Genomic DNA, 576716 nt, shown 5'->3' on the forward strand with positions numbered 1-576716 from the left:
CTTGGGCACTTGCTGTTCGCGAAGATACAGACTAACACAGCTACCTCTCTGATAAAACTTGAGAACGATAACCAAAGGGGTAGAACAGAGATGGAACAAAAAGCAAACTGAGCAGAGAGGCTGGCATGTGTTTTGTTTGGCCCATGATTTTGGTATGGAATTTTTGTGGTTACTTTAACACTTCTTGGATATCAGGATCAGGGTTTATAAACCTGCTGGGAAAAGTTGGGGGCCTATTGAAGGGAAGACAGGTGGAGGCAGGACAGTTCCAGTCATGAAATAGATTCCAGGCGTTAGATTTCCATGGAGAAAAAAACAGGGAATTTAAGAGCTGCCGTAACAGATCGGTCCAGTGGTCCATTTCGTCCACCATCTTGACAGTGGCTGGTACTAACTGCTTCACAGGAGAGTGCAAGAAACCCCATAATGGACAATTATGGATTGTCCTGTCCCTAGACACAGTTTGTTCCTAATCTCTGCCAGTGAGCAGTAATTTACACTTGGAAGCAGGACAGTTTATCTTTCTTATAATTTTTTCTTTGTCCTGCTCAATGTCATGTTGTAGATGTTCTCAGTACCCTTAAAAATGCCTAGCCCTGAGCTTTTGGCCTCAATAATATCGTTTGGAAATGAGTTCCTTGGGTAAATTGTATTATGTTAATATATGTTTCTAATTAGTTTTAAATGTAATTTAACTGAATGACTTGTGTGGTACAGGTTGAACCTCTCTAATCTGGTACACTCTCATTTAGCAACAGCTGTGGTCCAGCACGATTTTAGTTAGCCAGATGTCCACTTATCATGGAGGTGGCCAAGTTTCCCACAATCCCATAAAGTTAGTTTACAGCCACCAGTCCTGGCTCTCAGTGTTCTGTGCTGTTATTTAGCTGTAATTTACCCCTATACGTCTTCTAAGAGTCCAGTAAGGAGTGGAAGTGTTGGTAATGTAGCTAGACAGTAGTGTGGTTTAGCACATTCTCCAGTTTGGCACCACTCAGGTTTTGAGTGGCCCTGAACTAGAGATGTTGAACCTGTAGTGGCATAAGAGAAGGTAGATAAGAACACCTAACGTACTTTAACTGCACTAATCATTGTTTTGTACACACAGGTACCTTTATAGTATTCTGTTTTACGCACCTTCTTTCAAGTAAACTGTCCGTCTTTCTTCACACTTAAGTCTCTCATCAGTTTTGCTATCTGCCCTCTCTTCTCTGTAATTCTGTTGTAGCCTCAGGTGACTGGAACTAGCACAGTAATGCACAAGAGGACATATTATTATTTTATAATATTTCCCATTCCATTCCTTACGTTTGGACGTTTTGTTTGTTAGACATCCACTGTGCTTTGAGCCAAGGTTTGCACTGCGCTTTCCCTGCTGCTGTTCAGGCCAATTTCCAGAGTGATTACTATTGATCTGGAAACCATAATGCATTTGAGTAGATCACATGATTATCTCACAGCTTGGGAGAGGGACAGAAAGGGGGCAGCTGATTAGAGACATATTGGCTATGTCTACACTAGCATTCCTCTTTCGAAAAAGTCATGCAAATGAAGGAAATTAGAAATGCAAACAAGGCACAGATTTACATATGTGGCACCTCATTTGCATACTCTTTTGAAAGAAGAAAAGCAGCGCAGACACGGCTCTTTTGAAAGTAATCCCCATCTTTGAAAGAACACTTCTTCCTGGGGAAAAAAAATTGGAAGAAGTGTTCTTTTGAAGATGGGGATTACTTTCAAAAGAGCTGTGTCTACACTGCTGTTCTTCTTCTGAAAGAAGAACATGCAAATGAGGTGCCAGATATGTAACTGTGTGCCTCATTTGCCTTTTAATTTCCTTTATTTGCATGCCTCTTTCGAAAGAGGAATGCTAACGTAGACGTAGCCATAAAAGACAAAGGTGGAAAGAGAGTTCAGGAAGATATAAGTTGTACTGAGGTTTGCTCATGAAGGAAAAGGAGCTCAAATTTGATGCAGAAATCCAAGGGAGCTGTATGTTTGTAAGACCAGTGAGGAAGAGGGTGCAGAATTCCAGTTGAGAGGGGGTCAGGGCCTGGATAAGTGGCTGTAGGAGGGTGGATGGAATTTGGAGATCGTGCAGAGGGGCAAGTTGAGAGGATTTATTGACAACATGAATATGGGGAAACCAGAAGAGTGAAAGCAGGGAGTATATTGTGATGCCTCAAACAATTCAGAGATTGGAGTTGTTGCCAGCTGGGTTAGGGAATGGGGAAAAAGAGGACAAGGTCAGGTGGGAAATGGGGTGAATTTGGATTCATGGGGTTGAACTTGAGCTGCAAGAGGAGTCTGAAGGAAGACAGGGAGGCTAGGGAATTGAACTAGATCTGAGAGCTGTCTCTTCTAAAGGCAGTAACTGAAGCCAGGAGACTGCAAGAGGTTACCTCTGGGCAGAGCAGGGAGAAGAAGAGAAGATGGTCAAGAATGAACCATGAGAGTTGTCAACAGAGAACAAAAGGGAACAAAAGGAAGAGCCCCCACTGGTGACGATGCAGGCAGGGTCTGAATAAACTGTCCCCTGACGGTTGAAGAAGGTGAGAGACTGCAGGAGCAAACTACTCTGCACAGATGTCTCGCCGACAGGAGTTGCTCCAAGTGATCAGCCATGGCTGGTGTTGCATTACACATCACTTCAGTATTGAATGCAGTGGCAGTGAAGTGTTATCAATGGGGTTACATTCGTTGTATCCCTAAAGGGGAGTAGAACTGTGCTGAACTTGTTCTGACTGAGGGCGTCAGCTCAGCTGAAAGGAACTTGTTCAGCTAGGAGCTCCAGTGCCAAACCCCCACGGTGAAAGAAGATGGGGACAGATATCTGTGGACTGTTCTAAGTGGGACCAACAGCCACTATGGACCCAGGGCAAAGTAAAGTGGGGGGCAGCTCTGCACCCCTGGAAGGACTGGGGCCTCTGTCAGAAGGGACAGCGCTTCAGGAGGAAGGGGCCGGGCCTCAGACAGTCAACCCTTAGCATTGTCCAGGCTGTGGCCTGCCCCACTGCCCTCAGCTCTCTGAACCACACGGTGCTCCGGTGGCAATTCAAAGTGGCCTAGGGCTCTGACTGCAGGCTCTGGAGCTCCAGGTCCCTTTGAATCTCCAGGCCCCAGTACAATTTCTCCCCTTTCCTCCCACTGTCCTTGTGCCTGACTCCCTGTAAGGGTGCCTGCTCTGATTTAACCTGTTCCTCTCCACTGTTCACAGACAGCTAAGTGGGCTTCATTCGGAGCCATTTGTAATATTAAAGTGCTCAGATGACAACTGAAATGACTTTTGGTTGGGCTGGTTTTCTGCCCTGTCTGCAGAGAGCTGAAAATCACTATGAGCTTGATGTGCAGAGGTCACGGCAGAGAGGCAGGTGGCAGCAGAAAGTGGCTGACAGTCGACCCATGGAGTGAGCATCTGCTGAGGTGGCCTGCGGAGGGGAACCATGTCTGGCAGGGTGGTGAGCAAGAGCAAGTGTCGCAGATGGTGAAGCAAGCAAGGTGCCTTTGTCCCTAAGGGAGGGAGGGAGGGGAGGTGAACTCACACAGACACGTCTCTGAATCCTGGGTCCTCGCTGACCGAGGACAACCACTGCGAGTGAGATATGGGGGTGAGGGAGAAGAGAGGGGCAAAGGAAAGGAACTTCTGGTGACATAATTCAAGAATATGAGGCAGAAGGCACTTTACCCACCCTGGTGGGTGTCCTAGTCATAGTTTTCTGACTACGATCATGCTTGTGGCATTTTCCCTAATTTAATATCAGGTGACTTTCCTTCTTCCATTAAATGTTTCTTTTCTACACTCAGACTGTGCTGGTGAGTAGTGAAGCATTGTCTCTCAGAGGAACCTCGGCCTGGCATGTCATTTTCCCAGGGTAGTGTGTGGGGCCTTGAACCAGTTTTGTGTTATATTCTTTTAAGAAGAACGCCAAGATATTGAACCTGGTTGCTGTCAGCTCCACTTGGTCGATGGGTGACACTGATGAAACAGAGGGAGAGGGAGGACAACACACCCAGAGATGACAGTTTCTGAAGCCAAGGGAGGTGACAATTTCAGAGACAGAAGGTAGTGATGATTTCCCTTCCGACAACAGTGCAGTCCCAAGAGCAGGAATACTGCATGCACCAAAGTGTCCTGAGAAGTCTTAGACTGGCCACATTCTGTGGGGTTGCATGATTTTATTATCGCTCTATGACAAATATTCAACCCAAGATCATTGATCTGAAATGGAATGAACATTTATCAGGTTGTCAGTCTCAAGACAGCTCGTCTGTTCTCCTAGCTGAAGTATGGGTTCTCCACTGTGGTTTTTAACGTGGGTTACTTTAGATCCATTGTCTGTTTCTTATAATGTCATCAGACATTATTTGAGAGATGCACAGTCTGTGATCTGCTTCATTTGATGTGGTTTTGCTCAGGCTTAAGCCTTTCCTGACAAGAAGAACTTACTATGTAGTTTGTTCAAAGTACATAGCAGCAGCAGGATTTAGGAAGATATGTTGTGACTATCGAAGGAGAGATGGAACATAAGTTTTGGGGAGTAAAATGACAGACTCCTGACAGGGGGTTGTTTTGTCAGATCCTCAGTGAGTATAATAAATGGGCATAGTTCCACTGATGTCTCAGGTTCTCATCTATTGCACAAACCCCAGCAGTCCAGAGTCTGGGTTTTTGAGATCCAGTGCGTGATGATGTCTATAAGTAAAAGGAACATAAACAGATATATACAAATATCTCCTCAAACAAGAATCTGATCTCTGTGCTATTGATACTCTCACCTGACTGCACAGAACACACAGGATGTCCTATCAATGACCTCCCTTCCTGCCTATGAATGTGGCAAGAAGGTTGCTTTTACGCTTGAGTGCATTGTGCTCTGCATCCCGGGATACATCAACTTAAAGAACCTTTAACTCCCCTCCCAACATGAACAGAGTTGGAGAGTCAGGCCTCATAGCAAATTTCCTATCTCTTGATGATTTGTATCAGAGACTTAAAATTGATGGTTTCCCTCCACCTTGGTTATTTGTACCAAATAACCTGTTTGTTTCATTTTCAAACGCTTTTTCCCCAACGAAAAAAACAAAACAGATTTATTTGACTGATTTGTTGTGGTGGTCATAAAAGTGAATGAGCAAAGGCATTGGACAGAGAGGGGTTTTTTTTTGTGTGGGCAGGTGATGTACAAATTCAGCAGACAGATCTGTCAATGTGCTTCACTCCTGACTTGCTGCTCCACAGCTGTTCTGGTGCTGGGCTCCTCCCAGCCAACTCTGCCCAGGCTCCTGAGTGTTGACCCTCCTCTCCTCGCTCCTGTTGTTCCATTGCTGAGCCCCACACAGCTGTTCCCACGCCTCTCAGTTCAGCCGTGCAGCCCACCCGCCTGTTCCAGTCGTGGTCCTTCAAAGAGTTTGAAGCTAATCTGCAAACCTACCTGAAAGCTGGCTGTGAAGGCAGCTACAAAAATAGGCTTTTCAGCTCCTGCTGTTATGTGCAGCGCCCTGTCAAGGATGTCATGCTGTGGTCATTGGGTGTAATTTCAGTCCCACAAAGTAACAACCAACTCTGACCAATCTGTTCCCCTAACAGAGCACTAAAATGTAACATGGAGTTTGCCATAATAGTAAAGGGTTTGGGGCAGATTCTGAAGGAGCTTTGTAGGTGCTCTGTGGTTAGTTGGTATTGTTTATTCCTGGAAACACCCACACAACTGAAAGACCTGATGAGAATATGGTTTCTTGTGAGACTCCTGCCAGAGGGAGGGAGGGAGGGGCAGAGGCAGAGTGCAGCACCTGCACATATCAAAAATGCTTTAATATAATATCAAAACTGAAATTACTGAGCCTTGACGCAAGGCCTTTATCTTTTCTGTCCAACTGCAGGACCAGAATTGTCCTGAACTTGAATCTACAGGCTTAAATTCCCGTTTGTGGTCTGTATTATGTATGTACTCATACATTGACAATTTCTGCCAGTGTTGCAAAGCAGATTTAGGAGCGGGTTTAAATGTAAATCTATTTGGAAACTACTCCTTCCTAACTCCTCCTTCCTAGGCCCCCATATCTGAACCACTGTCTCTTACAAACCTTCTACCTCCAGAATTAAATATCTGTTTCTCAAAGGTTTATTGGCTCAAATCCTCAATGGATGTAAAGTCTTATAGCTCCGACAAAGTTAATTTTAAGGCCAGAAGGGACCATTATGATCCTCTGGTCCAATGGTCTCCAAACTTTTTACCTCACTCCCTATTTACTCCTGTCCATGTGCTCCACCCCGAGCCAGGAGCAAGGTTGCTGCTCCAGGAGGAGGGGCTGCAGTAAAGGGACCAAGACTGGAGTCACAGCCAGGGCAAAGATGGGAACAGCATCTTAGCTGGGGACTGATGGTGCAGGCAGAGGTTGACAGCTGGGACCCCAGCTGTGGGGACTGGCAACTGGGACCAGCAACCAGAGCTGAGGCCAGGAACGGAGTTGGGTGTCACTCCCTCCCAGCTCCTGACGGGGGGCTAGCCTGTGCCCCAGCCATAATTCCTGAATGTTCCTCCTCCCAACTCTAGAAGGATATGCCTGGGGACCTCAGATCCAGCTTGATTTCTTGCAGAGCACCAGCTACAGAACACCACCCACTGATCCCTTGTTCTTGTCCAAGAGCTCAGCCTATCTTTGAGAAAGATGTCCAACCAGCACTAACGCAGGCTGGGCAAGGGGATGTGAGCAAATTTGGAGAGAAGGGTGCCTGGTGACTGAGTAGTAAAGGCCTTTGAAGAGTGGGGAACACTCAGCAAAGGCTGAATTAATTGCTGAGATGCAGACATCAGTGAGAGAAAGGAAGCAGTGTGCTATTTCCAGGAAGTTACCCTGCTTCTGTTGTTCAGTCTCTGACACACCTACAGTCAGCCTCTGTGCCGCCGTTGGTGGGGGGAGTCATGCAGGAGGCTCATACGAGAACAAATGCCTAACTCTAATTTCACAGGAACGGAAGGGAAAAGATGATCGCTCAGGTTTTCTCTGAGACATCTTAACAAATACAAAAGTGTTGCTTGATGGAATTGCCTGGATTTCTTCAACTGACATCTTCTGAGGCTAATTCCCTTCCAACAGGGATATGACATATCTATCTCCATTGTGCAGACAAGCTAACTTTTATTATGCTATGAAAAATGAAGCTGTACATTTACATTTAGATGGGGAACTCTCATGAATAGTAACTGGGAATCAGGTACCTAATTTCCCATGGATTGCAAGGAAAGCATGCCAGCATGTGTCCCCATTCTGCACTGACCTGCATGCCAAGCAATTCCTATTGACTTCAGTGGCCTTGCCTCAAATACAAATCTGGCCTATGCTTTCTAATGTGAAACAACCAAAGAAGAAAAGAATAGAAATTGTGGGCCAGATTAATCACTCTGTAATTCAAGTGAAGACAATGGAATTATGTGGGCATTTCAGGGGTCTGAAGACTTCGGGTGATCTTCCATAACACATGGTGTCCAGTAAACTCTTGAGTTACGTGGGGGTTGCGTTCCTGCAACCCCCCACGTCACTCAAATTTTCTCACAAATCAAGGGCTTGCAGGAGCCTGGAAACTGACCAGACCCCTAGGACTGGTGAATTTTCTGGCTCCCAGAGTGGCAGGGAGCTGGGAACCAGGCGGCAGCCTGGTTCTAATCTCCCTGCTGCTTGTGGGACCTGAGAAACTGACCAGCACATGGTCATTTTCCTGGGTCCCACATGCAGCTGGGAGCTGTGACCAAGGCAGCAGCCTGGCGCCGGGCTCCATCCCCTTGCAAAGCTGGGAAACTGACCAGGGCAGCAGCCTTGGTCAGTTTCCTGGCTCCAGCCAGGAAGCAGGGGCAGCCTGGCTCCTGGCGGCTGGCTCTCTTCCACTACCTGGAGCCAGAAAGCTGACCAGAGCTGCTGCCCTGGTCAATTTCTCAGTTCTGCAAGCAGAGGGGAACCCAGAGCTAAGTTGCTCCCTGGTTCCCAGCTCCCTGCCACTCTGGGGACCAGGAAACTGCTCCTGCCAGGAGCAGCAGCCTGACTTGTGGCTGCCACTCCTGACAGGAAACCGCAGTCACATTAACCCAAGACATGCACAACTTGGTTGCGTGTATCTTGAGGGTTTACTGTGCTTGCAGTCTACTACCTAAGGCTAGGTCTGAGACTTATTTGCCAGATTTCCTGGTTTGTGTGGAGTCGAACTTCTGCTATTATCTTGTGTATGTTTTTTGCCTTTTTTCTCTGTCTTTGACCTTATGAGCAGCATTGAAGCTCAGAGAAGACAACTGTAGTGGCTTGGACATAACATCATCATTTTAAATAGAGGGAGATGATAGAAGAAGAAAAACAGATGGGAATTTCATGGCACACAAGTTAGGAAATTCAGTTACTTTTTCTAAAACAACTGTTTGACTCTGATGTCCAGGAAAGCTGTAGTGTCATCTGTAGCCTTTGTGCTGTGATCCTAATAGCTCTCCCAAGCTAAGGAGCATTGGGCTTGGCTGGCGCTTGGATAGAAGACAGGTGCTGTAGGCAGTGGCGTGGTACTCTTCTCTGTGGTTCAGTGACAAGCCAATACTGCAGCTGAGGGGTAGCTGTAAGACCAAGATTCTGACCAAGTGTGGTTACTAAAAGTCTCATGGAACAGCGTAAAGCTGTTTTCACTAGTGTCTTGGTCACGTTGCTACACTGGTCTTTTCACTTTCTCTTTATAATCCCCATGCATAGGAACTACCAGACTGGATCACACCTGACATCCCTTTCATTGTCTAGTATCTTGTCCCTAATAGTGGCTAGCGCCAGATGCTTCATATGAAGTTATATGAAATCCCTTAATCCCTAAGGGTGCATCTACACTAGCCGGCTACTTTGAAGTAGCCAGCACAACGTCGAAATAGCACGCGTCACGTCTACAAGCGCTGTGTGCTATTTCGACCTTGAAATCGACGTTGGGCGGCGAGACATCGAAATCGCTATTCCTATCTGAAGATGGGAATAGCACCCTACTTCAACATTGAACGTCAAAGTAGGGCGTGTATAGATGATCTGTGTTCCACTACTTCGAAATAGCGGGGTCCTCCATGGCGGCCATCAGCTGAGGGGTTGAGAGACACTCTGTCCAGCCCCTGCAGGGCTCTATGGTCACCGTGCGCGGTAGCCCTTAACCCCAGGCTTCTGGCTGCTGCTTCTGCTGCTGCTGCAGCTGGGAGTCCATGCTGAGTTCACAGGGTGCAGCTGGTTGTCGGCTCTGTGGATCTCGTGCTGTGCAGGCCGAGTGTGTCTGGGAGGGGCCCTTTAAGGGAGCAGCTTGGGGCTTTGCTGGCTCCTTATTTAGACAGGGAGTGCTTGTGTGTGTGGATGCTCCACCATTCCTTCTGGGGCGGCTCCTTTCAACGTTCTCCATCGCTACTTCGACGTTGAATGTCGACAGCACCAGCCCTGAAGGATGTGTAGACGATACGCATCGAAGTAGCCTATTTCGATGTTCTTACGTCGAAATAGGCTACTTCGATGTAGTGTGCTAGTGTAGACGTAGCCTAAGTGTTAGAGTTGGGTTTAAACCTTGACATGTGCTTCAAAATCTCTTCCAAGATATCTGTTTGTACTACTGTAATTCAGAATATTCTTGATATCTATATAGATGTCCAATCCTCTTCTGAATTGTGCTAAGATTTTGGCCTCTCACAAAGTGGCCATGGGTTCCACAGCTCAACAGTGTACTGAGTTAAAAAATATTTCCTTATATTAGTTTTGAAGTGGCTACATTATCACACCTTGTTCCTGTACTATGAGGCAGGGAGAAGAGACACCCCAGGTAGCATTCACTTAGGTCCCTAAACGTACTCAGTTTTTAGTGATGGTGTTACTGTTCACCCAAAGGCAGGTGGATGAAATGAACCTCAGTTTAGTTTAGTGTAAGTCTGCCCAAGGAGAGCCATATGAAGTCAACAGTAATGCAGGCTGACTAGTACAACTGTACAGCCTCCTGGTGTTAAATTGTTATTTGTACAAGTTGTTTAGACTTAAAACTTAATTCGTACTTTGCGTCAAATTCTCCTCTATTGCATCAGTATAAATGTGTTGTAGTTAGTATAATTACTCTGGGTTTACAATAGCATAATTGTGAGCAGAATGTGCAGTGTGGCTGAGACATTGCTGCTGTGGCAGCCGTATTTTGCATTTCCTGACTTGTACTGTGTGATTGAAATCTCACCTTTAATGTTCCATTAGCATTTTTATTTGTTTGTTGGCATGCCACATAAACTTACCAGCAAAACAAATAAGAGCAAAAAAAGCAGCTAGGCAGTCTAGAGGATGAATGTAATGGTATGCTTCTGAAAATAAGGCCCCATCTGCTTGCTGGGCCCAAATCACTCTTTGGTCTTCACTGAGGTCACAAGCTGAAAGCATCTGACACACAGGCAGACTGTGGGCCAAATCTGGACTGCCAGATGCTTTTGAATAGACCCCGATATTTTATTTACTCATTATTGTTATCACTGTCTCTGTAGTCTGGACCTTGACTATACCTTGACCAAGAAATTTGAATCGTGACAAAAAATAATCAGCTAACCCATTTATCAGCTGATCAAAATGAAAAAGGCTTTCTGATTTAGGGACCCTGTAAAGCCATATGATGTTTCCCCTCCGTTACCTTCCCCTGATAGAAGTACTTTGCCTCTCATTGCTCTTGTAAACTGAGTTGAAACTGTGGGGGTGCACTCTCAGGGTATGTATGTCTGTGATGCAGTGGGGGATCGGTGGGGGGGGGGCGGGGGGCTCACAGAGGTTGTGGGACTCCTGCTGAGGGTAACCTAGGCGACCAGGTGACGCCTCTGAACTGCAAACAAAGGAGGAGGTAGAGCCTAAGAGGTTTAAATTGGAACTGGGAGTTGAAAAGCAGTGAGTCTGGGCTGGCGGGGGGCGGAGCGAGAGAGAGAGAGAGAGAGGGAGAGACTAAGGAGGAGGCAAGACCCTGGCTCGGGGGCCCCTGGGGGCCTCCTCTCCCCAACATGGATTTGACTGGCTGTCTCTGCCTTCTGTACTGACTCCTCTGTACCACCCTGTGTCCTGTCAGCTGATAAGCTTGCTGTTCTCCTGCTGAGTGAGAGTCACTCCTGCCTGCAGACGGGGTGCAGAGCTTGGGGACGCCTGAACCCCATCACAGTCTGCACAGCAGCCTCGTTTTGAAATAAACTATTCCAGAAGTGCTAGTCCAGAATAGCTTCTTTCGAAATAATGGTGCTACCCACAAAATGCGTTTTGTGAATAATAGCAGTGCCCTAACTCACAGGAGTATTTGGGTAGCTATTTGTCGAGTTTGAAATCCCACTTTTGCACGATTTATCCCTTGTCCAAGACCAATATAAAACCAGACATGGTTCTCTCCAATATTTCACCATAATGCACTGCCCTGCTGGCATGTTCTCATAAGCATCATCATACCAGCATTATGGAACAATGTGCTCAGTGCAGGCTGACCTCAAGCTGTGGTGATGCCCTGTATTCTAGGGGCTCCTCGGTGGCCATCTTTGGGGTGTTGTGAGGATAAATACTTGATGGATATGTGGCAGACCAGAGAATGAATACGGCAAAAGCCTCTGGGAGGGTGAGCATTTTGGGTGTTGGATAAATGCTTTTTGTTTCCCTCCTAGGCTCCCAGAAGACTTGCAGCTGAGGCTCGTTAGGAGGCAGCCAGCAGCAGAACCTAACCAAGCACCTGGGACCAGTTAAGGCCTCCAGCCTCCCTGTAAAAGGTTTTCCCCCAGGCAGCAGAGGGAAGGAGTGGAGAGCTGTGGAAGCAGATCAGTGCAGTGCAGTGCAGAGCAGAGCAGTGCAAGGGGGAAGGTACCATAGGGAAGTGGTGGCAGAAGTGGCTCAGGAAAGGGTCACTGCAGTAGCACATGAACAAAAGTCCCACCAGCTTCCCCCCATCACAGGGTTCCTGGGCTGGAGTCCAAAGTAGCAGGTGGGCCTGGACTCCCCACTGGAGGACTGCCTGGATGGGAGAACCAGAGCAGCCCAAGACCTGTGAACGGGGGCCTACTCCATCCCTGCTTAGGACTGGCCTGTGATGAGAATGGCTCAGTAAGTGGAGACTCTTGCCTTTGGGACGATCCAAGGCTGCAAAGGGCCTTCCATGAGTCTGAGGCACATAAGGAACCACCAGGAAGTGCAGAACCTCTAGGAGACTGGTTGAAGCAATTTGATAGGAAAATGAGGCCATGTGTATGTATCTATCTAAAAACAGATACATGATTCTCCAGTGACAGTAACCTGAGGAAATCCTACACGCTAACAGGATGTGGGCAGGTTACACTGTGATATTCTGGTGGACAGTTTTACTAAGTAACAAAGATCAAGAATCTGTGGCCAAATGTCTACAGTCTTATAGATTGAAGCATGCATGGTGAGGGGAGGCTTGACATTTACTGATCTCTATCTCTTTATAGAGCAAAGGAACGTTAGAGGCAATTCCAACCTTTTGTTCCACAAGAGGCGTCTCTAATTACTTATTCATTTTGTCATTAACATTAACAAATTAACATATTGCCTTAAAAATCATTAAAAGGACGTTATTAAGGTTGTAAAGTGAAGCGCTCAAACGTTAGGTAATACCAGATTTACAATTTCTGTGCTGCCTGTTTTCAGTCACCTCGTTTGTATGCAGTAGGCTTGTGACCTCTGAGGTACAAAAACCAGAACACCCAGGATGATGCTGACACCATAAAACTATTGCAATCTGCAGCATCTACCGAACACTCTTACTGATTTCCTGAGACAATTACCTCAAAAAAGGAACAACCCAGGAAAATCTGGCAACCCTAGTATGCAAAATGATGCAGCCTTTAATGTCAGGATCATGTACTACCCCGCACCCCTAACCCCGGACTCCTGCTCTATGAAATGCTTTATAAAGGATAAATGATGCTTCTGAAATGGGTAGTTATTCAGTATTCCTTTTTGGCCTCCTCATTCAATGTGCACTCCTCCAAATTACGTACTGTTCCTTATAGCCTGCATTCCTGTCAGATGTTTCTGCCCTCTCTTCACACCTGCCTGCTGCCTCAGATATAGTAGGTGGGGTGGGGATTGGACAAACAGGAGATGGGATCTCCCTATTTTCAGTTCAGGTGCCTGGTGGCCTGGCAGCCTGAAGGGGTAAGTGCAGGGAAATTTCTACTCAGCCATGCAGTCCCTGAATGGAGCAGGCTCAGTTACTCTGTGGGAGTTGCATGCACACCCCATTGGCAGGCAGGAGCTGTGAGGGGATGGAGTGTGCCCAATGGCTGCATCATTTTGCATACTAGGAAATCAGTAAGAGTGTTCGGTAGATGCTGCAGATTGCAATAGTTTTATGGGGTCAGCATCATCCTGGGTGTTCTGGTTTTTGTACCTCAGAGGTCACAAGCCTACTGCATACAAACGAGGTGACTGAAAACAGGCAGCACAGAAATTGTAAATCTGGTATTACCTAACGTTTGAGCGCTTCACTTTACAACCTTAATAACATCCTTTTAATGATTTTTAAGGCAATATGTTAATTTGTTAATGTTAATGACAAAATGAATAAGTAATTAGAGACGCCTCTTGTGGAACAAAAGGTTGGAATTGCCTCTAACGTTCCTTTGCTCTATAAAGAGACAGAGATCAGTAAATGTCAAGCCTCCCCCCGCCATGCATGCTTCAATCTATAAGACTGTAGACATTTGGCCACAGATTCTTGATCTTTGTCACTTAGTAAAACTGTCCACCAGAATATCACAGTGTAACCTGCCCACATCCTGTTAGCATGTAGGATTTCCTCAGGTTACTGTCACTGGAGAGTCATGTATCTGTTTTTTAGATAGATACGTACACGTGGCCTCATTTTCCCATCAAATTGCTTCAACTAGTCTCCTAGAGGTTCATTCTTACTGTCATTCTTAACATTCCCAATATCAAGTACTTGCTTCAGACCATGGAGATGCTAGAGCGTCTCAACCAAGTGGTTGTGAGAGGTTAACACATTAGGAGAAAATATGTTATTTGCCAGTCTTGTCCTGGGAAATAGCTGACTGTTTTGGCTGAAATTTCCTAAAAGAAATTCACCCCAAGGCAGACATCTGGCATGGCAGATTTCAGCACAAAATGTTAGTTTGGCAAAGTGATAAACAACCAGAAAGTGTAATAGTAAGAATCAGACAAGTTTAACTATCAATGGCTCTACCAGCTCTACCTGCAGTGGAAAACATGAGCCAGATTTATCCTTGCTTGGGCACAATTACGATGTGTAATAAGAAGTTTTCACCTTTCACTTGACTGATCCTGAGCTTCTTTCAAAGACCCTAGTTGCTGCTCTCTCCTGCTCTGCTCCCGCTATGTCGCCAACCAATTTGGAAGAAAGGAGAGTCACAATTAAGACAAGGGGACAAGAAATAAGATAAGGTTTCAAATTCAAATCCAAAAGTGGCTAGCAGAGAAGGGGCGTTACTACCAGAAGACCTGCTGTGAAAACATGAGATGGCCACCAATTCCTAGTGGCTGTATGTCCACATCATAAACTCCGTTGCCTATGATAAGGACTGGCCCACTCAGCAGAGAGACAAAAATCTGAATAAGATCTTAAGAATGGCCATACTGGGTCAAATCAATGGTCCATCGAGCCTGGTATCCTGTCCTTCAACAGTGGTCAATGCCAGATACCCCAGAGGAAATGAATGGAACAGATAATCATCAAGTTATCATCCTCTGTCCCCGATTCCCAGCTTCTGTCAAACAGAGGCTAGGGACAGCATCTCTGAACATCTTGGAGCTATCTTCCAGGAATGTATCTAGCTCTTTTTGAACACTGTGATAATTTTTAGCCTTTACAACATCCTCTGACAAGCAGTTCTACAGGTTGAATGTTAAGTTGTGTGAAATAATACTTCCTTCTGTTTGTTTTAAAGCTGCTTGCTTATTAAACTTCCTTTGGTTTGAATGAGTTAAGAGGCATGAACTCCCTCTTTAACCTTGAAAATGATCCCTCCAAGGTACTCACACTGGTGAATGTGTGTGTGTGTGTGTGTGTGTGTGTGTGTGTGTGAATGAATGTTGCTGCTGTTTGTGCTGTACCTAGTCTTTGAATAGAGGGTTTCACTATTTTGCTGTGAATCCAGCACCTCTTCTGTGCAGTGAATTCATTTAAACTCTGACTTAAAGCCAGCAAGGAGGGAAAAATAGAAATGACAAGCCTGATTTTTCTGAGCCTGGATTCACAATTGTTTGCAAAAGGCAGCTATGTTACTACAGAAGTCAGCAGCTACTTTGTGTTTTAAATATTTACTCTGAGTGACAGAGAAACTCTGTTTATTTTTGCAGTTCATTTATACCACAGGTCTGCTCTGTAGCACTCAGATTATTCTGAGACCACATCACACATCCACATAAGAACATAAAGAACAGCTATACTGAGTCAGATCAAAGTTCCATCTAGCCCAGTATCCTGTCTTCTGCTAGTGGCCAAAGCCAGATGCTTCAGAGAGAATGAACAGAGTAGGCCAATTATAGAGTGATCAGTTTCCTGTAGTCCAGTAACTTCTGACAGAGGCTTACAGATACCCTGAGTATGGGGTTGTATCCATGATGATCTTGGCTAATAGCCATTGCTAGATCTATCCTCCATGAACTTAGCTAAGTCTTTGTTGAATTCATTTATATTTTGGACTCCTTAACATCCCATGACAATGAGTTCCACAGGTTAGCCATGAATTGTATGAAGTTGTACTTCCTTGAGTTTGTTTTAAACCAGCTGCTTATTAATTTCACAGGGTGACTCCTACATCTTGTGTTATGTGAAGTGGCAAATATCATGACTTTAGTCACTTTCTCAATGCCTTTCATGATATTATAAATCTTTATCATATACCCCCTTAGTTGTCTCTTGTCTATGATGAACAATCACAGGCTCTTTAACCTTGCCTCACATGGAAGCCATTCCATACCACAGTCCATTTATTGCCCTTCTCTCTATCTTTTCCAAGTCTAATGAATCTTTTTTGAGATTAGGCAACTAAAACTGCACAATATTCAAGATGTGGGCATATCATGGTTTTATTTAGAGACATTCTGATACATTCTGTTTTATCACCTCTTTCCTAATGTTTCCTAACATGTTAAGTTTTTTTCACTGCCATTGCATGTGGAACAGATATTTGAGAATCCATGATGATTCCAAGATAGTTTTTGAACAGTAATAGCTCATTTAGACCCCATCATTTTGTGTCTTTATCTGGGATTAGGTTTTCCAGTATGCACTTTGCACTTACTAACATAAAATTTCCTCTGCCATTTTGCAACTGTCACCAAGTTTTGTGAAATCCCTATGTAACTCTTCAAATCAGCTTTAGACTTAACTCTCTTGAGTAATTTTATATCCTCTGCAAATGCCACACCACTGTTTAACATACTCAAACAACCTGGGAAAAAAGGGTAAATGACACAGGTGTCTGTCCAAATTCATGGGGAAACCTGGCTATTTACCTTGCCACATTGTGAAAACTGAACACTTATTCCTACCCTTTGTTTCCTCCCTTTGTTACTAGTCCATGAACAGACTTTTCCCTCCTTTTCCATGATGGGTTACTTTGTTCAAGAGCATTTGGTGTGGAATCTTGTCAAAGGCTTTATGTAAGCACAGTTAGGCTATATAGACCTGAATCTCCCATTTCCACATGCTTGCTAGCCACTCCCCTGCCTCCTCCTACGCCAAAAAAAAAAAAAAAATCTGGTAGATTGTTGAAGAATAATTGCCCTGCATAAAAGCCATGCCAGCTCTTCCTCAACAAACCGTGTTCATCTAGATGTCTGATCATTCTGGTCTTTACTGTAGTTTAAACCAGTTTGCCTGGTATTTAAGTTAACTTATGAGGCTGTAATTGCCGGGATTGTCTCTGAAGTCTTTTTTAAAAATCAGTGTTACATTAGCTATCTCCCAGTTATCTGATAAAAAGGGTGTTTTAAGTGGTAGGTTACATGCCACAGTTAGTAGTGCTGCCATTTTATATTTGAAATTTCAGGCACATAAGAAGCTTGCAGACAGCAGTCTTGAGCTACGTGACATTTATTGTGATTTGTAATGGTGCTAAAGACAACAGGGTGTTAGAGGGACTGAAAGATTCAAGGAAGCAGTAATAGAAAAGGTAATGAGGGAGCCCTTGGGGCCAATTGGCAGAAGGCATAAGCAGTGCATATAAGTTTACAGGGTCCGATGTCTACATAATAGTGTACCCATAAGTGACCCTCCTGGACCGAGGATGAGCTGAAGGACCTCCTCACTCTGTGGGGGGAGGAGGAGTTCCTTTGCCAAACCGGTGCCCACCACAGAAATGCAGAGGCCTTTGGCCAGATGGCCAGCAGCCTCGCCACCTGAGGCCACCCTGACAGCACTGGCAGCAGCATGCTGATAAGTCAAAGAACGGAGGCAGACCGACATCAAGGCCCACGATGCTGCCAGCCAGTCGGGGGCACGGCCTGTCCACTGCCCCCACTACCAGGAGGTGCACAGGGTCTTGCAGTTGAGGGAGGCGGCCACCCCAGAGCACATGGAGGACACAGCCGGGGTAACAGCAAGGACAAGGTGGGCCCCTCTGGCACCACCAGCCCTCCGCATGGGAATCGGCCAACCGAGACACAGAGTGATGACAAGGGCTGCAGTGATGGGACCCTCATCATTGCCCTCCCCTCCGGAACACCCAACAGAGCCTCCTCCAGCCGAGCTTCACCCGAGCCCCAGGAGGTCACAGCCGGTATGTACGGAATGAGTGGGATGTCGCCAGGGATGGGGAGGCCCCCCCCCAGAACAGCCCTGCAGCACACGTAGCTGGGGAGGGGGAGGGAACATGACCCGACCCTTGCCAGGCAGGAACCTCTGGGCACCCGGGATTCCACAGGGCTCACAGGCCATTGGACGGCAGGGGAATGGGGTAGGGGTCAGCAGAGTGGGGGCCCTGGACACTACCCAGGGTTGGGACCCAGCACTAATGGGCCCCGCCCCCCGTCCTCTTTTGTCTCTACGGCTACGTCTACACGTGAAGCCTACATCGAAATAGGCTATTTCGATGAGTAACGTCTACACGTCCTCCAGGGCTGGCAACGTCGATGTTCAACATCGACGTTGCGCAGCACCACATCGAAATAGGCGCTGCGAGGGAACGTCTACACGCCAAAGTAGCACACATCGAAATAAAGGTGCCAGGCACAGCTGCAGACAGGGTCACAGGGCGGACTCAACAGCAAGCCGCTCCCTTAAAGGGCCCCTCCCAGACACACTTGCACTAAACAACACAAGATACACAGAGCCGACAACTGGTTGCAGACCCTGTGCCTGCAGCATGGATCCCCAGCTGCCGCAGCAGCAGCCAGAAGCCCTGGGCTAAGGGCTGCTGCCCACGGTGACCATAGAGCCCCGCAGGGGCTGGAGAGAGAGTGTCTCTCAATCCCCCAGCTGATGGCCGCCATGGAGGACCCGGCAATTTCGACGTTGCGGGACGCGGATCGTCTACACGGTCCCTACTTCGACGTTGAACATCGAAGTAGGGCGCTATTCCTATCCCCTCATGAGGTTAGGGACTTCGACGTCTCGCCGCCTAACGTCGAAGTTAACTTCGAAATAGCGCCCGACGCGTGTAGCCGTGACGGGCGCTATTTCGAAGTTAGTGCCGCTACTTCGAAGTAGCGTGCACGTGTAGACACAGCTTACAAGTCCATCACTGGGAAGGCACCGCAGCACACTGGAGCAGGCCGCAGCCGCAGGGAGCTGGGAGGCCACCCCATTGCCCCAGCCTGCATCCCCCATGGCCATGACCGGGCCTCACGGAGATGGCGCTGGAGGGATGAGGAGGTTGCTGCCAACTGGGCGGTCATGTGGGAGATGACTGGGGTGCTCTGGGACTGGCTAGCGATGGAGCGGGACATGTGGGTGTGACTGGCGGGCAGCCTGGATGGCATGCCTCAGGCCTTGCCCAACCACCCCCACCCCAAGCCACGCACCTCCCAGTGGACCTGTCACTGTCTGCCCACCTAGAGCTGGCTCGGTGCCTGCTGCCCAAAGCAGGCACACCTGGCCCAGCCCCAGTGCCTCACCAACACACACACACCCTGCGGAGGCCGAGCCCATGGCAACCTCACCCAGCCCTACCTCCCTGTGTCCCCTAGGCAAATCAGCCTTCCCCTACCTAGCCTCCCTCCCAGTTCAGTCCCCCCACCTAGCCCCCTGCCTCCCTCCTGTGGACCATTTCCCCCACCCCCTGTGTGCACTGTAGTTTCACATGCTGGTCTGTTTTGTTTTGCAAAAAAATTTATGAACCCAATACTAAAATTCAGTATTCCCACCCTAATCCTGTGTCCCGGGTGCTGAGTGGGAGAGCATGAGGGATGGAGGAGTGGGGGGGCCATGATGTGGAGTGTGGCTGGGAGGGTCAGGGCAGGCCTTGGGTGAATGCCTGGCCCAAAGCCTCCTGGACCCTCATCCCATCCGTCTGTGCCTCATGGCATGGGGCAGCAGGAGGCTGTTCATAGCCAGCCCCCGGGCCCACAGCCCAGCCCTGGATAAAGGGCTCCTGCCAACCTTCCACAAGGTTGTGGAGGGCACAGCAGGCAGCAATGACTGAAGGTATGTTTGGGAGGCTGACATCCAGCCTGGTGAGGAAACTGCAAAGCCTCCCCTTCAGCCTCCCAAATGCTCACTCGACTGTGCCCCTGGCATGGTTGAGGTGACCATTAAAGGTGTCCTGGGCTGGCATGGTGGATCCAGTATAGGGCCACATGAGCCACAGGTGCAGCAGTACATGGAGTCAGCCACGATGCAGAGGGGCATCGTGATGTCTCTGAGTGGGAGCTCCTGCGGGGGTTGGGGGGAACACGCACAGGCCCTCCGGCATCCCAGACACGATTTCCAGAACACCCGGGTGTTATGGGCCCTGCCCAACCACCCCAGGCACACATCCAGGAAATGGCCCCTCACATCCACCTGGGCCTGGAGTACCACCGAGTGGTACCACTTCATGTTAACGTAGGTGCCCCGGCTGCAGTCCAGGGCCCAGACTGCCACGTGCATCACATCCAGAGCTCCAAAACAATTGGGGAAGCACAGGTCTGTGAACCTGGTGAGGGTGGTTTCCAGGTCCTCCAGGGTCACGACTTGTGCCAGGAGCACCCTCTTGATGGCTCGGAAGACCTGTGGTGGCCAGGGCGGTGGCGGGGAGACACGTCCATGAACGCCTGACTGGGAGGCCCCCTGACCCCTCCCCACCAGGGACCCCTTGCCCAGTAGCCCTCCCCCTAGGGCGAGTCCTTGATGGGGTCTGGACTTACCTCAATCATCACCTCTCTGGCTGTATGTTGAATAGTAACAGAGAGATAGCCGTGCTAGTCTACTCTGACTGTGGCCTTGCCAATGCTGAATTGGTGGCTGGTGGACCGGAGGTTGGCATGGGTGGCCAGCTGCCACAGGACAATGACCGCGCTCTTCTAGGCTGGGAGCGCTGGCCACATCCGTGTGGCCCAGTGCTGGAGGACTGGGGCGAGCCAGTGGCAGAGGTCTTTGAATGTTTGGCGAGTCATTCTGAAGTTCCTCAGTCACAGCTCATCATCCAAGGCCTCCAGCACCAGCCGGTCCCACCACTCGCTGCTGGTGGTGAAGGCCCACCAGCGCCGGATCGGGGGGCCCAGAAGACAGGAAACTGCAGTGCCATAGCCAGGGCCCAGAAGCCGGTTCCCATGCGGGCGACTCGGCCACACCACTGGAAGAGCAGGGCGACCCAGCATGGCCAGCTGGCTGCCCATGGTGGAGAGGACCTTGTCCTCGGGGAGCGTGGGAGAGGTCATATTGCTCAGTTGTTCTCCCCAGCACATGCTCTGTTGCTGTCTGCAGCCTGGCAGCCTTGAGCACGTGCACGATGGGGTTGTTGGGAGGGGCCCTTTAAGGGGTCGGCTGGCTGCAAGCCTGGAAGGGCTTGTCAACCAAGCGACCCCGTGCCTGCATCATTTCCTGGCCCCTTACTTTGAAGTAAGGGCTAATTGTGTGCAGACACTTAACTTCAAAGTAGGGGGAAGCCTACGTCAAAGTAAGGGAGGGGACATTTTGTGTGTAGACACTCTACTTCGAAGTTGCACTTTGAAGTAAGTAACTTCAAACTTATTTTTAGTGTAGACACAGCTTATGAAATATACTAACATATTCTTCCAAACTGACTGGATTATCGGACAGGACCATAGCCTCAATAGGAAAGTCGTCTCCTAATATTAAATAGAAGAACAAAATATTTGGCCTGCCATGAGGGTGTAGTCCCCCTATCCTATCTATGATTTTGACCCAGGCACAAGTCTGAACAGCTGTATGAACTGGAAATATTGTTAAGCATCTCAGCGGAGTGACCAGGGACTGACTGGGCCTGCAGAGATTGACATGCTACCTCATTCCAATAGATGGACTTTCTAAGCCTGCCTTGGAATAAGGTGGAAGACTGCGTGGGTTTATTGTTTCTGTTTTGTGGATAAATAGAAGCTCTTGACCTCCATGGTTGTCAGCCTAGTAATTCTCATTTCTGCTGGGCTCTTTCTAGAATGGAAAGACAGAGCAAACACAATTGACTATAGATAACACAGTTTTGCCAAACCAAATCCTTGAAAAATCAAAAGTTAACCCCCCACCCCCAAAATATGAGATTTCCTTCAAAATAATTAATGTAGGACTCTTGATATGGTTTCTGGTCTTTTGAGTCTGTAGGGCACACTTTTTCAACCTTCCTCTGCAACAGCCATGAAAGTGAGAAACTTATTTCATTTGTTTTAGATTAAAACTGAGATCTCACACGGTCACGATTCCAGGAGTTGGGGCTTTAAGTAAAAACTACAAATAGCACCAGATGCAGAGAGGGCAACTCTGAGGCCACTGAAGAGCACATAGGAGAGGCATGGGAGGGGGGGACAAAGACAAGATGGCACAAATTCTGGCATTTAGGAGTTTGGCTGTTTTCTTGCACTAGGAAGAATTTATGATAAAAATAGTTGTGATCAGAGTGGTAACATTTTGTGCATTACACATTTAAAGTGCTATGCAGATCGGATCGAATTGAGATAAGGAAGCCTGTTATCCCTATGTTGCAGGGTGACTCTCCCTTTAAAAGAAAGATGTTCCCCACCTGCATCTGGCTAGGAGGGTGGTGGGGTGGTCCTTGGTGCTATTAGAAGTGAGAATAGGAAATCTCTCAAGAGAGGACTGATGGTGCATCATTACTAGAGCAGAAAGGGCTGGGTAGGAGTCCAGCGCTTGGGAAAGAGAACTGTGGGAAGACATGAGTTACAGACTGGAGATGAAACTCCACGTGACCGGGTGCAAATCTGGTGGGAAGATGTGACAGTAAGAAGGCTCTGTATGCTCTTTTGTGAAACAGAGCCAGGGTGGAGAAAAAGAACAAGCTCCTGGTGTCTGGGAATAGCTTTCACATGGGGCCCTAGGGAAAGGAGAAAGAACCTGAGGGAAAGAAATCCCAGGGGTCACAGACCTACCAAGGGATCAGGAGACTCGAGAATGAAGTAGTTCTCAAAAGATAGGATGGACAGTGAGGGTGGGGTGGGGTGCTTATTTCATACCATACCGGTGAGATTCTGAGGAAAAAGTAAACACTGATGGGGGAATGCTCACTATTCAGGTATTGATGGTATAGATTTAATCTCTTTAGTCTGACACCCTTGGGATCAGACCGGTTCTGAAGGAGAGAATTTGCCAGACCACAGGAAATCAATATTGCCTAGCAGCATTACCATCACTTCTCCTGCTTACTGGGCTCCTAGAAGACATTTAGAGGGAAATTACAGCACAGAACACTGAGAGCCAAGACTGGTGGCTATAAACAAATTTTATGGTATCACGGGACACTTGGCCACACCCATGATAAGTTGTCCTGCTAATTAAAATCATACCAGATTATAGTTATTGCCGGATAAGAGAGTTCTGAATTAGAGGGGCTCAGTCTGTAGTGGCGAGCATTGTTATTGACAGCAAAGGTCCAGAAAAATTGGGGAAAAAAGAGGGAACCTAGGTTGAGGGCCAGGTAACTCCTACAATCTGAGAACAATGATGCTGCCAGGGCAAGAAGGTGTTTGAGAGTACATCTACGCTGCCCGATACATCAACATGGTCAGAGTCGATTTTCCGGGGTGCGATTTAATGTGCGTTGAAGGGACGTGTGATATTCCACCTTCGGGGTGGACAGTCGAACCTGTTCTCCTCAATCTCACGAGGAGTAAGGGAGGTAGGCAGGAGAGTTTCTCCCATGGACCTCCCTCCGGGAGGACAGTCAGGTAAGTTGATTGTAGATATGTTGGATCCAGATATGTTGGATGCAGCTATGCAGTTGCTATAGCTGGAATTGCGTATCTGTGCTTGACTTTAAGGTCTAGTGCAGACCTGGCCTGAGACGTTGAGGATTGCTATGCCTTATTTCACAAATGGGGATGCTGAAACACAGAGGTTGCGACTGGCCTAAGGCTGCAAATGTAGTCAGAGAGTTGGAATTCTTGCTTCCCAGCCCTTCATTCTACCCATAAGCCTTTGCCAGCAGCTGCTGTCCAACTATGTTGACATTCTTGCCTAGAATGGGACACTAAGAATATTTAGGAAATACTGAGTTGCATTATGCTGAGGCAAGGGGATGATGTTCAGTAGAACATTCTAACATTTCACCTCAGAACCCAGGGTCCCTTGACTATGGTTTGACACTTGTGAGTTAAGCGCTACAAATAGCAACCGAACCCATTAATATCCAGAAAAACTATAAATATTGACCAGAGGTTTGTTTCAAAATCTTCATTCCCATCTCCATGGTGTGCAGCAGCTGCAGCAATTGAAGTTTCTGTTCTCAAAAAGCCACATTGCAGACAAACCATTTCAGTAAGGTGGCTACCCTCTTTCCCCACTGAACGAAACTTCAGCTTCAGTTGTCTGTGGTTAAGAGCTTGCTTTTAACAGACTTTTCACATACACGATTTGCATGTCTGTGTTAGGAGATAGACTATCTGAGCTGCAAAGGTCAGATCCCAAGGTGAACCTTCCAAAACTGGCAGTGGCTTGGGACTTTGCTGTGGTTCAACTCTCTACATTGGTAGAGTGACTCTGCAAACAATTAACACCAGCATCTAGCAAGGGTTAACAATGAACAAAAGAGAAAAGAGCCAGCTAAGGCAGGAAGGGTAACAGAAAACTCCCACCTTCCACAGTGTGTGGTTCAGTGCAGACCAAAACTTCCCATAGACATGCTCTACAGCCTAATATTTAAGATATTAGTCAGAGCTATTTTTTCTTCATCTTTTTTTTTCTTTACTAGAACTGGAAGGGACCGTGAGAGGTCTTTGAGCCCAGTGCCCTGCCTTCACAGCCGGACCAAGCACCATCTAGACCATCGTCGACAGATGTCTGTCTAACCTGCTCTTAAAAGTCTCCAGTGATGGAGATGCCACAACCTCCCTAGGCAAGTTATTCCACTGTTTAGCTACCCTGACAGTTAGGAAGTTTTTCCTAATGTCCAGCTTAAACCTCCCTTGCTGCAGTTTAAGCCCATTGCTCTTTGTCCTACGCTCAGAGAGCAAGGCAAACATTTTTTTTTTAATCCCTCCACCTTATAACCTTCTTTTAGGTGTCTACAACAAAGCTAACACAGCCTTTTCAGCTGCAATGCAGGTCTTCCAATATTACAATGGAAAAGAGGCGATTGAGGGGCGATATGATAGAGGTATATAAAATCATGAATGGTGTGGAGAAAGTGAATATAGAAAAATTATTTACCTTTTCCCATAATACAAGAACTAGGGGACACCAAATGAAATTGATGGGTAGTAGGTTCAAAACTAATAAAAGGAAATTTTTCTTCACACAGCGCACAGTCAACCTGTGGAACTCCTTGCCCGAGGAGGCTGTGAAGGCCAGGACTCTATTAGGGTTTAAAAAAGAGCTTGATAAATTTTTGCAGGTTAGGTCATAAATGGCTATTAGCCAGGGATAAAGTATGGTGCCCTAGCCTTCATAACAAGGGCAGGAGATGGATGGCAGGAGATAAATCACTTGATCATTGTCTTCTGTTCTCCTTCTCTGGGGCACCTGGCATTGGCCACCGTCGGCAGATGGGATGCTGGGCTGGATGGACCTTTGGTCTGACCCAGTATGGCCGTTCTTATGTACAAGAACAAATAACTCCCCTGCAAACTCCAGCCTTGCTTCTAGTGTCTGAACAATTTATTTCGCTGGGCTCTTCAGGGGAGAGTTTTTCTAAGGTCCTGTTTTTCTGTGAAATAAGAACTTTGTGGCACTCCATTTGCAAGGAATGACCCTACTGCATCACAACCCTATCTTCTCATTATCTTGCATCTACACACCCCCTACGTCTAGTGCTGCTGTGGGAGAATTCTAGCCACAGGCTCTAATTCTGAGTCCTGATTGTCTTATACAGAAGGAACTGGAACTGCCAAGCTATTGCTGGAATTCACAAGTGAAGTGAAATTGTTATATTTATCTACTTCCCTGTGGCTTCAGGGTTGTATGGGCCATAACAATGGTTTCTAACATCTTTTTCCCCTCGTCACAGGGCCCTTTACAGATGAAGCTTCACAGGCTAAGCACAAGATCAGCCCAGCCCAGTTACTTATTTATGAATCACTGAGTGGAGGAAGAAGAGAGGAACTGTTCGTAGAAACACGCAACGAATAGGAACTCGGAAGGATTAGGTGAGGGTAAGCGGCACAAAAATGAAGGTTACAGAGTCACAAAATTTAAGGCAAGAATGGGTCACCACATAGGTGCCATCTTCCTCTGGGCCTGGGGGGTGCTCAACCTCCTGCTCTGCCCCAAGCCTTGTCCCACCCCAGCCCTTCCATCAAGTCCCATCACCTGCACCCCCTTCATGCCCCTTCCCCTAAGTAAACCCCGTCCCCATTCCTCCCAGAGCCTCCTTCACATTGTGAAACAGTTGATTAAAGAAGATGGGAAGGGGAAGGGGTAGGAGTCAATCGTTGGGGCCATCGGCATGTGGGAGCCACTGGGGGTTGAGGAAGAGGTAGTAGATGGCTGCTCATTTTTTTTCTGTGGATGCTCTGGCCTCAGCGCACTCACAGAATCAGCACCTGTGGGTTATCGAATCATTGTAGTTTGGCCTCCTGCGCATCACACATGCCGCCCAGCACCTGCACTCTAATCCCAACAACCAAAATTAAACCAAGGTGTTCCAGTCCCCAGGAGACTAAAGCGCTATTTAGTGTGGCACAGGCAGAGAGCTGAGAGACCGAGGTGCACTAGCGACCCAGGCCCCTGCAGTGGTAAATAAAATGATTGGGCTTCCCCAGATAATCCTAGCAAGTCACCTGCACCCACACACTGCAGAGATTCGCCAGGGTGCCTGTCAATCTCACCTGGGGGGAATTCCTCCTGTCCTCGCTAAGGGTGATCAGTTAGGCTGCTTCTACACTTGTAATGAGGCAATTCGAAGGAGGCTAATGAAGTGCTAATGTGCGTATTCAGTGCCTCATCAGCAGCATGGTAGCCGTGCAAATTTCGAAGTGCAGACTTCAAATTGCAGATTGACAGTGAAGATGGGGGCAGCTTCAAAATAAGCGCCCCACTTCCACATTCCCTTATTCCCCCAGAACTAGATCGGAGTAAGGGAATGTGGAGGTGGGGCGCTTATTTCGAAGCTGCCCCCATCTACACGGTCAATCTGCATTTCAAAGTCTGCACTATGAAATTTGCATGGCTGCTATTATGCTAATGAGGCGCTGAATATGCATGTTAGCACCTCATCAGCCTGCTTCAAATGTTCTTATTACCATGCACCTCTGATGGGAGTGGGCGGGTGTAGAAGCAGCCTTAGACTCTGAGCATGTGAGCAAGAACCAGCCAGCCAAGCGCCTCGGCAAGAAAGACAGCACCCGGCCTGTCTCATCCACTGTGCCATCATCAGCTGCGGCCATCATGGCTGCTTCAGAGGAAGGAGCCACTCCCCTTGCCCCCAGAACACAATATATATAGGAGAAATCCCTTCTTGACCCATGCAGATGGCCAACTGACACCCACAAGCATGAGATTTTGGGAACACCAGACATTAATTTGAAGGGACTGCCCCCAGGGCTGCTGAACACTGTCCCTATCACAAGCCACCCATCGTACAATCACACTCCAGCTGGTCCAGCTTGCTCTTAAATCTACTTGAGCTGTTTTCCCCCATGACACCTAGGGAGGGACTGTTCCAGAATCTCGACCTCTGATGGTTAGAAACCACCTTCTATTGTCCAGCCTGAATTTAACGGACAGTTTATACCATTTGTTCTTATGCCAGCATTGTTCTATACTCTAAATAGTGATTCTCCCTCTCTGGAGTTTTCTTCCCAACTGTATTTGGAGAGAGCCATCATGACCCTTCTCAGTTTTCTTTCTGCAGAACTAAACAAGCCAAACTCTTCCATTCACCTCTTATAAGATAGGCCCTACAATCTCCTGATAGTCCTAGTAGCTCTTCTCTGCATCTGTTCCAGTTTCAGTTAATTGTTCTTGAGCATAGGTGACCACAACTGCACACAGTGTTCCAGAGGAGGTCTAACCACTGCCTGGTACGTGGGCATTAGTGCTTCTCTTTCTATTGATGGTGCCTCGTCTAAAACATTCGAGGGTCACGTTTGCCTTTTTCACATCCACACCACATCAGTGGCTCATAGTCATCCTGTGATCAACGCCCATGTCCAGTTCTCCCTCCTCCTCCTCTGTCACTTCCAACCAACGAGCTGCCGCCTGATAGCAGAAAATACTGTTAGACTCCGAGTGCGTGGCCTTGTACTTTCTTTCTGTCATCTCAGTTTTCAGGGTGATCCAGAGCTTCCTGAATAATGTTCTAACTTCCTCTGTACTGACAATGTCTTCTGCCTTTGTTTTGTCACACAATTTTATCTACATGCTCTGACTGTTCATGCCAAAGTCATTCATAAAAGTATGAAATAAGATTGGCCCCAAGATGGATCCTTGATGAACTCCTTGAGCTATCCCCCTCTCATCTAATAGTTCACCTTTCAGCACAACCCGCTGTCCTTTCCCCTGGAGCTAGTTCCTCATCAACCTCACAATTCTTGTCTGAATCTGCAGATACTCTATTAGTTTCCCATGCCATGTCACAAAGTCCAGCTATATTAGATCGACTGCATTTCCCTTATCTGAAAAATCAGTTATTTTCCCAAAGGTGGGTATCAGGTTTGCTAAACTCAAGTGTCATTATTTCCCCTTCTCCGTGTCTCTCCATGAACTTAATTCTTGTTTCATTCATAGAGTAATAGATCTGTAATTTTGCAGCTCACATTTTCCCTTTCCCAAATACAGGTCTGACATTTACTGTTCTCGCTTCATATTAAAAAAGGACACCCCTGAGAGGCAGTGTATTTGTGTCAGTATCTACCAACTCACCTCGTATTCATGTGTTCTAGTATATACAGTACACTAATACAATGTGAGCTGGTAGATACTGATGCAGATACACTCCCTCTCAGGGGTGTCTTCTTTGAAAGGTCAAATATGGTATCCCAACTAGTCACATGGTAGCACCATGAAGGCTGTGTCTGGACTAGCCCTCAGCTTCAAAGGGGGCATGGTAATTAGGGTGTTAGGAGATTACCAATGAAGTGCTGTGGTGTATATGCCACACTTCATTAGGCTAATTCTGCCCCACGGCAACTTTGAAGTGTGAAACTTTGAAGTGCCGGCTTGCGTGTAGCTGCGGGTCAGCCGCGGGTACTTTGAAGTGCCTGTGCTACTTCAAAGTCCCTTTACTCCTTAGAATTTGCCCACTAGCCCAAATTTGCATGGCCATTTCGAAGATTACTAATGAGACACTGAAATGCATATTCACCAACTTCGAAAGCCCCTTATTCCTATCTGCTGCTAGGAATAAGGGGATTTCGAAGTTCTTGCGGTGCTTTCGAAAAGGAGCCCCGTCTGGATGAGTTGTGCGGCAGTGAAAATCGGCAATTTCAAAGAGCTGTGGCTGGCGGCATGCTAATGAGGCGCTGAATATGCATTTCAGTGCCTCATTAGTAATCTTCGAAATGGCCATTTGCATGGGCATTTTGAAGATTTGGGCTAGTGTAGACGTAGCCTTAGAGGCACCACCCAACCCTCCCAGCCCAGAGGAAGAAGAAGCAGGGGAAAGGTGAATAAAAATCACCTAGTGCCCTCCTGATTCTGGACTGTCCCAGGGAGCTGCTTCCAGTTAGCAGCCCAGTGCAACCCACCTGTTGATGGCAGTCTGATCCAATAGTAGGGTAGTGTTATGACCCTGCTCCTGCAACCTCTGTCATATGCACACACCTTCTGTTTGCACTGGCAGGAAGAAGCCTCAGAGAGCAACCTGCAGCTGTCTGTGCCTGCCCTGGAGGAATTCTCCCATGACTGGTTCCATAGCAGCATACAGAGGGCAACATGAGGGAGTTGTTATTGAGCTTAAAAACACCCCCATTGACAGCAGCTTCACTGCAACGGGCATCTCTGTGAGCTCCCTTGCCTCTTCACTTTTACAGTCTTTCCCCAGTCATTCAATGACTGTGCTAGATAAACAGAAGAAGAATATGTATCTTGGTTTCAGATACTCATAAGGCAAACATTGCCTCTGCACACATGGGGGTTTATATGGCTTTTGCACACATTTAGATATAAAGAAGTGTGGCTTTGAAACAAAATGTTGTGTGTAATTTGCACACCAGGTACACTGGTCTTTAATACAAATCAAACAATGCCTTCCCTGATGCACCATAAGTCGTTTGAGAAGCAGACAGAAAACAACATCACTATCATAAAAACAATCTATAAACTACCTCATAGCACAATTGCAGAGAATCTTATGAGGGTGGTTTTAATTCAAAGAAAATAAAACAGACCAGCACGACAGTAACATATTATCACATTGATGCCCTACATCTGCTTCCCACACTCGGTTTCAAACTACATGCAGCCCACAAACTGCAAGCAGAGTTAAAAGTCACTTCTCTGTTTAAAACAAAAAAGCAGTCAAGTAGCACTTTAAAGACTAACAAAATAATTTATTAGGTGAGCTTTCGTGGGACAGACCCACTTCTTCAGACCATAGCCGGAGCAGAACAGACTCAATATTTAAGGCACAGAGAACCAAAAATAGGAATCAAGGTGGACAAATCAGAAAAAATATTATCAAGGTGAGCAAATCAGAGAGTAGAGAGGCAAAAGTGGCGGGAAGTCAAGAATTAGATTAAGCCAAGTAATACGTGGGTCAAAACCAGCGTGGCTCCCTGTTCAGTGTTGCCCTGACAGATGACTTCACCTTGTTTTCAGAGCCCCATGCAAAAGGAACAAATAAATACATTAGAGACAGAGACACCAGTGCAGCCAGGGGATATCTCCATCTTAACTTCAGTTTCCCAAAAGCACACTCTTCCCCCAACCCCACCATCTTGCATTTGATCAGTGTGTTCTTTTTTCTCTGTTGGAAAGACATCTTGAGCCATGGAAATACTGGGTATGTGGAGTCACCCAGGGCACACTGGATATAAACACCATCAGTATTAGTATTGGTAGGAGATGCTGATCATGCAGTTCTCATTTTGCTGTCTTGAAAGTGTGGCCTTTTATTTTCAAATTCTGGCATTGTGAACTATGTCTGGCCACCCTATGTACCTATTCATGGGTCTCCCACATCAATTCACAAAAGGAGTGGAGGGCAACCTGCAGCCCATGGGTAGCTCATGGGGTTCTATGTGTGAACCATGAGCTATTTTATTCACCATTGCCCATGCACGGGCTTGCCAGATTTCCATCCGCAGTATTTTCTTACTGGTATTACTGAAGTGACAAACACGTATGTTAGCCACACAAATTTCTTTATCGCTTCCACACACCAGGGACACATACACCTTTTCCCAATCCTGAGGGCTTAAGGTATGACCCTGTTAATTTAAACTCCCACCCTTACCCAATTCCTAGGGCACAGGGCATAAATTCCCTGCACGTGTGCAGGATCTGTGCCACTGAAAAAGCCTTACACAGTAATTTTCTCATTCTGTTTATTTACAGTTACCAAGAAAACAGAATACATACTAAGCACAAAGTATCATGCTCACCAACCCTGATAAAGGCAGGCAGACTTCCCCTATGGGGACAGAAAAAGTCACTCTCTGGATGCTGGTCGCTGCACCTCAGGGTCTGGCAGTTCTGGTCTTGGGGATGAATCCTGCCAGGTTTTCTCCATTTGTGATGTTTGTTTTTTTGGTTTTTTTTATTTTCCTTTCCTTCCTGGTGTTTTCCTTCTTGGACTTCAGTTCAGATAGTGAAACCTGAGTACTGCTTAGCTCTCCCTTGACCACATATTTTAGTTTAATTTTACTAACCAATCATACCCTACTGTAACAGAATTACCTAGCCAATCAAGTCCTACCACCTTAATTGATTTACACCTAGCAAAATTATTATATATCAGACAGAAACAATTACTAACTAGAGAAAGCCCAGACAGAAAACAGAGCAAAAGTGAAGACAGACGTCACAGAATGGGGATTTCACAACCTCAGTTATTAATAAGTACTTTCTTGCTAAGCGATGTGCTGTTAACTAAATTTTCTTTACCCATCTTGAGATCTGCTTTCTTTATCTGGTGATGGTGTGTTAGAATGTGGTCTCTCTCTTAACAGTTTGGAGTGACACTATTGTAATGAGATTTAGACAGAATGTATGTGACTTGTAGCTCTACAGTTAATGGCTGCTGCTCTTCATTGTGGCTGTGAAAAAGGCTTCAGGCTTCTCAATATGGTTATAGAAAAAAACATGTTTGTTATACTGTTACATGTAAAACAAGGGCGCATGAAGAGAGGCGGATGTTGATTGCATTCAACATTGTGAGAGCCATGTCCTCCCTCTGCAGCCATTCACAACGCTACTACGGTTCAATCCACACATGCTGCAAATTCTAAAGATGCAAACACAGTTAGCAAAACTAACTTATCCTGGGAGACTGTTTTGATTACAACAATCCTACAGCCGTCTGAGATGATGGAGGGCCACTCTTATGGCCCACACACTAGCCTAGGCTGCCCTCGCAGCACAATGGTCTATATTACCACAAAGCGTCAGAGAGGTAGCCATGTTAGTTTGTGTCTTCAAAAACAACAAGTCCTGTGGCACCTTAGAAGTCTTTTCGGTTAGTGTACAGCTAAAATTTCCAAAGGTTCTGTCCTCCCTGAGCATGCTCAGACCTCTCATATCTCTTAGTGTTGATCAAACTGTGCATATGTCATCCCCACAGAGTGACTGAGCATGCCTCAGCCCACAACTCTGGGACAAAGCTGTACTTTCCATGTGTTGGTAGCCCCAGGCCTGGGTGTGGCTCTGCACTGGACCTGAGAGCAGGGATCCTGTCTCTCCTGTTCTGGCAGTGAGCTGATCCCTACTGACACCCAGACAGCAAGGAGAAAGCTGTCCAACTCGAGTGCAGAGAGGACAAGAGCCAGAATGGGGAAAGAAGTACATTGGAGTGAGGAGTCTGGTGAGAGTGAGCCTGAAATGGGGAAGAGGGAAACTGGGACTTGTGTGGGGAGCAGGAGGTTAGACTAGGACCTCTTGTGCAAGGAGACAGACTGGCATTTGGGAGAGAGAGTGGGAGGCTGTGAGGGGAGGTTGTGAGGAACATTGAGACTGGAAGAGGAGGGAAGGTGGATGAGGTGACAGCCATTAATGGGGATGGGGGATAAACGCAGGACAAGGAGGCAGAAATGGTAAAAACTGGGACAGGCTGGGTGAGGACACTGGGTTGAAGGGTTTGTGTGGGGCCAATTGACTGTGAATTGGTAGGAAGGGGGAAGACTGAGGTTCAGATTGTGAGCCTGGAGAGCGGTGGAACTACTTCAGATTTTTTTGAGGGAGAAGGCATTCTTGTTCATGCCCCATCACTTCTACGGTCCCTTGTTTCAATCTCTGTTTGTCTGCATCTCCCTAGGGGCTCCAGGTCTCCCTCAGCCAGGATTCTCCCCCAGTATCTTACCCACAGGGTCCTTGAGTCAGTGCTGCCAGAAGCCAAATTCTTGGAGAACACCCCTGGATGCTGCTGAAGAAGAACAGACTCCTCATGCACCAGATCTTAACACCACTTGGCCCAGCCAACTTGGTGTGGGCAGAGGGGTAAGTGAGCTAAGTCTCAGTGGCACTGCAACCCCATGAACCAGGTCACAAGGCCCCTCACTGAAATTTGGACCAGCTGCCCTTCTGTCTGTACAGAAAAGTAGCTAGGTCAAATTTCGGTGGTATTGCCATCACACAGATGGAGTGACACTCCAGACTGCCCTGGCAGTAGCTGCATTGCTTAGTATGGGACCACGGCTTGAAAGTGGTATAGCCAACAACTCCTCTCACCTTGGATAAGCAGCCTGTAGAACTTTGAGCAAGTACAAAAGCTGGAGGTGGGGGTCGCCACCAATCCTCCTAACTAGCATCATTGCCAGAGGGAGAAGCTAGGATCAATTGAGCAAGTGACTAGATGAGAAGCTGGAAAGTAGAGATTGGGCCTGGGTAGGCAAGAAGAATCAAGGAGCCAGAGGAGAAGAGACAGGCATGCCAGAATGAAGGTTGTCTGTGCAACCTTAATGTGCCCCCCACCACACCTTTGTTCATATACAGTATGATTCAGGCTTTAATTGCATGATCAAATACTATTTTTCCCCTACAGAAGCCCCACCTCATTCAAGGAACAGAATGGACTTGCTCTGGGGAAGAATTAGAGCTGTGTAGCCGAGGAGACTGTTGCTGGTAGGACACTTGCCTCACTCATTGCAAAAATTGGAAGGTATACACTAAATGAAGCAGGCATTTGCAGAAAGAGGAAGGAGGGTCTCATGGTCAAAGCAGATGAATGCTGACCTGGACTCTAGTTTTGCCTCTGCCACATAGTTCCAATATGATGGTTGGCAATTCACTCAAATTGAACTTCCCACAAGTGATCATTAATTGTTCCTCTTTTCCCGGGTGCCTGAACTGAGAGCCTGGGGTCTAAGATGCAGGACACAGAGCCACCTTAGCTGCAACTGTAGTCAGTGGAAGCAGAGCTGTATATATAATGGTAAATATTCTGAAAAAGCTGATCCTAAAATGTGGAGACACTTTGGACCTTGCTTGCCCTGTGCCTCAGTTCCCCCTCCACAAAATGGGAATAACAGCCCCACAGCACTTTGGGAAGTCATGTTTTTGAAGCTTTCAGATACCGTAGGAGGAAATTAATAAGTCCTTCTTCTGAGCAGGGTTTGACCAGTGCTTAGGGCTACACATTGAACAACAGGGAAGAAAACAAATGTTGAACGTGTGCTCATTAAGTGATCGCTATCACTATCCGTTCTGTGCAGGGGCCTTATGAATCACATACTACGTGACCATATAAGTCTCTTCCCAAGCCTCTACCAATCTCCCCCTCCTCTAGCCAAGGAACTTAACCAAATAAACCAGATAGCCTTCAAAAACAAAACCAAGCTTTCAGCAGAGGTTTGATCCAAACAGGAAGAAGCACCAGAGAATTTAGGAAGTCAGCTAGGTGCTTTGCCACTCCGAATGAGTGTACATGCGTGGTGCTCAGCTACTGTGGTGATAGGTGTCAGCCAGTAGTAGGCCCCAAGTTAGACAAAATAGTTATAATTAAAGCTTGTATCATAATGCACATGCGCACATGCTACATAAAGTTGCACAAGCAATGTGAATCTGGTATCTCTTTATGTGTGAGTGGTTAACTTTGCAAACGTAACGTTCTTTAAGCAGAGGGGTTTTTTTTCTGTAATTTATAGTTTCTTAAAAACCACTCTGCCTGCTCCTTTACTGCCATCTAGTGATCAGCACCAGTAGTTCTAGTTTCCTTTATTACTGGGTAGTTAACTGTACATCTGCACTGGTATCAGAGAGGTAGTCTGTATCTTCAAAAACAACAAGTTCTGTGGCACCTTATAGACTAACAGATATTTTAGAACATTGGCTTTCATGGGCAAAGACCCACTTTGTCAGATGCATGAGTCTTCACTGAAGTTTTTAATATGAAATCAGACGAAGCTGTTGATGCAAATCCCATTTTTGCACTGGGGCAATGAACTTACACTGGGGGTTGCCCTCTGGCACAAATACATCTGTGTAGGCCTATCTCCAGCTGGTTTCTCCTTCACTGACTTGAAATGAATAAGCTGCAGGATCAGCCTTAGCCTTATCAGTGAAAGTCTGGGGCTGGGAGGACTGATGCCTGTCCCAAACCATGGTCTGATTGGCTAGCTGAACCTTTATAGTGATGACAGCTGTGTTAACTCCCAATAGGGTATAATAAAGACTCCTGAACAAAAGAAACACAAACCCTTGTATCCACAGTGGAAGTATCAGCCGTGACACTGAGAAGGGGAAAGCTGTTCCAGAGTAATCTTTGCTATCTATTTTTGAATTGAGTATCACAAGCCTGAAATGCAAAGGCAGCCAAAGCCAAGGTTCATCCTTCCCTGCTACCTTCTTCCTGGTCTGCCTTCTTACCCCCTTCTGGGGTGCACGGAAGCTTGCCTTGTTTGTTTCTGTCCTGAATAGTGCCTAACCTGGGACTAGGTAACTGCACATACACACACCTCCTAGAGCTGGAAGAGACTTTAGGAGGTCATCTAGTCCAGTCTCCTGCTCTCTTGGCAGGGCCAAGCACTATCCCTGACATCTATTTGCCTCAATCCCTAAATGGCCTCCTCAAGGGCTGAGCTCACAACCTTGGGTTTAGCAGGCCAATGCTCAAACCACTGAACTACCCCTTCCCCCCTTAATTTAAAATTCTCACCCATACCCCATGTCTATTTTAACTTGTTTGAAGGTCATTATAGGTCTTTTCAGGGCCAGCCTAGGGCTCTCTGGAGCTGCTCAGCCCTGTGGCTGCGCTCCAAGGGCAAACCGATTCTCTGCCCAGCGCAGCCCTGGGCGGCTGAGCCCAGCCCCGCTTGCGGCATGCCAGGGGCAGAGGCCGCTGCCAGACGAACCGCTCAGGGGACAAAGGGGCGCGTTTTCCTTCTTCCTCTTCAGCAGGGCGAGGCCCGTCCAGCCCGAGCTCCCCTGCCGGTGGGGCGGGCGGGGTGAGCCGCCTCTGCCCGAAAGTCCTTACCAGGGGCCCTTTTGCGCCCGCCTGGCCCGGGGGTGCGCTACGGAGGAAGCGACACCGTTTCAAACAAGATCCCGGGCTGCCCCTCGCCCTCCCCCGCTTCAGCCACCGAGAGCTCGTCACCGGCCGGGGCACGGCCAGCGCCCAGCCCGAATCCCGCAGGGGCCAGGGCGGGGCCCCGAGGAGAGACCCCGGCCCCGCAGCTCCCAGGCCGGGCGGCGAGGAGGCGGAGCCGGCTGGGGGAGGATCCCGGTAGCGAGACCGGCCCCGCCTCCAGCTCCTGCCACGGGAAGTGATCACCCAGCCGGGGGAAGGGCCAAGGAGGGAAGGAGCCGCCGCCACCCTCGGGCAGCCCTTTGCCCTGCTCGGCTCTGCGCTGCGCTGCCGTCGCCTGAGCCAGCACTGCGGGGAAGCCCCTGCAGCCTCCCCGCCCCCGGCGCCCTTCCACCCTCCCCGCGCCTGGCTCCCCTGCAGAGCGCCCCCGGCCCCGCCACGTGCCTCGCTGCAAGGCGGGCGGCGAGCTTCCGCCGAGGACCCGACCTCCGCTTCCTTGCTTAGCTCCGCTCCCTGGCTGGCCGGCCCCGCTGGTGTGGCCCGCCTGACACCTGGCTTGGGATCTCTGTAGGGGCCCATCTGCTGGGGCGCCAGTGGTTTCCCGGGGTGTTACTGCAGCACACCTACAATAGCCCTCATTTAAATCCCCGCCACGCAGGGCCTGGAGGGTGGGACACGCCTGGCAACGGAGCGAGGAGGGCTTTGGCCAACCTCGGGCTGTCTCCTTGAGAGTTCTTCAAACCATCGCAGGCTGACGAGCTCTGGGGCATCTGGCCAGAGATGTTCCCACGGGTGAGGAGGTTCGCTGGGGTAAACTACCTGCTCCAGAGCCACAGCACAACGTGGAGGAGTGCTACCAAAAATGCATCTTTTTCAGAAGTGCTGCAGCTGGAGGACAAAAAGCTCACTGGTGTAGTTTTCCCTCTGCAGGGGCTAGAAAAATATCTAGCCCCAGGTGTGAACACGTCCAGCTTCCGGACTTTCAATCCTAGCTTGGAGGACATCCACAGGGCAGAAGTGGTCTTCAAACCCTGGGGTAAACATGTGATTGATTATTTCAGTTCTGCGGTTCGCATGGATCACACCCCACAGCTGTCCCAGCCTGAGGTGAGCTCCTTTCCAGGGATGCTGTGGAGGGGAATGGGGTACCCTTGTTCCTATGATCCAGACACATGCTGGGTGGAGAGAGCTGGGAGTTTAGCATTGTTCCCATCTACTCGTGCCTGAATTAATGTGTTTGGGTGCAGTAGTATTGACAGTTGGCTTGGCTGGGTGGAGTCAAAAGAGCATCTCCCAGCATCCTCAGTCTCCTGTGAACCCTGAGGCCTGTCAGCATGATCTTGTGAAGAGAAATCTGCCCTGTGCTGTCGATTTTGTCAGACCAACTGGTGCATGTTTTGTCTGCACTGGGCAGGTGAGCTGATGGAAGCACTGCTGCTGAAGGATGTGGGGTTTAGTAAATTGACTAATGCCTGAGCTTTTTGCAGATGTCCCAAGATTTTACAGATCTTGGAACTGTAACAGAGCAGAAGGGCAAAACTCCTATGATGGGAACAATGTATCCCCACAGTTAAGAAAAGACAATTGCATATTGTCAGGGAAACAAAATTTTGTGCCCAACTTCACTCTTCCTGCAGGCATTTTTATAGGGAGGGTATGAACTAACACCAAGACATTCCCTGAAGGCAAGACTGCCTTCGTTGTTTACGTTGGCATGCATTACCATGGTATCTGAGCACCTCACCATCTATACATACACTCCAATGAGGTAGGGAAATGATGATATTCCCATTTCACAGATGGGGAATTGGAAAGCTACATGACTTCCTTTGCTTCACTCAAGAAGTCTGTGGCAGGGTCTTGAATTTAGCTCTTTCTTAGCTTAGCCTTGCTCACTGGACCACTTTTTTTCCTCATCATAAGTCGGTAAGACCACAAGACCTAACTGGGAGTTTGCACAAGTGACCCACTCCTGTTGTACAACTGGGGTGGAGAACTAACAATGGTATATCCTTTTTCCTGTCTTTCTCTAGGTGTGCTTTGTGGGCAGAAGCAATGTTGGGAAATCCTCCTTAATAAAGGCCCTATTTTCATTGGCTCCCAATGTCGAAGTCAGAGTGTCAAAAACTCCAGTAAGTGAGGTTTTGGAATTCCTTCCACCTTCATGGGAAGAGCCTGCCAGATGGGGAGATGGGAGAAAGAGGGCTTAGCCTGGGTAATACAAAGGTTTGGGAATGTAAACTGGATTTTGTTCTGACTTGTGCATCTTCAACAGAAATTATAAGGTTTAAAGTGAAAAGAATCCAGCATGACTCTCAGGACCAGGATGAGCTTGCAGTGAGTAGGGAAAAAAATGAATTTTTTTACCCATAAGCTGAGCACATTTGATCGTAGACTCAAAGAATACTAGAACTGATGACTCAAGCGGTCATCAAGTCCAGTCCCGTGCCTTCAGGGTAGGACCAAGTACCATCTATGTCATCCCTGGTAGATCAACAAAACAATACAGACTAACACGGCGACCTCTCTGGTACTATCCGTGGTAGATGTTTATCCAACCTGTTCTTAAATATCTCCAATGATGGAGATTCTACAACCTCCATAGGAAGTATGGATTAGATACTTGGACTATAAGATGGATAGAAAGCTGGCTTGTTGGTCAGGCCCAATGGGTAGTGGTCAATGGCTCAGTATCTGGATGGCGGTTGGTTTCAAGTGGAGTGCCCCAAGCCTCGGTTCTGGGCCTGGTGTCGTTCACCATCTTTATTAATGACCTAGATGAAGGACTGGATTACACCCTCAGCAAGTTTGCCGATGACACTAAGCTGGGGGAGAGGTAGATACGTTGGAGGGTAGAGAGAGGATTCAGAGTGACCTGGATAAATTGAAGGATTGGGTCAAGAGAAGTCTGATGCGGTTCAACAAGAAGAAGTGTTGAGAAGAAGCCCAAGCATTGTTATAAGCTGGGGACTGGCTAGCTAAGCAGCAGTACAGCAGAAAGGGACCTAGGGATTATAGTGGATGAAAGGCTGGATATGAGCAGTGTGCCCTTGTAGCCAAGAAGGCTAATGTCACATTGGAGTGCATTAGGAGGTTGGATACTACGAAAAACTACTTTACCAGGAGGGTGGTAAAGCACTGGAATGCGTTGCCTAGAGAGGTGGTGGAATCTCCATCCCTAGAGGTTTTTATGTCCCGGCTTGACATCGTCATGGCTGGGATGACTTAGTTGGGGTTGATCCTGCTTGGGGCACGGGGCTGGACTCAATGACCTCTTGAGGTCCCTTCCAGCTCTGTGATTCTGTGATAGGCAATTTTTTCCCTTACTTAACCACCCTGACAGTTAGGAAGTTTTACGTAATGTCCAACCTACACCTCCCTTGCTGCAGTTTAAGCCCATTGCTCCTTGTCCTATCCTCAGAGGTAAAGGAGAACAATTTTTCTCCCTCCTCCTGGTAACACCCTTTTAGGTACTTAAAAGCTGCTATCATGTCCCATCCCAGCCTTCTCTTTCCAAACTAAACAAACCCCATTCGTTTAATCCTCTCTTGTAGGTCATGTTTTCAGTCTAGACCTTTAATAATTTTAGTTGCTGTTGTCTGATGTGCAGTCACTGAGACAAAAACACACACAGCCTTCCAAAGCTACAGTCACTTTTTGAGAGTAGTTTGGCATTTTGAGCTAAATCCTCCTACTCAAGTAATGACTGTGGAAGGTCTTTAAAGCAGGGGGGACTGTCTTAGTTGCTCCACAAGGAGAGGGGTACAGCACAGGGGCATTGTGAAGGGGTCTTCACACCCTGCGGACCAAAGAGGAAAGACTTGGAGTCATGGCTACTGATGCTACAACTCTGGAGGTCTATTGACTTAAACATTCATAACACAGGCTTTTTAACGTGTTACTGATGCAGGAACAGCACAGAAGTTGCAGTAGTGGCACCCTGTATCCTGCTTCCAGGTGGGGAGAGAATTCCATCCCCATCCCTCGTCCCCAAACTGAGGACCTCCCTTAAGCAGATTAGAGTCTCTGGCTATGTGTGAAGAGCAGAATCTATAGAGCAGTGGTTTTTCAATCTTCCCAGGCTACTGTACCCCTTTTGGGTGTCTGATTTGGCTTGCATACCCCAAATTTCACTTCACTTAAACTGCCTGCTTACAAAACCAGACACAAAAACATGAATGGCACAGCATCTTGTTATTGGAAAATCGCTGACTTTCTCATTTTGTTACCATATGTATTCCAATTCATTTATTTTATAACTAAATATTGCACTTACATTTCAGTGTATAGTATACAGAATAGTATAAGCAAGTCACTATATAAAATCTTAGTAACAGACAGGGAGCCGTGCTAGTCTATATACTATTTTTGTTTTGATATGAAATCTTAGTTTGTAGTGACTTTTTATGTAGCCTGTTGTAAAACTTGGGAAACATCTAGATGAGTTGAAATATCCCCTGGAAGACTAGTGGGTACCCCAGGAGTACGCACATCCTTGGCTGAGAGTATCTGCTGTAAAATGCTTCCTAAAACTCTCTGATACCATGGCTAAATGGTAGGTAAGTTCCAGTGTTCTGCTTTAGGGCTGTAATTTTAAAAAATATATAAATCCAGTACATCATGAGCCTACTGGACTCATCTCCATAGGCTCATATGGCATCTGCCTCCCTCAGCTACTTAGATGTGTGTCGTTACACTTAGACTAACTTAAGCTTACATATCAATTGATGTTATCATGTTTTTGCCAAATCATGAAGTGCTTCCTTCACTCAGTCAGCTTGTCAGTTACCTTGAGTACTTAAAGCACTAATGAATCTAAAACACTTTCCAGTCTTCTAAGCCCATTGGTTTTCTTGATTCTTGTCCATATTCAGCTCATCTATCTAATGTTGGGCATAAAATACCTTTTAAATCAATGCATAATCATTTAGGAATATTTAATAAAGTCCCATCTTTCTCTCTCCAGGGCCATACAAAGAAAATGAACTTCTTCAAAGTGGGGAAATACTTTACACTGGTGGATATGCCCGGCTATGGCTACAGAGCCCCCGAAGACTTTGCTGACATGGTGGAGCCCTATTTACAAGGGCGTCAGAAGTAAGAGAGCTATTGCATGCTGTCACATTTTACCTATCATCCCACAGTGCATCAGGACAGTGGGATGTGGATGTTTGCATAGATTATGAAAAGGTGAAAGAGTTGAGTGGAGATATAGAGGCATTATTGCCAAGGCTGGGGTGGAATGTATTACAGCTTGGTATAGCTTCCAGAGTGAATTGGTAGCATTACCATTGTTTAAGTCAAGTTTTGAAGCTTGGCTGGATCAAAGCACTGGAAACTATTTCCTTTACATGCTCTCCTGTATTGACTCCTCTCAGGATGAACTAGGTGAGGCTAATTCTCTTTTTCCAGAGTGTATGAGCTAGCTTGCCAATTCTTTTGCTAACTAATGCAGAAACAACTGTTGTTCCATTGCCCCTCGCTTGTGTTACTCTCTGTATCTTTGTTAGCTTGAAGAGGACATTCTTATTAGTGGACAGCTTGGTAGGATTTCAGAAAGCAGACCACATCGCCATAGAAATGTTGGAGGAATTTGGGATCCCTTATGTTGTAAGTTATATAGTCTCTTTAAAATACAACCCAAAGCAAATATTTAAACTGTTCAGCCTCAGGGGCATTTTATAAACACGTACCTTCAGCTAGATTAACCTCAACAGTAGAGCTCAAGTAGTGGGTTAAAGGTAATCTGCATAGGAAAGAAAATCATTCCTTTTTTTTAAAAAGTCATAACGTATCGGGAGGCCTGACAGTCTGAGTATGCTTGTTGATTAAGGTTTGAATTTTCAAAATTGACCTTATTTTTGGTGTTCAGTTTGACATCCCTGAAAGAAGCCTGGTTTGAGTAGGCTAGGTGCCCAGCATTCATGTACTTGTAGCCCCGTTAGGTAGGCCATGAAGCAGTCTGACAGCGGTGGGAGGGTGATACCTCTTGGCCAATATTTCCAGGTTTACAGTAAACCATTGTTCTTTTCTCTCCCTAAATCTTCTCTCCATGGACTTGTGCAGCTTGTGTTAACCAAAATCGACAAAGCTCCCAAGGGACTGCTGGTTAAAAACGTACTGGAGATCCAAGACTTCGCAAAGAAACAAATGCCCGGGTGCTTTCCTCAACTCTTCCCAGTCAGGTAACATTCACCTCTCATGGTGTCTTATTTTTAAGCACCCGAGAAAAACCGAACTCACTGAAAGGTAGGACATGCTCTGACCCCGCCCCCCACCTTACCTGAGGGAGAATTCCTTTGGAGAGGAGAGGTCAGCTTGCAAGGCCCATTCCTCCTTTGATCATTCACAGGAGTCTGATAGCAGATGCAAAGTATATGATGGTGGGCTCCGTGGCATGAATGCCTGCCTGAGACCACCAAACTCATCTTAGTCTCTTGGGCAATTTCTTGGCACCAGGTTTATAATGATTTTGGCTTTCTTAGGCATAAAAATGATAGTACTTGCAATTATACTACCCAGTACCTATTAATGCTGTTTTGCCTTAAGACTGCACACAGAATACCCCTTCTGCAGATGGGGAAACGGGCAGAGAGGCTAAGGTGCAGTTCCAACCTTAAAAAGATCAAGGTAAAACTGGCACCTTATGTAACTGTTCTGCTGCCTGAGTGTAAGTTTAACTTCAGTATTCTTATCCTCTTAGCCCTGCTGAGTCTAGGCAACTCTAGGAGAGGGAGCTGGGTTCTGTTTTGGGTCCAGCATTAACAAAACAGGTAACCAGTTTCTGATTTCAGATTCAGATCTGCTCTTGGTATATAGCTGTACCATGCCACAAACGTAACATAATGGAATTTGGCTATAGATTCTTGGATGACTTGATGGATGTGTCAGAGAGAACGCAGCTGCACTTTCAGCTTCTGGGGTGCTGGGAGTGTGGGAATTTAAAACATTTTTGTGTAAACAAACCAAGGTCGATGTTCAGCGAGTATTAAGTCCCAGAACCACAAAGCTTATGTAGACTGCTAGACTGTGTATGACTTGGCCAGGGTCATACACAAACCTGTAGCGGAGCTTGAGATAGAACCAGATGTCCATGCTGCTTGTGAAGTCACTTATGGGTGCAAAGGGCTACAAAAGATCAGACTGGTGTAATTTTCTACAGCCACTGGTGCTGTTGTGACTACCCAGGCCTGTATGTACTTTTAGTATCAGATCTCCTCTCCAAGCGTCATTGTGCCCTTATTTATTTCATAGTATATGGGCTTAGGATTTTTTTAATATACTGAGCAGAGAGCAGCTGTTGATTTGGGAAGGGTACTGAAGAGAGTAGCATTGGATTTTGTAAGATAAGAACTTGTAAAAGAGTACACCCATTTGTAACTCTCATGGGAAAGTCCCATTATAAGGAGCCACAGCCAAGCTTCCATTGCTGAGGACTGTACGCCTCGTGAAAGTTCAAATGTAGCTCCTTTATGTAAAAACTAAATGAAATTCCAGGCTAGCAAAGTCAATAAGCCAGCATTTAATCCATGAAATTTAAAACCGAATGATGTGTGTAGAGGGAAATCCTATGTAACATTTTTCCCTTGTTTCTTAAAAATAACATTCTCCACAGAGAGCACTGGTAAAAATCTTAATCATTACCTTATTTTGATTGTCCTGTGAAGCTGTTAAACTTTTAAGGTTTGCTGCACTCAAAACCTCAGCTGAGAGTGAGGTTATTATTATTGCAATGTTAACTAAATGGAAGAATGAACACCAAATTTCATTGACAGAAAATGTTCGGGGCCTCTCTGAGCTGTGATTTCAGACTCTTGTGAAGCTGTGTTTTTTGCACCAGAAAGATAAATCTGTCTTTTGACACATAAAACTAAATTAAGAGAATGCGATGTAATGTTTGCTTTTTGATTCTACTCTGATTGTGCAGTGAGTAGAATTACAGGCGATGCAGGAACTATAATTTTCCTGATTGCTATGAAACTAAATTTATGTTTTATCAACTACTGGCTGACTTTGAAATTACCAAGTGAGGGTGGCATCTGAACAAAATTAGGAATCTGCATTTGAAGGAAGCAAGGACCTGAACATCTAAAATATTTGTTTCCACAGTTCCATAGAGTATTCTGGCATCCATCTACTGAGGTGTTTTATAGCCCATGTTACAGGCAACCTTCCCCTGAAGAATTCCTGACACACACCTCTCCCAATTCACAACTTTGGATTTATTCTATTCATCCAGCAGAACAGGTACCAAACACCTTGCTCTGGATATTGCTTTTTGTTTTCTAAATATAAAATAGAAATTATTTGGGGATTTGTAATTTTCATTGGCAAGATTAGGAAATTTACATGATTGAATCTCTCTAATCCAGAACTCTCTCTTCCAGCAAACTGCACAATCCAGCTTGATTTTATTTAGCCGAATAACCCCTTATCATGAGTGCAGCCAAGTTCCTCATGGGCCCGTTCGTTTGTTTACAGCCACCAGTCCTGGCTCTCAGTGTTCTGTACTGTTTGTTAGCTGTAATTTACCCCTAAATTTCTTCTAAGACACTGCCCAGTGCGCAGTAGAAGTGTTAGAAAATATTGACATCCCAGGGTCTGGCAAATTCTCTTGTCTGGGACTGGTCAGATCCTGAGGGTGCCAGGTGAGAGAGGTTCAAACTCTATAAGAATGTTACTTAATTTTTCAGATTCGTTTATTGGTGTTGTTTTAAATTCACAAAGTAAAAATTCCTAAAGGCTATGTTTTAACAAACTTCTGCTTGTTTCTCCTTCTTTGTTATAAAGAAAGCCATAACTACAAACAGGGTTTTAATAGATGCTAGAACACTAGCAAGAGAGAAACAAAAGTGTGTGTGGCTTTGGTTATAGCAATATCTTAAATGCATTAAGTACAAATCCACTGATCAGATGTGACTTTTTACATATTATCTGTATTAAATCAATCATATGGAGCTTGAACCTGTCAACAAATGTTTTCAGTTCTAAGACTGGCCTTGCCACCAAGAAAGAATGAACGTCTTTCTGGCTGTATTGCTGTAGAGCTTCTTAAAGGATACATCTTTTCCACCTCCAATTAGGAAGTTGAGGTTGATATAAAAAAAGTCTGGTATACAGGCTGTATGGAGTTGCGTGGTACCTCTGTAAGGAGGTAACTTCATCACTTCCTATCTCAAAAGGAAATTACCATAGGGTAATCAGGCATCACTCTTGATAAATCATGAGGGGTCTCCACCACCCTATCAGTTCTCAGGAGAAAAGCAGATGAAATACTAAGAGAGGCTATGGCTCTAAGGGTGAGAGGAAGAATACTGCTTTGACAGCAGTTAATGAATTGGCAAACTGCTGGAAGAATTAGTACTTACATAGTATCTGTTGCCTTGGAGGCCTGAGTTTTTAAGGGTGGCAGGGAGGGGGAAAACACTTCTTTTTACATTGTTTTTGGGTGCTCTCAGGGGAAAAAAGCAAGAGTTCTTTAATGATGATTGACATAATGCTGTGAACTTCCATGGAGAGTGAGGCACATGCTGCAAATCAAATTACAGTACGCTAACTGCTAGCAGAAATCTTTATTTAAACACCGTTAAGAGAGATTGATGCTCATTTTTAAAAATACAGTTTGCATATGTAAGAATTGGATACATATGCTTGGGAGTAACAGCTCTCAGACAGCATGCTATGGCCCACATGCTGAAATATTTACACATTCATAACTACCACTGGGCGTTCATAATGGAAGGAATGCAGGACTGGACCACCTTAGTTGTGGTACATTTAAAAAAAAATACATAGGTGGAGGTTTATAGAGCATCAGCTTTATTTTTATATTTGGCTAGGATTTGTTTCAGGTTCTCCAAGAGATCTTCAAACACTATATCGGCATTTGCATTATACTCAGCCAGATATTTCTAGGAAGAGAATGTTAGGAGGTGAGATTTCCAATTTTAATCCAACACCACCTGGCTTCTGTGTCAGCACCATGCGCATCTTTTATTACCACCCACACCAGTGGTATCAGGATGTCATTTAAAAGTTAAAATTGGATTCTTCTAACTCAGTTCCACTGCCTAGATAGTAAAATAAACTAGGTCAGGCACAGCTGTATTTTACAAGGGCATGCCACTAAACTTCATAAATTCCTAGGGCATAAATCTGATTCCCAGGAGTTCTTGAGACTGGAAAGACATACCTGTGTTGCCTGTTACATAATCTTAACTCACAGGCTGATGATAAAAAGCTAACCCTGCTCATGATGGAGGTTAGCATGGCCAGAACACTGAAGGAACATGGTTAACTTCCTGATTCTTAGGAACCTTTAGATCTCTCTTATGTGTCTGCAGAGTGACTGGTAGCTCTCTGCTCTGTGATATGCCTCTTATTAACAGATCTAAATGTTTGTTTGCTATTTCATGGTATAAAGTGGGAAATCCCTGCTTCATTGAAGGTAAATGAGGCAGGATTTCATTCTTAACTAATGACAGACTAGGGCAGAGAAGTGTCACACCTAAGTGTTTCCGCATTTCTCCCTCCTCTTAAATGTGTATTTTGGATTGCATGTTTCCATACTAAATCTTGCACTTGGATTTTTGTCCTAACCTGTTAGCTTCTCTCGAGGTGAAGGAGCCCAGTGAATCATAGAACACTAGGACTGGAAGGGACCTTGAGAGGCCATCGAGTCCTGCCCCAGCAGCAGGACCAAGTACTATCTAAACTATCTCATAATCTTGTCTCTTTCACCAGTGGAAGTTGTTCCAGTAAATATTACCTCACTGAGCTTGTCTTTAATAGATTAAGCATTCGTTTCACTTCCCTTGCCACCCCCAAGTGTTAATTGCATTTGAGAAGAGGTTTTGATGTTCTAATTCTTTATCACTAATTTACAGAGCAAGCTACACACACTCTATGGCTGTGAGCCCTCTTGATTAAAACTCTTCTCTTCATAAGGGTACTGGCACCTTTAATGGGAGGCAGCATGTTCTAAAGACAGAGCAACACATTAGGAATCAAAAGCCCAGAGTTTTACTCTTGCTTCTGTCACTCCCCTCTCAAGAAACCTTGAGTGAATACCACCTCACCCCCATTGTTTCCCTCCCACAGTGCATGTTGTCTACTTACAACAAACTTTTTGAGTCAAGGACAATCTCTGTACAGCACTTACTACAACAGGTTGGGACCTCTAACTGCTACTGTACCATAAATCACATCCCAACCTAGGTAGCTTGGTTAACAGGCCTTTAAATGCTACAGAAGATGCTGTTAAGTCACCTTTCCAGAATGTGGTTCTTCAAACACAAGGTCTGAACTAACTACAACACTCACATCAGCAGTACTGGACACTAATATGTATGTGGCGCCCTAAAGTTTCTCCTCCTTCTACATAGCCCAGGAAGAACTACCGTTGTTACTGCTATTTCATCCTACATTTAAGCAGGGTGGTGACAGCTGTTTTAGTTGAGGTTGGCAGGGTACGGTGCCTGTACCTTTGCAGTCTCCAGACTTTTTGGCAAGAGGTTAATACAGTGGAAGCATCACAAAGGGCCACTTTACCAGGAGACTGGCTGGAAATGGGCTCTCCTCCCCCTTTCAATGAGTTTAGCAGGCTCTTTGCTTACCCTTGTCTTTGAGGATTGAGCTAATTTGCCATTGAAAATTACAGTAAAATTTAAGCACACCGTGCTGTGTAGGTGTGAATTAACACTCCATACGTTAATGCTCTGGAAGGAGAGAGCGTTACTGATATGGGTACCATCGTATATGTGCAAGACTAGGGGCTAGTTATGTAATCAGTTAAGAAAACCTTAAACAACACCTACAGAAATTCACAACCCACCCTTCAGAATATGGTCCCCCTTCTACGCTGCAATAGAGCAGACTTGCCTCAGGGAAAAAATTGTTTTGTTTTGTGTTGTTTTTTTTTTTAAAATCTGAATGTGTTGCACTTCTCATTTAGAGCATCACTGAGACCCTCACTGACTCCAGTCTTAATGAGGTTTTTATGCACCTCTAGAGCTTTGCAGTTCAGCTGTTCTTCTGCAGCTTCCTAAGGAAGGATAAACAAATTCTGATTGGCAGTGTGCTCCTCAGACTAAGTTTACCTACCCGTCATGTCCTACAACTTGCTAAGAGAGTGGACCCCATGCCAGCCGAGGAATAATAGGGACAATTCTTCATATGTGCCCGTGAGAGGATCAGACCAAGGCTGCAGCAGGACTATCTTAACTTCAACTAGTACCTATCAACCTTTCCCACACCCAAGATTATCAATATAACCAAAAAGCAACTGTTTAAAGAGCTGACAAGTAGCAGTGGAACTCACCAGCGTGTTTTAAGAGGCAAAGGAAGTGTTCCTGGGTTAAGATTTACCTACGGCAGTGTGGCAAGAGCATGTGGAATGGGAGAGGACCACATATTACTAGACATAACCCAAACTATTAAAACCCTTTAATAAAAGAAGTACATATTTAAAGGTGTCCCTTCTCTCTTTGCAAGAGTAGCCATTGTTACCATGGGCAGCCCTCCTACTCAGCTCCCAGTCTGAATGGGGTTCAAAATGACTTAGCAAGAATTATGAAGAAAAAACACTTCTCCCCAGGACCCACTAGATCAGTGGTTCTCAACCAGGGCTCCAGGACCCAGGGGTGGGCTGCAATCAGGTTTTGGGGCATCCATCAAACTGGACTGGCATTGGACTGGCTGGGGCCCCAAGACGAAAGCCTGAAGCCCCACCAAAGGGTCGTAAGCCTCAGGACACAAGTCATGCCACCCAGGGCTGAAGCCTAGGCAGCTTAACTTCTCAGGGTCCCCGGGCAACTGCCTTGCTTGCTACTCTGAAGGCCAGCCCTGGCTTTCCTATGGCGAAAAGCAGTTGTGGTGTGAGCTGTAGAGTTTTTATGGTGGCTAAATTCAGCATGACACAGGCAGCAAGTCACCACAGAATTTAGTTCTATTCATTCAAAGGTCTCAGTTTGTTTTCACGTTAAAAAAGTAAATTTGTACCTTGAACTCTGCTGGTGAAGCTCATCCAGCTTTTGGACTCCTTTTCTCAGCAAGTTTATATTGCTTTTTTTTTTTCCCCTCTGCCATCATGACTTTTGTTTTTGCAAAAGTTGAAAGTGGTTAAAAATAAAGTCTATAGTCCCCTAGAAACATCTTGCAAAACCTTCAAGTGCTATAGAACTTAAAACTATAAACTACCTATGGGGGCCAAAACAAAAGGTCAATGATGCTAGGAGATAAACGCTCACAACAGAGATGCTAAGATAAGGGGAATACTGTAGAACTATTTAATGTCATGTTCATTTTTTCACACCAGGAAGCAATATGAATTTATGTTCATACACGTAAAGAAAGGGGCTAAGGTGGTGGCAGCGTCCCTGGGAGACTAAAATTTTCGTCGGGGGCAGTGGGAGAGGCTGAAATTTTGTACACTAACTTTGACTCATACAACTCCTTTTCAGTGACACTGCTATAACTGGAGCCCTGCATATCCACAGGTAGTCGAGGAGATACCCATGCAGGGCTTTCCCCCTCCCCTCTGACCTGCTGCCAGGTAGGGCATAGGGTGAGGTAGGGCAGGGCAAGCCCCTGCACTGCCTGCAGGAAGGGCCAAGTGCTAGCCTTGCCTTGCCTGACAGCCCCACCCCCAGCACTGCCCTGCCTAGTAGCACTGACCTGCAGGAGCCCCACTCCAGGTCTGTCTTGGGGACAAGTGCTGCTGGCTAGTGCAGCTGGGAGAGGAGCTGCCCTGCTCCAAGGGCAGGAGGGCCAGCACCCTGGGCACCAGCTGGTTCTTGGGCAACATGGTCTCCACCCTGCACAATGGGGACTGGAGCAGGCAGGGCCCCACAGCAGTACCCCCTGCCATGCTGTGATTGACATGAGCCACCACTGCCACATGTGATTGCTCACTAGCTTCTGGCAGCAGCACACACATCCACCCATGGATGTAAAAAATCAGCAGGAACACTGGTAACAAGGCCTAGAATTCTCTAAGCCTGCCCATGTTCCTTGCAATAGCTCGTTAAGATGGTCACACTTATTTATGCATCCTGTTCTTCAAAGTGTCTCCTCCATTCATTAAATGACTAATGTTTTCCAGGGTGTTTAGAGCCTTTTAAAAGCACACTGTCACCTTGCCGTACAATGCCATGTGGCAAACCAGCAACAACGACATACTAGGACACAAGGTCTATTTTCAACTGTGAATGAAATGCCAGCCTATGCCAGCCACCCTTTTTAAATCTAAAATGCTTCAGGGCAAATACCTGCTTCGAAGATTGGGTTATTCTGATGACTTTAAAAAGCAGCATTTCAGGATATTTTTATTCCCTAGCTTGCCTGCCCACTGCAGGCTGCGACTTGCATTTCTCTAGGCCTGATGTCAGGCCCAGAGTTAACCAGACCTGCATGGGTAACATGGCCACTACCTACTGACACTGGTATGCAAAAATCCTCACCAGCACAAAGGAACCAGACACAGGGCTTGTCTACATGGGGGAATTGGGGGGAGGTGCTTGCAGAAAATCCCCCTTTTTCCAGCAAAAACAGCCTTGCGTCCATACTGCAAAGCTTGTTATTCTGGAATAATGGCATTTAACTTGAAATAGTAACTCCACCAAAACGTAACCATTAACTCCTCCAACCCCTCTTCCCTCTTCAATTTTGAAGTTGACTCAGTGTGTACTAAACTGAGGTAATTAAGACTTAATTGGTCTCTAGGGGAGCATCCCAGCATAGCTCTTATTTTGAAACTGGTCTCTCTCGTGTGAATGCTCAGTTTCAAAGTGTTCTTGCAGTGTGCATGCTCTTTTCAGAAGTAGGCACATAATGAGAATCAGGTGAGTGCCCAGTAAGCAGTGGAAGTGTTGATAATGTGCTAGACAATATTGACCTCCCATTGTCCAGCAAATTCTCTTTTCTGGCACCAGTCACATCCTGAGGGTGCCGGATTAGAGAGAGTGAACCTGTGCACTGATCTTATACAGGACAGTAAACTTCATGTGCACTTACCTGATTCTCATTATGTGCCTACTTCTCTAATCTAAAGAACAGCCAAAAAAAAAGGGGGGGGGGAAAAAACCCACCCTTTTAGAGGAAAAAAAAAAAACCCCAAGAAACAATATCTCTCACGTCGTCTTTATACATCAAGCAGACAAACCAAAGACGTCTTCATTTGCCTGCTGCTCCTTGGCAAATCACTTTTAAAGCAGATAGTTGTAATTATTCACTGTTTTATGTAGGAAGCATTGCTTGAGACAGGTCAGGAGGCATTGTGTAACAGTACCATGTCAGAAAGAAGCTAGTTTTACCTTCAGCACCACCTGTGAATTTAGACACATTTGGCTTCGCTTGTTCTCTGTAGAAAACAAAGTTACACCGTTTAAAGAGTTATGCTATTGCTAGTAGCTTCACTACTTTTGTTGCAAGACCTGAGATTATTATTAGTTTATTTTAATTGGTTCAGGATCTTTTTTGTAAATTGATTACTTTGATTATTTCCATGGTGCAATCAAAAAAATCCCCACAATTTCACCATTTCCCCAGCAAAATCAGTTTTCTCACTTTATCTGGATCTTTTACACACCAACAATGTAAAGAAAAAACCCAGCAAAATAAAAAAAATGAGAGGTAAGCCACCTCCAAAACAGGCAAATGAACTGATTGCATGGGAGGTGTCATTATTATTTTTAAACTCATTTTAACTGACAACGCACTAGATTTCAAGTAAGCAGTATCCCTTTATCTTTCACACTGAAAAATTCAAATGTGGGGTTAGTAATAAAATTACTTTAATTCCTTAATTTTTAGGGTTACCATATAAAAAAGGCCACCCCTGTGAGGGAGTGTATCTATATTAACAGCTACCAACTCATGTTGTATTAATGTGTTTAGTATATCTAGTTCATTACGACAACGTGAGTTGGTAGATACTGATACACGTACACTCCCTCTCAGGAGTGTCCTCTTTTTAGAAAGGTCAAATATGATAACTCTATTAATTTTTAAATTGTCAGTGTTCCATTAAGTCACTGTGGTGGTTGTGTAGGCTGGTTCATGGAAATAAAAGTGAAATTCACAGGAGGTACCACCAGTTGCATCTATCTGAATTCTTATTAGCCTTTGATCAGCCTCCCCCTGTGTGACTAATGAGGGGGAGGCCTGACTGAGGTTTGCAGGCTTTAAAAGCCAGAGTCGGAGTGCTCAGGGGAGGGAAGCGGGCAGGGGGCTGCAGACAGGTCAGTCTTAAGCGGGGTTTGACAGAGGGGTTCCATTATGGTTAGGAAGACCCACAACACGCGTGCCAGCACTGCTTCTGTCTCCTCCACCTGTGCCCATAGTCAGAGAGACCTCCTGACCAGGGATGCCTCTACCCAGACCCTGGTGTGCTTTTGCAGGGACTGTGACCTGCAATTCCCGCCTACTGAAGTCCAGGCTGCAGAGACCATCCAATGTGGAAGGCGTCTTCTCATAGAAGCTCTCAGGAAGCAGGTGGTGGAGCTAAAGGAAGAGGTAGCCAGGCTTAGGAGTATTAGACCCCACAAGCAGTTCCTGGACAGCATTCAGATGGAGACGGCGGAGGTTAAGGTGGCTGTCCCACCACAAAAGAGCGCTGACACCCCGCCCCCATCAGTGGAGGTGGCTCAGGGGGACACTGGCAGCTGGTCACTTCCGGCAGTGGGCAGTGTTCCACTCTTGCTCCCAATCCTCCCACTGTGGTGCTGGGAAACCGTTACGCTGTTCTGGATATGGGAGATAACAGGAGATAACAGGAGATAAGGAATCACCCCCTACAGGTGAATCAAAGAAGTCTTGTACCCACCCCCTCAAGGCTGGGAGGTCTGCGTCCACCTACATAAGACAGACACATAGGCTACGTCTACACTAGCCAAAACCTTCAAAATGGCCATTCCAATGGCCATTTTGAAGTTTACTAATGAAGCGCTGAAATACATATTCAGCGCCTCATTAGCATGCGGGCGGCCGCGGCACTTCGAAATTGACGCGGCTCGCAGCCGCGCGGCTCATCTAGACGGGGCTCCTTTTCTAAAGCATCTGGGCTACTTCGAAGTCCCCTTATTCCCATCTGCTCATAGGTAGAAAAGGTGGCTGAGACTTTCTCTAAACAATTAACAAAATTATCCAAAACACAGGACTTGGTGGTGACGGGGGACTTCAACTATCCAAACATATGTTGGGAAACTAACACAGCAAGGCACAGACTATCCATGAAGTTCTTGAACTGCATGGACGATAATGTTTTATTTCAGAAGGTAGAAAAAGCTATTGGGGAGAAGCAGTTCTAGATATGATTTTAACAAACAGGAAGAAACTCACTGAGAATTTGGAAGTGGAAGGTAGCCTGGGAGAAAGTGACCATGACATCATAGAATTCATGATTCCATGCAATAGAGAAAGGGAAAACAGCAAAATAGATACAGTGGATTTCAGGAAAGCAAATTTTGGTAAACTCAGAGAGCTGGTACGTAAGGTTCCATGGGAAGCAAGATTAAGAGAAAAAACAACTGAGGAGAGTTGGCAGTTTTTCAAAGCAACATTATTAAGGGCCCAAAAGCAAACTATACTGCTGCATAGGAAAGCTAGAAAGTGTAGTAAAAGACCACCTAGGCTTAGCCAGATCTTGCAGGATCTCAAAATCAAAAAGGAGTCATATAAAAAGTGGAAAGTAGAAGAAATTACAAAAGATGTATACAAGCAAACTGCATATATGCAGGGGCAAGATTAGAAAGGCCAAGGCACAGAATGAGCTCAAACTAGCTACAGACATAAAGGGTAAAAAGCCATTCTGTAAACATATTAAAAGCAAGAGGAAGACCAAGGACAGGGTAGGCCCACTACTCAGTAAGGAGGGAGAAACAATATCAGTAAACTTGGAAATGGCAGAGGTGCTTAATGACTTCTTTGTTTCAGTCTTCACCAAGAAGGCCAATGCATAAATGCCTAACATAATGCGTGCTAGTGGGAAGGGGGTAAATTTAGAGAATAAAATACATAAAGAACAAGTTACAAATTACTTAGAAAAATTGGATGTCTTCAAGTCACCAGGGCCAGATGAAATGCATGCTAGAATGCTTAAGGAGCTGATAGAGGAGGTTTCTGAGCCTTTCACTATCATCTTTATAAAGTCCTGCAAGTCAGGAGAGATTCCAGAAGAGGAAAAGGGTAAACATAGTGCCCATCTGCAAAAAGGGAAAAAAGAACAACCCAGAAAGCTACAGACCAGTCAGTTTTAACTTCTGTGCCAGGAAAGATAATGGAGCAAGTAATTAAGGAAATCATCTGCAAACGTCTGGATAAAAATAAGGTGATAGTTAATAGACAGCATGGATTTGTAAAGAACAAATCATGCCAGACCAATGTGATAGCTTTTTTTTGACAGGATAACCAGTCTTGTGGATAAGGGAGAGGCGGTGGATGTGGTATACCTAAGACTTCAGTAAGGCATTTCACATGATCTTCTTAATAATAAACTAAGAAAATACAACTTAGATGAGGCCACAACAAGGTGGGTGCATAACTGGATAACCGTTCTCAGAGAGTATTTATTAATGGTTCGCAGTCATGCTGGAAGGGCATAACAAGTGGGGTTCCACAGGGATCTGTTTTGGTACAGGTTCTATTCAATATCTTCATCAACGATTTAGATATTGGCATAGCGAGTATGCTTACTAAGTTTGCAGATAATGTCAGGCTAGGAGGGGTTGCAACTGCTTTGAAGGATAAGCTCATAATTCAGAATGCTATGGACAAACTGGAGAAACGGTCTGAGGTAAATAGGATGAAGTTCAATAAGGACAAATGCAAAGTACTCCACTTAGGAAGAAACTATCAGCTTCATACATACAGAATGGGAAGCAACTGTCAAGGAAGCAGTACTGCAGAAAGGGACTTAGGGGTCAAGGTGGACAACAAGCTAAATATGAGTCAACAGTGTGATGCTGTTGCCAAAAAAGCAAACGTGATTCTGGATACTAACAGGAGTGTTGTGAGCAAGACACAGGAAGTCATTCTTCTGCTCTACTCAGCACTCATTAAGCCTCAATTGGAGTATTGTGTCCAGTTCTGGGTATCACATGTCAAGAAAGATGTGGAGAAATTGGAGAAGGTCCAGAGAAGAGCAACAAGAAGGATTAAAGGTCTAGAGAACAGGAACTATGAGGAAAGACTGGAAGAACCAGGCTTGTTTAGTTCAGAAAAGAGAAGACAGAGAGGATGTGATAGCAGTTTTCAAGTACCTGAAAGAGGGTTAACAAGGAGGGAGAAAATTGTTCTCCGTTGCCTCTGAGGCTAGGACAAGGAGCAGTGGGCTTAAGCTGCAGCAAGGGAGGTTTAGACATTATGAAAACCTTCCTAACAGTCACAGTGGTTAAACCCTGGAATAAGTTACCTAGGGAGGTTGTGGAATCTCCATCGCTGGAGATATTTAAGAGCAGGTTAGACAGACACCTATCAGGGATGAGCTAGATGGTCTTTGGTCCTGCCAAGAGGGCAGAGAACTGGATTCGATGACCTCGAGGTCCCTTCCAGTTCTAGCATTCTAGGATTCTATGACTTGGGATGAGGCATCTGCTATCCACTGCATACAATTCCTATATCACCCAAATCACTTTCTGAGCTATACAGTCAAATGCCTTCTGAAAATCAACAAAGCAAGCGTAGATGTTCTTGTTCTTTCATCAAGCTTCCTCCACTGTCAACCTTCATGCCAATATCTGCTCTGTGGTACATCTATCTTTCCTGAACCCTGCTTGCTCATCCATAAGATGTTCTTCTATCTGCAATCTCAGTCTCTCCATTAGTGTCATCATCAGTGCTTTGCCTAGATGACTTGTTAGGGCAATCGTTCTGTAGTTCTTGCACTACAATGCATTTCCTTTCTTGTGTAATGTCAATAGCAAAGATTTTGTCTATTCCTTAGGTGCCTTCCCTTCTTTCCATGCTATATTACACAGTCAATGTATTTCCTGAATCATACCTTCTCTGCCATATTTAATCATCTCTCCTGTGATAATCCATCTTTTGAAGGATATCATTGACAATGCAGAGGCAGTGGTGAGAACATGCGGAGAGTTAGAAAGATGGTTTAGACCATGTAGAGGTATGAGACAAGGCAATCCCATAACGCCGAGCATCTTCATCACGCAGCTAGAGAGAGCAATGGACAAGATCAAGGAAGAGGTAGAAGTGATATCTGTGCACAGAAGAGAACAGCCTGAGGTTCGCAGATGATATAGTTATCACGGAGGAAGATGAGGAGAAGCTAGTGAACACGGTGCACGTGCTAAACAAGGAAGGGAAGCAGTACGGACTGATTGTGAACATTGATAAAACAAAAACAATGGTATTTGGAGATAATGAAATAGAAAGGAAGATCAGTGTCGACAGGATTGAACCAAAGAATGTAGAGAAGTGTACGTATCTGGGGAACAACATAACATGATCTTGACTGTGTGAAGGAAATAGCGACTAGAATAACGAAAGCAAGAGCGAGTTTGAAGGCGACAAATAAGATCTGGAAAAGCAATGCTATTAGCTTAGGAATGAAGCTGCATGTCTTGAGAACATGTGTATTCAGCAACATGTTGTAGATATGGGAGATAGGGGGGGATAACGAAAGATTCGAAGAGAAGAATATTAGCATTCAAGGAGATTTTATAGAAAGATCCTGAAAATAGGATGGATGCAGAAGGTCACCAACGAGGAATTATGTAGGAAGATACAGCCGAAAGAGAACCTACTGCAGAAGGTTATACAATGGAAATTACAGTTATTCGGGCATATTCACAGAATGAATGACGAATGAAAAAATCAAGACCCTGGCATTCAGCATAATGGATGGTTTGAATAGGAGAGGCAGACCCCACAGACAGTGAATAGATGATATAGTAGATTGGTGTGAAACTAGCCTACAGAAACTAAGCCACTCCACACTGGACAGGGAGGCCGTGTCTGCACTAGCCAAAAACTTCAAAATGGCCATATTCAGCACCTCATTAGCATGCAGGCGGCTGCAGCACTTCGAAATTGGCACGGCTCATCCAGACGGGGCTCCTTTTCAAAAGGACCCCGGCTACGTCCAAGTCCTCTTATTCCTATTTCAGAGTGCCTTGGCCGCCCACATGCTAATGAGGCACTGAATATGCATGGTCATTTCGAAGTTTTTGGCTAGTGTAGATGTAGCCAGAAAGATGGAAGGATATAGTGAGAGAGGCATCAGACACCAATGGGCGTGATGAGGAGGAGGAGGGGGCATCTCTCCATGCCGCAGGCCAGTACCCCTATGTGGGGCTTTATAGCTCCTGCATGGGATTTAATGGGAAGCTATGCGGTTTAGGAGGAACTATGCTGACTACACAAATACACTTGCCCTTCGTTAACTGTTCATTCTTGACAGGCAGGGGCCAAAGCTGAGGAGGGAAAAAAAAAATTATTGCACTTATAAAATCAGTATTTCTGTGAGTAAGTCTCCTAAGGCAGTGTTTTGTTGGCCAGCTACTACTGGCACAATTCTGGCTGTGCCTTCCTAACTTACTTAAATAATAACCTCACTGCTGAGAAAACTGGGACAAATGTCAGGTCAGAGACTGCTGTATTGTGAAGCAATCATGCCAAACTTATACTCATGTGTGACTCATCCTAGAAGTGACATCAGATACAGCATCCCCCTTGGTGGATAAAAGGCAAAAGACTGCCACCTTTATTTACAGTCTGGAACTCAGTCATATAATACCTTTGCCGCTGTTTCTCATAGTGTGTTCTTTTTCTCTCGATCTGTACATATGTAGAGTGGTGTATTTTAGTGTGCATGCCACTTTCTGTGTCACACTATCCACGTTTTACCTGACTGAGTTTGAAGGTCCTGTTTAGGATTTATTAGGTTAAGTGGGTCTGAGGAGGACAAATTTGCATTGTCTTCTCTCAGTCATTTGCAGAAAGTTTCACTGTATTTTTATAGTATGGCAAAAGAAAAAGCCTAACAATTCATTGTTTTGTTGCAAAACTTAAATCTGAATAAACATTTTCAAATATGTTTTTATATAGTCTAGGTAATTTTTGTATTTCCCAACAAAAGTAATCAAACATTTTTTCATAGGAAAAGGATAATTTTCCTTATATATGGTGTAAATATTATACATCATTTCCTGTTTTCCTGAGACCATAAAGTTTGTATGTTCATATATTCAATATCCTTTCACTGAAAGTTGTTTATGGATGGAGACTCTTACACTTGACATAATTTAGGGCCTAAGAACGTCATAATCTGACTCTGGTCATAACAGTAAATCTTTTCACACCACAGCCACAAGAAATAACCACAGCTCTCCTCCTCTCACTTACATCAGCACATACACTGCTTACCAAGTATGTAAATTAGTTCTGCTTGTGTCCTGAGCTCTGAAGGGTAACAGGGAGTACCCGCCATTGATATCACTGGAAGATGAGCTCCGTTTCATCTTGTTTAAGCTGCAAAACAAAAGATTGTCAGCCAATAAACCCACAAAAGAGAAATGGGAAATACTGATCTTATGGTTCAAACAGAACAGATATTGGAGCACCCAGCCAATGCAGCATCTGAAGCCAAACCAGAAACAAGAAGGGAGCAGGGTACAGCACAAATGGTGCTAAACAAGTCCCCCCATATTAAAGGGTCCCCGTCTTGGACTCTTCTTCAGTTTGACTGGTGAGAATTACATCTTGACTGAGCTCAGTTTTGGTGTAATTTGTTTACATCTTTTACAGACTCTGAAAGAAGCATGGCCCATCCTGTCCACTCTTCCATGCCTCCCCTAAATCAAGCTCTCACACCCCCCAAATCCACACACCTCCCTTGGTCCTTGTCTCCAATAAAGTCATAATAGATTTTAAAAGCTCTAAATGGGGCCATCTGTACACAGCCATTTTTAAAGACATATTCCACCTTCACTCCCCTGTTGCCTGGCAGAAAAGAAAAGATTTTGTCCCTGACAGGACCAGTTTAAGAAAGTGGATTCAGCCCCGGATTGCAGGGGCCCTATAAAAAGATCTCCAGGCCTCTGAAAGTTCTGCTCTTTTTGCAGGGCCCCATTAGCCCAGGGCTGCAACCCCAAAAGCCCCTGCATTCTGGCCCTGCTTGGCAGGGGTCCCAGCTCTACACAGTCTCTTTCCTCCTTTGCCCCCACTGGACTGGAGCTGCAAGGGTCAGGCAGCTCCATCTGTGTACCTACATCTGCGGGCTTCATCCCCACAGCTCCATTAGCTGGGAACTGCAGCCAGTGGGAAATGGGAGGGGTGAAAGGTGCAGAGCAACTCACAGAGCCACCTGTCCCCTCCCCAGGGTGTGCACTACCAAAGCAGAGCTGCCCCAGGTAACTGCTCCACATCCCAACCCCCTGCCCGAGCCCCAAGCTCCCTCCTATGCCCTAAATCCCTCCCACACCCTGTACCCCAACCTCCTGCTCTGAGCACTCTCCCACATGCCAAACCTCTTGGCCCTAGCCTGGATCCCTCTCCTACACCCAAATGCCTCCCCTCTGCACTCCCCAGTGAGGGGGCTCAGCTCCCTAACCCCAACACCAAACACACCAGAGGCCACTAGGGCACTGGGTCCTTCCCACTCCTGCGTGGGGCACAGAAGGCCCGTGGCAGTCTGTCTCCCAAACTCCTGGCTGGTCTATGGGCTGATGGTGCCTACGGCCAGGAATATTTCCAGCCGGGGCGCCCTGTTCGAGCACAGTTTAGGGCCGGGTCTTCCCTCAGGGCCGGGTCTTCCCCCAGGCCCTCCCTTCTGCTCCTCTATGATTCCAAACACCTCGGCAGCCCCCGCTACTGCTAAAGCGGTTTCCTGACTGCCGGCCTAAGCCTAACCCCGCACAGCTACTGCCCGAGAGAGACGCCCCAGGTCACTACCACCCCCCTGCTCCACCCGCTCGAGACTTGGGCCGGTGGGGGGAAGGTGCGGCTCAGGGCACCTCCCACAAATCTTTACACCCCTGCCGGCCGCGGCAGCAGGCGCGGAGAGAGCTCCGCACGTGGGCGAGCGGGGCGGGGCCAGCGCGCAGGGGGCGGGGCCGCAGCCGGGCCTAGTGCCGTACAACAAGATGGCGGCGCCCAAACCGGAAGGCCGGGGCGGGAGGAAGTGAGGGGCTGCCGCGAGCATGGCCGACGAGGAGGAGGACCCGCCGGTGAGTGCGGCGCCCGTCTGGGGGAGGGGTGGTCACGGGAAAGTCTCACCCCCACCCCGCGCCTCGGCGGCGTGTGCCCCTTTCCCGGCGCTGCTGGAGCGGCCCTGGCCCGGCTCCTGCCGCCGCGCGGGGGTGTCCTGCTGACGTCAGCAGGGCCTGGGCTCGCACCGGGGCTGCGCTGGGAGCCCATCCCCGGGTGTGCCGGCGTGGGGGTGCTGGGCGGGGCCGGGCTGAGTTAGTGATGGGAACTGCGCCCAACCAGGGGCTGCGGCTGCACCGCTAGTGTAACCAGGGGCAGGCGGACTCCAACCTGGGACCCTTGGAGCTTAGTGCGTATGTAACTCAGACACCTGTGTGCGGTTCGCTGCCCCGTGCAGTGGTGCCGCGACCATTTCCCCCTGGAAGGATAAGTGTCCTCTGCAGCCGAGGCTGGGAGCCAGCTGACCTTTCGCTCAAGCTGTAGTACAGGTACCTGCACTGAGCTCCAGGGCTCCCAGGTTCGGGTCTGCCTGTGGGTAGTTACATATGAACCGCTACGGTCTGAGCTCAAAGCCACTCAGCCAAGGCTGTAGAGGAGACTCCGGGCAGGGTGACCATAAAGTGGATGCCAGCTATGTAATTCCAGGTACGGCAGTCGTGTAGCTGGAATCAGGGTATCTATGATCAACTTAACTGTGGATGGGAGCAACCTACTTTACTGCTCCAGAGAATGAGGTGTACAAGGATCGGCTGTTGACCCCTGATGGTTTGATTTCACACGTCCTCACCAGGCTTGTGAAATTGAACACCAGAAGATCAACCCTGACCAGGTTGATCTGCTAGGAAGTGTGGATGTACTCTCATTCTTTCTCCCTGTGTGTGGTCTAGGTGTCACTACGTGGGACAGTGAGCCCTACCCAGTAGGTGTGTGGGTTACCACTGCTTCCAGCACCTGGGCTACTGGAGCCTTATGGCCCCCTGTCAGCTTTTGACATGGTTTGTCTCCAGGCTGAATCTTGCGAGCACAGGAGAGACAAGGCTAGCCTTAGGGCAGGGCCACCAAAAATCACAGGATAGGCTTTAAAAATCATAAGATTATGTGAAAATAATAACTTGGTATTTTCACTGGCATTTTGCTTTTTAAGTCTTCAGTATGCTCTGGGGTCACATTTTGATACTTTCTCCACGCCCCCAGGGATTAGAAATTTACTTCTTGTTTAAGAATGAAAGCTGAAATCATCCTACAGCGACTTGACTCTGTTACTATTTGATTCTGGGAGCTGGCACTTTCAGGATAGCAGTCATTAGTTATGAGATACATGACACAACAGTCAGGGGGCAACCCTGGAAATATATTTTCTGGGACTGGCTTCTCTGGGTGAAAGAGACATAAGAACATAATAATGGCCATACTGGGTCAGACCAAAGGTCCATCAAGCCCAGCATCCCATCTGCCGATGGTGGCCAATGCCAGGTGCCCCAGAGAAGGAGAACAGAAGACAATGATCAAGTGATTTATCTCCTGCCATCCATCTCCTGCCCTTGTTCTGAAGGCTAGGGCACCATACTTTATCCCTGGCTAATAGCCATTTATGAACCTAACCTGCAAAAATTTATCAAGCTCTTTTTTAAACCCTAATAGAGTCCTGGCCTTCACAGCCTCCTCGGGCAAGGAGTTCCACAGGTTGACTGTGCGCTGTGTGAAGAAAAATTTCCTTTTATTAGTTTTGAACCTACTACCCATCAATTTCATTTGGTGTCCCCTAGTTCTTGTATTATGGGAAAAAGTAAATAATTTTTCTATATTCACTTTCTCCACACCATTCATGATTTTATATACCTCTATCATATCGCCCCTCAATCGCCTTTTTTCCAAACTGAAAAGTCCCAGTCTCTCTAGCCTCTCCCCATATGGGACCCTTTCCAAGCCCCTAATCATCTTAGTCGCCCTTTTCTGGACCTTTTCTAATGCCAATATATCTTTTTTGAGGTGAGGAGACCACATCTGCACGCAGTACTCGAGATGTGGGCGTACCATAGTTTTATATAGGGGAAGTGTGATATCTTTTGTCTTATTATCAATCCCTTTTTTAATAATTCCTAACATCCTATTTGCCTTACTAACTGCCGCTGCACACTGCGTGGATGTCTTCAGAGAACTATCCACTATAACTCCAAGATCCCTTTCCTGATCTGTCGTAGCTAAATTTGACCCCATCATGTAGTACGTGTAATTTGGGTTATTTTTTCCAACAAACTTTCAAGCTTCAAAGAGAACTTTTCTTCAGGGCTTAAGTATACGTGGTCAAAGGGAATTCTTAATGAAACACAGGCATGTTCCCCACACTGTCACACTGGGGGACTGCCATGCAGAGGTTGTGAGATAGGGAGTGGGGCTTAGGCTCAGGCTATATCCTCAGCTGGGTTTGTCAGCTATGCTGCTGTGTCTGATCTCCCTCTCTGCCTCACCCTAGTTTGAAGAGGATACTGAGGAAGCTGGAGGAGGCCCAGATGGTGGGCAGGGCAAGAGGAAGAGGCTGTTCTCCAAAGAGTGTGAGTTTATCATCTATGAGTCTGGGTCAGTAAGGAGTTGGACTCTCACCCTAGGCTATGACAACTGCATTTGTAGCTTTGCTCCTCTGGAGATTATAGTCTATGTTAAATGATGTAACTGTAAATCATGATATGACAAAGTGACAGGCCCCAGGAGTTCTGTGAGAGTCTCATGTAACCTGGTGTAACCATGGAGAAGGCAACACACAGTACTGCTGTTTAAATAAGATTCACAATTTGGATTGTGTGGTCCTTTGTACCCAGACATACCCCAGTGAACACAATCCCTTGGTATGCTCACTTCGGACATGGGCACTTAATGTTAAGTCCTGGGTGACTGATCTAGGATGCTGAAAATCACCGTCAGCTGAAAAATGGGGCCCTTTGAACCTGTGCTAAAAACAATCTAAATCGCTTTCATCACTGGTACAGAAACTGTTCTTGGGAACCTTTGGAACTGCCACCCAAGATTAAATCCTGTTCCATATAATACACTATCCCGATCCTGGAGCTTACTATCAAGTACAGTTCTGGTAGTACTGCATCTATGTATTTCAGATGGGTTTTGCTAGTAGTTTCTATTGACTGCCCATTGGTTCTGTCTATGTGGTTCCATCAGCATGCTATTATTGGCACAATTGTACAGACTTGTAAACTTAGGCTTGGTCTACACTATGCCCATGCCTCCTTGTCAATCTAAGATATTTAGACTTTTAAACCTACTTAGCATGGTGTCTTCCATTCAGTAAGGTTGGTGGCTGGTGCTCTCTTATGAACTCTGCCTACTCTTCTTGTTCCGGTGAAGTGTTGGATTCGATGGGAGAGCACCGGAGATCGATTTGCGCATATAAGCAGGCACAATAAATTGACTTCTAGTGAATTGCTGTGTGTAGTGAAGACAAGCCCTTAATTTGGTTACAGAACTTAGTGCATGTTGCTAAGTCTCCTGTGTAACTGGAACAAGGGAGCTTTCAGTGATACCATGTTTTGTGTTTCCATAGTAAGATGTATGATGTATGGATTTGGGGATGACCAGAATCCCTACACAGAGTCAGTGGATATTCTTGAAGACCTGGTGATAGAGTTCATCACAGAGATGGTAGGTTCTATTAAGAGATCTGCTTAGTTTGTGTATAAACTGCGAAGAGATTGGTCCATGTAAAAATAGATCTTAATTAGACAGTAGTTAGGAATGTCCAATCCAGAAAAAGACACTTATCATTAATAAAAATCCTGTGCTAGTCTAGTTAAATATATGATTTGCATCCCAGTAGTCACTTACCCTGCATCCTTCAAAGGCTGATAATCTTGTTAGCATTCAGTTCTTTGTATAACATTTTTATATGATACTTTCAAAGGTAAAAAAGTGTCCTGCATGCTCTGTGTGCACATTGGATCTCATTTCTGTTATAGAAGATTGGTCTTGCTATCCTTAAGTTGTTGTTGTGTTTTTTTTTTTTTAACTCAGCTGTATAATTCCTTTTCTGGAGTACAGAAGGTTTGTATATTGTACTATCTAATTTTTACCTAACTGCCCACAACTCCCAGTACTCCTTTCTCTACATCGTTTTGCAGGTTGTTTGTCTTCTGTGCACTTACTGCTTCTCTGACTTTGGTGTCATGTGCAAGTCTGATCACAATTCAGTGTACACACACAATGCTCAGCGGAGGCACAAAGTAGATGTGCAGGATGCAGATATAGGCTTGGTTTGTGGGGTTTACATATTGTTTGACTTTTTTATGACAAAGCACTTTAAAATGTAGCACTTGTGAGTTGCCAGGAAATAAGATTTTATTTGAGTTTTGGAGTGGGGTGCCTACAGACTAGCACAATAGATTCTTGGTCTCAGCTACTGTGGTAATGCAAATATTTAATAATTGGCAGGAAACATTGCTGCTTAAAAACTGACTCCATCAGTGTGTAAATGGGCCACCTACAAATGCTCTCCTAGCCATAGTTCAGCTGGGATGGCAGCCCTCAATCTCTGAAATTATTCATTTCCTCTTCAAAAGTGAGAAGAAAGTTAAACTGATTGTTAGAAACATAGTGTCAAGTAACTTGCAAGAGAGAAAAGGGACCACACATTTCCATTAAATCATTTGCATTTTTTAACAGACTCACAAGGCAATGTCAATTGGACGGCAGGGTCGCGTGCAGGTTGAGGACATTGTTTTCTTGATCCGCAAGGACCCACGGAAGTTTGCCAGAGTAAAAGACCTATTGACTATGAATGAAGAACTGAAACGGGCCAGGAAGGCCTTTGATGAAGCCAACTATGGATCCTGATATCTTTGTATTGTGCAGAGATGATCACCACTATGGCTATGTACAAATTTGAGAATTATTTGTTCAGTACTCAATAATTAACCCCTACTGGCTTGGGTTTGATTCTGTGTTTTTAGGGTGGGTCTCGGTGCTGGTGTGTCTGCCTAGGCTTTAGCCAAACAAGCCTGTAAATGTACCTTAATGTATTGTGTAGTTTTAATGGTTTACCCATATTTTAAGAAAAGGTAGGAGAAGCCCAAACTAGGAGGTCTTCATACTTGTTTTTAGCAACTCTAGTTTTGACCTATTACACCCTGTCATGTACCAGATGACTAGAAAGCTAAATGAAAACAGATGCTTGATAACTATGCTGCTGTTCTCATTAGTGTCAGATATGCTTCACCTAATCCACCTTAAGTGAATTGCAAAGGAGTAATTGAAAACAGTCAGAGCCTGGACACAACTGGGTTTGGAGAAGTTTATTATAGTGTAGTTAGCCAAAATATTGGAATTTCTGCTCTTTGTATAGGGATATTTAGGAACAATAAAATAGCTTCACAGTTCATTCAGTTCTCTTGCTTTGCTATTTTAAATATAGTCAAGGCACATGTGGCTATTTCCACATAATAAAGAATAACTTCATTGCAATAAAATGATGCATGTCCAGTAGCCTTAAGCCCACAATAGGGTCTTAATTTTCTGTGAATGAATGTTCTCATGGAAACGGCTTTGCTTTTTTTTTTTTTTTTTTCTTGGTATGCTGCCAGACCCTAGGGAAGATGCTGACTTCTTAGATTTAGCTTCATGTCCCCTAGATATAACTGCATGACAGTGGTTCTTTCCCCAAAAGTGTTACAGAAAGACAAGACAGTTTTCAGGCATGTATTAACCCAGAGGAGGCAATCAGGGCTGAATAAACTGCAGGCCCCCATTTCCTTCTGACATAATAAATCATGGTTTTCCAAACTGCGGGAGCATGAAGAAATTCCAGGGGTGGGCGTGAGGCAACCCAGCCCACTCTCCCATCATTCCCCCCACAACCTGAAGAAAGATCCGGCCTTTGCTTCCACTTCTCAGCCCCTGCCATTTTACGTGGTGACCTGGTGCAGCCGCTATAAAAAGCAGGCAGCTGGCAAAGACCCACATAGAGCAAGCTGCTCTCTGCAAATGAGTGAGTGCAGGGCAAGTGGGGGGGAAGGAGGATGGGGTTAGATGGGGAGCTGGGGGTACCTGGCTTTGTGGGAGGGGAGGGAAGGGGCTCGAGTTGGGGGCTTGCAGGGCTCAGGTGGCCAGCCGTGGTAGAACAGGGCTTAGGCTGGTGGGTGGGCCCTGGCAGTGTGGGGCTTGGGCAGTTGGTGGGCAGGTGGATGGCTGGCCCTGGTGTCTGGAGGGCGAGCGGATGTCTGGTCCCAGCAGCATGGGGCTCAGACAGGCAGCTCCAGCAGTGGAGGTTATAGGTGGCTGGCATGGGCAGCTCTGGAGGCTGGCATGGGGCTCAGGCAGCTGGGGCTTCACCAGGCAACCGTAAGGGGCCAAGAAAAATTATTTCTGCTTATTTTTAATTTTAAATAATTTTCATACTAAGTTTTTGTGTTTATTTCAAATTACAAATTGATTTTTGTGTTAAAGGGGGGTTGGATGATAAAGAAGAGGTGGGCGGGCATGAGGGTTTCTCAAAAATCCAAAGGGTGCATGATGCTGAAAAGTTTGGGAACCACTGTAATAGATCAAGCTTAATGATGTCATTGTGTCAATCAAATAGCAATTGAATAGTTTTTATAGTGGTGGAAGATCCAACTGCTCTGCTCTTTCATGGCTGGTTTAATGTCTGAAACACAATACAGAGAGGGAGGTCCTTCAGACCTAGGTTTAAATTCCACCACAGATGACTTACGTAGAACAATTTGTATCTTAAGTATTTTACTCTGATTGGGTTTTCTGCAGAAGGTCATAAACACGAGTCCTCGCTCTTTGGTAGAAAGGGTACAGATCCTGCGGTGCTTCTTTTGAAAGAGCAGATATTGTATTTCTCTCTCTAGCCCACTGATTTTGGGATTGCATACTGATAGCTCTTGTTGTTGCATCTTCTACAAGAAAAAATGTTTAACTGTGAATTATAAACTACAGCATAGCCTCACCCTGAAATTCTCATGGCAAACAAACTGCTACAAACTAGACCATTTCTTGTGACTGGCCTGTTGCAATCTGATGCAGGATTACTCAAGCCTAATGCCTGAACCTAGTATTTAACCTTGTAAATAGCAGCCTGGTGGACTTGTAGACATTTTTATTTGTATACAAAGAAAATAAAATCACAAAAATGGGCAAGGGTAAGGGGGCTACTTTTATGCCTGGTTCAGGAGTTGTGTAGTTAAATCTGAAAAAGCCAGATGCCATTAAAGAGAAATCCATAGAACACTGTCAGTCTTTACTCAAGTAAATGCCACAGTAGTAAATCTCCTTTTCACTACAATGGACAGACAGGGTGGTGTATGAAATACAAAGTTTACATCTGTGCTGGAGTTCACAGGAGAAACTAGGAATGATATTTGAGGCACTTCAGAGAATGGAAAAGCAGAGCTATCCCATCTTCTGTTTTTCTTGTGGACACTATGGTGAAGACTGGTTTTTAAGGAGGCATGTGTACACTCATCCCTTGCTGTATGAGCACAACTGGTTCCCAACTTTCTGCTTGTGGCCAAAACTCATAAGAGGGACACTAAATTACCATTAAAATACACATTAAAGTCTCTGATTGGTTCCTAGTGCTCCTAACTCAAAGTGAAAGCATGTAGCACTGCTTTTAAAAGGTAAGTGAACATAGGGTCTGGGGTAGGGAGGAAGGTTGTTGGAGGGTTAGGGCTGGGAGCAGTTTGCGGCCATGAGCAGGAGGGAGGGTTAAAACCTGGTGGCGGGTCGGATCTATGGCGTGTTAAGGTTGCAGTGGGTTGGGTCCCTGGGGCAGGTGGGGTTCAGGCTGCAGCAGGTTGGGTGCTGGGTGTGTGGCCAGGGGTCAGGCTGCTGCAGGTTGGAGCATAAGGCTTGTATGAGCGGGGGGAGTTTACTTGTCTAGTGAACAAAGGTAAATGTGTGTGTCCCGTTTTAGGGAGTACTCGTTTAATGAGGGATGAGTGTATCCAGATTGTGTATTATGCTGCCTAGCAGCTCCAATTGTAAACCAGGATCCCATTGTCGTAGGTACTGGATAACAGGAGGATATTCAATATACCTCCAGTACTCCTCTGTTCAACAAACCCCATCTGCTGTTCCTTTAAGACCCTCACTGAAAGGTCTCCTCTGTTCCTCAGTGCAGTTGTCCCCCTGCCCCACGTCTGCAGAGATGGGGTCCAAGGAGTGTCTGTGTCAGAGTCTGAGAGAGCTAGCCACTGGGAAAATCTAAACAGTATGCTCTGTAGGACCTGGCTCAGGAAGACACTTGCTGCAGTCTACTCTGAAGGGCAAGTCCTTAGAGGCAGTTACTGTTTAGACTATTTTCCCAGATGTCAGCTCTCACAATCTCTGACACACACACTCCCTGGACCCCATCTCTGCAGTTGGGGGAGGGGGACAACTGGGCTGAGGAACAGAGCAGGAGACATTTCAGTGAGGGTTTTAGAGGGACAGCGGCTGGATTTTATCATCAGCAGAGTAGTGGAGGTATAGTGGTCTGAGGACATGAGGTAAAGGGGTAGGGGGAGTCAGTACTCCTTCTCCACAGCTTGCACAAGGGTCCTGGAACAGCTGTAGGATGGAGCCAAGTGAGAGGAGCACCTGGCTCTGCTAATCATCTGGGTGGCTTGTGACACTCCTGAGCAGGTGTGTGGCTTACAGGGAACAGTGGTCTCTGTATTTATTTTCATCTTAGAGCTACACTAGTCAAACTTAAGCCAGCACTGAGTGATGGAATGTTTTACTGAAAAGCTCATCTAGACCTGCATTGGGCAGGGTAGTAACTAAGAGGAAGTGGGTTTGTGTCTTCTGTTGAAGACAGTTTTTATTTTTAATGGTACAGCTATGCTACTTCCATGCACTGTAATTGACTGCATTTGGTGCAAGCTGGAGCAGTAGCATACTTCTCCCACAGGCTGAGCTGTTTTATGCACTTAGTGAGCACTTGGAACAGGCAAGCATCTCTCAGAGCCACAGTTATCAACAGAATTCTAACCTGAGACACTTACAGTAAACCCTCAATAGAACTGACTAATGGTGGGGGAAGGTTGTCTGCTAGTCCAGCAAGTCTGTTATAGGCAAGTGTTTTCCCACCCACCCTGTCAGGCTCCCCAAAACAAACAAAAAAAACCCACCACTCTCTTGAGCTGCTGGACCCTGCCACATTGCTGGAGGCACCCAGCTGGAGAGGCCACTACTGGAGCTGCCACACATGCATGGTGACTCCAGTGGAGGAGGGGGCAGCTCCTCCACGCTGCACCAGTAGTAGGTCAACTTTTTTTTTTTTTGGTGGGTGGGGGGGATGATTTTTATGGACTCCAGTGGACATTGGGGAACAATCAAGGCAGGGGGATGTCTTGTTCTGGAAATCCACTAAATTGAGGCCTGTAAAACTGAGGGTTTACTGTATTTACATTACCCCTCCTGCCCTGGCCACTAGAATTACTGTCTAGGTCACCACCTCTGCTGGGATTTAAACTGCACAGCACCAGCAGGAATTAATTTTCAAAGCATTAGGTAAGTTTCAGATCTGGCCCAGCAGTGGAGGTGAGGTGTCCAACACCCTCACCACAGGTGGCTACTTAGCCAGTTGACTGCAGCTAGTTGGCTTGATCAATAAATGTTTTCAGAACAACACGTCTACTTCCCTTTAATACTTCAGAGCTGGTTGGACACCATGGCACTTGAATGCAGAAGACTTAAGGCAGTAGGTCTCACCTTTCCAGACTACGCTACCCCTTTCAAGAGTCTGTTTTGTCTTGTATCCCTAGGTTTCACCTCCCTTAAGCAAGTGATGTACAAACTTAGACATAAAAACATGGGCACAGCACACTTACTGAAAAAAAATCACTCATTCTGCCATATAATCAAGTGGAATATAAATTCTGTACTTACATTATACTGCTCTCTAATATACACTGTAAAGTCTTTGTCTACATGAAATTTTAATGTGCACTGACTTTGCTAGTACTTTATGTAGCCTAGTGAAAAACTGGGCAAATATTTAGATGATGTACTCCTGGAAGACCTCTGTGTACCAGCAGAGGCAGAACAAAACCTTGCTTGTGACCTTCTGGCATAAGATAATAGTGTAGGTCTTGGCCCTTGTGCTTGCCTGCACTTCAGGCCTCAGAACACCAGAGACTGCACTCGTACCTCTAGGATCATGTCAAGACAAAGACAGCTGGCTTCCGTACCAGCAGCAAGTACATGAAATGGGGTGTCTGAAGAATGCAAAATATTTAAATATTTTAAAATTCCACTTGTGGCAAGGGAGGAGTTCCTCTGACAGCCAACAGCAGGTGTCCCAGCTCCTCCATGTACTAGAGAAGTCTTGCCTTCAAGTTGGTTTCTGACATGGTATTTTATGTTACAGTCTGTGACTTAACGTGGTGTCTCATCATGCAGGATAGCTACGGCCATTTTGCTTTTCCTCAGGAAGTCACATAAAATGCCCAAATAAACCACTAGTCCCTTAGCAAGACCCTCTCACACCCATGAAGATTTGCTGGGCTGTTCAACCTCTCTCTCCCCTCCTAAGCAAAACATTTACAAGGAAACATTCAGCAGGAGTGCTACTTTTTCTGGAGTGAAGGCTCACTAGACCCCAACCCCTCCAATTATTGCAGGGAAATTAAGTAGGTTGATTACATAGACTACTTTAACAATGTTTCTAATGGTCTCCTTAGGAGACACCAACCCATATTATAGAGGCAGATGATTATGGCGTTTGACAGCAATGGTCCCCAAACTTTTCAGGACTGGACCTCCCCCACTCCTGCCCCCATGCCTCCTCCCAAGGCCAGGAGCGTGGCCATGATTCTGTGTTGGGGAGGAGACACAGAAGGTAAAAGAGCCAAGTCTGGGGCCCAGGCTGAGAACAGAGGGGCAGCTAGAGGCTAAGGCTATAAGCATGGCCGGGGTGGAACTAAGGCTGGGCATGGGATAAGAGCAGAGGTGGGAGTGGAATGGGGCTGGGTGGTTCTTCTTTCTCACTCCCAAAGGGGCTGGCTCAGGGCCCCCACACTTCCCTGCACATTACTCCACACCCATCATGGGGGGCACTCTCCACAGTTTGGGGTTCATACGTATTACAGTGACTCACCCATTCCACCTCACACCAGCTTTATACCCCCATTGCTGCAAAAATGTCATCAATATCATCACTCTCAACAGCCTCTTTCACTGCAGGCCCAGGGTTTCTCTCCAATGCCACAGGTTCAGAGGCCCCCTTTTTGTCTTGCTCTCTCATGTGTTTGGCAGCATCACAACCTCCCGCTTTTCGTAAGCCAAGTGACTGCTCACGTGGCTGAACAGGAAAGAGGGACACAGCACCCAGCATACTGTCTTCAAAAAGGGTGGAAGTGTTTTGTTGAACGAACTCTGGAGCCTTCTTGGAGACTGATTTTGACCTTCTGGACAGTTTGATCTTCCTTTGCTGCCAGGAACTTCCTCTGCAGTACTGCTTTGGCCAGCACGCCTTTTGCAAGCCAGAGAGAAGGTATTTGCAGATGGATGCTTTAACACAGCCCAGTTTTTTCTTCAAGCTTTAAAGTGAAAGAAAAAAACAAACAAACAAACAAAATATTTTCAGTGGCAGGAAGAGGAAAAGAGAAAATGGTTTTTGCTCTGATAAAATTCAACCCTCTCAGCTTTGGGAGACTTGACACTCTAGGTTGCACCTCTCAAAACTAGAATTCTCTCATCCACCAACATCCATCATCTGGCAGGATCTTGGACGTTACTGGATCAGAGAGGCCCCAGCTGAGGGGCTGCTATAAGGACAGGCTGGAGCCCAGTGACAAGGGGATGGGTAGCCCTGTGTAGGGGAGGCCCGGGGCTTGTGTCCCTGGTGCCAGCTCTAGAGCAGGGGCATCTGCCAGCTCCCAGGGCTGGCTCCCCTGCCTGGGGCTGGAGCCGGCAGCCTGGCAAGGGAGGTTTGTGCTGGCTCCCTGCCTGGGGTTGGAGCCACAGCCATGCTGGGTTGAGGATGGCAGCATCAACCCAGCAGGGGCTGTGGCAGGTAAGTGAGTCATGGTGAGGCAAAGGACCTTCCCTCATCTGGCAACTGCCATTGTTTGAGACGGATCAGGGCCCGAGGGTGCCGGATAAGGGAGGTGAAACCTGTAGGACATTTTCCTTCTTCTCTTACAACCCAGGGGTGTAGAGCAACGTAAAAATCATAAGCCCAGCTAAAAAGTGTACTCCTCCACCCTTACATCTTACCCTGGTGTCAAAAACATTCATTCATTTATTCATTCATTCAAAACAAAGGAAAAACACACACCCACACATACACACACACCCCTTTACTACAGATGAGTGAACAGAATGATGCAGTCATAGAAGAATTCACCTCCCTGTAATCTTTTCTAGATCTGTGAACGTTCCAAGGGCTTGTCAAACCAGGGACTTGCAGCCACTTAAACAAACTGATTTAAGCCAACGGTGGGCAAAATATGGCCTGTGGGCCAGATCCAGCCTGCCAAGCTGCCAAATCTAGCGTAAGGTCCAGCGGGTGTCTTGGACAGTCTACCCGACCCCCCACACGCTGCTCAAAGCAGCTGGCTACAGGGCCATGTGCTCTGAGCACCACTGTGAGCCTGGGGTGGCAGCAGTGCAGGTAGCCTTTCCTCCTACCCACGCCATGCTCACAGCAGCACTCAGAGAAACACACGGGCCCCAGAGCTGGCTGCTTAGAGTGGCGCGCGAGGTGTGAAAGTAAAGGAGCCTGCCTGAGGGAAATTGGCCAGCGTGAGCTGCAAGACTGTGCTGGGGGCAGCGGGGGAAGCATGCAAAGCCTGTCCCCAGCCACCATGCTTGTAGAGCTTTTCTAAGTGCTCCATGGCTCCCCACAGCCAGAAGCTTTGAGCAACAGGAGATTTAGGAGGAGGGGGACACATGGCAGGCAGCTCGTCTGAGGGACCTGCTGACCTCCAGTACCCCAGCTCCTGCTCCTCCCCCTGCATTCCTGTCCCAAGTCACAGCCCCAACTCTCTGCACTCCTGCCCTTGCCCCCATATCCCTTCCTAGACCCTGCACCCCAGTCCGATCCCAGGTCACAACCCAAACTCCTCCACCCCATCCTGCACCCTAGCCCCAGGTCACAAGACCCTCCCAGATCCTGCATCTCCTCCTGCGTCCTAATCCCCTGCCCCGGCTCACAACCTCCTCCACCCAAACTCTCCCCCCCCAGATCCCACAAGCCCTTCTACACTCCAGTCCCATACCCTGAGTTCCCTTCTGTGCCCAACCTCCACCCCAGATCCCACATCTCCACTAATCTTATAGGAGAGTCTAGCTCTTGACCAGTTACCAAATTATTGGCCTGCCCCTCCTCCCCATCAAAAATTCTTGCACACCCTGATTTAAGCACACCGGTGGACTCGTACTTTGGTTAAAAAGCTTATTTCAGTTGAACTTAAATCTGATCTTAATTGACTTAAGACAAGCCCTGCCCCCCCAAAACAAAGTAATTCATACAAGAACAACAGTGTTCACACAAAGATTAGTATTAGCCTAGCTACCTTAGTTTTAATGCTACATTGATGTAGGAAAGTCATATTGGTATAACTGCCGTAAGGCCTAGATGAAAAGATAATTGAAAGGGTACAAAGTGTTATGCTTGAAAACTCCAGAGCCATGGTAAGTTAGACCTGCCTGCAACCCTGAGCCTCCACATGCTGCAGCCGTTTGCTTTTCAGAAGTTTTGTTCCCAGAAAGAAAGCTTCTGACTTGAGCTTTTTGCGTTTGCACCAGAGAATGGCTGTTTTCAGAGCTTCCGACAGTTCTCCGAAAGAGCAGGTTTCTCGAAACCTTAACACAAGAGATTTGGCACACTGGGATCTCACTTCTTTTGCATTAGAAAGCATCAGCTTGAAGTCTATGGCCTGAAATAAAGTTGAGGAAAGAAATCAGCGTGAAAATAAAATCAAAGTCTCAGACTGATCCTCAACAGGAGAGAGGCTCAGATGCTAAGTGTTACAGAAACATCCTTTACTGCATGGGAGCCAATAGCACAGCAGCCTGGCTGTTAAGAATAAGAGACTTGAGTTCAGTGGGCTGCAATTCTATTCAACTCTACCACCAACTTGCTCTGTGACTCTGGGAAGTCACTTCATTTCTCTGTGTTTGCTTCCCTATCAGTGGAATGGAGACCGAGACCCACATCTGTAAAGCACTCAGATCAATGAGAAAAAGAAAACTACATTATGCAAAGTCTCCGGGCCCATCTGAGCAGCTAAGAAAAAGTAAGCCGGGGAAATGCCATGGAAGCCACTACAGGCTGAACCTCTCTCATCCAGCACCCTTGGGACCTGACCGGTGCCAGACAAGAGAATTTGCCAGATGAAAGGTCAATATTGTCTTGCACGTTAGCAACACTTCCACTGCTTACTGGGCTCTTAGAAGACGTTTGGGGGTAAACTGCAGCTAAATAACACATAGCACTGAGAACCAGTACTGGTGGCTGTAAACAAACTTTATGGGACCACAGGAAACTTGGCCACACCCATGATGAATGATTGTCAGGCTAACTAAAATCATGCCAGATTAGGGATATTGCCGGATGAGAGAGTTCCAAATTAGAGAGGTTCAACCTGTAACTTCGAAGAACCAGGGACAGGCAATGGAAAGGGAAGAGAATATTTTCCATCACTAAAAGACCTTTGGAGCCCCGATGCCATCTCAACACAAATGTTGTACCCTTAAAGCTACACCAACCTCTTGAACTCTGGGTTTAAGTTGCCTACGTAAGGTCTTGATGTCAAATCCCAACTGCTTCCCTGGGGAGGGGAGAAAGAAAAAATTATCACTTAAAAATAGGGAGAATTAGTTGGGTCTTTTCCATAGCTGCACAGTATCAGCCCTGCACAGCCAGATAGGAAAACACCAGGTCATAAGCCCTCTCACACCAGAGCTCAGCATTGCAAGCAGGCAGTGTGAAGGAGGACGACAAAAAAAGCCACAAAGAAGATGCATCTCAGCCAGCTAAATGCACAGAACAAAATGGATGATGAGAATCACAGAAAATCCTGGGACGGGAGATCTAGTGGTTAAAGTACAGAATTAGGAATGCGAAGCTTCTTCTCCACTTACTGGGAATGTCAACGGCTACTAAGCAATTTTAGGTACGCCAATTGCGTACTTAAAAATCAATTTTGCAGCTGTCGACGTTGATCCCTGGCCTCGCTGCAGAACGCCCACAGGAGCACTCCTCCCGCCAACATGCCTGAATCCTTGCAGCTCACAAGGAGTTCCAGGGTCAACACACGCCATTTTGCGCATGCACCAAACAGTGCCCCGGAAGATCGAACCTCAGCATGCAATCTTCTGCACTCAGTGTAGACATAGCCAGAGGATCTTGATTCTGTGGTATGGGGCTTGGTCAGTTTACTTAGCTACACCATCCAGCCATTTATAAAATGGGGAGGAGGAATTATAAGAACAAGCTGCCTCCTTAGACGCCTGCTGAGAGGCTTAAATTAGTCATCTTTGTAAAGGGTTTTGAGATCCTGTACTGGAATGCATGGTGGACGTGCAAAGCCTTACTTAAGTCTCTTCTCCCCACGCCCAAAAAATTAAAGTCTTCTGACACTTCCAGAAAAATAGTAACAAATCTGTAACACTTACCACTTCAGAAGACGTGAAAGACACGGGTAGGCCACACAACCTTCTTGCCATTCCCAGCATCTAGCCCAGAGAAGCTTAAGGCAAAGCATTTCATGCTGGGACCTATGGTATCCTAGAGTGACACTTCAAAAGCAGCAGCTGGATTTTGCTCCATTTTAACCTAGGGATTAAGGGTGCATTGCTAACATGGTTCTCCCTACCAACGCTACATCAGAACTCTTTACCTTTGTTAGCTCTCTTCACCACAACTGGCTTCCCAATATCAACAGAGCGCTGGATCTTTGTCGTCCTCTTGCTGCCCCTTGCAGGAGCTGCCTGGCCTTTCTTTTTGGACCCGGATGTTGTAGCAGGTCCTGCAAACAGTTTGTCCAGCCACTCAGTTGGCTTTTTCATTCCAAGCACATTAGGTCTCTTCTTCTCAATCTCCGAATAAAGGGGTCCCAGGAACTCAGTGATTCCAGAAGGGAAGTTAAATCCCTTAATATAAGGCATCTGCTGGGTTGCGGACACCTTCTGCAGCAACCCAGATACCACCCCATATAACGAAATGAGGCTTTGTAATACACACCTATAAAGGATCCTGAGAACAGAAACACATGGACATGAGCCCACTGAAAAAACTAGCTATTTAACTTGTATTCACTTCCCAGCTACACTAATCTTTGCTACTTGCCTCTCCCTCCTAAAGAAGTCCTTTCCCTTTTCCCCCACATAAATTTCTGGGCCTGACTTCATGTTCTCTTCTAAGGAGAAGGCTTTTTTCTGTAGCCACATGGTAAGGCCTGTACCCTTTGTCTGCAGCCAGGTTAAAAGAGCAGCAGCCATTAGCTGTAATGCAGAAAGTCACATTCATATTCCATCGAAATTGCATTAAAATAGTGTAAAACTAGCCTGTTGAGGAGACCATGCAAGAGGGTCTATATTTTTTTCAGTCTAGTTGCACACCTTGTGCACAAAGCAATGATGCAAAGAGAGTGGACCAATGATTTCACAGAAAGAATCAGGAGCATTAAGGAATGGCTCCAGTCTAAATTTGATTTTCACTCTGAGGCAGAACTGAGCAGTTATTGGAAAATCCCAGATGTCGAAAAACATTGTAGCAAAATGACACCCTATAGAATAGATAGGTACATGAAGGGTGAAATGAAAATGGCTAAAGAAAAATATATGCTTTTCAGTTTATGTAAAGTGCAGGTCCTATTAGCAGTTGTGGGAAAGGCCTAGAAGAATAGGGCTAACTGGAGAAAAGAAAAGGACCTGGAAGGTAACTGATAAGATAGAAGAAAAACTCCTTGGAAAAGTCACCCAAGTTATCGGTAGTGGTTCAAACGGATTTAAGCAAACAAAAAAAGTTAGTCATGTAGGGCCTGATAACACAGGCTGAGGTTGAGGGTTCACTCCTAGTACCTGACCTGTCCAGTTGGAACCGACTAAAATGGGTTTGAGCACCCTGCATTTCGTCCTCTTGTAAGTATCTGATCCATGCTTTTAACTGCATGGTAGTAGATGGGTGTCGTTGTTGCTTAGGTTTTTAAGACACATTTGGAGCAGCTGCACAAATATCATTTGGCCTTTGGATTTAGTAAGGTAAATTATGTTTAAATTAGTGTCATGGTAATACCTTGTGTTGTTATTAATACAGGATGAACTTCTCTAATCTGTCACTCTCTCTGTCTGACCACATCTGTAATCCGGCATGATTATAATTAGCTGGATGATCACTTATAATGGGTGTAGTATCAGAGAGGTAGCTGTGTTAGTCTGTATCCTCAAGAACAGCAAGCAGTCCTGTGGCACTTACAGACTAACAGATATACTGGAACATAAGATTTCATGGGCAAAGATCCGCTTTGACCACGAAAGCTCATGCTCCAAAATATCTGTTAGTCTATAAAGTGCCAAAGGACTTCTTGCTGTTATAATGGGTGTGTCCAAGTTTCCAGCAATACCATAAAGTGTGTTTACAGCCACTTGTCCTGGCTCCCAGTGTTCTGTGCAGTTATTCACCTGTAAATTTACCCTTACATATCTTCTAGGAAACCAGTAAGCAGTAAGTGTTGATAATGCAGGCAATACTAACCTCTTGTGGTCCCAATTTTATATTAACCTGTAATAATCATTCTAGCAACTGTGGTTGTGGTATAATTAGAGAAAATTGCTAAGTGCCAAGTATGTGCATTTCACATCCACTACAGTATCCCCCCAGCTCTCCAATAAGAGAACACAGCCTGTTTGTCACACCTGAAACTGGAGAGAGGGAGAAATGTTGCATTGACTAGTGCTACACCATCCTATTCTGGCAACACAGCATGTCTGTTACTCTATGCTTTCTGGTTAAGTGAGCTATCTATCTGTTGGTGAAAGTACCCATGGATAAGACAGACAGGTAAAAAACACTAATGATTTGTTTTAAAAAAATTTACAAACCATAATCTGCTCAACAATCCCGAAACCACAGTGTTCAAGAGGATGTATTCTTCCAAACACAGATGCTGAACAGACAGGCTGAAAATTCAGCTGATTAAGCTTCAACAACAATGAAACAATGGATAAACAGAACTCAGTGAATGAAGGGACTTTGCTTAAAAAAAATGTTTCAAGCAGCAATATCTTTGGCACTAGTTTAGGCTGGGCAATGCAAACAATTTTTGATGAGAGGGGGCACTCCAAGAATTAGGAAAGTGGTCAAGGCCACACTCTTCTGATATTAATGGGGACTATGTGTGGGGTCTGGGCTGGAAGTTAGGAGAGAGTAATCTGACCCAGAGGAAGGGCATAGGAGAGGGCGCAGGGTCTGGGAAGGAACTGAGCAGGAGCAGAGGGCTGGGAAGAAGGGCGGGGTGCCATATCCAGGCTCTGGCCAAGAAGTGCTTACCTTGGTGGCTCCTGGCCAGCAGCCCAGTGGGACCCTCAGGCAGGGGGGCATGCTATGCCCCTGAATGCCACTCAAAGTGGTTACCTGTGGGGGACATGCTCTCTGCACACGCCTGTGAGAGGGGGCCCTCTGCATTCTGGGCCACGGAACACAGGAGGGTTGGATCTGGCCCAGGCGCCACATTTTGCTTGTCCTTGAGCTTGGGATACCCAAACAGTGGGTTAATCGGGGCTGCAATGGCAAACTTACCAGCAGCATCAGTTTCACATCTAATAACACACATAGGTGGGCGCAACTTGAATCTTCTTTAATGGATTAAATAAAAATTGCTTGGCCAAGTCCAGCAGCAATTATAAGCCTCCAATAAGTAGATCCAGTTTGGTTCTCACCATGGCACTGCATGGAGAGGGCTGCAAGTGATATGTAAGAAAATCCTTTTGTAAAGAGAAAGGATACACAAATGCTTTGCAGCAACACTCCAGTAAGCGCAACAAGAGTTTGCAGCCTCCCAAGATCTTCACCGCCACCACTTCTAGCACAGGCTGGCTGGGAACTAAGCACTCCCCTCCCTTTTCAGATTTGTTTTTCCTGCATTGACAGAAGGGTGAGGAAATGGTAGTTACACTCAGCATGTCTTATTTTCTTCTGTAGTTTTTAGCAGCTTGCAAGTAATGCTTACAAGGCCTTGTCTACACTACAAAGTCAGGTGCTTTGGTGCGTGTCTGTTCTTAGATCTGTCTCCGACTGATATAACTGCCCCATTATGGCAACACAGTAATAGCACTTCCTTGAGTGGCACTGAGTGATGGTCAATACACAGTGGCTAATGCAACATGAGTGTAGACACTGTGTTGCTTATGTTAACCCTACTAGTCCCCCAGCAGTTGTCCCAGAATGCCTGACACTGACCGCTCTGGTCACAATTATGACCTCTACTGCTTAGGGGTCACCAGAGGGTGGAAAAAGCCCTTTAAAGCTCCCCAATTTTCCCATTTGGTGAGCACACCTAGTAGCTTTCCATTGTTGCGTGCACCCAGGGCTACATGCTCCAGCTCAGATTACACTGGTGATATTAGATCTCCTGAGCCTGCGGGGACAAGAGACTATAAAGACACAGCTATGGACCAGCTGTAGAAATGAGTACAGCTATATGTAGATTGCACAGGGGATGCAGGAGAAGGCACGTGAAATCAATGAGAACGAGTGCCACGTAAAAGTGAAGAAACTACATCATCCACACCAGGAGACCAGGGAGGCCAAGAGTGAATCTAGAGCCACACTGCAGCTTCACGCATGCCATCCCTGACAGAGACCCCACCCCACCACGAATGCCTCCAAACAGTCAAAACCATAGGCTACCAGAATGAACAACAAGGATGAGCAGTAGGTGCAAGAGAATTAGGAAGAGGGATGTGTAATCAAGGGTCCAGCACTGCCGTGAGTCAGATCCTGTTTGAGGCTCCACAGCAGTCAAGCACGGGCGAGCCCAGTGCAGAGGAAGACGCTTCACGTAAGTGTAACTAGTTCCCCTTACGCTGATGGTGTCCCCAACTTATACCGCTATCAACTTCTCACTAGTTTACTCATACTAAAGTTGCAGTAGGACAAAGAGAAGAGGAGCTGTTGTCTAGTTTTCATCGCCCTGTAGAGTTAGGCAAGGGGGGAAATGCACAGCAGTTAGGTACATAGGGTTGGCCCTTGAATCCTCCTGTACAATCTCGATGACACTTCCATGAAATTCTGCGGTCTTCTCCCAAAGGGTTCCAGGGATGGCAGTCTTATTTCTCCCTCTGTGGTAGGGCACTTTCCCACACCACTCAGTGAGAACTTTGGCAGGCAGCACTGCAGTCCACAGGTAGCAGCTTACAGGCCCGGGCAGCGTTGGGATGCTAGCAGTAGTGGTGCTGCCTGTGCTTTTCATCAGAGGGGTAGTCATGTTAGTCTGTATCCACAAAAATGAGAAGTCCTGTGGCACCTTATAGTCTACCAGCATTTTCAGGGCATAAACTTTCGTGGGCAAAGACCCACTTCCTCAGATAACAGCCTTCCAGCAGCTATCCCAAAATGCCTGACACTGACCACCCTGTTCACAATTGTAACTCTACTGCTTAGGGGCCACAGAGTTCACTTTGCCAAAGCATCTAAGTGGGTTTTTGCCCACGAAAGCTCGTGCTCCGCAAATTCTGTTAGTCTTTAACGTGCCACAGGGCTTCTCATTGCCTCTGTGCCTTTGTTACCCACAGGAGTGAGATATCAGCTACGATCATCAATGTCTGTGAAAAATGATGCCAGTATTCAGGGCTGTTTCTCTACGTTCATAATTTCAAACTACCAAGCAATTCTCTCCTGTGCCTGGCAAGGCACGCTCACCATGGCTGGTGCTGTAAGTGGTGCCCAGCACAAACTCTTGGAAGCAGATGAGTTAATGAGCTTGTCTTACTGCTTTAGAGGAATAAGGGAAGGAAGTTCTGCACCTTAACTGTCTCTCTCCATTGGGACTGCACTAACAATGGTATACCAGTGTGTTTTATCCGCCATTGCCCCCCTGAAGGGCTCCTGTTCCATACCCGGGGAATGCCTGAGTCGGAAAGGAGGAGATGAAAAAAAGAACATTTGCAATAACGTGTTCAATGAGACCCTGCAAACCAGTGCTGAATCAGACCCTGAGCACAGAGCCTGGAGTGTGAGAACTGCAGAGAGCCTGGAGAAGGAACAAGCAGACAGGAGAAAGGCCCGAGAGTCCCAGCAGAAAAAGGAGAGGGAGGTGCAACAGAACGTATTGGGGCTTCTCTGGTAACAAACGCAGATGCTGCAGACTCCTCTGGGCCTACAAGTTGAACTGTCCTGGGCTTGTCTCCCTTTGCAATCCATGGAGAACTCCAATACAGCACATTCCTATATTGCCCCCGACATTCCACACAGCATCACGGGCAACATCTTTATACCATCGTTCCACCCATGGGACATTAAGGACAACCAGACCGTCACAGACACTGACCTGTGAAAGCCATGGGTCCTGCGTATGTGGGTAAAGTGGGCATATGAATGATATCTTCTCCCTGAGTTAAGTGTTGTTCTATGAGGTTTTTAATATCTTTGCTTTGAAACTGCAGAGATTTTTTCTTTGAACTGTTTTTTAAGCAACACAATTCTATTCGTTGGAAAATAATTTGTCTTTATGAGATCACAGTATAACTGCAGAATCCCTAGCAGTTCTGAAAGCACCCCCTTGTGTACTGCGGCAATTCAGAGCAGCAGTGACCTACAGCAAGCACCACACAATTAAGTAAGTGCACTGACTGTGTGATATTCATAGATGTACACCAATCACCACACAATTCCTATCAGAGCCCAAAACAGCAGGGCCAGGGAGAGCACAGTTCACCACAGCACATTCTTAGACTCACTGTCAAAGTACTCTATCGAACCCTCCCTGAGTAGGGTGACCCTATCTCCCCCTCTGGCCAAAATGGGACAGATGGTCACCCTTCCTGGGAGACAGCTGGTGGCTGCCCTGTGGGGGCTGCTGCCTTGCCGGGGAGATGCGGTGGTGCAGCTGCATCTCACAGCTGCCCCAGGACTTGGGGCACTGGGAACTAGGCTGCCCCACTGCCAGCAAAACTCCCTGCTATCCCCAACTGGGGGAAGTCGGGCAGCAGTCATGCCACCACGCGGGTCCAGCTCATGGCTCTCCCCAGCTGGGGGAATCATAGAGTCCTAGGGCTGGAAGGGACCTCAGGTGGTCATTGAGTCCAGCCCCCAGCCCAAAGCAGGATCAACCCCATCTGAATCATCCCAGCGATGCCTTTGTCAAGCCAGGACTTAAAACCCCTAGGGATAGAGATTCCATCATGTCTCGGGTGGCAGCCATGTCAATGCACAGGTCTGCCTCACAGCTCCCCCCAGCTGGTAAAAAAAGTAGAATCCAGGGCAACTAGCCCCTTTGGCAAGATACATTGGAACACCAGGATGGTGCCCAAAATATGGGGCTGTCCCTCCCAAAACAGGACAGATGGTCACCCTATCCCTGAGCTTTGTAGCTCTGCATTGCACAATTTAATAGCCTTTGTGTCTGGCTGTTCAAACTCCACCCCAGCAGCAAACTTTGTCCCCTTTGCTTCACAGATATTATGCAGGTCACAGCAGATGGTTGTAACCACTAAGATTCCCCCTACCTCCCTCACTGAGATCCAGTTTTGTAAGTATGCAATACCAGCATCCCCTACATGTACCCAAAAGCATATTCAACAGTTGTGCTACACAACTGAGCAGACTTCTGAATTTCTCCTAGGTGCTGTTGAGGTGGCCAGTATGCAACTTTGAGAGCCAGAAGAGTAAGATGTAGGGTGGGTCCCCCAGGATCACTACTGGCATTGCAGTATTGCTAATGGTAACTGCCAGTCAGACAAAGGTGCCTGCTTGTAACTTTCTGAGCAGCCCTAGGTTCTTAAAGATACAAAAGTATCATGGACCTTACAAGACCAAGCAACACTGACAGGCTAAGGTTACACTACAGCGATCTGCTGACAGAAGTCGCTGTCGGAAGAGATTTCCCGACAAAATTTCTGTTGACAGAGTGTGGCCACACACAAAAGCCAATGGAAAGAGTGCTCCGCTCTACTGACTGAGCAGCTGGACTGCCCACCTGCTCTCAGCAAAATAGGTGCCTGGAAGTACAGGAAAGAGGGCTGCCCATTGTCCTGGACACCACGTCTGTCAAGAGTGAGCCCCCCCCAGAGCATCCACACAGCTTTTGGCGCTCTTCCGACAACAACCTTCTGCCTCTCCCAGATGAGGAAGTGCTGATTTCTGTCAGCACACTGTTGACAAAACACAAAGGCTGTGTCTACATGTGCCACTTCTTCCGGAAACGGCATGGTAATGAGCTGTCCGGAAGTTGCTAATGAGGCGTGGATGTAAATTTCCACACCTCATTAGCATATGAGCACATAGAGGGGGCTTCTGGAACTCCAAACCTTCTCAAAATTTTGAGGAAGAGGGGGCTTCTGGAAAGAGGGTTTCCTTCTGGAAGATCCCCGCAGACTGCACGTCTGCACATGTATTTTGGAGTCCGGAAAACCATCTTCTGGACTCCAAACCACATGCCCATATGCTAATGAGGCATGGGAAATTTACATCTATGCCTCATTAGCATCTTCCAGATGGCTCACTACCATGCCACTTCTGGAAGAAGTGGCATGTGTAGACACAGGGAATGTGTATGTGGACAACTTTTGCTGTTTAAAAAAAAAAACAAAAAACTCACTCGTGTAACTGTAGCCATATAGGTGAAGCACCTCTACTGAACCACCAATGTTGCATACCAGAGAAAGGTAGCCTTTTTTGTTGACATCCTCTGTGGCAAAGCGGTCTGGTGTCAAACTAGTGATCTATACGTCTTCTACTGCTCCACAGCAGTTCAGGAATCCCACTCCCGCAAATCCATCCACTCTGCCTGGCAGGTTGCCAAGAGTCAGCCCAGTGCAGCAGGAGAGGAACGATGGCCCCCATATGTTTGCATGACAACAGCCCATTCCATGGATTTTCTGACTCCACAACTGTTTCCTATTTACAGGTGGCAATTCAGCCTTACAAGTTTCCACAGTACGAACTTGCTTCTCCAATGTAAGTGAAGCACTCGTTTTGGTGTTCCTTTGCTGGGGGGATGGGATAAGCTCAGCACATAGATTCAGGAAGGTGGCCTTTTACATCCAAAAGTTCTTCAGCCATTGCGCATGGTATCCATTTCTATTACAATGAGATCACAGAAAGCAGTGCTCCCTTCTCAATCGCAGAAGTGGCACTCTACCATCAGCAGCCCTTCCATGAATGACACAAGCAAGCTGAAACTGGTTCTGACTATGTCCCACCCCACTCTCTCCTTCAAGAAATCATCGCTTTCCTCACTGATTTGGTTCTTCTTATGACCCTTCAAATACTGGGGCATTGCGTGTCCTGTGCTTGCAACACTTATGACAGTAGTGTAGAGCTGTGCACGCTCTATGCTTCTGTCAGAGCTGGTGGACAGTCATGGGATTTTTTTTTTTTTGAAAGACGAGGAAGTTATGAGATATAGATGACATTTGTTGATGGAGACAGTTGCACACCGAGAAGTTGAGTCCTTGCTCCCCAACACAGACACACAATTCATTTCTGCCTCGTGATGAAATACCAAAACTTCCCAAGAGACAGACAGCTAGAAGGTGGCAGAATGCACACTGGGATACCTGCACAATGCGATGCACCATGGGTATTGACACAAACACTCGTGGTTAAGTATGCACCAAACTGATGTTAGGAGCCAAATATATAGGTGTATACGGTCTATGGCAGCTTTATGCCAACTTAATTTGGCTTGACTCAAGTTTGTAGTGTAGACATGGCCTAAGATACTAAACTATGTAGAGAGATAATAGGTGGTAGGATACACAGTTTCATGCAACTTACCTGGGACACAACTCTGCCAGGTTTTGAATGGAGCCTATCAAGTTCATCTTATTTAAACGCTTTAAGCATTGTTCTACCTGAAAAGAAAGCAAATACTTTTAGGTGGATATTTTCAGAAAAACAAGTTTCTTAGGTCTAAGGCTTGTCCATTAAATTAGGCAACATCACGCCTTCTCAGTCAGTCAGGGGCAGTACATCCGCTTTTTGGGTCTTGTACATTACTGGTACATTTAACTTGGTACCTTCAACTATCCAAATAATGGTGGTGGGATCTCTCCATTACATTAATGTTGAAAGGGATTTACATGGGGGCAAAGAGACCTTTGATTAATGATAACTTCTGTAGGCTGCATGTTTCTATTTGGGGGATTTAATTACATTTCCAAAAACAAAAATGCTGGTGACTTCAGAAAGAGGCAGCATATCCAGTGGATAGACAGGATTAGAAAAACCTCAGTTGTAACTTCAGTTTTGCTATAGCAATGAGCAGCATGCTTATATTTAGATAGAATACTACCACTTTTTTAGAACTGGGGATATGCAGCTTCTCTTTTTAAAACTGCTTTGAAAAACTCAGTTTTTCCCCAAGGACAGTTTGCAGAATTTGTCTTTTAAAGGCAATTTGTGGATTATTTTTCCCCAACTCATTATAAAATGACCACGAATATTTGTATTTCTACCATTAATAAGTAGTAAAAAGCATGAAATGGATAAAAACATCTAATTACATTTATTTAGAGTCTTAATTTGATCACAAATGGTTTTAACTATGGCTCCTATCGAAGTAAACAGCAGAATTCTCATTAACTACAAAGGAGCAGGACTTAGTTCAGAAACCAGTAGAACTCATTTACAATGCCTTAAAGATAAGTGAAGAGTGTTATGAAACTGCCAAAACCCATACTTTCTGGATGAAAACAAGCTTGCCAAATTTCTTATTCAAAAGGAAGTTTTGAGAATAGTGCAATGTACTCATAACTGAGATTTAGAAAGCTCATTCCATCCATAATTATTTAATGAAGCTTCTGCTTACTGACCTGTTTCAGAGACAAATAGGTTTTGTGATGAGCCATTCTGTTGTGGAAACCATAAAGAATCGAATGTAAAACTTTTCCTTCTACCTTGACAGCTTTACTGTTTAGCAATGTGTTAACCTTATAACATCCCGTAATAACAGCTGGAAGGCATCTCACTTGGGGAAAGAATTGAGACATTAAATTAATTGTTTTTGAGCTCTATCTAAGATAAAAATTATAAAAGCAAAGCATAAACATATAAAAACTCATGACCCAAAACACAAGGACCAAAGAAATACACCTCACAAAAGAGAGGGCTACCTGTCTGGTTTTCAATTTGACCAAATATTGGTTTGTTACTCTTGCCTGAAATACATTCTTTAGTCCTTACTTATGCTAAACCACATGGAAGTGTCATTAAAATGGAATTTTAAGACACATACTGCCCACTCCCCCTTTTTCTGTTTCCCGTTTCACTTAGCTTTGAGAGTGCAATTCAACTAGCCTAGTCCTTATCGCAATTTCTAGTCTAACAGATTTGTTCCTAAAACCACACAGAAATAGAAGTAAAACTACCATGAAGTGAGTTGGAGGAGCAGGTTTTGTTTTTGTTTTTAATCATCATCACTTCTTGTCAGGTGTCATTTAAACCACATACCTGTAGACCTCTGGAACTAAAACTACTAGACCAAGCCCTTTAAAAATCCATTTTCCGACCCTTGACAATCCCAGTCACACAAAGGCTTCACACATCAAAACAAAAAGCATCAAGCTGTTCTGGTCTGGCTATGGTCTGAAGAAGTGGGACTGTCCCACGAAAGCTCACCTAATAAACCATTTTGCTAGTCTTTAAAGTGCTACTTGACTGTTTTTGTTTTGAAAGGCTTCACACAGTATGTGTTTCGCTGTCAAAGTCACAAATGATAAGGCACACCTAAAAGGTGCGCCATGTCTGCAGACAGGAAAGGTTAGACCTAACGTGCCTGTAGGTATGGAGCATCGCCACATGTGTACAGAGCCTGACTGCTGAGTTCTGCCATCCTCTTCCCCGCAATGAGCCCCAGGGCTGCCTTTCGCTAACCCCCACCCCAACACCCCTCCACTGCAACCCTCCGGCCCCACTGCAGTTCCCCCGGCCCCCCCGCAGCATCCTTCCAAGGCAGCCTCTGCCAGACCCCAGCATCCTGCTAGGGCAGCCCCCACCCAGAAACCCAGAATCCCGCCCCCCTGCGCCCCCATTTCCCCTCATGGCCCGCGAGGAGGTGGCACGTGCTCGCTCTGCTCTCCCTAGCAACGCCCAGCGCTGCCCTTTGCTCCGATACCTGCGGGGTGTTGGGCCGGCAAGGCCACCGTAGCGCAGCTCGCGGGCCATGGCACATCCCACCGATTCCACGCCGTGGACATCGCCATCTTGCCTGGAGGACGGAGGGAGAGAGGAGGGAAGGGGCGGAGCTAAAGGGAAGGGGGTGGGGCCGGGCGGAACCAAACAAAGCGGGGGTGGGAGGAGCCCAAAGGTCTGGGCAGATGCGGCAGGCGCCCGGAGCCTCTGGGGGGGATTGGCTGAGCGCGTGCAGGGTGCGTGGAGTTCCGCGTGGGCCGGGCTGCAGAGTCCTGCACGGGGCTTGGAGAGTCACTGAACCAGCCCCCAGCTTGGGAAGTGTCTGCGTTCCCGGGGCCGCAGAGCCCAGCGGGGGAGCCTGACGGCTGAGTAGAAGCCAGCTGGTGGTCAGCGGGACTGGTTCTTTGTGTGTCCGGGCTCGGTACCTCTAGCTGGGACAGGAGCCATACCCACGTGTGTGGGTTACAGACCTCCCACAGCTGAGGAAGCACATCCCAAGCTGAAATCCTTGAGGAGCTGGTCACCCCGCTTGTATCAGACTCCAGGCGGCTGGAAGCTGGGGCGGCTGGAGCATAGTTTGAGCTTTCTGCCCTTCTTCATGCCTATCCTAAGCCAGGTTTGTTTGCTGCTCTGCCCATCACTGCCCCAAGCAGCGCTTGGCCGTGCCAGAACAACGTGCAGATAGATATCCCTTCTCTGCCCCAATGGGGTGTACACCTGACCCAGTGCACTAAAAGCCCGAACAGCAACAGCTACCCAGGGGCACCTTGTAAACTAAGATTTTTTGGACCATAAACTTTCGTAGGCAAATACTTCATCAGATGCATATGATGAAGTGGGTCTTTGCCTACAAAACCTTATGCTTTAGTATATCTGATAGTCTCTAAGGTGGCATAGGACTTCCTGTTGTTTTTGTGGACACAAACTAACATGGCCACCCCTCTGAAACTTTAACAACAGCTGTGTGAGTGCAATGAAAGGATCCTTGCACTGACCTCATGGGGGAAGGTGATAAAAGGCAGAAACACCCCGTCATCTTGGGTGGAACACCTGCCATCCACACTCATTGTTTCCTCTCACTGGCATCCAGCCACTTCTCACTGAAGTGGTGCCCAACATGGGGGGGTTTGTCATCATTAATGGGAGGGGGGTCTGAAATAAATTATACAGGTAAAAGCACAGGTTCACCAAGGAAAAGTGCATCTCTATTAGGGGTATTTTACTAGTATAGCTAGAGATTTGCAAATTTATGGGAATGTGCTTTATATTCCCAGGTATCTGCATCTGCTGATATGGACACAGACACCTGTAGCTCATTCTTGCAGATGCTGATGCACATTTTGTAACTAGAACCCTGGAAATTTGCAGATACCTGTGGCTCATTTTTGCAGATATTGGTGCAGATACAAATTTTATAACTGCAGCTCTCTACATGTAGCTATCTACCATTACAGCACTGCTAGTGTAAGCGTGGCCTGACTGTTAGGTGATCAGGAAACATCAGTGCTGAACAAAAAGAAATGCCTGTGACACAGCTTGTTAAAAAACTATCCCTTCCTCCAGATGAGGATCTAGCCAGAGTGATCCATGTGTCCAACACTTTCAAGTTGGTTAATTGTAACTCACTATTTCTGGGGCTAGCAGTGGGAAAGTGTAGTTGCCTGGCTTCCCCATGAGACAGGCTTCTGAAAGTGCATCACTCTACTTGCTGTGCACTGATCCAGTGGTTTCTGTCAGTGCACTGATTACCAGTTGTTGCCTTCCCACTAAGTGTGTTTATTGCTTAGTACATTTTTACCAACCCCACTAATAGTAATATTGGATTTTTCCATGCTGAATCTAATATTTTGAACCTCTGTCATATTCTGCCAGACATTAATTTTTTTATGCTTTAGCCTTTCAAGGTCTATTTTAATTTGTTTTCTCTGTTTTCATTCACTGGGCTTGTATAAATTAAGAGAAGATGATGAAAGTAAAAATACCACTTTAAGGAGCTCTAGACTAAAGTTGCTCTAAGTGGTTTCACCTGAAGGAGTGGCAAAGCAGAATGGATAAGAGACTTCCAGACACACCTCTGCCTGTCTGAGGACAGGAGGTGATGTAGTTTTCACAAAAATAAGTGTATGGAGGGTGGGACAGTGAAAGTAAAAAATGGATTATTCAAGATGTGAGTGGACTGCTACTAAGATCTCTCTGGGAGAGATTCTGAGATGTTGTGACCAGCCAATAAGTGAGGAGCAAGCTTGGGCTCTTTGCTTTCAGTCTTGCCATGAAATGAAGCTGCTGGCTCAGGGCTGCCACCCTGTAGTGGTTAATGGTCTGGGAAGCATCCTTATCCACTCTGATGGTGCTGTTTCCTTCGTGGTGGGTCCTAAATCTGGTAAGAAAAAAGGCAGTAGTGGGTGGGGTTCTTAAACAAGTTTTCTTCCTCTAATAATGTTATGGGTTTCTTTATCATGCCTGTGAGAATACAGTTTTCCATGGTGAATCCAGTTAATCCCTCTACAAATAGAAAGTTAATCTGTTGTATTTCCTGATCTGTCTTTGAATCCAATGTCTATGCTTCTAATATGAAGGGCTGTATTCTCCAAACCAATTAGGGCATCAAGAGACATTGGGCAAGTGATACTAAGGTGGAACATCACACCAGCTGTGTTTCTACCAGTTAAAGTATCACACTAGGAGCCAAAGGTTTTTTTGGGGGGTTCTAGCGCTGCAGCTGTTGCTGTTCCTCAACTCTAATGAAGGCATAAAATATTTTTTCTTATTTACAGTGATGTTTTGAAATTCATTTACTGTTCGCAAAGGTTTTTGTTAAAAGTGCTGTAGAAGTACAACCCAGGACAGCTTTTTCCTTTAAAGGTTATTTATTGGATCGTGGTTGAGTCCAGAGATTCTGGTTTGGGGTCATAGATGCAACTCTTTTGCCCTCCCCCCGCCACGATGCTCACACGTGCACTATATTATCTGTAGGATGACCAGATGTTCTGGTTTTATAGGGACTCCCAATATTTGGGGCCTATTACCCCTACTCCTGTCCTGATTTGTCACAACTGTTGTGTGGCCTCACTAATTATTTGTGTCCTAATCTGAGGTTTTGGTGACCAGAGACCTGATTAATCGTATTGCTGTACTTTCAAGCCTGCTTGATTTCTGCTGTTAGACGTTTGCCAGAAGTAGAGTTTTTGTACTGGTATAGGAATGTCAGCATTGGCCATGGGTGGTAAGAGAAGAGGGACCAGTGGCTGATAACGACTGGGGATTCAGCAAAGCTGAATCACATTCCCACATTCCTCTTTTATTTTTTTTATTAAAACTCTCTCAGTTCTGTGGCTGTTCCTAGATTTTTTTTTCTGTTTGAGAGAAAAAACGTAGACAATAAATATGCCTTTCTTTACCAAAGGCAAACATTGGTGTAAAGAGAGAGCTATATTTAGGCATGTTCTCTTCCAATGCCCTTCCTGCTGCTGCCCCCCACCACCACAACATGCAAACTACTGGCTGTGGAAGGAAAAGAAAATTATTTTTTCTTTGGGTTAACAGACATCCACTAGTAGGTCATAACCCCCCAGGCCTGGCTCCAAATGGAAGATGAACCCAGTATCTTTTCCAGTGACCTGCAGTCATCTCCAGTTTGATCCTCCACTTTCCTGAGAGGGTAATATCACCCAAGGCTTCTGTGTTTCCACTGTGACACTGGACAATTTAGTCTTTGGAATGCTATGAGTCTAGCATACCAATGCACATTTTATGCAAAATGAGTCATGCGAGTTGTCATTGGAAGAGTTTTATAATCTGCTGAATGATTATCTTACTTGAATGCATATATGTGGTGTGTGTTTGTTTTTAATCTAACATTAATCAGCATTCCAATGTGCATGTATTTCCAATGCAGTCATTGTAGTGGGCTGGGTCATGCCCACTAAACAAGATGCTTTGAGACTAAATAGCTGGTTGTGAAGGGCCAATGCAGGGTAACTGGCTGTTGGGGAAAACAGTAAGCCTTAGAAGAAGCTTTTCTCGCACCTGGTGAACCTTCCTTAGACTGCAACAGATCTCACAAGGTCATAAGACCAACCCACCTATCTCTGGACTTCATCTTGGGATGTTAGTGTTTTTTTTTCCACAAACTGAGCTTTAGAATAAAGTGATTCCACCATATGCTAAAGCTGAATAAAGAAGGGAGAGAAATCATTGATGGCTCTTCGCTCCCCATACAAGAAGACTCATGGAAATACTGGAAGAACAAAGACTGAATTAGGGGAAGTGCAGGACCAAGGCTAAAGGGGTTTCTAGCCTGCATTTGAAAGACCTGGGGATTCCAAGCTGCATAGCAAGTGTAGCTTCTGCTTTAAGACTCTGCGATCCATTTGTAGCATCTGTCTGTGTGAGATTGTTTAATTTAGATCCTGTCTTTCTAATGTGGTAGATTTAAATGGGGTGTGTGTGTTTGTTGTTTGTTTTTTTTTTTTAATTTACTAGGCAATCTGCTCTCATCTGTTTGCTGTCACTTAAAATATATTTTTCTAAAATTAATAAACTAGGTTTTTTGCTTTCACTAAACCAGTAAGTTGGAGTGAAGTGTTTGGGACCTGAGCTCAGAGAGGCTGTTGCGTGTTCCTTTCCCCACTGAGGGAGCGGTGAACTGGGTAATAAATTCATACTGCTTGGGGTTTGGGCCCAGGCAGGACAGTATCTCTCTGGAGTTCTAGACTGGAAAGCTAGAAGCTATTTCAGTGGTAGCCTTTCTGCTATTGCTTCATGGAGTGGCTGTGCGGAGAGGCAGCACATAGCTGCAGCTGGGTGTGTCCCTACCTGTTTGTATGCCTGTGGAAGTGTAGGTTGGGGAGTGGGTCTGCATCTTGTCACAGCAGCAGGGTGTGAGAGGGAGCCAAGGCTGGTTGATAAGAGGGCTCAGTGATACCCATTTCAGGTGGCACCCTGAGGGGAACCCGTCCTATCCACCACCAGAGAGAAACCAGGCACTGACTCTGTTTACTCTCTAGGGTGGACTTAAGTCTGTGGGGATTGATAAACTGCTATATTTAACTCTGTTTCAGGTGTTAACATGACTCAACAACTGGAGGACCAGGTAAGACTCGAGTTGAAAGATGATGCTTAAGACTCTGTGCCCCACCACTTTTTGGGGGAAAAAAAAAAAACCACGGCAAATGCACAGATACATGTCTGCATTGGCAAACGGGCTAACTATAGGAATCTTCAGTGGCACAGCAGATTCATAAGATCCATTGTCATCTAATATTCCTGGCACTCGTGCTGTCCGGATGGGATCACTCAAGTGTTATCCCCTGTATGGGAGAGGAAGTCTAGGGGACATTCAAGGGCTAAATGCAAAACTGATGCAGATGCATGGGGCATGAGATACCCTATGTGGAGAGCATTTCCTGTGCCACAGCCCTGCAGTGTAAGAGGAAAATGCAGGCTGCTCTTCTTGCTGCAACAGCTCACTTAATGTTAGCTACCCCAATGTGGGTGTTAGATGTGAATTTGGCCCCAATCTCTTGGGCCCAGTTTATCCAGGGAGCATCTCAGTAGCTGCTTGTATAACAGTGGTAAGATTTGTTATGTGTCAAAAGAGGCAGATGCTTTTAAACGTGGGGAAAGGTGCTGGCGTGTTGGGAGGGGTCAAATCTTGGAATATCATTTAGGACCTTTATCTCCACAATACCATATTAGTTCTGTGTTAATCTGAATGACCATTTCCTTGGCTTCTGTTTGTAGTTGATGGAGAGCCTGGGAATGGTGATCTACAAAGCTCTGGACTGGGGGATTGACAACTATATGGAGCGAGAGCTGAGTGGACCACTGGAGAAGCTGATCTCCCTCCTTCTGAAATTAGACACTGAGTCAATCAAACCTGCGATCACTCTCCAGGATGTCCTCAAGGTTCCCCTCCACCCCGTATTTATTTTCCTATACAACCATGTTGGTTTCTCTAATGTATGTGTACTTATCTCACCACCTGACTATACCAGCACATTCTGGGAAGACACAGTCGAGGTCCCACCAGCGCCTGTTAGCTGGTGCACTCTGAAAGATTGCACAGATATGGGAGAAAGGAAAAATGAGCAAGGTAGTTCCACGGGCATTGTTTGGGCAACATACACATATCCAAACAAGTGTGCCATTCAGCTTGTAGGAAACTTGTGCCAGCCTAGGCCACTGGCTGGGACCCCACATAGTTAGATGGTGTTAAGGGAGGAAGGGGAAGGCTGGGCAAAGCAGGGGTTAAACAGAGCCTCTTGGCACAATTAGCCCCACCCTGGTTCACCTGCAGCCAGTGTCAGGCTTGGAGGCAGTATAAAAGGGGAGAAGCTAGCCCAGCTGGGGGCTGACCAGCCAAGAGGTAGGAGCTGTCTCTGGTGCATGCAGTGCCTGAGTCAGAGCTGCCACCAGGTCAGCTGCTGAAGGAAGGAGCCACCAAACCCTTTCCCAGGCAGAGATGTGGGGAGAACCTCAGAAAACCAACCCCCTGCAGAGAGGAAGCTAGAGTCTTGGGGCATCACCTCAAACTAAGACTACAGGCTTTAGGGGTGGGCTGCAGACAAGGGGCCTAGCCATTAGGCCACCCTGCCATCAAGGGCGGGGGCCCCACTTACACTGGTGCAGCTACTAACTGTAGTGAGGATGGGGAAAATGCACCATGTGTAAAGTTGTAGTTACTTATAAGTTCAGTTAATATCTATAGCACAGCTAGGATCTTCGTCTCCAGTTTTCTCCTCTGTGGCTGTCTCTTGCTGCCAGTGCCTGCTATGAACTCAACCTTTTAGGAACATGCCTGCAGGCAGCATGATTGAGTCCTACTTCTCCCAGTCACCTATGGAGGGCCAGGTTATTTGGATGGGGTAAGTCCCTATTTTTAAAGAGTCATGTGCGCATCCATAAAAAAGCATGATGATAATGCACTTGGCCTATCACAGGCAGGACTTCTGCAACCGAGAGGCCCGTCAGTACTTGCAAGATTCTGTCTTCCTGAGACTCTTCTTGACCTAGCAGCTGAATTGCAAGCTGTTAAGAGAGACTAGCGCACTGTCAAATGTGGATACTCCCAGTCACTTCTTCCTATATACCAAGGAATTGCAGGATGCTGTATTCAAAAGCAGCAGCAAAGCTAAAGGAAACGCTTCATCTCATCTTAAGAGTTATCCTCTTTCCAAGCAGCTGGCCTCTAGCAGGCAAAACCAATGATGTAGTGGTTTTGCAAATGTACTTCTAGGCTATATTAACTTTTAAAATCCCAGAATACCTGCTCATATGGGGAGAGATTCTGTCACTGGAACTAAGGCAGTATGCAGGCACTGAGAAAAGTTATGTCTAAAGCAGCACGTGCTCTTTTGTTAGTGAGGAATAGTTTCTTCAAAGCACTGTCCAGACATGAGCAAAAATTAAATATGGAGATATTCCTGTCTCACAGAAGTGGAAGGGACCTTCAGAGGTCATCAGGCCCAGTCCCCTGCACTTACAGCAGGACGTACCACTATCCCTGACAGTTGAGCTTCACTATGGCTCTGCTATTTTACACACAGAGAAACTGAGGCACGAAAAACATGATTTATTCAAGATCTTGCAGTGGGTTCCTGAAAAAGCGGGGATTTAAATGCTAATGATTCCTACTTTGTGCTTGGTCCATTACTGTTCTCATTCAAGTTTTCTTTCTGCAGTCATTAGACAACTGGCTGGTGTGCTCAAGTCACAGAGCAGCCATAATTTCATTCTACCTGGTTTATTTATTTTTTTTAAGGAGAACAGAAGTCTGTCGTGAGAGTGCATGGTGATTTCCTCTAACATGCCATCTTTTCCATGTCTCAGAAAATGGCAGTCTCACCTGAAAATGAGTTATTTAAAGTTCTGGAGATGTCTTGCATATGTAAGACAGGAAATTACATAGCTCCCTTCGTTATTGCTGGTACAAAATTGGCTTTTCACTTTCCCTGTTCCACCTTCCTTTGTCCTCCCAACAGAAGGGAAGGCTTTTCTGTGCTTTAACATGCAAGGGACTCAAGGCAAGGTGTTCCAGTTGCCTGAGTAAACTGGAAAAGGAGATCTAGAATCCCTCCTACCCCCATCCTTTATTTCAATCAGAACTTTGTCCTTCACCATCAATGCTGAGTATATGACTGAATTTCATTTCAGATCTGTGAGGAGCATTTGCCACGGCCTGCTGAGGCTGCCAGCTATTACAGAACGATCTGCAGGGCGCTCTTTGCTGAGTATGTAGATCTTCAGAAGCTAATGCACACCATACAGAGCTCCAAAGAGGTATTTTGGAAGCCTCATTAAGCAGCAGTTTCTTCTTACCTCACACACGTAATGCCAAACTAATCCTCTTCCTTTTCCCCTCCAAACAGAAGGTGATTCAGCTAAGGGTCTGCTTTCTCCCTGTCACCAGAATACATTCATCTTGTGTTTTGTCTCCCAAGTTACTGAAGTAGTCAGTACAACGGCTGACAGGCTGGATACAGGAATGACTGAACACAGTACAGGCTAATGATCCGCTCACATGTTTGTTTGACAGAGTCTAAGAAGAATGGATGTGGAGGACTTGCTGGAAAATGACTCTGCGAGGGAAAAGGATAATTACTGGGTAGGCATTTAGAGTTCTTGGTTTGTATTTTATTTTCCACTCTGTGAGGCCTTCCAGTGACTTCCCAGCTTAAAATGAGTCAGATGAACACACCTAGTTAAAACCCTCTCAGTGCCAAGTGACACATGACATTTAAGTTCTAATTCTCAGGGGGGAATTGCTATCCACCCCACAGAATTCTCTTCTCTTTGGTCTTGTCTGCACTGCCAGCTTTGGGGAGATCTCCTACTGGAGCACTGGGAAACAAGGCTGTAGCTTAGTCAGTGACTTTCTTGCCACCATGTTTCGCAGACCTGCTGTGAGGAGGTTTAGGCAATTAAAGGACATTGGCCTCAACTGTTAGAGCTGCACAGATGCTATCAAAGCTAAAACAATGGTGGAACATTCACAGAAAAAAGCTCAATATCAATATAGCTTCCATGTTTTGGTTTTTTGTTTTCCCCACCACCTGCTTTAGCCTATCACTCTAGTTGTCAGACTCCAAGATGGCTGGGGCAGGGAGAATGGCTTAATCTGTTCCATCCTGGGCCACTGAATTTGGTGTGCAACCAAAAACAAACAGCTCTTTTGACTGGAGCCTTGCCAGGGTAAACCAATGCAGTGGAGTCTGTAAGAGACAGGAACAGCAACTCCCTAGAGACCTGTTCCCACTCCTCTTGTCTAAATAGTGTTCACTTTGAAACATAACAAACCATTCCTGTGAAAATGTTTGTGACATTTGTGTTTAGGCATCTTTTCAATTTTGTCATGTATTAAAATAAACTAGTGAGTTAACTCTTGCTCTCTAGACCACCGAATCAACCTCACGTCACTTATTCAGGGAAGAGCCAAGTAAATCCATGGGCTTTGCAGTGTGGCCTGAAATCCCCTGGACTCAGCTTTATTAAATTAAGAAAAGTGTGGTTTCAAAAGCCCCATTGCCAATCCTCTACCCTTAGTCTCCCAGATGCAAACCTCCTTCCTCACCATCCCACCCCACCCCCAAAAGCCAGCTGTTTGCACCATCCTGCCAGGCAGCTAGGGCCTGAACTAAGTAGGGCTCTATAGATATATGGCTGTCTTGAATGGCATCTGGTAGCTAAAGCAGTCTATGGAGCACAGGATTATACACTCCAGTATGCTGAACATCCCCATCAGGCAGGCCCCTCCTTAGGCACACCTATTACAAACTGCTTCCTAGCAGGAGGTGTGTATATATAAATTGGAATATCTAAGACACCAATCACCTTGACGTCAGTGTTTAGATGCCTCTTGGGAACATAACTGTTGCACCAGCCTTTAAGTGTATCCTTTTTCACCATATCACTGCTATGTGGCTGGAGCGTGCTCATAGCTCTATATCTCTTTGTGTTAATGGGTCTAACACTGTTGGCGTTTCCTGCTTGGGCAACCCTGGCACCAGTAGTGCCTGGGACACACGTTTTAGAAACCTGCACAACGTTCTCTCTCAAGAAGTCTGGGTAGCCCCATACAGAGTCTGGATCACATTAAGGTCCATGGCTGAGATGGCTAAGAAAGTACTTAATACCCTCCTGTGCAGTGAAGTGCTGTTACCAGTAGAAAAGTGACTGATGCTGATTGCAGTAATCACAGTACCAAGATACGTAGTCTTGTCAGTGAAGGCAGTTCAGCTTAAGCTGTCATACAGCTGATTGTGTCCATCTCTTTTGCTATTTGCCAATTTGCCTGCAGTCTTGTCTTGGACACCCCTGGGTTGAAAGGGTAGTTCAATATTCTGCTCCTCCAGAAATACAATAGTTCAGGAAAGAATGACTTAGTGTGGCTGTCCTTTACTTTAGTTGCAGTCTTCTACTTTTGTAGTGTAAACAGGATTGGAGTTTATCTAGGCTAAAACTATGGACAGGCCTGGTTCTTGATTATCACGGCATGCAGCTAAACACCCCTCTCATCCCTGCTGCTGGGGGGCTTGGTTATGGCTCTTGTCAAGTCTTCCAAACATCCTGCCATGAAGAGTAATCAAGACCTAATATTGCAGATCTTTTTTGGCAGAGGGGGTAGGTGAGGAAGGCTGCAGGGAGGCACTTAGTTTTAAGGCAGTCCTAAACCAAAAAATAGTAAGGCACCCAAACAGCCTTCTTATTGGGTTCGATTCTCTCTTAAGCTCAATATAAGAAGAGTTAAATCAACAATTTAATGACGTTTCCTGAACGTGTGGAGCTGAACTGAATGACTTTGTGTTAATGAGTGTGATCCTGCAGGCCCAAGCATCAACATAGAATCAGGTGCCTTACCTTTGATGTAAAGAACAGGATGGATACATATTGTAGCTGAGTCTAGATCCCATAGTTCTGGTTAATTTGTGTTGCTTCGGCTTTGCCTCTTTTCTTCCTCCCTTATTTTGAGCATTCAAATAGATTATAAAGTTGCATTTCATACCATAGGCCAGTTTTAATTATCTTAATATCTTGCCTTGTATCTTTTTCCAAAGACCTCGAAGAGAGATTCAGAAACAATAGGCCTTGTAACAGTCATCTGAGGTAGCTAAATTTTATTTTAGCCATTTTCTCAGGCAAACTGTGGCACCAGGCTATACCCCAAAAGTTAGTGGCAACTAGGATGTGAACCCACCTGAGTCCTCCTTCCCCCCTCCCCAAACCATCCTCCTGTTCTGCTCTGTACTGTACTGCTCTGCCTAGATTTCTAAACAAGCGTAAATGAAAATCTGAAGCAGATATGTGTGCAGCTACAAATAGCTTGTAGTGGCTAGCTGAGCCCCTTGTTGAATGAGAGAATGCCATCTCAGAGGTTCCAGAGACCTAAGTGGCTCACGTTGCAGGCTAGCTTGTGGCATGATGTCATCGGGGAACTGCGGAATGGTGTGAGGCTGCGCAAGACCCTGGAGCGACCCCACTGTAGCGTTCCCCCCAAAGAATATGCCCGGTCTCCCTACGAGCTCTTGGCAGAGGACATCCGACGCAAGAAATACACCCTCCGCAAGGTGAAGGTGAGCAATGGTTCTCAACTTGCTTAGTATGGAATCTGCTACTATAGTTTTCTGACATCTGTTTGATTAAACCCAGCCTTCATCCTCAGACTCATTCCTTCTGAGTAACTGCCAGGCCTGAAGGATGGGTGACCCCTCATGAGCTCCATTTGAGCATCTCATGACCACCATATTCACCCATCAACTCACTTCATTTCCTAGAACTAAGCTTAGCTTACAGCGGCTTACGCAGCAGTACCCTGTATGAAGATACGTCATAAAACTGACCCTCGCTTACTCTCTTTCCCAGCTCTGGAAACCCTGATCTATCTCTTCACAGGCTCTGTAAGCTGTGTCCTTCCCGATCTCCTTGGAAGTATGCAATTAGGCAATAGAGAACTCCTCCATGAGAGAGACCCAAAGGGAAGTTTACTACTGGGATGCCTCAAGCAGAGGGCCAGAGCAGCACACAAATGGGGTGGGGGTTGGGCAAAATAAGGAAAGCTGACCAAGCTCCCAACAAGTTCTGCTGTACTGGCTGATTTGTGATGGGTCAGTGGGCTCCAGTGCTGCTGATGGCTAAGATGCCCAGGGATGATGATGGAATTCCTCAAAAGGACTGCAGCACCACATGCTTGCCACTGTTTGAGTCAGCAAGGAGTTGGGTCAGTTCTAAACGCTGGCATGAAATGTGATGTCTTGCAAGCCAGCTCTGTGGCATGAGTTGGGAAACAGTTTTGTGATTGATCTGTTGTTACAAAATCTTGCCTATCACACTAAACCCCATTTATAACTCATGCATCTGCTTTTCCTCTCTTTTGCCTTCTAATATGTTTCTGAATAATCCTAGTCAAGCTGTGGTTCACTTGCTTATAGCTTCTGTGCACAGGTTACAAGTACTGAGTGTGCTGGGGCTACAGAAATTTCTGGCTGAGTGTGGAAACTGACTTGTCAGAAGAGGTATGTCTGCTGCTCTGGAGATCTTCACTTATCCAGTGGCTCTTCATAGCGCTCAATTTCATGTTGCAGGCATCAGAGAGGAAGCCGAAGGAGCACTCCCCCAGAGAACCCAGTCTGCATGACCTGCTCATGATGGAAATAAAACAACCACGGAAACTTCGTCCATCTGCCATAGAGAGAAATTGGAGCAAGCACAAAGGTAGCTAGTGGTACTGCTGGGCATCCATTAGTAGTGGTAGGCATATTTGTGGTATGTGAGTTGGTCATGGGTCAAGTAAGGGAGGCTAAGGAGCTCTGGCTCAGTTTTCAGAGGCACTGGCATTGCTGCTTTACATACATAGAATCGTGTATCTGGAAGGGATCTCAGGGTCATCTAGTCCAGTCCTCTGCATCTCTGGCTTATGTCACTTGCTAGGGCCTGGTTGCCTTGGCTGGAGTGTCTTACCTCTTATGAGAGAGAGGATAACGGGCTCGACTCTGGTGAGCTTAAAAAGAGGCGAATGGCTGCTGAGCCATCACTGCCTCCAGGAGTTCCAGTATGGGACTTGGAGCCTTGCATCTACAGCTCATTATGCTGCAGGTTTTTGGCTTGGTTTATTTTTTTTTTTCCAGATACCTTTGTGATGCCAGCCCTTTCCTCGAATTTCAAGTGTGGCAATGTCTTATCTGTCCAGAAGGCCAGTACAGAACTTACAATTCACCAAGTTAACAAAGAGCTACTGGTCCCTGACCTGCTGGTCTCAGAATTTCAGGTGAGCCATTCAAATTACATCTTGTTTTTAGAGAATAGAGTACCCATCAGTTCATTTGAATCCTATCCTCCAGAAACCCAAGCCCTGGATAAAAACATGATTATGTAGTATAGATGGAGCTTTAAAACAGAGGTTCTCACTGCTCTCAACGTAAATTCCAAGACTCCTTTTTTTTTGTAAGAGTTGGGATCTATGTAGCCAACATTAGCCAAAATGTTTTTGACTCCCCTTCCTTCTGTCATAGTTGTCCACTCCAGAGGTGAACAACAAGAAGTCCTGTGGCACCTTATAGACTAACAGATATTTTGGAGTGTAAACTTTTGTGGGAAAAGGACCGCTTTGTCTGACAAAGTGGATCTGTGCCCACGAAAGCTTATGCTCCAAAATATCTGTTAGTCTATAAGGTGCCACAGGACTTCTTGTTGTTCTCGAAGATACAGACGAACACAGCTGTCTCTCTGATACTTGTCACGCTGGAGGCGTTTAACTTGCGTGAGTAAATAATCTCCACTCTATCCCATACCCTGTGTAAGGTAATCATTCAACCTCTGTTTGTGGAATATCTATGCAAACACCAGGGCTGACAGCTACCACAGGTCCAGGGGCACAGTAGGAGAGTGGGTTCTGAGAGTGGAAGGGTTGAGGCTCAGGGCAGTCAGTCCTGCCCTCCATGCTCCCCCAGAGCTGTGCATGGAATGCTGCCACTGCACTTCAAAGGGATCCAAGGCAACTGCTCCTTTTGCATTCCCCATCCGAGGGCCTGAGAGCAAATGATGACTCTGGTAACTCGCTAAAGTCATCGGTCATCTTCAGAAAAATCTCAGAACTGTTCACGATCAATTCATGTGTACTTGGTGTCTGAATTTCAAGCTTTTTGTTTCTGTTCCCCATGCAATCACTACTTCTGGCACAAATATTCCTGTACAAAACCTGGAGGTTTATTTTCTATTTGCACTTTTGTCAGTGAAATGTTTTCCTCTGACTTAAGCAATTGCAAATGTGACTGGATATTTGCAGAATTATCTTTACGCTTGAACTGTACAAGTACAGTTACAGTTGGTAGAAACTTGTGATCATTCACAGTCAATAGCGCTATATGAGACACTGTCAGCTGAATCCTATTGGTGTAACTCTAGCTTGTACAAATGCTTTTAGTGAGCAGGATTGCAGCAGCACAAGCTAAAAAGTTCAGGATCTTTAAAACAAAGCCAAGCTTAAGGCATCCTGTACTCTTAGGATCTCTTCTCAGGCAGGTTCTATTGTAGGGGCTTAGGCTTTGCTAGTTTGGATTAGCAAGAGAGGCCAAGACGTTTAATACCAGGAACCATCTGGGGTCACCCACAGAATCTCCTGAGTGGCTTTTAAGAGTTCCTGCCTGCAAACTGGTGCTAGAAAAATGTAGCTTCTGGCATAGGCTCAAAGCTTTAGAGGAAGAGTCTAAATTGAAGGGCTGACTCTGAATAGCCTCCATCCCTGAGTCTTGTGAGGTAGCTGTAGCTGAAGTTAGGATTTGGGTAGTGTAATAGGGAGAGAAACTGAGATATAAGCCCTTGTGTTAGAGGCTGGGTATGAGGCCTGAGGTACGTATTGGGCACGCATTGCTAATATAAAGCTATGCTAGCAAAAGTTAGGCTGTGAGCAAATGTTAGGCTTTGCCTGCTTGTAAGGTCACAGTATTGGGCTAATGCTGCAAAAATACACATATTTAAGGAGTGCTAGAAGGCGCAAAGTACTTTGTGCAAACACACTTCAGGAAGGTGGCACTGGACACAACAATATTAAGTATGGCACTAACCCCTTTTCTAAAAACGATGAATACCCTAACCCCTTCTAAAAGCAGAAAAGGCTAGGATGACAGTAATAAATTACAAAATAATGGGTGGTAACCAGCTACACCAAAAATGTTAACTAACCACGTTAGTGGAGCAATGCATAACTTGTTTGTACTAATGTATAAAATAGTTTCACCACTACTGCTTACCTCACCACCACCACCAGATGGCTGCCTCTCTCGAGCCCCTGTTGCCTCATTCGTTGTCGAGGAGGAGCATATCTGCTATTCTCAGGGGCTGTAGATTATGTTGAGGTGATATTTTACATCCATTGCCAGAATCTCCTATCTGATCCACAGGAACCAGATTTGGCATTGGAATTCAACTTGGGAGTCCTCTCGGACAGATCGGTGCTAACATCCAGCAGCACAGGTTAGTATGTCCTTTTCTGCCTTGCTCTACCCTGCCACAACATGGTCTCAACACTTGAATCAGTGAGTCCTCCACATTCGTGGAAACTGTCCCTGGTCCATCTTCCTTTGCTTCAGCCTCCTGTGAAGCCACTTGTCTGCAAGAGGCATCTGAGGATCTCCCTGGAGTTGCTCACACGGAGAGTGACCTTTCAAGTCAGTTTCTTGCTGTGCAACTTGTTGAATCTGTTTAAATTGCACATCTTCAGTTTCAGACCTCAAGGTGTATGTTATGGTACCAAACATTCAGTAATGCTTTAGAATGCATGAATGAAAGGAATGAAAGTTTACCATGTGATTTAAAGTAGATATGCCACATGTAATATATGATGTTGGGGGCGGGGGCACGGTGCGTGATGTGGTGGTGGTTCCAGGCATTGCTGAAAGGGGCAAACTTGGGCAAATGGCTTTTTTTTTTTTTTTTTTTTTTTTTTTTAAAAGAAAAGCCACTTACAGTCCCAACTGGAGTTCTTCCACCATAAGGCAAACCAAACCGGTCACAAAGAGCACCTCTGCTGCCTTCCTGGCTAGCAGCAAGTTACCCAAGTGAATCCCTCAGGTGCACCAGCTTCCCTGGTGCCACAGTCATTATCCCTCTTTGTCCAGATGGGAAGTTATGAAACCCAGGCTCAGCAAATCCAAACTTGTTCTTCCATTTCTCAAAAGGACCAGCCAGATTCCCAGGTTAAGATATACCTAGCTCTTACCCAAAACAGCACACTGTACCAATCCTTCAGAATCTAAAGGTTTATCAATAAAAAGAAAGAATAGGGTGAGAGTTAGTGGTCAAATTACATAATCAAACATAAATTTCTTGATACAGGCTGCAGCAGATGAAATAGGCTACTAAATTAAGTCTCTGGAATGTGTCCTTTGTTAGAGTGGGCCAACAATCCTTTTGGACTCAGCTCATAGCAGAGTTCTTCCTGAAGTGATGTGCTGGTCTGCAGACGAGAGATTCTCAGGGTCCTCTTAATACCTCTGTCCATGTGGAGGGAAATTCATTATTCCTCTGTCTGCAAGAACAAGATGCATGTCCTCTTTTAGGTATTCTGCCACTGGCAGCATGCCAGATGACACACACCTGCTAAATTCCAGAGGGGTAGGTTGGAATCCATTTTGTTTACCTGGCTGGGAATTCTTTCACAATAGTTTGCCCCACCTCCTATTGTGTTCTTGCAGACTTAACACTTCTAATACAAGCACAGAGTCAATCTTATAACATCACATACAAGAAAGATACAGATACAGCATAAACAGATTCAGTGAGTTTCAAGCTTTCATTAGACACCTTACTTGGCCTGTTTTGTACAAGATTTGGTGCAAATTTAGGACCATGGTTGCAATAATGGTTCTCATTAAAATAATGGCTCTCTCTTAAAACCCACAAACATCACACCATATATAAACGTCAGGTGCTTGCTTACATTTCTAATCAGAATGTACCCAATTACTTGGGCATTTGTGCTCTTGGTGAGTGGTGGAAGGGAGGAAAGAGGGTCTTTAGAACAGCCTTCGGAAACTGATTGGGCTGTAGCACTTAAGTGATCCATTCATTTAGAGAATTTCTGGAATTTCCCAGATTGCACCTACACTTGTTACCATTTCCTACTTTTTCATTTCCAGATTTCTCTCCAGATGGCACGTTTACCCCCCACAGAATGCCAGTGCAAGGAGACTGTAAAACAAGCAGCTCTCGGAAACTAAATCAGCAAAAGCCTTCCTGGCGAGGGAGGCCCAGGTCTTCAGGGAGTGTACTTCAAACCAAGGAACGTGTAAGTCCTGTATGGGTCTGTAGCTCCACTACCAGTGAGGTCACAAGCTGGTAATGAGCTGGCCTGGCTACAGTGCCAAGGGTTGTAGCTTGATGTTGGGATAGAAGTGAGCTCTGCAATGAAATGAGGGGTGGGGGAAATGGAATGACTCAACTTTCCTAACTTGAACTCTTACTAGAGCTGGCCAAAACATTTTCAATAAAATGCAGGTACAGCAATACCAAAAGTCTTACAACTTTGATAAGCTTGCTGAATTGTTTAGTGGTTTTTATAACAAACAGTTCATTTTTGATACTTCCCAAATAAACATTTTAATCTATTTTTGGTTCCAAATGACTGTTTGACTTAAAATGTCAATCTAAATCGATCCAATTTTAAATTATCTAAATTGAAAGAAAACATTTTGACTCAACCCTTTTTTGGGTTTTAGCATTGATAGCAAGCACAAAAAAAATCCAGTGTTCAGACAGTTTTGCTGTTCAGTACTTGCTCCTCTGTCAGTTCTTAGCATAGGTGGTGCTGTACTGTTCCCTTCTAGCTTGGCTAGTCTGAATATGCGCTGAGGTAACAATCCCTTGATGAGTACCATTTAAAATCAATGCACTTTCCAGAATGCCAGAGCTCCTGAAAAATGTTAAAAATGCACCCAAAGATATATTCAGCAGAAACTAGTACAGGCTGAACTTCTGGCACTCTCTCATCCAGCAAACTCTGTCATCTGGCATGATTTTAGTTAGCTGATCAATCACTATCATGGGTGTGCCCAAGTTTCCCGTGGTCCCATAAAGTTTGCTTACAGCCACCAGTCCAGGCTCTCAGTGTGCTGTTTAGCTGTAATTTACCCCTTAATGTCTTCTAAGACCCCAATAAGCCATGCAAGTTTTGGTAATGATGCTCAACAATATGGACCACTGGCCAATTCTCTCATTCAGCGCCAGTCAGGTCCCAAGGGTGCCAGGCTAGAGAGGTTCAACTTGTATCATTCACATTCTTCTTACTGATGTTTAAAGTCCATTCATAAGCATGTTACACAGTGCTCCTAACTGCACATCAGGAATAAAGAATTTGAAAGTGACATTCGGAAAAGCAAGCCATCATTGACCCCACCCACCCCCTGTCACACTGCTTCCATTTCTTTCTGTTCCAACCCTGCACTGATGGAGGTGGAGTAAAAAGCCAGCCAAACTGCTAGGCTAATGGTGTGCCACAATAAATGTGCTGGCTACTCTGTTCTGCTCAGTCCCCCTTTGTCCCCTCCCCCGACCTCTCAGTTGACAAGGCCCAACACCAGTTTTAAAGCAAGTGGTACCAAAGGTGCAGCTAGATAGTGGCAGCTATGGCCTCAGATCTGGTGTTAATAGGAACATGGCTTTTTTTAAACCCACTCAAAATAAGCTTCCAGGCACAGTGGTGACTGGTGTGGTACCCAACTCCTGTCTTCTAATAGCTTAACACGGGGGCTGGAGTTCAGGTACAAAGTACTCTAGAACTCTTCTTCCAGTGCTTGGAGAAGGTGAACACTCTTGGTGCATGTAAGTGGGTCATCCTGACTGCTGTAGTTGCCAAGCCTAGAACACTAGAAACCAGGAGGGACAGTGAGAAGCTGTCAAACATGGCTTATTTTATCCCAGGGTATGTGCAACCCAAGACAAAGGGGGAAGGCTGGATATGAAAATCCTGTCTGAGTGAAAATGGGCCATTTCTCAAAAGTATGTTCAGTGTAGCTGTTCAGAAGGGAAATAACCTGGGCCCAAGAAGTTTCTATCCACATGTGGATGCCTTTAGCAGCTATCTTCAAGTAAAAATTAAACCTCTGCACAGTGACTAGCAGGGCGTAGGTAGCTTGACTGTGGAGCACTGATCCACTCTATGTATTGCAGTGTTCAGCATCCCAGTCCCTGCTAGGTGTTTAGAAAAATCACAGGAGCAACAATGCAATCCACAGAGTTAGGCGCTTGTGTACATATACAATTAATGCAAATTGCTGGCTTTGCGGATTACTTTCTAAAGCACCTTACTAGGCAAGGAGAGAACTGACTGTGTGTGCACGTGCACATGCGCACGCGGGGGTGGGGGGGGGGTTGGTCCTACTTCTTGGACAGGCCCTTCCCTTCAGCCTTCATGAAAGGGTCTGTTTGCTCATGAGCCACAAACTGGGAATATGGCTCCTGGAGTCCGGCAGTTAGGGTTCTAAATTACTGTTGAGTTAAGTGCTTGGCTCACACCACACAACTTGTGGGGTGGGGCAGGAAGAAGGTGGTGACAGTGCCGCCCACCTTCATAGCTTTCTGTCCAGTGGATAGAGCGGTCACCCAGGTTCAATTCCTCCTTCACCTCTCTGGGGTGTTCTAACCTCTGAGCCATGGGATAGTCTGGCAAGAGGCTCAGTCTCCTGATAAAGCTGGAGCTGGCGTCTCCTATCCTTCACGTGGGTCCCAAATCTCTGGGCTTCAGAAGAATCTCTCTGGCCCAGGTTAGTAGTGATCCATAGGGGAAGAGCTGCAGCCGAAGAGACTGAGAGCACTTTGCTGAGGGCATCTCCCCTCAGAGGGAGGGGACTTGAACCTGAGCCTCCCACATGAGTGCTCAAGCCACTGGGCTGAAAGTTCTAGGATGGTACCTCTTGGGCCCTGCAGGCTGGGCTTTTAAAGAACCTCAGAACATGCCGGCTGGATCCAGCTCTGCCTATGAACTAGCTGGAGGAGCACCCATCTACCCCAGTTGTTGACAGCCCTCTCTGAGAGTTAGGCATCTGGATGCTTGGAGAGAGGCAGCAGTGAGCTGACACTTAGAGGGTTGGCTGGTTGCCAACTAGGGGTTTTGTAGACCACAGCTGAGCCTAAAACTTGGATTTAGCTTCCTAAGTATCTTTGTAGCACTGGTCCTCTGTGCTGACTTGTGTACTGAACCTCTAAATAAAGTCCCTTTTGTGGCAGTGGCGGCTGCGGCTGCTTTGTTGCCTGTTTTGCAGAAGGGGATATGTTGCACTTGTGTACCAGGGGTTGTCTTTCTTTTGGGCTTATCTTTCTTCCTAATGCAATGAATGAGATTTTTGTGTGGGCAGCAGGAAGTACAGCTGTGGCCTGAAGCGGTCTTTCATGGTTGGTCTTCAGAACATGCCTCACCTTCCAGATTGGAGCTGGGCGTTTCAATGGTCATCCTTTGCTCCCCTCAGACTCTGGCATGGCTGGACTGTGACTCAGAAGGATACTTGGAAATGATCTTGGGAACTGATGCTTGAGATCACTTGGGCACCTACCATACAATAGTCCAGCATTTCCCAAACTAATGTGGCTATTGAACACTTATGGGCTTGGAATATACTGATGGGACACACAGATGCTGGTCTGAGGGTGAGGGAGCGGTGGGAGGGAGGAAAAGGAGGGGGGAGAGGTTTCATACTGGAAAAATTGTTGCACATAATACTCAAATTGGTTTTTTAAAAGTTTTTAGGTGTCTTATTTTACAAAGAACAACAAAAATAATCTAAATGAACAACTAATGTCCTTCTGATAGAACAGTTAACAACCCTGTAATTAAGCATAAAAAATAAAGTACAAACACAAAACAAAGCATCAGTTTTACAGCCAAAAGAATGATGGTTAGTGTTCTTTTGTACAAAAATAGGAAGGACAATAGTCAAAAAAGGACTGTCCTTCATTAAAGCTTAAAAATCAATTTTTATGAAAAACGCAAAACGAATTAGGTAGAAAAATTGTTTGACTTTTGGTTTTTAAATTTGTTAATTTTTATTTTCTTGCAGTTTTCCATAAAAAAAGTAACATTTGATTGTTGTTTTTAAATGGGAAGAGTGTTTTTGCATCTCCATTTTGGCACAAATCACATTACTATACTATTAGGCATTATAAATATTAATATACCTACAATCTAAATATTAAAATACCCTAGTATTTTTGATACACACAGTCTTTAATATTTTAGAAAAATATTAATAGCATTGAAATCTTTTTCACTGCATATTGTATGGAACACCAGTGTTCCACGGAACACAGTTGGGGAAACATTGCTCTAGATCCATCAGTAACGTGGGGCTGGATTTCAATTTGAGTTTAGCGTCCCACTCGGACTACTGGCTTTTCTTTGGTCTGTTCTCTTGCATAGGACTCTCTGTCTCCTGTAAGCTGGCCGTCACCAACCATTGCAGAACTGATTGGAACCAGGTATTCCATGATGATGTCTGAAATGGAGGGCTCCTGCCAAAGAGACAGTTCTAGGATATCTTCAAGGGTCAAGGTATTTACCATTCCCCTCTGATGTCTTGCCCTTCCTTTCTGAAGAGTCTGCCAGCTTCACTCTTCTCTGTGCACTCGCGTCCTCCTGTTCCTGGAAATAAAAAGTTCTCAGTAGGTAAATGGATCCCAAGTGGCTTCACTTAATTGTATTTTATGCTGATCTTCAAGAGTCCTGGCACAGTCCAGATGGAAGCTTTAGACGCTGCACACTGTTAAATTTCTAAATGTAATTTTCATGCTGAATCTAGACCCTAAGTAGTCCCTAGCACTGCCTCCTATTGTTCAGCCGATCCCTTGCTCCCAACATAAGAGAGAACTCTGTCCTAGCTGGCCCACAAGAAACAAATAAATTTAAGGTGGAATATTTAATAGGATTTCTGACACCCTGAAAGATGATGTAAGCAAATGCAAACCCAAGGCTCTAAAGTAGGCTTCTTTAAGTGTCTGAAGGACATTCAGATACTTGACTATTAGATCAAAGTGCTTTTTTACTTGAGCAAAAGAGAGAACCCTGAAAATCCACAGACATCCACTTTACGTTTGCAGGTGCCCACATCCACCACTCATTTTTACAGATATGGATACAAATTTTGTATCTAGAACGTTCCAAATATGTGCATATCCACTTTTGTAGCTGTAGGTACACACACCCACAGATGACAATGAGGGTATTTGCCCCTCATTTTTACAGATGCAGATAAAAATCTGGTCTCCAAGTAGGGCTCTACTACACAAGGAGGGATAGCTCAGTGGTTTGAGCATTGGCCTGCTAAACCCACAGTTGTGAGCTCCAATCCTTGAGGAGGCCACTTGCGGATCTTGGGTAAATAGACTTAAAAAAATCTGTCAGGGATGATGACAGGTCCTGCTATGAGGGCAGGGGACTGGACTCCATGAGCTCTGAAAGTCCCTTCCAGCTCTGAGTCAGATAGGTATATCTTCACATTAAACAGGTTGCAGGGTGAGGCCTGCTAATTGCAGGGACAAAAAGTGGGCCCCAGCATAAGAAGTTTGCTCACCCTGATCTAGAGCACTGGTTATTATCAGAATCGCATCTTGTCATCAACACCCACGTTTGGAGTCTTACCTGAAAACCTCTTTACCTGGGACTCTTAATTCTTGTCTCTGCCATACTGTATATCTAGCCTTCAGGACACTGAATAATATGGAACATGCTATGCTGTACTGCCAAGAATTGCTCCCCATTGGCATTCATCGGTAACTCTTATCTACAGGTCTGTTTCCATTGCCACAAGCAGATGGTTTTCCTGTGGCCTTATATGTGTCATCTCTGTAGCAGGTAAGCTGATGCAGAAAACTGTCATGGAGTGGAAGAAAGGATCATAAAAGCTATTCTAAAGTGCCAAGCACTCATCTGACTGTGGCACTCAATGGCACAAGTGGTTTTGCCCTTTTAATTTTGCCTGTGTAGTTAAGCACTCTCAACTTTTCTTATGGTTGGGAGTGAAGGGAAAACTCTCTCACCTTTATAGTGCCTTATTTTATTTTTAAAATTCGTGGAAGATAATGACATTCTTACCATTCATGATACATGCTTGTTTCCCCTCTGCTGGAGACAGCCATCAGTTGCATGGAATCTGACTTGTCCCCAGAGTCCTGGGACAGAGCGTGGCATAGTTCTAGATCAGGTTTCTAGGCAAATGCTCCAAGCAAGAATCTTATGGATGATCTGTGAATGCATCAGTGACTTAGCACATGTTGAGAGCCCTCTTCTCGTTCATAAACCTAAAGGTTTGCTCCTGGAGGAAACCAATCTGGGGCTTATAACAAACTTAGTCATTGTAACTAAACTTAAGGCAGGAGGAGTTCATTGAGTATGGGTCATCGAGCAGTGCTCAGGCACCCTGTCATTTGGTGACCCAGTTACACAGCACCAGCACCCAATTATGAATGTTGAGTGTGTGTGGCAAACAATGAGCAGTTCCATAGGCTGGAGCTCTTTCACACAAGATCACTAACTTAAGCGAGTACATATTAGTCTGCTCATGAATGACCAATGAATGGGAAGGTTCTAACTGTGAAGCCAAGGGAACAAGTTATAATCTCACATGATACCTCTGAGCTTATTTGAAAGACACTTTGGCTTGCAGTATCGGGATGTCCTGAGTGCCATGCAAATAATGTTTTTATATGTCCCCTTTAGCATCATCTGCTGCGATTGCTGTGTCAAGGTAAGTCCTTTACTCTGGACAATAGACAAGCATATTCGTTTCTGTGCCTTGAGCCTCCCCAATGTGTTTAACTATTCATAGAAAGTATTTTCTGTCCCACTAATTCTTCCAATTTTAAACCTCTCTCCTGCTTGCTTCTAAGAAAACTGCAGAAGCGCGCTCTCAAAATTCCAAAACAGTAACAAAATATGTATGTACACAAGTGTGTAGACCGGGGTCAGACACCTTTCTGAGGCAGAGTGCCGAAATTTGAGCTTATCAGCTCTATATATGGTCTGAGTGCCGGTGATGCTACTTAGTCACTATGGGTGTGTCTACACTAGCTCCCTACTTCAAAGGCAGCATGGTAAGTAGGGTGTTGGGAGATTATTAATGAAGTGCTTCATTAAGCTAATTCTCCCCTGCAGCAACTTCGAAGTGTTAAATTTTTGAAGTCAAAGTCAAAATTTTGAGGAGTAAAGATGCCCAGGCACTTTAAAGTACTGGTGTGTTAGCTGCAGCTACGCACGCGCCAGCATTTTGAAGTTTAACACTTAGAAGTTGCCGTGGGGGAGACTTAGCTGAAGTGCTGCATATGCACCACTGCACATGATTAATAGTCTGACACCCTAATTACCATGCACCATTTTGAAGTAGGGAGCTAGTGTAGACAGCCTATGAGTCCTACTTACAACAGCTTCATTCATGAATAAAGATGCAGAGCTTTACCGTTCAGATGGTGGTAGGTAGCATTAGCTGGTCTTTTGTTAATCCACAGGTGGCATGGCTTTGAGCAAGCGCTTGGCTGCATGGGTGAGAAGGGGCAGGGCTGCACTCCCACTTTGTGCGCCAATGAAAATCAGCTCACCTGCCACTGTTGGCATGGATGCCAGGGGTTGGTAACCCCTGGTATAGACAATTGCATAGCCCAGTTGATGAGGGAGTAAATGGAAAACAATTTCTGGCTTTTATTCAAAGCTTGGTCATTAACTTGCTGTGACATTTAGAAAATTGCCCTACTGTGTTCCTCTTTTTTTCTCTCCCCATGCTAATGAAGCTGATGATGATTCCTATGCATCTGTGTAAAGTGCTTGGCGATCTCTGAGAAGTACTTTATTACAGTAAAATCTTTCATATCTGGCAGCCCCATGGCTGGGAGATTTGCAGATACTCAAATATTCTGGATAATAGAGATGCATACCTAGCAATGCATAACACTAATGAAAAACAAGGTTAGATATTAAGAAACAAAAATGTAGGCAGAGTACTTTATTTGCCAACAGCAGTAGTATTGTACATGGTAAACTTATTTATATGTAACTTTCACTACACTGAACTTATGGAAAATGTAACTAAAATTTACTTATGGTTAAAATGCTGGTTATTTGAGAGTTCTGGATGATAGAATGCCAGATATGAAAGAGTCTACTGTACCATGAATTTTCTGACCCTGGTACCACTAAAATCTCTCCCCTTACTAGTATATTGACATGTCTAGTGCTACACTTGGCAAACTTGCCCTGAGCCATAGCGGCTTTCTAAAGCGCAGAATTTGTTCTGTTGATGACTTAAATTTCATGACATTCTGGTTCTAGATGTCCATGCCTTTCAGGCCATGTGTGCATCTTCCGCTTAGCTTAATAAAAGCACTCCGACTCTCCAAGGAGGAGGACCCAGCTACCCAACACCAGAAAGCTATGCTTTTGTTGATAGAAGTAGAACAATGGGATTGTTCTAGGTGAGTGGGGTGTTTTGTTTCTTTGGGTGTTTTTGTTCTTGTTTTTCAATGTGAGACTTGCTTTCTGTAGTCTCACTTTCTGGGTGTCTTAGAGTTCCTTTCAAGGGAAGACCATTGCTTCTGGGAAACAACCTGCACAGGCAAATACAATTGCTGCTGTAATCTTTTCCATCTATGTGAGGAATAAATTTTTGCATGTGCAAATATGCACCACCAACAGAAACAAAACCTAGCTGTGAGCATTCTACTAACCAGACGGGTGGCAGCTAAAACTATCCTGAGCGGCTGCACAAGCACACAGCTTACAGGCAACACTGGTTACAGACATCATTAGTGCTCTTGGCCAATTGTTACACTGAATGACTGTTGGTTGGCCTACTGTTCTGGTTTATTAATGACTGGATGTTAAGTTTTGGACAGAGATGGGTAAGGTGGACTACAGTTTAACACTCACCTGAAAAACTTCCAGACATAATAATAGCTTTCTGTGACGCTAGCGTAGGGAAAAAAAATCACCTGATAATCCCTATTCAGTATCTGATTTATTCCCAGGGAAAATGTCATTTAAATAGAGGGTGTGCCTTCAGGTCAGAATTACAGTATCTGAGCTGACACTATTCTTGGAAATGTCAGCAGGACAGGAGAGGAGATTTTTACTAAATACACATTTTGTAATTCCACATTAAAATAGAGCTATTACTGTCAGAAGACATCTCCCAGCTCTTCTTTAGCTGCATCTACACGAGCCTGCTACTTCGAAATAGCCGCTCGCCACGTGTAGACATGGCGGGCGCTATTTCAAAGTTGGCACGGCTACTTCGAAGTTGAAATCGACGTAAGGCAGCGAGACGTCGAAGTCGCTATCCCCAACAGGAGATGGGAATAGTGCCCTACTTCGATGTTGAACATCAAAGTAGGGCACGTGTAGATGATCCGCGTCCCACAACATTGAAATAGTGGGGTCCTCCATGGCGGCCATCAACTGAGGGGTTGAGAGATGCTCTGCCCAGCCCCTGCAGGGCTCTGTGGTTGCCGTGTGCAGCAGCCCTTAGCCCAGGGCTTTTGGCTGCTGCTGCTGGGGGTCCATGGTGCTTCCATGGGGTGTGTGGGCTTGTGGCTCTACAGACAGCGTGCTGTGCAGACTGAGTGTGTCTGGGAGGGGCCCTTTAAGGGAGTGGCTAGCTGTTGCCCAGAAAGTGCTAGTCCGCCCTGTGACCCTGTCTGCAGCTGTTCCTGGCACCCTTATTTTGATGTGGGCTGCTTTGGTGTGTAGACGCTCTCCTGCAGCGTCTACTTCGATGTAGTGCTGCCCAACGTTGACGGCACCAGCCCTGGAGGATGTGTAGATGCTATTCATCAAAATAGCTTATTTCGATTTCGCTACATCGAAATAAGCCATTTCGATGTAGCATACCAGTGTAGATGTAGCTTCTGACATGTTTCAGACTTAGGGTCTGAACTTCCCCAGGTTCAATATATCACAGCTTAGTTGCACACTGGGGCTCATCTTCACAGGCAGGGACTTTGTGGCCCAGAGTGCTCGTCCCTCAAGCCAGACTAATAGTTTTTTTGCTCATTGACTATGCTACATGTCTGAGTGCATCTGAAAAATACATCAAGTAAAAAGCAGTGTCTTGTCTTGTAGAATGTGGGGGAGATCCAAGTAGGTTAACTTTTTCTCTTTTAGCCCTTCCCTCTTACTGCGGGAAAACATTTGGGACAGATTTGGCTAAGGTCTGGATGTTGTTGGCTTGTGATGTAAGGGGCTGTAAAGCTATGGTCAGGTTGCCGGAGGGTGGGGGAGATCAGAAGACAGCTTTTTAGGTCTCTTCCTTCTGGTCTGGAGTTTCTGTCCATGAGATCAGAACTGGGAAACTCCTCTGGGATTTGAAAGGTCTCCCTTTTGAAAAGGACAAGGCTGTCCACTGCAGCAGTTGGATTTGATCTACTTCTCAGTTTGGGTTAGGACAGTGTTTGGGATCACAGATGACAGCCCATTAACATTTGTTTCACAGTGGGTATCTGCATTCTGAACTAATTGGAGCTCTGCCAACATAGCTGCTCTCATTGTAAGGGCTGGCAGTAGTTGGTGCCGGAGGTGACCAGCACAAATCACCAGGTCCAGAGTGTCTCACAGAAGGTTGTGACCCCCCCGCCCGCCCTGACCAGCCATAGCTGTAAAGAATGTATATTCGTAGCTGAGAGGATCTATTAGCAATGGCTTTAGGATGCAGACAGTCTTGATCCACTGGAGGCCATCTTCTCCGTCCTGTACCCGCACGCCTCCCCCGCAACCTCCCACCGTGAAGCATATGAGCTGGTGCTTTTGTTCCACTCATCCCTTAAACTGAAGGGAGTTGAAGGTGCTCAGCACCATCCAAGACTGTGCTCTAGATCAAATGCTAAGTGGCTGTTGGATGCAATGGGGAGAAGGGTTGGCAGAGCACTCCACCTATTTTTCACTAAAGCCTGGATTCATTTTTGTGACTTTCAGAGTACCACTAGTGTTTGAACCCCATTGCCTCGCACAGCCTCTTGCCTCTCAGAGAGAGACCATGAGGGATTGGCCTTCCATGGACATCTGTAGCAAATGTGAGCAGTACTTGCTGCATGTCCTCTCCAGCCAGCAGCCATGCATCCCTCCCAAGAAAAGGTCCAGGTCATGGGCTGAATTGGAATGACTCTCCCCATATGCGACTTCTGCCCTGCTGGTTCCTTTTATGTTTTGTGTGTGTTTTGCACCTGAAGTAAGAGTGCAAGAACAAGAGTATATGTATTAAAGGCCTGAATAAAAGACTCCCCTGCTGGTTAGTCTTAACTAGCCAGAAGGCACAGCTGTTGTTTACTTATAGTGAAATAGCGTAAAACATTGTGGCTCTTAGCAATCTGCTTTTAATTATTTTTATAAATTAAATAACTGTTGAAGCACTGTTATGCCTAGAGCACTTCATCCTTGACTGCACTTGCTGTCAGCTAGAAAGACAATAAAAAGCTAATAGTCGCTGCCAAAGAGCAATCCCTTGTTTATCTAAAGAGGGAATTAGCAAGATAAGTGGGTGGAGGCACTTGCCCCATAGCTCTGTTGCTTAGCAGAGGAAAAATGGCGCTTACTGTCATGTGATCAGAGCACCAAACACCTCATGCTCATTCTGCCCCTGCACTCACCCCTGCTAAATGGCAAATTTAACATAACTCAAAATTAGTGGCAGATGCAGAACAGCAATTCTAGCCAGGGCAGGCATGCAGACTTCAGGGTGAAGCATTGCAGTTCGATAGGTAAACCCATCTCTTTGGTGCTTCCAGCTAAGCTGGAGGGTATCAATTCTGTGCCACCTGAGCGCCTACCTTTCAGGACCTGGCACCCTCCCTTAGCACCTCTAAGTAGTTGCCTTCACCCCAGTACTTTGCTTTTATTCTGGCCTTGAACTTTTTTCAGCTGTTCTGGATTGAACCATGTTGATGCTTTGTGGGGAAAAAATAAAGAGCATTTTGGTAAACTGTGTGTGTGTGTGTGTGTGTGTGTGTCTGAGAGGGAGACGGGGGGAAGAAGGGGGGGAACTTTTAAACTGTACTGGGGCTGTAGAAGAGGGTTTGCTTGTATACTTGAATTTTAGAATACTCCTAAATTCTCCCTCCCCATCAGACCACCCCTAGAAACAAATGTAATTTGAAAGGGGCGATGTGGGGTGGGGGGCGCTATGATAAGGGAAGAAGGTAGGCTTTTTTGTCTTCCTGCTGTCTTAGTGGCAGCGGGAAGACAAGATTGTGGGGTCCATGCTGCAGAACTCAGCTCTGGCTTTGAAGAGTTGGAAATTCAGATCAAGGGAAGTGAACTGTCAGTTGGGCAGAGGCAGCCCAGGCTAATAGAGCAATCTATAAACAAATTACATGGCTCTGTGACTGACAGGGAAGGTGAAGCACTTCCAATACAAAACACACCCAAGGGCTTCAAGCACATAACTAATTTGAGTTGTCCTGAGGCTCCTGGCCCTAGTATGCTCACTTGGTCAGAGTTCAGCTGCAACCTAAGCTGGTCTCCAACAGCCACAAACTAGGGCCTACTTCACTCCTAGCAGCTAAAAGTTTACCATCTAGTCCTATTACCCAGTGCTGAAGTAGAGTGTTAGAAAGACAATACTCTCTTTCATTATTCCTGAAATCTTGCATTACCATAACTTCTGGGTGAAATGTAACATTAAGCCCCCTTCTCCTCTAGGAAAGGCAGTCGCCCATCTTAAATTGTACATGAGTGACTGGCCCATGGCAGTAGTGGCAGCAGATGGTTGTCAAGACATGGAAATGCCAACCATCTATGCAACCCTACAGTTTTCAGTCTTGCCCATGAATGAAGAGAGCTCAGGATGGCACAAGAGGCTAGAACCTGTGACATTTTTAAAAAAGAAATCTGTACACTCTGGCTGTGTCACACAAACTAGCCCACCAAAAACATGCTGCACCAGTTCCCAACCTTTTTGAGAGGGGGACCCATGTTAATAATTCAGTAAGACTGTATGACCCAAGGCACTTCAAAATGGGGTGGGGGGTGGTATTCTTCCCTGGGGAAAAATGAATCCCCCCACTCCCATGGGCTTAAGTCCCCCTCAGCCTGAAACTGGCCCCTGCCCCCAGACTAAACTTCTCTGAGCACCAAACCACACGAGCTCCACACACTGCCGCTGCTGCACCTTTGCCCAGCTGCTGCTGCCTCCACTGCACAGCTCCCCCCAGCTCTCCTACTACCTTCCCCCACCTGCAGTGCAGAAAGTTTCACGTCACGCTTGCTGAAATGGGACTTGGTTTAATTGGTTTAGCAGCCAGATCCCTCCTGCGGGCCTTTAAACCAATTGTGTTTCATTTCAGCATGGCAGGGCAGGAACTGGGAGCTGGAGGAGTGAGCGGTGGCAGTGTTGGGAGCCACAAATGGTTCCCTAAGGAGCCACATGTGGCTCAGAGCTACCCAGCCAGCAACACTTAGAAAATGTAATGGCAACCCATGTTTGGGTCCCAACCTCTAGGCTGGGCACCCATGTGCTAGATTGAATGCTGTTGCCCTGGAAGGGAAGGAGGAGATATAGAGATGTGCTAGTTCTTTTCCATCTGTAGCAGATTCAGCCTATTCCACTAACTTCCCAGACAGGGAGAAGCGAGGAAATAAAAGCACCTTTGTCTGTAGTTCTTGTGAATCAAACAGGGTGGGAGAGGAGCAAGAGCCACGAGTGAAGAAAATGTATCTAACTACCACCTCACTACCTGTGAGGCTAGTGGCAATACACTTGTCACTTGGTTATGATACGGCAGGCACAAATGACTGACCTTGCCTTGGAAAGCAACTTTGTGAACACAGCATGTATCTGTTCCCCAAATATCGAAAGGATATCCAGGAGCAGTTAAACTGAACTATGCTCTCTGTCTTCCAGCAGATGGCAGCAAAAGGCTGTAATTACATTAGCCATCATTTTCTGAACTGCTTGGAGAGAACTTTATAGAAAAAAGATTGCAAAGCAGAATCACCTAAATGAAGAATTCTTTGGTCACAAGGAGCTGCCCAATTTAAAGTGGAGTCACGGGGTGATTTTAGTCCCTGGTGGAGCAACCTTGTGTAATCATAATTGTTTAATTTCTAGTGTCTCCTGAGATGAAAGCAAACGAATATGGGGCTTTCTTGCTGCAGGAAGATGATCAGCATAGACACATGGACTCTTGGTCTCGAAGGAAATGAAATCAGCTGTGTATTTTACCAAGACTACATAGTCCTGAAAAAGAGCTCTGTGGAGCTCAAAACCTTGTGTCTCACGAACAGCAATGTATGTAAGATGTTACCTCAACCCACTTTGTGTCCCTTATTGTGAACGAGAGGCCTCAGCACAGACAGAAGTTTTCTGTCAAGCAATATTTCCAGGTACCAAACATGACACTTCCTTCTTTTTTCTCTGGATCCTTACCTGCAGAGACTCTTTTCCTCCATTGATTTTCCATAACCCCTTACCAGCGCAAGTTGTCATAAGACTGTTCAGGCTGTTTTGAGAAAGCAAGTTTTTCTCTTGCTAGAAGCTTAAACTAAACATGCTACTTTTGTCAGAATTTCACTGATTCCTCAGGTCCTGCTTAGCAGAACAAGAGTGTATTTCTTTGGCAGGGGAAAATAATGTATAGATATATTTGTTCCTCGTGACTGTAAATCTGAAATATGTGAGGAGCTAAAGAAGAGAGTTGGGAGATGTCTTCTGGCAGTATAGCCCTATTTTAATGTGGAATTACAAAATGTGTATTTAATGAAAATCTCCTCTCCTGCCCTGCTAACATTCCCAGGAATAGTGTCAGTTCAGATACTATAATTCTGACGTGAAGGCACACCCTGTATTCCTGTGCAATGATGTGGATTCACCAGTCTAGGAGACACACATTCATCAAGTATCCATTCTTCCAGTATCCTTTCCATGCTGTGAGCCAAAATCAGCAGGTCCAGATAATTTGCATCCAAGAGTTTTAAAAGAGCTGGCTGAGGAATTACCAAGCCCATTAACATTGCTTTTTCAATGTCTAGGAACAATAGAGACATTCCAGAAGAGTGGAAGAAGACTACTGTTGTGCCAATATTTTAAAAGGGTGAATGGGATGGCCTGGGTAATTTTAGGCCTTCTGTGTGACATCAGTCCCAGGCAAGATAATGGAACAGCTGCTACAGAACTCCATTAATGACGAGAATGAAAGGAGGGTAATAGATTCAATGCTAATAAATAGGAATTTATGGAAATAGATCCCATCAAACTAACTGGATGCCTTTTTAAATGAGATTACAAGTTTAGCTGATAAAGGTAATTGTGGGGAAGTAAGACTCCTGTGAGATGTTTGACTTAGTTTTACATGATATATTGATTTAAAAACCTAGAAAAATACAAAAGTAACATGTCACACATAAAATGTATTAAAATTAGCTAAACCATGTAATTTTAAATGAGAAATCCTCACTCAATGAGTGTGTTCCTAGGGAGGTCCTGCAGGGGTCAGGTTTTGACCCTGTGCCATATAACATTTGTATCAGTAAGCTGTAAGGGAACATAAACCCATCACTGATAAAGTTTTCAGACAATACAAAACCTGGGGAAAGTGGTAAATAATGAAAAAGTCAAGTCATTGATACAGGGTGATCTGGATCTTTTGGCAAGCTGGATGCAAGCAAACAATATGTTTTACTACGGATACATATAAATGCATACATTTAGGAACAAAGCATGTAGACCATGCTTACAGGATGATGGACTCCGTATCCTGGGAATCAGGCACTGAAAGAGATTTGAGGGTCATGGTGGATAATCAAGTGAACATGAGCTCACAATGCAACGCTGTGGCCAAGATGCATAAAGAGAGGAATCTTGAGTAGGAGAAGGGAGGTTATTTTACCTCTGTATTTGGCACTGGTGCAGCTGCTGCTAGCATACTGTGTCCAGTTCTGGTGTCCTCAATTCAGAGATGTTGATGGATTGGTGAGGGTTCAGAGAATAGCCAGGAGAATAAGTAAAGGATAAGAAATACAGAGGCCTTAGGGTGATAGACTCAAGGAGCTGAAATTATTTAGCTTAACAAAGAAAAGGTTACGAGGTGACTTTATTACAGTCTATAAGTACTTTCGTGAGGAGCAAATATTTTCTTCAGTCTAGCAGGCAAAGATATAACAAGCACCATTGGCTAGAATTTGAAGTGAGACAAATTCAGACTGGAAATACAGTGTACATTTTTACCAGTGAGGTAAATCATCTCAGAGGGTTAGCGGCGTTTGTAGCTTCACAAATAACAAGCAGTCCTGTGGTACCTTAGAGACTAACAAGTTTATTAGGTCATGAGCTTTTGTGGGTAAAATGCACCTCACCCATGAAAGCTCATGACATAATAAATTTGTTAGTCTCTAAGGTGCCACAGGACTAGTCGCTAATTAACTGCACTGTTAATAACCATCAGAACAATCTACTGGGGTTGTGTTGGATTCTCTACCACAAGCAGGTTTAGGGTTGATAGTTGGGTAGAAAAGGAATTATTTTGGGAGAGTTCTATGACTTCTGTCCTATATGAGATCTGATTGCTCATCACTGTGGCTTCTCCAAGTCACTGTGCCAACTTCAGGAATATCACGTTAACACCTAATAAAACACGGACTGGATGCAATGCAAACCCTATAGCTTAACACCACTAATAGGCTTGTGATGTCATTTGCATCTGTTTTATTTTACCTGTATTTTCAGAGCGCACCCATTTTGGAAACAATCTCTTACATTTACAGTCTAAAACTACTTGTCACGTTGCGCTTAGACATAGACTGGCTTGGGATGTATCACGTGTGTAAAACCCACTGCCCGGTAGTTTAGAACAGGAATTTTAGAACAGTGAAGTTATACTTTGATCTTGTTTGCTGGGTGAGGCAATGAGGACTATGAGGGACTGATTTCTAAAGCGTATTAATAAGGAGGGCATTAAGTGCTCTGTGTAGACTCTATGCAAACTAAAAGGTCCCCAGTATACTTTACTGTAGTACCATTGGAAACAGCAGTATATTTCACTAGGGCCAGGGTTCTCAACATTTTTTCTTTCTGAGCCCCCTCCAACATGCTATAAAAACTCCCCCTTTTGCCTGTGCCACAATAACTGCCTTTCTACACACAAGAGCCAGTGCTGATGTTAGTGGGTAATTATAGCAGTGTAATTATCTGGGGCCCTGTGCAACAGGGCCTCCATCAAGTTGTATTGCTCAGGCTTTGACTTCAGCCCTGTCAGAGCCCTGGGCTTCAGCTTGATGTGGTGGGACTTAAGCTTTCCATCCTGGGCCCCAATGAGTCTACTGCTGGCCCTGCTTGGTGGCCCCCCTGAAACCTGCTCAGGGTCCCCCAGGGACCTAGATCCCTCACTGAGAACTACTGTAGTAGGGAACATTTAGCCCATACCAGCAGGATCTATAACAGACTAGTTAGTGCACAATGCGTGAGTTCACTTTAGAAATCACACCCTTGTAGTCTGCATTGTCACACCATGTAGCCAAGACCTTAGAGCTCTTATAATGCAAATATTATAGCTGGCTGGCAGCAATGCCATAGGTTGAGACTAGCTTACCGTTTAACAACTGCATTTTTGTAAAAAGCTGCAAAATCCACATGCTTTTGTGAATATTTTTTTTGACATTTTCTGTACCTCGTAGAAATCCAAAAGATGGTTAGCAGTCCAAATTTGGTACACCCCAACTGAGCACCAGCGATGCTGTTTACAAGCCTTGAGGTTTCCTACCTAAGTACTACTGCTATGACGAATGACCCCTGCTTGACTGGTTTGTCCCAGCAAGGTCCCAGGCTAGCGCAGTGTAGCTGTGGGCCTTTTTGGCAGGGCTCTCTGTGGAGTTTTTATGAGATGATATCTGTCAAGTGGACGTGTGAAGATAAATCAAACCAGCACAGCCATGGCAATTAAATCAGTGTGAAACCTGAGCGGCTTCCCCCCTGCTGCCATGTGGGCCGACCATTTTGCAGAAACAGGACAGGGACAGGAGGCTGGTTGTGGGGAGGGAGAGTGGAGAGGTGGCTGATGAAAAGGAGAGCAACAGGCAGCTGCAGAGGGATTTCAGGTTGTGCTGTTGAGATATTTCATTTATGGCTTGTACAGAAAGCAGCTGGTTTGAACCTAGAGGGTATCAGAATGTGAGACTTGACCAGTCCATCTGGGATGTTGTTTTGCCCAGCTCACACCACCAGAGCGGGCTGCTGATGGGAATAAGAGGCAGTCACGGCAAAGGGCATGAGGTGACACAGCTCCAGTGTGAGCTGAAATTAGTGAGCTGAGCCAGGGCAAATGGTGTGTTCCCAAGATAAAAACTGAGCATGGAGAGACCACCAGCTCTCTACTCCTGCCTCCCACCCCCCCAGAAGAGCTGATCTCTTCTTAGCCCCTTTCCTTATTCCCTAACCACCTCTCACTCATGGAATGGGAGGTCAGGGTTGAGGTCACTGACAGGGCAGGGAGGAGAAGGTCAGGCAGGAGGCTGCCTGCCTGTACCAAAGCTGTCCCACATAGGAAGAGGCCATTGGAGCTCCCAGAGCCATCAATCTCCTCCCAACTTTCACTGGCTATTCACCTCTTCAAATTTTAAGTGGAAGAAAATACAGCCAAGCTCTTCAGACCCTTGTGCTGCGCCTTTGGAGCTGCATTCTTGCTCCCGAGTGGTCAGTCACCAAAGCAGAAGAGCCAATATATCATTCACGATGCCTTTATTTTTGGGTTCAAGTTGGATCAAGGTAGCGGAAAGCTACAGTAACCGGGTAATGATTTCTTGGTTTCTTACAATGCGGCTGCTGTGACCACTAAGAAAGCATTTGTCATTTCCCCCTGGCTGCATTTGGTGTCTCATTGTACTTATTTGCTTGCTCCCCTGATTCCTAAGCAGAGAGCATGGCCTTGTGGAGGAGACAGGACCCAACACAATTCCAAACCAACAAAGCACTTCACGTTGTAACAAAGCCTGCCGCACTTGCACAAATGTAAAACAGGAGTTGGCGTCAGGATTCCATATGCCCTCAACAGGTCCTGGACCACAGAATTGGTGGGCTAGATTTTCTGCTGGTGTCTATGGATCAAATCTGCTGTGGCATGGTTTCTGTATGGGATGTCTTGCTCACTCATTTAACTGTTGTGGTTGAAGTATGCTGGCATAGGTTAATTAGAATCAAATTAAAGAAAGATGTAGAGTTTTGCTAGTAACTGTTTAAAAAGGCCAGAGGCTGTATGTGCACAGGGTAGAGTGATAGAGTCCTTGTCTGGGGCTGGAATCCCTCGCCGCTACTCAGTATAACAGAATAATTTAAAAGTGGGGGATAGCAGACCCTGCCCCTTCTGTACTGGATTGGTCAGCTTTATGGTCTTATTTACCCAGGAAGCAAATGACTTTTTATCATCAAAAATCATAGGGAGACTAATGAAGGAAACTGGGCTCTAACGACCAGCTAGTTAGATTTACGTGGGTGGAGACATATGGCAGATTGCTTAGCTGATGCAAATTGCCAAAGCTACTTTGAATGATAGAAATACACCGGTTGACACTAGCCAGAATCCAGCTCATAGTCTTCCACAACACACCAGAGATTGAGTCTGTTCTGGTCTGGCTACGGTCTGAAGAAGTGGGTCTGTCCCACGAAAGCTCATCACCTAATAAACTATTTTGCTAGTCTTTAAAGTGCTACTTGACTGCTTTTTGTTTTAACACACCAGAGAGTTTATAAAAAAGGAATATCCAAGAACAAGGTTTCTGTAGGTTTTTTTGTTTTCAATGTTTGTTGTACCTATTAACGTCAGTCCCTCAATCCTTCTTGTGAAAGATCACCACCGCCTTCTTCCAACGACTGCAGGGCTGCAGCCAAGAACTGATAACCACAGCTTTAGAGGGTTATTTAATATTCAGCATGGAAATTCTAAGAAGACAAGAGCCTGTCAAACATATGGGAATGAGGTTTTTTAAGAGCCTCCTAATGAGAATCAGTTGTTTGCGCTATACCAGAGCATAAGAAGGGCCAGTTCTACCAGAGATCCAACTCACTCAGTATCCTGTCTTTCACCAGTAGCCAATACCAGGTACGCCAGAGGGCATGAACAGAACAGGTACTCACCCAGTGATCCCTTCCCCATTGCCCTCAAAGAGAGGGCTGCTGGAGTCAGCCAGTATTATGGAAGCACCTCTTGGGGCAGGCACTCATTTGACAAGGCCTTTTGAACATGTTCCTTAAGACAGGCACATTTTGCCCCCCGCTGCCTCACTCAGAAGCAAGGAATTTGTTTTCCTTGTCCCAAGTGAATCATCTCCAAGGCAGTCTACCTACGTCTGCTGGAAAACGGAGTGGAAAAATCAGACTACAGCAAAAGCGACTAATATAAAAATCACATCTAGTCCAAGTCTGCGTCACAGCAACTGGGTTACAGCAGCCCCATTGTTATCTGCTGCCAACTCCCTTGCCTGTCTCTTAGCTTTACCATAGTGCTTATAGTCTCGCTCCTGAGTCCCAATGCACCCACCTCAGTGCTAGAGCTCCCTGCTTATGGCCTTGTTGCTCAGTTCCCTTTAGGCACATAAATGAAGTGGCCAGATTTTCAGAGGTGCTCAGCAGCTCCTGTTGTTCTCAGTGTGAGCTGCTGGGCAAGGAGTGCTTCAGGGAAGGCTGGCCCATAACGAATGGCCCTGGCTGCCTCTGACGTCAGGGATTTCCATTACCAGTCTAGCCCTGGAGCGTTTGGGCAGGATAGCTCCACATAATATTTGCCCAGGTGCAGTGTCTTGGGAAGTGGAATCAGCCCTGTCCTTTTCCCAGAAAAATAGCCATTGACTGTTATGGTTAATTAAGGTTTTCTGTTTACACAGACGCACATGCAGAGCTGAAATTTGTTTTTTAGTTTTCCTGTCGGGGTTCTCCTTTGCTTTAAGTAGCTGTCACCCCAAAATGCATATCACTTGCTGCACACGCTTCAGTCAGCATCACATTTGTTTGCATGTTAATGGGGCCCTCCCCAGGGGCTGTTGACTTTCTTTTCCAGAAGTGTCCCTGGAAATCCAGTGCCTAGATTATTCTGTTAGCCCCTATTTGGCACTAATCCACTCTAAACCTGGTGTTTGCCCCGTCAGAGGTCTGTGTTCTGTCACAGCTCCATTGGAAGTGAGTCTGTTTTCTCGGAGAGTGAATTTGGGGCCAGGAGAGAGAGGGCCAGTTCTGCTGAAGAGCAGGGCGACCATATCTCCCTGTTCCAAACACAGGGCAGGGAGATATGGGGGGAAAGGGGGCTCCTCCAAGCCCCAGGGAGCCAGGAAGGAGGCAGCAGCTGCCGATGCTCCCCAGGGACTTACAGCTGCCCATGCTCCCTCTGCTTCCTTGAGGCTGGGGGCTGGGGGCAAATACGGGACAATTCGTCCCTTTAAAAGAAAGTTGGGATGCCTTTTTGGTGTTCCAAATACTGGACCCTCCTGCCCAATACGGGACGGATGATCACCCTATTTATGAGGTCCAAGAGCAGTTCTGATAGGTTGTGTGAAAACCTCTTCACGAAAAGCTCTGTATCCCTCTTCTGACCCTGCAGCACCTTCAGCCCTCCACCTTCGCCACACTTCTGCCAGTGCACCCACCACACTCCTAACCTGCGGCACCCCCTGCTAGTCCAGTCCCGGAGTCACCACACACGGCTCTGCCAATGCCCTTCAGTCCTTTGCTGCAGAGCCTGCCCCCTCCTATTAGTCCTGGAGCTCTCAGAAGCAGAAATTCCTGCTCAGCCCAAGCTGCCATGTGGTGGAGGTGCTCGGTGTCTGTGGGCAATATTCCTGACATACTCTGCTTTAAATTTGAACTCTACAGGCTAATTCTACCCTCTGACTGCATAACTCCATTAAGTTTGCATTGGTGAAAGGCCATTGCTTTCCTACCAGCGTGTGGTCAAATCTATGCTCCTGACTTATAGTCTAGTACAGGGGTCAGCAACCTTTCCAAGGTGGGGTGCTGAAATTGGCCTTCTGACCTCTATGCACAGTCCGAGTGGCTGGGATACTTTTTAAAATCGCTAATAGTCTTATTTACAGCAGCTTCATTCATCAATAAATTCAGTGCAGAGCTTTACGATTTAGGTGGTGGTTGGTAGTTATCTGGTCTTTTTCAGTCCACAGACAGCATGGCTTTGAGCAACCTCCTGGCTGCACGGGGGAGGAGAGCCAGGTCCAAGCTCCTGCCTCGTGTGTTACTGAAAATTGGCTCACGTGCTACTCTTGGCATACGCACCGGAGTTGCTAACCCCTGGTCTAGGGACACAGCAATAGGATCCATGACACATACCCGACACAGGGGGGCAAGAGCCATGCTCAAGGATAACGGTGTGCAGAGAGGAAGGAGTTAGGAGAGATAAACGGGGTCAGGCAGCTGCCTCAATTTGGTACCAAGGCCTTGTTTTATCAGTAAGAGGCAGCTTTTGCCAACAAAACAGTGGAGGCGTACACACTGCAGAGCTACTTTTGGCAGAAAAACACTGCTCTTCTGCCAACAAAATAAAGCCACTTTGATGAGAGACATAGAGCTTTTTGTGGCAAACTTAAACATGACAAACTGTCCATGTAGGTGCTGCTGTTCATTATGTCGACACACCAGGTCTTCCCCCAGTATTCCACAACGCCCACTGTGGCCTCTCTGCTCTCTGTATTGAACTCAGCTGCCCTGCTGGCATGCAGCTGTCCCCTTGCAAAGGTCTGGGAAGTGTTGGTAGGCCTCAGCCTGAAGAGCTCACAGAGCTTCTGAGGTTGTGGCTCCTGGCAGCATTGGAGGCTGAGGGAGAACACAGAGGGAATCACAGGACCATACGCAGGCAGGCAGGGTGGGCTGCTGCAAGGATGGGGATAGACAGCTGTGCTGTGCAGAGCCAGGGACTGATGTGCCAGGGTGTCCCCCTCCCTCAGGATTGGTGGCGCAGACTGCTGCACGCTGACATGCAGTGGTGACTGGTGAGGGAGGGTCTGGGGGACACCTGCCACATGCCCCACACAGCCTGGGAAAGGGCCAGAACAACCTTGCTCCACTCCAAGCTAGGCCCCTACCCTTGTTCCACCCCTGCTCTGCCCCACCCACCATTCCCCAGGGCAGTGCTTACAGAGATTGGGGATGTGGGGATCAGGGCCTAGAGGTGCGTGTGACTCCTGACGTACCCTCGTGTATCACTCCTGTCAACACGCTTCCCCAACACACACTGTCTCGCTCACATATCGACTCCCAACTCACGCACACACGTCATGTCACACACTCTCCCCTCCCGCTGCCTCACACACACTTCAGTTGAAAAGCAGCTGGCCATCTAGTAAATGACCCGGGAATGACTGGACCGAGAAACCTGCGCTGTGGGATGCCCTATCTGCGCTATGAGGCACTCCAAGCCTTTCCCAAAGCCCCCTGCAGCCAGCTGCAGCATGGGATAGCTACCCATTATGTGCTGCTTTCCATATTGATGCAAGGGCTGCCAGTGTGGATGCACTTGGCCAACACAAGGAGCAAAGTGTGGACGTGTGATAGCAGTTTCATAAAAGGAGCATAACTTTTGTTGACAAAAGTCTGTAGTGACAATGCCTAAGGGCTCAGGATAGCTGAGTGCAATCTTGGACCATTGACATCCATGGCAAAACTCCTAGGCTACCTCTACACTTCAAAAGAAATCCTTCGAAAGAAGCGCTTCTGGAAGAGCTCTTCCGAAAAAACTTCTTTAGAAAGAGTGCGTCCACACACAAAAAAGCAGATTGAAAAATTGATCTGCTCTTTCGCTAGACAGCATCCGCACAGCCCCCGCTCTGTCCAAAGAATGGGCCAGGGATAAAAAAAATCTGGCACTATGAGGACGGCTCTTTCGAAAGAAGGGCCCAAAGTGCATCTACGCACACTTTTTTTCAAAAGAAGCTTTTGAAAGGAGGCGCTCTTCCTGATGCAAGAGCGGAAGAGGGCTTCCGAAAGAAGAGCTGTGTTCTTTCAATTTCAGATCGAAAGAGCACATTTTGTGTGTAGCTACTCCATGTGTTCTTTCGAAAAAGGGCCAGATTTTCTGAAAGAATTTGCTAGTATAGATGCAGCCCTAGTGATTTCCAGTGGAACAGAATTTCACCCTACTTTCTACTGAGACAGGGAAGGGAAAAGTAAACTCCAGAAGGAAGCTGTGTATTTTGAGTTTATGAATTTGTGCGTGCACATATACACATGTATACGCAGCTCACGGGGAATGGTCAAATCAATCAGTCAAAAATTAATGAATTTGTTCAATATTTACTTTAGATTTGTTAATAAAGATGAGGGCTGGAATTTTGCTCTTATGTTTTCCTGGCCTCCTACAATCACCATAAACTCATTAAATCCTATTTATACTTATCATTTTTAGATTTGTGTTTACATTATGGCTGAAAAAGTGGGGAAGGAAAGTCTCCATCCAGCAAAAAGTTGGCAGGAGATAAAAAAGAATATGCCTTGGAAAAAGAACCCTGTCACTCACACAAAGACTGGCACACCCTCACACGCACTCCCCGGCCCCACCAATTCCGGAGCAATCAGCCCCACTGTATGCAGTTAAGCTCCAAGTCTGGAACATGGAAAATCGTGACAGCAGAAACAGCTCAGCAGATGTAAATTTATTACAAGAGCAGCAGCAGCAGGGGGGAAAAAAAATCCCTTGGAGCCTATGTCTGATTTGATTACAATGACCTCTCATTCCTCAAGTAAAGCTGTTTCTTTCCCCAGATCACCATGTATGGCTGGCATTCCATGATGAGGGAGGCGTCAATAAATCAGTGACAGACAACCATGTGAGAGAGTTAGCCACTGCTGGAATCGCGCTGTGGAAAGTTCAGATTCAAGTGCTCCCTCTTCATTCCAAGCAGCAGACAAGAAGACGGGAAAGAGCAACGGGGTGGTAGGGGGTGGAGTGGGAGGAATTGTTCTGGTCAAGCAAATGAGAGGTGGGGACAGCACTGGCTGAACCAGAGACAGTAAGAGAGTGGAATATTGAGTGAGCCGAGAACTTGAGTGGTACTCGATAATCAGGAGAGAAATGTTAGTATTCTACAGTGCTTTGCAACTGACTGGGAGGTGATAGAAATAATGTTGTTGTTTTTTTCTCCCCTGCAGAGCTTACATTCTAGAGGCACATGGGAGGAGTAGACAGACACAATCTGAGCACATGCAGAAGGATTGGGCACTAGGAAACATGCACCTTGGTTCTATTCTTAGGTCTGCTGCAGCCCTGAGGTGTGACCGCAGGCAAGTCACTTCACTGCTCTGTGCCTCTTCTTTCCCTCCTGCCTTCCTCTAGCCAGGAGTTGTCTGGTCATATGTATGTGTACAGTGGCTAGAGCAATGCAGGCTCTGATCTCCCGAGGTGCTGCCATAACACAAATAACAATAAAAAGGGAGCACAAACAAGTTGTGGGGCAGATGAAAATATGCCGAATGCTTCAGGAATTTGGGAAGGGATGTGATGCTGGGTGGGCCAAGGATTAGAGAGAATGACAACGAGGTTGTGCAGATGCTAAGGTTACATAGGCACTTTCCCCTCTAAGTCACTCTTTCAAATCCAGACCAGATTAGGAGGGATCAGAGCTGGCCCTTATCCAAACAAAGTCATCAGAAATTCAGGGAAGGGAGCTCAGGGAAGATGCTGCCTCCCCTTAAAGAGTGTGGCAACTGAGACTTGAGAACTATGTTCCCCTCACATACTAAAGAGTATTGTGTTGTCCCTGAAGCACAAGACAAACTGATGTAGCTGATCAGCACCCCCAGTGATTAAATGTTCCCATGTAGTCCTAAAATGAGCAAAGTGCTTCAGAACGTACTGTGGGGATAACCCTGTTTTAGGCACAGGGCTGGACTGGAGGGCCTGGCACGGATGCCTTGTCTCTGATTTTTAGAGTTAAGCAAGCAGAATCTTTCTCTGGTCTCTTCAGCAGAGTGGGACAAGTTCTCCCTGGTGTAACTCCACAGGGACCAGTGAAGTTATGCGAGGGGTGAATTTGGCCCCGTAAGTTTGCAGTTGATCATGCAGCTCTTGGAAAGTACTAAGTAAAGCAGAAGGCAGTGGGCAATGTGACAAAGGCTCTTTCCTGGGCTGAGGCAGGAATGGGGCCAAACGAGCACTGTGGGCTTTTCTCCAAGGTGCCTCTGTGTCTGGGGCCCTGGGCATGGGAGCTGGGATAGGGTTTAGCAGATTTTTTTCTGTGCTGTTTCTTCAAGATCCCTGACAGAGCCCATCAGGACACCGTTTTATCAGCGCTGCATGCTTTAGTGAGTCTGTCATGACTCACGCCCAGTGTGCTCCATGCTGGATTAATCCAGCCGGCTTTCATGCTCAGGATGCGGCAACAGGAAGTGGGGGAGCAGGCAGGGGGAGAGAGAGAGAGAGAGAGTGAGGGGGCGTGGTCAAAAATAATATGTGGGCAAATAAGAGCTGGAGAGATTGGAAGCCCAAACCCCTTTGCTTGTTGAAGACGGGATCTCAATTTTAGGATGATTTGAAGGAGCAAAAGAAGAACAGAGAGAGGGGTGAAGAACAACAGGTATATACTTATAGTGCCATTTAGTTGCAGGTGCTTGTTGCTTTCATTATCTATTCATCCCAGGAAGTGTTGAACCATCTCCAGTGGCACTGTGCAAGTTGATTTCCATCAATACTCCATTACGTTTCTATCACCCTCAGGTGAGTTTGAGTTTCTGGGATACATAATATCTCCCAGAGCTCTTCTGAGCTGCGGAGGCCATTCCTTAAGCCAACACCCTCAAGGAAGCCAGAATTCAATCTCTCTCTCTCTCTCTCTCTCTCTCTCACTCTCACTCACTCACTCACTCACACACAAACACACACATTCTCACTCTGTTTCTCTCCCCACCACTTATGCCTGCAATTTTTGCATAGTTCTGTTGCCATCAACGTGGGCTGGATTTGAAAGAGTTCCTTAAAGGTGAAATTTCCTTCATCTGCACAATTTATTGAGTCTCTTAAGCTCTTAGCCCACTCCACACTATCTCCTTCTCCAGATCATTGGCTTGTCCAATGTCAACTCCATTCTCCAAATCCTTGGGTCACTGAGCATTACAAAGCTTTGGAGAACCCACCTATTCCCAAATGACAGCAGTTTCAGCAATCCCTCTGCACTCTAAAGCTGCGTCTACACGTGCACGCTACTTCGAAGTAGCGGCAGTAACTTCGAAATAGCGCCCGTCACGTCTACACGTGTTGGGCGCTATTTCGAAGTTGAAATCGACGTTAGGCGGCGAGACGTCAAAGTCGCTAACCCCATGAGGGGATGGGAATAGCGCCCTACTTCGACGTTCAACATCGAAGTAGGGACGTGTAGACGATCCACGTCCCGCAACATCGAAATAGCGGGGTCCTCCATGGCGGCCATCAGCTGGGGGGTTGAGAGATACTCTCTCTCCAGCCCTTGCGGGGCTCTGTGGTCACCGTGGGCAGCAGCCCTTAGCCCAGGGCTTCTGGCTGCTGCTGCTGCAGCTGGGGGTCCGTGCTGCATATACAGGGTCTGCAACTAGTTGTTGGCTCTGTGTATCTTGCACTGTTTAATGAAAGTGTGTCTGGGAGGGGCCCTTTAAGGGAGCGACTTGCTGTTGAGTCCGCCCCGTGACCCTGTCTGCAGCTGTGCCTGGCTCCCTTATTTCGATGTGTGCTACTTTGGCGTGTAGACGTTCCCTCGCTGTGCCTATTTCGATGTTGGGCTGAGCAACGTCGAAGTTGAACATCGACGTTGCCAGCCCTGGAGGACGTGTAGACGTTATTCATCGAAATAGCCTATTTCGATGTCGCAACATCGAAATAAGCTATTTCGAAGTTGGGTGCACGTGTAGACGTAGCCTAAGAGAGGAAGATCTATGTTCCAGTGGTCAATCTTCCAGTGTTCGATTTCACATGTCTGGTAGAAATGCATTAAATTGAATGTTCAGGGTATTCCCATTGATCTCACAAAAATGAGAAGTTCTGTGGCACCTTATAGACTAACAGGTTTATTGGAGCATGAGCTTTTGTGGGCAAAGACCCACTTTGTCAGAGGCAACAAATGGGTCCTTGCTCATGAAAGGTTATGCTCCAGTAAATCTGTTAGTCTATAAGGTGCTACAAAACTCCTCGTTATTTTTGCGGATGCAGACTAACATGGCCACCCCTCTGATACTTGTGACCATTGATCTTGGCGTTCCTCTCAGTCGTGAGGAATGAGGGAAGTCGATGGGAGAGTTTTTTTTGTTGATATTCCCCTGCGGGGATGGTGAGGAAGGCCAGCCTAAGGTACATCGACTCCCGCTACACTATCCTCCTATCCTGAGTTGCATATCTTAGGTCGACTTTCTCCCCTAGCGTAGACTTGCCCTCAGTGTCTGCTTTCCTAGGACTTGTTTCACTGAACTGCTCTGCACGTGCCAAGCTGAAAAATGAAGGAGCAATGTTGCATCTCTGAATCTGAAGAGCCTTGATTTACTAAACTGAGACTCAGTGTTCTGGTAAAGAGCTATCAGCTTTCTCAAAGGTATCCAAAGGCTGCTAACTGGCATGGCCTAGGCCTGGCTATGAACTTTTCAGAGCACTCTTCCAAAACATCAAGAGTTTCTCCACTCTTGATGCTCACACCTCCACATTAGCTACTGATAATGGGCCACATCCTCCCTGACTGAACTGACTTGATTTCTGCTCTATTGATGTTCACGACTCCATATTAACTGCTGATAATGGCCACATCCTCCATGACTGAACAGACCTTGTCAACTCTGGCCCTCCTCTTGATTGAGACTCCTTCTTTAAACCCACCTCTGAAACCCCCCAACTCATGCATCTGACTAGGGGGGTCTTTGCCCACAAAAGCTTATGCTCCAAAATATGTTAGTCTATAAGGTGCCACAGGACTTCTTGTTGTTTTTGAATATTCGGACTCGGCTACCCCTCTGATACTTGTCAGAGCACTCTGTCCTTCCATCACTGGTGCCTCAAGAAAAACTTGGATTAAATCAAGAATCTGTTTGGTATCTTCCAAACTCCCCATTTGGAGTCCAGCTGGGACTTTAAGAGGATCTTGCATCATTATTGCATCATTAATGCTGCAGAACACGTTTCAGTTAGACTAAAAGATCTATATTAACCAATGGATAGGTTAGCCCAGATTTTCAGACACAAGCATACAAAAATGCTTCTGTACTTTTAGTACATTTATGTTTAGAATGAAACTTTCTTCATGCACATGCACTGCTTGAGCTGATCGCTCTGGGGATTTATCTGTCTAAGCAGGATATGATTGAAAAACAGGTTCATTGATTGTTGATAAAATTTAACACTTCACTTTTACCCATGTGTTACAAAGAAATGGATAGTGGAGATTGAACTATCTTCTGACTCATAAAGACAGATCTTTCCAGGGCAGGGATGATGCATGTGGTATATTGAAAGCTGCATTAAAATTGTCTGCTCTCACTAAAAATGCTCAGGGATATTTCCTGGTCTTGCTTGTAGTCTAGGCAGCTCTGTCAGAAAGCATGCAGTCTGGGCTTAACAGGGTGAGTCTGCAGTAAGCTGAGGTGAGTTGTTCTTCTCTGCCTTGGGGAGCAGCCTGCTTTGTCTCATTCCATTCTTGGTTGGTTTTTTTTGTTATCATTCCCGATTTTTAAGACACATAGTAGTGTCACACAGCAACCTTCCAGCAAGAGCACTTCATGTTTTTAATCTAATTCATGTGTGTGTCCTTGAACACGCTGATACACATTGTCAAGAGTCAGCATGTGGGGAACTTGCACTGATGTTGCCTATGCTATATATGCTCTGGGATAATGAGAGTCCTGAAAGAGCCCGGACAACTGCTAAGCACCTGCAATTTCTAATGAGTAACTTTCAAGATTTAAATATCACACTCTCAGGCTATCAATCTAGCACCTTTCACCTGCCCCATTGTGCCAAATTGACAGAAGAGTAAATGAGATCAGAGGGTGGGAGTCTTCTCTTCCTGGCACCTTACATAGAGATTTACCCCTGTGCAAAATGGATGTGTAATGCTTCATCCCTTTTTAAACTTTGCATTTATATAGTATAAACCAATTGTTTAAGTGGCGTATTGCTGATCATCTGCACCAGCAGAGGATCTGGCCCAACATTTTTTCTCATAAAATAGCTGTAGCATTCAAGATAGGGAAAAACAAAAACAAAAAACCCAAAAGCCCTCACAATGTTGTGCAATAACATTATGATGAGAAAATTCTCTACATCTGTTTCCTATCTTGCCAATTGGAGAAATGCATTCACAGTGCTGGCAGTAAGATATATAGAATGTTGCCACCCAGATATTTTTCACATATCAAATATCTCTCAAAGACTCTGTCAGATTAATTACCTCTGATCCATGCTTCACAAAATGAGAATATTCACCAGTCTTTGTTAGTATCAGAACTGTTAATAACTTAACTGAATTGATCAGCATTTACCATGTGTCCTGCTCAGATTGGGTAGTTTTTTACACCTGCTCTCCACAGGTGAACGGCCCTAATTCTACAGAACACAGAAGCATATTCTTACCTTTAAGCGTGTGATCGAGTCCATTTCTATTCAGCAAGGCGCTTAAGAATATGCTTAAGCATGCACTTTGGTCCAGTTGAAGGCAAGGACACAAGTTAAGCTCATGTGTAAATGCTCTGCTGAATTAAGGCCTACATAACTTGGTAACCCACTGAACAATGTGTGTGAGAGACCGGGCTCCCAGTGTGCTGATCCTCAAAAGACGTGAGTTGTTACATCCCAACCTACAGAAGTTTGACTCTTCAGTACAGGCTGTGACAGCTCATGCTTTTCGTTCTGAAAGTCCAAGATGGTAGCTGTCACAACTATGCAAGGCGGTGGAGAATCAGATGCAGTTGCTCTATAATTATACCCATGTACATGGTATCATAATTAGGATTGCCATATGTGAACCTTCAAAAAAAAAAAAAAGAGGACAGCCCTGAGAGGGGAGTGTATCTGTTTCAGTATCTACTAATTCACATTGGTAGATCTGGTACTGATAAACTCCCTCTCAGGGGTGTTCTCTTTTTTGACAGTTCACATATGGTAACCCTACATCATAATCTCTCAGGGAACTATGGGCTTACACTAATGGAAAAGAGATCAGAATTTGGTTCCTTACCTAATGGTTAGCAGAACAGAGGATCATTGCAGTCAAAGAATCACAGTCAAGGTTGCTCTTCTGGTTTATAACAGCTAAAATCCTAGGATTCCCGCCCCCCCCACAAATCTCTGCCACTTTTCCTAGCCGGGCACACAAAAACAGTTCTACAGACCCCATGTCCTTAGAAAGGAAAACTCTCTCTGTTTCACTTTAATGAAGACGATTAGCTAAGCCACTTTGCTCACCGTCTCCCTGCACTTTGCCCTGTGTAATTCAACAATTCCCTTTTGTTTTATTCCCCAGGGGTTATTTTTATTTTTTCACCCCTCAGCATTGCTCTGCTCAGCTCTGAAGCATGCATTGCTGCTACTGCCAAGTCTTCTTGACACATGGAAACAAGCCCAGGTGTCAAAAGATCCCTCTGTTGCATGCTACAACCCCCCAGCTCCCAAGTGAAAGGAAATAAATAAGGTGTGTGTGTGGAGGTGGGGGGGAAATGCAGTAATAACAGGGCCTACTTGTTAACTGAAAAAATAGAGCCAGAAGAGCAAAGACTGAGAATGGCAGAAGGAAGCTAGGGAGGTGGGGAAGGGGGCGGAGGTAGGGGGTGTCGCTCCGCAACAGCCATCAATTATACAGGCGGGTTTTTGTTGCCTTTTTGTTTTGTGAGGTCTGAACTGAGGCTCAGCTGATGAGGGTGAGTTGTGTGTGTGGAGGGGGAGGGGGAAGAAGGGATTTTGCCCAATCCAGTGATTCTGAATGGAGGCTTCAGGCTAAATTGAGGGGCCTGAGGCAGTGCAGGCCTGAAAAAGGATTCCCTGGGACTTCGTGGGGGAGAGAGAGATTCGGGGGGGAGGTAGGAGGCTGAGGGGAAGGGAGGAGAATAGCACAATAATGGGAAAAGGGAGGCCAGGCTGTGGAGCTCTCATTTCTAACAATGCTTCCCATGTGGTTCTCTTTATCTCAGCCATTCAGGAGTCAATAGAAGGAGCTTTTTTATTTCAACGCTAAGTATGCGATGCCCCTCACCCCATAAGTATGCAATGTTTCTCCTCTCCTGCCATAAATAAAGAGGGCGAGGGAGAGTCTTAATGACATATTAAAAAAGAAAAAAATGCACAGCTTGAAAGAACTGAGTGAGCAGGTCAATCAACAAGTGTTTTCTTTGCTCTGGCTTGGCCTGGATTCAGTGTGATCAGGTGGAAGCAAACGTAAGAGTGGCAGAGTTATTCCACCCTGCCACCCCTTCACATACCAGAATGTGATTCTTCCTAGCTGCCCTCTCCCTGCCTACCTTCTGAATCACAATACTCCTTGTCTAGCTCCCTTCCTACACCCCCTTTATACACGAGCCTCGCTCCACCTGTGGAAGCATTGGCTAATCAGAATATTCCCCTTGCTTTCCCTGGCTGTCACAGTGTTCGCTCCCTGTGCCAGCTGGAAACTATTCCAGGTGCACAGAACTGGGGCAATTGGCTTTGGTGCTTTCCTGCTGATTTATACTCAGGAGAGTGACAGAGAAATCAGGTCCAATGTCACCTGGCTTTTGTGGAGGGGTCCTGGTTATTTTTTTTCTGGCGGGTGTTTGTGAAAACACTGCCCGTTGTAAGGTGGGAACTACTTGGAACAAACATGTAGCAATTGTAGCATTTTAACATATAAAAGCTCCCCAGAGCATGGGCTTGCTGTTTTTTCAATGCTTTTAAGCTGAAATGGAAAGGGTGGGCCACAGCTGTGGGCTGGTGCGCGTGGATTTATGCCAGCTGAGAAGCTGGGGTTTTGCGTATGGGTCTACACGTGAGCACCCTTTCGAAAGGGAGAAAACTGATGTTCGGCCGTCGAAATAGTGGCCATCGAAAGGGAGTACCTGGTGCCATTAGCGGATCGACATTTCGATCCGCCCTTTTGAAGTGCTGCCCCAGTCTGTCAAAACGGAGCATCCACATGGCTCCAGGCCCTCTTTTGAAAGAAGGGAGGCAGGAAACGCCACGGACAGGTGGCTGGGCGGTCCCCCTGGGGCCTTGGGGCTCCCCCCCCCACGTGCCCCGATGCCTCTGGACCCACCCCAGCAGCAGAGACTGGTGGGAGTGCTTGGTGCTAGGGGAGTGGGGCGAGGAAAGATGCCTGTGGAACTTCCACATGTCGAGGCAGAACTTCGACTAGATCTGCCACTGGCTTGTCCCCACACTCCGGCACCACAACACCTGCATGCGGCCAGCCCTCACCCTGGAGAAACAGGTTGCAATTGCCATCTGGAAGCTGGCCACCCCGGACTCCTACCGCTCCGTGGGACAACAGTTCGGGGTAGGCAAGGCCACCGTCGGTGCTGTACATATGGAGGTAAGGTAGGGCTGGGTCATGTGTCCCCCACAGGTGGGCGGGGGACTGGGGTGAGGGGAACCCACCACTGCAAGGGTCTGGGTGGAGCGTGGCAGGGGGCTGGATAGGGTGGGGGCTGGATGGGAAGGGGGCAGAATGGGTCTAAGGCAGTGGGGGAAACGGCCGCCACACCTGCACTAGAGCACGTGTCCCCCTCCGCCCCATGCAGGTTGTCAGACCCATCAATATGATGCTGCTCCATAGGGTCGTCTGCCTGGGGGGATCTGTACAAAACTGTCACCAGCTTCCAGGACCTGGGCTTTCCAAACTGCATCGGTGCTTTGGATGACACGCACATCCCCATCCACGCCCTGCCACACAGTGCCAGCCAGTACGTCAACAGGAAGGGCTACCATTTGGTGGTGCTCCAGGCCCTGGTGGACACAAGGGGCCAGTTGACCGACATCTGTGTGGGCTGGGTGGGCCAAACCCACGATGCCCAGGCCTTCAGGAACTCCGGCCTCTGCTGGCGCATGGGGGCCGGCACATTTGTCCCCCAGCAGGACATCCCGGTGGCGGAGGACGTCACCATGCCACTCTGCATGGTGGCAGATGCAGCATACCCCCTGTAGCCATGGCTCATGAGGCCGTACATGGGACACCGCGACCCCACCTGGGAGGCATTCAGTCAGCACCTCAACCACACCCGCAGTGTCATGGAGCGGGCCTTTGGGAGCCTAAAGGGACGGTGGAGGTGCCTCCACATGCGGCTGGAGGTGGGGGTCCTGAGTGTGCCCCAGGTGGTGGGCGCCTGTTGCATCCTCCACAACGTTGCAGAGGGAAAGGGGGATGCCTATGTTCCAGGGTGTGGCCCTCCGGCCAGTGCTGACTGAGCAGCTGGGCACCACCCCCCCCATCTGCCAGGCCCACCAGGACAGCCACCGCATATGGGAGGCCCTCAGGCAGGCCTTTGCTGATGGCCACCTTTGACCCGCATGCACATCCACATCCCACGTACATCCGCCACCCACTGGCCCCGCCACACCCACCAGCACCACACCCACACATCCACCACCCACTGTCCCCCTGAGGAGCACAGCACAGAGTGGTGAACATTAAAATAAACATTTATCAAAAACATTGTCGGTAACTATGTATCGGGGGGGTAACCTAACTTGGAAGGGGGCGGTAAGAATCTAACTTGGAACGGGGTGGGGTGCTCATTCCGGGGCATGGGTAGTGGGCCGCAAGCCCCGTCAGCCCCTGGAACCCCTGCCTTCCCGGGTGTGGGGTCCCTGGCAGGGAGGAGAGAGTGCAGAGAGCACCAGCAGGTAAGGCTGGAGAGTGGGCCCAGTGGGGGCAGGCTCAGCGGGGTGGAGGGACAGGCTTGGTGGAGCAGAGGGGGCAGGCTCGACAGGGGCGGGGGGCAGGTTTGGTGGGGGCGGAGGGTGCAGGCTCAGCGGGGGGAGCTGCCGGGGGGGCCAGGAGGCAGACAACGTTGGCTGCATGGTCCCAGAGGGTGTGGCCAATGCCCTCCAAGGTGGTCAGCAGCCTCTCCCAGGCCGCCCTCTGCTACTCCATCTCCGCCTTGGCGAGCCGCAGGTGCTGCTAGGCCACCTTGGCCTGGCGCTGGCTGGCTGGGTCCTCCTCGGCCCCGCGGGGGGCCCTCCAGCCACAGCTCTGACGGCATGCTGCATGGGGTGAGGTCCGGGCACCTCCAAGGGCTGCAGGGGGGGGGCCCTCAGGGATGAGGGATGGCTCAGGGCTCTCCCAGCCCACGGATGGTGCGGCTGTAGGGAGAGGGGGACAGCATGTCAGTAATGTGCCCTGGATGGAGGGGACCTGGCTGTGGCCCACTCGCCTGAGCCCACCCCATGGGGCTCCCACCCCTCCTCAAAACACACTGACCCCCCAAAGAGCACCAATGCACCCCCCATGGGCTGGGCCTCCCAGCCTGGGGGTGCATCCAGGGGTCTCTCATGCAGGTGGCCCTTCCCGGCCTGTAGTGTGCAGGCCCTAGGTGCTGACCAGCCACCACCCCTATGTGGCTTGCGGCGCTGTCCACTGAAGGACGGTGCTGGGCATCACTGGTGGGTCACCGTGGAGTGCCGCATCCCATGTGGGCGCTGGCCTGTGTGTGGCCTGGGACCACCAGTCGTGTGTGCAGGCGACTAGCCATTGCGTCGCCCCCACCCTGTGGAGCCTCATTTGCATTTTCAATTTACCTCATTTGCATGCCTCTTTCAAAAGAGGGATGCAAGTATAAACGTACCCTCTGTGTCTATACCAGGCCTGAGAATTTCACCTGGGAATTTCTGCCACAAGCTTCTAACTTCCATTTGTGCAACTGCATAACCTTTTTAGAATGAGGTTCAGTCTTCATGCAAAGACTAGTAGGGATGGAGACTCGACCACAAGTTGTTATGATGGTTAATCACCCTCACTATTGAAAATTTGAACCTGGCTTTTACTCTGTTCTTGCCTGGCTTCACCTTCCAGCTCTTGGCTCTTGTAATGCCTTTTTCTGCTAAATTAAAAAGGTGCTTACTGACAAATCTCTTTCCCCGTAGGTTCTTATAGGCTATGATCATATTACCTGTTAACTTTTTCTTGCGTAGACTGAACTTCCTGGGTTGCTGTTGCTGTTTTCCAGACCTCTGGTCATTTTTATAGCTTCTTTATGAACACTTTTTCCATATATGACATGTACAGTCACATGTGCATGAGCTAGTGTGCAGGGCACTTGCCATATACACACTCCAAGGAGCTCTGTCTGCAGTTATGGACTAGATGCCACAGTGCAATGGTATAGCAACACTTGGAGAAGTATGATATGTGCACAAGCTGAACTTTTTCTTATTGACCAGGATGGTGCATATGGCTACGCCAAGCCATGGGATGAGCAGATGTTGCTAGAAAAACTTAGTTGCAAAGTTTGACCATGCAACTGCCCAGCCCTCTAGTATAAATGAACCTGTGAAGAGAATACATGATTAGAGCTGGAAAGAGCCAACACAATTTAACAGAAAATGACACATCTGATGTAGAAATCTGTGGGATAGTCCCAGAAAGCTACCAGAAGGATCTCAATCCCTATTATATTCTAGAGGTTGGTTAAAAGTATGTTCTATAGAACACTATTGGTTTCATCCTTATTACTCCCCCTAAGACTTTTGTATAAGGGGAACTACAGGAGTCAATTCATACTTCAAACCCTCCCAAGTCAAACGTCTGGGGATTTCAGTTAGATTGTTTCAGTTCAGGTCCCTTTCTTGTTCCTAGTGGTCTAATTCTTCTCTCGCTGACGAGGACTTAAACCAGGAGTAACTCCACTGAATGAAAAGGAGTTAGAATGGTATAAAACTGGGGTGAGTAAGATCACACAAAAGCCCTATGTTTAACTGCAGCCATCCAGGCCAACCAGAGACATCTTGGCTGCGTCTACACGTGCACGCTGCTTCGAAGTAGCGGCGCCAACTTCGAAATAGCGCCCGTCACGACTACACGTGTTGGGCGCTATTTCAAAGTTGAAATCGACGTTAGGCGGCGAGACGTCAAAGTCGCTAACCCCATGAGGGGATGGGAATAGCGCCCTACTTCGAAGTTGAACGTCGAAGTAGGGCACGTGTAGACGATCCGCGTCCCGCAACATCGAAATAGCGGGGTCCGCCATGGCGGCCATCAGCTGAGGGGTTGAGAGACGCTCTCTCTCCAGCCCCTGCAGGGCTCTATGGTCACCGTGTGCAGCAGCCCTTAGCTCATGGCTTCTGGCTGCTGCTGCTGCAGCTGGGGATTCATGCTGCATGCACAGGGTCTGCAACCAGTTGTCAGCTCTGTGGATCTTGTGTTGTTTAGTGCAACTGTGTCTGGGAGGGGCCCTTTAAGGGAGCGGCTTGCTGTTGAGTCCGCCCTGTGACCCTGTCTGCAGCTGTTCCTGGCACCCTTATTTCGATATGTGCTACTTTGGCATGTAGACGTTCCCTCGCAGTGCCTATTTCGATGTGGTGCTGCCCAACGTCGACATTCAACGTCAACGTTGCCAGCCCTGGAGGACGTGTAGACGTTATTCATCGAAATAGACTATTTCGATGTCGCTACATCGAAATAAGCTATTTCGATGTAGTGTGCACGTGTAAACGTAGCCCTTGTGTGGATAGAAAGGGATAGGATAGCAACAAAAAATCAGTGACCAGTTAGTTAACTATGATGTATCTGTCTATGACCCTAGTAAGTGACAAACTTTTGACATATTTATTCTCACAGTACCTCTGCGAGGTAGGGCAGTGCTATTACCCACTTTCTTACAGATGGGGCGCTGAAGCACAGAGAAGCTACTCAACATGACCTAGATAACAGAAAACCTGGGGCAGAGCACAGACTTGAATCCAAGCCACTCAAAGTCCTGTGGTGTTGCCCTAACAGTGACCCATCCTTCCTTTGCTACCTGGATTGGTCCAAAGCATGGTACAGCCCAATGGCACTTTAACTACAGCCTAAGTAGAAAGCTGCATGAAGAGGCACCTCACCATTATTAAGACTCTCACGGTCACTCACCAACAGCCAGTCCGTGAACCCTCTTTTTTAACTGCTGATTGTCTACCCACCTGCCCCTGCTCTCTAGTAAAGAGCAGAGATATAAACCCCCTTCTGTAGGAGGAACTCACGCAAGTGTGGGTCACTGAGCTGGGGGAAAGGACAGGAGAAGGGAATGGTGGACGGACAGCTCGTAATACCATCTTCACCCAGTGCAACTAGGGACAGCCTTGGGAGCACTCCAAAATTATTCTGGCAGGATAGGAGATGTGAGGCATTGGGTTCCCTTTGAGCATCAGGGCCTAGACTGGTGGATCCTTCCTGCTGCACCTTAATTTACCATCACAAAAGCAATGAATGTAGAAGGCACCAAGGCCCGGATCTTCAAATATATTTAGGCCCCTAAATCCTATGGAAATCAATGAAATTTCAGAGCCTGAATCAACTTTGTGGATCTTGCCTCAGGAGACACCAAATCTTCCTCCCAACATACCACTGAAAGGGGACAGAAATGAGAGAGAACTTTTCTCTGACAGGGACAATATGGGATAGGATGATAGTGATACCCCAGCCTTGCAAACCCATAATGTATCATGGTCCCATTTTAGGCTGTGTGTTACATGCAAATGGTGCCCAGTACCCACACATACAGTGTTGCTGCTATGGGAAGATTAGGCCTTGATTCTCTCTTGTGCCACTAGCGTACCGCTCCCTGGCTGCATCTGCAACAGGTTATATCCCAGGCAGTTGGTTACTGCCTCACAGAAGTAGCCAGCTGGGGCCCTTGACCCTGTCAGTGATAGATTTATAATCAATGTTAAACATCTCTGGCACTGTCCTGTTTTCAGGCAGCTCTAGTGCTCAGGACTCAATGAGGCTGGGGGTGGGGGAAGAGGGAAGCGGTTTCTGGTCAGGACTGCTGAAAAGGAGTTAATTAAAGTGGCCATTTCGCCTTTTCATGCCCTGACATTCCTGTCGACTTTTTTTCAGCTGTTCAGAAATCATGTGACCAAAAGTGGCCTCCCCTCGCGGTGTGAGACCAGCTCTCCTCCTTGGCTGGTTCCTTACCATTCCCCTTCCCGGTGCTGCCCTAACGTATTTCCATTATTTATAAGCTGCCTGATAGGAAAGAGATCTTGCAGCTCAGTCTATCTCATTCCTTCTTCTCTGCTTTTTAGCCTTTCCTGGCTGGCATATATCTGTGCATGGCCCAGAAGTGGAAATGAGTTTAACCCTCTGGCAACAAGCATACATGTCTCCAGCTCCTTGTCCCTGAGACTGGGCATCTTCAGAGAGGACAGTGTCCTGTTCTGGAGGGAAGGAAAGGTAATTCAAGTTTCTAGCCTCTTTTGTGAGACTGTCAGTGAAGTAGCCAATTATTGGCAGCAGTTATTCAGCTGTGGACTCCAGTCCACCAGGAAATGGATTGAGACCTGCTCAACTCACTTCACATGGGCCACCAAAAAAATCAGCAACTGCCAGCTACTCCCTCCCTTGTCTAGAACTGGAAAGGCCATACCCTATTAGTGATCCCTAACCCAGTTTCTGCAGAATTCTTTTTGTTGAGAATTTAAAAACAAAACAAAACATGAATTATGGTGTTTACTCACTTCAATTCTGTTATTAAGGTATCATGTGTTTATTTAACCTTTTTAATAACAATTAAAGGATTAGAAAATGTGCCTTATAGTAAGAGACTCCAGGAGCTCAATTTATCTTAATGAAAAGAAGGTTAAGTGGGGAATGATCACAGTTTATAAGTACCTATATTGGGAACAAATACTTAAGAATAGCCTCTGCAGTTTATTAGAAAAAGGTATTACACAGTCTAATGGCTATAAATTCAAGTTAAAAAAAATCCAACGGGAAATAAGGCATTAATTTTTGACAATGAGGCTAACAAACCATTGGGACAATTTACCAAGTATTGTGGGAGGATTTTTCATCCCTGATGATTTTTTAATCTAGGGTAGATGTTTTTCTACAAGATCTGCTCAAGGAATGATTCTGAGGGTGTCCCTGTGGTCTGTTTTATAAGATGATCACACATGGTCCTTTCTGCCTCAGTATCTATGCATCTTGTTAGTATAAATAAGACCAGCCCTGTCCTTTGTGATCTCTAGATATTTATGTTTGGTACCTCTCCCCTCCTCCCATGCTCTTGATATCAACAGCACAAAAATAATAGGGTGTGTCTACACCAGGAACTAACTTTGAAGTTAACTTTGAAGTTAGGGGCTACTTCGAAGTAGTCTGCAGAGCATCTACACACGTTTTCCCTTACTTCAAAGTTAACTTTGAAGTCAGGGAGTCCAACTTTGAAGTCCTTACTCCATTCCTGGGTGTGTGCAGGGTGTGTAGACACCCAACTTCAAACAGTAAGCGACTTCGAAGTTATTTTGTAGTGTAGACACAGCCATAATGTAGTAGCCAAAGTAAGCCATACCCAACTCCCCAGGAGTCTGGTTTCATTATAAACAACACACTTGGGCCAGGTTTGTCCAAACAGTCACTTACATTCGTGAGCCTTTCGGCTGAACTGAGCCCATTCTGAATAAATCATGGACACTTCGTAACTTCTCATCCCTGTTGTGTGTGAGCCCAACAGATCCAGTTTTGAGGCCATATGAGGGAATGGGTTGGTGGCTCATTTCAATGGTACTGAAATCTCTGTTGTCAATTTCATCGCTCAGAATGGCAAAAATCTCCTGAGATCATCTGTTTGTGCAAGCTGCCTCCAGCATGGGCTGTGCTTCAGGATTTCAGCCACATTCCATGCCAAAATCCTAAGGTGACCATCCCTCCCATTTTGGCTGGGACAGCCCCACATTTTGGGTGCCAAGAAGATGTCCCGATTTACTTTAACAAAGGAGCTAATTGCCTCATATTTGTGCAGGGGAGCAGCTGCCACCCAGATCCCCGGCTCCCCGTGGCTTGGAGAAGACTTGAGCCAGACTGGCATGGCTGCGCCTGGCTCCCAGCTCCCCACAGCTCAGGGGATCCAGGAGGAGCACTGGAGCAGGGAGGTCCCCAGTGGGGCCACAGACCCATTCCTGGTGCCCCAAGGAATGGGGCAGCCAGGAGCTGTAGCTTCCCCCCTCAGCCAGGGAGCAAAGCCCCCAGCCCCAGCAGGGTGGCAGCCCCCACAGGGCAGCCACTGCCTGAGTAAGGTGACCATACATCCTGTTTTGGCCATGACAGTTCCCCTGTTTCAGGCACCAGGAAGGCACCATCCTCCGCATCTCAGAGTGTCCCGTATTTAGCCTAGGGAAATATAGATCGTCACCCTGCAAAAACCAGCCACTCCCACAGATGTGTCTGACCAAGATTTAAAACTGTAGGGGAGGATTCAGGACCAGTGGTTTTAATCTGAAAATTTACTCACCTTCATAAAGCAAACTGGTTCAGATGTAAGATCCTGGTTTTCAGCCAGCTTTGACTGAAGCCAGGTGAATTTCAGCAACTAACTTACACTGAATAATGAGTTCAGCTGGAAGCTCAAGGGAGAGAAAGTGAAGCTACACGGGACAAAGACTATGTTGGCACATGGCCCATTTTAAACAAGGTGAAAGGACTTGTGAAAGCCACACAGGGAGTCAGTGGCAGTCTGGCAGAGGCAGAAATAGGACCCCCAAATCTTCTTCTTTACCCACAGTACCATCTATTATTTGTTAACACACATTTGTGTGGGCCAGACCCTCTGCTAACCTAAGTTGGGTTAACTCCAGTATAGTCAATAGAACTTCATGGATTTTTGCTAGCTTAGAATCTGGCCTAGTGTTTGTAAAATGCTCTGTGGAAGAGTGAAGTGTTATTTAAAAATTAAACCAGGTAGGACGATCAACGGAGGGGACCAGACAAGAAGCAAATTAACTCCATTTCTAAATGGCAGTGACACAGGTGACACACCCTTCCTTCTCTTCCCTGAGACTGCTGTGGGGGTGTTCAGGAACCCGGTGCAGAGTGGATTTCTGCCCACTTTCTCATCTCCGCAGGATATCCAGAGGAACCCCCAAACCATTAAATCCTAAACTTCCTTAAAATCCTGCTGGGCAAACAGTTGCCGTGGTACTATTGGAGTAACTCGTCCGCGAGACCTTGTGTTGGATTTCTGCGGATGGGAGAGTTGCACTCACACTGGAGGGCAGCAGGAATGGGCAAGAAGCAGGTTCTGCTGAGTGAGACCCACACTGGATGCAGAATACAGTTAACCTTCTGACCTTCTGAAGGGTGCGGGAAGAGTTGGAGGAGAGGATGGAGATATTGCACAGGCCTAGGGAGTTGTAACAGGAGCCCCTTTGGGGCTGCTGAGAGAAACACACAAGGGTTTTTGAAGACCCCCTTATTTCAGGAGATCAGCTTTCTTGGAGCCTCCTGAATCAAGGGCTTCTCACCATCCAGCACAATATACACAATCACACGTGCGTGCATGCAGATAGAGTGGATGAGGGGACCCAGAGGCTGCCATTAGAAAGCCTTCCTGAGAAAGGTATTTTTCCCGGGGGTGGGTGTGTGGAGGGAAAAAAGGGCAGGCCCCTCACTCCCTACTGAGCCCATTTCTCCTGCTTTGCTGGAGCTGTCAGGCATGAATCCCAGTAGCATTCCGTAACTAATTGACAGTAATGGGGGCCATTGGGAGCCTAAGAATACATGGCATTACCCAGCATGCACTGGAGCAAGGAGGGGGGCTGCCCAAGGGCAGCTGTGGAAGGAAATAAAGAATGTCTTTTAAACTCCCCCCCACTTTTTTTTTTTCTCTAGGCTGTTTTGTTACAGCGGTTGGGGGAGGCCAGAGCGAGGTTGAGTGGAAAAGCGATTTTGGAAAAGACTTTTATTTATCTGAAGTGAAAAAATGGAGGCAAAATCTTGTTTTTATCACAGTGTCCCAGGGCTTTGGGGATTGCTGCTAAGAGGAAAGAGTGGATGGAATTTCAATTTAAATCCAATGAAATCCAGGAGCAATCTCTCTGTTTTGCATCCCCTCCTGGACTTATAGCACATTGTAATATACGACCTGCTGGCATGGCTGTTGATTTGCCGTTTCTAGAAACAACCCACTCTGTGTTTTCTGGGCATAAGGAATCAGCATGGAAAATCTCCCACTCCACATGTAATTTGGGATCTCTGATTCCGTATGTTTATTCCCCCCTTCAAAAATTAAATGCATATTGGGGAAGGAGGGGGCAGAGTTTCCTCTCTCTCTTATAATCCTGCTTGTGTTGAGCTGTGCTAGCATCACAGATGGAATTTTCATTTGACTCACATAAAAACTTTTTCAATTAAGCAAAGGGAACTTTGCTGGGACAGTTTGTTTAGAAAAGAGTCTGACTGGGTTTTTTTGCTATTTTCCAAACTGAAAGAAATGGAAATTGCTTGCATTTCTCAAGTGCCCATTGTCATAGTATCTGGGTAGCAGGGAGAGAACTGAGATGCTGTTATGTTTTGAAACACTTTGATCCCATAGCAGCTAGGGCAAAAACACAGCCTCTACGACAGCCCCTGTGTGCTGCTCCAGCTGTGCAAAGTAACTCAAAAGCTGCCCTAGGGCACCCACTTCAAATAGCCTGACTTAGGGGTATGGCTGGGGAGAAGCTAATCTAACTTGTGCAGTGTTTGGATCAGTGCCCCACCACCAGCACCCTGCCCCCGCTGCATTCCAGGGGATGTGAGGGTTTTAAAGTGTCATATCAGTTCATAGGCTCTGAAGAGGCCACTGTGATCACCTAAGCGGACCTCTACGCAGGACATTTCACTCAGTTACTCATGCATTGAGCCCAGCAACTTGTATTTGACTATAGCCCGTCTTATATAGCCATCTTTTGTCCCCTAGGATGTCTGGCTTGTGTGCAAAACACAGCCCAGCCAGGCATGAGTGCCAGGACTGTAGTGTTTAGAAAAATATTTACTTTGCATGTTGAATGCTCAGTGTATCTTACATCATGTAAATAAGTGCTGTGCCTACTAAAGCCCTGCAGTGTGTCATATAATAGCAATAAGCGCTTCAGAATGAGAACCATCTCTCACTCTCCGTGTATAGGGTGCCCAGTGGAGCAGGGCCTCAAGCTTGGTGGGACCCCCCCTAAGATCTACCCTAGTACCAGCAAGATCAAAGGCATCTATTTAAAAAAAATTTCCTCAGCAGCTCAGGATAGTAAACCTGTGAGAAAGAAGGATTGAAGAAAAACAGCTCAGGCTCTCTCCTGTGCCAAGAAGCAGGTGAGGGTGGGCTGGAGGTGGTCTTCTGCATCCAACGCATCTTGGCACTTGGCTAATTGTACAACTCTCTGATTCTCAGGCTGCCCTGGCCCCAGCCTTGGTATAAATTAGAGTAGTCTTGGAACTGCTGTCACTTGCAACACCTTAGTAAGGAGTCAAGCACCAGCTGAGAATTGTTAGAGGGGAGCAGAGCTCATTTTCTAGCTCTAATATGCCCCGTGCACAGGGAGGGAGGCAACTGGTGTAGGGGCAGCACCATGATTGTTCACTGGGCGGAATTGCTGTTGGACAGTCAGTGTCTACAGCCAAACTCTAACCTCTTAAAATGTGTCCCTAAGGTGCCACCTCTGGAGAAGCTCCTGGAAGCACCATACATTAAGCAGCCATCATATATCCTGAAGCACACAAGTAACACAGCCATCACCCCACCAGTCTTGGGACAGTGTGTCTCCCCCACCATAAACCTTCTGCACTGGCCACTGTGGAGGGAGGGGGAATAGGTCTGGACTTTCAGTCAGCCTCACAGCCTTTGCTCTCAAGGAAAGCCGCCCAGCACCTGCATGCAGTAGACTTGAATGAGATCTAGGACAGGGTTTCTCAACCCCTGGGTCAGGACCCAAAATTGGGCCACTGGAAAGGGTGGCGTGGCAGCTGCTGTCCCATGGGGCTAGCTGGGCTTGACTCCCTGCTTCAGGCATTGCAACCTCCAGGGTCCCAGCACTGTGCAGCTTTGGCCCAGTTGCCATGGCAACTGGAGCTTGAGAAGGCCAAATGTGAGTGAGTGGCAGAGCACCCTATTAGCCAGGTCTCAGTTCCACTCACACACATTTGGTCCAGTTGGCAGGGAGGCATGGGGGGGTGGGGGGTGCTGGGTCAAACGTGAGTGTCAGCGATTCCAGAGGCTGCAAACCCCCCAGCACCAAGCCCAGCCAGCCCCACAGCCCAAGTGCTGCAGGATCTCCCACTGTGGGGTGAGTGCCAGGCAGGACCCAACCCCCAGGTGGCAACCCGCCAACTACTTACTGGGTTGTGATAGGCCCTAAGTATTTACAAATGGGCCCTGAATCCAGAAAGCTTGAGAACCACTGATCTAGAGCCTTTGCTGTTTGGAATGACTTTGGGTTAGGAGTACTGTGGAGGGCTTTTAAACCGCACCCTGGGTATCTGCCATGTGTTTGCTTCCGTAATGTTGGCATCAAACCGTGCCTGTTTGCTCAGGCTGCTAACTGAGAAGGGACTTGTGCACCAATCAGACGGCATGGTTACATACCTTCCTGGAGAACAGACCTTGTCGTCAACGTGAGCTCTGCTAGGCAGCACCATCTCCCAGCAGTCCTCCCTGTAAGTTGGTGGAAAAGGTCCAGCTGTTAGCGAAGACAGTATTTCACTCCGTGAGTTTTATTTGGATCCTGTGTTACAAGAAAATGTAGCTATTTCAACAGAGCACAAGTGCTACCTCAGGTGATAGACTGCAGGCCACTGAATTTGCAGTTCTGCACCTACCAAGCCTCCCTCTGAGTCCCACTCAGTTTTGATAGCAGGTCTGTATGCCTGCTGAGGGGCTGGCTGGGTCCCCACCCTGAGCACCTAAGTGAGATCTGAGCCAGGAGTTAACTTCTGCTTTGCTGGAATGTCAACAGGGATTTGGGGCCTTGCCACACACACACTTCCCACCACCACTGTCAGACTTTCAATGCACCCAGGAGCAATGGCTAACATGACTAAAATGAAAGGTGTGAGTTAACTCATGCATGGTAACCAGATGTGTAAGTGGAATGAACATTAATAGACTCAGAAGAAACTGCCACAGAAGAGAGAGCAGCTGGTGCCTTGACAGCATTACCTGTCTGACTGGACCTGCCCTTTGTACACTGCTAAACAATGAGAAAGGCTGGGCTCGGCAAGGGTCTGCACGAGGAAGTGAAGTAGCTTGGTGCTGTGCAAACAACAAGCGAGTCTCCATGTCTTTCAATCCCTGGTGCATCTGCTTCATGCATCAGTATGGCGTTGCTGTCTCTTCAAATGAATGGTTCATTCATGAGGGCCAAGATATGACTCTTGACTGAAACCCTTTAGTCACAACTCCTTTAGACCCATAAGCAATAGGCAAAGCAGATTGTCCTTTAACCTGACCATTAGCCACTCTAATTTGGTCCTGCAAAGGCCCCTGCACCAGCTCCTTACCAACCATAGCACCCAAGAGATATCCTTCATTTGATGGTCACTCATTTAGTCCCCTGCCTGTCATCAGCACTAAGTATGGCAACTTCAGGTAGTCTTGATAGATTTACTTATGCCGTAGAAGTCTCTGTCAGACTAGATATTATACGTGTGGACTACAGTGATGTCTGGGCACTTTAGAAACATCAGGCTAGATGCAACTAAATTTAGATCACAGTGACGCTGGTGGTACTATAGTTAGGGCTCAGATTGTCAGCTGAGCCTCCTCTTTCAAGCTGCACACAATAGCTTTACAAATTAGTTTTTCTGCGCCCCAGTTTCCACATATGTAAAATGGGCCTGTGTTATGCAGGAGGTCAGGTTAGGTGGTCTCAATGGTCCCTTCTGAGCCTGTGAATACTACAGCAGTGCAAATCTCCACGATTAAAAATCATGTCAACTGGAGATGGAGCCAAAGAAAAGCCCAGCCCCCAACTCTTCTGAACATTGGAAGAGTTCAGCCCTGGCTTCAGGCCCAAACTTTGCAGGTCTCATTCAAAAGGCTTGTGAGCCTTAGAGTACTCTGAGATGAGCCTTGTATGGGTGATGGATTTATAATGAAATCCTAACCATTGAAGTTTCCCAGGGCTTGGGATCTATAAGGGAAGTGCCTCATCTGGCTCTGGTAAATAATTACCTCCTGCTGTCTGAAAGGTTTTGATTCTCCTGGACATTTGATAACTGTTTAGAAGGAAGGATAGAGGAACATAGTATGGTGTGGGGAGGTCAACCTACCTCTCTGCTGTTCTTGACTTTCCTGCTGTACCCCAACATGACATTACCTCTTTTTGCAGCTGCCTCCCCTTCTGTATAAATCTGAATGCTAAAGAGATGAGTCAATGAAAAGCATGAGATAACGAGAATATCTAGGATTAGAACAGGAATTAAAGAAAATAGGCAGGGACATAAACCCATATGCTTCAGTGTTCAAACCAACCTCTACCTATTGGGGATCAGAAGAAAACTTTTGGTGGAGCAGGTTGTCCTATGACTGCCTAATGCAAGATTTTCTTCATCTTCCTCTGAAGCAGCTGTTGAAAATCACTGACAGGGACCAAACAGCGGACCTGATGGACCATGGCTGGGAGCTGGCTTGTTAATTCCTATATTGCTCTAGTTACTGATCTTTTGACGGTATGGATGCGCTATACATAGATGAAAGACGAAAAAGACTGGGACTTTTCAGCTTCGAAAGTAGGAGACTCAGTGGAGGTAAGGTAGAGGGCTATAAAATCACAACTGGTTTGGAAAAAGTGAATAAGGAGGAGTTATTTACTTGTACTCATAACATAAGAACTGGGGTCACCACATGAAATTAATGGGCAGCAGGTTTAAAACTAACAAAAGGAAGTTCTTCTTCAGGCAGCTCACAGTAAGCCTGTGGAACTCCTTGCCAGAGGATGTTGTGAAGAGCAGGACTTTAACAGTATTCAAAAAAGAACTAGATAAATTCATGGAGGTTAGGTCCATCCATGGCCATTAGCCAGGATAGAAACAGTGTCCCTAGCCTCAGTTGTTAGAGTCTGGAAATGGATGGCAGGAGGGGGATCGGTCAATGATTTCTCGTTCCGCTCACTCCCTCTGGGGCACCTGGCATTGGCCATTTTCAGAAGACAGGATACTGGGCTACATGGACTTCTGGTCTGGTCTACTTTGGTCGTTTCTGTGTTCTTATGCACTATGCAGATTGTGGTGTTAGAGACTGCTGGAGAGAAAGCATTACAGAAGAGCAAAGTGAAGTCTGAATTCTGCAAAGGCTCACAATGGGACTACTCACAAGGTATGAAGTTAAGCATGTGCTTATGCCACTGCAGGACTGAGGCCCACCACTGTGATTGCTCTGGGCACAGGTTTAAGAATGGGCTGTCCGTCCCCACCCGTAAGCTTTCTGAAGCTTTCCATTCCCATATGTCTGGGGGGTAGCCAAGTCGCTAATTTCCTGGCAGCTGGACTGCACCTTCCCATCCACCTCTCCCTTGGCCCTTCGCACTAGGCTGCATCCGGGAGCAGGAGATGGTGGCGACTGGGGCTGGGAAGGGAAAGCAACTTTTTAAATAAAAAATGATAAGTGATGAATAGATCAGCTAATCCCAGGAAAGCTTGAGAATATAGAGCCACATCTGTGGGACCTCCCTTTTTTCTTTTCTTCTTTTTAATTTTCTTTTCTTTAATTTCGCTGCAGCACATATAATCAATTATGGCTTGAATCGGGGATAAGGGGAGGGGAAGCACTTCAATTCATAAATCAATTTTATACGGTCATCAGTCAGGTTGTGAATGCAAATACCAATGTCGGGTTAGGTTATTCAGAATTAATTGACTCCCACCGGGCTGGGCTGCAGATGGAGAGACGCTTTCTCACAAAATCTACTTGGACTCAGCATGGGGGCAGGACTTGGGGGGGGGGGGGGGGGGGGCTGGCTTCCTCCTCCCTCCTCCACCTCCTCCTCAGCTTTCCCCTCTCTAGCAGTATTGTACTATTGAAGATGGGGGGGCAGCAGTGGGTATGTGTGTGCAAGAGAGATGCTTGAAGAAAGAAAGGGCTATGCAAAGATTAAAGTCACAAACCCCCTCGTCAGCCCGGACCTGCACAGAGACTTTTATGTGATGAGAAGTGCTTTGCTTTCAAGGGTTTGCTTTTCAGTCTTGAGCTTCTCTTGAGTTTCTCAACTAAGAAAACAAACAGCAATGTCAAAGCTCCTGGGCTCAGAATTTGAGCTAGAATCCTGTCATTAAACAGCCACTTTGCTCCCGAGTCCTGGAGCAGTCGGGTCACGGTCTCAAAGCCAGCCTGGGTCAGGAGTGATTGAAAGTCATTAGCCTCGAGTGCCTGTTTTGGTGGTCTAGTGGAAAGGAACTGGGTGGGTTTCAAGCCACGCTGGGGACATAGCACTAAAGCCACCCTTGAATTCCCACTCATTGGACCCTGTCACTGCTAGTTGCTGTAGAGGCCAAGGACTGCGTAGAGCCTGGGGATTGACTTACCTGCTTGTCTCTAGAGGAAGTCCCTCCAGTTTATTGTGAAAACACATGGCCAGAGCAGTGGGGGGGAAGCTGGCTCTGCACTGTACCTGTTTTATGAAGGACGAAAGGACTTCCATATCCCCGGCTGGCAATATGGCATCTGTGGCTGCACTGCTTCCTTGGTCTCTTTGGAGCAGCAGGCACTATCCTTGGCTCTCTGGTGACTCCCTACAGATCCCATGTGACCTTGTGACCTGCTCCTTGACCCCTGGGTTTTCACTGTTTGTCCCGTGTAATTAGTTGATGTTCTGAGATCTGTGGTGTCTCCTCACACCTGAGGGGCACACCTTGCATTGTCCTGATGGGCTCAGCGCTCAAGCCCAGAAATCCAATAGGTTGGCACGTTTCAGAGGGAAGGACATTGCTGAGCTCTTTTGGGGGCTTTGCCTATACCACAGAGGTCAAATAGGGCAGTATCCAGAGCCATCCCATCCATAGGATGGTTCGGGGTGCCTCCCTTGGGCTCTGCACTTTAGGAGCCCTGCAGTAGCCACCTCAACCATCCTATGGATGGGGCCAAGCGTGACCTGTAAGTCCTGGCATGGGGCAGCTGCAGAGATCCTTCCCACATGCTCACCATGGAGTTAGTAGCCAGAGCAACCCAACTTCCTGCTCTGTTCTCCAATGCCGCCTATCTCCTGCCCCGCCGCACTTGGCTTCACTGCTGCAGTGGGAAGCAGAGTACCCCAGCCCAGCAAAAGGGCTCTCCTCTAGCTGCCACCTCAGTGAAGTGGAGTGCAGTGGGCTGGGGGAGGGTGGCAGGGCAGCGCAGAACAGGCTGCTGCATCGCTCCAGAACCCCCCACCATGGTGAGTACAAAGGAGCTGACGCCTGCTGCTGCCCCATGCCAGGGCCCCAGGTAATCCCCTCGCTCAGGTTGCTTCTGGCAATGGAGCAGAGTAGGGGTAGAAAGGAGTGGGGTATGGGCAGAGCAGGGGCAAGGTTTCAGAGGAGGTATGGAGACGGGAAAGGGTGGGGATCAGGCTTGCAGGAGAAGGGATGGCCTGGACACTATACACGGGGCACAGGGAGTTGCCCCAGATTCTATGCCCCTGTAGGAATGCCCCTGCCAGGACCTTTGGGAGACAACTCGGGGCTGAGTAGGGGGCACAGGTATTTTGGGGGGGAGTTTCAGCCAAACCCATGACAGTGTCCTGACCTGCTTGTATAGGTGAATGGGCACAGAGGGGGAATTGTAACACGCACTCACCAGGGAGCGGCACTTGCAAAAATAGTAATGCCTAGCTCTGAGACAGGGCTTTTCAGCGGTAGATCAGAAAGTTTTTTGCAAAGGAGCAGGAAGTAGGGAGCCTGAAGCACAGAATGGGGCTGTGACTTGCCCAAGGTCACTCAACAAACCACTGGAAGAGCTGGGAATAGCACCCATGCTCTATCCACTAGGTCATGCTGTGCTGATCTCTGGAGACCTGATTTACAGCTCTACCTGTCATGGAATGTAAGGTACAATACCAAGGCATATTTATGTCCACTCTTATACAAAGGACTAGGTGCATCAGTTTCTGAAAAACACTGGAGATATGGCTGACCCATCCAAATGGCCCTAGGACAACAGGGTCTTGGGATACTGAAAGCCCCCAGAGGACTCTGGGAGGTACAATAGCTGCAGAGGAAGCCTGGTTGCACTTCCAGGACCAGAACCAGATAAGGCTGTGAAGGAAGATGAGAGGAAACTGTGTGTAGCAATGCATTTAAGTGGGGAGGTAGAAAATTGTTTTTCAGCTTTTATAATATGGCAGAGTGCAGTGCTTGGCAAGAGCAAGGGGGAGGCCAAACAAAAGCCAAGCAACTTCCTCTATGTACTTTTTACGTTTCAGCTAAGTTTGTTGTTGCATGAGTGTTCGCTACGGGGCTTGTCTACATGGGGCCAGAAAGAAAAATTAATCAAAATTAATTAAAAGATTGAATTTGAAAATGATTATTGAAGACACATTGAATCTCTGGGTGAATGGCGTTATTCAGAATTAAAGTGGCCTTTGTTTAGTTTAATTCACTATGAAAATGAAGGAAGCTAAACCAAATTAAGGCCACTTCAGTTCTGAAGCCTGTTCTACATGGAACATTTAGCTCTACATGGCTATGTCACTCGGGGGTTGGAAAATGCATGCCTCCTGGGAACTGTAAGCTAAACTGACCTGAATCCCAGTGCAGACACAGTTCTGTTGACCGATGAAAGCTTCTGTTGACTGAGGTGCTGTCTCACAGGAAAGGGATCATGCAGAGCTATAGAAAACCCTCTTCTATCTCTTTAGCAAGCATCTATGTTCCAGTGCTCCAGTGGTACAGCTACAGTGTTCCTACTATGCTGCTATAGTGCCCCTTGTTTAGACAGAGCCCCAAATGAGCATGTTCACACAGGGATTTAATGCAATTTAACTAACCTACTTCAAATTAATACCTTTAGTTAGTTTGGAATAATGTTCCTGGATTCCCCTGTGCAGACTAGACCAGAGTGAGCCAGGTGCTGGGCAAGTCTCCCACACAGCTTTGCCAAATGCACATCACTCCTGACCTACAAAACTTCTTGTCCTCTCACACGCAGCTTGGACAATGCCTTTGCAGCTCCAAGCACACGCCATTCCAGCCCTGGGCTCCCCACGCAGCTCTGCCAGTGCCCCTCACTCCTGTGTTTTTCCACTTACGCTGAACAGTAGCAGTCTGACACTGTGGCCCAACGTATGCTCAGTTGCGAAGCATGACAATCACAAACTCCTCTTCCCTTGTGGTATGAAACCAAGTTGTGCCACAGTCTGCAGAAATGACAGACTGGTTTATTAACACAAGCATCACTCCTTTCTTGATTCTTTGATGGCAAAATCCAGGAGAACAAAAGATTCTTACTAGACTCTGACTTACTTCCTGCTACGTGTTGAACAGTGGCCTGTGCTGAAGAGCATATCCAGCGTTGGTGCAGATTAGAGTTACATTTCTTGATGAATGGGTTAATGTGAGACATTGGAGTTGACACTGCAATATCACACCAGCTCATCTGACGGATTATGCCTGGTGCACCTCTATGATTGCTGTACAGTGACTTCATCCTGCCAATTTCTCATCCTCCCAGCTTTTCATTCCAGACGTTTGATTGTTTGAAGATGCCCAGGAAATTAGGAATTGAATTCATTTTTTTGGAAGGCCACATGGTTAAATTTCCTTGCAGAGTACCATAACATTATGCTTAGGGTCAGAAAAGCTACCTGTGGCCCCTTCCTTGACACTCAGTGGTTTGGGCATTGGTCTGTTGAACCCAGCGTTGTGAGTTTGGTCCTTGAGGAGTCCATTTAGTGATCTGGGGGGGGAAAAAAAGAGGGTGCTTGGTCCTGCTAAGAGGGCAAGAGATTGGACTTGGTGACCTCCTGAGGTCCCTTCCAGCTCTGTGGGATGTGTATCTTCCTTCTCCATATCCTGGCTCCCTTTGTCTGACAGGTTCAATTCCTATTAGCCACACAGCTATATAGAGCAGCAAGCTGAATTCTATTCTTTCCCTGCAAAGGGTAGCAAACACTTAGCTGAATTCAGATGTCAGGATCTTTATAGTGGGTGACATTCTGAGTGCAACCAGCTGAATAGGCAGATTCCAGGTGGAGTTTGTGGTCCTGGAAGTTAGTAAAAACGCTTCTGGATTTATAAAACTTGAGCCTCTTTCTCACAGAATCGGTGAGAGCGAATGTAGATTAGATCACTTTGGCAATGATTTCTCAGAGTTTGTGTGTTCCTGTTTGCTCAACACGCAGAAGATCGTCTAGTTTAGATCCCTAGTATTATTGTTCAAAGTCAGACTCTCAGTGACTAAAATCCAGAGCAGTGGTGAGCAAATTTTTTACATAAGGCCCCACTTTTCGACCCCCCAATTAGCAGCTTCCCCCAGCCTCCACCTCAACCTGTCTAATGTGATCCAAACTAATGAAAATGTTGTTTATGTTCATATGAAAAGAAAAACAATCTTTGAGCACATGTAAGAAAATAAGTCTGTGAAATGTAAAACCTTTATTAATTGGTATATAAATGTGAACACACATACCTAAAACCGGTAACATTTCGACATTTTTAAAGAGCTGGGTGAGGCTGAGACCCAGCAGCCAATTGTGCTGTGTCCCCCTTACAAAATTTCATGCCCCAGCCCCCACTTTGCACACCTCTGATCCAGAGGATCTGGTTCTCTTCTCTGCAGAATCCTGGAGATAATCAGGCCTCAGGACATCCAAGCATAGGTTGGCACTTCCTAGGCCAAAGCCAGTGCTTTAACAGCTGGGATTGTTTGGAGGTGTGAGCCCCATATTTTACTACACAGCCCCTTTCATACATGCCTGGGGAAAGGAGGGAGAAACTTTACACCCATGGTGTGACTTCTGAAGAATTTACAATCCTTTTTCCTTGAGGCATTAAAGATTTTATAGTCTGGGTACCCGTAGTTAACAACATCCTGCAGAACTCAGAGCTGAGCCCGTACCAGGGACCTTTCCTTTCAGCTGGAATCTGGTAGCTTCACATGGGGGGATTTTATTTTGGAGAAGGGGGTGGGGTGAGCAAGTAGAGAGAGAAGGAGAGATGCAGGCTGTGGAGGGGAGAGAAAGAAGGAGAACAAAAGACTGTAGCACAAGAAAGCAGTGGAAAGAGAAAAAAGAGAAGTTAGTAAGATAGCGGAGTGGAAAGAAAGGGAAAAGAAGACAGCTGAAGGGTGCGGGAGAGAGATGAGGCACAGCAGAGAGAGAGGAAGGGAAAGAAGAAGAAGGAAGATGAAGGGGAGGAAGAGATATAGGGAAAGAAGAATGAAATGGGAGAAAGAAGAAAGGGAGGTATGAAGAGTGAAAGGAGAGGAAAGGACAGGGTGATAAGGCAATTGGGAAAATTATATCAGGGAACTCAGAAAGCTTCTAGATGCATATGTAAAATGAGGCTTTGCCCTGACCATCCAAAATGGGTAACAAATGATTTGGCAAAAAGACTCTGAAATCCAGTAACCCAGGGCTCATGTTCATCTCACACCCACACATGCATGCCCCGCCCAACACAAACACAGCCACCACCCTCAGAGTTTCCAAGGTCAGAAGGGATCATTATGATCATCTAGTCTGGCCTCCTACGTAACACAGGCCACAGAACTTCTCCAAAGTAGTGTCAGTAATAGAGAATCCACCATGAGCCTTGGTAAATTATTCCAGTGGTTAACTACTCTCACAGTCAGACATGTACACCTTGTTTCCAGTCTGAGTTTGTCTAATTTCACCTTCCAGACATTGTATTGTCTGCTAGGTTGAGCATCTTGTTATTAAAATTGGTTCCCTACATAAATACTTTTCTTCTTAGTATATGTGTAATATGCCTCAGGTGACATTAAGCTAAACAGATTAAGTTGAGTCTCATTTTAAGGCATGGTTTTTAGTCCTTTAAATCATTCCCACAGCTTTTCTCTGAACCTTCTCCAGTTTATCAACAGCCTCATGAATTGTGAGCACCAGAACAGGAGATAATATTCCACCAGTGCCCTCATCAGTGCGAATAAGAAGGTAAAAATGACCTCTCTACTGTCACTCGAGAGTCCTCTGTTTAGGCATCTCAGGATTGCATTTACTCTTTTAGATGTAGCATCACACTGGGAGCTCATGTTCAGCTGATCATTCATCATGAACCCCAAATCTTTTTCAGAGTCACAGCTTCCCAGTATAGATTCCCTCATCCTGTAAGTATGGCCTACAATTTTTGTTTTCAGGAGTATACTTTTAGCCTTATGAAAATGTACACTGCTGCTTGTGCTTGCTTTCCAAGAGATCCAGATTGCTCTGAAGCAATCCTCTTCACTGCCCACCCCCTCCACTTCGTGTGCCACCTGCAAACTTTATGAATGCTGATTTTATGTCATCTTCCTGGTTATTGATAAAACATGTTAAATAAGAGCTGACCCTTGCAGAGGCCAACTGGAAACACCTCCCCTCAGTGGTGATGCACCATGTACAATTGCATTTTGAGATCAAACAACTAGCCAATTTTTAATCCATTTAATGCGTCATTTTAATTTTATATCATTCTCAGTTTTTAAATCAAAATATCATGTTAGCTTGTCAACGCTGCATAGAAATCAAAGTATCTTATTGTTACCACCTGCATCAGCCAAACTTGTAATCTCGTCAAAAAAGTAAATCAAGTCAGTCTGACAAGATCTATTTTTCATAAACTCATGCTGATTTGCATTAATTACATTATCCTCTTTTAATTCCTTATTAATGGAATCCTATATTAGCTGCTCCATTATCTTGTCTAGGAGTGATGCCAGACTGACAGGCCTATAATTATCTGGATCATCAGACAGGATCTACACCCAAACTCACGAACAACTACAAGTGCATCTTTGCCACACAGATTTGTACACCTGACTGCCCATTCACGAACACCGCCACATGCTGTCTCATTCACACACACACACATCCCCATAGGCATGGCTTCACACACATGCTCCTGTCCCCTACTCAAACAGACAAGCATGCACAAGGCCACTGCATGTCCTCGTATACACACACACACAGTCACAGAAAGGCACACATGCTTTCTGACCTATATTCTCTTATATACAGAGTCCCATCCTCCATTCAAACACACCCTCCCATGCTTACACACCATGGTGTGCATGCTGTCTCCCACATACACACTGCAAGACCAGGCAATTTTTTCACAAGCACAGTGCATGGCGTTACTCCCCAAGCCAGTCTGCCACAGTCATAAAAATAAATTCCTCAACCCCAACATTAAATCCAGCACATTTTTGTCTGGTTATAAAGGACAGACACTGATCTACAACAGAGACTTTTTAGACTTTTATGAGCATTACAAATGCCCTAGAAAGCGATGGGAAATTGGGGACGGGGGATGGGGAGACCTGGCAAGGGTACGACAGAGATGAAGGCGCTACAGTGGTGTAATTGTCTTTTCAAATCCCTCCCTGCAAGCTGTGTCAACAGTTGCCTGTTAAAGAAACACCCTACAAAAGACATAGATTCTACACTGCTAATGAGGCTAACCACTCTTGTTGTACGGGGGACCTCCACAAAACAGCCAGACCAGTTAAAGTAGTATACAGCCTTAACTGGGGCACATCCTGACCTCTCAGTACTGTGCTCCCATCAGCAGGAACTGAGGACGTTTGCCTCTCCAAGGGCAGATTCTTAATGTTCTGATTTTGTAGGTTTGCTCTGGGCTGACCAGGAGTGTATGCGTACTCATAGCCCCATTGTCCTTTCACTCATACCAATGTAACTCCACCAGGTCAAATTCAACCTTGACAGAACTCCACTGACATCTCTGCAGTGGTACCCTGGTTAACTAAGACATACGGGAGCTGATTCTCAGAGACACCAATAGGTCACATTCTGGCCATAAATAGTCAGTGGAGAAGAACTCTTCATAGGCATGGAGATGCCAGAGGCAGCTCCTGTGCCAGCTACTCGCCACCCAGCATAACGGGGGAGTGTTGGGAGACAGGTATGGTGAGACATTACCCATTCTCCCCTGACTTAAATCCACTGGGACCTTGTATCAGTGGCAGTACTCACCTCAGGGCAAGGCCAATGGAGAGTCAGGAAGTTATAGGTGGTTCATTGGTGGTCTTCCCCCTGAGCCACTCCTGCTCCCACTGGCTTCAGTGGAGATATTCCTGATCAAATGAGAGGCAAACCGTACCCCTTTGGCTTTAGAATGGGCCAAGCTTTCAAATGAACATCAGGGAGACTCTTCCAAGGATTTGGAAGGAACAGGAATTGTGCTGTGTGTGGGTCTGGGGAGGAAAGATGACTGGGAAAAGGGGAAGAGAGGACGACGAGTGCATGTGTTTGGGAGTGGAAGCTCTGCCCAGGTGCAAGTCAAAGAAACAAGGAGCAGGAAGCAGGCACAGTTGCCCATTAAGTGATGATTGGGAAGCGTTCAGAATACTGACATGTTGCTTTTAGATCTGCCGGAGGAGAATTTAATCTGGCCAGTACTTCAGCCCTTGCAGCTGTTTTCCACCTTTTAGTGAACTCCACTGCTTTTTTAAGACAAAAAGCAGTCAAGTAGCACTTTAAAGACTAGCAAAATAGTTTATTAGGTGAGCTTTCGTGGGACAGACCCACTTCTTCAGACCATAGCCAGACCAGACCAGACTCAGTATTTAAGGCACAGAGAACCAAAAAGAGTAAGCAAGGAGGACAAATCAGAAAAAGATAATCAAGGTGAGCAAATCAGAGAGTGGAGGGGTGGGGGGGAAGATCAAGAATTAGATTGAGCCAAGTATGCAGACAAGCCCCTATAGTGACTCAGAAAGTTCCCATCACAATTTAAACCATGTGTTAATGTGCCGAATTTGAATATAAATGTCAGCTTGTCCACTTCTCTTTCTAAAACGGAGCGATAATTTCTCTTCAGTAACACACATACCTTGAGGTCGTTGACAGAACGCCCCATTCCATTAAAATGTTGACTAACTGGTTTGTGGATCTGGAGCATTTTGATGTCTGTTTTGTGCCCGTTGACCGTTTGTCTAAGGGAGTTAGAAGTCTGTCCAATATACAAAGCATCTGGGCGTTGTTGGCACATGATGGCATATATGATGTTAGCAGAGGAGCATGAGAAAGTGCCCGTGATTCTGTGAGTAACCTGAGTAACAACAAAAGAAGAAGAACTCTATGTGGACTCCACCTGAGGGTCATAGTGAAAGTCTGGACTTCTACGTACAGTGCTTCCGCAACTGTGCTCAGTCTGACATTATACACAAACAATGCCAAATGAGACACAATCTCAACTATGCTGAACACTATGCTGTCCAGAGTCTCAAAAATAACCAAGACATCATAATCAAACCAGCTGACAAAGGGGGTGCTGTTGTCATCCTGAATAAGTCAGACTATGAACAGGAGGCAGCCAGACAACTCTCCAACACCACATTTTACAGACCTCTCTCCGCTGATCCCACTTTGGAATTCCAAAGGAAATTACAACAACTACTGAAGGAACTCCCTGCTGCTACTGGGGACCTCATTAACTCAGACACACCATCTGAGCCGCAGCCTGGATTATTCTATTTACTTCCCAAAATCCACAAACCTGGAAACCCTGGACACCCTATCATTTCAGGTATTGGCACCCTTACCACCGGACTATCCAGTTACGTGGACTCCTTCCTCAAACCCTGTGCCACCAACGCTCCCAGCTATATCCGAGATACACCGACTTCCTGAGGAAATTACAAAACATCGGAAAAGTTCCTGATAACGCCATCCTTGCCACAATGGATGTAGAGGCTCTGTACACTAATATTCCACATAAAGACGGATTACAAGCAATCAGGAACACCATCCCTGATGCCACCACAGCCAATCTGGTGTCTGACCTCTGTAACTTTGTTCTCACACACAATCATTTCCGTTTTGGGGACAATTTATACCCCCAGATTAGTGGAACTGCTATGGGCACCCGCATGGCCCCACAATATGCTAATATATTTATGGCTAACCTGGAACAACGATTCCTCAGCTCTCGTCCCCTATTACCACTCCTCTACTTAGGATACATTGATGACATCTTTATGATTTGGACCCATGGTACAGAGGCTCTAGAAGAATTCCACAAAGACTTTAACGATCTACACCCCACCATCAACTTATGCCTCGATTACAACATGCAAGAAATACATTTCCTGGACACTACAGTACTAATCAAGGATGGCCTGATCAGTACCACACTGTACCGAAAACCTACTGATCGCTATACTTATCTACACCCTTCTAGTTTCCATCCGGCACACATGACTAGATCCATTGTTTACAGTCAAGCTCTTAGGTACAATCGCATTTGCTCTGATCCAACTGACAGAGACCACAAACTACAAGAACTTTACCAAATATTCATACACCTGAATTACCCACCAGGAGAAGTAAAAAAACAAATCGACAGGGCCAGACGCATATCCAGAGACCAGCTGCTCCAAGATCGGCCCAAAAAGCCAAGAACAGAAAACCACTGGTCATCACCTACAGCCCCCAACTCAGACCACTGCAACGAATTATTGAAGACCTACAGCCTATTCTTAATCAGGATGCTACACTCCAGAAGGCCCTGGGTGACATGCCTGTTCTCTCCTACAGACAACCTCCCAACCTCATGAGGATCCTTACTAACAGCCACAGTCTATACCCCAGGAACACCAGTCCTGGAACCTTTCCCTGCAACAAAGCCCCCTGCCAGCTCTGTCCACATATCTTCTCTGGAAATACTATCACTGGACCTAACCAGGTTACTCACAGAATCACGGGCACTTTCTCATGCTCCTCTGCTAACATCATATATGCCATCATGTGCCAACAATGCCCAGATGCTTTGTATATTGGACAGACTTCTAACTCCCTTAGACAAAGGGTCAACGGGCACAAAACAGACATCAAAATGCTCCAGATCCACAAACCAGTTAGTCAACATTTTAATGGAATGGGGCATTCTGTCAATGACCTCAAGGTATGTGTGTTACTGAAGAGAAATTATCACTCCGTTTTAGAAAGAGAAGTGGACAAGCTGACATTTATATTCAAATTTGGCACATTAACACATGGTTTAAATCGTGATGGGAACTTTCTGAGTCACTATAGGGGCTCGTCTGCATACTTGGCTCAATCTAATTCTTGATCTTCCCCCCCACCCCTCCACTCTCTGATTTGCTCACCTTGATTATCTTTTTCTGATTTGTCCTCCTTGCTTACTCTTTTTGGTTCTCTGTGTCTTAAATATTGAATCTGTTCTGGTCTGGCTATGGTCTGAAGAAGTGGGTCTGTCCCACGAAAGCTTACCTAATAAACTATTTTGCTAGTCTTTAAAGTGCTACTTGACTGCTTTTTGTTTTGATAGTGTATAGACTAGCACGGCTTATTCTCTGTTGCTTTTTTAAGGTTTAATCTGGAGAATGATCATTCTCAGTGCTTTTCAGATGCATAAGAAAAGGTGGAGGGGTCATTTTGCCTTGAGTGCTTCAGCTTTCCAAGATAACAACCAAGGAGCCCATGGGGATGGGGGAGAAACTAATATGAAATGGATGAACACATTAAAAAAAAAAGTTGGCCAGACTTTTTGGAACAAGCAATGAGACTCAGAAAGAAAGGAAAAGGTTGGATTTATTTTGGTTTGAGATTTGACGCCTGTTCTAATTTAATCGCAGAGTCTTAATACTTAGAGGCAGCAAAAATAAAGACAAACTACTCCACTATGAACCCACCCCAACCAAAAATGTTTCCTATAGACTAATGGTCTCCAGTGTTTTGGCTTATCCATGAAGCGATTTATACTGCTTACATAGACTAAAAGCTTCTTGGAGGCAGGGACTGTCCATTTCTTCTTTGCTTGTACTGTGCCTGGAACCTTAAGTTCTGGTCCATGACTGGGGCTCCTAGGTGCTACGGCAATACAAACAACAAATAATTTCCCTGGGGGCAGCATATTCCTGTGTCAAAAGGCTTCAAGAGTAGGATGTTTTCCCTGTTTATTCCACCTGAATGTCCCGGTGCTGAAGTTTATTTGGTTGTAATCTCAGGAGCCCACCTAAACAATTTCAGTCTCTCAGTGGGGTTTAGACCTATCAAAGACTAGCTACAAAAAGTGGTTTCCTCCATCCCAAATTCAGAGATTTTCAAAGATTTCCAGAGCTGCTGACTTCTTCCACAGGCAGAACTAGAAAGACACTGTAGTCTAAAGCCTCGATCCAAATACCTTCAAATTTTGGATGTGTTGATGTGTATTCGTGATACCGTTGAACCTGAACCTTCCTAAATCAGAGGGCAAGTCTAGATTACAAAATTAAGTTGACCCAAGATAAATCAATGGAGCTACTGCTGAATAGTAACAGAGAGGAAGCCGTGCTAGTCTATACACTATCAAAACAAAAAGCAGTCAAGTAGCACTTTAAGGACTAGCAAAATAGTTTATTAGGTGAGCTTTCATGGGACAGATCCACTTCTTCAGACCATCTGAAGACCATCTGGTCTGAAGAAGTGGGTGTGTCACAGGAAAGCTCACTTAATAAACTATTTTGCTAGTCTTTAAGGAGCTACTGCTGTAATCGAATTGGGTTTACACCTACATGCGACTCTTTTTAGTGCAGATGCTTACAGAGTTAGGTCATCGTAAGCGGTCTGTAGTGTAGACCAGGCCCAAGCTACCTCCAAGTCTAAGCCTAATGTGTTATTCCCGACCCAGAGACTGTGATGAGACACCAGAGGCAATTTCCGACAGGTCTTGTGATAGGCCCCATTTCATTCAGCCAGGGTTCAGCCAATCCACAGGACAGGTGGTATTTCAATTCCTAACCTGCACCACATTCATAAAGAATAGAAAACCACCCTTGAATCAGTCAAGAAGGATTACAAGTAATCTACTGCATTCCACTGACAAGACATCCCTCATACTGCAGTCAGGGGTAAGATGTGGCTCTTGACGCAACCCTTGGGCACTGCCCATTGCCCCGCAAGAAAGCTAGACTACCACCATCTTGGCCCAGTATGGGAGAGCCAACAGATTAAGCCAGTAGTCTTCAAACTCCAACTACCCAATGTAATGAACACATACCCAATTGGTCCACATTTCTCAGCTGAAAATTACATCAACAACTTCTTTCCCAGACCAGCCACCTCCTCCCTCTGTCATGGTCTAAGGGCGGCACGAGGCAGATTTTGGACTTCAAGGATTTCTGAGGGAAGCTCATGTACCTCATCGATGGGCATCCAAAAACTGTGATGAGTCCTCAGAGGCAATCACCCGCAGGTCTTGTGACAGGCACAGCATTCAACCAGGGATCGGTCAATCCACAGAGGTGAAGACCCCTCCCCCAGGCAAGCCCCAGGGCAGGTGTAAAGGATCCTATGGGACGCTACCTCTGCAGTCTACTCAGTATTGCTGTGAGCACTGGCTGGAACACTCCCCTGTAGTTCCAACTTACTGCTCCTTCTTCTGCTCTAGGAGCACTTGATTCTTCACAAGCCACCACCTTCTCCAGCCCCTCTCTCTTTCATGCCCTGCCAGCCTCCTGGCCATTCTGACAAGAGTGAGACTATGTCCCTCACAGTGGAGGAGAGACAGGTCCAGGCTGCCATGAACATAAAGGGGATTCTTTATTTAGACTTCTGGACATCATCAGACCCTGTGGTTCTCTCTGATTCACTAGCACAGCCTGTGCTGCCCAGTGTCCCAGTGCAGGATTTCCCTAAGTCCTAGCCTGGATGTCACAGCCATGCAATAGATTGCTGCCTGCACTGCAGAACCTCAGCCTGGATTTGGATCTACATTCTGTAACTGGCCTCCATTGTTACAGTAGGCTGAGCCAAAAAGGGGGTTTCAAACACAGCCTGACTTTCAGCAGTTTGAAAGCCAGATGAAACTCTTGCAACTTGGGCCCCTACCATTATACTCTGCCATGGATATAACACTTCAACTCTCTGAGCTATGCCATGGCTCTTATTTTCTTGCCCACTCAATACAATACCCACATTTTTAACTTGAGTGTGATATCAGCACTAAAACTGAAGAACACTTCACTAGTTTGGATGTGTTGTTCATCACCATTTTACACTGGGCTTACACCAGCTCTGTCGTATTAAGCCAGGGCAGGAGGAGAGGGAAACTGGCTGTCATCCTAAAGTTTCCTAGGTCATCTAATGAGGAATATTGTGGCATCTTAGAGACTAGCAGGCACCACAGGACTCCTTTTTGTTTGTGCAGATACGGACTAACATGGCTACCCCCGTGGAGACTAGGTTATTTAAGTAATGCTGTGCCAGTCAACTTCAAACTGCAGGTGTTCAGCAATGAGCAGGTCTCCTCAAGCCATAAAAGGAAATGACAAATAGACTGGTTAAAATTTTTCCATTGAACTTTCTAAAGCTTTTCACCAGCTTTCGGGAAAATATCTAGTGATTAGTGCAGGGAAATGGAAGTCAGGCATACTGGGTTCGGCGCCTCATTTTGCCACTGATACATTACAGGTCAGATTGTGAACTCTTTACTTTCACTGGTGAGCAATTACTTACATCAGTAGTCCCAATGAAGCCACTGAGTCTATTCATGTGAGCAGCTACTCATCATTGGACATAAGGAGTTGCCAGTCTGGCCCTATGCAATTTTTGGCAGGTCACTTAGGCCAGCTATTTAAATGCCATATGCCTTGAGTTAAACATCTGACACTATATTTAGTTTACTACATAACCCAGTTTTCAGGGATGCTGAGCCCTCCCAGCTCCCATTACCTTCTAAGAGAAAGCAAGATACTCAACACCTCACCAGATGAGGCCTGCAGCTTCATGCTAAAGGCTGCTTTCCTGCCTACTTTTGGGGAGAAAGACAGAAACAACTTGATCTTTTAATTGCCCCGAGGCAAGAGCTAAACCCATAGAATCATAGAATCATAGAACAATAGAGCTGGAAGAGACCTAAAAAAGCCATTGAGTCCAGCCCCTGCTCTAAGCAGGACCAAACCCATCAGATCAGCCCTGCGAGGGCTTTGTCGAGGTGAGACTTAAACACCTCCAGGGATGGAGACTCCACTCTTCCCTGAGTAGACCATTCCAATGCTTCACCACCCTCCTAGTGAAAAAGTTTTTCCTAATGTTCAACCTGGACCTTTCCAGCCACAACTTGAGACCATTGTTCCATGTTCTGCCATCTGTGACCACTGTGAACAGCCTCTCTCCAGCCTCCTTGCAGCCTCCCTTCAGTAAGTTGAAGGCTGTTATCAAGTCCTCCCTCAGTCTTCTCTTCTGCAAACTAAACAGTCCCAATTCCCTCAACGTTTCTTCATAAGTCATATGCTCCAGCCCCCTAATTATTTTAGTTGCTCTCCGCTGGACCCTCTCCAGTGTATCCACATCCTTCCTATAAATGGGGGCCCAGAACTGGACACAGTACTCCAGATGCGGCCTCACCAAAGCCGTATAAAGAGGAATAATCACTTCTCTGGATCTACTGGCAACACTCCTCTTGATGCAACCTAATATGCCATTAGCCTTCTTGGCTACAGCGGCACACTGTTGACTCATGTCCATCTTCTCGTCCACTACAACTCCCAGATCCTTTTCTGCAAAACTACTACCAAGCCAGTCGGACCCCAGCCTGTAACAATGCTTGGGATTCTTCCAGCCCAAGTGCAGGACCCTGCACTTGCCCTTATTGAACCTCATCAGATGTCTTGCAGCCCAGTCTTCCAATTTGTCTAAGTCAGTCTGGATCCTGTCCCTACCCTCCAGTGTATCTACCTCTCCCCCTAGCTTCGTGTGATTCGCAAACTTGCTGAGGATGCAATCCAATCCCTCATCCAGGTCATTGATAAATATGTTGAACAGAACATGACCCAGAACCGAACTTTGGGGCACTCCAATAGAAACCTACTGCCATCCCGACATCAAGCCATTGATCACTACCATCTGGGCCTGACCTTCTAGCCAGCTTTCTATCCATCTTACCGTCCATTTATCCAATCCACATTCCTTTAACTTGCCGACAAGAATATTGTGGGAGACCGTATCAAAAGTTTTGCTAAAGTCCAGATAAATCACGTCCATTGATTTTCCCCTATCCACAGAACCAGTTATCTCATCGTAGAAACTAATCAGATTGGTCAGGCATGACTTGCCCTTCATGAATACATGCTGACTATTCCTGATCCCTCTCCCCTCCTCCAAGTGCCTCAAAATGACTTCCTTGAGGAGCCCTTCCATGATTTTTCCAGGGACTGATGTAAGACTGACTGGTCTATAGTTCCCTGGATCATCCTTCTTCCCTTTTTTAAAGATGGGCACTACATTTGCCTTTTTCCAATCATCCGGGATCTCTTCTGATCTCCACAACTTTTCAAAGATAATGGCCAAGGGCTTGTCAATAACATACACCAACTCCCTCAGAACCCTAGGAAGAATTAGGTCCAGGCCCATCAATTTATGTACATTTAGCCTTTTTAGATAGCTCCTAACCTGTTCTTTCTGCACCAAAGGCTGTCCACCTTCATCTCACAATGCATCACTTACCGCATTTGTCTGGGAGCTGCCTTTGTCCGTGAAGACAGAGGCAAAGAAAGCATTAAGTACTTCAGCTTTCCCCACATCATCTGTCACTGGGTTACCTCCCTCATCCAGTAGGGGCCCCACACCTTCTCTGATCACCTTCTTCTTGTTAACATGCCTATAGAAACTTTTCTTGTTACCCTTCACATTCCTTGCAAGTCGCAATTCCAGTTGCGCTTTCGCCTTCCTGATAACTGCCCTACATTCTTGAGCTATACGTTTATACCACTCCCTAGACATCTGTCCCAGTTTCCACTTTTTGTAAGCTCCCTTTTTGTGCCCAAGTTTTCCAAGGATTTCACCAGTGAGCCAGTCTGGTCTCCTACCATATTTACTTCTCTTGTGGTGCATCGGGACAGTTTCTTTCTGCGCCTTCAATAGGGCTTCCTTAAAATACTGCCAGTTTTTGTGGACTACTTTTCCCTTCATGGTAGCATCCCAGGAGATTCTGCCCATCAGGTTCCTGAAGGAGTCAAAGTCTGCTTTTCTGAAGTTCAGGGTGTGTAATTTGGTGCTCTTCTTCCTTCCTTTGGTCAGAATCCTGAAGTCTACCATCTCATGATCACTGCTTCCCAGGTTGTCCCCCACCTCTACCTTCCCTATTAGTTCCTCCCTGTTTGTAAGCAGCAGGTCGAGCCGCGCACGACCTCTGGTTGGGTCCTTCAGCACTTGTACCAAGAAGTGATCCCCAACATTGTCCAGAAATTTCCTGGATTGCTTGTGTACCGCCGTATTGGTCTCCCAACAGATGTCAGGGTAATTGAAGTCTCCCACGATAATGAGACCCTGCAATCCGGAAATTTCTCTCAGTTGTCCAAAAAAAGCCTCATTTACCTCATCATCCTGATTTGGCGGCCTGTGGCAGACACCAACCACCACATCTCCAGTGCTGCCTATACCACTAAGCTTGACCCATAGATTCTCAACAGGCTTTTCTCTCTCTATGTACTGGAGTTCCAAGTAATCATAGTGCTCTCTTACATACAGTGCAACCCCTCCTCCTTTTCTCCCTTGCCTGTTCTTCCTGAACAATTTATACCCTTTAATGGCAGCGCTCCAGTCATGTGAGTCATCCCACCAAGTCTCTGTTATTCCAATCAAGTCATAGTTCTTGGACTGAGCCAGGGCTTCTAATTCCTCCTGCTTGTTACCCAGGCTTCTGGCATTGGTGTACAAACACCTTAGATAACCAGTCGATCTCCCCACCCTCACTACTCGAACCAAGGGTCCACTTTTGTTGTACATTCCTCTTTACATTTCTTCCCGGCTTCCAAGTTCCTTTCTATCCACAGGGTTTCGGTCACCGTCCCCCAGCGAACCTAGTTTAAAGCTCTCCTCACTAAGTTTGCAAGCCTACTTGTGAAAATGTTCCTGCCTCTCTTGCTTAGGTGGACCCAATCTCTTCCCAATAATCCTTGTGCCCAGAAGAGCATCCCATGATCAAAGAATCCAAAGCCCTTTCTCTGACACCACCTGCGTAACCATGCATTTACTTCCTCAATTTGACGGTCCCTACCTAGCCCTTTCCCTTTGACAGGAAGGATGGACGAGAACACCACTTGCGCTCCAAATTCTTTGACCCTTCTTCCCAGTGCCACATAATCCTCAGTAACCCGCTCAAGGTCATTCTTGGCCGTATCATTAGTTCCCACATGCAGATGTAAGAAGGGGTAGTATTCCGAAGGCTTGAGCAGTTTTGTAAGGCTCTCAGTCACTTCCTGAATTTGAGCTCCCGGTAAACAGCACACCTCACGAGATTGCAGGTCTGGTCGGCAGATGGATGGTGGGAGTCCCCTACCACCACCACCTGCCTTTTTCTTCTGGGGGTGGTGGTCATTGAACCCCCACCCCTAGGACTACACATCCTCTGTCCTGCAGTAGAAGCAGTTCTCTTGCGATTTTCTTCCTGTGAGGCGCCTTCCAAAGCATTCACCACCGCAGAACCAGTGGAGAGCGCCTGAACGCGATTACGTATCTCTATATCAATGGGGGACTCGTGTACCGGCCTTCTTTTTCTTCGAGAAGTTACATGCTGCCAGTTCTCCGCTTCATCCCTTACCACCTTCCCTGGTTCTTCCACCTGCCGTGCTTGCAAGATTAAATGCTCCCTTCTGCCAAGGAAATCTTCATCCTCCCTGATTGAGCGTAGGGTCAACACTTGAGCCTCCAGTCCTCTAATTTAAATTAGCTTGTCTCCCAAGCAGGGAGCTGGCAGCATTTCTTGGATGAGATCAGGGAAAGCTCATTTATGAAGCAAAAAGAAAGCAAAGTGCTTTTCTGGATAAAACGTTCTCTGCTTGTTTCCTTTCTGCAGGACAGCATTCCTCCCACACTTCTGGCTTAGCGCTAGCTCCCTACAACCCAGCATAAGTGTTTCAGCATGTGATAATTTGATTGACCAAGGATTCTGGCAGGCACTTGGGAATAACACTCCAATATAGGCTGGAGGATACAGTCTAGTGAGCCCTGGGGCACTGTGCATCCTCCCCATTCAGAAGGATGAGGGTCTCCATTCAGACTGGCGTTATGCATCTTCTCCATGGATTCACAAAGTTCCAGGATCTCAGCAGAAGTTCGTGGCTGACAGGAAAGTTGGTGGCGGGGCGGGGTGGGGAGGGGGATATGGTGCACTTCAGAACCTACTTCAAACTCCTTCTCCTTGGGCCCAAGATGCAAATCTGAGAGCCAGAACTGAACTTTCCTAGTTGAGGGATATTTAAATCAAGCTCAGCTCTAGTTAGAATAGCTTATTAAAATCAGTAGAGGAGAGAAATTCCCATCTCTTTGTGTAGTTGACTCGTCCTCCAGACAGACTCTCGGTTGAGGTCAGCACACTGAAGGGTGAGCTCAGCATGGGAACCTGGAGATACTGTAGGTCAAGTGAGAAACTGTGGTGAACTTTTTAGAACCTGGGCTGAGAAGCTGAGCTGAGTGCTGGGCATTATAGGCAGGTAAGGGACTGCCCATGCAGCTGACTCAGGGGATGCCCAATGTTGGGGTATGAATTTCTAAGTGGTTGCTAAAGGGTGGGCATGTGAACCCTGAGACTGAGCAGGGAGGCCTCACTACAAACGTGGACCTGCAGTATTTGCAGTTCTCATCCCTCCACACAAGCACTTTCAACTGGACAGGGTCAGGCATAGCCATTGTTTTGATTGCTTGGAGCTGATGCAGTTGGAACAATGCTCCTAGCTCTCATGAAATGTGAGGAATGTTTTTATGTGTTTTACGAGCATCACATGGTGACAAAGGTATTGTTCTCTATGATTGAGGAGTCTGTGCATGAAGACACAGTCAGGTACATGCACATCAAACCATGCACACAGAGGTGGCCACCAACACGCATAGGATCACAGAGGTGAAAGTTGGGTGAGATGTGTGAACAGGCACAGAAACAGCCAGACTCAAATGCACCTTCACAGTGAACACTTTCACAGTGAAATCAGGCACGGAGCAAGAAGCTGAATATTCAAATGAAGAGAAAATCATCCTGAACTGAGGGCCCAAACTGCGGTAGGTTGATGGGGAGGACAGAAAAGGGCGGGGAAGAAGAAAGCTGTGTGAATCAAGCCAGTTTTCTCTCCTTTCTTTTGGAAACTCCACTGAGTCAGGAGTGCTCATTAAGAATGTCTCTTGTTTCCCTAATTAGACTGCCCCTCTCTTCGCAGGGCTCCAGACCTCCGCAGTTCAGCAATAACATGAAACTTGTTATTTTACAACCCTGGCAGGGGAGGAAGAGATTGCTTTGTGATGTGCTCCCTGGAAGGAAGAGAGCTCAGAGAAATCTGGGAACCTGTGCGTGTAAGTTTGGGGGCAGCTGTCTCTGTTAGTGAGAACCTTTCCACTCTCTGCCTCTTCTCCATCCCTGTGTGCTTCAGCCCCACACACACACACACACACACACACACACACACACACACACACACACACACACACACACAGCATTACACTGAAAGGAAAGGGAAATTATTTTCTCTTTTCTCCAGGCTGTTCCACAAAGCCAAGGCATCTGAGGGTTTTTTTTTTAATTTTTACAAATTCGGCTGGGATTCTGTAAACCACCTTTGGGCAAAGGCGCCTCAGGCAGGGCAGGAGATGATTTGGTCCCGAGGCTGAAAAAGGACTTGGTGGCAGGAATGGTGGGACAACAGGCAGTGTCTCATGTTGGAAAGGCTAGGCACAAGTCCATGCCTAAAAATTTCCTAACTGTCAGGGTGGTTAAGTATGGGAATAAATTGCCAATGGAGGTTGTGGAATCTCCATTGCTGGAGATTTAAGAGCAGGATAGATAGACACCTACTGGGGATGGTCTAGATGGTGTTTGGTCCTGCAGGGGACTGGACTCAATGACCTCTTGAAGTCCCTTCCAGTTCTAGTGTTCTGTGATTCTATGCTGGGATGCTGTCTTGTTGAAGCAGGCCATTAAACCCAACAGCCTTCCTTTCGGGTGTTTTGTCCCCCCATCTGGACATGGATTTTTCTGGTGTCAGACAGGAGACCCTGTTTAGAAGGGCACAGCATTCGTGTCAGTGGGGCAGGGCCAACTCATTCCCTAACGTACCAGAATGCCCTGGGTTCCGGGACTGCATGCAAAGCCATCCTCGTCCTGCCACACAAACGGGCTGGTCCATGTTTGGTGTCTGACTCTGCTCTTTCGACCAGTACAGTACAGTAATCCCCCGGCATGCACGATTTCAATTTGCGCTTAACTCGCATTAGTGCAAGTTAAGTGCAAATTGACAGCGCTCCAGCCCCCAGCTCCCGCAGCTGGGGGAGGCAGAGAAGAAACCATGCCACTATAGCTGTCTGCCCACCCGATTCTTCCAGCATGCACTGGTGCTGGTCAGTTTCCCAGCTCCCACCAACAGAGGAGATCTGAGAGCCAGGCTGCTTGCTGGTCCCCAGCTCCCCTCCACTTGCTGGAGCCTGCACTTTACCCCCAATGCCCAAATTGTTTGAAGCATGTGCCAGGAGTTTGCACCTCAGAAGCCCTGGTCAGTTTCCTGGCTCCCCGACCTTAAGCGGGGAAATTTGACTTATGCAAGGGTTGGAAGATGCAACCCCCATGTAAATCAGGGGGTCTGCTGTATGTAAGTTGCAGATCACACAATGCAGGGTCTCCCTGTTTGAAAAAGTAATAGATTTTTGACCTGCATTTCATAGTTTCAGTACCACTTTGCCTCAGGTTTTATCTGGCCCACAGCTGTAGCAAGCAAATCACAGGAAATAATAAATGTTAGCCTCAGCTTGCCTCTGTGAAGCACAGAACCACAATCCCTAGCTGGCAGATGAGGCAGAGGGAGGGTAAAGTGATGGGCTGAAGGTCACACAACTGGCCTGTGGCTAGAGGGGACTGAACCCACGTTCCAGGCCCCTGTGCCATCTTTCTTGTGGTCTAGGCACCCGACTCACATTGCACACTACCTTTCACCAGAAGTAATCTCTGAAGTCAGTCCTGACGTGCTCAAGTGCTTAGCTGAGCTGGGAACAAAGCGTTCAGTGTTTTGCACCTGACTTGGAATGAAAGTGGCAAAAAATAATTTATTCCCACCATAAAGCTCTGCAGATCCACTCTCTGCTGGGGAGTGGGCATTAAGTCTGTGTTCATTTTTTGCAGATCAGCAGTGAAGCCATTTTCATTCAATTTGTGTCCCATTTGCAGTGTTATTTATGTTTTTTTTGTGTGTGTGTGTGCCAATAGTGCATACCGGCACCTCAGCAGCCCCAGCCATGGGACTGCCTGGGAGTGGGGACTCGGAACCATCAGAGTACTGGGACCTTTTTTTTTTTTACAAAAAAGCCACCGCTCATGTGAACAACTTGTCATTTATTGTTTAGTAATATTATAGCATTGCCTAGACGGCCTGATCAAGGTCAAGGTCCCACTGTGCTTGGGATGTTGGAGACAGTCCTTGCCCCAAAGAGCTTATAGTCTAAAGCAGTCATTCTTAAACTTTGGGGCAGGTCTCCCAAGCAAGGTATAGGGAGGGAATGTGCTCAGGGTGGCATGAGCCAGCTTGTCATGTTTTGTTTCCTTTTGCTTTTGAAGAGCTCTGGCTGGCAGCCCAAGGAGGCAGGATGAAGCAGACATTTGGAGCCCTACCACCTGAGCTCAGACCCTCCTTCTTGCTTTCCTTCTGATCCGCACTGAGAGGCAACCAGTGTTCCTTGTAAGCTGAGCTCTTGCATGGGTGCCTAGGAGAGAGTCAGGTGCTGCCCAGCTGATTAGCAGAGCCCCCACAGCCAGCCACAGTGGGCAGCGTGTGATTTTACTGGTGGTGCACATCCACATGTGTTGGTGCACATAACAATTTATTCTGCTCATAGATGGAAAAAATTAGGGGAACCTCGGAGGCAACCAGAGATTGGGCTCTCCTTCCCCCCAAAACTCCCCACCCCCCCGGAAGTGGTGAGGTTCCAAATGTCAGCCCTGCGGTGGTAGCAGCAGCACGAAAGTACGGGTGGCGATGGAACACTAAGTCTGTTGTGAAAAGTGGTATTTTCACTTTGCCTCCCTGACTTCTGTGCTGCTGCTGGTCTGGTACTGCCTTCAGAACCTGGCCCCCAGCCAGAATTTACTTCAGAGCTGAGTAACTGTGTGGGCGGCATGGTGGGCATTAATGACTACAGATACAAAGAGGCTTGAGACCCACTGATTTAAATAGATAAGGGGTGGAGCAAGGAAATGCTATTGGCCCCATTTTACAGTTACTGTGTGTCATGAAGATACCAAGTTCTTTCCCCAGAGTCAGACAGGAAAGGAACTCAGAGCTCTTGAATCCCCAGCCAGTTCCTTTAGAGCAAGACCACCTTAACTGACCTTGCAGCACAGAGGTACTTAAACACAGCATCTCTCTCTCTCACTCGCTCGCTCTTGCTGTCTCTGTCTCTCTGTCTCCATACACATATATATATATATATATATATATATATATATATAGTCCAGTTCAGTCCATTCATGCACACGCACACCCAAAGTCTTCCCCACGCTCACACACTTTGAGCCCTGTACCCTCACTGGTTGAATCCCAATGTGTTTAAATAAGCAGCACACGCTGAGCAGGCATATACCTATTAACTAGCTCTTTTGACAAAAAGCAGACCTTTAGAAAATGCCAACAATTTCTGCCCCTTCTCATTGTCCTCTAAAAAAACATGCATGTCCAGCAGCATGACGGTAAGTTTTAGATTTGTTCTGGCCCCAATACACTAAGGTGGCAGCTTTGGTGAGTCTGGAGAGGCAGATTTTTTTCTCTCACTGTTTGGAAACACACTAGCTGCCAATTCATTCCAAGGCAAGCTGTCTCCCCCTCTTTGCGTCCTTTCTCTTGAAAGAGCAAGTAAGCCTTGAAACCTCTGGCAGGGTGAATGAATAACTGTGCCAGGAAGCAGGCAAGGTGGTGCCAACAGCAATCTGCTTACTGTGAGGCCAGAGAAAGCGTGAGAGAGACTGGAAAATTACATAAGTCTCCTCAGGGAGCATCTGTTCATTTCCTGTTGCTGACTTTCTGGTGCAGAGCTGAATATGATCAGGAGAAGTACAATTCTGTATCGGTCCTTTTATAAATCAGGACAGACATCCATTCGTGAGCAGGGGGAAACAGGGAAGCGTGTGGGAATCATGCATAGATTTCCCATGAACTGGTTTAGGAGGTGGTTGTTTTTATTGGGGGACAATAGCACACGTTGCTTTGCTTTTCCCAGGTTGAACAGCAGATTTGGATCACAAATGAAAAATAAAGTAGGTGGCCTAACCTAGCTCATCTGCAAACATATCCTAGCCTAGCAAAATCACCAGTGCGTACTCAGTTTGGACTGATATGATAAGTTGGTAGTGTTAGATAGGAAGGGACCTAAGATTGGAATAGCTGAATTTGTTCCTGGGCTGGGAGCAAGGGGCGCTGGCAGAGCAGTGTGGGGAGCTCAGGGCTGGAATAGTGGTGTTGAGAGTGGAGGGCTGCAGGGCAGGAGTGAGGGGCACAGGCAGAGCTTTGTGGGGAGCCCAGGGCTAGAATACCAAGGAACGTTCTGTTGCTGGAAGACTGAGATTATTTCTGGCAGAGCTGTGAGCAGGGTGAAGCCAACCTACAATGTGCTTAGTTTGTTTTCCTCCAACTCTCTGGGCCCGTATTTTCCTCAGCACTAAATTCTGACACGTGACATTGAGACCAAGAAATTCTCCATCCTCCGGAAGCTCAGTGCATTGGTAACACTGCAGACCGTCTGTCCCATTCAGAACGAGCGTTTACGCCATCGGAATGGGTATGGAGAGGGAACTGATGGGTAAGTTCTTCTGAGTTTCTAGAATCTTTCTGAGGTGCACATTCCTGGCACACGCCTCAAACAATTTGGGGCAGGGGGGAAGCGGGAGATGTGACAACCATTACACAGAGCTCTGCCAGGAGTCCAGGTCAGCAGAACAAAGCTTGGCTCTTTACTTAGCATGGCTGGAGAAGCGGTGTCATCCCCAGCTGCCCAGGGCAGCAGCAGTTGAGAGGCAAGGATTTCAGTGAGTTGTGGGGTAGAGAGGAGAGCGCGCATGTGTGCGCACGCAGGGCACGTAGCGGGGTGGGAGGAAGAGGCCAGATTTCCTAGTTTAGTTAAAACCCACTTCAGCCTCTTGCACAACGCACACAGAAGGTCCCATGATCTTGGTAACAGCCTCCCTCACGCCATTGTGTAGCTGACCTGCTTAAATAAACTGTGTTATTTTAAGCAAGGGCAGCCGAGCATTTGCTGAAGATTCTTCCCTCTTTCTTCCCCTCCCTCCAGCCTCCCTTTCCCATTGCTTACGTTTCCCCTCCCACCCCACTTTTCTTTACACAGCGGGATTAATCCATCAAACCAAATGGGGGTGGGGGGAGGGGCAATGATACCGCACTTCAGTGAGCACTGAAGAGGCCCCCATTCATGGGTCAATAAAACCAGGGAGGACTCTCGAATTTAATCAGCCAAGGAGCGTTCCAGCACTGGAGACAATTAACATCAAAGAGTGAGAGAGAGAGAGAGAGAGAGAGGAGGCAATTTGGAAATTCAAGTACAATTTCCTCCTCCCTCCCTTAAAAAGACAGGAAAGCTCAGCGTGAAGGGAGAGGTATGTGCGAGGGAAGAGGTCATTCAGATGGTCCTGTGACGGGCATGGAATAAGAACCAATAAGAGATGTGGATGGATGGGTAGTCAGAGGAAGAGAAGGAATGGCTCATCCAAAAGCCACGATCCCCTGGATGTCCCCGTAATCTCATTCCCCATTTCTAATTGGTGGTCCTGTTGCTCACATTCTGTCTATGTTAGAGGGGGGCCTGAAATTTAAAGAGAGGCAGCCGAGAACCTGAGGAAACCAGGGTCCAGAGCCACAGCTAATTTTACGAATGGGGATCTGAGGTACAAAGCAAGGACATGACTTGCTCAAGGTCACTCTGGCTACGTCTACACTACCGAGTGATTTTGAGATAACAGCTGGTTTGTAGAAGTAACTTTGCTGGCCGCCAGACTACGCACACACTGTTTAGAAATAAATTCAAAATAGCAGGTGCATTATTTCGAAATTGATAACCTTCATTGCAGTAGGAACAAGGCCTATTTCGAAAGAGGTGCTATGAAGACACAGAGTAGCGTTATTTTGAAATAATCCATAATGGATTCCAAGAGTGCTACTTTGAACTAGCGCTATGAGTCCAGAAATGCTGTTTCAAGATGTCTGGGTGCTATTTTGAAATGTATTTTGTGTGTAGCTGCGTTGCTTGAAAATATGGCTACACTACAGCAAAGAAGTTCTTCCAGAAGATCTCTTCAGAAAATCTTCTTTCAAAAGATTTTGTCTACACACAAAACAGCATATAGAAAGATTGATTCGCTCTTTTGATAGTGTCCACACAGCCCCTGTGCTTTCAAAACAACAAGCCAAGGATTGAAAAATCTGGAGCCAGGAGGACTAGTCTTTCAAAAAAAGGGCCAACGGAGCGTCTACAGACTTTTTTTTTTTTGAAAGAAGCTTTTGAAATAAGGCACTCTTCCTGATCCAAGCACAGAAGAGGGCTTCCAGAAGAAGAGCCATGTTCTTTCGATTTTGATTGAAAGAGAGCATTTTGTGTGTGGACGCTCTGTGTGTTCTTTCGAAAAAGGGCCGGATTTTCCGAAAGAACTTGCTAGTGTATACGCAGCCTCTATGAGTTAATGGTAAAGCTGGGAATAGCTCGCAAGAGGTGTGGCTCTCTGGTCTAGCCACCAGACAAATGACCTTGCTGCTGTGACTAGACAGTGTGATCCTGCAATCACTTAGTACACCGTGTACCTTTACCCTCACGCAAAGTTCTGTTAGCTTTAATGGGACTCTGCCTGGGAATAACTATATTCACAGGAGTAACCGTTTGCAGGATTTTTGACCCTTAAAGCTGCACTTACACCTCTGTAGAATCATTATCTGAGCAGTTATAGTTTTAATTTGTTATCAGCCATTGTGCAGGTGAGCAATAGGCTGGCAGTGTATTCCTGAAAAAATAAGTACTTTGTTAACAAATGGCTATGCTGTTGAAAATGCTAAGTGGGCTCTAAAGACTCTGTATATTCCACTCAGATATAAGTGGGAGCTCTTTGGAGGTGAAAGAGAGGGTGGGCTGAGCAGTCATGAAGGAGGAGCAACCAAGCTTTAGAAGAAGGCTTGGCTGGATTTTATGTTTCATTTTTTATTTTCTTTTGTGGCCAAAGCCCAAGCAAGGGATTAGTTTGACCCCTCTGCTGTGTTGGAGCAGTGTGCCATCTTTACAAGATGACAAACTGAGGAAGAAGATTTTTTTTTTATTGCTGGGGAAGGGGGTTGTTTCGCAGGGCTCAAGACACAAATTATTTCACCTTTTCTTCATGCTCTCAAAAATCCCTTCACCCCTTAATGGGCCTCAGATAACTCCATGATGCAGTGCTCTTTGTGCACTTTGGGGGCACAACTAGGCAACATTAGACCAGCAGTTAATTGTTCCAGTCATAATATACTGTCCTCTAAGCTACAGGGAGGAGGTTGAAGAGAAAATCATATTCACACTGGCGCCTGCCACAGCTTTCCTGCTTCTAAGACTCATTCTCCTTAGACTTCTCTTTTCTAGAGTTTGATGCCAGCCATCCTATAGTTTTAGTCAACTGCTATGAGGAAACATTGTCCCCCACAAATAGACTGAGTTTTTCTTAAAATTTCCCACTACCCCTCTAGCACTAGCACTACTATAGATCAGGCGGCAGCATTCTTTCAGGAAGCAGCCTGGCTCTGTGGGGAAGGCACAAACCTTATAATCCAAAGCCATGGTTTCCATTCTTGGTTCTGTCACTTCCCCACCTTGGGACCTTCAACTCTGTGCATCTTCTTTCCCTACACACTCTTATCTGTTTATAGGGTACATGCCACAGGACAGGGCCAGCCCCTTATTATGTGTTCATACACCTTGAAACCAGCAAGTCTAGTAGTTCATATACCAGAAGGCAAAAAGACCCCTCCTCTGACTTATTATTTTTAATATCTAATGATTTTTCAGCCAATTTCTTTTGGGCAGGGGCTGGCTCATGGGTTTTGAATGTTTGGGGGCTGGCAAGACATCTCTTTTCTCATTTGCGGACACCTAAAATATGAAATAGAGGACCCCTTTGGAAATCTTAGACATAGTCTGGGGAACCCATGGTCCACGGCTCCCAGGTTGAAAGCCAGTAATCTGAAGAATCACATGAAAGGAGAAAATCTCCATGAATTTCAATGAGGCACAATTACAGCATTAAAATTTCCTAGCTATATACCTGGGGTACTTTACCCTTTCCTGTTTTGGAGTACATTTTGGAGCATCTTGTCTGTTCAACTTTTTTAATCTCAGAAAGGAAAAGTTGGTTCTCTGAACTTCCCTACACTTGCTATACTAACAGGCTCCATTTCAGTTCTTGGGCACAGCACTAGCAAGGTTTGCCTGTTTGCCATGTCCTGACTTTTGGTGCCAAACCTCTGAATTAGGAGTTGACAAAGGCAAGTTCTAAGTATGCACCTAAGAGAAGAAACATCTGAGCAATGACCTCAGGTCAACTACACCAAGGGAGATTGTGAGCTGTATCCTAAAGCATGTTGTGTAGGGGCCGATGAAGGCATGGGGAGAGTCCACTGATCTCATGGGTGCAAGGCCTCATTGCCCAGGACGTAGAGATGGCACAGCAGTGGGGGAATGAGCCTCTCAACTGGATTTCAAGGTGATGAGGTGATGCATATCAAAGCCTTTGCATTGTCTGGCACTTTTAAGAGTTGGCTAATTCTTAGGAGAGAAAGAATTAAGTGAAAGTGGTCTCCCTTCTCCCAGCCAGCCCCATCTGTCCCACTGAGCTCCCCTTTCCACTGTATAATTTCACCAAAGATTAGTGGCAACAGAGCACTCATTTGTATGTTTGTTGATGTGTTGGCTGTCTCAGTACGCTCCTAGTTTTTGGCAGTTACCACACTTATGGGCACATCAGAGACAGCCAGACGGATCAGGAGGAAGTGACAGAATGTTGGCTTGGGTGAACAGCCGTCTGTGCGTCAGTCACATGTAAATTGCAGTTGTCTGGGTTTGAGGAGCAACGGAAGTGGAGCACAGGGCAGGCCCCAGCTTTTGTCTTGTGCACTGACCTTTGGGATCCCCTTTACAGCCTGCCACCCCCTCTCTTTCTGTCACATATATCCACCCACACTCTCAGCCTGTGTTTACTCTTTGTTTTGCGATCTCATGCTGTCTAGAATGGCTCTTCTCTGAGAGTAGCTCCTTCAAATAGTGAGGGGAGATAGCCTATAAGAGCTCTGAGGTAAAATGCCTGGGAACACTTCCTCCTTCACTGCATGCGTGGTCTCTCTGCCCTCCTCGCCATCCTCAGCAGGTACCTCCAGAGGAACTGTAGGAACAATACACCAGCCCGACAAATGCTTTGGTCTCACTTTGGCAGCTGGTTTCCATTAAAGGTTCTTAAAACATTTTTCTCTCTCACCTTCTCATGTATGGTGTTTCCTGTTCTTTGTTTCTGTTTCTGAGGGAGGGGAAGAGGCAAACCGACATCAAGAAACAGTTTGTAGGGCCTGATCCTGCTGCTCCATGTACAGCAGCCCCATTGAACTGTGAGTTACCCATCAGCAGAATTATCTACTTGCCTACTTAAATGTCCATTGAGCTATTTACTACCTTTTCATGCCTTCTGGGCCTAGCTATAGCATTTCTGGTGACAGGGGACACTCAGGGCCTTCCTTAGGATTTATGGGGCTCCCACATATCCCCCCCACACACAAGCGATTTGTTCCTGCTCACAGCCCAGGATCTCTTGTGCTTTTCCCATCCACCACTCCCGAGGGGCACGTCACCTGGAGCCAGTGCAGCCCCACAGCTGCCTGGGAGAGTGCAGCAAGGAGTGAGTCAAAGGCTCGCTGCTGCAGATGCTGCCACTTGGCTCTGTGGTTCGTTGACTCTTCCAGCAGCAGAGGTAACCAGATAACCACTCCTTGCCCTGGCATTTTAGGCAAAGCATGGTCAGTTGCCATCATTGGGACACCCTGGGACAGCAGATAAGAGTGGGACAGCTCCCACACAGGTGGTGCCCCAAATTTTTGGGTGCCCTTTACAGCTGGATGTGCTGTATATGTGTAGGGATGGCCCTGGAGGACTATTGTCCCAAAGAATACAATTCCTTCACATGCACATAAGCAAGCCCAAGTCTGAGGTTGGTTGTGTTACACAGGATTGCACACTTAGCCATAAATAACAGAACTCTGAGCTGGTTATAAAAAAGGTTGGTGACTGGCACAATGAGTAGGTTGGTCTTCATGGGGAAAGTGCACTGAGCTGGGAACCAGGAGATCACCTATTTAAATGAGCTGCATTTACATTTCTGTATATCATTATTAAACAAGGCTTCATACTATTATGATACTGACAGGCCCAGTGCTAGCTCATACCAGAGTCTCAGGCCAACCCATTTGTGTATTAGTATAGATAAAAGTAATGGTTAGATGGCATAAAAGTGTGACTTGACTTAAACCCTTGTACTCTGTGCAGAGCTCAGGTCATCTACAAGTCTCCCCCACTTTAGTTTGTCTCGGGCCAAAATTTTTAGCTGATGTCAGAAGTGCCCCAGTTGTTGTTCTTCAGCCTCAGTAGATCTCCTCCATATTTTTCAAGGTCTTCCTCTTTTGCATTCTCCTTGCGGGTTCCATGTGAGAGCTTGACAGACTATGCTGGATGATGGTTTTCTGAGAGCATGGCCTACCCAGCCTCACTTTCTGCTCTTGATTTCAATGTCAATTGGTTCTTGTGCTCCATTCCAAAGCTCCCCATTTGTGATGAAGTCTTGCCATTTGATATGAAGGATGTACCTCAGGCATCTGTTTATGAATGTCTGTAGCTTGTGATCTGAAGACTTTTTAGTACACCAGGGCTCACATCCATACAAGAGCACACTCTTCACATTTGTGTTGTGAAAAGTGTATCAGGTGTTTAAGCTTCTTAAAAACTAATGGGATATTATTTGCATTGTTTTCATTTACCTATATCTTGTTATAAAGTAATGGCAAACCTTTTGGGAAGCAGATGAAGAACTTTAATAGCAAAACCTAATTTCAAAGCAAGTGGTCATTGTGTGTGTGACAATCAAGGTCCTCATTCACTCATCAAAGCATAAAGCCCATATTGGTAGAGCTTGTTTTCTGCTGGAAGAAGCTACACCTATGTATTCAAAGAAAGATCCCATATCTCTGACTGTTAGGACTAGGGTGACCATATCTCCCTGTCCCAAATATGGAACAGGGAGATATGAGAGGGAGGGGTGGCTCCTCCCGGCTCCACCAAGCTCCAGGAGCCCTGGGGAAGTGGTAGCCGCCAGCCCTTCCTGGGAGCTCAGGGAAGCAGCAGCCACCGGCTCACCCTGGGAAAGCAGCAGCTGCTGTCTCATCTCTGGAGCCCCAGGGAAGCATCAGGGACGTGGCTGCCACCCATGCTCCCCCTGCTTCCCCAAGGCTCAGAGAAGTGACTCCCGCCAGCAGGTGCGCCTGCACAGCTGCTGGCAGAAAAGGATGGCGGGGAAGGTCCAAATACAGGACAATTAGTCCCTTTTAAAAAATAATTAGGGATGCCTTTTTTGGCATCCCAAATCCAGGACCGTCCTGCCTCATACGGGATGGATGGTCACCCTAGTTTGGACGGTTCATTGGTGCCCCTTATTCTGGATTGTCACACTGCTTTTTTTTTTTTTTTTTGTCTGTTCGTATATGACGTAGGTGGTTCTGACATTGGGGGAGAGGTATGGTGGGAGTATGGCTGGCTTGGACGGCTGAGCTAACCTGTTTGTGAGCAGCTCAGCCAAAGAAGGAAAGCAGCTGATTCCATTGCAGACACCCTATTGCATGAACCCCCTTCCAATGATTGTCCCTGTACGGTCGGAGGGGATCTTGACAGTCAGTTAGCCAAGATTAGTTGCAACTGGTGGGGAGAGGGGGATCTTGAACCAAGACTGCACAGAGAAGATATGAGACTCTCTATAGGTTCACCATGCTCCCTATGCTAAAGGAGCATGGATTTCTAGCTGTCTCTCATTCATGTTCCCCAACAGAGCAAGATGGATGCTAACTGGGAGTTGCAGGCAAAGAAGAGGCTAAGACGGGCTCTGCCCTTTAAAAAAACAAGAAATAGACACTTGAGATCAGACTCACTGGATCGGTCCCATTCTTACTGGAGTCCATAGCAGGGAATGGTCTGCTCCTCCTCCCTTCTTACCAGCCAGGCCTTCACAGGTTGGCTATCCCCCCTATACTGTTAGTGTTCCCTCCACCCGCACATTTACAGTTTTGTGCAGCAGTCACCTTTACAATATCCCTTGTCTCCCCCACCTCTTTCCCAGGGCCAGAGAAGAGACAAGATCTCCCTTGCTGGAGCTCTCTAATAAAGGACTCCATTAGCACGGCTTAGCTGTCCCCTTTACATGGCCTTCCTGTGCCTTTTCATCAGTCCACAGCTGATGGGCTAATTAATCCTTTAGCTCATCAGCCTGCTATGCTGCTTAGCTAGTCACATTTCATTCCCCTCATCAGCCTGCTCTGGGGGAACCAATTAGTCTCAGAGTGATCAAAGGGCAGGGAGCTAACAGGTTACACTCTGTCACAAGATGACTTGTATGTGGTCACAGGTGGCGGATCTTTTCTTCAGATCTTGCCTATTATTTAGGGAGTTTGTGTGATCTCCTGGTATGAATAAGGAATTGGGCAGTAGGACTGTTGGTTTATAACCCCCTCTTTAGCACCCTAGGTAAGTCACTTCCTTGCCTTGGTTTCCCCCTGTGTGAAATGGGATAACAAAGTTCACCTGCTTCCCAGGAATATTGTGGAGTTTAATATTTATGATACACTCACAGACCTGCTGAGAACCCTTGCTTGATATAGCATAATTCTTGCCTGATAATCTGAGGAACTTGGTTCTTTTTTAACTCCTTCTTTCCCCTCTTTGGGACATAGGATAAGAAATGAGTCTGTCCTGACCTCTCCTTTGTCACACGGCAAACTTTAAAGCACTTTGTAGCCAGTTAATAGTCAGCAAATCTGTATTCTGTAAGGCTACAGTTATACTAGTGACCTTTGCTGACAAAAATCCCAGTTTTGTTGACAAAAGTGGTGGAACGTCCACACACAAAGTGTGTTTTGTCAACAATTTGTTGACAAAACTCAGCGCTTTTGCTCACAGCATTTGGCCTCTCAGCCACGAGGCCTAAAACAGCTGTTGACAGATTCTGTTGGTAAAAAAAGCTGCGCGGATGCTCTGTGGGGGGCCCCCTCTCTCGACAAAGAGGGCATCCAGCACAACAGGCAGCCCTGCCTGCTGTGTGTCCAGGTGCCTGTTTTGTTGAGAGAGCAGTTGGGCAGCCCAGCCACTCTGTCGACAGAGTGGAGCGCTCTGCTGATGGGCTACGGTGTGTGACTGCGCTCTGCTGACAGAAGTTTTGTGGGGAAATCTCTTCCAACAGTGACTTCTGCCGACAGAGCGCTGTAGTGTAACCGTAGCCTAAGAGTCTGACTTCTTTTTGTGTGTTTCACTGGGGGAGATGGTGGTTATTGCTTGGGCTCTCAACCTGGATGGGTGAGTTCTGCAACTTTTGTGTCAACACAGCTGGGGTTACAAAAGTGTTGGTATCTTAGTGTGCTACTTAGCTGTAAGGCTTTCTCACAAATCTAACTTTCCATGGTGGTTGTATACTGATGTTCTAAAAGTGGGTTCATTCAGGTTTTGGTGATAATGCCTTGGTCAGAAGGTTGCAGAAACTTGGATGTGGCTTGCAGGAATGAGTCATATCGCCAGTTGCATTCTGGTTTGGACCCTTGAGTTGAGCCTTTCCTGCAGCCATGTTGTGGTGGTTCCTTCAAGCATGTTATACTTCTCATAGAACTGTAGGTACCGGGTTACTTGAGACTTTAGCCCACTTGTATGGACTGTTTAAAGATGGGCTCCAAGTTTCACTCCCATATATTAAGACAGTGAATTATGCCGCTGCATAACTTTAGCAGAGGGCTGTTTATCTGTTTTTTTTTAATGATATAGTTGGCCTGCCCATACATTTTTTTCTTGTAATGCTTTCATAGCCAATTCTAGGCAACATTTACTTTGTTTTGGTTGCTTTGTAGCTGTATCTAAAATATTATGTGTATCACAGGGGTGACAGCCCCATGTTGGATCTTGTCCAGATCTCACGCTGCCTTCACTGAGAACTAGCATCTCTGAAAAATCATGTAGAATAAAAGCAGCTGAGCACAAAGTTCTGCTTTTGATGGATTGACTCCACATTTTAAAAGCAGGAGTTCATTATCCCTTGCCAAACATCTTATCCCTGCCCAAGTTTGCTGTTCTCTGGTGCTGGGGGAAGCTTGGGTTTGGTCCTATGCTCGACTTTGTTTGAAGGGAAGCTGAGATGGAATAGGAAAACACCACTCAAAGTAGCAAAAGACTTTTTCTAAAGCCTTTTGTTCTTGAAACTAGTGCACAATAAATCAAGGGGACCTGCCTTAAAGAAACTTGGAGTGTTCTTTTATTTTACAAAAAAAACCAAATGCAACCAATCAACCAAATCCCAGAGTCCCTAAAAGGAAGTAAGTGGGGGAAGAAGAAACCTCTGAAAGGATACATAAATCACATGCAGTGGGTGCAGAGGTTCCACAGTTCAACCCACTGAGCGAGGGAGAGGACCATAGTGAGACTGAATGTCCTTATGTAAAAGCAGACAGAAGGCGGCTGATTTGGAAGAGAGCTCCTTCTGGGGAATTAGACAGGCCTGTTCCCTGCCCTCACCCAACATACAGCCAGATTAAGCCCATCTCCATCTATCTCTTTAAAACATTCCTTTATCCTTCATGATGTGCAGTCCCAGCCTGGTGTCCTGGTGCTGGGTGATTTACATCAGAGGGGGAACCTGCTAAACATCTCAGAGGGCTATACGCAACTGCGAGATGCCTGGGGCTAACCAAACAGAAAGCACTTGATGCATTAGGATAAAGGTAAGTTATGTCTTAACTGGCATCACAAGGACTTGAAGTGATAAATCAATCAAGGGATATCAAGTGATGAATAAATTTGAATAGGTTCTCAAACTGGGGTCTGCGGATCCTGACCTGCGAGTCGTATCCGGGTCTGGCAGCCATGTTGATCAACCCCCTATCTTCTCCATGCCCACCAGAACAACTTTACAGCTGAGTGCAGGAGGCTCTGGGGCAGTGGGGGTGGGGAGGCAAAAGAGGTGGGGGAAAGGAGGCGTAGGGTGGGAAAGTTGTGGAGCAGGGGTGGTGCCTGGGGCGGAGCATCCTTGGAGGAGGAGAGAATTATAAGCCAGCTGGGGATCTGTGGAAAATTTTAAATCAAAATGGGGATACTCGGGTTGTTCCAAGTTTGAGAGGCAGCAGTCTAGACGAGTATAGCTGGATGAGGCAGGACAAGCTGATAAAAGCAGAGGTCTTGCATTACAAATCAAGAATATATTTACTTTTTTCTGAGGTCCAAAAGATAATCAGAGGCAGATGAGATGGCCGTCTCTGCGAAAAGGTTAAAAAGGGGGAAAATAGGTATGAAGTCATGCTTGGAGTCCTACTATAGACCACCATATCAAGAGGAGGAGGTGGATGAGACACTTCTAGAACACAAATATCCAAAATAGTAGACTTAGTAGTAATGGGGGACTATGACTACCAAACAAAGGCTATATCTGTGCTAGACAGTTTACAGGAGCACAGCTGAAATATGTTGGCAAGAGAAACAGTCCCACTGACATAGCACTATGCCTGGCAACCATTTCTGTTCACACCTCTGAGTAACATAAGGTTTGCCAACATACGTGATAGTGTAAACATGGCCCAACACAAAATTTCCAGTAAACACTTGGTATATATTGGAGATAAATTGGGAGCAGTGGAAGTAACTAGGGTCAACCCTTTTAGACTTGAGTCTGTCCTACAAGGAAGAATTAGTTGCAAATCAGAAAGTGGCAGGCAATTTGGGTGAAAGTGACTGTAATATGTTGTCATGATCCTAAGGAAAGGAAGAAATGACAGCACAGAATGTTTGATAGGTGAAGTCCCATGGGAAGAAAATCTAATCAATAAAGTCACAATAGTAAACTACCCTGTTACAAATGAAATATAAGAAGAGGCCAAGATGGCTCCATCAGCAGTTCTTCAATGCCCTGAAAATCAAAGATAAATCCTACAAAAAATGGAAATATGGATGAATTACCAAGGAGTACAAAAATTGCACCAGCATGAAAGGAGAAAATCAGAAAAGCTAAGGCACAAAATGAGTTACACATAGCAATGGACATAAAAGGCAGCAAGAACAAGTTCTGTAATGTATTCAGAGCAAGAGAAAGATGAAGAAAAGTGTAGGGCCTCTACTTATTCAGGAAGGAGAGCTAGTAACTGATGACATTAAGAAGTCTGAAGAGTTCAATGTCTATATGTTTTGCTTCAGTATTCACTAAAAATATTAATGGTGACCAGTCACTCAGTACAATTAATATTAACAAGAAGGAGGAAGGATTGGAAGCCAAAAACAGAAAAAGAACAGGTTAAAGAATATTTAGATAAAGCAGATGTGTTCAAGCCATCAAAGCCTGAGGATATTCACATTAGGGTACTTTGGCTGGAGGATGGGTGTGGTCACAGAGGATTGGAGAACGCTAAACTTAGTACCTGTTTTTAAATAGGGGAACAAAGTGGATCTGAGAAATTATAGGCCTGTCATCCCAACTTTGAAACCTGGAAAGATAGTGGAACAAATTATTAAGCAATCAATTTGTAAATATCTAGAGTATAATAAGGAACAGCTAGCATGGATTTGTCAAGAACAAAGCATGTCAAGCCACCTGATTTCTTTCTTTGACAGGTTATTGGCCTACTGCATGGGGGAAGGAGTAGAGGTGATGTATCTTAATTTTTAGTAAGGTTTTTGATATTATTCCACTGATGTTTCCATAAGCAAACTAAGGAGGTGTTCTACATTAAATTGCTATAAAATGGGCACATAGCTAGTTGAAAGACTGCAATCAAATGCTACTTTTTAATGGATTGTTGTCAGATGGGCAGGGTATGTCGGGGTGAGAGGGCTGCAGGGATCAGTTCAATACAAGTCAATATTTTCATTTGTGATTTGGATAATGGAGTGCAGGATGTTTATAAAATGTACAGATGGTACCAATCTGGGAGGGATTGCAGCACGTCCGAGGACAGGATTCGCATGAAAAACTACCTCAGCAAACTGGAGAATTGATCTGAAATCAGCAAAATGAAGTTCAGTGAAGACAAGTACACGATTCTAAACTGCAAGGCAAAAATCACATGCACACCTACAAATGAGAGCGGTTATAGTGGATCACAAATGGAATGAATCAACAATGTGATGCAGCCGCAAATAAAAGGCTAATATCATTCTGAGGTGTATGAACAGGAGTAAATTGTCCTGCTCTACTTGGCATGGATGAGGTCTCTGTTGGTGCATTGTCTCATGTTCTGGGCACCACACTTCAGGAAAAAAATGGACAAACTAGAGTCCTGAAAAGACCAGACAAATAATATATGAGGTTTTGGAAGCCTGACCTGTGAAGAAAAACTTCTTAAAAAGGGCATGTTTAGTCTTAAGACTGGGGAACCTGAGAAGTCTCCAAGCATGTTAACAGCTGTTTATAAAGAGGGGGATCAACTTTGCTCTACATTCACTGGAGGTAGGACAAGAAATAATGGGCTTAATCTGCAGCAAGGAAAAACTTGCTAATTGTAACAGTAGTTAAACTCTGGAACAGGCTTCCAAGGAAGGCTATGGAATCCTCTTCTGAAATGAAGCTTGCACAAACATCTGTCAAGGATGATCTAGATCAGGAGTGAGCAAATTATGGCCCACAAGCTGCATCTGGCCTGACAGACCTTTCTTAACTAGCCCTTGAGCTCCTACCAGGGAGCAGGTTTGTGGGTTTGTCCTGCTATACTCACCCAACCCCTGACCCACAGTTCCACTATCTTTCAGCATGCACAGAACCACGCTGCACTAGCACAACTTCACTGCACTGTTTCTGGGATCTCTACCCTTACACAGCACCTGCCTTCTACACAGCAGCATGCTCAGCCCTCTCCTGGTCTCCTGTAGACTCATCCTCAAACCTTGAAGCCACCCTGACCTGCACCCATCTCTGCTAAGGTGCCTCCACCCATGGTAGTGCCTGGTATAGCTGCGTTGGTATCATTGCCGGCAGGACCTGTAGCAGCCCCCATGCCATACCCCATGGAGTCCCCCCTACCCCATCTCCATAACATAGAGCCCCTCCCATCCTTTGCCATACCTCATGAGTCCTTCTGGCCCAGCTTGTTCTGCCATACAATTTCCATACCCAAATGTGGCCCTCAGGCCCAAAAGCTTGTCTACCCTTGGTCTAGATTTACTTGATCCACCTCAGCATAAGAGTGGACTAATAATTGACCTCTCAAGGTCTTCTCCAGCCCTACATGTCTGAGTTTAGTATTGTGAAGAAAACTGTTTAGTCCCCATTCCTTGGATTTTGACTCACCACCCGCATTGTCTTCGCCAGAGAGTGCTGTGGAAGCAGACAGCTCAAGGCAGAGATGGTGACAAAAGACGGGCCTTACATTTCTCAACAGCAATGCCTCAGACACATCAAGGGGTAGATTTTTTCAACTTTTAAGAGGGTCCCATTGAGAAGTAGGTGGCTACCAACACATCACTATCTTCTGCTGTTGTGTCTGGTGGACCAAGATGGGGCAGGTGAAGGGCCCAGGCACTATGGAGAACCAGCAACAGCAGTGCTAATGTGAGCATCAGAAATCACAGGAGAGTCACAGTGAGGAAACCAGCATGCTGGGGGAGAGGGAAAAATGAGACCACAGAAAAGATACTCACCCTGCAGCTTCAGAGGTGCATGAGGAGCTACCTGCAGAGGCAATCAATCTGACTGTAGGTGCTTTTTCTTTGCCTAGATTAAAGCCAAGCAAGCAGAGCTCTGAATGCCAAACTGGGCCATTTTCGTCTTTTCTGCAACTCAGAAACTTATGAAGCTGGCTTCAGCAATGACATTAGGAATAGTTACTAGGTGAAAAGTGTGGTGCAATTCACCATGCAAGTCTTACGCTTTTGTTTTCAGTGTGCTGTGCTATACCGTTAAATCTCTTAGCCTCTGTCATGTGCAGAGACAGGCAGACTTTTTGTGTCAGCTTCAATGCAGATGTAGGGGAGATGCACAAACCTGTCATGATCTCTTGCTGGAAGACTCTACCTTTCTTCCTTTTGACTTCTCAATCTAAAATCAAGGTCACCGTGATGGGTATTACTTGGCTCTTTGTGTATGGAAAAAAACCAAGAAATGTTGTCACAAATCTCAATGGGTTTTGGTGCCTCCAACACTTGGCGGAGTATTTATTTAAATGTGTCCAGGAATAACGAGGCATATGTAAGAAAGAAAAAGATACTTTGCTGCCTTTCGTGACCTGAATTCTTTCGAGACATGAACTAACCAATCTGTAAACACACACAGTCTGTAACAAGTTCAACCTTCTGCCTTCACTGTGAAACCAACGGGCTAGCCCATGAGGCTGACAAAAGCCCCATACGTTGTAGAATAGGTCCTGATTGCCCTGCTGTGGCCCTCTGGCTGTTCCCCACCTCTTGTTTTTGCTCAGTAGTATCTTCCTGTCTCTGTTTCTCTCCCTTACTAGCCAAGATCAGATTTCACTAAATGAATCACAGTCTAGTGGAAACTCCCTATGAACTTTGCCAAGAATTGCAGAGTTGATGAAAGAGCAACATTCAGCCCAAGAAGAGCTTTGCATGGTTCCTACTGGTTGGGATCAGCAAAGATTCCCATTAGAGCTGGCGCCTATGGGCCACGAGGCCCATGCTTGGAGTGTCAGCTGAACTTTGTACCCACATACACACAGTGAGTCTAGCCATGGTTTAGAGGGCACAAGTAGTGGTTGCCTAACACAAATGGCACTGTAACTTTGTTACTGAATGCCTCTACCCATAGCTGCCATTGCTGGCAGCCACATATTACTACTTTAGGTCTCTCTACTAGGATTTTTCCTGTCTGCAATTGGTCTTTATCTATGAAAATTCAGACCATTTGCAATCCCTCCTTCACACTATTTTGACATTTGTGTTTTGCTTAAATCCAGTTTTAAACCTTGCTTCTCACAGCAACAATTCTATGGCTGTGTGGACTTCACAGGTGACAGTGCAACAAATATGGTCCCATAGATAAGGCATTGGACTGGGATCTTCCTGAAGCCTATTCCTGGCTGGAACTGTCATGTACAGTGTGATCTACAGATAGGCCTTTTTACGTGATCTGTGCCTCCATGTCTTAATGTGGGTTGTAATACTGACCTGTCCCTTTGTAAAGAGCTTTGAGATGGGCAGATGAAAAGCACTTTATGTGCTTATTCTTGTTGTTTATACTTGAGCTCAAGGACTATTTCACTGGTGGGGAGCATTCCTACCCCTTTTAGACCTTCCACCTGCAGGAGGCACCAGGCTTTAGGAAGACTGGCACATGAATATGCATAACTTGATCTACACAAAAGGGTCCTGTAACATGTCATTTTGAAAGTTGCATTCTGCTGAATCTATGTGTGTGCTTGAATTCTTCTTGTGTATCAAGTTGGAAGTATTAAGTGGGAGCCTGTTTTGATACTTCCGGTATTCTAGTAAAAGCCATTAGTGGTACTTTAGGAATATCCTACAAAGACACGTGACCATGCCAGCTGAGGCTGGAACCCATTTTTGGATCTGGTACTTTTCCACTCAAGGTGGGAAAATTTGAACTGAACACAAAGAATTCCTGCCTCAGGCAAACAGGGTGTAAAGGTGGGAGCTGCCAGACACCTGGAGACCTCCCCCGACGCCCACTTGGCACCAAAGATTCCTGCTGGAGACTGAACAGGGGGGAAGATTGGGCCCACACCACTTAGCCTGTGAAAGAGATGATTAAAAAATGTTTAGGATAAGAATTTGCATGTAAGAAGTTTCTAAGTACATTAGGATTACCCAGTGTGTTCTGTTTACTTTGGCTTAGTAACTTACTTTGATCTGTTTTCACCTGCAATCACTTAAATCCTACTTTATATACTTAATAAAAACACTGTTGTTTATTATCAAACTCAGTGTAAATAATTGTTACCTCAGGGGGAGCAAGCACTGTGCATCGCTTCCTTTCACTGATAAAGAGGACTGGCCTTTTGCGGGTTCCGTGTGTAAAACGTTTATAAGGAGTAAGATAGATTTATTTGGGGATTTGGTCCATTCTGGTGGCTGAGTTCTTGGGTGATGTCAACTGTCCTATAGCAGTGCCCTCCCAGAGCTGAGCTGGTTCAGCGTCTGTGTTGATCTGCGGGGGGCTGTTACCCCAACTCTGTGCCTTGGGTGGGGGAGACCCAAGCTTCTGGCCCAGCAGGACAGGTTGATGGGGAGCCCCAAAGGGTAGGCAGGTATCAGTGGCTTGACCAGCACACTGGGTGACCACCCCACGAGGATGTCTGTGATCCAACCTGTCACTATGATCAAGCAACATTTGGGCTAATATCTGATGCATGGGTACAATTTTTTCTGAAACCCAAGGGCTGGGATGCTGAAACTAAACCTATGTCTACACTAGAGAGTTTTGTCCACAAACCTGGCATTTTGTTGACAAACCTCTCAGAGCATCCACATTACAAAGGCGTTCTGTGGACAGTAAATCGACTGGATGCGGCACTTATATCAGCAGCTTTCTGCCATTCGTCCAGGAGGCAGAGGGCCTTTCTCAAGAGAATTTGTCAACAGAAAGCCAGTGTGGATGCTCCAGGGGCCCCTCTGTAGACAGACATGGCCTCTGGATCACTGGGCAACCCTGTTTGCTGTTTTTCCGGTTGGCTGTTATGTTGAGAGAGCAGCCAGGCAGTTTGGTCACTCTCTGTCAACAGAGCAGATCAACAGCGCGATCCACTTTCGTGTGCAGCCGCAATCTGTTGACAGAAGTTTTGTTGGAAGTTCTCTTCCAACCGTAACTTCTGTTGACAGACCGCTGTAGTATAGCCTCCCAGAAGCCAGAGGGTTTACGGAAGGGGTGCTAGAGGTTTTGGGTTCTGGTATAAGGATGCATGTTTCTGCTGCTCGCCACTTGTAATAGTTGTAACGGGAGAAAAGCTCCAGTGACAATCTTACAGAGGTTGCTAAGGGACAGGATCAATAGGGAGGCACTAGCAGATGGGATATCTTATCCCTTTCACCTGAGGCCCAAGACATCATTCTCATTCCTGGGCTGACATATACTTTTCCCTGTGTGGAAAGTTCACCACCTCAAGCGTCCTTTGTGGTAGTCATCCCGCTGCCTGGGAACTAGCCAGTGTCAGCTACTGACTGGCCTGGGCAGTGTCTGACATGCACATTTGGTGGGGGAAGCTGAACTTGGGCACCGGAAGCACTCTTGAAGCAGGGAGGGGAACCTGCTCCACCCAAGGACTAGCCTTACTTGGCGCCCTTCCCCCAAGGAGCTCCCACCCCTGCCTGTCTCTCTCTTCCCCTGCTCACCTGAGGGGGCCTTCGGCCCATACCTCTCTACCTCTGAGGGAGAAGCAGCAGTGCAGGGGCAGGACAAGGAGGAACAGCATGGGCAGAACCACCTGATAGGAGAGGGAGCGGAGCCGTGGGGTGCGGAGGGGGGGTGCTCACAGCCTGGGTGCCCTTGCAGTGTCAGTGGTCCAAAGCCAGCAGCGTGCCGGCAAAGGGAGGCGTGCTGCACCCTGTCTGGGGAGGCTTAGCCTCCCTGGGCCTATTGTATCTGCCAGCTCTGCTGACAGGCAAGCTTCTAGAACACTGGAAGAAGCCCCTAAATCTTTAGAAGTTCTTTTCCTTGGGAGTCCCTCAAGGATTTTCAGTCCTCCTGGCCCTGACCTAGCCAAGCAAGTGGTCTCTCTCAGGCCACCTTGGTGGTGCTCTTTGCAGAAGAAACCAGGCAGTTCAGAGACAGGGAAAACTGCAGGCCAATCAAACCTGTAACAGAACATTTCCAAACAATGAGTCAGGGAGGACTGGACCCAAATGGGCTCCCTCCAACCAACTATTGATCAAGCTTGTGCCGACCTCCCTCAATCTTGTTTCCCTCCTAGTCCTACTTCCTGTGTTCCTTTTGCCTTTGTGCCTTCGGCCTTCTTGCCCCATTCCATTACCCCTCATGCTTCTCATTTCCATGACTCTTTCTTTCTCTCTGTTCTCTCTCCTCCCCTCTTCACCCCTCGCACCCTCCTTCCCATCTTCTTTCCCTCTGTAGCATTCCTTCAACCTCCAATTTTCTCTGCCTTTCTTCTACCACATATTCACCCTCTTCCCCCCGTCCCCGTGTACATACACACACACACTTTGATTCCTCTGATTCAGATTTCCCATTTGCCTGTCTGGTTCCTTTTCTCACCCAGGGTGTTCCTGAGGCATGATGAATGTGCCCAATTGATTGGGAAGAAACAGCTTGGACCCAGTTCCCAGCCAAGCCTCTTCAAGCTTCAATCCAGGAGAACTGGCTCCAGCAGCTCAAGCCAGCAGAGGCCCTGCATGGGACGAAAGCTCATAAAACCCAGGTGTGTTATAACTCTGCATTGCTGTCAGCCTTAGAACATGAGCCTCCCTCAGAGCTATGCGTTCCTGCCAAGTGATTGGAAAGAAAGCGAAGGGCCAGCCAGGGCAGGTGTCAGGTTTCTGCTCAAAGAAAGGAATGAGGCTGTGTTGTCTGAAATCCCATACATACAATTTCACTGGGGAGTACCACAAACTTTATCAGGATTCAGCGCTGGCTGCTCAGAAGAGTGATCGTTTTCCATTCTTGGTCTCTCTCTGCTCTTACACTGCTCTTTCTTTCTCTCATCTGTTTCCTTTGACACTGGTCCCAGGCCTGCTGCCAAGTCTCTGATCTGTTAGCAAGGTGCCGTGCTGACTGAAGCACAAATCCGGATGGATCCCAGTGCAATTAGCAGCTCCTAGCACCTCATCTGGAAAACATTAGCCTGGCAGAGGCAGGCAGAAATGGGAGATTTGGGAAGGGAAGAGAGAAGTAAGAAGGAATTGATGTAGATGCCAAACAGAATAAAACAGCCTATTTCTATAACTTCAAGGAACCACACTCCAGTAGCAACAATGTGCAAACAGGTGAGTAATCTACAGGGTATGTGTTATGATTTACTCTGTCCTAGTCAACATGGCCCACAAAGCTATAACACATTCTGGAGGCACAGAGTGGTTACCGAGCCCTTGGGGGCACTAAGACGTGACCAGACTCGCAGTTACCGTGTCCTATACAAAGTGCCCCTTCATTTTCTCACACAGGCCCAGATGGATGGTTATAGTGTTCCACAGTGAGCACCTCTTGGGGTACCATAACATCATCAGGTGGGGCGCTACAGTTCTCTACGCACCCCTCAGGTACTAGGACCTCCCGGGGGTACTGGTGCGGCCTACAATACCACATGCTGCCAGAGACAGGCCAGGGTTGGGTTTAAAATGCCCTGCACGGGTATCACACAGCATTAAGGAGTCCTACAGTGTGTGGCTATAAACAAGCCAGGACTCAGTCTCTGAATCTTTGTCCCTTGTCATCTTTAGTGTATACGCCCCTTAGTCCCCCTTTGAGGGAACTCTTAGATCATTTGAACAGACATACCATCAAACCATGAGGCCCACCAAAAGGATGCGGTGCTTCCTGGCTGTCTCATGTAGTATGATTGGGAGCCGCTCTCTCGGGGACTGAGACTTCACCTGCTCTGATGGCAGGTGACTGTTGGAACAAGTTTCACAGCATGCAGTGCATCAGCACATCAGTGTCTGTGGTTACCATGAGACTTAGTCTCCTGCTCAGCAGAGAAAGTAATGAGTATATTTGCTTTTAGCTTTTCCTCCCTTCCCCTCCTTCTATCAGAGCCCAACGGTGGGAGTGCTGGGTGAAGGTGAGGTAGCGGGACAGAAATAACAGATCAGCTTCCCTGGAGCTGAGGCCCTTGTAGCTGTAGCAGATGCAGGCTGTAGGCTGTAGCATGTGTATGAAACAGTCTGTAGTGTGAGGAATATTTGAGAGGCAGGAACAAGACTCAGGGTCTCCTGACGAAGAAGAGATTTCTAGGCAGAAGACTGAGGTGTTGTGTTTGTGTATTCTTCTAAAATGCAGTCTCCTGGATCACTTCCTTGGGGCTGCCGGAATCCCCATGGGCCATCATTGCCACAGCACTCACTGGACGTTTTCCTCTACAGGGGCGTCTGCTGATGGCCACATAGCTGAGGAAGCTAGTCATTTCTCCTTGGTCAGTGTTCTTCCACTCCTTCACAGACAACTGCTGGAGGTGGATAGTAACTTCTCTAAGGCAGGTCTACATTACCCTGGAAGATCGACCCTGAGCGGGTCACCCTTCCAGGGTTCCGTTTTGCATGTCTAGTCGAGATGTGCAAAATCAACCTCTCAGGGGTCACAGTCAACCCCTGTGCTCCTTGCAAGATGTGAGGAGTAAGGGAGGCTGATGGGAGAAACTCTCCCGTTGACCTTCCCCTGTACAGACAGCCAAGTTAGATACATCACTTTTAGCTATGCAACTGCCGTTGCTAGAATTGTATAGCTGTAGCTGACTTTCTTAGCCCAGTGTAGACATAGCCTAACAAACACTTCTATGTCATGCCCTCCAGTGACTCCTGCTGTGAGATGCAGGTACAGGAGAAGCTGTGAATCTGACCATGGCCCATACTCCTACACCCGTTCCTAGTTTAACTCCCGTTAGGAGAGGCTGGGTCTGGAGTATTACGGCTAGAAACAGAGCATCACAGTTTCTGTGCTCTAGTCAACAGGCACCAGATGAACCGTCTGCACTCCATGCGCTTTCCTGGGAGCACACTTCTCTGGAAGCCATTGCTTATATTTCTAAGCATAAGGAGCAGGGTGATGGGATGTACAGAGTGGCTATTTTGATATCAATGGCCATTCTGCCACATTCTTCTCCAGTCACCATGAGGCTCCTTTGAGCACAAATGAAAGCAGACTTTCAGGGAGAGATAGGTCGGAAGTGAGGGCTGTCATGAATTGCCATAGGGCAGGGTTATCCTATGTGTTCTCCATGGAACAAAAACCAGTCAGGAAGCTCCAGAAGAGCGGTAGTGTGCCTTGTTGTGGATACAGAAGAGCAGCCCATAGAGGTCATAGGAGCAAGCATGGGGTTCCATCTCATTCTGAGCAGGTTGGCCTACATATTTCTACCAGGATTCAGATTTCCCATTGGAATGCATGTGCATGCTCTGGGGGCAGCTGCTCCCTTGTTTTCCTGGCAGGGATTACTGAGGCAGAAGGCCAGGTTTTGGTTAAGCCCTTGGTCACACAAGGATGCCTTTCTTTCTACTGTTCTGTTTTTGTTTTCTTTTTTTTCTTCAAAGTAACACTTCAAATTAACTCTCCCAATTTGCTCATATACTGCATGTTGTCCTGCACAAGGGGTGGGCCCATGTCAGGTTTAATTAATGAAGAATGTGGGGTTGTTCAAATTGGGGACTGCTAGTCATCATTACTACCTGCCCCCCTTCCCACAACCCAACACAAAGAATTTGGGAACCACGTGATTCTGCAGGATGACTGGACTGAGGAGAGCTTTGAGAGTATGATCAAAGGCACATGGATATCATGTGATGTGTCCTAGAGGTGCCTCGAGAGTTACTCATGATATTGTCATGACTAAGCGTGGGCCCAAATTTATGAACTTGAGAACAGTGGTGGCCAGAAAAAAAAACAACTGAATTTTTATAATTCCCAAGACCATAAAAATATCTTATAAACAATTCAAATGGAAACCTTTTATTAAAGATCTGTAAACATTCCTCTGAAGTATAGCAACCCAAATATTTCATCATTGCGCTAGGCTAGGGTTTAAGGATCTGCTAATGAAACTGAATGCCAAGCAACCACCTATTTTCCTTGTCCAATCCATGAGACATGGAAAAAATAAAAAAATAAGACAAACAGTGTGGGGGCAGTGTGACAAATAGTTATTTGAGTTACCTAGATTAGGATTGCCCAAAGGTCTCACTGATTTAAGCCCCCATATCTCATTATTTTTTCAATTGGTACGTAACTTGGGGTCTGTTGAAAATCATAGCCCTAATATGACAAATGAAAAAAATCCTAACAGTGTATTTTTAAGATTGCAAGACAGTTTCTGATGAAAAGCTTTTTTAAAAAATTACCCATTTTATTTTTCTTTAAAAAAGTCATTTGGCTCTGAAATGTTTCATGTATTTCCAGGCGTGAGGAGAGCTTTTAGGAAGGGAGTTCAGTGGGAGGAGAGAGGTTGGGCATCAGGAGGAGAAAATTAGCTGAGTCATTCTGTGTCTTGTAATGTGCTTCCCACCTGGGGACTCTACCCACTTTCCATTAGGTAAGGGTATTGTCTTCTGAGCAGCGTGAGACCCAGTCCTCCGGCTTCAAGTGGCCGACAGGAGTTCATTGAAACCTCGTGGGGGCTCTCCAGGATGATAAATCTGCTGCCAGATTAAGGAAGAGGAGGCACCTGAGTCTAGGCAACACCCTTCACACCATGGCTACGTCTACACGTGCACGCTACATCGAAATAGCTTATTTCGATGTAGCGACATCAAAATAGTCTATTTCGATGAATAACGTCTACATGTCCTCCAGGGCTGGCAACGTCGACGTTCAACTTCGACGTTGGGCAGCACCACATCGAAATAGGCGCTGCGAGGGAACGTCTACACGCCAAGTAGCACACATCGAAATAAGGGTACCAGGAACAGCTGCAGACAGGGTCACAGGGCAGACTCAACAGCAAGCCGCTCCCTTAAAGGGCCCCTCCCAGACACAGTTGCACTAAACAACACAAGATCCACAGAGCCGACAACTGGTTGCAGACCCTGTGCATGCAGCATGGATCCCCAGCTGCTGCAGCAGCAGCCAGAAGCCCTGGGCTAAGGGCTGCTGCACATGGTGACCATAGAGCCCCGCAGGGGCTGGAGAGAGTGTCTCTCAACCCCTCAGCTGATGGCCGCCATCGTGGACCCTGCTATTTCGACATTGCGGGACGCGGATCGTCTACACGTGCACTACATCAACGTTCAACTTCGAAGTAGGGCTCTATTCCCATCCACTCATGGGGTTAGCGACTTTGACGTCTCGCTGCCTAACGTCGATTTCAACTTCGAAATAGCGCCCAACACGTGTAGCCGTGACGGGCGCTATTTCGAAGTTGGCGCCACTACTTCGAAGTAGCGTGCACGTGTAGACGCGGCCCATGAGAGCCAGTTTTGGTACACATGCTAACATAGGGGCACTCAGGACTACTCCTGTCCCAGCAGGAGGCACTGAGGAGCGATGCAGAAACTCTGGCTGTGGGAGAATTCATTTCCTTTAACCCTAGTTCTTGGTGAATGAAATGCAGGAAGTCAGTCATCGGCAGCAGTGGAGAAAGAAATTCTTCCAGTGATAAATTAATAATTTAAGGTGTCATAAAGAGAACAAATGAGAGGACTTGTCTTCAAAAATTAGAAATGGTAAAATCAGTCCTCGAGCTGAACTCCTCACTAAGCTTGAAACAACAGCACGGAGTCTGGTGACACCTTAAAGACTAACGTATTTTTTGGGTGTATGCTTTCACGGGTAAAATCCACTTCATCAGATGCATGGTTTTTCCCCGCAAAGCTTCTGCCCAAATAAATCTGTTGGTCTGCAAGGTGCCACAGGACTCCTTGTTGTTTTTGCAGATACAGACTAACACAGCTACTCCTCTGAGCCTAAGCTTGGGTGGATTTAAATCCCAGGAACCTTTGGGAGCACTCCATTTAAATATGAATATGTTAAAAATGACCTCTAGCATATCAAAATGTGGACTCACTATTTGTGCTGTTTTCATGTTTTTTTGCTCAGCTTGGACAATTTGTTTAGGGCGTTTTCATTTAGCTTACTAATCATTAATTACAGCTGAATACAGGCACTTATAATGAAGACTTGTAACAGGAGATTTACTTCTGCTTTCTCATTTGAGGTAGAAGCTTGGTGCATTATGGGCCACTGGGTAGAGGAAAAAATCCAGCTGCTTCAACCTTTCTATCCAAGGCCACCAAAAAGTTATCCTAACCATTCATGAAAGTTTTTTATATTTTTCCATTAAGTTAATATATTATAGTCTATTCCTGAATTTCAGGTTTAGAGGTGAGCCTATACAGCTGTAACTCATGACCTCCAAGGCCTGTTGACTGTTGCCCTGTACCTTATACAAGCCTTTATACCAACCACTTGCCTACACCCACAATTTGTGCCTCATTAGCTGTATCAGTGGCAATATGGGTAAAGCAGCAAAACCATCAGAGGGTGGATACAGGTGCATGGTATAAAGTGCCTTTCTGTGAAGCATGACTCTGCCTCTACAGGAAGGAAACAAAGCAATAACAACATAAGGCGCTTTTACATCAGTATAGCTGTGTTCATAGTAGGGGTTATACTTGTGTAAGCAGACCAGTTAAAAAAAAGTCATACACCTTAGCAGAGATAGTTGTCATGGTATGAAACCTGCCTAGCCTATGCCAGGGCAAACTGGGTGTAAAATCCAGGGTTACACAAGAGGGCCCAACAAAAAAGTGGTACCGTAAGAAAAGCAACAAGACAAGAGTATAAGAACTTGGCTCCCACCCTGATATAACTTACACCCTGTTGCAGTGTCTTCCAGTTGCTCAGCGCAGGAGCTTCACCATCTTACATCCAGCTCTGCATTAGTATGTGGGTTAAAGGATCTCATGAATATAAGAAGTTATGTCTACACTATAGCGAGACAGTTCTGGTGCTGTGTGGCTGTGGCCGTAGCATGGAGACGTTGCATAGAGAGGAAAGGGCTTTTTCTGTGGCTGCATCTCTCAAACATGGTAAGTACGCTGATGAACGAATTCTTCCACTGACCTACATGCAGCTACACTGGGGATTAGGTTGGTTTTACTGCATATTATAGGACACAACTTTTCACAGCCCTAAATGACATGTAGAGCACCATCTAATTTCCCAGTGTTGACCAGTCCTAAGATAAACTATTGCAAAGGTAACTTAAAACCATTTGAAATGTCTCAGAGGGGTAGCTGTGTTAGTCTGTAGTCTTCCAAGTAACAAGCAGGCCTGTAGCACCTGAAAGACTAACTCTGGGTGAGTGAGCGTGTGCTTTAACTGCTGGCATTTGAACTGCCATTTTGGTATTGAAGGGTACAGCCTGCTTAGGAACGACAGGCAGGGAAAGAAGGGAGGAGGTGTTGCCTTGTATATTAAAAATGTACACAGCTGGACAGAGGTGGAGATGGATGTAGGAGATGGACGGGTTGAAAGTCTCTGGGTTAGACTCAGAGGAGTTAAAAACAAGGATGAGGTCCTACTAGGCATCTACTACAGGCCCCCTAGCCACATGGAAGAGGTGGATGAGGCTTTCTTTAAACAGCTAACAAAATCATCCAGGGCCCAGAATTTGGTGGTGATGGGGGACTTCAATTATCCAGGTATATGTTGGGAAACTAATACAGCAGGGGATAGACTGTCCAATAAATTCTTGGATTGCATTGCAGACAACTTTTTATTCCAAAAGGTTGAAAAAGCTACCAGGGGGGAAGCTGTTCTAGATTTAATTTTAACAAATAGGAAGGAAATTATTGAGAATTTGAAAGTGGAAGGATGCTTGGGTGAAAGCGATCATAAAATCATAGAGTTCACAATTCTAAGGAAGGGTAGAAGGGAAAACAGTACAATAGAGATAATGGATTTCAGGAAGGCAGATTTTGGTAAACTCAGACAGCTGGTAGGTAAGGTCCCGTGGGAAGCTAAACCGAGGGGAAAAACGGCTGAGGAGAATTGGCAGTTTTTCAAAGGGACATTATTAAAGGCCCAAAAGCAAGCTATCCCACTACGTAGGAAAGATAGAAAATATGGCAAAAGACTGCCTTGGCTTAACCAGGAGATCTTGTATGATCTCAAACTAAAAAGGGAATCGTATAAGAAATGGAAACTAGGACAAATTACAAAGGATGAATATAGGCAAACAACACGAGCATGCAGGAGCAAAATTAGAAAGGCTAAGGCACAAAATGAGCTCAAACTAGCTACAAGCATAAAGGGAAACAAGAAGGCTTTTTACAAATACATTGGTAACAAGAGGAAGACCAAGGAGAGGGTAGGGCCATTGGTCAGTGACGAGGGAGAAACAGTAACAGGGAATTTGGAAATGGCAGAGATGTTTAATGATTTCTTTGTTTCGGTCTTCACTGAGAAATCTGAAGGAATGCCTGACATAGAGAATGCTAGTGAAAAAGGGGTAGGTTTAGAAGTTGAAATACGAAAATAACAAATTCAAATTTACTTAGAAAAATTAGATGCCTGCAAATCACCAGGGCCTAATGAAATGCATCCTAGAATCCTCAAGGAGCTGATAGAAGAGGTATCTGAGCCTTTAGCAATCATTTTTGGAAAATCATGGGAGACGGGAGAGATTCCAGAAGACTGGAAAAGGGCAAATATAGTACCCATTTATAAAAAGGGGAACAAGAATAACCCGGGAAACTACAGGCCAGTCAGCTTAACTTCTGTGCCAGGAAAGATAATGGAGCAGGTCATTAAAGAAATCATCTGCAAGCAATTGGAAGGTGGTAAGGTGATAGGGAACAGCCAGCATGGTCTTGTTAAAAACAGATCATGTCAAACCAATCTAATAGCTTTCTTTGATAGAATAACGAGCCTTGTGGATAAGGGAGAAGCGGTGGATGTGGGATACCTAGACTTCAGTAAAGCATTTGACACGGTCTCACATAATATACTTATCAATAAACTACTCAAATACAACTTAGATGGGGCTACTATAAGGTGGGTGAACAACTGGCTGGATAACCGTACCCAGAGAGTAGTTATTAATGGCTTTCAATCCTGCTGGAAAAGTATAACTAGTGGGGTTCCACAGGGGTCTGTTTTAGGACCGGTTCTGTTCAATATCTTCATTAACGATTTAGATATTGACATAGAAAGTACACTTATAAAGTTTGCAGATGATACCAAGCTGGGAGGGGTTGCAACTTCTTTGGAGGACAGGGTCACAATTCAAAAGGATCTGGATAAACTGGAGAAATGGGCTGAGGTAAACAGGATGAAGTTTAATAACGACAAATGCAAAGTGTTCCACTTAGGAAGGAACAATCAGTGTCACACATACAGAATGGGAAAGGACTGCCTAGGAATGAGTACAGCAGAAAGGGATCTAGGAGTTATAGTGGACCACAAGTTAAATATGAGTCAACAGTGTGATGCTGTTGCAAAAAATGCAAACATGATTCTAGGATGCATAAACAGGTGTGTTGTGAACAAAACACGAGAAGTCATTCTCCCGCTCTGCTCTGTGCTGGTTAGGCCTCAGCTGGAGTATTGTGTCCAGTTCTGGGCACCGCAGTTCAGGAAAGATGTGGAGAAATTGGAGAAGGTCCAGAGGAGAGCAACAAGAATAATCAAAGGTCTAGAGAACATGACCTATGAAGGAAGGCTGAGAGAATTGGGCTTGTTTAGTTTGGAAAAGAGAAGATTGAGGGGGGACATGATAGCAGTTTTCAGGTATCTAAAAGGGTGTCATAAGGCAGAGGGAGGGAACTTGTTCTTCCTTGCCTCTGAGGATAGAACAAGAGACAATGGACTTAAATTGCAGCAGGGGAGGTTCAGATTGGACATTAGGAAAAAGTTCCTAACTGTCAGGGTGATCAAACACTGGAACGAATTGCCAAGGGAGGTGGTAGAATCTCCATTACTGGAGATATTTAAGAAGACGTTAGATAGATGGCTTTCAGGGATGGTCTAGAAAGTGCTTGGTCCTGCCATGGGGGCAGGGGGCTGGACTCGATGGCCTCTCGAGGTCCCTTCCAGTCCTACTATTCTATGATTCTATGATTCTAATTTATTAGGTTAGTAACAGAGGGTACGTCTACACTATCACACTATGGCTACGTCTACACACGAAGCCTACATCGAAATAGCTTATTTCGATGTTGCGACATCGAAATAGGCTATTTCGATGAATAACGTCTACACGTCCTCCAGGGCCGGCAACGTCGATGTTCAACTTCGACGTTGCTCAGCCCAACGTCGAAATAGGCGCAGCGAGGGAATGTCTACACGTCAAAGTAGCACACATCGAAATAGGGATGACAGGCACAGCTGCAGACAGGGTCAACAGGCGGACTAGCGCTTCCGAGGCAACAGCTAGCCGCTCCCTTAAAGGGCCCCTCCCACATACACTCAGCCTGCACAGCACGCGGTCTGAGGAGCCAGAGGCACACAGACCCCGGGCGCCGCAGTCATGGACCCCCAGCAGCAGCAGCAGCAGCAGCAGCAGCAGCAGCAGCAGCAGCAGCAGCAGCTAGAGGTCCACCCAGCCCTCCCGGCAGGAGCAGGGCTTGCCCTGGCCCATGCCATGTGGGAGGCAGCTGAGTACCTCCTTGCCCCAGGGGAGGAGATGCCCCCAGGGCAGCAGGGCTCAACCCCTACCCCTGCAGCACCCCGCTCCACCCCCCGCCTCACACGCCGGCGGCTGTGGAGCTACCCCACCAGCACCGACTGGTGGGAGCGGCTGGTGCTTGGGGAGTGGGACGAAGACCACTGGCTCAGGAACTTCACGATGACCCGGCAGACATTCCTGGAGCTGTGCCAGTGGCTCACCCCCGCACTCAGGCACCGGGACACCGCCATGCAGCGTGCCCTCCCTGTGGAGAAACGGGTCGGCATCGCTGTCTGGAAGCTGGCCACTCTGGACAGCTACCGATCCGTGGGGCAGCAGTTTGGTGTCGGAAAGGCCACCGTCGGGGCTGTCTTCATGGAGGTAAGAGAACCCACAGGGGGAGGCCAGGGCAGGGCAGGGGGGCCAGAGCAGGGCAGGGGGGCCAGGGCAGAGCAGGGGGGCCAGGGCAGGGCAGGCCAGGGCAGGGGGGCCAGGGCAGGGCAGGGCCACGCACACCCTGCTCACCCCTCATTGGGGCTGTCCCATGTGCTTTCTCTGCAGGTCGTGCGTGCCATCAACGCCATGCTCCTGCACAGGCTCGTGAGGCTGGGGGACCCACATGCCACTGTCGCCGCCTTTGCCACCCTGGGTTTCCCCAACTGCTTCGGGGCTCTGGATGGGACTCACATCCCCATCCGCGCCCCGCAGCACAGTGGAGGACGATACCTCAATCGGAAGGGCTACCATTCTGTCATCCTGCAGGCCTTGGTGGACAGCCGGGGACGTTTCCAGGACATTTACGTGGGCTGGCCTGGCAGCACCCACGACGCCCGGGTTTTTCGGAACTCGGGCCTGTGCCGCCGGCTGGAGGCGGGGACCTACATCCCCCAGCGGGAGATCCCTCTGGGGGACACCACCATGCCCTTCTGCGTCATCGCAGATGCGGCCTACCCCCTCCGGCCGTGGCTCATGCACCCCTACACAGGCCATCTCTCCGCTAGCCAGGAGCGCTTCAACGAGCGCCTGAACCGTGTGCGCCAGGTGGTGGAGCGTTCATTTGGCCACCTCAAGGGACGCTGGCGATGTCTCCTGACCCGCCTGGATGCGGGCCCCAACAACATCCCCCAGATTGTGGGTGCCTGCTGCGCCCTGCACAACCTCGTGGAGAGCAAGGGGGAGACCTTTCTGCAGGGCTGGGCCGCGGAGGCCAGCAGGGCACACGTGCAGCCACCTGCTGCCCCCAGTCGGCAGGTGGACCCCGAGGGGACCTGGGTCCGGGAGGCCCTGCGGGCCCACTTCGACCAACAGGCCGCGGGGTGAACTCTGCCCAGGCCCCCTACTGCCCGCCCCTTCCTCCCCCATACTCCTGCCCCAACGCCCACACCATGGAGCACCCCCCCGCCCCCCCCCCCCGCACTTGTCCTGGACAAATGACAGCACGAACTTGTGGCTGAACGTAAACTTATTTTTTGTCTTTCAGAAACTTTTTTTTTTTTTGGTCAATAAATATGTCAAACACAAACCAAAAAGTAGGGACAAACGTTCCACAAAAGCAATATGTGCACAAATAAAAGAATACAACAAAGCAAACAACTGTGCGCCATCAAAAAAGAAAACCAGGGAGGAGAACGGGGAGAACTATTTACATGGGGGGGACGGGGCAAACGGAGGCACCAAAAAAAAAGAGTCCAACTATATACAACAAGGGGGGAGCCACGTCCCGGGCCCCTCGCCCCTATAGCCCAGCACTGGGCGTGCCCGGCCGGGAGCCCCGCCGTGCCTGAAGTCTGGTCCGCGGCTGGGTGGGAGCGGGCTGGACCGGAAGGTATCGGTGCCGGCGAGTCTCAGGTGGCTCCAGGGGTCCCTCGGTGCTCTGGCCCTCACGGGTGGGTGGTGGGGCGACAGCGGACGGCCTGGCGACAGCCGGAGCAGCTGGTGGTGGGGCTGCAGGAGCAGGCAGGGCGGGCGATGGGTCAGCCGGCGCGGCATGGGGGCCAGGTAGTCGACAAGCCAGTTAAATGTCTGCATATAGGCCCCCCATGCCTCCTGGCGCCAGGCCAGCGCCTGCTCCTGCAGCTGGAGGTGCTGCTCCGAGACCTCCAGCTGCCGGCGGAGGATGGCCAGCAGCTGGGGGTCCGTCGCCATCGCTGGTAGTAGGCACGGGGTCCGCCGTCTAGCCCTCCGCGGGGCCGGTCGTTCCTCGGCCGAGGGGCTGCCCTGGAGCGATGGTCCCGGAGGGCTCTCCGGGACAACTGAGGCCTCGCCGGCGCTCTCTTCCGGTCCTTCGGATGGTGCAGGTGCAGGTGCAGGACACAGGAGAGGCGGGGGGAAAGAAGAATGGAGACAGGCGTTAGTGTGGGCCCCGAGCCGTGGCCTCTGTCCCGCCCGCCCTGTGCTGCAGGTTCCCCATCCCCGTCCCCGGGACATGCTGCTGTGATGGATGGGGTTCAGGGGTCCCCCGGCCCTGCACCCCATCCCCTGGTGGGAGTGACTCTCACTTCACCCCGCAGGGTCTGAGAGCAGGAGAGCTTTCTTAGCCCACAGATGGCCAGTTTCTGGCAGGAGTGACAGCACCAGCTGTCGGAAGAGACAGTCCTTCCAACCCATCGTGGGGAGAAGACCCCAAGGGGGGCCCCTCTGGGATGCAGCTTTCCCCCTCCTCAGGCTGGCTGCCTACCAGCTCTCCCTTCCCCTAGCCTCTACCTGTGGCCCCCGCCCTCGCCCCCCCAATTCCAAGCCAGCTCGGCTCCTCCCTCCTGTTTGTTCAGGGCAGAGGTGTCACCTGCCAGCTGTAGCACCAGGATCCTCCTTTGGCCCTGGGAGCTCTTCGTCTCTTGTGGCTCATATGTAGCCTGAGTCTCCCTTTGGCACTCCCCCCACTCCATCACATGCTGCTGCTGCGGGGTGTCCCACCCCCTCCGCCCGGGGGCCCCTCGAGGTTCCGCTCCCCCCTGGCCCAGGGATGGGGCATGGCACTGTCATGCGGGGTGTGGGGGGGCAGGGGCTGATGGCTGCAGTGCTGTGAGGGCCATGGCCCTGGTGTCCTTGGGGCCATGGCCATGTGAGTGTGTGGGGGGCCCTGGACACATCTCTGTTACCCCCGCCCCTCAAGCCCAGGGGTGTCCACCAGAGAGGGGTACCTACCTGTGGATCCGCTCCCACGGTCCGGAGATCCCCGGGGGTCGGAGGCCCTGCTGCTGCTCCGGGATGGCAGGAGGAGGATCTGCAGGCTGGATTCTGCGGAGGAGGAGCCCCCCTCCTTCTCCTCCTCCTCCTCCTGTCGCGATGTCCCGGGGATGGCCTCCGGGGGGGGCCCCCAGGGTGCGGGGCTTGTCTCCGGGGCGGACTCCGGCTGCAGGGCCTGCTGGGCCTCATCAGCCGAGGTGTCAAGGGTGGCCGGAGGGGAGGAGGTGTGCCGGGAGCCCAGGATGTCCCTGAGCTCCCTGTAAAAGGGGCAAGTGACGGGGGCGGACCCAGATCGGCTGGCCGCATCCCGGGCCCAGGCATAACCCTGCCGCAGCTCCTTCACCTTACTCCTCACATGATCCGGAGTGCGGGCAGGGTGGCCCCGGGCAGCCAGGCCGTTGGCCAGCCGAGCGAACGCATCCGCGTTCCGCCTCTTGCTCCCCATTACCTGGAGCACCTCCTCCTCGCTCCAGAGCCCCAGCAGGTCCCGCAGCTCGGCCTCCGTCCAGGAGGGGCCCCGCTGCCACTTCCCAGACTGGCTGGCCCTCTGGCTGGGCTGGCTGCCCTGGCTCCCCTTGAGGGGGGTCCCCTGGGGCGCTGGGGGGCGCTGCTGGCTTGCCATCGCCGCTGGCTGGGTGGCTGAGGGCTGTGCAGGCTCGCCGTGTGTGCAGGCTGCAGCCTGCACGTTGCCTCAGCTTCCTGCAGAGTCAGGGAGGGGGAGGGGACCTTTAAGGGGCCGCTCCACGCGACCACCAGTGAGCTGAGGGGCTGGAGAGAGCGTCTCTCAACCTCCCAGCTGATGGCCGCCATGGAGGACCCGGCAATTTCGACGTTGCGGGACGCGGATCGTCTACACTGTCCCTACTTCGACGTTGAATGTCGAAGTAGGGCGCTATTCCTATCTCCTCATGAGGTTAGCGACTTCGACATCTCGCCGCCTAACGTCGAAGTTAACTTCGAAATAGCGCCCGACGCGTGTAGCCGCGACGGGCGCTATTTCGAAGTTAGTGCTGCTACTTCGAAGTAGCATGCACGTGTAGACACAGCTTAAGTGGAAGTAACCTATTTCGAAGTAAGAACATTGAAATAGGCTACTTTGACACGTATTGTCTACACGTCCTCCGGGGTTGGTACCATCGATGTTTAACGTCGAAGTAGTAACAGGGAACGTTGAAAGGAGCTGTCCCAGAAGGAAATGTGGAGCGTCCACACACACAAGTGCTCCCCGTCGAAATAAGGGGCCAGCAAAGCCTGAGGATGGGGTCACAGGCTGGACTAGCCCTTCTGGGGAAACAGCAAGCTGCTCCCTTAAAGGGCCCCTGCCAGACGCACTCGTCCTGCACAGCATGAGGTCCACAGAGCCGACAACAAGTTTCAGACATCGTGCACACAGCATGGACCCCCAGCTGCAGCAGCAGCAGCATCCAGAAGCCCTGAGCTAAGGGCTGCTGCACATGGCAACCACAGAGCCCCACAGGGGCTGGACAGAGTGTCTCTCAACTCCACAGTTGATGGCCACCATGGAGGACCCCGCTATTTTGCTGTAGCGGGATGCAGATCGTCTACACACGCCCTACTTCGACGTTGAACATTGAAGTAGGGCACTATTCCCATCTTCAGATAGGAATAGCGATTTCGACATCTCGCTGCCTAACGTCGATTTCAACGTCAAAATAGCGCACAGCGCGTGTAGACACAACACGTGCTATTTTGACATTATGCCAGCTATTTCGAAGTAGCCGGCTAGTGTAGATGCACCCAGAGAGGTAGCCCTGTTAGTCTGTACTCCAACAAAACAAAGCAGCAGAAATGTAGCACTTTAAAGACTAACAAAATGATTTATTCGGTGATGAGCTTTCGTTCTGAAGAAGTGGGTCTGTCCCACAAAAGCTCAGAACCGAAGATATCATTTTGTTCGTCTTTAAAGTGCTAAATTATTAGGTTGTGAGCTTTCACGGGTACGACCCCCTTCTTCAGGTTATAGAAGTGGGTCTCACCCATGAAAGCTCATGACCTAACAAATATGTTAGTCTTTAAGGTGCCGCAGGACTGCTTGACATTTGAAATGTATCTATGTTAACAGGTCATACTGGTATAACTAACTCAACATCAAAGCAATTTAGTTTACACCACTGCTGATTTCCTAAAGTAGATAAGCCCTAGTTCTTGGCTTGCCTCTGAATTTAGTGTCTTGTGTTTTGATGGCTTGCACCCTTCCCTCTTTGTTTTCCCTGATTTGTCTAATCTGTTATTTAAAAGATGCTTAGTTTCTGAATCCTGCTCTGACACTTCCTACTCTCATCTTCTCTCCAGCCAAACAAGGTTTTATTTGATTGTTTAATTTGACATGCCAAGAGAGAAACTGTCCCATTTCCTAGGGATTATTGAAGTCAAAAGGCTTTACAACAGAGTAAACAAAGTAAACCTCATGTGACAAGTCTTTGAACTAGGGGCTTCCTAATCACTTCACCTCTCTTAATGTGATTCCTTTCCCTCTCTCTCTTCTCTGCTGCTGTCAAGATGTGCTGGTCACTTCTAGTAGAGGTGGCTCCCCTCAGCCCAGCCCTGTCCTCTGGATGAAGCCTCTTTGTATTTCCCTAACCCATGTAACCAGCAATCCAGCTTGACAGCTTTGTACCCCAGCAAAAGGTGCCCCCCCTATTTTGTTTTTGGCTTCATAGCCCAATCCCCACCCATCACATTCGTATTTTCACTAAGATGAAAAACTGAAAGCACTTCCTTACTGATTTTTTTTTCTTTTCCTGTTGACTTTACTGAAAGTTTTGCCTGAGTAAGGAATTTGTTTTAGGGCTGAAATATAGCCTTGTTATGCAACTGCGGCTGTACATTTTGATGCTGATTAGAGATGGGCCTGAGCAACAGAGTTCATGATCAGGATTCAAATTTCCACAGAAGTTGGAGGCATTTTGGAATTGCTGGTTTTGGATGGGCTCAATGCACAGATAGTTGTCAGCCACAAAATTCAGATCACAAACTTCTCCAAAGGTGGGGGTATTTTTATGGCCCAACTCCTGCCCCCCTCCCCCCCCCCCCCCGTTCTGTCTATTGCTTCTCCGGTAATTGGAAGGCATATGTGGATGCATTCAGCCTAGCTGGATGTCTGGATGTATGAGAAAACTCATTTTCTTCACTGAGTGAATGAACAAATTTAACTGTGCCTGTTACCCACTGAGTGTCTTAGCAAAACTCCACTGTCTAGTTTCCTTTGAGTTCTCTTTCATCGGGAGTCCTCTTATGCTGCCCCATCTTCCTCGGCACAATATCAAACAGCTGGAGTTCCTGCTGCTCTGAGAGAGGAGGGGGTTAATCTAACTGGGGCAGCAGTGAGGCCAGAAAAGGCTTTATTCAGACTAGCTGGCAGCCGAAGATAACAAAGAACTGTGGCACATAGGGCTGAAGAAATGTTGCTAGCTAGGGCTCGAGCCTCATAAATAGCTCATGTTAAGGAGTTTCCTTTGAGGAACTGGACGACTTAGGGCATTGGGCAAAAGAGGCTTTTTCAGCTTTGTTGCTGGTACAAATCTGGCCCAGGTCAACAGGAACAAAAAGTCATTGCCATCTAACAGCTGTCTGATCGCCAGTATGAAGGAAGCTGATGCCAGTTGATTGCCCAGGGAGCACATCTCCCCATCAGAAAACCTATGCCACTGACAGCAAGAGGGGCCATGGGCATTCTCAGAAGAGAGGCCCTGGTCCAATGGGCCAAAGAAACTAACAAGCCCTCTTAGTTCAGAGGTGATTGCCCTGGGTTTAGGGATGAGGCATACAAGGAGAATAATGCATGTGGAAAACTTGCACCTGAGCCACCTATGCTTTTCTCCATCTGGCAATAAACAGAGAAGTAAAAACTCAGAGCTGTCCTTTTGGCACCTTGTGATAACACTAATCTTTCTTTATAAACCCTGGACCAGATTTTTGGGTAATTTAGGGTAACTCTAAGGCAGCTTTCTCTCCTCTTCCTTCTTTCCCATCTCAAATCCTAAAACTCCTCAGAGGCCAGTTCAGCTCCTGTTAAATTTGGAGCAGCTTAAAACAGTTTTTAAGTTATGGAGGCACTAACAGCAAGGCCAGTCATTAGATTTCACTGGGAACTACTAGGTGCGCAGCACTTTTTAAAATCAGGCCATTGAGTTAGATGTCTAGATGTGATTCAGGAGTTTAACATAAGGGACCATTTTTAAGCAGAAAAGCTTTGGAAAAATAGTTTTGGGGGAGTTCATTAGACATGAAGTTAACCTTCTAGAGAAAGAAAATCTTTGTAAAAGATTCAATAAATGTGTCCATTCAGTGCAGGTATACGATCCAGTGATGCATATCCACCAAGATCCCTAGTATGCCCTCCAGTGCAGAGCAGATTTGATGTTCTGTGTAAATACAAAAAATGAAACAAAACAAAAAACCAAACCAAACAAACAAACAAAAAACCTAGCAGAAAAAAACTTTGAGGTTGACCTTATTCATCATAAAAAAACACAGATTTCCCACCTCACCAAAAATCACCCGCATGACTCGATCTTATTCTTCTTAATGGTGATGTTAACTCTGAAACATAATGATAATGTACAGGTCAATATTAATTGCTGATGGCATTAGCAGAAATGGTCTCTTCTTCTACTGTGCTGTTTGGATGTAGCAACGGCTATTGGATCAGAAAGTCATAGGGGCAGCCTGTTTGCTGGGATGAAGAGCAAGAATGCATCAGAATGCTACCCTCCAATGTTTAAACTTACCTCAACCGAAAAGAGGGAGGGAAGATGGAGATGGATCCCTTCCTCAATACGAGAACCTTAGTTTTCTCATTGCTAAAAGCATAAACTGCTTCCTACATGTGTAGTTGTCAGAAGCTCCAACTGCCCCTTTCCCGGAAATCCCAACTTTGAACTTCCTGTCCAACAACTTCTATAGTGCAGTAATATGTGGCAGTTCATAAGCAGTGGCCCACTGCACATTTGGGAGCAGAGCAATACCAATGGAACTGAATAACAAAGTATATAAATAATGCATGGAGGGTGTACTGATTAGCCTGAAACGGAGGGGCAGTGACATGGGGAAGGCATTGGGCGGGGGGAGCGCTCCATTATTCTAGGGTCTTGCGCAGCAGAGGTCTGAAGTGCTGCAAAAGCCATGTGCTCTTGCATGAGAGTGGTTTGACACGCAAGTCAGTGAAGAATGTGGCTGGCTGCTTGTTAAATAGTGAGGCTTGTGGAAAAAGAATATTGCACCGACTCTTTGAGCTCTGCGTAGAACAATGATTTTTCAGGTTTAAGGTGCTGATTTTGACCTGAGTGGCTTGGGACCATCCTATCTGAAAAGACTACTTCTCTCCCAAGAGTCTCAGAGGGTAGCCGGGTTAGTTTGTAGCTTCACAAAGGGGGAAAAAAAAAGCAGTCCTGTAGAACCTTAAAGAAAAACAACTTTTAGTTTTTGTGGGTAAGATCTGTATCTGATGAAGTGGGTCTTACCCACAAAAGTTCATTACCTGCAAAATAAAATTGTTAGTCTTTAAGGTGCTACAGGACTGCTCGTTTTTTTTTTTTGTTGTTGTTTTTTTTGAGTCTCTCCCAAGAGGTATTCATGCATTCCTGGTCTGTGGAAAGGTCTAGCTAACAATCTTGGTTGTAAACAGAGGAATACACAAAAGTGGAACTTAAGGCTTTCATTTGGCCCACAGAGCCCAAATCTGTTGGTTTATGGGGCACGCTGAATGGTTCGGCTCTTCTCTTTTGCTTCTGTTGAGTTAGGTGGTTGAAGGACTTCATAATCAGAGATTTTTAAGGCCACCATTAGATCGTTTTGTCTGAATTCCTGCATAACACAGGACATAAAATTTCACCAAGTTATTCCTTTCTCAGTGATTCTTAACTTTTTTTCATTTGTGTCCCCTTAAAAAAAATTTGAATGGGAGTTGGAGCCCTTTGGAACTCTTAGATTTAGTCTGTGGACTCCCAAGGACCCTGAGGACCACAGGCAGAAACCCACACCCTATGACGAGCCAGTAAGGAGTCTTCTGGATATCCTACAGCATCTCTTTCAGAAAGACGTACAGTCTTGATTTGAAAACTTTGTTTGACAGGGAACCGATCACAGAACTACGTAAGTTGTTCCAATGGTTTAATTACCAATGAGTGGCTAGATGTGTCATATTGTATGTGGTGGGTGAATATTAATTTCAGTTTGCAGGGGTTGTTCTTTGACTATTTTATTTGACTGGGTGACTGGTGACATTGGGTGAGAGGCAAACGTATTGTTTGTCTTGAAAAGTCATGCAGTTTCGAAAAACTTCTGCTGTCCCCTGGCCCTGCAAAGTCAGGCAAGGTGGATCTTCAGTAGGACCAGACAACAGCAACGCACCATGGTGGATATAGAGAAGACCACTGTCCTTCTGGTGGGAAGACAGCTACTAGTCTCCTTCCATGAGGAATGTATGAAAAAGAGCCCAGAATTATAGGAATTCTTTTTGGTCTTCAGTAATGATAGCGTTGGGGGAGGAAGAGCAGCCTGCTGCCTATCATCAGGGTTGAGTGGCCTGTTGAGTGGCAGGGGAAATCTGATGATCTATATCCCAAAGTTTCTGCAGGGGAAAATGCTTTCAGATCCCTGGCCACCCCCTTAAAGAGGGATTTGCTAAGTATAGGAGGGTTCAGAAGGAAAAGGAAACAGGAGATGGAGGTGTAACTACCAGACTGCAAGAAAAAGGGACCTAGCCTGGGAACAGAGTCTTGTCAGGCCCTGCTGTTGGGGGAAAACAGATTGCTAGCTGGTAGCACTGCCAACATTCTCCTGGTCCTGCATCTCATTCCCTGGCCAAACCATAAGTTCTGTTCTCTCAGCACAGAGGTCTGTGGTCTTTTTAAAATCTTGTCTTGGATTTGCCCCTCTTCTCAGCAAAGTTGTGCCTCCCTCAGACCTGGCATGGATGTTGCCCATTACTCTCTACCTCAGGGAATTTAGAGGCTAGAATCCTCTTAACAAAGCATCTTCCTCTGCCAATCAAAGGTTCCTTCCAGCAGCAAATGACAGCAAGCTGTCACTACAGTGTTCAGTACAGAACAGAAGTCTGAAGTGACTGCATGGGCTGCTCATATTTTCCCTGAATCTTTCACAAAGTTTCATGTCTTTTACTGTCACTCTTCTTTCTCATCCGTCTTTCTTTTGCTCCCCTTCATCCCATTTCCCTCTTTTCTCCATTTTCTCCTGGAGCTACCTGTATAGACAGGGGGATCTTCACTTAGAGGAACCAACACCTGGGTAAAATTGGCCGGACAGAATGCCTGAAAGCTCTTTGCAGACATTAATCTCTCCATCCTCATGGAGGAGCAAGGCATCTGACTCACAGGGATACCTTCATTTTACAGTGGGGGAAATTGAGGCACAAAGCAAGAGGAAGGGTCTTGCTCAAGATCACAAACAAGTGAGCCATCAGCAAAGCCACAGTGTGGGATCTAATTTTCACAAGGCCCCCAAAGGACAGCAGGTAAATATGTTAATGTTACATTTTTAATACAAATGTTTGGCATGGTTCTTTCCTGGTGCAATTTCTAGATGGAACTATAGGAAAGAAGTTGAAGCTGCAGAACAAGGTGGACTGTGATGTTTTTGTCATATTACATATTTATTTTCCTGCTAGAGACCCCTTAGGATGGTTAAAAATGCATGCAGAAAGGACTTCCTCTCTATTTAATTTTATAGACAAAATAATTTGTATGGACCCCATTAGCTTCATCCCTATTAAAATCCACTCACATTTTCCATAAGGATTCTGTTCATGTTTATTAGTAGCTCAGACAATTGTAACTTCTCTCTGTCTAAGATGGAATCATGGTACTCTCCAGAGTCAGGTTTTGTAAGTTTAGGAATATGAAAAATAATCCCATAATTTAAAAAAGAAAAAAAAAAAACCTCTCTAAAGTGACTTTTCTATTGATTCTGCATGTGCTACAGATTTCATGAAGCAGTGATGTAGCATTAAGGGTTTATCAGCACTTGCTTGCTATGTCCTACATTCCATTCTGGCCACATTGTTCCCAATGAATGGTGGCTCTTTATGAGCCCCATCAGAGTTAAGCACCCACATATCTCCTGAAATCAGTGATATTTACAGATGCTGGGCTCCTAGGATCAGGCCACGTAGACAATAATGCTCATTGTACCACCAGTTATGCACAATCACAAATCTCTTTCACTGTGATGCATCATAGGGGCTGATTCTCCACCTTTCTCAGTCAAGGGGGGTTGTAACATCAGTGAGAGCAGCACTGGGCCTGTGGTGAAGAGAACAATGCACGAACGTTCACATCCCCTATAATTATTATAAGCAAACTACTCCCCCTAATGTGTTACAATGTGAAGGTTGTCCATTACCTCACACTTTAGGTCCCACCCAGAGGCTTCTATGAGAATGGAGCTGTGTCTACACGTGCACGCTACTTCGAAGTAGCGGCACTTACTTCGAAATAACGCCCGTCGCGGCTACACGTGTCGGGCGCTATTTCGAAGTTAACTTCGACGTTAGGCGGCGAGACGTCGAAGTCGCTAACCTCATGAGGGGATCGGAATAGCGCCCTACTTCGACGTTCAACGTCGAAGTAGGGACCGTGTAGACGATCCGCGTCCCGCAACGTCGAAATTGCCGGGTCCTCCATGGCGGCCATCAGCTGGGGGGTTGAGAGATGCTCTCTCTCCAGCCCTTGCGGGGCTCTATGGTCACCGTGGGCAGCAGCCCTTAGCCCAGGGCTTCTGGCTGCTGCTGCGGCAGCTGGGGATCCATGCTGCATGCACAGGGTCTGCAACCAGTTGTCGGCTCTGTGGCTCTTGTGTTGTTTAGTGCAACTGTGTCTGGGAGGGGCCCTTTAAGGGAGCGGCTGGCTGTTGAGTCTGCCCTGTGACCCTGTCTGCAGCTGTGCCTGGCTCCCTTATTTCGATGTGTGCTACTGTGGCGTGTAGACGTTCCCTCGCAGCGCCTATTTCGATGTGGTGCCGCGCAACGTCGAAGTTGAACATCGACGTTGCCAGCCCTGGAGGACGTGTAGACGTTATTCATCGAAATAGATTATTTCGATACATCGAAATAATCTATTTCGATGAATAACGTCTACACGTACTCCAGGGCTGGCAACGTCGATGTTCAACTTCGACGTTGCGCGGCACCACATCGAAATAGGCACAGCGAGGGAACGTCTACACGCCAAAGTAGCACACATCGAAATAAGGGAGCCAGGCACAGCTGCAGACAGGGTCACGGGGCGGACTCAACAGCAAGTCGCTCCCTTAAAGGGCCCCTCCCAGACACACTTTCATTAAACAGTGCAAGATACACAGAGCCAACAACTAGTTGCAGACCCTGTATATGCAGCACGGACCCCCAGCTGCAGCAGCAGCAGCCAGAAGCCCTGGGCTAAGGGCTGCTGCCCACGGTGACCACAGAGCCCCGCAAGGGCTGGAGAGAGAGTATCTCTCAACCCCCCAGCTGATGGCCGCCATGGAGGACCCCGCTATTTCGATGTTGTGGGACGCGGATCGTCTACACGTCCCTACTTCGATGTTGAACGTCGAAGTAGGGCACTATTCCCATCTGCTCATGGGGTTAGCGACTTCGACGTCTCGCCGCCTAACGTCGATTTCAACTTCGAAATAGCGCCCAACACGTGTAGACGTGACGGGCGCTATTTCGAAGTTACTGCCGCTACTTCGAAGTAGCGTGCACGTGTAGACGCAGCCTTGTTGTGCTACTTGCTGCCCATACAGGAGGGAGATGTGGTCCCCGTTCTGAAGACATTACAATTTAATGCCCAAGCTTGTGAACATGTAAGCATGTGGATGAAGTATTCAGGAGCAGTCCCACAGACTTAAGTGGGACCATGTCAGCATTCCCTATAAGCTGAGTTCTTGGGCTGCCACCCAGGAAAGATTCGGCTGATTAGCAGAGAGTCCACAGCCGCCAGCCTGTGTTTCTACTGGTGGTGCACGTCTGTACATTCCTTGGTACGCTTAACAAAATTTATTCCACCCATGGATGGTAAAAAAGTAGCGGGAACAGTGGACTTTGCACATGAGAAAAGTTACACACGTGATTAAGTGTTTGCAGGCGAGGAGCTTACAAAGATGAGTAAAATCCGAAAGGCTGAGGTGGGGGAAGACAATTGAACATCCACCCTGATATAACTTAGATTTGTAATGGCACAAACTTTTGCCAGCTGCGCTAAAACACTGTGGCACACTTATTCTCACGAGTTTTCCATCAGCGAGGCTGTCCCGTTCCCGGAGAGAGCTACTTTCCTGCCTAACGCTTCAGTGTAAGGAAAAAGTCACCTTGTGCAGCAGCTCCAGCTTCTAACCGCCTTGTACCCCTGTGATGAATAAGGGGGTCCGGGGCTTTCACAGAGGACCGATCGCACAAGACAAAACAAGGGGCAATGCAGGGACCCGCCTTCTTTTGCCAAAGTTTTCAGACCAACTTTCCCAGCTTCCGTTTCTGTGGGGACTGGGGAGCACCATGACTGCTACTTTCTGTGTGTGAGTCTCTAAACTCACCCCAATTTCTGGGCGCCGGACCAAGCGAATCCATCTGATGACCATTTGGGGGAGACTATTGTCTGTTACCTTCCTTTGAGGGAGTTATTCCCCCCTCCTCGCATCTTGCTCCTCCTCTTTTCCCTCCTCCAAGTAAGGGGGAGGAGGGGAAAGGGGAGGGAGGCTCCAGAGGAGCCGCGGAACTGGTAGCAAAAGAAGGGAATTGTTTGAGAGTTCAGTCATCCAAAAAACCTCCTTCCATGTGGCTGCCCTGAGTCCAATGTCTTTCTTCCTCCTGCACCAGCTTCCTCCTCCTCCTCCTCCTCTCCTGTGTCCCGCTGAATCCCTCCGCCCCTAAAGTGATCCCTAAAATCAACCAGCACGAAAAGAAAGTAAGTCCCCAAATCAAACCCCCCAGAATCTGTTGCTGAATTCCAGATCTGGCCTGGAACTTCCCAGTCCCTGGAGTTTAGCCTCGTTGTTGCTTCTTCTCATTTTGTGTATCTTTGTATTTCTCCTTCCTGCTCCATCAGAAGTTTCCGGTGAGTGAAACAGCTGGGGGCTGGGTGGGGTGGGGTGGGGTGGAGAGGTTAAAAAAAGTTTGTTTTAGAGAGGCAGAGAGACGTTCTTGTGTGTTTTTTTTTCTTTCTCTTCCCCTTTTTCCTTAAGCTCCGACATGTAGGAGACGCACATCTTTGTGGTGGTGTTTGGGAGGGTTGTTTGCTGGAGGTTTTTAGGGGAACTCGCTGGTTTGCGTTTTCATGCAATAAAAAGAGCAAGAGAGGAACAGGATTCCCACGACCCCCCTCCTCCGTGGTGAGTTTTGGTTTTGGCCGTGGCAGGTGGGATTTGGCGCTTGTTTATTTCACTCCGGCTCTTGCTCGTCAGTTTCTCGGCGTTCATGGAGGGCCCTGCAAGCACTCTGGTACTGCGGCTCCAGTGTCCCAAACTTCCCCAAAAATTTAGTCAGTGTGGCTCCCTTCTCTGGACAACAAGAGACTGGGAGAAGGCGCGGGGGGAGACGATAAGAGACGAGGTGGTTTGCTGTCCCCCACCCCATCCTTCATTTAAAAAAAAAAAAAAAAAAAAAGTGGGCTTATTGACAACACTGATAGGAGTCTGCCCAAAAGACAACTCATGCAAAGGCGCCTTAGCTTGTGATTCTGTGGAAGGGTTCCTGTTGCAGAGAGAAGCTTAGGTGGGTTTTTTTTGCGAGTTGGCTGTTCACTAACTGTATTTTCTCCTGCAGTTGTACATTTTGGTCCTTAGGTGAAGGTGATGGGTAAAACAGAGGTGGGCTGGGGTGGGGGCTAAAGGAGAGTTGGGGGAATCAGGTGGGACTTGAGAGGGTGTTGAGTGTGTGTACCTTGCGGCTTGCACTGTCATTTGGGCAGGTCCCTGTAACGGCTCCTTTAAACAGAAAATGCATTGATTATTTAGGTGAGGGAAAGGTTCAGGATTTATAACTGCAGTCTAATTAAACTTTTAATTAAGAGATTGCTTTTCTGTTATTAGCAAGTTCTCCAGTCTTCATGGAATAAGCAAGCACCTTTCCTGACACCTCCAACGGGTAGAGCTGATTTAACACAAATCTTGATTTGGACCTCTGCTTGTAGAGAGAGGCTTCAATTCCCAGAGTATACTTAACTGAAATTGTGGAAGAGTCATTTTAGGATCTATGCAAGTCAGTTTTTTATTTTTTTATTTTTTTTCCTAAATGAAACTTGGTTGTCTGTGGAGAGGGGAGAGTGATTCTGTAATACAGGGGCTGTGTGTGTATCTGTGTCCACATACAATTTTTTTCATGTCTTAAATAGTTTGCAGTTTATAGTAGTAAATAGTCAGAAGTCTAACTTCCTTAATTTCTGCACAGCTGCCAAGCAGCACTTTGCAATGTCTTTTTGATATGCCCATCTGTAGCCTGAAAGTCAAGCTTCATTTCCCAGAGGTTACAAAACACTTCAATCTGAAAAATATTAAAATAATGTCAGGTTTTTGTTGTGGTGCTGATGGTGGTGGGGGGCTATTTTGTTTTGTTTGACAGTTGAGCCATATTTTTGCTTTCCTTTCCCTTTGGGAGCATGCTTTCTCAGTCTGCCTAGATTTGGAAGAGAGAATAGTGTTGGCTTCACATTTGCACATGTGTACCCACACCAAACACACCTTTTTGGTGGGTTGGATATTGAGGTTTATGGTCCAGGGAAAGGTTTCAGAAGAAATACTGTGAGGGTTTGCAAATGGAGGGCTTTTGCTGTTTTTATTTTTTAAATTACCTAAGTAACTGAATCTGACATAGTTCCCCTTGCTAATAGGAAGCCTTCTGGAGTATGGTAGAGGGGAGATGCAGTTTAAGGAGAGTTATGATTTTCCCAAACAATGGCTGGATTTATCTGTGGAAAGAAATCAGTTTATTTTGATCCTTTTTTGTTACTTCCTTTAGTTCTTCAGGTCTAACCCAGGCTCAGCTCCCAGGGAGTGTTTTCTGTTAGGGCTGAAATCGGACATAGTGCCACCCTGCTTGCGGAATGAGTTCTGATTAATAAAAACAGAGCATGTTCGTATGAAGGAAACATAACACCTGATGCACAAAACTGTGAACCAGATTCATTTCACCCTCTCAAAGATCTCTCAGTGAAAGGTGGCAGCGTGAACATACTCTCTTCAGCAGGTGGGGTAAAAAGAGTGCATTGTATTTTGTGTTACCTATGGCTTCATTCTCTAGGATGTAAATTCTCATGGTCACTCTCTGCCTTCCTAGGGGTCGGAAGGCACTGCTTTTCCTCCTCTGTTGTCATGCACTGGGTCATCCACCTCACACAACACTGCACTTGGTTTCATCCTGCTAAGCAGGGCACTTAAGTATTCACAAGGGTTTTCTAGTCCAAGGGGGGTCAGACCCTCTCAGCATTTCTTTTTGAGGTTTGGTTTGTCCAAAAAAAAAAAGAATAATTGCCAATATCTCCTAAATTCCATGCACTTCCCCCACCAAATCTCTCCAAGCTTCATGCTGTTGGTCATGGACAGGGGTCTTCCACCTGCAGCTCTGGAGCCACATGTGATCCTTTAGGGACTTTTTTGTGGTTCCCAATGATATAGTTACAAAGTTAACCCTCCCCATTATTTTCAATAAATGGTGAACGTCTAAAAGCCCAACCATGAGCCCAACTCATATTTAAATAGCAAATGATATGTGATCTCGAATTGCTGGATAACTTCCCCTTTAATTTGTGTAGTGCATTGTGGGATATGATACTGTATTTGTGTTTTTGATTGTGTTGCTAATAAAGTCTTCCTTTTGAAAAGGAAAAGGAAGCTTGTAGCATTCCTGCTGTGAAGGGCAATGCACATTTTAAGAATGAAAACTGAAATTAAGCATGAAGTAAAACTGGCATCGTTAAAGTGGGTTCAGAAAACAGTGCTACAAACACACACACTTGTAATGTGTGAGGAAATAGAATATGTGAAAAGGTTGTGAACATCCTGCAGTAAACATGTATCTCATTACAAATCACTGCGTGAGCTGTTCTTAAAACAGGGGTTACAAAAAGTGCGGTTTGATGCTGTTTATCAAGGACCGTCTCATATTCACGTGCATTGTGGCTTATGAATTGTTGAGTTCTTTACCAAATTAAAAAAAAAAAAAGGCTCTTATGGCTATTTTGGTTGGCGATCTCTGGTCATGGACCTCAGATCCATCGGTGCAAACCCTACCCACCTGTGCTATTGAGAATACCAGAACTCTGCCTTAAAGGGTCTAATTTACCTCCCTCCTCTGCCCCCAACAAGGAAAGCTGCAGCTATGGTTGTAAACCTGGTGAAATCCACTGAACCCACAGTGGAGAGTGATGTCAGAAGACTTGCTCTGTGGAGCTCCTTGTTGTTTCTCAGTGACACTGGATCAAATGTGCTTGGTTTCCAAGTCCACAGGTTATTTTTCTATCTTCCAGTGCCTCTTAGGCTCTTCCTGCACCTTACCCCCTGAGACATGGGGAAGGCTGATGATTAGGACTGCATGCCTGTGGAATAGCTTCCTGCTCAGACTTTTGTGGCTTTCTGAGGAAGGAATCAAAGTCAGGGATGAAGGCTAATTTTCAGGTTAAAGCACATGGCTCAGAATCAGGAGACTTGGATTCTCTTCCTGACATGATTCTAAGGTCAGAGCCTTCCTCCATCTTTGCCTCAGTTTCCTCACGATGAAAACTGGGTTCCTACTGACCTAACTCACAGGCAGAAAGCACTGTAGAATTGCAGATACTAATAATATGGACACTTCAGGGCCAACAGTTATAAACCCATGTTTTTCTTGGTAAAATAAGGCTGGACTTTGAAGGCATATGGTGAGATCTTCACCCCAGTTCTGCCCCCTACATGAGGGTAAAAAAGGTAAAGCAGCACAAAGAGGCTCTAAAAGGATTCCCTTGTCACAGGATGTGAGGAAGACGGCTCCAGGCTGCTTTCTGAGGCCCTCTGGAAAGTGTTGCGGGCTGGGGGGGGGGGGGCGGTACTCAGGAGACAGCCAGTGGGGAAGGAGGATGTATTTGGGGAAGGGATGTGTAGTGTAGCCCATAGGCAGCAGGGATAGGGTTCTAAACTTAGGCCTTCAGGTGTGTGCAGATTATGGCAGGGACTGAGGGATGGTGAAGGACTGGAAAGAAGCCAGTACAACCCTAGTAGCTGCCTGTCTGCCCGCCCAGGGCAGTGAGTGCAGCGAACTGCTAGGAGCTGTAGCTTGGAATCTCGCCCTTAGGGGGAGCAGTTCTGTTTACAGAGGGCAAGCCAGTTATCTGACTACAGCTATAGTCAAGACAGGTGAACCTCTCTAGGGTGACTTCAAGGTGACTAATAATAAAATATCCAATTTACCTGTGCAGGTTGAGAGAAAAGGCAACACAGCTAAACCATACGCTTCAAATGCTCTCAGGCCATTGCACACTGATGGCCAGAATGTGGTGCAGCAGTGAGCAGCTGAAGGCTAAGGAGTATCTCTGGGGTTAGGCTGGTGTAACAGCCAAATTTGGTCCCAGGACATTGGGAATACCACAGATAGCAAGGTTCATGCTTGGCCTCATTCTGCCCCCATTAGAGTTGGTTGGAATTTTGACTTAAACGAGAAAAGATTTAAGCCAGCTCGGTGTGGTTTTGAAATTATAGTGCTGGGGGAATTCTGCAATTGTTGCATTTGGAGCAATACTAAAATCGCAGAATTCCTTCAGGATTCAAATTGCCACCTCAAATATGTGCTCAGGGAAGTTTGCGAGGTAGAACTTGTTGAGGTCATTTGTTTAAATCCGTCCTGTTAAATTCCCTATTTTGCTAGCTTGCCATTGGTGCTTTATGGGCAGGGGATGGCAAATCTTTTGGTTCAGGTGATCCACCTCCTGGGTGGAGCCTTTTCAGCTTTAAAGCTCCTTCAGAAGCATTAGCTGGACCTCCCATTGCATATGCTTGTTGCAGTAACAGGCCCCTGTATTAGAGCTAAGTCAGCCCATTGCTTGTGGGATCACAGTTCTGAAGATGCAGAAATAAATGGTTATAAATAGATTCAGAAGGATCACATTTTTATCGGTGAATGTCTATTTCACTATGCAAACCACAATTGCCAAAAAAACAGATTTCCAGTGATGATGATAGGCAGAGTAAGAAAAATATGGCTTGAGGACTTGTTTAAATTTGATTCCAGGATATTGATTTTGTATTTTGACGTGGATATTTTAAGAGGCATAAAGGTTGAACTTTGATTCTCAACATCCTCTGTTAAGTAATTATCAGACTACCCCTCACCCACTTCCCTTGACTGCAAACGTTTCAATGAGTAAAAAATAGAAAAATCATAGACATCGTTGTTATCCCTTAAAATTGTGGGTTTGTTTGTTTGTTTTTCTTTTGTTTTAAAACAAAAAAAAGTCAGTTTATGTCAAGTCCAGTTATAATGAAGCCTGACCTAAAGGCAGCTGTTTTTGCGAATACAAACCCCCAAAGACTTTGCAGATTTTTAGCTCATATGTATTCCTGTTCTATGGACTCCAGTTGGGATGTCCTCTTCAGTTACCCTGCTGGAGTCTTGGCCACAATGATGTGGTAAACACATTGCTAGTATTCAACAGAGCAATAGTGCAGCTCAAGAGCCAATGAGCCAATCAGGGTATCTCACAGCATGTGGATAGCAGTGCAGGTGTTTGAATTCTTGTGGGCCCTGTGAAGGTGCAAGGGGGCCATTAGGATGAGGTGAAACATTCTCCTAGTCTCTTTTCTTTTCAACATCATTGGGCAGGGGGTTGATGGTCAGAGCCATGCTGATCAAATATCATCCAGCTCAGTGCTCCAAGATGTTGTGTACCTGTTTGATTTTGGAATAGAGAGGTGGAGCAGTGCTGAGCATACAGAGCTATTCTGTATTCATAGTGCCTGTAACCATCTTCACAACGGCGGAGTTTAAGGCTGGGTGGGAGTGTAGTGCAGAAGATATTAGCTTACCCTTCCATTTCCTGGCTCTCAGAGATCAGAGTTTCAGATCATGTTCCGGAAGTACATGAAGTGATGTTAGGCAACCTAAATTCTGCATTGACTATCGGTTTTTGTTAGAATATAATGGCAGATGAGTGTGAAATTACCCAGTCCCAGTGAAGTTGATGGCAAGATTGCTGTTGACTTCAGTGGGCCCATGTAAGGTTTGGATAAACATTCAGAATTTTTGGTGGCTGTTTGCGCTTTCTGGATCTGTAACAATGAGCAAGGAGTTGTCACTTATCTATATAGAGCAGTGTCAATTAAAAAAGTTACTGCCTGGGAAACTGGGGTGCTGTAGATGCTATCTGGCAAGGCAGGGTATGAAACTCACTATAGGTCAATATTTGTGTCTTCAGTTCTAGCCTATTCTATAAACTCCATGTTCAGGCAGGGCTCTATATGTAACTGAGAAATGCACATTCATGCTCAGAGAGGATCGTAGCTAGTAACCTGGATGGAACGAGCAAGCCAAAAAAGTACAAAAATGTAAAAACAACTTTAGCAATGACAAATGTAGCCATAGTTATTTTTAACACCATCACTCAGAATAAAGTGAGCTTCAGATGGTGTTTTGGAGGATGGGTTGGATCACTGTTTGTTAGTTGACTTCCTAATTTTATTTTTATTCAGATTGACAAGATGATGGCTAATGTAATGCCAAACGTTAAAAATGGTTCTAGAGGTGACCCTAGCAATTACAGGCCAGTAAATCTAATGTCAGTCTCGGGCAATATAGTTGAAAGTATAGCAGGGAACAGAATTGTCAGATATATGTATGAACATAAATTGTTGGGAAAATGTCAATGTGGTCTCTGTAAAGGGAAATCCTACTTCATTAATCTACTAGAATTCTTCGAGGGGGGTCGACAAGCAAGTGGATAAGGTAGAGCCAGTGGATGTAGTGTATTTAGGTTTCCAGAAAGCCTTTGGCAAGGTCCCTCATCAAAGGCTCTTAAGCAAAGTAAGCTGTCATGGGGAAAGAGGAAGGGTCCACTCATGGATTAAAGAAAGGAAACAAAGGGTAGGAATAAATGGTCCATTTCCTGAATGAATAGAGTTAATGAGTGATGCCCAGTGGGGTGCATAGTAGGACCCATCCTATTCAACATGTTCATAAACTATCTGGAGAAAGGGGTAAAGAGTGAGTGGGGGTGGAAATTTGCAGATAGTCAAGTCCAAAGTGAGCTGTGAAGTGCTTCAAAGGATTTTACAAAACTGGATGACTGAGCAACAATATGGCAGATTAATTTTAATGTTGATAAATGCAAGTAATGCATATTGGAAAACATAATCCCAAATATAGGTCCAAAAGTTGTGCTTGACAGTCACATTTGTAAGCTCCTGTGTACAGCGCCTGGCGCTACCGTAATAAACTATGAGTCTTGAGTAAGAGATATGCGGAGCTGCTTGCCCCCTGCAGTACTAAGTGATCTTATTTTAGGGAGTATGTGTGGGTTGTACAAATACTGCACCCCTTTATTAGGCAGAGTGCCAGTGCCAAGAGACAGACCAGGATCCTGCTCTCTCTTCAACCGGTTCAGAGCAGCTTTCACCTTGTGGGACGTGGGGGGAAAATGAGTCCCTGACCGGCTCTCAGATGTGAGGATTGTGCCTAGAGACCATAAACTCCTTGGGGTTTAATCCAAACGGTACAGAAGTCAGGCACGAGGAGAATATGGGCTGCAGTGGGTATACACGGACTGTTACAAAAGTTCAGTCCAGGACTGAAGTAAAACCCTTTCATCCCACTTAGTCTGTCCTACCCTCCAGAAGTTCTGCTGTTCACCTCCAGCACCCGGTCAGTCTGTCAAGCAAACCTCACTGGTGGGAATTCCATTTTGGCAACCACAGAAAGAGATCAGTAGAGTCAGGGTTTCGGGGGTGTGGACACTTTCACTGGGTGCTGAAATGCGTTCATTGGATTCAGTGCCAAGGATTCTAAACTGGCTTTTGGCATGACCCTGTGTGTGTCAGGGGCAATCCCTTGCAGCATTCCCTCTCTTTTTTTTTTTATTTCTGGGACTGAATAACTTTAAGGTGCATCAAGGCATGTGCAGATGGACACCACCAATAGAAACGTGTGGGCACTGTGAGTGCTCTGCTAATCAGCTGGCTTGGCACCTGAATCTCTTCTGGACAGCCATCCAAGCACTCAGCTTACAGGAAACACTGGTCCCCTGTTGCTATAATGATTCATCTGTGGGGCAGTGAGAGGACTATCCCTTTAAGAACTCCAGTGTTAACTTTCTAACATCAGGCCAGAAGCCTTTAGGTTATTTTTATTTTTTCCAAACCACTTCAAATTGCCTGAAATTAGAGGCTTTCCACAATGCAGGATTGGTGCCATCTGAAAGCAGCCAGGCCAAGCTGGCAGGTTAGATATGGCCCTTGGAGCCACTGAAGAATGGTAAACAAGGCCCTGTCTACATTAAGGAAGTTTACTTGGGTGTAACTCCAGAAATGTAGTCACACTGCTATGACCACCTAATCTAGATTCATAGTGGGGTTTACCATAGGACAGCTTAATCCAGTGACTCACTGAAATAAACTGCACCAGCATAGCCCCCAATTTGCACTGTTGCAGTGTGTCTGATTTCAGGTCCAGCTGATGTAGTTACTTTGGGGTTCATTTCCTTCACATAGACAAGGCCTACAGTTGATTCAAAACAAGGTTGCCACTGCCTGTCCCTTGTACTGCTGAGATGAAGGATGGATTGTGGGGCACCTGGGAGATCCTGGTTCAGTCGTCTGTTCTACCAGAGGATTGTTCCATGGGATCTTAGGAAAGTTACTTTTAGACTCTCTGTGCCTCATTGCCCATCTGTAAGAGAGCAATTTCCTACCTCAGAGGGCCATCGTTGATGATGATGATGCGGTGCTATGATTCTGGAGGCCACAGATACGAACCACTGTTGGGTTAGGATGGGTCTGTAGCATGCCTCTTCAGGCATGGTGTTGTGATCAAAGGCTTGTGCTGTGAGGCCGGGAAGCTTTCGGGTGAGGGGGGTGGGCTATCTGCAGTGCTTTGAGATTTGGAGGATAAGCTGGTGTCCTGCTATAAAAGATCTATTAGCTGAGTGTGACCATCAGAGTGTCAAATATAGATAGCACCATTCCACAGATTTATTGCTCCAGCCGGTCGTGGTACAGAGAGCCCAGTGTAATCTTATGTTCCGTGCAATGTGCATCTCCCCAAGCCAAGAGGCTACTGCCTTTTCACTCGCCTCCACTCCTTCAGTGCTAGTGCTGTGCAGGCCCCACCTCCACTTCAACATTGGGTCTTCTCTCCTACGAAGCCCTTTGGTGCCATGCTTTGTGAATGGAGAAGAGGGAGGCAAGAGGGAGACCATGACATCCATTAGGAGCTTAGCAGCCAGAGAGAAATGTTTCTGAAAATGAAGTCTGAACTGCTAGTGTTTAAAATCCAAAGCCTAGATTAAGTCCATGCAGGGGCCTTCTCCCTAGACAGCAGACTGGCAGTACTCCATGCAGCAAGGATTCTCCCTCACGCACGCACAAGTGGACAGTTCTTTGGAAGCTGATAGTATTTGCAACGGCAAATAATATTTTTACATTTCTCTGGTGCCTTTCACCCCAAAGAGCTCCACACTACAGATAATGCATAGAGGGGGCACCCGGTGCCTGGCCTGGCTGCATGGCCGTGGGTGGTGTGGGCACAGTGTGGCCAGCCACTGTCTGAGCTTGCCTTTGCCAGCAAGCGCTTCCTTTGGGGCCCCTCCCAGGCCAAAGGCAACAGGCAGAGGAGTTAAAGGAAAGCTGAGCATTAAGTCAACAAATCTGAGCGGTGTCAGGCCAACAGGCTGGGACTGAGTTTCAGCGCTGAAGACTTCTCTGGGATATCACTCAGGGTGGGATTTTCCAAAGCACCAAATTTTGTGATTTAAAACAAAGCCCATTGCAAGTCAGTGTGTCTTGTGCTCCTAAATCACTCGGGCACGTTTCAAAATCCAGCCCACTCCCCTGCCTTGTAAAATCAGAGCTTTGCTTCCTGGAGTGCTCTTGCAGATCAGAAGTGTGGTGGTGTCACACCAGAGAACAGGGTGGTCACTCAGGTAGCTGAATTTCCATCCCGTTAAAGCTCAAACCACCTACCTCCAAACCACCATCTTAAGTCCCACTAGGAAACTACCTGGAAATGGAGTGTGACGTAGCAATGTAATGTGATCTCTCTCTGAGGCCATGCTTGCAACGTAGGATGTGCTCATCTGTGTGATCCCAAGGTGCAGTGCCACATAGAGAGTGTTACATTACATTACTCTAACCTTGGAAGGGGAAAGGCCTGGATGACCACTGAGAAGAAAGGCTACCCCCTTCTCAATAAGCACAGATGAAAGAAAGCAATCTTTGTTATCTGCATGTAAGTGTGTGGCCCACATCACCCTAATCACTAAGTTCCTAACAAATAAATATTGAGGTAAGGTGTCTTGCATTTCTGAGGATCTAGCCATCTCTGCCAAAGGATCACACTGTGTTTTCTTAACATTAATTAATTTAGCCTCACAATACAACTTTTTCCTCTCGCTATCTTACCTTGTAGGATGGGGAACTGCTGATGTGTAGTCCAATGAGAGACACCAGAAATCCCTCCATGGAGCAGAAATTGCACTAGAGATTGTGTTGGATCTGACTAGTGCTTAAATCGATGTCAAAACTCCCAGTTATTTCATTAGGAGCAGGTGTAAGGCTTCAGTATGCAACAGAGAGTCATGTTGGAAACACTGGATTTGCAGTTGAGTGAATTTTTTTTTCTCAGTTGCATATCATGGAGGCCATACCTCTTGCTGGAGGGTAGCTGGAAAGTAGACTGGCATTTATACACATGCCATGTGTGTGACATTGCAGAACCTAATGGTGAGTCATGTTTATTTCTAGAAGATTTATCTGGCATTGCTTAGGTCCTTAAATGATTTCTTTTTCTGAGAATAACATAAAAATGTACATGTTTTGTTTAAATCATTGCTCTGGGGTGGGCTGGGGCTGAGGGCTCGCTCTGCAGGCTCGCTCTGCAGGCTGCCCTCTGGAGAGAGTACCACTCCAGCGCGTTCTCACCACAGCAGCTTGGGGACAGGTAAAAAGTGCTTCTCCATGGCTGCTGCAGCTCCAGCAGGCACAGCTGATGGAGGGGTGCATGTTCCTTGGCTGGGGGAAATCTGGGTTCATCTGCCCCTCTGCGCTCCTCCACCAGGTTGAGGAATGAAGCAAACTGTGCTTCCCCGTGTTCCCTGACAAAGGGGAACAGCCAGCAATATCCCCATATGAATCTGGGGTGGGAAGCTTCAGCCCCTGCTTGCCCTCCTGAAAGAGAGCCTGGGGTCGGGGGTGGTGCGTCTAGGAGTCGCATGGCCAGCCCCTTTCATCTGCCTGGTGATTGTCTCTTTGCTGTAGGGTTGTATGAGAAGCAGTCTCATTTCAGGCACATTCCATTTTCTTGGTGCAACCAAACCCTTACCTTGCTTTAAGTTATGATAATTTGGTGGTCCTAGCTCTTATTGTTTAGGAGGAGTGCTTGAACAAACAGAAAAACTTTCATATATATGGTAGATGCACTTTTGACCACCTCACCTGTACTCTGGCCACCAGTCCATTTCTGCTGGGCCTGTTTTGCATAACCCAAATCTCCCAGCTATTTTCAAGAGCTACCATTGAAGGAATAGCCACCAAACAACCATCCACTTGTTTTGCCAGACCAAAGAAACCTGAGCATAACCCAGTTTAGATAGTGGAAGGGCTTAAGGTCAGAGGAGATTTGTTAACATGACAGATTTGATTCAGAGGGGTGTGGAGTGGGTGAGCAGGTATCAGTTTGAATCTTGGGATTGGAACAAACCTTTCTATGGTCTTTGAGCCACCTCTAAAAAATTAAAGATAGGCTGGGAACTGGCTCACCAAGAGGCATATTCACACGTGGCAGATTGAAGGACAGCAACTGGCGTACTCCTGGAGTCAGCTAGTTTTGTCTCAAGACAGAGTGAAGTGGAGGAAACTTGTAGATGACCTATGCTCCACGTGGAGTACAAGGGTTTAAATCAAATAAGACATAAGCAAATGCATCTCCACGGAAGTCAGTGCAAGTACGTGGCCTGGGTGTGGCCCATGGAGTTGATCTGTCAGTCTCATCAGTTGCCTGCTATGTGAAATTGGTGCCATTTAGGGTTGCCTGCTTTACTGAAGAAGTTGATGTGATAGTAGTGGAAGGGTTGAGGGGATCCCAGGTAACATGACAATGACTTCTTCAGTCAGAGAAGGCAATAGGGACTGTGACCTAGAACGCAGTAAGCCCACGGAAACTCTTGCCAAAAGTAAGTGATCATGAGAATCAGGGAAGGGAAGATGAGGGAGTATGTGCAGAAACCTTATGTGCTAATTACTACAGGAAAGAGACAGACTTCACCTGGGAAGGTCAGTGGGGAGGGGAGCTGAATTGTTTCTGGTTTATTATTGGATTTTTTGCAGAAATATTGTAAACTGTGAGTGTGTTGTACCTTTTGTCATACCGATATATATTTACGTAGCTTGTTTAAATTATCGGTCTCTAAAACACTTTAAAAATTGTAAGGTATAGGAAGAATTCACTGCAGCTGTTTAATTATACAAAGTGACACTTTAATTTCATTTCCTCTCTTTTTTTTTTAATATTGCATTTACTTATATTGTAAACTCTTTCAGGCAGGAATTTTCATTTTGTTCTGTGTTACGGTGCCTGGCATAATGAGGTTTCTAGGTGCAACAGTAATACAGATTATTCTTCTCTTGTCTGGAACCCTTGAGACCTGACCAGTGCCGGATGAGAGAATTTTCCAGATCATGGGAAATCAATATTGTCTAACATGTTACCAGCACTTTTTCTGCTTACTGGGCTCTTAGAAGTCATTTAGTGGTAAATTACAGCCAAATAACAGCACAGAACACTGAGAGCCAGGGCTGGTGGCTGTAAATAAATTTTATGGGACCCAGGAAAACTTGGTCACACCCAATAATGATATGTGGTCATCCGGCTAACTAAAATCATGCAGGATTACAGATGTTGCCAGATGAGAATTCAGGATTAGAGAGGTTCAACATGTATGTACAATGTATAATACATTTATTGTAAAGGTTTTGAGCATCTTACAAATTATTAGGCTGGTGAGAGTTTCTCTCTAGTTAAGCCTCAGACTGGATTTGCTTCCCTTCCCTCTTAAAATCCTCAAAACACTCCTTTCCTTTCTGCTTGAAATTTTGTAGGGTGGTCTGTGAAAAGTATACAGTGGTATAGATTGAAAATGATATGATTCTAAGTGTTGGCCTGACACCTGGCTGGTATTAGCTCTGAGAGGCTGTGTCTACACGTGCCCCAAACTTCGAAATGGCCATGCAAATGGCCATTTCGAAGTTTACTAATGAAGCGCTGAAATGCATATTCAGCGCTTCATTAGCATGCGGGCGGCAGCGGCGCTTCGAAATTGATGAGCCTTGCCGCCGCGCGGCGCGTCCAGACGGGGCTCCTTTTCGAAAGGACGCCACCTTCTTCGAAGTCCCCTTATTCCCATGAGCTCATGGGAATAAGGGGACTTCGAAGTAGGCGGGGCCCTTTCGAAAAGGAGCCCCGTCTGGACGCGCCGCGTGGCGGCAAGGCTCGTCAATTTCGAAGCGCCGCTGCCGCCCGCATGTTAATGAAGCACTGAATATGCATTTCAGCGCTTCATTAGTAACCTTCGAAATGGCCATTTGCATGGCCATTTCGAAGTTTGGGGCACGTGTAGACACAGCCAGAGAGTCCCTAACAGGTAGAACTGGGGCAAGTTTTGGGTTAGCTGGTCTAGAAATAAGAAGATAGAAAAGGATGGGAGTTTGTATGGAACAGGGACAAAATATGGCCCATGGGAGCCAGTTGATGAATTTGGGGATAGGGGATTGCTCTTATCGGTAGTAATTTGGTTATGACTTGTTTCCTTTTTGGTTGATTTGTAGGGGATGGGTGAACATGAGGGAGAGGAAACCAAAGTTGTTAGTGATGGTCTCTAAGAGGTGGGTGAGGCTTAAACAAAAAAAAAACAAAACCCTTCCTGGTAAAATGAGAAGGCTTCATGGAAGCTGGCAATGATGATTGTTGCTCTGTGGTTTCGGAGTTGCGCCCTGTTGTCAACAGACCCTGAGGCATCACTGTAATATAAATTAAACTGAAGCTAGGTCGTGACACCTTGTTGAAGTCATTTCCTTCTTGTCAGCCATTGGGCAAAGAGCAGGCCAGGTGCATGGTGGGCCCATCTTCTGTATAAGACCCTGGCACATGGTGGATGGTAGTCTGCTGTCCTAGCAGCATCAACATCTGAAACGTTGAGTTAAAAAAGTGTGTTGGAGAATGGCTGGAGCGGGGCACTGAGTGGCACACTTTCCCACTTCTGTGAAAAGTAATTGTTAAAATCTGTAGGGGACTGTGTCATGGGGAAAGGGCTGCTTAAGCATAAAGGAGAAGGGTCGTGGCAAAAGGAAGGAGAGCGGTGTTTTGGAGATGGGATTGGGACATCAGTTTTGAGGCAGGGAAGGAAAGCCTGGGTCAATTTTGGATCTAGGAGCATGGTATAGTCTGCAGTGGAGAGGGAGGGAGAAGGTCCTTGGGGGTGGACCAGGATGGCTCTGGAGCTGTCATAAAGGTATGGGGAGAGGCAAAGTTGATGACAATTCCTGTGGCTGCTCAAGCAGCACCAGTGCTGTATTCCCTTGTTTAGCTGGCTATATTTTTCTGGAAGAGACAGCATTTGGTGTACGCCTACCAGAAAAATGTGATGGGTACCATTCTACAGGCCTCTGATGGAGTGACAGAATGTTAGATGGTCTTCCCTCTCTCCAGCACACCACAGTAAGGGAAATGCTGGTGTGTGAGGCAAAAAATCAAGGGCCTTATATGGAGGGAACAGGAGAACACCACTCCCACCCCATTGCTCAGCTTTCTCTGGATTCCAGCGCTAACCCCAGGCATCCTTAATTACACTGTTTCTGGTCTTTGAGAGTTTTCTGTGTCCCCTGTGGGAGACAGAAGCACCAGCCTGTTGGTGCCGGTCAGCGTGCAGCTTTTCCACAGAGGATATACATTCTTTCTGTCTTAGGGTGTACCTTCACCAGGACTCCTTGCGGCATTTCTCTAGCAGTTCCCTATTGGTAGCAATGGCAGAAGCACTAGCATAAGCAGGACATGTGTAAGTGTATTTTAATCAGTATGTCATCCAGCCTTGTGTAAATAAGGACTTGGAAAGCAGACATGAATTTGGTGCCTTAGCTGTGACAGGGGCTGTAGTATCCCAAGATTTTGAGGTGGTGGCATCCTAGGATGCTGCAGGATCTGCTATTTTAGGCCATAAGGGCTAAGCTGAGGAGTCCAGCATTAGAAGCAGCATTCCCTGTAAACTGTGCACTTGTGCAGCCGCTCAGGAGAGATTCAAATGCTGCCCAGCTGATTACCAGAGCACCCACAGCGAGCTTTTGTTTCTATTGGTGGTGCACATTTACAAGTGCCTGGGTGCACATACAATTATTCCGCACATGGCTGGAGAAAATTAGAGGGAACACTGATGAGGAGACACACAGGTGGAGGCTGCAAACCTCCCTGTCCCAGATTCCTAAAGCCTTGGAAAACAAGGGGACGCATTCCAGCCTGAGTGTTGTAGAAAAGAACCTGGAAAGCAGCTTCTCTAGCTGGCTGACCAAGAGTTAGCCAAGCCTGTGAGCTGCAAGTGTTGCTGGTGCGTCCTTGCAATGCCATGTTGTTTTTGCTGGTGGCGGCAGAAAGAGGGAGGAGGAGGGGAGCACTGGGAGAATTGGCTTCTTCTGAATACTCCTGGCTCGTCCTTGGTCTGCGGGGAAACTCGAGCATCTTATTTTTAGCCTCAGGAATGATCAGCAGAGACAGTGGTCGCTGCGTCTAGAGGTGGGGGGTCAGCACAAAGCGGGGGATGCTGGCGTGGCTGGCCTTCTGCGCTCTGCAATCTGGAAGCATCACATAAACAGAGAGTGCGTCTGAATGAGAGAGAGACATGGGACTCAAAGCAGTGAGATGCTGCTGGTGGCGTGACCCAGTGTGGATCTGGGAGTGAAAGCAGCTGGGCTCTGGCTATGGGAAGAGGAGGATTGTATGGATGATGTTCAGTCTCTCGTGGCCAGTTTGATATAGGCTTTAAGATAATGTCAGACACTCAGAAAAGTCTACTCTCCCGAACATTTCCTCTCATGGCTTGCGGATAATCAACAGACAAATATCTTTCCTCTCCCTCTCCCCAACGTGTGTGTGTGTGTGTGTGTGTGTGTGTGTTGTCAGGAGTTAAAACACAAGAGGCGTTTGGACCAAGGTGAAACCAGTGGAAGAATATGTTGGGCAGCAAGAGGTTTTCTTTTTTTTTTTTTTTTTTTTCCTGAGCCCTGAAGAGAATGGGGGGGAGGGTGGATGTCCCTTCCCAGCTGGGGATTGTACCATAGTTGTTCTTGTTTGAAAAGGCAACCTATAGTTGTGGTTGTTTTGGCCACCCAAAGTGAGAGTCACTTTCTTCAGGATTGGGAGAGTCAAAGCATGGCCCTGAGAGTCCTAAAAGTGGCTGTCGTGTGTTTTGTATGGAAGTGTGGCCTACGTCTTGGAACAGGTTGGAGGCAAAGCTGGCTGTTTGCTTGGATAGCAACTGCGCAGTGGCTTAGCCTTCCATAACCAATGAGCAACGTAGGGCCTCCTGTCAATGGAGATATAAGTAGGATGATTGCCGTTAAAAACTGAAGTCATATAGCCAATGGGATTGAGGACTCCTGGGTTCCTTTTCCCACTCTGCCACAGACTACTTGTCTCAAGTCCTCTTCACTTCTGCGTGCCACAGTGTCTCCATTTCTACAAATGGCAATAATGCTACTTCCCTGCAGTTTTATAAAATGCCTGTTAAAAACAAAAGCAGAACCTGGGCCTTATTCACCCCTTGCCATGTAAGCATCTCAAAATATTATTATTTAGGATAAGCAGACAGAGTCACCTAAAGCCTGGCACAGTCCCCAGCAGATTAGGACAGCAGTTCACATACAATGGTCAGCAGAGGGCTTGCTGTTGGCCTGTTGAGAGCTGGCTAGACACATGGGGCTTGTCGACACTAGCCCTCTTCTTCGAAGGGGGCCTGGTAATCAGCCCAGGCGGGGAATAGCAATGAGGTGCTGTGATTCATATGCAGTGCCTCGTTAGGCTAATTCTCACCTCGGGAACTTCGAAGTTAGCGACTTCGAAGTGTCAACAAGCTGTGCAGCTGCGGGCGCTTCAAAGTACCCGTGCAACTTTGAAGCGCCCTTACTCCCTTGCCACTCTTGGCACCTATGTCATGGGTTGCTGACCCTGTTTTAGGGCACACTGGCTGTGAGGAAACGTCTACTGCAGCCAGCACCCACTTTTCCTGCCTGGGCTGTTTATATGTTTAGTTGTAGAGATTCTACACTTGCTGGAAAGACCTTACAGGCACAGGTGGAAACCTGGGCAGCAAAGTTAACCACTGATCTGTCTGCCTTAGTTATAGCTATGTCACCCGCTCCTTCAGATATAAGCACAGATGTGATATGGCTGGATGGGGAAGCTGATCACAGGACATTGTCCAATGATACCATGTTCCCATCACAGCTCTGCTTGCTTGGCTCTTGCCCCCTGGATGTTTCTGTTGACAAAAACTTTCTCTGGAGTCTGTGATTACTAGTGGTTTAGTCTGACCAACCCTTGTTAAATTGCTTTGCCTTTTGTTGTTAATTCCCCCTGCCCCAGCAATCCCTGTTAACCAAACTATTTTGTTTGCTCCAAAAAGTGGTTTCTCCCCATTCTATTCAGCCTGCTCCTCCTTGCTTGATTCCTTCAGTGAGGCTGAAACTCCCAGTACTCTGACAGTTGGGATGAGTCAGATTTATTAACCCAGAAATCCTGGGGTTTCAGGGAAGCAGTAAATATAATGAGGCTGAGAATCTCAAAGTGCTTGACCGACATTTAGGCTCTGAAAACCCAGTTAGGTTGCTCAGTATTATTATCCCTTTCAGAAGGGGAAGCGGAGGGAGAAAAAGTAACTTGCATAAGATCACCCAAGAATCTTCCAGAACCAGGAATAAAATCCAGCCATCCTGACTCCCAGTTCCCAGCTCTGACCACTAGGACACATGCCTTCCTTGTCTTGGAGAGAGAAACAAAATGCCTGAGAAAAGATGGCAGGTGCAGTTTTTAAAATGCCAGCTCATTACTAATCTTAATGGCATTTTGGGATTACTGTAAATCCAGTCCTGAAACTTGGGTTGGGGGTATGGGATTGCTCCGAGGTGCCTGCATTCCCTAGTCATGATCCAGTGTTAATACTATGATTCATGGGAAAGGTCATGTAAATACCATGTGGTTTTAGCCCAGTGACATTTTGAAGCTGTGCTGGGGGAAAAGAGCCCAAGGGTGCGGAGGGAGGGGGAAGTACATGGCACATGTCATGCCTATTAACTAACAAAGAACCAAATTCTCTACTGGGGCCCAGATAGCGGATGGTGACTTTGGCATTTGCTCCCTCTTCGAGGGCGGTGGGAACATTTTGTACCAAAACCAAATAGAACTTTTCTGGCTTTGTTACCATCCCAAACACAGCTGAGAACCTTTTGAGGTACCTTGGGGCTGACTTATGGTTTGGGGGTAGAAACCACATGGAATTCAGCCATTTCTTGTGGTTTCTCCTCCAAAGTAAGCAAACTATGAGGCTTTCAGTTTAGTTTCACTGCAGGATTTTTGAGGGGGAGGAAATTGGGGAGAAGAATGGTCTCTCTTCCGATTCCTTTGTGGAAACAGTTGATGCAAAGTGCCCTGAAATTGCCAAAGCTCTGCTCCCCGTACACACTCACCGTGCCTTGATGTATGTGGGCATATGTAAGAATACCAGAATATCTCAGTGAGCTTAGGCTGCTACTGCCTGCCGTTCAGGATACAAGGAGAGAGGGGTCCGGCAGCTGTTACAAAGGGGATGATAAAAAAATTGAGATTGGGGTAGGATGTGTCCATCAGCTTCTCTTCTCCCCCAGTGGTTCTCCCTGGAACAGTGGGGATTTGTGAGAGGGGGAGTTTTTCTGACAGCTGGAGCATGAACCCCAAAGCTGAGGATTACTCCAAACCGTGAGTGTGGAGGTGAGAACAGGCTAGGACAGGGGGTCTCAAATGTCTTTGCAGTGCAGCTCCCTTTTGATAACAAAGATTATGACACAACTCCAGGAGGGAGGACCAAAGCCTGAGCCCTGCCACTAGGGGTGCCAAAGCCTGAACCCCACCGCCAGTGTTCCCGTTAATTTTTTCTATCCCTGGGCAGACTAAATTTTGTTATGTGCATTGAGGCATGTGTGGCTGTGTACCACCAGTAGCTACACACGCTGACAGTTCTGGGTGGCCGTGGGCGCTCTGCTAGCCAGCTGAGCCACACCTGAATATCTCCTAGGCAGCCTCCCATGCACACAGCCTACAGGGAACACTGCCCACAATCCCAAGTGGGAGTGTGTGTGACACACAAGCTGAAGCCCTTGGCTTTTGGCCTCAGGCAGTGGGTCTCAGACTTTGGCCCTGGGCTCCAGCAAGGTTAATGCCAGCCCCGGCCACCTATTAAAATGGGGTTGTGATCCAGTTTGGCATGAGGACCCAAGTTTCATAACCGCTGGGCTAGGGTTACAACCTTTGAAATGCAAAACACCCGCCATCCAACTTCCAACTACAGGGCGTCTCCGTGACGCAGCCCCCGCTGCCAACAACCACCTGTGATAGCTAGAGCAGTAAAACATGTAACTAACATTGATACAGTAAACTCTTTCAAATTATTATCCAGAACTCTTCAGTGAGTCATTTTAACCATAAGTAAATTTTAGTTACGTTTTCTATAAGTACAGTATAGAAATACAGTAAATACAAATAAAGGCAGCAAATACAATATAAGTTTACAGTGTACAATACTACTGTTGTTGGTAAATAAAGTACTCTGCAGACATTTTTGCTTGTTTCTTAATATCAAATCTTGTTTTTCTTTAATATTCTGCATAGCTAGGTATATGCCTCTCTATTATCCAGAACATTTGACTATCCAGCAACATCCCAGTCCCAGGGCTGCTGGATAAGAAAGAGTTTACTGTAACATCACATATCTCCTAACTCAGTGTGACTCAACCCCTCTGTCTCAGACGTGTGGGCAAGCAGATGCAGGATTGTCAATACTTTTGATCTGCTAATCAGTTAAACTATGGAAGTGGGAACACTGCAGCATCTTTAGCTGGGCACAGAAACTTTCAATGTTAAATGTCCCAGGGTATTGTGATCATTCTGGAAACCTTTAGACTCGCTTGGGGGAAAGAAAGTCCCCAGCAGATTAAATTATTTTTCTGGTCACTGGCAAATCCATAAAAAACCCTCAAAACTGCCCATTCGGTCATATATCAGCCCACTGGTAACCCTAATATAGGCCCATATCTGCTGAACACATTGATCTAGCCATTTAATACCCATCTCTGTATATGCTGGGACTGTAGAATGCAATAAAATCCTTCCAAACCACCCTCCTTTCTCCTCCTCCTCCTCCTCCTCCTCTCCAGCTTGCTTCATTTCTTCTGTAAATAGCTCTGCCAAATCCAACTTCTTAGCTGGCACCACTCCTCGTGTTTGTTTTCTGTGCCCCTGCAACTCTTGCCAGCTTCCTTACACTGGGTGGGGGTGTGGGGGGGTAGAAAAAGCTAGGGCTCGTCAGGAGAGAAACCAAGAGCAGGCTATTGCTTTCCAAGCTCTTATTTGTGTAAAGCTTACGATTGTTTGTGAGAGCTTTTGGAGAGAGGGGGAAGTGGCAGGGGCGGCTGGGACCGAAGAAAGTAAACTGGATGTCAAGGAAAGCAAACTTTCCAGCTGGAACTGTTGCCTGATGCTTATTGTGTGAAGACTCTTAGCGGGGAGAAGCAGCGCATTTAGTGTCTTGGTCCTTGTATCTGCCCAGACAGCACGCCAGTGTAAAGGACAGAGGAGGGGGGTTGTAAGGAGCCAGAGACTGAGTCATGTGGGACATCCTGTTACCGTCATTCTCTGGAAGCTGTTTGAGGTAGAAAATCTGTGTGTGTGTGTGTGCGTCCGTCCGTCCATGTTATCCTGGTGCTGGAAGGAGACTCTGGATGCCACATTAATGGTGACTATTACAGAATAGTATTGCCCTTAAAAGAAAATGTGGGTGTGGCCACTCTGGACTCCAGGACACTGTAAAGCAGCCTAGGTACCAGCAGTAAAAGGAAGTATTGCAGGTTGCCCAGTGGAGACTCCAGGCTGCCATAAAATGTGTTCAGTTGTCTCTTTTTTCCCCTCTGTTGTGGCTGTGTGTCAGTGGAGCACTTGGGCGGGAGACTGAGCTAAGATAAGCACAAGTGAAGCACGGGGTGAGAGGTGGGCACGTTCTAGTCACTCTGGGCAGCAGTCTGCCCGGTGGCATCACCATCTTCTGTACTTGGAAGTTACCGGTACTCACTGTTAGACCCCCTCCTTCCCTGGCAGTAGAAGAGGAGGCAGCTTCTTGTGGTTCAGTGGCGCACGCCCTCTCTCCATGCCCTGTGGAGGGCGGCAGCCCCGGGCCAGGGAGCTGCCTAGCTAATGTTTGTGGATGTTGATAATGAATGTTCGTAAGTCGCTGCGGTGACCCTGCACCCCATGAAACTGGGTGGCTGTTCTCCTAGCCCGTCTGCGGACCTGCCCTTCCAATGCAGCCATCACTAGGGTTCTCCTCCAGCCCTTGTTTCCGCTGTTCTCCTGAGCGGATGATTGTCTTCTGGGGAGCCTGAGCTGAGCTGAGCTGAGCTGAGCGCTGCAACTCGGGCAAACGCTGCCCAGATTTGTGTCCTGAAAGAATCAAGAGTCAGTCTTCACCTGAGCTGTGGAGAGGTGGAGATCTATCGCCCTCCTCCTGAGAACTCCCTGTCACCTCAGGGCCAACCTTCACAGTGCACTTGAGGCAGGCTGCCATGGCAGGCCACGAAACGAATGGCAGTCATAGGTTTTTTTTTTTTTAAGGCCAGAAATGTCAGTCGTGTCGCCATGCATAAGACAGGCCACAGAGCCTTCTCCGGTTACTCCTGTGTTTATACCAGTAGTTGATGGGATAGCTTGATCCTACAGAGCACAGGGATAGAATTCTGCATATAATCCAGAATTGGGTCAGGAGACAGCAAAGGAACTCTTTAGAGCACTCTCTACGGGCTATATTTTTTCTCTGTTGGCCTCTCATAATGACAGAGCTATTAGGGCTCTTCCCTTAAATGTTAATGATGTATCATTTCAGTGGGAAACTGAGCATAGCAGAGAAGCAGAAGAGATCGGTTTATGTCCCCCTCCCATAATTCCCCATGTTTTCTCAATTAAAAAGAAAAAATGCTATTTAGTGCTGGTAAGAAGCCTGGCAGCCTTTGGAGAGTGATATCTTTTATTTCGAAACAAAATATCACTAACAGTTATCTATAAAGGAAAACAAATGTTGGGCTTATGCTCTTGTTTTGCTTCTGTATGATGGACACAGAAGGATTTATTTTCCCCCACAAACAGTTGTGCTTTGTATTCAAAATTCTTGCCTTACCTTTAGTTTTTTTCCTGGAATCCTATACATGACTAGAGCTGTATGAATACCCATTTTTTCCCCTCAAGTTTTGGTGGCCAACCAAAACAAAAAAGAAAAACTTCACTTTTGCTCAGCCCAAACTGAAAAATCTTCTTCATTTTGTTGGCAAAATGAAAAGTAGAAAGATTTTAAGTTCAATTTCAAGTTTTTAAAACAAATTTGTAAATAAAATTAGGCAAATTACAAAATAAAACATCTTTCTGAAACAAAGTCAGAATGCTTAGACATTTCTGAATATTTTTCCAAGAAACAATTTGCCAAAAATTGACCTGTGTTCTCAAATTGCAGATGGCAACGAAAAGTTTGTTTTGTTTTGTGAAAAAGGTTTTGCACAGCTCTGTTCACAACTTCACAAATATTAAGAAAATGAAAGCAAAGTAACTGAGATGGAGGTATGTGTAATCAGAAAGTTCATATTTTCACATTAACTCAAATGCTCGAGGCACAACTGTGAAGAAAGAGCTCATTGCTATAGATTCAATATCGCTGCACCTTCCAAGACAGGCAGCAAAACCTTCTTTGGGCTCTAGGGAGACCTGTGACATAAAAAGGGAAGAGCAAAAATATCAGGAATGTCAAATCTTAAATTTAAAAAAAAACAAACAAACAAACAACCACCACCCAAATGAAACCCCTTGTGTCAATCTGTCATAGTGTGTGCACGTGCACAGTTTATTTGGAACAAATCTTCCAGGCTTCCTCATACAGCATAAAAAACGTAAAAGACACCTTTTGCCTTTTTTTTTTTTTTTTTTTTTCCTTTTGCCATTAACTTTTAAAGCTCAACAGCAGACTGCTTTCAAGGCTGGGCTGACTTCACTCCACACAGATTAATAAAATAGCCTCCCAGCTATAGGTCAATGATGAAGAGCGTCCAAACTAAATGGCAAAGTTCCCCACGCAATATGGGATGGGGGATGCCTCCAAAGCCAGTCAGCTGGAAATTAAACTTTATATTGATTGTGTTGGCGCTTCCATTGTCCCATCTGCACCGTACACTCTTTTGGATTTGATGTTACCTGGCTTAAACTAGCCCCAGACTCATTGACTGCAGTTTCTGGTCCTGCTTCCACTGAAGCCAAGGAAAGCATCACGGTGACTTCAGTGGCAGCAGGATCAAACCTTCTGATTCCATCTCCTAAAAGTGTTGTTGCAGGAAGCCTCTGGTGGGCTATTGGATTACAAAGGTTTGGTCAATTCTCCTCTGTCTAGAGCAGTGGTTCCATAACTTTTTGGCATCACACCCCGCTTTTGATTTTTGAGAAACCCTTAGGCCCCCCCGCACCCCTTCTTTACCATCATCCATCCCCCCTTTTAACAAAAAATTCAATTTGTGATTTAAAATAAACACAAAAACTTGATATAAAAATGTCATTTAAAATTAAGCACAAATAGTGTTTCTTGCCCCCTTGAGGGTGCCTGGTGCAGCCTCAGCTGCCCACCTGCCTGAGCCAACCAAGCCCCACAGTGCTGGGGCCAGCCACCTGAACCTTGTGCTGCTGGGACCAGCTGCCTGCCAGCCCGAATCCCGCAAGCTGCCCAACCAAGCCCCACGAGACAAGGGCCGCCCACCCAAGCGCCTTCTCTCCCCACAGCCAGGCACCACCAGCCCCCCGCTCTTACCCCATCCGCTGCTCACGAGCCAGGCACCCGCAGCCCCAGCCCCACAGCTAACCCCATCCTCCTCCTCCTTCCAACCCACACTCACTCACCTTTGCAGGAGGCAGCTAGGTCCACTTGGGTCTTCTGGCTTCATGTAGGTCTTTCCCAGCTGCCTGCTTTTTATAGCAGCTGTGCTGGGTCGTCCACATAAAATGGCAGGGGCTGAGAGCCGGAAGCTAAGACCAGCTCTTTCTTGGGGTGTGGGAAATGAGGGGTTGGGGTGGGGGTTGCCTCATGCCCTGCTCCCCGGAATTTCTTCACGCCCCCCAGTTTGGGAAACGGTGGTCTAGATCAAGGGACTAGCCCTAAAAGGGTCTTCTATGCTGACTGTGTGACACACTCAGCAAGCATGTCAAAGCTGAATATTTTAAAAACATCCCTCCAGGTTTTCTTCTGTTTTGTGGAAAAACCCATTTCCTCACTGAGATGTGAAGAACACTAGCTTGTCACCTGCAAAGTCTTTGTGCTTTGCATGAAACTATTTCCTGGTTTGACTTTTGTTTTCATGATATTCGTGCTAAGAACTACCATTTCAAAAATTGCCACCAAGACTTTCAAAACATAGGACCCTAAAGTTAAGCTTCTTTAATCCATTCTTTGATATCTGAATTAGAGATCTTAATTTTGAAAGCATGAATAATAATGGTCATATCTGAATCTGAGTGCATTGCACTATAATGTTTTGAGAACAGGAAGTCTTGTTGTCAGAGATGGTAGTTATTGCTAGCTGCCAGTATCCCAACATACGTTTGACATTTCTGTAGTATCTGTGCGTTTATTAACTGGCTGTGTTAAATCATGATAGTGGAATTTGGTTTTACAGTTCATTTTTATTTGCATTCATATATATTTTTTTAAAAGAGGGGAAATTATACTGGTAGCTGCTGGTGTGAGTGGATACTGTGTCAGTGCTACTGTAACCCTGAGAAACATGAGACTTGAAGATAAAAATCGATCTCTTCCCAGCTTTTCTTATGTCACATCCTTATCAGTATGTGCTCTGCCAGCTTTGGAAGACTATAGAAAGCAGTCAGCTGCCCATTCTATGACTATTTACTCCAGACCAGGCTTTATGGAGGCCCAGTATGGTGACTAGGTATCTGTCAGTCTGGGACAGCTTCCAAAAAGAATCACCTTTTCAGCCAGTAGAAACCCACACGCCACCTGGGTGTGGTTCACTGTCCCATGTAGTGCACCTAGACCACTCACACAGAGTAAGACTGAGTGTCCTTTACTGCCTTAGCTGAGAGCCAGCTGCCTTTTAGTTCAGACTGTAGAGGCGCCTGCACTAAGCTCCAGAGGTCTGAGGGTCAAGTCCACCTGTGCACAGTTACACCAGCAGAATGGGGTCCTGCCCTGTTATTGCCTCACATTCTAGTGACTGGTGAGAGGCCTCGCTGAACAGGAAGATTTCCTTGAGGCTCAGCTGGGGATAAGTGCAAGGTGAGGAAGGCCATGAGAGAACATTTCTGTCTGATCACTGCTGATTGAACTCTAATGGTCAGGGCAAAATGCAGCTTAGTGGGACCTGCCAAACTCCAGCTCTAGCTTCTCTTTCTGCTTTCCCAATTCCTGTGTCGCGCCTCTGCATCTGCCTCGCCTGTTCCCACTCCGACTTTCCTCCAGCCCAGCAGGCAACTGCAGCCTCGGCCCTTCAAGCGCTGTTTTTGGTTGGGAAAGGATGAGAATGAAAAACAAATGCAATGCCCTGAGCAATAAGCCCAAGCCACAGGCACATCTGTGTCTTGGGAGTAGTGACTCCCAGCCTGGGCGTACCACCTCTCCCTCTGCTCCTCTCTCCGGCTGAAATTCTGTCAGACGTTTTGGCTCAGTAACAAAACCCCACAGTTCAGGGCTGGGTTAAACCTAATTGGGGCCCAGACTGCAGTAAGCCAAAGCGCCTTCCATTCCTGCTGCCTGGCCAATCGTGGAATTGCTGGCTTCCTGGCTTGCCAGCTCTACAGACTCTTCCCCGGCTCTCGTGATGAATTCCGACATGCTGGCCGTGCCCCTTCTGTTCAGTGCAACATTTGGTTCAAACTGCGTGGACCCATAGGTCTGCCTCTCAGGCTGGGCCCAGATCTTGCTATATTTCACACTCCTTGTCAGAGGTGCGATTTGTTTGGCCTCCTTCTCTTCTCAACCAGATGGGGGTTGTTGCTTTCGTGTGTGAGGGTGGGGTGACTTTTTTTTTTTACGTTCTTCCTACAGCTGAAGCTGTGTTTGTGCTACTGCCCCAGAAGGTGCTGTACACAGAGTCCAGGAGGGAAAGGGGACAGCAGTGGCTTTCTTGTAACCTTTTTCCCTTTCCTGATTCTGAACTGGTTGGGGATCAAAATGGCCACCAACATGAATAACTTAGCCTAGAAAGCTCCTCTGAATTATATCAGCGCTGCTGAAGCTGTTTGTGGGCAGTAGTTGCCACTGGGCTACAGTTATAGGTCCTGCCATGATATGCCCCTTCCCCCAGCATGCTTCTCACCATGAAGCTGGCAAGGGGCCTGTGCAGCTGGCTAGGAGGCCAGAGAAGGAGGAAGAGTCCTTCCTTAAGCTGTTTACCCAGGTTGCATTCTGCTTTTGGATCTCCTTGCAGTGTATCTGCCTTATCTGCCCACCCCAACCCTCTCGTCCCATTTCTCTCTCTTTGACTCCCATGGAAGGAGAACTGAATAGCAGAAGGAGGCTTAGAGGCATGGAATATAGCGCATTGAATGTGCTGAAGTTCAACAAAAACACAGGAACAAGGTGCTGAATAGGTGTGGCCTGTCATTTGAGTAGGGTGCCGCTTGTTGCCCTGCAGGTCAAAATATGGTAGGTAGATTTGAGAGGAGGATGCAGGCAGACACATCAGAAGGAGGCTCACAGAGTTGCTGGGCAGGTCCCCGGGCAAAGGGGACCTTGGGCTCTGTTCTGTTTTCCTGGAAGGGTGGGGCCTTGGGAGGTAGGGGTGGGGTTGGGGCAACCAGTCCTCAGCACTGCCCCGAATGTGCCACAGGCCTCCCCTCACCAGCCCTGAGTGCAACCTGTAGTGTGGTGCCCGGTGCTCTGGTGATTATTTAAAGGGCCCAGTGCTCTGGCAGCTGCTGCCACTCCTCCAGAAATCGCAGCGGTGGCTAGAAGCCCCCAGCCCTTTTGAATGGCTGGGCCCTGGGGCAATTGCCCCCTTTGCTCCTCTAGTGAGTGGGTGTGGGCAGATACTTTCATAATCAGTGATGTAACACATCCTAAAATGAGAGTAATCCCCATCCATCACAATATAAACGCCTGAGGGGTGTGGATTTTACTATGTGTTTCTTATCAATAAACTAGGCAAATACAACTTAGCTGGGGCTACTATAAGGCAGGTCCATAACTGGCTGGATAACCTTTCTCAGAGAGTAGTTATTAATGGTTCTTAGTCATGCTGGAAGGGCATAACAAGTGGAGTTCTGCAGGGGTCTGTTCTGGGGTCAGTTCTATTCAATATTTTCATCAATGATTTATATATGAGCATAGACAGTATGCTTATTAAGTTTTCAGATAATACCAAGCTGGGAGGGGTTGCAACCGCTTTTGAGGGTAGGGTTAGAATTCAAAATGATCTGGACAAACCGGAGAAATGGTCTGAGGTAAACAGGACAAAGTTTAATAAGGACAAATGCAAAGTACTCCACTTAGGAAGAAAAAATCTGCTCCATACCTACAGAATGGGAAGTGACTGTCTAGGAAGGAGTACTGCGGAAAGGGATTTAGGGGTCATCATGGACCACAAGCTAAATATGAGTCAACAGCATGATGCTGTTGCAAAAAAAGGAAACATGATTCTGGGATGCATTAACTGGAGTGTTGCTAACAAGACACGGGAAGTCATTCTTCTGCTCTGCTCAGTGCTCGTTAGGCCTCAGTTGGAGTATTGTGTCAAGTTCTGGGCACCGCATTTCAAGAAAGATGTGGAGAAATTGGAGAAGGTCCAGAGAAGAGCAACAAGAATGATTAAAGGTCTAGAGCAGGTTTTCTCAAACTTTATATAGTTGGGGCTTGGTTTTTTTCTGTACCTTTTTCTGTGGCCAAAAATATAAATGCATACAAAAAAAGAATGAAAAATGAATATATTTTCACTGTTTTATTATTTATTCACAATAATAATAGTACATAGCAATAATTTTCTAAGGACCAGTTTTTTTTTTTCCCCCAAGGACTGGTACTGGGCCATGGACCACACTTTGGGAAACACTGGTCTGGAGAATGTGAGCTGTGAGGGACGACTGAAAGAACTGGGCTTGTTCAGTTGTGAAAAGAGAAGACTTAGAGGGGACACGATAGCAGTTTTCAAGTACCTCAAAGAGGGTTACATGGAGGAGGGAGAAGAATTGTTCTTGGCTTCTGAGAATAGGACAAGGAACAACAGGGTTAAACTGCAACAAGGGAGGTTTAGGTTAGATATGAGGAAAAACTTCCTGTCAGGGTGGTTAAACACTGGAATAAATTACCTCAGGAGGTTGTAGCATCTCCATCACTGGACATATTTAAGAGCACGTTAGACAGACATCTGTTGGGGATGGTCTAGGTGGTGCTTGGCCCTGCTGTGAGGGCAGGACACTGGACTCAAAGACCTCTCGCGGTCCTGTCCATTCTAGTGTTCTAGTAGTCTATGACTCTAACTCCTGCAGATGTCCTGTCTCTCTGGGGGCAGTCAGGTATTAAAGTGACACTACACTTGGTGTTAGTGAAAAGGCTGGAGTTTCTGCAGATTCGTGGAATCCTGAAGCTGGAAGAGACTGCAGGAAGTCATTGAGTCCTGCCCCCTGGCCAAAGCAGGACCAGCCCTAATGGAAATGATCAAGGAGCAAAGGGATACAGACAATGTTGCTAGCAGTCATCTGAAGCCTTTTGGCAGCTTTGCCAGGGAGGAGTTGAATTTAGGGTGACTGTTTGGGCTAGGGGGGTCATTGGTTCCCTGATTGTTTATGTCTCAGAAAAGGAGCAGGGAGGGGTGAACTTGATCACAGCACAGCTGCTGCTTTCATGGAACATTTTGTTTCTGAAGTGGTTTCATAGCACTGTATGCCTGGGCCTTGTCAGCAGCCATGGATACATACTCCATAGACAAGGGCTGAACCTCTTGGGGAAAGATGACTCCACCAGAAGGACCCGAAAGCCACCTCTGTGCCACCTTGGGCTGGATGGACGCCCAAAGAGCAGGCCTGGGAGCATCTTGACAGCTGTTCTACTGCATGTTTATTTGTTGCTTCCTGCTCCTTCCTCTTCAACCATCTCCCCTTTCCCCCTCCCCGCCCCAATCCAAAACTCTGGCCCTTCTCTGAGCCCCCAGCCTCTCCAGATTAGAGCTCTCCAGGGACCTCGGCCTTTTGAAAGGAAGAAAGAAAGGAAAAATGGAATGGGGGTGGGGGGAGAGAAAGGAAGAAAGAGGGGGAACAGAAGAATGAAAACCGACCCAAGGGGCAATAGTCCCTCGAGCCATCTCACTGCATTACAATGAATGTGGACTCTATTAAGCTCCGTTCTGCCTGTTAGTGTTTCCCAGGGCAACACAGCTCCCATATGGCAAGCATGCAGCAGATTAGGGTAGGCCTCCAGGCCTCATTGAAGGCCTGAGGCTTGACTGGCAGTTGAACCCCCTCCCCGCTTCTCCTCACACTTGACACTGCCTGTGTTTATCTAAAGCAAAAGGGGTGGCAGGATGGGGGTAGGGAGGGGCATTTGGAAGGTTATTGTCCTGGGCAATGAGATATAGGCGAGAAGGACCGAGGCAGGCAGGGATGGATGGAGAAAGGGAAGTTGGGTGGGGGGGGCGAGGGAGTGAAGAAGGGGAGATGAGGTGGTGTAGTAGACAGGAGCTAGGAAAACAAGAGGGGGGTGGAATGAAGACCTCATAAATATTCAGCAGAGTGTTGAATAGGGAGAGGAGAAATAAAGCAGATGGAATTCATGTTAAAGAACAGCCACAATCGCCCTCCAAAAACAAGAAAAGAAAAGTGCATAGCCTTAAAGGAGCATTGGGCGCGGCGTTTATCCAATTAGCAGGGTTGTCAAATTGAATTTATACAGAATGGAAGGGGGAGTTGGGGGGGAAATTAAGTGTGTGGGATGTGGGGAGAGGGTGAGATATCGAAGAAAGGATGTGAGGGGTTTTTTTACTCTTCGGCCAAGGAGGCTTTATCCGTTAAAGGACGGAGGCCATCGTCAGGGTGTGCAGAGGGTGGAGGAACTTGGACAATTACAATTCGGTGCAAAATTCCAAGGGGGAAGGGCAGTACTAAGGAAGGTTACCGAACAAGGCACAGGTATGGAACGTGACAGGAAAACGTAGGCATCACTTTTTCTTGCTTTGTGGTATGTTTGTAAAGAACTTGAAACTGGTTAAAAGTGTTGGGTTTTGGCAACAGGTGGGACTGAAGTCACAGAACAGGTATATCACAGGGCAAGTTTCCCTTGCATACTGCACCCCACCATACATCCCAACTCAGAAGGGCTGCCTCTAGGTTGAGAGTGCAGTTAATATTCCAGTTCAGCTATGGCTGTTCTGTGGAGACAGCCAGAAAAATTAGGCTTGCTGGCCATGCTGAGATGGGCAGCTGCTCACAACCATACTTATTTCACACAGATCGCCAAAGAGTTGTCCGATACGAATGCTACTTTCTTACTAGCAACCTGAGCCAGATTCAAACTAGCCATCGCTATCCCATTCTTAATCCTTGAGCCATCTGATTTCTCTGTATTGGTACCATGGGCTTGAGTAGAATAGTTTTGAGGGGCAATAGACTCTTACTGGAGGAAGGTGAAATGGCTTATACAGTGGTTCCCAAACTTTTGTACTGGTGTCTCCTTTCCCAGCACAAGCTTCTGAGTGCGACACCCGCCCCCCCACCAGTAAATGAAACCATTTCTTGTATTTATATTTAACTGCATTATAAGTGATGGAGACAAAGCTGGGTTTGGGGTGGAGATTGACAGCCCATGACCCTGCGTGTAATAACCTCATGCCCCTCCTCACCACAGAGAATCCCTGGTTTATAGCAGTGATTATCAGTTCTTTACCTATCCATTTTATTTGCTAGTGAAGAATGGGTTTTTTTTTTTGCTCAAAGTAAGTAGATTCCTTTTTCTTTCTTTTTGGAAAGTGCCAATCTATAACTAACCCACTGCAATTAGTTGGATACTTATTACTGTTTAGCATGCTTCAGCTAAAAAGCTAGACACTTTTTTTTTTCCCCTAAATTTGCTAGTTACAGGACAGGAATACCAGAATTGTTCGCAGTGCTTTTAATAATAGTTCTGTACTAAATTATATTTGTCAGAGCAGTGGTCACACTTAATGGTTCTGAAATCTGAAAGTTTTTACTTGTTTGAAAGAATTTTCCTAATCATAAAGTGACCTGAATCTACTCCTGAGGTCAGTGGCAACCACTTTTTGTGGCGCTAGCTATGCCCCTCCGAGAAGAATATTAATATAAGTGGTAAACTAATAGAAACGTCTAAAGTGTGACCATTTTATCTAGTTCATTGGTTGTTAAACTATGGGTCAGGACCCTGAAGTGGATCATAACCTCATTTTACTGGGGTCACCAGCGATGGCTTAGACTTCTTGTTGCCTGAGACCACATTCCAAGTCTCACTGCCCAGGGCTGAAGCTGAAACCCAATGTCTTCAGCCCCAATTTGGGGCGGCGGAGGGAGTGGCTCGGGTTACAGGCACCCTCCCCTGCCTGTTGGTACAGGAGGGCTTGAGCAAGCTCAGACACCCACTCCTGAGGTTTTGCAGTAATTTTTGTTGTTAGAAGGGAGTTGTGGCACAATGAAGTATGAGAAATCCTGGTCTAGCTTAATACCCATCATGTTCCTAGAACTACTGGCCTGGGATGTCTTACATGTGCAGTCACTTACTGGATACTTCTAAATACTGGAGATGTAGATTCTGTAGGGGCCCAATTCCTATTAAAAACCAATAGAAGTTGGGCCTCTAACTTCCACCTCTGCCTCTTATACTCTCCAGCTGGGATCTCTTACCAACACAGATATAGGTAAAATGTCCCCTTAATTGTCATTTCCTCTTCCATTGTATTTCTTTATGCTGAGCTCGGGTGACATTCATAACATATGACAATAGAGCCTGCCTTACATGTAAATCAAGTAATCTCTCCTTTTAAATATTTTCTTGATGTTTGTTTAATTCAGTTTAAGTAGCGTTTAGACTCATATCCTGTGGAGGCAACACAAGCATATCCTTCAGCGCATGCAAAGTAATAACTATAATTGTATGTTTTAAAGTTCAACATGTGTCTAAGCCTTTGCAGGGTTGGATTCCTAGATTGTCTTCAGAATGGATGTAAAGGACAAGGGCCATCTGTTCTTGTGTTAGCATAAATCCTAGCTTACTGTGGTTCTGGTCCATGACTGGAACACCAATGAATTATCATAATACAAATAATTCATGCAGTTGCAAAGTCCATGTGGAAGTAATATATCTGTATGGAGTTAAAATATGCTATCAATGTGCATATCTATAAAACAAATTGCATAGCATAGACAATAACTGGTAAAGAATGGAGATGGTGGTAAATTAAAATGTGTTATGTGAATCACATGAGCTGCTGAATTTTGAACACTGGTTTTATTGGCTTCAAATTGTGTCTTTTCTCTAAGTAATTAAGTGGCTCTCTTTCAACAAGATTATTTTTTTCAAAACCTAGTAGGTTTAGGAGTCAAAGAACACTGGCAAATAGCTTTTGTGTCTACATTTTATTTTGTAAAAGTTCATGGATACATTAGTTGACATTTAAATTTCAGTGGCAGCCTATTTTGGTTTTACTGCAAGCCAGAAGTTCCAGATGTTAATACAATTCACTCTGTTAATACAAAGTACAATTGGCTGAGAGCACCCTACAGATGGGTTTTTGATTGTTCAACTTTGAGGCATGTACATCTTGACTTGGAGAGGTGCATGCAGTGTGTCCATCACCCTCCCTGACTTCTACTTTTGTCACTGACTTCACTGATTACCTAGCACACCACGTATATCTGAAAATCAAACCCTACTTATTTCAGTTGGAACAGCCTGAACAACCTAAAATTAGTGGCTGTTTTTCAAAAATGTGGCCAACATTTTAAAACAATCATGGGTGAACCTCGATTATTTTCACTGGGAACTTACCTAAGTAAGGAATGCTGAATAGGTCCTCGAGTATATAACAATTATTCCAAAATAGCAATTACTTATCATTTTTAACCTGGTCTTACAAAACTGATGGCCACTTCTTGATTGCACTTTCTGTAGTAGCTGCATGGGAATGCTCCTGTGCTCATTGAAGTAGGGGTGGAGGTTGTTCTGGATTAAAGGAGAGTGCTGCAGAATTGGGAGCTGTGTGTGTTTTTCCAAGCTTCAGGGTGACAATGTCTGGGTCCCAGTGAAAAGAGAGAAAATGACAGAAGTGAGCAAAAGAGAGAATGGGAAGGATCAGGTTTGTGAGAGGCTCCCTAATTCCTTTTCCCATTTCAGGCACTACGGACTTGATTCTCCCTGGGCTGGACAACCAGTACGTAAAGTGATTTAGCGGGCAAGAGCTCAGAGTAGGGAATAGCATCTTAAACTCTCCTATCATCCATCATCTTGTTATACCCAGGAGATCACCCAAACCCAACTGATTCTGCTGGTAGATGCTACCTTCTTTTATCATGTGGGTAGGCAGGGGTTTAGATATGTTCTCCTGCCCTTGATAGCAACAGTCCTCTAAAAAGTCAGAGTGGATCGAGTGGACATTTTGTTTAGTTTGGAAAAAAGATAAAGGGGGAACATGATAGCGGTTTTCAAGTATCTAAAAGGGTGTCACAAGGAGGAGGGAGAAAACTTCTTCTTGGCCTCTGAGGATAGAACAAGAAGCAATGGGCTTAAACTGCAGCAAGGGAGGTTTAGGCTGGACATTAGGAAAAAGTTCCTAGCTGTCAGGGTGGTCAAACACTGGAATAAATTGCCTGGGGAGGTTGTGGAATCTCCATCGCTGGAGATATTTCAGAACAGGTTAGATAAGTGTCTATCAGGGGTGGTCTAGACCAGGCGTGTCCAACCCGTGCGGCCCTGGACAGCTAGTAATGCGGCCCCACAAGATTGTAAACTTTTAACATTATTATGTGATTTATATACATTAACTATATTATATATTTTATATGTGGCCTAAGACAATTCCTCTTCATTCAATGTGGCCCAGGCAAGCCAAAAGGTTGGACACCCATGGTCTAGACAGTACTTGGTCCTGCCATGAGGGTAGGGGGCTGGACTCAATGATGTCTCAAGGTCCCTTCTAGTCCTAGCATTCTATGATTTGGTTTGGTTCTGTTTGCATGAACAGTTCTGCTTCAGGTGTGTGGTTTATTTTCCATTGTTGGCCTACTTCATTCTTTCTGCTGGGTACTTTTGCCTCTTTCTGGTCCCTCCCTTTAAAGACCTCTGCTACCTCCCCCTCTCACATATGAACTACCACTTTCGATGCCAACATGTTGTGTTGAAAAACAGTGATGCTGTGCTCACCCTAGTTTATGTTCAGCATGTTTTTAACGGTGTCAGTTCTGAGGATGAGTTTGATCTGGCATTTCTATGCTGCTACTGTGTCTCCTTGACTGAGATCATTGGGCCAGATTCTGATCTCAGAAACAGCCAGCAAGAGCCATAAAGTTTTAGAGACTTGATCCTCTTTTCTTTTTTTCCTTCCTGTCCTTTCTCCTAAAAAAAAAAAAAAAAATTGTTGTAAGTAAAAACAAAACAAAACTTGCAAATTCCATACAAAAATGACATTAACAAAAGGTCGTGGAGTTAAGCATTGCAAAGTCAGAGAATGCCAAAGTTAAGGTGAAAGCACAGTCTTAATTATCTCTATATGGATATGCATTAAGATGCAGTATTTGAAAGTTAATAAAAACTGTAATAGAAATATTTGTCTAGGACTTTAGATATACCAGTCAGTTTCCCTGCCTGATCTAAGTTCTCCCTAAACAGAGTCCACAGATAGTAGAGCTATGGTTAAATCTTTTCTCACCACCACAACTATCCCATGTGTGAAATTTTCTTCTGGAGAGTGAATGTAACTAACATTGTGATTCCCCCAACAATGTCATGCTCTATAGTTAATCTTATTTGGACTCTCTAGTGGGAGAACAAGTGCTTAACTTACTTCCTAATTATACTTCAGTTTCAAACTTACATGGCCTAGTAGTGGATAGGCATGGGCTTAGAAGGCAGCCAGCAAAGCTGTTTCCAGCTTTGCCACTTGTTTGCTGTGCGACCTTGGGCAATACACTTCCTGTCTCCGGGTCTCAGTTTTTCCATCTTTAAAATGGGGATAACGCTGATCTTTTTTATAGAGTGGTTTTAGGTCTACAGAAGAAAAGTACTATATAAGGACTATCTTTTGGCTAAGAGGTTAAACATTGTCTTATATCTGGTGCTTATACCACTATAGGCCAGTGAGAGATGGTTTAGCGTTGTGCTAGCCCTTTTCTCAGCTCATGTTGTGCTGGGGGGATATAGGGAGATCAGTAAGTAATTTTAAAAAATAACAGTAATACAACAGCGCTGTTGCACTTTTCCTCCTCAGAACTAAAGGCACTTCGACAGGCTGATGGTATCCCTACATCATGAGATGAGGAAACTGAGGCACAGACTAGTGTAATCCCTTGACTAAGGTCACTGAGTCAATGGCAAGGGAACAGAACCTGAGGCACTACAAGGCCAGCCTATGGTAATCCAGTCCGTAGCCCAAGAGATGTGGGGAGGGAGGGTTGCCCAGAGATGGAGTACGCTCTCCTGGCTTTCAGCAATCTTCTTCCCTGTCTGTTTGGGCTTTTTCATCTTTCGTTCCTCACACACCCTTCCCCCCTCCCCAAGTTGCCCAACAGTAGAAAGGGGCTGTTGTCCATTTGGAACCCTCATAAATTACAGGCAGTGTAGTAGTAACAAGAATTGTTTGGCTGGCCCTCGTTAAGCAGGAGGAGGCCTAGGTCTGTGGGCAGCATTTCCTCCGTAAAACCTTCAGCTTCTAATCAGCAAACACTTCTGGTGCTGCCTGTGTTTAATGCAGAGCGTGCTCGCTCTGGCTCCATCTCCTCCTCCCATCTCTCTCTTTCTGTCTCCCATTTTCTTACTCCTCCCCACCCCCCCATTCTCTCTTGCCCTCCTGCCCCCATCCACTCCACCCCCTCCTGCTGTGTGTGTGGCAGGGAACTAGGCTGACAGCTTTTTCACTCCACACATCTGATGCAGCCCTTGTTAATCGCACTATGCTAATGACCCAGTTCTTTGATTTACTGGACTGTCTGAAAGGGACTTGGTACCTTCACCGCACTGACAGGAAACTGTTATTTTAACCTGACAGGAAATAATTAAAAAAGAGAGAGAGTTTTTTTTGTAAACTGTCAAAGTCGTCCGTCCGTCCCCCCTCCCCCCCCCACTCTTCAATGACTTTAACCCTTTCTTTTCCAGAACAGTTGGCAAGTGTGAGGTTTTGATAGTGTAGAGCTCGCATCTTGATGAGAGAAAAAGGGTGCTTCTCAGCGTACCTGCCTTCAGGGAAGAAGGGGAAGCTAGAGACATCTTTGAGCGAGACATCCCACTAAACAACTGGCTAGAACGATGGAGATTGTTGCCATGGTACTGTAATCCTGCCAGCTCCCAAGGCCAGGGGAACACGTACTGGGCAGGCAACAGAAATCTAGCTGGGAGATGGGGACATTTCAGATGGCGCTGCTGCATTCTGTGCCTTTCTTCCCGGATACAGAGAAAGGCGAGGTGGTGACAGGAATGCCACTGAGGTAGAAAACTGCTTACCTAAAAGTCTTGCCTTTGTTACTGCAACCCCTTTAGGGTCAGAATTTTCATTTGATGCCCTGGGAGCTGAGTGCCTTTGACAGTCTGGCTCCAGTTGTGGGTGGGGTTGCTCGGCGTCTGGTTTTCGACTGGAACACCTGGCTGAAAAGGAACTCTGACAGCTTCGGTCAGCACAGCATCACCGACCCAGGCTGGTAAAAGTCCACTTGGCAGGGCTAGCGGTCTCTCTGCCTGGCTCCATGTGCTTCCCTGGAAGCAGCAATATCTCTCTGGATAGGTGTGCTGCCCTTCCCCAAGCATTGCTCCACAGCTGTGACTGGCCACATAATCTTCAAACTTCTTCAGAGCATACTAATAAAAATGCCCCCTCTACACTAGGGTTACCATATTTGAACTTTCAAAAAAGAGGACATCCCTGAGAGAGTGTGTGTATCTGTATCAGTATCTACCACCTCCCATATATTATACATTTTTACTCGTGTGCTCTGAGCAAGTTTGAAGATAGCCCCACCTTAGATCAGCCTACAGTACAAGTTTAGCGCCAGTACAGCAGCAATGTTGTTTGCATTTACTGACAGAAGTATATTCATTTTGCTAGTGTAGACGCATCTTAAGCAAATAATTAATGGTTTACAGTACTACAATTGCATGGGTGAATAGGTACTGTTCTTGGCAGGAGTCGTCTCTGGGCCAGTTGTTACTCCTGGGCTGTTGAAGGGATAAGAGGAATGGGAAATAAAGTCAATATTTTCTAGCTAGTAATTTGTGCAAGCTTCCCATGTCTGATGGTATTAGGTCTTATATTCTCTTTATGATGCATTCATTACTAGAGAATGACTTTACCATCTCTCTCTGCAGGATCTGCAAAGCACTATCACTGTGTGGTATCATATTGCATGTATCAGCTTATTACACATGATTTAATTAGATCCTTTCAGTCTCTCCCCAGTCTGAGGCTGGCTGTCTCTTTTTCTCTAACCCCCCCCTCTTTTCTTTTGCCTTTTTCATCTGCTTCAATTACCTATTCTGTGCAGGTTCTCATGGGGCCCCACTACTGTCGTAGCTGGGTGTCTCACAGACTGTATTGCATTTATCTTCACAATGCCACTCTGAGATAGGGGGTGCCCTTACCTCCAGATGGGGAAATGGGGCTGAGAGATACTGAGTGACTTGCCAAAGGCCACTCAGGAAATCTGTGTCAGAACAGGGAATTGATACTTTGTGCTTCTGGATTATCCTTCCTTTCTCAGGTTTGCTGTATGCAGACCTTAGCTCTATAAGCTATGGGTGAGCTTATCTCTGTACTCCTTTGGGAAAGGCATACACAGCTCACAAAGAGAGCTGTTCTGGTCTGGCTATGGTCTGAAGAAGTGGGTCTGTCCCACGAAAGCTCACCTAATAAACTATTTTGCTAGTCTTTAAAGTGCTACTTGACTGCTTTTTGTTTTGATAGCTCACAAAGAGAATCTCTATGCTGCTAAGGACTGAACCTTGTCTCTTTGGCTGCATTGTCACTATGGAGTGCAGTTTTCTTTGGGAGCTACAGCTGTAGTGGGGTAGTCCCTGAGGTGGGCAGGCTCTAGTTCATGTATGGATCTGGAGATTAGGACAAAAAGCTTTGAGTTTAGCCTGGAAGTGAAAAGGGTAACAGCAGAGTAAGTGGTGAGGGGGAGAGAGAGAGAGAGAGAGAGAGTGTGTGTGTTTAGGTGGTCAACAATGAGTGATCCAGTGGATATAGGGTATTTAGCTTTTTAGAAAGCCTTTGATAAGGTCACTAACAAAAGGCTTTTAAGCAAAGTAGGTCATCATTGCATAAGAGGAAAAGTTCTTTCATCAATCAGTACCTAGTTAAAAGACAGAAAACAAAGGGCAGGTGTAAATAGTCAGTTTTCCAAATGGAGAGATGTAAATAGCTGTGTCCTGCAGGAGTCTGTTCTGGGACCAGTCCTAGTCAACATGTTCATAACAGATCTGGGAAAAAGGGGTAAACAGTGAGGTGGAAAAATGTGCATGATACAAAATTACCCAGGATAGTTAAGTCCCAGACAAACTGGAAAGAACTTTAAAAAGATCTCACTGGGTGACTGGGCAACAAAATGCCAGATGAAATTCACTGTTGACAAATGCAACGTATTGAACATTGGAAAACATAATCCCAGCTACCCATATAAAATGATGGGGTGTAAATTAGTTGTTACCACTCAATAGAGAGATCTTGGTGTCATTGTGAATAGTTCTCTGAAAACATCTGCTCACTGTGCAGTGTCAGTCAAAAAACCTAACGGGATGTTGGGAATAATTAACTGAGGATAGATAAGACAGAAAATGTGATATTGCCTCTATATAAATCCATAGTATGCCCACATCTTGAATACTGTGTGCAGAAATGGTTGTCTCACGTCAAAAGATATATAGTTGACAAGGTTCAGAAAAGGGCAAAAAATGATTGAGTATGAACATAAGAACATAAGAATGGCCATACTGGGTCAGACCAAAGGTCCATCCAGCCCAGCATCCCATCTGCCGACGGTGGCCAATGCCAGGTGCCCCAGAGAAGGAGAACAGAAGACAATGATCAAGTGATTTATCTCCTGCCATCCATCTCCTGCCCTTGTTCTGAAGGCTAGGGCACCATACTTTATCCCTGGCTAATAGCCATTTATGGACCTAACCTGCAAAAATTTATCAAGCTCTTTTTTAAACCCTAATAGAGTCCTGGCCTTCACAGCCTCCTCGGGCAAGGAGTTCCACAGGTTGACTGTGCGCTGTGTGAAGAAAAATTTCCTTTTATTAGTTTTGAACCTACTACCCATCAATTTCATTTGGTGTCCCCTAGTTCTTGTATTATGGGAAAAGGTAAATAATTTTTCTATATTCACTTTCTCCACACCATTCATGATTTTATATACCTCTATCATATCGCCCCTCAATCGCCTCTTTTCCAAACTGAAAAGTCCCAGTCTCTCTAGCCTCTCCCCATATGGGACCCGTTCCAAGGCCCTAATCATCTTAGTCGCCCTTTTCTGAACCTTTTCTAATGCCAATATATCTTTTTTGAGGTGAGGAGACCACATCTGCACGCAGTACTCAAGATGTGGGCGTACCATAGTTTTATATAGGGGAAGTATGATATCTTTTGTCTTATTATCGATCCCTTTTTTAATAATTCCTAACATCCTATTTGCTTTACTAACTGCCGCTGCACACTGCGTGGATGTCTTCAGAGAACTATCCACTATAACTCCAAGATCCCTTTCCTGATCTGTCGTAGCTAAATTTGACCCCATCATGTAGTACGTGTAATTTGGGTTATTTTTTCCAACATGCATTACCTTACACTTACCCACATTAAATTTCATTTGCCATTTTGCTGCCCAATCACTCAGTTTGCTGAGATCTTTTTGTAGTTCTTCACAATCTGTTTTGGTTTTGACTGTCCTGAACAACTTGGTGTCATCTGCAAACTTTGCCACCTCACTGCTTACCTCATTTTCTAGATCATTTCTAGATATGAGATAGCTGCCATACGAGGAGAGATTATCATTTGATAATATCATATGATATATCATTTCTAGATATGAGATGGCTGCCATATGAGGAGAGATTAATAATAATAATTGTTAGTAATAATTAGTAATTAGTAATAATAAGTCTTATTAATAATAATAAGACTGAGACATCTTGGAAAAGAGGTGGCTAAGAGAAGAGAATTAAAGAGGTCTATAAAATCATGACTGGTGTAGAGCAAATAGGTTTGGAAAGTTTTATTTACGCCTTGTAACACAAGAACTAGGGGTCATCAAATGAAATAATAGGTGACAGGTTTCAAAGAAGCCAGAAGAAGTTTCTTCACACAGCACACAGTCAACCTGTGGAACTCATTGCCAGAGGTTGTTGGAAAGGTCAAGACTAATAGCGGTGTTCAGAAAAAGAAATAGATAAATTCATGGAGCTTAGATCCATTGATAGTTATTAGCCAGGATGGGTAGGGAAAGTGTCTGTAGCCTCTGTTTGCCAGAAGCTGGGAATAAGTGGCGGGGGATGGATCACTTGTTCTACTTATTCCCTCTGGGATACCTGGAAGACGGGATACTGGGCTAGATGGACCTTTGGTCTAACTCAGTATGGCCAGGCCTGCCTGTGGCAGGGAGGGGCCAGGGGAGTGGGCACTTGCACTGGGGACTTGAGCCTCAAAGGAGCCTGGAGTGCTTGGCTGTCAGTGTTACTTTGGCAGCAGTGGCCACCAGAGTCCCTGGCTCCTTTGGATTGCTGGTGGAGCAATGCTCTGTGCAGCTCCGAGGGCTGGGGGCGGTAGGGAGGTGGAGATCCCTGGTATGGGCGGCACCAAGGGCTGACTGCACTCAGCCCCACCTCTTCCAGCATTCTTTGGATGATGGCTGTCGGCCATGCTGCGTATGGCCATTTTTGTGGTTTACGTCTGCCATGAGCAACTTGAGGGCAAGGTGAAGTAGATGATCTGGCAGTGTATTCTGTGTGGAGCAGTGCTTCTCTACCTTTCTGATACCTCTGGCTTGTTGCCTTCTGAAACTGTCAGAGAGGTGTCAGGGACAGGTGCTGGACCACAGACAGGTCATGGAGAAACACTGCTAAAGAGGACAGTGTGGGACAGACAAACTGAGCATGTTGTTACATAGATACTGATAAGTAAGGGGGCTGATTCTCATTTATGCCAAGCCTCCTTGACAAAATCTGGTATTTGTAAATGAGCCTAAAAGGGGGTTTAAATTGTTTTCAATATAAATGTATTATATTTACAGCTACTTTAAGGATGCCCTCATACTACTGGACTGACAAAAAGGAAACACAGAGAAAATGAGAATCAGGCCCAATATATTTATACACCAAATTAATTCTGCATGACCCCGTACCACACGACACACTGTCACTTTGCTCACTGTTGGAAAAGCAGACACTCTGAGGTGAAATGGGTCAGTCGTTTAACAGTACGTCTCAATGATGTGCAATCGTTTAAGATGGGAATTGAGAAAGGGTGTCAACTGTGCATGGAACTCAACCATTTGGAAGGCATCCACATATTCCATTTGCTGTGTATTTATTTATGATTGCCTGAACTGGAGGGAGGAAGCCTGGATTAGCTTTTAGGGGATGAATTCATGGATAGCAAGAGCTGCAGAAAAGGCCTTTCTTTTGGCTTGCCTGAAGGATACCTTCAGCCTCATCCCTCAGCCACTTGCTAGCCTCCTCCTCCCAAGCATGGTCTATGCAAATATTCACACAGCATTTCTTGGCCTGTAATACCACTCTCTCTGAGCGATCTGATGATGCCAGGCCTCATGCCCAAAGTATTTGTGATATAATTTTTCTTTTCTTTTCCCTTTAATTGAAATGAACATGAAAAAGGACTGTGGTGGAGGCATTGCTGAGCCTGTGGTGTCCGACATGTTAGCCACTAGCCACGTTAGCCGCTAGCCACAACCTGTGGAGTGTGGCTAGTTGGTTCAAACAATAAATCTATTTTCAGAATAATGTGACCAGTTTGCTATAGCAGTAGCCACTATAGTGAAGACACTGTAGTGCATGGGTGGGGAGTAATTTTTGATGGGGAACCACTCCAAGATTTTGGTAAGTGATCAAGGGCCGCACTTTCCTATGGAAGGGATAAAGGGTCTGGGATGAAAGGTGGCTGCAGAAGGGAGCTTAGGGGTAGGCGACTGAGGTGCAGGAGAGAGGTGGGGGGGTGTCTGCTCTGGTCCAGCCAATGGGAGCTGAGAAATTGTGCTGCACTGCTGCCACCTCAGGTAGACTCTCTCAGCTCCTATTGGCCATTTTCCAGCCAATAGGAGCTGATAGCTTTTACTGTGGGCAGGGGCATGACCAAAAGCTCTCTCTCCTCTGCAACCATAGGGGCAGGCCATGGGGGTTGGATCAAAAGGCTTGGCAGTTTAGATTCAGGCTGTGGGCCGTATCTTGCCCACCCCTGCTATATTAGCTACTGCTTCAGAACTGGTGGGACACCCCAGTGCTAAGCTCTGCATAGGCTGCAGGAGTGATGACTGTGGTGTAAAAGCCTAGCTTAGATAGCACCCAGCGCCAGAAGGATGCCAGTAGCAGTTTGCCAGCTGAGAGCATGGCTCTGTTCGTGGCAAAAAACATCCTTTTCTTCGGTACTAATCAGCTCCTTTGTTGGTCGTCGTGGTCTTGTCCGTCTTTGGCTTCTCCTCAGACCCTACAAACAAGGGGACCAGCCAGCTAGTGCCAGTATCTAATGCATCTAAGCTGCACAGTCTCACTGGCAATTTCCTGCACTAAGACATGCTACAATCAGCACTACTGCTAGAGGGTGCTCAAAACCTTGACAGGCGTCACCACATAATAATCTCTTTTCCTTAGATCCTTGGCCTTTGGTTGTGGATGCTCCTGATTAGCCATTTAAGATTTCTCTGAGCAGAGCAGGGTAGTCTGCTGTGGGCAGCAGAACTTGGAGCCACCCTACATGGATTGCTGTTTGGGGGCTCGTTCCAAACTCCGACCGAGCACATTACAAGAGTTGCGGAAGTTTGTGGCTCTTGCAGACAGTGCTGGGATGTTCTGAATCCAAACGGCGTAAAGTTTGCAGGGATGCGAACCTAGCTGGCACACTGTGCTGTTTGGCCCAACTGTTCTCCTTTCACGGTTGGATTCCTTCAAACCTGAACTGTGCAGCGAGGGGGGAGGGGGTGCGGAGCTGGAGACATAAATCCAGGGATGACACAACCACTTCTCAGCTTAGCCTGGGATAAATGCCATTTCCAAAGAGCGTGTGTGTGCTTGCAGAGCCCATTTGCTGATTTTCCCCCCTGCCCCCCCCCAGAATTTAAACCAGGGGTGAGCAAACTTTTTACATGAGCCCCCACTTTTCATACCTGCCATTAGCAGCCCCCCCCCCCCCCAACCTGTCTAATGTAATCCAAACTGACAGAAATTTCAGGTTTGTTCACTGGGGGGGGTGGAACTTTCAGCACATGCAAAAAAAGAGGGAGGTAGAATGTAAAACCTTTATTAATTGGTACACACACACAAAACCAGTCAGATATTTCAGCATTTTAATGAGGTGGATGAGCCTGAGATCCAGCAGCTGATTGTGCTGCGCCCCCTCATGAAATTTCACCCCCCCCACAGGGAGTCCACCCCCCCACTTTGCACACCCCTAATTTAAACCAAAATGCTGTCTTGTAACTACAGCCCGGGGGCAGGCAAGCGCCTTTGGCAGGCAAGCAGCACTTACCTGTAGAGTTCGCTGGGCTCCTGAACGAGAGACCCTTGTGCAGCTTTTCGCCTAGTACAGCGGTCAGTGGGTGTAATTTGACCTGGGGTGTTTGTGGTGGGTAGATGTTCCCCCTTTGGGCAGGTCACTGAGGGCCGGGTTTGCCGAAGTGCTGGACATGTGCTATTAGAGTCGAGGGCAGCTGATGAGGTTTGGTGAACCCCTGAAAATTATACCCTTAATCTCCCTGTGTCAAAGCCTCTCTGTAAGAAGCAATGGTGACGATGGCAAGGGCTTTTGTGATGCTTTATTAGTGTTTGTGCAGCACTTCCTGTGAGTGATGCCTTTGGGGAGGAAAGTGCTGGAGAACTAAATACCCTTACGCCACTACTGCTCCTGTAGGGAGATTAGATGGTATTGGAGCTGCTCAGGGCATTGGCTTGCACAGTTCCTCCTGTACGACGGCAGTGAAACAAGAGGAGCCTACAGTAAATATCCCCCACTTCCCACGGTGGGGAGTTGGAGGAGGAGGCCGCGCACACGCACTCTGTCCACCTGCTCTGGCCTGCAGCCTCAGCGATCACCAGTGCTGTGGACTCTCCTGTACAGAAACCGGGGAAGGAAAAAACATCTGGGAATCGTGTTTGATCATCTCACTCTTGTTATCCACAGGAAGCCACAGACCTTGTGGCAGCTTATGGGAGCCCCATCTGGGTCCTTCTGCCCCAGGTTGTGCTGCACAGGATGACAATGACCCTGGGAAGGAAGAGACCAATGTCTACTGTTGCCTGCCTGATCCTAGCAGCTGCTGGTTGCTTTGCTAACTTGGGTGAGTTTTACTCCTTACTCTTGTGATACTCTGCTTTGAAATAACTGCAGACCCCTTAATGTCTCTAAGGAATGGACCTTACTTCCATCTCTAAGTAATCGGCCCATCCTAAACGGACATTCTCCCTTCACATGTACGTACATACACACACTGCAGGGGTTGTCATTGGCCCTGTTGCTTCATTATTCTGATGGACAACACACACATCTGAAAGGGGTCCCCCTTCCGCTCACCTGGACCAGCCTATGGCCAACAATCCATCCCCCTTTTGGAGTGATTATAGTAATCCCCGTCCAGATAGCCATTTCCGTTGCCTTTCCTTGATGGCCACTGGCAGTGGAGAAACATGTCAGGGGCTGGGGAGGGTCTCCGGCACTCAAGAAGTTGTGTGAGAAGTGAGAGCTCTGGCCTGCGTTTCCTTCTGGAACCTGTCCCCCAGCAGGGGAGGGTTAAGATCTGGGGGCTCCAGTTTGGCACTTGCCGAAATGCACAGTGTGCACCAGATTGCTGCTGCCTGACCATTTACTGCCAGCATAGGATCCCAGCCAAAAGGAGACAAGCCATGGGGTTCAGTACACCGTCCAGAGCTCACGCCTCCTCTGAGCCCAGGAGAGGAATCAGTAGTTGCGTGTCTAGCTGAGCCAGGGTGAGTGGCTGTCTGGATGGGACAGCGTGTTTCATGAGCAGGCAAAATTTTGGTGACTCTGGCTCGGCGCTGGGACAGGCTTTAATTTGCCATTGCTCCAAAGGCCTGACAAGCCTAGATTGCCTCCTGCCCACTTGGAACATCCAGCTCCTCTCCATCCGTCTCCTGGAAGCTAAGCAGCTCTCTGAGAGTTCAGGTTTTTCAAATGGTACGTTACCCCTAAGCAAAAGAGCTTCTCCATCTTATTCCCAGGCACTGCAGCAGCCTCCGTAGTCACCAGAGACCGGGGGCGGGGGCAGGTCTGAACCAGAAGGCTGAATAACCCAGAGGCTTTGAGATCAAACTTCAAGGCCCCAGCTTTACACTGGACGAAACCCTGGCATCCAAACACATGCTTAAGCTTTGAGGCCTTCAAAACCCAGAGCTGGGCTTACCAGCTTGGACCTCTCTCTCTACTTGAGACGTAGTCATTGCAGGGTTCCCAGGACTGCTCCGCATGAGGAGACACGGGGAGTGTAGTGGGCTGGTGGTGGTGATCTCCCTCTGCTCCTCCATCTGCTCATGTGGGTGTCTTGTCCTTGCCCCCACCACACAGGTGAATCTCTTCAGGTCACCGTCCAACCGGCTTCCACCGTCCAAAAGTACGGTGGCTTAGTGAGCCTGGGGTGTGTGGTAGAGCCCCTGAAAGTCAACGTTACCTGGAGGCTGAATGGGAAGGAGCTGACAGGATCGGATGAGGCACTGGGGATCCACATTGAGCTGGGGAAGCTCCTCATCATGGCTCTCAATAATCACACGGTGGGCCGGTACCAGTGCATCGCTCGCGTACCTGAGGGAGTTGTTGCCAGCGTCCCAGCCACAGTGACGTTAGCCAGTGAGTAGCTTTTGTCTTCTGCTCTTCCCTACTCTGCCTTTGTTCCCTGTCATGGATTGGGCCTCTGGGGGCGGGGGGTGGGCGGGGGACGGTCTGTCAGCCTCTGAGATAGTGTGGCAGGCAGATTCCATGGTGTCCATGAGGGACCCCCCAGCCTGAATTCAGGCTTATGGAATAGTCTCTTGGCCTGGGCTGTTTTGTAGCATCATTGATGCAGCGATCCTTGTCCCTGATCGATGGCAAGCCCCTACCACGGTCCCTTCTAAAGGTAACTCTTCAAGAGTTTCAACGTAATATTTACCTTTACCCACATCTTCGCTTGAGACAGAGTGAGCGGGTTTTATACTTCTCTATCTGCCTAGTTCTCTTGATGTGTCTCACGGTACCACTCTGTGGCTCTTCTAAAGCAGTGTCTCTCAAGGAGGGCTCCAGGACCCTTAGGGGGCTGCAAGGTTTCAGAGGAACCACTATGCAGGGCCACCTGTACTTGCTGGGGTACATGGAGAAAGCTGAACCCTGCCACATAGTCTGAAGCCCTGAGCCCTGCCACCTAGGGTGAAAGCTGAAGTTTGAGCAATATGGCTTTGCATGGGGCCCTGTGGTATGGGACTCAGGCTATTCCCCTGTTCTCTGGCCCCTGACACTGTCCCTGGCTTATATGTGTAGAAAATTCTTCACAGAAGCACAGGTGGAATTTTTATAGTATATGGGGTGGGAGGCCCTCAGAAAGAAAAGTGGAGAACCTCCATTCTATGGCACCTAAGTGTCTTTACAGCATCTGACTTTTTGGTTGAGATTGAATCGAAAAAAAATTGAAGGAAAGAAAGAAGCCTCCTGAAATCTCTCTCTCCATCCTGCAGCCCCAGGGTGAGTACAGTTGTGGGCTACTTTGTTACAGGACATTGCAAGCCACCTCACTACCTGAATCTCCCCTACTGTGTGTGTGTGATGTGTACTGGCTCCACAGAGGAGAAGTCTGTTAAATCAAGCTGCAGTTGCCCTGCTTTTTCACCAGGAGGTCCCCAGTTCAATTCCTAGCACTGTGACTGTCCCAGCTGCAGCACAGACCAGTGATGAGGTTGGTCACCACGAAGGTTTCTCTTAATTCCTGTTGCTTTAAAGCTCTCAGAAGCTGGCCTTCCTGATGCCATGTGGAAGTGCTAAGATCCCGCACAGAAGGAGGGGTAAAGAAGGATCGAGGCGGGATAGCAGCTGTTCTCAGTAGTGATGGAGGAGAGGGGAGGCAGGGGGCTCTAAAGAGGATGGAGAGAGGCTGTTCTTGGTGGTGATGGATGGCAGAACAAGGAGTAATGGTCTTATGTTACAGAGGAGGAGTTGTAGGTTGGATATTAGGAAAAACTATTTCACCAGGAGGGTGGTGAAGCACTGGAATGTGTTGCCTAGGGAGGTGGTGGAACCTTCATCCTTGGAGGTTTTTTAGTCCTGGCTTGACAAAGTCCTGACTGGGATGATTTAATTAGGGTTGATCCTGCTTTGGGCAGGGGGCTGGACTAGATGAGCTCCTGATGTCCCTTCCACCCCATGATTCTGTGATTCTGGGAGAGAGGCAACTAACCAGTTCTGCCCCAACAAATGTTGAGAGGCACTGACGAGAGGCCTTTGGCTTGCCTCTATTCCGTGCTGGTGAGAGGAAGGCTCAGAGGGGAGCTATTGTATTATGCAGAGAAGGGTTGTGCTTGCATGCACCATCATTTCGCCCAATCTCCTGCATAACACAGGCCAGAGAACTCCCCTCCCCATCCCACACCCCAGTCTAATTCCTCCAGTGGATCTTTTAGAGGAAATTTCGAAGCTTGATTTTAAAAAATGGTCAGGGATGGAAAACCCACCACAAGTCTGGTCAATGTGATGGGGGCACATCTCAGATGGGAACAGGGTTCTTGCTGCAGGCTGGGCTCTACGTTGAGTTCAAAGAGTGCATCTTGCTGGGGAGAGCGCATGTCATTTGGGGTACATCCTGGGCAGGGAAGATGCCCCAGCTGACCCCATGAAGCCATCCCTACCCCTCAAGTGTTCCTCTCTTTGTATTTAGGTGGGGACATGGTCTTCCTGAGACCCTGACACTGAGGAGGTGGGGGATCAAAAGCTACCACAGAGCTTCCTCACAAACCCCCTCAGTGGAGCCTGGGAGGAGACAGGGAGGGAGTTGGGGAAGGGGATCTGTCTAAGAAATTGAAGGAGAGAAGTTGTTTGTGCAAAAAGGGGGCTGGCTTTGTGTGGAAGCCAAGAGCTATTGGCTTGTCATCAAGACATTAATCAGAAGTGAAATGTTTAGGCCGGGCTGGGGAGAAAGAAGAGAGGCAGAGTGAAGTGGAACAGCAGCTCTTGCTCTCAGAGGCTGGGTGGGAGGGGGCTGTTGTTGGGCTGAAGCCATCGGGGGATTTGGCCGGGGCTTTGCACTTAGATTAAGTTTCGGCGAGTGCATTCCAGAGCAGAATGGGGGCTGTGTTCTGCTGGTGGGCTGACCCAAGAGAGGAGCTGGGAGGTGGATGGGATTACCAAGGGCATGGTTTGCATTTAGGAGGGACAAGGAGACCAGTGCACGAACGCTCTTTAGTAGGGTTGTTTGCTTTCAGGCCTCTCTTAAATATCGTTGCTTGGACAAAGCTACCATTGTTCAGTCTACCTGGGTGCTGCCTTCCCCCACCGACTCTGGTGACTGAGAGGAGACAGGCATCTTTTTGCAGAGGCTGTGATCCAGCTGCTAGTGTGCAGGAGGGACCCACCATCCTCCCTTAGACAGAGCCCAGCTGTCTCCACATCCAGTGCTGTAGCAACACCCCAGCAGTTGGTGCGATGTTGATTCAGGCCCATGTATAACTCATCCCTGCCTTCACTTCCACCAAGCCAGGGAGTACGTGGGTGAGTCGTTATGCCTGGGGCTTCCATTTAGCGTGGGTGTGCCGGTGCGACCGAATAACAGCAGCATTTACAAGGCTTGACATGAGGTGTAGAGATCAGGTAGGGAGATGAGTGAGACCGTCCCATCCCACTAGTGTCTTGCCACTGATAGGAGCTAGAAGGATCAGGTAGGGTGCAGGACAGCCAGAGTTTTGTGCCACCATTAGGGAGGTGGTCATCAGTGCCATTGATGGAGAAAGGTGGATTAAATAAGGGAGCGACAGTAACCCATCGTGGGGCCTTCTGCGCTGCATGGCTTGTCTTCTGAGAACTCGTGTCTTCTGCCCATGCCATCGAGTTTCAGCGCCTGGCAGGGAAGCTGCTGTTATCTCTGCTGGATAGAGCAACTGGTGTTGGCCGCTCTTGGAAGACATGATACTGGCTCTTCTGATGATCTTATCTTGGCACGTGGATAAGTGGGATGTTCCCACCATGATCCCTGCTGTCTGTGGGCAGAAGGAGCCACGAGAGTGGACAGAGAGAAGCTGGGGAGCCTGGGAGGAGATCCCACCTTGGGAAGAGCTGCAGATGAAGAAGATAGAACTGGGGGTGGGACATGAGTGAGATAAGCTAGGAGCATTGCATGTCTGGTCAGGATGTGTGGCTGGTTGGCACGCCTGAGCTGATCTCTGATTAGGATGACTCAGTGACTGGTTGAGACTAGCAGTTAGTTCTCCCAGTAGAGATAAACTTGGCTGTAATTTTGTAGCCCTCAGGGAGGGAGAGATTTGCGAAGGGAATAGAGGTGGAGCTCTTAAAGCAACAGGACAAGGATCATTTGTACAGAGTTCACCTCAGGTCTTTAGGCACGGTGCAGAAGCTTTCTGGGGTGTATGCAGGTGGGGTGCTAAAAGGGTAACTTGTTGGAACTGGAGTGACCCTCCCCACCCACACATGTAAACACAAACCCCAGTCCAGTGCACAGAACAGGTGTTCATGACCATGATCGCTTCCAGCCTACATTGTGTTGGAATAGGACATCGAGAAAGGGCCCATGTCCCATTCCTAGTCCTTTGGGCTGTTCCGTGTCTTAGCCCTTATGTTGAGAGCGAGTGGCATCCAGGGCAGTCTGAATGGGGCAAGGCAGAGTCACAGGGGCTGCAGGATGGAATGGGACGAATATGTATTGCAGAGCGCTGGGCAGATGCGTATCGTCTGGTGATTCTCTTTGCCATCACACTCTCCTTCCATGCCCCTTTTTCTAGCAGTCTCCTAAGGCTGAGGTTCACTAAGTGGCTGTGAACCCCCGGGACTCTTTCAGAGGGAGGACAACCTTGGTGAAAGCTGGAAGATTGGTATTCACAACCCCTCTCCAGCCGAAGACTTTAAGCACGTCTTGAACTTTAAGCATGCCAGCTGCCCAGCAGAAGCCAATGGGATCGCTTTCCTGCTTGAACGCAAATCTGCTTTTCTGGCTGAGAGTGCGGGGTGGGAGGTGGCAAAGTGACGGAACGTGTGCTATTCAGTGGGCACACAGTAGTGTAACTTACGCAGAAAGACTGATGCAGAGAATGTAGCAGGAAAGGCCACTAATCCAAAGTCAAATACAGAACTGGTGTAAACTAGTGAGGATTTCTACTGGAGTTGTACCTACTCATGCCAGGATGAGTTTAATCCCCTACTGACTACCAAATGGAGCCTAGTAGCACTTCCATGCCTATTGAATGCCAGATCAGCGCCTGCTGAGCAGGGTTCCCTCTCATTTTTAACATCCTGGGCTTCTAAATTTTGTGTGTGCCAAGGCATGTGTAGATGTGCACCCCCTGTAGAACCACATGCTTCTGGCTGTGGGCATTCTGCTGATCAGCTGGGCAGCACCTGAATCTCTCCTGGGCAGCTGCACAAACACTCCCCTTAGAAGGAGCACTGATGCTAAGTTACTTTGCTGCTTGCACCCCTTTTCTTACCATCTTAGGAACTGATGAATAATTTTTCCCTCTCGCTTCCCCTGGACAAGCACTTGTGTGAGGGCAAGAATATACTAAACGGAGTTTTCTCGTTTTCAATCTCCTGGTTGCAAGAGAAGAGGAGACAGAGAGGTGCATTTTTGGAATTCTGCCTGTTAGAAATGCTTTAGAACCAGAGAGGGTCATCCCTTCATGCCCTTTCAGCTTCTGGAAATGAAGGTGGTAGAGCAGCCCTGAGCATTGCCTAGGCACTTGGGAGCAAGCCTGGTGTTGTTGCAAAGTGCCGTTGGGCAGTGACCCCTGCTCTGGGCCCTGTTTGGGATCCTGTAGGAATTTGCAGCTGTCTTCTAAGGAGAAGCCCATTCATTTTCCTTCTGCCTGGGCCTCTCAGCTGATGACTCCCCTGACGCAAATGAGGGGAAACTTCATCTCTATCTTGGAAAAGCGTTTGCTTGCTGGCCTTGACTCCACCAAGGGCCTCTGGCTACAAGGCTGGGATGGCATGAGGGGGAGGGAATAAAAACACAGGTGGTGTTTCCTGAGTCTGTTGCCAGAAGGGAGAGGCGTCTGCCGTGGAGATGTGGCATGTTGGTTGCGATGTGGCAAGGAGCCAAGCTTGTAACGAGGAGGGGGTGGGTACGAGGAGGTGATGGGATGCTCGCAGACAATGAGGGGTGCACTCAGGAGGAGCCGTTCTACGAGGGCCTGTGAGTCTGACCACAGATGCGTGAGGCAGGGGGTGACTGTGAGAGGCCAGACTTGCCTGAAGGAGCGGGGGGACAAACGGGATCGTGTGTGTGTCTCATCATGGCACTCTGAGAGGGGTGCATCTGTTATGTCTCACAGGGAAGAGGCCAGCCACGGGGATGTGGCTTCATGCAGGCGGAGCACTCTAAGCCCATGGGGATTAGTGAGGAATAACTACCCCCCACTTTGTGCTGGAGGAGCTTCAGCTTCAGCCATTTCCCATTTTCAGAGGCCCCTTCTCCAGCCCTGAGGCGAAGGCGGTCAGAACCCCTGTGGCTCATACTTTTTCGTTCCGCATGGCCTCCCACTTGTGTCTGGTCTGTCAAGCCCCAGCACTCACCTGGCCCCCCTTTGCTGGAGTACCCAAGGGCCTTAGTTCCTCCAGACCAGGGCTTGCCTACATGTCTGAGGATGATTCTTCTCCCTGCCCATCGCTGCGCTGGCGGGCACTTTTGCACGCCTGCCCGGAGCCTGGCTTGCTGTCTCTGCCCACAGCCCATCTGAACGAGAATGAGCACAGCTCCTGTTTTGCTTTCAGTACAGCTGTCCCCAGTGCCCCCTCTCAGAGCCCCTCGCAGACACTGATGAATCAGCACATCGCAGCTCCCCAGTGAGATTTAAGGTTAAGGTCCCAGACAGAGCGGGGCGGGGACTAGAGCAGTGGTAGGGTATAGCATAAGGTTTCGGCTAGGGCTGCTGGCGAGGCGGGAGCAGCTGGCTGGTGGTGAGGTGCAGGTCCAAACACGGCTGGTCAGTGAGTGTGGGGGAGAAGCTGTCTTCCGCAGCTTCTGCTGGTCTCAGAGTTCCTCGCTGTGCCAGTCCTTGGGGCCTCTCCAGCTCACGTCACAACCTCATTGGATCAGCTATTGGAGGTATCTTTGCAGCAGCACCTCAGCCCAGAAACCACCACACCACCTCTGTGTGTGTGGGGGGGGGGTGTGGTGGTGGTGAGTGCACACAGGCAAACACATGCCCCTGGGGGTGGCAGTTTGAACTCCCTGGGCCTGAGGAGAAGCCGTTTGCAAATGCGTTATTTGTGGGGGATGGTCGTTTTGGGGAATAATCTGCCTTTACACGTTTTGAATGACTGATAATTGGTATGTCCCTGTTCTGTGCTTTACATTCATTATCTTTCCCTCCTCTTCCTCTCTCTGTGCCTCTTTCCTTTCTCTGCCTCCCCAGGCTGTCCATCACCTCCTCATCACTGCTCTTGGCTCTCTCTTTACTCCTACCCACGGCCTTATCCACAGCTCCCAGTTGGCACCCCCTGCAGGGAGGGAGGGGGCGGTGGGATACCCTCTTCTCTAGACAGGGAGAGTAGCTGCTTTGACGTCACAGGGTGGCACTATTAGAGGTCTGTGGGTGGAGTGCCCCACTGACACTTGCCATCTCCCCAGCCTGTGACTCTGCACCCCACCCAGGCGGCAGGGGGATATTAGCCTTGCTTTACCCATGAGGGCAAACGAAGCATGAAAAAGCAAAGTGTCGCATCGAAGGCCGTACGCAGTGTGGGTGGCACAAGCAACCAGCAAACCCAGGAGTCCCAACTCTGAGATCTCTTGGTTATCCTCAGAATCATCATTCCCCTCCCTACACCCAGCTCAGTGTCTGCTGCACTCTCTCATTGCAGAAATCTCCTCATAGTTCTTTAGGAGATGGAGAACAGTGTTTCCTGGTGGGCTGCTCATCATCTGAGGTGTCGGTCTGTTCTTTCTCCAAGCTCACTGGCTCCTAGGCCTCTCTCTCCTCTTCTGGAGCTCTCTGTTCATGTAAATCCCTGCCAGCACTACTGGAGCCAATGCCTTGGCTCCAAGATCCTAATTTGGCCTTGGTTAATTCAGACCACCAGGGTGCACATTAATTTTCCTGATGCTCGTTTATATGCTGTTGATCAGAGAAGTATGTGTGATATGGGCAGGCAGACTTCTGAGTCTCTCCACTTCTCCACCCCCTCCCGTTTCAGTGTCTCTTATTGTTTTACCCCTTGATCAAATAGCTGAGGGAAAAAACAGCCAGCACCCTTCCCCTCCCCAAGGCTAACATGCATTATCAGAGGAACAGAATGTGCTGCGTGTTAAGATTCATCTGGCTTTAATACTCACTGGAAACATGGCTCTCCTCCTTCGCTTGACTTAAAGGATTAATCACATCTCTGTTCGCTCTTATTCCTGCTTCTCTTATTATTATTTTTAATTGAGCCATGCCAAGAAATTCCTGACGTCTTTAACGTGCTCGCTGCAAATCATTTTTATGACATTGCTAAGCCTCTTTCTCTTTTCAACCCTCTCCCCCACCTCCGATCCCTTCCCCCCACTTCTCAACTGTGGGCACTAGACCTGCCTTCCAACAACGTGCCTGACAGCCGACCGGTTTCACATTTGGGGTGGTTTTCCAGCACATTGCCAAGGGAGCTGGTTTTTATTTGAAATTGTAAAAAGAATCTTGCTTTAATCAGAGAGCCTGTTTTGAGACATTGCATGTCACTTTTCCAGGACGGTGGGTGGGAGAACCTTGGAGCCAGAGTTGTCTTTGCTGTTGGAGAGCTGGTTTAAATCGCAGAGAACGAAAACACATTTTTCCACACTCCCAGTCTGCCAAGGGAAGGTCATGTGTAGTCTGCAATCCGTGAGCCCCTCGGTTGCTTGCTCTCTTGAGTTGCTGAGGCTGAAAGGGGCATGGATTTGTAATGGTTCCAGGGGACAAAATAAGTGTGTTTGTGATGTTGGCAACTGCTGCACGATGTCGTGGTGGCATAGGTCATACTGCATTGCTGTGACGTTATGCTTGGAAGAGTCAATGTAGTCTTGTTTCAGTGCAAACCCTGTGAGCCCTAAGGTCTTGCTACAGAGACATTTCCATTGTGCGGTCATGGTCTAGCTGGTGCCTGTCTGAGGGCGCTAGGATTTTCCAGGAGGGGGCAGGCCTTGCGGGGGGGGCACGGAAGGAGGCTCTGATGAGAGAGGGTCATGAAAACTTGCCAAGAGCCATTGCAACGCTAACCCTTACGGCCACTAACTCTCTGCCACTCGAGGAGCTGGTTGAGAAGTGCAGCTGGAGGAAGGCAGACATCAGGGAGGAGCTGGGCTCGTGAGGGAGCGGGGAGTGGTGACTGGTTCTGTCAATGTAGTGCGGTGCCACTCAGCAGAGGTGTGTCAGTGCTAGGTCACGCTATGGAAGATGCAACTTTTAAGTATTGTTGAAATGCCATGCGGGGGAGGGGCTGGAGGTGTGTGCGCTGAGAGCCATTGAACCCAACTGAAAGAGCCCTACAGTGGAGCAAGCTGCAAGCCAGAGGGTGCTGCAGCACCACCTGCATCCTTAGTTCTAGCACCTAGGAATGTCCTGGCATATTGTTGCAAGATGCTGAAGATGCAGGGTTCTCAAGCCACAGTGCTACTGACTGTGTGACCTAGGACCCCCGTGCAAAGACACAGCCTCACCCCACAGCAGGTGCTGCAACCAAATCTCTGAAATAAATGTTCCTGTCTCCTAACATTCCTGTGAGCTAGCTTAGCAGGGCACTGGAAGGACTTGCAAACATTTACTGGAAGAGCCATGTTCTCGTTTTACCTGCAGTTGGCCGGAGCATGCTTACTAAACATGGATTGGTTTCATCTGCAAAGGCTGATCAAAACTGCTGTCAGGAGGCAGGGTCATTAGAACTTCATTTAAAACACGTGCAAACCGGATGAGTCCCAAACTTAGTTTGCGTGCCACTCGATGCGCTGCCCTGCGATGTGAGTTGAGTTGCACTGGCTTCCCAGGCTACTATATTTTATAATGCACATACAGGAGCAGGTGCACTGGGGAGTGGGGTTGGTCTCCAGGATTTATTCTGGTTTGTCTTCTGATCTTTGACATTGTGCATGTGACTGTACATGCACCACCAATCTGGGACTGGGATAAGTGCAGCTATATTGCTTCTCTCAGCTTCTGAGTGGCTGGCATAGACCTGAATTGCCACCTGACTCAGGCCATTTCCCCTTCGTATCTGTTCTGAGTCATATTTAAAAAACAGACAGAGAAACTGTTCTGCCCTTCATCCCTGCCCCCAATGGGAGCAGAGACTAGAGGGTTCATACAAACTCTGAGCTCTACGGTCCTGTTACAGAGACATTTCCATGGTGCGGTAATGGCCTGGCTGGTGTCTCTCCAAGGTCACAAGGCTTTTCCAGGAGGGGCAGGCCTTGCAGGCGGGCACAGAAGCAGGCTCTGATGAGAGAGGGTCAGTCAGCTCATAAAAGCTTGCTGAGAGCCACTGCAATGCTAACCCTTACGGCCGCTAACTCTTTGCCACTTGAGGAGCTGGTTGAGAAGTGCAGCTGGAGGAATGTAGGCAGCAGGGGAGGAGGAAGGTGGAGGACTGGGCTGATGAGGGAGTGGGGAGCCGTGACTAGTTCTGTCAAAACATTCTCCTAATGGGTTTCTCAAATGTACCAGCAGGCAAGCACATGGAAGGTGTCACGTCAAATGCCTTCCCTTAAGAAACATGATCTGTCCCTCCTGGTCTGCTATTCTCATTCTGTCTTAGAGGAACCCTCTGTGGCTTTTTTTTTAAAAAAGCCCTTAGGAATGTGGTGTGAATTCAGGGCATCATGTTGATTAAACAAAAGAATCTGGCCAGATTGCGGTTCTTAGGCAGTCTCTGGAGCCTTTTCCCTCTCTGGGATCTTTAAAACTCATTTTTATCTTTGTGTGTATAGTTCTATTTAGAGACCAGTGATTCCCTTCCATTTCTATGGTATCACCCACCCCCCACCACACACACACCCTGCCCAGCATCTCCCCAAACGAACTGGGGTGGGGAGAACCTGAGGACACTGTAATAATCTAGTGGTAAACCAGCCTGCGGCTCTTGAGCATTTGACTGGATCAAGAACTCCCTGTGCGGAGCTGCTTAATATTCAGGCAATGGGCGAGTTTGAAGTGGTGGCTGTGGTCACAGCAATGGACTCCGAAAATGACTTTTTCCTTCCTGTTCCATGTTAATTCTTCTCCATTTGCTTCCAGCTCCAGTCTTTCAAGTCTGTGAATTGAAATAGCATCTCTTTCCCACTCTACACGCAAAGCTTTTTAAATCTGTCGAATCTATCTAGCTACTCCTATGTTTTCCTCTGTCTAATCCATTTGTTTGGGATGCATAGCAAGGGCGGATGCATAGTATTCGTCTCCATAGTATTCGTCTCCATAATGTCCAGGGGCTGAACAGTTAGTTTAGGTCTACAAAGTATTATCCCTAGTGATCTTCTTACTTGATCCTGCTTTGCCTTTCCCTGGTATCAGCTAAGCAAGCTGTGCCCCACTCCCACCCCTGATTTGGCGCATACCATCTGTGCAGAGGTGGCATTGTCACTGGTGACATGTGAGGTAAGAGGCAGCCCAGTTGAAGTCTTTCACAGTTGTGCAATTCTGCCCCTCAGATACACCCTGGAAAGTTCATGGTGGTGTCAGGAGGTGCAGAGAGTGCACGAATAAGAGCAGAACTGAATCCACTGAAGGAAGCCCTGGGCAGCAAATATTTTCCCATTTCCGGCATCTTCTGTCAGAATCTCTCAAAATACCTCACCGACAATTCATGAATTACTCCTCACAACCTTCATTGTGGGGGTACATCATTGTCCCCATTTTCTAGCTCAAGGCCTTCCTCCCAGCTTCCAGGAAGGAGGTGTCATCTACCCATCACTGTCTATCCGGTTTGGGTCGTGATATAACCCTCTCTTCTGTATTACCCAGTCTTTGAGCCCTGTCAGCACAGGCTCAGCTCCCAATGGCCATGGTAGTTTCTAGATACGTTAGCTATGTTTTTGAAACAGCACCTTTTGAATCTCCATTTGCAGTTGCTCAGTAAGTTACCTTTAAGGAATGCGATTCTGATCATCTTACATAGCTCAGGAGCAGTTTATTCAGCAAGTTTCGTAATAAGCCCTTTTGGGAGTGATTAGGTGTTAGAAAGAAGCAGTGTTCTTCTGGGATCAGTCCAGTTCCACCCATCACTGAGGGCACTCCTCCAGTAGTCTCTGTTGCCAAGACCACACACAAATGAGTCCTGACTCCAAGCTTGAGGTGGTAAAATTCAGACAACAGGAAGTGGATCATCTTCACACCAAGAACAAGATCCAGAGCAAAACAAGCTTTGTGCAGTGAGTGACCAAATCCCACATGTGTGGGAACTGAAGGCCTGCCCATGAAGCTGATTCGGTGTTTGAAACGTTCTTTGATGGAAGGGCCCCATGATAATTATCTGCACTGCCTTGTTCCCTATTGTGTGCTTCAGTCCAGTTTTGGAATCTGTCTGAAGTAAAAGTATTCATATTTAATGTGCCTCACGTTACAGAGTGTGTGTGTGTGTGTGTGTGTGTGCATGTGTGTGTGTGTTTTAATTAGCTCTTGAATTTCCCACCCCTGTGCTAAGACTGATGGTTGCTGTGCTCTTAACAGACCTCAAAGATTTCAAATTTGATGGCCAGCATGTGATTGAAGTGGATGAAGGGAACACAGCGGTGATTGCATGTGACCTGCCCGAAAGCCACCCCAAAGCCCAGGTGCGCTACAGTGTGAAACAAGAGTGGCTGGAGGCCTCCAGAGGTGAGCTGTGTTCAGGGAGAAAGAGGATGGGGTCTCTCTTCTCTGTTTGCTGACCAGTGTGTGTCTGTCCCAGGGAACTCCATCACATCTCTATATCTGCTGGCTCTGTCCGCCTTTCCCGCTAGATCTCCCAGCAATGTTCCCATTAATCTTTTCCTCCATGTGTGGAAGAGTTTTTTTTTTATGGACTCTGAGGCGTGTGTGAATGTGCACCTCCACGAGAAACAAAAAACCTACCTGTGAGTGCCTTGGGCACCATCTGAAAACCCCCTCAGCAACCTCTCAAGCATACAACTTCCAGGGAACCTTGGTCTTCAGTCTTGCAGAGAATGTGCCTCTGTCCACTTCTTGCTGTATCTCCCGTCAGTTGTTCCTTTTTCAGCCACTGCCTGTCCTCTGAAGTGTCCAGGCACCTGTGCCTGAGGGAGCTCTGCTCACTCGCATTTTGCAAGCTGAGAAAGGAGGAAGGATGAATCGAATAGCTCCTAATTTTAATTTTTGTAAATTAATTATTTCTCCAGCTCTTCTTATGACTAGAGCGAGATCAGAACCAAAGCCCTAGCTCTGACCCTTTCTGAACTCTAGGGAAGTCTGGAAATTCAGATCTAATGTTGTCACTTGGGCCCATCTGTGTTTGGGACACTTTACTTCACTGGCGGGGCCATTCAACTCTCTCCTTCCCAAATCGGTGCTCTCCTGATCCCAATTCCGTGACCAAATCAGCCGGGAGAACAGCTTGTGATGTGCATTGAGCCAGCTCTCTTTCGCCCTTCCCTTTGCTCCCTACTCCTGAGAGGTGACCTGGTTGTCTGTGACACTCTGTTTCACTGGAGAAAAATCCGTTGCTCTGTTCCATCACAGACAACTACCTGATCATGCCATCTGGGAACCTTCAGATTGTCAATGCCAGCCAGGAGGATGAAGGAACTTACAAATGTGCTGCCTACAACCCGGTGACCCAGGAAGTGAAAACCTCCGTCTCCAGTGACAGGCTCCGAGTGCGACGTAAGATGCCTCCTTTTAAATGTTTTGGGTTCTTGGCCTCCAAGCCATTGCCTCTTTGCATGTGTGATATTATCCTTGGTACCTTTTGACTGGTGAGTGTTAACTCATGCAGCCCCCGTGATCTGTTGTTGTAGCTTTGTGTGGAAAACTGGTATGTGCTCCTGGAAAATATCCTTTGCAGTGGGTGACGGAAGTCTGCAGTTTTCGTTGTAGAAGGCCGAGAGGTCTGTTCTCTGTGCTGCATGCGAATTGTTACGCCATCTGAGGAGCATTGGCGACCTGGGAGTAAGGGGTCTGAACTCCATTCTTTGTGTCTCTGCACATTGGTCTCACAAGAGCTCCCCAGTTTCTCAGCCTGCAGGATGTGTCCTGCTGTCTGGAGGAAGCAAGCTGTCCTGGGGTGGTGCTGCCTCAGGTCAGTGCTTTGTCGGGGCACTTTTCCCCTGCGCAGCGGCTGAGGCATCTAATTCCTTTTCTTGGCCCACCTCACCAGGCTCCACAGCAGAGGCTGCGCGGATAATTTATCCCCCAGAGGCCCAGACCATTATCGTCACCAAAGGTCAAAGCCTCATCCTGGAGTGTGTGGCCAGTGGGATCCCGCCTCCGCGAGTCACCTGGGCTAAGAACGGCTCCAGTATTTCTGGCTACAACAAGACCCGCTTCCTGCTCAGCAACCTGCTGATCGATGCCACCAGCGAGGACGACTCTGGCACCTACAGCTGCACGGCTGATAACGGGGTGGGCGAGGCTGGCGCTGCATTCATGTTCTATAATGTTCAGGTGTTTGGTGAGTACTGCTGCTGCTTTCTAGACAGAGCCTGGCCTTTCTCCTAGTGCCTGTTTTAAGGAGAAATATCCCCCCCCACACCATTATAATGTGAAGTGAAACAACCCTCCTTGCTGATGTGTGTGTCTAGCGCCAGTTTTTGTGTGAGGTGCCCCTCAGGACTCCATCACTTGCCCCTTTCACTCACAGATTCCACAGGGAGCCTGAGGCGGGAGGTTCCCTTGGGGAATCTAATCTCCCATTATTTATATTTCTACCCCTTCGGGTGCTCTGCTGCACTTGTTAGCTTAGTATCTAGCCCTTCCCAAGGATGTTTAAATCTGCAGAGTGAAGCACGCTAGTGGACTTCAGAGTCACTGGATAAGGAGACTCCATTTGAGGGAAGAAGGATTAGATATTTCCACAGGGCATTTCCCCTTCTGACAGGCGTTGCCTGGGACTTGAACAGGTTTGGTTTGAGACAACTGCGTTTCGTCCAGGTGCTGGTCTCGTGTTGGGATCCCCGTGTAGTGGCTCTCGCAGAGTGGTTCCCTGTGCGGCCAGAAGAGGAGAGGCGACAGGGCGGACCCTGGGGAAGCCTGTCAAGCAGGAGGGCTTTTCTTGTTTGAGGCTCTGTTTCCCAACCTGTCCCTACTAGAAGGACGAGACAAGAGCCATGGTGGTGCTGTACCCTCTGCCGGAGCTAAAGCAAATTGTTGATTCATGGTTATTGCCCTGCAGAACCTCCCGAGGTTACCATGGAGGTGTCCCAGCAGATCATTCCCTGGGGCCAGAGTGCAAAGTTCACCTGCGAGGTACGAGGGAACCCCCAGCCCTCGGTCGTGTGGCTGCGCAATGCTGTGCCTCTCTCCTCCAACCACCACTTCCGGCTGTCCCGGAAGGCCCTACGGGTGGTGAGTGTGGGACCAGAGGATGATGGGATTTATCAGTGTGTGGCGGAGAATGAAGTTGGCAGTGCACAAGCCATGGTACACCTGAGGACTGCCCAGCCTGGTGAGTCTTCAGCAGAGTTCACAGGTTTGCTTTCTGTAGACCTCAGTGGTTTAATCGATGGGGCTAACCTACGGGAGGTCACTGCAAGTGCAAAAGGGCTGATGCCTCTTTTCTGTCCTACTTGCATTTCGGTAGCCCCGCTTTTCTAGCGGCTCGATCCCAGACTGCTAGGGCATCCCCAGCTGGCCCCTCACACGGGGATCACCACATCGCCTGGTAGGCGCTGACTGTGTTACAGCAAAGGCCATGTGTCTCCTTTGAGCTCTACCATGACAAGAAGCTGTGGGGCCCAACTGGGTCTAGCTGTGATAAATGGTGCTTCGGAGCTACAGGAAGTTGCCCTCTCTGCACTCATTCCCAGTATCTGTGTGCCCCATTGTTGTTATGGGAGAGATGGAGAGGTGTGTCATGGGTATAGGTGATGGAGAACGGTGTTCCAACTGAGTGCAATGGAGGCAGCGGCCTAGCACTTCTTGAGAAGCTTGGCTGTGATTCCTCTAAGGGTCATGGCACCAGGGCTACCAAGGAGGAACAATTTTCCTTGCCCCAGGAGAATTTAGGTAGATCGTTACTATCTCTGCATTCACTGGTGCTTTAAGGTCAGTTGTTCGGACTGACCCCCACTCTCTCTGCCCCCAACTTGTATTTCAGGGACAACTGTGAAGCCACAGCCAGACTCCAGCTCAGCTCAGTCCCCTGTGCCACCTTCCAGTGAAAAGGCTCTGAAGGAGAAAACCATGCTGCAAAGGCCTAAGCCTACTGTGCTGGCAACATCTCTCCAGTGCACGACTAACCAAGGGCTGGCGTCTCCAGCTGAGGCACCCATCATCCTCAGTTCTCCCAGGACATCCAAGACAGACTGCTATGAGCTGGTGTGGAGACCGCGACATGACAGCAAGGCCCCCATCCTGTACTATGTTGTGAAGTATCGCAAGGTAACACCCTGCATGCTGCCTCTGCGTTGCCATTGCTAACGTTCTGTAGGTGAATTTGTGACAGCACTGAGCAATTATCTAACAGTGCCTTCTAACTGCAGCTACTTGCCCCAGGGGCAAGTTCCATGTGGCATTTACCTGTGGCATTTGATTTCCACCCGCTTTTGTTGGCGGGATAACCCCTGGGACAACCCTTGCTTCCATTTAAGGAAAGCAAGAAAGACAGAAGGCTCAGGGGCTTCATTTTGGGCTGAGGGGCATGACGTGTCAAACTGCAGAGCCCAGTATTGAAAATGTTGGGACAATGACAAGATTTAAAAAAAAAAAAAAAAAAAAAATCTCTCTCCTAAGTAATAAGTTAGACTATGGGGTAGAGGCCAGTCTCTTTTTACTTCTATACTGTTGTATTTCCTTCATCACAGACAGAACACCAATACAGACTTCAGGTTCTAATACACTCCAATTCCATTGTGTTTGGAGGATTTATATTTAAAAGAATACAAATATCTCTATCCCCAGAACTGGTTAATTTCATGAAAATGTGTCTATTACAAGGGTTTGTAACCCCTAAGAACATCCTTGCTCTTTTCCTGGATAACACTTAAAATCTGGAGCTTAAACCAACCATGACTCATTCACCAGCAAGCTCAAATAAAGACAGGAGATACAAGAGCTAACAGTGAAAAGGGATAAAATCCTGGATCATTCAGATTTTCCATCTACAGGGACAAGAGGCAGCACCCCAGTAGCTAGCATGGAACAGAACCACTTCAGTGCATGATCTTAGTTCATAGGCTGCAGTTTGTTCTTGTTTTGTTTGTTTGTTTTTTCAGTGCTTCACCTGGAAGGTCATTAGGGCAGAGAAAGTTACCAAGGGTCACTGCCGTCTGCACTAACACATTTTCAGTGTAGTCCAAATTCTCAGTTGGAGACTCTTCCTTGTGCCTCTTAGGCCCTTACATATGGGGCTTAGGCCTATTAACCCTTACATTGCTACCATTTTTGTGACTGCCAACCCAGGGGATGTTTAGAATTCAGTTTTTATAAAGAGCCAGGTTTAATTAAGACTAATATGAATAGCAATGTTTGTGGGTATGTTGGCAGGGAGGAGCTATTTCAACTAAAAAAAAGTTATGAGTGTACGAGAGAAAGTGCATGCCAATCTGCTAAGATTGTGTCTGCACTAAGCAAAGTAAGTCAACCACAGATACACAATTCTAGCTACAGCAATTGTGTATCTGCACTTGGCTATCCATACTGGGTGGGGAAGGTCGATGGGAAGGTTTCTCCTGTCAACCTTCCTTACTCCTTATATCTCGCAAGGAGCAAAGGGGTTGACTGCTACCCCTGAAGTTGATTTATGCATGTCCGTACTAGACGCACGGAATCGAACCCTGAAAGTTTGACCCTAAGCAGTTGATCATCTGGGTTAGTGTAGATGTAGCCTTAGTTGGAAATACAAATACAGTAGCGCTGCGCTAACCTGGAGTTTGATTCCCAGCCATGCTGAATACCTGCAGTTCCCATTGACTTCAACTGGTATTGCTTGTGCTGAGTGCCTCTGAATTCAGACTCCTTAGGATAGGAGAATGAAACTGATCAGTCCGCTGAAGGAAATGCAACAAAGTAAATAAACAGCTGAAATTTGTGTAAAGCAATTAAGATTGTAAACATTCTTTCTGTTACGCTAACTTCAGCTGCTATGAATCCTGTATGGACTTCTATAGTCAGCATGTGATTTGTATCTAGGCTGTGTGCCATCCACCTCACCCAATCACAGGAGCAGCCACGCTACTGTCCTACAGCCTGTGGGAAGTTATCCCCTTACCCAGTCATTATCTCTGTATCTAATATTCTTCTTCATACACAATCCAGCTCCTGTATTCTTAAATGGAACAGTCCTGCGGGACCTCCCTCAGTCTCACAACTCTACAGACTCTGTAATAAAAATGAAGCAGGGTAGACGTTAATCCCTCAGCGTCAGACACTCAGAGAAGATAAATTACATGGCAGGGTCTTGGCATTTCCATTTCATCACATTGCCTGTGCTGCCAATGCTCCTCTCCGTACAGCATCTCTTAGGCCTCCTACCAGTTTGCCTGAATAATAGCATCCTGGCAGTTGCAGGTTCCCCTCTTTTGGTGGGAAGGAAGGAGCAGAGGAAAGCTGCATTCCCCCTTTCTCTCTCCACCATGTAGTATCTAGTCCTGGCTGTTCGGTTCACGGCAATATGCTGCACAGTCTGTGAACAAATCTGTGTTGAACCAACATTAAGGTTGCATGATTAAGTGCTGAAAAATTAGGAAACACCAGACATGAGATCATAACTTAACACAACCCCCTAGTTTCTATGTGTCTCCATTCAGTGCTAAATAAAAGCAGTGGTTTCCAGCCAGTGTGCCATGGCACACTGGTGTGCCGCGATTACTGTCCAAGCGTGCCATGAAATTTGTCAATTTTGCCTTGCTGTGGCTCTTTGCAGAGCCACCGTCAGGGGAAATACTGACCATGCAAGACCCTGTTGGTGCCAGGAAGTAGCTGAAATGCTGCTTCCCTGCCCGAATGACCTGGCAGGGAGCCTGCCCCTGCTCTGGCAAGGAGGAGGGCGGGAGCGTAGTGGAGCCGGTAGATGGTTGAAATACTACATCCTTAGCATAGCACTGAGCAGATTTGGAAACGTCTGTGCTCACTGTCTAAGACGGTGTGTTCTGTGGTGGATTTGAAGCACTAATGCATTTGATCCTTGTTTAGCTTGTTGCATGCACTACTGTGTTGCAAACCTCTCTAGTAAGACTGTAACCATAGTAAATGTAAGTAAAGGTGACATTTATGAGCAATTGATTCAGCTGAAAAATGTGGGTCTGACATAGAATTTTGTGTCGTTGACGTGTGCCATGTTACTGAAAAGGGTTGGAAACCACTGAACTAGAGGGTTACACATACTCCTGTAATGCATGATACCGCTGAATAGCGCTGACTCTGTTTGACCAGGTCTAAACAGCATGAAAATGTTTCTCTAGAGGCATTGCTGGGTATTTCCAAGGAACCTACGAGTGTTAGGCACTCAGCTCCCATCGAATTTCATTTGACAAAACCCAGCCTTTACATCTTCTTATGCAGTGTTGTTTTAGATCACTGGAGTTGACCCTGCTCTCTGATGCTGATGCTGTCTTCCGCGAATGTGTATCGGAGGGGTGGCCGTGTTAGTCTGTGTCCAGACAAGCAACAATAAGTCCCGTGACACCTTACAGACTAACAGCTTTTTGGAGCATAGACCCACTTTGTCAGATGCAGTTGAGCATTTTACACTCTGTAAAGGGAGGCTGTTGCAGAGCATTTGGTTTCCCCCTAATTTCTTGAGAACTGAATAATGTCTGTAAAGGGCTACACTCTGATAGTTGGTATCTGAAGGCTGGTGGCCTGTTGACATTAAACAAGATGCAAGAAGGTAGCCATGCACTCTGGCATATAGAGGCTGATCAGCTTTAAAAAAACGCTAGACAACTTGCACAGCAGGAAATGGCTGCTTGTGGGTAAAATCTTATTTTGAAAAGTGGTGTAGGCACTTAAGTGCCTAACTCTCAAGAAAGTAAATGGGACCTAGGCTCCTAAGTTACTTTGGTGCTTTGGGAAATTGCACCTTTTGTGTTTCGGTGGGAGTCTGCCCACAGTAAATACAAATGGCAACGGTTATGTATGTCCAGACACACGCAGCATCCAGACCCTTTAAATCAGAATGACCTTTGTTTTATCTTAACTGAAACACCAAAAGTGAAGTCACTGTGAGAGGGCACATTACGTATGCGTGCACAGCAGCGCTCTGGCAGTCTGTGCTGACAGAAGAGTCCTTGGCCATTTTAATGTGAGAAGCTGCAAAAGAAATAAATGATCATTAAACAGCTACAAAGTGCAGTTTCTGTAAGGTGGAGTAAGACTAGAGCAGTAGATCTCAGCCAGGGGTATATGTATCCCTGGGGATACGCAGACCTCTTCCAGGAGGTACATCAGCTCAGCTGCATATTTCCATTTTATGGCAGGCTACACAAAAAGCACTAGCAAAGTCAGTACAAAAAGCACTAGCAAAGTCAGTACAAACTAAAATGTTGTACAAAGGCTGCAGTTTTGTGGTAACAGGCACTTGAATTGTAATGTCTGATTTTTGTAAGAAAGTAGTTCTTAAGCAAGGTGAAACTTGGGGTACATGAGACAAATCAGACTTCTGAAAGGGGTACAGTTGTCTGGGAAGGTTGGGATACGCTGGACTTAGAAGTAGGATAATATGTAGTAAGGGGTGAACTTGAGTGAAAGCTTAGGCATCCAGAAGCGCATCCCTAACGCTTGGAGGCGTATCTTGGGCACAGCTGAGCCCCGGAGCTTTGCAGAATCATTGTGAAAAATCACATTCTTGCAGAAAGCCAAATGGTGGCAGGAAAGACAAGAGAGAAACTTTTTCAAACTTTCCAGGCTTCCTGGCAAGTTTTACCTAAAAGTTCAAGTTCAGCCTAAAAGTAAACCAAAGAGCTCCCTCCCTGCCAGGCCAGTGATCCCTCCGCTTGTTACTTACTCTTCAGCAGATTACGAACTCTTCAGCCAACTGGACAGTCAAAGAGATCCCTGCCTCTCAGCACCGCCTGACCCTGACCAGACTGGATCCTGGGAGCTTGTATGAAGTGGAGATGGCAGCTTATAATTGCGCAGGGGAGGGACAGACCGCCATGGTGACCTTCAGGACTGGTAAAGAACAAATTTTTTCCCTAGATGTTTGGTTTAACTCCCTGAGGTATCATCCCCCAGCCTTTCATAGAACCCTTCTGAAATTAGGCTCTCTGCCTTGTACCCTGCAGCTGACTTTTCGCCATGCATGCTGCATGTTGGTTCCCCATGCAGTGCCTGCCAAGGGGAAAGGCAGATGCCCCTAGGTTCAGAGAAAGTGGGCAGGGTGTTAGGCAGTGTGTTGAAAGCACAGACCATGGGGAATCGGGATTCCTGGGTTCCATTCCTGCTGCTGCTACTGACAGGCTGGTTGACCTCAGCCAAGTCAGATCCCTCGCGGTGGCCCAGGTAGGCATTGCTCTAGCAATGGTGGCCAGCTTCTTAGGTTCAGCTGGTGGGCCAAAGGGTGGTGGGTTCTTCACGAAGAACTTAGAAATGCTTTTCAATGGCCAAAACTGTAGCTGAACATTTGTAGAGTCACTTAGTAGTCACAGAACATTTTGTCCTCTTGGGACAATTCATCCGTGCTTAAGGCCTTGCTTCATTCGCAACATTATGGAAATTGCAGATCCTGCCAATATTAGGCTTCCAATGCAACTTTGATTGTAATGGGCTTTTTTCTGCACACTACACAAGCTTTCAGGAATTTTGAGGTTAGTAACACACACTTGTTTCCCTATTGGGACAGTAGAATCCCATGTATCTGAGCTGAAAGCAGATGGAATTCGAGCTGCAAGCACCCTGTCCTGTCTTTAGTAACATTGTAGCAAAATGTCTGGTTTTTAAAAACAAAAGAACAGCTGGTGTAAGGTAATAGGTGACTGTTTCTATTGTTCTAGCAAATTTACCGGAAACAAATAGCTTTTTTTTTTTTTCCTCCCCAGCTTTCCCAAGTTACTGCAATTAATAAAGATCCATCATTCTTTTTCTGGAAATTTTTCATGTTTTGTCTACAATTCAGCCTCAGTTATTTGACAGTCATTTGACAAAAAAATGCTGTGATGCCCTTGGGTTCTGTCAGTGCAAAGTGAAGCTAGTCTCATGCAATGGCTGTGAATTTCCAGCAGGACATCAACCCAGGAAGTAACTGTCCATCATGCTGCATCTTCTCTCATGTCATTTCTTTCTGGGCTAGGCCGGCGACCAAAACCTGACATTGTTGCCAGCAAAGAGCAGCAGATCCAAAAGGACGACCCGGGCACTAGCACTCAGAGCAGCGACCAGCTGGACAACAGCCGCCTATCGCGTAAGGCCCTACCCTGGGTGGGAATGCCATGTGTGCTCCGGGCCTCCAAGGCCAGGCTGCATCAGGATTAGAGTCAGCCCATTGGTGGGGTGACATTGCTCGGTGCTGCTAAACAGCCTCTCTGCTGTTTTTGCTCATGACTAGAGCATAGCACTTGTGTGTCATCAGGGTGTCCTGCAAGCCGCAGAACTCGAGTCGAGAGAGGTGGGAGGGACTGGGGCACACAGGTGGGGAGGCAATTGAACCAGTCCCTCTCCTCCACACTAAATTCGCTTTAGAGAAGGAAAGGCAGAGAGAGACGTTTCATGTTCAACCTTGTTCGTCTCAGCTCCAGAGGCACCCGACCGCCCCACCATCTCCACAGCCTCGGAGACATCTGTCTATGTGACCTGGATTCCCCGTGGGAACGGAGGATTCCCCATCCAGTCTTTCCGAGTGGAGTACAAGAAACTCAAGAAGTTGGGAGACTGGGTGTTGGCCACCAGTGACATACCCCCCTCTCGGCTCTCCGTGGAAATCCCAGGCCTGGAGAAAGGTAGGAGATGTGCTCCTCCCCTCTTTATTTTCCATGGGCTGCGACAATTTGTCCTTTTCCTGCATGGTGGGTCCCATCGGCTAGGCCACGCTTAGCGCTGTGGTGTTTGAGCCCCTCCAGAGAGCAGTAGAAAGCCTTCCCAGTCCTTTCTTAGTATATCTTCAGATGTTGCCCTAAATCCTGCTGCTGGTGTGCAGAGAGAGATGGAAGGGGCTCTGGGCTCCTTTGAGATCAGAGAAGGTGGTCTTCTCCTAGCTGTTCCTACGAGGGAGGTGGAACTTCACAAATTTCGGCTTGCGGACCATCCAGACAGCTTTCTGGGGAGAAAACGTGGCCTTAGTCTGGGACACAACTGAACTCAGGCCATTATTTCTTTGACTTTGGGCCCAGAAGCACCTTCTCTGCATCATCTCTCTCTGCCATCCAGTGGGGCTGAGCTGTCTGGAAGAGAGCGACAGGGCTTTCGTCTTTTGGGTGCTGTGCTGACTATTGGGTTTGTATGTGGAACCAGTCTTCTCTCATGCCATCACTTCCAACCCATTCCTTTTACCAGGCACTTCTTATAAGTTCCGTGTCCGGGCGCTGAACATACTGGGTGAGAGTGATCCCAGCGCCGCGTCCAAGCCATACATTGTGTCAGGATACAGTAACCGAGTGTACGAGCGCCCTGTCGCTGGGCCTTATATCACCTTCACCGATGCCATCAACGAGACCACAATCATGCTGAAGTGGATGGTATGGGAGAAATTCCGTGTCTGCAGGAGGGAGGGATGGGTGGCTTAGAAGATAAAATCTCAGGTGGCTAGCCACTCTCACAGGCTAGAGCAGGCTGGGCTTCATGCTTTTCTTCCTCCATGTCGATGGCTGAGCCGCTGGCCCACAGGGTGCTAAGGGAAGTGCTGGACATGCAGATTTCCAGGTGGAGCATAAAGCTGGGGCCATGACCATCTTGCTCAAAAAAGATTCCTGAAAGTGGGGTGGGTAAGCTTCCTACCTTGGCCTAATTGCTGTTTGGTTAATTAGTGCCTCTTTCCATTTCAATTGGATACATTCTTCATCTTCACTTCCTGTGCACACCTGCTGGGGGGCATTGCTGGGTGCTGCTAAACCAGCCTCTACGCTCCACTCAGAAGTGGCTTCTTTTCGGTCTGGGTTGGGTTCCTTTAGGCTCAGGGATGCTGTCCAAACAGTTGTTGTTTATTAATTAGTACACGTAAATTGACCAAAGCGCGGATGGTGCCCTTCTTTCATAGCTGCCCAGACTGAAGGGCTTTCATTAGCCCACGGTGAGCCAGAGAGATGCATTACCCCCTTCCCAGTCAGTTTCTTCTGGCCACAAATCCCCATGGAGACTTCACAGCAGACTTTCCAGGGCTGTATCTGAAGGGGTCTGGGCAAGGGTGGGGAAGGTGCAGTCTCTGTGATGAAATAGCTTGGGGAAAGCTAGGAGCTGCTGGCCAGCGGCTGTGCTGGTGGCGAGTGGGGAGTGGTGGGTTGCTAAGTCTGTCTGTCTCTCTCCTGTAAGTGGCATGTGATCACTGGATCATTACAAGATGTAGCTTTTACAGGACACCTGAACCTGAGCAAGGCTGAAACAAAGGTCATCAGCCCTCATGCACAGCCAAGTGCATCGTTAGGACGGGGGGGCTGCTGTTCATGGCAAAACCAATGGTGTCCCAGGTCCCATGGAAGCATGGGGGTTGGGATGTGACAGTGCACCCCCTTAGGTCCCTAAAGAAGCCCCTGCCCAAGAGCAGCACGGGAGGGGGAAATGCCCCTGAGACTCCTCCACAGAGAGGGATTGTTTGAGCCGCGTGGGCACCTCCTAACCGTAGCCTTCCCTGTCTCCTGCACAGTACATCCCAGCCAGTAACAACAACACCCCTATCCACGGCTTTTACATCTACTACCGACCCACCGACAGCGACAACGACAGTGACTACAAGAAGGACACGGTGGAAGGTAAGAGGTGCCGGGCGACTGGCTCCAGCACTGTATGGGTGCCAGGTGGTTTCTCCATTGAGAGTTTGTTGGCGACAAGGAGCAGCTGTGGAAGGGGCACTGCCCTGTGGCGACATGGAGGAGCCAGGGCTGCCCAGGCCCAGCCCATCTGAAGTTCTGTCCAGCACAACAAAGGGAGGTGGTGGTGGGAAGACACCTCTGGCTCACCCCTGCCCTCGTTAGGGTGCAGAGACAGGATGAGCGAGTCTGCATTTGTCAGGGAGCCAAAGACAGGGAGGCTTGGCTTGAGTTACTGGGACAGGGAGCTAACAGAGCCCTGTGTTTGTCTCCCCTTCAGGGGACCGGTACTGGCACTCCATCAGCCACCTGCAGCCAGAGACCTCCTACGACATCAAGATGCAGTGCTTCAATGAGGGCGGCGAGAGCGAGTTCAGCAATGTGATGATCTGCGAAACCAAAGGTATCCAGCTCCCATGCACGCCTCAGCAGCCTCCCGCCGCCCCTCGTCGTCATTCCCCAAAGGGCAAGGGTGGTTCAGGGGCTGGCCAGAGGAGCCAGTGGTCAGGATTAAAGATGAGAGAGGGTAACAAACAGCAGGGAGGGGCGGGGTGAGGAAGGCAGGATTTGCAGTGATGCTGTGACACTGGTATTAGGCTTGTGCACAGCTCAGCAGGGACAGCCCTGTTGGGTGAGAAATGTCACACGTGCAGGGGATAGACAATTCCCACCCCAAGAGAAGGTGGCCTGGGTTGAAGGCATGATAAAAGATGGGATTGAAGCAAATAATCTGGAGTGCAGGGGAGTGAAGAAGAAGTCAGAAGAATAATAATACGATTTCAAGTCTGAGCAAATGAACTCACATAGTGTGGGCCCTGTGGAAGATGCCCTAACCCTGCAGGAGGATTTTATCTGAAGGGAGGGTGGAGGCTCAAGAGAGCTGAGCAATGAGTGGGGGCAGCATGGGCAGAGCCTCTTCTGAGAGCTGAGCCCCCACGCAGCCAGTGGTGGTGGTGGTGAGGCCGGGGAGTGGCTGGCTGGGCACACGATGAGAGGAAAGATTGGCCAGAGAGGAGCCAAGTGGGATGTCACATGAGGACAACAGGGCTGTATCAAAGTGCAATGAAGAAGGCAGGGCTAATGGAGGGAGTCCAAGAGATGGCTACCGTGGTCCATGCCATCTGCGAGGAGGCAGAAGCTAGTGGAGGTGTTCTGGAGGGTCTGGAGAGGGGCAATAGGGGAGCTAGAAAGGAGGCTGTGGTGGTGGAGCTGGGTGATGCTCAAGGCCTGGAAGAGGTTTTGCTGTTGGTTGGAGGAAAGGGGCTGGTCTTCGGAATGTTTGGTGTGCGGAAACCAGCTGGATTTGGAGGCAGCTTGGTGATACTAGAGGGGAGGCACCAGAGATGGCTGCACAGTCTGGGCGTGCTGAGTGCAGGGAAGCTATTGGTGGTGTGAGTGACACAGAACGTGGGCAGTGGAGAGGGCTGGGGGAAAGTCCAGCTTCCCTGTTGTTGGCTGGGAGTTGCTGGTGAGACATCCAGGAGCAGATGTCAGGAAGTACAGGCTGAGCTGCAGGATTGGTTGGAGGGAGGCAGCTCAGGAGTAGCAAGGCAGATACATGACTCACCGGCACGGCTAGCAGTTGAAGCCACACAAGCGGACGAGGTTGCTGAGGGAAAGCATGCAGTGGGAGCAGAGAAGACCAAGGAGAGAGCCCTGTGGGACTCCGCTGTGGAGTCAGAGACTGACAGATACCTTCTGCTTCTCTTTAAAATCCCCTGTAGCTCTCACTGGACGCAGTCTTTCCCTTCGCTTTCCCTGTAGTGTTTAGGGGCGATGGGAGCGAGCTGCCACGTTCTATCCCAGAGGTGCTGTTTCCGTGATCGGCCCAGTGATCCCTATTACGTACGGCAAGCGAAGGGCCGTCGGGTGAACAGTGCTATAGAAATGTAATAGGATTGTTATAATAATAACAATAATAAAAAAAAGCGGGGGCTTTCTTCCCCCTACCCCCAAGCCACAAGGAGGTGGTGAGCCAGTGGTTCTGTGAACCACATTGTGTGTGCAGCTGCCTTGGTAGCGGGTTCGTTTTTAACTCCTTATCTCCCTGTTGCAGCTCGGAAGTCACCTGGGCGTTTTCTGCCCTCAACGGTGCCCCCACAGGAGCAGCCACCGCTCAGTGGTGGGCACAGTGGGCTGGGGACTGGTGCCATGGTGGCCCGCTCCAGTGATCTGCCCTACCTGATTGTAGGGGTCGTGCTGGGCTCTATTGTCCTCATCATCGTGGCCTTCATCCCCTTCTGTCTGTGGAGAGCCTGGTCCAAGCAGAGTAAGTGGCTTCCCTCTGAGGAGTGGGGAGGGTGCTGGTACAGGCTGTCACAGGGGATGGGCACCACCTGGGGAGTTTTTGAATAGTTGTGTGGGAAGATCCTGGCTGTACTGAGGAGTAAAGGCCCTATGAAGGCTTATGCAGGCAGAGGCCCAAATGTTCTCCCTTGTCCAACTTGTCAGACCAATAGTCCTGAATTTTGGAAAAGAAGAAAGCAGGGACCCTCTTCCCCTCTCTCTTCTCTATCAGGCAGGGTCCCCCTCCCACGGGGATGGGTTGGATCATTGTCCCACCTGTACGGTGCCTCAGCAGGTGGTACAACCCAGTGTGCCTCCAGGACCCTTGCAGGCCATCAGCAGTGTCTTGTTTCCTCTTTCAGATCCCTTTTTTCTTCTCCCTTTTCAGAACAAACCATTGATCTGGGCTTCCCTGGAACGGGGCTGCTGGTGTCCTCCTGCCAGTACACCATGGTGCCCCTACGGGGTGTTCCCATTCCAAGAGCCAACGGGCAGCTCTATGCTAATGGTGTTCACCTGAATGGTTGCTGCCCCTCCGGTGGGACGAGCTACCTGAGCACAAAGCCCCGGGACGACAGCCCGGGTGAAGTTCAGCAGGTACCTTCTCACCTGTCGTTAACAACCAGCACATGCAGGCTAGAGGATGGGGAGGAGGGGAGTGTTTCAGTCAAACCCAGCCTGGCCCATTGGCCAGTTGGCTAGAGCACACTCTGAAACATGTCTCCAGTCCCTCCTGCCTCAGAGCTGGGGTGGAGGTGGGGAGGGTAGCTTGCCTGGCACAGGATCCAGTTGAAGGAGACAACTTGGGCAGGCTGGAAAAGGGAAATCCAGTTCTAATTAACTTTGAATGGAAAGACTAGTGCCACCCCTCTCTCCCTGTGCCAAGAATTCCAAGTCACGGGCAGAAGGGGTACAGGGAACATCTTTGTAGTTCCAGTGATTAGACAGAGGGGTGCTGGAGAAGTTAGCAAGAGACCCTGACTTCCTGTCTCAAGATCTCCTTGCCCAAACCTCAGCAAGGCATGCTGGGATTGTACAGGGGCCAAGACGTAGGAGTCTTATTGCTCTTATGGAAACAAAGCAACAGCACAGCTGTATTCCAGACACAGTACAGGTTGTACCTCCCTTGTTTGGCACCCTCAGGACCTGATCAATCCCTGATGAGGGAATTTGCTGGAAGAAGGGAGGTCCCGTTTCCAACCCTCCAAGCCTACTGCCCCTCCTTGCCACTGGCTCCACTTTGCCCAGCTGCCCCCCACCCCCTACCTCCAGGTCCAACCCTGGAGCCCCCTTACCTCCAGCCTGGCCATGCCTGGGCTGCCAGCTGTGGCAGCTGGTATGGCCTTGTGGGTGCTGGCTGCAGCCCCAGCCAGGCTATGTACTCGTCACACAGGCTCTGGCCCTAGTTGGGCTCCTTGCCCAGGGTCACTAGCCCTCCTACTAGCTTCCCAATCTGGAGCTGTCTGGTCCAGTAACATCCGGGGTACTCCTGGACCACGGATGTTGCCAGACCAGAGAATCTTGGTTTTGGGAGGTGCAACGTGTAGTCACATGCCGGTATCATCTGATGATTCCATGGCCAGCATGAAGTGAGTTTGGTGGGCCAGTTCCCAGCAGTAGTTCTGCCCTCTGCAATACAGGAAGCAGGTTCATCCCTACATACCACCATTGTGCTGGTTCTGGAGTCCAGACCAGTCTCCATCTCTTAAATCTAATTTGGAGTCCTGCTTTTCTAAGATGCTCCTTTTCCTTTTTCTCCTTCCAACTGCAGGATGAGACCAATACCTTACTGCAGGCCAGGGTGCTTCAAAATGGTAGTGTCCAAAAACACCATCCTTCCTCCAGGTAAGCTGTAGCCCTGGGGGCTCTGATGAGGGTTGAGGAGATATGATTCACAAACATGGGACTTAGCAATTGAAACATGTTATTAAGGACACCTTCTCCAACACCCAGGATCATTCCCATTGCCTATACTCCAGGGATCTTTCCAGTCTAGTTATAAAGTGCCCCTTCCCCCAGCCCCTTCCCTTGAGAGACTATTCCACATCCTACATTTCAGTGCCTAGGATTTTTTCCAGTCTAAATGTTCTCTTTCTGAATGTCATATGATCCCTCCTAGGATATTGGGGTGGGGGTGAGGGAAGCTGGGCTAATCTTTCAGATGATAAAGACCCGCCCCCCCCCCCCCCCCCGGCTTCCCCTCTTTTTTCTGTCCCAAATAGGGATGAAGACTGAGACAGGTTAACAGGACTAACACTCCCATCCACTGTTGAGGAAGTCCCTCCAGTTGGAGGCTTGCTGTAACACTGTGGTTCATTGCTCAGATTTCAGCTCAGTGTTTCTATCAACTGTGACGCTTCCTGTTTCTACTGTCTCCTCTCACATCCTTGTTGACCAGGCTGTGACCACAGCAGCTTTGAAGAAAGTGTTTATATTGAAACTAGAACAGATTGGGAATGATTTTCTGTCAGAAAGTTCCATATCTGCATTTTTTTTCTGCTGTTTCTGGATTTTTTTTTTCTAATTTTGCATCAGAATTCTTGTTTTGTCTCAATTGGTGATTAATTTTTTTCCCCCAAAAACTTGAATTTCTTTGTCAGAGGGAAATTCAATTTTTCCGCCCCCCCCCGCCAACATCACTTGAACTAGGACAAGCTGTACTTAACACATCTGAAAGCAGAGCCAGGGCCTTCCAGTTCTTGACTATGAGCTGAGGAGCGGACTCTAGCGTGTTGTGTTGTCTTCAGCCAGATGTTGGCTTATGAGATAAGAATATGTATGTATGCCTAAGGTTCCATGGATATCTCAGTTCCTCCCCAGCAAAATCCTTCCCATTTGGGAGTACTATGTTGTACTGGAACACAGTGCCATGGCAGGTGCCGTCCAGAGCAGTTCTGCTGTCCATCCAAAGAGAATCTCTCACCGTTTCAGGCTGCTGGAATGTACCACTCGTCCTGTCCTCCTAGCAGACCTCTGAGAAGGAGTATTTAGGGATGGTGTGGACAACAACAACCCCTATCTATTTTTCCATCAGGCTCCCTGATGCTAGACCAGAAGACTGTTCGTTCCTCTATAGCCTCCCAGATGATTCCACCAATCAGCTGCTCCAGATGCACGATGACTGCTGTCATCTTCAGGCACAACTTGTTGGCCTACACCACCCAGTGACAGGAAGCAAAATGGGAGGTCCCGATCTAGAAGCCCTGAGAGATCCCACATTCCACAGAGGTGAGTGTGCAGGAGAACTTAGGCCCTGGTGCCACTATACTTGTTTAGGTAGATCTTAAAGGAAGGTATTAGTTTGGGGAGATTTCTGCAAGGTTCTTCGAGGCCAGGGATGGAGACGAACTTTCTTTTTAATGCTCAGCATTTTGGTGCTTAGGGCAATATTTGAATGCCTCACAGGGCGTAAGAACCCCCCTGCTGGGTCAGGCCAATGGTCCATTTAGCCCAGTATCCTATCTTGTGACAGTGGCCAGTGCTTTAGAGGAAAAGAACAGAACAAGGAAACTATCGAGTCATCCATCCTGTTATCCATTTCCAGCTTCTGGCAGATGCTTAGGGATACCCAGAGCATGGGTGGCATCCCTAACTGTCCATTGATGGACACATCCTTCACAAACTTACCTAATTATTTTTGAACTCCAGTTATGATTTTTGTCTTCTCAGCATCCCCTGACAAAATCTTCCACAGGTTGATTGTGAATGTGTAGCATTTCCTTATGCTTATTTTTAACTTTATGCTTATTAATTTCACTGGGTGACCCCCTGGTTCTTGTGTTGTGTGAAGGAGTAAATAAAACATACGTCTTCTCTACACCAATCATATTTTATAGTATCCCCCCCCTTAGTTGTCTGTTTTCCTAGCTGAACAGTCCCTGTCTTTTTTAACCTTTCATATGGAAGCTGTTCCATACCCCTGATCACTTTTGTTGACCTCTGTACCTTTTCCAATTATATCTTTTTTTGAAATGGGGCCACCAGAACCACATGCAGCACTCAAGATGAGTGTCCCGTAGATTTACAAAATGGTGTTACAATATTTTAGGTATCTCTTTTCCAACAGGTCCTAACCTTTTGTTGCCTTTTTGAGTGACATCGCACATTAAGATATTTTCAGAGAACTATTCACAGTGATGCCAAGATCTTTTTCTTGAGTGCTAACAGCTAATTTAGGCCCCAATATTTTGTATGCATAGTTTGGATTATTTTTTCCGATGTGTATTAATTTGCTTTTATCAGCCTTGAATTTCATCTGCCATTTTGTTGTCAGTTACCCAATTTTGTGAGGTCCCTTTGTAACTCTGCAAATCTGCTTTGAACTTGACTATCCTGAATAATTTTGTCTTCTGCAAATTTTGCTACTTCACTAGTTACCCCTTTTTTTTCAGATAATTTATTACTATGTTGAACAGAACTGTTTCCAGTACAGATCTCTGGGGCACACCACTATTTACCTCTTGCCATTCCGAAAACTATTTGTTCGTACCCTTTGTCTGTCTTTTAACCAGTTACTGATTTATGAGAGCGCCTTTCCTCTTACACAGTAATTATTTACTTTTCTTACAAGCCTTTGGTGAAGGACCTTGTCAAAGGCTTTCCAAAAGTCTAAGTGCATTATATATACAGGGTCATCCTTGTCCACATGTTTGTTTGACCCCCTCAGAGAATTTTGGTAGATTAGTGAAGTATGATTTCCCCTTATAAAAGCTGTGTTGATGCTTGCCCACCAAGTGTGTCTGATAATTCTGTTTTTTACTGTAGTTTCAACCAGTTTGCCTGGTTCTGAAGTTAGTATTGGTGGCCTGTAATTGCCAGGATCACACAGCAACATGAGGAGACCAGCACAGCAGGTGGAAACCACAAAACTGGTCCAGCACATTGGTAGACGGGACATTTATCTGGCAGAAGAGGGCTTCCTAGAACCAGCTCATTCTCTTTATTCTGAGATGTTGCATCCAGGGACAACTTGTCTGCCCCGTGGCAGGTACCTAACCTGGTGAAGTACCTAAGACATGTATTTGGCCACTGTGGTGCCTTAACCTTCCAGTGCTTGCATCTCCCAGGCTGCCTCTCAAGTAAGTGCATAGGAGGACACATTTGAGTTCAGGTAAGAGTGGTCCACCATGCATGAGGCTGATCCACCAAAACAATTCTACCTAGTGAGGGAAACAAATCAGTTAGTCTCAGGTGCCCTGCAACACACTTTATCTGTTACCATATCTCCATAGGACACAGTCACCCACACAGCAGGAATGGGGAGAATCAAGCACCATGTCACTTTTCCTTTGTCAATAGGGTCCATTGCTAGAAGGTGGTGTGGACTTCGCTGCTCATCCTGGTATGTTCATGCACTGGTCAAAGCTATTTTCTTTGGTTGTAATTGCTTCTTGCTCCCCTCCCTTCTCAGGTACCCCTTGCTGCCCTGGCCTGGTGCCAGTTGAAGAAGTAGAGAGGCTGGACTGCTGCCAGATCAGAGGAGAGCTGTGTCCCCAGAACCCAACCATCACCTATTTGGGGAAGGACTCAGTGAGGCATCTGAGCAGCAGCCCTCCACGGCACATGCCCTTTGAGACGCCTCCTCCTACTAGTTAGGGACAAAGCTGCCTTTGCAAAAGACTATTATTCTAAAGAGAGAGACTGGGTATTTATTTTTGTATAACAGCCCTATTTATATATTTATGCACTTGTAAATAGATGTGTATGTACTTTTTATAATGCTATTGAGAGAGAGGGGAGCCTGAGCAAGGGAGCAGGAGGAGACAAACTGGGGCATCTGCCAGCAGTAGCCTCAGGCTATTAATCAGCACCCAGACCAGGAAAAGCAGCCTTCTGCTCAACAAAAGAAGCATCAGAAGACATCCAGCCAAACACTACTGTGAAGAGGAAACTGGTCTAAGGTGTGTTTTGCAGCAGGGACTATGTTAAAGATGAGACTGTGGAAAAAGAGGGTCCCTTTTTGCTCCCAGCTAGAAGGGATCTGGCAACATGCTCCTCAGAATGGATGGAAATCATGTACAATACATATTGGCATTAACAACCCTTCACATACACACTGCCTGTAGTAGCATGTATGCAAAGCCAATCCCCTGCTTTAACAGCTAAAATAAAGGTTTTCATCTTCTTCTCTGTGGTCTGATATATGCTGAATAGTTCTATGCTGAGCTCTGTCTCCTTCCAGGGCAAGAGCAGAGAAAGGGCAGGTGTTATTTTCTATAGGTTACTGCTTTACACAGAGCCCCCAGAGGCTTCCTCTAAATCCAGGATTCAGAACCAGAGGTGAGGCCCAGTCCAGCTCCAGGTGAAGTCAGAACACCCATTAGAGGACCAAAGTCAAACCTTCGAACTGGCGGTGACCAAAGATGTGCAGAACAATCTTTTGTCCAGCCTCTCCCTTTTTTTTCAGCACCTTCTCAGAAGGATTCTTGCCACACGCAGACAGTACAAGAAACACTAGCTGTACTGCGATGGATGCAACTGCCCTGCATTTGCCCAATTTGGATCTCCGATGCTTTTCATTTCTGCTTGCTGGCACCGAGAGCTTTAGGCAATTTAGGACTGAATCTTCCTTGGAGGCATGAAGCTTCAAGTTCTGCTCCTTCCTCATGGCTACAAGTTCAGTTCTATCCCGCTGTCACTTTCCTTTCCCTCCAGCTGAGAGTGGTTTGTATATTTGATTGTGGTTCAGTTCATACAAACCACCTCACAAAGAACAAACTGGAACAACCTCAATAGGGGCAGAGAGCCCATGAGGGTTGGTTGGTTCGGAAAAGGTCTCTGGACCATTAAAGTCCAGGGCTGGGCTCCTCCTGCCTTAGAAGCAAACCTTACCATTTGAGGACTGAGGCAGTGAGACTGCAGCAGGGCTGTAGACCATAGTCAAAACACCCATGCTATAGATCAAAAAAGAAGACTCCAGGAGCAGGAAAAGTAAGACATGCTTTTTGTCTTCTACAACCTACTTCTCCTCTGAAAAGTTGGAGCAAGTCTATATTTACCTCAATGTCAAACCAGCATTAGAACACAGGCTGAGGCCTATCACTCCCATACCATGAACACCCCAGGCACACTTTTCCCTACCACAGACACCAGTACCCCAATTCATAACAGTTCCTTATCGTTACTGAGCTGAGGCAAGCAGCAATGTCTGATTTAGTAATGACCTTCCCTTCTTTGGGCAAAATTTAACACTTCAGACACTAAAGAAGTTCATCTGCTGTATTCAGCATCTAGTTCTGGGCTTTTCAACTTGTTCCACCCTCTCATTCCTCCTTTCACAACGTGCCCCTCCTTTCCTCAGCAGAGGGCATCTGCAGTATTTGGCCAGCCTGCTCTTTAGCATACAGCTGGTGGACAAGGCCTCGCTTGGAAATCACTCTCTGCTTCCTTTTGACAGGATAGGCTACACCACAAGCTGCCACTGTAAGAAGCTCATTAGCTACACTTTAGGTATCCAAGTACTGACCATAGAACGGGGCAGGCAATTTCCAGTGGGTAGATCTCACACGTTAAAAATTACTCCCTCTTGAACAGGGGATAAGAGTATTCATTCGCTGCAAAGCTCTGCAAGACATCACTAATACAGCTCAATGATTACACCTGGAGCACTACCTACCCTCTCATCTTCTGGCCAAGATTATGATAAAGGTGTAAGAGAGGCATGACTATGAGTTGAGATTCCCTCTTACCCACGCTTTTTTCCTTTTTGTTACCTGACTGTACTGCTACTATTACTATTAAATTTGCACCAAGAGAGGCCTGACTTTGCATTACCCGCCCCCCCCGCTTGCTTTTACACACACACACACACACACTCTCTCTCTCTCTCTCTCTCTCTTTCACTAGTCTTCTCTGTAAGGGTAGCCACTAGCAAACCAAACCACAATGTCAAGGAAAGCTTTTTTTGCCTTGCTTTGACAGCCATGCTACTAATATAGGTTAGACTACGGAGCCCTTGAGTATCGGCCTAAGACATCACATCCAATGGCTGAACGCTGTCAGGAAGAGCTCACACTGGAAAAGTCATCACTTGAGCGCAAAATTGGACACCTTGGTAAAAGAGATGCTCTTATTCAACGGTGTGTGATACATGGGTCAACAGGTGAAATTTTATGGGCAAAGGGTAACAAGTTCAAAAGCCAGCTCGGTGATTTAAGCATGTAGACACTTAAATCACTTCTGGAAAAACATTACCTTAGCAGCTCAGAATGAGCCCTTTTGGCCTTAAAAAAAAAATCAAAGTGTAGACTAGCCTCAAAGCAATATAGCCTGCTTACAAACTTTTATTAGCTATACTATGATGCCAACTTCAGAACTAACTTTGCATAGTTAAAATCCATGAAATGCCTTCCCCGTCTTTGTGCTTATTATCCTGCAAGGGTGTGTTGCCTAATTACTATAGTTAAGAAATTACCCATCACACACACAGAAGAAGATATAAAAACAGATAATCTTTCAGGACACATGGAAGGGAATGAGCTACCCTGCTGCTTGGAAGACAAAGTAGTAAAGAGGGGACAGCCAGATGCTAGGCCTTTGACTAGTCTGGGGTAAATGAGCTATGCACAGTTATAGCTCAAAGGCAGGTCTGACTGACATGAAGAATGGCTTGTAACAGCCAGGGAAGAACAGGCTGAGCGCTTAGTGCAGTCATTGCTTAAAGGGTATATAAAAACTGTAACAAATCAACATTAAGTCAAGCTGTTTGCTGCAGCTCATCCTATGCTGCAGACAGCAGAATACAGCTTCCAGCTAGCAAGGTGCTAACTGGCTCTGCACAGACGATCACTGCATTTTTGGGATCTGTAGCATCCGTAGCTTCTCTTGATTAGAGAGATCCTATGGAAGATGGGAAACATGGAACCCCGCAAGCAGATTGCAAAGATGATAAAAACCTTTTGGGCCGAACTTATTGGGACCAGAGCTTGAGCCTTTTGCTGACATATGCCAATCAGAAGGGAAATGTCTAATGAATGAGGCTAGTGACAGAAGAAACTTTAGTTTAGTATTTTGGTATCTGGCGGTGGCTGAGGTGGTGGGAAAATGCGCCCGTCTTTTCTGCTTAAGAGAGTGATTTCCTCCTTGAGTACTTCTGCCTCCTGGGCCTGGAGTTGGACCAGCGTAATCAGCCTCTTTTTCTCCTCGAGCTCAGCTTTCCGGGGGCCCTGGAATTCTGCTCCCTGTAGGAAGAGGTAAACAGAGCTCATGTGAAGTGAAGCCATGTCTTCCCCCGTGCTTAAGCTCAGAAAGCAAAGCCTTTCCCTCACCAACCCCAGCCTAGAACAAGTTTACAACTTCTCCACTCACATCTTCCAACCACTCAGTAAGTGGCAGTTAATTCAATGCTGGGCCTGAGCGAAAGCTCCCACAGGGGAGAGAACACATGTTATTTCACTCAGACCACACTGCACAAAATGGAGTGGTGTGGACTGCTCGAGGGAAATCCCACCCAATCTCCTTTCAGTAAGAAATATGGCGGTTGCAGGGCAATGTTAAAAGGAAGGCAAGGTCTTAACAAAGGGAGAAGGGGTCATGGCCTGCTCTAGTGGGGATATGGATGAACGCCGCCCCACTGCAATAAAAAGTGGAGTTGGTGCTTAACTTTTACCATGGGTCATCATAACCTCAGAGCACCACATGTTGAGCGCAGTACAAAGAATTCTAAAGGCCTCCTAGTGGGAACACACAAAGGCTGGTTACCAAACAGTCACAAACAAGTTAAGCATAGGGCAGCAGGACAGTTTACCAGGTTATTCTGCAGAGCGTCCAGCTTTGTTTCCAGTCCTTGCTTTTCAATGCAGAAGCTGTTCAGCTGCTGCAGCTTGCTGGTGTTTTCTTTCATCAGCATCATCAGCCGTTGCCGCAACTCAAAAATCTTCTCCTGGGATGGAAGAAAGGTGAAGGACACTTTCCTTTTTTCCAGTGGCAAATAGCATAATATTGTATGGAGCAGATGTTTCATAATGAAGCTGCTCTCGCGCTCACTGAAGTCAATGGCAGAATTCCCTGGGCCAGATCCAGACCAGAAAGTTATACTGATGTAAACTCGGAGAAACTCCACTGACCTGTACTGAATTACCTCAACAGATCTGAACCCAAAATGTTGCCCAAAGACAGTTTTGTCATTGAGTTCTTTACAAGGAGGTGAAAAGGAGACACAATGTATTAAATATTGGAGGGGGTAGCCATGTTAGTCTGGATCCATAACAGCAACGAAGAGTCCTGTGGCACCTTATAGACTTTTTATATATATAACTTTTCTGTTAGCCTATAAGGTGCCACAGGACCCTTTGTTGCTGTTACAATGTATTAAAAACATGTATGCAGGCTTCTGTGTTTTCCTGTGCAGTTCTCGGAGAAACAATAGCATTTTGGTCAAATGCCTTAAATTAAAGCAGACAACAGTGTGCATGTTTATATGGGAGGTCTTCCATGTCTGCTGACTTTTGCAACCACTCTTAAATGTGTTGCCAATGTTCCTTATGTTTTTCATACTTTTAAAATGACAAAAATAATGCTTGGGTATTCTAACAATAACTGGAGGGGTGGTTCCTGTTTACAAAGTAATGGCTGGGTCTCGGGTTGAAGAAACACTTAGGTCTGGAGGCTAAGCTCTGACTAACAAGTAGGCTCAGATGTTTATTAGTCCAGAATACTGTTTTCCAGATATCAAAAAAGTATTTTTAAATAATTATTTGTATTCCTGTAGCACCCAGGAACCCCATCAGGCTTGGTGCTGTACAGACAGCCCCTACCCTAAAGCACTTAGTAGCTAAATTAAGTATTACAGCTGAAATTTTCAAAGCAGGACTTAGGCTGCTGCTACACTACCATTGTTCTGTCAGAGGTGCCACTGTAATGAGGCAATTGGAAGCAGGCCAATAAGGCGCTGGTGTGCATACTCAGCACCTCATTAGCATAATGGCAGCTGCTTGAACAGACTTCGAATTTCAGATTGAGAGTGAAGATGGGGGCAGCTTCAAAATAAGTGCCCTGCTTCAACATTCCCTTTCTCTCACAGAACTAGATTAGAATAAGGAAATGTCGAAGCGGGGTGCTTATTTCGAAGTTGCTCCAATCTTCAGCAGCAATCTGAAAATTGAAGTCTGTTTGTGTGGCTGCCATTATGCTAATGATGTGCTGAATATGCATGTGAACGCCTCATTAGTCTGCTTCCAATTGCCTCATTACCATGGCACCTCCGATGGGACAATGGTAGTGTAGCAGCAGCCTTAGGGGATTAGGCGCTGAACACCAATTAAAGAGAACACCACCCTGGGAATCCCTTAGAAAGACAGGAACTGAACTCAGAGAAAATGGTGATGATGTATTATGTGAAAGGTAGATAAGGCTTTTTTTGGACAGCTGACAGAAGTTCCCAGCTCACAGGCCTGGTTCTCATGAGGCAATGCAATCACCCTGACACCAGTCAGCCACCCAGGGATGTGAAGGTAACAAGAAGGGTTTCTACAGGTATGTGTCCAACAAGACAAAAATCAGGGAAACTCTAGGCCCCTTGCTGAATGGGGGAGGCAATCTAGTGACAGATGACTTGGAAAAAGCTGACGTACTCCATGCTTTTGTTTTCTGTCTCCGTCTTCACAGACAGGTGTCAGAGAGGTGGCCGTGTCAGTCTGTATCTTCAAGAACAACAAGAAGTCCTGTGGTACCTTATAGACTGACAGATATTTTGGGGCATGAGCTTCTGTGGGCAAAGACCCGCTTCACAGACAAGGTCATCTTCCAGAATGCTGCACTGGGCCACACAGTAGGGGGAGGAGGTGAGCAGTCCTCAGGGATGAAAGAATAGGAAAAGGCCTATTTATAAAAGATGGACATGCACAAGTCCATGGGGCAGGATCTAACGCGTCCAAGGGTGCTGAGGGAGTTGGCTGATGCAATTGCAGAGCCAATGGACATTATCTTTTAAAACCTGCAATGATGAAGGTGGTCCCAGATGGTCAGAAAAAGGCAAATGTAGTGCCCATCTTTTAAAAAGAGAATAAGGAACTGCAGACCAGTCAGCCTCACCTCAGTCCCTGGAAATATCATGGAGCAGGTCCTCAAGGAATCCATTCTGAAGCACTTAGATGAGAAAATGGAGATCAGGAACAGTCAACATGGATTCACCAAGGGCAAGTCATGCCTGACCAACCTGATTTGCCTTCTGGGGTAACTGGCTCTGTGGTATGGGGAAAGCGGTGGATGAGATAAATTTTGACTTCAGCAAAGCTTCAGATATGCTCTCCCACAGTATTCTTGCCAGCAAGTTAAAGTAGTATGAATTGGATGCCTGAACTATAAGGTGGATAGAAAGCTGGCTAGACTGTCAGGCTCATCGAGTAGTGATCAACAGCTGCAGGTCCAGCTGGCAGCTGGTATCAAGCAGAGTGCCCCAGGAATCAGGCCTGGGGCCAGTTTTGCTCAGCATCTTTGTTAATGAGCTGGATGCTGGGATGAACTGCACCCTTAGCAAGCTTGCGGATGACGCCAAACTGTGCAGAGAGGTAGATAAACTGGAGGATAGGAAGAGGGTTCAGAGTGGCAAAATGGAGTTCGGGGCCCTAAGAAATCAACAAGGACAAGTGCAGAGTCATGCACAAAGGATGGAAGAATCCCAAGCACTGCTACAGGCTGCGGACTAGTTGGCTAAGTGGCAGTTCTGCAGAAAAGGACCTGAGCATTACAGTAGATGAGAAGCTGGATGTGAGTCAGTGCACCTTTAGCCTAGTGGGATATTGGCCTGAATTAATAGGAACCTTGTCAGCAGATCGAGGGAGGTGATTATTCCCCTCTGTTTGGTACTGATGAGGCCACTGCTAAAGTATTGTGTCCAGTCTTGGGTCACCTATTACAGAAAGGATGTGGACACACTGAGGAGTATTCAGTGGAGAGCAACACAAATGATTACAGGGCTAGGCTCAGGATGTAATTAGGAGAGGCTGAAGGAAATGGAGTTATTTAAATTTCCAGAAGAGAAGAATGATAGGGCAATTGAGCCTTCAACTACCTGAAGGTGGGTTCCTAAGTGGATGGAGCTAGGCTATTCTCAGTGGTGGTAGATGATAGAACAAAGAGAAATGGTCTCAAGTTGCAGTGGGGGAGGTCTAGGTTTTTAGGAAAAACTATTTCACTAGCAGGTGGCAAAGCACTGGGATGGGTTACCTAGAGATTTGGTGAAATTTCCATCCCTAGAGGTTTGTAAGGCCTGGCTTGACGAAGCCCTGGCTGGGTGATTTAGTTGGGGTTGGTCCTACTTTAAGAAGGGGTTGGACTAGATAATCTCCTGTGGTTTCTTCCAACCCTAATCTGAGATTTTATCATCTGCCAGTAAAAACCAGCAAGTGTTACAGGAGTTTGGGACTGAAGTAGAAAGGATTTGGGGATATGAGTGGAAAAAGGGTATGGTTTAAAAATGACTAGTGAAAAGAAGTTAAGAACCCCCCACTGAAAAGATTTTTATACAGCTATTCAGTTTCTAGGCAAGTGAATTTCTTATAATTGCAGCTGTATCACTGGCCTAGAGGCTTCTGTCCCTGCTCCTTACCTCCCACTTTTTGAGTTCCTGGGCATGCATGTGCTCTTTTTCCATCATTTTCATCTTTAGCTCTTCCAGGTTTGTGTTAACAGAGAGGGTCTGCAGGGCCTCCAAATCCACCACCCGGCCAAACTTCATCAGCATCAGCTGATTACAGTTCTCTTCCAATCCTACCAGAACAGTCATCACATTTAAGATGTATATTCTGAAACATTTTTCACAGGTTAACAAAACAGCTAATACAGCTATGGAGATGGAGAGTTGCCTAGGATACAGAGCCAGAGGGGACTAGAACTCAGAAGGTCTTGGGTGCAGATCCCAGCTTTGCTAGGAGATGACCTTGGGTAAATCACTTTGCTGCTCAACGCATCAGTTTCCCCAGCTGTAAAATAGGCTAATGATTCAGATTTCTTTTCCTTTGTGGAGCTCTTAGAGAGCCACAAAATGAATCAGAGTGAGGCTGGAATAGTAGCCAGCAGTCCTGACCCTGTAACCAGCCCTATTTCATATCATTCATGGTCAATCTATAGCAGCAATGTGCAACCTAGGCAAATGAATGGGCCATGTGAGTGGCTTTCCTTCATCTCAGTGGGCTGCAAGATTGTCATAACCAAGATGGCCCGCTGGAATAGGGCAGTTTTGCCAGCTGCACTTGAGTACCTAGAGTTTGCAGCGTGTGCCAATTGAACTTTAGCAATTCTTTGATTAGATGCAGAGGGAGCACCTGGCTCTCACAGTCAATGATGTGTGTCATCAGTACACACCTCCCTTCCAGTGCCTGTCACTTCAGTAATGCCAGTAGGAAAAATATGCTGACAGAAACCAGCAGAATTTAGGAACTGGTGGGCAACAGTAAACAAAATGTCTCATAGGCTACATACACATAGAGCTGTTGCCTACCACAGCTCTGTATCACTGCAAACCCACTGATGCCTATGAAAAACAGTTCTACTGCTGTGCTTCCTTTTGCTTATTTCTCCATTCCGGTCATAATGCCATCAGCACCATCTCCACAGTACTCCACTGGGATACTGGAGTCAGCGCAGGGAGCAGAGGTGAAAAAGGCAGTTAATGAATGAACTAACACTCAGCAATACGTACACATTAGACATGGATGTATGCAAGAAAAGATGCCCACCCACCTCTAAGACAGAAAGAGATCTAGCATGCCATACACACAGCAGATAAAACCAAACTGTGCTTAGGAACTCACGCCGAATCCTTATCTCTAACTCCCTCCTATCCCGGATGAGCTGCTTATGCTGCTGTCGGGCCTGTTTGTAGAGCTCCCTCTGCTCCAACTTCTCATGCTGCAGGGCCATGATCCTTTGGTGCAGATACTCCAAGGCATGGTTGGTAAACACCAAGGCTTGGGACAGGTCACTGGGTAACTCTCCATTTACCACATACTCCACCTGCAGAAATAGTCAGATAATAATCAGACAAGGCTGATGATTGCATGTTAATGGTGTTGCGAATTCAAGTCACTATAGCACAGTCATTGATGAAACAGTACAATCTTGCAGTTTTGGGCTTGTGTGAGACAAGATGGACACAATCTGGGATGCTAAACTTGTCAACAGGTAAAACCCTCACTGCTCAGGGCATACCACATACACAGAAGGTGTGGGCTTGATGTTATCTGGTGCTTTAACGGCATGGACATTGGTATCATCATGCATTATTACAGTCAGACTGTATACCAAAGTGCAGAAGATACTAACTGTACCATGTTATGCACCAAGCAACGAAGCGGTGAGGGAATATAAAATAGACTTCTATGAGAAACTACAAAATGTTGTGAACCAGAGAGCAAAGAAGGCTATGTTGATTTTGATGGATGACTTCAGTGGGAAAATTGAAAGCATAAATTCAGGCAGAGAACAGACCATGGCAAAAAAAGACCTAGGCAACACTAACAAAAATGGAAAGTGCTTCAGTGAGTTTTGTTCCTTCAACAGATTGGCTGTACGGTTTTTCTACACAAAAGAATCCACAAGGTCACTTGGGTTTCAACAGACCAACAGTCAGAAAACCAGATTGATCACATCTGTATCAGCAGTTCTTTTAGAAGATCAATGCAGGATGTCCACGCGAGAAGAGGAGCAGATGTAGGTTAAGACCACTATTTGGTCATGATAACACTCAAGTTCAAGCTGAAGAGGTACACCACAAGAGTGACCAAGCTGGGACTGAGATTCAACACTGAGCAGCTGAAGGATATAGAGACAAGAGCTGGTTTCTAAGTGGACCTGTGCAACAGATATGCACTTCTGACCAAACTCATCCTGAAAGACGCTACCATGGAACAAAATTTGGGAACAAACCACTACAGCCCAGAAAGAGACCTGCAGTAAAACACTGAGAAAAAGGACAAGGTGTCACAAAGAATGGATCACAGCAGAAACTCTGAGAAAAGGGAAAGAACGTAAGGACAGAAAAGCAGTAATCAACAATAGCAAAATAAGAGCAGCCAAGATGGAAGCTCAGAGACTGTATTCTGAAGCCAATGAAAAAGTTAAAAAGGTTGTAAAATGGTACAAGAAAAACTTTGTGGAAAACTTTGCACAACAAGCTGAACAAGCTGCAGGACAATGAAACTTGAGAGAGCTGTATAACATCACTCTGAGGCTAGCTGGGTCACAGCATACAGTGTATCAGCCAGCACAGGATAAGGAGGGGCACTCACTAACAAACCCAAGTGAGCTGCTCAGTAGATGGAAGGAACATTTTGAAGAGCTATTGAACTGCCCTGCCCACATGAACTCCTGACTTACCATCTGCAAATATACTGCTGCAAATTAACAGCAGCACGCCCACAAAAGAAGAAATCAGAAGAGCCATTTCCCATCTGAAAAGCAGAAAAGCACCTGGTCCAGACAACATCCCCCCAGAAGCAATCAAGGCAGGTAGTGAGACATCAGTCAACATGATGTATGATCTATTTGGGAAAGTTTGGGGCACTGAAGAGATTCCACAAGACTGGAAATATGGCTACCTTATCAAGCTTCCAAAGAAGCGCAACCTGAAGGAATGAAAGAACTGGAAGGGCATCACGTTACTGTCTGTTCCAGAAAAGGCATTCAATAGGATTCTCTTGGAGACAATGAAGACAGAAATTGATACACAGCTCTGCGAAGAACAGGCTGACTTCTGGAGAGGTCTTGTACTGACCAAATAGCAATTCTCAGAGTGATCGCAAAACAGTTGCTTGAGTGGAACTTCCCCCTGTATATAACCTTCACAGACTTTGAAAAAGCCTTTTACAGCATTGATAGACACTCTGTGGAAACTGCTGCAACACCACGGCAGCCCATCCAAAATTACTAACCTGATCCAACATACGAACCCTCAACATGCCAAGTTGTTCACAATGGTGTCTTGACAGACTCCCTTGGCATACTCTCAGGAGTGTTCTTGATCACAATGGACTGGATTATGAACAGGACAACAGAAGGTCATCAATGCGGAATTCAGTGGACGCTTTTCAAATAGCAAGAGGACACTGATTTTGCTGATGATGTCACCCTCCTTTCACACCAACATGAAAGTATGGAAGAAAAGGTCACAACACTAGACAAAACTGCCTCAATGACCGGACTGAGCATTAACAAGGGAAAGACCAAGACAATGAGGATCAACCAGTCCAACGCCACCACCATCACACTGGGAGGGGAGAACCTGGAAGATGTGGAGCAGTTCACCTACTTGGGGAGTATTATGGCCTGAGACACCAGAACAGATAAGGATAGTAAATGCCAGGACTGGGAAAGCAACAGCTGCATTCAAGACTCTCCATCCCTTATGGAGTTCAGAAATAATATCTGTGGAGACGATACTATGGATCTTCAACACAAATGTGAAGAGTGTGCTCTTGTATGGATGCAAGACCTGACATACTAAGAAGTCTTTAAATCACAAGCTATAGACATTCATAAACACATGCCTTAAGAACATCCTTCACATCAAACGACAAGACTTTGTCACAAATGAGGAGCTTTGGAACAGAGCAGGACAAGAACCATTTGATGTTCAAATCAACAGAGGAAAGTGGGGATGGCTAGGCCACACACTCAGAAAACCATCCTCCAGCATAGTCCATCAAGCTCTCAAATGGAACCCTCAAGGAAAATACAAGAGAGGAAGAGCTTGGGCAACATGGAGAAGGTCTACTGAGACCAAAGGACAACAACTGGGGTACTCCTGGAGCCAGCTAGAAGTTTTGTCTCAAGGCAGAGTGAAGTGGAGGAGACCTGTAGAAGACCTATGCTCCAGTCAAAGTACAAGGGTTTGAATGTTGTGTACAGACAGTATGCTGTTTTAAACCCAACTGGCCCAGTACGGCTTAGGGAAACCTCATTCCCAACATGGCAGCCCCCAGCATGATTAGAACCTGTTTATACCCAACATGGGCTCTCAGCACAGATGCTGGCTCATTATTTCACCTTTCACAACTGACATGGAGGGGACTGGGGTAGACAATTCTTTACCCAAATGCTTCTGTGCTCCAGCAGCCTGCGGTCTACAAAACTATATAGTCAGTCCTGACATGTTTCTGTCCTTAATATTTGACCAATTAAGTCCTTGTTTAATGAACTTGCCGGGGTGGCAACTGAAGCATAGCTGCACTTTAACTGGATGCAGAGGGCCAAAGAGAAATCAGGCAGGGGAGGAAGGCCTGCCCCAGAAGCAGCTGGGCAAGAACAGGTGGGGCCTGTCCTATTTTTCAGCGTTCTCTGCATAAATCTCAGAGCAAGACACAAAATTAACTAACAGCAAAAAAGAACCCAACCCAGTGGAAAAAAAGTAACACTGTTTCAAGTGTGTCTCCCCGCTCTCAGATCACCAGCCTTGCTGTGAACAAATCTGGGACAAAAGCTGCCAGTCTTTACTTGAGCAAAACTCCATTATCTCCAATTTTGCCCATAGAAAAACTCCAAGATCAAGCTCAAAACAAATTTCTAACCATTCTGCAGTAATGAGCACTGCTGCCTTGCCTTACTACTCATTGTATTCCCTTACTAGTCCAGCAGTAGAGGGGCACATAATTCTAACTTCAACAAGAACTAGATATTCCAAGTCAGTCCCAGGTCCCATAACTCTCAGAACAAACACTGCAAGCAACAAAATTGTTGTTGTTCCCATGAAAATAATGCATGTCACACCTTCCTAAACTGGTACTCTTTGGTCTGGCAACATCCCTGGTCCGACAGGACCAGATGTTCCTGGGCCAGAGAGCCCTGGAAGCTGGGAATCAGGAAGCAGGAGAGCTGGCAGTTCAGGGCTTTCCTGGCAACCCCACCTCTGCATCAGCTGCTGCATCAGGACTGGGAGCTGGGGCTACCACAGCAGGGCTGGGAGCCAAGCCGGGGCAGACCAGCAGGCATGTCTGGGCTGCCAGCATCAGTTGGACCACTATTTGATTTGGCAAATTCTCTCATTTGGGACCAGTCTGGTCCTAAGGGTGCTGGACCAGTGAGGTGCAATCTGTACTTCAATTGTACCGGCCCATATTCCATCTGCTTGGAATCATCTTGCTCAAGGGTAGGCAATAACCAGCCCACACTGCTTCCTGCAGCTCCCACTGGCCAGGAATGATAAACTGTGGCCACTGGGAGCAGCCCTATCTGCAGATGTGCAGGTAAACAAAGCATCTGGCAGTCCGCCAGAGTACCTAACTCTGGTGAACTGTGTCCAGCCCATAGGCTGGCTATTGCCCACCCCAGTCTTGCTGTTGCGAGGCCACATGCAGCAAACATACACACTCTCGCATCACCTGATGTAGCTTCAGAGGCACTACAACGTGTAGCTCATTCAGTTGCTGCTGCTTCTCCCGTTGAAAGGCCTCTAGCTCCCCCTCAGCAGTGTCCAAACTGGCTCCCACCACTTTCACCTGTAGAGAGCCAAGCCACGTTCAGATGTGAGGGCTTCATAATTTGTACTTAAACCGGCCACCAACACGGAAATGGTGCCTGGGAGCTGCTCTGGAACTGGTTTAGAAGTAGGGGCCCAACCCATCCATTTATACTATTGGCTTCTATGTTAGAGCAAAGGCAACATATGTCTTGTTTAAAAGGAATGTAGTACAGAAGGGCCATGTTATTTTGTTCTGCCCTGCTATCAGTAACTAACTTCACTGCTCAGGAACAGGATCATAGTCTTTCTAAAGTGAGGTGCTGTGCTGACTGTGTCAGTGCAAAAGTGACCTTTTTACTCAGTAAATGCCCTCCTTGTGGCTATCAGAACTTCTGCCCACTTGAGTGGCTAAAACAATAAGCTTTTATTCCAATTAGCTCTGGAGCATCCACAAGCTATAGGAATGGGACTGGATTCTATTCTGGCTTATGCATTATCCATAGCATTGTTCTACTAAATTCTACTAGGAGGATATTGGTACAGTGACAAGAAAAGAACCCAGTTTGATTTTCAGATCACACGGTGAATCAGAAAGTCTTTATCAAACAAACAAACTTGTAAACTGAGCATATTGGGTTGGATAGCTTTAAGCTACAGTAAAAATGGAACCTTACATCATGCTGTTTGTTGCAGAGCGTTTTTTTTCCAGAGCAGAATCTTACTTTAAATTTAAAAAAAAAACGTATTTTTGATTGAATACAAACTGAACTCCCTGATGAAAAAAGAGCCACAAGTTAATATAAAAAAATGAAATCACAAAGATTGCAAATTACATTTAAGTAAACTTAAGACTGTGGGATATTAAAATCATCTTTCAACAAAGCTGAGTTTTTTTGTTAGTTACTACTGTGATGGGTGTTCTACAAGTGCCTAAGATTTCCAATTTTTAAACCTTATTTGCAGTTAAATCAGACATTTGTGTAAAGACAAAACACCTCCCTGACTCTTTCACTCACCCCCCACCTACCTGCTCACTTCCCCTCTCATTTCAGAAAATCCTGTTTTTCACACAGCTATAACATGATTTGAATGAATAAGCAGTCCTGTAGCATCTTAAATACAAACAGTTTTATTTATTATGTAATTAGGTAATGATTTGAATGATGCAGCATAATAAGCCAGATCAACAGCTGTTATAAATCAGTGTAGCTCTTGAAGAGTTCAACGGTGATTTCAACAGTTTCCACCCTACCATCAACCTCAGCCTGGACCAGTCCACACAAGAGACCCACTTCCTGGACGATACTGTGCAAATAAGTAATGGTCACATAAACACCACCGTATACCGGAAACCCAAGGACTGCTATGCTTACCTACATGCCTCCAGCTTCCATTCAGGGCACACCACACAATCCATTGTACACAGCTAAGCACTAAGGTACAAGTGCATTTGTTCCAATCCCTCAGACAGCAACAAACATCTACAAGACCTTGACCAAGCTTTTTTGAAACTACAATGCAATAGAGGAGAGGGATAGCTCAGTGGTTTGAGCCTTGGCCTGCTAAACACAGGTTTGTGAATTCAGTCCTTGAGGAGGCCATTTAGGGGTCTAGGGCAAATAGATTAAAAAAAAAATCTGTCAGGGATAGTGCTTGGTCCTGCCAAGAGGGCAGGGGACTGGACTCGATGACCTCCCAAGGTCCCTTCCAGTTCTATGAGATGTTTATCTCCATATATATATTTTTATAATACCCACCGAAGGAAGTGAAGAACCAGATTGACAGAACCAGATGTGTTCCCAGAAGCCACCTGCTACAAAAAGACAGGCTCAACAAGGAAAATAACAGAGCGCTACCGGCCATCACATCCAGCCCCCGGCTAAAACCTCTCCAGCACATCATCAGTGATCTACAAGCCATCCTGGATAATGATCCTTCACTCTCACAGAACTTGGGTGGCAGGTCAGTCCTCGCCTACACAAAGCCCGTCAACCTTAAAACAAATTCTCACCAGCAACTATAGATCACACCACAGTAACTCTAAACATGGACCCAATCCCTGCAACAAACCTTGGTGTCAACTCTGCTCACATATCTACACGAGATACACCATCACAGGACCTAACCACATCAACCATCTCATCGGGGGCTCTTCCACCTGCACATCTACTAATATAATATATGCCATCATGTTCCAGGAATGCCTCACTGCAATATACATTGACGAAACTGGGCATTCTCTACGTAAAAGAATAAATGGACACAAATCACACATCAGGAATGGTAATATACAAAAACCTCTAGAATAACACTTCAATTTCCCTGGACACTCAGTAACAGATTTAAAAGTAGCAATCCTACAACAAAAAAATTGTATAAACAGACTCCAGAGAGAAACTGCAGAGCTGCAATTCATTTGCAAATTTGACATCATCAACCAAGGACTGAACAGAGACTGGGAGTGGCTGGCCAATTACAAAAGCAGTTTTTCAGCTCTTGATGTTCGCATCTCCACATCAGCTACTGATAATGGGCCACATCCTCCCTGACTGAATTGACCTGATTTCTCCTCTCTTGATGTTCACAACCTTGTCAACTCTGGCCATCCCCTTGACTGGGACTCCCTCCTTTTTGCAAGCTCATATATTTAAACCCTCCTCTGGAACCCCCCACTCATATATCTGACAAAGCAGGTCTTTGAACGTGAAAGCTCAAGCTCCAAAATATCTGTTAGTCTGTAAGATGCCACAGGACGACTTCTTGTTTTTGTAGCTCTACTGAATTCAGTGAAGCTATGCTGATTTTCACTGGCTGAGACTATGGCCTGATATCTTTACAATGGGACTAAACAGTAAGGGAAGAGGCTTAAAACTACATATTTTCAGACGTGCTGCATCAAGGCAAACTATAATAGAGACATGAGGAAATAATTGCTGTAAGAACTTTCCTTTCTAGAGATGCCTTTTAGCCTAAAGCTCATTACATGTACTATATATGCAGGGGTCACTTCAGTAGTAGCAGGCATCCTTCAGTCTACGTTGTTCAGGATCTTCTTTGCACTCCTCCTGAAGCATGCCTTTGGATCTTCAACAGAGGGCATCTTGCTGCACACAAGATCTGATGGGAAACTGTTTAATCTTGCAAGGCTGAAAGCTAAGTCTAAGGTGCGGGAAGTCCTCATCAGAGACATGCTATTCGCAGACGATGCTGCTGTAGTGTCTCACACAGAAGACCAGGGCTCACTTCATTCATCACTAAAACTAAATTCATTCACTAAAAACTTCATTCATCACTAAAACAATCAAATATAATGAGATAGCACAGTAACACTGCCTAGAATGGGATGTGATAATTCGTGTATTAAATTTCTGCTTAATAGGGCATAATGTAATCACCCTCATTATAATGTTCCCAGGTCTTTCGGTTTAACATTTAGAAATCCTGCCAACAGTGCCAATGGATCTTTGATGATCTTGAGACACTAGGACTTTAGTTTTAAGTTTCAGTGAAAAGATGACAACTCAAGTACCATACCATTCCCATTCACACACAACTAAATGAGGCTCGCCGGGAAGTTGAGCTTGTACCTTTTTAGCCAAAGCATCATATTCCTTTTTGAGATTGTCAATAACTTTCTTCTCCTCCACTAAAGCCTCCTCAATGTCTAACCGCTTCTCCCGGAGTTGAAGAGTATTTTCAAAGAGTGCCTCATCACATTCTGAGAAGGAAGGTAGGTTCAGATTAAAACAGAGGGGTGGCAGCATGGATACACAGTCAACACCATCAACTCAGACAGGGTTGAAAACAATTGATAAGACTTATTGCTATGCTAACAACCTTGACAAGGTGTAGGGTGTTTTTTTTTTTGTTTGTTTTTTTGTGGGGGTGGGTCAGTTCTGGACTCATGGAAGGGTTGGTATCTCTGGCAGAAGGCGTGGAGCTAGGGCCAGACTCCCCCAGCCAGTCCTTGCCCTTCATGTGGCAGCTTGGAGCCCTGGGGTGGCAGTGACTGCAGCTGGCAGCCCTGGAGGCTCCAGCTGCAATTTGAAAGGGGCGGGACTCCCAGCCACTTCTGCTGCAGTAGTGGCAGCTGGGAGCCCTACTCCCTTTTAATTTCTGGTCCCCAAGGCAACTTCCCATTTGGTTTCCCCGCTTTTGACAGCCCTACCAGTAGGACCAATATTGCTGCTGAACACTACAAGCAAGGCTGCCAACATGGGGAGCAGAAGGGGCAGAGATATTAAAGCACTGCCACAGCTGTCAGCTCTGTACAGGACAGTACTGGCCGTCAGTTCTTACTGGTGCGCTGTACCACTTTCACCTCTGAGATCAGTGTGTCAAATAAAACACTAAGCATGTGTGAAAAACAGCAGACATAATTCACAAGTTCAAGTAACTATGCAAGACAAACCACACTGAGAACACAGCAAGTAAAGACAAAAATTCAAATTCAGTTCTCTACCTCCTCCTTGAGTCAATAATTTGTATTTTGCAAATTATTTTTAGCTGTTTATCAGGATTTTCCTCTCACCTCAGTATGGAAGGAAAGAATATGGATCACAATACCATTATCAAACTGACAGAAATCAGTTATGAAAATATAGCAAGGCAATTTGTTCATAAATTCTACCGAAATCAGAAATAAAACAACCTATAAAGCAGTTAAAAAAAATACAGTTCATAAAAATACACCAGGCCAACCTCAAACATTTACTAAATTCATGGTTTCACTCCCTCAACAGAAGAAGTTATCTGCTCTTGCTGAATGGGTGGGCAGCATTTTTACAAAGGGAATGAACAGAGAAATTTAGAAATATGCCTGGCAATGAGCAATCATTGACTGTACCCACTAGATGGCACTGAAGAACTTGATTTGCTCTCCGAAACTGGGAAAATGCAGGCTTTCTAGCCTTGAAGGAAAACCAGCACCGCAAACAAGTCTATTTTTTGAGTTTTTAAGGAAAGAGCATATTTTAAAGGCACTGCTCAGACAGAAAGTAATGAAATGGCAAATGGTCCTTCAAACACAACAATTAATTCATCACACATTGTATTGTACATTTACGCACTGCCTTTTTTGTTTAAAAAAAAAAAAAAAAAAAGAGGCAGTACTCAGCTGGCTCCCCGCCACTACCCCAACACAGCCAATCCCATGATTGGGGCTGCCAAGGTCCCAGTACAAAAAAGCACTACAATTACTTGCCTTCAAAGTGATGTCGTAATACATATGCATTACACTACTGTACTTCCATTTTACAGAGGAGAAAACACACTGTGTCTGCTGCCAAGAGTCTCTCACTGAGTTGCTGACAGAGCTGAGAAGAGAACCTAGAATCGCCTGGTAACTTGTCCCCCCACCTGTACATATTTCAGTGTTGGCTACAGGTATGCAACATTTCAAAAAAGAAAGCTGTTTTTTTTTAAACACATTTTTAACAAATAAAAAGTTGAAGGCAAATGTCAAGGCAGATCTTGTTTGAATTTAGTTCCTTTTTAAATTGTAAGAATTAAATGTTTTCCCTCCATTTATCTTCCCCTCAGAGATGGTAACTGTGGTGTACTAGGCTTTGTATAACTGCAGTTATTATAGGCTGATGAAGGAAAGAAACAGTGAAACTTATGTGACACGTAACACCTGAAATGTACGTTCACCAACTGCAAATAAGCAGTTGCTATGTAACACACAGGCCAGATTTAATCACCATGATTCACATTAGCTGTGTCCACACGTGCACGCTACTTCGAAGTAGAGGCACTAACTTCGAAATAGCGCCCGTCGCGGCTACACGCGTCGGGCGCTATTTCGAAGTTAACTTCGACGTTAGGCGGCGAGACGTCGAAGTCGCTAACCCCATGAGGGGATAGGAACAGCGCCCTACTTCAACGTTCAACGTCGAAGTAGGGACAGTGTAGACGATCCGCGTCCCGCAACGTCGAAATTGCCGGGTCCTCCATGGTGGCCATCAGCTGGGGGGGTTGAGAGACGCTCTCTCCAGCCCCTCAGCTCACTGGTGGCCGCATGGAGCGGCCCCTTAAAGGTCCCCTCCCCCGCCCTGACTCTGCAGGAAGCTGAGGCAACGTGCAGGCTGCAGCCTGCACACGCGGGCAGCCTGCACAGCCCTCAGCCCACCACACAGCGGCGATGGCTGCTCAGCAGCCCCCCCAGGGGACACCCCCCCCCAGGGGGGGGCCAGGGCAGCCAGCCCAGCCAGAGGGCCAGGCAGTCTGGGAAGCGGCAGCGGGGCCCCTCCTGGACGGAGGCCGAGCTGCGGGACCTGCTGGGGCTCTGGAGCGAGGAGGAGGTGCTCCAGGTAATGGGGAGCAAGAGGCGGAACGCGGATGTGTTCGCTCGGCTGGCCGAGGGCCTGGCTGCCCGGGGTCACCCTGCCCGCACTCCGGACCATGTCCAGAGTAAAGTCAAGGAGCTGCGGCAGGGTTACGCCCGGGCCCGGGATGAGGCCAGCCGATCTGGGGCCGCCCCCGTCACTTGCCCCTTTTACAGGGAGCTCAGGGACATCCTGGGCTCCCGGCACACCTCCTCCCCTCCGGCCACCCTTGACACCTCGGCTGACGAGGCCCAGCAGGCCCTGCAGCCGGAGTCCGCCCCGGAGGCAAGCCCCGCACCCCGGGGGCCCCCCCCGGAGGCCATCCCCGGGACATCGCGGCAGGAGGAGGAGGAGGAGGGGGGCTCCTCCTCCGCAGAATCCAGCCTGCAGATCCTCCTCCTGCCATCCCGGAGCAGCAGCAGGGCCTCCGACCCCTGGGGATCTCCGGACCGTGGGAGCAGACCCACAGGTAGGTACCCCTCTCTGGTGGACACCCCTGGGCTTGAGGGGTGGGGGTAACAGAGATGTGTCCAGGGCCCCCCACACGCTCACATGGCCATGGCCCCAAGGACACCAGGGCCATGGCCCTCACAGCACTGCAGCCATCAGCCCCTGCCCCCCCACCACCCTGCATGACAGTGCCATGCCCCATCCCCGGGCCAGGGGGGGAGCGGAACCTCGAGGGGCCCCCGGGCGGAGGGGGTGGGACACCCCGCAGCAGCAGTATGTGATGGAGTGGGGGGAGTGCCAAAGGGAGACTCAGGCTACATATGAGCCACAAGAGCCGAAGAGCTCCCAGGGCCAAAGGAGGATCCTGGCGCTACAGCTGGCAGGTGACACCTCTGCCCTGAACAAACAGGAGGGAGGAGCCGAGCTGGCTTGGAATTGGGGGGCAAGGGCGGGGGCCACAGGTAGAGGCTAGGGGAAGGGAGAGCTGGTAGGCAGCCAGCCAGAGGAGGGGGAAAGCTGCATCCCAGAGGGGCCCCCCTTGGGGTCTTCTCCCCACGACGGGTTGGAAGGACTGTCTCTTCCGACAGCTGGTGCTGTCACTCCTGCCAGAAACTGGCCATCTGTGGTCTAAGAAACCTCTCCTGCTCTCAGACCCTGTAGGCTGAAGTGAGAGTCGCTCCCACCAGGGGACGGGGTGCAGGGCAGGGGGACCCCTGAACCCCGTCCATCACAGCAGCATGTCCCGGGGACGGGGATGGGGAACCTGCAGCACAGGGCGGGGGGGACAGAGGCCACGGCTCAGGGCCCACACTAACGCCTGTCTCCATTCTTCTTTCCCCCCTCCTCTCCTGTGTCCTGCACCTGCACCTGCACCATCCGAAGGACCGGAAGAGAGCGCCGGCGAGGCCTCAGTTGTCCCGGAGAGCCCTCCGGGACCATCGCTCCAGGGCAGCCCCTCGGCCGAGGAACCACCGGCCCCACAGAGGGGAAGACGGCGGACCCCGCGCCTACTACCGGCGACGGCCACGGACCCCCAGCTGCTGGCCATCCTCCGCCGGCAGCTGGAGGTGTTGGAGCAGTACCTCCAGCTGCAGGATCGGGCCCTGGCCTGGCGCCAGGAGGCATGGGGGGCCTATATCCAGACATTTAACCGCCTGGTTGAATACCTGGCCCCCCATGCCGCGCCGGCCCAGCCATCGCCCGCCCCGCCCGCTCCTGCAGCCCCACCACCAGGTGCTCCGGCCGTCGCCGGGCCGTCCGCCGTCGCCCCACCACCCACCCGCGAGGGTCACAGCGCCGAGGGACCCCTGGAGCCACCTGAGACTCGCCGGCACCGATACCTTCCGGTCCAGCCCGCTCCCACCCAGCCGCGGACCAGACTGCAGGCATGGCGGGGCTCCCGGCCGGGCACGCCCAGTGCTGGGCTCTAGGGGCGAGGGGCCCGGGACGTGGCCCCCCCCTTGTTGTTGTGTATATAGTTGGACTGTTTTTTTTTGGTGCCCCCGTTTGCCCCGTCCCCCCCATGTAAATAGTTCTCCCCGTTCTCCTCCCTGGATTTCTTTTTGGTTGATGGCGCACACTTGTTTGCTTTGTTGTTGTATTGTTTTATTTGTGCACATCTTGCTTTTGTTGAACGTTTGTCCTTACTTTTTGGTTTGTGTTTGACATATTTATTGAAAAAAAAAAAGTTTCTGAAAGACAAAAAAAAAGTTTACGTTCAGCCACAAGTTCGTGCTGTCATTTGTCCAGGACAAGTGGGGGGGGGGGGCGGTGGGGTGCTCCATGGTGTGGGCGTTGGGGCAGGAGTGTGGGGGAGGAAGGGGCGGGCAGTAGGGGGCCTGGGCAGAGTTCACCCCGCGGCCTGTTGGTCGAAGTGGGCCCGCAGGGCCTCCCGGACCCGGGTCCCCTCGGGGTCCACCTGCCGACTGGGGGCAGCAGGTGGCTGCACGTGTGCCCTGCCGGCCTCCGCGGCCCAGCCCTGCAGAAAGGTCTCCCCCTTGCTCTCCACGAGGTTGTGCAGGGCGCAGCAGGCACCCACAATCTGGGGGATGTTGTTGGGGCCCGCATCCAGGCGGCTCAGGAGACATCGCCAGCGTCCCTTGAGGCGGCCAAATGAGCGCTCCACCACCTCGCGCACACGGTTCAGGCGCTCGTTGAAGCGCTCCTGGCTAGCGGAGAGATGGCCCGTGTAGGGGTGCATGAGCCACGGCTGGAGGGGGTAGGCCGCATCTGCGATGACGCAGAAGGGCATGGTGGTGTCCCCCAGAGGGATCTCCCACTGGGGGATGTAGGTCCCCGCCTCCAGCCGGCGGCACAGGCCCAAGTTCCGAAAAACCCGGGCGTCGTGGGTGCTGCCAGGCCAGCCCACATAAATGTCCTGGAAACGTCCCCGGCTGTCCACCAAGGCCTGCAGGACGACTGAATGGTGGCCCTTCCGATTGAGGTATCGTCCTCCACTGTGCTGCGGGGCGCGGATGGGGATGTGAGTCCCATCCAGAGCCCCGAAGCAGTTGGGGAAGCCCAGGGTGGCAAAGGCGGTGACAGTGGCATGTGGGTCCCCCAGCCTCACGAGCCTGTGCAGGAGCATGGCGTTGATGGCACGCACGACCTGCAGAGAAAGCACATGGGACAGCCCCAATGAGGGGTGAGCAGGGTGTGCGTGGCCCTGCCCTGCCCTGCCCTGGCCCCCCTGCTCTGCCCTGGCCTCCCCCTGTGGGTTCTCTTACCTCCATGAAGACAGCCCCGACGGTGGCCTTTCCGACACCAAACTGCTGCCCCACGGATTGGTAGCTGTCCGGAGTGGCCAGCTTCCAGACAGCGATGCCGACCCGTTTCTCCACAGGGAGGGCACGCCGCATAGCGGTGTCCTGGTGCCTGAGTGCGGGGGTGAGCCACTGGCACAGCTCCAGGAATGTCTGCCAGGTCATCCTGAAGTTCCTGAGCCAGTGGTCGTCGTCCCACTCCCCAAGCACCAGCCGCTCCCACCAGTCGATGCTGGTGGGGTAGCTCCACAGCCGCCGGCGTGTGAGGCGGGGGGTGGAGCGGGGTGCTGCAGGGGTAGGGGTTGAGCCCTGCTGCCCTGGGGGCATCTCCTCCCCTGGGGCAAGAAGGTACTCAGCTGCCTCCCACATGGTATGGGCCAGGGCAAGCCCTGCTCCTGCCGGGAGGGCTGGGTGGACCTCTAGCTGCTGCTGCTGCTGGGGGTCCATGACTGCAGCGCCCGGGGTCTGTGTGCCTATGGCTCCTCAGACCGCGTGCTGTGCAGGCTGAGTGTATGTGGGAGGGGCCCTTTAAGGGAGCGGCTAGCTGTTGCCCCGGAAGCGCTAGTCCGCCCGTTGACCCTGTCTGCAGCTGTGCCTGGCATCCCTATTTCGATGTGTGCTACTTGGGCGTGTAGACGTTCCCTCGCTGCGCGTATTTTGATGTTGGGCTGAGCAACGTCGAAGTTGAACATCGACGTTGCCGGCCCCGGAGGACGTGTAGACGTTATTCATCGAAATAGCCTATTTCGATGTCGCAACATCGAAATAAGCTATTTCGATGTTGGCTTCACGTGTAGACGTAGCCATTGAGTAGTACTCTTCCCCACAGTGGTCTCATGAGGGCACTCAACAATGCAAATGAGGCACACATTTACAAATCACGTATCCCTCATGTTCGTCAATGATAAGGGGCTGTTGACAAGTGCGGTTTTGGTTGACAGACAGACCCCCTTCTAGACGACTTGTTTTGTGGCAACTGAAGCCTCTGCCATCACAGCAATTGCATCAGAGTATGCAAATGAGGCATGCAATTTGTAAATAAGCATCTCATTTGCACTGTCAGGTGCCCTCGTTTGCATGACCCTGCTGGCAGCGGCATGCCATGCAGACGTAGCCCAAGGGAGAAGAATCTGGGCCACAATAATAAAAGCTAAGGAAAAAAAAAATCCTGGTTTTGAATTGAAATTCAGTGTTACCCATAAATCTAAAAAAGTAGTGTGTGTGACACCCTGACATTCAATATTTACCACCAGCTGTGCAATTGGGCGGCTGCTCAGGAGCAGGTCAGGTGCCCCCCACCTAATTAGTAGAATGCCCACAGCCAGCAGCATGTGTTTCTATTGGAAATGCACATCTGCACATACCTTAGCATACATAACAAAATGTATTCCAGCCACAGATGGAAAAAATGAGAGTGAACATTGTTCACCACTATCAATTACAATATGTTTTGTACAATGTCTTGTGAGGTCTGATCTTAAAACCCTCTATCTGCTAGATATTAGTATCTCATTGGTTTGTACCTGTTACTGTGGTTTGTGAACTTATGAAGTTTGGCTAGGTTTGTGTTCCTGAAACATATCGTGAGGCTGAAAACACCCACAAACAGCCTTTCAGATACAACAGTAAAAAGGCCAAACAATGTGAATGGCTTATTGAGGAAATGCACCCAAGCAAACGGATTATTCCAGGACCTGTGTACAATGCTCAGAGAGAGCACTGCAATAGGAACTGTTTAATCCAGATCCCAGCAAAAGAGCTTTCCAGCAAGTGGAGAAAAGATATAAAATGCGGACATTGACATCATGGAGGGACCTCACTCTCTCTACAACAATACACCTGGAAACATCTGAGGAACAATGACTGGGAAGTGATGGTCCCAAACTGGAAGGATTTTTAGCCTGTATATGAAAACCTGGGAAAGCCAAGGCAACTGTGCTGTAACAATCTGTCAGCCTATTTAGCACTATGGGTGAAAATTTGCTAATGTACATCCTATCTACCTAGTGTGATAAGCTCAATCAGCTTTATTTACTAAGGTAGTCTGCTTTGTTCCATTTGTTCTCTTATAATCACTTAAACTCACCTTTTATAGTAAATAAACCTACTTCTTTTTTATTTAAAAATCCCAATTTGTGCATCTCTCTCTTTACCTTGAGAGAGTGGTGAATTTTTATAAGCTTTTGTTGTGCAGCTCCTCTCTATACAGAACAAGACAATATTATTTTAAGGTCACTCCCCAGATCGTGTGTGCACCAGTGTGTTGGTTAAATCCCTCATCTGAGCATTCTCACACAGATGTGACTGCAATCTGTGTCTACATATGGGTGTGGTCTCACCTGGGTGTGTGCTGGAAAAGGGCTTAAAGGCCTGGTACAGCAATACAACGCAACGGAAACCCAGGCTGGTAGGACTGGAGGTTCAGTGGAGCCTCCACATCTGGTGGCACCTGAAAGTGAGGTTCAACCTGTCACAGACAGCACCAGAAAATACTTGCTCACTTACTCTTCGGGCAAACAGAGTCATCAAAGACTTCATCTTCAGATCCTGAATCTTCTTCATCACTCTCCAAGCTAGACTCATCATCACTTTCTTCATCACTATCCTCGTCTTCATCTGGGAAAGGAGAGCAGTATTGTTAGCATTCAGAATACTGTGCTTCTGATCTGTGACAGGCCTGGTGCCTGTACAGGAGGCAAATGGAGCCCTAACAAACAATACCATGCTACTGGCTTTCAGAAGTCAATTATTTAATTCAAAGAGTGCCACTGATGGTAACAATGCTTTACACAGTACTAAAGACCCCAGTCCTATAATTGATCATGTGACCAAACTGCTGCACCTGGACAGAGCCCTGTTGAAGTCACAAAGGCTCAGCAGTCCACCAAGACACTGTCAGTATCAGGGTCAGAGCTGGAGGTCCATCCATCACAGGCCTTGACATATATGTATGTATGTATGTATGTATGTATTTGAACAAGACAATATGATGACTGCTTCCTGCTCAAGGATTCTATTTCCCTACTAGATACTTTGATCTCACTAGGCCAGACTGGTACAGTATGTCCCGCTTATATGTAGTATCTTACCTCTACAAAAGTGGTCCTATTAAATAAATGAATACCGAACTGAAAGGACTCAGTGGGAATTAATTCATATTGGCATTTTCCCCCAGCAAATGTCAGGCAAGGGAAAAGGTGACAGTATATTATACTATAGGGTTACAGTAGGGACCCTAGAATTATAGAGGATGGATGGATTTTTATTCTTAAACTACTTAAGGGTGCTCAAAACCTTTTGGAAAATGTCTCTATGGACTGAATTTTCTTATGCTTGTATACAACCCCCGGGTGAGCTTTTAGGGAAACTGGTACAATGCCATGTGGCTATTTTTGATGAGATGGGAAAAAAAAGTATTCTGCTGTAAGAAATATCAGGATGGTTTGTTTGAACTCAAAATCAGTGACGAAATAGTTTTCTTTTTATACCTAGTATGGAAAGGTTACTTAGAGCAAAATTGCTCTACTGGTATGTTATTTTTGCTGATCGCTACTTATGAGATGGAAGAACAGTACCCACTGACTCTCATCGCCAATGTTTCAAATATTTTAAATGAGGTTAAGAAAGAGATCCATGGGAATCAATCCACAGGACAAAGAAGTGGGGAAAGGAATTAACAGGTACTGGTCCATGCACAGTTAAATAAAAGCACCTTCTTTCTTCTTTTTTTGCATTCCTTTATGTATGTATCTTTTTACATATTTATAATTATTCTGAATCAAAACCTTATCATTCTGCTGAGGACATCAACCACAAAGATGTCCTGTGTGTTACTGCCTACATTTTGCTGTCAGTTCATATTTTGCATGATCCCTCCTTGAAACCAAATGTCAAATCAACAATAAAGGAGAAATATTTCAGATCAAAAGCACTGTCTTACACTAGACAGTTCAGAACCTCTCTGCTGAGGAAAATCCAATGAAGTGAGTTATTGGAATTGATCTATTAATTGACTAATGGGTGATTACAGATTGAGTCTATGATTATTCATTAGTCAATGGCTAAACTGAAAGGGAAAATTAGAGTATGTAGATTCTAGGCTGACCGCTATCTACAGATCAGGTACAGAATAGACAGCAGCTGAATGAAACTTTGCTTCCCTTTTCCACCCAAAATCCACTTGCCTCAAAACTGACTTGAAGGAAACCAACTTTTAAGGTCTTTTGACACTAGAAATAGAATTGTGCAAGAAACGTGATTACAACACTATTATCCACTTTGATGCCTACAATAATGTTTGGTCCTGTAGTATAAACTGAACCCAATCATATGTTTTGTTTATGACTAGGAAACAGGCTAAAGCCTCACATCTGTCCAGAGCTTCAGCAAAATTCTGAGACACAGTTCAGTGCACTCTCTACTTTAGAAGGCTGAATTACATAAACAAATATATAAAACTAGAGAAACAACATATCCAACCTCTGTCTCCTTCCACATCTTTCTTCTTAACACGCTTGATCTTCTTCTTCAGGACCTTAGCGAGGAAGCTGGCAAATTCATTGTTCTCTCCAAGTGACGCTTGAAAGGTGGCATAAAGTGCCTTCTCGCGTTCCTGAAGCTTTGCAATCTCGTATTTTTTATCCTCCATTTGCGTGAGGTAGTTGTCTAATTTCCACTTAAAAATGTAAAACAATTTAATAGGTTTTTAAAGTGATAGAGAACTGTTGAAGCATTAGCCTTTTACACTGTTGTCAAGCACCTGTTAGAGCTTTCTAGCATATACATGAAGGCAGCAATGCCTAGTAGTGAGCAAGGGATAGGAGGTTGGGCTCTCTGCTTTCTATTCCCAACTCTCTTGCCAAATCACTTGCAGTGTAATGCTGGGACATCACATCACTTCACTACACTTCAGTTTCACAATCGGGGCAAGCTGCAGACCAAGGGAAGGGGGAGTTCCCTAGAGCCTTGCTCCTCCAAGGAACAAGGTGTGGAGCATGCTTTCAGAATTCTTAAAAGAGCAACATTCTGATACGGAAACAACAGAATCCAAACCACAAATATCAAAATCATCCTTTTTCAGGTGGCATCTGACTCAGATGATGAAAATTACCATGCATTGATCTGATCTGCTCCGGATCACTATCGAGCAGAACCCATTATCAGCATGGACATCTGTCCCCTGGAATAGTGGCTGAAGCATAAAGGGTCACATGAATCTTTTGTGCATCTGGCACATAAATGTCTTGTGATGCCAGCTACAAAAGTACCACACAACTCGGGATGTAAATATCATATAAAAAGTTAACCATTTAAATGATTTTAAAAATTCGGTGTAAATGGTTAACTGATTAAAGGAAGAGGGCCTGGGGATAGGTTTGGCTGGTGCAAGGTTACTGGGGAGTAAAGGCACTTGGAAGTAGCGTGGGCACTTTGAAGTGCCCGCAGCTACATGGCATGCTGACACGTCAAAGTTTGACACTTCGAAGTTGCCACAGGAGAGAATTTGCCTAATGAAGTGCTGCATATGTATCAAATCACTTCATTAGTAATCTCCCATCATCCTGATTACCATGCCCCCTTCGAAGAAGGGGGCAAGTGTAGACCTAGCCTTTCCATTCTATGTTATAATTGAAATCAATATATTTTAAAATGTAGAAAACTTTCAAAATATTTGAATAAATGATATTGCATTATTGTTTAACAGCACAATTAATATTTTAATGACTTGACAGCCCTATTTGAAAGGACTGTCCTTGTATTATCACTGAAAATGTCTTGTTTCATAAAATTCAGCATTAAAGAGTTGACTAGTGCATAAGGGAGGCAGAGGGACTTTCCTGCCTCTTCGGCTGTGTCTACACTAGAGATTTATGTCGACAGAAGTGCAGCGTAGACACTTCTGTCGACAGAGAGGGCTTTCGGTTGCCAGGCAGCCCTATTAGCAATGCAGTCTGGCAGTTCTCTGTTGACAAAGTAAGTTGTGTGTAGCAGCAATCTGTCAACAGAGGTAGAGGTTTTGTCAAGATTCCTCTGTTGACAGATGCTTCTAGTGTAGCCATAGCCTTTCTGTGGTGTTTGTTTCCAGACCCATCAGTTGCTATAATAATAAACCAAGTAAGGTATCTTACATACTTGCATGTCCTCCACCTCATTGCTGAGGCTGTTAACACGCTCCTGGAGCGTGTCCTCATGTTTCTCAAAGTTCTTAAGGAGAAGCAGCTCCTCAAACCATGTGATGTGACGTAAGTCAGCACACTTCATCTGTGTGTCCAACTTCAGCTTCTGGTGCCGCAGGAGACGGAGCTCAGCATCAAAGGTGACCACCAGTTCATTGATCTGGAGTGTGGAAAGAAGCATAAGTGGAGTGGGAAAAATATCAAGAAATGAGTCTAAATAGTCTCAGAGGGGTAACCGTGTTAATCTGTAGCTTCACAAATAACAAGCAGTCCATAAACCTTAGAGACTAATACATTTACTAGGTGCTACAGGACTGCTTGTTTTTTCTGAGTCTAAATATGAGAGACAAGAGACGGAGGCAAAGAAGAAAAATCACCTGCCTGTTAAATCAACAATTTACCTGCAACATTTATTGTAAGCTATTTTGGTATTCAAGATAACAACCTTAATCCTTGGAAATCTTTTTTATATCCATGGAGCAAATATAAGAATCACCAAAAATACCATAGAAGTGATTCTATGCCTCACATCATCCCCAATTAATCTCCAAAGAAGCATCTCACTTTTCCATGCTGACCAGAACTTTCATGTAATTTGCGTACTGCAGCTGTAGACCCATGTTACAGAATTCCGCCTCATTAACCCTCTTGCAGAATGTCTGCTAACTTCTTCTTTGGAAAGGTACAACTGGTTCAATACCATCATCTGCCAAAAGTAGGTTAACAATATGGTTTCTTTCAGAGGCCAGGTAATACCCACAGTAGTAGTCTAGTGCTCTCTTTGGAGTTAAATGTATCTGCTCCACAATTTGTTCTAGTGGAGTCTCCTGGACTTCCAGTCTACACCTACACTACAACAATCTGCCAACAGAAGTTATTGTTGGAAGAGATCTTCTGACAAAACTTCTGTCGACTGATCACGTCCACACACACGCGGATCGAGAAAGCAATCCGCTCTGTTGATAGAGAGCAGCCAGATTCCACAGCCCTCTCTCGACAGAATGGCCAAACAGAAGTTCAGCAAACAGGGCTGGTAGGTGAACCAGAAGTCCTTTCTATTGACAGAGGACCCTCTACACAGCTTCTAAACAGCTTTTTTGTCTACAGAATTTGTCAACAAAGGAGTTATTTGTCATCATGGGGAGGCAGGACACCGTCGGCGGAAGTGATGAGTTGACAGATTGTTGACAAAATGCATTTTGCATGCAGATGCTGCAAGTTTTGTCAACAAAACCCCAGTTTGACTGACAAAACTTTCTAGTGTAGATGTAAACCCAAACAGCAATGCAAAAGCCAAGGGCTGCCACAAGCATCACTGCAACAGCTACTTTGTGAATTGGTTTTGTTTGGGCCACAATGGGTCACCTTTGAAAATTTCCCTTTTATTCTCCTACCCTCTTGATCAAGATCTCCTGAAGGTAAATGTTTTTGATCTTCTCCCTTTTTAAAATTTCCAGTTCCATCTGTGTTGGCTCTGCCTTTCCAATCTCAATAACCTTTGGTTGCACCGGGGTCACTGAGGATGCTGTTCTCATTAATTTCATACTTGAGCCTCTTGACAGCAACTCCATTTCTTTTAGAGAAGGCGCAGGAAGGAACTTTGCCCCAAAAACTGCAAACGATGAAACCTCTTCCACCTGCTCAGAGAGCCTATCCTTGGTGCCCTGCTCTTGTTGGAACTCCAGGAGAATCTTGTCATCATACTGGAATTTTTTTTCTGGTGTCTCCTCCGGATGTAACTGAGGGATTGGGGGAATAGGGAGTAGTTCAGAAGCATCCAAAGCTGATTGTATGGATTTCAGTTCTTGCACCAAGCAGTTGATCTCTTCATTGATGGCCACCTTGAGGTCCCTAAGGGAGATGATCCATTTGTTCATAGTCAATTTCTTTTCATGCACCTGCAAACAGGAGGAAATCTAGGTGACTTTCCAAGGACACTTCTGCAGTATAAAGTCTTCTCTGACACAAAACGTTGATCAGTGGTTTATCTAACTTAAGCATTTAAACTTTCAAAATAGTTTAACACGACAGAGAAAGAGAGGTTACTTATCAATAATCTTTTCTTTCAACATGTCACCTCTGCATAGACACACAGTTAGGGGACCTCTTGGCATTGAGCTGTGGAATCTTTCTTAGGAGCAGGGTCTGTTGGGGCCGCTCACACCCTCTCTCCATTGCAAAAGACTCCATAGGTATCAACCACACGTCAGATCCTTCCAGAAGCAGCAAAAGCTCACTTTCAATGGGGGCAGGGTGTGGCCAAAGGGGCGGCAGAACAGAAGGAAGAAATTGGGGGTCTGTCTCTCTCACCAAGAATAACTGCTCCACTGTGGCCTTATCACCCTGTTTCTACATGCTTCCTCACCTCCTAAATCTCAGAGGGGTAGCCATGTTAATCTGTAGTGTTATAAAACAATCAGTCCTGTAGCACCTTAAAGACTAACTAATTTATTTATTAGGTAATGAGTACTGAATGAAACACAGTAGGTACCAGAGCCACCTCAGTCTGGGCCTGGGAAAGCGTTTCCAAGGTTTCAGCACAGTGGACATCTCTGCACTCTGCAACATCTCAGTTAAGGACCTAGAGGAAATGCTGGAGAGCCAAAAAATGCTATTTGAGGTCTTACTCAGTACTCCCGCCTTGGAATCATGAACCATTCTATTGATTTTGTCCAGAGAAATTTCCACACACAAAATGTCAGAGCCTCAGCTGAGTAGCCTGGAGATCTGGGTCTTACTTCTCACTGTGAATACTAATCTACTTTAATAAGTGGCTTACCCAAGCAACCGGTGCTTGACACTCACCACCAAGCTATGCTGGCTTATTTCAATCCATGTATCCTAAGCCACTTGAGTTTGGTACAAAATCATTTCAACTAAGGTTGATCTTAGTGGCAAGTACTTTGTAGACAAAGCTACTGCAAGCAACTCAGCAGCGTCAACTGTGCTGGATCCCCAGCACTAGACACCATTAACCCAGAAAGATCGAGAAACCTAACACCACCTAGCCTGTTAGCTGGCTACTTCAGGCATGTGGTACACCAGTTAGCAGTGCTGAAATCTTAGCACCAGGATCAGATGACCCAGACTGTTCAGAGAACGCAAATGCCATGTACAATGGAAACCCGACTTCATCATCTTCATCATCCATCTGAGATCCAAGATGAGGGAGACTGTGAACTTTCTTTGATTAACCTGGATTAATCTGCTGATATCCATGGTGTTAGATGACCTTTGTGCTCAACTATGCTGGCCTGAAGGACCTGGGAATGCCAGCAACACAGTGATTGCGCCAGGATGTCAGTGCTGAATTCTGTTGATCCAGAAGGATCTAGGAACTTTGACACTGCAACAGTGATGTCTGAACTGCCGCAATAAATTCAGTCAATCAAGGGGGACTCAAGAACCTTGATGGATAGGGTGACCATATCTCCCCCAGCCAAATATGGGACACGGAGAAGGATGCCATCCCTACCAAAATGGGATGGATGCTCACTCTTACATTGGAGTCAGACAGTGATTGCCCTGTAGGGGCTGCCACTCTTCTTGGGCGTGGGGGTGTTCCTGGCTGCAGGGGGGATAGGGCAGCTGTGGCTCTCAGCTACCCCTTGACTTGGGGCGCTGAGAACAGAGCTGCCACCCTGCCAGCAAAGCTCCTGGCTCCCCCAGCTGGGGGAAGCTAGGCAACAGCCACACCGCTGGCCTGGCTCCCAGTTCCCCCAGCCAGGGGAAGCTGGTCAGCAGCAGCACCACCGTGCCAGTCCAGTTTCCAGTTCCCCAAGCCAGGGAAAGCCGGGCAGCAGCTGTGTGGGTGTGGCTCCCAGCTCCCCCAGCTGTGGGAAGCTGGGAGGCAGCCACACCAACACACCAGTCCAGCTCCTGGTTCCCACAGCCAGGGGAAACCAGGCAGCAGCTGTGCCACCATGCAGGTCCAGCTCCCAGCTCCCCCAACCAGGGGAAGCTGGGCAGCAGTCACACTGATCTAGCTCCGGGCTCCCCCAGCTCAGGGAAGCTTGGTGGCAGCTGTGCTGGTCTGGCTCCCAACACCCCCAGATGCAGGGAGCCAGAAACAGGCACAGCAGCCGCCTGCGCTAGGGGAAAAGGTGGACTATGGGGCTCTTAGCCCCTTTAGCAAAATAAATCAGGATGCCTTCCTGGCACCTGAAATATGGGACTGTCCAGCCCAAAACAGGACAGATGGCCAGCCTATTGATGGAGCACTGACACTTCTGGAATCTTGGCTGCAATAGGACCCAGGGACTGCAGCATCATGTTGACACAATGAGTATCTCAGTGTCAAACTGGCTCAACATGGAGGAATATCAGTATCAGGACTATTGAGATCAGACCAAGGTGATGGATGCCACATAAGGAGATCAGAGCCACTTAGGCTATCAGACATGTAAAGTTAATGCTGGATATATATTAGCAGACTTAATCAACTGGGCTTGAGGAGCCTCCCATATCAGCAGCGCTGAGTGAGGAAGCCCTTCTGCTGCTGTAGGTCACCCAGACAATTCCCAGACAGGACAGACAGAACATGATTCTTCCATTAGAATAACCAAGAAAAAAAAACAAAAGAACAGAATCTAACTAATTAAAATGAAAAGGCCCTGGAAGGTAGGAGAAAAAGAAAGAAACCAGTGGGGAAAGCCTTGAGGACATTGCATGTGCTCCAAGATCACTGCACCTTCAGCAATTAATAAGGAACTGAAGTGCTGGTGGGGACCGTGTCCTCTTTTCTCCCCTCAGAATTCTCTATAAGGGTGGGAAGGATGAGTACCCCTCAGTGGACCGTGCTAACTAGAAAGATTCCATTACTCCATGACAGGAGCCTCTATTCCCACAAACATCATTATGCAGATGCTACAGAAAGAACTCTTAATTCTCTCTGGCTGGGTCTATGCCAGCTGGGGGAAGCCAGGTGGCACCTGCACCAGTCTGGCTCCCAGCTCCTCTGCCACCTTGAATTTTTTCAGGCATAAGGGGCTGGTGACGGAGGATTTTTGCCAGCAGAGGCATGTCCACATGGCTTCGGCCAGCAGGGAGATCTGGCATGGCTATGGCTAATTAGCCATGTGATTACGCTAATGAGCAGCCATTTGCAATTGTGAGACTGCTCATTTCCATGTAGCTGCTGTGTTGACCCAGCCTCTTTGTTTTTATAATTATGCAAAATAGCAGGTTGAAAGGGCTAGGTCACTGAGTTTCTGGGGCAAGTTTATTAACCTCTGCATGATAGTGTTTTTGGAAGCATGAAAAAGATGGATGTTTCTAGTAAAGGGCTCAGAAAATAAAATTCCCCTTCTTAATATATTTGCTTGGTCAATAAAGGCCATCTGAAGGTGACTGTAATGGGTATGGATTGATGCAGTCTTGAGGTTGGTAAAACATAAAACCCTGACAAACAAGCACCAATGTGCAGTTAAAACAGACCTTACATTGAGGTTACCATGTGTGACTTTTCAAAAAAGAGGACACCCCTGAGGAGTGGATCTGTATCAGTATCAGTCTCTATCAACTCACATTTTATTAACATACTATGGCCGTGTCTACGTGAGCCCCAAACTTTGAAATGGCCACACAAATGGCCATTTCGAAGTTTACTAATGAAGTGCTGAAATGCATATTCAGCGCTTCATTAGCATGTGGGCGGCCGCGGCACTTCGAAATTGACGCGGCTTGACGCCGCGCGTCTCGTCCAGACGGGGCTCCTTTTCTAAAGGACCCCGGCTACTTTGAAGTCCCCTTATTCTCATCAGCTCATGGGAATAAGGGGACTTCGAAGTAGCCGGGGTCCTTTCGAAAAGGAGCCCCGTCTGGACGAGACGCGCGACGGCGAGGCGTGTCAATTTCGAAGCGCCGCGGCCGCCCGCATGCTAATGAAGCGCTAAATATGCATTTCAGCGCTTCATTAGTAAACTTCGAAATGGCCAGTTACGTGGCCATTTCGAAGTTTGGGGCTCGTGTAGACGTAGCCTATATGTCCTATAACACATTAATACAATGTGAGTTGATAGATATTGATACAAATCCACTCCCTCTCAGGGATGGCCTCTTTTTTATATGGTAACCTTAACCCTACATGGTCTGTCCTTCATAGCACCCCCCACCACGTCACTTTCAAAACATTTCACAATGACTTATTTTCTAGAGAACATTTTGTAAACAGCGATTAGCCCCACTGTCAATATATCCATTTACATACCACTGCCTCTAGCGACCTAAGCTGCATCATCTTCTTCTCTGCATTCATACGCATGTGCTCTGGGATTTTGTAATTTGAGGCTGTCTTCAGTTTGAAATCTCCCATGTTTTCCTGAGCCTCTCTGATGTCCTGAACATCCTTGGGGTTCTCATAGTTGTCACTGGGTTTGCTCTTGTATCTGCCAAGTATCAAAACCAAGCAGAAATTCTAAGGCTGCCTAAATCTCCCACCTTCATGCTTAAGTGTCCTGTTGGTGTCTCTTGCTTTGCGCAAGAAGGATTGGTAGGAGGGTCAGGAGTCAGTGGAAGCATAAACAAAACTAGCGAGAAAATGTCAATTGTTTGAAAGAGTTTGTGTGTGCCATGGGACTGTCAGAAAGTGATCCAAACTTTAGAAAGAATATCTCCTTCTGTGTAGTAGAGAAAAGCAAACATGCATTGAAAAAATGTGATTTAAAAAAAAACTGAAACAAATATATCACATAGCTCTGCCATTTAGGACAGATTCAGCTAAGACCCTTTAGCAAGGCCCTGGGGTGAGAGAGGACCCATAGACAGCAACGAGCAGCAGCTAGCATGCTATAAGCTGACTGCACCTAACAAAATGCCCTTGAAGAGGAGCTAGCACCAAGCGTATGTAGCACCTTCCCATCCAGTTCAATATCTCAAGTCATGTTAAGCCTGAACGAAAGGGTGGGGAAGGAGATGGTATAGGAGTTATGTGACTTATTAAACCGATGTGTTCAGCACATGCTGCTGGCTTTCCCAGAGAGATGGCTGGCAAAGTTCTGCTTGATTGCTGCATAGACTTAAGAGCCTAATTATTCAGTTCTTATCCAATCAGATTCTCATTGATTTCAAGAATTTACAGGTCACAACACTATTTTTCTGCCTCCACTGTTGGCACCATTCACGTGAGTAAGCTATAGGTTAAGTGTGAATAGATTCCTGTTTTCCATTTCATTCTGGGAGACTTTCCTGTCATTTTTCATTTTAAGAGTGGAGCCAACAGGAAAGGGAAGGGACAGTGTGACATGTATGTACACACGTTAATTAGGGCTGCCAACTGTCTAATCTCTCAAACTCAAACACCCTTGCCTCACCCCACCTGCCCCACACTTCCCTGATGCCTTGCCTCTGTCCTAACCCTTCCCGACTCATCCACACCCCCTCCCTCAGTTGCATGCTCTCCCACACCCTCACTCACTTCCACCAGGATGCAGGAGGACAACATGTAGGAGGAGATGTGAGCTCTAGGCTGGGGCCAAGGGAATGAGAGTGTGTGAGGGGCTCTAGGCTGAGGGGCTGCAGCCTCTGAAAGTAGTTTGAGAGAAGCAAGGTGTTCATGTAGAGAAAGGTACTGGGGTACAGGGGGATGGCTCTGGGAAGAGATTTAGGGTGGAGTATTGGGTAGAGGAGGTTGTTGGGGTGCATACTCCAGTTAGGTGGCACTTACCCTGGGTAGCTCCCCGTCCTCGTTGGCAGCACAGTGGGGCTAAGGAAGACTCTCTGCCTACCCTGGCCCCACGCTACTCTCTGAAGTTGCTGGCACGTCCCTACCTGCATTACCTAAGGAAGGAGGGCAGACAACTCCACATGCTGCCTGTGCCTGCATGCTCTGCTCCTGCAGCTCCTGATGGCTTTAATTCTGAGAGAAGGGGAACTGTGGAGTTGTTGCTTAGGGTGAGAGCAGTATAAAGAGAAGCTCTACACATACCCTCCATATAGGTTGTAGTGGGGCTGTGCCAGCCACCTCTGGGAGCAGCACAGGCCCACAGCAGACAGGCAGCCTGCCTTAGCCCTTCTGCGCTGCTAGACTTTTAGGGGCCGAGCTCCTGCTCTGGCTTCAGGAGTCTTCCAGGGATTGAGTCTGATTCCAGGAGCCTCCCAGTGAAACCTGGAGGGTTGGCAACTCTAATGCTAATATAAATGTTCAGGATGTTAGTGCAAATGGCTCACCCACACTATTACTGCAAAGGGTTTAACTGAGGGCCGACACTAGAAGTTTTGGAGCCAAGTCAAGATGGAATTGGCCACCTCCAATAGTACTTTTCTTCCTCCCTCGTCCCCCTATCTGGCTGAGCAACCTACGTGGTCACTGACTACGTCATTTGGCATTACTTTAAAAGAGGAGCCAGGGCTGCCAGCACAAGAGTCTAAGATTTCCGTAAGAGTCAAGGGCACCTGCTGTCCATAACTGACAATTTGGAGATAATTAGTTTTAACTTGCTACCTTAGAATTATAGGGAATTATGCAAGAATACAGCAGTGATATTTAAGAGCTAACTACGATTATTGGCCACAGACGAGACACAGATGTAGCACCAATGGAAAGATGCAGTTTGTGCGTCATGACTTACAGTTCATCCCATTCCTTTCTCCTTTGAATAATCTTAGCTTTGGCCCTGTCAGCTTTCTCAATAATTTTTCTAATTTGTTCAAGTCTGTTTCCACCAAAACGTCCTATAGCACCTTGTAACTGGGACCTCTTCTTCAGCTTGTCAGCTTCCTTCTCCTCTTCAGTAACTCCAGCAGTCTGACCTAAAAAGAAGGGAGTGGATGTGTAAGTATTAGGTATTGTTATGTGACATTAAACAAGTCAAGGCAACTGTAAACCATACTGGGCCAGCTCCAGCTGAAGTCAATATTCCTTCATTCATGTCACATTATCAACTGGAAAAAACCATAATGCTGTACAACCTTATGTCCCCCATTTGGGTTGACGGGATTTGCCAACATTGACTAGAATGTGGAAAACATCTGGTTCTAAATGGCACAGGGAACTGTTGACTGGGAGTGCAAAGTGGTGGCTGAAACAGAACATGAAGATACTCCATGACCACCTTCTATCACCAAGTTTCTTTGCTTTATGAGGATGCGACATACTGCAGTCTCTTCCCCGCAACCTCAGGAAACTAAGCAAAGTGAGGTGAAGGATGGAAAGCACATCACAGAAAATAGAATGGCAGCATTTAAGCATTCGCATATGTCTTACTTGGCTCTTTTTGGCTTTCTCGTCTTTGGTCTGCTTCTTTTGTGAGTTTGCTTATTCTTCTCTTCCCTATTTGACTTTGTTTTCTGGCTTTATAGTACCTCTCGGAGAGGGCCAGGAGCCTATAGGTGGAGATTTGATGATTACTTCCTATAGCATGAACAACCGTTGTGTCAAATTCCAACGTATCTCGAAACCTAAGAAAACAAAATGGAGATAATATCTTCTATTGTTCGAGTTTCGCAGTAGCAGTTTATGAAATATTTTCCTTCTATCCTCTGTTGCTTCCCCAAAAGGCTTAAACAACGTGTTATATTTATTAAACATATTATATAACCATAGCATCTGCACACATAAAATAGCTGGTATCAGTGCTATGACAGTACCAGAACCTGCAAATCCAGTGAGGGGACCCGAGAGGGGGATGGGTGCCTTCTAGTACATGGCCCACACAGGTGGGGACCCCCCCAGGTGCCCAGGATCCTCCAGAGCTCACCGGCTGCTGGTGGAGGGGGCTGGTCACAGAAGGTGGGGTCACTGCCCCTAGAGCCAGAGCAAGGGGCTGACAGGTCACCCCCCCCGCCGTCTCCACAGCACCGCTGACCGAGGGCCAGGTGAGCCCCGTCCAGGGCCAGGACACCCCTCCCGAAAGAGCGCCAAGGGGGCCGGACCGTTGGGCTGCCCACCGCAAGTGTGGGCCCATGCGCAGAGGCCACGCTGCCATCACCGCCACGAGGAGGAGCCCACCTTGCAGATGGCTGTGATTCAGGAGCAGACAGCTGTGCTCCAGCAGTGGCTCAACCTTGAAGAGGTGGACATGGGGTGGCAGCATGTGGACTGGGGTGAAGTCGCCGGGGCCTTACAGGCCCTCACCCGGGCTGTCACCCAGCACTCACCCCTGCCACTTAAGGCCCCTGTTACCTCCCCTGCAGCCTACCTTGCCGCCACCCCTGCCACCTTCTCTGCAGTCCACCCTGCACCTCCTGCACCACATCTCCCACTGCCCCCCCGCCAGAGTACGTGCCACCCCGACCTTGCCGCCCTCCTCCCACGTGATGTCCCACCAACTGCCCTGCTGGAGCTGGTGCACCTTCTCCTGGCCAGGGCAGGCTGTGCTGTGCCGACCTCCCTCATCCCCCAGCACTCAGGCCGCAGTTGCTGCACCCCCTGGCACATCCCCACCACCCTGAGGTCCTGGCCCTGTCCTAGCTCCACCAGGACCCCTGGACCTGGGGCAGTAGGGCCCCCCGCAGTTGCCATGGGTCACAGCCCTCCCACCCCCATGGAGACTAAGGCCCACCCCCTCCAGGTTCTGCTGCCCCCACCCCCACTCCCACGCTCTGTATATCGCTCTCCCCATTCACCCCTGTATATAGCCCTTCCTGTTCGTATTATTGTTTCAAGACGGTTCATTTTAAGTTTCAGCAAGTTTATCTGAACCCCCTCCTCTGTGTCCCATGTGATAGGTAGAGGGGGAATGTGGGGGGTGGTGTGGGGGGGCATATGTGGGGGGCCGTGGAGGAGGGTGCTGGAGGGAGAGTCACCGGGGCCCATCACTGAAGACCATCCTGAGGGCCTCCCTCATCCATATCCTGGTGGCACAGGGCATGGGGGAGCTGCTCATACCCAGGCACTGCCTCGGCAGCCCACCCTGGGGTGTAGTGCTCCTGCTTGCTCTTCACAATATTGTGGAGAGCACAGCACATGGCCACATTCCTGAGGCTGACCTCCAGCCTTGAGAGTGGGCAGCAGAAGCACCCCTACAGCCAGCTGAAGGCCCACGCCACTCTGCCCCAGGCTTGATTCAAGTGCTCATTGAAGCACTCCTGGGTGGGATCAGTCTGTCCTGTGTAGGGATGCATGAGCCACAGATGGAGGCAGTAAGCAGCATTGGCCACTGTGCACATGGGTATGTGGATGTGCCCAATGGGGAGGTCATGCGGGAGCACACAGGTCTCTTCCTGCAGCCCAGCCAGGAGTTCCAGAACATCTGGGCTTTGTGGTCCCACTCAGACCACCCCACACAGATGTCCAGGAAGCGGCCCTGGGCATCTACAAGGCCCTGTAGGACCACAGAGTGGTACCCCTTTCTATTAACCTGACGGCCCACACTGTGGTCTGGGCCCAGATGGGGATATGGATCACATCCAGGGCCCCAAAGTGGTTGGAGAAACCCAGGCTGGTGAAGCCCTCCATGGCGGCATCAAGGTCTACGAGGTGCATGACCCTCTGCAGGAGGACGGCATTGATCACTCGGACGACATGCCTGGGATGGAGGGTGTGTGCACTGTGAGTGCGTGTTGGGGTGCCCGTGTTCCCTCCCTGGGACCCAACCCTGTTCTGTCGCCACACCCCTCTCTCATCTCTGATGGGCACCCTTTCCCGGGGGCCCCCTTCCCTCCCCTGGTGTGGGTGTGTGACCCCAGCCACACATTCCTCAAGCAGGACAGCCTCAACAGTGGCCTTCCCCACCCCGAACTGGTGGTCAACTGAGCAGTGGCTGTCCAGGGTGGCCAGCTTCCGGATGGCAATGGCCACATGTTTCTCTGGGCAGAGTGCAGACCTCATCCGCATGTCCTGATAGTGAAGGACGGGCACAACCCTAGGAAGGTCTCCTTCCTCGTGCAGAGGTTCTGAAGTCACTGCTCGTCATCCCACTCCTGCATGATCACCTGGTCCCACCACTCAGCACTGGTGGGGTGGTGCCACATGCGCTGGATGGCACAAGGGATGGGGCACGGGTGGTGCCCTGGGGTGAGGGCCTACAGGAATGGGGCTGGGGGAGTTGGCCTCCAGAAGAAAAGGAGGGCTGTGGCAATTATTGTGGCCAGCAGCCTGACCACAGTGCTGCTGGCGTCCCCGTCAGGGAGCTGGATGGCATCCATAGGTGCCTGCTGGATCCGGCAGTATCTCTGAGCATGGGGTCTGCATTGCTATGTATGCCACTGGCCCTCAGTGTGTGCAGTCTGGGGCTGTTTGGGAGGGACCCTTTAAGGGAGCTGCTGGCTGCGGAACCTGGAAGGTTTTGTCTGACATGATACCCCATCTGTGGTGTTTCCTGGCTTGTTCTTTTGAAAGGGCTGTGTGGATGCTCCCTTTCAAAAGAGTGCCACTCCGTTTTGAAAGAATGGATCGGTGGAATGATCCGCTTTTGGGTATGTCCATGCTGTTTGGAAGCCTGGTCTTTCATAAGGTGCCTTCTGGAAGCTTGCCTTTCGAAAGCACCCTGTAGTGTAGACATGGCCAATGAGAATATAATCAATAACAGGACACAGATACACTTTAGTTCTATGAAGAAATGTTCTTTTCTTGTTTCTCAAGGCAGATGTAACCCAGTTAATGAAAAATCACATAGTACAGGAAGACAAAAGAAAGCTAGCCCTCACCTTTTCTGCAATTTCTGCAGTCCAATGCGATGCTTCTCCTGATCCCAGGCCAACTCCTTCTGCACTAGCTGGATTCTCTGTGCTGTCTGCCTATCCATCTCCTCACAGATTCTGTGGTCCAGCTCAAATTCCTTCAGACAGATGGGAAATTTAGCATGCTGTGTGCTAGGCTATGACAGTCACAGTGGTTTGTTTTAAGCCAAAGGAGCTGATGTGTATTGACGCAACTGCTCACTCCAGAAACTGTTCTCCAGATTAGAGAGAGCCACATTTTTCCATAACAATTCTGTAATAACACCCAGCACTAGGCCTGGATTGGAGCTTCTGATATATTAAAATACACACATGCTCACCCCTTCTTTCAATCCAACAAACTGAAAATCAAGGAACCCCTGTGCTTTTCCAGAGCAAGATTAAAACACAGTGTGCAAGAGAGAACCAAGGCAAATTGCTACTTTAGCTCCTTGCTAGCTTTACCACTTTCACTCACTTCAGGGTGGTTCTCTATTATATTTGCATTCCCTTCTCTGTATTCTTTAAAGAGTAACCGGAAGTCAGCAGCATTGTTGCTTAGTCTATAGATATTGTAGAAACTCCAAGACCCTAACTTCTGCAGCACACTCAGAAATGCCTGTGCCATGGGGAAGCAACTCATTTAAGGAGCTGGAGTGGGAAGAGGGGGAAAAGGTTTGGTCACATTTTGACTCTAAGGCTATGTCCACACAGCAACATTACTTTGAAATGAGCTCTTCCAGAAGGCATTTTTTCTAGAACAGCTTATTTCAAAATAGCACATCTATACACAAAATGTATATTGAAATAGTGCTCAGCTATTTTGAAATAGAGCATCCACACACAAGACAGCCTATTTCAGATTAAAGCCCTTGGAAGCACTATGGCTTTTTACAAAATAGCTCCTATTCCCTGTCTGCACAACCACCATTCTGAAACAGCTATTTCAAAACAGGCACTATTCTTTATGTAATGATGTTTACCAAATTCGAAATAAGTCATCTGCTATTTTGAAATTATTTCATAATAACGTTTGTGCCGTGTAGATGCTCGCAAAGCTATTTTGGAATAGCAGCTGTTATTCCGAAATAACTTTGCTGTGTGGACACACCCTGACACACCAATCATTTTAAAGTGGCAGCCTAATCCGAGGATAAATGGTATTCCAACAATCAGATGTACCTCTCTGTGCAGCTGCATGTGCTTTGGCAGCTCCATGTTCCTCTGAAGCAGGTGATGAAACTTATGCCTAAGGGTGATCAGCTCTTGCCTCTTTTTGTTTTTTTTGTCTTCTGCTGCCTTCATTATCTGGTCATATTCCTTTTTCCGTTTGGCATTCTCAATACTGGAAGTACATAAAAGAGGAAGCAGTATTATCTGACTGGTGGATGTGAAGAGTGAGGAGACACATAGTGTAACCTTCTAGGCAGGAACAAACATGGGTCAAATCCTGCCCTTACTGACACTCATGCAGCTCCCCTGGAATCAAAGGGGCTGGAGAAAAGTAGAATGAACTATCGGACTCTGACATTTTGGGTGGAAGGGTTTACTAAATACTGTGTTTCTACAGTGCTTAGCACAGTGGTCTGCAGCCTGAGGCTCTGAAGCCACATACAGCTCTTTAAGGATTTCTTTGTGGCTCCTGCAACTATAATTACAAAGCAAACCCTCCTGGTTATTTTCAAGAAATGGTGACCGTGTAAAAGTCCAACAATGAACAACTCGTATGTAAATAGCAAATATGTGATTTTGAAACGGATAATTCCTCCTTTAATATGTGCAATACATTATGGAATAGGATACTGTAGCTGTGTTTTTATCGTGTTGCTAATAAAGTCTTGGTTTTGAAAGAGAAAAGAAAGCTGGTTGCATTTCTGCTGTGAAGGGCAACATGCATTTTAGAAAAGAAAACTGAAATTAAACATGCAGTAAAATTGGCACAATTAAAGTGGGTACAGGAGCGAAAGTAAGCAAGATAGTAATACAAACACACACACGTAAAGTGTGAGGAAAGAGAATATGTAAAAAGGTTGTGAACATCCTGCAGTAAACATGTATTGCATTACAAATCACTGTGTGTGCGCTGGTCTTAAAAGAGGGGTTATAAAACGAATGGTTTGTCATTATTTATTAAGGACTATCTCATATTCACATGCAGAGCGGCTCTTGAATTGAGTTTTTACCAGATTTGAAAAAAAAGGCTCTTGCTATTTTGGTTGCCAACCCCTGGCCTAGCACAATAGACATCTGGCTTAGATGGCCTCTACATACTATCACAGTAAATATGTTAAATAATGTAGGAACACCATGCCACAACTACTTCAGAAAAACAGGTGGATGTGATGGATGTCTGCATACAGTCAGCACATGAATCAAAGGCTCTGTGTCTCTGCAGACAATGACCCAGATTTGGAGTGAGCTGCTGTCTTTTTTTGAGAAAGCAATGCCAGTACAACCAAATGGTAAAAGATGCTGGCTCGGACATCGCCCAGATAAACAAGGTCCGCGGTACCAATCGAGTGATCGGGCTTGGGTCAATAAGTTGCCTACTGAAAGAAAATTACACCTAACACATATGCTGTGTAGTAGATTGGTGCGGAGCCGGTCTACAGAAACTAAGCCACTCTGCACCGGATAGCAAAAGATGAAAAGAAATAGCGAGAGAGGCATCAGACACCAACGGGTGCTGAGCCCATGGTTATTGATGATGATGATGATGATGATGATGAATGTAGCTGGGCCACATGAAATGGAGGCAGAACTACTAGCAAATGCAATGTTTCTCACTTTCATCAAGTACGCCTTACCTGTACGCATAAGGATCCTCAATATCCTCTGCGGTTTTCTCCTTTTCAAGACCTCCCTATGAAGGAAAAATATAACTGTATTGTAAATAAGTAATGACACTCATCAGCTCATTAAGCTGTCCCGTAGTTAAGAAAGAATCCCTTACTCCTCCTCCTAAGTCAAATAATGTTTGTAAAGCCAGGTGAAACCTTCATAACAATGACTAACACCATAGGGTCAGTGAATATCCGATTCTAGTGGTTCCTCAGGCAAAAAAAAAAAAAAAAAAAAAAGAAGCCAATACACTATTTTTACCAGGAAACGCAGGGAGGCCAAATTGATCCATGGTGTAACCAGTGTTCCCTGTAAACTGAGCATTTGGACAGCAACACAGGGGAGATTAAAGTGTTTCCCAGCTGACTACCAGAACAGCTGCCCTCAGCCAGCAGCACATGTTTCTAATGGTGGTGTACATCTGCACGGGCCTCAATGCACCTACCAAAATTTATTCTGCACAAGGATGGAAAAAAATTAGCGGGAACATCAGATGTCACTCAACTAACTTCGGTGGGCTTGAGCGTAGCCCAATATGAATCCCATTTACATCTAAAGGTAGTGACAGAATTTGAAAGCTCTTTTATATGACTGAAACTAGACTAAAACACCCCCTGAAGAGTCACTTTGAAAAGAAATTGCCTTTTTAGATGAACATAAAGCAATGCTATCAACCTGAGCCATGGAAATGATGGTATAAAGATCATCAGACTTTTTAAAATATAATTTACAGTGCAGTCTACTCAGCTAAATGATTCTACCAAGACAGCACTTTTTTACTCAATAGTCCTCTATTTCTTTTGGAGTCAGACCTGTTTACTTTGCTGATTACATTTTTCCTTTGAGGGAGTTTTATTCCTGTTAGTCCTTCCAAACCAATACAATTCAGAGAGTTAGATAAAGTGTATCCTTCTTACGTATCATCAGCAGAATTATTTGCTAAATTCCTATCAGTTTCATCGGTGAAAATTCAGCAAGAGTAATAGGACGGCACAGCAGTTTTAGACTATGTCTACACAGAAGAGTTATTTCGGGATACCGGAAAGATCTCAAAATAGCTACTCCGAGTCTTTGACAAACAGCTGTCATTTCAAAATAGTTTTCCAAGTAACGGGATGCTATTTTGGCACCCCTGTACTTCTCGTTGCAGGAGGAGTAAGGGATCCATCAAAATAATGCAGTATTTTGAACTACATTCATCCCTTGCTATATGAGCACAATTGGTTCCCAACTTTCTGTTCGTAGGTGAAAACTTGTAAGAGGAACACTAAATTACCATTAAAATACATGTAAAAGTCTCTGATTAACTCGGCAAAAGAGTGGCAGCATGTGGCGCTGCTTTTGAAAGGTAAGTGAACCTTGAGTTTAGAGGCGGATTGAGGAGGGTTAAAGGTTGGGGGCAGTTGGAGGACATGAGCAGGAGGGAAGGTTAAAACCTGATGGCAAGTTGGGTCCGTGGAGTGGATGGGAGGCGTTAAGGCTGCAGTGGCTTGGGTCTGTGGGGCTGGTGGCGGGGGGTCACACTGCAGCAGGTTGGGTGCATGGGCTGGCGGGTGGGAGGTCAGGCTGCAGCGGGTTGGGTCTGCAGGGCCAGTGGGGTTTCAGGCTGAGGTGGGTTGGGGCTACGGAGCCAGCAGTGGGGTTCAGACTGTGGTGGTTTGGGTCTGTGGGGCTGGCAGAGGAGTGGGGTCAGGCTGCAGCGGGTTCGGTCTGCAGGGCCAGCGGGGGGGCAAGTCACACTGCGGCAGTTTGAGTGAGCAGGGCTGGCAGAGGGTTCAGACTGCGGCAGGTTGGAGCTGCAGGGAGGGGGGTAAGGCTCGTATTAGCAGGGGGAGTTCACTCATCTAGTGAATAAAGGGAAGCATATGTGTCCCTCACTTCATCGAATACTCCTAAGTAAAGTACTCATTTAACGAGGGATGAGTGTACACTCAAAGTAAGCTATGCAATTTGTGTAGCACAAATTACGTAGCTTATTTCGAGTTTAGGCTGCCTTGTGGACATAACCTTACAGGCCTAATTTGACTTGCAGAATCCTTATTGCTAGAGCTGATATATGAGAATGAAAGCACCTAGAGCTTGATTCCCAGTATCCATGGGATGTTTGCAGGTATTATAAATTTAAAAAAATCCTTCTCATACATTAAGGAACTACCGAAACCACTGATAAAAAATAAACAGTGCCTAATGATGCTACTTTTCGATCTTTCACAACAGAACTATACTTTAACAAAAGAGAAGCACAGAAGACAGAAAATTTGACAGGCCTTTGGTGTTCTCAGTCTGCGAATATGCGAGGTGATGATTAGCTAAAGAATGTCAGAGCATGCGTATCAACAGAATAAAGAGATTTTTCCCTTTTAGAATGAAGAAGAACAAGAGCACAGATTGGGGAAGGCGAAGCCTTACACACATTAAGACTCATTACATTAGCAGACTGTTTCAAAGGGGTGGGGTGTGCCTCAGAGACTGACAGGAAGGGAGAGCCAGATGCTCCCTATGCCACTGCACCAAGAGCAGAAGGCTGGGGCAGGAACAGGAATTGTAAGAGGAAAGCCCTGAAGCTTAGCTGAGCAGAAGCCACCAAGGGAGGCAGATGTTCCAGTCTACTACTGGAATCAGAACCTGTGGAAGACTTCTACTGACCAGAGGCCACCTCCCAGAGACCAGGATTACCTGACACGCCAGATGCTGAGGAGCCACTGAGGCTGCCATTGACAATATATCTCAAGGATACAGAGGATGACACTGAAGTTCAGGTACACCCAGAAGGGCAGGTAGGAAGGAGATCAGGGACTGTAATCTAGGTGCAGTTGGCTGACTATGGTCTGGGTGCAGGGGTGTTTGAGCTGTAGTCAGCGTATTGCAGTGGGATTCACAGCTAACTCAGTGGCAGACATCTCTGCCACTGGTAGGGCTCTAGGCTGGGATGCAATGGGGTTGGGTGGGCCTGTGTCCCTCTACCCCTGCCATCTCACCCCTGGAGTAGTAGAATCATAGAACTGGACTGGAAGGAACCTCAAGAGGCCATCGAGTCCAGCCCCCTGCCCCAACGGCAGGACCAAGTACTATCTAAACCATCCCTGATAGACATCTATCTAACCTGTTCTTAAATATCTCCAGCGATGGAGATTCCACAACCTCCCTTGGCAATTTATTCCACTGTTTGACCGCCCTGACAGTTAGGAACTTTTTCCTAATGTCCAACCTAAACCGCCCCTGCTGGAGCTTAAGCCTGTTGCCTCTTGTTCTATCCTCAGAGGACAAGAAGAACAATTTCTCTCCTTCCTCCTTATGACTCCCTTTTAGATACCTGAAAACCACTACCATGTCTCCCCTCAATCTTCTCTTTTCCAAACTAAACCAGCCCAATTCTTTCAACCTTTTTTCATAGGTCACATTCTCTAGACCTTTAATCATTCTTGTTGCTCTTTTCTGGACCCTCTCTAGTTTCTCCACATCTTTTTTGAACTGCGGTGCCCAGAACTGGACACAATACTCCAGCTGAGGCCTAACCAGTGCAGAGTAGAGCGGGAGAATGACTTCTTGTGTCTTGTTCACAACACACCTGTTAATGCATCCCAGAATCATGTTTGATTTTTTTGCAACAGCATCACACTGTTGACTCATATTTAGCTTGTGGTCCACTATAACCCCTAAATCCCGTTTTGCTGTAGTCGTTCCTAGACAGTCTCTCCCTAGACAGTAGTAGTCCCCTTCCCTAGGCCAAGATGTCTGCACCTGTGCATAGCTGCCAGAGCTTGGACAACTGTGCTCATGCCTGCCTGAGCCCCAAGACGTTGTGCTGTATGTCTAAGCCCTTGTCAGTCTCCAAGGTTGTAAGCTGGATGCTAAACTTCTGCTGGCACCTTAGACCCTTTGTTCAACGTTCCTCCCTGGCTGAGGGTCTGGGTCTCTAACTATTTGTGACTCTATCCTGCCTCAGGGTTGGAACTGGAGACTAGCAGTTGCCCCATTTACTCAACCTGTTGTTTCAGGAACTTGTAAGGCAAAAGGGCATGGCCTCTCTCAGACTTGACAGCAAGGGAGAGGTATACCCAGTGCTTTTTTTTGTGCTGGTATTTGCTGATACTGAGTACCAGCACCTCAGAAGCCCCAGCTATGAGATTGGCTGCGGAGGAGGGCACGGAGCCGGCTGAGTACTGACTCCTTTTTTTAAATAAAAAAAGCCCTGGGAACACCTACACATAAATGCTTACACAGATCTTTTGCTTGGACTCAGATTTCCAAATTGATCTGAAAGCCTCAGTTTTCTCCAGGAATGATCCACAGTGCAAAAAGATTTGAGTGGGTTCTTTTTTTTGTTTGTTTGTTTTGGCACAGAAGAGGTAACAAGACCACTGTCATTGAGCGTTAGTGGCTATTTTTGTATTTGCAGATATGGACATGTCGCGGAGAAAGAACTATAATGCTTTACCTACTCACCGTAACACAATACAGAACAGTTAAGAAATGTTTTTATTCAGCTACTTACTCTTGGAGAGGGCACTTTGACTTTTAGGTCTTTTTGAATGTCCTCTGGAGACAGGATATTGAAGGTAAAGATATTGCTATCTGCTCCACAGGTAACCAAAAACCGGTCATCATAACTAGAGTAGATCCCCTGTATTTGGCCATAATCATTGTCATGCATGTTGAAGGACCAATATCCATTCATCATGTCTGCTGAGAGGCCTTTGTCCTGGAGAGGATAAATTCTCACTGCTCCGTCCTTCATCCCACAGAACATCAACAGCTTGCTTGTGCTGTTAAGTGAACAAAAGTGAAACCATGCCAGGTACAGCTCTAGACCCCAGCTAATGTTGCATCAACAAAGAGCCAGTGACACTTGTGAACAAAAGCTAAATTAGTACTATGGGTGAAATTCAGCAAACTATGAAGGGCTGAAGCAAGGCTCTCACAATATATCACTTATGCCATGCACAAAAAGACTGTTGGGAAGATAAATGGCTACCCAAAGGTGCCCATGCTCCTCCTGTGCATCAGGGAACTGGCTTCTGAACTGACTCACAGGATGGCAGAGAAAATCAGTTCTGCATGGACAAGGTATGGTATTGGGACAACATGACTCCACTGGGCTCCAACAACCCGCAAAACAAGTGTAGCTTGGTTGTGGCCGTTATCCAACACACAGGCTGGATGAGCAACTAAGGGGAGGCTACAGGCTGCCACACACACTGGTTTAGAGTTAGAAGGTGACTTTTACCTCCCCACATTCCATCCAATAGGAGGAGAGGAGAAGATGAGTGTAAATTACAGTTTTGTAATCTAAAATGGCTGCCTTAGGGTGACATCAGGCCTTGTACCATAGTGTGGGGAGAGCACAAGGAGCTCTTCTCTCCACTTTTACAGTCCACGCAATGTCCAGTTCAAGCTGCAGGCCTGGCACAAGGAAAGTGTGGGGACTGCTTCCTCCATGCTCGCTAGAAGGTGTGAGGGAAGGAAGGAAGGAAAGCCATGACTTCATTCCCCTATCCACTGGCACAGAGATCAAAAACAGTGCACAGAGGTGTTAGGCTGCACCCCTATAGGAGGTAGCAGCATCCCACGGCAGAACTGCCCCAATTCATGGCTGTGTCTTAAAGGCACAGTTGAGCTCCAACTTCTCAAAAAAGTGGGCATTTTCGCCACAAACAATGTTTTTAAAAGAAACAATAATGTACCTTACACAACTGTACTCAGAGGTCCTACCAAGAAGAAATCCTAACTCTAATAACCAACTAACACTAGGCACCAGGGAATAAAGCGGAACTCCTCTTGAACTCTGGCACATGGATACTGATCCACTCAAGGAAAGAAACCAGTGGAATACATCGTGATATCTCCAGAGTCCAGTTCTTACAGCTTAGTACAAAATGTTGTTATAAAGCAGAAACTTTTTTTTTCTTACCAGAAAGAGATCCTTTGGATGGGGTTGTCATCTGTGTTCTCCATGGGAATGACATCAAAGGGCTCATCTTGCCTGCTTTCAGGAGATATTTGATTCTGAACTGGAGAGAAGGCACAGTGGTAGAGGTAACCAGAATCATAGCCACCCTACAGAAGAGAAGGGACAGGAAGAAGAGTTGAGAAAGGGATGCTGATTCAAGTATCCAGGAAAATGCAGTTTCATGAACAACTGCTCTTCTCTTAAATTTCTTTTTAAAGATCAATGTACTGCAAATGAAAGATGCAAACTAAAAATACCTGGGAATTGTTTATCCATCCAAGTAGTCCACTACTATCGTTGAGTTACCAGCAATTGCCAACTCTCTCTGTCCCACCAATGTGCCTCAATCCTCACCTCAAGAGACCACCATATACTACGGGGAAAAGTTTAATCTCTAGATGGTTTCAGTCCTTGGCCTCTCTCCAGAGATGACCAACATGCGTGCCATTTGTTGTGAACTGGAATGGCACTATAAAATCATTTCACAAAGACCACTGAGCACTCCCATGAAACACTTGATCTTCACTGAACATTTGAATATCATCAAGCATGGGGCACAAGTGACCTTATGTCCTAAAGGAAAAAGGATTTTATTCCAAATACCAGTTCTCTAAGCCAGCTAATCCCCAAGTCCATGAATCTTATTGTCTCTCCACTTTACAATTCCTTTATCAAACAAAAAATGAAAGAATACTTAATTTACCAAGGAGAGCCAGAATTTCCCTGGTGATGAATAAAACCCACAGACAATGGGGCTGGGCTCCTGTGGGATGTAGATGGGTGGCAGTGGCTCCTCTTTCACAGGCTCTGCCTCTGGCTCTTCTTCTATCTCAATTCCCATCGCCTTCTGTTTCTGCATCCACTCCAACCGTGCCTTCTCCTCCTCCTGTTTCTTTTTCTCTCTGCGCTCAATCTCCTCTTCCCTCTGTTACAGAAAGTAGTGAAAAGTAGGTTGTGAAACCGATGCATCGACTGAAAGTCTCTCCTGATAAAAAGTGCTAGAAAGAAGTATTCGGCACTTCTAAACAGAAGTCAAGTTTGACTACACACCCCCACAGTGCTGCACACACTAAAATGTTGAGCTGCAATTGCCCATACATGCCCTGCTAGTACGAACTAAAAGGTACATATTTCTTGTTAACATAATCCTATTTGAAATGGGACTATGGGCAAGTCTACACTACAGCAGAAAGTCAACTTAAGGTATGTAAATCCAGCTATGTAAAGAACATTAATTGCTCCACTAAGGGAGATTGATAGAAGCATTCATTCCTGTTGGTTTCCCATACTCCTAACAAGAGGTAGGTGTATCGGCACCAATGCAGGGCCCTGTAAGTTCAGTTTAGGGTATCCCTACAAGGCGCACTAAATTGACCTCTGGAAGGTTGACTATGGCAGGGTCAATCTTCCCTGTAGTGAAGACAAAGCAAACACAAACTAGGTACCTTTTAGTTTAAGCTAGGAGCATTTACATGCAGTAGGTGAAAGCACAATACTTTGATGCACTCTGCAATTCACACCTCTGTAGGCCACTCTGCAGGGCCCGTGTAGACAAGTCCCATGGTATTTCATTTGAAGCTGTAGTGGGAATCCTCACAGTCCCTCTTCCTCTTATGTTCTAACTCAAAGGGCTAATGAAAGAGCAATCACCTTTCACCAGAAACATGCTGAATATAGCTTTTTCACAAGCCAATGACTCCTTGTGTTAGCCAGAGGGCTTGCTAGACCAGTGTTTCTCAACCACGGGTACCTGTATTCTGGGTGTACACTCAGGTCTTCAAGGGTGTACATCAGCACACCTAGATATTTGCCTAGTTTTAAAACAGGCTTCACAAAAAACACTAGTAAAGTCAGAACGATCTAAAAGTTCATTCACACAATGACTTGTTTCTACTGCTGCATATGCCTTACGCTGAAATGTAAGTACAATATTTCTATTCCAATTCATTTTTTGATAATAAGATGGTAGAAAGTCAGAAAGTGTTCTGTAGTAGTCTTTGGTGACATTTTTATATGTTTTTGTAAATACACAGTATTTAAGTGAGGTGTAACTTGGTGGTGTGCAAAATAAATCTGACTCCTGCAAAGGGTACAGTAATCAGGAAAGGCTGAATGGCCCTTTGTTTCAAGACCTCAGATTACCTTAGGACTATGTGTCTCAACCAGTGGTATGTGTACCATTAGGGTTATGTGAGAGAAGTCTGGGGGTACTTATTTTTTTTGGAAAAAGGGGTACTTTATAAAAAATAAAAAGATTGAAAAACACTGAACTAAACGGCAATGGATGGTTCTTTATCAACTCGTGGACCGGCTGTACTACTTCTGCAGTGTTTCCAAACTGTCTTACTTGCCCAAAACAAAAGAGATCATGCTGGAGACTTGAATTCAGATTCCTGTTGTGCAGCACAGTATTGCTCAAACCAAAGTTTAAGTGAAAATAAAGCACTTGTAATGACCTTCCTTCTGAACACTATATTGATGAGTACTGCCATGGCCAATTTATACAACCTTTCAAGTGTTTATTTTTATTAAAAATTATCTTAGCATAAATATGTTTCAATTATCAAGCTGCAATAGGCTTTTCCCAGGGAAGTACTAATTTTGTAAGGAGCCAAAGAGATCTTTTCTTCTTGAGTACAGAACTCCTTCTGGTCACTTTGTGTGCTGGAACTTTTGCCAGACCTTTAACAAACTATCGTAGTAGTAGCAGCAGCAGAGTGACAGTCCTTGCCGCATCTGTTGTATGTGTAGTGGGTGTCTGGCAGGTCCTTGCTACGCTTTCTGTGGGGTCGCTTCTCCTCTGCTATCTGTCTGATCCTCATCTCACCCTTCTGAAGGCCCTTGTGTAGTTCCTGCCTTCATCTGCTGCGATCGTCTGCCAGCTCCTCCCAGCTGTCTGGCTTGATGTCTACCTCCCTGAGGTCCCTCTTGCAAACATCTTTGTAGCGCAATTGGGGGCATCCGGGAGGTCTTTTGCCAGAGGCTAGCTCACCATACAGGATATCTTTTGGGATCCTTCCATCATTCATCCTGTGGACGTGGCCAAGCCAGCGGAGCCACCACTGCCTGAGGAGGGCATGCATGGTTGGGATTCCAGCTTGCTCAAGGACGGCGGTGTTGGGCACTCTGTCCTTCCATGATATCCCAAGAATGCTCCTGAGGTAGCACAAGTGGAAGATGTTCCGCTTTTTTCCTGGCAGGCGTACAGGGTCCAAGACTCGCTGCTGTAAAGGAAGGTGCTGAGGATGTAGGCTCTGTAGACATGCATTTTGGTGTGGGTGTACCACTTGTTGTTATTCCACACTCTCTTGCTGAGTCTGGACAGAGTTGTGGCAGCTTTTCCGATCCTCCTATTTAGCTCAGTCTCCAGTGACAGGGTGTCAGTGATGGTGGACCCGAGGTAAACGAACTCGTGGACGACCTCTAAGGAATAGTTATCAGTGCTGATTGATGGAGGGTCAGCAACATCCTGAGCAAGTACGTTTGTCTTCTTTAGGCTGATGGAAAGCCTGAAGTCCTTGCATGCTTTGGAGAACTGATCCAGCAGTTTCTGAAGCTGGTCTTCTGTGTGACACACTGCAGCAGCGTCATCTGTGAACAGCATCTCTCTGATGAGGACTTCCTGTACCTTAGACTTAGCTTTCAGCCTTGCAAGATTAAACAGTTTCCCATCAGATCTTGTGGGCAAAAAGATGCCCTCTGTTGAAGATCCAAAGGCGTGCTTCAGGAGGAGCGCAAAGAAGATCCTGAACAATGTCGGAGGAAGGACGCATCCTTGTTTGACGCCGCTCCTGATGCTGAAAACATCCGATAATGTGCCGTCATATTGGATGGTTCCTTTCATGTCTTCGTGGAAATACTGGATCATCCTGAGTAACCGTGGTGGACAGCCTATCTTGTGGAGCAGTTTGAACAGTCCATCCCTGCTGACCAAGTTGAAGGCCTTGGTCAGGTCGATGAAGGCAATACAGAGTAGCTTCCTCTGCTCCCTGCATTTCTCCTGCAGATGCCTCAGAGAGACCATGTCAGTGGTAGATCTCTCTGCGCGGAATCCACACTATGATTCGGGATACACTCTCTCAGTAATCTTCTGGAATCTGCCGAGGATGACGTGAGAGAACAGTTTACCAGTGATGCTTAGGAGGGAGATTCCACAGTAATTGTTGCAGTCGCTTCTGTCTCCTTTGTTCTTATACAAGGTTACAATGTTAGCATCGCGCATATCCTGTGGAACCTCTCCCTCTCTCCAGCACAGGCACAGTAGCTCATGTAGGGGTTCCAGGAGGGTGTCCATGGCACACTTCATTACCTCTGGTGGTATCCCATCCTGGCCTGGGGCCCTTCCTACTGCAATGCTGTCGATGGCTTTCTTCAGTTCGCGCACAGTTGGTTCCTGATCCAGTTCATCCATTACTGGTAGGAGCTCAACGGCATTGAGGGCTGTATGAACCACAATGTTCTCGCGTGAGTACAGCTCGGAGTAGTGCTCGACCCAGCGCTCCATCTGTTTGGCTTTGTCAGTGATGACTTCACCAGATTTGGATTTCAGGAGGTGCCATGTTGTTCTGGGTGGGTCCTAATGCCTTCTACATACCCTCGTACATTCCCCTGAGATTACCAGAGTCAGCACTCATCTGGATGCTGCTGCATAGCTCGAGCCAGTAGTTGTTGGCACAGTGCCTGGCTGTCTGCTGTACTGTTTTTCTGGCTGCTCCAAGTGCTTGCAGGGTACTCTGGCTCGGTGAGCTTTTGTGCTCCAGGAGTGCAGGGCACTTCTTTTTGATGGCTGGAATCATCTCATCGTAGTTAGCTTCGAACCAGTCATTTGTGTTTCTAGCTCTTCTTCCAAACACCAATAAGGCCGTGTTGTAAATTGTATCCCTCAGATGCTGCCATCTGGATGTCACATCAGCAACCCCAGGGCTGCTGCGCAGATTCTCCTCGAGGGTCCCTCTGAACTTTTCGGCTCTCTCTGAGTTTGCTGTCTTTCTGGCTTCAATGCAGGGCCTTCCAGTTGGTTTAGAGTGGTACAGATTCTTCGGTCTCACCTGTAGTTTGGAGCAAACTAGCGAGTGATCTGTATCGCAGTCAGCACTATGATAGCTGTGTGTCAGAAGGATGTTTTTCAGGTTATCACGTCTAATGATGACCACGTTTAGTTGATGCCAGTTTTTCGAGCGTGGGTGTCTCCATGACACTCTGTGCTGTGGCTTGGTTTGGTTGTGATGCACAGATTGTGGCACGTGCAAAGTTTGAGAAGACGCTGTCCATTTTCATTCATTTTTCCCACACCAAAGTGGCTGAAGCAGAAAGGCCATGAGTTGCGATCGGCTCCAACTCTTGCATTGAAGTCATCCAAAATGTACAGTTGTTCGCAAGCAGGTATCTGCGCTATGGCAGCACTAAGCACCTCATAGAACTTGTCTTTTATTTCTGGTGTGGCGTACACGGTTGGAGCATAAGCGCTGATCTGGTGGACAGGACCGGCGCAAGTTTGAAGTATGACCTGAAGGAGTCTTTCTGATCCGCCCATGACTAATTCCACCATTTGTAGAGGGGTGTTTCTGATGGCGAAGCCAACACCATGCTCCCTGGGTTCTTCTTGGGCTTTACCCTGCCAGAAAAAGGTGTAGTCCTTTTCCTTTAGAGATCCCGAATCTGCGAGTCGCGTCTCTTGCGGAGCAGCAACGTCAACTTGGAGCCTCTTCAGTTCCTCATTGATGACAGTGGTCTTTCAGGTGTCGCTGATGTCCTGAAGATCTTCAGTCAAACCGGTCAGCGTGGTCTGCACATTCCAGCAAGCAAGCTTAAAACTTTGATGGTTTCCTTTTCTTGTTGATTTTCTTATTGGTTTCCCTGGTGCTCAGATTTCAGGTCACTTGTCAGGTTTGGGAACCTTAAGCCTCACACACCCAGTGAGGCAGGTGAACTGTGGTGGGACAGTACCCTACTGGCTGGGGGCTGCCCAGCTTAAGGCGGGCAGTGACTGTCCAGTGAGATGCAATGATCTCTCCCACCGTCGAAGGCAACCCCTGGCGCTCGTTCTCTACGCCAATCGAGCAAGAGCTTATAACCGGTATCTGTTACCTCCCGTGTTGGTTCAATGCTGTTAAGCGATGATAGAGTACCTCTCCAGGTGCGAGCCTGGGCAATTTTTTTGGGACCCTGGGCTGCCCAGACGCCAGTGTCCCAGTCTTGGCTTTACTGATATAGTCCAAAAGAGAGGATAACCTCTACGTCTGGTACCAGCTCAGCTACAGGAGTTGCCGGGTCAATGCCAGAAGTTGGCACAGAACCGCCTTAGGACTCCGCTCCGGATTTTCTGTCAGGGTTCACTGCCTTAGCCTTGCTCCTTCCCAGGATAACCCACAAGGCAGTGGGGTAACAAACTATCGAGGTAGCAGTTATAAAGCAACCGCACATTGAGGAGGCAGGACATGCAGCACAAATCTGTCCAAAGATGGCACCAAATGCGGATAAAACCACAGAGGTTTCTGGGTGCAAACTGATGCACCACTAGGGCAGGACAGGACTCAGGGTGCCCTGTGATACACACACACACCCCTTCTGCTTTCCTACAGCCTTAGTGGAAAAAAAGGAAGAGGTGCTCTGTGGGATAGCTGCCTAGAGTGCACTGCTCCAAATGCTGCTGCAAGTACCACAAGTGTGGTCATGCTACTGCACTGACAACTAACCGTGTGAACACACAAGAGCAGTTTCATTGCTGCACTCTGTGAGTAGCACTGTAAATGACAGTGCTTTATACCTGCAAGTATAGACAAAGCCTTAGTGTTCTATTCCTGAGCCAACCACCAACTTGTTTTTCAGTTTCCTAAAATACTAGTGAAAGACTGTGCAACTCCGTGCTACCTAAGGTGTTGCCCACATTTATACCAGACGTGAATTTGGTCCCTCCTGTCTTCAAAGAAGTTAGTCCTTATTGAAGGATGCATAAATGCCATTCAGTGCTGATTTTTTAAAATAAAAATTTCCTGGTTAGAGTCATCGCAGCACATACAAAAAAAGTATCAGAAAATGTTAACTGGTGGAAAACAACAACCATACTTCATCTCTGATTAACTTAAAAGTGGCCAAATGTATATTTATGAAATTGTTCAAAAGAATGTCCTTCAAAGATGGGATTGAGCATGAGAAAGTACAGCTGTAAGGATAATTTTTTCTGTAAATTAAAAGATTGAATATATATTTTAGAATGAACATGACACTTTAACTTTAGTTCTGCTACCCCTAGTATAATCCTGTAATATACATGCATTATAAATTACATGTTATTCTTCCATTCCACTTTTTATTTCCATGAATAAATGATGACAAATATATTTTCCAACTGATGAAGCATGAGTAATCTGTGCCCGTACTCCTTTTGAATGGCTCCACTACAATCCTGCATTCAGCATTACACAAGCTAGAAACTTCAGTGAAAGTTTTCACTCTGTGGATACGGATAGCTCAGAACTTCATTCCTCACAAGATAGTTCTTTACCTTGATCCGGGATTTAATGCTGCAGAAATGGAAGTACTGTGTGGGCAGGTCTTTGATCTCGTAGGTGGCCACTGTGTCCTCTTCTCTAAGGATGGGAGCAGGAACCTGAAGAGCAAAGCCATTCTCACAGAGCACAAGCAGCATGCTCTCTGCCTGTAGAACAACACACAGAACATAAGCACTGGACAGACATATGGAACTGGGAGAGAGGAAGAGTACAGCTCCCGGACAGAAGTTTTCAAGCCACAAAGTTAAAGGCACTCCAGTCAACATCCACAGATTATTTAAATGAGCAAATCTCCACCAAAAATCAGCAACTCTGATCTATATTGCATACCCTATAAAAAGCTAATCATCTGAAGATCTTCTTGCTACAGAGAGTACAGATAATGTTTTGAAATTATTTAGACTGAGAGCAGCACGATTATGGTTAGTGGTATGGGGGCTGGCCCCTTAAAATGAAGCGGATCCAGTTCCTGTGAGTAAGTGCAAGTGCTCCAGTTTGCCAATTAAAAAGGCAGAGCACTTGGCATGATAAAGGCTCAGGGAGAATTAGACAGAGAAGGTTTATAGTGAAGGCTGGAATGGGGTTTGTTACCTGATCTTCCAAAGGCCAACAGGCAGGACCAGAGACTTAAAGGCAGAAAAGCAACAGAAGACATTGCCTGATGAATTCCAAGCGAAAGAACTGGAGCTGAGGACCAGACAGGGCTGAAAAGGGAAACAACAGAAGGATCTACCTGCTGGCTTCTCCATGCCAGATGAGAAGTTAACAGAACAGAGGGAGTGACGGATACTCCACTGGTAAGGATGAACTCCTAGCAGAAAGGTAACAGAGAGATAGCTGTGCTAGTCTATATACTGTCAAAACAAAAAAGCAGTCCAGTAGCACTTTAAAGACTAACAAAATAATTTATTAGTTGTTGAGCTTTCGTGAGACAGACCCACTTCTTCAGACCATAGCCATACCAGAACAGACTCAATATTTAAGCCACAGAGAACCAAAAATAGTAATCAAGGTTGACAAATCAGAAAAATATTATCAAGGTGAGCAAATCAGAGAGCAGAGGTGAAAAAGGGGCTGGGGGAGTCAAGAATTAGATAAATCCAAGTATGCATAAGAGCCCCTATAATGACCTTGAAAATACCCATTCCGGTTCAAACCATGTGCTAATGTGTCGAATTTGAATATAAAAGAGAGTTCAGCAGCCTCTCTTTCCAAACTGTTGTGAAAATTCCTCTTCGGTAAGACGCTAACTTTCAGGTCATTAACAGAATGGCCCACTCCATTAAAGAGCTGACTGACAGGATTGTGAATTAGGATTTGCTCACCTTGATAATGATTTTTCTGATTTGTCAACCTTGATTACCATTTTTGGTTCTCTGTGGCTTAAATATTGAGTCTGTTCTGGTCTGGCTACGGTCTGAAGAAGTGGGTCTGTCCCACGAAAGCTCATCACCTAATAAATTATTTTGTTAGTCTTTAAAGGGCTACTGGACTGCTTTATTGTTTTCATAGCAGAAAGCTTTGGGGAATGTGGATGTCATCCAAATAAGGAGAGTAGAGGACAAAAAAAATGAGCTTGGGTGGTAGAAGATGCTGTTGTGATAAGTGCTGTGTTGATGGACTAGCTGTTGTGTATTATAAAAGCTCCGTGCTCTGGGGGGTGATTAATGGACTAAGTTTTGGGACTTCTGCTATGGATTATTTATTACATGTTTTTGTAACAAGGCATCCCCAAGCAGAGGTATTACCGAAGCAAATGAAACTGTGGACCTCAGGGGAGGTCTACACCTGGGGATAAAGTCATCCTAAGATACACAAGTCCAGCTACTAGAATAACATAGGTGGAGTTGATGTACCTTAGGTTGACTTTCTCCTCTGCCCCCAGAGTCGGAGGTCAATGGGAGAAACTCTTCTCTCAACTTCTCTTACCCCTCATGACTGCAAGGAGTACCAAGGTCAATGGGGGTGCCCCCAGTGTTTGATTTAGCACGCCCCTACTAGGGACGCACTAAATCAAACACTGGAAAATCAATCTGCATAGTGTCAACGCTGTGGTAAATGTAGACATACCCTGTCAGAAAAAGTGGGACTGTAACCATGGCACTAGGATGCCCTGCTGAAAAGAAGGTGCTCAGGGAAGAGAAGGAATCATTCACACCTTGTGAGTCTAGCTGTTTTGAAAGACTGGCCTAAAACCAAAAGCTTGTGTCAGAGGTTTTGTTTGAATATGCAGATGAAAGTAGCTTTATCTGTACTATCTTTAAGATGGGGCCTGAAATCTTGGGGGAAGGGGGAACAGCTCTCTTACAAGATTTCCGGTCCCTGCTAGACCCATAAAAAGCCAATATCAAAGGGAACAACAGAAGTAGGAGGAAGATATTTATTTCCCATAGAAGGCCTCACGGATGGGGCAGGGCTCTTTGTATTATTTGAAGTAATTCACCCAACCATAATATATACAAAGGGAGTTGTTTGCAGTTGCTGTATGAACTGCAACTTAAAATAACATCTTTTGTTCATCTAAAGTCTCCACCTTTAAGTTCCTTTAATTAAATGTTCAGTTTTTAATCTCCTTCTTTGCTTATACAGAAGAGAGAAAAAATGAAAGTACATTTGACATCTATATGAATGTATAACCTAGATACGACACATGAAAATAAATATACTCTCTTAAGAGGGTTTCTACACCTAGCAGCAAGGTCGGGATAGATACTTGTCATTGGCAGGCAAGCAGACAATCAGAAGACCCTGACAAGCAAGAGGGAGAAGAAATACTGGTGTTTGTCAGGTATACAAGTAACAGGTTGCCAGGGAAGAATGAATCTGAGATGGCAGCTCTGAGCAAATTCCTATGGTTACTTAGGCCAGGTCTAGTCTAGACAGCGTTTGCCAGCACAGCTATATTAGTATATACAGATATACTGGCAAATTCCAGGGCAGAGACAATTTATACCAGCAAAAGAATCCATTCATCAACATGAAGCTTATATAATTTCCTTTTAAAAAACAAGTGATACTGGCTAACTGACTTCTTGGCGAGCACAACTGAATCCACATTCATGCTAATAGAGATCAAAGGAGATATTGATTATGTTGTTTTTGTTGGCCTATAGTCTGCAGTTTGCTACTACATTGCTTCTACATAATGTTTGCCTAGTAATTAAATACCCCTAGATTGAAGGTGTGTTAATGTACAATTGCATTAAGCTGTTAAAACTTCAAGAAAACTAATGTAATGTTACTTGTATTATTTCACTTATCTATTTCTATTAAATGTTATAACAGAAATTACATTATGCATATTCTTGTAGCCAAATATCCATTACATGCATCTGAAGCTTTGGGGAAATGCAAATGAAGAGTGCTAACTTTAAAGCAAAGGCCACTGGGTTCAACAGTGGGAAATCGTGGATGCAGTCTCTATTTCATGCTCATCAAAACCCATGTGGGTGAAGATGCTGTTCAGAGTATTTTCTGGAGAATCTATCAAATGGATTTCAGGAAATGTTTCTCTGTGAACTTTTTTGACACTTGCAGAGAAGCATTCCAAATGCAAGACAGGGATGCTCAGAGTTATTCTGGGTGACCTGATGAGACTTTGGAAAGTTGGCAGATTATATTACTGCTATCATTTGGATTTACAGTCTCTGACTCACCTGTTAATTTGTTCTACCTGCCTTTACCTCTCAATAACTCTCATTTCTTTTTTGTAGCTTATAAATCTTTACTAGAAAACTGACTACCAGCATGGTTTTTGGAGTAAGGTCCAGAGGAAAAATGACCTGGGAGATAAGTGACTGATCTTTTAATACTGAGAATAATCTAATGCGATACGACTTCTGGTTTATATAGCTTTTTATCACAAAGTCCAGTTTATCTGGGTGGCAAGATGGGCTGGAGACTCTAAGGGGAGGGAGCAGCTCCCTGTGTCTCGATGGTAATACTGGGATAGTGATCCAGGAATGCACATTTGTTACTGGCTTGGAGAAATGTAATTATAGAATATGATGAGTAGGGCACTCTCAGAAAACCATCATCCAGCACAGTCTGTCAAGATCTCAAATGGAACCCGCAAGGAAAACATAAAAGATGAAAACCTTGGACAACATGGAAAAGATCTACTGAGACTGAAGGACAACAACTGGGGTACTCCTGGAATCAGCTAGAAGTTTTGTCCCAAGACAGAGGGAAGCGGAGGAGACTTGTAGATGACCTATGCTCCATTCAGAGTACAAGGTTTTAAGAAGATGACCACCAGCTTGGGGTTTCTATTCTATTTTCTAACCATCTGACCTGAGACTGGCACACACAATTGTGAGCCACTCCAGTGACATGACAATCTATGTGAGGTGTTTTTGCCAGTTTATAAACTTCATAAAGAACCATACATCCCCAACCAACATTTACCCTGGCAAAAGTTTCTAGAGTGGACCCAGTCTTATTAAACTTTTTGCCTCTTGTTTTTTAACAACAAAATTCCATTTGAATTAGTGATGGACAAACATCAAAGGCACTCGTGGGCAAAGACTGACGAAGCAGATCTTTGCCCACGAATGCTTATGCTCCAAAATATCCGTTCATCTATAAGGTGCCACAGGAGTTCTTGTTGTTTTTGAAGATACAGACTAACATAGCTATCTCTCTGATACTTATCAAAGGCACTGGAGCTTGAGTTCAGAGAAACACCCAAAACTTTGTTTTTGATACTTTGAAAACTTTGTTTACAATTGCAAATGCCTAATTGCACCTGGGCAACGAGGCACCGTCACTGTTCAAATCAGGGCTTTTAAATTAAAACTAAACCTCAAAAGTTTCACTAGCAGATCCAGAGGCTTGTTTCACACACAGGAGCAAGTTGAGGTGTAGCCAGATTTTTGGTGGTTTCCAGGTGACCCTACTCTTCACTGCTCAAGTCCAAAACACCTTTAAGTGACTGCACGGCAGGATGATTCTGTTTAATAATAGTTCTCATCCTAAAATGGCATGAAGTGTGTGGCAGCAAAATGTCTGCAACACATTGCTTAAAAGGGATTCTTCATCCTTAAGATAACAATGTAGGCTATAACATCAGTGTGATGAAACAGCTTCTTTTAAAAACAGATTCAAGCACCAGAAAAAGTATTCACTACTCACATGAGAAGGTGGAGACCATTGTAATGCCTGCACAGGCCCAGGGACACAAATGTATCCGATTGGCTCATATTTGTCTTCAACAGCAAAGAAGAAGACTGTTTTGTCTTTACTCTGAGAAAGAAAAGACAGAAGACAATAAAAAGCATGCACTTCAAGGCTCTCAAATGATATCACATAACCGCCCAGTTCAAATCTTTCAGGGCTACACATGTTCCTCATCTCAATGGCCGTGTCTACACTAGCCAAAAACTTCAAAATGGCCATGCAAATGGCCATTTCGAAGTTTACTAATGAAGCGCTGAAATACATATTCAGTGACTCATTAGCATGCGGGCGGCCCCAGCGCTTCGAAATTGGCGCGGCTCGCCGCTGCACAGCTCATCCCAACGGGGCGCCTTTTCCAAAGGACCCCGCCTACTTCGAAGTCCCTTTATTCCTATGAGCAGACAGGAATAAGGAGACTTCAAAGTAGGCGGGGTCCTTTCGAAAAGGAGCCCTGTTGGGATGAGCCACGCGGCGGCGAGCCGCGTCAGTTTCGAAGCGCTGCAGCCACCCGCATGCTAATGAAGCGCTGAATATGTATTTCAGCACTTCATTAGGAAACTTCAAAATGGCCATTTGCATGGCCATTTTGAAGTTTTTGGCTAGTGTAGACATAGCCAACGCTATGCATTCCCAATATTTGTAAACCAATACAGTTTCCTATTTTGGATATATATGGGCTATGTCTACACTAAGAGAAATCTTTGAAATGGCCAATGCTGATGGGAATAAGGGTACTTGGAAGTTCGAGGGGTCCTTTCGGAAAGAACCGCTGTCTGGACAAGCCGTGCAGGAGCACAACACAGCAATTTCGAAGAGCCACGGCTGGCAACACGCTAATGAGGCACTGAATATGCATTTCAGAGCCTCATTAGTAATCTTCGAAATGGCCATTTGCATGGCCATTTCAAAGTTTTGTGCCAGTGTAGACATAGCCATGAGCTACTTGGACCCATCACTGATACAGAAAATCAGGTAATACTAGAGATCAAGTTATCCTCTTCCAAGTGCTCTAAGATCTTTTCTCCCTGGGCCTCTCCTGCACTTGTAGGACTCTAAAACTTTAGTCCATAAAACCCTTAATCTCCAATGGCTAAGAGCAGATCACAAGAAAAGTCTCCTTGTGGCAGTTATGAATGGATAAGTCAATAAATAAGCACACTCATATCACACCTTAGAATACTTTTACATTTTGATTTCATTAAAAACAATGTGGTGAATAAGTCACACATACCCCTGTGGCAAGCACTTCTCCATTTCGTTCATATGCCAAGGCTGTAACTGCAGCAGTGTGGGGTTTAAAAGCTTGTTTCAGACGCATCTGTGCGTTGCCTACATTGGTCCGTCCTGCAACAATGGCAAGTCCCCTGGGATCATAAATTTCAATGATGCGAACAACACCATCTTCAAACCCAGCTGTGATTAGACCTCCTTTGGGATTTACCTGCAAGTGGTGAAATTAAAAACACTTGTATCTTCATGGAAAAGACAACATTTGTAGACTCCAAGGCCAAGAGGAACCACTGTAATTGCCTAGTTTGAGCTACATAACACTCTCCATATCTTCTTCAAAATAATTCCTGTTTGAAACAAAGCATATCTTTCAGAAATACATCCAGTTTTGATTTTAAAGTTTCCTGTAATGAAGAAGCCACGCCACACCATGATAAATTGTTCCAATGGTTAATTACTGCCATGGTTAAAAATATACACCTTATTTCCACACAGAATTTGTCTAGCTTCAGCATTCAGCCATTGAATCTTGTTATACCTTTGTCTGCAAGATTGAAGAGCTCACTATGGCTACGTCTACACGTGAAGCCAACATCGAAATAGGCTATTTCGATGAATAATGTCTACACGTCCTCCAGGGCTGGCAACGTCGATGTTCAACTTTGACGTTGCGCGGCACCACATCGAAATAGGCGCTGCGAGGGTACGTCTACACGCCAAAGTAGCACACATCTAAATAAGGGTGCCAGGCACAGCTGCAGACAGGGTCACAGGGCGGACTCAACAGCAAGCCGCTCCCTTAAAGGGCCCCTCCCAGACACAGTTGTACTAAACAACACAAGATACACAGAGCTGACAACTGGTTGCAGACCCCGTGCCTGCAGCATGGATCCCCAGCTGCCGCAGCAGCAGCCAGAAGCCCTGGGCTAAGGGCTGCTGCCCACGGTGACCATAGAGCCCCGCAGGGGCTGGAGAGAGAGCATCTCTCAACCCCCCAGCTGATGGCCGCCATGGAGGACCCGGCAATGTCGACGTTGCGGGATGCGGATCGTCTACACGGTCCCTACTTCGACGTTGAACGTCGAAGTAGGGCGCTATTCCGATCCCCTCATGAGGTTAGCGACTTCGACGTCTCGCCGCCTAACGTCGAAGTTAACTTCGAAATAGCGCACGACGCATGTAGCCGCGACGGGCGCTATTTCGAAGTTAGTGCCGCTACTTCGAAGTAGCATGCACGTGTAGACACAGCTCATCAAATGTTTGTTCCCCATAGAGGTACTTATAGACTAGTCAAGTCACCCCAAAATTTTTTCCTTGTTAAAATTTATTAGATTGATCTTCTTAAGTCATCATTATAAGGTATGTTTCCTAATCCTTGAATCATTCTCAAGATTCTTCTTTGAATTGCCTCCAATTTATATCAATGTCCTTCTTGAATGATGAATACTAGAACCGGATACCGCATTCCTAGAGCTGTTGAACCGTTGCCAGACACAAAAATAACAACCTCTGTACTTCTACTCAGTAGTCCCACTGGTGTATCAAGGGACTGTGTCAGCCCTTGATTTATATCATGTCATCACACTGGGCATTAATGTTCAGCTGACAATACACCTTGACCCTACAAACCTTTCTCAGAATAACTGCTTTCCAGGATAAGGTGCCCAACCCTGTAAGTAAACCAAAATCCTTTGTTCCTAAGTGTGTAACTTTACATTGGCCATATTAAAACACTCTCTTGCTTATGACCAGTATACCATTACACCAATGTAAGAATGGCCATACTGAGTCAGATCAATGGTCCATCTAGCCCAATATACTGTCTTCCCACAATGGCCAATGTCAGATGTTTCAGAGATAACGAAGAGAACTGGACAATTATTGAAGGATCCATCTCCCCTCCCCATCCTCCACTCTCAGATTCTGGCAGTCAAGGTTTAAGGACACCCACAAAATGAAGTTGCAACCCTGACCATGTTGATTAATAACCACTGAAGGACTTACCTTCCATGAACCTACCTAATCCTTTTTTGCATCCAATTATGGTTTTGGCCTTCACAACAGAATCACAGGACTGGAAGGGACCTCAGGAGGTCATCTAGTCTAGCCCCCTGCTTCAAGCAGGATCAACCCTACTAAGTCATCCTAGCCAGAACCTTGTCCAGCCGGGACTTAAAATCCTCAAGGGATGAAGAATCCACCACCTCTCTAGGCAACGCATTCCAATGCTTCACCACCCGCCTGGTGAAGTAGTTTTTCCTAATCTCTAATCTACACCTTTCCCTCTTCAACATCTGACCATTACTCCTTGTTCTGCCATCTGACACCACTGAGAACAGTCTCTCATCCTCCTTTTTAGAGCTCCCCTTCAGGAAGTTGAAGGCTGCTATTAAATCACCTCTAATTCTTCTCTTCTGTAAACTAAACAAGCCCAAATCCCTCAGCCTATCCTCATAGGTCTTGTGCTCCAGAACCTTAATCATTTTTGTTGCCCTTCGCTGAACCTGCTCCAGCAAATCCACATCCTTTTCATACTGGGGGGCCCAAAACTGTACACAATATTCCAGATGTGGCCTCACCAGTGCCGAATAAAAAGGAATAACCACTTCTCTGGATCTGCTCGAAATGCTCCTCCTAATGCACCCCAGTATGCCATTAGCTTTCTTGGCTACAAGGGCACACTGTTCACTCATATCCAGCCTTTCATCCAGCATAACCCCTAGGTCCCTTTCCATCGTACTGCTGCTGAGCCAATCGGTCCCCAGCCTGTAACAATGTTTTTGATTCTTCCACCCCAGGTGCAGGACTCTACACTTCTCCTTATTGAACCGCATCAGATTTCTTTTGGCCCAGTCCTCCAATTTATCCAGGTCACTCTGAATTCTGTCTCTGCCCTCCAGCGTATCTACCTCTCCCCCTAGTTTTGTGTCATCCGCAAACTTGCTGAGGGTGCAACCCAGTCCCTCATCCAGGTCATTAATAAAGGTGCTGAATAACACCAGCCCCAGAACCGAGCCTTGCGGCACTCCACTTGAAACAGACCGCCATCCAGGTATTGAGCCGTTGACCACTACCTGTTGGGCCCGACCATCAGGCCAGCTTTCTGTCCATCTTATAGTCCAAGGATCCAATCCATATTTCCTGAACTTATGGACAAGAATGTTGTGGCAGACTGTAACAAAAGCCTTGCTGACGTCAAGGTATATCACATCCACTGACTTCCCCAAGTCCACAGAGCTTGTTACCTCATCATAGAAGCTAATCAGATTGGTCAGGCAGGACTTGCCCTTGGTGAATCCATGTTGGCTACTTTTGATCACTTTCCCTTCTTCCAAGTGCTTCAAAGTGGATTTCTTGAGGATTCCCTCCATTATTTTCCCAGGGATTGAGGTAAGGCTGACGGGTCTATAGTTCCCTGAATTGTCCTTCTTTCCTTTTTTAAAGATGGGCACTACATTTGCCTTCTTCCAGGCATCCGGTATCTCCCCCAATCTCCAAGAGTCTTCAAGGATAACGGCCAAAGGTTCAGCAATGACCTCTGCCAATTCCCTCAGTACCCCGGGGTGCATTAAATCCAGACCCATGGACTTGTGCACATCTAATTTTTCTAGATAGCTCAGAAATGGTTCCTTCCCCACAGATGGCTGCCCTCCACTTTCCCATACTGCATCATCCAGGACCATCATGGGGAAGTTGACTTTGTCTGTGAAGACTGAGGCAAAAAAAGCATTGAGTACTTCAGCTTTTCCTGCATCATCTGTCACTAGGTTACCTCCCTCATCCAGTAATGGCCCCACACCTTCACTGATAACCTGTTTATTGTTCACATGCCTGTAGAAACCCTTCTTGTTACTCTTCACATCCCTTGCCAGCTGCAGTTCCAATTGTGCTTTCGCTTTCCTGATTACTGCCTGGCATTCTCCAGCCGTATGTTTATACTCCTTCTTAGTCAACTGTCCACGTTTCCATTTCTCGTATGCATCCTTTTTGAATTTAACATCCCATGGCAACAAGATCCACAGGTTAGCCATGCATTTTGTAAAAAAGTACTGTCTTATGTTAGTTTTTAACTTGATGTCTGGTTCTTGTGTTATGTGACGAAGTACATAACACCTCCCTATTCGCTTTCTCCATACCATTCATGATTTATAGACCTCTTATCACATCCCCCTTAATTGTATCTTTTCTGTCATGAATAATCCAAGTCTTTTTAGTTTCTCCCCTTGCAGAAGTTGTACTATATGATTAATAACTTTTGTTGCCCTTCTCTGTACCTTTTCCAATTCTAATATATCTTTTTTTGAGACAGGGCAACCAGAATTGTATTCAAGATTTAGTATACTATGAAGTTATAAAGTGACATTATGATATTTTCTGTCTTACCTATCCGTTTCCTAATAGCTCCTAACATTGTTAGTGGTTTTGATGGTCACTGCATGTTGAGTGGATGTTTTCAGAGAACTGGCCATAATGATACCATGATCTCTTTCTTGAGTGGTAACAGCTAATTTAGGATCCCAGTATTTTATATTTAAAATTGGAAATATGTTTTTCAATGTACACAACTTTGCATTTATCAACAATTAATTTCATCTGCCATTTGTTGTGCAATCACCCTGTTTTGTGAGAGTCCATAACTCTTTGCAGTCTGCTCTGGACTTAACTATTTTGAGTAACTAAATTTTGCAACCTCGTTTACCCCTTTTCCCACATCATCTATGAATGTGTTGAATAACACTGGTCCCAGTACAGATCCACTATTTCTCTCTCTCTATTCTGAAAACGGACCATTTATTCCTAGCTTCTGTTTCCTGTCTTTTAACCACTTACTGATCCATAAGTGAACCTTCCCTCTTATGACATAACTACTTACTTTGCTTAAGAGCTTTTTGGGAGGGACCATATCAAAGGCTTTCTGAAAGTCCAAGTACCCCATATCCACTGGCTCACACCTAGCTTTTGTCTATACCAAAGCACTGCCACAGCAGAGCTTTAACATGGCAATGTAGTTATGACACCAGTGCTGGGAAAGAGCTCTCCCACCACTCTGTGTAAACCGCCTCCACAAGGTGAATAGGTAACAGCACTGGGAGCCAGTGTACACTGGTGCTATATAACACTGTAACTAGCTGCTCTTGCGGGGGAGAGTATTTTCTCACACCCTGAATTAGAAAGTTACAGAGCAGTGACTTGTCAGTGAAGACAAGCCCTTATTTGTGTTTGCTGACCCCCTCAAAGAATTCTAATAGATTGGTGAGCCAGATTTATGTAGTATTTTTAGCATTTAAAGATGCAGAGATACTTAGTGGGATTTATAAAAGCACCCCTAAGATGGTGAGGTGCCTAACTCCTATTGACTTTCAATAACAGTTAGGCACTTACTGCACCTTTAAAAGTACGTTTACCCTTATAAATCTGGCCCCAAACATAGATTTTTGTAGGGGCAATCAGCTTACTTCATAAGCATACAGTTGGTCACCTGTAATAAGTCCGCAGAGCACAAACGCTCTTAAAACATAACCATAAAACCAGCCTACCCTTTAAAAATGGAAGTACAGCTCTCTTCTGACTTCTTGTATAAGTGAACTCTGCAGGCTTTCTATAAATACTCCCTCGAGAACACATTTGAAGTAACTGATTGCCAATTAATTGAAGTTAGTTCATATGTTAGCATGGTCTAGATGGTGTTTGGTCCTGCCAAGAGGACAAGCGACTAGACTTGATGACCTCTTGACATCCCTTCCAGTTCTAGTGTTCTATGATTCTATGTTTTGAAAAGATGGTATAGACACTTCACAGATGGTCAGTCCTGGTCACAAACATTTGTGAAGTGTCTAAACCTGTTTGCTAACTCAAGCTAATTGGGAATTAAGATGAAGTGGACTAGACCCTGAAGCCCCCTATTAGAGGCCTTGTGGCACTGCCACACCCTACCTCAGAAAAAGGGCTGTAAGGGTCCTCCAAGATGCCTGTAGACACTGCATGGGACACAGCCAATCAGGAAAAAGGCTGCAGGAAGCAGTCAGTCAGGGTCCAGAAGGCTAGTATAAAAAGATCTGGAGGGCAAGAGGTAATTTAGTTGGTGCCTGAAGCAGAAGGAGGGAAGATTGTGCTCCTGGCATGCCAAAGAACCTCCAGGATCTCAGACACAGCAGTTACTGGCAGGGACTGGGGAAGCAAGAAGGAACTCCTGGCTGGATGCTCACACTCAAGAAAGACAAAAGCATGAGGTAAGGGTGATTAATGTGCTGGAGACATGGAAAGGTGGCGCAGGGAATTGTAGCAGTGACACAGTTCAGTTAAAGGGATGTGGTGGATAATAACAGCTGTTATTTCAAAATAACTATCCTAGTGTCTACACAACACAACTGCTATTTTTAAATAATTTCAAAGTAGCTGTTGGCTTATTTTGAAATTGGTAAACCTCATTCTCTAGGGCAGGCGTGTCCAACCCGCTGCCCGGGGGCCGCATGAGGCCCTGGACAGCTAGTAATGCGGCCCCACAAGATCGTAAACTTTCAACATTATTATGTGATTTATATACATTAACTATATTATATATTTTATATGCGGCCCAAGACAATTCCTCTTCACTCAATGCGGCCCAGGCAAGCCAAAAGGTTGGACACCCATGCTCTAGGGAATAGCGTCTGCTTTGAAACAGCTATTTCAAAACAGGAGTCATTAAGGCATGGAACAGAGCCTATTGCAAAATAAATCATAATTGTAGATGCTCTATTTCAAAATGTATTTTTGTGTGTAGCGGTGTTATTTCAAAATAAGATATTCCAGAATAGCTCTTCTGGAACAGTTTATTTCAAAATAAGACCACTATATACACATACCTTGAGGTACTAGGGAAGCAGGGAGGGATAGCTCAGTTGTTTGAGCACTGGCCTGCTAAACCCAGGGTTGTGTGTTCCCCCCTTGAGGGGGCCATTTAGAGATCTAGGGCAAATAGATTTAAAAAAAAAATAGGATGGTGCTTGGACCTGCTAAGAGGGTAGGGGACTGGACTCAATGTTCTCCCGAGGTCCCTTCCTGATCTGTGAGATGTGTATCTCCATATATAGCTGTTTTGTTGCTTGTTTGGTGCATCTAAGCTTTAGAATAACAACCAGTTTGTGAGACTGTTTGCACCCATTCTTTGCAGTTTGTCCTCATTGTGCAAGCATAATGTGGACCCCTGTGGCCCCAGTCACAGGGGTGTTCATGAGAGGTAATGCCACTCTGTGCATCAATTAATACTCTGTCTAAAATAGAGTTTTTACTTTTTAACTCTTTAAAAATATTTCCTGGCAGTATCCACATTGCTCACGTTCACACATCTGTACAATAAGCCATGCAGAAAGCCTGACAGGCCAAGACAAATGGGAAACACCCATACATACACAATTCCCTAGTGCTCTAGGGAAATCCTCCATAAGGGAAAAAAATTGCTTGTATGTGCATATCAAAGTGTAGGAAGAAAATATCTCCCAGACCTTTATCTTACCACTGTGAAATAACCTCACCAGTGGTCACTCATAAAGGCCATACCCGGCCAATAATTTCATTAGAACCCTTCATCACAAATGTGCAATTGCTGTGAAATAGCCACATTATGAACCCTTTATGAATCCAGGTTAACAGGCTGTAATAAACTTACCACTCGGGGTGCCCATGTCAGCGCCGTTCCTCCCTGTTTAAACTTAATCTCTGTCAATTGACAATTGCCAATGAAATCATAGATACGCACGGAGTCTGTGTAAGACAGTTGGGAGGGGAGGTGGAAAGGAGACAGATTATTGCAGACAATTTTTTTCTTGAAAGATTACCTGTTAAGATTTTTGGGACAAATTTCTGATGCGTCTTCATGAAAGATGGAATGGAAAGTTAATAATCTCTCTTTGTACATCAAAACTCTCAGCTGCAAATACCTGGCTGTTGGTTATATAGTTCTGTAGCTTTCTGTGCTATCAAAAACAAATGCTATCTTTATTACCTTTGCTAAAGACTCACATCATAGAGGGGCTGAGACTTTTGCAGAAATAACACATTTGGGCTGGCTCTGAAGCAAGGAAAAATTTGCCTTATTGGCCAGCTGAGGATATTCTAAAGCAGTGACAAAAGCAACACTGAAAGAAGTCTTGCACTGACAACATAAGGGAAAAATGATATACTTGGATTTGGCTTTGAACACAATAATTAAATTGGTTAAAATGGAGAAGAATCCAGATAACAACCAGTTTTACCTTAGCTGGAATTAATAGGATATGGAAACACCTGTTGGCACATACAGTTCAATAACAACCAGCAATCATTGTCATTATTATAATAGGTGTCAGTTTGGCTCAATTGGTAGTAATTCTTCCCTCAGGCCATAATGAATGGATTCAGGTAGCACACCATGAATAATTAATAGATAAGATAAAGTTTAAGATTGTGTCACTTTCTGAAAAGTATGAAGGCTAATGTCAGTGAACTAGCCAATACCCTTTCCCTCTCTAAGAAGTACTAATGTGAAGTGTTAAAGCTTGCTCAAGCACACTTACATAAATTAAATACACGTCCATAGTCTAGATTAAACTATGGATGAGGATATGATGGTTATTGCAATTACCAGGAAAGGCACAAGCATTAATAATCAGAATGGTTGATACAGTGCCATAAATGTATGTAGTGCATTACAAAACACAGAATAAAACATTGTTATTGACCCACGCCAGCCTTGAATATGAAAGCTGTTGTTTAAAGAAAATTCTCTCCTTTTCTCTTATCCTTTCACAGTGAACAAAGTTGTAAAGCTTCATGCTGAGGCTTTCTTAATTAAAGAAACAGTTCTTTAGATCAGACACTCCTTGTACTGTATTTGGCTTAAACCCATTAATCATATCTTCTAATTTATAAAAAACTGTTCCCAGAAATAATGACCAGCTGGCAGGTGTCTTTACAAAGTAGAGTGTAACTGTCAACTAAACACATTAGTTTAAAACCGAAAGATTCCACAATGTGCCTGACAGCTGCAATGCTGCCCTGTCAAGTTAACAGCTTCACTGGAAGAATGAGAAGAGTTGTACTTACGGTCAAGTGCAGTAGTGGCCATGAGATAAGTGACAGGAGAGACACCCATGGCTTCAATCTTTCCAGAGTGAAAGGTAAACAGGCACTCTGGATCATGGGTCTAGACAGGAATCAGAAACAATTCTGCTATGTTCGAACACTAAAACAGGGTCTATTACACCTCAACATCATAAAATGGGTCGCTAAAATGAATGTGGAAAATCTGCCTATATCTATTGCATCCTAAAATTTGATGTTTGTACATAAAACTGATACACATGAAAACATTTCCCTTTTTGTACCTGCAAATGCTCATCTTGATTGTATAACAGGTGCATAAGACAATTTTTTACAGACATATTAAGCATGTGCATTTAAAAATAAGGCATCAGATGCGTAAAAACAAAGATGAATGACATATTGAGAGGCATAATGCCTGGGGATTAAATTTATAATAGATAAGTATTTCTCTGAAGACTGAGAAAATGACTTTAAGCTAAGGGCTCTGTAGTTCCCTGGAAAACCTTCCCCAATCAAGGAGAAAAAGGGTTTTACCTATATAATTTATACATATCTCTTTTTCCACAATAGTGCTGCAGTTTCATTTATCTACTGCTATACGGTCTGCTTGATTAAATTTTTGATCACACACTAAGGCTGGGTCTAAACTATCAAGTTCTTTTGGAAAAGCAGGACCTTTTTCGAAAGAACACATGGAGCAGCTACACACAAAATGTGCTCTTTCTATCCAAAATTAAAAGAATGTGGCTCTTATTCAAGAAGCCATCGTCCACTCCTGGATCAGATTCTTTTGGAAAAAAATGTGTGTATGTGCCCCAGAAGCCTTTTTTTCCAAAAGAACAGTCCTCCTGGCACTGGATTTTTCGAACCCTGGCCCATTGTTTTGAAAGAGGGGGAGCTGTGTGGCCACTCTCTATTGAAAGAGCAGATAGCTCTTTTGATCCGCTCTTTTGATCCGCTCTTTTGTGTGTGGATGTGCTCTTTCAAAAGACCTTTTTCTGGAAGATCTTTTCCAGAAAATCTTCTTTCAAAAGATTTCTGTAGTGTAGACATAGCCTAAGTGTCTGTTTTAACTTTTGTGTGCTCATGTGACCTCCTCTACCAGTAGCAGATCTACAGCAGTGATAGTAACAATTGGATATATACAGATTTGTGAATGTTGTCCTCCAAGTCATCTGTATACAATAGTGGTGGACACTTCCACAATGCCTATGCAGACAGGTTATACAGGCTGACCCTCTTTAGTCCAGCACTCTCTGGTCTGGCAACATCCATGGTCCAGCATGATTTTAGTTAGCCAGATGTCCACTTATCATGGGTGTGGTCAAACTTCCCATTATCCCAAAAAGTTTGTTTACAGCCACCAGTCCTGGCTCTCAGTGTTCTGTGCTGTTAATTAGCTAAAATTTACCCTTAAATGTCCTCTAAGAGCCTCATAAGCAATGGAAGTGTTGGTAATGCTTCCAGACAATACTGACTTCCTGTGGTTCAGCACCAGTCAGACCCAAGGGTGCTGCACGAGAGATGTTCAACTTGCATTAGCAGCTCTGATATTAACTTCCCACATTATTGTCTGTCAATTCACACCACCTGAGAATCATGCCACTTTAAGCTCCAGTTTGACAGTCAGCATTTGAGGGACCCAAAATCAATAGCTACTTCTGAAAGTCATATTTTTTGCTGTGTCCATCTATCTGTTTGCTCAGGTAAGGTTCTACCATGTTCCCTCCCCATCACTGTGCTGGCCCCAGCCCCTCCCCCACCCAATGTGGGGCCCGGCCCAGCCCAGCCCCCTCCAAAGGGCAACCCACCCTGAAATGTGACAGCCTCAGCCCCTCCCCTGGGCAGCACAGGGCCTGGCCCATCCCCCTGATGGAAGTTTCCATGCACTGTGACAGCCCCATCCCCCTCCCTGGCCAGTGCTGGGCCCAGTGCAACCTCCCAACAGAGCCTTCCCCACCACCACCGCCACAATGTACCAGGCCCAGCCCCTTCCCTGGCCAGTGCAGGGCCCGACCCAGCCCCCACAACAGAGCCCACACTCCACACCAGCTCCAGCCCCTCCTTCACCCAGTGCAGGGCCCAGACCATACATTTTGGATCTGTATTATAAGTTTCTGTCTAGAACTTTCTTCCAGCCCAACTTCTGCTTGGAAGAGGACCTGCAACAGCGCCTCTAGTACTGACTAACTGTAATCATTAAAGCAGTGAAGATAAACCATACAGAAATGCCTGAAAATAATACTAAACCCTCAGCTGGTCAAAAATTGGATGGCATGGTATGGCCACACAATAAGGATGGGTAGAAATAAAAAAACTTACGACATTTGAAAAACTCAGATCAAGCTTCCAGATGGCTCCATTGGAATCCTAAAGAAATACATATTTAATACCTGAATGTTCTTTCAAATTAAGATTAAAATAGCACCAATTCCTGTAATGCCTTACAAATATTCTAGGTAAGAAACTCAAAATTATCTGAAAGAAACGCAATTTAGTCTTTGTAGAATCAGATGTCAGTTTCACCTGGTGATGAACAGGGCAATGAAGCCTGTCTATAACAATTCTAAGTTATCCTATTCTTGTGTAGCTCCTGCTCTTGAAGCCAGAAGAGAGACACCAATGTTATTCTACTCTAAAAAAAAATCTACGAAAAGACAAGATACCTACAAGTAAAAAAGAAATAGATTGCAGATTTCTTCTGGAATGCATCACCACATGCTTCATCCAATCTTGCTCCACAGAGCTGATTAGTATGTAAATATATCTTACCTGAGCATACCAAATAGGCTGTCCCAGATCATGAATTTTTGTGATGGAGCTCAAATTGACATTCTTGCCAACTAGAAGTTCATTCATATGCTCCATCTCGAATAGTCCCGTATCATCCACAGAATCAGCCGCATCTATCGTTTCGAAGTCCCAGACCTTCAAGGGGTTGGAAGTGAAAAGAACAGCCCTCCTCAATACACATGCCAGCACATCTCACACACAATGGCAGTATATTTCAAAATAATAGCCACTATTTCGAAATAACTTTGCTAGTGTCCACACAATGCAAATAATTTCAAAATAGTGGTTGGCTTATTTCAAATTAGCACCACAAAGAATAGCTCCTGTTTCAAAATAAGAACTGTGTAGACAGGGAATAGAGACTATTTTGAAATAAGCCATAATGTATTCAATGTTCTATTACAAAATAGCTGAGGGTTATTTTGAAACGCATTTTGTGTGTAGGAGTATTATTTCAAAACAAACTATTCTGAAAAATCTCTTCTGGAACAGCTTATTTTGAAATAATGCTTGTGTGTAAACATACTCTGTGGTTACAGTTGCATTACAGCGCTCTGTCAACAGAAGTCACTGTCAGAAGAGATTTCTCAACAAAACTTCTGTCAGAGTGCAGCCACACACAAAAGCCATTGGGAAGAGCCCCTGGCTCTGTTAACAGAGCAGCTGGACTACCTGGCTGCTGTCTTGACAAAACAGGCACCCAGAAGCACAGCAGACAGGGCTGCCCATTGTTCTGGATGCCCTCTCTGCTGAGAGAAGGCCCCTCCAGAGCATCCACACAGCTTTTTCGTTGACAGAATCTGTCAACAGCAGCTATATGCCCCATGGCTGAGAGGCAGAATGCTGCCGGCGAAATTGCTTAGTAGACCAAATGTATTTTGTGTGTGGATGTTCCACCAGTTTTGTCGAAAAACCAGTTTTGTGGGCAAAACTCCCTAGTGTAACCATAGCTTAAATGTGTTTAATGGTCTCAATTCAATTCCTAGAAGACAATTACCCATATCTCAAATAGTTAATTACAATTGGCACTACTTAGGAACTATGGGCCGTGTCTACACTAGCCCCAAGATTTGAAATGGCCATGCAAATGGCCATTTCGAAGTTTACTAATGAAGCACTGAAATGCATATTCAGCGCTTCATTAGCATGCGGGCAGACGCAGCACTTCGAAATTGACGCGCCTCGCCACCACGCGGCTCATGCTGACGGGGATCCTTTTTGAAAGGACCCCGCCTACTTCGAAGTCCCCTTATTCCCATCTGCTCATGGGAATAAGGGGACTTCGAAGTAGGCGGGGTCCTTTCGAAAAGGAGCCCCATCAGGACGAGCTGCGCGGCTGCGAGGCGCATCAATTTCGAAGTGCCGCGGCCGCCCACATGCTAATGAAGCGCTGAATATGTATTTCAGCGCTTCATTAGTAAACTTCAAATTGGCCATTTGCATGGCCATTTTGCAGTTTGGGGCTAGTGTAGACACGGCCATGAAGAGTAAAACTGTCTCCTAGAGGCTGTCCCAACTGAAGCAATGTGGAAGGACAGAGTAAGAAAGCTTGAACCTCCAATGCCTGCTCTGTGCATAAAGAGCAAATTTTAATTTCCAGATCTGCCAGACCACCCTTTCACCAGTATGACATTGGCATAAAGGAAACCACCAATATAAAAATCAAGCAAAAAAAAAATCAATAACCTCACCTGAAACTTTTCCCCGCACAACTGCAACCATAGCCTATAATTACTATAACTGAAAGATTAGATGAAAAAAATGCTTTTTTCCCCACTTTGTTTATTTTGACCATTCACCAGTACTTTGCCTACGATCAGTTTCCCAATTGTTTGGACCATTCAGGCAGCAACAGAGAAAAATGTAAAACAAAAACCAAATAAAAACAATAAATAAAAACCTAAAAACTGACAAGCAGAAGCAGATATAGACTCTGAGGCTGTGTCTAGATTGACGAGAACTGTTGGCAAAAGATACACAAAGGCATTGCACAATTTGTGTATCTTCTGCCAACAATTCTGTCAGGAGAGGCTTTCCTGACATTTGGCCCATCCACATGGGCCAAATGTTGGGAAAAGCCCGCTGCTGACACACCCTTTCTTCCATATAGAATGAGGATGACCAGGATGTCGGCAGAAGGCTCCCAACACAGCAGAGGTCTCCCAGCAGAAGCCTGAAATCTGGAAATAGCTTCAGTCTACCTTGAAATCATTTTTAAAAATTGTTTTGATTTTAAGCTGAGGATGTCCCAGTATTAATTTTCTTCGATAAATAGGGGTTTGTTGCTCAATTGACATAGATACATCCTTAAGTGAAAATGACAGAGGTGCTAGCTAATTACACAGCTACCTTGAGGGTTCACATGATCAGAATTCAATTTCAAGCACCACTGTGGTTTATCCTTTGATATAGTATGTAACAAGGCCTGAAAATGACTAATGGAAACCCAAGCTACACCTTAAAAAAAAAAGAATGAAAATAAAACTTGTTAAAAAAAATCACTGAAATTGATTTTGAACTATTAGTGGAAAAAGGGGATTTCTGTAACAATAATAGACGCAGAAAGTTAATTAAAAGTTGTCTGATCTATTGGGTCTTACCCAGTTTCTTCTCAAAATTCATTCTCATTGATCATGGATAGAAATTCCTTCAGTAAACTACTCCCAATACTAAATGTGGGCTAACAATCACCTCCTTTGCCAACTGGTAACAAGGCTCTGTACACCAAGTATGCATTCAGACTATTAGAAGAAAAAATACTCACCCTAATGTAGCCATCTCCTCCAACAGTGACTAGCTCTCCCTCATCCAGAACTAACTGATTAACTGGGCCATTGTGACAGGGTCTATGTCCTGTTCGACAGAGCTCTACTTTTATGAGGCCTCCTTCCCAAAGCAGCAAGTTGCCCCATTCAGACCCAGAGATAACCTTCATGCAGGTGAAAAGAAATAAATGAGAGTTATATCAATGTGCAGATATCGGAGACTGGTGAATATCTTGGCTCACTGCAGCTTTTACTTTAAATTAAGAAAATTCATGAGTCTGAGAATCACAATAATAATGGCTAGTTTTAAACTGTTTAAAAAAGTCAGTTTATCGCCAGTTAATGTCAATATTAGGTTATTACACCTGTATATTTCATTATGCATAGAAGGTCTAATTCAAAACATTCAGATGTGAATGGGAAGATTTCCACTGACTTCAATGGACCTTTGATTAGTCCCAGAGAGGAAGAAAGAGTGAATGAATATAACTGTTTTCTACTCACCTTTCCATCTGGCAGCTCCACATACCCTACAATGTCAGTCACAGCTGTTTTTCCAAATCTGCCCAATTCGCCCTGTAGCTTGAGCCCAGTGAAAGTATGGGCCATCTTCCAGAACCTGAGTACAAAAAATATAGCCTTCTGGGTTACACCTGAGATACAGTATTTTCTAGACACTATCTCAGGCTCTAAAGTGATTGTATCATGACTATCTCCAATTTGTGGTCTCCTCATTTTAATTACTTTTAAATGTAGGTGTTTTTAAAAATTAGATAAAATGTTTTGTAACAGAGAGGGAGCCGTGCTAGTCTATACACTATCAAAACAAAAAGCAGTCAAGTAGCACTTTAAAGACTAGCAAAATTAGTTTATTAGGTGAGCTTTCATGGGACGGACCCACTTCTTGGTCTGAAGAAGTGGGTCTGTCCCACGAAAGCTCACCTAATAAACTAATTTTGCTAGTCTTTAAAGTGCTACTTGACTGCTTTTTGTTTTGATAAGATGTTTTGCGCAGAATGAAGCTATCTAGGGTTCTTTGTTGTTTTTGTGGGTTTTTTGTTTCTTGTTTTGTTTTTTTGGATGTGGAGTGGGACTGAAATTCCCCAACACACTTGGGTACTACAAGATGACTAGATCACCAAATCCACCTTGGTACCAGTAAGGAGTCTATCACACATCCCCACCATTCACCCCCTAAAAACAACTGTCCTCCTCCTACTTCCATGAGAAACCTAAAAAATATGCACTGGGGAATATTTAAATAGATTCTACATTAATTTATATATCTATCTTGCAATAGGTCTATATTTACCTGGGTAAGCATACTTTTCTGTCCAGCTGGTCTCCAATGTAGGATGGAGAACAACAAGAAGTCTTGTGGCACCTTATAGACTAACAGATATTTTGGAGCATAAGCTTTCATGGGAAAAGACCTGCTTCATCAGATGCATGAGTGTGGGGTGGTTTCAGAGGGGTATTTAAAGAGTGGGGTCCCAGTAAGCGGGAGGGCCAGAGCTGACAAGGTCTATTCATCAAGGTGGAAATGGCCCAGTGTCAACAGTTGTTACCAAGAGAGGAAAAAACAAGTTATATCAGACAGGGGGATGTGAGCCTTTGTCAGAGTCTAATGGGTATGTTCATCTTTCAAAATGTAGGATGTTCACCTTTCGAAACCCTGTGGATAACTTCTCCACTGGATTCCATTTTTTGTAACTCAATGGACTTCAGTGTGACTACTTTAATCTAAGCAAGCCAGAATCTAGCCCTGTATTTCCAAAGTTACTTCTAACAAAGCATGCTGAAATGTTACGTAGATATAGAAGTAACTCAGGATGAATGCATAAAAGACAAATTATCATCTCCTATTTCATTTAGAGATGGTCAAAGTTTGTGGTACAATATATGGATCAGGATCCAGATTATATTTAGGCCAGGTCTTGGAACCATGCTGGTGTTTTGAAACAGAGCATCCACACACAGCAGCAGGGACGGGAGAAAGCGATATAATCGGAAATGGCCGGCATCCTGGCCGCCATGCTGCAGTGGCTCTGGGTGGCCACCAGAATAGTCACCCTCCTGGATGCCATCCTCAGGATGCAACATCCCCAGCCAGTCCCTCGGGTCATCCACTGACTGTGGCGCTTCCCCACAAGCAGTGACTGGTGGGACCAGCTGGTCCTGGAAGACTGGGGCGATGACCGGTGGCTACAGAACTTCAGGATGACCAAGGGGACATTCCTGGAGCTGTGCCACTGGCTCACCCCAGTCCTCCAGCACCAGGACACACACCTGAGTCCAGCACTCCTCCTGCTCAAAACGGTGACCATCGTCCTGTGGAAGCTGGCCACCCCAGACAGTTACTGATCCATCAGCCACCAGTTTGGGGTGGGCAAAGCCACCATTGGGGGCCATCCTCATCGAGGTAAGCCATGCCCAGCTCACACCTAGACTGCATGCAGGGGGCAGCCTGGCGACAGGCACCATCGGGACAAGGGTGGGCACCCTGGGCACAGGGGTGGGGATGGGCGTGGGCACAGATGGGCAAGCCACACCCCACCCCATGCTCACAAGCTCGCCCCCCCCGATGCCGTGCAGGTCATCTGGGCAATCAGCAAGGTGCTCCTGAGGCAGCTGGTTCGCATCAGGGACCTGGATGATGCCCTCCGAGGATTCCTGGAGCTGGGCTTCCCCAACTGCTTCAGGGCCCTGGATGGCACCCACATTGCCATCCGAGCCCTGGAGCACAGCCGCGGGGCCTATGTGAATTGCAAGGGCTACCACTCAGTGGTCCTGCAGGCCCTGATCAATGCCAATGGCTGGTTGGAGGACATCTACATGGGCTGGTCCAGCCATGTCCACTACGCGAGGGTCTTCAGGAACTCAGGGCTGGAACATCGTATGGCCGACGGGACCTTCATCCCCCAGCGGGAGCTCCCCATCAGGGACACGACAATGTTGCCCTACATCATGGCAGATGCAGCCTATCCCCTGCAGGCCTGGCTGATGCGGCCATACACAGGACAGATCCAGCCGAGCCAGGACCTTTTTAAATGAGCATCTGAACTGCACCTGGAACCCCGTGGAACGGGCATTCGGCCGCCTTAAGGGGCATTTTCAATGCCTCTACACCAGGCTGGAGGTGGGCCTCCCCAGCATCCCAGCAGTGGTTGGGGCCTGTTGCACCCTCCACAACCTGGTGGAGGTGAAACACAAGCCCTATATGCAGGGGTGGGCTGCCGAGACAGGACACGGGTACGAACAGCCCCCTGCTGCCCCATGCCACCAGGCCCAGCAGGACGGGGTGCCTGTAAGGGAGGCCCTGCACCAGGCCTTTGAGCGGTGGCCACAGTAACCCTTGCACACGCACCCCCACCTGCACCCTGCGCACATGCACACCCACCAGCACACACACACAGGGGAGACAGGGTAAACCATAAAAATAAACTGTTTACTATGAAAAAACTGTGCCCCTCATTATCTAGGGGGAACTATATACACGGGAGGGGGAGGGTGAACGGAGAGAACTATATACATGGGAGGGTGAACGGGGAGCTGGGGTGGGAGGCCTCATCCCTCCACAGGGCTTGATTGCCAGGAGCCCTGTCGTCCACGCCCACCCCTTCCTCCCGTGTCCAGGGGCCCTGCTGGGGCCAGTGGCACAGGGAGGTAGGAGCACAGCTCGGGGGTGGTCCCTGCCCCAGTGCTGGGCTCGGCACGGGGGGGACAGGGCTCAGCCTCCATCTGGCCAGCCCTGGCCAGCATGATGTGGGCCAGGCAGATGAAGGTGGCTGGCGGGAGGTGTGGAGGGAACAGGGCCTGCAGGTCGGCCTCCTCGGAGGGAGGTGTTGTGGGGAAGGCAGGGGGACGTGGGATTGGGGCCGGGGGGGGCCGCTGGTAGGGGATGCATGGGCAAGGGGGGTGTGGGGGATGGCAGGGGGGCGATGGGGGGTGTGGGTGCGGCAGCGACCCATGATGGAGCAGCAGCAGCAGCAGCAGGGGCCAGGTGGCCAACCACAGCCTGGGTGAGGGTGTCCAGGCTGGACGCCACCCGGTCCCATGCCTGCCGCTCCATAGCAAGCCACTCCTGCACAATGCCCGTAAGCTCCCTGAGGGCAGCCATGTGGGCCGTGTCCCCTGCCTCCTCCTCCCCAGCCTGGTGGCGCTGGCGGATGGACCAGTGGTGGCCCTGCACTGGCCCTGCCCGAGGCCTGAGCCACTCCCCGTTGACGGTGGGGCTCCCACGGCCTGGCACAGGGCTGGTCCAGCTGCGGGAGTGGTAGAGACAAAAGGGGAGAGGAACGGGCGATAAGTCCCAGTGAGGGACCCCCTGAACAAACCCTCGTCCCTTCCACCCCCTTCCAGTGGTCCTGCAGGGACTGCACCTGGGGTTCCCCATCTGGGTAGCAGGAGCGCTGGCTCTCCTCTGTCTCCCTCAGTCCCTCCGTGGCCTGGCAGCCCGTGGTACTGAAGTGTGGTGCTGGGTGCCACACTTCAGCCCTGTGAGGCCGGGGCAGTGGGGCCTTCTGGCCTACCCGTGCCCTGGGGCTGATGTCCCTGTGGGTGGGCTGCAGCCACCAGCACGCATGGTGCATACCTGTGGGTCCCCCAGGAATTCGGGTGAGGCGTGGTCGGAGGGGTCAGGCTGGATGGACCTGAAGGGACGTCGATGACGAGTGCCCCCTCGCTCAAGCCCTCATCATCGCTGGTGCCCTGGATCTGTCAGGGGCGCCTATGAGTGGCCAGTGGTCTGGGCTGGTCTTCCCCATCGGTCCCCCTCTCCTTCAGCTTGGTCGGGGGGTCGGCGGTGTCCAGGTACATGGAGAGGGGTCCCACCTCCTTGGGCCCAAGGAGGCGGTCGAGTTCTTGGAAGTGGGGGCAGCTGGTGGGCGCTGTCCCTGACCGCCCAGCCGTGTCCCAAGCCGAGCAGTATGCCTCCCAGAGGTCCTTGACCTTGGACCTCACGTGGTCTGGGGTCTGGATGGGGTGACCCCAGCCGGTGAGGCCCTTTTCCAGGCACTCGAATGCCATGACGTTCCGGCGCCGGACCCCCATCTGCTGCAGGACCTCTTCATCTTCCCACAGGGCAAGGAGGTCCTGCCGCTCAGCCTCTGTCCAGGAGGGGGCCCGATGTTTGGGGGGCTGGCTCCCCTCCTGGGAGAACTCCCCCTAGTCCCTGGATGGCCCCTGGAATGGACAGGAGTCCCGGCTCCTGGCCATGGTGCCAGAGGTGCTGTGGCCTCCCCCGGCTCTTCACGGCTGAAAGCTGTGTGAGCAACAGCGTGGGCTCCCTGCTGCCTGCACACCCTCAGCTTCCTGCCTGAGGGCTTCTGGGAGCCTGCATGCTGAAAGGCGGACGGAATCTGGAGTCATAGAGCTCTGCTTGTGCTGTGAGTGGCGCCGCTGTCTGCCAGCCGATTGCCGCCATGGAGGAACCACTCTTTTGAAAGTACGTGCCGCGGAGCGTCTACACTTGCACTCTTTCAAAATTCTCTTTTGAAAGAGGACGCTTTTCCCATCACAGGAACGGAGGACCAGCTTCAAAAGAACAGGGGAGTTCTTTCAAAGTTAATTTCGAAAGAGCGCCATGTCAGTGTAGACCTTCCGTAGCTTCTTTCGAAAGAACTTGGTGTTCTGATCATAATTTCAAATGTACTTGCTAGTGTAGACGTACCCTATCAGGGCTAGAGAACAAATAAAAATTTTATGGCACTAAAATATTTCAAGCTGCTTTAATGGCCTTTTAGCAAAAAATAGCTGGAAAAATCTCATGCAGTTCTGACCATATCCAATTTAGATGTTGACAATAAACCCTTTCTTGGCTTTGATCCAAACTGGAATCAAATTGCAAGTATGGGTTCAGATCTAGAGATTTTTATTTGACTCCTTTTTAAAATTCAAAGGTATTTGGATACAATCATTATTGGCATTATGTGTATTGCAGTACCATCTGTGTCATCTACCAGGCTCCATTGTGCTTGATACTATACAAATAAAACAAAAAGATGGTTCCTATCCCCAAAGAACAAAATATTTTGGTACATTTTTAAATTACAATAGGAACACCAATTTACTTATAAAACAATCTATCTTAAAGACCTTTCACAAGCCTCAAAGAATTTTTTTAGAGCTTTTCCTTTTTGGTGGTTTCATGGACTGTTTTCACTATGATTTGCAATTAGTTCCTAAAACTGACCAGCCAGTGTAAGTCTACTTCACAAAGCCAAAGGAGGTGTTAGAAGTAAGGAGCAGAGAAGAGATGTGCTGCCACAACAGCTAGAACAGAGATTAATGCAAAATATTTCTTATAAATAGTTCTCCCTACTCCCAACGCACTTGTAAACGTCAACAGTAGAGCAGTTCATTGGGCATTTCACCAAACCATATAAGAAATGACAAAATTCATTACTGTCAGGTTGATTAAGCACTGGAATAAATTTCCTAAGGAGTCTGTGGAATCTCTGTTACTGGGAGTTTTAAAGAACAAGTTAGACAGACGCCTGTCAGGGATGGTTTAGATTAGGGGTGTCCAACACATGGCAGGCAGGCCAGAATCCAGCCCTCAGAGCCTTTACATCTGCCCAGCAGTGGTGTCATTTTGAAAGCCAGCTGGGGGGCTCTGAGGCTCATGTGGCTCTTTAAGGAGCAATTTGCGGCTCCACCTGTCTGCCATTGCCACCGCCGGCTCCTCTTCTGACTCCCTGCCTTCCCCTGCCGTGCTGAAAGAAGACAACTCAATTTAATTGGTTTAACATCCGGCAGGAAGGAGATTTAAACCTGGGGACCAGGCAAGGTGGCAATTTGGGGCTGTGAGGGGTTAAGCCTGGGGGTGGAGGGCAGCAGATTGAAGCTGAGAGGAATTAAGCCTAGGGGTGAGTAGGTGGTTTGGGCCTGCGAGGGGTTAACCTTGGACATGGGTGGGGCAGTTTGAGGATGTGAGGGGTTAAGCCTGGGGGGTTGGGGTTATTTTGTGTCCAGCCCCTGAAACATGTGGCCCCTGATGAAAAAAGGTTGGCCTACCTCAGTGCAGGGGACTGGAATAGACCTCTTCAAGATCAAGATCCCTTCCAGTCCTACATTTCTATAGTTCCTATGATCTCTTTTGGAAAGCAGAGATGTCAAAATATTCAGCTACATGAGCAATATGACTGGCTGAATCATCTTAAGATCTTTATCATTTCCACTATTTGTATTGCTAAGCAGAATAATGTTCCCCAGTGTTGTGCACCTGTTAATCATATCCATATTAGTCAATCACCTTGCAAGTTTCATGACTTTTTGAGGTACTGACTATTAGTTGATGTTAGTGAACCTACTTTATGTGTCCTGCTCCAGATGTGGTGAGTTGTTCTTCATTTTCAGGAGAGAATGTGACCTTATAAACATCCTGAGAAAAAGCCTTTGACCTCAGCACAATCTTTTCCTGTTTCCAGTCCCAGATTGTCAACATGTAGTCAGGGCTGCTCCCAACACTGGCGAGTAGTGTTCCATAATGGTTAAAATCAGCAAATGCATAAGCTTCCTCAGTCCCACCTGGAAGGACAGAGGATCACAAAGAAATTAAAAACACAATCAATAAGATAAGTTGCTTAGCTCAGTTCTTATTATTTGGCTAGTGGTGAAGGAGAGTCAGCCAACAGTTGACTGGACTATTTTCCACATACTTAAGAGTACACAGACAACCACTTACGATCAGTTTTTGGTATCTGATTTTCAAGTACCAAAAGACTGTATAATTAGTAAAAAATCTATAATGCAACCTTATTTCACTTGGTGGAGTCCATAAACTCTGCTCTATCCATGTCCAACTGAAGTGTACTTTTAACCTACCTCGGAGTATTCTGTATGGCTTTAGTGATGGGAACTCATAGATGATGATGTTTGGCTTCCACCCTTTTTCTCCTACCACATAATACTGTTTACTAGGGTGCACCTACAAAAAGCATACAGTGTTACATACTCTGATATCTCTTCTGGCTGTCTTCAATTAACTATCAAGTTGTATACCAGCACACACGTTGCAGAACCATGACAAAAATTGTGGAACCAAGAAATAATTTGTATTTATCCTGCAACTTTGATCAGTTCTTCTGCACTCATGTCCCTGATCCTCTCCCCTAGATAGCATTTAGAGCACTAATAGTGTTGTAATATTGGAGAATAGGGACAAACTTAGCAACTGCATATTCAGGGGCTGTTCTGAAGTAGTGGAGTTCAGTGAGTAACGAATTTTTTTCCGGTTCTGAGGTCAAATCAAAAACAAAAACCGAAGAGCATTGTTTTGAGATGAACATAAGGTTTTCTTTTACCCTTTTAATGTTTCTAAACTTCGAAGTAAACCTAATTTTGAAACTAAGTCAGAATAGTTCCTTTCAGAATGTTAAAACTGTTTTAACTCTCATTTTTATTCAGCCAAAACTATTTGCCAGATTTGACCCAGGCTGAAAAATAACTTCACTCAGCGGAAAAATGCACTTTAGATCAAATAATTAATTTTCCCAAATAACAAATATAACCCAACTCCAAGCAGGACTTGTAAATGATATGCTGTAGTTCTTCAAGAAGTGTTGATTGCAACATAAAACAATATAGGGCTAGATTTTGATAGCCTTGCTTACTTGGAATTGTATCAATAATCCAACAGGACTATTTGTCGAATAAGATGGTAATAATAAATTTTTCATAATCTGGCTCACAAAGAATAGCTTGCTACAGTGAAACTGGAAAACATTTTTACTTCATTTACCTATATATTTGAAATTTCAAAGCAGAAACAACATTTAACTAATATTAACTTTAATTAGGATAGTTAATGTACTGAACACAACCAGTTAAACTACATCCAGAGCATTTTAATAAATAAAATTTTAATATAAAAAATGAAGCCCAGTTGGCTCATGTCAGTTCTTGAAAGTACCTTGTTAGTATTGCCTGCAACATGGACCTATTTACGATATGCACCTGTTTTTCTCTGTTAAATAAGTAGTTCTGTGTGGTACACCTTGAGAGAGTGCCCCTGGTCACACAACTGAGCTTACTGACCTTTCCTTTCAACCCTTTAAATCAATACCACTGTTTCAGCTAAGTTCATATAGTCAGGTAAGTATGGAAATATTCTATCAAACAGCTGAAACCTCCAAATTGCTTCACTACTGCAGTAAACTTTTTGATATCCAGCAACCCCAGGACCAGGAGGTTGCCAGATATGTAAATATGCTGGATGTGTGGGAGGTTTCAATATGCTCTGGATGCCATGGCATGAGGAGCTGTTCTGGGCAGCACTGCTCATGGCCACGTTGCAGCACAAGGAGATGCTCTGGGCAGCTTGGCATGAGAAACTGCTTGGCCGTGACGCAACGTAACAAGCTGCTTGGTGCAAGGAGCTGCGTCACACAGGGAGCGACGCTGGGTAGTGTGTGGCACCTCTCTGGGCAGGAGAGTGGAGGAGCCACCAGCCGCACCATAAAGCCAGTTAACAGAGAAGTCCAGTTATTTGAATGCCGATTAAAAGAGAGTTTACGGTATAAGTTTTAAACTCTAGAAAGGGACCTTCTTCCTAAAGAAGGGAATAAATCTGTACCGTGATCACACCAATTCCACCACCACTGCTACTACGCAGGTAACGCTGATATTTGGTTTTCAGGTCCAAGAGCACCAGCTGGTTGCCTGCTACATAAAGGAGTGTTTGGCTATCTAGGAGCTGCAGGTTTGCCCTTTTGGTGCAGTCATAACCAAAAGAATGTCTATCAGCAGCTTGTTAAGGAAAAGCATTGATCCTAGACCTTGAGGGTTGTCTCTTCTAGATAATAATAAAGATATCAAGATTAAAACTAGAGTAAATTGAGGTGGAAACACTGGGTTGGGTGGCTGTTACTCTGTCGGTCCAGCTTTGGTTTGTTTTAAGAGTACAGCCCTGGTCAAGTTAAAACTTATCAAGGTATTACAAATAAATGGGAAAAATATAAATGAAATATTTAAAAAATTATGCATCATCCCTCCAACTCCATGCTGGACTCCATTTTTATGGCCTATACTGATCTGTAGAGCTCTTCAAAAATCCACATTCCTTTGTCGTAATGGTCTCTTTAAAATAGAATAAATTGATCAGATTAAAAAGTGCACTGCATGCAAGAAAGAGAACGAAGGCAATGTCTCCAGGTGTTCTACATGGAGCATTTTTCACATTAAGTGATCGTGTACACCTTGCTGGTGCACACCAAAAGATCTCTCATATACTTCAACATAGTGAACCTTTGCAGGGTCTATGTTAAATGCACTAGAAAACTTTTGGTGTGCATCAGCAGAGTCTACACAACCAAATAACATGCAACACATCAGCAGGTTTTGCAAATCAGATCCCAAGCAGTACACATTATTGTTCAGTGTGGACAAGCTCTCCAGCTCGCTCCCTCTGTCACTCTGAAGCCTGGTCTACATTACAGTCATGTAAATGTAAGGCAGATTATGTTGACTTAATTCTGTAAGCATCTATACTAAAACATAGGTCCCACCAATGTAATTTTTCTACTCCACCAACTTAGTACTCCACCTCCTTGAGAGGCATAGCATTTAAGTTGATGCACTTATGCCACCACAATGTCAGTGTAGACACTGAATTGCTTACACTGACTTTCTGCTATTGAGAAATCATCCAAAAGTGACCCGTGCTGGCAGTTAAATGGATGCAAGTACTCCTGGTGAGGACAGGCACTGCTGACTCAAGTAGCATGTGTGGATGTATAAAAACAATTCAATTACTCCAGCAGTTATGAATTAATATACATTAGGTCAACTTAATCTTTTAGTGTAGACTTGAGCTGATGAGGAGAGAGACAAAGATGGTTTCTCAAAGCAACTCCACTGAATTTGATGGAAAGCCATCTGTGCATCGGAAAAATTATACATTCTTCCCTGCCCCTGCCTTACACTTAGATGACATAATATACTAAATCTGTTTACTGGTGCTGAGTAGCTGTTCTACTCCATTGATTCACATATAGGGGTACAAGGCCAAGGACCCACACACTTTCTATCCATTTCCTACTCACTGTCCAGTGAGAGAAAACTGGGCACGTAGCTCCTGATCAGTCCTTTGCATTCCAGACATGATGTGTGGAACGGTAACTTGACTCTAAAGGACGAAGAGGAGAGGGGAAGGAGTTCTTACTCTCCCATGATCCCCTGCATGGCTGCATTTGGTTAGGCCAAAATCTGGTGTTATGGAATTCCTCCTGGTAATAAGCACTGTCTGGCATTATGCAGTGACAAGATAAAGTTTCAATATTTATGTTTAAATTCACCTCAGAAACATAATAGGCTTTGATTCTGATCTCTCCCTCTTCAGTTCTACACCATTGTAACCTCACTGATTTCATTGTAAGTTCTTCTGATTTTACAGTACAGGTGTGAGATCAAAGTCAGGCATGACTAATTTTGTATAAGTAAACCCCAGTTTTAAGTCTACACAAATGCTGGAAGAGGATACTTGAGAGTGAGAAGGTGAATTGGTATCCCAGAGTCTGATGTCACAAAGGGCTGCGAGCACAAATCTTCATAGTTATAGAAGAAGGTTTCTGAGATTTTCCTCTCCAGTTTCTCTGGCTTTTTTTCTTCCTCTGGAGGTTCTTCAATATCTTCCTCCTGCTCCTCTTCTTCCTCTGTGTTTAGAAATGGTGACACAAAGAAGAGCTTTAATCAGATTGGCATTTCCACCTCTCTCTTAACTGCAAAAGTGAAGTATTCATGAACTCCTCCCTTCTTCCAAAGAAATAATGTGAACTCCAGTATAGTAAAACACAACTGATATCTTTGTATTATGAAGCATATCCTGCGAATAGCTTCTAGAGAATAATAGCATGCATGTACCTCTCTAGGTTCAAAAACACCAGGTTCTAAATAACTAAGATAAGAATATTTTGAAAATTCACTGCTCTGTACAACTGGCACCTTCTGTCCTTGTTTGGAACATAAGCGATCTTTACAGACTTTAAACTTAAAGCTACTGGGACAGTTTTATTCAAATCTAAATATTTAAATCCCAGTTGGATTTAGAAAGAAGCCAAGTTTGAAGCTTTTTTCTTCAGCAGATCTTTAGCGGATATTATGTTGACTAATCAGTATAGATGTGCAGCACTTTGCTCCTTCACATGAGCATGTTGCCATGGAGATATTAATTGGCAGCTTTGCTAGCACAATGTGTTGCTCTGTCTACATAGTTCTTTACTGGAGTTTAGGGCATTGAATAGAAACTGTCTGCTGGAATTACAGTCTGTTATAAACATGTGACTCAGGTTCTATTCCTCAACTTATGTCATCTCCGTCAATTGTTGTGGTTTTAGAGTTACATTATCTTTTTCAGTAACATGTTATTTCTTAATGTTATCACATAATGCACCACAACAACCAACCAAGGGGGCAGGGTCTATGCAGAGGAAAGTAAAATGGGCTGCACGATAAGAAAAGTGATGTGAACAACTGAAAAAGCAGAGAAAAATAACTGTTTTTCTAATCTCTGTCAGCTATAGCAGCTTTAGATGTTACTTCTGACAATAGTGAGCAAACAAAAGAAATTTCAGGATGCAATGCAATTTTTAAATTAATGTATATACCTTTTAAGCAGAGACAATACTTACGAGTACTGCTGCCATCTGACTCAGCACCTTCCACTCGCCTCTTTACTTCTTCTGTCTGCCCCTCTGGAATTGATGGTACCTCATCTTTACCTGGTAGTTCCTTTGAAGGTCTTTCATCTGCAGAGGAAAATTGGGACAATTTTCACTTCTTTAGCATTAAAACATGGTATATTTCTCTACCTTGCTCTCACACTCCATATTTGGACAATGCAATATTCACAGTCTTGGAGCATTAAATTTTTTTCTATCCTACAATGGATTTCTTGCTCATACAGAGTTAATTTCACTATTTAAAACTGATTTAGGACTTAAGGAGAGGAGCACATCCTGGAAAAGAAAACTACATTAACAGAAGGAATGAACTGAAGAACCAAGAGAGTGTGCCAAAGTTCTAACAAAAGACTATGCAAAGAATCACAATAGACTCAGTGCACTGAATGGTGGTGTAAATATGCTGTTTATAACATACTGAAATGAAAAATGGAAGCTGTACCCAAAACATCCAGACAAGCCTGTGAAGAATGAAAGTAGTAATCTATGCAATGATTGAAGCAGGCTGAATGAGTTGACACTCTCAAGACTATGTAATCCAAAGCAACAAGAAAGGCACCAAAAGATAAAAATTAAAGAAATGTATTACAGTTCTAACTGGAGAAGCTATTCTCAGAAGGACAGATTGTTGGAGGACAGACAGTGGGTCAGGAGAGATTTGGAGAAGCAACCACTGAGGGCAGTACACAGCTTCTTCAGGGAGAACTATCATGGACCACTGATAAAAAGGAAAAAGCAGTCAAGTAGCACTTTAAAGACTACCAAAATAGTTTATTAGGTGAGCTTTCGTGGGACAGATCTACTTCTTCAGACCATAGCCAGACCAGAACAGACTCAATATTTAAGACACAGAAAACCAAAAACAGTAAGCAAGGAGGACAAATCAGAAAAAGATAATCAAGGTGAGCAAATCAGAGAGTGGAGGGGTGGGAGGGAAGATCAAGAATTAGATTGAGCCAAGTATGCAGACGAGCCCCTATAGTGACTCAGAAAGTTCCCATCGTGATTTAAACCATGTGTTAATGTGCCGAATTTGAATATAAAAGTCAGCTCGTCCACTTCTCTCTCTAAAACAGAGCGATAATTTCTCTTCAGTAACACACATACCTTTAGGTCATTGACAGAATGCCCCATTCCATTAAAATGTTGACTAACTGGTTTGTGGATCTGTAGTGTTTTGAAGTCTGTCTTGTGCCCGTTGACCCTTTGTCTAAGGGAGTTAGAAGTCTGTCCAACATACAAAGCATCTGGGCATTGTTGGCACATGATGGCATATATGATGTTAGTAGAGGAGCATGAGAAAGTGCCCGTGATTCTGTGAGTAACGTGGTTAGGTCCAGTGATGGTATTTCCAGAGAAGATATGTGGACAAAGCTGGCAGCGGGCTTTGTTGCAGGGAAAGGTTCCAGGACTGTTGTTCCTGGGGTATAGGCTGTGGCTGTTAGTAAGGATCCTCATGAGGATGGGAGGTTGTCTGTAGGAGAGAACAGGCATGTCACCCAGGGCCTTCTGGAGTGTAGCATCCTGATTAAGAATAGGTTGTAGGTCTTTAATAATTCGTTGCAGTGGTCTGAGTTGCGGGCTGTAGGTGATGACCAGTGGTGTTCTGTTCTTGGCTTTTTGGGCCGATCTTGGAGCAGCTGGTCTCTGGGTATGCGTCTGGCCCTGTCGATTTGTTTTTTTACTTCTCCTGGTGGGTAATTCAGGTTTATGAATATTTGGTAAAGTTCTTGTAGTTTGTGGTCTCTGTCAGTTGGATCAGAGCAAATGCGATTGTACCTAAGAGCTTGACTGTAAACAATGGATCTAGTCACATGTGCAGGATGGAAACTAGAAGGGTGTAGATAAGTATAGCGATCAGTAGGTTTTGGGTACAGTGTGGTACTGATCAGGCCATCCTTGATTAGTACTGTAGTGTCCAGGAAACGTATCTCTTGCATGTTGTAATCGAGGCATAAGTTGATGGTGGGGTATAGATTGTTAAAGTCTCTGTGGAATTCTTCTAGAGCCTCTGTACCATGGGTCCAAATCATAAAGATGTCATCAATGTATCCTAAGTAGAGGAGTGGTAATAGGGGACGAGAGCTGAGGAATCGTTGTTCCAGGTCAGCCATAAATATATTAGCATATTGTGGGGCCATGCGGGTGTGCCCATAGCAGTTCCACTAATCTGGAGGTATCAATTGTCCCCAAAACGGAAATGACTGTGGGTGAAAACAAAGTTACAGAGGTCAGACACCAGATTGGCTGTGGTGGCACCAGGGATGGTGTTCCTGTCTCAAAAATAACCAAGACATCATAATCAAACCAGCTGACAAAGGGGGTGCTGTTGTCATCCTGAATAAGTCAGACTATGAACAGGAGGCAGCCAGACAACTCTCCAACACCACATTTTACAGACCTCTCTCTGCTGATCCCACTTTGGATTTCCAAAGGAAATTACAACAACTACTGAAGGAACTCCCTGCTGCTACTTGGGACCTCATTAACTCAGACACACCATCTGAGCCGCAGCCTGGATTATTCTATTTACTTCCCAAAATCCACAAACCTGGAAACCCTGGACACCCTATCATTTCAGGTATTGGCACCCTTACCACCGGACTATCCAGTTACGTGGACTCCCTCCTCAAACCCTATGCCACCAACACTCCCAGCTATATCCGAGATACCACCGACTTCCTGAGGAAATTACAAAACATCGGAAAAGTTCCTGATAACGCCATCCTTGCCACAATGGATGTAGAGGCTCTGTACACTAATATTCCACATAAAGACGGATTACAAGCAATCAGGAACACCATCCCTGATGCCACCACAGCCAATCTGGTGTCTGACCTCTGTAACTTTGTTTTCACACACAATCATTTCCGTTTTGGGGACAATTTATACCTCCAGATTAGTGGAACTGCTATGGGCACACCCGCATGGCCCCACAATATGCTAATATATTTATGGCTGACCTGGAACAACGATTCCTCAGCTCTCGTCCCCTATTACCACTCCTCTACTTAGGATACATTGATGGCATCTTTATGATTTGGACCCATGGTACAGAGGCTCTAGAAGAATTCCACAGAGACTTTAACAATCTACACCCCACCATCAACTTATGCCTCGATTACAACATGCAAGAGATACGTTTCCTGGACACTACAGTACTAATCAAGGATGGCCTGATCAGTACCACACTGTACCCAAAACCTACTGATCGCTATACTTATCTACACCCTTCTAGTTTCCATCCTGCACACGTGACTAGATCCATTGTTTACAGTCAAGCTCTTAGGTACAATCGCATTTGCTCTGATCCAACTGACAGAGACCACAAACTACAAGAACTTTACCAAATATTCATAAACCTGAATTACCCACCAGGAGAAGTAAAAAAACAAATCAACAGGGCCAGACGCATACCCAGAGACCAGCTGCTCCAAGATCGGCCCAAAAAGCCAAGAACAGAACACCACTGGTCATCACCTACAGCCCGCAACTCAGACCACTGCAACGAATTATTAAAGACCTACAACCTATTCTTAATCAGGGTGCTACACTCCAGAAGGCCCTGGGTGACATGCCTGTTCTCTCCTACAGACAACCTCCCAACCTCATGAGGATCCTTACTAACAGCCACAGCCTATACCCCAGGAACAACAGTCCTGGAAACTTTCCCTGCAACAAAGCCCGCTGCCAGCTTTGTCCACATATCTTCTCTGGAAATACCATCACTGGACCTAACCACGTTACTCACAGAATCATGGGCACTTTCTCATGCTCCTCTACTAACATCATATATGCCATCATGTGCCAACAATGCCCAGATGCTTTGTATGTTGGACAGACTTCTAACTCCCTTAGACAAAGGGTCAACGGGCACAAGACAGACTTCAAAACACTCCAGATCCACAAACCAGTTAGTCAACATTTTAATGGAATGGGGCGTTCTGTCAATGACCTCAAGGTATGTGTGTTACTGAAGAGAAATTATCGCTCTGTTTTAGAGAGAGAAGTGGATGAGCTGACTTTTATATTCAAATTCGGCACATTAACACATGGTTTAAATCGTGATGGGAACTTTCTGAGTCACTATAGGGGCTCGTCTGCATACTTGGCTCAATCTAATTCTTGATCTTCCCTCCCACCCCTCCACTCTCTGATTTGCTCACCTTGATTATCTTTTTCTGATTTGTCCTCCTTGCTTACTGTTTTTGGTTTTCTGTGTCTTAAATATTGAGTCTGTTCTAGTCTGGCTATGGTCTGAAGAAGTGGGTCTGTCCCACGAAAGCTCACCTAATAAACTATTTTGGTAGTCTTTAAAGTGCTACTTGACTGCTTTGATAGTGTTTTGATAGTGTATAGACTAGCACGGCTTCCTCTCTGTTACTGATAAAAAGGAGTGGCTGGAAAGTTTTGAAGAAATTCACAGTTACATCTTGCATTATTGCCCATCACTACTTTTGCCTAAAAGGTAGACTCTAAAGAGACAGGGGAGTTTCACCCCTTCTCATCTTGGGAGCATGGGGCCTAAAACTTAGTCCCATGTATGCATATTATGCCTGATTCCTGCAACTTGTACAGTCAGATTAATACTAAGTAGTATAAAATGCTACCAGCTCAGAATTGTAATGATCTAAATGTTTAAACAAGATGCCAAGCAATAGAAAATCAGGCCTCGTATTTTCAGCAAAGATTACCTCCCGTTTTTTAAAGCCTGAGCAGTGAACCAAGAGCACACAGAACACTCTTTGGGCCTGCTTCTCACCAGCACACAAGAAGAAACAGATGCCTGGGCTTACCATGGACATCTCTGTGTTGTACTGAATACATTAATCAAAGGCTGACAGCCTACTGAGATTCATCATGAAATCAACCCTAGTCCCAGGATGCCATAACAAACGCATGTGAATTAGAAACATAGACCCCTGCCACTTTCCCCAGCAGTCCATTCTTCCACCAACCTGTCAAAAACACAGGGAACTGCCCAGTACGCAGACTTAAAATTACTCTGTGCCAGTACTGAAATCTCTGTATAATGGCAGGCAATACTCACAGACACTACTGGGATCTGCCTCTGTACTTTCCACTGGCTTCTCTATACCTTCCTCTGGTCCCTCTGGAGTGGAAGGTACCTCTCCTTCACCTGGTGGTTCCTTCGAGGCACTACTTTTGATTTTCTCTGCAAAGGAAGATAGGGCTAACGTTTTACTTAGTCTCAATACCCTCTAAGCATATTTGGATTCCCAAAGGATGAATTTTTCTCAGTGGTTTGTATGAAGTATATCTGCATAATGCAACATTGAGGTTCTTCCTATCCTGCAAAGGATTTCTTCTACCATGCAGTGTGAAATCCATTAAATAATAGAGTGTTACTGGGTTCCAAAAAATAAAATAATAAAGACACTTCTTTTCTGCAGGTCAGGATGAAAATTCAAAGGTTGCAGGACTTTCCATATATGCCTAGACAGTAATCTCAGACTTTCTTTTAAAGATGAATTGACCTGCAAAAGAATTTTATTTGTGCCCATTTTTGCTTCTTTATGATAGTTTTTTAGCTGTTTTTTTTTTCTTTTTAAGGAGATGGTTTTGTTTTTTATTTACCTCAGGAATATCAAGCCTGATGTTTCCTTCCCTTACTGAAGGGCTTCTTAAAAGTTTCAGGAGATGTGCATTCCGAGGTCTCAAACGTTAATTTAATGTGTAGGATAATAAATCAACATTTTCAATAGGTACTGAAGTTAAGTAGATGTGATGTTATATGGTTAAAATATGAGCATGTAGATTGTTGTTGCTGCCACTGTTACATAATTGCAACAAATCTTGTACAAAGTGTGTCATAAAATATCTATTGAAAAGTTAATGTATGCTGAATATGATTATTCTATTTGATTGCATGCATCATTTTTGTATCTGAAGTAATAAATATAACTATGTACTTCAAATGTTTGTTGCTGTGGTAACACCTACAAGCTATTTAGCTGCCCTATTATGAATGGAGTATTCAAGCTGATGGCTCATCAGTGAACACAATGAACCCTAAATGATGCCTATAAGCATGTGTTCAGATAAGATTTGAAATATTCATTAACCTGGGAGGTAAGGTGTCCCGTTCTTTCAGCCTGGTAGAATTTTCTTATGTGATGAATGAGATTTTCAGTAATCATCATATTTCAGTTGGGTATCTGGATGGACAATCAAGGCTGATAGAATGCTGAAGAATGGCGTTCTGCCTCCTTTTTTGCTGGCAATGGTGCTGCCATTTGTGAAGTGCTCTGAGCCCTGCATGTGGCTCTTTAAGGAGCCAATATGCAACTCAGGGCTCTTGTTGCTGCTCCACTCACTTCCTCCTCATTGAGCTCTGGCATGCTGAAGCAAGAACTCAACTTAATGGGTTTAATGGCTGGCCATTAAACCAATTGAGCTGAGTCCTTGCTTCAGCACACCAGGGCACTGTGAGCTGCCCCTGCCGTTTTACATGGGGGAGCCAGTGCAGCCACTAGAAAAAGTAGGCAACCAGTGAAGAACCACATGGAGCTCTCTCCTGCAAAGATGAGACAGTGTTGGGGTGAGGGTGGTTTGGGGTTGCGGTGGGGGATGGGGTTAGAGGGTAGCTGGGAGTACCTAGCTCTTGGGGAGGGAAGGGGGATGGGGTAAGAGTGGGGTGCTGGTGGTGCCTGTGTCTTGGGGAGGGGAGAGGAATGGGGTAAGAGTGCTGGGGGTGCCTGGTTCTTGGGGAGGGTATTAATTTAGACCTGGGACTGGGGATTGGGGTGCCTGGTTCTGGGGGAGAGCACTGATTTAGTGCTGGAAGTGGGTTTGTGGGTTCCTGGTTCTGGGAGTGCTAGGCTCTGTGGGAGGGCATTCATTTAGGGCAGGGAGGGAGGGCTGGGGCTGCCAGGGGGGTGAAACTTGTGGGCAGATCAGGCCCTGCCGTGGTGGCAGTTCAGCCAGCAGAGGGATTGGGACTCGGGGCGGGGTTTGGGGCTTGAGTTCCATCACCTGTTTGCTAGAAAAAAGGCACTGCATTAAACTATTATAGAAGCTGTTTCATGGCTAGGTAGGCAGATCTAAGTATTAGAATGAACACCAGTTTGCGGGATTGTTTTCCCTATTCTTTCAAGAAGTAGGTTTTACCCATGAGACCTCATGACCTAATAAATGTGTTAGTCTCTAAGGTGCCACAGAACTGCTTGCCATGCTTTGCAGTTTGTCTTAATTAAGTAACCTCAGTGTGTTCACCTTCAGACTCTAATTACAGTAGTTATAATAAAAATGAACAGAGAAACAAACAGAAAAAAGATTTTAAACAGTTCAACTATAAGTCATGGCCCTGTTCTTCAGCTTTGAGACTTGTTCTTCATGATACCATAATTGCACTAATTCTCCAGCTGTCTCAGTCTTCCAAAGGAAACAAGACCTAAATTTGCATTATAAAAAACAAGCAGAATTCACTGTATTTAATTTAAAAATGTTGAACTCCTACTCACCTTACAAAGAATAAAATAAACAAATAAAATGTAAAAGTAAGCCTTCCTTCCCGTCTCTGTTTTCTCTGCATGTTACCTTCACCTTAGTTTCAATATTAATTTGCTCTGTTTCTTTGCTTCTTTGTAGTCAAACTTACCAAATTTACGGGGGACACCCTAAGTCAACTTTCTGTGCAAGTGTGGACGTTCACCACAGACTTTATAAAATCTAGAGTTAAAAAGTCAACTTTAATAAATTTGAATTTATTGCCTAGTATAGACATACCCTTGGTTTCTCATAAACAACTATTCCCAAACAATACACTTTAAGATTGAAAGTGTATAGCTGCGTCTACACATGCCAGCTACTTCGAAGTAGCCGCGCCAACTTCAAAATAGCGCCCGCCACGTCTACACGTGGCGAGTGCTATTTCGAAGTTGAAATTGACGTAAGGCAGCGAGACGTCGAAGTCGCTATCCCCATGAGGGGATGGGAATAGCGCCCTACTTCGACATTGAACGTTGAAGTAGGGCACGTGTAGCTGATCCACATCCCGCAACATCGAAAGAGCGGGGTCCGCCATGGCGGCCATCAGCTGAGGGGTTGAGAGACGCTCTCTCCAGCCCCTGAGCTCTATGGTCGCCGTGTGCAGCAGCCCCTTAAAGCTCCCCGCCCCCTTATTTCCTGTGCAGGAAGCTGAGAGCACGTGCAGGCGACAGCACTGACACACGGCCTGCCTGCACGCCTCCCTGCAGCCCCAAGCCACTACCCCCGCTGCGATGGCCGCCCGCCAGCCCCCCAAGCGCCCCCAGGGCACGCCCCCCCAAGGGAAGCCAGGGCTCCCAGGCTGGCAGCCAGCCTGAGAAAAGGCGGCGGGGTCCCTCCTGGACAGAGGCCGAGATCCGGGACCTGCTGGGGCTCTGGAGCGAGGAGGAGGTGCTCCAGGTAATGAGGAGCAAGAGGCAGAACACGGATGCGTTCACTCGGCTGGCCAAGGGCCTGGCTGCCTGGGGTCACCCTGCCCACACTCCTGACCACGTCAGAAATAAGGTGAAGGAGCTGTGGCAGGGTTACGCCCGGGCCCGGGTTGCGGCCAGCCAATCTGGGGCTGCACCCGCCACTTGCCCCTTTTACAGGGAGCTCAGGTCCATCCTGGGCCCCCGGTACACCTCCTCCCCACCGGCCACTCTTGACACCTCAGCCGACGAGCCCCAGCAGGCCCCGGAAGTGGAGTCCACCCCAGAGGCAAGCCCCGCACCCCAGGCGCCCCCCCAGGAGCCCACCCCTGGGATGCTGGAGGAGGAGGAGGGGGAATCCTCCTCCAGTGACAGGGGGCTGCACATCGCCCTGCCGTCCCAGAGCTCCAGGAGGGCGTCCGCCCAGAGGGTGACCCCGACCATGGGAGCGGACCATCAGATATGTACCCCCCTGGTGCACACCCCCGGGGTTAAGGGGCGGGGACAAGAGATATGACCAGGGCCCTCCACATGCCCAGATGACCATGGCCCCAAGGACAGCAGTGGCATGTCCCTCAGAAGAGTGCATCAGGCCCTGCCCCCTCAGCAGGACAGCGCCATGCCCCATCCCTGGGGATGGGGGGAGCGGAACCTAGGGTCCCCCGGGGGGGGAGGGGGTGGGACACCCATCAGTACCAACAGCATCTCCCGGGGACGGGGAACCAGCAGCAGAGGGGTGGGGGGACAAAGGCCACGGCTCGGGGCCCACACTAACGGCTGTCTGCACTCTTCTTCCCCCCCATGCTCCACAGCTGCACCATCGGAGGGCCCGGAGAGCGCCGGCGACGTCTCCGTGGTCCCGGAGAGCCCACCGGGGCCATCGCTGCAGGCCAGCCCCTCATCGGAGCACCGACCAGCCCCAGGACAGGACCGACGGTGGAGCCACCACCACCAGAGGACGGCCACAGACCCCCAGCTGCTCGCGACCCTCCAGCGTCAGCTGGAGGTGTCGGAGCGGCACCTGCGGGTGGAGGAGCAGCGGCTGGAGCTCCAGGAGCGAGCGCTGGCCTGGCGCCAGGAGGCATGGGGGGTCTTTATGCGCACATTCGAGCACATAGCGAATGCCTGGCCCCTCATGCCGCGCCGCCCGCCCTGCCCACTGCTCTACCCACTGCTCTGACCGCTGCTCCGACCGTCGTCCCACCACTGTCCGCCACCCTGGGGTTGTCCGCCAAGGGGACCTGGGGCCTGCTGACGCCCGCCAGCCATACCTACCAGTTCGCCCGACCCCCAGCCAGCCTCGGCCAGGGCTCAGGCCGAGGCGAGGGTCGCGCCCACCAACCCTGGGTGCCGGGCAGTAGAGGGGTGCGGGGCCCAGGACGTGCCCCCCCCTTTGTACATATCCCCCATCATATATATTTGTATATAGTTTGTGTTACACCCCTGTTCTGTTATATGGTACCCGCCCCCCCATGTAAATAGTTCCCCCCTTTTGTTCTTACTATATATATTTGTAGTTTTAATAAGAGAATTCACTGTTTTTTGGCTTCATAAACAACAGGTCCATTTTTATTTGCAAGAAAAGTGGGGGGATGTGTGCTCTTGGGTGCTCTGTGGTGTGGGCGTGGGGGCAGGGAGTGTTGTGGAGGATGAGGGGGTGCAGTGGGGGGCATGCCAGCACTCACCCCACAGTCTGGTCGAAATGGGCCCGCAGGGCCTCCCAGACCCGGATCCCCTCGGGGTCCACCTGGCGACTGGGGGCGGCGGGTGGCTGCACGTCAGCCCTGCCAGCCTCCACAGCCCAGCCCTGGAAGAATGCCTCCCCCTTGCTCTCGACCAGGTTGTGGAGTGCGCTGCACACGCCCACAACCTGGTGGATGCTGGTGGGCCCTGCATCCAGGCGGGTGAGGAGACACCTCCAGCGCCCTTTGAGGCAGCCAAAAGTGCGCTCAACCATCTGGCGTGCATGGTTCAAGCGTGTGTTGAAGCGCTCCTGGCTGGCTGAGAGATGGCCCATGTAAGGGTGCATGAGCCAGGGCCGGAGGGGGTACGCCACATCTGCGATGATGCAGAGGGGCATGGTGGTGTCCCCCACAGGGATCTCCCACTGGGGGATGTAGGTCCCCGCCTCCAGCCGGCGGCACAGGCCCGAATTCCTGAACACCCGGGCGCCATGGGTGCTGCCAGGCCACCCAACACAAATGTCCAGGAAGCGGCCCCAGCTGTCCACCAAGGCCTGCAGAACCACAGAATGGTAGCCCTTCCTGTTCATGAAGCGTCCTCCGCTGTGCTCCGGGGCACAGATGGGGATATGGGTCCCATCCAGAGCCCCAAAGCAATTTGCGAAGCCCAGGCTGGCAAACCCAGTGACGGCAGCATCCAAGTCTCCAATCCGCACGAGCCTGTGGAGGAGCAGGGCACTGATGGCGTGGACAACCTGCAGGGGAAGGACATGGGAGAGCACCAGTAAGGGGTGTGCAGGGTGTGTCTGGCCCTCCCCCCCAGGGCTGCCCTCCACCCCAGGGCTGCCTCCACCCCAGGGCTGCCCTCTCCCGGGTCCTCTTACCTCCATGAGGACAGCCCCGACGGTGGCCTTGCCCACGCCAAACTGCTGCCCCACGGATTGGTAGCTGTCTGGAGTGACCAGCTTACAGTCAGCGATGCCGACCCATTTCTCAACCGTGAGGTCACACCGCATGGAGGTGTCCTGGTGCCTCAGTGTGGGGGTGAGCCACTGGCAGAGCTCCAGGAATGTCTGCCGGCTCATTCGGAAGTTCTGGAGCCAGCGCTCGTTGTCTGACTCACCGAGCACAAGCCGCTCCCACCAGTCAGTGCTCGTGGGGTAGCTCCACAGCCAGCGGCGTGTGCGGCGGGGGAGTCGGGGGACGCAGAGGGCAGCAAGGTCTGGGGCTGCTTCCTTTCCCCCCGGAGGCAGCTCCTCTTCTGTGAATAAAAGGTGGTCAGCTGCCTCCTGCACAGCATTGAGCAGGGCAAGCACTGCTCCTGCAGGGGCGGGTGGGTGGACCTCTGGCTGCTGCTGCTGCTGCTGCTGCTGCTGCTGCTGCTGCTGGTCCATACTGCTTCAACAGGTGTGCATGCCTGTGGCTCTGCAGACCGCGTGCTGTGCAGGCTGAGTGTGCCTGGGAGGGGCCCTTTAAGGGAGCGGCTAGCTGTTGCCCCGGAAGTGCTAGTCCGCCCTGTGACCCTGTCTGCAGCTGTTCCTGGCACCCTTATTTCGCTGTGTGCCGCTGTGGCGTATAGATGCTCCCCTGCAGCGCCTACTTCGATGTGGTGCTGCCCAATGTAGACGGCACCAGCCCTGGAGGATGTGTAGATGCTATTCATCAAAATAGCTTATTTCAATGTCGCTACATCGACATAAGCTATTTTGATGTAGCATACACGTGTAGATGTAGCTTATATAAGCAATTTAAAGATTAAAAACAACTTTCAAGAACACTGTAGTTTATTTTTAAGTATTAAAAATCCAGAAAATTCATAGCTAAGGTTCAAATTAAAATAAACTTTAATATTTGATAGCATGCAACTACATAGTTAAGCTTTAACTGTATTCCTCTGTCTGGAGTAAGGGCTCTGAAATCAAGAAATAAAAAGCCATTAAGGAATACATCCCTAGTTTCAGATTGGATAAGAATCATAGCTGGAAAAGAACACTTTGGGGGTTCCAGTTTCAGGAGAATGGAAAAGCACAGAATGCCGACAAAAACTGTAACTTGGATGTCGGAGAATGGAGAAGTTGTTATATAACTGGACTGTATTCAGCCCGCAAACTCAAAGAAAAATAATCAACCCATCTAAGATCTAAAGAGCCCAAAATCTTTTAAATAAAAACATCAGAAAATTTAAGCCAATCTCATGATTTTAGATTCCTGACTGGGGCTGGTAATAATGGAACAGAGGTTCTATTACCAGAACTACAGTTAGTCACAGATATAGCTGTAGGCAAGTTGAATGAATGCACGGTAGGCTGTCAAGAGACTTGAGTTGTTCCAATCCCAAATCTGCAGTGTTGCTGTTTGTGTGTACTATGCCACAAGAATTGAACAGGCTTAGGAAGTTCAGGGATCAACATTTTTTGTCTTGGGTCCCATGATCACATTGACTAATCCAGGAAGCATTTGTACGGGTTCACCACCTACGTGTCTTTAACATCAGTTTCTCATAAGAATTTTTTAAGATCCATTATATTCTAAACTGCCTGAATTATGGAATAGCGATTTTTACTTTATTTGAAAACTGAGGTGTTAAATTTTCAAATGATATAATGCCAGGAGTTCAGTTTCTATTGTTCTATAACCACTATTACCACTATAATCATGTCAGAATTCAAATGGGTAAAAAAAGGCAAAATGGAAAAAAAAAAAAGAAAAATGTTTACCAGAATGTTAATTTTTAGATCCAATGTTTCACAGTTTGGAAACTAAATTCCTTTCTAGTCCTACTGGCAAAAGATATTGAGCAACTATACCAAGCCAAAACTGGTTTCAGGACTGGGAAATGCATTCAGCCAAGCCTCTCAGTTTTACTGAAATAAGCTGTTAATCTGCATTTGTGCTGACACAAAGGACTTCCTATAGATGACAGTAGACTTGTAAGAGCACAGAGCTGATAGCGCTTTGGAGATGCACGGTGTAATGTTACTGTAGCTCCAAGGGTATGTTGATACTTACAGCAAGATCGCCACACCAGGATCAATCTTCCGGAGTTTGATTTTGCAATGTGTATAAAGACATGGCAAAAATCAATCTCTGTGGGCTCGGCCATAAACCCTAGTACTCCATGCGATCACATGCAGCAAGGGACATTGGAACGAGCCTGAAGAGCCCCAATCTACACAAGGGCAGAATGTTGATTCTGACACGTTGATTCTAGTGACACTAATGGCATAGCTAGAATTGGGTATCTGGGATCAATTTTGTTCCCTAGTGTAGACCAGGCCTAAGAAAGTGAATAGCAACCAGTAGATCAGGATCTATTGGTAGATCCTGGAGACTTTGACAGGCAATCCTGTCTGGTTTGGCCAGAAAGCTAACTGCCTGTTCTTCAGCTGTCATCCCCCCTCCCCCTGACTGCCATGCTGCTCCTGACCTCTGCTTGGAACTGTTCCCCGAGAGCCACCTGCTTGCTGTGCAGGAAGGGGGAGCCAGAGAAACACAGCACTGATGTTGTCATCATCATCATCATCATCATCAACAACCATGGGTTCAGCGCCCGTTGGCGTCTGATGCCTCTCTCACTATTTCCTTCCATCTTTCCCTGTCCAGGGCGGAGTGGCTTAGTTTCTGTAGACTATTCCTCACCAATCTACTACACCATCTACCCATTCTCTGTGGGGTCTGCTTCTTCTATTCCAACTGTCCATGATGCTGAATACCAGGTTCTTGGTGTTTCGTTCATTGTTTGTTCTGCAAATCTGCCCGAATAGCTGTAACTTCAATTGTATAACCTTCTGCAGTAGGTTCTCTTTCAGCTGTATCTTCCTATATAGTTCCTCATTGGTGACCTTCTGCAGCCATCCTATCATCAGGATCTTTCTATAACAACTCCTCTCAAATGCCAATATTCTTCTCTTTGAATCTTTCATTACCACACATCTCACATCCGTACAACATGCTGCTGAATACCCACGTTTTCAAAACACAGCTTCATTCCTAAGCTAATCACTTTGCTTTTCCAGATCTTATCCATCTCCTTCAAACTCACTCTTGCTTGTGCTATTCTAGTCGCTATTTCCTTCTTACATTCTAGATCATATGTGATGTTGCTCCCCAGATATGTGAAATTCTCTAGTTCAATCCCATCTACACTGATCTTCCTTCCTATTTTCTTACCTCCAAATACCATTGTTTTTGTTTTATCGATGATCATAATCAGGCTGTACTGCTTCCCTTCCTTGTTTAGCACCTGCATCATGTTCACTAGCTTCTCCTCATCTTCCTCTGTGATAACTACATCATCCGTGAACCTCAAGTTGTTAATTCTTTCCCGTGCATAGACAGCCCTTCTACCTCTTCCTTGATTTTGTCCATCGCTCTTGATAGATGCGCAATGAAAATACTTGGCAACATCAGATCTCCTTATCTCATACCACTACTCGTTCTAAACCAACTTCCCAACTCCACGCACATTCTCATCGCTGCCTCCACACTGTCATTGATATCCTTCAACAACCGTATCAGTCTGTAACAGCAACGAAGGGACCTGTGGCACCTTATAGACTAACAGAAAAGTTTTGAGCATGAGCTTTCGTGAGCACAGACTCACTGTGAGGCTGTGCTCACGAAAGCTCACGCTCAAAACTTTTCTGTTAGTCTATAAGGTGCCATAGGACCCTTTGTTGCTGTTACAGATCCAGACTAACACGGCTACCCCCTCTGATACATATACATATCAGTCTGCTATCCCCTTCATACGACTTCAACACCACCCAAGTCACTTTCTGATCTATACTGTCAAATGCCTTCTGAAAATTGATGAAGCAAGTATAGATGTTCTTGTTCTTTCATCGAGCTTTCTCCACTATCAATCTTAGTGCCAATATCTGATGTATGGTACTTCTATCTTTCCTGAACCTCACTTGCCCATCTGCCAAATGTTCTTCTATCTGCAACCTCAGTTTCTCCATCATTATCATCATCCGCACCTTGCCTGGGTGACTCGTTGGGGCAATTGTTTTGTAGTTCTTGACCTCCAATGTACTTGCTTTCTTGTGTACTGTCAGTAGCATGGATCACGTCCATTCCTTAAATGCCTTCCCTTTTTCTAAGCTATATTACATAGTCAATGTATTTCCTGAATCATACTTTCTGCGCCATATTTGATCATCTCTCCCGTGATCTTATAATTTCCAGGGCTCTTGCTGTTCTTTAGTCATTTCACTGCTCCTTCTACTTTCTCCTTTGAAACATCAGTCTCACTCTCAATGATCAGTGGTGGTATCTCTGTCAGTTCTTCAATCAGTTTCTCTGAGACACTTGGGTCTAACTGTGCTTTGTATAGATCACTGCAATATCTTATTCATCGCTGCACAATCTTCTTGTTCATGAGTATTGCTTCATTCTCACCTTAGATCACCATCTGCTTCGGCTGCCATTTCCTATTAATATTCCTAATCATCTCATACAGCTCCTTGGTCTTACATTTGCCATGTCCCCTTTCCCCCTCAGGCCTGTACACCATCTCCACACAGCAGGGTGTCAAGACAGGACTCGGGATGGAGGGAGCTTGCTGGCAGCAGCTCATGTCTGAATGTGTTCAGAAAACTTTAAGGGGCAATGAACATCTCTGTCACCCTCAAACAATGTGTGTCTCTCTGTCACTCACACAAATACACTCTATCCTTCACAATCACTTCCTGACCCAACACATCTTGTGTTGTTGTTGTTGTTACTACTTCTTCTACTTCGTTCAAAGTGTGCTATTTTAGGTTTTTGAGTGGTCAGTGCATTTCATAAATTGTATTTATCTCTAATGCTTAAATTTAATTATTTGAGTAGTGAGTTCTGAAATGCCTAACCTGTCATGACTGAAGTAATTATCACAATAGAATTTATATATATTATATCTAGGTTTCTTGTTTCTCCTGGTGATGCACATCTGCACATTGCCTCCATATTGATCCACATCACAAAATTCATTCCCTCTAATTTTTCCATACATGTACAAACACTGGCCAGGAGTCTCTTGCAATTGGGCTCAATTTCCTGGAGGCTCCTGAAGCCAAATTTGAAGATCAGCCACTAGCAGTCTGGCAGCACAGTGCAGCTGAAGCAGACTGAAAAATATTTCACTGTCACATATTGGAAAGTTTGGGAAGCAGCTTATCTTGCTTATCTTGTTTAGGACAACAGACAGGGAGTCAGGAAAAATTATTTCTTCTCCTAGCTTTGCCACGGACTCCCTTTGTGACCTTTGATAACATGCAGGTACCTTTCTGTGCACTAGCTTCCACATTTTACACAGAGAACAATAAAACTAAATTTTGTTCAGCTCAAAAAGAGCCTCAGAAAAGGGGTCCATAACTGCAAAATGTAACTATATTGTAATAAATTGTGATGCACTAGAAGTGTGGTAGACTAGAACAACGAAACTCTTAAATCGTGTTGCACAGCCTGATTTTACTGCTATAATTTACATTAAAAAAATCAGCCAAATTTTGTAGGAAACTTTTGGGCCCCACAAGCTTTTCAGCAAACTTGAAACTCATGTTATTTCTGGACAGATGTGGAGTGTCTGAGGGTGAATTTTGTACTTTAGTAACAAAATTTTGTAAAATCTGCTTGGACAGTTGGATTGTTGAACACCCTCTTTCCCCATCCCTCATCCTGCACATGAGGTTAAATGAAATATTGCTGTCTATGTTCCAAGTTCCCTGTTTAAAATGGCAAGTCACACTCAGCTCTAGTTATAACCTTTCAGTTCAGAACTTCCTTAAAATTACTGCATTTTTTCTCTAGCTGTTTTAGAATTTAAAGGCATTTCTCTGGAAGTTTCACCTCACTTATTCCATTTTCCAGAGTCAGCTACTATATATCCTGTTCCCTTACAATGTCTGGCTTCTTTCCACCTGAGAGAACTTGCTCTTTTCTGTAACTGTCCTATCTTTCTTGATTCCCTTTCCACTGTTATCTAGACAGTAAGTATAAGCAGCAAAATCATAACTGTATCATATTCTGTGCACCATTCTCCTTTTAAACTTGAATTAATGGAGACCTTGTATTGAACCAGACTATCACTGACTTAGAGGAAACCGCTGCTCACCTTCCGTTGTGAATACATTTGACTTCTCTGTGTCCAGCTCTGCTTCAGGATCTTTGGAAATATCAGACTTTTCTCCATCTGCCAAGTCTGTCTGACGTACATCATCACCAGGTATAGTCCCTTCCATACTCTCTCTTTCTGATTCTTCCTTTCCTTTATAATCAAGAACATGCCATTGAGACAAATCTGTTTCTCTTAGCCCACATCTTTTCTCATAATGCTCTTGTGATACTCGCTCAAAATACACTTGAGAGGGATAGCAGGTGCAAGCGTATGCAATAGCAGTTCACAAAAAAGTAATTTAAACATTAATATTATTGTAATTACAGTAACAAAGAAAATATTTCAAATGTGAATGAAATACAGCTCAGTGAAGCATTGTCTAGAGCTCCAGTACACCTGCTGTTGCTCACAGCTTTGCCATGCTCTATAGGGTAAAATTAACATAGTTGGTCAACTTCATCACTGCTATTCAAAATGGCAATGTTATTCTTATTCTCTATTTCTATTACAGATTATTTGGAAAGCTGTTGTTTTCCCCATGCTGCTGCTCTATCACAAATCATAAATAATATTCCAAAGTTCCACTTTATAGCTACGTCTACACTGGGATGCTACATCGACATAGCTTATTTCGATGTAGCGAAATCGAAATAAGCTATTTCGACAAACAGCATCCACACATCCTCCAGGGCTGGTGCCGTCGACGTTCAAGGTCGACGTTGGACAGCACTACATCAAAATAGGCACTGCAGGGGAGCGTTTACACACCAAAGCAGCCCAAATCGAAATAAGGGTGCCAGGAACAGCTGCAGATAGGGTCACAGGGCAGACTAGCATTTCCGGGGCAACAGCAAGCCGCTCCCTTAAAGGGCCCCTCCCAGACACACTCAGCCTGCACAGCACACGGTCTGCAGAGCCACAGGCATGCACACCCCGTGAAGCACCATGGACCCCCAGCAGCAGCAGCCAGAGGCCCACACACCCGCCCCTGGAGGACCGGTGGCTGCCCTGCTCAGTGTAGGAGGCAGCTGACCATCTTTTATTTGAGGAAGATGAGCTGTCCTCGGGGGATGAAGAAGCAGCCCCAGACCTTGCTGCCCTCCCAGCCCCCCGGCCGCATACGCCGCCAGCTGTGGAGATACCCCTCGAGCACAGACTCGTGGGAGCAGCTGGTGCTCAACGAGTGGGACAACGAGCGCTGGCTCCAGAACTTCCGAATGAGCCGGCAGACATTTCTGGAGTTCTGCCAGTGGCTCACCCCTGCCTTACGGCACCAGGCCACCCCCATGCAACGTGCCCTCACTGTAGAGAAACGGGTCGGCATCGCTGTCTGGAAGCTGGCCACTCCAGACAGCTACCAATCCGTAGGGCAGCAGTTCACCGTGGGCAAGGCCACCGTCAGGGCTGTCCTCATGGAGGTAAGAGGACTCAGGGGGAGGGGGGAAGCCGGGGGGAGCCCTGGGTGAAGCGGGGGAGCCCGGGGGGGAGGGCCAGACACACCCCGCACCGGTGCTCTCTCATGTCCTTCCCCTGCAGGTCGTCCGCGCAATCAATGCCCTGCTCCTCCACAAGCTCGTGTGGCTTGGGGACCCAGAAGCTGCCATCGCGGGGTTTGCCAGCCTGGGCTTCCAAAATTGCTTTGGGGCTCTGGATGGGACCCATATCCCCATCCGTGCCCCGGAGCACAGCGGAAGACGCTTCCTCAATAGGAAGGGATACCATTCTGTGGTCCTCCAGGCCTTGGCGGACAGCTGGGGTCGCCTCTTGGACATTTACGTTGGCTGGCCTGGCAGCACCCACGACGCCCGGGTGTTCAGAAATTTGGGTCTGTGCCGCCGGCTGGAGGCGGAGACCTACATCCCCCAGTAGGAGATCCCTGTGGGGGACACTACCATGCCCCTCTGCCTCGTCGCAGACGCGGCATACCCCCTCTGGCCCTGGCTCATGCACCCTTACACGGGCCATCTCTCAGCCAGCCAGGAGCAGTTCAACACGCACTTGAACCATACACGCCAGGTGGTCGAGCGCACTTTCGGCCGCCTCAAAGGGCGCTGGAGGTGTCTCCTCACCCGCCTGGATGCAGGCCTCACCAACATCCCCCAGGTTGTGGGTGCGTGCAGCGCACTCCACAACCTGGTGGAGAGCAAGGGAGAGGCCTTCTTCCAGGGCTGGGCTGTGGAAGCTGGCAGGGCCGACATTCAGCCACCCGCTGCCCCCAGTCACCAGGTCGACCCTGAGGGGATCCGAGTCCGGGAGGCCCTGCGGGCCCATTTTGACCAGGCTGCGGGGTGAACGCTGGCAGGGCCAGCTGAGGGTGAGCCACCCACTGCACCCCCTTCTTCCACAACACTCCCTGCCCCCACGCCCACACCACAGAGAACCCAAGAGCACCCCCCCCAACACTTCTGTGCAATAAAGGGAATATTTTTTTAAACAAAACCATGCAACCTGTATTAATTATTAACAGAAGAAGGGGGGAACTATGTACATGGGGGGGCAGGTACAAAACAGGGGTAGAACAAAAACTATTTACAAAGATGGGGGGAATATGCCCAAAGGAGGGGGCCGGAGGGGGTCTTGGGGGCAACGTCCTCAGCCACGCACCCCCTACTGTCCTGCGCCTGGTGTTGGGGGGCACGACACACGTCTCGGCCGGAGGCCCAGTCAAGGCTGCGTGGGGGCCGGAAGAACTGGCACATAGGGCCAGGCAGAGTCCGGAGGCCCATGGTCCCCCTCGGTGGCAGGCAGAGCGGTGGGCAGAGTGGCGGGGGGGCCCAAGTGCCGCACGATGTCCTGGAAGGTGCGCATGAAGGCCCCCAAGTCTCCTGGCGCCAGGCCAGCACTCGCTCCAGGAGCTCCAGCCGCCGCTCCTCCACCTGCAAATGCTGCTCGGACACCTCCAGCTGACGCCGGAAGGTGGCGAGCAGCTGGGGGTCCGTGGACGCCCGCAGATGGCTCTGCCACTGTTGGGCTCATCCTGGGGCTGGTCCATGCTCCGCCGAGGGGCTGGCCTGGTGGGATGGCCCCAATGGGCTCTCCGGGACCACGGAGACCTCGCCGGCGCTCTCCGGGCCCTCCGATGGTGCAGCTGCGGAACACAGGGGGGGAAGAAGAGTGGAGACAGCCATTAGTGTGGCCCCGAGCCATGGCCCTTGTCCCCCCACCCCTCTGCTGCTGGTTCCCCACCCCCGTCCCCAGGAGATGCTGCTGATGATGATGGGTGTCCCTCCCCCTCCCCCCCAGGGGACCCTAGGTTCCGCTCCCCCCATCCCCAGGGATGGGGCATGGCGCTGTCCTGCTCGGGGGGCAGGCGCTGATGCACTCTTCTGAGGGACATGCCACTGCTGTCCTCGGGGCCATGGTCATCTGGGTGTGTGGAGGGCCCTGGTCATGTCTCTTGTCCCCGACCCTTAACCACGGGGGTGTGCACCGGGGGGTACATACCTGACGGTCCACTCCCACGGTCACGGGACACCCATCGGGCGGATGCCCTGCTGGAACTGCGGGAGGGGAAGTCGATTTGGAGCTCCCCGTCGCTGGAGGCCTCCTCCTCCTCCTCCTCCGGTGTCCCGGGGTGGGCTCCTGGGGGGGCCCCTGGGGTACACGGCTGGCCTCCGGGGCAGACTCCATCTCCAGGGCCTGCTGGGGCTCATCGTCCAATGTGTCAAGGTTGGCTGGGGGGGAGGAGGTGTACCGGGGGACCCTGAGCTCCCTGTAAAAAGGGCAAGAGGCAGAGGCAGCCCCAGATTGGCTGGCCGTGTCCCAGGCCCGGGCGTAGCCCTGCGGCAGCTCTTTTACCTTACTCCTGACATGGTCAGGCGTGCGGGCAGGGTGACCCCGGGCAGCCAGGCCTTCGGGCAGCCGAGCAAACGCATCCGCGTTTCGCCTCTTGCTCCCCATTACCTGGAGCACCTCCTCCTCGCTCCAGAGCCCCAGCAGGTCCCGGATCTCGGCCTCCGTCCAGGAGGGGCCCCATTGCCTCTTCCCCCGCTGGCTGGCAGGCTGGGAGCCCTGGGTCCCCTGTGGGCACTTGGGGGGCTGGCTGGATGCCATGGGGTGCAGGGTGGTGGGGTGGGGCTGCTGAGGACGTGCAGGCTGTGCACTTGGCTGTGCTGCTGCCTGCACAAGCTCTCAGCTTCCTGCACAGGAAATAAGGGGGCGAGGAGCTTTAAGGGGCTGCTGCACACGGCGACCATAGAGCTCAGGGGCTGGAGAGAGCGTCTCTCAACCCCTCAGCTGATGGCCACCATGGAGCAGCCCGCTATTTCGATGTTGCGGGACGCGGATCGTCTACATGTGCCCTACTTCGACGTTCAACGTTGAAGTAGGGCGCTATTCCGATCTCCTGATGAGGATAGCGACTTCGACGTCTCGCTGCCTTACGTCAATTTCAACTTCGAAATAGCGCTCGGCACATGTAGATGAGGCGGGCGCTATTTCGAAGTTGGCATGGCTACTTCGAAATAGCCGGCTAGTGTAGATGCGGCTTATTTGTTGTATTTTGATATACTGCCACTTCCCGTTTTCTTTAGAAAAACCATATAAACTAATTAAACACATTATACTACATGAATGTAGTGCTGTTATTAATATTTTAAATATATAAGAAGTTGGAAAATTAAATGACTGGAATATATTTGGAAACCTGAGGAAAGAGAATATCTAGTGTTTAAAGTAAGGCAAGTGAGCGCGAGAAGTGACTCCTTGGATGACATATTTTGCCTAATTATGCCTCAGCTTCTACATCTGTAAAATAGGGACAATAATAGCAACCTTTTTTCAGCGCTGAGAAGCTCAGAAAAAAAAGAGCTATAACTGCAAAATGTAATTATACCGTAAGAGCTAGTTATGGAACCCTAAACCATGTCGAACATAGCTGATTTCATTTTGCATTCACACTCTCAATCAGTCAATATTTGTAGGAAACATTTGGACCAGAGAAGACTTTCAGCCAAACTGAAACTTTCACTAAGTCTGGATAGGTGTGGAGGGAGTGGGGCTGACTTTTGTGCTTTCATAACAAACTTTATAGAGTCATAGATTGTAAAGCCAGGGCAGATCACTCTTATCTGAATAACATAGACCATAGGACTTCACTGAAATAAGTGCTGTTTGAATCAGATCTTAGCTGGACTTAAAAATTGCTAGGGATGGAAAATCCTCTACAACCCTGTGGAAATTGTTGCAGTGGTTAATTATCCTTACTGTTCAAAATTCACACCTTTTATTACTGATCTGAATGTATTTAGCTTCAGCCTCCAACAACTGGATTTGTCATACCTTTCTCTGCTACAATGAAGAGCACATTATCAAATATGCGTACCCCATACAGATACTTATAAACTGGTCAAATCATCCTTTCAATTTCTCTTTGTTGAACTCAATAGATTGAGCTCCTTGAATTATCACTACAAACATGTTTTCCAACGTCCGTTTTAATGATTCTTGGGCTCTGATCAGAAACCTCTCCACTTTACAAACATCTTTCTGGAATTGTGTAGACCCGTACTGGACACTATTATTCCAGTAGGGGTCACACCAACACCAAATACAGACATAACATAATCTCCCTAATCCTGCTCAATATCACCTGTTTCTGCATTCAGAACTGTATTACCCCTCATGGCCATAGCATCACACATTCAGCTGACTACCCACCATGAACCGCAAGTCTTGCTCAGAGTCACTGCTTCCCAGGATAGAGTTTCCCATCTTGTAACTGTGGCCTGCATTGTGTTCCTACATGTACGCTCATCCCTTGTTAAACAAGTACTTTACTTACGAGTGCTCTCTAAAACGAGGGACACATATATGTATCTTTGTTCACTAGACAAGTTACCTTCCCCCACCCCCTGCTAATATGAGCCTTACCCCACTCCCCACAGAGCCAACTTGCCACAGCCTGAAACCCCGCTGGACCTGCTTAACCAACCTGCCTCAGCCTGAACTCCCCGCCCTCCCCACAGTCCCAACCTGCCTCCGCCTGAACCCCCTGCCAGCCCTGCAGACCCAACCTACCTCATCCTGAACCCCCCCACCCTCCCCATGGACCCAACCCACAGCAGCCTCAACCCCCTGCCAGCTCCACAGCCCCAACCTGCCTTCCCTGCAGACCCAATCCACTGCAGCCTGAACACCCCCGCCCACCACACGGTTCAAACCCGCCACAGTTTGAACCCTCCCGCCCTCCCTGTGGACCCAACCCACTACAACCTAAGCCCCCTCCCCTCCTCGCTCACCCCATGGATCCAACCCGCCACCAGGCTTTAACCCTCCCTCCTGCTCATGGCCCTAAACTGCCCCAGCCTTTAACCCTCCCCAACCCGCACCCCCCAACCAAGGTTCACTTACCTTTAAAAAATAGCGCCACCTGCTGCCACTCCTTCACTGAGTTATGAGCACTTGGAATGAATCAGACTTTTACATGTATTTTAATGGGAATTGAGTGTCTCTCTTACAAGTTTTCACCTATGAGCAGAAATTTGGGAACCAATTGTGCTCGTATGGTGAGGGATGAATGTATAACTTTACATTTGGCTATATAAAAGCATGTAATCCAGACTTCTCTATATCAGTGTCTTGACAATGGATCTGATTTCGTGACAAATGGATTGTTGGACATTGTTGAACACCTTCTCCCTATCCCTTATCCAATACATGAAGCTAAATGAAATATGGCCAGTTAGGTTTTCAGTTCTCCTTTGAAAATGGAACCTCACACCCAGCTCCAGTTCACCTTTTAGTTCACAACTTCCTACCAATTATTGTACTTTTCTACAGCTTCAGTTTTTAATTTGAAGGACTTTGCTAGAAAAGTGAGTTTCACATGGCTCTTTTCTCCAGGATCAGTGGCCTTACATCCTGGTTTCTTTTACAATGTTTAACGTTGTTCCACTTGGGAGAACTTACTCTTTTCCACAATTTTCCTCTCCTTTCTCGATTCCTTCTTTAATTCTGTCTAGCAGAGTAACTACGAGTAGTAAGAACATCACCACAACATACTCTACCCACCATGGAATTTGTAGAAAATATTGAGTTAATGGAGATTTTGGATGATATCTGAAATGTTAAACTATCATTAAATCTGGAGGAAACTTCCACTCACCTTCCATTGAAGACTCATTTGGCTTCTCTGTGTCCAGCTCTGTTTCAGGGTCTTTGGAAGAGTAAGACTTCTCTCCATCTTCTGTGCCCTGTTGTCTTGATTCCTCTGAGTCTTCCTTTTCTTTATGAACAAGAGTATGCAACTGAGACAAATATCTGTTTGTTAAGCTGCCTACTTCACTATAAGCACTACATGATGATAGCTCACTGTTCTCATGAGGGGACAGCAGATGCTAGCATTTGCAACAGCAATTCTGCAGAATTTAATTTTTTTAAAGTTAACCTTCTTGTATTTATTATTATTACAAAGAAAAATTTTCCCACTACATCTCAAGTGTAACTCAGAACAGTGTGGCCTATAATTCTAGTAGTCTTCTGTTGCTCGCTGCTTTGCAGCAATGTGAAATTAACACGACTTACAAATTATTCAGAACACTGGAAGGTTTGTTTGTTTGTTTGTTTGAACTGAAGCTTAGGTGTGAATTTGCCATTGTTCTGTTGTTGTTGTTGCTGCTGCTGCTGCTGCTGCTGCTGCTGCTATAGAAAACTATTGATAACAGAGATGAGCACTGGACCTTTTACAAGAGAAAGGAACTCAAATTATAGACTTCAAGTAGTAGTAGTCTGCAATCACTCGTTAACTGCCAATAAAATTTTATATTAAAAAAAAAGGAACTTCATAAGGTAATTCAATGTACAAGTTCTGCTGTCAGTAATATAATTAGCCAGCCTCAACCATGGTCAGGAAAAGAGAATGTTAGATTGTTTTAGTCAGATAAGTCAGGAGTAGAAAAAGCACGACCATTGCAACCAGATGGAACTCTTCCATGGTGCAGTACAATTCTTCTCATCCTCATCCTTAATTTGGATGTGTAACAAGACCACTTAGATCAAGATGGAGCACAACATTTATGGGACCTGCCATCTCTGCAAGATGCAGTTCTGTATTAAATATAAGAGTTGCTGAAATCTACTCTATTTTAGAAAATTAGACATGGCCTGGAGCTCCTTCCAAACTGTAGAAGCAGCAGTCAACTGGCTGGAACTTGGGTGCCCTTCATTAACAGAAAAGCTTGTTTTGGGGGTGATGTTACCTCAAAGGAATGGGTAGAGTTTGGGAATTTGTACTTATGGCAGGTTGCAATGTGGTTATGTTAAAATACAACTATGACAGAATATTAGGCCATGATTGGTAAATAAAAAACAGCAACAGCTCAGTTTCCCTGTCCCCTTCCACAGTTTCATAGGGAAAGGTTACAAAAATATACTGTAATCGCTTGTGAAACACAGAGGAAGAGAATGCCTTTTGGACAATTGGGCTCTATATCCAGGATCATCAGACTGGGATTTGATTCCATTTATTGTATTTTGGTAACAGTAATTTCTTTTAGCTTCTTTTTACAAACATTATTCTTTAATGTGGAGAACTTAATAGTTATGTCATTCTGTTTTTTTCTGTCAACCGACAGGTTTCTGTGTTCAGAAGTGGGGGGAGGAGATGGGTTTCTCATATGTATACAAAGAAGAGTCCTGTGGCACCTTAAAGACTCACATGTATACTAAAACAGTGGTGATAACTGCCCAAGTGTGCTGAGAAATTTCATCAATTTCCCCTCTCCATGGCTCCTTGCAGAGCCACCAGGGGTACACAGGAGAGAGCGGGAAACTGAAGACCCTGCTTGACTGCCTGCTGGCACAGGACTGGTCAATTTCCCCCTGCGGTGACTTTCTGCAGACCTGCTGCATGAGGAAATCCTGACCCCACAAGAGACCATTCACATCAGGAGGCAGCTGGTAAGGAGAGAGGGGTGAGAGCCTGGTAGATCTCAAACATAGTTTAAATACCACTGGCAAGGAAGGGAGCTTGCTTTCTGGGGGAGCCTCCTCCCGTCCCCCCCCACCCCGAGTAATAGAGTAACCACTGGAATTTTCCGTGGTTACTCAATTACTCAACATCTCTAGCATTGGGCGCATTCACTTGCCTGCCTTTTTTTTTTTTTGACATGTCAAAGGCAGTGTTTTATGTGGTGGATCTGTAACATTAACACATTTGATTCTGGTTTAGCTTGTTGCAAACCTTTCTAGTAAGACTGCAACCACAGTAAAGATAAGTAAACGTGACATTAATGAGCAATCCACACAGCTGAAAAATGTGGATATGCTGTGGAACTGTTTGTCTCATTGAAGTGTGTTACTGAAGAGGTTCGCAACCACTGGTCTAGAAACACTTGTTAGTGTTTAAGGTGCCACAAGACTCTTCATTCTTTTTTGCTTAAACAGACAACGTAGCTATGCCTCCGAAACAATAAACATACAGTTCATCATTAAATCTAATTTAATCTAACTCTATAAATGGTCAGAAAGACATTATTAGAAATTTCTTTTTATAAAACCATGAAATAAAATACAAAGCAAATCTACCACTATAAAGGATAAAAAATTACTTGATTTCTGTCCATAGCAATAATAATAATAATTATTATTATTAAAGAACTCTTTAAAACATACATAAAACAAGTAATCTGACAAGCTTCCACTACACTAATAATTTGGAAGTCATGCTGTATGAAAGTACGTAACTGTTGAGCCGTGTAATTGATTCATTGGCAACTGGCAATGATTAATCTGAAAGCAATAGCCATTGGATGTGATATTTCCAAACATTCTGAATCTGAGAAATCACTGGACAAGAGGCTTGGGATTATTAACAAAAGTAAAATGTATAAACAGAGCTGAATGGATCTCACAGCTGTATCAGTGCATGCTGCCCTTGGTTTCTTAGAATCTGTATCAGAACTTTTACTTGTTATTAATATTAAGTTAATCACTTAAATTAAGAAAAAGAGACATTTATTAGTAAAGGGCATCATACTCTTAACTAGGCAGACAGATCCTACAGCAGCTTCAAAGGGAAGCGGGGGAACACAACTGCACACACACAGGCAGGAGGTTCTGGGCTGCATGCTGAGCACAGAACAGAAGAATGGCCCTACAGGGTCGGACCACAGGTCCATCGAGCCCAGTATCCTGTCTGCCGCCAGTGGCCAAGGTCAGGCGCCCCAGAGGGAGTGAACAGAATAGACAGTCACTGAGGGACCCCTCTCCTGTCATCCATCTCCACTCTCTGACAACAGCGGCTAGTGACACCATCCCTGCCCATCCTGGCTCACAGCCAGTGACGGACCTACCCTCCATGAGTTTATCTAGCAGGACGTTCTCCCCCAGGCGGCTGAGTGCCCGTGAGTTCCTTGCGAGCGGGACACCTCAGCCTAGCGCTGCTGGGAAAAGGGGGCGGGTTCCCCAGCCGCCAGGGGCGACCCCACCCCTGGGCTGCCTCCAGCTCCAGCAGTGGCTGCGCGGTGGGGACGGGCCTGTGGAAGGCTGAGGGCTCTGCTGCGGGGAGAGACCCGATGGGTCTCTGGGGGCTGCACTGGGTGTCCTCGAGGCTCGGCACCGGAAGGGGCCCGGCGTGGCGCGGGGAACCTACAGGAGGCGAGGGCTTGGGATGGATTTTTCCGCTCTGTACCTGACGCGCCCAGCGGCCCTTCGGCCTCCATCTCTGTTTTACCTGGTTGCTAGGCAGCCGCTTCCGGGGCCCAGCGCCTCCTGGGAATTGTAGTTCCAACGGCCGAGCCGCGGGCTGGCCCGCATGCTCAGACGGGCCCTCGGCAAGGTGATATGAGTCGGGAAAGTCGGCGCACGCGCAGAGCAGCCCAGGAGAACGTCTTCTAGGGTGCAGAGGGAGGGGGATGGTTAAGAGGACTTTTTCATCGAGCTTCATTGCCAAGTCTCCCGGAATCCCGAGTGGGTGGTATTGCTGTGAATGGCGTCCGGTCGGGAGAGTTGGCAACTGTAGGGTTTTTCTATGAGGCCAAACTTGTGTCATAAAGTTTTAACAGATTATCCCCCCCATATATGCACATGCCGAGCAGTACTGGTTGAGGGGCTTCTGGGGGGTGGGCGATAAGTTGTTGGCGGTTACTGATATAATTTGAAGACCAGCAAAAAGTTGTTTAAAGGGGTGTAACGTTTGTGTTTAACATTCTCAACTTTCAAGTAATTTTGAAATAACATTCGTGCTTATTGGGGTTCTTTTTATGATTATTATTGAGCAGTGGGGTCATCTTAGAATGGTAAGACCACTTCCCTGTTTTCAGCTGTTATGATCCTGTGTAATGAAGATACAATTACCTCATTGCAACCCCAGTAAGAGCTGTGTGCATACTCATACCTCTTCTCTTTAAACTGGAGTTAGGCCCAAACTGCAACATGTAGTTTACATGTGACTTTGTCACTCCTTTTGAAAGACTAAGATAAATGTTTTACAAAAAGTGCATTGTATAGAATTATTTGAAAACTCATAATTTGCTGATTGTTATTTCTCTGATAAAGTACAGGTGGCAGCATTGTGCAAAAAATGATAAAATTATACTGTATGCCTTGTGGGTTATCCTGGGAAGGAGCAAGGCTAAGGGAGTAAACCCTGACAGAAAATCCAGAGGGGAGTCCTAAGGCGGTTCTGTGCCAACTTCTGGCATTGGCCCGGCAACTCCTGCAGCTGAGCTGGTACCAGACGTAGAGGTTATCCTCTCCTTTGGACTGTATCAGTAAAGCCGAGAGGGGAACACTGGCGTCTGGGCAGCCCAGGGTACCAAAAAATTGCCCAGCCTCGTGCCTGGAGAGGTACTCCAGCATCGCTTAACAGCATTGAACCAACACGGGAGGTAACAGATACTGGTTATAAGCTCTTGCTCGATTGGTGTAGAGAACGAGCGCCAGGGGTTACCTTCGACAGTGGGAGAGATCGTCACATCTCACTGGACAGTCACAGCCCGCCTCAAGCTGGGCAGCCCCCAACCAGTAGGGTACTGTCCCGCCACAGTTCCCCTGCCTCACTGGGTGTGTGAGGCTTAAGGTTTCCAAACTTGACAAGTGACTGAAATTTGAGCACCAGGCAAACCAATAAGAAAATCAACAAGAAAAGGAAACCATCAAAGTTTTAAGCTTGCTTGCTGGAATGTGCAGACCATGCTGACCGGTTTGACTGAAGATCTTCAGGACATCAGTGACACCTGAAAGACCACTGTCATCAATGAGGAACTGAAGAGGCTCCAAGTTGACGTTGCTGCTCCGCAAGAGACGCGACTCGCAGATTTGGGATCTCTGAAGGAAAAGGACTACACCTTTTTCTGGCAGGGTAAAGCCCAAGAAGAACCCAGGGAGCATGGTGTTGGCTTTGCCATCAGAAACACCCCTCTAGAAATGGTGGAATTAGTCATGGGCAGATCAGAAAGACTCCTTCAGGTCATACTTCAAACTTGCGCCGGTCCTGTCCACCAGATCAGCGCTTATGCTCCAACCCTGTACGCCACGCCGGAAGTAAAAGACAAGTTCTATGACGTGCTTAGTGCTGCCATAGCGCAAATACCTGCTTGCGAACAACTGTACATTTTTGGTGACTTCAGTGCAAGAGTTGGAGCCAATCGTGACTCATGGCCTTCCTGCTTAGGCCACTTTGGTGTGGGAAAAATGAATGAAAATGGACAGCGTCTTCTCAAACTTTACACGTACCACAATCTGTGCATCACAAACACATTCTTCCAAACCAAGCCACAGCACAGAGCGTCAGGGAGACACCCATGCTCGAAACACTGGCATCAACTAGACGTGGTCATGGCTAGACGTGATAACCTCAAAAACATCCTTCTGGCACACAGAAGCGCCAGACTGCAATACAGATCACTTGCTAGTTTGCTCCAAACTCAAGGTGATTGCCAAGAAGCTGTACCACTCTAAACCAACTGGAAGGCCCCGCGTTGATGCCAGAAAGGCGGCAAACTCAGAGAAAGCCAAAAAGTTCAGAGAGACTCTCGAGGAGAATCTGCGCAGCAGCCCTGGGGGGTGCTGATGTGACATCCAGATGGCAGCATCTGATGGATACAATTTACAACACGGCTTTGTCGGTGTTTGGAAGAAGAGCCAGAAACACATGTGACTGGTTCAAAGCTAACTCTGATTAGATGATTCCAGCCATCAAAAAGAAGCGCGCTGCACTCCTGGAGCCCAAAAGCTCACCGAGCCAGAGTACCCTGCAAGCACTCAGAGCAGCCAGAAAAACAGTACAGCAGACAGCCAGGCGCTGTGCCAACAACTACTGGCTCGAGCTATACAGCAGCATCCAGACCAGTGCTGACTTTGGTAATCTCAAGGGAATGTACAAGGGCATCAAGAAGGCATTAGGACCCACCCAGAAAAAGATGGCACCTCTGAAATCCAAATCTGGTGAAGTCATTGCTGACAAAGCCAAACAGATGGAGCACTGGGTTGAGCACTACTCTGAGCTGTACTCACTCGAGAACATTGTGGCTGATACAGCCCTCGATGCCATCGAGCTCCTACCAGTAATGGACGAACTGGACCAGGAACCAACTGCGAATGAACTGAAGAAAGCCATCGATAGCATTGCAGTAGGAAAGGCCCCGGGCCAGGATGGTATACTACCAGAGGTAATCAAGTGTGCCACAGACACTCTCCTGGAACCCCTACATGAGCTACTGTACCTGTGCCGGAGAGAGGGAGAGGTTCCACAGTATATGCACGACGCTCACATCATAACCTTCTATAAGAACAAAGGAGACAGAAGCGACTGCAACAATTACTGTGGAATCTCCCTCCTAAGCATCACTGGTAAACTGTTCACTCGTGTCATTCTCAGCAGACTCCAGAAGATTGCTGAGAGGGTGTATCCCGAATCACAGTGCGGATTCCGTGCAGAGAGATCTACCGTTGACATGGTCGTCTCCCTGAGGCAGCTGCAGGAGAAATGCAGGGAGCAGAGGAAGCCACTCTATATTGCCTTCATCGACCTGACCAAGGCCTTCGACTTGGTCAGCAGGGATGGACTGTTCAAACTGCTCCACAAGATAGGCTGCCCACCACGGTTACTCAAGATGATCCAGTCTTTCCGTGAAGATATGAGAGGAACCATCCAATATGACAGCACATTATCGGATGTTTTCAGCATCAAGAGCGGCGTCAAACAAGGATGTGTCCTTCCTCCGACATTGTTCGGGATCTTCTTTGCACTCCTCCTGAAGCACGCCTTTGGATCTTCAACAGAGGGCATCTTTTTGCCCACAGGATCTGATGGGAAACTGTTTAATCTTGCAAGGCTGAAAGCTAAATCCAAGGTGCGGGAAGTCCTCATCAGAGATTTGCTGTTCGCAGATGACGCCGCCGTAGTGTCAACACAGAAGGCCAGCTTCAAAAACTGCTGGATCAGTTCTCTAAAGCATGCAAGGACTTTAGGCTTTCCATCAGCCTAAAGAAGACAAATGTACTTTCTCAGGACGTTGCTGACCCTCCATCAATCAGCAGTGATAACTATTCCTTAGAGGTCGTCCACGAGTTTGTTTGCCTCGGGTCCACCATCACTGACACCCTGTCGCTGGAGTCTGAGCTAAATAGGAGGATCGGAAAAGCAGCCACAACTCTGTCCAGACTCAGCAAGAGAGTGTGGAATAACATCAAGTTGTACACCCACACCAAAATGCAAGTCTACAGAGCCTGCATCCTCAGCACCCTCCTTTATGGCAGCGAGACTTGGACCCTGTACTCCCGCCAGGAAAAGAGGCTAAATGTCTTCCACTTGCACTGCCTCAGGCACATCCTTGGAATATCGTGGAAGGACAGAGTGCCCAACACTGCTGTCCTCGAGCAAGCTAGAATCCCAACCATGCACACCCTCCTCAGGCAGCGGCAGCTCCGCCAGCTTGGCCACATTCACAGGATAAATGATGGAAGGATCCCAAAAGACATCCTGTATGGCGAGCTTGTCTCTGGCAAAAGACCTCCCGGACACCCCCAGTTGCACTACATAGATGTTTGCAAGAGTGACCTCAGGGAGGTAGACATCAAGCCGGATAGCTGGGAGGAGCTGGCAGACGATCACAGCAGATGGAGGCAGGAACTACACAAGGGCCTTCAGGAGGGTGAGATGAGGATCAGACAGCTAGCAGAGGAGAAGCGAGCCCACAGAAAGCACAGTAAGGACCTGCCAGACACCCATTACACATTCAACAGATGCAGCAAGGACTGTCACTCTCGTGTGGGCCCTCACAGTCACAGTCGACGCTGCAAATGATGATCCCAAATGGAACTACGAAGGGTGCAATCCATAGTCTACGTAGACTGAAGGATGCTACTAGTGTACTGTACTGTATGCTAATACTAAGACCTATTCCAAGTTTGCAGAGCAGTTACAAACCAGTTTCTAAAGCAAAAGGTCAACCTGTGCCTCAGCCATCAAATGGGACATCTTCTGGTTAAGTAGTTATTTGACAGGAAAGTGAATGTGAGCAAATAAATCTACATCTTCACATAGTAACATGGTAGTCCATCTAAACAGAAGTTTCCTGACCCTCAGCTGCAAACGATTCTCAGAGAAGAGAACAAATTATAAAGAGGTATATGCCCTGCCCTCCCCACAATTATTTGTCCTCCTATAAAAGTGAAGAACAAGAAAATACAATTGGACTGAGAGAAGGATCCCGACTGAAAAAAAAAATCAGCAAGAAAAATTGCCATAATGTGGAGAGACTTTTGCTTTGAATTCACAGAGTTTAAGTTAGGCATTAGTTGCTTTTTACTTTTATTTTCTTGTAACCAAGTTTGACTTTTATGCCTCATTACTTGCAGCCACTTACATCTAACTTTCTGTAGTTAATAAATTTGTTTCATCTAAACTAGTGTGTTTGAACTGTTTGGGAATCTCTGTTTGGGACGAGTGGATTTGTGAATATAAATTTCTGTTTGTTGAAATGGCAGACTCAATATGAGCTTGTATTGTCCGGGAGGAATCTGAGCAAAACAAGAGGCACATTTCCGAAGAAAGTTGGTGTTAAAGCACAAGATTTTCTGTGTTTAGATGGCTAACATTCAGCTTATTGAATTCAATAAGGCAACAGATGAGCCAAACTGGACACCGGTAAAATCAGGTCCAGCAAGGCTGCTTGATGCAGCTAACTCTAGTATTTTATACACATACACAAACAAACCCAGTGTCAGAGGCAATTAGTTTGAGAATCGTAAATCACTTTCCAAAGAGACACCATTATCAGCAAGGAAAAACAGGTACAAGGGAGCTGGATCCCCAAATCCAAACAGTTCATTAACACATTCCATAGAGTTCATCCTCCCAGCCATTGTCAAACAGGTCAAGGGAAGAACAGGCTCCTGTGTGCATGCAGAAGTAAGGGATGTGAAATGGCTTCTATACAAGATGGCTTCCACATTTGGGTACTGGTAATTAGCTGGTATTGGTGTGCAATGTAATTGGAGAAAGGCTAGCTATAGCACTGATCTACTATATAGCTGAGAGAGTGAATCTGTCTGTTCAAGAACTCCTCTTCAATGGTAGGAGCTAGGACCACCAAATCTGGTGTTCAGCTTCTTTATAATAACTTAAAGCAAGGTACGGGTTTGGCTGTGACAGAAAAAATGGAATGTGCCTGGAATGGGACTGATTTTCATACAGCCATACAGAAAGGAGACAGACCACCAGGCAGGTGAAAGGAGCTGGCTGGGGGCATCCCCTCCCTCTCCTTCCTAGGACTGCTCCATCCCCAAGTCTTCCACTTCCAGGTGCCCTTGGGTGGGCAGGGGGCTGAAGCCTCACCTCTTCCCAATTCGTAGGGGGACATTGCTGAGGGGGACTGAGGGGAAAGTGCACAGTTTGCAAACTCCTCACTCTGGCTGAGGAGCACAGTGGAACAGATAAATCTGAACCTCGACCTGCCCCAGCTGGGGAACATGCACCACTTCCTCCAACTGTGCCTGCTGGAGCTTCAGTGGCCAAGGAGAGGCACTTTTCACTTGGCCCCAAGCTGGTGGGGTAAGAGAGGGCTGGGATAGTTTTCTCTCTCATCGGACAAACTGGACAGTCTCTATGGAAAAGAATAAACGCACACAAATCAGATATCAGAAGTGGCAATATACAAAAACCCATAGGAGAGCACTTCAATCTCCCAGGCCACACAGTAGCAGACTTAAAAGTAGCTATCCTACAGCAAAGAAATTTCAGAACCAGACTCCAAAGAGAAATTTATGAGCTACAATTCATCTGCGAATTCGACGCCCTCAGCTCAGGCTTAAACAAAGACTGTGAATGGCTGGCTCAATACAAAAGCAGCTTCCCCTCCCTTGGTGTTCACACCTCCAGATCAGCTGGTAGTAAGCCTCACCCTTGCTGACTGAGCTAACCTTGTTATCCCCACCCTTGCTCTGGCTTATTTATACCTGGCCCTGCAGATTTCCAAGACCAGCATCTGAAGAAGTGAGTCTGTGCTCACGAAAGCTCATGCTCAAAACTTTTCTGTTAGTCTATAGGGTGCCATAGGACTCTTCGTTGCTGTTAGCTTGACTAAGATTTTTACCAGAAGCATATGAGCATTTGAAAATGGTATCCTGAATATGTACTTTACATTCTTATGTTAAGTGTAGAGGTGTTCAGTTAAGTTCTCATCTTGCAGGCAGGCTGCTATACCTGTATGCTAGCCCTTGAAGTAAATTAATTAATTTAGTTCCCATGCAGGAAGGATAAGATTATTTTGTTTTGGTTTTGTATTTTTGGTGTCTTTTTGTGAGAAAGACAAGTTTTGTGAGGTAATATATTTCACTAAGCCAACTTCTGTTGGTAGCGAGGGAGGGAAAAGACAAGCTTTTGATCTTACACAGAGACTTTCTTTATATTTTTGAACACATAGGCTATGGTTACAGTACAGCAATCTGTCAACAGAAGTCACTGTTGGAAAAGATTTCCATACAAAACTGTCGACAGAGAGCAGCCACACACAAAAGCCAATCGGAAGAGCACTCCTGCCTCGCTGCTTTCTCAGTAAAACTGGCAACCAGCAGCACAGCAGACAGGGCTTCCCATTATTGTGGATGCCCTGTTTGCTGAGAGAAAGACCCCCAGAGCATCCACACAGCTTTTTTGTCAACAGAATCTGTGGACAGCAGCATTATGCCTCATGGCTGAGAGGCAGACTGCTGCTGGTGAAAGTGCTGAGTTTGGTCAACACACTGTCAACAAAATGCATTTTGTGTGTGGATGTTCCACCAGTTTGGTTGGCAAAACTCACTAGTGTAACCATAGCCACAGTATATTGTGTCAGAAGGGTAGCCATGTTAGTCTGTCGCTTCACAAAAAACAAGCAGTCCTGTAGTATCTTAAAGACTGTCAGAATTATTTAGTAGGTAATGAGCTTTTTATGGGTACACCCACTTCAGATTTGGAGCAGATAAGAATCCAGGGTTTACATAGCAGGGAGAGGAGGAGGGAAGAAGAGGAGAAGACAAAAGTGTATTGTGTTTGCACCTTGGAGTAAGATACAGATGGAGGATTTTTTTTCTCTTTGTTTGCTGTCTCTGAGGCTTGTAGAGGAATGAAGTGATTTGCCTCCCTCAGTAGGCATCCTTCAGTCTGCATAGACTATGGATCGCGCCCTTTATAGTTTCAATTGAGGACTTCATTTACAGCGTCCACTGTGATTATGAAGACCCACACAAGAGTGACAGTCCGTGCTGCATCTCTTGCAGATATGGTGAGTGTCTGGCAAGTCCTTAGTGTGCTTTCTGTGCACTTGCTTCTCCTCTGCTAGCTGTCTGATCCTCATCTCACCCTTCTGAAGGCCCTTGTGTAACCCCTGCTTCCCTCTGCTGCAGTCGTCTGCTAGTTCTTCCCAGTTGTCCAGCTCGATGTCTGCCTCTCTGAGGTCTCTCTTGCAGACATCTTTGTAGTGCAACTGGGGGCGTCCGGGAGGTCTTTTGCCAGAGGCTAGCTCACCATACAGGATGTATTTTGGGATCCTTCCATCATTCATCCTGTGGACGTGGCCAAGCCAGTGGAGCTGCCGCTGCCTGAGGAGTGTGTGCATGGTTGGGATTCCAGCTTGCTCGAGGATGGCGGTGTTGGTCACTCTGTCCTTCCATGACATCCCAAGGATGCGCCTGAGACAGCGCAAGTGGAAGATGTTCAGCTTCTTTTCCTGGCGGGCATACAAGGTCCAAGCCTCACTGCCATAAAGGAGGGTGCTGAGGATGCAAGCTCTGTAGACTTGCATTTTGGTGTGAGTGTACAGCTTGTTGTTATTCCACACTCTCTTGCTGAGTCTGGACAGAGTTGTGGCCGCCTTTCCGATCCTCCTATTTAGCTCAGTGTCCAACGACAGGGTGTCAGTGATGGTGGACCCGAGGTAAACGAACTCGTGGACGACCTCTAACGTATAGTTGTCTGCTGATTGATGGGGATTCAGCAACATCCTGACTGAGTACGTTTGTCTTCTTTAGTCTGATGGTAAGCCCAAAGTCCTTGCACACTTTGGAGAACTGATCCAGCAGTTTTTGAAGCTAGTCCTCTGTGTGAGACACTACAGCAGCATCGTCTGCGAACAGCATGTCTCTGATGAGGACTTCCCGCACCTTTGACTTAGCTTTCAGCCTTGCAAGGTTAAACAGTTTCCCATCAGATCTTGTGTGCAGCAAGATGCCCTCTGTTGAAGATCCAAAGGCATGCTTCAGGAGGAGTGCGAAGAAGATCCCGAACAATGTCGGAGCAAGCACGCATCCTTGTTTGACGCCGCTCCTGATTCTGAAAGCATCCGATAATGCGCCGTCATATTGGATGGTTCCTTTCATGTCTTCGTGGAACGACTGGATCATCTGGAGTAATGGTGGTGGACAGCCTATCTTGTGGAGCAGTTTGAACAGACCATCCCTGCTGACCAAGTCAAAGGCCTTGGTCAGGTCGATGAAGGCTATGTAGAGTGGCTTCCTCGGCTCCCTGCACTTCTCCTGCAGCTGCCTTAGAGAGAAGACCATGTCAACAGTAGACCTCTCTCTGCGCGGAATACGCACTGCGATGCGGGGTACACCCTCTCAGCAATCTTCTGGAGTCTGCCAAGAATGACGCGAGTGAACAGTTTACCAGTGACGCTTAGGAGGGAGATTCCGTGGTAGTTGTTGCAGTCGCTTCTGTCTCCTTTGTTCTTATACAACGTTACAATGTTAGCGTCACCCATATCCTGTGGAACCTCACCCTCTTTCCAGCACAGGCACACTAGCTCATGTAGGGGTTCCAGGAGAGTGTCCGTGGCACACTTGATTACCTCTGGTGGTATACCATCCTGACCAGGTGCCTTTCCTGCTGCAATGCTGTCAATGGCTCTCTTCAGTTCATCCACAGTCGGTTCTTGATCCAGTTCGTCCATTACTGGTAGGAGCTCGACGGCATTGAGGGCTGCGTCAACCACAATGTTCTTGCGTGAGTACAGCTCGGAGTAGTGCTCAACCCAGCACCCCATCTGTTTGGCTTTGTCAGCGATGACTTCACCAGATTTGGATTTCAGAGGTGCCATCTTGTTCTGGGTGGGTCCTAATGCCTTCTTCATACCCTCGTACATTCCTCTGAGATTACCAAAGTCAGCACAGGTCTGGATGCTGCTGCATAGCTGGAGTCAGTAATTGTTGGCACAGCGCCTGGCTGTCTGCTGTACTGTTCTTCTGGCCGCTCTAAGTGCTTGCTGGGTACTCTGGCTCGGTGAGCGTTTGTACTCCAGGAGTGCAGCGCGCTTCTTTTCAATGACTGGAATCATCTCATCGGAGTTAGCTTTGAACCAGTTGTTCATGTTTCTAGCTCTTCTTCCAAACACCAACAAGGCCGTGTTGTAAACTGTATCCCTCAGATGTTGCCATTTGGATGTCACATTGGCACCTCCAGGGCCGCTGCGCAGATTTTCCTGGAGGGTCTCTCTGAACTTTTCAGCTTTCTCCGAGTTTGCCATCTTTCTGGCATCAATGCCGGGCCTTCCAGCAGGTTTAGAGCGGTACAGCTTCTTGGGTCTCAGCTTGAGCTTGGAGCAAACTAGCGAGTGATCTGTATCACAGTCAGCACTATGATAGCTGTGTGTCAGAAGGCCGTTTTTGAGGTTATTACGCCTAGTGATGACGACGTCTAGTTGATGCCAGTGCTTCGAGCGTGGGTGTCTCCTCAATACTCTGTGCTGTGGCTTCGTTTGGAAGAATGTGTTTGTGATGCACAGATTGTGGTACGTGCACAGTTCAAGGAGACGCTGTCCATTGTCATTCATTTTTCCCACACCGAAGTGTCCTAAGCAGGAAGGCCATGAGGCCCAATCAGCTCCAACTCTTGCATTGAAGTCACCCAAGATGTACAGTTGTTCACGAGCAGGTATTTGCGCTACAGCAGCACTAAGGATGTCATAGAACTCGTCTTTTACTTCTGGTGTGGCGTACAGGGTTGGAGCATAAGCGCCGATCAGGTGGACGATCAGGTGGATTTGCCTCCAGAAGGAAGAAATGCAAGCATAGCAACTTCATGGTTCATGGGGAAGAAACAATATTAGTTCTAGGATGTGTTTGTAGTTCAGTTAGAAAAAGGAGGCATCTGTGCCAGTCAGGAGAGGAACGACTCTAAGGTTTGTCTGTCAGGCAGGGAGAGAGGAGGAAGTTTCATAGGAGAAGTAGAAGCAGTAGCTTTGAACCTAGTAAATTCAGTACTACAGTGCTACCCTACTCCTGAAATTTTGTAAACAGGTTGCCTATGCGGGACTTTTCTCTATGCCTCAGTTATGTGAAATAATGATAGTATAATATTTCCCTTTATCACAAAGTTGTAGTGAGGAGGCAATAATATTAATGATACATACAGATACTATTAGTGGTAGAGAATACACAGCTATCTTAGATAGCTAAGATAGATGTTCAGTGCCCCTCCTTCCCCCCACAAAGTGCCTTTGTTTGTTTGCTGTGTGCAATTGTTTCCCTCCCGATTTGTAGTTTTGAGAAAATGGGGAAACAAATTCAAGATTCCCTCAGCTACACATTGGTAACAAAGCCAGGGAAATGGGGTTTCTCCCCTGAGAAGCATGAAATCTGGAGAGAGACCATGTTAAAAAACATCCCAAGCACTACTGTAAACAGCTACGTTTTAGGCTGGGATCTGAGATGATTGTATTCGTTTACACAGACACTCCAGTGTTTGTTAAAGAAGGCTGCAACCCAGGAACACACGCTGAAACTGGTCTTTATTTCCAGCAGCGCCTGCGCTTCTCTGTGTTGTAACTCAGCCCTACTTTGCGAGTATGGATGGGGCAGCATTTGCTTGGTGGACTAGTTAAAGGATCTGTGAGAGGGAAAAGTCTGCTCCGGTTAGCAGGCAGGGTGACTCCGGTTTGTTTGTGAGGGCAGGCAGGTGCAGGAAGAGGGACAGGGCGAGGAGGAGGGGTTTTACCAGTGGGCGGGGAGGGATCGGCACCTGCAGGACAAGCTGATGGCAGCAGCGTCTAGAGGAAGGGAAAGTAACAGGCGCAGCAGGTGGAGGAGGGAGGGCGCGGCAGAGGGGCGGAGGAGGAAGGAGGCACAGGTGGCTGTGCGGGAGCGGGCTGGGGTTGGGAGCGAGGCGGAGCGCTGGGCTGGCCGGGGCTGTCACGGTGACCCTCGGGGGAAGGCTCCAGACAGCAGAAGGCGGTGCCATGGCCTGGCGGTGGCTGCAGGGGCTGATCCTTACCTGGCTGCCCCTAGGTGAGTGGGGCACGGGGGGCGCTGCTCCGTGAGAGCCGCGGCCGCGCAGGGACACCATACAAAGGGGCTGCGCCTTGCCCTTTCCCCGCCTCCTGCCACGGAGGGCCTGGGGAGGGGGCGGTGGTTCGTCAGCTGAGCGGAGGGTTCGATTTTTTCCTGCTCCTCCCCCTGCGGCCCGGGCTTGGCCTCTGGCTCCTCCCTTTCCAGGAGCAGTTGGGGGGGGGCTTCTCCCTGGGGGGCCCTGCTTGGTGGGCTTCCCCCCAAGCCCCAGCAGGGCACCCACAGGGGCGGGAAGGGAGAAGAAGATGCTGGTGCTCTGTGGCTAACCTGGGTGCTGTGCCATCCGCATGTCCCTTGCAAGCAGGCAGCAGCCTTGTCCCTAAAGCCCCGTGGGAGTCGCAGGAAGGGGTTGATTTTTCCTGGGCGATAGGGATAGTGGAGCTGGGCTGCTCTACTGCCTCTCTTGTGGTTTCACAGAGTGTTACAGTGCTGTAAAGAGAGCCAGAGGGGCATTTCCCCCGGAAAAGGGCCTTCAGATCCCTTCCTGTCTTGACCCTGGTTGCAGGTGTCTGAATGTATCAATTGCAGCATTCTTGGTAGACTGCTGGTCACTGGGTGAACCAAAGATCCTGTATTTGTAGAGAGCAAGGTACGTGAGTGGTGGGGCTCTTTGTCTCATCTCAGACAGATGCTGCTACCTGATGTTCCAGCTATAACTTCCTTATGGTCAACACAGGTTAGACCCCAGTAAAATGCCTTGCAGTGGGTCAGTCTGGAGGTGATGAAGCATGGATTGCTAGGATTAGGTCTGTTGCTGAGAGGAAGAGGCTGTTTCCTAGCCAGCCAAAGATGAGAGAAAACATTATGTCTAATGACAGTTACTATTTTGCAAGTCATAGCAGTAACGACCATTCCCATAACAATCTCAGTTAGCTTTCCTCCAAGTGCTGCTTTCATTCTAATAAAGGTAGAACCTCCTAAATCCTTTCTTGTTGTTCCTCCCAAAACTAGCACTCTCTGGTCCAGCAGGAGGACAGATGCTGCTGGATCAGAGAGCCCGAGCAGCTGGTAGCATCAGCCTCCGCCACCCAGCTGGGTGCAGTATGGGACTGGGACCAGAGCCTGGCCACCCCCTGGGGCAGCTGAGTGAGGAGCCCAGTTGAGGGGGGTGTCGAGGCAGGGTGCCTGATGTGGGCTTGGGCCCCAGGCAAGGGACCTCCACTGACCTGGCAAATTCTCTTGTTCAGGACTAGTCAGGTCCCAACTATGCCAGACCAGGGAAGTGCAATCAGTAGTGGGGCACCAAGGTAATGGCATTGTCTGTCTGCTGCTGCGGAGAAGGAAACATAGCGGTGGGTAGCATCTTGCAGTCTCCTGGATGGCTTGGCAAAGGTGTTGGACAGAAGCAGAGAAGAGATCAGGTCTTTGGGAAGAGAGGGTATTCATTGTGACCATGCCAAACTATCTGCATGCCTGCGAAGGGGAGGGGAGCAGGCATAGTGGGCAGTTGCCTCAGGGTCTGGTGATTCAAAAGGGCCCAGGCCTTCCAGCCCCAAGCCCTTTAAATTGCCCTGCAGCACTATATGGCACTCGCCGGGTAGCTCTTGGGGCGGGTAGGACTCCAGGTGGCGCTGAGGGCTAGCTACCCCAGCTTCACGGCTTCCACTGGGAGCACGGAGCCAGCTCCCACAGCTCCACACACACACATAAGCACACTTTGTTCAGGGGCCCAGCAAGTCTGTCGGCTCCCCTGCCTGTCTGAAAGGAATGAATGAAGCCTTCTTAGGGTTTATAACACACTGGCACTCACTCAAATATGGTTCAAGTTGTTCAGGGGTGTGCAAGTTCCTCCTCCCCCACCTGCTGTCCCCAAGTGACGTAAGTTACTCTGATTTCAAGGGTGGGTGTGGACAGTGCTATGTTGGCAGGGGGAAGCTCTCATGCCAGCATAGTTATCACTATTCAGAGAGGTGGAGTAACTGCGCTGACAGGAGCATTCTCTCCCATCAACATAGTGATTTTAAAGGGCTCTGGGCCGTTGCCACACTACTACAGCGCTGGTCAGAACCCTGGGCCATTTAAATCACCCCTGTCCAGCAGCTTCTGTGGGCTGAATGTAGGAAGCACTGCGTGGTCTGGGTGGCGCTGAAAGCTGGCTGGCCCTACCCCCCCTCCTTCCGGGGGGGACTGAAACCCAGTTCTGCCCCTCATTGCCCAAGGCCTGGCAAAATCTGTTGCCAGCCATGGGTGCAGCTACACTGGTACAGCTGTGCCACTCTAGCAATTCTAGTGTAGGCCAGACTATCAACTCCTGCAGGTGAACTAGCGGTATCCTGTCACTGACTTACTTGACTTAGAATCATAGAACAATAGAGCTGGAAGAGACCTAAAAAAGCCATCGAGTCGAGCCCCCTGCTCTACGCAGGACCAAACCCATCAGATCAGCCCCGCCAGACTTAAACCCTTGTACTTCAGGTGGAGCGCAGGTCATCTACAAGTCTTCTCCACTTCACTCTCTTTTGGGACAAAACTTCTAGCTGACCTCAGGAGCACCCCAGTTGTTGTCCTTCAGTCTCAGTAGATCTTCTCCACATTGTCTGAGGTCTTCCTCTTTTGCGTCTAATTGTGTTGAAGTCAGCCAGTACCTCTATCAGCATTAGCATGTACATTTCAGTTCTTGCTTTCTCCTTGCCGTATCCAGGTTTGAAGCCTGACTGGGACTGATATACACTTTTCATAGAGATCAGATGCTGCTGGAAGTGGTGTGACATTAACTCCCCAGTAACCTGAGCTTGGATGGAAAGTTAGAAACTGAGGAGTTACCCTACAAGTTCATTTATTCCCATTAGTGATCGAAAGTATCACATGTAGTAGGGTGACATGACAGTTTCCCCGCTTGGATGCAGATGCTGAACAACTAATCAGAAGTAGTGCCATGTGTTCTTTATATGATTTCACCAGCCAACAAGGGCAGTGCCCTTTTGCCAATTAATATGGAATCAGAGGCTTTAGTGTCCCAAAACTTATCTGGGATTCAGTTTGCCGCTCTCTTTCACACATCAAAGAGAGACAGCAAGTACAGTACCCTATTCACGGGTCTATGAAGCAAGGGATTCTTTATCTCAGTGTTTCCCAAATTGTGTTCCGTGGAACCCCAGGGTTCTGCAAAATGAAAATAAGGGTTCCATGAGAAAATTCCATTACAATAACATTTTACGATTTAAAAAAATTTAAGTATTTATGAATTTTATTAAAAACAATTTTCACTTGTGTTTGTCACAGTGAGTGTCCCTGTGTAATGCCAGCTTAGCCAGGGAGTGGGGACGATGATGTCACTATTTGGCACTGTGCAAGCAGTCAGTCAGTGGTGCGATCACCTGTTATATACCACCCTAAATCCCTGTACTCACTCTATTAAATCAAATGTGTTTTTTTTTGTTTTTGTTAGTCTAAATGTTGCTCTCATGACCTTGTTTAGCATTTGTTTATTATTACCTTTATTCGTTGTCTACTTTTTCAGCTCCATATATGACTGTTATTAAAGGTATGGCAAAATTCTTTTGTGTTTTAAAAGGGTTCCACGGCCAAACAAAATTGAGAAACAATGCTTTATCTAATTCTGCAACTGACAGGTTGTGTAAGCTGTGGGTGAATTAGCCTACTGTTTCAGAAGTGCAGAGCATCTGGAAATCCAATGTATTTCCATGGGAACTTCTTTCATCTTTCAGAACCAGGCTGCTTACCTTTGTGCTTCTGTTTCCCCTCTGTAAAGTGGAGGTGACAACAATGATCCATCTTTGTAAAGAGCTTCAGGGTCCACAGATAAAATGCACTATGTGAATTCTAGATATTATTTTATTCCTGCCTGTGAAACACTGTTAGAGATCATTTATAGGAATGAGATGCTGTGTTGTATGTCCCTGCATGTATGAAATATGTTCCTGTTCCCTCCGAGGGTCTAATCAGCTCAAGATTTTGTCTGCAGCAATGAGTTTCTTGCCAAAAGGAACGGGAGGTGGGTCAGCCTTGCCATAGTTTATCCTGTGTGAGCTACTCCCACCTTCAGCCATGCTTGTATTGGGTTATCTAAGGGTGCTGGTAATATCTTTGTTCTTTTGTGTTTATCTTATTTACCCTTGATAAGGGAATGCTGGAGTGTGACTGAGCTAATGTATTGTTAATTGAAAGCTTTAAAATTTACTCAGTAGATATAGTTGTTTGGGACATAAAATGCCACAGGCTGGTAAGGATTAGCTATATAGAGGAAATAATACAGTGAGGAAAGTCAAAAAAAAAAAAAACCTACTAAAACAAGTGGTGTGACTTGTGAGCAGATATGTGATCTGCCTTTATCAACTTCCCTATTACAGCAGAGTATGGAAGTATCATTGTTTTATTTCACAGTTTGATGCCAGATATTATTGTGGTAAATAGCTTGGAATGCATAAAAGTGATGCTTATATAAACGTGTAAAACCACAGATACTGTGTTCGTTAAGATAATAGATCTAAGGGCATGTCTACCTGATAAAATTAAGTTGACCTAACTTACGTCAGCCTATAGTAACCACAGTAATTACATCTGTTGTGCATGTCTACACTTTGTTCCTTGTGTTGGTGGTGCACATCCTCACCAGAAGCGGTCGCATCAATTAGACTGTCAGTGTGAGGCATTGTGGGACAGTTCCTCAAAGCCAGTAAAACAGTGTCTACACTGACTCTGCATTGACCTAGCTACATTGACTTTGATTCTATATCTCTTGTGGAGGTGAAGTTAAGTCAGCAGAGTGGGGCAGTTACATTGGTGGGAGCCAGATTTAAGTGTAGACTCTTCTATAATTAGGCCAACGTAAGCTGTCTTGCAGTGACGTAGCTGTAGTGTAGACCAGGCCAAGGAGCTCCGACACATGCTCCAGGGTGGAGTATGGAGACTGGACTAGATGACCTCTCAAAGTCTTTTCTAGCCCTACGTTTTTATGATTACCATGCTGGCTCCGGAGGACATTTTCTTCTCTAGGGATAACAATGCATAGAAATACATGATCGGAAGCATACTGCATTCTTTGAAGCAGCTGCTACTGGCTATTGTCTGTGATAGAAACCAGACTAGACAGACAGATGTGTGTACTGTGGGTGGACTGGGAACTGGAACTCCTGAGTTCTAATCCTGGTTTTGCTACTGACTCCGTGTAACTTGGGGTAGGTTTTCCTACATGTAAATGGCTATGATAATACTCCCTGAGGGGTTATGAGCCTTCCCCTAGTGTGGTGCTTGTGAAGGGCTGGGGTGAAAGTTTGCTTCAGGAGGGCAACGTGGCGGTGCTGCTATTGACAAATGGCAGCTCTTACGTGACCCCCCATTCCCACTGGCTGTTGCCTCTTATGTTCTCTCCTGCAGGCTCTCTCTCCCTGCTGGTGATAGTGCAGGATATTGAGCGATACACCACCTTATTTGCCTCAGTGATCCTCAGATGCGACTACAGCACTTCAGCGCAGCTACAGGACGTAGTGGTGACATGGCGCTTCAAATCCTTCTGCAAGGACCCCATCTTCGACTACTATTCTGCCTGTGAGTGCTGCGCATCTCCTACATGGGCCTTCTACAATGGGGAGGGAGGCTCCCCTGGGGTGGCTAAGCTTTGCTGCCCACAAACCGAACAGAAGCATGTCATTTCCTGCAGGCGCTGGGCTGGGGGATTTATTTATGACAGGAATTGTCACTGAGGGAGTGAAAGCTTGAGGGTTCCACTTCAGTGGACATTCTGGCCAAGAGTAGGCATTATGAATGTCATTGGTGTGCATGGAACCCAGACCTCTGCCTTTGTTTGGCTAGAAGTAATGGCCCCATGGGCAGCATCAGTGAGCAGCAAGCAGATGTTATAGCTGAGTTCTCCTGCCACCTCCAAGGGGTCAGGAATGAAGGCCTGCATGGTTACAACTGGCCGGCAGTGACAAGACATTATAATTTAAGGGGATTGGAGGAAATGGAGTAAACGCCTACTTCTGGGAGGCATGAGTCATAGCATGCTAGTGCCAGTGGTAGACTCTCTCTTGATCAGGTATCTTGTGTGTGGCTCTTTGGACTGACTTTAGGGACCCAGAGAACCTTTCACATCCATCCTCCTTCTCCTCCACGCTCTGTAATTAAGCCCCTATAGGTTAAGTGACACTGGCAGCTGCCAGGGGCAAAAATGGAGAGGGGCCCATACCTGGGAGAGGTGGGGCCAAGAGCAGAAGGGGCGGGGGCAAGGGCAGTAATCCCTCAGTGCTGCCTGGACTGTAGCGCTGCCCCCCACCTCTACTCCCTTACAGCCACGTGCAGCCGGAGCAATGCTACCATGGCCTTTCAAAGGAGCCCAGAACTCTAGTTGCTTGAGCTCCAGGCCTCTTTGCAAGCCCAGGCCCCGGGGCAACTGCCTCCTTTACCCCCACCCCCACTGTCAGCGGGCCTGAAAGAGGGATAAGGTTGGTCAGTGTCCGTATGATTTACTTCTCTTTCATATTGTCTTGCCAAGTCTTACCTCCCCACATACCTGGAGGTTGAGGATTATGATGCTGCTAGCTTGTTCTGGGGAATAAATCACATTGCCCCTCATCCTCCAATAACTCCGCTAGATCCCCTGTCCCTCTCCAGTCCATTAGTGCCTACAGCATGCTAGGTTCTGTCCACGTACACAGAAGGCCCGAGTCCTTTCCCAGTTCACAAGAACGGCAACATCCAGAAGGTGGAGCAGAAAAGAGACCAGTCCACCTCGGGGCTCTGTTTAAGAAACAAATATTTTTTTAAAAAATTGAGATTTGTTCTACTCGGTCACTGGGCTGCTGCACGTCTCTGGTCACCTCCTGGTTCCTCTAGTCTGCACATTGAGAATGTAGCCACTGCAGAGGAGAAGGCTCTTGTTCCAGCAGTGGTGAGGATGGCAGGGAAGGGCAGAAAGGAGGTCAGTTTGCAAAGTCTGTCTTCCTCACTGATTTTTCATTTCCATCACTTTCTAACTCTGTAAGAGATGTTGTCCTCCCTGTTTTGCCTTATGCTTTGTACTAAAGACTATGTAGAGAGCAAAGGGTATGTGCTCGCATAATCAATCACATTCAGATACAGGTCGTACCTCTCTGGTCCAGCAACATCCACAGTCTGACCAGAAAGCCCTGGCAGGAGAGGTTGCTATCCGCCGTGGGTGGAGCTGGTACAGAGGGCTGGCAGAGCATGGGGCAGCAGAGGTCACAGCAGTGGGGCCTGGAGGCTGGGAATGGGAGCCCAGCGGGAAGGCTGGTGCCCCTAGCCCCCAGCCCACAGGCCTCATCTCCCGTGGTCTGGCAAACTCCCTTGCCAATAAGGGACCCCCTGCCTTTTCTGAGGTGATAGCATTTGGGGTTTCAGATCAGTTATTGACTCAAATCCCTGCTGCTGTCTAAGTTGTGTTCAATGGCTCGTTTGTAGCATACCAGGCTGGGTTAGCACTTGGCCAGGACCCATCCAATGACTGTAATGACAACCAGCGGGAGGTGCGCATCGTCATTCAGAGACGTGGCCAGAATGAGCCTGTGCTAGGCGTGGATTACCGGCAGCGCAAGATCACCATCCAGAACCGTGAGTGACCACCAGTGGGAGGAGAAGGGTAGCTATTGGATTCATGCTCTAACGTGCTGCCTGCCCTCAATTCATGAAATATGAACCTTGTCAACTCTGTCTGTGACTCACAGACCCCCTGAGTGAGACCCGCAGCCAGACTGGGGCTAAATGACGCCACTAGAGAATGTTTATTTGCAGCTCCACAAGCTAAAGCTGAGATAAGGACACTTGGACTTCATGCTCTCTCACAAGCTAGCACTGCAGGGGTTAGAAAAGAATTCTGCACCCATGTGTGTCCAGTGGACAGGTGCACTCTATGGAGTTCACTTTCCCCTGATGCAAGGTAATAGTTAGACTTGCATTACTAGCCCTGATAGAATGGTGTGGTATGGTCAGAAGGAGGGGAACCAGACTTAACGCATCAGCATCTGATGTGGTGTGGACAGGAGGCATGATATTGACCTCAGATATGATAAATCCTAGGGATATTTTTCTTATTTTACAAGAACATGTGTGGATGTCGTCCTCTCGGAAAATAATAGTGACTACTAGTTAGGAGTGAAAGAAGTGAAAGATTATGAAATGCGAGCTTGGGAAGAGAGAGGGGTATGTACAGTGTAAAGGTTTCATAACTTTGCAGTAGACTTTATGATGTACCGCAGGGGTGCACAAAGTGGGGGGGCGGCAGGCCCGCCAGGGGGCATAAAATTTCATAAGGGGGGTGCAGCAAGATCAGCAGCTGGGGCTCAGGCTCATCCAGCTCATTAAAGATGTTGAAATAGGTTTCTGTTTTTGTAATGTGTATTCACATTTATACCGATTAATGAAGTTTTTACTTTCTACAGACTTATTTTCTTACACGTGCTGAAAGGGGTTTGGTTTTCTTTTCCTTTTTTTTTTTAATATGAACATAACCAACATTTCCATCAGTTTGGATTACAGTAGACAGATAGGGGGCCCTGCTAATTGCAGGGATGAAAAATGGGGCCCAAAGTAAAACGTTTACACGCTTCTGATGCAGTGTACTGTTTGTAAGTAAGACTACCCTCTAGTGGCTAAGGCCACAAAAGAGGTAATGGACCAGCTGCAGCAATTGACTAAGGTAGTGCTGTATCATTTGCAGATGAAGAGCTGGGTTTCTGACTCCCCAAGAGAGGAAGAGGAGCTGTGGGCAGCAGCGCAGGAACTCATTATTCTAGGGTCTGGGCAGGGCCACTCTCGGAATGCCCTCTGCTCACTGCATGTCTTTTCCTCTCTAGGGGCAGATCTTGTGATCAATGAGGTGATGTGGTGGGACCACGGAGTTTACTACTGTGCTGTGGAGGCTCCAGGAGACACTACAGGTGACCCAGACAAAGAAGTTAAGCTCATCGTTCTGCGTAAGTGCCAGCGCTTTGTTCTTCCACCCACCTGTAGATCTCTCCTGCCATTCTCTCTTGCCTGGAATGCCTGGGGAAGGAGCTTGGTGTCTACCTGCGGCAGCAGCAGCCCGCACTTGGGGTCCCTCTTAATTCCTCTCTCCTCCTCCCCCTTTAGATTGGCTCACGGTGATCTTCATCGTCCTTGGCGCGCTCCTCCTCCTCATACTGATAGGGGTATGCTGGTGCCAGTGCTGTCCCCAGCACTGCTGCTGCCATGTTCGCTGTGCCTGCTGCCCAGCCCGCTGCTGCTGCAATGAGGAAGGTGAGGCAAAAATGGGCGCGTATATCCCGCACATTACGGCTCTCGCAGATGTGGAATATGTCTCGCTTCGCAGGGCTTTCTTGTAGTGAGCTAGCCTGTGGTGTTTCTCTGGCTCATGTTACCTCAGAACAACATTTCTGAGATACATGGTTCCCATCCCATCTCATCCCTCCTCCTTTGTCCCAGCTCCAGAAGGAGCAACATCTACCTCATACCTCTTTCCTCCTCCTGCCCCTGACCCCATTTTCCTCACATGGCTCGTTCAGCATCGCTTCTTCCCTCTCCCATGGCAGTTCTTGCAACCCAGCAGCTGAGGTAGGCCAGGAACAGCCTTGTCCCAGGAGTCACAATGTAGACCCTCCCCTACCACCAATCCCTTTGTAATTTCCAACAAATGTAAATGCCATGTGCTTGTATGTCACTATGGCTAGGCCTAAACTGCTAAAGTTCACAATTAGGGCCAGGTTATCCCCCGCTGTGCTTTGGACAAACAGATACATCTGGCCCAGTGCAGAAGGGAGACGCTGGGGTGAGAGCTGTGTCTTTGGAGAGCAGGCCCTCATAGTATAGTCGGGGAAGTCAGGTCCACCCTATGGCAATGGCTCTTGTCTTACAGAGCTAGATCTCGGTTCCGGCTCTGGGCATTACAAACAGGTATATGGGGTTGCTGCAGCACTTAGGTTTGGCCTGGCTGGAGCTACAGCAAGTGGCCAGGGCGCTGGAACAATTTGTATAGGGGAGGTGCTGAGAGCCATTGAAACAAACTCTAAACCCTGGATATAATGGAAGCACTACAAGCCAGGGGTTCAGCAGCATCCCTAGTTCTACCACTCACGTGGAAGTCAACTTCTTTGGTTGTTCCTCCTTTTTTTTTTTTTTTTTCTGATTGCTTGATTACAATGTGTGGCCTTTTCCAGTCTTCTCCATTCGTCTGCACTTTTCCCTCAGAAGCATGCTGGGGTGTGTGGGTAGAAACCCTCCAAGCAATTCTTCCTTTTGTGCTGCTTTTCAGAGCTCCTTATAGCTGCACCACTGCTCCCTCACGCAATTCCTTTTGGTTTTCCATTTTGAGCATCTAGAAAGCTACTGGTCTCCTCCCAAAGCAAACAGACTAGGATATTAGAGGCATCTCAAATAAAGTTCTGGGGATAGCACAACCATTATATCGAAAAACTGGGACTATCCCAGTACAACCAGATCAACAACTTTTTAGACACAATTCCTTGCACACATGGATGGCATCTTTGTTCACTTGCGCCACTAGAGGGCAGCCCACACCATCGGAAGCAAAAAATGTTGTGCCCGATGTCTCCGTAGTGGTTCAGGACCTGGGGTTTGAACCTCTTTTAGGGTATGTCAACAGCATACAACAATGGCAGTGATGTACAGGGCACCCATGGCTACATGCTGCAGTGTAAAACAGGCTGTGTGCACACTGTGGTGGTGTCAGCAAAAGGCATGGCAGAGGGGAGGCAATGGGGAACTGCATCTCTACTGTAGCAGCTTTTCCCTGTGTCAGGAAAGGCTCCTACAGTGGGATAGTACGTTGCTGGAAGTCCCAGTTCGGGCGGGGGGCACTGCTTGGGTATGTAGAGAGTGTTATGGGGTGCAGAACCATAGGGTTCAGACATGTCTCGCTCTACTCTCCTAAGCAGTACCTTACCAATTACACTGCTGTTTATACCCATGCTATGGGAGCATGCACCACGCATACCTTACACACCACCATATACGGTGTGCAGTGCAGACACGCCAAAATCAAAGATTCAGTATGGGTAACAAAACCAGAGGAGTTTATTTTCAAAAGGACTGTAATAGAGGCCCAACTTAAATGTATACTCCCAATTAAAAAATACAGGGAAGAGACCCAAAAAAGAGCCACCATGGCTTCACAGCTATGTAAAAGAAGCAGTGAGAGATAAAAAGTCATCTTTGAAAAAGTGGAAGTCGAGTCCTACTGAGGAAAATAGAAAGGAGCATAAACCACGTCAAATTAAGGGTAAAAATGTAATAAGAAAAGCCAAAAAGGAGTTTGAAAAACAGCTAGCCAAAAACTCAAAGCAATAACAAAATGTTTTTAAGTTCATCAGAAGCCTGTTAAACAACCAGTGGACCCCCAGACAAAAGGGGGACTCAGAGATAAGGTCACTGCAGAGGATGTTAGGAAGATTACCAAGCCTGAGCCATTTGTCCTTTGTAGGTGACAAATCTGAGGAATTGTCCAAGCTTGAGGTGTCACTAGAGGAGGTTTTGGAATAGGTTGATAAACTTACCAGAAACAAGTCTCTGTGACCAGATAACATTCATCCAAGAGTTCTGAAAGAACTCGGATGTGAAATTGAGGAACTGTTAACTGTGATTTGTAACCTTTCAATCAGCTTCTGGAACCAGTGACTGGAAGATAACGAACGTAACGCCAATATTTAAAAAGGGCTCTAGAACCAATCCTGGCAATTATAAGCCAATAAGTTTAACATCAGTACTGGGCAAATTTAGTTGAAACCATTTTAAGAATAAAAATGTCAGACACAAAGAACATAATTTGTTAGGCAAAAGTCAACGTGGTTTCTGTAAAGGGAAATCATGTCTTACTAATCTACCAGAGTTCTTTGAAGGGGTCAACAAACATGGAAAAGGGGTATCCAGTAGATATAGTGTACTTGAATTTCCAGAAAGCCTTTGACAGGGTCCCTCACCAAAGACTCTTACATAAATTAAGTTGTCATGGGATAAGGGGGAAGATCCTTTCATGGATTGAGAATTGGTTAAAAGACAGGAAACAAATGGTAGGACTAAATGGTAAATTTTCAGAATGGAGAGGAGTAACTAGTGGTGTTCCCCAAGGGTCAATCCTACGACCAATCCTATTCAACTTATTCATAAATGTTCTAGAGAAAGCGATAAACTGTGCGGTGGCAAAGTTTGCTGGTGATACTAGACTGCTCAAGATAACTGATACCAAAGCAGACACTGAGGAACTGCAAAAAGATCTCACAAAACTAAGTGACTGAGCAACAAAATGGCAAATGAAATTTTAATGTGGACAAATATAAGGTAATACACACTGGGAAAAACAACCCCAGCTATACATACAATATGATGGGGGCTAATTTAGCTACAACTACTCAGGAAAGAGATCTTGGAGTCATTGTGGAAATTTCTCTGAAAACATCCACGCAGTGCACACCGGCAGTCAAAAAAACAAACAGGATGTGAGAAATCATTAAAAAAGGGATAGAGAATAAGATGGAGAATATCTTATTGCCCTTATATAAAATCATGATACGCCCACATCTTGAATACTGCGTACAGATGTGGTCACCTTATCTCAAAAAAGATATAATGGCATTAGAAAAGGTTCAGAAAAGGGCAATTAAAATGTTCAGGGGTTTGGCTCCCATATGAAGAGAGAGATTAGAGACTACGACTTTTCAGTCTAGAAAAGAGGAGATTAAAGGGGAATATGATAGAGGTATATAAAATTGAATGGTGTGGAGAAAGTGAAAAAAGAAAAAAATATGTAGTTGTTCCCATAGTATAAGAACCAGGGCACACCAAGTGAAATTAATGGGCAGCAGGTTCAAAGCAAATAAAAGGAAATTCTTCACACAGCTCCGTCAACCTGTGGAACTCCTTGTCAGAGGAGGCTGTGAAGGCTAAGTATTTAACAGGGTTTTAGAAAGCTAGATAAGTTCATGGTGGTTAGATGTGTTAATGGCTGTTAGCCAGGATGGGTAAGGAATGGTGTCCCTCGCCTCCCTTTGTCAGAGACTGGAGATGGATGGTAGGAGAGAGATCATTACCTGTTTGGTTCACTTTCTCTGGGGCACCTGGCATTAGCTGCTTACCCCGTCAACCAGCAGGTCCTAAGCAGAGCAGGGAATAGAATCTAGGTCTCTTGAGTCCCAGGCCAGTGCTCTGTTAGACTGCACTGCTCTGAGGAGAAACCAGAGTATCAGGATTACAACTGTGTGGTTACCAACTTCCTATCCTGTTGCTTATACCACATGAAACTGATCTGAGCTGGGGTGGGTGGATGGGTGTGTGTCTGTGTGTATGCGCGTGTGATGGCTGTGTGAACTGTAGGAAAAGAGAGGTGTGTGGTCTGAGAATCCACCACCACACGAAGAGCAAATGGGTGTTTTTGCTCCAGGTGGTTTGCTAGACTAAGGAAAACAGCAATGAGAGAACAAATAGAACATCTCCATTGTTTGTTTAGCATCGACAACGCAGTGTGTGTGGCACAAAATGTGAAATGAAGCTAGTCCCTATCCCAGAGAGCTTCTCTGCTCTATGCAGGCGAGGATGGAGAAGGCACAATTCGTTCTTGGGTGCAGACTCAGTTCATATGGGTGTCCCTAGAATAAGTGAATCTTCAGGGAACAGGGAGTGTGTGGTGGTTGGCAAACAGATATGGGAGGAGCATTCCACATATAGAAGGCAGTGTGGAGTGGGAGATGGTGCAAAGGATTTTGAGACAGTGGAGCACGGGAGTTGGAGTCGGGAGTAGGAAGGGAAGTGCGGTGAGAGGCAAAATACCAGTGGAGCAGACCAGACCCAGGTTTGCGGCACTTTAATGGTGAGGACAAAAAAGTTCTAACTGGGGAGAGGAGAAAGTTGACATTTGGGATGACGTGGTCAAACTGGTGAGCAAAGAAAGACAACTTTAGCAGCTGTCTAGTGCATTGATTGAAAAGGTACAATGATATAGGTGTTGTGAGAGAAGGAGGTTAGAGTAATCCAGACAGGAGCTGGACAGAGCACGGTAGAGCACTTTAGCTCTGCAGACAGCAAAACTGATGGCTTTTGAGATGCACTGTGGAAGAGGAAAGAGCTAGAGTTAGACAGTCTGCATGGATGGTGCGAAAGAGAGCAAGGAGTCTACTAGGGCTCCCCGTCATCATGCCATCAGTAATGATGGGGAATGGAAGTGCTAGAGAGGGATTAACAGGAAGAAGGAAGTAGAATGCCTGTCAATGTGCAAATCTCCATGTTGAACTGTTTCACACCCCTGTCCCTAGTGAAAAAGCACTACGTAGCAGAACCGTACCTCACAATGGAACTCTCTCCCAGCTGCCTTCAGTGGTTGAGTACCTTAGCAGAATTTCTCTGTTTCCATTTCTACAAACAGTCCTAGACCTCCTCTTTCTATCCTGGGTCATTCTCATTATCCTGAAATCGCGCTGGCTCTGTTTCAGCTTTGCCCCAAGGTTGATCTCCTGTAAGTCTCTGTTACTCACACCCACATGCTGCCAGGTACCAACCAAAACTTGTATCAAGAGGAATAGGCAGGCAGTGCCTCGGCAAAGGTGCTTTAACTGTGTCTTTTTTTTTTTTTTTTTTGCCTAGTCCTGGAACGACATCGGCTCATGAAGCAGGCTCGGACACTTATGCCTTGGATGACACACCACCCATTTTACATGGGAGGTGACAGGAACTCCCAGCACTCTTCTTACCAACTGAACCCATTGCTGCAAAAAGGTGAGCTCTTTAGTGTCCATGCAGGAGAATAAGGTCAACGCTTGAGTCTGGTAATTCCTTTGGGTCTAGCAAAACTTGGCTGTGGTCCCTCAGCCAGAGTGGTGACGAGATATTCCTACCATGACTCTGTTATGTTGTACCTTGGGCTGGGATAAGAATGAATCCAGTCTCTCTGCCCTGGAGAGGGCGCTACAGGGGTTATGCTGTTTAAAGCCAACTCCTTATGCTATGTCTACACTACTACATTTTGTCACCTAAAAACTGCCTTTTGGTGACAAATCAGCAAGGGTGTATACACTGCAATGTGACTTTTGTCAGGAAAAGTACCCGAATTTCAGGGAAAAAAACATTCACCCCTTGTGAGAGACTTTTTTTTTCTTTTTCCCTCCCTTTATTGTTGACAGAGAGCCAGTGGAAGCTGTTGCTTCTTTTGTCAACAGAACTGGCATCTTCCAGTATCCCAGAATGCCTACCCTGATGGCTCTCCTCAGTGTTCTAATCTCTGCTGCCCTGCAGGCATGCACCCCTTACCACTCAAAGTCCACGGAAGGATCTGACATCTGAGTGAGCTCCTCAGTTTTGGAAACCAAAGAACAAACCATTGGAGTGCCCCTGTTCTGCACTGTACTAGGAACCCAGTGACGGGCAGGCTGCTGGTGCAGGGGGATGGGAATAGGCTGCTGTGTTACTTTGACATTCCACAGGACACTCACGGAGCTGCTCATGGTGCTGCTCCCAGCAGCTGAAGAGGCTGTGGGAGAACTTAGAGGGAATTCCAGCCTGTACAGGGATTAGCTCTGCCTCCCACAATACTGCACTGTGGGATACAGACCCACAATGCATTGCTCACACTGTCAATGATGGTGTCCCCAATGTGGATGTGTTCTGTCAACAGTCTGTTTTGTTGACTTTTGGCTGTCAAGATAAGTTTTGTCAACAAAACTTGGTAGTGTCGCATACCCTCAGTGAAAACTGATACAAAACAAGTGGAAGGCAATTATGCTGCTGTACCAGTGTGTTTAAATGACTGAGGATAAATGGTCCTTAATACTACTGTCCTGTTTAACAAAGAAACAAGAGGGGAATCATGTTGAGCTTAATTCTTCAAAGTAATTGGTTCCTTCCAGTAACTTAAGGAGAAGATTAAAAGAATGTTGAAGTTGTACAGAAATGAAGAGTAGCAAAAGCAGCAAGGGTTACTTATGGGAAACTCTAAAAAGCAACCACTGGAAAATAGGGAAATACACTGTGATGTTTTTCCTAACAGCTTTAACTCTGCCCTGGTTTGCCCTCAGCCTGAAACAAGTTTTGTAATACTTCTTCTCACTACCATCCAGCTGCACCCCAGACATCTTCAGATTAGCTCTTGTGATTTCAGTACATATTCTAAATTTAATTTATGCTTCTTGCTAGATGATCTCCTTTTCGATGACCACTTACAGCTAACTGTCCATAGATGGAAAAACTTAGAGGGAGCACTGGTCACCAGCATGAATCGATTCCAGCTTCACAAAGTTTTGCATGTGAATTTACATTTGGGTTTTGACAAAGTTGACAAAGAAATCATTGTCCCAACCATACAGAATGGTTCTTTTTCAAGCAGATACACTAGAAGAATTCCCCCTGAACTGGCATCTCTGGTTTGAGAGATGACCCTGTGACTTATCACTTCTCAGTTCCCCAGAACACTCCAGCCAATTTCTAGCTTGGCTTTAGTCCTTGTTACATGTGGTGTGGGGCTTGAGTGGCTTTGCAGGGACCCCTTTACCTAGCAGGCAGAGAGGAGAGAATGGATCTGATAGCTTGGCTGGGCTCCTTTTTGATTCAGGGGAGCCAGTTGGCTCATTAGCTGAGACAGGGATGTCTCCTCATAGCTTCCTCCTGACTGCTGCTTTCTCTTGTCCTTTATCTTTAGATGTATCTCTGCAGAGCAGCCTCCCACTGATGCATTCACAAGGCCAGCTAGCCCCCCAGAACCATGTCCTGGACTATTTGGAGTCTGAGATGCAAAACCTCAACCCAGCCCAGCCCCTGGTACCCTCCCACCACTTTGGGGCCAGCAAGCATCCCAGCGTGCTCTCCTCCCTGAGCTCAGAGATTGTGGAGCGCAGGGTAATCCAGCTGCCTCCTATCACGGAGCTCATCCCATCCTCTCAGAGGAGCAGTAACCTGTCAGAGCTACAACGAGTTGGCCGTCCTGCAGGTCCCCGGGGCTTCACAAGAGAGGATGAGAGAGAGGACAGGCGACGACACCAGCCTTTGGATAGGGATTCTTACTCCAGCTTTGATCGGGAATCCTGGGACAGGGGACGAGATCAGAGGCAGGGGGATGGCAGCTATGAGGGCAGGCACCGAAATTCCAGGCGGGATGTATCATCCATGCACCGGCCGGACAGTAGTAGGTATGGCGGCGTCTCCTACCCTGAGGAGACCCGCGAGCCCTCGGACCGCCACTTCGACCCGAGGCAGCTGCCTTTGGAGAGGCAAAAATACCAACGCCCTGGCAGAAGGAGCAGCCGTTCACAGCAGCGGGGACGCCGGCGTCGCAGCTATTCTCCTCCATCCCGGCGAGACTCATGGAGCTCGGCAGAGGAGCATGAACGCTTCCAGGGGAACTACCGGCCACACCACCGTCGCTCCCCGGGCTGCCGAGAAGACAAGCCACCCAGTTACCGCTCACTGGAACTCACCCCAGACAAGGGCAACAAACACAGAGGCAGTGTGGGACAGCACTCGGTGAGTCAGTTCCTCGGTGCTCTCTCAGCTGGGAATGATTAGCCCATCTGCACGTGGGGAAGAAAGGGTAGCAGTTGAGTGCTGGAGTCTGAGGGAGGTCAAGGTGGGGTTTGGCTGTAAAGTGGAAGTGCTGTATTCTTGGTTGGGTGGGGGAGGGGCTGAATTCTCCCCTCACGTGCACACAGCACGGTTACTGTGTACCGGGGCAGGAGAGGTATCGGATTGTTCCCCAGCACATGGCCTAGGGAAAGGGCAGCTGTCATCTCAGGGCTCAGGCTTTTTTACTTTGACTTTATTCCATTTTTTAAAAAATGTCAAATGGCATGTTATGTCTCTATGTCTCTGCTACTTAAGAAAATTAATGCTTAGAATTTTGTAAGGAGCAGTACCAAAGTATACTTTGATTTATTATGGCAGGGATGTGCAGCTCCTTTGGCGGGAGAGCATGAAATTTCATAAGGGAGGCACAGCATGGTCACCTGCTGGGTCTCAGGCTCATCCATCTCATTAAAAATACTGAAATATGTTACTGGTTTTATGTGTGTATATTTACACTTATATACCAATTAATCAAGTTTTTACATTCTACAGACTTATCTTCTTACCTGTGCCGAAAGGGTGTTTTTTTTTTCCAGGTGAACATAAGTGAAATTTCTGTCAGTTTGGATTACGTTAAACAGGTTATCAGGGAGAGGGGGACAGGCTGATAATTGTGGGAACAAACAGTGGAGCCTGACATAAAAAGTTTGATCCCCTCTGTACTATGGCCAAAACAGTCAGACTCAGATGCCTAAATCCATGATTAGGTTCCTTAAAATAGCGGCCTGATTTTTCAGAAGTGTTGAGCAGTTAGTGCCAATTCTGATATGGAGACCTGGACTAAGAACAGAACTCACTTCACACTGGACAGGGATTAGACAAGATCAAGCTAGGGCTGTATTTGAACTGGTGGAGTAGAGACAAAAGGCTTCAGATCACATTTCCAGCCTCTGAGTTATGCAGCCTGCTCCCTATATCCCTAACTTTTTTTTTTAGATGCTCCAATTTTAGGGCATGTTAGGAAATAAGTGACCTCCAACTCTCTCCAGTAGAGAATCATAACTCAGAGGGCTCTTGTTAAAAGGGTTATGGCCCATAGCAGTATGATATTCCCCTCCTCTTGTCTTCGAGTGACAAAGATGGGTTTCTCTGAGGGAAACTCACATCCAGTCCTAATGCTGTACCTGGTACGAAGGGCCTTGCCGCTTTGCTACAGAGGGGGTAGGGAGACAGGCTATCTGTGCTACTCCCACACAGCTGATTCTGTCTTTTTCTCCTGCAGGAAAAAGGAAGTTCCCATAGTGGAAGAAGCATGGTCATTTAGCGCAGTGGAAGGAGTGAAATTCTCAGTGGCTGGGCTTTGCCCTCCCAGTATGTAATTTAAGGGTGGCTCCTTCTGGCTGACCAGGAGACCAACAACAACTGGATTAAGTAAAATGTAGTAGCGACCAATGAGGAATCTGTGCTCAGGAGTCCGGGAGATCAGTGGCTTTACAGCATAGTCTGAAAACCTTGTTATTCTTTCCTTACCCCGGAGTCTTGGATTTCAAATAGATCATGGTTGTTTTCAGACGTGGTCCCTTTATGGACAGCTCAGCTTCTGGTGACACTGAACAAACAGCGGGTCCTCCCTCTCTCTGAATCTGAATATCTGCAAGTGTTCTGCACGTGGCTGTAAGGTTCAGCCCCAAAAGTTAGAGTGCTTGCTGTGATTGACAAGTGGTTGTTTCCACTACACTATCACCCCTGGAAAATCCTGGCCAACCTGCCCTTTCCCCAATATCTCACGTGCTCTGCTTTACTCCGTGGCCCTTGTCCTCCTGAGGTGCACGTACGATTGAAAAGGGCTCTAGGAAACATGTCTTATCCCCTGATTTGCTATTGCTCTCTTAACGTGACTGTTAGGGAGCTGATCTTTACCCTGAACATTGCAGTTTTCCTAAACTTGCTGCTTATCACATCTGTGGTCTGGGTAGTATTGGATCAAGTGCCTGCCTACAAATTACGTTGTAACTACAGGGAAAGAGAAAGAGACCTTTGGAAACCAGTCGCAATAGGCGAAGTAGTGAGGTTTTTGTTTTTTTTTTCCTTGGATGGGTTGCAAGAGAAGAGACAAAATAATCCTTTTTTCTGGATGCTGTGATCAGAGGTCTCTGATTTTTCTGGTAAAGCTGCTTTCTAAAGACACTCCATGAAGTGCTGATGGTAGGGCACAGCTCTTAGTGTAGAGCTCTGGGAATGCCTTGTGTGTTTTGTAATTCTCAACACCTAAAGGTTAATCAAAAACCTATTCTTTATTCATCCAGTCCATTTCTCAGTTGGTGCAGGACTGCTGTCTGAGGGCATTTAAAATTATCAGTGGAGTGCCTGCTATTTCCTTTTGAAAACTAGTTTATAGAAGTGACTTTTGAAAATGACCCTTTCTTGCACGCTTGTGAGGAATCACCTTCTTTAATTCATATCAGTAAAGGGCTTTTTCTCCTTCCCCGGGGCTGTGAATATGCCAGGTAAATCAACTCGTGGCTAGCACTGGTGCAAGTATCAATGGAGTGGGGTTGCCACATAGGAAATGTTCTTTGTGCTCAGTTTCCCCCTCCCCCCTTTGCTCAAGTCATGGCAGCAGTGTTTTCTCTGGATGTCCTGTCCCACAGGTCCCCGCAGGGCTGCTTGAAACAGGGACTGCTAGTGGATTCTGACGGGCTATTTGGGAAGCTGGGGCCACTGCGGAAGAAGTCAAACTCTATTCCCTTGGAACTCATGCTATTTCTTACCTCTTCTCTTCAGGTTGATATCAAGGGTGAACATCCAGATCCCTCTTATTGTTCTGTAAGTGGTGCTTTTTTTCCCCCCACTCCATTGTCCTGAAAGGGTTGGAGACCAAGGCCAACAGCTGATGGAACATATTATGTAACAGCCACCATCTTGGCCAGCACAGCAGGGACTGAAACAGGGGCCATTAGAGCTAAGAGCTTGCAATCAAGACCCACCCAGTAAAACAGGAGATTATAACAAACTCACCTTTTCTCTGGACTGGGGTGTAATGCGCGTGGACTACTGAATCACAGGTGGCCTATATCTCAAGTAGCTGGCTCCGTACAGAACTTAGGAATGATGTGCCCAGGTCTAGTGCTCCTTTTGGTTCTGTTGCGCAGCCACACATCTGTGTAACCAAGTTCATCTTAAGATTGCTGACGGACACCACAGAAGCAGCCCCATGATATGTTGAAGACGATTTTTCTGTATTTCCATTGCTGCCATATCCGGAGCAGCTCACAATCAGAACACAAAGATGAGGGTTCCATTCCCCATGGAAAACAGAGGGACAATTGCTCTGTGGAATCTGGCTATCTCGGCTGGAGCTATCGGCAGTTTTATTTAAAGAGGAGATTTTAACGCTGTGGTGGTGGGACTTAGATAATTCTGATGATTTTAGTGACGTTTTCTCTGTGTATAGCTGGCTTATGATTTATGTTAGTTATGGAGAGCCGATGGACAACTGAAGTGAAATAACAGCATTGTTGCCCATCTTCCAACATCAGTATCCCTTTCTGAGGGTATGTCTACACTTAATTCACTACAGCTGGAGCATGTGACTTTGCCACTGTCCACACTGCAGTGCTATGCCTGGTATAGCAACAGGAAGGGTTCTCCCATTGGCATAGGGTAATCCACTTCCCCAAGAAGCAATGAATAGGCCAACAGAAGTGGTCTTCTGCCAACCTAGTGCTGTCTGTGTGGCAGGTTAGGTCAGCACACCTGTGTCTCAGAGGTATGGGTTTTTCACACAAGCCCTGGCAATCAGCATTGCCCCTCTGCTGAGCTGAAGCAGGTGTCTTGGCAGGGTGCTGCAAAAGTTTCTATGGTGGTGGTGCTGAGAGCCATTGAACCAAAATATAAGCTGTGTATACGACGGGAACCATTTCAAGCCAGGGATTGTTGCTACATCCCCACTTCCAACATATGTGTATCTGGTCAGAGCCGCTGATTTCCCCAGGAGGAGAAATCAGTAATATGGATCATGGGTATGTTCAGTGTAACTTGCTTTTGCTACCACCACTCTGCTTCTGAAATGAGATGATCATAGTGCACATAGGACAACTTCTTCTTCCCACTCTCTCAACCAAGACCAGTGCCTAGGTCTCCAGTAGCAATTATGTCCCGAAGACATATTCTAATCAGAGCCCAAGGCAGGCAGTGGATTCCTGCATTTTTTGCACAGATGCTGCTACCCAAAGTCTTGTATAGGTACCTGACACAGTACGGTATGTCTTCCCAAGAGCCAAAATTCGTTTGCATGCTGAAGTCTCGCCAATACTGAAAAGTTGCACCTGGCATAAGTACTGAAAAATCCAGCCCCCTGGGAGACACAGCTAAGATGACCTCTAACCTTTGCTGCAGACAGCTATGCCAACAGAAGAGTTCTATTGATTTAGCTCTTCCCTCCTGGAAGAGGTGAATTACCTAGATGTGAGCGATGGGAGAACTCCTATTGTAGTACACTAAAGAGTTACAGTGATGCAGCTGGGTTGCTGTAGCATTATAAGCGTAGACATAGCCTGGGAGCAAGAACTTGAAGGTTATGCATAACAGTGCTATTTGATGATGCCTGCCAGAATGGTATGACTGTATTAATTACCCAGCTTGGTGCTTTTGGCCTGACACCCAGGAAGTGATCTTTCTTCTTGTCTTCCCCCACCAGCTCTGTAGTAAGCTGAAGAAATTATTTGTGGCTAGTTTGTGAATTTCGTTATGACAGCGGTTGGGCCCCTGCTGTTCATTTTTCACGAACATTCATGTGAGCTAAATTCTGCTTGTATGAATGATTTTTAGGAAAACTAATTTCAAGCCTGTAGCTGAAAAATTTAATTTTGTGATTAAATTGTGGACAGTAGCCGTTTAGATTATCTAATCAAGTACCGGCAATTTTATTATGTGGTTTAGATAATGAAACATGCAGCTCAAATATTAAATACTCATACTAACACAAAATGGTTTCAGAGAAGGCCACAGACTGCAGTTTGTTTGCACAAAAGTTTCAAATAATTACAAAGAGGAAGCAAATCCGTAAGTCAATGAACTTGCGTACAGATGGCGAACTGTGGATTTGTTGCACAGTTAAAGGAATATCCCTTGCATACAAGAAGCAATTTCCTGTATCAGTAGAGATTACATGGGTACAAAGTGTTCGTGTTATAAGGAGGCATCTCAAACTGCAAGTTCTCCTGGTCTGTAGGGCAGGCAGAGACTGATTCAGACAGCTGCTTTCCACTCGTTGCTGTAGATCGATGAATGGAATAAAATCTTCCATTCTAACTGAACAGGAATGGAGCCATATGCCCAGGGGTCTTATCCATTTAGGCTGTGACTAGATTTCTGAGAACTGTTGGCAAAAGATGCGCCAACTGCACACGGCATTTGCATATCTCTTGCCGACGGTACCATCAGGAGAGGCTTTCCCAACATTTAGCCCATCCACATGGGGCCCAACGTCAGGAAAACCCCCTCTGCTGAGACTTCCCTTCTTCCTCATGGAACAAGGAAGACAGGGATATTGGCAGAACGCTGCTGACAAGGCAGACTTCTGTCAAGACACCTCTGATCTCCTGACAGAAGCCTGCAGTTAGACATAGCTCTTGTCACTGCAGTAGGTAGGCACCCTCCCAGGAGTGGAAGTTGAAGGGCTGCTTTTGGGTAATCACTGACTGGTCTGAACAATTGCATAGAATGTTGGCAGTCACGCAACCTGTGACAGAGTGTGCAACAAGACCCAGGAACAATCTTTGAGCTTGTCTTCACTGCAGAGTTAACCTGAATTCACTCGCCTTGAGTGAGAGTGGTTGCACAGAGAAGTAACTCTCAAGCAGTGCGCAGAGTATGCATTATTAGACCCAGTATTGGCAGCATTTGAACTTCTGCCCACACACATCCTCCCTCTTCCCCTCACAGGCCAAATAACTTGAGTTTAAAGCACAAGTTAACCTAACCTAGAGATTTTGACATGGGCGTGGGAGTCAAGTTATGGGCAGCAGTCAAGTTACCTTGACCTGGTGGAGTGAAGACAAGCCCTTTTGTTGTTCTGCATCTTGTTTAATCCCTTTAGTGTGCCTTGTACTATTTTTCTACCTGTCATTCTGTTATGTCAGTGAGACCATGAAAATTGCCAGGCAGTGACTGATATTTATTTGTATGTTTTAGTTTTTTGATTGTCAAATGTGTCATTTAAAATAAATGAGAACTTCTAGCCATTTATCTGTAGTCCGTCCTTATTTCTTAGGTCAGGACATGTAATCGATTTCTTATAGCAGAAGAATGGGAACAGGAGATCACCGTTCCACAACTAACCTTAGCATTAGATCTGGTTGGAACATGTTGTCCCCTATTGTTCCCCTGGAAAACTTTGACTTTTTGTCAAAATCAGGAAAAATTGAGGTGTTGGCCAAAATGTTTCAGTTTTCAATGAAAAATTGATTTTTGTTAAGGAAAGTAGAAACTTAGATTGACAAATATTTTTCCATTGGTCCTATTGCTTTCATTGGGAATAGCAGTAGGATGATTGGTAATTGGCTCTTGTTTGAAAATGAATCCTCTTTTTGCTTTTTCCATGTATGAGAGAAGCACCTTATAAATGACTTTTTGTCATTATACCTACAAAAATATACTGTATAAGAAGAGACTAGAGCTGCAGTTTGTACGGGGGGAATCGGATGGGGTAGAGTTTGAAGCAGATGCTAGTTTAAAGGCTCAGGATCTAGTCAAGAGTGACCCTCCATTACTAAATCCCACTCTGAGCAGGACTTGGGACTCTGCACCTCCTGCCTTGGCCTCTCATCTGACCTTTGTTGTGAAAGAGCCAATGTGGAGCTAAACCTGAACTCTGATCCACTTGCTGTCTCTAGGCTAACATTATATAAGCGCTTGTGTTTCAGGCACATTTCTACCCTGGCCTCTGCCTGCAAGAGACAGCAAGGTAAGAGCAACATTTAATCTGCCATTTCCAGCTCTGCAAACCTAGCAACTGATTGGTGTGTATATGGAAAGTACAGGACAGAGTAGAGCGGGGAGGTTTGGATGTTCTCGCTATCTATGTGGCTTCATGGTATCACATAAGTGAAATAACTCTGCATTAACTTTTTTGCATTGAATATCTTTGGCCTTTAAGGAGGTAAAGGATTAAAAGCAAGAAGCATCTTGTTGTATCTCTTTTGACTTGCTGCCTGTTAATTCAGGGGATGCTGTTCTCTATTCAATACCAAAGCGTTTGTGCCTCCAGCTGCCTTGAGGGGACTGCACTGATCTTGTGCTGCAAACAATGCTTCAGTGCAAGGCTTTGGCAGTGGCTCTGATTGTGCTCCTTGGCACCAGTCTCTCTGGTAAGTCTTACAACCCTTCTGGCTGGAAGGGACAGTCTTCAGCTTTAGATGTGTAACTTCATGCAGGTGGTCTCAAACCTGGGACCTCAGGAGCTTAGTGCAGGTGCCTCGACAGTTTGCGCTAAAAGGCAGGTTGCTCCTGGCTAAGGCTGTAGAGGAGACTCATTCTTTTTCTGTGTAAGTGGTTTAAGGGCCACTGCTTGCAACAGTGAACCACACCCTTAGGTGTGTGGGTTATAGCTGCACTTAATGTGCTTTCTCCAAATTCAATCCCAAGCCATGAACTAGGAATAATGCCTGATAGTGGAGGGCAGAGTGCATGGGAGTGTGCATTGTGAATGGGAGTGTGCATCCAGTTACTAATGCACCCTACCATGCACAGGGCCTCATCGGGGACACCACAGCTCTGTGATCTGCTGTGTAAGTGCCAATGCATACACAGAAATGTGAACACTGGCTGTACTGTTTTAGTTTCTGCTGCATTTAAAGACTGAAGGTTTGTAGCCTAGAAAGTTTTGCTGTGCAGATCCTACACTTGGACTCTGGCCTTTGAATTCTGACCTCCCACCTCCACCCAGGAATGCTGGGGAGACTGAATCCTACTACAGTCTCTTACTTGGTCTCTTTCCATTGCAACTCTTGGGAGAGCTCAGTGCTACCACTGAAAATGTTCATTAATAATGCTTAATATTTGATGTCTCCTCCCCAGAAGTGGGTGCTAAGGCTATCGTAAAGAGACATGTCCGTCGTGACTGGCTGATTATACCTGATTCAATTGCATTTTACATGTATGAATCCGTGAACAGAGTGTCCCCGAAAGCTGGTCAGTTCTTGGCAAAAGCTGTGCAGATTCCATTTGTCCTTGAGACCAGGTATGAAAACCTCTTCCTTTATTCATGGGCTGGGGAAGATTAATCACATTTCCATACAGTTTCCAGAATGGAGACAGGTAACGAATGGCATCCCCCAAGGGTCTGTAGTGGGACCAATACTATACAAACATGCTTGTAAATGATCTGGCAGAAAGGGGTAAACAGTGAGGTGGCAAAATTTTCAAATGATACTAAAACTGCTCAAGATAGTCAAGTTCCAAGCAGGTTCTGAAGAGCATCCAAAGGCTCTTACAAAATGAGGTGATTGGACAACAAAATGGCAAATTAATTTATGTTGATAAATGCAAAGTTATGCATATTGGGGGAAAAATAATCCCAACTATACATACAAAATGATGGGGATTAATTTAGCTATTACCACTCAGTGGAGAGATCTTGGAGTCACTGTGGACAGGTCTCTGGAAACATTCACTCCATGTGCAGCAGCAATGGAAAAAAGCTAACAGAATGATGGGAACCATTAAAACGGGACTAGAGAATAAGACAGACTATCTGACCATGTATAAGTCCATGGTATGCCCACGTCTTGAACACCACAAAAAGATATCTTGGCATTGGAAAATATTCAGAAAAGGGCCACAGAAACGATTAGGGGGTTTGGAATGGGTGTAATGAAAAGAAATTAAAAAGACTGGGCCTTTTCATCTTAGAAAAGAAGAGACTAAGGTATGATATGATAGAGGTCTACATATAATCAGGAAAGGTGTGGAGTAAGTGAATAAGGAAAAGTTAACTTGTTCCCGTAACATAAGAACTAGGGGTCACCATATGAAATGAATACAACACAGGTTTAAAACAAACAGAAGCAAAGTTTTTCTGCATACACTATACCGTCAACCTGTGGAACTCATTGCTAGAGGATGTTGGGAAGACCAGGACTTTAACAGGCTTCGAAAAAGAACTAGATAGATTCATGGAGGTTAGGTCTATCAATACTTGTTAGTTAGGATAGGGAGGAATGGTGTCCCTAGCCTGTTTGTCAGAGACTGGAAATCGATGAGAGGAGAGAGATCACTCAGTGATTACCTATGCTGTTCACTCCCTCCGGGGCATCTGGCACTGGCCCGCAGACCAGATGGACATTTGGTCTGACCCAGTATGGTCGTTCTTATATTGAGAGATCTTTGGGACAACAAACGGAACCACCCATCACAGAGCACACATTATGAATCCCATATCCGAAGGCATATTTCTCCCCTGTTGCATACATACATACATTTGTTGATTGATCAGCTACATTGGACATGTCTGGATACAGATAACTGCTTAAGAGGCTCTGAGAATAGTGGCGCTGGAAGGAAATCCCAAAGTGTAAATCAGGCCTAGTAACAAGGACCGAGGGTGTCAGGGTTTCAGGTAGTGACTATCAGTTCCCCAGGTAGTGGATGATGGCAGGCTCAAATAAGAAGTATGCACACCAGGAAGAGAGAGCGCTTCATATTGTTACTCCCAGACACTTCTATCTTGAAAAACAACAAGAAGTCCTGTGGCACCTTATAGACTAACAGATATTTTGGAGCATAAGCTTTTGTGGGCAAAGACCCGCTTCATCAGATGCATGGGGAGGAGGGAGGTTCAGAGGAAGATTTAAAGCTGGGGGGGGGTCTCAGTAAAGGCAAGGTCCAGAGCTGACAAGGTCTATTCAGTCAGGTTTGAAATGGTCCACTATTGGCAGTTAATGTGGAGTAATGAACGTCAAGAGAGGAGAAAAAAGTCAAATCAGTCAGGGGGGATGTGGCCCATTGTCAGATGCTGATGTGGAGGTGTGACCATCAAGAGCAGAGAAACTGCTTTTATAAGGGGGCAACCACTCCCCATCTCTGTTTACGCCTTGGTTGATGAGTCAAATTTGCAAATGAATTGCAGCTCAGAGATTTCTCTCTCCATTTTATTTTTGAAATTTTTTTGTTGTAGGACTGCTACTTTTAAATCTGTTATTGAGTGTTCAGGGAGATTGAAGTGTTCTCCTACAGGTTTTTGTATGTTACTGTTCCTGATGTCTGATTCATGTCCATTTATTCTTTTACACAAATACTGTCTAGTTTCTTCAAGGCAGTTCAAAAGTCCCACATTCAAAGTAATGGACTAATTTGTCCCACCAGCAAATTTGATAGAGTGGCAGCCTTATGAATATAGAAAAAGAAGTACCTTACTGATGTTTGTCTTATACAGGAACTTCCTGATAAAGGAGACCTCTAAAATCAATGTGCTGGTAGAACGGCTGATGGAGACATTAACAGGTTTATGGAAGAAGAAAGAAGAAAAAGAGGAAGTCCCACCCCAGCAGTAGCATCGAGAGAAATCACAAGGCCACAAGACACAAGTAATTAGAATGTGCAGTGTCCCCTCTCCTCACGGACTGAGGTCAGCTACTCCCATAGAATTAATGTCCCTGATGGTATCCTTGGAAGGGATGAGAATACCTTCAAAGAGCAGAGAAACTATCTCCATGAGGGGTAAAAATGCACCATCAAAGTAGCTGCTGGATGTGGGAAAGGAAATAGAAAGATGATAGATAATGTAGTTGAATCTTGAAAGCCCATTTCTCCTTCCACAATTTGAGTATTTGGCCCTCCCTCTCTAATAAATTTGTGGACGTATTTGTAGTTCTTATGTTTCCTTCTTTGCATTTAATGATTGTGTAGTGCGCTTTTATAACATCTTGTTCTACTGTGAGGGTGGACATGATGTATGGGAAGCCATAGGGATCAGCTGTTATCAAGGATAATAAGTGTTACCTGGGCAAGCATAACCAAAATCAGACACTGTCCTTCACCTCCTACGGAATCATTGGAAGTGTCTTTTGGGGCAGCTGTAACAATCCAAGGATGGCCCTGTATGTGTTTCAAACCCTATGTTAGATAGTTTCTGAAACTCCTTCAGTTGCTGGAACTTATTCGCACACACATTAATGGATAAATAATACCATTTAGCATGCTTACAGTATTGTCTATCTGCAAATACCAAATCATTTGAAAACGGTACTTTATCTCAGCTTCATCAAAGGCCCCTGTGTGGATAGGGAAGCAGATCTCCAATGTAGGGGTTGATAATCAGGCACAGAGAAGGTGATTTTCACCAGGAGAGTGGTGAAGCACTGGAATGCATTACCAACAGTGGTGCTGGCATCTCCATCCGTAGAGACTTATAAGCCCCAGCTTGACAAAGTCCTAGCTGAGATAAAAGAGGTAGGGTTGGCCCTGCTTTAGGCAGGGGGCTGGACTCAATGACCTCCTGAGGTCCCTTCCAGCCCTAGGATTCTATGACTTGTCCAAGGCAGTTTGTGGCAGAAACTGGAATAAAACACAGGTAGCCTGGTTCTTAATTCACTCTTCTCATTCCAGCAGGCAGGGTAACCTAGTGGTTATGAGCTCCTGACACATGCATAAAGCTTTTATTAAAAATGAGATTTAATACAATGATGTCCTCCCAAGTTAATTTGCAGCAGATTCTGGGATGTGTTAAATGAAACAGGGGACATCACCTCAAGCCCAGCATCACTTCAATGCCAGCATTCACTAAGTAACTGTTGATCATTTTAACAATTGGAACAGGTAAAGCGGGGGAAGACCATGTTGGGATTTGGGGGCTGCTATGTAGAATGAAGTGAAAAATAGAAGGAAATTAAGGCTGTGTCTACACGTCCCCCAAACTTCGAAATGGCCATGCAAATGGCCATTTCGAAGTTTACTAATGAAGCGCTGAAATGCATATTCAGCGCTTCATTAGCATGCGGGCGGCAGCCGCGCTTCGAAATTGATGCGCCTTGCCGCCGCGCGGCGTGTCCAGACGGGGCTCCTTTTCGAAAGGACGCCGCCTACTTCGAAGTCCCCTTATTCCAATGAGCTCATGGGAATAAGGGGACTTCGAAGTAGGCGGCATCCTTTCGAAAAGGAGCCCCGTCTGGACGTGCCGCGCGGCGGCAAGGAGCATCAATTTCGAAGCGCGGCTGCCGCCCACATGCTAATGAAGCGCTGAATATGCATTTCAGCGCTTCATTAGTAAACTTCGAAATGGCCATTTGCATGGCCATTTCGAAGTTTGGGGCACGTGTAGACATAGCCTAAAGGAGCTGCAAAGATGAAAAAGAGGGAGAAGCAGAAAAGGGAGTAGAGAAGAAAGAAAAACAAGGGCAAAAAATAGTGGTCCCACAACTTGCATGGTTTCCCTTTGAGTGATGCTAGCCATGACATGAACAAATGACAAGTTACCAGACAAAAGCCATATTGATATCTATGCAAACCTCCCATTAATGTCCATATATGAATTGTTGTGGATCAATGTAGCTTATAGTCCTAAATATGTAGTCTGGCCCATAAACAATAATTAATAATGGCATTTGACCCTCTGGGACACCCACCTTCAGCCACTGTTGGAAGACAAGATGCTGGGCTAGACGGGCCTTGGGTCTTACCTAAGGGCTATGTCTACACTAGCCTCCCCTTTCGAAAGGGGGATGCTAATGAAACACTGCAGGATATGCTAATGAGGCACTGCAATAAATATGCAGCACCTCATTAGCATAATGGTGTCCGCAGCACTTTGAAAGTGTTGCTTTCGATTGCACATGGCTTGTCTACACGGGGTCCTTTTAGAAAGGACCACACACACTTCAAAATCCCCTTATTCCAATTTGGTTACAGGAATAAGGGAATTCGAAGTGTGCAGCGTCCTTTTCAAAAGGAACCCATGTAGACGAGCCACGTGATTGAAAGCAGCGCTTTTGAAGTGCCATGGCCGCCATTATGCTAATGAGGTGTTTCATGTTCATTGCAATGCCTCATTAGCATATCCCAAAGTGTCTCACTAGCATCCCCCTTTTGAAAGCCGGGGGGGTGGGCAGTGTAGACACAGCCAATACAGCTGTTCTTATGGCTTTATCCAGTGAAAGAGAGGAAAAATAACACAGGTTGAACCTCTCTATTCTGGAACTCTTTCATTTGGCAACATCCGTGGTCCAGCATGATTTTAGTTAGCTGAATGACCACTTTCTATGGGTGTGGCCAAGTTTCCTGCGGTCCCATAAAATTTCTTTACAGCCACCAGTCCTGGCTATCAACGTTCTGTGCTGTTACTTAGCTGTAATTTACCATTAATTGTCATCTTAGTGCCCAGTAAGCAGTGGAAGTGTTGGTAATGCTGCTGGACCATACAGTAATCCCTCAATTTACGGGGAGGTTGCATCCTGGGCAACCTCTGTGTAAATCAAATTTTGCGTAAATAGTTGGGGGCTTGGGGAGATCCCTGGAATTCCCCTGGCTGGGAGAGCAGGCAGCTGGGGATAGTGGGGCAGCCACGTGGCACCTGGTTTCTCCCAGCGGGGGGCACAGAGCTGCTTGCGCCATGTTTTCTCCCAGCTGGGGGAGCTGAGGGCTGGAGCCGGGGGAGGAGTGGTTTCCATTTGCACTTAACTTGTATTAATGTGAGTTAAATGCAAATTGAAATCGCGCTTCGTGAGGGTTTACTTTATTGACCTCCTGTGGTCTGGCAAAGTCTCTTGTCTGGCACCAGTCAGGTCCTGAGGGTGCCAGATTGAATGTCTAATCTGTACCATATTGCATAGGTATCTTAAATCTCATAACATAAGTAGTGTCTCGCTGAAATGGAGAAGCCATGAATAACTTATAGTCCAAAAAGTGTTTGTTCGCTCATTTGGCAATTATGTACAAATCTATTCAGAAGAAATCAGGGTTTGTTTCTGAACAATTTGCTAAACAAAACACAATAGAAATTTGAAACACATTTCAGCCAGCATTACTGGATACCAAGCTGTGTTGGTGGATTTGGATTCTTTCCTGCAGCCCCTGGATTCCCAGCCCTAGAAGAAAGAGCTACTTTTTCTTTTATGTAAGATACCAGGTAAGCAAAACCCAGAATAAAATCTCCTGGTCATTTACAGACCCAATGGTACACGAATGGCTTTAGTCTGTTGAAAATAAAAGGAGAGAAAGAGAAGGAGAAAAAACAGGGTAGGATGTTTTCATAATGAGATTAGCTAAAGTTTCTAACTTTTTCATGTGGTAAATTCAAAGCAACACAAACCAAACTGTTAAATCTTCCCACATGAGCACATTTTCTTATATGTGCCTGTTTGCACATTCATGCTTAACCAAGCCCCATAATTTAAATGGCAGAAAACAACAAATCCAGAAACCAGGTCCTCAAAAGAGCAGTAGAGAAATCAGAATTAAAGGCAGCAAAGAGCATAGAGCATTTTAGTGCACCCCAGACAACTGATCAGCTGAGTAAGGCATTAGTTTTGGTAGATTGTCCTTTTGATACTTCAAAAATTGCAGTTCTGAATGGGCTGGGAGTGGTATTTCCCACGAGATCACTCACTGCATCCTTTACACCCCTCCATGTTACTGTATACAAACAAAACGTGGAAAGAGCCTGGTCTCTCAGGCTGACAGTCCATTGAGAGAGGTATGAAAGTATCAGACATTGTTTCAGGCAAGCCCCTCTGGCCTATGGTGCATAATCATGGAGGTCACGGTTACACTACAGCGCTCTGTTGACAGAAGTCACTGCCAGAAGAGATTTCCCAACAAAACTGTCAACAGAGTGCGGCCACATACAAAAGCCAATCAGAAGCTCACTTGGCTCTGCTGGATTGCCCAGCTGCTCTCTTGACAAAACAGGCAGCCGGAAGCATAGCAGACAGGGCTGCCCATTGTTCTGGATGCCCTGTCTGTTGAGAGAAGGCCCCCCAGAGTGTCCACACAGTTTTTTTCAGCAGCCTTATGCCTCATGGCCGAGAGGAAGAACACAACTGGAAAAAGTGCTGAGTTTTGTTCACACACTGTTAACAAAACCCATTTTATATGTGGACATTCCACCAGTTTTGTCAGCAAATTTTGCTAGTGTAACCATAGCCCAAATGGTCTATCTCCTGTCACCCATTTCCAGCTTCTGTCAAACAGAAGTTAAGGACATGATCCCTGCTCATCCTGGCTAAAAGTCACTGGTGGATCTGCCCTTCATGATTATATCTCATTCTTTTTTTAACCTAATTATAGTCTCAGCCTTCACATTCTCTGGCAAAGAGTTTCACAGGCTGACTTTTCATTGTTTGAAGAAATGCTGGATGATTGAAGCAGGCACGTCACAGGGCTGCAGTATGAATTTTCAGGTGAATAATCTGGACTAAAATCTGAGGGCTGTTATGTTCACAAGCATCCTTAGCAGCAGCCTTCCAATTCCTCTCAAATGATATACCACCCACAAAACAAATCGTACAGCTGAGCCTTGTCTACACTCAGGACTTTACAGCAGCACAGTTGCATTCCTGCAGCTGTCACACTGGAAGGTCTCTTTTGTAGCTGCTCTAGCAAATTACACCCAACAACCACTAGTAGCTGTGGTAATGGGAGAAGATCTCCCACTGACATAGCACCAAGGTAGATAGCGCTTAAACAGCTGTAACTTGTGTTGCTTGCCAGGGTGGCTTTTTCACACCCAAATGGTGAACGCTATGATGACCTAAGTGGTAGTGTACACCTGCCCACAGTGGCTACGTCTACACTGAGAGTTTTGTCGACAAAACACATGGCACATCTACATACAAAATGCATTTTGTAGACCAACTGTCAACAAAAAAGCTGTGTAGACACTCCAGGGGCCCTTTAGTTGACAGAGAAGATCAAAAGATCAATCCGCTTCTATGTATAGATGCAATCTGTCAAGAGAAGTTGTGTCAGAATATCTCTTCCGCCAGTAACTTTTGTAAACAGAAAAAAAGCAGTCATGTAGCACTTTTAAGACTAATAAAATAATCTATTGGGTGATGAGCTTTCGTGGGACAGACCCTCTTCTTCAGATCTATGGCCTTACCAGAACAGACTCAATATATAAAGTACAGAGGTCCACAAATTGTTATTAAGTTTGACAAATCAGAAAAATTGTTATCATTGTTGGCAAATCAGATAGAGGAGCAAGAAGCAACTATCTGACCCATTACAAGGACTCTTTTACATACTTTGATGTTTGATGTAACACTTACTTCCCCACCCCTCAGCCCACTCTCTTGCTGTTCTGATTTGCCAACCTTGATAACAATTTTTGGACCTCTGTGCTGTATATATTGAGTTTGTTCTGGAAAGGCTGTAGATCTGAAGAAGTGGGTCTGTCCCATGAAAGGTCATCACCCAATAAATTGTTTTGTTAGTCTTTAAAGTGTTACTGGACTGCTTTTGTGTTTTGATGGATTACACACTAACATGGGTATCTCTCTGGTACTATTCTGTAGACATATGCTTCTAGTGTAGACATAGCCAGTGAGCAAATATTCATCAGTTATTTCTGTACTTTAATGGCTTCTAGTATATAAGTAACGTGAATAAGCTCAAGGATATTTTGATATTTGAGTTGCCTGTTACTATTCATCCACGTGTATGTAAAAAGCAATGGTTTGCATCTCCATTCGTTTGCTAATGTTGAATAATCTGCAAGGAAGCAAGGCTGCAAATGCCTCTTGCTTTTATGCTTGCAGCCAGCCCCGCTTGCTCCGATGATCTGTTGATACTTGTTAAAAATTGGAGAGAGAACTAAGAGAGCAGGCAGTCAGGCACAAGTGGAGCAGAAAAATCAGCTCCCCTGCTGAAACTGTAACTCATGGTCTATTGGTAAAAACACAGAACTGGGATCCTATGTTTCATTTCCACAGGCTCATCACACAACTCTCTGAACAAGTTACTTGACATCTTTGTGACTCAACTTCTGTCTGTAAAATGGAAATGAAAATGCTTTCTCGACAACTAATTTCCAGTGTAGTTCATAAAGGTCTTTGAGATTCTTAACTAGAAAGTGCTGTAACCATAAAGCAATATTTCTTCTTATTTACCAGCTTTGGGAAAGTGTGATGTAAAGGTGCTCCAACAGTATTCAACTAAAATTTCAACAAATATACATGGGGGAAGGCAGTGGTGGGTTGAATGGATGAACTGTTTCTGATTTCTGCAAATAGACCTTTCAAAATCTCTATGCAAAAATATGATAAATTATGACAAATTATGATTTATTTGTACACTGTTCATGAGCTGTTGAATTTGGACTATTGCATATAGCATATGCTTGTTCACAGATATACTTCTTGGGCTCTGATTGTTTGACTGCAATCTTTGGGAGGATGAAGATGGACTAATAATGAATAAGTTTTAAATCTGAGTTGAGATTGCAGAATGTTTTTGTGACTAATGATAGCTATACATATTCACAAACAGTAGCTGTATTGATACACCTGAATAGAAGCAAACTGAAAGGTTTTTTTTTTTCAAATACAAGTCCAAAGAATGGAAAAAATATCCACAAATCGAAGTTATTTTTGGTTTATTGTGTTGGAAGCAGACCTGTTTTTGTGAGTTTGGGATGGCTCTTTTAATGGAAAATATTAACCTTTGTGTTAAAATAGTTACTCAAAGTTTTCACTTACTGAAAACCCAGTTTTTGATAAATGAAAATTTTCTATATGAATTTCAATGTCATTTTTAATTAAAAGGTTTTACCAAAATAATCACAAAAAAGCAGAAAATGAAAAGTATGTATTTTTTTAAAAAAAAGGCTGCTTGTAATCACAGCTTTTCATTTCGTTGCAAATGAGTGGTACATCTGTATTGCTCAGCTACCCACAATGGTTTGCACCTTGCGGTCTCATTTCTAGGAAGCAACCTAAAAAAGCATGGCAAGGAAAACATTTTGCGTTGGTTGCCTGCTTCAGAAGTTCATATCCTTTAAAGGCTCCTTTGAATCATCAGACAAGATGGGTGAGTGAGTAAGTAATATGTAGGGAGACAGGGCTACAACCATACTGTGCCTAGTTACAACTGATGGACATTTCTCCTGGAGAAGCAGCAACAGACCTTGGATCCAGCCCTTTACACATGAGATTTCACCTTGCCCCCATGCAAGTCAATGGGGAAAAATTCCTATTGACTTGGGCATTGCAGGATGGAAGCCTGATTATCACTGAATATTCAGCAATTCTGCTTAGCATGTGGGTGGTGCTGCCTTACCTAGTCCACTGCAGCCTTGGCCCTGACTCTAGTTTCAGCTGGTAGTGAGTGGTATGTGCATTTGCCCAAAGCTCTGTACAGGCCTTGGGGGCGAATAGAGCAAATGCCCATTCCAACCTCCGATCAAAGCAAGGCCGCTAGGAGCAGAATTAATTACACTCATCCCTTGTTATACGAGCACAATCGGTTCCCACCTTTCTGCTTGTAGGCGAAAACTCATAAGATGGACATTAAATTACCATTAAAATACACGTGAAAGTCTCTGGTTCCTAGTGCTCCTAACTCAGGGTAGGAGTGGCAGTAGCTGTCGCTGCTTTTGAAAGATAAGTGAACCTTGGGTAGGGAGGGGTTGCGGAGAGTTAAAGGCTGGGGGCACTGCGGGGCTATCAGTAGGAGGGAGGGTTAAAACCCGGTGGTGGCTCGTCCCTCGGGGCTGCAGCACTGGTACCTGCGGGGAGTGCAGCGGGCCGGGCCGGGTGTTGGGAACAGGCCGGGTGGGGTAGAGGTGTGCAGGCAGTTGCCGTAGGGGGAGTGTTGGGAGCAGACCGGCGGGGCTGCGAACCTTCTCGCCCCCAGGCCAGGGCCCCCGTGGCTGGCTCAGCTCCAGCCGAGGGGCTGTGGCGTCTCCCCGCCCGCCAGCCAGGGCCCCCGTGGCTGGCTCATATGGGGGGGGGGGACTAAGCACCCGCATAGTGAACAGGGTAAGTATATGTGTCCCTCCTTTTAGCGGGTACTCATAAGTAAACCAGGGGTGAGTGTATTGGGCTGCCTACCAGGCGGAGGGGGGCAGGCCAGTCGCGCCGCCAGCCCTGCGTTCCAGCCGCAGCCCCCTTGGCTGGAAATTGACCCAGAAGCGCTGCGGATCGGTTGTTTACAGGGGGGTGTTGCAGGTGCCCCGATTTACTTGAAAGATAGAGATCAAACGCCAGCGCGCAGCCACGCTCGATCTGATTCTTGTCGCGCAGCTTTCAACTCCCCCACCCCCGCCCCTGCAACCTCCCGCTTGACTTCTCGTTTTCTTTTTATCTCGGCCCTCCTCGTGTGCACACCCCCCGCCCCCCCCCGCCTCTCGCACGCTTCTTCCCCATCTCTCCCGCGATCTCTCTGCAGCGCTTATCTGATTGTTTCCATACCCGCCAGTCTCTCTCTCTGCTTCCTTACCCTCCCCTCCCAGCTGCCTCCGCTGTCGCCTCCCCGACCAGTCAGGAATGTGAGCTGAGAGGGAGACCTCCTCGCCTGGGTTTCTTCCTTGGAAGCAAACCTGTGCGTGCAAAGGTTCGGGGAGAGAGATCAGTCAGCAGCTCTCGCTTTTGGCTCCCATGTCACCGGTCCCCTTTCGATGGAGGGGGGAATTGACTCAGACCCAGCACGCTAGGCTTCGGGGTTGTCCACAGCCTGCACGCGATGCTAGCCGGAGAGACCCATCACTCTTTCTTGGGTGTAGTCTAAGCACGCAATTCCCCCCTCCACCGCCTCTGGCGCTTTCATTGTATCATTAAGCGTTGCAGGAGGTGGCTGTGCTGTGCCTTAACCCTTCAGGTAGGATTTGAGACTAGCCAGTAGTTTTGCACGGGCAGGGTTGATCCGTTGGCTGATTTTCTTCACAGGTGCCTTTTCTTGCTTGCTGCTCGGGAGGGGCCTATGTTTTACAGCGGTGCTGCTCATGCAGAGTGGCACGCTTTGAGAAAACATCCTGGGCCAGCACGCCGCCCTTCGCGGGTTTAATCGCCAGAGCGTCTCTGGTCTCAATCCCTATTTGCAGTTTATCCGGGTTGTGACCCTTTCCCCTGGGGGGCTGACGTTCGAAGCTAGTCTCTGCTTGGTGGTGTGTTCTGGAAAGTTGGCGCAAATGGTGGAGCCAGAGAGAAGAGTGGCAACCTTTCCTCGTTTGCTTATTTACAAAACACAAAGCTGGTGAATTTTAATTTAAATAGCCCCACAACCAAAACAGTTGTAGGTAGTTCCAGAGTGGTGGATCACGAGTGACTCAAATGTGATTCCTTAATTCCGACTTGGCTATAAGGAAGGTGGAAAGGGAAAATAGAAGCAACTCTCTGGACAGAGTAATTTAAAATCTGGTACAGAGAAGGTTCATAAGTATTTCTGTGCACGTTAAATTACTCCAGAATAACTTTAAGGGCATGTCTTTTTCCCCTTGAAATAAGAGTGACTGGTTTAATCAATTTAAGAGTGTGTTAAGCTAAACAGAAACAAGACACCCCTTCCAGAAGCAGAAGCATCTTCGCATGGTGTTATTCAGGAACAGTTCTCCATTAAATTCACACTTTAGGCCAAACATTTGGACCAGCGATGCTTGCAAAGAGGGATGGGGCAATAATTAGATCCTATGAAAGAAAAACAACTGAGTCCACAAAGTGTGCACAGAACTTGTTTGAAGCAATATAGGTAAATAACAGTTGAAATAGTCCATTCAAGGGCAATGTCCTTTTCCAGGTTCTGGGGAAAATTGCTTTGGCTTTGGCTGAGTTATAATTGTTTGGAAATCACACCTAGTACAGCAAAGTCTTTAAGACTGAATTTCATTGGTAGTATAAGCAAGAAGAGATCACCTTGCCTGTATGTAGGTGCCTAACCTAGCTGCATGGTTGCTAAGGTATTGTTTGTTTGATGCTGTGTCCTGTAAATTAGATGCATAGTGAATATGGTCATGCTCTACAGAACTGAGTACAGATGAAAACTGCAGTGAACCTGGTATTCCAGGGAATTAAGCTGTGTCCCCAGATTCAGGAAGCTTTCTTATTCCTTTATTTTTTTGAGGGGGTGGGAGACCTGTAGAAAATTCTGTTAGAAGAAGTTATCTCATTAGGGTATTAACATTCCACAATTATAAGCTTCCAAAAGTGAGGGCATGCTAAAGTTTTTAAGATTGCATGTGCAAATTTAAGCCTATCACCATGAAAACATGACTTACACAGTCTTTATGGCATAGCATACTATTTCCCAGATGACCTAGTATACAATGTTTTCTCTGACATTAGTTAGAGATGTGTAGTATCTTGGAGAAAGCAATAATTGGTATCCCAGGCAAAGATTGTGCATGAATATTATTTACACCTAAAGTACCCAGCAAACTGTACTTAACCCTATCTTCTAAAGATTTTAACAATGCTCAGAAGCAGTGCAAGGGTGCTGGCATATACAGGCCACCTCAGAGAGGTAGATAAATTATCTATATAGGTGCTTCATCCCTGAATTTCAACACACACAGAGAGAATTAAATTAAAAGTTATCTGCTTCAGCACCTAAAGAGAGCTGTTGGTTGAAAGGAAAATGTGTAAGATGTGGATGGTAAGAGAACTTCTGAAACAAATGTCTGGAAAAGAGAGGGAAGTAAATGATCATATTTAAAAAAAAAACAAAACCCAGAAGGCTAGATCATCCCTGGCACTTGTGCATTGTGAGAATTAATCAATTTTCTAGTAGTAGTTACATGTTTCCTATTTTAGTGTTGCATGCATGAGTAGATCTTTCTAAAACCACCCAGAGCTGGACAAGACTTCAAAATTTTGAATGTTGTTCCTTCTCTTTTAACATTTAAAGCCTTCTGAAAACCCCCAGTGCTACGGCACTCTTAACATAAGGCATAAGAACAGTCTTTACATGATCCTCATTCAGAGTCACTGAAAGTCACAGAAGGTAGGTCCATCAATGGATATAAGCCAGGATGGTCAGGAGTGCTGTCTCTGGTCTCTGCTTGGCAATGGGTGATTGGGGACCACTTGAGGATTACCTGTTCTGTTCGCTGTCTCTGGGGCACTTGACTTCAGCTACTGTCAGAAGACAACATATTGAGTGCAGTGGCTCTTCTGTGTGCCCCAGTATGGCCATTCTTATGTTTTTTTTAAAAGGTTGTTACAAGGAGGAGGGAGAGAAGAAATGATCTCTAACTTCTGAAGATAGGAAAAGAAGCATTGGCTTAAATTTCACTAAGGGCAGCTTAGGCTGGAGATTAGGAAAAACTCCCGGTTGGGTGGTTAAGCACTGGAATAAATTGCCTTGGGAGACTGTGAAATCAGCATCATTAGATATTTTTACTAACAGGTTAGACAAACACCAGTCAGGATGATTAAGATAATACTTAATCCTGCCTTGAGTGCCAGGACTAGAACAGAGAACTTCTCGAGGTCCCTTCCAATCCTGTGAGTCTGGGGTTCCATGATTCTTTATTCATAAAATTATCTTAAATTCTACAGTTTTGTTTTTGTGACATATGTTAATTGGACAGATCTAAAATCTCTGCTTCAGCCCTCAACTCCTCTAGTGTTTCCAGTTAATCATTTATTGTTGCTTAAGAGTATGTTTAGAATAGAGGAGGATTTTCTCCTGTTTTGGATTAGTAAATACTGATATCGATACCTAAGTCAAGTTGTTTGGCCACTAGTTCACCATGTTAGTTAACACTCTGGTCTAACACTTATTCCAGGACACAGATATTTGTACATGCCCAGTGTTTAGAAACATCCATTAATCTGAGCTAATTGACCCTCCAGAGTTTCCATGTATCATGATCTTATTTTTAGTCTTGCAGTATTTGGTGCTTTCCTTAAAGCCCAGCGCTGGGAGTCAAGTAATTGCATGAGAATCTCATTTTACCTTTTTTAAAATTAAAGTTTCTAGGCTTTATGGTTGCAGAGCAAATCATAAAAGTGTGACCTAAAAGCCTAATTTAATGGTTCCAAGGCCAGAAAGTAAATAAAATTACCTCCTCCTTTTTAATCTTATGGTTCCTTGTAGCTTGACTCTTTTTTGAATGTTTGGCCCAGCATTCTGGGAATTAACGAGGAAAAAAAACCTAGTCTTGGTGAAATAAGATGAAAAGGAAGCACATAAATGTTATCATTTGTCTGCTTTTGCCTTGACTATGGCTGTGCCCACATGGGTGACCTCTAGTACCATTTAGTTCCCAGCAGTGCACTGTGTCCTCTTCGTGTTTTTCAGGTGCATTCAGCAAAGCGCTTTGTGCTCTTATTTGTCTCCTCCACCTTTTCTGCATTTCACACAGTATTAGTGCAAGAATTCTAGCTGTATTTCTTCTTAATCATAGTAATATGGCCACTTCCTGCTGACAAATGACATCTGCTTTTAGTTTAACGATAGGTTTGAAAGCCTTGATTCTAGCATCCACTCTGTAGCAGAGTTCCTATTTCCATTGTAATCTCTCCTTTTCAGTGCCTTGGAACCTAACCAGAGAACTCATTTTAGGTTTTGAGATTTCTCAGCCCAACAGTGGATTTTTATTTTTGAAAACTTGAACCAAATTTGCCTCCACAGCGAGAGGAACAAATAGTCTGTCCACACCAACAGCTTATGTGAGGGAGAGGAGGGGTAGGTTGTTCCTCACCACCTATAATTGGCAGGGGCTCCAAGCTTCCCAAGGAGCTCCTGTGATTGACGAGACTGTTTTGCCAGGAGGGAGGAGGCCCTGTGCTTTGAGCCCTGGCTGAGCATATCAGCCTGAAGGAGAATACTGTGCTATCATGGGTTCCCTTGTCCTACAAATCCCATAGTTTCTCTTAAACTGGGGTTGAGGGTGAGATATTAATAAACCCACTAAATCTCCCCTTTTCCCAGATGGAGGATGCTTTTCTTGAGAGGAAAATCTGGCTGGCCGAAGGGTGTGCCACACCAGAGAGAGTTGCATTTCAGTGATGGAGGAAATGGTCCGGGTTCTGTCTATAAGACACTTTGAGGATCTTTTTGAATTCGTGGCAATACCCAAATGTTAGAATAAGGTTGTGGCTACATTTTCCTTCCCGCTGCAGTCTGCAGCAAGAATCTCTGCTGGAATTTTTGGACTAATGCTGATGTGTCCTGGCACGTTTCCCTCAGAACCTGAAAGTTGCTTTCTCATCGATGTTTTTTCATATTTTGAATACAATACCTGCGGTATGATGTTTTTGCATGCTAGTGAGTCATTCCTTTAAAATGACAATGTCTTCATTGAGAGAAGAGACTATGAATCAGGCAACTGCAAGTCACCAAAAAGAATAAATTGGGCCAAATTCAGCACTTCTCAAGAGTGGCCAAAGCTCCCTTAGAGCTCCTCAGCAAGGATGAAAGGGGCTCATAAACAGGCAGGTACCAGAAGAGAAATGTCATCAACCATCAGTCATTACACAGGGGATGTCTGTTTTTGCCCATGTACCTCTTTTACCTGAGGGCAGCACTCAACATAACAGCCAAGGGTATTATGGGAGCCAAATCTTAAGGTGTGGGGTATAGACTGGGATCCCCATGTTAAGAAGGCACCGTATGATACTCTCACTTTCCTGATAGTGATCAGAAGGCACTTTTCTCTCTCTCTGTGAGCACTGCATGCAGGAAAGACTCTGCAGTCAAGTGGAGGCTGAGAGAGGAGCTTTCATACTCCAATCCAACCAATCTCAAGGTCCAGGATGTGGGAGTCAGTGCTGACTGAGCAGCATGAACTCCTACAGTTGCTACTGCCAGCATGGACCTTGACACAGTGGAGCCAGGAGAAACCGGGCGTTCATGTGACTGGCTTCTTTCTTCACAGATAAAGTGTGTGTGGGGAGGAGAAGCAGGTGTGAAATTTCACAAGGCCCCCATCCTCTGCTCCTTGAGAGGAATGCTTAGTAGGAAACTCTGCATGGGGACTCTCTGGACTTTTCCATCTTTTCATACCTGGTCAATAGGGTTCTCTGCCAGAGGGTCAATGATCTGGGGCTTAGATTTTCAGCCCAACAGCCATGTTAAAATTAACAGTATAAAACTCCCTTTGATTTCAACGGGACCAGGATTTTGCCTGTTGACTTTGATTTTTTTTTTTGCTGAAGCAAAAACAGGGGTAAGGAGCAGAGTGTGTAATTTGTAAGTCTTACCCGAAGTATACAAATATAGGTGCATGAACAGCATGGTGGCCTTCTACAGCCCTTTTCCTATGCCTCCATCGGGTATGCTAGAGCAGTCACGTAGTAACAAAATGGATATGGACTGCATCGTGACTCTGAAAATGAGGTGGCTGCTCTGTGCTTGGCAATTGCTCTCACAGAACCTTGGGCATTAAAAGCTATCTGAGAGAGGTTTGCCCAGGTCCGGTGCACTGCTCATCCCCCCACTTGTGTCAGAAGGATCCCTGGGCTAAGCCTATCCATGTCTCTGCTCAGTGGGTGTACCTAGTTACATTGTTGTCCCACAAGTGTCCATTGAACTTATTGTTGGGCGTTCCTCAGTGCATTAACGTATTCTGAGACCATCTTTCAAAAACAGTTCCACTGTCTGCATGAAGAAGCTGCATCTCAAAACTCCCTACTTTTTTGTTGGCTTGTTTACCTATTGAACCTTTTTGCCCCTCAGGCCAGGTCTGCATTAGACCTTGAAGTCAATTGTAGATAGGCAGTTCCAGCTATGAAATTGCCATAGCTGGAATGGACTTATCTACAGTTGATTTACTAGGCCATCCTCACAGAGGGGGTTCAAGAGGAGACACTCTTCCATCAGCCTCCCTTACTCCTCATGATATTGAGGAGTGGAGGGGCTGACTGTCCATCTCGGATAGTTTGATTTCACGCATCCCTACTAGGCATGTGAAACTGGTTGTGAAGACATATCCTCACTTATGCTCTGTCATGATTTTCTCTAGAGATACCAAATTATTTAGCTCTTATATTCTTGAGGTAGTGAAAAGCAGTGTTGGCAAGTGGACCGAGACTCCAGGATATTTGGGTTATGTTCCTTTCTCTCTCAAGGACGTGCTGTGTGCATTAAGTACTCATATCCAAGTGGTTAAGGTGGTGAACTAGCAAGCCACTGGGGTCACCCTGTGTAGGTCTGAATCGTGCCAGCTATGCACTGACTTTGTGGGGAGGGATAGCTCAGTAGTTTGAGCATTGGCCTGTTAAACCCAAGGTTGTGAGCTCAGCCCTTGAGGGGGCCATTTAGGGTAAATAGATTTAGAAACAAGAATCTGTCAGGGAGGTTGATAGGCCCTGCTGTGAGTGCAGGGACTGGACTCTATGACTTCTGAAGGTCCCTTCTGGCTCTGTGAGATAAGTATATCTCCATATATTATTATATACCTTGGGCATCTCTCTGTGCCTTGGTTGTTCCTCTCTCTCTCTCTGTCTTCCTCCTCTCTAGGGGAGGAATGGTCTCCTTTGCTGAATGAGCAGAGCACCTAGTGTAATAAGGAGTACTATGAATAATATTAAACACAAAAATCCATGTTAACCACTACTAAACTTCTGAAATCCAAGCACCCACTCTAGGAAGCACCAGAATTCAGATAAATTGTTCCACTTGCTGTGCTTGCCCAGTCAGTCCTCACCTCCTCATCTGGGCACACTGACCAAGACCCAGCTTCTCCATTTCTGTGTGAAGCCAGCCCCAGTCCTCCTCATCTTTTCACCTTCTGATCCTTTTTCAGTATTCCTCTCCAAGCCAAGCAGCACCCAGTCACCCGCCCCAGTTTCCCTCACTGGTTCCTAGTCTCCTTGCTCAACCAGTCCCGGTCTCCCCTCTCCCACATCTCCAAGTCTCCTCTTTATAACTCCTAATCATAGTTTCTTACATGATCTATCCCACTCAGACCCAGTCTGATCAGTCGTCTTACCCCAATCTCCCTCTCTCCTGCTCCAGCTTTTGTCCCCTCTGCATTCAGATCAGATGGGTTCCTCTTCCATGCAGCCTGAGTACCAAGCGTGGTGAGGGAGGGTCAGTGGCAGCACAAGCAGCCTGCTCTTTGGTCACAAGCCATCCCCAGTTCAGAAGTGCCTTTACAGGGAAAGCCCTTCTGAACCCCTCTGTAGTGGAGGTGACACTTGCATGGTCTTATTACATGTAGGAGCTGTGATGTGATGGAGGCTTTGAAGCAGGCTCAGTGAGGATGGAATCTTCAGAGATTTTGGCTGTTAAACCCTAGCAGCTCTCTACTGAGTGTGCACAAAATGTGATTTTTTTCCCCACCCCCACTAAAAGATTCCTGAAAGTTGGATGGATCTTCCCCCCGACCACACACACAGCTATGGCAAAAGACACATCACTAAAAAAGGACCAGCCCTTGGCCATGTTCAAAGTCACTTGTCCAAAGCCCTACTGTGCTAGAGAACATCAAAGAAAAGGTCCTCTGATTTCTTTAAGATAAGCAAAACAACATCTTTTTTCTTTAGCCTCATACTCAGAAATGGCTGCAGCATTTGGACTGAAACTTTCTTTTAAAAAAAATCAAAATGAGGCAGACCTTTGGCATAGAAGATTTCAGCCCAAGAGATCAAAGTTTGGCAAAGTTGTAAACAAAAAGGGTCTGATCATGGGAAGTGTCAAGCATGCATAATGTGTCATCCTTATGTGAGGTCTGTCCTTAATATTCCCTTTTCTATAATTGGTTGTAATTCTGAAGAAAAGTTAGACAAATATGTTTATGCTAGGACTCTCTGGGCTCTCTTCTCCAACCATCTTTTTCACATGCACCCTCTCTTTTGTCCTTTCTTGTATTGGTCAAATTTGTCAAAACATAGTGTCAAGAGTACACATCTATATTTTCCCCATTATTTGCATGTTTTTCTGTGTGAGGTGTGGGTAGTTTGTTTGTGTGGTTTTTGTCAGGGAGGGGTGGCATGAGTGACAGGAAGTGGGTGTTGATAAATGAGCCTGTGGTTGTTCTGCTATTGTTAAGTCAGTGTGGTGGTAGGTATGCAGGGGGGGGGAGGGAGGGAGGTGTGAGAAGGTCAAGCACGTGTATGCTTGTAGAGCAAATGTACCTTGAGTGTATTTGTGGACAATGTCCTCAGTAGAAATATTGCTCTTGCATATTAAGACCTATTTTCCTGAACAAATTATCTATTTTGGTGGCAAACTCAAGGTTTGAATTGAGTTTGAAACCTCTGACCAAGTTTCATTCTCTACATCACCAATATGCCATGCAGTTTCACAGACTGGTTTTCCTCTGCCTCAGATTGTGGGTGAAAGAGCCTGTCCCTCTTGTAATCTCAGGTTTTGTAAATTTGGTAATATGAAAAAATTACATACCGGCTTTCAAAGATTTGGCAATTCATTTGGTCAAAGAAAGTCTTAAATTTTTCAAATGTGGTTGTCATACAGCACTTTCAAAACCTGTCCCCTCTGCGGCATCTCAAGTTGGGCACTTTGAAATTGAGGCAGCCTAGATCACTAGTCACTTTTGAAAAGCTGAGCTTTTGTACCCCACATAACAAAGCAAGCAAGTCAAGTGTTAAATGAGAGAAATGTTCTCCACCAGGGGTTGGCTTGCCTGTCACGCAATGCCACATGCTTTAGGATATGTGTTAACAATAAAAGATCCCTGTGTAATGATTTGAATGATCAGGAGTAGTGATGCAAGCTGTTGATTCAGATCCTCCTCTGTAACTCGGAGGGAAGGCTTTTGGAAATTTGAAGTAGTCATGGTATGATTGTTCTGCACTATTATGTTACTGTAGGACAGGGGTCAGCAACCCCTGGCACAGGTGCCGAGGGTGGCACATGAGCCAATTTTCATCAGCACACGAGGTGGGAGCTCAGCCCTGCTGTTTCTCCCCCATGCAGCTGGCAGCTTGCTCAAAGCCATGCTGCCTGTGGCTTAACTAGAGACTAGCTAATGCTACCAACAAGCACCTAAACGGCAAAGCTGTGCATCTGAATTTATTTATAAAGGAACCTGCAGTAAGTAGGACTGTTAGTAACTTTAAAAAGTATCACCGGCACTCAGACCATAGATACAGGTCAAAAGGTCAAATTTCGGCACTCCGCCTCCGAAAGGTTGCTGACCCTTACTGTAGGACTTATAGTGTGGTGAACCCTCTTTAAATATATAATATGCGGCAGTCACTGCTTCCAGACCACTACGATTCAAAGCAAGTGGTATATGAAAGGTGAGGGAAAAGGATAAAACCTAAAGTCAATATTTTAAATAAATATCACGTGCCCCACCCCGTCCAGCACTCTGCCTGGCCCTTAATAGCTGGCAGGTTCTTTAGTTGTCACAGGCGAAATGGATCATCTCTCGGGTAACTTCTGCTAGCAGTTGATACTTCTTGAAGATCCTGGATTTCTCGCACCCTTTGCTTTTTTCTGCCATCCTGCCGTCTCATTTCTGGTTCCTCATTATTGTACATTCCCTTTATATACCAAGGATTTTCAGAAGTACTTGAGTTGGGTGCCCAAATCCATTGCTGTGTGTTCGGAGGTCAATAGTTAATTCCTTCAGAGCTGTATAAAAATGTAGACATGCTGGCCTGAGCATCTAACGCTGGGTAATGGATGTCCTACTGAGGTGCCCACATTTAGAAACTGGACAGTTTGTTGTCATTGAACTGTGAGTGGCAATTATGGTGAAGTAGCCAAAGACTTGCATGCTAAACTACTGGAACAAAAAAGCAGTCCAGTAGCACTTTAAAGACTAACAAAATAATTTATTAGGTGATGAGCTTTCGTGGGACAGACCCACTTCTTCAGATCATAGCCATACCGGGACAGACTCAATATTTAAGGCACAGAGAACCAAAAAGTAGTAATCCAGGTTGACAGCTACTGGGGATAATAAAGGATAGGTTCTGGGTCCTTTTTATTTTGTTAGATTTCAGGTAACATGGTACTTAATTTTGGATCCACTAAGAAAAATATCAAGAGTTAGCTTAATTTTTAGTTGTGATTAATATGCATTCTGAATGTAGCCCTTTTTTCCTGTTCACAAACCAGTCCTACTTTCTTTAAATGTCTGTGTTACTTCTAAGTAAATAGTTTGTGTGAACGCATTTTACATTGTGAGTAAACTGTTCATTTGGACTATTTGCTATGTGATAATTTACAGAATCATATGGAATTACTCCTTGCTGGGTGGCTGAAACATTTTACATGGGAGAGTAACAAACTAATTTTTCCCTTAGGAATTTTTGGATGTGTAAAAAATTTGTGCTTTAAATTCATGATTGACTCGAGATTTTGAATCATTTGTATATCTTTGGGGCTTCTAAATAATCAGTTAATGTGATCCTAGAAATTATGTATTTATATTATTAGAGAACCTAACAGCTACACATGAATGCTGCCCAATAAGTTTGTTACAGAGTTTGGACTAGAAGCCTGGGCTGAGGTCCTGGCCCTATTAAAGCAACAGAAGTTTTGCCATTGACTTTCGTACAGTCATTATTTCACCTCTGGTCTCGTGAATGCCAGCCAGTACCTCAACTGCCATCCCTTCCTTCCTTGTTAAAAAAAAGTAGCAAATTAACTCCCCACATGTACTTCTGAAAACAATCTCCTCCAGTCACTACTTTATATTTTTCAGCCAGCTCTTTACTTGTCTGGAAACTCAATAACTAGTAAGTTGCTGCATGTTTTCCAAAATTAAGTTACTATAAGATGAAGCAGTAGTCACACAAGATCTTTGCCCATGGAACTGAAAATATTTCCCATTTGTTTTCTTTAATTAAAAAGAAGAAAAAGTTAAGTATAAGAAGAATTCCCAGCCTTACCAGTTCTGCTTATGTGATTTCTTGTTTCTTTTTTTCCAAAATTATACAGATGAAAAACAATTAAAATTACTTTAAAACTTACTGTAGCTGAGGTGTACAGCAATCACATACTGTACACACTCTTTCTTTCATTAGCTCATTTGTTTATAAGACAACCCCCTAAGAAGAATAGGCAAAAATGGCAAAACACTATGACTCATGTGTGCCTGTGTTTCAGGGATTGGCAAGCTTCATTTTCCCACCCGTCGGGGTAAGCCGCTTCTGCACCAGGACATTTTGTTTACCTGGTATGGTTGCAGGCATGGAGCTCTGGAGCTCCCAGTGTCTGCATTTCGTTGCTCCTGGGCAATGGGAGCGATGGGAAGTGGCAGCCAGCACATTCCTCGGCCTCTGCCACTTCCTGCAGCTCCAGTTGGCCAGAAATAGCAAATTGCAGCCACAGAGGTAAGGAGCTCTGTGCCTGCTGATGCTCAAGGTAAACAAAATGTCCCAGCGCACCAGTGCTTACCGTGAGTGGCTGGGAGCCCATTTGTTTTGCCCATCTGTTGATAAACCAACCCCTGCTCTTTGATGATTAACTTGTTTACCGAAAAAAGATCAGCTTTGGAACAAGTATATATGATAATTTTCATAGTATCCTGTAATCATTTATTTCTCATGATAAAATCACAGGCATTACTCTTCCTAGCTGGCTAAATGACATTTGAAATCACTATCATTTATACATTGGTATAGGTTTACATAATGCTATGAAAACTCATAAAAAAGACAAGTTCCTACCTACAGGTACTCACACTCATGAGTAGAAATAAAGTACAAGCAAAACTACCATTGGCATTATTTAAAATAAATATTGCTGAATTGGGAAAAAATATAATCAACTTCACACACTAAGTGAAAGTGTATTGTTTTAACATGGTAGCTTGTGCCCAGTAAAAATGTGTGAAGTGTTTTTGCTTTGTTGACTAGTTTTTTTCCCTCTTCTTTTCTCTTTTCTATCCCTCTAAACTAAACTTTCACTGTGAAACACCTGCCCAATTTTTGTAATGTTTTTGTGAGCTCATTCAGTTGTGTTAAAAGCAGTGTTGCATTCACTGGGGAAGCATCCCTGTTAGGTTTTCTGGGTAGAGTAGATTCAATTCTGACTTTTTTAAAGCTTTCAAGAGAAAAAAAATAGTAACCTAACATTTGAAATTATCAGAGTGGTTCTTAGTCTAATTTTATTCCAAAAATATTGCTATCTTCATGTGGGTGAAGAGGCGAAGGGAAATAATTGGTATTGTGAAGATCTGATGGAGATAACGACATAGCTGTGTTTGGTGTGTGGGTTTTTTTTTTAAATGAAATCCTCTTTTAAAACATCACACGCACTTCTTGTGGAATATAAATACGGAAAAGACTTCCTGATCTAGAGGTTTCAGCCTTCCTATTTTTATAAGAAGTTACATTACATCATTTAATAAGTGTGAGCTCATAAAAGCAGGCGTATTCTCAAGAAATCTGGGTTAGCCTACTGTTTCCATACTTAAACATTTGTTCCTTGTCGTGGGAAGTCATGCAGAGGAGTAAAAGCCTTGTTTAGATTAGAGAAATGGTGTTATTGAGGTATTTCTGATGTGACACCTGACAGGGAGTAATATGAGGCAAAGCTGCTTTGGATTTCAACCACAGTAGGTTTAAAAATAGTTACAGACCAAGTGTGAACCCTACTAGTCTCTATGAGCCTGAAAAAGAATTGGGGGCAGGAGGAATCAAATGCAATAAAATGACATAAAATGAAGCAGTTGTGGGGAGGGTGAGGACACAGGAATGGGGAAAATGTGTGTGATAGGGAGGTTACAAAGAAGGGAAGAAGAGACAGATTTTAATAGGGAAAAAAAAGGTTGATTTGATTGATGAAATTTTTCAAAACTGTTTAGGGATTTTAGACACAAACTTCTTGTATTAAAATTAATGGAAGATTTATGGCTTACTCCCCGAGGCAACCAGAGCACCCTTTTGTACCAGATGAGTTTTTGGCATGCCTCACCTCACGTTCCCAGTACTTAGTGTAAATTCCCCTATTGAGAAAAATTTTACAAAGAACCCCAAAGCAAATAATTTCAGTGACTGCTACCCCCATTAATTACAAGCACTTGCAATACAGCAGAGGAGTCGCATAGAAACTATTTATTTAAACATGTCATGTGCAGGATGATTTCCTTTCACAACAGAACTGCAATTTTTTCACCTTAAAAAGTTACACACATCTTGTAAGAACTCTTATCTTGAAAACCATCAGTTGCAACGTTTTTTTTGTTGTTTTTTTTTTAATCACATGGTGGTGATTACCAAATGGTTTCTGTCCTCTAAACCCCATTGTGGGTTTTGCAATAACTAGTTTTGGATCTAGAAAGGCTAAATGTGAAAAGAAAAGACTGTAAAAATCTCAGGAAATTAAAAAAGAGTTTCTAATAAATCTTTCAAACTATAATCTCTAAACCATCGCAAATCCTTGATGTTTTATTGTAGAGACTGATTATGTTCATGACCAGTAATACTAGATTAAGCTACATATGTAACAAAAAAAAACCAGAAATAGAACATACTGTAACACAACTGTGTTAACAGTTCGAGTAAAATGTTAGCTGTCATCATGTTAACAATAGAAACCCATCATGCTACTTTTTAGGGGGTGGGTATTTATATGACTGGCCTTTAAAAAGGAGGAGAAAAATGGAAACAAATTAGTTGGCTTTACAAAAGTTATACACCTAATCCATGGTTTTACATCCTTATCCAGTTTTACCTATGTATTGAATTTTAAATATTGAAGCTGACACTATTCAGACTATTGGTGTGATTGCTACAACATATCACATGCACAGTTGTATAGCATTGGCATGTCTAAAGGATCACTTAGTGATTTAACCACCAGTAAAAATAAGAACCCTGGAATTTCTGAAAACCTATTTTCTGTGAACAGTCACGCACTTTTTTAACAAACTAGCCCTGTGTCCCTTTTGTGTTCTTGTCTGTGCACATTCATGCAATTAAACTGTGCTAGTATGAATGCTCACAGAATACCAATTTTAAATGCAAGCATCCAAATACTTGAGTGACACAAAGTTTAATTTTGTTTTCTATGAACATCTGTACCAGAAACCTAATGGCAACAGTTGTACTTTTCCAATTTGGGGAGTGTAACAACACCTTGTGACTTAGTCGATTTAATTGTGGTAGGACACAAGTCGAATTTTGGATTTTGAACAAAGCTTTGCCAATTCAAGCATTCAAACATTATGAGTTGAGCCCCAAAATATCATGATTGTCATAAATGTTGGTTTCTTTATATTTGATATTTATCTCTGAACATCCAAGTTACCCTAAGGTCAGGTCATGTTTTCCAGCTTTTCTCTGCTTATAGGAGGGCTAGAAATTCATTTTAAATGAAAAGTAAGATGCTTCTAGAAGCTGGAGCTTTAAGAAAAACCCCAAATACTGTGAAACTCATAATGAAATTGTGCAGGCTGGCAATACTGGTAATGAACAAACGAATTTTACAAAATGAAAAACCTCAGCAAATTTTGAATAACAAATGGATTTTGAGACAATCATGACACTTTGACTGATTTTCCATCAACGGGGAGGACTCAGATTCTTCAGGAATTATTTGCTTAATACTCATGAGAACCATATGCATTTCAGCTCACAGGCTTCCTCAGTGTGATGAGCTAGTAGTTCTGAATCTGGTGAATTGCTCTATACTTCAATTATTTGTGCAGTACATTGGGATTTTGATTTTTAACCATTTGTGTGTATTTCTGTGTAGGCTAATTTCAGATCTGTTCAGTGAAATTACACAGTGATCTGCAGGACCTATAATTACTCTATAGTTACAGTTTTATATTCCCGTTTCTACCATATAATTACAGAAAATTAACATATTTTCCTTTGTAACTAGTAGCACTACCATATCACACTCACTCATTCTCTGTCCCTTTTCACTCCAACTTTTTCTCCTTTATGCTTTTTTCTGTTGACCTTTCTTCTTCCATCACCTCACCATTGGAAGAAATATCTCCTTCTTCAAAAGCCCCAGCTCCTCTCAGAATGACATGGAACGTCTCCGTAGCCTGGTAACATCCTCCCCATGAATAAAAGCAGACAAGGTATGGCTGGTGCGAGTGTCGATTGTGTCGGAACTGCTCCCAGTGCCGTGGACCTGCACCCCTGGATGTAGGCACTGCAAGATGGTCCTGCGGATATAGCTGTCGAAACAGTAATAGATGAAGGGGTTGACACAGCTGTTGGCAAATGCAAAAGGGCTGCTTACTTGCATGCCTGCCTGGGCAAGAACACGAAGACAGAAAGGTAGCATCGAGTCTTGGAGCCCAGAGATGATAGCCAGAAGCTTGAAAATGTTGAAGGGAATCCAGGAGAAAACAAAGGCAGCCACTACAATGAAGACGATCTTGATAGATTTTCTCAGCTTTTTGTCATGTTTCCCAGACTTCTGATAATGCATGCAAAGTTTCTTGGTGATGGAGCAGTAGAAGGTCAAGATGCTCAGCAAGGGGAAAAAGAAGGCCAGAATTAACATGATCAGTGACACAATCCGTCTAGTGGGTGTGAGTGGCACATCTGTGCAGTAAGGCTGGTCTTTATGTTGCCTCAGTTCTCTGGATAGAAGAGTGGGAAGCCCCAGGAGGCAGGAGAGAAGCCAGATGCAGGCGCAAAGTCCATTAGTGTAGAATCTTGTTCTAACTTTCCTGGCTACAGAGGGGTGTATGATGGCCAGGTATCGGTCAGCACTCATGCAAGTGAGGAGGAAAATACTGCAATACATGTTGACTGAGATGATGTAGGAACTGCCCTTGCAGAGAAAGGAGCCAGACCTCCAGATCCCCAGCGAGATCTCCTTGTCCACCCAGAGTGGCAGTGTGAGGAGGAAAACAAAGTCAGAGACAGCTAAGTTGATGATAAAGATGTCTATCTGCCTGTGGACTCCCAGTTTGAAGACCAGGGCTCCTATTAAGATGGAATTGCCAGTGATTCCCAGCAGAAACACAGTGGCATAAAGAACGGGAAGAAAAATGTCCATGTATGGGACTTGCAGACTTTGGCAGTAGTCTTCAGGAGGACCCTCCGTGGGTGAATAGTAATAGCTATCATTGTAGGGGAAAGTTGTCTCAGGCATCTAAAAGAAAAAAAATCGTCAAACTCTGTCTCTGAATGAGCTGGCACTCTGATTGCCAGAGACCACAGGACTGATCTTTCTTTCTTCTTTTTTTTTCCCCTGAAGATCTTATGAAACACCTTTTTTAAAAAAAACACACACACTTTGATATTCACAATCTGTATCGCTGTCAGCCAATCATAAGGACAAGCAAAGAGGGAGGGGGGACTGATTAGTTAAACCCAATCAAGGCAGAAGGTCTCTAGGAGTAGATGGGGTTGAGTTGGTGTGTGTTTTGTTTTGTGTTTTTTTTGTTTTTTTTTTTTCATTTTGCATTTGACCTGGAGCCTTTTAAATTCAGCTATTTTTCAAAGATTTTGAGTGGATTGATTTAAAGATTTTCTTTTTCTTTCTTAAGTGATTATAGGTGATGAAGAGAAAACAGGAAACAGTTAATTCAATGTTCTGTTCTTTTCCCATTATCTTTGGCTGAATTATTAGCCTATTTACATTTTTTTTTCTGAGGTTTGGACGTTTATACTGTGGCTTATGTTGTCCACTGATTTTTCTCGTTAGCGTATCCCCTAATAAGTACAACTAAGGAAAACTATTTAAAACCCTGTCTTATCCATTCTAACATGTAGCAGCAAATCCTTATGTTCCAGTGGTTAGATCAACACAGTGTGTTATCAGTCTTGGCCTGCAGAACTACCTGCTTTTCCATTTCTGGATTCCTCTCTGTGTGCCTCAGTCAGAAAGGGTCCTTATTTCCATTTTCTACTTAATTTCAAAGATAAAATTGCTCTTCCTTCCCTATCACCAGTTTGGCCTAAGTAGCTCATGCCAAATCTCCAAAATGCCCATTTATTGCAGTCCTGCCTCTGCCCCAGCATGACCAATTCTATGCCATTCTGGTGTGTAGCTCCTGAGAGACTCCCTTTTGCAGTCACACTTAAAGCTTTTCTAATGCATTTAATCTCTGATCTGCACCATCTGCTGTCATTCCAGTTTCAAGCTACCCCATGTTCAGCTCTGTCAGCGTGCTTAGTTTGGATTTAGAATCTCTGTTTTAAAGTGCTTGATTCCAGTACAGCTTTGCAAATACCAGTAATCCTGAACAGCATCATGTCTGATTGGGAAGGTTGAAGACCAGTGGTAAACCAGCCAATAAACCTCAGTTCTGATTTTCCCCCAGTCTTCCCTGCCTTCTTCTAGCCTTCTCCTCCCCTTTGATCTGCAAGCCCTCCAGTTTATCCAGCCTAGAGCTGCCACCTCAACTCTGCCAATGACCTATGAAAAGCATCCTCTGATGTTTGAAACCTGCAGAAGCCCCATACCATATGACATAGTACTTAAAGAGAAATGGGCTAAGCCTCATAGCTTAGAAAATTTAAAGATGCAGTGTCAGATCTTGCCAGGCACAGCGATGGACTGGGTTAATGCATCATCAATGATCCAAGAAACTTTCGCATTGGTCCACAAAGTAGAAGATTTTGAGAGCCTCGTGGTTTGGGATTTGAATTTTTTTTGGATATGAGGTGGACTGTGAAAAGCTCTCTCTTTTGAAGTGATCATAGACTAGAAAGGTTTGAGACCCCTTGGACTGAACAAGATGACAGAACTTTCCCATCTCTTATTTCTATGATTCTGTGGCATAGTGATGAGAGATGGTGGAAAAATAGGAATATAGTTTGCAAAAAATTGTCCCTGTGTTTCTTTAAAATGTTTAAATTCAGATGTTTTCAACCAGCTCTAATACTGAGTTGAGAACTGGGCCGTCTTCATTTCTAATCAAAGGGACTTTTTTGGTTCAAAAATGACTTGCAAAATTGTATACCTGTGTGGGATGGCCTCTCTCTGCCAGGAAATACATTAAACTAAAATAAGCTCGGCTATAATTCCAGGACACTAGAAAATACATGTGATATACTCCTTTATAATGTATGCAGATCTAGATTCAGGGGAAACTCAAATGTGTGCAGGGATCTCTCCCCATCTCTCATGTTAACAATTTAATAGCAGTTTCTCTTTTGAGTCATTTTTCCCACAGTGCTCTGAAGCCTAGAATCTGTAATAAATATTTTCAAAGGCCTTAATTGAACCATCAAGATGTGCATGGGCCCAGACTGAAAAAAACTATGTAGTTGTACCTTAATCATTTCACAAACATTCTTTCTTTACAGTTTGTTAAATTCAGTTATTTAAAGATTAGCATGTACAAGTCCAATATGAAGCCTTATCGTAAATAATTAAAATGTGATTTATGAAAATAAAGCAGCAAAATGTATCCCAAAAATATTAGCCTTGCTTTTGTTTTGTGTTAATTCAATAAGTACTCTTATTCATGTCATAGGCCTCGATTTTCTTTCAACCACATCTACAGCCAGGTTTTCACGAGACCTTCACTTCCATTTTTGCACCTAAATTAGGACCAGGTTTTTGTACTTCTCAGATCTGTGGCCAGATTTTCAAAAGGCTCAGGCAAGCCACACGGATGCTGAAGTCTTCTGAATTTCAGTTGTTTGGTGCAAATTCACATTCGTGCTCAGGTTCTGTTTTAATGGCTACAATTTTGCAATGTTCCTGTTTTTCAAAAATGCATCTTGGGACAATTTTACATACGTTGATCATGCTTAAAATGCATTATTGCCTTTAGATATATAACTAATATTACCTCAGTAGTCGCAGCATTCTAAATCTTCCCTATGGTAAAAGAACAAGGTAATTTAAGGCACAATTGGGATGCTCTTAAACACGATGGCTGTAAATTGAAGTATGATTTCATTTCTCTTAAAGCTGCAGCATTTTTGTAGAAAATAATAAGGAAAATCTCTGATATACTGAAAGACTGAGGCTACGCATGGGATACTAGCCTTCTGATTGAGTGACAAACTGAGAAACAAGATACATGGCCCCACAGTTGGCACAGGCAATGTAAGGTAATATTGATTTTAATTTCTTGAATGCAAATAAAATTTTCTGTAACCTTAGATTCATGATTCAGCATTTCCAACATAAAGATTTATCATTGCCTGATACTCTTGCTGTTCATAGTTACTTATTCAGCATGCTTTTCATGAACCTTTTACATGTGCCTCAAGCTCTATGCTGGGTATGTTTCTATAAAATGAACTAATAAATCAAATAAAAATGTAATAAACAGTGAGATAATGAGTGGAACAGAGGTAGATGTGGTTATAAACCAAAGCACAATCGTTCCTAACTGGATGCAGTTCAGAAGGCTGTTTTAAAGAGAACAGGTTCTGCAAACCCATTAGTAAAGAAAAATTGTTTTGTCAAGACTGGCTATGGCAAGTTTTCAAGCACCCAGCTAATACAGACTCCAGCTTGGGGTCTCTTTGTCACTTATTGTAATAGCAAGAAGCATGCCAGCTGAGCAGGGTCATTTTCTTTGTTTGGTTCCAGCTTAGGATACCTGAAATGCTCTTCATGCCAGATATAGGACACCTTGCCCACCATAAAGGGAATGTGGTAAACTAGGTAGGTTAAGCACCACAGACACTGAACCAATATATAAGCAAGAGGGTAGTTTTGTAGATGGAAGTGGGTGGAGGCCTTGGCTTCCAACCTGCACTGCTGCTTGTGAGAGATGTAGGGCACGTTCTCCCCCTATTGGATTTCTCTCCTTACAGCAATTATAGTTGACAACTAGGGTTTAGAAAAAAAGAATTGTTCTGTTAAAAAAACAAAGGGTCCTGGGCCACCGGCTAAGTAGGTAAGTAAATAGGAGAGAAGAAACCAACAGTGAGCAGTAAAAACCAAGAGATCATGTGAAGAATTCTAATGGAGTCTACTGTTATTGCTGCTGGGGTATTTGAAAGGCTGGTCATTGGCTGAATTTTTTTTACCAACATTTTGAATAAACATTTTGAATAAAATGCTCCTTTTACAGAGATATTTTAAGATGTGTTTTGCTGTGTTTTTTTTTAGATAAAAGTTGTTTAGGGCCTTCATTATCTTTCCATACAAATACTAACAAATCTTATTCAGAATCCATGTTTATCTTTAATCAAACCAGTTTTTGAAAAACTGTTAAAGATACACAGAAACAGAATGAGGGGCCAAGAGAGTATGCAACTGTTGATTGGCACATGGGGCAGAATTTCAAGGCTCTGGTGTTCAGTGGGGTTTAGGGTGGGCATATAAACTCTGGCAGAAATCCTGGTGGCATCTGGCCTCGTGTGCCTCTCCTCCCCTCTCCATCCCATGTGGCAGCCCTGATGGAGAACTCAGTTTTGGTTTTTCAAAATTTTGTTGGTGAGGTTTTGGTTGTGTAACACCAAAGTTTTGAATCAAAACTCGTTTTACAGATTTCTTTGCCTGTTTACGCCCCCCCACTCCCATTTTACCTGTGCAGGCTATGTAGGAGGAGAGGGGAAATTACATGGCCTGGGGAGGTCATTGTTGCCAGCATCTGTGATTTTTATTGCCACTTTCACACACACAGTGGTTCTCCTTGGAGCCCTGGCAGATGCAGCCAGGACATTGTCACCTGCTGTTTGAAAAGCAGCGTAGGATGCTCTCCCTCTGTGGGGCAGGGAATATCTGGGCAGCCTGACCTAGTTATATCCTCTAAGGCATGTTTTAAAATAACTTCTATTAGGATTTTTCCAGCTAGCTCCTGCCCCCATAGGGCAGGAGCTGGCGAATAGCAGGTACCTAGCCACGCTCAGGGTGCATCTACACTTGCATTCCTCTTTTGAAAGATGTATGCAAATGAGGTAAATCAAAAATACAAATAAGGTATACATTCGCATATGACACCTCATTTGCATATTCTAATTTCAAAAACGTCTTTGGAAAGAAGAAAGCCCGTGTAGATGCTGCTCTTTCAAAAGTAAACACCATCTTCGAAAGACTCCTTCTTCCCATTAAATAAAGGAAAGAAGGATTATTTCGAAGATGGGCTTACTTTTGACAGAGCACCGTCTGCCCTGGCTTTCTTCTTTCAAAAGAAGCTCTTTTTGAAAAGAGAATATGCAAATTTATACCTCATTTGCCTACCTCTTTTGAAAGAGCAATGGAAGTGTAGATGCACCCTCAGGGTCTGCAGGTGTGAGGAGACCCAGCCAAGCTGTGCGAGGAGGCCGTGGTGCACTATGTTGCCTGAGCACAAAGCAGCTCTGTCCCTTGGCCCCGAGCTGCCCTCTGCCCCACCAGCGCCTGGAGGGGTCCTGCTCAGGCCCTAACAGACTACAATTCCCAGCATACGGAGCGCCGTGCAGAAACTCCACTTCCCACAATGCACTGCGAACAGCTTCCCTTGTGAACGACGCGTCATAGGCAGCTCCGCGCAGAGTCCGTTGAGAGCGCCGAGGCGGAGCCAGCGGGGGTACTACAAGTCCCAGGATGCCTCGCGGCGGGATAAGCGTCGGCGGTGCTGCTCCCCTCTGCCCGCGCGGTGCGGGGGTTGGAGACGGAAGCGGCAGCGCGGAGTGGGAAGAGGGGTGTGAGGAGGATGGACTGTGAGTGCGGGCGGCACGTGCGGGGGGCGTTGGGCGGGGGCGGAGCATTGCCCTGCAGGGGTGGGGGGCAGCGCACGGTGGAGGGGGGCAGGAATGGGGCGTTGTGTGAGGGGAAAAGGGAGGATACAAGGGGCGGGGGGCAGCGCGCTGAGGGAGGTGATTCCCCCCTCCCCCCGATGATTTTGTGCCTTACTGATTTTATTCCACTTTACATTTCTTACGCTGTCTGTGTCCTGCCCCGTCTCCCATCCCCGCATTCTCCTTGGCAGGCGCCAGCCTCTGAGATTTGTTTCTCGCCCTCCCCCTTCTTAAGAGGCCAATAAAGGCAGTGAAATACCCCCTGGACAATGAGCACCACGTTTCGGAGAAGCTCTAGACAGATTGGAGGGAGAGGAAGAAATACTGGGAGGACCAACCACAGCGATTAAATCTCTGGAAAGCGACCTATGAGGGAAGACTGAAAGAATTGAGGTTGTTTCGCGTGGAAAAGAGCAGACCTAGCGGGGACATGACAACTGCTTTCAAGCGTCTAACAAGTTGTTTGTTGCAAGTGGAAGGGAGGAGTTTATTCTCCTTGACCTCTGAGGTTAGGATAGGACGCAGTGGGCTTAAACTGAAGCAAATGAGGCTTAGGTTGGATATTAGGAAGAACTTTCTAAATGCTAGGCAGGTAAACGCTGGAAGAAATTGTTTAGGGAGATTGGAGAACTTCCATCATTGGAGGTTTTTTGGTTTTTTTTTTGTTTTTTTAAAGAGCGGTTTAGACAAACAGGCAGGGATGGTCTAAATGGTGCTTGGTCCTACTGTGAGTGCAGGAGGTTGGATATGATGACCTCTGAAGATACTTTCCAGTTCTGTGAAGACCACCATTACCCTTGCTATCAGTGTGTGAGAGACACAGTACATTGTTAGGTTAAAAATCATATTTTCTCAAGTTTTGATACAATTCTTAAATAGCCTCAGTATTTATTGGCAAAATCATCAAAAGGAGAGCATTGAGGAATTTAATTCTGCTTGTTCATAGTACATAGAACTACAAACATGAATTATTTCGTTCAAGCAAATGTTTTCATTTAATTTTTATTAACAGTTTTCTAAGGTTAACCATTTAACATAAATGGCTAATATTATGCTTAAACTATCATATTTATGTCCCTCTGAAGCTATAATTATTTGTGAATTGTTGAGGATTAAGAGAAAACTGAATGAATGGTGCCCTTAGGATAGATGGGGAAACTTGCACTTCCTTTTTCTGATTGCTACCCTCTTAAAGGAAAAAAAGAAAAGAAAAGCTGTACCCCTTCAGTAAATAAGTTGCTCCACTTTGAACTAAGGTTCCAATGATCCCAGAGAAGTTGAGAGGCAGAGTTTTGTTTTAGTTTAGTGTGAGTAACACTCTGGGTCTGAAAAACTGTATAATTTTCGTGTTATGAAAAGGGAGGATCACCACATTGTAAGGCTTCCAAGGAAAGTAAAAAAGGATAAATAGGGCATTCTGGGATTTTTCTTGCTCACTTTAAAAAAAGAAGCACAATTTAGGTAAATGTGATGCTGCAGTGTTTAAAGCCATTCTGATTTTGGTACAATAGAGGCAACAGTAGAATGTCAGCAATGGGTGGCTGAGAGGTAAAAGGGACGGGAAATGCTAATTTGGTACTTTCATTATTTGCCTTGAGTTAAATTCTCTCTGAGGTCTGGCCTATACTAGGGATCAAAGTCGATCCCAGATACGCATTTCTAGCCACGCCATTAGGGTAGCTAGAATCTATATATCAGGATCAACTTTGTTCCCTAGTTTAGCTCAGGGTTCTTCGGGCTTGCACCCACGTCCCTTTCTTTACGTGATAGCATAGAGTACCAGGGTCAATGGCTGAGTCCAGAGAAATCAATTTTGCCACGTCTTCACACACACGGCAAAATTGATCTCTGGAACATCAATTGCAGCATCTTGAACCCCACTGTAACTGTAGACATATAGTGCTGAGTGCTGTTTTTCTAGCAGTTGGTACCATGAGGTGCAATGTAGTCGCTCATTGACTGTGTTTTGCTAATAGGTGTAAAACAAAGGCCCTGATCAATACCCAATACATTTTTCCCTAGTGTCCTGACTCCTGAGCAAATTTCAGTTAGTGCATTTACATTCTTCCTGTCTCAGTTGGATACATTATTTACCCCGGGGTGATTCTATTAAAAATCAAAATGTCAAACAATATTTTAAAATTCTGCATATTTTTGTCATAATGTAATCACACCAGTTTCAATTATTTTTGGTAATTTTTTTCATAATGCCAGTCAGCAACTATGTCTAACAATACAGACAACAAAAAAATCAGGAACATTTTTTGATAAATAGATGTACTAGGCATATTATCACAGAACTTTGAGAAATAATATGTTTGTCTTGTAGTTTGTATATTTCCTGCACCCATGAGAATCTGTGCAAAGGCGTGCAGGAACTGGGGTAATGGAAGACCTAAAGGAGAGGGAAGTAATTGCTGGGAAGGAGCCTGGGAGTGTGTCTGGAGGGGTGTTCATTTGAATAAAAACAAATATATTTGGCAAAGCAAATATTCCCACATCAGGGTTTCTGTGCTGCTATGTCATAGTGATTTGTGTGCATCATCCCTCTTTTGAGGGTAAACTCACTTGTAATTTGTTTGCCACTATTCAGATTGTATAGAACCAAGGACACTGACAGACTCAGTACTACTAAGTATACCTTCTGTAAAGAAATTTTAGATTCTGGTGGACAAAAGGCAGAAGTGTGACTGATCACTACTAAGCTTTAGAAATCTTAATTCCGTCCACTCTCCCAGTCACTAAAGGTATGTCTACACTGTGTGGCTGACCAGTGCCAGCTGATTTGGACTCACAGGGCTCTGGCTAAGGGCCTGTTCAGTTGCAGTTAGACATTCAGCCTTAGGCTACAGTCTGAGCTCTTGGACCCTCCCACCTCGGAGCCCATACTCCAGTCCATGCCTAAAGAACACCACAGCTAAGCAGCGCTTTAGCCCAAGTCAGCTGACATGGGCCAGCTACAGTCATCTAATGTCAGTGTAGACATACCCTCAGTCTCTTCCCATCTTTAAATCTCAATTTAAAGTACTTTCTATATGCCTTGGCATATAACTGACACTGTAAGGGATTTTATGGTACAACATAAATATTTAAAAGTGTGCATCGTACTGCCCCCTCCGATTCTTTCCCAGGCAGTTATTTTACTCTCTCTGTGTTCTACTCCTCCTGAGTCTTGCCTAGGGCTAGAAGTGTGACTGTTTCTTTTATGTAAATACATACACCTTTGGTAGTTGAACAGGAATGGATGTCTGTTGCAAATGAAGTTGCATTAGGTGTGGGCACTGTAATGGGAGGAGCAGACAAATGAGGTAGGATTACTCTGGTAGAAGGGACCTTGTTTAATATTTTATCTCAAATGTGTACTGAACGCTTTGGCCACTTATAATCCCTGGAGGGTTGAGGATTTGGCAGGAAACATTGCTCCTTCGTTGCCTCATGCTGAACAAGGAAAAAAGGAAAGATGTTATGCCTCCAGGGAGGGACTGGTTAAGGGATAAAGGGAAGGGAGCAGTTTATCCTACCATGTTCTACCTAGTGTTTGCTCTCCAGGGATGATGATGTTATTAATTGATCCTCCCTGTTTCTCACTTTCTTTTTTTTTTTTTTTTTTAAATTTCCTAGCACTTGCAACACCATGATGGATAACCGCTTTGCTACAGCTCTAGTAATTGCCTGTGTGCTCTGCCTCATTTCCACCATTTATTTGGCAGCCTCAATTGGTACGGATTTCTGGTATGAGTACCACAGTCCATCACCAGCTGAAAATGCTAGTGAACCTGGCAAGAGTATTTCAGATGAATTCGACCATGAGGAAGATGAGAAGATTTATACAGATGCATTGTTCAGGTGCAATGGCACAGTTGGATTGTGGCGGAGATGTATCACTAGTCCCAGAAACCCTCACTGGTACAGTCCACCAGGTAAATTCCATTCTTCAAATAGCATTTTCCTTCACCTATCCTGTTCCTTCCTCCATGGAGCTGTAATTTAAGGGGCTGGATATCAGAGTATTTCCTCAAAATGGGGCTGTCACATCATTTTTCTTGGAAGCTTCTACAGTTATTAAACAGTTAAGTTAAATATCGTTTTAAGGATGCGGAAAGAAAGACTTGTGCAGCTGCTAGTGAGCAGTAGAGAACCAGGATTTGATATATTAAGGTCTCGTCAACACAGCACCACAGTGCCTCAGCTATACTGATTCTACCTATGCCAATAGGAGAGCTGATTCCATCAGTGTAGGTGTCCCACCTTCCTGAGAGGTGGTATCTATGTCAACAGGAGATGCCTTCTATCAACACAGTGAAGTAGGTATACCAAGATAAGTTAGTAGTGTAGACCAAGCCTCAGTTTCATCTTTGAGTTAGTGTAGAGTTTTTAATTTTTTTCTGCACTCTGAAATGGAAAGAAAGAGAAAAATGTCAGTGCTACTTTTTCTCACTTAGCATCTGAAAAATGAGTACTTTTTTGCAAAAGTGAATTATTTTGGTCTTTAGCACTTTTTACTCTTTTTTTCCTTAAAGGTTTCCCCACCTTTTTCAGAGAAAAAAATTGGTTGAACAGATGGGCATTTTCATACAACTTCTAAATGAAATTTTTTTAATGCACTTGCATTGTGTTCTAGAAATCTTTCATTTAGAGACATTTTTTGTGGCGGGGGGGAAATCACATTTTCCTCTGGAATCATTTTCAGTGAAACTCCATTTTTAATTGAGCCTTTTTGATCACTTCAACCATCAACTCTAAAGCTTCTTTTACAACTTCAGAATGGTGATGGATTTAAATTTTCAGGGAGAACAAGCACCATGACACATATAACTTTATTTTTCTTAGAAATAACAGAAGTGTTTAAACAGTGTACCTGTATTCAATGAAATGTTTAACAAGGCACTTAGGTAAAGGGAGCTGCTTTATTTGGATGTCTGATTTAAAGAATGATGAGCATTGACTATACCCAAATGTTGATCATGCATCATACTTATTTTGATCTGTTTTAATAAGTACTGGTGCAGACCTCTATCGGTTGACTGGAAGTGCTGCATATTGTAATTTATGTCACATGTTGAGGGAAAAATACATAATAGTTCTTAGTGGAATATCCCTATAAAGATAAAGTTATGGTTGCATAGTTAAGCACTCACATGTTAGATACTTGATTTTCAGCTACCACAACAATCTTCCTGAGGTGTCATAGAAGGGGTGAGGCAGTTGCTATGATGCTAGCTTGGCAGAAAACTTGAGTGACCTATATACACCAGCACAATTTTTCAATAGTCCTCTCTGATGTAATATTTAATCACCTAGTAAATGCAGTTTACTATTGTAACTCCTAATAATGACTTTCATTAAAATGAGTCTCTCAGATTATGACAGAGTTGATTATCCTTCTGACAAAGGAACACAGTGCTCTTACATCAGGAAAGAAATGAGTGGTGGACTGTCAAAGAGTGAGTTACTGCTTTGGCGATAAATGTGTGATATGAATTGATCCAGGAAGCAGTGGGAGAAGGTGTAGTGGTTAGTCTGTAAAGATTACTTCTGAATGCTGTTCTCACCTGCAGGATTTCTCATGCAGAAAAGAACAGCAGCTACTATGTGGGAGCAAGATTGTCCAATGAAAATAAGGAATAAAACTTAAGTGTTTCTTTGCATCTCTTTCCTGCCCCCAGCAACTGATACTGTTAGAATCTGCGTCAGTCTTTCCCTTGCCGATCAATTTGCAGAGAAGTACAAGGAGCCTGGGAACCACAATAGTGGCAGTGACCTGAACCGGACCTGTAAGTGCCTTTCACCTCTGGCAAAGGGGGGTGGGTAGGAAGGAAAGGAAAAGAAAACATTTTGACTCCAGATTCAATTATTAGTGAGAGAAGTAACTATTGTTATCTGCCCACCTCACCTAATGCTTCATATAATAACCTCCTTCTTAGTCATGACTTGAAGGAAGAGTAGGAGCTCTCTTTCATTACTGTAAGAAAGGATTAATTCAGAGAGCATTTTATGGAGAAAACTCAGCAAATGAACATGCTTTCAAGGGATAGGGAGAGGGAATAATCAGACACTGACAAGTCTTTAACATACCTGTGGATGTCTGTCTGTTGAACACAGATCTTTGGCGTTTGCAGTTCCTCCTACCTTTCGTCAGCTTAGGGTTGATGTGCTTTGGGGTTTTGATTGGCCTTTGTGCTTGTGCCTGTCGCAGTCTCTACCCTGCCATTGCCATAGGCGTGCTACATTTCCTTGCAGGTGAGTTTCATTACATACTCCAGCATTCTCCCAACCATGTGAGTTGCAGGATCTGAGCTGATTATCATGTGCTGTTTATTCCCCAGGTCTATGTACTCTTGGCTCAGTCAGCTGCTATGTAGCGGGAATTGAGCTGCTCCACAAGAAGCTGCCTCCACCCAATGATGTGCAGGGTGAATTTGGCTGGTCTTTCTGCCTGGCTTGTGTGTCTGCTCCTTTACAGTTTATGGCAGCTGCGCTCTTCATCTGGGCAGCCCGTACCAACAGGAAGGAATTCACACTCTTGAAAGCATACCGGGTAGCATAAATGGGACATTGCATTTATGATCAGTTGTTGCTTCACACAGTATTTTGCTTCAATGTTGCAGGCCTTTTCCCAATCTTATTGAATACTTCTTTTGATTGGGTATACGCTCCATGTAATATATATGCTTCTTGCAAGTTGTTTCAACGATCTGCAGGTGTTTGAAGACAAAGGCATTTGGGCCAAATGTCTAAACCTGAATAGCTTTCACTTGCTAGAAATCTGCTGAATTTTAAAAGGCTTTTATTGTATAACTTTTTAAAAAGAAAACCTTTTATTTGTGGAAATGGTCTTAAGTGCTCTCCCCCCCCTTCTTTTAATTATACTATCCTAACTGGACACACATCTAAATCTGATCTGGAAGAACAGGAGAGGCATCGTGGAGTAGAGCATGAATAGGGAGAGAAGAGACGGAGATGCAGGAGAAGAATAAGAGCACTACAAAGTGTGACTAGAGTATTGGGCACTATGTGTTATGAAGTGCGAGCAGGTGATGCCCCCTAAGAACACCAAGAAGCAATGGATGTGCAGAATTGCCTGTAGAAATTGGATAGCTTCATTTATGTTGTAATTTAGTTGCTCTGTCTTTCTCTTACTCTCATCAGTTGTTCCTCTCAGCCTCTTTTGACCAGGCTGATGTAATTGTGGCAGTCAGGTGCGGTTTTTGTGCTTGCTGTAAAATAGGGACTGTCCTTTACTCTGTTGAAGGGACAGCCCTCATGCAAGGTTTGGATTTAATTTGGTTAGTGTGTGTGTGTGTGTGTGTGTGTGTGTGTGTGTGTGTATAAAAAAATAAATTACCCTTTTTTAAGCTTATTTACCTAATGTAGTATGCAACAAGTCTTTTTTTTTTTTTTAAATGTGCTACTTGTTTCCCACCTTGCCCCACACGTCTAAAACACACAAATAAACCAGAGTAAAGGCTCAGAAATTGTATTGGAGTTGTGAATTTGATTGAAAAGGGGATGGCCTGGGAGAAATTAATACAACTTGTTTTGTGACTGTTGTTCATAGTGCTCAAATATGGGGGAGAGATGACCAGTTTCTATTCAAAGCTTTTTTCTTTTTCCATAGGGGCCCTTTTTTGGAAGGAGTGTGGGGGTGTTTAAATCCCTTAATTTTTAAGGTATCTGTTCATCTTTAGATCTTCAATTAGAGGTAGAAAAAGCTTAGTTTTCAGTTAGCTCATTTCATATACAAACCTGCTCTTCAGTTGCTCAGAGTACATCCAGCCCTTGCTGTGCATCTTGTAGTAAAATAAACCCAACATTCACAGAGTAAATAATCCTTTTCCCAGTTATCAAACAAATTTTACACCCATTCCTTTCTTGATGCTAGTTGGATAAAAGAAACATCTCATTGAAAATGAACTGAGTTGTAACAATTTTCTGAAGAAGAATATGTATGCACCATGTTTCCATTTGCATTACTAAACTACACTGAACCAGATTATCCTGTCTCTGACCTGTATACATCTACAGCAATTCCATATCAGTACAGTTAGTCTGGATTTACACTGCTCTATCTGATAGCAGAATTTAGCTCCCCTCCCTTTGTTGGGTAAACGGAATCCTTCTGTTACTCTTCCAGCAACTAAGTACAGGGTGAACCTCTCTAATCCAGCACACTCTCATCTGGCAGCATCTGTAATCTGATATGATTTTAATTAGCTGTGTGACTACTTATCATGAGTGTGGCCAATTTTCCTGTGTTCCCATAAAGTTTGGTTACAGCCACCAGTCCCAGCTCTCAGTGTTCTGGGCTGTTATTTAGCTGTAATTTACCCCTAAATGACTTCTAAGAGCCCAGTAAGCAGTGGAAATGTTGCTAATGCTGCTAGATAATATTGATTTCCTGTGGTTCATCAAGTTCTTTCATTTGGCACCAGTCATATTCTGAGAGTGCCGGACTAGAGAGGATCAATCTGTATGAAGAAATGAAGTTATTTTATGTTCGTTAGAAGAAAGCACTTCAGCTGAAGAAAGTTCGTTTTAACATGCTTGCACTGATACACCCTGCTGCTTAAAATTAGTATGTGCTGAGTAGTGATTTGTCAGCTAAACATTACAGCACCTCTCCACCCTTTTTAAATTAATAATTTGAAAGATTTTACACAGTTGTCTCTGTACTCAAACCAATAGTGTAAAGGGATAATTTAAAAACAAATTGACAGTTGAAGTCTACACTGGTCAAGTACAATACCTTATTATACTGTGATGCACTAAGATCAAACCAAATGCTTAAGGAATCATTGTATATAATCATGTATAATTCAGCATCTATGTTTCTAGCCACAAGTATTCTACACCCTGTGTGAGTTCATCATGGAGTTGAGAAATGGACAGAGCAAGCTTTGGAATTCTGCCAGCCCTCAGCTAAGGGTAATATCAATTTCCAAAGCCTCTTTTAGAAATAACGTTAACACACAGTACTTGCAGTATTCATGGCGGTTTGTAGAACAGTCATCACGAGATACTGAACTGAAAATCTATGATACAGGCGCTAACTTAGTGCTATGTTGTAGTCTGTTGTTCTGATCATTGGCCCTGTAGGGATGATCATTTGTCACTGCAGGGAACTTTTCAAAATGAAAGAAGGCAGATGTGTCTGTGATGCCAGAAAGCCACAGTCACCTTCACACCGACAGCTGAAATGTCAGCTGCTACATAAAAGCCGTGTCTACACGTGCACGCAACTTCGAAGTAGCGGCACTAACTTCGAAATAGCGCCCGTCACGGCTACACGCGTCGGGTGCTATTTTGAAGTTAACTTCGACGTTAGGCGGCGAGACATTGAAGTTGCTATCCTCATCAGGAGATGGGGATAGCGCCCTACTTCGACGTTCAACGTCGAAGTAGGGACCGTGTAGTCATTGCACGTCCCGCAACTTCGAAATAGCGGGGTCCGCCATGGCGGCCATCAGCTGGGGGGTTGAGAGACGCTCTCTCTCCAGCCCCTGCGGGGCTCTATGGTCACCGTGGGCAGCAGCCCTTAGCCCAGGGCTTCTGGCTGCTGCTGCGGCAGCTGGGGATCCATGCTGCAGGCACAGGGTCTGCAACCAGTTGTAGGCTCTGTGCATCTTGTGTTGTTTAGTGCAACTGTGTCTGAGAGGGGCCCTTTAAGGTAGCGGCTTGCTGTTGAGTCCGCCCTGTGACCCTGTCTGCAGCTGTGCCTGGCACCCTTATTTCGATGTGTGCTACTTTGGCATGTAGACGTTCCCTCACAGCGCCTATTTCGATGCGGTGCCGCGCAACGTCGAAGTTGAACATCGACGTTGCCAGCCCTGGAGGACGTGTAGACATTACTCATCGAAATAGCCTATTTCGATGTTGCTACATCGAAATAAGCTATTTCAATGTTGGCTTCACGTGTAGACGTAGTCAAAGAGAATTTAGCACCCTGTTGTCTGGTTGTTCCTTTCCCTCTGTTCCTCAAAGGTCTAGGATGGTGATTGCTTCCTTCCCTGAAATGTCCCAACAGAACCAATATCTGTTCCAAGAGGGCAATGAATTCTGGGTAAAAGCCTGTGAATAACTAGTTTCTGGTTTGTGTCCTGCTCCTTATTTTTCAGACATTACAGTGGAGCCCGGACTTATCTAGGGGTTGTGTTCTCACAACCCCAGCTTAAGTCAGATTTTCTGTGCAATGTGACAGAGCCAGGAAACTAATGAGGTCACCAGCCCTGGTCAGTTTTCTGGCTCCAAGGAGTGGAAGGGAGCCGGGGACCAGGTGTCAGCCTGGTCCTCAGCTCCGGTTTGTGGGAGCTGGGAAACTGACCAGCACCAGTGCTGGTCAGTTTCCTGGCTCTAGACCATGGGGAGCTAGAGGCAGCTTCTCCCAGCTGGGGAAAGCCAGGGAGAAGCCACAGCAGCATGGCTGTCTTTCTTTCCAGCTTCCCCCAGCTGGGAGAAGCTGTGCCAGGCAGACAGTTGTGGTGGTGTGGCTTCGCCCAGCTGGGAGAAGCTGAGGAGAAGCCACGGCTGCCCACCAGGCTTTCTCCATCTGGAAGTTGGGGGAGCCAGGTGGGCAGACAGCTGCAGAGCAGTTCTGAGTTGTGCTGAACTAGCATGAACGCAAGTTAAGTGCAACTTGAAGTCGTGCGTTTTGGGTGTTTGTTGTAGTTCCCTCAGTGGGGGGTGATCTTCTGTTTCCTTCCCCTTGCCTGTTAGGAGCTAAGGCGCATGAACCATCATGATGACATTTGTACATTTGGGTTCAAAAGCAAAAAAGGTGGTACTGCTTTTGTGGCCTCTTTAGAAAGGCAGGGGAGTTGCTATTGCCCAGAAATCCCCCTATCAAGTTGTCTCTATGCTCTTATTAAATACGTGGTTGGTACTTCAGCTCTCTGCTTTCCTTTCATCATGTCCTTGGCAGTGCAGTTTACAGGCAAGCTAGATTTTTAGTTTCAGCCCTGTGATTGTCAAGGTTTTGGATCCTTCATCCCTTTTCAACCTAAAACTATGGGACATCTCTCTTTGGATCCAGACACTGGTTTTTATTTTGCCTGCAGTGTAACTCTGTAGTTATATGCTGAAGTCTTCTGTTTTGGCACTGATTCAGGTAGCTACCCGAAGGACAAGACCTGTAGGTGTAGTTCATGGAAGGGCAGCAAGGTTCAGGAGGGAACAGAGGGCTGCTAACTAAGTGTGTCCCCGAATGGGAACCCTGAGTAGGGCTTGAGCCTGGGTTCTGCTACTAGCCAGTGAGGGAGTGGTACCTGCGGTTGTGAATAGAAAGGTTGTCTGAGACTGCTGGCGAGAAGAGACTTTGACTCACCCCTGGCATGGGAACAAAGTAGCAACCTGGTTGGAGGCCTGAAGCACAAAGAGGAGGCTGTGGTGCCTGGAATGAGGGAGAAGAGATGCAGTGCTAGTAGGGGTATTGGCCTGGTAGAGCTAATCCCAAGATCTGCCACACAGCACTGTCCTTCACCAACTTCAGATCAGCACTTACGTGACAAAGCCTAGGTAGAGGTGAAAAAACGAGTACTCTTTAGTGTAGGGGGAGAAACTGCTTAGTTTAGATATGTGCAATACAAGAGGAGTGACATTCTGAAGACACTTCAGGGCAAAGGGCGACATTCAAATAGCTGGAAAGCAAAGGAGAGAAAGTAGTCCTGAGCTATTCAGCTGTGTCTTCAGAGACTGATTAGAGGAACCCTTGTATGGTTTGAGAGTAAGTTAACTACAAGTTCTCTAACCCTTTACATCAGTGAAGGGCTACCCAGGTTAGCAAGTGGACTGCATGAGTGGCCCTCCTTTATCTGAGTGGGCCTCGAGATTGTCATAACCAAGATCTCCTGGGATAAAGTATTTTATTGCTAACTAGAGTTTGAGGGCGTACCAGTTGAACTATAGAAATGCTTTGGATGCAGAGGGAGTACATAGCTCTCACAATGTGGTGTACAATGAGCACGCATGTCGCTTCACTTGCCCTTGCTTCACATGTGTCACTTAATAATGCTGCTAGGAAAAAAAAAACTACGCAGGCAGGAACCAGCAGAATCTGGTCACCATGGAGGTGAACAATGGTAAGCAACATGGCTTGTGGGCCAGGCCTTAGAAGTCCAATAGGCCTCATGTATCCCTTGGGCTGTAGGTTGCCCATCACTGCTTTACCTTAGATTGTAGGTATCTAACTTAGTAAATTCAGTCTTAAGGACCTTGCAGATATCAGTAGTCCCAGTGTTTTTCTGTAAGCAATTAAGAAGACGATATTTTGTAACTCTTTGGATGCAGGACTTTCCTGTCAGCACAGAGTAATTAGTAGGAACCCAGAATTGAAAGGGGCTAGCAGAGAACTGTAGGGAGCAGGGAAGTGGTTAAATGAGTAGTATTTAAAAGCAACATTTCCCGTTCAGTGAAATAAACATAATGAGGGGCATTCAGCTCTGCAGGTGAGAATTAATCATTATTCATGCAGTCATGCAGAAATTCCCCCATCATTGTTATTGGGCAGACTGCCAAAAACACCTGAATAATATTTAGTGGATCACAGACTACTTAAAACGCTTGAGACCCATAACAAACTACCTTGGTTTTTGATTCTTTTCTACTGTTTGTGGAATTCATATAGAAAAACCAAAATGTTTCTAAGATTCAGTAAGGAATAATGGAATGATTCCCCAGGAAATCTATGGGGATTACCTGCTGAATGCCTACCTCTGAGCACAAATTTACACGTCTTTTTTGGTGTGTGTGTGTGTGTGTGTGTGTGTGTGTGTGTGTACACACACGTACACATAAACCATTCTCAGAAGGGACGGTCATCTCCTAATCTACCATTGAACGTGGCAATCATGGGACCAAATTGGAAAAAATAAAGCACTGCACCTTAACTGTTAATGTTAGATAACCATTCATACCTTTTTAATAAATTAATATCGGGATATGGAGATCTCTGGATCATCATGCACATCTTTCTGGCAAGGTTTTCCATTATTTTCTCTTGTTTTGTCCCATCAAAATGTAGCTGTCCCAGAGGCAATTACCTTGGGCTTCCTTTTCTGAATTTCATTTTATAGATTTTTCAGGACCCCTCTCCTGCACCCCAAACAGCTCATCCTTGGCCTTACCCCAGAACCTGTACCCCAGACATAGTCCTCATCCCCACTTCACCTCAACCCCCTGCCTCAGCCAGGAGCCTTCTTCCTCACCCTGAACCCTTTCTGGGCCCACCTAGAGCCCGCACCCCCCGCCCAGAAGCCATAATCCCTCCTGTACCTTATACCTTCCCCATCTTAGTAAAGGTGAGGGAGGTTGGGGTAGAGGGACTGATAGTGAGGAGGGGGCATAGAAGGGGCAGGACAGGGGTGTTTGTTTTGCACCATTGGAAAGTTGGTAACCCTATCTGGGACCGTTACTGTTCTGATTTTACCTGCATTGTCGCTGTGTTTAAACTATAGAGCTGCTAAAGCCCCCCGTTCCCAGAGAGCGTCAGAGAGCCATTTGCTAGGGAAGGAGGACTGTGGCTGTCATGCTGGAGGGGGCTTCCTGTGCCTGTCCAGCTTCCTGTCCCCTGGCGTCCGAGCTTTACACTCTGCATGCACTGTGGATTGCTGATTCACCACAAGTGCTGGTGGCAGCTGGTGGCCACAAAAGAATGGGCTGGATCCTGTCTCATGGCAGCAGACTGCAACAGAAGCTCTGCACCCTCTCCCAATGTGCTAGTCACGTGCTAAGAGTCTGGGCCACGTGGCTCCCTGGGACAGGGAGTGAAAGGAGTGGGGAAGCCAGGCTGCAGGTGCAGCCTAGGACAGAGGGGAGGGGAGGTGTGTCAACTACAGCCATGCCAGAGCACGTGGGGAAGAGTAAAGTGTCTTAGTTGCAGCCCTGCAGGGATCACTGTGCTCCAAAGCAGCTCGTGGAGGGGTCTGTGTAGTACCTACAAGCCCCTACTACCAACCAGCTAGCACAGGGACAGCTGGGGCTGGGAGGATGGGGATGTAATCCAGGGCTTGTATAGGAGAGGAATCTCTGGGTGGGAGCTGAGATGCCATGATGGAGCTGTGCGGGGAACCAGCCCAGCTTGTCTAAACCTTCCCCCAAGCAGTGGCATATTCCCTCCCAGATCTAATGCTCTCATTGCTGCAATGAGCATCAAAAATAAAATACGGCAGTCAGACCATGTAGGCCTGGTGCATGCTACAGAGCTTCCCCACATTTGAACCTAGTTGTGTACAATCAGATTAGCTGACCATGCTGAGCAGTCAGTGTATGTTAGGACCAATTATACTGAGCATTACGTCAGTTAACCGTAATTCAGGCCAGGTCAAATTGCATTCTTCGTCTCGCCTTTGGCATGATTAAACTCCAGGTCTAAACCCTGTTAACAGATGTCCTTCTGGAAAATTTTTCTTAGTTCACACAAGTCACACAGTCCTATGCAGACGTGTGCTAGCTAACGTGGTTGGTCCCATGCGTGTTTGAACACAGTATCATTTTGTAGGTAAGACAGGTGATAGCTTGGTGCTTAGAGCATTGGCCTTGTAAACCCAGCGGTGGGAGTTTGATTCTTAAGGGGGCTTTTCAGGGTTCTATGGCAGGTTAGATTTGGGAGGGAGGAAAAAAAAAAAACTGTCAGGGATGTGATAGATCCTGCTTTGAATGTAGGGGACTGGTTTCAATGACCTTTCAAAGGTCCCTTCCAGTCAGATGAGATAAGCATATCAACATTCACTTAGTGCAGGTAGCTATCCACAGCAGAGGAATGTGTGTGTGACTTGTAGTGAGGCCTTTCTGTATTAACTCAGTTTCAATGTGAAGCCTCCACGAGTCACCCCTTGCTCTTAGAAGCTTATCTGCACACATGGAAATATAAGGGCAATGGTAAGTTTATACTGGCCTTGCTGTAATCCTTGATTAAATCTACAATTGAATCATTAAGAAGATTTTGCATTTATTACAGAGACCTGGATGCATGAAGCTGTGGGGAGCTGGCTGGTAGGAATGTGCATAGTGGGCCACTAGGTACTCCAGAGTGCTCAGCTGGTGCTGCATATCAACCGGTTGCTGTTGAGTTCCAGAGAGGCTTCATTTCAAGAGGCCGTAGAGTTGACTTCAAACCCCCTGGAAATGGTGGTGGTCACCTCCTGGAGCTGAGCACTCCACAGTTGGGGTTTGGCCTGGTGTTGGAATCACTGTTACTTACTTCTTTGAGATGTTTTAATGTTGGTGTGAACAAGGACTCAACAGGTGATATGGTTTGGGCTGTGTTTCCGTGATCCATCCATGTGTGGGTGACATTTGGCTCCATTTCCCCTTCCCCTGGAAATTGAGGGGGAAAATTCTGCTTTTGAAGTATGTTTCCAGGATTTTGGCACTCGCGCCTTTTTTGCAGGCAGTCAGCTTAGTTGTATTTTTATTGGTGATTGGTGTTTTTTTTAAAATCACTATATGCACCAAAAGGCTGTGATAAGTGCACTGAAAAATTATCCAATAAATATGTCCCAGTTTGTGTAAAGTTTTTTGGTGTCTTAAATATGATTCACATCTCCACAAATGATCAGGACATGCTGGCCATGTCTACACTGGCACAAATCTTCGAAATAGCCATGCTAATGGCCATTTCTGAAAATCACTAATTACTAATGAATATTCAATTCAGCACCTCATTAGCATTAGCACGCTTCTGGCCACAGTGCTTCGCGGCTACATGGGGGTCCTACTCAGCTGAAGGGAGTAAGGGGATTTCAAAATGTGCGGGGTCCTTTCGAAAAGGTCATTAGCATGGCTGTTTTGAAGATTTGTGCCAGTGTAGACACAGTCACTGAGTGCAGGATCTACCTGAAAATGTTGACCAAACTATGGAACACTAACATTGGGACCAGTGCTGGTTAATACATTTGTAAATGGTTTGGAAAAAGTGGCATGGTGAGGTGGTAAAATTTGCGGCAAACGCAAAATTACTCAACATAACTTAATTCCAAAGCAGACTGCAAAATGTTATGAAAGGCTCTCACAAACCTGGGCCGCAAAATGGCAGATGAAATTCAGTGTTGATAAATACCAACTAATTGAAACTGCAAAATATAATTCCACCTAGACATAAAAGTGAGGTCTAAATTAGCTGTTACTGCTTAATAAAGAGATCATGGAGGCTTTGTATATCGTTACAGTAAACTCTCTTTCAACTGTCATTCAGGTAACTGGACTTCCCTGTTAACTGGCATTCCCACACAGCCAGCAGCTCCTCCGCTCTCCTGCCCAGAGCAGCTCCACACATGGTGCAGCCATGCTCCGAGCCACCCAGAGCGGTTTCCTGTGCAGCGTGCTGCCTCGCCCAGAGTAGCTCCTTGCACAGTGCAGCCATGCGCTGAGCCACCCAGAGCATATTAGAACCTCCCGCATATCCAACATATTTGAATGTCCGGCAACCTCCGAGTCTTGGGGCTGCCGGGTATCAAAGAGTTTACTGTGTTTGAAAATATCAACTTACTGTGCATCAGCAGACAAAAGAATAAAAATGTTAGAAACCATTAGGAAATATAGATAATGAGAAGGTAATGATCATAATGCTGTTGCATAAATCCATGGTATGCCCACACCTGCAATACTGCATGCAGTTCTAACTGCCCCATCCGAAAAAAAAAATAGAATTGGTAAAGGTACAGAGAAGGACAAGAAAAATGACTATGGGTGTGAAACAGCTACTTAAGTGAGAGATGAAAAAGACCGCAACTGTTCTGATTGCAAAAGAGGCAACTAAGGGAGGATATGATAAAGGTCCATAAAATCATGAATGGTGCTAAGCAAATAAATTGGGAAGTATAATTACCTCTTCACGTAACAGCAGAAGCAGGGGTCACCCAATTAAAATTAATAGGCATTATGTTTAAAACAAACACAAGGAAGTATTTCTTCACGCAATGCACAATCAACTGGTGGAACTCATTGCCGTTGTGGAACTCATTGTGAAGGCCAAAAGCATAACTGGGTTCTAAAACAATTTGATAAGTTCATGGTGGGTAAGTCTATCAGTGACTATTAGCCAGGATGGGCTTGGGTGGAACCCATGCTCCTGGTATCCCTAAGCATCTGACTGCCAGAAATTGGGACTGGACAACAGAGAGATGATTCAGTAATTGCCCTGTTCTGTTCTTTCCATCTGAAGCATTAGGCAGCGGTCACAGTGGTAACACACAATAGTGAGCTAGGTGGACTGTTGGTCTGACCCAGTGTTGCTATTCGATCAGGGTTGTCAATGGGGCAGGCAACAGGGTTTGTCCCCGTGCCCAGCAATTTAAAAAGCAGCAGATGGAGCCCCAATCCCTGTAAACAGGCACCGGAGACGTGTGGTATTGACTGCTATGGCTTTTTGTGGCAGTATGATTCAGTATTATGAGCACTAAACTGCTGTTTTCATACACTCATAGGAGCTGTCACGGTGCTCTCTTGCATTACCTATTTTATGTTGAAGCTGGTAGCCTCCTGGCTTCTGTCAGTCCCATCCTAACTGAGAGCTCACAGGATCCTACCTCACAACAGTCTCATTCTGGAATGTTGAGATAAGAAGCCAGAGTGAGTAAGATCCACAGCAGGAGCCCCTAGAGACAAAAAACCCATACAGGACCCTACCCAACATGAATGTTTTGCAGAGTTCTAACTGCGGAACAGCTTCTGACAATCAGCACAGGATGCAAACATAATGTGTAGGGAAAAGAGAAAGCAAATCCACTCCCTGTGAAACAAACTTCAGAAAGACCATCGTACACCAGGAAACCAATCCAGCAAAGAAGCCCTACCAATGTTTGCAATGTGGCAATAGCTTCTGTCAGCAATCTGGCCTAATTCAACAGCAGAGACTCCACCAGGAGTTTATCACCAGGGGTGATAAATTCTACCCCTGTCTGGAGTGTGGGAAAAGCTTCAGCGTGAGTGCCAAACTCATGGGCATCAAGGAATCCACACAGAAGAGAAACCGTACCTGTGTCCTTACGGTGGGAAAAGCTTCAGCCAGAATTCATACTTGGTTGAGCATCAGAGGGCTCACCTGGGCCAGAAATCCTGCAAGCGTCGTGACTGTGGGAACAGCTTCAGTAACAGCTTAACCCTCACTAGGCACCAGAGAAGCTACACAGGAGAGAAACCATACAAATGTCCGGAATATGGGAAGAGCTTTAGTCAGAGCTTGGACCTTATTAAACATCAGAGGATCCATGAGGGAGAAAAGCCTTATACCTGTTGGGAATATGGGAAATGTTTTAGTCAGAGTTCTCACATTAGGTGACACCAGACAACCCACCTGGGAAGGAAACCCTACCATAAAGAATGGGGATGGGAATGGGGGAAATTCCAGAGACATGTCAGCGCATACCAACATCAGGGAAACCTGGAAATTGCAACAAGTGCTGGGGAAAGCTCTAGGTAATTAAACACACCCTTAAAGAAAAGAAATGTTCTCTAAGGATCTAATTCAACTCTGCTGCTGATGGTCTGAACGTGAGGAATGTAAAAGTTTATAGCCACAGGACCACCTGGGGGACAGACCTACCCATGTCCTGAATATGGGCAGAGCATGGATACGTGTCACTCTGTCTGCAAGACAGAAGGGAGACCAGCCAGTCAGCCAGGATTAAGAGAGCAACTGATGACTGGCCACAGGGTGGCAATGCTAGTCTTGCAGCACGGCTACAGGGAAAGAGTGAGAAGGCGCTTCCGTAGTCTCCAGGGGGATTGTGGCATCCTTTACACCATGGTGCCTTAGGTCAGCTGCAAGTGCAGTTCTGGAACATGTGGAAGGGGAATGTGCCTATATCAGAACCTATTCATTCTAGAGCCATCTCCATGATGAGCCTCTGCCAAATTCTAATGTCACACCAGGGGATGGAGTCACATACTCTGTACTTCAATGAATGTTCTACTTCCTACACCTCCAGCTGGCATTTGCTTGAGAGCTCACAATTTATTAGCAGTAAATGATGCCCTTGTTTACTATAGAACAATCCTTGGGTTAAGGTACAGCACAAGATCGCCTGCCACCGTTTTCTAACTAATAACAGTCACTATGGGGAGAAGGAGACAATGGTATACTGTTATTCTGTGGATGGCTTTGCACAGAAGGAATGCAATATTCTGGGGACATCTCCTTCGCACTGTTGACCAGGAGTCTGGAACAGCTAAAGAGGAGATTGGCCCTTCAGAGAAGCCTGCTAAGTTTCACAATGAGCCCAGCACAGGGTGATAGGATTTCAGTGAATGTTGTATGGCAGTCCGTACAGTGCAGATTGGATCAATAAAGCTCATCGTTGTTTATGTTTATTCAGACTGATGGTGTAATAATGCTATGTGCTTCAGGCAATAGATACAGTAACTAGATAAATCACCTACTCTCCCAGGGGAGCCAGGAGTAGATTCCTTCTGCTGTAAAAGCAGAGTCATCTGCCACTTCTTTTGAAAGAAATCTGCTTGAGGTGACAAGGCAGTAGGTCCTTTAGCTTCTTTGTGGACCAACCACAGGAGAGCAGCATCATACTCATTTATGCATTTACAAAGCCAGTCCATTAATTGCATTCCCAGTTAGAGAATTCCCCACTGGATAAGGTCCAGCTGAATCCAAGCTTAACAATCTTCAGATCATTATAAATCCAGGTCTTTTTCACCAACCATCTCACAGCAGAATTAAAAGGACAATGAGAAGAGAAAAGTTAAAACTACATATACGTAGAGAGTCTAAGAAACTAAAAATAAATGGGGAGACAGGATCCATCAACAACTCATCACTGTAACCCAACATCTAGACTCAGCAGTGCTGTGTACCTTTTAAACACTGACTAAATAGCCCAGTGAGCTCTCGTTTCTGATGGTCTAAAGGGATGATTCGCAAACAGACAATGTGACGACCGGGGAGCTCATGAGTGCTCAGCACTTTTGACAATCAGGTCACTTTATGGGCAACACTCAGGATCTGAACTTCAGCATTTTTTTAAATCTTGTCCTCTGTGCCCTTTATAGAGAAAAAATCAAGTCGGGGTCTGTTGCTCACTTGCAGCTGTTGTGTGTAGGTATGAAAATCTTTCAGATCCCTATTTCTTTTTGTTTGTAAGAAAATCTTGGTGCATGATTCTCCATCTAAGTAAGATCAGCTGCTGCACAGACAGTACAGTTGAGCATTTAATCTCAGCGCAGAGTTTCAGCTACTATAAGGAATATTTGCCCCAGAACCTCCATTCCACAGGCCTTCAATCAGACCACTAGCCCTGTATCTTGTTGTTAGATCTAATGCATTAAGCCTGCAGTGCCCAATATGCTTGCCGTTCACCTCATGTGGTGAACTGGAGACCAGGGTGTGGTGAAATGTGGCTCCTTAGAGCCACATACGTGCAGCGCCCTCTGCCAGCTCCACGCATGTGCCCCACCACTTGGTGAGACAAGTGCATGGTGGCGGCAGCAGCAGCTGCTCCTGAGGCCTGGCTGCAGCCCAGTGCGTCTCATGCGGTTTATGCAGTTCTAGTTGTGGCTCACGTGGACCGGCAGTTCCAGCAGTTCTAGCTCTCATGAGTCACTAGCAGTTTGTGGGGAGAGGGGAGTCCTGGATCTGGGGGAGGGAGAGGGCATTTATTTTGGGGGGGGGGGTCGGAGGGGGCTGTGTTGATCCTTAAATTTCTATTGGATACCACTGCATTAAGCAGTGTTGGGCTACCTCGGGGTATATCTTCACTACCCAGAAGATTGATCTGATCAGAGTCAATCTTCCGGGGCTTGATTTTGCATGCCTAGTGGGGACACGTGAAATCGACCGGTCAGGGATTGACAATCAATCCCTGTGCTCCTCAATATCATGAGGCATAAGAGAGGTGGAGGGGAGAGTTTCTCCTACTGACGTTCCTCTGTGAGGATGGCCAGGTAAGTCAATTTAGATAAACTGATTCTAGCTAAGGTCTAGTGTAGACCTGGCCTCAGTGTTTGAGCAAGAGCCATATGGTGGCACACTGAAAGGGCATGTTGCTTGTAGGGGTTCCAGTTCCGTTCCTTACACTTTATTGAAGGACTACCACTGAAACCAGTAGGACCTCTAAAACCAGAGTGAACTTTTAAAATTAGCCCACTGTGCAAGGAATATCTCACTTCCCAGTTACGCCAATTTTCCCCAACGCACCCCTCACCCCCCCAAAACAACACCTAATGTCTTGTTAAAAAATCTCACTGAAAAATATAGTTTTGAATAACCCAGCTGTAAACTTCAGTGGCTTGATCCTCTTCTTTCTGCAGGAGTACAGATGCCATTGTTCCAGAATGGTACCAGGGTGCTTTGCTGGTAGGGTGAAAGGGCAGTTGTACTGGGGCCTTGAGTTAACAGATAAAGGCTACGTCTACACGTGAAGCCTACATCGAAATAGTCTATTTCGATGAGTAACGTCTACACGTCCTCCAGGGCTGGCAACGTCGATGTTCAACTTCGACATTGTGCGGCACCACATCAAAATAGGTGCTGCAAGGGAACGTCTACACGCCAAAGTAGCACACATCGAAATAAGGGTGCCAGGCACAGCTGCAGACAGGGTCACAGGGCGGACTCAACAGCAAGCCGCTCCCTTAAAGGGCCCCTCCCAGACACACTTACACTAAACAACACAAGATACACAGAGCCGACAACTGGTTGCAGACCCTGTGCCTGCAGCATGGATCCCCAGCTGCAGCAGCAGCAGCCAGAAGCCCTGGGCTAAGGGCTGCTGCCCACGGTGACCATAGAGCCCTGCAGGGGCTCGAGAGAGAGCGTCTCTCAACCCCTCAGCTGATGGCCGCCATGGCGGACCCCCTATTTCGAAGTTGCGGGACGCGCAACGACTACACGGTCCCTACTTCGACGTTGAACGTTGAAGTAGGGCGCTATTCCTATCCCCTCATGAGGTTAGCGACTTCGACGTCTCGCCGCCTAACGTCGAAGTTAACTTCGAAATAGAGCCCGGCGCGTGTAGCCGTGACGGGCGTTATTTCGAAGTTAGTGCCGCTACTTCGAAGTAGCGTGCACGTGTAGACACAGCTAAAGTGGGAGTGAGTCGATGCTCAGCAAACATAATGTATTGAAGCCCCAGATTTCTCTCACTAGGCCTAAGTATTGCTCAGGATGATGTGATGGCATAAGACCTAGCTGTTGTGGTCATTAGCAGTCCCACTGCACTCTCTACATAGGGTTGCTGGGCTTTACTTGGGTAGTCTGGTTTTGTGCTTCTGTGTCTGGGTGCCAAAAAGTTGGGGTATTAATTAACCTCACTGCCCTGTGGCTGCAGATGCTGTTACATTAATACAATGTACTCTGAGCTACTTCAAATTAATTCAGTTAGGCTTGTCCAAGATATTGCAGGAAATTGCCACATCCGTCACAATCTTGGAGCTGCTAGCAATTATCTTAGTGAATACATGGAAGATGGGTGAGGTGCCAGCAGACCAGAGAAGGGCAAATATAGTACCCATCTTTCAAAAAGGAGCTGAGAGGACCTGAGGAATTATAGAACTTCAATCACTGGAAAGCTGCTAGTATGAATTGCTCAACAATCCATTTGTAAGTATCTACAGCAGGGGTAGCCAACCCACAGCTCTTTGAGCCATTAAATGAGGCTCCTCCTCATGCATTGGTGAATGGCCAGCACTGAGTTATTGTGCAGGTGCTGGGGAGGGAATCAGGGGATTCCTGGTTCTGGGGGAGTGGGAGGGCATTGAGCCACATTCTATCCATCTATCTATCTTAGATCTAGATAAAATAAATACCTTGGCTCTTTGCACTCTCTCCATGTGGCTCTTTGCACTCTGTGGCTTTCCATCCCTAAGTGGTTGGCCACCCCTGCTCTACAGGATAATAGGGCTAATAATCAGCATGGATTTGTCATGAACAAATCATGTCATACAAACCTATTTTCCTTCTTTGACAGGGTTAGTGGCAGATGGGGGAAGTAGTAACTGATATGTTTAGGGCTTTGACTCAGTCCCAGCTGATTGCCTCAGAACCAAACATTGGGAAATGCAGTCTAGATTAACTATAAAGTGGTTGCACGGCTGATTGAAAAGCTACTAAAAATAGTTAGTGATTTGCTGTCAAACTGGGAGGTGTATCTCATAGAGCTTCTCCCGGGTCAGTCTTGGGTTAGATACATTTTCATTAGCGATTTGGGTAATAGAGTGAAGTCTCTTTATAAATTTGCCAATGATACCAAAATGGACAGGGTTCCAAGCTAAGTTCCCTGTAAGCTGTGTGGCAATTTGGCCATGCAGCTGCCTGTTGAACTCTCCACAGATACTTAGGAAAATCACACAAGGCAGGGACCTGAGGCTGCTGGGGGAGGGCCACCCCAACCTAGACTGCCCTCCAACCTACCACACTCAGGGCCTCTGGGCTCCAGCCTGGCCCCTGCTCTGTTCAGGAAGTCCTGGGCCCAGCCTGACAATCCTACTGCAGCAGCCTGGCCCCAGTCTTTTTGTGGTGGCCTGGCACGCATCCTGCCATGACCATGGCAGCCAGGCCCTAACCTGACCTGACCCCAGCAGCCCTGGGGTGGAGAGCTCTGCTGGCTGCCCTGCAGCGATGGGGGCCCTGGCAGCCCTGCTGGGGAGCTCTGCAGCCCTTTGGGGGGAGTCCTGAAGAAGTGCCCCCCCAAGCAGCCTGGGGGCCTGACTCTCCTGGACAGCAAATCCCCTCATTCAGGACCACTTATGTCCTGAGGGTGCTGGATGACAGAGGCACAACCTGTACCACTCATGGCTTTCAGTAGAAGTCCTAGACTACACTTTATAACTTCCCATACAAGAAAGATACGTGCACACAAACAGAATATGCACATTCAGGGGATCACGAGCACTTGAAGGATAGGTTACTTGCCTAGTTTTGCCTAATGTATATTCATGTTATACATATTCATATTCAAAAACACATTTCCATGAAAAACATGGGGGGATACATTGTCACTTCCTGCACAGCCCTAAGAAAAAGGCATCTTGAACTGCACCCAGGGAACCAGAATAATGGGGAGGGGAAGTTCTTTGGGGAACAATCTGGCTATAAGATACTTAAATCCCTCCGCCTCATGCAGTCCCATAACCTATCCCATAGCAGAGATAAAAACAAAAAAATATAATAGCAGTGAGAAATTTTTCTCTCTGATCTTCAGTAAAGATCTGGCAAAGCAGATCTCAGAGGGGGTGGACTAGGTCCAGAGTCCTGCTGGTGGAGTCTCATGGCCCTGCCTTACCCAACCCCAGCAAAAAGCAAAGGAGAAATCCTGCAGGCAGCTCAGAGTGGCTCTTGGGAAGCTCCCAATTAGAGGTGCTGCTGAAGTGTTGAATCATGAGCCAGGAGGGCCATATAAAAGGCAACAGGGACAGAGTAGTCAGTGGCTGCTTGGAGTTGAAAGAAGGAAGCCTGGGCTCCGGACTGGGTGGGAGAGCAACAGGACCAAGGACAGCTCAGTGTGGGCAAGACTGAGTCCAGGAAGGGTTGCCATAGACCCTGGAGGAGCAAAGAAGGAGCTCCGGAAAGGCTGCAGGTTAACAAGCAACGACTGAATCTAGAGTCTAGCCAGAACAAGTAAAGGTGTTGTGATGGGCCTTGCTAATCTGTTTCAAGACTGAGCCTGGGGAGGGCTGCCAAAAGGAACACACCAACTGACAGCACCATGATGGGCCCTGCTGGACTGTTATAGGTGGCAGTAAGTCCTAGGAAGAACTCTTGGCAGTATGGCCCCATACCTGGGGTGTGGGAAGGAAAAGACTGTATATCTCTGAAAGGGTTTTGTTTTTTCTGTCTATAGTGGGTGTGACTTAGACAGAAGACCAAGTTACTGAAGACCCACCCACCCACCCAAGAAGCCGTCAGATGGGGGGGACACTCGTAAGAGGTGGATATCAACTCATTCCAAAGCAAAGAGATTGTACACACACATCATTGGCTAAATGGAAGTGGGGGGAGCTGGGGTCATGAGAGACTGGTGCTAATCCCATTACAAAACCATAGCAAAAACATTCTTAGGATGAGGAAAGGGGCAACATCATCATCATATGACAGAGAATTAAACAAGCTGCTAACCAAGAGTTCATTCATCTAGAGAAACATCACCAAAGGAGAAAAAAAGAGTAGCAAAATCTGTTGCCTTCTAAAATATTAGTTCAAATAAAGTTTTATTAAATGACAGAAAAAATATTCAGATCTTTAAAACCAAATATGATTGCTCTGTGCTGTAGAGAACGACCTTCATCAAGGACTCAGTGGAGAACATCTTGACTCATTAGTATTTCAGAGGTTTCTTGTTATTGAGCATAACATAAAAATGGCAGGCCAAAGGGCCATCTTCCTCAGTATCTTGTCTTTTGACAGTGGCTAATGCCATGTGCCCCAGATGGAATGAACAGAACAGGTAATTATTAAATGATCCAATCCCAGTTTCTAGCAAACAGAGGCTAGGGACACAATTCCTGACCATCTGAGCTAATAGCCAGTTATGGACCTATCTTTCATGAATTAATCTAGTTCTTTTTTGAACCCTGTTATAGTCTTGTCCTTTACAGAACATTCTCTGCCAAAGCATTCCACAAGCTGACTGGGCACTATGGAATAGGAGTAATAGAATATAGGATGAAAATCTCTATGGTGGAAGAGACCTTGAAACCTATCTGATGCTAGAGCCACGCTACTGTAGGTGATCAACCTGCTCAGGGTCAATCTTCCAGGGTTTTGTTTCACACATGCGCGAAACAGCACTTTCCGCGGTCAAAGTCAACCCCAGAACTCCTCACAAGTGGCAAGGATTAAGGAAGGTTGGTGACAGAAACTCTCCCATCGACCTTCCTCCGCGTAGACAGACACTGAAGCCAACTGCTAAGTTGATTTTAGCTATGCAATTGGCATATCAATTGCATATCAAAACATTGCATATCAGTCTATGTGTAGTGTAGACATAGCCTGAGAAGCTGTCAGATCCAACCATTTTGATTCTAGCCCCTTTTGGAACCAAGAGCTGACACCAGCCATCTAAATCTTCCAGGTTGGTTCAGAGCACTCATTCAAAAGTTGCACAAGCAGACCCCAGAGATTCATGCCCTGATTCTCCAGTCCCTTGCATCTTATATCCGCATTTGCATTGGGTTTGTTAATATACTCTCGAGGAACACAGCTTTATCAATGGAAAGAAGAATTGCATGGACACAAGAGTACATTTTGCACTGATTTGAAGTGTGAAGTATGGGTGCACTCAGTCAGTAATACTTCACTTGGCACTATCCACTGCACCCAAATGAAGCACCACAGATTGAGTGTGTTAATGTAGATAAGCCTACACGATACACTGTGCTAGTCTACACTGACTGCTCAGTGTGGGGTCACCTGCCCCTGTCACTATTCACTCTTTTTCCCTTCACAACATCCTGTGTTTGCCAGAAGCTGGAAAAGGGCAAGAAGGGGAGTCACTTGATGATTATCTGATCTGTTCATTCCCTCTGCAGGACCTGGCATTGGCCCTTGTCGGAAGACAGGATACTGGGCTAGATGGATCATTGATCTGGCTCAGTGACCGGTATGTTTTAAGTTAGGGCTAATAGGTGAGCTCTCCATCAAGCAAAACATGTGGTGTTCAGTCAGTGATATCTTCTTCAGACAGGCTACACATTGCTTAGGCTCGCCAGAGCCCTGCATTTTAGGGATCCAAACCAAAATGACATGGCACAGTCTTGCCAGAAATCACAGCAGCTCTAATTTGCAATACTAGCTGGGTTGGATTTGGAGAGAGAAATATTGACCAGCAACTGCTAAATGTATAGTAAAATTCTTTTTTAAAAATGCTGGACTAAACTGGAATCGCTGTGGCAGATATTATGGTTCTCCTGACAGACTGCATTGGAGGACAGATGGAACTTTGTCCCTGTGCACCATCTGTCAGCCAGTTTTTGCTTCTGTATAAGGGACATGTTCCCCACTGATTACTGCTTTGGAATGATGCTCCCCAGTGGTTACTGCTTTACATAAAAACAGAAGAATGGCCATGCTGGGACACACCAACGGTCCTAGCCCAGTATCCTGTCTTCTGCCAGTGGCCAATGCCAGATGCTTCAGAGTGTCGAACAGAACATCACATGATCCATTCCCTGTACTTCTGATAAGGGTCTCCCAAATCATGGGATTACAACCCTGACCATCTTGGCTAATAGTCATTGCTTTGGAGAGACAAAGAGAGTCAATGTACGCACACGTTCTTCCAAGCATGCAGGATTTCAGCTGCCACTAACAAATCCAGTTTAACCATCTCCGTGTGCTGATTGCCCTCATAGCTAAGAAAAAGCCTATTACATACAGTTCCACGCAGACATACCCGGCAAAAAATGCCTGCACTTCTCAGCAGCCTGTTCACAGTAAAAGGCAGCACTCTGATGGCTCAGTGACCTTTGATTTGACGATAGTTAGCAAGCAAATAGTTTGAAACAATTAAACAGGGTGGTACTGGTTTACGTAAGAAATGTTCCCTCAGGTGCTGCTGAAAGCCACCTGCATTATGAAAACTAAGGATGATTCTAGCTGACCCATGCAGGAGCATGCAAGGGCGAGAAGGCACAAGGAGCCTGGTGATATACCCTGTCCCCCAAACATTTTCAGCCCACACTGCGGCCTGCTTCTACTGCAGTGCCTGCATTCCTTTGCCAAGACTTCCACCTGAATGAAGCAGGCTGGTGATCAGATTTTTACTATGCCCCTCATGTCAATGCAAAAAGCAAAGATTAGATCCAGGGTGTAGGTAGCCACATCAGACCGCTTGGGATAACCTTCATGGTCACTCAGGTGAACAAAAGAACTGCAGCCAGAAAATGCCTTCCCTGTAGATACTGCAGCCTCCCGTCAGGCTATGGATGCATGGTATCTGCCTGGGCAAGGCTGCAATAACTGGGCCTCTTAACTTTTCGCCCATTTGAGAATGAACTATGAAAAGTAGATCAGGTGATCTTCGGTAGGAATGTTATAAATAGGTTCAGGAAAACCAGAGAGACAGTATGAATGACTCCAAACAGAAAGGCCTACTGGTACAACTCAAGGACTGTGTTAAGATCTTGGTCAACAGGAAGATGTGGATCTAGAACTTCGTGATGGAAGTGTGGCTTAATTGGTAGATAAAATAAAGAAGGAGCGAACTATTGCAGTGCACCACCCCCTTTTTGGGGTTCTTACAAGAAGACTTTGTAAAAAACATCAAGCCCGGACTTCCTAGTCCAACTCATCTTAACCCAGCTCATCTTATCTTCTCCACTCCCAAGACAGAAAAAGTGGACCATACCCAAGGAGTTTCTTCCCAGGAGACTATAGCTTGTTCTTGTGGATGGAGAGTGAATATAGCTAGCACTAGAGAAAGTATCTAGTCCGTTAGCTTAGCTTAGAACAAATGGGCTGCAGCCCAGCCCACAATTTTGCTACAGCCCAACCTAGAATAAACTCATTTAGTTGATTTATGTTTAGACACTTTCCTTTAACAATATTTCAGCTTGGGTTCATAGTTTTGTAATTTTTCTTCATGAAAAAAAATGCTCAGAGTTGAATAAAAAGGAATTATCTACAAGGAAAACTTCTCCCCCCTGTGCCATACACAACTATCAAAATCTGAAAGTCCACGTCACGAAAGCTAGCACTCTGACTTCACCTGCAAAGCAGCTAGGAGGTTAATGAGGTTCTGTAGACAAACAGCTTAGAGAAGGAGCACAAGCTTAAAGACTAGTCTAAGAGACTGTGAAAGTCTAATTCCTCACCAGCAGCCCCTCCCTAAAGGAATCATATGCAAATAGAAGCACAGAGCCCTGCTGGTAGAAAAAGTGGAAAGGATTATGTGGCAGGCTCAGCACTTGGGGTTTCAGAGGAGTGTGTCTTACCTCTGTGTGTGTGTGTGTGTGTGTGTGTGTGTGTGTGTGTATAAAACCTTGAAGCGGATATGGGAACAGCAACATAAGAAGAGTGATATACACACCGGTGCCTCAGTTCACCTGGTATACCAGCTGAGATCAGCTCTGCAGGGAGACCCCAGCCACACAGGCTGAGCAACAAGACAGTGTTAGGGAGAGGCACACAGGGTGCTGACAACTTTCTTACTTCCCAATGGGGCTCTGGCTGCTGGTGCTGCTGGTGATTCAGGCAGGTGAGTATGAATTTCATATTGCTGTGATTGCTGAACCTGTGGGAGAAGCTATATCTGCATATAGGGCAGATTCCCCTGTCACTTTGGCAGCCTATGTGCTCTATCAGCCTCGCTTAGTACTATTTGCCCAAATCAAATTATTATCATTTGAGGCAGTGAAAAAAATATTATTCCTTTTTCTTTTATTGTCACCATAAAGGACCTCTGAGATGTGTGCCTGGACTGAGTATTTCCATAGTAGTTCTGTAGGACTGTAACTGTAGGAGCATTTCTATTCTAGATACCTTTCAGCTTTATTCTGAAAGGCCTTGAGTGTTAACCTTTCTTCTCTGAAATGCCACTTTCACTCCCTTTCCTTTATATCAGTGACTTTTGGGCAAATTGTTTCCCACTGTGCTGACATTCAAGAAAAAAAGCAAATTCTTTTATAAAAATGCAGTTATATTGCATAGAACCCTAAATACTGACATAATACTAAGGTTTGAGATCAATACTGTGATACAATTTGATTAAATGCAAAATCCTGTACTAATGCACAATAAAGGTTGACAGTTTAAACATTGGAAATAACAGGAAAGTTTAAGTTATCAGATCCATCTTAACTCAGCTTAACATCGTATACAGGAGGGACAAAAGAGCCCAGTTAGCAGTTATGAGCTATTGAAAGTAGTCCAGAAGCAGCATTTAGCTAAATTCAGATCGCAGTGGAGCCTCTCCAACTTTTCAAAGGATTTTACAGCAATTTTTTCTCACTGTAACAAAAAAGTCATTTCAATTACTATTCCAATTGCTAACTATGCAACTAAACTTATGGGGTACTTGCAAGGCAAGCAAGTCAGAGCTGATTTCAGACCCTTAAAGGGTCACTAATTTCATCTTGAAATCTAAACAGTTTAAAAAAAAATCCAAAGCCCAAATCAGAAACAGCAGACACTACATTGGCCCCTTCTTTGTTTTAAACACAAGGGGAGCTCAGATTCTAAAGCAGCTCATTTAGGATCAGTTCACTGGTTCTTTTTGTCCCCTGGGATTAACTCTGTGATGTTATTATAGTTCATAGTTTCTCATGCAAGTTTCTCTGTGGGTGAAAGCATACTTCTGAGGAAAAAACAGCCTCCCTCCCACCCCCACTAATGCTGAGTATGATTTGTATGTAGAATACGTCTGTGCAAATCCAAGGAAATTTTGCTTTCCATTGGAAATACTCTGGATTCACCCTCAGGTAGTTGAGAACAGAATCTGTCTCTTAGTCCATGCCCTTAGCACTCATAGCAGGGAAATACGGGTTTCTCTGTGTTTTAAATAAAAGAGCTGTTTGCTTTTACCATTAAAAATGCTGAATACTCAGGGTAGTGTTTTGTAAAAGGGAAGCTGTTGCTTTTTCAGGAATGTGTATTTAATCCCTGAGGGAATGGCATGAGATACAATAAAGTCTGTGTAAAACACTCTAACATCAGTGCAAGGAATGAATACCTCCTGAGAAGGGCTGCTACTGTCACCTAAAATGCTGGAAAAGATTATGTATGTTGTCTTTTCCTTATTTAGGTTTATACTGCTGTGTCAGAGGGTTCTTGATTATTTTAATGCTTAATATTCTGGTACTCTATGAGGCAGGTTTTTTTTTTCCTCTGAAGAAATGAGCCTCTGGCTTTTCATGAATGGGGAAAGATTTCCATTGATTTCAATGGGCTTTTGGATCAAGCCCTTAAAAATAGTTATGCCATATGATACACGCAGGGAAGCTGGATTAGAACTGCAGGTTTTAAAAGGAACATGACCATTTTAATAATAGCACTTAGTGCCAACCTTACATGGATGGTTTAGGGGAATCAGTTCATGTTTGCACAGCTCTTTGAGTGGTCTAGTGTTTTCAAACAGCAGAGAACAAGCAATATCTGTTGTCCGGCATGATTTAGTTAGCCACATGCCCACTTATCGTGGGTTTGGCCAAGTTTCCCAAAGTCCCATGAAGTTTGTTTCCAGCCATCAGTCCTGGGTCCCAGTGTTCTGTGCTGTTATTTAGCTGTAATTTACCCCTAAATAGCTTTCTAAGAGCCCAGTAAGCAGTGCAAGTGTTGGTTATGCTGCTAGCCAATACTGACATCCTGTGGTTTGGCAAATTCTCTGGTTTGGCACCAGCCAGGTCCCAAGGCTGCCGGATGAGATTTATTCAACCCATAGTCAGATAACTTCAATCCGGGGTTCTTGGTTCTCAAATGTGAGCCTACTCTTGAGTCATGCAAAGTCCATCCATTTATTTTGGCTTTACCTAGCGCGACGATCTGTCCTGTATTAGGCAAGACGATCCCGTATTTGGGGCGCCAAAAAGGCATCCCGACTTATTTTTCAAAAGGGACTAATTGTCCTGCATTTGGGCCCTACCGCACTGACCTCTTCTGCCAGCACTGCACAGGCACAGCTGTTGGCTGGAGAGCACTAGGTCACTTCCCCGAGCCTTGTGGAAGCGAGGGGAGCATGGGCTGCTGCCAGGGCTGCTGGGGAGTGGTGGTGGCTGCTGCTTCCCCAGGGTTCGGGGAGGGCCAGCGGCTGCCACCTCCTCCCCAGATCATTCTCCCCCCATATCTCCCTGTCCTGTATTTGGGACGGGGACATATGGCCACCCTAGCTTTACTTTATGGGTAGGTTGAGTGGTTAGGAATGGATGGAGGGAGAGGGGTGAAAACTCAAGAACAGAGGAGCTGGTTGGAAAGTACAGGGAGGAATTAAAGCTAACGGTTAATATAATATTTTAGCATGTACTATTCATGATGCTTTCAGACCAATGGATAGATGCATTGGTGCATCACAGTAAGTAAAGATACTACTGACTGCTGCTATTATCATCGTGTTAGGTGCCAAAACCCATATTTAATCATCTAAACCAGAGGCTTGATTTTCAGAGACGAGTCCTCTCAGCTTCCACTTCAGTCTGAGAGGTGCAATTTTGAATAGGACAGAGTGATACAAGATAGAAATAGGCATTTCAAATGAGGTTATTGTTTTAAAGGCCTGAAACTGAAAAAGAAGTTGCTTCGGACTATGCAGTCATATTCTCCTTTGGCTTCAGAATAAATCTGAATTTTTAAAAGGCCAAAATTAATGGGGTGGCCCTAAAAGAAGGTTTTACAATGGAAGGTGAAGGATAAAACTTCAACAATGGAAAATCTGCTAAATCTACAAAATTGGCAATGGAATGTTGTTGTATGTACTTCGTGGCTATAGGTTGAACATCTCTAGTCTGGCACTCTCTGGACCTGATCAGTGCTGAATGAGAGAATTTCCCAGACCACAGGAGGTCAGTATTATCTAGCACATTACCAACACTTCCACTGCTTACTGGGCTCTTAGAAGACATGTAGAGGTAAATTAAAGCTAAATAACTGCACGGACGTCTGAAAGCCAGGACTGGTGGTGGGAAACAAACTTTATGGGACGAAGGGAAACTTAGCCACACTCACGATAAATGGTCATCCAGCTAACTAAAATCGTAATGGATTATGGATGTTGCCAAAAAAGAGAGTGCTGGATTAGAGAGGTTCAGCCTGTATTAAGTGATATACAGCTTCCTTGCTGGTGAAGGTGTAACATCACAGTCTGTGTGACTTGTAAATATTACTGTAATACAACAATAATAATGACTAATAATGAAAGTGGCAGTGAATCTGTGTACTGCCCCCATCCCAATGCTGGGTCCAAAGGCAAAATAAGGCTTAAAATCTGCAGTGGGAACCTGAAAGAAATCAGCAGTGAAAATCCTAAAAAGTGACGGATAAGGGATGAGGGTGTTTGTTCAGACTAGCAGATGCAAGGTACAGAACAGTAACAAATAGTGTGTAGAATGTAATAGGTAACTTGCTCTTTATCAGTGTGGTATCCTTGCATGCCCCAGGGGGACAGCAGCCTGTTGCACTAACTGAGAAAGTATCATTGTCCTGGGCGTACCCTTGTTGTTCAAACCCTGTGTGAAACAACATCCTCTCTTTGCAGCTTGGAAAGGCACGCTGGGGAAAACCCATTCTTTGCATACAAGAGGACTCATTGAATTAGCAGGAGCCATAACCTGTAGCACAGGTCGCAATGCTTTGGCATATCTAGGTTACGGATGCTACTGTGGTCTGGGAGGAAGAGGCTGGCCTAAAGATGAAGTAGACTGGTAAGACGAACACCTTTTATATGCCTAACTATAGAGCTGGTATTTCTACTAAATTCTTCCCTCAGTTACATTCATGTGACCAGTGTTCCCGCTAATTTTTTCCATCCATGGGCAGAGTAAATTTTATGTGCCCCAAAGCATGTGCAGATGTGTACCATCAATAGAAACACACGCTGCCAGCTGTGGGCAGCTGTGGGCACTCTGGTAATCAGCTGGGTGGCTGCCCAGCAAAGGCTCCAGGCAGTAGTGAAAACACTGCTTTTCTTTTCCTATGGGAGAAGCCCATATTGGTTCAGGAGTGACTCAAATGCCTTACCTACACCACATCTCAGTTTACATGAAACCAGCTGATCACGCTGATGGAAGAAAGCATTGTGATGGGCTGATAGTCTTTGGCTGCCGTATCTGAGAAGATGTTGAGCTCTTTATTTTCAAAGGAGGAGGCAATGATCCTTCTCCAATGCAATAATTTTAGTACTCTTAACCCACAGCAACTGACATGTATTTAATTAGTTTGTCTGATAGGCTTTGATCTGCCTGCATGACTGTGAACTCTGCTCCTTTTTCTGTTGAAAACTTTCACCCACAGTGCAATCCTCTCTGCACCTTCAGGTTAGTCATACAGTTCCACCTGCTTATCTATGACCAATCAGGGTGGCCAAAACACTTATCGTTTACTTTCTTCAGGAAAAAAAATTAGGTGATACTAGCCCGTTTAATAATGTCTCACTTGCCCTTGAAACTTTTCTATAAAGCCCAGACACATGGAAATCAGTGAACATTGTGACATTGACTTCACTGGGGTCTGAATTGTACCCTAGGTGGCTCAAACCAAGGACCAAACAAGTGGAGGCACCCAAAACTAGTAGCCATTTCTGAAAATGTAACTGTAACTCGTTAACTACAAATACTAATGTCCCTTGGTTGCTTTGCCTGCTTACAGAAAATTATTTTGTAGGCAGCCAGAAATTCTGGGTCAGATCCTGAGCTGGTATAAAGAAAATTGCCTCCATTGGAGCTGGCCCTACACATTTTCCTTCTCGTATATGTTGGAAGAATCTCCTGGGTTCCTTTTGCTGATGACACTATTGTAAAAATCAGCAAGTCATGCCATGTTAGTGAAGATGAACACGGTGCTGGTAGTATTTCCCACAGTAAGTATAACGAATACCACCAGTATGCTGGTAAATTCAACTTGCTTGAGTAATAAATGTTTAAAACGCGTCACCATTTAAACATTTCAATTTTTTGCTTTTTACGCTATTACAAAAGATGTGATTTCCTTTTCCTTAAGTTATCTTCATCTAGTTAGCTAAATATTAAAGTAGCTGTAGACATTTTTTATTCTACAAAAAGACATCTTTTCAGGTTATTCATTTGAAATGTTGATGTCAAATAATGTCTTGGACGTGGGGTTCTGGTAATTTCATTTTCCACCTCCTTCCGTCCTCTTGGTTCTTACAGTTAAATGAACAAATAGTGCTCATCTCAGCTACGTCTACACGTGAAGCCTACATCGAAGTAGCTTATTTCGATGTAGCGACATCGAATAACGTCTACACGTCCTCCAGGGCTGGCAACGTCGACGTTCAACATCGACGTTGCGCAGCACCACATCGAAATAGGCGCTGCGAGGGAACATCTACACGCCAAAGTAGCACACATCGAAATAAGGGTGCCGGGAACAGCTGCAGACAGGGTCACAGGGCGGACTCAACAGCAAGCCGCTCCCTTAAAGGGCCCCTCCCAGACACACTTGCACTAAACAACACAAGCTCCACAGAGCCGACAACTGGTTGCAGACCCTGTGCATGCAGCATGGATCCCCAGCTGCAGCAGCAGCAGCCAGAAGCCCTGGGCTAAGGGCTGCTGCACACGGTGACCATAGAGCCCCACAGGGGCTGGAGAGAGAGCGTCTCTCAACCCCTCAGCTGATGGCCGCCATGGCAGACCCCGCTATTTCGATGTTGCGGGACGCGGATCGTCTACACGTGCCCTATTTCAATGTTCAACTTCAAAGCAGGGCACTATTCCCATCCCCTCATGGGGTTAGCGGCTTTGACGTATCACCACCTAACGTCGATGTTAACATCGAAATAGAGCCCAACACGTGTAGCCGTGACAGGCGCTATTTCGAAGTTAGTGCCGCTACTTCGAAGTAGCATGCACGTGTAGACACGGCTATGTCCCTAAAGGTCAAAAGACTCCCCCTGTCGCACTCTGCTGGATAGTTTACAAACTTCCTAGCACTTCACGTAATCATGGTTTAAGCTCAGTGAGCATACAGGACTCTGAGGGAAGTACTAATTGAAAGCAATGGAGGTTGGGAGTTTAAACCCCTCTGAAGGTCCAAGCCTATGGAAATGAGCCAGCTGGCCTTCCACAGGCGCAAGGAGAGACATTTTCCATTCTCAGAGCATTAAAGAAAAAGGAAAGAACAGACAGTGGTGACTATTCCGCTAAAACTGCAAGCAGGCCAGTGACATTCGCTCACTGCACTGCTCTACTAACATCTGACTGTCCTTGGCAGGAGTTAGCCAGTCAGAGCTGCTTATAGCCTTCAGTGCAGATTTCTTAGTGCATACTTCATGGCTGTGTCTACACTAGGGCGTTTTGTTGCTAGAAGGGGGCTTCTGTTGCCATAACTCTGGGAGTGTCTGCACATGTAAAGCATACTGTTGACAGAATCTCGACAGACCTCTGCATTTGTCTTGACAATGTTATCCTTTGAAAATTTGAGGAATAACATGCTTGTAGACAGAGTTCTGTCAACAGAAGTGCAGTGTAGATACTTCTGTTGACAGAGAGGGCTTCTGGCTCACTGGGCAGCCCTGTTTGCAGAGCTTCCTGTTAGCCATTCTGTGGACAGAGGGCAGGGCAGTCTGGCTGCTCTCTGTCAACAGAGTGGATTGCTCTGATGATCTGTCTTTGGCTGTGTTTACCCTTGCATTCCTCTTTTGAAAGAGATATGCAAATGAGGGAAATTGAAAACGCAAATGAGGCTTCATTTGCATATCTGGCACCTCATTTGCATATATGTATTTCAAAATAGCTTCTTTGGGAAGAAGAAAACCAGTGTAGACACTGCTCTTTCGAAAGTAAACCCCATCTTTGAAAGAATCCTTCTTCCCTTTTTTTTATGGGAAGAAGGATTCTTTCAAAGATGAGGTTTACTTTCAAAAGAGCAGTGTCTACACTGGTTTTCATCTTTCAAAAAAAGCTATTTCAAAATAAGAATATGCAAATGAGGTGCCAGATATGCAAATGTGCACCTCATTCACATTTTCAGTTTTCCTTATTTGCATGCCTGTTTCGAAAGAGGAATGCAAGCATAGACATAGCCTTTGTGTGTAGATACCATCTGTTGACAGAGTTTCTGTCGACAGGTGCTTCTAGTGTAGACATAGCCTATGAGTAAGCATGTTTCCCAGCTAGTCCACATTTGTTGTCATCTTTCATCTTCTTGCCAAGAGCTCAGACCACAGCACTGATTGCATTTGATATCATGAAACAGTAACAGGTGGAAAGGAAGGACATTTCTTGACAGTAGCTAAGAAGTTGTTGTGGAAAAGCTTGCAGTACTTATCTGCTTCTCTCCAAGGTACTACTCTGGGGACATCTTGAGGTGAAGGAAGAAACTCTGGGCCTGAGTCTCTTCTCATTTTGCACTGGAATAGAGCAGGAGGACATTACTCCCTGGAAGACAATAGAGTTCTATAAGTGTAAAATCGCTGTCTCCAAAAGCAGAATCAGGTCCAAAATGTTGGAGCCCTCCTGCAGTCATGCAGCACTTCAATTTTACAAAGCCAGTTCAGGAGCAGCAACTCCCCACAACTAGCGGATTTCTGTTCTTTTTTCTTTGCTGTCTCTTGTGGTTTCTCCAGTTCAACCCACTCTTGCCTTTCCTGTGCTCTGCTCTGGCCTGTCCTTCTGTGCTGCTGTTCTAGCTCCTTCCTTTCCTCTGGTCCTCACTGTTACACCTTTTCTTTTGTCCTCTGGCTCCCTCTCATCCTCTGCCTTCTTCTCTCCTGTCACTCAGGTCAGGCTCTACAGGGATGCTCCTCCAACCTCTCTGCTCCTGAATCACCTCTCTCCACCTTCACCTCCGCCCACATGGCCAGCATCTCCCACCCATCTCCTAGCTGCTGCTAACACTTCCCTCCCTATGATCTTGGCCTCTGAACTTTCAGAAAGAGAACCAGGAGCAAGGTGATCTGCAAGTTGGGAGTAACTGACCAGTGACTCATCATCACTGCTATAAATCCTCTGTGTGTTGCATCCTGGGCATTAGTCCCTAGCAAGTGCTGCAGTATTCATAGGGAAAATGGGACCCCAGTCTGAATGCTCTGGTGGGCTTCTAATGTAAGAGGTGACATGTCCCATTCTGATGTCCTTTAAGAGTTGGGTTGTTGCTTTTAAATTATATATCTAGCATTCTGAATGCAGCAAACAAACTTGTGGTATCACTGTTGATTGCATCAGTGCAAGCTCAGAACACAATGGCTACGTCTACACTAGCACACTACGTCGAAGTAGCCTATTTCGATGTAAGAACATCGAAATAGGCTACTTCAACGCGTATCGTCTACACATCCTCCAGCAGTGGTGCCGTCGATGTTCAGTGTTGAAGTAGCGACGCAGAACGTCGAAAGGAACCGCCCCAGAAGGAAAAGCAGAGCATCCACACATACAAGCACTCCCCGTCAAAATAAGGGGCCAGCAAAGCTCAAGCCGCTCCCTTAAAGGGCCCCTCTCAGACACACTTGCTAGCAGAGCATGAGATCCACAGAGCCAACAACTGGTTGCAGACCCCGTGCATGCAGCATGGACCCCCAGCTGCAGCAGCAGCAGCCAGAAGCCCTGGGCTAAGGGCTGCTGCACGTGGCGACCATAGAGCCCCACAGGGGCTGGACAGAGCATCTCTCAACCCCTCAGCTGATGGCCGCCATGGAGAACCCCGGTATTTCAATGTAGAGGGACGTGGATCATCTACACACGCCCTACTTGGATGTTGAACGTGGAAGTAGGGTGCTATTCCCATCTTCGGATAGGAATAGCGATTTCGATGTCTTGCCGCCTAACGTCGATTTCAACATTGAAATAGCTCACGGCACATGTAGGTGTGACACGTACTGTTTCAACGTTGTGACAGCTACTTCGAAGTAGCCAGCTAGTGTAGACACACCCAATGAGGTGCTTATCTGCCAGACAAACCTATGGGATGCAATTGCTTGCTTTACTAAACAGGGAGTGCAGATGGAGCAAGCATACGCTACGTCTACAAGTGCACGCTACATCGAAATAGTTTATTTCGATGTAGCGACATTGAAATAGTCTATTTCGATGAATAACGTCTACACCTCCTCCAGGGCTGGCAACGTCGACGTTCAACTTCGATGTTGGGCAGCACCACATCGAAATAGGCGCTGCGAGGGAACGGCTACACGCCAAAGTAGCACACATCGAAATAAGGGTGCCAGGAACAGCTGCAGACAGGGTCACAGGGAGGACTCAACAGCAAGCCGCTCCCTTAAAGGGCCCCTCCCAGACACACTTGCACTAAACAACACAAGCTCCACAGAGCCGACAACTGGTTGCAGACCCTGTGCATGCAGCATGGATCCCCAGCTGCAGCAGCAGCAGCCAGAAGCCCTGGGCTAAGGGCTGCTGCACACGATGACCATAGAGCCCCGCAGGGGCTGGAGAGAGAGCGTCTCTCAACCCCTCAGCTGATGGCCGCCATGGCGGACCCCACTATTTTGATGTTGCGGGACGCGGATTATCTACACGTGCCCTACTTCGACGTTCAACTTTGAAGTAGGGCACTATTCCCACCCCCTCATGGGGTTAGCAACTTCGACGTCTCGCCGCCTAACGTCGATTTCAACTTCGAAATAGCACCCAACACGTGTAGCCGTGACGGCCGCTATTTCGAAGTTGGCGCCCCTACTTCGAAGTAGCGTGCACGTGTAGACGCAGCCATACTGAGCTAAATACAGCCTTAGTATAGTCACAAAAAAAAAAATGAGGGCTGACCCAGTAGACCTGATTCTGTTCTTGCTTTCACAAGATTTACCCTAGTCTAGCTCCACTGAGTTCACTAAAGTTACTGCAGAGTTATGCCTGTGTGGGATCACAATCAGATGTGTTAGCTTTGCTTCTAATCACCTAGGACTACTACTTAACCCTCATACTCTGCATGGAGCATAGGTCACCTACAAGTCTCCTCCACTTCACTGTGTCTTGGGACAAAACTTCTAGGTGGTTCCAGGAGTACCCCAGTTGTTGTCCTTCAGTCTCAGTAGACCTTCTCCACATTGTCCCAGGTCTTCCTCTTCTTGTGTTTTCCTTGTGGGTTCCATGTGAGACCTTGACAGACTATGTTTGATGATGGTTTTCTGAGAGTGTGGCCTACCCATCCCCACTTTCTTTTCATGATTTCAATGTCAATTGGTTCTTATCCTGCTCTGTTCCAAAGCTCCTCATTGGTCACAAAGTCTTGCCGTTTAATATGTCGGATGTACCTAAGGCATCTCTTTATGAGTGTCTATAGCCTGTGATCTGAAGACTTTTTAGTATGTCAGGTCTTGCATCCATACAAGAGCACGCTCTTCGCATTTGTGTTGAAGAGCCACAATTTTGTCTTCACAAGTATTATTTGTGAACTCCATAAGGGCCGGACAGTCTTGAATGCAGCTGTTGCTTTCCCTATCTTGGCACTGATATCCTTGTCTGTTCCTCCATCGATGCCCATAATACTCCCCAAGTAGGTAAACTGCTCCACGTCTTCCATGTTCTCCCCTCCCAATGTGATGGTTGTGGTGTTGGACTAGTTGATCCTCATTGTCTTGGCCTTTCCCTTGTTAATGCTCAATCCAGTCATAGAGGCAGGTTTGTCTAGTGTTGTGACCTTTTCTTTCATGTTTTCATGTTGGAGTGAAAGGAGGGTGACATCATCAGCAAAATCAATGTCCTCTAGCTGTTTGAAAAGCACTCGGGAACATAGGTGTAATATGTGCCTAGAGCTAGAGGGGTCTTTGCCATCATTTCAGGCTGCTCAGCTCAGCACCATGGCCAGGAAGGGCACAGGATGGGATGTTGTAGAGGAAGGGCCCCACCTGTGCAGGGACAGGTGCATCATGGGACACAATGAGCACTTTTGAGTTCTGCAGGGGTTGAAAGCCAAGAAACCAGAGTGGGGAGCCAGGCCCAGGCCCACCCAATATGAGGCACAACTGTAGGGTGATGCAGAATGGGCTGGCTCTCTAACCCACTCCACAGTCCTTCCCTCTAGGCTGGGATAGGCTACAACAGTGGTTCCCAACTTTTCAGAAACACGGCACACTTCGAAGAGACCATTCCATGGCACACCTACTTTTTTCTGCTGAATCAATTGCTCATAAACATCATATTTTCTTACATGTACTATGGCTACGGTCTTACTAGAGAGCTTTGTAACATTACAGGGCATGCAACAAGCTAAACAAGGATCAAATGGGCTGTTGAGTAATCGAGTAACCGCTGAAATGTTCGATTACTCACGAGTGGGGGAGGAGATGGGTCCAGAGATCAAGTTCCCTTCCTGCGAGCCCACTGGAGCTGGGAAGTGGAATTTAAACTGCATCCCAGCACCAACAGGCTCCTGCTCTCCCTTCCTCCCTGCTTGCCACAGCAGGAATGGGGGAGTGGGCTCCCTGCCAGCCCACTGAGGTCTGGAAACAGAATTTCAGCTGCCTCCCAATGCAAACCAGCTCCTGCAGGGTCAGCATTTCTCCTGGCCCTGACTGTACAGGAGTTTCTTCTATACAAAATATGACTGTTTGTTTCTTTGTTAAATACAGAACTAGTTTTAAGGACCAAATAATCAAACGGAGATTTTTTTTTCTATCTAGGTGTAAGATAAGGACATGCATAATTTCTGTGAATATTTACTATATCTCACTCGTAATTCTGGGCAGAAGTTGAGCTTCTCTTCCCATAGCTCTGAGTCTGGATCACAACAATTCGGAAATCCATCAAAGAAGCCATATGAGCTGCAGAAAGGATAGATTCGATGCTGCCTAGTTTAGAAGTTCTTATGCCACACCGGTCACTGCAGCATCTGAATGCCTTCCAGTAGTGCCTGATGGAAAATGTGACTAACATCTACCACATGTTGTTGTTCCAGTGTCCTCTTGCTAGACAGAAAGTTGTGCACTGGGGGGGGCGGTGTTTTGATTTGCTTTAAAAATAAACAAAAGAGAGAGAGAGAGAGAGAGATGTTGCTCTCTCTTTATGTTACAGATGGCCGAGTGAAAGAAATGTACCTTGCACTTATGGCAGAAGGTGGTGAAGTTTGTGATGGCCCTTAGTTCTTGGGTGAGTTCATTCTGCAGTCTCAGACTAGCCCCTGAGAAAGTTTTGTCTCTCACACAGACACACTTTATTCTTACTACACAAGTTCCATTGTGCCAGAGGAGCAAAGCTATAAATCATGGTCTTCATCTCAGAGCTATAAATGACCTTTTAGAGGCCTTGGGCACAGGCTATTGAAGGCCTTGAAGATAAGACTTGAGTTTGAACTTGATTCCATGTTTTACAAGAATCCAGCATACATAAAAATGACCACACTGGATCAGACCAAAGGCCCGTCTACCTCAGTATTCTGTCTTCTGACAGAGGCCAATGCCTGATGCTTCAGAGGGAGTGAATAGAACAGATAGTCGTTGAGCGATCCCTCTCCTGGCATCCATTTCCAGCTCTGTACAGAGTGGAGGATAGATCTGATGTGTTTGTAACCCAAGTTGCTGAATCAATGCACTGGAGCATTCTGTATTAGCTGTAGTTTTATGAATGCTGAAGGCTTCAAGCCCAAGTGTATTCCATTGCTGGAATCCAGCCATGAAGTCACAAAGGCTTGAGGAAGTAGAAAATGTCTATTAAACTTGAAATGAATGGGACAAGAGGGTCAGAAGTGGTTGCACTCTTAACTAGAGAGATTCATCATGGCAATATCTTCTAATTTTTTTTTACCATTTTGTTGGGAGGGGAACAACATCCCAGAGATAAAGCCAGCATTAATGGACTCCTCTAGAAGCTGAAATCTGTCCTCTGGATGACTCCCCATTCGGTTACAAAGGAAGAAGATAACTCTAGAGGGGGAAGGGAAAAAGGAGACTTGAACCTCTGTCAGATCCCTTACCTGACTGAGTAGATAAATAACACATAATGCACACATTTTTTAAGAAATTGCTCTTCTGAAACATCTGGATCTAAACGTAATTACATGGCAGAATGAAAAATGCTAGATACCCTTGAAAAGGCAAATTGGGATCTACACTGTCACTTGGCAGCTACTTACAGTTGAGTTCTCAAAATCTTGATCTAGTTATGCATTCTGCAAAGTATTTGACAAAACAAGATGAGGTAATACATTCCCCTTTTCGGAGAGGTGGGAAGGTAATTTTCCTTATTAGCAAAGGCTAGCTCTGAGTAACCTTGCATAATTTATTCTGACATGCTGTATATTTGCTGCGTGTTTGTAAGGATGTGCCAGGTTTTGATATCGCTTTTGGTGCATTAACGTGCCTCTTCCACTCATGGAAGAGGTCATATTTCACCTTGTAGTATTCTGGCCCTGGCTGATGCTCTGTTTGGCCATTGGAGTAAGTTAAGAATATAACAGCCACACTGGATCCGACCAAAGGTCTGTCTAGCTCAGTATTCTGTCTTCTGCAAGTGACCAATGCCAGGTGCCCCTGAAGGAGAGAACAGAACAGGCAATTATCAAGTGATCTACCACCTGCAACCCATTCCCAGCTTCTGGCAAACAGAGGAGAGGAACACCACCCTTGCTCATCCTGGCTAATAGCCATGGATGGACCTACCCTCCATGAATTTATCTAGCTATCTTTTGAACCCTGTTATTGGGTCAGCCTTCACAACATTCTCTGGCAAGGAGTTCCACAGTTTGACTGCCTGCTGTGTGAAGAAATATTTGTTTTGTTGCTTTTAAACCTGCTGCCGATTCATTTCATTTGGTGCCCCTTGGTTCTTCAGTTCCTGAGTTAGAGCAGCTCTTGGGCTGATAATACTTGGGACATAATCTAATCTTTGGCTACTTCCTGCTCAGGCACGCCCTCTAAACCAGGAGTGCAAGGGAATCTGGATGAGCCATTGTACGAGTTCTGCACTGGCTGGAATATCCATTCATCCTGCTCTACGGTGCCATTCCAACAGCTCATACAGTGCAGATGTTCTCCATGGTGGTATCTGCTCTCCTTGAGCAAAAACAAATCAGGCTCATGTCCTCCCTAAATCTTTGCCTGGGCTAAACAGTCATAGGAGGATGTGTCAGTGAGACAAGTTCATAAGCACCTTTAAGTAACTGTGGCTACGTCTACACGTGAAGCCTACATCGAAGTAGCTTATTTCGATGTAGCGACATCAAAATAGGCTATTTCGATGAATAACGTCTACAAGTCCTCCAGGGCTGGCAACGTCGACGTTCAACATTGACGTTCCGCAGCACCACATCGAAATAGGCGCTGCAAGGGAACGTCTACACGCCAAAGTAGCACACATCGAAATAAGGGTGCCAGGCACAGCTGCAGACAGGGTTACAGGGCGGACTCAACAGCAAGCCGCTCCCTTAAAGGGCCCCTCCCAGACACACTTGCACTAAACAGCACAAGATCCACAGAGCCGACAACTGGTTGCAGACCCTGTGCAAGCAGCATGGATCCCCAGCTGCAGCAGCAGCAGCCAGAAGCCCTGGGCTAAGGGCTGCTGCACACGGTGACCATAGAGCCCCGCAGGGGCTGGAGAGAGAGCGTCTCTCAACCCCTCAGCTGATGGCCGCCATGGCGGACCCCGCTATTTCAATGTTGCGGGACGCGGATTGGCTACATGTGCACTACTTCGATGTTCAACTTCGAAGTAGGGCGCTATTCCCATCCCCTCAGGGGGTTAGCGGCTTTGACGTCTCGCCGCCTAACGTCGATTTCAACTTCGAAATAGCGCCCAACACGTGTAGCCATGACGGGCACTATTTCGAAGTGAGTGCCGCTACTTCGAAGTAGCGTGCACGTGTAGACACGGCTTGTGAGATACAGGTGCACAACCTGGTGTCCCCTTCTGTTTGATTCTCAGACTTGGCATCTGCAAATATTCATAATAAACTCTAAAGCATTGTTGGTTTTCATTGTTATGACACGTGTTTAAACACTAGAGAATTTCCCCTCCAGACTAGGGAAATCCCATGTAAAGACAGGGACAAATAGTTCTGTTTAGCTACATAGTTCCCAGTGCGTACTACAAAATACCCGGAGAGAAGCCCACAGGCAGTAACAAATAAAACTCAATCTCTTTGTTGTTGAAAGGTGTTGTCACAAGCATGACTGCTGTTATGACAAGGCAGAGCGGGAAGGCTGCAGCCCCAAGACCCTGAGATATGAATGGACTTGTGAACGCAATACCGTGGTGTGTGGTAAGGAAATAACTCCACTTGCCTTTTGTGTTTTAGATAATTTATTCTATTCTCTATGTTCAACACTGAGTTGTTCAGGCAAATTTTTTTTTGTTTTTTTTTTTTTGCTTGAGCACTGCAAATGGAGCTGGAGCATTAACGATATGTTCTAAAACCATGGTTCTCGCTCCCTGACCTCAGTTCTTCCAAACTCTTTTAATCCCTTCACTCCAGGTCATCAGTTATGGCGAGACTATCTTGGTGTGGCTGGTCAAGTTCAATCCCAAACGTGGGGGACAGGGGTCATGGATACATTCAAGTAATAACAACTATGGCTTGCCTCTGCTATGAGTTTACTTCGCAGTAGCTAGCTTGATGGAAAAACGCAGCTATTTTGTACTAGACCACTATTTTGTACAGTCAAAGAACAGCCATAGTGTGGCTGTGAGACACAGCAGTAAGTGCACTAAACATGTATCTGAATGTTGTGTGAGGATACACTGATTCCTGGTTGCTACGGTGACATGAACAAACATGAGTTCAGTAGAACTGAGCTAACTTTATGGTAAGCCACAGCAAGGACCATGACAGCCTCTACTAGCCATTCTCTAATGCAGCAGCAAGCAGCTGCTGTTCCTCTCATAACCCCCGATGGAAATTTCTGAGGAAAACGTTGCAAGCCTTCTCAATGTGGCGAATCAACTGCCCTAAACTAGAGCACAGCAGTGCTTATCTGTACAGGGAATTGTTATGAGTGACTCAATACAAATAAAAGGGAGGAATAGTTTCATGCCAGGAAATTCTGGAGAGGTATATTTGAACAATGGAAAGGGAAATTAAAAGTGGAGCAGTTTGCATTGTGCCATACTTGGGTTGTATGGGTAAATACCTCTCTTCTTGTCAGCAGCTGAGTCATAAATACAAATATTTACAGAGGAAAGAAATGGAAACTCCTTTTACTGTGGGTTTTACTTTTTTCCTTCTTGCTGCTACCGTGCGGTGTTGTTGGCTGACTGAAAATATGGAGACACCATTTTCTTTTGTTCAAACGTGCTTTAGAATGTGCTTTGCTCTGTCGTCTGCTACAGGGACTAGAACTCTTGAGGTGGAGGACAAGGCAAAAATAGAAAATTCTGAGCTAGGGCTCCTTCAGTCACTCCAGTTGAAGGTGTGGCTCTCTGGATAGCTGAGTCATTTGAGACAGAAAGTGAGGGAGCCCAAACATGAGAATGAATCTGTTGCCTGTCAGTCTTGGAACTCACACTGGGTGTGGGAGACTCAGAAGCTTGTCCTCCTACTCTAAGTACTCATCTACAGTGGAAAAGCATCAACAGCAGAGAGTGAGGAAACACCCACCCCCAACGGAATGGTGTAGTAGTTAGAGCATTCATGTGAGAGGGAGCCAATCCCTGTCCAAAGCCCTTCTCCTTATCAGGTGAAGAGGGGACCTGAATTACAAGGCTCTCGCATCCCAGGTGAGTGGCCTAACCACTGGGCTAAAAGTTATGCTCCCTGTTTCTTTCAAAAAATGTCATGTGCCCACCTCCAGAGAGGAACTTCACAGCTGGGAGTTGCTAGCCGAAACAGATGCTATCTGCACAAGAGGGGCTTAGGGTATGTCTTCACTACTTGGAAGATCAACCTAGTCAGGGTCAATCTTCTAGGGTTCTATCTCATGCATCTAGTAGGGAGGAGTGAAATCAACCCATCTGGGGTCAGCAGTCAACCCCTGTACTCTTCAATATCACGAGGAGTAAGGGAAGATGACAGGAGAGTTTCTCCCCTTGACCTCCTTCTGTGAGGATGGCCAGGTACATCAATTGTAGATAAGTCAAGTCTAGCTACACAATTGCCATAGCTAGAATTTTGTGTCTACAATTGACTTTAGTGTCTAGTGTAGACCTGGCCTCAGACAGCTCCTTCCCTAGCATGCTGACTTTGTGTATCTCAGTCTCTAAGGCACCTATTTATCTCCATTCATTGTACTGGGAGCCTGAGGTCCTAACTCAGGCTTTGGAAATTTCAGCATGTTCTTGTGATTTTATAGGTGCCTAAAAGTTAGGTGGTGTGATGCTGGGTGTCACAGCACCTATGTATCTTTGTCACTGTAGGCCTAAGTTGTGACTGAGTTTTATTCTGTTCCCTGCAAAGCCAGCAGAGCTCTGGAAAAGAAAGCAGAGTTCCACGCCTCCTTGAGCACCATCAGTGGAATTGCTTACCAAACTGCAATCAGTTATGCCCATGCAAAGCTATTAACAATAAAGGGGCTATTCAGGGGCCCCAGAAAGTCTAATTTATGACCATTTATGGTGTGTGAGAAGGAAAGAGCTCAGTACAACTCTCAAATGCATGTTGAATTTCCAGAGCCAAGAACTGAGAAAAACACCTTCTTCCTTGTGAACTGAGACACCTTTCTAAAGAGAAGCAATGTGTAATAGTTGCAGGTTTTTTGAAGTCGCAGAAGAAATATACAAAAATTACAAATGCCTATAATAATTACAAAGTGGAAGACCGGTTAAGAAAAGATTTAGGTGCACATTTTCAAAAAGGGCCACTGAATGTGAGTGAAAACTGAGGTGTCCAACCCTCATGACCACTGTGGAAAATGTGATTAATATGTATTCAGTGGGTGTCACACAGCTATCATTGCCTCATGTGCTTGGTCTGACTTGAACTGTTTACCTTCTACTGTCATTTTCTTTTTCAGATGCACTGTCAGATAGATGCCAAAAAATGGTGTGCCAGTGCGACCAAGAAGCAGCCAAGTGCTGGGGCACAGCCCCTTATAACCCACACTATGTCCTCTGGCCAGACTTCTTGTGTGGGCAGACTAATCCCATGTGTCATTTGACTTAGCTATTGGTGTGTAAAACTAATCTCCTGGGGACATGTTTCTATTTTTTAAGTGAATGTAATAAAATTGATCATCTTTGATCAAGGCTGATAATTGTGTTAGATAATTTCTGCCAGCGGGGTAGCGGGGAGGAGAAGAGGATTGATTAGGCACCTCCTTGGTCTTTGGCATTAAGGATCAGAACCTGCTCCTTCCCCCAGCTCGTTAATTGAAGAGGGCCAGAGGCATCGAGTAGCACACCACAAGAACACTGTAGTCTGCAGTAATAGATAGAAAGCAAAAGTGTTGGCAGCAGCCCCGGCACATGGTCATTTCAGGTTGCCTTACATTGAGCCCCCATACATTTTGGAAAGCATGGGAGGGCTCTGTTAGATTGTCTTTAATTAAGTCCCACTGATGGCTACACTGTTCTTCAGAGACTCAGAGGCCATACTCTAAGTCCAAGGCCTTCCTGGAGATGAGCAGATAGGAGAAAGGGTGTGGTGGTTATTTCTCTTTGAAAAGGAATCTGGACTTATTCCAAGAACCCTGGTCTGGACAAGAACTGAACATTTGTCAGATTTTTGTCTCTCTGAAAGTACAGGCCAGAAGTCTTTTCTTTTTGTCATCTTCACACAGCTGGGAACACATCTGGGAAGAACATCAGAGGTGAAGAGAGAGCATGTTTGCCTTTTTGTGTTGTTGGGGCGGTAGCTACTTATGATTCATCACATCCCAGACTCACCAGAGTGCATAGGTTCTCTGCTCCACATTTTAGGCCCTGACCTTCACCTGTCCTGTACCAGTCATGGTTTATGGCTTATTCCACTTTTGCTGCTGTGTATGATTGTCTTCAGAAGTGGTGCCACTACAATTGTACTTAGCATTATTCATGTGCAAGAAACCAATTCAATGTCATGCAATTTTTTTCATTCTGCTCTTAGTTGTGGCCTTTATTTTTTGGTTCCCTATACCACACATTCTGAGTTTTAACACTAGAGAATGGACATAATGTTAACTCAGTTGCATCAGCCCATGTGAGGCTGGGCAGAACTGCAATGTGTGGGTGGCTAGTCATGAAGGTTTTGGCAGAGTGGATAGTCTTAGTACCCTAAGAGAGACCTGCCTGTGTATCTGGAGCCTGCCCAGAAGTGAAAGCCTTGGCATTTGTGCCTTAGATGATAGTGTGAGCTTTTTCCATGAGAGACTTCTAGGAGCATCAGGGTGCATATATTTGTAAGTGAGGTCTTCAAATGTGCTTTTATTGTGGACTGCACTCTGCCCATTGACAATGAGAGTGAAGTCAGTGAAGTTCAGTGGTTTAGAAAATCCCCTACAGAATGCTCCAGAGAGCTCACTAGACTTCTAAGGACAGCCCTTAATATGAGAGATCTCTTGAAGCTCTTGAAAGCCTTTGGTTCAATTACTCCCAGGCATCCTTGAAGATTCAAGCTCTCTTTGGAATTTTTCTGGATCACTGTAAGACAGTTAATGTTGCCTTTAATTAATTGTTTTATTTTGTTTGAGGCATGAAACCTCTTTGTGCCTAATAAGTCGTTTGGGTGTGAAAAATCAGCCTCAAGAGTCCTTCAATTCGTTTGGCCACAGTAGTGGTAAAGCAGCTCTTCCTCTATCTCATATTCCTTCATTTTAAGATTTCATCATTGTCACGCACACACACATACACCCCCAAGCTTTATGAAAATTGGCTTATGAATATAAATGTGCATAACTCACAGATGCTTCAGGCAAAATACCTCATGTAACTCATCAATTTTAATGTTATAATCTGATTAATGTGTGCATCCTATTTTTATACATGTATCATTCTTGTATGTGAGATTAGAAATATGAAGTGCTAATGCAGGCCATTACTGGTGCCCTGGTACTTAAAGACTCTGTACTCAAACCAATGACTTGGGGATGGTCATGTTTGTCAGAGAAGCCCAGACTGAGGTTGGTCCTAGAAATACATACGACCATGCCAGCTGATACTAGAATCCATGCTGTATTTTTCCTTGGGGAGGGGACATATGGAACAAAGGGTTCCTGGCCTGGGGGAAAGTATATTTAAGGACTGGGAAGCAATCAGCGTTTCTCTTCAGCTGGCTTTTGAAACTTCCGGGTCCATCCTATGAGGTTACTTGACAAGAAGAACTTTGGAAAGCTGTAAACCCAGGCCATCAACTCTGAAGCTTTGTATCTGAGAAAAGAACAGCTGTTTAGGGTAAGAATTTTCATGAAACAAGTTTCTTAGTGGATTAGAACTAGCTAAGCAGTGTTAGAGGTAGCAGTGTTAGTCTGTATTCTAGTAAAACAAATGAGCAGTCATGTAGCACTTTACAAACAAAAATGACGATTTGTTTTCTGAGTATTTTTTGTTCATTTTAATTTACTAACTTACATTGATCTGACTGTTTTCACTTGCAACCACTCAAATCCTGCTTTTTATACTTAATAAAAGCACTTTTTGTTTATTATCAAGCCCAGTGTCAATACATTTTTCCGTTGGGGAAGCAACCACTGTGCCTGTCTCTTATAAAGAGGGCTGATGCAACCTTATGAGCTTTCCCTATGTGAAACTTTTATACAGGGTAAGACAGAATGTTTGGGATTTTGATCCCTTTTGGGAGATTGGTTTCCTGGGTGCTGAGCCCTTAGAGCTGAGCTGATTCAGTGTCTGTATTGCTGTGTTGCTCTGGGCAGTAACCCCAACTCTGCCCCTTGTCTGGGAGGATCTGGTCCAGCAGTACAGGGTGATGAGGAGCCCCAGAAACAGGAAGGCAAGTGTCAGTGTCATGATCATCACACTGGCAGACAACCCTAAGGGGGACTTCAACGATTCAACCTGTCACAACCATGACAACAAGTTAACAGAACAAGGCAAATTATACAATGGTACACATAGGTCAGAACACTGACTTTCCATCCTCCCTGGAAAGCATGCATTCAGGACAAATAGTTGTGTAGGACAGTGCTTCTCAGCCATGGATGCCTGTACCCTCGGAGGTACACTGATGGACATCTTCTAGGAGGTACATGAACTGATCTAGGTATTTGCCTAGTTTTACAACACTACATAAAAATACTAGTAAAGTCAGTACAGTCTAAAAGTTCATCCAGACAATGATTTGTTTCTACTGCTTCCTGTGATTGACACTGAAATGTAAGCCAGGACCATGTTTTGTTTCTCAAGCTAGGGTAGGCATACCCTTAGGGGTATGCGAGAGAAGTCTGGAGGTATTTATAGTGTTTTTTATTTTTGAAAAAGGGGTACTTTATAAAAAAAAGGTTGAGAAACACTGGCACAGGATACCAGTTAGTGAGACTGAGTATTTCACTCATCCGTCAGTCTGTGTTGAAGCAAGTACCAGGTTTTGTGCAAGAATTTTGTTGCTGGCAATGCTACTTTATAAACCAAGAAACAATGCCAGAGAAAGAGCCAGCATGAGGCACAATAAATACTTGTGTTTTTCTCAGATAGGTACTCAAGTTAACCTATCTAATAATAAAGTTAATCTCTTATAAAAGGCTGTGTTTGTCTATGCCAGTGATTCTCAGACAGGGGCTTGTGGGGCCCGTGGGCAAATGTTAGGGGGCTCTGCCAAGCAGGGCAGCATTAGATTTCTGGAAACCAGGGCAGAAAGCCAAAGCCCCACTGCATGGGACTAAAGCATGTGGCTCTGAACCTTCCCATTCGGGGCTGATGCTGAAGCCTGAATCAATGTAGCTTCATGAGCATACCTGAGGCATCGGGCTGTGGGCAAGTGCCCTGCTTGCTACTTCCTGATGCCAGCTCTGGCTTTTATATGCAGAAAAACAATTGTTGTGGCACAGGTGAACCATGGAGTTTTTATGGCATATGGGGCTGAGGGGGCTCAGGAAGTTGAGAACGCCTGGTTTATGCAATATAAGGAAGTTAACTGCTGCATATGTAACTACAACTGTAAAGAGTCAGCGTGTAGTGAAAGCACAAATATGTACTGAGGCAAATATTTTTATTATAGCTATAGACAGCACGCATGGATGGCACAAACTACAACCGCAGTTGCTTCACAGAATGTGACATGACACACATGCAAGAAGCTGTTTAGTTTCCTGGTATCTTCTGTGACGAAGCAGTTCAAGCTATGCTGCGCGGGAAGGAAGAGAGAGAACCAGTAAGTGATGCAGCTCTAATACAACCCAACCAAATGGCCTACAACCAGGAAACCAGTTATACCTCAGAGGTTCAGGAGCCAAATTAGCAATCGACACTTACAATGCCCAACAGCTACAGCAGTGTGACTTTATCGTTTCATGTATTATTTTTATATGATTCTCATAGCAAAACCACTGGCCCCCATATTCTTATTTTGTCAACTGCAGTTGCTTAATAACACAGTAAAAGCATCCCGGTCAGTTAATAACTTAGATTGGCTATTAATTAAATCACACAGCATTGTGATATCACGTGCTGCAAAGAGCCTAAGGAGACACATTAAAGAACCACTTCAGCTCATGTGCCTCAGTCTGAGTATCAGGGCACTAAATCTTCATAGGTGTCCTCAAAGAAAATGCATTAGTGAAACCTGGCCTTTCATGTGCTTTGGAAAGCAAAGTAAAGGGGTTACCAGTTGGGAAGACATTCCTAGAAGGAGACAAAGGACTGAAGTAGTCAAGTGGTAATTAGTACTCAATGGGGTAGAATGGAACAGAGCAGTGGCCTGACTACAAGCACTTCCTGGGACTGGCCATCAGGTGACAGCACTGCTTTAGAGGGAAACAGCAGGGTGGATGGCGGGGGAGGCGCGTGCATCCCAGATTTTTGAAGCACCGACAATTAACACTTGGGCCAGATTTTTGAAAGAGCTCACCTCCCATTTAGCCATCAAAATAAGATTTTCAAAGATGCTCAGCTCCCGTTATTACTTGTATGGGCAGCGTAAAAAAAATTGGCCACTACTTTGGTTGTCTAAATGGAAGGGAGCAATTTTAAAAACGTGGCCCTCAATACCTCCATGGTCTTGTTCAGCCACTGTGAGAAAGTCCATCTAAGGTCTTAAATGGAGAGAATCCGAAGGGTGGTTTGAGCAGAAGGGGAAGAATTCAAATGCAGTATTTCTCAATGGTCTGTGTCTGTTCAACATGTACCTTTATGTGGGTAGTTGTGGGCAAGACAACCCTTCCAATGTTTTGTAGGTAACTGATGTGCTATGGCCACTCATGCTGCTACATCCAGGACAGGGAAAAGTTACCTGAAAAACATACACAGACTTACACCTGTCTTTGTCATTGCATTTTGTCAGGACTGTCCAGTTGTCCTGTTCCTTCCATGGTCAGAGTCCATGCCTAGTTTGTGTTAGCTAAGTGACCACATCAGCTGGGGTTATAAAGGAACTTTGGGCACACCGAACATGTTATCTGAGTGTAGGGGACGCTCATACCTATATAACGGATGTGAGAATTCATTGTCTCCTCCATACCTTGGTGAGGTGCTTGCTTCAGGCACAGGATGCACTTTCTCAACTGAGGGGTTAAAACTATAGTTAGAACCACCAAGCCTCCTATTCCAGCTGCCACAACCCCAATTATTGTTCCAATGGATTCTTCTATCCCAAACAACCCTATGGAAAAAGACATAGTAACACAAGACACATTACAAGGACATAGATGTATGTATACACAGGAAACCTTTGAGAAGTTACTGGCCACCTAAAATATCCTGCAGAGGATGCTTTCTACTGTCATAGACATTACACTGATTTCTTCATGGGCAAGAAATTGCAAGTAGCAACAATACATTCTTGGCATTGGAGGCAGTCCATTGCACTGTACTTCCCACTGACTTGTTTCAGTGCAAGGCTGTAGGCTGTATAATGCTATTTCGTGACAGTAATACCTTGCAATACTGCTACAAAGGAGACAGCAGCACAGGGAGGTAAGAGCTGAGGCCATTTGTTTCTCACTGGGGCTATGTCTACACGTGCACGCTACATCGAAATAGTCTATTTCGATGAATAACGTCTACACGTCCTCCAGGGCTGGCAACGTCGATGTTCAACTTCGACGTTGGGCAGCACCACATCAAAATAGGCACTGCGAGGGAACGTCTACACGCCAAAGTAGCACACATTGAAATAAGGGTGCCAGGAACAGCTGCAGACAGGGTCACAGGGCGGACTCAACAGCAAGCCGCTCCCTTAAAGGGCCCCTCCCAGACACAGTTGCACTAAACAACACAAGATCCACAGAGCCGACAACTGGTTGCAGACCCTGTGCATGCAGCATGGATCCCCAGCTGCCGCAGCAGCAACCAGAAGCCCTGGGCTAAGGGCTGCTGCACACGATGAGCATAGAGCCCCACAGGGGCTGGAGAGAGAGTGTCTCTCAACCCCTCAGCTGATGGCCACCATGGCGGACCCCACTATTTCGATGTTGCGGGACGCAGATCGTCTACACGTGCCCTACTTCGACGTTCAACTTCAAAGTAGGGCGCTATTCCCATCCCCTCATGGGGTTAGCGACTTCGACGTCTCGCCACCTAACGTCGATTTCAACTTCGAAATAGCGCCCAACACGTGTAGCCGTGACGGGCGCTATTTCGAAGTTGGCGCCGCTACTTCGAAGTAGCATGCACGTGTAGACGTGGCCTGGGAGACGGAGGCAACCACCTTCAGTTGACTGTTGGAAACATGACAGTTCCATATTCTTTAGGATCCTTGTGTCCTGAAGTCATGGATCAAAATTCACTGGGACTGGGTATTGCCTGAGAATCACAGAAGGTCTCTGATCTGGGGTGGGTGGTAGATTGGAGAAACAGCAAAAGGAAGCATGTCTTTGTGAAGGATGAAGTGAATGGGAGAACAGGCCAGGTATTGGGGGTGAAGGGGGGGAGCAAGACCAGAACTAACATGGCTGCCGCTGTGTGATGATTATGATAGCGGGCATTTTAATCTTTACATCCAAAAGATAATCATGTCCCCTGCAAAACTCACAGACTGAGGCATGATCAGACACTAGATCAGGTATTCATTACATCCCTGATTTCTGACAAATGTACCATGCACTAAGAAATGTGGACAACTTTATTCACAGTGATGAGTGCAGGACAGTTCCTGAGTTCCTTACTCAATTTGTAATAAGTCCTCAGTTAAGAAGATGCCCACTGGCTACAGTGGAAATTGCCTGAGTAAAATAAAAAACCTTGAACACCACAGAATTGAGCCACAATTCAACATTTCTTAAATTACTTATATTGGCCCACTCATCTGCTTAAAATTAAGCATCCTTTGCAGCATAGTGGTGGGCTTGCTCCCAGACATTAAGGTAATGCCTGTTCTGAATGCTTTTCTGAATCAGGTCCTACATGTAGAGGACACAGTTTGTCAGCAGATATCACTGCAGTTTAAATGCCTTTGCTATGGACCTCTTTTGCAGCCATGGAAAATGAGAGAAAAGGAAAGCAAAGTTCTGGAAAATAATTTTGTGAAAGGAGAGCCAGAGGGTCATGGAATAGTTGGAAGAAAAGGAATTGCTTAAGAGAGATATAAGAATAAAGGAGTTAAAATGAATTAAAATATTGGGCAACGCTTCAGGAAAAATGCCTTAACATGTGATCAATTACAATGTACAAATACCTCCTATGAAACGCGGGGAAATGCCAAAACTAGTATGGGCAAAGCCAAAAGAATATATTATGAGGGACATTCCTCTTGTTTGCCCAAGAAGTGGATTAGTCAACTTAGTAAGTCTTTTCCAGCTCTAAAGCTTTGACTTATTTAGCGGGATCAATTTTAGGATGTCCAATATTTGTGGTAAATAATGTCCATTGTGAATAATATTTCTCTCATTCCCTGGTCCCTTTAATTTAATTGGAATGATGCATTCCAGTGCCTCAGGCAGATGGACAGGCAGCTTCATTGATCATGAAACACACCTTGCGGGGGCATCATGTCAACGATGCTATCAAAACAACCCAATGTGAGATTTCACCAGATGCTGGCCATCTTGGGAGAGGTGTACTCTATATTGATGTCACCCTTACTTTACCAGTTAATATCAGCTCCAGGCCTCCTCTTCCATCTACCAGTGCACCACCAACATCAGGGGACAGGAGGGGAAAGAACTGAAATGAACACAGAATATTACCCAGTGCCTTCCTGATCCTGAGCTTTGTGCCACTCCCCGTCACCACCTTCCCACTGGACACTGTCACCTGGCAGAAATAAATGCCATGATCACTGGCTGTCACATGGAGGATAGTCAGAGAAGCATCTCCTTGGGATAGATTTCCATTTATGAAAGCCCTGGAGTAGTTTGCCAAGACGGTCACATTGTTCTCCAGTAGGTTCCTCTGCCCCTTTTCATCCTCTTTGTACCACTTCACTGTCAGCATGTTCAGAGATGGGCCCTGGGGACTGTGAAACTGGCAATTCAGGACCACAGTTTCACCCTCTTTGGCTTTCTCTTTGGCTGGGGTTTGAGCTACATATGGCTGCCATGGCTTGTGCGTGGCCACCACTGGGGGCAGCACCGCTCTGTGTGCGGTAACAGGAGAACTGAGGTGGGTGGCTGTGTTCTCCTTAGCTGCATCTTCAGCATGAATGTAGACACCTGCACAGAAAGAGAGAAAGAAGAAAGGTGTGAAAGTTAATAGATAAATAAACAAACAAACAAACAAATAAATGTCTGGCTATTCCCTAGCAGTGGCCAAAGAAAGAAAAAACATTGAATACAGCCTGAAGGCAACAACCACCATTGTGTGATTGGGCCTTTCCCAGGCCACAGTCCTTATGTCTGGACTGGTCCTTTTCTGATCCTCATTTCTTCCTTCCTAAAGACAATCAAGAAGTGGATTGCTATGTTCACAAATTAAATCTCCCAACTGCTCCTCACTCTTCCCACCTGGAACCCCAGCTTCTTATCTTACATATTGTTTGGGGGAAGGTATGCCCTGACGAGTGAGAGAAAGAGGAAGGTTGGTTGCATGAAGTTTGGAACCCAACCACATATGAAGGTCCCACAATATTTTGACAGCTGGTATCTTGATGGACAGAAGAGGGTCTTAGGAAGACCACTGCCAATAGTCTTTTATCTGTTTTTAAACACATCTGTCGACAGTACCCACAGTGACATTCAAAACCAAAGGAAGAGGTAGCACTACCCTGTTACTATGTATATATGTATATAAATAATAGAGGTGCTATGCAGAGACTTCAAAGCACATTTCCCTGTGCTGCTGCTAATCATAGTATCAAACAGCCATGAGCTTTGGGACAGCTGAATGTTCTGCATTTCTGAAAACAAACCTCAGTTCAGAGAACAAAAGAAATCTTTTCCATCTGAAATGCCTAGCTGGAACAACTGGATGGGGCATCAACCAGTGAAGCTATACAACAACAGAGGGTTTAGAACCAATTTAAAAATGTTTTTAAAGTTTATTTTCTTAAAAATATAGTTCCTATTTTCCCAATAACCACCTATAGAATATCACGGAATACAAGATATTATGTGATGAGGGTTGATTTTCCATTGTGTTGAGTCTGCTGTTGCCACTTACAAGTGAGTCAAGTGAGTGTCAAATACTAATGTTCTCCTTTGGTAATGTTTAATCCTCATGCTGCTTTTGCTGTGTACAGCTGAACACGATGACCCAAGGTGCAAGGTGATGGAGAATAAAATTCCAATTCTCCAGGTTATGACCGATCAATGATTTCTCTCTCTCTCTCTCTCTCTCTCTCTCACACACACACACACACACACACAATTTCTTTTGTATTATGTGATGCTGTATGATTGGATATGGCCATGACCATTTACTTTACTGATGTTTCCACTTTTAAAAAATTGCAATATATCTTGTACAAAGTACGTCATGTAACCTGTCAGTAGAAAAGGTAAGCTTTGCTCAGTGTGATCACCTTGTTTATATGTGTGTATAATTTTTGCATCTGAATGTATGAATATTGGCTACGTACTAGTATCATACGCATGTGCTGTATTCCTGAGTAACATTCACAACATAAGAGTTACATCCAGGCCACACAGCTATGTGTTTATGGCCAATTAAGGGCACCTCACATTAACAATGAGCCATAGAAGCAACTCATTCCCTTAAGTAACTCTTCCTTGGACCCATCAGGAAGAATATTGGGCAATGGTTGCCTTTGTGAGTCATCAAAGCATAAAAGGAAAACTGATATGCTTATGTGACCCTGGACTCTATTTTGGGCCAGTAACTTTCCACAAACTGGCTGACAGTAAATTTACACACACAGCAAAGGATATAAAATCCTGAGATATCTCCTTTTTCACTCTTTTCTGACCTGATTCTCTGGATAGCGGATTTACAACTAAAAGGGACATTTTGAACTGTGGACTGAGGACCTTGCAATCTTTTGGAAGTTACCAGAGAGACTTTACAAGACAGCAATATCAGGCCTTGCAATTGTTTGTATATGTTTATTGTTCATTAACCATTGTTTACTCTCTTCTTCTTCTTCTATTATTAAACTTTCAGGTGTTACTTACATCAGGGTGATTATTGGGTAAGATCTGAGTTATATATCAACCTAGCCAAGTGACTGATCTCTTGGGCTTAGAAGAACTCTATGTTTGATTCATTTGGTTTTCTGTGAACACTCCTCTTAGAGTCCAGTACATGTGGGGTGAGACTAGTACTGGCTTGCCTAAGGAGACTTAATTTTTGATTTCTTGTCAACCAGGGTGATGAGACAGGCAGAAGGTTACTTTTATTACTGGTGTGGTATAATTTCCTGAGCGAATAACCACCAATGGTAGTGAGTTTCTCCAGTTCCTCAGCAGTTTGTTCCTGAATCTGGCATTCTCCACGGTGCGGCATTGAGGCATGTGACAGTTCATAATTAGAATTATTAATTATTTGTGTTGTGGGAATGACAAGGCGGTCCTGTCATAGGGCCCCATTATGCTATGTGCTTTGCAGACACAAAACAAGAAGGTGGTCCTGGGCCTGGCCCTGGCTCCAGAAGCTTATAGCCAGCATATAAGACAAGAGGTAATGGATGGAGACAAAGTAGGATGGAGTACAAGGTGGGTGTTTGTAAAAGATCCTCACTGGCTAGAAAACCAATTTTAAACATTTATGCAATGCTTATAATCTGAAATGCTTTAGAGAATGTGCCATACAACAGACAGCACAGTTGCCTGTAAGGTGGCAGTCCACATGCTAGAGATCAGCATACCAGTGCCTGTCATGTTCCATGTGATATAGATGAGGTTGGATGTAGCTGTAATGAATATAAGAAGGTTATTTTGTTTTTTGTGTTTTTCTGTTTATCAAGGCAACTACAGATATACAGTAGGTGTGATTCTGTCAGATTCTGTAGCTCCTAGTTTGGCTAATAAAGCCTGTGTTACCTTATATCACCTCAGAGGATGGTTGTTGTGTTGCACCCCAGAGGCAGCTGCATTTCTGGGATGAGTACATATAGTCTATAAAGCTCTTTAGAATGAAAGTCATTTCAATTAGTAACAACATTCTTTACTTTCTGTTCCTAACAGTGACAGTTCTTTGTCAAACAGTGCTGAGTTAGAAATCCTTTAAATACGGCCTATAAAACACTTTGAAATAAGATGCATTTCAGTGGGAAAGATACTTGCTTACAAAATTGTGCTGGGATGATGCTGTGTGCTGTTTGACAGCTGCCACATTCCATGCCAGATGTGGCTGTATTTTGGTGGGGGATGCACCTGTCAAAGAGGGGCAGGGCCCCAAGATGTTTCTGAGGTAGGCCCAGGCCTTGTGCTTTGTCAGGGATGGGTGCAGCCTCACCATTGAATCTATGTCCTAGGCATGGGAGGATGCAGGTTGCTCTCTCACTTTCATGCACCCAGTGGCCTGTGCACCCCACTGCCGTGCTGAAAGCTCTACCTTTATTGACTGTTTTACAGAATTTTCAAATATCTTGTGCAGATTTTTTTTTGCACAGAATTTTAAATTTTTTGGTGCAGAATGCCCTCAGGAGTAATATGCTAGCCTGTTTGGTCTTGTCTGTCAAATGAACTTTAATCAGAGTGGTGAGCATCTCTTGTGTTTAGCTGTAGCACAGAGTATTTTTACCAGACCTGAGGAAGAGCTCTTTATAAGCAGGAAAGCTTGTCCCGTAAAAGATGTTATCTCACCAGAACATAAGAATGGCCATTCTGGTTCAGATTAAAGGTCCATACAGCCCAGTATTTGGAAAATGGCCAATGCTGGGTGTTCCAGGGAGAATGAACAGAATCATCAAATGATCCATACCCTGTCTCCCATTCCCAACCTCTGATAAACAAAGGCTAGGGACAACATCCCTGCCCACCCTGGCTCATTGATGGACCTACCGTCCATAAAATAATGTAGCTCTTTTTTGAATCCAGCCTCAGCCTTCATAACATCCTCTGGCAGGGTGTTCCACAGCTTGACTATGTGTTGTGTGAAGAAATACTTCCTTTTCTAGTTTTAAATTTGCTGCTTATCAATCATATGGTGATCCCTAGTTATTGTATGGTGGGAAGGAATAAATAATTCTTTCTTATTTACTTTCTCTACACCAGTCATGGTTTTATAGACTTCTACCATATACCCTCTTCATTGTCTCTTTTCCTACATAGAAGTCCCAGACTCTCCTCATATGATAGCTGTTCCATAATCATTTTAGTTGCACTTTTCTGAACTCTTTTCAAATTCTAATATATCTTTTTTGAGATGAGGATGTATTCAGGACGTGGGGCATACCATTGATTTATAAACAGGCAATACAATACTGTGTTCTCTGTTTTATTCTGTGTTTCTTTCTTAAAGATTCACACCATTCTGTTGGATTTTTGATTGCTGCTGCACAGTGAGTGGATGTGTTCAGAGAACTATCCACAATGACTCCAAGATCTCTCTCGAGTAGTAATCGCTAATTCAGACCTGTGTAGTTGGGATTATATTTTCTAATGAGCATTACTTTGCATTTATCAACATTGCCCTTCATCTGCCATTTTGTTGCCCAGTCACATAGGGTTTTTTTTCATTCATTTTGTCTCTCTAAGGAACTTTATTCAGAGTGGTGAGCGCGTCTGCATACCTGCTTTCAAGAAAAGACAGAATTGTTTTGTCATTAAACTTCCACTCTTTCTTTCTATCTGTTTTGAGTATCCTATTCTTAGGGCAGTTTTACAGTTAAGCTGATGCAGCTGCACCACCACAGCACTTTAATCGTAGGCACAGTCAGCCAGGGGTGGGGAACTTCTGGCCCATGGGCTGGATCTGGCCCATGGCAGGGTGGGAAGTGTGGAACCCGGAGCTTTGCAGTCCAGAGTCAGGCAACCACAGCCCACTGCCACTCCCACACCCTGTGCCCTTCTCCCAGCTGGGGGAACAGCAGTGCATCACTACCTGGAGAGGCTTTTCCCCCATGGCTCTGACTGGCTGGAATTCTGGACAATAAGAGAAGCAGGGCCTTGAGCCTGGGAGCAGCAGGGGAAAAGCCGCTCCAGGAAGCACTGCTTAACACTGCTCTTCACCCAGTTGCAGGGAACCTCAGAGGTAAGTGGCCCCCACATTGCTCAGACCCTACTTTCCTAGACTGCTCCTTCACCCTCTCCCTCCCAGACTTTCTACCCCGACTCCGGTCTGCACCTGCACCCCATCCCCCTCAGACCCCCCACCCTCAGCCTGTTCCTGCATCCTCCCTCCCACCCAGACTGCCAACCCTTAGCCTGTTCCTTCTCCCATCCAGACGCCAAACACCCAGTCGTGAATCCCCAGGAGCCTCCTCCTGCACACTGAACCTTGAACCATACATTTTGGTCTCACCCTGGACTCGCAGAAGAGTTACTTACCCCCTCCCCCTTCTGGGGGAAGCCCTGAACCTCAGTCCCCTTTTCTCTATTCCCCCACCTGTGGGGTTGGAGCACGAGGAGAGGGGGTTTTGTTTTTTGTTTGTTTTGCTTCTCATTTTTATGTATCTCCCCCGCTGGTTTTTCTTTGTGCCACTGGATGCTGACCCCAAAAAGATTCCCCAGCCTGGCTCTAAGCTGGCAGGAGCGCTCTCCCATTGGCATGGTTAATCCACCTCTCCAAGGCTGTGTCTGGACTAGTCCAGAACTACTAAGGGGGCATATGCAGCACTTCATTAGTCAAAATCTCCCCCACGGCAGCTTCAAAGTTCTGGCTTGTGTGTAGCCACGAGTCATCTGTGGGTACTTGGAAGTGCCCGCGCTACATCAGAGTCCCTTACTCCTCAAAATTTTGACTTTGATGTAGCACAGGCACTTCAAAGCACCCGCGGCTACGCACCAGCTGGCACTTCGAAGTTTCACACTTCGAAGTTGCTGCGGGGCAGATTTTGACGAATGAAGAGTGGCATATGCACCACAGCACTTCATTAGTAAGCTCCCGACACCCTAATTACCATGCCCCCTTCAGAGTTCGGGGCTAGTCTAGACACAGCACAAGAGCTTAAGTAAGATACATCAACAGAAGAAACTCTCTCACTGAAATAGTGCTGTCTAGGCAGGGGATTAGGTCAGTATAACTACATCACTGAGGGATGCGGATTTTTCACACACCTGAGTGAGGTAGCTATACAGATATAGGTGTCTCATGTAGACAAATGTTATTCCATATGCTTATCTGCAGTATGATTACTATCTAGCCTCCATTTGTTGAGTGAGAAGATACCATTTTTACATCATCACTTTTCTGATCATAATTGCACATTATTTGTTTTCTAACATCAGTTTTACTTCCACCTTGATCTAACTGACCTCGTCATCTGTTGTGCTTGTGAGCCTGTCTCTTTGCCTCAGTGTGCATCACTGAGATTGCAATTCATCAGTAAGAACTAGAACCCGACAGAGTGGTCTGTGTCTTTTAGAGCCAGTTGTACTTTGGGTCCTCACTGTGAAGGTCACAGCACAGACTTTTTTTTTTCCATGTTACGAAACTGGGAAGAGACTAGTTCACTGATATTTAAATAGACAGTGCCCTTCTGTTGGCATCCAGGACTATTTCGTGCCAACTGCTTTGTTGACGCTGCCGCTAAGCTCTTTTTATTCCGTTTTCTTCATTGGTATAGGGCTGAGTATCTCCACCTGTCATATGGAAGCCAGGTCTGACTCCCTCATAGTGCTAGGCTCTATGCATTTTTGCTTAAGATACTCAAATTCAGGCTGACTAAAACAGTGGGAAATATAAAGGAGGGGACAGCCTCTCAAGCCAGGAGGAATGAGTTAAGGAATCTAATATGTAATTTTAATATAAAGCTGAGATTTTCATATCTAGGGCTTGGTCCTGAGGAGCACACAAGGCAGGTTAAAGGAGGTGGGTGGCTCAAAGATGGAATATAGCTTACTTTTGCTCCTCTCTATACCTGGGGTGACTGCGTATGTGGCTGGTCCCTGGAGTGAATCCAAGCAGCAGCAGCCTATGTCCTATGTCAATTTATGCCAGGCGCAAACAACCTCAAAGAACCAAAACAGTAGCTGGAGATTGGTATATGGTGTGGGTCTTCTGGTCATGGCCCTTTTTCTTTGGCCACACCCACCAAGTGAATGTTTGGGAGTGACTTCAAAGCTGGGGTCTGCCAGCAATCCAGTCCAATATATCCCAGGATAAAATCCCAGGATCTGGGATTCCATAATTGAGTACCACATGACTGAATATACCACTGATTAATTTATAAGAATTTTTACCTGAGGTTTGCCTTGGAAAATTAATATTTTTAACTGCTTTGAGGACACAGTGGGTAGCTAATATGTCGTATAATGAACCTAGGCATAAAGCTTTTATAACAAAGGTACATCATCAGACTTCTTGAGAACTAAGGGAAAATATTTTCTCTTGAAAGGGATGAAATGCAAATAAACCTGCCTATGAGCTCAATAGGAATGGACCTATAAAAAAGAATGTGTTCTCCAAAGCAAAATCCAGCACTGAATATGACTCACAAAGTTCCTTCTATGTCCTGAGATGATCTGAGGGGAGAATATCTTTAAATAAAGCTTCACAAACCAAATTCCAGAAATAAGCCAAGCACCTCCAGATGAAGGAAGACATTTAAATAGCACAGTACTTACCCATCCACAAGCAGAACAGGAAAAGAGGCACAAAAGAAACATAGACTTTTCCAGCTTGTTGTTTCATAGTTGCTGAAGTGTATTGTCCTTTGTCCTTCCCTGTCTCTCAGATTGTATGGTCAAAAAAAAATTTCTCTGTGTTGTTGCAACAGGAGTTCACATCCTGCCCAATGAAAGTCACACTTCCTAAAGTTACTACAGCTTCAAGTTCACAGCATGCTCCCTGGATGACAGCCACATTTTAACTTGTTATAGCGGCTTCCTGCTGTCAAAATGGGAGGACAACAATAATTATTCTCTTTATTGCTTTGGACTTAAGTATAGCAGCGCCAGAACTCAGGGAGCTGATAAGTGGATATTTAATAGAGGGTTCCCTTTCTGTTGAGCTCCTCATGGAAGCCAAAATCATTGGCTTGATTTTCTCAGTGGCTGGGCATACATAGTTCCTATCAATTCCATTGGGAGTTGTAGATATTTAATGCCTCTGAAAATCTGGCTGTATGTGCTTTGCATGTGATGAAAATGTACCCCCGCCCCCAACAAAAAAAGTATTTTCTGAATGTAATAGAAATCTTGATTAACCAAACATTGGTTAATGTTAAGCCATGTTAACAGAAGGTTGGTTATGGGTTATGTCCCTTGAGGATGGGAAAGTGGGGCTGAAAATAGCAGACCTGTCTGCAAAGCTGAATAAGGTACTGTCTTCTTGTTGGTCAAAACAAAAGCCAGGCTTGCACATTGGAACAGATCAAACACTATTTTATGGGAAGAACTTCAGCAGCCAGCTTCACAAGCTGCAACAGCTCACACAGTACCCATTGATCCTGCTGGCAGTGTCGCAGCTGCTTGATGGACAAACCATGCCAGATGCCTGGTTGGCATCTTTTTGCTGAGCTCTGGGATTGGAGACCTACGTTCACCTTTCTTTAAGTCTACTGGCCATCTTTCCAATTCCTGCAATGAGCTGAAGATTCTGGCTGTTCCTCGATGCCCTTTAAATAAGTGGGAACATGCCTTTATGGTCTGGTGAAGATTTTGTGAGTCTTGTGATAGTTAGGGGTTTTTTTTTTTTCTCAAAGAACCAACTCCTGGGGTAATGTGATTATGAGAGAGACCCCAGGTTTCACTTTAAAATAAAATAATTTTTCAGCCTGCTGGGTGGTGAAGAATAGCTTGAAAGCATGAATGCTAGAGGTTCAATACCTAGAAGGCAAATCAAAGAATCCAGATTATGGTGTTTTTAAGCCAATCCCATGATTTTTGAATGCTTGATATTAGCCATACTGGCATCAGCTTGTCTGCTCCGGCATCTGGGTGGGGACTTCAGTCACAGAGATTGTTATCGCCAAGAGTAATGTGCCTCTGGGTGACTGCCAGACCACTGCAGTTTATGGTCCATAATGCTTCCTACAACAATAGCCTCAGATGTTGCTTTCTGGAGAGGCCAAGGGAAGCAGATTTCTCTGGCTGGAGCACATATAAGCTTCACTGTCCCAGGACTGGCAGTGCTGCTGTGTTTGGGGAGAAGAAGAATGAAGTGGCAGGAGGACACTGACACTGTTGAGGGAGGAGGGATCTGCTGGAAGAGGGATTCCCAAGCTATGGGAATGGCATCTGTAGGAGATCCCAGGAGGAGGGAGCAGAAATGGTCAAGCTGTGTTGGGAAAGGAGATTCCTGTGGGAGGGTTTGGGAAAGAGGCTGTAATGGGAGGTTGAAGTTGGTGGGGGAGGGCTGTGCCCCGTGGGGGTGAGGTCCGTTACAGTGAGGTAAGCAGTCCTTTTTTGGGATGGTGCACGCCTGTACGGTGTACCAGCACCTGTCTTCAAAGCAGGGCCAGGAACCAGAGATCCCGCTGGCTCTGCAGCGGCGTGAGCCGGGAGCTAGAGCACCTGCAACTGAGCAAGGCTGGAAGCCAGAGCCCCTGCTTGCCCCACAGCAGCACGGGCTGGGAGCTGGAGCCCTTGCGGGGGGAAGAGGTGAAGGAGGGGGAAGGTGGGGAGCCAGCTGAGTACTGGCTCCTCTTTTTTTTTTTTCTTTTGCAGAGGAGCACTGGGGCTCAGTACAAGTTTAACCCTTTTGCCACCTCCAGTTTACACCAGAAACCAAAATGGCTGCCGAGCACTGCTGGGTGGGGGAGGGCGGAACCCGCGTGGTCGCTAACGGCTGCTAGAGGGAGCCACTCAGGTGCTCCAGGTGTTTGTGGATGGTGGATAGGAACCGCCCTGGCCACTGTGGAGAGCAGAATCACGGCTGCATGTGGGAAGCTCGTGCTCTGGCAAGAGAGAGATCCTTAGGGTCAAAATTGAAGCCATAGGGGATGGAACCTGCCAAGACTCCTCTGAGTCCCCAGCAGGTAACAGTGCTGCGGGGCTGTTGCCACCCACAGGCTGGGAGCGGGGTTGGGACACCGGGGCAGATGAGTGACAGAACAGAAGACCCACAGGGCCTGCTATTCAGCACCCTATCAAATCCCAATCTCCCTGGCCCCGGCATACAATGCCACACACGGGCCTCACCCTATGACTCAAGGGGTCCCCTGTCGCCCCAGCCACTGCATCCCAGTTCTTGGCCCTGGCTTCTGTAACTGGACGTGTCTGTCTGACCTGAATCACCTCAGAGCCCCTGCGTGGTTTGCTGTGCTTCAAGCCCCCCATTCACCAGGCCCAATCCCCCGAATGACCAGCTATCTGATACGTTGCTCTCCTCCCCCTCACAATTCGAAGCATCCCTGACCTTCCTGCAATTCATCCTCACTGACTCACTGGTCAGTGAGGTGGATTTTTTTCCTCTTTGTCACGTAGCTCAGTTTGTGTTTTATAAGGTGGGGATTTGAAGGCACAAATTGTAGGCTTGTATTTGCAAATGTGCCCACTAATGCTGCGTCCCTCTGTTTGTGGGCACCCAACCTGATACTTGCCTGACCTGATTTTAAGAGGTGCTGAGCTCTCACAACTCTAACAGAAGGCCGTTCAAATTGTCTCCATAGGTGTCCCCAAAAACTGAGCACCTAAAATTATGCACATTTTGACCTTTATTGATAAGGACACTGACTAGACACACCTATATTTAGAATATGCCTTACCTGTGTTGCTACTAACACATTCATCTGGAACTGAAAGTACTAAAAATTTAACCTACTTTTCATTAGGCTGTTCATGTACTTCATTTATTTTTTTCAGCTCAGACAATGAAAACAGGCTGGTTTTCTTTTTTTGCCGTTACATATTTTGTAAGTTAACAAGGAGTGACTATGGTTTGAACAACTGTATGTAGGTAGTCCGTTGTGTCCAATGATAATGTCTTGAGCTTGCACAGACTCATCGGTTGTGGACTCGCATGTAGCTGAGGAGTCCAAGCATTGAATGGCATGGGTGTTCACAGTGAGGGGCAAGGGAATTGTCCTGGCTCTGCTGGTATGGCTGCTGCTGCTGCTTTCTTCCTCTCACAAGCATCAATGAGGCGTACACATCGCTGTTCTTCAAAGTTGTCACACGCGTGTCATACGAGAGCATGCCGGCCTGTTAGGTCTTTTGCATGCTGCTCTATCTGATCTGGTTTTAAACCAGCATGAGCAATGTTGGCCTTCATGCAATCTTTATATCTCTTGCGAGGCCTACCTTGATTCCTTTTGCCCTGGGAGAGTTCACCGTAGAGGAGTTGCTTAGAGATTGTTGACTCCTCCATTCGTATGACGTGCCCTGTCCAGTGAAGCTGGGCTTTCATCACAACACTTAGCTTCATAATGGGGGCTTCTAATGATACTGCAATACACGTGATAAATAAAGACAATAATGAAGGGAAACAATCATCTGATTCTCGGAGATGTCTTCAGGCATAAAAGAGAGAGAGAGAGAAGTGTATGTGTGTTTCTTTTCTTTCGTAGTTGAAGTGTATACAAGCCAATTGCCAAATATGTCTACTTAGGACAGACTCTATTTTACCAGAGAAATGAATATGATAGATGTGAAAGACATTTAAATAAGACCATACTGCTAAGGAATTTGCAACTTACATGGCATCATTCTGCTAAAATTTTGACCTATTTTGAAATAGGGGTGTGTAGACAGGAAGGCCATGTCTACACTAGCAAGTTCTTTCGAAATAGTTTTTGAAATGAGAGCCCCCCTTCAAAAGATCCTATGGAGCATCTACACACAGAAAGCATTCTTTTGAAAATAATTTTGAAAGAATGCTCCTTTTGAATTACTCTTCCATTCCAGTTTCAGGAAGAGCTCTTTCTTTCAAAAGAAGGCATGTGTAGACGTGCCACAGGCTGCTCTTTCGAAAGAGCAGTTCTCCATGGCACTGGCCAGCTGGAATGCAGAGACGCCCCTGCCAGCACAAGTAGGGCTCTATGGTCAATGCATGTGGCCATGTTGAAAGACACAGGGAATCTGAAACCCTGTGGCAGGAAGCTGAGAGCGTTCTGGCTGCAGAAACCCCATGAGCTTCCAGCAGCATGCTTGCTCGGTGATTCCAGAGCCCAGCAATGCAACCCGCTACCATGGCCAGCTCCCAGGATCCCTGTGCCCCCCAGGGGCCCTCTCCAACCCACCAGAGGGATCCCTGAAGGGCAGCCAGGGGCTGAAGAAGAGTGCCTTCTCCTGGAGCGAGGGGAAGATTAAAGACCTCCTAGGACTGTGGAGGGACAAGGAGGTGCTCCTCCACACCAGTGGCTGATGCCAGAGTGCCGTGGCCTTCATCCAGCTGTTGGCAGGACTGAGAACCCCTGCCCCCCCACCACCCACGGCTGACACAGGTGAAGTTGAAGGTTAAAGAGCTGCAGCAGGCATACACCCTGGCCCGAGGTGTGGCCAGATGCTCAGAGGCAGCGCCCACCAGCTGCCCCCACTACAAAGCCTTTGATTGGCTACTGGGGCTGAAGGACACAGCTGAGCTGGAGGCTGTGCTGGATATGGCAGTGCCTGAGGCGGAGCCCTACCGGATGCCTGACGACCAGCTGGGAGCCACGTCCAGGACCTGGGACCAGGAGCTGGAGATGTCCTTGGATGAGGAGGGGGCCCTGGTGATCACGATCACCTCCGGCTGCTCAAGCCAGGATCCCTCCACCCTGGCCACCCCCGAAGTCCTTGAGGGACCCTCAGGTAGGTAACCAGTGAATTTGACATCCTGGGCTGGGGGTGGGGACACCCCAGCAGAGCCAACAGTGGGCCAGCCACATGGCCTCCAGCTTCATCCACTGCATCCTGGCTGGCGGTGGCCCCTGGGCCACAGAGTGGCCCATGCACAGCACTCAGCACCTTCTGCCCTGGACAGCACCACAGCCCACAAGCCTGAGGAGGGATCTGGGAGGAGGACAGATCTCACCCAGTGGGTGTCCCACTCAAGCGGAGACCCTCAAGTGCTCAGGATCCCCCAGGGCCCACAGGCCATTGGAGGGGGGCTGGTCACAGGAGGTAGGGGGCACGGCCCCCAGGGCCAGATCACAGGGCTGATGAGATGTCCCTTCTTCCCTTCTGTCTCCACAGCACCACTGTCCAGGGCCAGGTGAGCCCTGTCCAGGGCCAGGCCATTGCAATCCCTGCTGCCTGGGTAGGCCCATGCATGGAGGCCATGCCACCGTCACCACAGGGAGGAGGAGGAGGAGGAGGCCACCTCACAGAGTGCAGCCATATGGGAGAAGACTGCTCCAGTGGTGGCTGGAGCTGTTGGAGGCAGGCATAAGGTGGTGGTGGGAGGCCTGGGGCGAGGTTGCCAGGCCTGCTGGGCCCTCACCTCGGCTTTCATCTAGCACCCATCTGCTGCTTCCCCAGCCACCTCCCACGCTACCACTCTTGCCACCCTCGACCTCGCTGCCCTGCTCCTTCCCAAAGTCCCTCCAGCTGCCTTTTTAGAACTGGTGCAGCTGCTCACCGCCAGGGTGGACTATGCTGGGTTTGGCTCCCCTACCACCACCCTCTCCCCAGCCCCGGCTGCCGAGCCTGTGGCCACAGCACCCCTGCCACACCCCTGCCTCCCTGTGGTCCTGGCCCTGGCCCAGCAGGAACTCCTGACCCAAGGTGGTAGGGGCTCCTGCAGCCATCATGGGTCACAGCCCCCAACCCCTGTGGAAGCCCCTGGGGCCCCTCACCCTCTAGCACTGCACTGTACATAGTTCCTCCCATTCACCCCTCTGTATACCAACCCCCCCATTCATGTTGTTTGTTCAAAGACGGTTCATTGAGAGAGTTAACTTGTTTATTTACAAAGACCCCTGTGTCCTATGTGATAGGTGGAGAAGGGGAGAGGAGTGTGTGGTGAGGGCCATGGTGAGGGGCGTGCATGTGTGGGCAGTGGTGATGCATGTGGGAGGGGTGTGGAAGAGGGGGTCTGGGGGAAGGCCATGGGGGAACCCAGGCAAAAGCCACCCTGAGGGCCTCCCTGATGCATACCCCATCCCAGTCTGCCTGACAGCATGGGGCATGGGCCAGTTGCTCATATGCGGCCACAGCCTTGGTGGCCCACCCCCTGCACGAATCAGTTGTGCTTACTCTCCACAATATTGCGGAGAGCACAGCACACACCCACCACTGTGGGCACATTCCAGAGTCTGACCTCCAGCCGCATGAGGGGGCACCGAAAGTGCCCCTTCAAGCGGCCAAAGGCCCCCTCCACTGTGCCCCGGGCTTGGTTCAGGCATTTGTTGAACCATTCCTGTGTGGTGTCAGTTTGTTCCATGTAGGGCCACATCAGCCACAGATGTGGGGGGTAGATGGCATCATCCACAGTGCAGGAGGGCATGGTGGTGTCCCCAGTGGGGACGTCTAGCAGGGGGAACATAGGTCCCCTCCTGCATTCTGTGGCCTAGCCAGGAGATGCAGAAAATCCAGGTGTTGTGGGCTAGCCCAGACCATCCCATGCAGACATCCATGAACTGGCCCTGGGCTTCCATGAGGGCCTGGAGGACCACAGAGGGGTACCCCCTTTCTATTGATATATCGCCCTGCACTGAGGTCCGGGGCCTGGATGGGGGTATGGGTCCCGTCCAGAGTGCCAAAAGTTGGGGAAGCCCAAGCCAGCAAATCCCTCCATGGCAGCATCGAAGTCCCCGACTTGGACGACCCTCCACATAAGTGTGGCATTGATCACTCACACAGGTTGCATGGAATGGAGGGCATGCGCACTGTGAGTGCATGTCAGGGTGCCCCAGAGCCCCCTATCCCTGGCCCCCACTCCCCATGCCCCTCCCCATCCCCTTCAAGGCCTCTCCCCTATTCCTTCCCCTGTCTCCTCCAGGGCCCCTCCCGTGTCCCTGACGGTCCCCACCGCCTGGGACCCCGGCCCCCTCACACATGGTGGGCGTGTGGCCAGAGCATCACAAACCTCCAGGAGGACGGCCCTGATGGTGGCCTTGCCCACCCAGAACTGGTGTCCAGCTAAGCAGTGGCCGTCCAGGCTGGCCAGTTTCCATATGGCAATCGCTACTCTTTGTTCCAGGGGAAGTGAGGGCCTGCAGGACCAGGGCAGGCCAGGGGTCGGCCGCTGGAGGAGATGGAGGACTGCTATGACAATAGTAGCCAGCAGTCTGACCCGCTCATCAGCGGTGTCCCCATTGGGGATCTGGAGGAGATTCATGGGGTTCTGCGGGATCCTGGCTTAGCTCTGGGCACAGGGTCTGTGGTGCTGTGTCTTGCAGAGCAGCCCTTGGTGTGTGCAGGGCAGGGGTGTTTGGGAAGGGCCCTTTAAGAGAGCAGCTGGCTGCAAGGCCCGGAAGCGCTTGTCCACCCAGCCAGCCTGTCTGTGGTATTTTCTGGCTCGTTCTTTCGAAAGGGTTCTCCTGTCTGTGTGGATGCTTCCTTTTGAAAGGATGGATTGGCAGGTCAATCTGCTTTTGGGTGTATGTGTGCTCTTTTGAAACCTCGTCTTTTGAAAGATGCCTTCTGGAAAATCACCTTTTGAAAGTGCGCTGCAGTGTAGATGCAGCCAGTATAGAGCCTATTTCGACCTATTTCAAAATAGGGGCTGTGTACACAGGGACTAGAGCCTATTTCAAAACAAGCCATAGAGTGTCCAATTGCGCTGTTTCAGAATAGGGCTCTATGGCTACACCTACACTACAGTGACCTTTCGAAAGTTCTTCCGGAAGACCTCTTCTGAAAAACTTCTTTCGAAAGATCGTGTCCGCACACGTAGAGAACACCCACACCCACACAGCCCCTCTTCTTTCAAAAGAACGGGCCAAGGATTGAAAAATACAGAGCCATTAGGTCTCCTCTTTCGAAAAAAGGGCCTGCAGAGCATCTACACACACTTTTTTTGAAAGACGCTTTCAGAAGGAGGTTCTCTTCCTGCATTCTTTTGATTCCAGACTGAAAGAGCATAATTTGCGTGTGGACACTCTGCGTGCTCTTTTGAAAAGGGGCCGATTTTCCAACAGAATTTGCTAGGACAGATGCGGCCTATGTGTTGAGATGATATATTTCAAAATACCTAAGTGCTATTTTGAAATGCATTTTTGCGTGGAGCAGCATTATTTTTAAATAAGCTACAGTAGTCCCTCAGGTTCTGTGGGGATTCCGTTCCCCTGCAACCTCGCATAACTCAAATGGTGCGTAAGTCAGGGGGTCGGCCTTTTCCCCCGTCAGAGTGCACATTCTGTAGCCCAGGAAGCAGAAGGAGCACCTGGAGTTCCTTTGGAAAGGTAAGTCCTAGTGTTGCGGGGGTGGGGGGGGAGCAGTTGGGGAGGGTTCAGCCCGGCGGTGGGTTAGGGCCGTGGGAGGGGGACAGGGGGGTTATGCCTGGGGTGGGTTAGGGCTGCTGGGGGGGCCAGGAGGGTTGTGAGCCAGAGTCACGTGGCCCTGCAGGGGGTGAATCAGACCAAGGCACAGGGGTGGGTGCAGTAACAGGAATCATGCAGGGAGGTGAGCTAGCTGGGGTGGGGGTGAACTGACTGCACAGTGGGGTGAGCCGGGACCAGGCAGGGAAGGGGTGAACTGGAGCTGCCCAGGGGGGTGGGCTAGAGCTAGAGCCAGGCATCGGGTGTTGAGATGAGGATGGATCCAGGAGCAGGGGCGGGTGAGCTGGAGCCTCAAGGAGGTGTTTGAACTGGGGCTGCATGGGGCGGGGGGATTTGAACCAGGGCCATATGGGGAGGGAGGAGAAACAGGGTTGGGTGGGATGGGGGTGAATCGGGGCCATGTGGGGGTTATTGAACCAGAACCACAGGGGGCCTTGGGGTTTATGCCAGGGCTGGGGGCAGTGGGATTTTGAGTTGAGTTTAACTCTAATTAATGTGAGTTAAGCTCAACTCGAAATCACACATTTCAGCCATGTCTACACGTGCACGCTACTTCGAAGTAGCGGCACTAACTTCGAAATAGCACCTGTCACGGCTACACGTGTTGGGCGCTATTTCGATGTTAACATTGACATAAGGCAGCGAGATGTCGAAGCCGCTAGCCCCATGAGGGGATGGGAATAGCGCCCTACTTCGAAGTTGAACGTCGAAGTAGGGCACGTGTAGTCGTTGCGCGTCCCGCAACATCGAAATAGCGGGATCCTCCATGGCGGCCATCAGCTGAGGGGTTGAGAGACGCTCTCTCTCCAGCCCCTGTGGGGCTCTATGGTCACCGTGTGCAGCAGCCCTTAGCCCAGGGCTTCTGGCTGCTGCTGCTGCAGCTGGGGATCCATGCTGCATGCACAGGGTCTGCAACCAGTTGTCGGCTCTGTGGATCTTGTGTTGTTTAGTGCAACTGTGTCTGGGAGGGGCCCTTTAAGGGAGAGGCTTGCTGTTGAGTCCGCCCTGTGACCCTGTCTGCAGCTGGGCCTGGCACCCTTATTTCGATGTGTGCTACTTTGGTGTGTAGACGTTCCCTCGCAGCGCCTATTTCGATGTGGTGCTGCGCAACGTCGACGTTGCCAGCCCTGGAGGACGTGTAGACGTTATTCATCGAAATAGCCTATCGAAATAAGCTACTTAGATGTAGGCTTCACGTATAGACGTAGCTTTCAAGGGATAACTGTATTTTGGAATATCTATTCTGGAATAGTTTACTTCAGAATAAGGCTGCTGTGTAGGCATAGCAGAGAACTCATCTTCAGCAAGATTTAGTGTGTGCTTGAATCTAAAAACCATTAGATGCAGTTATAACTGTTTCTCTTTTATTACTCTCATTTCTGTATACTACATGATCTTATCTTCTTGTTTTGTTGCACTGGCAAAGTTCTGTTTCCAACAACATGACAACGTTTAAACGCTGTTTCGTTTTTACAGATTTGTTAACGTCATGAAAATATTTCTGATTCCATTAGGTTTTATAGCACTGTTTTTAATTCTTAAAATATGTTGGTGCTAGATTATTTTTAAACCTTGTTCAGATACATCGTTTTTTCTCCTTGAAACCAGGTTTTCACTCTTTCCCCTCTAGGTGGCTCTGTGGAGTAGCTTTTCAATTTCATTTCACAATTAAACTACCGTACTGTAGTCTATTTCTGTATTATCAGATTGATGGACTACATGACATAAAACATCTAATATCACCCATATTTATACAGGTCCTTTCATTCAGAAGAACTGGCCTTCTGGACCCTTTTTAAACATCTAGGGACCGACTGCAGAATGAACACTAATAATAAAATTAAATTAAATCTAATAACACCTGGCTCTCAAACACTACAGAAGCTGGACTTGGTGATCATTTCTATCGATTTTGCATTATTCAGGTTTAAATCTAATTGCAGAGTTGGCAATGAAAGAAAATAGAAATCATGCATGAAGGGTGTGGCAGCAGAGTTACAATCCTTCCTGTGAAAGCCTTTGTGCAGCTAGGAAGTGGAAAACCCTGTAAGGATCCCCTCATGGAGTTTCTCTTGTGTTGTCCTTATGGGGACAGTGGCTGTGATGGTGGAGTCTCTTTCAGCTTCTCAGGAGCGAGGGACCTTCTCTGCTGGAAGCTCTGTGACTCTGCACCGGTTCTGGGATACCTTAGGGTATGTCTATACTTACCAGGAGATCAACCTGGTCAGGGTCGATCTTTTGGGGTTTGATTTAGTGTGTCTAATGGGGGCACACTAAATCAAATCATCAGGGCTCTACTGTCAACCCTCATACTCTTCCCTGTTACCAGGAGTAAGGGAGGTTGATGAGAGAATTTCTCCCATCAACCTCCAGCTGTGGGGATGTCCAGAAAAATCAGTCTATGATATATTGACTCCAACTACGCAGTTGTTGTAGCTGGAATTATGTGTCTTAAATCAACTTGTCCGCATAATGTAGACCTGGCCTCCATCTCCCTTCTGAAACCTTTAGAGTCAGGCTGTCTTTGGCCAAGGGACCCAGCTTTAAAGCGGGGGCTCCCCAGTACAGAGACCATGACAGAAGAGTCCTTTCGGGGTGGTGGGGGAGCTATATGCACCTCCCATGGTCACCCCTCACAGTACTCCTTTGTTGAGTGTTGGCTGATTTTCTTCCAGCTGCAGATCCTGCTCTCTGCAGAGGGGTTTTGTGGACCTTGGTGGGAGGGGAGTTACATGAGAAGAGTAGCAAAGAGGCGGCCAACATCATCCTTTTGCCCAGGAAGTGGAGTACCTCATGGAAGGGCTATTCCATCATATCGCCCACTCGTAGGACACAGGAATCTGTAGGTAAAATGTCATTTGTTTTTCAGACCATGAACAGAACTTCAGACAGCCCTGCGTACAATATTAGCCATGTTAAGGAAGGCAGTAGCAAGTAGCTGTAAAGGGAGCTGTATACCAGGCCCTTACCTTCATTCACCTGGCTAGCTTCCTATCGCTTTTCATTAGCCAGCTTGTTCTCCCTAGCAGTTAGATATCAGCTAACTCTTCTAGTGTCAGGTTTACTCTCTCTGAATGTAGAAGCCTTTCTTTGCACAGTCTTCTTACTGTCACTGGCCCTTTAAATTACAGAGAAGGCAGCAGCTGCAGCCCTATGGTGCTCATTTTAGAGGCAAACAGCTTGCAGGTTGCATCTCTTTCTCCTCTCTATGGTAAGCATTTGGTTCTCTCTTAATTTTTGCTTTCTAGTTTTGATAAGGGCCTGCTGCTTTCCGGGGTGGCTGCTATGCCAAATGGCTCTTTAAGTAAAGGTTTAGCAGTCTTCTCAGAGTGGGTACGTGAGATCTATTGCTCAACCCGTTTGTTTGTTTCATCAGAAGTCCTGTAGTGCCAGCTGTTAGGCTATTGTTCCCCTGCAAGCTACTATCCAATAACTGCTGTCAAAGCAACAAGTTGCTTGGCTAGGTTCTACTGTGACAAGAGAAGGTGTTGCTTGCAACCCTTCATCTCTGCTCTCACAGAGGGTAGACTGGTGAGGGCTGTCCATCTTCACTCAAGGCTGGGTAGGAGGAAGACTCCTTTGCTTCCCCCTTCCATGTTCCTGAATTTGTAGGGAAGGGGTAATAGCGAGTGAGCTTGCTTTTCTTGTTTTGTGTCACCTATGCAGCCAATGTCTTCAGGATAATGGGCCGCTTGCTTGTCCCACTCTTTGGCAGCAACAGTCAAAAGCTGACTTTGCCTTGAAGGGTAGAGATTTGCTCCCACAGCGCTGTGCTGTGCAGGGTCCCTGGAAGCTGGTGGCTTATTTAGATCTTTGCTTAAGTCTGTGAGCTGCTGTTTCGCTGAGGGGAGATTTTGTATGCATTTAGGACAGGAAATGGAGCATGAATTCAAAAGGAATATTCCACATTCCTTTTGCAAATGTCCGTTGAATGGTTGGAGCGCTCAGCTCACCAGCAGCCCTGCCAGCCAGCTCCTTCCTTCCCCTCTGCCTCTGGCTGGGTCAATGCCCTGGGAAAGCTCTCGGGGTGCTGTTTAATGGGAACCATGCTGTATATGTGCCAAACCCCTGCACAATGCTGGCATGGGGAACCCTCTCTGTCCTTCAGCTAAGCTCTGGAGTGGTGGGGTGGGTCGATGCAGTAATCACTAATTGGTTCACAACCAGAACTTGCAGGCTCCACAGCAGCCTCTTGGGCATGGGCTTAGTACCCCACTGCACCCCTCCATCTACACCCTGGATCCTGGCCCCAGGTAGCATGGGGGTGCCTTGTCCACTAGGCACCCTCCTCAGCTGAGCCATTCCTGTGGCTGGGTTCCCTAGGGTCTGGTGCACAGAGTATCCTGAGGGCTTAATCCCTTCCTGCCTGCAGTGTAGCCAGGGGACAAGAGGTAACTGGGTTATGTTGGTGGCCAGCATCAGCCTGGAGTTCTAAGCTGCTTGACACTGTGCAAACAAGAAGGGGTAAATTGCTTCTGGCCAGATAGAGGGGTGGGAGGAGAGGAAAGGTGAGATTTGCAAGGACATGGACCAGGTCATCCCTTCTCCTCCTGCAGCTGGAAGCAGTTCCTATCCCTTCCCTCCAGCACAGTGCCAAAGGCCATGTTCTGGTGTGAATCATGGCAGAAATCTGGGGAGGGGGAGATATGACCCTGAGTACCATCTCCCATGTGTTGCCTTGGGAAGATGTCGTCTTGGGAAGGTTGGGTTGGGTTGGGTTAGTTGGTGACCCTCCCTTCCTGATATAGATTTACAGGAGAGAGAGTATGTGTGATCTCTTGCCCTGGGGATTGTGGGCTGTGTTTCACCCCTCCCTGTGTGAACCCTAAAGCCTTAAAGATAAGAAGGTAAATATAAAAAATCCAGCTACTTAGTGTTTCTTTCTACTGGAGGCTCAGTTAAGTTGATATTAACGTGAATGTTGTATTGCCTAGTTCTGATTGGTTACTGTTGAACTTGCTTCGCTCTGGGTAACTTTACCAGATATCCTGTATTCAGCATAGAGAAACATAGTCTACCTAGCTTTGCTGGGCCTGCCAGGTTTTCCTCCTGCCTACTAGAAGCTGTCTGGCAACCTGCCTCCACATTTCTTACAGCCACCAAGCATCCCTCAGATGGTAACCACTTCTGGTCACTAGTAACCCAGGATGGATTCTGAAGCACAGTCTAGTGTTGATCTGTCCCATGGCCTTTCTAAACCACAGAGCCAGTCAGACTTTCCAAGATGAGATTTATTTTTAAGCTAGTGTATTGTTAGTTGTGCTCTGAAAGACTCCACTGTAAGGAAATCACACAAGGGATCTCAGTTAAGATTGCTGTGACAACCTCTTAATTTTAATTGCACAAATGGTCAGGAAATGCAGGCTCCTCTGATTGCACTAACAAGTTTTTGGGGGTGATAGGTTGATAATAGCAGTGGTGAATTCCAAGCAGTTTAAAATTGAAGTGTGTGTATGTGGGACACATCGAGAAAGCACTTTCCACCTGCCCCAGGCCTCTCATTACATCTCACCAAGGAGCTGAGAGCATCTCATCTTTCTCTCTCCCGTGATGGAGGCGGTTGGTTTCTCGTGCTCTGTGGTGGGTGTCCTTGTTAGTGGAGGGCGAACAGCTGACCTGGTAGCTGAATGTTTCCCCTGTTCTGGCTCATTGTCACTTTGCCCTCTCTACCTGAGCGCAAAAGCACTGTACCCGAGTGCTTCCCCTCACAGCAGGTAGAGTAAGGAATGCTCCTGTGACTGATGCCGTGCTGATCTCTATGAAACCCCAGCAGAGAATCAGTACCAGGTTGATTAGTGGTCTTTCCTTCACCCCCACCCAACACCTGAGTGAGCAGATTAAGATGTCTTACTTGTGGTGGCTCCATTTGTTAAACATGGGATAGTACAGGGCTGGCCAAACCACAGCTCATGAGTGCACGCAGCTCTTTTACAGTTAAAGTGTGGCTCGCAGAGCTTCCCCCCGCCATCTGTCTCCACCTTCCAGATGGGAAGGTGTACTTGGGGCTGTGTCCCATGCTAGAGTGGTGGGGCAACGGGCTTCTGTTAGAGATGACTGGCACCTGGTGGCAGGGGCACAATTTAAACATTCATTTTGCCCCCCGCAACAACTTGAGTCATGCTCTCTAAAGCACAATCCGTCTCCTACTCTCAGAAGCCACTCCCTACAGCTCCCTGTTACCAGCTGAGCCTCTCTAATTCAGCAACTTCCATAATCTGGCATGATTTCAGTTAGCCGGATGACCACTCATCATGACTGTGGCCAAGTTTCCTGTGGTCACACAAAGTTTGTTTCCAGCCAACAGTCCTGGCTCTCAGTGTTCTGTGCTGTTATTTAGCTGTAATTTACCCCTACATGTCTTCTAAGAGCTCTGTAAGAAGTGGAAGTGTTGGTAACATGCTAGATCAGGGTTTCCCAAACTTTGTATCATTGGGACCCGTTTTTTTTTTCAGTATGTCTTTTTGCGGCTCAAAAATATAAATGCATGTGAAAAATAAATACATTTTCACGTTAATGTGAGTTTTGCACAATGTGAAGCTGCTGGGCTGTTAGCCTGCCTAGCTTTGTACAGCTACAGGCAGTTAGGCAGGCTAAAAGCCCCTTTCCTGACTTCCCCAGAGTGGCTCTAGGCACCACTCCAGGAAAGTAGGGGGAAGGCTTTTAGCTCACCTAGCTGCCTGCCGCTTCGGGCAGCCAGGCAGGCTAAAAATCCCCTTCCCCCTGCTTACCAGAGTGGCGTGGCTAAACCCCCTGCCAGTTCAATCCCCGCATCTCTCCCACCCCCATGGTACCAGCTCACCTTTCCTGCGTGCCCCAGCTCACCTCCCCCAATGTGAGGATCCAGCCACAGAACTGGGGCTCCCCTCCAATCCCCATGCCCCTGCACACCCTGGCCCCAACCCCTCCACCCAGCCCCAATGCTACCAGTCCCCAGGTCACCCGCCCCACACGCCCCAGTTCAACCCCTCTCCTGCCCAGCTCAACACGCCCCCGCCCGCCCATGGCTGCGGCTCACCCTCCTATATGCGGGGCTCTGGCTCCCTGCCATGGGTGCTTCCAAGCCCGGAGTAGCAGCAGCCGTGGGCACCACCTGCCCCCCTCCCAGGGTCCCAACCCATCCCCTAAGCCCTCCCTAACTTACATGAAATTCAAGGTACGCGAGGGTGGAACGCAACCCTCACGTACCTCGAGGAATTACAGTATCTTCTAAGGACCAGTATTTTTTTTCCCAAGGCCTGGTGCTGGGCCACAGACCGCACTTTGGGAAGTGCTGTGCTAGACAATATTGAACTCCCCATGGTCTGGCAAATTCTCTCATTCGGCATCGGTCAGGTCCCAAAGGTGCTGGACTAGAGAGGTTCAACCTGTCTTAACTTTTCACGGAGAAGCAACAGCAAACATATGGGAGTTGCAGCGGTGTTGGGTGCTGATTTAGGTCTGCAGGGTAGGCAGCAGAACAAGCAGGGGCTGTCTCTGCAGCTTCCAACTGCTTCTTGTTGCCTCTCCCCCCCAAGACTGCAGCTCTCAGCTTGCTGGCTCCAGCACTTGCCATGCTGGTGGTGAGGCCTTCCAGCACCAGGTGACTGAGATGGGTCAACAAACTCTAACAAAAGTCCGGGGTGACATGTGACCCCATGTGGCCCTCACATGTTGCCTCTGTCTTCTGCCCAGTGGAGAGGTGGGTTTTGGGCCTTTAGCCCCATGGAGCAAGCCTGCCAGGGATCAGGGCTTCAGCAGGAGCAGACTCTTGAACTTCTGTAGACTGCCATGGCAGACTCTTGAACTTGTGTAGACTGCCCAGTGCAATCTGGAGGGTCAGTTAGTGTGGCCAAGGCTGGGATACCGCCTTGTCTTCTGCAGGTAGGGTGTATACATAGCTAGGGGCCTGGCCTGGGACTCTGGAGACCTGAGTTTCACTCCTGGCTTTGCCAATGGTCTGCTGGGCAAGTCACTTTGATTCTCTGTCTGTTTCCTCCTCTCTCAATAGTATTAATGCTATTGATCACCTTTGCAAAAGACTTTGAGATCTACTTATGGAAAGTACCATATAAGAGAAAGGTATTAGTCATACAGGTTGAACCTCTGTAATCCAGAACTCTCTCATCTAGCAAACTCCATTATCCGGCATGATTTTAGTTAGCCGGATGACCACTTATCATGGGTGTAGCCAAGTTTCCTGTGGTCCCATAAAGTTTGTTTACAGCCTCCACCCTGGCTCTCAGTGTTCTGTGCTGTTATTTAGCTGTTATTTACCCCTAAATGTCTTCTAAGAGCCCAGTAAGCAGTGGAAGTGTTGGTAATGTGCTACCAAAAAATGACTTCCTTTTCATCCAGCTAATTCTCTTGTCCAGCGCCAGTCAGATCCCAAGGGTGCTGGATGAGAGAGGTTCAACCTGTAATATACTTTGACATTTCTGAAATGCTGTGTTTATGTACTTGTGTATAGACAAAATAATTATGATTGGCTCACAAAAAAAACCCCAAAAATCGAGCGGTCCTGTAGCATCTTAAAGACTAACCGTTTTATTTATTAGGTAATGAGCTTGCCTGGGTAAGACCCAGTTCTTCAGATTCTGAAGTGGGCCTTACCCATAGAAGCACATTACCTAATAAATAAAATTGTTAGTCTTTAAAGTGCCAGAGGTCTAATCAATATTTAATTTTATTTTATTTTATTTTATTTTTTGAAGCTACAGACTAACAAGACTACCCCTATGAGACTAGGATTGGATCAGTAAAAGCAGACCTCCTTTCCTCTCTCAAAAGGATTCCTTTGTATTTTATATTTAATAACTTGGATTGAGATTGTCAGTTTAATGGTGATTAAAACACATTTATGGCTGTATTTTGATTGTTTGTGACACACTTATGTCTGTGCTGAGGGACATTTGGAAATAAAACCTTAATGTTTATAATTGATGCTGACAAATGTCATTCATTAGTTAAGAATCAGTAAGTCTGAGGTGTTTCCCTACCGTTTATCCTGTTAAATGTAGCCATTTAAGGATTTATTTATAAAGCCTGCAAATAATATATATATGATATACACTATTTTTTTCTTTTTAAACAACACCTCTCCCCTCTATTATCAGATAACATGCTTTGCTTGCCTGCTTGGTTTACAGGAAATCCATGAAGTGGACCATGGTCTCATCCACCAGTTCTTTGCAGATTCAGAGGAGACGCTTGGTGCATCTACTGAGAAAATGCAGGTCCCTGCTCCATATAACTGGAGTGCTGACTGGAGCTTTTGGGTAACTCAGTTTGGTTTTTCTCTTAATTCATTGTTAGTGATTCCAAGCCCTGAAGGGACCCCATTGAACATCTTTTCTCGCCTCCTGTATAATACAAGCCATATAACTTCTCCAGATGAAAAGCAGATCTTTTAGAAAAACACCCAGGCTTGATTTTAAAATGGTCATTGTTGGAGAATCCACCAAGATGTTTGGTTAATTGTTCAATGGTTAATTACCCTCACTGTTAAAAATGTAGGCCTTATTTATATGTACACAGTAAGTGCTTTAATGCTTTTTATTCATATTCAATCAATAAAGGCTCCCAGCCCATTCTTTGAGGTAGGTAACTTATTGTTATCACTTTACTGCAAGATAAATGGGCCCTAAGGGGATGAGATTATTTATGCTGTGCCATGTATCCAGTCAATGGCAGATCTGGATATAGTACCCAGGAGTCCTGATTCCCAGGTTCCTGATCGGGTCATTAGATTGTACCTCTTCTCTGTTTACCGCTTGTATAAATTTATTGTTGCCACTTTTTTTCTGGGTAAAGGTTGAATTTCAATCAGTATGAGAACATAGCATGATGGTACTTTTACATTTGGCCATACAATGAATTTTCCACACTTCCATTGTCGAAAACGGCTTGATAGACTTCTGAATAAAAGAGGCTACTGCAGACTCGGGTTGTGTGGAGGCATCTATGTTGCTACACCTGTACTAAAAGGAAAGAAGGGCCATCAGGTCATAGAATTTAAGCCCAAAAGGGAGTATTGGATCTTAATCTGACCTCCTGTATATCACAGGCCAGCACAACCACCCCCGCACACTAATCAAACCGCTGAAATAAGACCAATGTAGCCCATAGGAGACTAGCCTAAGGAGACTTGTCTGCTCTGAGGTGCACTGAGTTGTCTCTTGCATGTTGAACAGTAACAAAGAGGAAGCCGTGCTAGTCTATACACTATCAAAACAAAAAGCAGTCAAGTAGCACTTTAAAGACTAGCAAAATGGTTTATTAGGTGAGCTTTCATGGGACAGACCCACTTCTTCAGACCATAGCCAGACTGGGTCTCTCCCATGAAAGCTCACCTAATAAACCATTTTGCTAGTCTTTAAAGTGCTACTTGACTGCTTTTTGTTTTGAGTTGTCTCTCTCTCAAGAGCTTGTCTGGCTAATCCTTGTTCAGCTGCTCATTGCCATATGTCATGCCAAGAATGAACTTTTCCCCAGGTCAGACTGGCAGGGACCTTCGTTAGTGTACAAGTGCTCAAGGCCCTGACATTGGCAGACAGATAATTAAGTGACATATACCTGGGTAATCCTGCCAGGTGACCTGAACCCACATGCTGGAAGGTGGAGGGAAAAAAAACTAAGGTCCCCGCCAGTCTGACCTAGGGGAAACTTCATTCTTGGCATGACATATGGCAAAGAGTAGATGAACAAGAACTAGCCAGACAAGCTCCTGAGAGAGAGAGAACTCTGCACCTCAGAGCAGGCAATAAGATTCGCTCATTTAGATCCTTCTCTCACTGTTTGCTGATCATTTCTTTGACACAGCACTAGAGGGGCCTAAAAAGAGCCACATATCTGTGTAACACTGGTGTTTTTGCAGTAGGAGGTAGTAATTGGTGGGGGTGTGTCCTGTTAAACGTGACGGAGTCGGGAGCATGCACTGCGCCCAGCCAGAAACATCCTGACCAAAGCTGGAATGGGATGTTGGACTAATCAAAGCACTGACTCTGAAACAAAAACTTCCTGGAATCTTAAACCTCCCAGGGCTGACTCAGCCCTTCCATCTGCTGAAGCAAATGCAACTTCATGAATTGTACTGTGTTGGTTACCTTATAAAGCCACTGTGTGGATTTCCAAGTGACAGTTACATTTCTGATCATCAAAATGCATCACAGGGTTCCATGTTTATCCTCACTGTTACTCCAGATCAGATTTGCGCAGTTTAAAAGTAAATGTGTCCTCGCCAGTTCTGCAAACTTACAGTAGGATTGGAGATTCAGGTTGATTTATTTTCTTTTCGCATGTTCTCACCAGTGTTCCCTGTAAGCTAAGCGCTTAGACGGTCACTCATGAGATATACAGGTGCTGCACAGCTGATTAGCAGAGCGCCCACAGTAAGCAGCATGTGTTTCTATTGGTAGTGCATATTCACACATGCCTTGATGCACGTTACAAAATTTATTCTGCACATGGATGAAAAAATTAGAGGAAACACTGGTTCTCGTTAATGTTAAAGATCCTATAAAGTAAATATTCTGCCAGCTCTCAGCTACACCTGTGCACATGGGTTGATGGCTTATTGAGTTACACAGATGTAGTAGTTGTTAACTTCATTTTGCATGTAGGCCTAAATGAGGTTGGAGGTGTGCCACTGTTTAATTCAGCTTACACAACCATTATGACTCTTGATAATTCACAAAAAGAAAAAAACACCTTTTGACTCTGATTTCAGGGGCAGTTTGTTGAATTGACAGTAACAAACAGGTGACAAATACCAGATATCGCAAATATTTTTTTCTAAGTTTGGCAAATGTGAGCCAGTTTCTGAGTTACAGTTTGTACAGCACCTAGCACAATAGGATCCTGATCCATAATGAGGGCTCCCACATGCCATGATAATACAATTATTAATAAATACAGCATCTTACCATGCCAGTATCTCAGTCATCTCTTCTGGTAGAATTGCACTTTTAAGATGATGGGGCACTTTGTCTAAACATAGACCTTTTGGCTAAAATTTTCCCACCTTTCCATTTTTATGTGGCGTGTCAATTCATCCATGGGATAAAACTGTCTGCCTCAGAAATGGTTAAATTTCAGTGGTGCTGTATATTTATGGCTTGTTAAGTGTTTGGGAGTCTTTGCCGTGTACAATATAGGTATTCTAATATGATGTATCCGTGTTTTATCTAGTGACTGACACTTTTTGCGATTGCTCTTTCCTGAAGTCCTGGGTGTATGTAAGCCTGTAATCATGTTTACCTGTTTATAGAAATATTTTTCTCTATTTAAACTAGGGGCTTGTATACTGTTTCCATATACAGGTTGAACCTTTCTCATCTGGCACCCTCAGACCTGACCAGAGCCAAACAAGAGAATTTACTGGAAAACGGGTGGTCAATGTTGTCTAGCACATTACCAACACTTCCACTCACTGGGCTCTTGGAAGACATTGAGGGGTAAATTACAGCTAAATAACAGCACAGAACACTGAGAGCCAAGACTGGTGGCTGTAAACAAACATTGTGGGACCACAGGAAACTTGGCTGCACCCATGATAAGTGGTCGTCCAGCTGACTAAAATCATGCTGGATTATCGATGCTGCTGGACAAGAGAGTTCCAGGTCAGAGAGGTTCAACCTGTGCTTGGCCATTGAAAGGCACCGCTGTACTCTCCAAAGCAATACCTGTGCTGCAGAAGCCAGATGCTGTCATAAATTATTTCCAAAACCTCCCAAATTGTTTAAATCCCATAATTTAAAATGAGGTGTAAATTTTTCACCTGTTTGTTGGCAGGCTGTGCTAATAAGACATTCATTTTCCAAGTTTAAAGGTGACAGCGTAATTACTGGGGACAGACTGAAGAAGCATCAGCAAGCTGAAGAAGGATGTCGTGAGCCATGTCAGGCAAAGGCATTCCTGTGCTAAAATGAAGCCATTAGACTCCCTTACCATTAAATGAGTGGAATGTCATTTTCTGCCTATTAGCCCAGGGAATGGACATCAC

At 46.4% G+C, this 576716-nt stretch overlaps 11 protein-coding genes across 18 annotated transcripts; 8 read left to right on the forward strand and 3 right to left on the reverse strand.

Annotated features, from left to right (window-relative positions):
- The first annotated feature begins 36470 nt into the window (after nucleotides 1–36470).
- GTPBP8 (GTP binding protein 8) lies at nucleotides 36471–58241 on the forward strand. Of its 3 annotated transcripts, none has more exons than XM_075000009.1 (7): nucleotides 36471–37316; nucleotides 38243–38341; nucleotides 41176–41306; nucleotides 41720–41819; nucleotides 42276–42394; nucleotides 44319–44456; nucleotides 44597–58241. In XM_075000009.1, exons 1-6 carry the CDS (start codon nucleotides 36990–36992, stop codon nucleotides 44398–44400), a joined length of 858 nt encoding a protein of 285 aa, XP_074856110.1. In that variant the 5' UTR covers nucleotides 36471–36989; the 3' UTR covers nucleotides 44401–44456; nucleotides 44597–58241. The 3 variants fall into 3 exon arrangements, with proteins under 3 accessions (XP_074856110.1, XP_074856103.1, XP_074856116.1); XM_075000002.1 differs by having other exon boundaries at nucleotides 48163–58241; XM_075000015.1 differs by having other exon boundaries at nucleotides 48220–58241.
- A 2086-nt stretch (nucleotides 58242–60327) lies between these two features.
- TAF13 (TATA-box binding protein associated factor 13) lies at nucleotides 60328–65307 on the forward strand. The gene is made up of 4 exons (XM_075000034.1): nucleotides 60328–60391; nucleotides 62845–62923; nucleotides 63925–64022; nucleotides 65040–65307. The coding sequence occupies exons 1-4, from the start codon at nucleotides 60365–60367 to the stop codon at nucleotides 65208–65210; spliced, it is 375 nt and encodes a 124-aa protein (XP_074856135.1). The 5' UTR covers nucleotides 60328–60364; the 3' UTR covers nucleotides 65211–65307.
- Nucleotides 65308–67145: 1838 nt separating this feature from the next.
- RMP64 (ribonuclease MRP subunit p64) lies at nucleotides 67146–87742 on the reverse strand. The gene is made up of 10 exons (XM_075000029.1): nucleotides 87650–87742; nucleotides 86349–86503; nucleotides 85312–85388; nucleotides 79321–79452; nucleotides 78417–78494; nucleotides 76214–76569; nucleotides 75081–75142; nucleotides 74019–74248; nucleotides 71464–71905; nucleotides 67146–67276 (listed from the first exon to the last, which is right to left on the reverse strand). Exons 1-9 carry the CDS (start codon nucleotides 87735–87737, stop codon nucleotides 71485–71487), a joined length of 1599 nt encoding a protein of 532 aa, XP_074856130.1. The 5' UTR covers nucleotides 87738–87742; the 3' UTR covers nucleotides 67146–67276; nucleotides 71464–71484.
- Nucleotides 87743–89629: 1887 nt separating this feature from the next.
- On the forward strand, nucleotides 89630–115787 carry LOC142011587 (protein spire homolog 1-like). The gene is given in 16 exon segments (XM_074991365.1): nucleotides 89630–89638; nucleotides 89806–90046; nucleotides 92727–92758; nucleotides 93409–93573; nucleotides 95821–95946; nucleotides 96203–96271; nucleotides 99054–99236; nucleotides 100245–100374; nucleotides 100788–100927; nucleotides 103059–103131; nucleotides 104796–104944; nucleotides 109067–109198; nucleotides 110433–110497; nucleotides 111362–111389; nucleotides 112964–113106; nucleotides 115601–115787. Coding segments are annotated over 16 exon segments (1872 nt in total).
- A 105330-nt stretch (nucleotides 115788–221117) lies between these two features.
- Nucleotides 221118–301147, forward strand: BOC (BOC cell adhesion associated, oncogene regulated). 4 transcript variants are annotated; one of them, XM_075000047.1, is made up of 19 exons: nucleotides 221118–221275; nucleotides 266409–266565; nucleotides 267807–268085; nucleotides 280100–280246; nucleotides 281108–281251; nucleotides 281745–282038; nucleotides 282759–283031; nucleotides 283683–283966; nucleotides 288538–288700; nucleotides 289815–289925; nucleotides 290254–290460; nucleotides 291014–291195; nucleotides 292317–292422; nucleotides 292760–292882; nucleotides 294536–294748; nucleotides 295154–295362; nucleotides 296537–296610; nucleotides 297800–297993; nucleotides 300176–301147. In XM_075000047.1, exons 2-19 carry the CDS (start codon nucleotides 266481–266483, stop codon nucleotides 300358–300360), a joined length of 3273 nt encoding a protein of 1090 aa, XP_074856148.1. In that variant the 5' UTR covers nucleotides 221118–221275; nucleotides 266409–266480; the 3' UTR covers nucleotides 300361–301147. The 4 variants fall into 4 exon arrangements, with proteins under 4 accessions (XP_074856148.1, XP_074856168.1, XP_074856177.1 ...); XM_075000067.1 differs by having other exon boundaries at nucleotides 288541–288700; nucleotides 300176–301146; XM_075000058.1 differs by lacking the exon at nucleotides 221118–221275 and adding an exon at nucleotides 221282–221425.
- Nucleotides 301148–302688: 1541 nt separating this feature from the next.
- Nucleotides 302689–420345, reverse strand: CFAP44 (cilia and flagella associated protein 44). Its single transcript, XM_074983552.1, has 37 exons — nucleotides 420315–420345; nucleotides 416790–416909; nucleotides 409682–409834; nucleotides 397531–397656; nucleotides 392430–392546; nucleotides 391283–391454; nucleotides 389378–389540; nucleotides 387628–387730; nucleotides 387114–387330; nucleotides 380305–380419; nucleotides 379800–379964; nucleotides 377015–377170; nucleotides 376565–376612; nucleotides 374243–374342; nucleotides 372828–372922; nucleotides 365181–365390; nucleotides 363905–364015; nucleotides 358765–358917; nucleotides 351964–352185; nucleotides 351222–351367; nucleotides 349806–350076; nucleotides 345277–345332; nucleotides 343652–343814; nucleotides 342458–342588; nucleotides 339075–339268; nucleotides 338440–338620; nucleotides 336081–336258; nucleotides 331267–331770; nucleotides 329829–330032; nucleotides 328176–328371; nucleotides 326202–326312; nucleotides 317746–317876; nucleotides 314079–314195; nucleotides 309516–309717; nucleotides 308312–308472; nucleotides 304511–304645; nucleotides 302689–303944 (listed from the first exon to the last, which is right to left on the reverse strand). Exons 1-37 carry the CDS (start codon nucleotides 420343–420345, stop codon nucleotides 303762–303764), a joined length of 5841 nt encoding a protein of 1946 aa, XP_074839653.1. The 3' UTR covers nucleotides 302689–303761.
- Nucleotides 420346–432272: 11927 nt separating this feature from the next.
- On the forward strand, nucleotides 432273–456138 carry ILDR1 (immunoglobulin like domain containing receptor 1). Its single transcript, XM_074983553.1, has 8 exons — nucleotides 432273–432388; nucleotides 437786–437956; nucleotides 439829–439978; nucleotides 441220–441339; nucleotides 441497–441643; nucleotides 446993–447124; nucleotides 449040–449860; nucleotides 451182–456138. The coding sequence occupies exons 1-8, from the start codon at nucleotides 432340–432342 to the stop codon at nucleotides 451221–451223; spliced, it is 1632 nt and encodes a 543-aa protein (XP_074839654.1). The 5' UTR covers nucleotides 432273–432339; the 3' UTR covers nucleotides 451224–456138.
- A 1070-nt stretch (nucleotides 456139–457208) lies between these two features.
- On the forward strand, nucleotides 457209–460652 carry LOC142007036 (apovitellenin-1-like). The gene is made up of 3 exons (XM_074983554.1): nucleotides 457209–457269; nucleotides 457979–458141; nucleotides 460335–460652. The coding sequence occupies exons 1-3, from the start codon at nucleotides 457209–457211 to the stop codon at nucleotides 460450–460452; spliced, it is 342 nt and encodes a 113-aa protein (XP_074839655.1). The 3' UTR covers nucleotides 460453–460652.
- A 24077-nt stretch (nucleotides 460653–484729) lies between these two features.
- GPR15 (G protein-coupled receptor 15) lies at nucleotides 484730–485821 on the reverse strand. Its single transcript, XM_074983555.1, has one exon. The coding sequence runs from the start codon at nucleotides 485819–485821 to the stop codon at nucleotides 484730–484732; it is 1092 nt and encodes a 363-aa protein (XP_074839656.1).
- A 5350-nt stretch (nucleotides 485822–491171) lies between these two features.
- CLDND1 (claudin domain containing 1) lies at nucleotides 491172–498688 on the forward strand. 3 transcript variants are annotated; one of them, XM_075000096.1, is made up of 6 exons: nucleotides 491233–491286; nucleotides 491556–491757; nucleotides 494986–495284; nucleotides 497031–497138; nucleotides 497467–497604; nucleotides 497691–498688. In XM_075000096.1, exons 3-6 carry the CDS (start codon nucleotides 494999–495001, stop codon nucleotides 497909–497911), a joined length of 753 nt encoding a protein of 250 aa, XP_074856197.1. In that variant the 5' UTR covers nucleotides 491233–491286; nucleotides 491556–491757; nucleotides 494986–494998; the 3' UTR covers nucleotides 497912–498688. The 3 variants fall into 3 exon arrangements, with proteins under 3 accessions (XP_074856187.1, XP_074856197.1, XP_074856204.1); XM_075000086.1 differs by lacking the exon at nucleotides 491556–491757 and having other exon boundaries at nucleotides 491172–491286; XM_075000103.1 differs by lacking the exons at nucleotides 491233–491286; nucleotides 491556–491757 and adding an exon at nucleotides 491771–491872.
- A 21519-nt stretch (nucleotides 498689–520207) lies between these two features.
- On the forward strand, nucleotides 520208–541346 carry LOC142007038 (phospholipase A2-like). Its single transcript, XM_074983556.1, has 4 exons — nucleotides 520208–520499; nucleotides 524487–524652; nucleotides 536013–536119; nucleotides 538806–541346. The coding sequence occupies exons 1-4, from the start codon at nucleotides 520460–520462 to the stop codon at nucleotides 538952–538954; spliced, it is 462 nt and encodes a 153-aa protein (XP_074839657.1). The 5' UTR covers nucleotides 520208–520459; the 3' UTR covers nucleotides 538955–541346.
- Nucleotides 541347–576716: the final 35370 nt, after the last annotated feature.

Source organism: Carettochelys insculpta, chromosome 1 (genome assembly GCF_033958435.1).
Source record: "Carettochelys insculpta isolate YL-2023 chromosome 1, ASM3395843v1, whole genome shotgun sequence".
NCBI classification, from domain to species: Eukaryota; Metazoa; Chordata; order Testudines; family Carettochelyidae; genus Carettochelys; species Carettochelys insculpta.

Bases quoted from the DNA above. Each gene is read 5' to 3' on its own strand.
- GTPBP8 (XM_075000009.1), top strand. From the start codon at position 36,990: ATGTTCCCACGGGTGAGGAGGTTCGCTGGGGTAAACTACCTGCTCCAG. The intron at 37,317-38,242 runs GTGAGCTCCTTT...GTCTTTCTCTAG, and splicing joins CACAGCTGTCCCAGCCTGAG to GTGTGCTTTGTGGGCAGAAG. The intron at 38,342-41,175 runs GTAAGTGAGGTT...TTCTCTCTCCAG, and splicing joins TCAGAGTGTCAAAAACTCCA to GGCCATACAAAGAAAATGAA.
- TAF13 (XM_075000034.1), top strand. From the start codon at position 60,365: ATGGCCGACGAGGAGGAGGACCCGCCG. The intron at 60,392-62,844 runs GTGAGTGCGGCG...GCCTCACCCTAG, and splicing joins ACGAGGAGGAGGACCCGCCG to TTTGAAGAGGATACTGAGGA. The intron at 64,023-65,039 runs GTAGGTTCTATT...ATTTTTTAACAG, and splicing joins TAGAGTTCATCACAGAGATG to ACTCACAAGGCAATGTCAAT.
- RMP64 (XM_075000029.1), bottom strand. From the start codon at position 87,737: ATGGCGATGTCCACGGCGTGGAATCGGTGGGATGTGCCATGGCCCGCG. The intron at 85,389-86,348 runs GTCAGTAAGCAG...CTTTCTTTTCAG, and splicing joins CCTATTTGTCTCTGAAACAG to GTAGAACAATGCTTAAAGCG. The intron at 75,143-76,213 runs GTAAAGAGTTCT...TCCCCTCCCCAG, and splicing joins GGTGAAGAGAGCTAACAAAG to GGAAGCAGTTGGGATTTGAC.
- BOC (XM_075000047.1), top strand. From the start codon at position 266,481: ATGACAATGACCCTGGGAAGGAAGAGACCAATGTCTACTGTTGCCTGC. The intron at 290,461-291,013 runs GTAGGAGATGTG...TCCTTTTACCAG, and splicing joins AATCCCAGGCCTGGAGAAAG to GCACTTCTTATAAGTTCCGT. The intron at 292,423-292,759 runs GTAAGAGGTGCC...TCTCCCCTTCAG, and splicing joins CAAGAAGGACACGGTGGAAG to GGGACCGGTACTGGCACTCC.
- CFAP44 (XM_074983552.1), bottom strand. From the start codon at position 420,345: ATGGAGGCCGAAGGGCCGCTGGGCGCGTCAG. The intron at 409,835-416,789 runs GTGAGTGGAAGT...TTGATTATAAAG, and splicing joins AAATGAGTCTTCAATGGAAG to GAAAGGAAGAATCAGAAAGA. The intron at 387,331-387,627 runs GTAGGTTAAAAG...CTGTCCTTCCAG, and splicing joins GCCATACAGAATACTCCGAG to GTGGGACTGAGGAAGCTTAT.
- ILDR1 (XM_074983553.1), top strand. From the start codon at position 432,340: ATGGCCTGGCGGTGGCTGCAGGGGCTGATCCTTACCTGGCTGCCCCTA. The intron at 439,979-441,219 runs GTGAGTGACCAC...TTTCCTCTCTAG, and splicing joins CAAGATCACCATCCAGAACC to GGGCAGATCTTGTGATCAAT. The intron at 441,340-441,496 runs GTAAGTGCCAGC...CTCCCCCTTTAG, and splicing joins AGTTAAGCTCATCGTTCTGC to ATTGGCTCACGGTGATCTTC.
- LOC142007036 (XM_074983554.1), top strand. From the start codon at position 457,209: ATGCTTCAGTGCAAGGCTTTGGCAGTGGCTCTGATTGTGCTCCTTGGC. The intron at 457,270-457,978 runs GTAAGTCTTACA...TCTCCTCCCCAG, and splicing joins CCTTGGCACCAGTCTCTCTG to AAGTGGGTGCTAAGGCTATC. The intron at 458,142-460,334 runs GTATGAAAACCT...TGTCTTATACAG, and splicing joins CCATTTGTCCTTGAGACCAG to GAACTTCCTGATAAAGGAGA.
- GPR15 (XM_074983555.1), bottom strand. From the start codon at position 485,821: ATGCCTGAGACAACTTTCCCCTACAATGATAGCTATTACTATTCACCC.
- CLDND1 (XM_075000086.1), top strand. From the start codon at position 494,999: ATGATGGATAACCGCTTTGCTACAGCTCTAGTAATTGCCTGTGTGCTC. The intron at 495,285-497,030 runs GTAAATTCCATT...TCCTGCCCCCAG, and splicing joins TCACTGGTACAGTCCACCAG to CAACTGATACTGTTAGAATC. The intron at 497,605-497,690 runs GTGAGTTTCATT...TTTATTCCCCAG, and splicing joins CGTGCTACATTTCCTTGCAG to GTCTATGTACTCTTGGCTCA.
- LOC142007038 (XM_074983556.1), top strand. From the start codon at position 520,460: ATGGGGCTCTGGCTGCTGGTGCTGCTGGTGATTCAGGCAG. The intron at 520,500-524,486 runs GTGAGTATGAAT...CTCTCTTTGCAG, and splicing joins GCTGCTGGTGATTCAGGCAG to CTTGGAAAGGCACGCTGGGG. The intron at 536,120-538,805 runs GTAAGGAAATAA...TTTCTTTTTCAG, and splicing joins ACGCAATACCGTGGTGTGTG to ATGCACTGTCAGATAGATGC.